The sequence below is a fragment of the Python bivittatus genome, unplaced genomic scaffold, assembly GCF_059951505.1.
Source record: "Python bivittatus isolate LINGU-HERP-01145 unplaced genomic scaffold, Pbiv_v1 ctg000090_np1212, whole genome shotgun sequence".
In the NCBI taxonomy this organism is placed as follows: Eukaryota; Metazoa; Chordata; class Lepidosauria; order Squamata; family Pythonidae; genus Python; species Python bivittatus.
Genome location: NW_028277046.1, coordinates 2,998,294 through 3,564,075, shown reverse-complemented (window position 1 = coordinate 3,564,075; position 565,782 = coordinate 2,998,294). Strand labels below are relative to the sequence as shown.

General features: G+C 47.6%; 12 protein-coding genes and 3 long non-coding RNA genes across 29 annotated transcripts in view; 7 read left to right on the top strand and 8 right to left on the bottom strand.

Moving 5' to 3' along the window:
* Window positions 1-54,099: 54,099 nt before the first annotated feature.
* On the bottom strand, window positions 54,100-56,851 carry HES4 (hes family bHLH transcription factor 4). The gene is made up of 4 exons (XM_007439955.4): window positions 56,486-56,851; window positions 55,765-55,860; window positions 55,514-55,601; window positions 54,100-55,011 (listed from the first exon to the last, which is right to left on the bottom strand). Exons 1-4 carry the CDS (start codon window positions 56,591-56,593, stop codon window positions 54,437-54,439), a joined length of 867 nt encoding a protein of 288 aa, XP_007440017.1. The 5' UTR covers window positions 56,594-56,851; the 3' UTR covers window positions 54,100-54,436.
* Window positions 56,852-122,540: 65,689 nt separating this feature from the next.
* Window positions 122,541-278,268, top strand: AGRN (agrin). The gene is made up of 36 exons (XM_088136758.1): window positions 122,541-123,321; window positions 133,204-133,465; window positions 181,964-182,005; window positions 217,798-218,013; window positions 219,441-219,665; window positions 221,833-222,057; window positions 222,291-222,497; window positions 227,247-227,468; window positions 232,282-232,476; window positions 232,666-232,866; window positions 237,036-237,184; window positions 238,044-238,149; window positions 238,326-238,439; window positions 241,249-241,413; window positions 246,508-246,651; window positions 246,813-246,937; window positions 247,952-248,057; window positions 250,415-250,786; window positions 251,294-251,428; window positions 253,516-253,643; window positions 253,913-254,027; window positions 254,866-254,985; window positions 255,672-256,019; window positions 256,497-256,689; window positions 257,596-257,811; window positions 258,594-258,823; window positions 259,070-259,204; window positions 259,700-259,796; window positions 260,486-260,650; window positions 261,716-261,827; window positions 264,432-264,548; window positions 265,509-265,698; window positions 266,099-266,186; window positions 271,441-271,665; window positions 274,024-274,127; window positions 274,394-278,268. Exons 1-36 carry the CDS (start codon window positions 123,118-123,120, stop codon window positions 274,549-274,551), a joined length of 6,156 nt encoding a protein of 2,051 aa, XP_087992884.1. The 5' UTR covers window positions 122,541-123,117; the 3' UTR covers window positions 274,552-278,268.
* A 3,610-nt stretch (window positions 278,269-281,878) lies between these two features.
* Window positions 281,879-310,820, top strand: LOC103048752 (tyrosine-protein phosphatase non-receptor type 11-like). 4 transcript variants are annotated; one of them, XM_088136757.1, is made up of 16 exons: window positions 281,879-282,184; window positions 297,085-297,207; window positions 301,261-301,455; window positions 302,451-302,643; window positions 302,965-303,084; window positions 303,190-303,303; window positions 303,557-303,653; window positions 304,154-304,233; window positions 304,684-304,839; window positions 306,064-306,195; window positions 306,907-307,061; window positions 307,492-307,559; window positions 308,350-308,501; window positions 309,546-309,646; window positions 310,165-310,292; window positions 310,475-310,820. In XM_088136757.1, exons 1-15 carry the CDS (start codon window positions 282,171-282,173, stop codon window positions 310,250-310,252), a joined length of 1,788 nt encoding a protein of 595 aa, XP_087992883.1. In that variant the 5' UTR covers window positions 281,879-282,170; the 3' UTR covers window positions 310,253-310,292; window positions 310,475-310,820. The 4 variants fall into 4 exon arrangements, with proteins under 4 accessions (XP_087992883.1, XP_087992882.1, XP_087992881.1 ...); XM_088136756.1 differs by lacking the exon at window positions 310,475-310,820 and adding an exon at window positions 310,388-310,453; XM_088136755.1 differs by lacking the exon at window positions 310,475-310,820 and adding an exon at window positions 310,373-310,453.
* A 1,790-nt stretch (window positions 310,821-312,610) lies between these two features.
* On the bottom strand, window positions 312,611-319,422 carry RNF223 (ring finger protein 223). 2 transcript variants are annotated; one of them, XM_007426247.4, is made up of 3 exons: window positions 318,970-319,418; window positions 315,571-315,706; window positions 312,611-314,106 (listed from the first exon to the last, which is right to left on the bottom strand). In XM_007426247.4, the coding sequence occupies exons 2-3, from the start codon at window positions 315,620-315,622 to the stop codon at window positions 313,253-313,255; spliced, it is 906 nt and encodes a 301-aa protein (XP_007426309.1). In that variant the 5' UTR covers window positions 315,623-315,706; window positions 318,970-319,418; the 3' UTR covers window positions 312,611-313,252. The 2 variants fall into 2 exon arrangements, with proteins under 2 accessions (XP_007426309.1, XP_015743234.1); XM_015887748.3 differs by lacking the exon at window positions 315,571-315,706 and having other exon boundaries at window positions 318,970-319,422.
* LOC148216395 (uncharacterized) lies at window positions 316,663-328,774 on the top strand. The gene is made up of 3 exons (XR_015795479.1): window positions 316,663-317,041; window positions 327,435-328,550; window positions 328,683-328,774. It is a non-coding gene; the product is annotated as an uncharacterized LOC148216395 (long non-coding RNA).
* Window positions 328,775-331,071: 2,297 nt separating this feature from the next.
* On the bottom strand, window positions 331,072-348,375 carry CUNH1orf159 (chromosome unknown C1orf159 homolog). 8 transcript variants are annotated; one of them, XM_088136749.1, is made up of 10 exons: window positions 348,210-348,375; window positions 347,132-347,222; window positions 340,847-340,937; window positions 337,252-337,327; window positions 336,329-336,433; window positions 335,620-335,685; window positions 335,203-335,337; window positions 334,939-334,964; window positions 334,334-334,361; window positions 331,072-333,149 (listed from the first exon to the last, which is right to left on the bottom strand). In XM_088136749.1, exons 2-10 carry the CDS (start codon window positions 347,179-347,181, stop codon window positions 333,055-333,057), a joined length of 672 nt encoding a protein of 223 aa, XP_087992875.1. In that variant the 5' UTR covers window positions 347,182-347,222; window positions 348,210-348,375; the 3' UTR covers window positions 331,072-333,054. The 8 variants fall into 8 exon arrangements, with proteins under 8 accessions (XP_087992875.1, XP_025021205.1, XP_025021204.1 ...); XM_025165437.2 differs by lacking the exon at window positions 348,210-348,375 and adding an exon at window positions 342,959-343,151 and having other exon boundaries at window positions 347,132-347,201; XM_025165436.2 differs by lacking the exons at window positions 347,132-347,222; window positions 348,210-348,375 and adding exons at window positions 342,959-343,151; window positions 343,523-347,109.
* Window positions 348,376-352,115: 3,740 nt separating this feature from the next.
* On the top strand, window positions 352,116-441,366 carry TTLL10 (tubulin tyrosine ligase like 10). Its single transcript, XM_088137006.1, has 16 exons — window positions 352,116-352,250; window positions 416,939-417,089; window positions 417,593-417,799; window positions 418,368-418,551; window positions 422,476-423,083; window positions 429,189-429,278; window positions 430,397-430,565; window positions 430,756-430,874; window positions 431,610-431,724; window positions 433,075-433,160; window positions 433,911-434,082; window positions 435,203-435,374; window positions 436,970-437,110; window positions 437,976-438,092; window positions 439,539-439,632; window positions 440,431-441,366. The coding sequence occupies exons 1-16, from the start codon at window positions 352,116-352,118 to the stop codon at window positions 441,270-441,272; spliced, it is 3,402 nt and encodes a 1,133-aa protein (XP_087993132.1). The 3' UTR covers window positions 441,273-441,366.
* LOC112540419 (uncharacterized) lies at window positions 372,301-374,804 on the top strand. The gene is made up of 3 exons (XR_003084501.1): window positions 372,301-372,492; window positions 374,138-374,247; window positions 374,345-374,804. It is a non-coding gene; the product is annotated as an uncharacterized LOC112540419 (long non-coding RNA).
* A 1,398-nt stretch (window positions 441,367-442,764) lies between the features above and the next one.
* On the bottom strand, window positions 442,765-450,513 carry TNFRSF18 (TNF receptor superfamily member 18). The gene is made up of 6 exons (XM_025165428.2): window positions 450,214-450,513; window positions 448,712-448,828; window positions 447,172-447,259; window positions 446,482-446,576; window positions 444,600-444,755; window positions 442,765-443,689 (listed from the first exon to the last, which is right to left on the bottom strand). Exons 1-6 carry the CDS (start codon window positions 450,329-450,331, stop codon window positions 443,550-443,552), a joined length of 714 nt encoding a protein of 237 aa, XP_025021196.1. The 5' UTR covers window positions 450,332-450,513; the 3' UTR covers window positions 442,765-443,549.
* A 5,611-nt stretch (window positions 450,514-456,124) lies between these two features.
* TNFRSF4 (TNF receptor superfamily member 4) lies at window positions 456,125-464,154 on the bottom strand. The gene is made up of 7 exons (XM_025165427.2): window positions 462,518-464,154; window positions 461,207-461,329; window positions 460,557-460,655; window positions 460,121-460,187; window positions 459,085-459,269; window positions 458,138-458,275; window positions 456,125-457,798 (listed from the first exon to the last, which is right to left on the bottom strand). Exons 1-7 carry the CDS (start codon window positions 462,642-462,644, stop codon window positions 457,725-457,727), a joined length of 813 nt encoding a protein of 270 aa, XP_025021195.1. The 5' UTR covers window positions 462,645-464,154; the 3' UTR covers window positions 456,125-457,724.
* An 882-nt stretch (window positions 464,155-465,036) lies between these two features.
* On the bottom strand, window positions 465,037-475,533 carry SDF4 (stromal cell derived factor 4). 4 transcript variants are annotated; one of them, XM_025165434.2, is made up of 7 exons: window positions 475,400-475,533; window positions 472,953-473,317; window positions 470,969-471,105; window positions 470,191-470,304; window positions 468,801-468,959; window positions 467,547-467,722; window positions 465,037-465,716 (listed from the first exon to the last, which is right to left on the bottom strand). In XM_025165434.2, the coding sequence occupies exons 2-7, from the start codon at window positions 473,258-473,260 to the stop codon at window positions 465,540-465,542; spliced, it is 1,071 nt and encodes a 356-aa protein (XP_025021202.1). In that variant the 5' UTR covers window positions 473,261-473,317; window positions 475,400-475,533; the 3' UTR covers window positions 465,037-465,539. The 4 variants fall into 4 exon arrangements, with proteins under 4 accessions (XP_025021202.1, XP_007426303.1, XP_007426302.1 ...); XM_007426241.4 differs by lacking the exon at window positions 475,400-475,533 and adding an exon at window positions 475,211-475,348; XM_007426240.3 differs by lacking the exon at window positions 475,400-475,533 and adding an exon at window positions 474,470-474,625.
* Window positions 475,534-475,591: 58 nt separating this feature from the next.
* Window positions 475,592-478,906, top strand: B3GALT6 (beta-1,3-galactosyltransferase 6). The gene has a single exon (XM_088136748.1). It carries the CDS (start codon window positions 475,844-475,846, stop codon window positions 476,876-476,878), a length of 1,035 nt encoding a protein of 344 aa, XP_087992874.1. The 5' UTR covers window positions 475,592-475,843; the 3' UTR covers window positions 476,879-478,906.
* Window positions 478,907-517,268: 38,362 nt separating this feature from the next.
* C1QTNF12 (C1q and TNF related 12) lies at window positions 517,269-542,494 on the bottom strand. The gene is made up of 8 exons (XM_025165426.2): window positions 541,384-542,494; window positions 530,215-530,331; window positions 528,688-528,799; window positions 528,419-528,600; window positions 523,343-523,451; window positions 522,100-522,190; window positions 520,524-520,602; window positions 517,269-519,939 (listed from the first exon to the last, which is right to left on the bottom strand). The coding sequence occupies exons 1-8, from the start codon at window positions 541,573-541,575 to the stop codon at window positions 519,841-519,843; spliced, it is 981 nt and encodes a 326-aa protein (XP_025021194.1). The 5' UTR covers window positions 541,576-542,494; the 3' UTR covers window positions 517,269-519,840.
* A 4,945-nt stretch (window positions 542,495-547,439) lies between these two features.
* UBE2J2 (ubiquitin conjugating enzyme E2 J2) lies at window positions 547,440-556,337 on the bottom strand. The gene is made up of 7 exons (XM_007426239.3): window positions 556,146-556,337; window positions 552,571-552,701; window positions 552,049-552,089; window positions 551,382-551,484; window positions 550,745-550,883; window positions 550,493-550,573; window positions 547,440-549,879 (listed from the first exon to the last, which is right to left on the bottom strand). Exons 2-7 carry the CDS (start codon window positions 552,699-552,701, stop codon window positions 549,592-549,594), a joined length of 783 nt encoding a protein of 260 aa, XP_007426301.2. The 5' UTR covers window positions 556,146-556,337; the 3' UTR covers window positions 547,440-549,591.
* A 2,150-nt stretch (window positions 556,338-558,487) lies between these two features.
* The window catches only part of LOC148216394 (uncharacterized), an 8,026-nt gene continuing 731 nt past the window's right edge, over window positions 558,488-565,782 (top strand). Inside the window, exons 1-3 of the long non-coding RNA XR_015795478.1 lie at window positions 558,488-558,592; window positions 559,277-559,475; window positions 564,502-565,782. The exon at window positions 564,502-565,782 is cut by the window's right edge and continues 731 nt beyond it. This is a non-coding gene — a long non-coding RNA (uncharacterized LOC148216394). The remainder of the gene's footprint in view (window positions 558,593-559,276; window positions 559,476-564,501) is intronic.

Genomic DNA, 565,782 nt, shown 5'->3' with positions numbered 1-565,782 from the left:
CTCCGCATGGGCCTGGTGCTCTCCCCCCCAGGTTGGCATCTTAACAAGGTCTGGAGCTGAAGGGGGAAGAAAGAGAAGAGGAAGAAAGGAAGGAAGGAAGAAAGGCACGTTGCATTAAAGAGGGTGAAAAAGCCCGCCACGATAATTAAAGGTCATCCGGGACTTCCCAATTACTGTAGCAAGAGGGTCGCTAATGTGAGATAATGATGTCACATGAAAACTAATGAGGAGGATTAATGCAATCCTGCTCTCCCCCCCCCCCCCAAAAAAGCCTTCTTCTGCTCCCCAACACTTCAGCCCACTCCGCATCCTTGGCCTCTTCTTCCCAGATCACAAAAGGATGGAGCTTTGGGGCTAAATGAGTGCAAGTTTCTAATGATGTGCTTGGCGAAAACGGAGGAGGAGGAAGAGGAGGAGGAGGAAGGCCGAAGAAGAGTTCAGAGGCTCCTTTGATAAGGGGAACGTCTTTCAATGAGACCTCCTTCTCAGCCCCACTTCATGAATTGCTTCTTCGAGGGATGTCAACAAGACATTGTTCATCCGTGACCCCACTCTCTGCAAGTGGCGCTTCTTAATTGAACATAATCTCCAGCTTTAAAAAAAAAAAACACCCCAAACCCACAGCCCTCTGTTTCAAATCCCCAATTCTCTTTCCCTCACCCCCATTGCCCGTTTCTGTTTCGATGGCCTGCTCCAGAGGAGAAGCACCAAGGTGGCATTCACAAAACATACTTAACCAGCTTGGAAAAAGCACTTTTAGTGGTAACCTCAATTTGCTTTTTTTGAAAAAAAAAAAAAGTCTGCTGTGCAAATCCAGCCTGGTTAGTTAGTTTACAGTTCCACATGTTGCATAAACTCGGGAAAAGGGATTAATTCAGTAACTGGTAGCTCCTTCTACTGATATCTTCCTCTCATGTAGCATATGGGTGGCTCTCATTTTTATTGGAGAAGGAGGAGGAGGAGGAGGAAGAGGAAGAGGAGGAGGAGGAGGAGGAGGAGAAAAAAAACCCCCTCTTTTCTCCCTCTTGAGAAAATGAAGGTGCTTTCGTTTCCATCAAGAGAAGAATATTGCTTTCCCCTACATGCCCCCCAACCTATGCAAAACCTTTGGAGGGCTGCAGTTTTATTTATTTATTTATTTATTCTTCACGGTGCGCTAAAGCTTCTGGCTAAAAGCAGCCGTGCAGGGGTCTCCAATCAATATTAGTTTGGGGAGGGGGACCCCAAATGCCCACACGCTCAATTTTCTGCACTTTCTGCTGAGCGGTTGGCTCGGCATCTCTTCAGCCAGGTGCTCTGTGAGTTAAATGGTTCTTTTGTCTTAAAGCTCAGGAGGGAAGGAGACTAAAAACGGTGTAACCGAGATTAAAGTGGGGCCATAAATGGAAAAAAGCCACAGGGTCCTTTAAGTGCTCCAAAATGGGGAGGAGGGGGTTGCTGAGGGGGAAAAAAGGAAGGGGTGATGCGGGGAGAGAAAAGTAAAACCAACTTATATTTGCACTGAAAAGTCTGAAAGAGCGATGACTATCAGTGGGACATTTTGGGGGTGTTTAGGAGCTACCATGAGTAAGGAGAGGATCCAAAGGGGCTAGAAGCAGGATTTGGGGTTTTTTCCCTTCGCTTTTACACAAGGGGAGGGGGTTCTTCTATAAATTATATCGAGTCTTGTTTAGAGCAAGCATGATCTACGTCATGTGTTTTCCCCCATCAAAAGTTCAGGGACGCTCACTCGGGGCAAGGATTTGGGGACCCCCAGGAAGTTTTGAAGGCTTTGCCAACTCAGTTGGCTCCTCTCTGCTATAAAAGAGGCCTGAAGAGAAACGCCTGGACGAGCGTGAGCCAAGTATCGTGTGAGCAGAGCCCCTGAACAACGTGATGAAGAAGAGATCAAACAAGAAAAGGTCTTCAGAAGACATCCTGGCCAACGAACACGCACAGCTGTCTGTCTCCGACACGGTCCCTGCACCAAACACTTGCTTTTGCACAGGTCTGTGTTGCACTTACACATTACATGCTAGGTATATTTCAATGCACACCTCAATGGGCTCATTTAATGTGCTTAAGCAAATCGGTTAAATAATGGACAGCAATAACCACATAACGTGCTCGGTTTCATTTATATTTTTCTGGGTTAGGTTTGGGGTGTGTGTGTGTGTGTGTGGGGCTGCTGAGTGCAGGGCAGATCGACCCATTTGAGTGGTTTATTGCGCGGTGGGTTAAATCAATAACAGGTAAGCCTGTTGTGCGAAGGCCGCCCAAATTTCTGATGGGGCAATTAAGTTTGTTAATCCACTAGGTACCACGAGAGGGGCTCCGGGGCGCATGGAATCAACTAAGCCACCGAACGATTGGGTTGGTTTGGGGTGAATGTGCTGTGTGAATCCAGCCAATGGGGGCTTATTCATGAAACCCTGGTTAAGCCGAACGTGGCTTAGTGTGATGTGTGAATTCAGCCTCCATGGGGCTCCTGCTTAATGCTCAACTTTGATTCTAATTTAGCACGGATGGAACTATTGTGGTCTGCCTGGCATGTATATACCCTAACCCTAGTTAATGAAAACATGACTTGGCATATGTGGATCAGATGTGCCTGAAACATGGATCGGTCAACTTCGCCGCAGCAGACAGCCTGAGTTCCCGGCTGAAACTTTTTGATGTGGGCCGTCTTTAAACGTAGACCTAAAAATGGAATGAATGAAGCGATGGGCCCGTTTTCTACTCGGCCAGGAGCGAACTGGCATTCAAACAACTCCCAGTGTTTTTGCAAAGCCCAGCCGTAAATCTTGGGGAGCACCAATCCTACCCCCCCCCACCAGGCCTTCTAGTAACCTTACAAATAAACAGGGAATCTGTCACTCTTTTGAGTAATGTTAGGAAGATTAGAGGCTGGGAGTGCGAACATGTTAATTGCTTGGCACTTCAGTTAATCATCTGGAAGCAAAAGACTGTAGCTACTCATTAATTTCCAAGGCTACAGTGTGCCCACTGATTCTCTCTGCGTTTATAAACACTCAAAAGCAGACACACCCTGGACCCTTCTATCAATGTAACTAATGGTTAAGTTTCTTGAAGACAACCACACTTCCCAAACGGGCTTTGTAAACAGGACGGAGCCTCGTTTGGGGTTGATCAATATCCCCATGGCTGTGATTTTCTTTCTTGCCTACTCCTGAAACCCATTTTTTAAAGGATCCACTTGCACTTTTGGACATGCTGCAAATGCCCAGCATGCATGGAACTTCTCGGGGCTTAAGCCAACGGGCTTCATAATATTTACATGAAAAAGACGGGTGGAAAACATTCAAGGGTGTGTATGTGAGACAATGCATCTTCTGTTCACCTTTTGATGGGATAAGAATACAAGCTATGAACATCAACACTCTCCAAATTCATTTCAGCCTCCCAAGGCTGGTGTCCTCTACATGTTTAATGCTACTGGCAAAAAGGAACGATGAACATAAACCAAAGGAGATTTAACCTTTTTAAACAAGGCTCGGTGTAGAAACAGGATGGCACGCATGCAAGGGTGGGAGGCACTGATGCCAAGAGGCCTAGAAAGCTGTTGGTTGAAAAGGCCCTGCCTCACAGATGTGGTTGGCGTTCTGGAGCTCCCCAATTTCATGGCAGGAGAGTCCCAGAAAAATGCCAGTTGGTTGAAGTTTCCCAACACAGCTGCCAAAATTGGTGTTGCAAACTTTTTTCTCCATTTGTGGCAATGATTCTGAGGTTTAGGGTTCTGCAGGTTGAAGATCTCTGATTTATGATAACCAACCCCTAGGCTTAAGCCTTGGGCTGAAAACAACCGTCAATGGGCTTCTATTGTGTCAGAGAGCCCAAAAATTTTTGCAAAACCACCAAACGCTCCCCACCTCCTTCGACAGAAAGGCCTTTCAGATTTTGTAGAACCTGGAAGTCATGCCAATTGGATGGATGGATTAAAAAAAAACCTTTGTATATTAATTTAGTTTTTCCAGCTGAACACCAATGATTGGGGGAGGAGGGTGTTTTGCATCTAAATGGATAGGCATAGGACCACCCTGCTTCCATTTTAGAGGAAATGATTATTAATGACCGAGTTGGCATTTCATTAGAAATGGTAGGATTCAGCCACAGGTCCAACACCCTGTTTCCTGCGGCGGTCAACCAGATGTGTACAAGAAACCTTAGCAAAACAGGAGATGGCCATAGGCTCTTCCGCCTCCGATAGAGAAATGATCAAAGGGCACTGTTAGTCATGGTCTGAGTCCAAAAGTTTCAAGAGGCAAATCCCTCCCTTGAGTTCCCCAGAGAGCTCAGACAGATATTTCCTTGTGCATGCAACAGAAGCAAAGAGGAGAGAAGCAAAGAAGCAAACTTCATTAAAAGGAAGCAGCAATGTTTTGGGTCGCCCTCGATGACAAGGAAAGTCCTCCAGAGCAGAAAGAATGGATCAGACAAAGACAGCATACTGGGGAAGACTGAGAGACTGACGTTTCTCATTTCTTATGAAAATCCCGGAGCACCTAGTGCTTAACCTAGTGAAGGCTACCAGATCTGGGCTGCAAAGACTCCAACAGCCAGAGAGGGCAGCCAAGGGATTCAGAAAGTTAAGGATTTGCTGCCCTCTAGAGATGCTCTGGATTTTCGCAGCCCGGGCCTTAATTTAGTGCCCGCTTTGGAAAACCAAAGCTCCTTAAAAGCTCTATACGGAAAAAGGGATCTGCTTGGGAAACTCTACTCAGGTCATTGACCAAAGGTCCACCACCATAAGCTCAGTGCATTGAGGTGCGCGATGACAACTCCTTGCCCCAGAACTTATGACGACACCTTGTTTTGCTTGAAGCTGCCAGCTAGTCCCCAGCCAGAGTCGCAATTAAGAATATAATGAGCTACGCCTTCTTGTGGGTGATGATCCAGGCAAGCGGCTATGTCTCGGGTGGAATTTGGGGGGGGGGAGAGAGATTGTGGCTCACCGCACTAATCCACCTGCCTGAAAGGCCTTGGGAACGGCGGCTGGCTGTGCCTGATGAATGAAACTGCCCCAAACCCCAGCATCTTCCACATTTCTCTAGGCACAGCAATCCAGCAGGAAAGAAAACGAGGTCCCATTCGTCCCTTCCCCGATGCCAAGAAGGGTTTAGGGCGGTGGAGTTGTTCTTCTTCCAACCCGCCCTGCTCCTGTACACACCTGAGAGTGAATCGGGGTCTTTCCACTGGGGCATTTTTCACTAGGTTCAATAAGAGTGGAAAACAAATGAGGTAAATTCGCGGAGCAAAGTCCCCGCACGTACAGAAGCGACAGGCCGTAGAGACTGCCGGTTTCGCTCCGGGCCCAACCAAGGGGCGTTTTGCTGCCCGAAGAAAATTAGTTGCATTTTACTGCAAATGTCATTCGAGTGGGTCTTTCGCGGCACCCGTGTGGGTCAAAGGTGGCTGCTCCCGTCCCCATTATCCATCTCCTGTGGCAGTTGTCTCAGTCTACCTAACGTAAGGGCCGGCTCTGCATTTCAAGATGCACCCTTGTCTGATCCAGCAGAGCGATTTTTTAAAAATACGCTTCGCTTAACCCCGAAACAGAGGAGGACTCCGTTTCTTTGTAAAACAGGTTTGCTGGGTCTTCTAAGCAACGTTCCTGAGGAATCGGATCGGGAACCCATCTGGAAAAACCTTGCAACGTTCAGGGGGAAGGGGGGAAAATGCCGTATTCGAAATGAGTCTTTTCTTTTAAAAAATCACCAGCCGTTTTTGGGGCCCATGGGGGAAAAAATGCCGTGCCGAGGTGGACACGAGAGAGTTAAACTTCTCCTTGAAAGATCTCCCCCCCACACACGCTTCTAAGTACCAGGTTGAGCAAGACTTTTTCTCAGACGGGCGGCTGATAAACCGCATGCCATAAAATTTGTCAAAGGCTCCACGTACAGTTCTTGATTTCTGGAGCTCGACCTCACCCTGCTCTTGTGTGTGGGGAGGTGTGCCCGCCTGTCGGATCCTCTCTCTCTCTCTCTCTCGTTCTCTCTCCCATTTGCACACACACTTCTGTGTAATTCATTAACCCGAGTGCTTGCGCTGTGCCCCAGGACAGACATAACCTATGGCTTTGAGTCAAGGAGGGTGGAGAATTCCCACACTGCACCTCCTCCATTGCTGGCAGGCTCGCCACATTCCTCGGCACCACAAAGCAGCCGGAGGGAGGGGGGGTTAAGCTGTCAGGTGTGACCCACAGAAACCACCGCACTTCTGCTCCCCGGCCAATTTCTCCCATTCTTTCGAGCCTTTGTTCCCTGCTCGCCGAAAAGAAAAGGGGACTTTGTTCACCTGGTTACCTGCCACTGAAGGTGCACATGGCTTCTCCCTCCCGGCACCGCCTCCCCCCAGCCAAGAAATCTCCAAGGATCACGCTTGCTTCCAAGACAGAACAGGTTCTGGGCAGGTTGGTGAATGGATCCATTCATTCGGACTGCAAAGACACCAGGCCACGTTCTCGTCGTCCTCTTCCCGCCCGCCCAGCCCCGGCTCACTCTGGGGCTCGTGGGCTACATGCCTTGCAAGCGAGAAGGTCGCTCCGTTCTTTGATTTTTACAATCGGGTCCTAAGCGTCGCTCCTGGGAACTAAGCCCCACAGGGTAATAAAACTGATTCCAGGTAAATATGTTGATGGCTGCAGTCCAATCCTCTAGCATCTTGGTGGAAAAATCAGATCATCACCTGTTCCACCCCAGCACATGCACTGGGCGGTGTTTGGGTTCACACTGGATTCTGAAAACTTGGTTTGGGGTTCTCCCAAAACAAACATGGCTGTGTTGGATTAGACCCCAAGCTTGCCTTAGTTTCTCCCAGTGACCAACCATATGCCTCTAGAGTTACCTTTAAAGGGTTATGAAGATCGAACACCAGGAGCTGGCATTCAGAGGTATAGTGCCTCTGGTCATGGAGGTTCCACGACTGCCTTCTGGAATTCATCCACACCAGCCACCAGCATGACATTGTGAGGCTGCCATTTCCACCATTTACTGGGACCGACTAATCCTGGGCGTTGAGAATGGCCAACGACCCTCAACATTACTGAACCAAGGAATCCTTTATAAGCTTGCGAGGAGCCCTGGGATTCTCTGAATTTGCCACCTGAAAACTAGAGTTGTAGGCAACCGTTTGCGCTTTGGGGGAGGATTTCACACATTGATTTCAGGCTCAAAGTGGAACGAGCCCCCGATGACGTAAATCCAAAGGGAGCACCCAGTTTATCGGTATACGTGTTCTGGACTGGGAAATATTTGGAAAAGAGACCACCCGGTGCTGTAGGTTAGGTTAATAAACGGAAAAATCATCTTGCAAGAAGACAGCGGCAAACCCAGACGACTTCTCTCTGCTGTTCACAGTGAAGCCACCAAACTAGACTCAGAGAAGACTTTACCATTATTGGATATTTTAGAGTTTAGGAAAGGCTGTATCTGAAAGGGGGGGGGTGATAGAGTGGGGGGGGGGGTGATTTCTTCATCTGAATTCCTGGAGAAATATTGCCAATATTGACACAATACTGGACAAAAGGTCATTTTCCTTTGAGCGGCAGGGTACAATCCGCGCGAACGGCGCTGACATAATGCTCTCGCATTCTTCCGACTGCAGGAACGGCGTATCCGAGCTTGTATTCTGGACACACAACATCAAGCACGCCCAGGCCCTCCGACTTCGTGAACTGCTTACTGTAAATAAGTCTATCAAGTTTCCCAGCCTGAAGTGGGAGGTTTAAATTTTAAGTGTGGGACAAACACTGCTTGTCTGGCTGTACCCGTTTATTCACAGAAAGCAAACAGAAACATAAAGGAGAAAATTATACATGCACATATACAGTGTGGGAGAGATAAATAATATATATAAAACACACAATCACACTTTCCCAGCCTGTAACTCTATAAGAAACAATTCCTAGTTTGGCCAAGGCATTCTGCTTCCTCCTTCGAAGAGAAACCAACTCTTTTATAAGTTTCATGAAAAGAAGAAGAAAGATACAAAGCCTTTGTTCTAACTTTCCTGGAAGATTTGAATCGTCCATTATGGCTGGATTTAAGCATCCTGCTTTTTAAAACCAAGCTTAAGCCATAATGGCCAGGTTCACACAGAGTAATAAACCACAATAGTTGGCTAAGCCCAAATCCAACAGACCGCATTATGGCTTTGTGTATTCGGGGAAATCAACCGGCAACCATCAGTGTATGATCTCGCTTGTAATTTTAAAGAAACAGAAAAAAAAAATCATTCCTTAGGGAGTAATGGTGGCTAAAAATAAAGTGTGTGTTGATGGCTGGTGGCTACTAGCTAGTCTGCACCCCATTGCTCAGATAGGCTTACTAAAATCAGTAATTTTGGAATTGGAAAATAGCTAGCAAGAGAGACAAAAGACATGCTGTGCTGCCATTCTGTCCGGAAAGAATCGCTTTTATTTTTATCCCTGCTGAGTTTCTGTATCTGTAAATAGATATTTCCTGCCCTGCCCCAAACACCCGATGTCTCCAAAATTCCCCTCTCACAGGGAAACTGGATTTGCACAAAGCCTGAACATTTTACCATATGCGTTCACACACGGGAGACACCGCATATGGTTAGGAAGCCATCAGTTGGTTTTGAAAACCTGTGGACTACTGGGGGGCCCCCAACACCACCCCTGAAACGGCACCGCTCTGGAAATGCCCCTGCTGATATCTGGCTTTTTTGAAGGGAACCAGTTCACACAAGGCAAAGAAGATCAAATCTGTCTTTGGCCAAGGCAGAGGAGAAGCAACTTAGAAAGTTCAGCTTAACTGCTCTAGGAAGGAAGGAAGGAAGGAAGGAAGGAAGGAAGGAAGGAAGGAAGGAAGGAAGGAAGGAAGGAAGGAAGGAAGGAAGGAAGGAAGGAGAAAGAGGAGGGAGGGAGGAAAGGAGGAAAGGAGGGAGGAGGAAAGGAGGGAAGGAAGGAAGGAAGGAGGGAAGGAAGGAGGGAGGGAGGGAGAAAGAGAAGGAAGGAAGGAAGGAAGGAAGGAAGGAAGGAAGGAAGGAAGGAAGGAAGGAAGGAAGGAAGGAGACATAGAAAGAGGAAGGAAGGAAGGAAGGAAGGAAGGAAGGAAGGGACTAGATAAAAATGAGATGATTCCAACCACCTCTTGCTCAAATTATCTATCTATCTATCTATCTATCTATCTATCTATCTATCTATCTATCTATCTATCTATCTATCTATCTATCTACCCACCCACCCACCCACCCACCCACCCATTCATCCAACCACCAATTCTTCTGTCTGAAATGCAGCGTGTGTGTGTTGGGGGGGCAGCTCTTGGTATTTAGGCCTAAATCTACCTTAGGGCTCTTGCCCTCCACCTGTATCCTCCAGAGCAATGTGGGAAGAGCTTTTGCTGTCTTCCAAGAAGCTGGGCTCAGCCAGCCAGCCGGCCCACCAGCAGTCCTTCTCCAGTTGGTACTATGACCCCCCGTCCTTTCCTCAACTCTTACTTGATGAAGGTTGTTTTTTTTTGAAGCGTGACTTCCCAGTTTAAAGGATCTGGGTCTAATGGCTCCAAAGTGAATGGCGCAGGGGGACAGGCTGCTCAGAGGTCAGGGGAACCAGGGCCAAACAGATGCTGCTCTGACCCAGCGGACATGTCTTGGCTTATAGGAAGTTGGGTTACGGACACACAAATGATGATCGGGTCACCGAGACCTTGGAAGGTCCAGTCAATGGCAGCTGTGCTTGCTTAACAATTTGCAAAGACAGGACCAGATCCCTCAAGGCCTGAAGCGAGACCCCCCAACTTCACTGGCAATACGGGGGTTCATTTCATGCCAAGGCTGTAACCACCTGTGTTGAACGTGGCTTCCGTCCACAGAGCAGCCTTGGTGCAAACCAGGGCAAAATGAACTTTTGGAGTAAATGAAAGGGGACCTTGAGCCTTAGCCCAAAGAGAAGGTGATCCTTTCCTCTAAAGCTGCAACATTTAGGGTAGGTGGAGGGTTTAAGGAGTTGAAGACCTCATTTTCTGCCACTGTAGACGGTATTTGTTCAATTACTGGGGGGGAAGCTCCCACCCAGGCTCCCGATACAGAGCGGGGCTCTCAGATGGATCAAAATGGAGCCTTTTCTTTTCAAAATAGTTAGCGCATTGAGCAGAAGGTTGGATTAATATGTTCACGGGTCCTTCCAAAGTTTCTGAACATACTTTTTCACCCACAGGGCACTAAACCCTGTGGTTCAGAGCGACCCACCAAGGCCTTGCAGAAGATTGGAGAAAGCTGTACCACTTCCTCGGAGGAGCAGAGCGAAAGCGAACCTAAGCGCATCGCGGGAAACCTGTGTAGGGTTGCAGCGTATTCCCGCTCAGCCTTCTAATTCTGAATAATTGATCGTCAGCTCCTTCAGCACCATTGGAGGGAGGGATGATCCGTGTCTCCCCGGCCTATCGTTATATCCAACAGAGTAGAAGGCTGCGTTTTAACTTCTTTTATAGAGGTGACAATCTCTGCTCCATCTTAAGAATGTGCTTTTTCTGCCATTGGGAATGTTCCAGGGAACAAAACGTCCTCTCTCTCCATTTCATAAACAGGGAGGCATCTGTGGTTCTAGTCAAGAAAAGGCATTTGCACATACAGAGGTTTTGGGGGTTTTTTTCTGCATTCAAGAACCAGAATCCCGGTATTCAAAAATTAGCATGAGGACACAGCCCAAATGCAAAATGACTATCTCTAAATCCACCTTCCTCCTCTTTGCAACTCATGACGTGCTTGTGGAAAAAAGAGTGGATCTCGCCGCCTTTCTTGAGCATCAGAGGGTTAAAACAAAGCTACTTCTGCAAGAGATTTGACTCAAACGCCTTGAGAATCGGCTGCCAATGAAGATATATAGACCTCTCCCTCTTAGATTCAGGCCGTGCAGGTGTGAGAGTCTAAAGTATGGTTACAGAACAAGAATAAATCCTTAACTTGCCATGCAGGGGTGTTGGAAGGATAACAGGGATAATGTGCATTCGTTAGCTGCCTTGAGAACTGATATTTATACAAGTTTAAGAAAGTCTGATTAATAAAGTATCTTCCGCAGGGCACCCAAAGGTGCAGATGCATTGCTGAAATTCTTCCCTCTGCCTGCATTCCCATTCTCAGCAATTCCTAGATTGGAAAAGGAATTTAGTCCCCCCTCCGCACACGCACACACAGCCAAGAATATAGTATCTTTCTCCATGCAATACCCACACACACCTCCGTCGCACCCTGGGGCCATTCCGTTAACTAAGTTTACATTATCCATAGATATATAGCACATTTATTTACCGTAAATAGAGATAAAGCTACAGGTATTGTCGAAGAACTACAGAAGCAAAAGGCAACAATTTAGTATAACTCAAGCATGCTCGGCAAATATTTATCTGACCCTTGATTGGAACTACAAGCTGGCAGTTGAAAGGGGATTTCAATTCATGGGGTTGATCTGGCCCTACCTGGGAGAGTTCCTATCCTAGGTAAAACCAAACCCAACAGATTTTCTTACCAAAAGCCAAGAACCTAAATGCCCCTGAAGTTATTTTGTACACATTTCACAAGGATGCAAACCCAGGACATGAGTAATACTGCCTAGAGTGAAAACTTGTTAATTCCCATTACCCACCATTTAAAATCACCCAGCCTCCTGTTTGCCTTTATTTCTAGATACTGTGGGGTTTTCCCCAAACCACTTATACTTCTTTTCCTGAATCTGGGATAATTCAGTAGGGGCTACATAAACGGGTATGTAAACAGAATTGTTCCCAGGGTTGGAAGATTAGCGGTTCTCAGAAAGAGTGTCTGCTGCCTCTCTTCATGAGTCTCTGTTCTGGAGTGGCCTCCTTTCTCAGAACTCATGCCAGGAGACAGAGAAGGGGAGACCCCTTACAAGAGGGAGCAACAGAAAAAGGAATCAAGAAAGGGGGCAAGAAAAACATACCTTCTCAAGGATTTTTTTTTTTTTAAGGTTTTAGCTTAAAAAAATAATTTTAAAAAAAATGGTGGCCTGATAGAGGTTGGAGGCGTTGTGGGGCTGTGGAAGACTTCTTCACCTTGCCTTGCTGATGTTAAATCTCTCTTCTGCATTTATATTTTTAAAATGGGCTGGAGTGAACCCAGATGACCTGGGAAGGTAGTTTAACCACCACCACGCTGAAAAAACTGGGCTGCTGGGATTTAAAGGTATGTGGATATTTTAAAGACTTCTGTCAGAGTGAGCCTGCTTTATTTTTACTTAAAGAGCAGAAGGGCTGCACATGTAGCCCAGAAGATGGATCTTAGCCTCTCCTTGGTGGAATTCATGAAGCCCCCCACACATTACTGAAATAATGAGCTGTTCTCCCCGAAAAATTCCTAAGGATCTTTCATTTGTTCGGTTTCCAGCAAATGTCTTCCAGCAGAGAGGAAGACATGATGCTACCCTGCCTTTGAAATGAGATGCAACAGCATCACTCAGCCACTCCCAGGACAGCAAGAGTATGCCTCTTGTATTTCTGTGTGAGTCACTGCTCTGGGTCACCCTACTAAAATCAGCTTCCAGTAAGAAACCGGGTTCGCTATAAATCTGGGTAGGATTAGAGCATCAGTCACTCCCAATTGGCAGGGTAACCAGCGCCTTAGCAGCAGAAGGTCTCCTGAGCTCCTGTATGAGTCACTGTTCAAGGTTGGCCTCCTCCAATCAGCTTCTGTTCTGCAACAAGCAGGTAATTTTATTTTTTTTTTACAAAACTGAGTATGAATTTCACTGACACACCCCATAAATCAAGTACCTCCCAGGGAAAGGGGATGAGCTGGGCTCAGAAGAGGGATGTGGGTTGGGGTCCTTCACCAGCCCTTGCGCTGGAGGGGCCTCCCATCTCAGAACAGGAACTCTCACAGAGACACCAAAGAGGGAGCAACAGAAAAAGCAGCTCGTTTAGGTGGGTGCAAGAGCGAAATGTCCCTCTCCAGAGGAAACCCACAATGCTGCTGTTTTAGTGATCTGGAAAACATGGGCTGGGGGGTGGGGGGGTGAGGCAGAAGCCCCCCAGCCCAAACACTGCCTGTCCGTTTTCATCCTGCACCAAAACCAGCCAACAGCAGGTCTGCATCTCCATTCTTTCACCTTCCTCTGACACCAAATCTTTCCTGGCTCAGATGTACACCTCTTCCTCTTCTCTCTGTAATCTGGAGCTTCTCATCTCTTTTCCCCGCCCGCCTCCTCGGAGTTTCTTCTCTCCCTCTTTCCCTTATGTCTGCTTAGTGCTGACTGAAGCTGTCATTATCAGCTCAATAAATCTCTTGGCTCTGAGATCTTTCTTTCTTTCTTTCTTTCTTTTTTTAATTGAACTGCTGGCTTGCCCGGGGGCGGGGGGGGCGGGGGGGAGAAGGCTAGCAAAGGTTGAAGAGAGCAGTACTTTCCCACGCCTAAGACGCACCGCCTTGCACATTCCCTGGCTGCCAGACCTTTCGCAAATGTTTGGATAGCATTGAACAAACAGCACACCTTCTTCTCCTCCTTCTCCTTAGAGAGAGGCCGGCAGGAAATGTACCCCCACCCCTTTCCCCTTTCAGCTGATCCACAGCTACCACTATCCCCCTGTGCTGAACAAGTCACCAACTCTGGGTGTACGTGTGTTTATTTTCAGCTTGTCTGTCTTTGGGGGTTAAAGGGTAGGAGGGAATCACCCCAAAGCCCTTGAAAAGCAACCTGGGAGAAAGGGGGTGGCTACTCTCCCTCCTTCCCGCAAAACAGAAGTCTCCGGTGCCCTTAAGGGCTAGGTAGAAATAAAACTAGTAAAGTTTTCTCCTCTCTGCATTGGGGAGATGGGCGGGGGGAAGACTAGCTGCAATTCTGCAACTACTAGGGAGGAATCATTTTTCAAAAAGCGTCCATTTCTCCTCCTCCTTGATCAAAATTCTCCGGTTGATTGGACTTTTAACCAGAATTGCCCTGGTAATCTCCCCCCTCCCACCCGCTTCAGGCCTCTTGGCCCATTATCAGCCCCACAATAGGTAGGAAATCTCTGTAGGTGAAGCCCTTGCCTGAAGACAGAAGAGATTTAGCAAGCCTTGAGGAACAGCTCAGCCTTCTCCTTTCAAATCTGCAGCTTCTGTCGGGGGAGAAAAGCCGCCTCCCCCCCTCGCCATTACAAGAAAGGCTGGCTGGAAATCTGAGTTACCCTTTTAGAAATCCCACATGACTTCCAGTCTTCCTTTGACGCACACAGGCGCTGCGTCTGCCAAGGCTCCTGCCTGGAAGCTGGAACGAGAAGAGAGGGCTGTGGGAGCTTTTCAGTTCTGCCCAGGGATGTCTGGCCCACAGATGCAGGAACCAGGCCAAGTGGGAAGGAATTGCCATGGTGCACGTTCCAGGGCTCTCCGACTGCGAAGGTCGGGCGTCGAGCTACGAGGGCGGAAAAACGCCCGGCCGGAGCAGAACTTGGCATTCGGCTCCAGCGGCTACCAAAGTGGGCCGTCCTGCGAGGAGACGCTCCCTGGGCCTGCTGAGGATTTCTGGTGGGTTAGGGAATGTGGTTTGGTTTCAGCAGCTGGGTGGAACCCTCACAATATTTTGCTTAAAAAAATAAAAACTGGCAGAAGGGATCGAGAGAGGTCCAGGAACTGATTCCTGCTCAAGGCTGCATCCTTGGACTTGGTTAGTTAATTAGCTTGGTGCCATCGTGTCGCGCTCGGCTTCTGGGACAACTTGCCACGGCTGGCGAGAGCAGCGCCTTTATGACACCCTCGTTCAGGAATGAAGCCCTCAACGGGGATCTCTTTCAAATGAGACGCATCGTTTGGATGACATTCCCGGGTTTCGTTTCATCTCTCTTTTGTTTAGGCGTTGAAAGGCAAGAGCGTTTCAAAGCACGTGCGTGTTGTTAAAAAGAAGACGACGACGACGACAGCCAGGAACTAGCACACATGTTAAACAATAACCATACACTTTTGTTGGGTCCTGATGAGAGTTTGCTAATCTGGTGGTTTGAAAGAACGAGGGGGTCTTTAAAGACACAACCTGTGGCTTTCTAGAATCCAGAATATGAAGTGTTTGATGGGGAGAGCAGGCCTAGGACCTCCTCTCCGCACAAATCTCCAGATTTCATAAGAACCCATGACTTAGAGCAAGGACAGAACTCGGAAAGGATTAATAGAGCAGAAAGCTACAGGCCTGCTGAGACTTAGAAACATAAAACTTTGGAGGTCTCTTGACAACTCCCCCCCTTCCTCCTCCCTGCACGGCTTCCTGCAGCCTGTTTTCCTTGCAATGAGATGTTTGACCTCCACTGAGCTAAAGCTGGAGAGGTTCCAGGACGGAGGGTGCTGTTCCAGCAATCGGTTCTGGAAAGAAGGGGAAACCGGGGAAACAGGACGTCAGCATCTTAACAAGCTCAGGAGGAGATGATTAGATGCTGCTAACCCCATTCCAGCCTGGGGGACTTGGAAGGAATCAGTAGTTCAGTTGCAAGGTGGTCACGGAGAACTAGCCGACCTCCCTGTGGAACGAAAGACGTCTCTGTCAAGACCCCTTTAGGAAACACGGCCCTTTTTCAAAAAGAAAAAGGACCGTGGATTTCTTGGGTGCCCAGGAAGCTGTTCTCTGGTGTCTCCCCCCACAACACCTCTGCTGGACAACTAATACTGATTTTGTCCATCCAGAGAGGTCTAGGGCAGGGTTCCTCAACCTCAGCAACTTTAAGATGGGTGGACTTCAACTCCCAGAATTCCCCAGCCATCCATTGGCTGGGTAATTCTGGGAGTTGAAGCCCACCCATCTTAAAGTTGTTGAGGTTGAGGAACCCCGGTCTAGGGGACTAACGATGTAAACTGGCACAAACAGCTTCTGATGTTCCCCACAAGCACTCCAAACATGCTCAGGGATGCTGTCCTATCCACTGGGTTCACTCCGGTACATTCTTCTTGACATTTTCTCGTTTTTAACCTTTTAAGCCTAGATTCTGGTTAATGAGCAGAAAGTGGAACTTCAAGGGGGGGGGGGCGTCTAGAGGGGCCACAGTCCTACTAATGGAGTTACTTTCCCTCACTTATTTTCCATAACACCCACCTGAAGACCTTTTCCCTCTATCTTCGTTGGAAACGAACCATCTTCTACCAAAAGGCAAGACTTGGGAACTGCACTCCGTGCATGCTCAGATAACCCCCCCCCTTTTTTTTTCAGCAGCAGAAACGAAGCCGTGACTCATTTATGCGTGGAGAAGGGGGGAGGTATCCCCTCCTGCATACGCTCAAAGGCATCTTCCTCCCCCTCTTCCTCCTCCTCCTCCTCCTCCTGTGCCCCCGCTTCATTTAGGACCCCCCGCATAGCCACCGGCAGCTGGAACCAGCTGTGGGGCGCGCGGCGAGCGGGGGAGAGCGCCGCCCGCACGCGCCACCGGGGGCTGCGCGAGGGCCACGCGACTGGCGGCGGCTGGGAGGCCGGCGGGTGGCTGAGCGCGGCGGAGGAAGGGAGGGGAGGCGGAAGGCAGGCGGGCGGGGAGGGCGGCCAGCCGGGCCTCCTCTCGGTTTTTCCACCCGCCCGGCCCGCTTGGAGGGGAGGGGAGGGGAGGGGAGCGCGCTCCGCAGGGAAGGCTCCGCGTGGCCACGACCCCGTTCTCCGGGCGCCTGCAGAGGCTCCGCGGGGAAGCCGCTTTTAACGCACCTTTTTGGGAAACGGGGGCGCGACAGGAGAGAAGGCAAATCGGAATGTGCCAAGTTTTCAATGCTGAAGCGGGGGGGGGGGTTAAGGCAGAAGTTTCCCCGAGGGGAAGAGCCGTGAAGCCCCCAGGGGTTGCCCCCCAAGTGACTGCTTCCGCTCGCTAGGCTGCCCTGGGGCTCCGAGGGTCATTTTGATTCACGCTGAGTTTAGCTGTTGGAGGGATTTCTGGCCCCCCACCTGCTTTCCGCTCAAGCCTCCCCCCCCCCCGCCCCACGCTGGGAAGGTGAGGATTGTTTTATCAGCCCAAACTAGGGATTTTAGAGCGTGTAGCAAAATGGGGCGTCTTTCCATTTCAGCCTGGCATGGAGGGTCTTCTGGGGGAAACCGGACCCTCTCGGGGGGGGCAGGCAGGAAAAGCCAGTGCAAAGCATCTCCCGGGCAAAAAGGGGGGTTCTGTGGATTAGTTCCTGGACCCTGTAAGACTTTTGCCTTGTTCTTTTGGAGGTGCTAAGTTGCAAAGGTGGGGGTTTTTTTGCCAGTTTCCTAATGCAGAGAAATGCCAAAGCAGGGTTCTCCCGTTTGCTGCCGCCCGAAGCGACCCCGCTCAATGCCGCTTTGAAACTTGGCCGCATCGGAGGCTGACTTTTCCCAAGTCTTTCCCTGCCAACCCTGCCTCTGCTTCTCCTCCCAGCCGCCCCCCTTCCTCCCTTCCTGTGAGTTGACACAGCCTCTCTCTCTCCCTTCTGCTCAGAAGTCCTGCCAAATTCACTTTATGGGCTGGGGCGCGCACGCCCCAGCAAAGGGGAAACCAGCTTTGGTTCAAGTGAGGCCTCCGTCTGGGGCGCGTGGGGGGCAGCTTGGCTTGCACAGCTTGGCAACTTCTCCACCCCCCCCTCCTCTTCACAGGCCACCTTCTGTATATTGGCACACCCGGGGAAACAGCAAACAGGTATACCCAAATCGAGCTTTGTTTCACCAGAGCTGTGCATATTTAAAAGGCAACACCTTGCTGAAATACAGCCTGGCCTCAACATCTCCTTACTATCCCCGATGTTTATTTGCATTTGCCCAAAGACTTCCTAACTCCCCCCCCCCATGTTTGTTTATACTTAGGCTAAAATTTCTCTGCTGTGCCCCCCTTCGTCATAGGGATTAACAAAGGGCAGAACCCGCAGGGGGTGTAAGGAAGGACGAAAACAAAATCTGACGCACCATCCCCGGATGCAAAAGTCTCCAAAGCACCCCCTCCGTCCCCGTCTGCTACCGCTAAGGCACCCCAACATTGCGCCTGACAAAAGCCGCCAATGGGCGAAGACGTTTCTGGCTTCGGGATGAATAATGTCACGCTGTCATTCCCAACCCGAGAGACCATAAATATTATCAAAGAACACCCATTTTCTTGGCTCTCGTTGGACAAGGAGAATAAAAATCCTTCTGTCTTTACTCCAGCCCCCACCTTCTTCCCTCTCGCGCTCTCCTTTTTAATAAGGGCAAACTCGTGCAATCATAAAAATGAGTCAGATTTCCGGGGTACTGGTTAATGCATTCATTCCAAGAGCTTAACTTCAGAAAATAAAAGGAGGGGAACTTTAAAAGAAAGAAAGAGGGGTTTCCCCCCCCCCTTTTCCTCTTGGGATGACATCTGAACTGGGGGAGGGGGAACACCAGCGGTCCTTGTTTGCAAAAGTTCTTTGCCTCCATTTGACTTCAATTTAGTGTGTATGAGGAGCAAAGCCTGGAAGATAAAAGAGGAATAACTGTAGCAAGAAAAACGTTTCTTGCTTCCTGTCTGTCCTTTTCCGAAGCCTTAAAAAGTATCCTTTAAGAACTAAAAATGCTGTTGTTGTTTTTCCCTTAGAGCAGTATTTTCCACATTCCCTTAACCATTCCCCAAGAGACCTATTGCACTGGAATAACATTTAATCTGTCATAGGTTAGCTCCAAAGAGGCTAATGAGTACCGGTAGTCAGTAAGCGGACATGGGGCCTCAATAGGCAGCGGCAGTCTACCTTTGGGCAGTGTCTTCTGGGGGCAGTAATGGAACAGGGAAAAGGAAGGAGGTTCAGGCTAGATCTCAGGAAGAACGTCCTGACTCTGCACCGCCTGCCTGTGGAACAGGCTGCCACATGATAGGGCAGGTTCTTTGCTAGAATGGGATAGTGATCTGTCAGAGATGCTCTGGGGGATTCCCGCTAACCGCTCACCTCCAAGGCCCCCTCCAACTCCAGGACTGTATGAACATGTTCTGCTCCTGCACCCCTATCCGGAAGCACGGGATGGATTTCAGTGTCCCTGGCCTGATTTAGCAGAACCTTTTCCGCTTCTGTGTTTGATGACCCTTCCCTTCCTTAGAGAGATATTTTGGATGACTTCGCTGCTCCTGAATTGGAAATCTGCTGGCTCAATTTCCTGGCGCCCCCGCCCTCGGACTTCCACCCTAAACCCTTGCCCGGATGACGCTGCTTGCTCAAATTCTGTCGTTAGCACATCCCTTTTCGTCAAGGGTGACCGACTTCTGCAACTAACGCATCCTTCGCCCTTCAGAAAACTAGCATGACATGTGCTCCCCTCGTTGCTGATGCCCCCCCCCCCCGGTCCAAGGAAATGGGTGATAAAGTCTACCCAGAATGGGAGGAAAATCACACTACCCGGAGCCCTTGAACAAAAGATGGGATAGAAATCTCATCAACTAACAAGCAAACCAGCATCTTGGGGGTGCCTGCTTAAGAGAGGACGTCCCTTTAAACTGGAACCCCGGTGGTCTTTTTCTGGCTTCCCAAAAATGCATCTCTGCTTACGCGGAAGCCGCTTTGTTTAGAAGCAAAAGGAAGCTCGGGAGCAGCCGAAAAAACAATTATACTTTGACCTTCTTCAGAGTGCGGGGACAACACAGATTCTCAGGGTGTGTTTGCAGGACATTATCCAGATCCTTCCTGGAAGGAAAGCCTAGATAATATTCCTCGGAGGAGGAGGAGGAGGAGGTTCTTACGCAGGTCTCTCTGGGTGTGCGATTTATACCCGCCAAGGAGTGCTCGGGGGGGGGGGTTAACACCCTCTAGCGTGCCATGCACGCTGGTCAAGCAAGGGAGAGAAGAGATGGGCTTGCTACTTGCTGTTCTTCGCTTCCTCCTACTGGGACCAACTCCTCCCTGGCCGAAATTTATTCAGCAGCACATCTGGAAACAGTGCCTGCTTTGGGGAGAGGGAAAAGGATACAGACATCTCTCTTGTTCTTCTCTTCTTCCTTTTGGTGCCTTTGAATCAGACTTGACTCCTGGCGACTAGTCCCTGCAGTTTTCTTGGCAAGATTTCAGAAATGGTTTGCCCTGGCCTCCTTCCCAGGGCTGAGAGAGGGACTGGCCCAAGGTCATCCAGCTGGCTTGGTGCCTAGGCGGGACTAGAACTCATGGCCTCCCGGTTTCTACCCTGATGCCTTCACCACTACACCAAACTGGCTCTCTCTTATAATGTAGCCTGTAACGAATCCTAACACGTGGAATTAAAAAAAAAAAACCAGATCCCAAAGTGCATGTGTATTCCTCTGCTATTTCCCATGTATCGCACCTAATTTATTGAGAATATTTGTAGCCTATCCCACCTCAGTGAGTCTGATGAATACGCACACGTTTGCACCAACAACATCGGTACCAAGACCCGGATTTGATCGGAGGCACTGAAAATTGTATTATCTGTGGGAGGGACCGCGTGGAAAAGGGAGGAGGAGGAGGAGGAGGAGGAGGAGGAGGAGGAGGAAATGAAGCTAGGAGAGTGTGTGTGTGTGCGTGAGGAGCCTGTTATTGACACACACATTGGAGCTGTGTCGATGGCACTAGGAGAATGCGTGCCGGTCTCCTTTTTTCCCAGACACGAAGCAGCAGACGGCGTGTCACACAAAGAAAGTAGTCATTACGAGAGAGTCTTATTCCTCTCTCTCTGTCTCTCCCACTTCGCTTGGCCAGAATTGCAAATTGCCCAGGTTCATTTTCAAACGGGTGGTGAGGCCACATCCATTCCTGACCTGCCAACACTTGTCTGAAACAACTCTAGATGTCACGGAGGGTGGGAGGAAATGAAGGGTTGCCACCGAGCAATGGAGTGGAAAGAAATTAATTTCCTGGCGTGTTAACAGGGGCCAGGGCTAAACTAAAATTGCTCCCAGACCGGTCCCGTGACCTGCGTGAGCTGGGCATTATCCGATGGTCTCCCATTCCCCGTTGCCTCATTCTGCAGAGGCCCAGCGCTTAATTAAGTTGGCTTTCCTTCCGAGGAGAGCGCTGCCATTTTGTAACCGAGCCGCGGAATGCTTTGGAACAGGCGTCTGTCTGCGACTCATTAGAGCTGAAGCATTTCCAAAATAATTATTACACACGCCGATGGTAATATTGGAGGCGATTTACCAGGACAACCGGAGAGGCAGCTTTAAACGCACCCAACCGAATCACAAAGCATATTGCTTCCCCGTCTTCAGTTTCAGTGAGAAAGCCAGAATTTCTCTCTGCATATATTAGCTCCCACCCCGCAAAGTACAACCTGAGCTTTTTACATAACTTCCTGAATTACTACTTCTTTTAAGTGGGGGGAGGGGGGAAGTCAGCTTTCTCCCTGGCTCCTTCTTCCTACTTTCAAAGGGGGAAGGTCCTCAAAGACAACTCCAAGTTGGCATTTGGCACTCCAAAAAGCAGGTGCTTGAAAGTTCAGCCCCTTTCCCCGTTGCTTTCTGCCCTGGTCCATGTTGAAGGATTTGCAAACACCAGCTTCCCGCATCCAGAGGAGAGGCTAGGAGGGGACGGTGAAGTTTTGCTCCTTTTAAGAAGGGGGGGTGCCTTCTGCTTTGGTGTCTTGCTCCACCCTGCCTCAACCAGAGTGATGACAGCTCTGCTTCACGGCCTCTGCAGCTTATCCTGCCCCCCACCCTGGCCCCGGCTTCCAACCTAGCAAATTCCACGCTCCCATAGCCTCAAATAACTCGCTTTGCACATTTGGCAGGAGAGGGTCAACGCAGCTGGGTGTTTGTGGTGGAAAGGCTGCGTTCGGGCCACGTATTTTTCTAATTAGGGTGTGTGGTTTTTCCCCCTGTTCAGCAGCATCTCCCCCCCACCCCGTCTCTGTACAGCTGCAACTACGCTTGCCCATTGCCCCCTGCTTTCTCACGCTCCCCTTGCCAAGTCGTGTAACTGGCTGGGCGGCCGCCAAGCACCAAGGTCGGCATGTCAGGCCCTGCTCCTTGCGCTTGCACTGAAAAAAAGATGTTTTTCTTTAACACTCCTCTCCGGAGGCTTCTCTCTCCCCACACACACACCCTTCCTCCTCCTTGCGTGGAGGGAAGCTGGTTCCTTGTCAAGGCCACAGCTGAGCTGGGCGACCCAATCTGACAACACCACAGTGCTCCAGGGCAGAGTCCCCTCAACAGAGGGATGGGGACTACAGCTCCCAGAATCCCCAGCCAGCATGTCCAAAGAGGCTGGGGATTCTGAAGACTGGGCTCCCTAGCCTTCCATGCAAAATGGGGACAGGCTGAGGCAGACCGACCAGATTCTGAAGGAGTTCAGCCTCTCTGGACTGATGTTTTTCTCCCCAAGTCCTGCTTTCTTCATTTCCCGGCTGAAAAGAAAACACCTTCCTCCTTCTTTGCCTTTCTTTATCTCGGGCTTTGGATTTGGGTGCGAGGGGAGGCTTCCTAACTCCCAGAGGCTGCTTCGGTTATGATCACCACTTCAAAAGGTCCAGCTGAAGCCCTGGGGACTTTGTGGACGCGTCTGTTCAATTTTCCCTGGCAGCTGCACAAGGAAGCTGCTGCTTTCCTTCCGATCTTTTCGTTTCAGTTCCCGGTCTAGCTGCCAGCCCGGGATCACCAGGTGGTCTCCCCTCCACACACTGATCCGGCCTGACCCTGAGCCCAGACAAAAGCCTGAGGTGTTTTCTGCACGGAGTTTGGAAGGTTGCCGATCTCCGTGAGCAATCCAGTTGGCTTGTTTCCCTTCTGCTTGGGAGGAAACAGAAACAGCACTCTCCCCATCTCTAATCCTCCCCACTCCAATTCTGCTCTGTCTGCCCTCTCCGCTGCACCTCGCCCTCCTCCTCCTCCTCAGCTGCAAGTCCGGAATCCGCCCTCCAGCTGTTATTAAAGTTGGATTGTCCCTTGGGGACCAAACAAGAGCCGGGTCAATCCACTAACTCTGCGGCTTTGCACACCGGCCCTCTTGTACCACGAGGCAGAAAGGTGCCACCAAAGAAAGTTGCATTCAGCTGCCACTCTCTCTTGCACACGCCCCCACCCCAGCCACTGCAGCCTCTTCGCCCTTCAGCTCCGCGTCTTCTGTCACCTCCACCCATGTCTCCAAAAAACAGAGCCGGTTCTAAAGAAGGATGTAGCCTTCGCAACCTCTTCCGGTTCTTGGATGAGGAAGCCGTCCAAAAGACTGGAATTCGCTCCTGACTCAGGAGCGGAGCAGAGATGAAAAATAAGGGAGGAGGCCTTGACTGATTGCACTGCAAGGGTTGGCTCAGATTGGGGAGTGGGGGGTTGGCCAAGAGGTCTTTCCTGGGGTGGGCCCCATCCCTTGCTCCTCTCGCTGCTGCTGCTGCTTTGGGCCTAGGACACATCGTTTCCCTCCTTCACCTGCCTCTCGCTGCTTCGTGCCCGCTTGGAAAGAGCGGGGACACAGGCAGGACAACATAAGAAGGAACTTTATGCAGCCAAGGAGCTCGGGGGGCTGGCGAGACCACCTAGCCCTGACACAGCGCATATGGATGCCCATCTACCCCCAAGCTCGACCCCTTGCAGCTGGCTAAAATTCCCCAGAATAGGCAGGGAGTTTACCATTTCTTTTTACTGATTCTCAAAAAAATGGCTCCAAAACAGTTGCCTGGACGACTCGCTTCTCCTTGTAGACGGCTGTTGAAGCTGCTAAAGATCAGGGACTGTAGGCCCAGACTATAAAACTAGTCACCAGAGGTGCACAGGGTTATAAGTAAGGTGAAAAACAGGCAAAAGCCCCAAGCTATGCCGGGTCCAGGCCTGGCGAGTGGATAGGAGACCACTTGGAAATGCCAGAAGGACTGTTGGTTAGATGGGAAAATTAAAAAAATAAAACAAAACAGTAGAGCAGAAGTAGTCAAGGATAAACAACTTCTCTCCTGCCCCCCCCATGTAAATCTCCAGCTCGGTCGGCGGGCAACTTGACGGTAATGAAAGTCAGGAGTGGCACCAAAGATTGTTTCAGTGATGAAAAGAACTGGGTATGCATTCTTGGGAAAGAGAAGATTAGGAGAGATGTGATAAACGTCCTGACATTCTGAAAGGCCTGTCACAGAGATAATGGGGGCAGATGTGCCCTTATTGCTCTAGGATGGGAAGTAATGGATAAAAATTGCAAGCAAGCAGACTCTGGCAAATTTGTAGAAGAACTACAAAGTGGGATAAACGGCCTTAGATTGCAGCTGGCTTCATCCCTGATGTTTAAACAGAGGCCAGACAGCTGTCGGTCAGCATATTGCAGCTGCAGTGTTGCTGAAATAAGCAGGAGGCTTTTGAGCAAACCGTGGTCCGCAACCTCTGTAAGCCTTCCTTTTTCGGCCCAGAGCTTTGCTGGCTTCAAACAGGATCCCCCGGATGGGTTTAGAGCTGCTGTTCACGCTTGTGGAACTACTGTTCCCAGCAGCCACAGCGAGTGCTGAGAGATGCTGCAAGTTGTAGTTCGACAGCGGCTGGGACGACAACTGTTGCCTGCCTCTGTGGACGTGGATCAAAAAACCTCAAATTCTCCTATCTTTTATACAGAAAACCTCTCGGAGGGCTGAAGTTTTGTTGCCTTCTGCAATCCAGCAAAGAAATCCTCCCGTTTTGGTCTGGGAAGGGAAAAAAGCCAAGGATTAAATGTTGTTATAAACTATAAACGTTACTTTAAAACGTTTGGCACAACATCAGCCTAATCCAAACAAACACACAACCTAAGACAAACAGTCTTCACATCACGCTTTTAACCCATTGTTGGGGATTTGAAGAACCATCTGATGCAAACACTAGTGGGCCAGTTTAAATGTTATTACTATCATAGACCAGCATCGACTTATAAACTAAACCATTAAAGTAAGCCAAGATTAAAACAATCTAAGCTTAGTTTTGTAAAGGACTAAAATAACTGATTTTATTAGACTATACCCCCCTCTTCCGCAAGGGCTCAAGGCAGCATACGCAGCACTCCCGCCTCCAATTACACCCCTACAACAACCCTGTGAGGTTGGCCGGGCTGAGCATGTGTGAGCCTTCTTAACTCAGATTGGACTTAAACCGGGATCTCTTTTATCCTACTCCAGCAACATGACCGCTACACCTTGCTGACTCCCGTATGAACCCAGAACGAATGCTTAGGAGGTCGTGGCAATCTGGACTGGGCAAGCTGGCTTAAAGAAGGCAAATCTAGGAGCAACGCAGATGCTGTTGTGTTAATTGTGAGTTCATTAAGAAGGAAGAGAGCGGGACATTGCGTGGTGTGTCTGAGCCAGTGTGTGTTTGCATTAGACCGCTGGGCACAAGAATAAGAAGGGCCGAAGAAAGTGACCCAGCGTAATTCCTCTGCACCCCGTTTCAAGGATCAGGAGCCTTTTTCCTGCTGCTTAAGGAAACCGCCAGGCAGTGCTAAACAGTTTCAGCCACTTACGCGCCGTCCAAAAGTAGGACTATAAATCAGGGAGCAGCTAGTGGGAAAAGAGCTGGTTTCAAGAAGGCAAGCAGCGGGAGACTTCTTTAAGAGAGAGGAGGAGGAGAACTGGAATTTCTCTTGATTTTGAATTTATTGTCCGGCCCAACCTTAATGGGATTCCTCATGTGTCCTCACCTTGAACACGCTCTGCCTTCCCGCCCCGCTCCTGTGCTTTTCCTTCTGGAAGACCTGTTTTCGTCCGAGGGACAGCGAAGGACAAAACCGCAAGGTCCCGCCACAACTGCTATCGAGTTTGTATAAATGTGGCCCCTCGGTGTCCTCTTCACAATGCCGGACAAAGGACGCCCAAGCTGGTGTCTTGGCCAGGAATCCAGGGAACACAGCTGTAACCAATGCAAACGCCATTCCTATCAATCTGGAGAGACCCTGGCAACCTGCAGGCATTCTTCTCTCCCATCTTGCTAAGAAAAGGAAGGAGCAAACAATGCCTCCGGGGGGTGGCGGGCCCATCAAAATCTTAAGTATGCCATTAGACTATTCCCCCAACACCGAGACATTTTTTTTCAGCTCAGGGGGAGAAAAGACCCTGGAGAAGAGAGAGCGAAAGGCAAATACTCATTCTGAAGCGAGCTGAAAGATGGTGGCGGTGAGAGACCCCCCATTTGGAGGAATATAAAGGGGTACACAAGCTGGGTTTACACACGGAGTTTAACCCCAGTGCGGTGGGTTGGGCTGTGACTTTCTGCAAATGCAGGATCCCAGTTGTGGTGGCTAAGACCACACACCCCAGGGAACAAACTCCTACCTGAGGGCCCGGTGGGAATGCAGCCACAGACTGCAGCAAACAGTAATGTGGCTTGCATTCTGATTTGGTTGTATAAAGAAGAAAATGTTGTAGGTAGTGTGCTAAAGTTTCAAAAAGCAGATTAGTTAATACGTGGCCCGGTGATCTACACAGGTGGTGTGTGCAACTGGTGGGGTAAATGGTTGGAGAAGACTGATATGAAATGAAATGTCCTAAAAAAAAAAAAAAAAAAGCCGGGGGCTCTTTTAGTAGCATGAGAAACAGGCATGTCCTTATTTTTATGAGCAAGACTACCTGTTCGTAAGGTGTACCAGATTTGGGCTACCAAATTCCAGATGGCTACAGCCAAGAGAGACAGATGATTCCACTCTTTGCTCCCCTCGAGTGCCTGTCTGGAGGTTTGCAGCCCAAATTCCACTCTTTGTTTAAGATGGAGGACTGTATAAATCAAATAAATAAATAAATGCATCTGGGCCCCTCGATGGGTAGCTTAGTTTATTCACACAAGATTCCTCCAAGGAAAGATGAGCCGGTTTTGTCCTCCTCCTCACTTTGCAGAACAGGATTTTGGCTGGGAGGAAACGCTAAGATTGATGGCGGAGGGAAAATTGGAGCTCCCAAGTTTCCAACTCCAAGTCAGTCTGGATCGTGTGGAAACGGCGCACCTTTATTTCAGAGGGAAGCCACTGACTTAGGTGGGCCCCCAATATATCTCAAAGCATCTCTTAAACAATTCTTAGTATCACCTTTCCCCATTGCCAAATGACCTCACCCCCACTCCTCCAGAGATGTTCTCTTCCGTGTCTTCCCTGTGAGTTTACGCTGGCCTCTGGTGAATAGGACCTTTGAATCAGTTTCATTCTTGATTTATCCATCCTCTTCAAAGATGCTTATGAATAATTCAGAATGATGTGAGATGATGAGAAGGATCTTGGCCCCTTCCCCACCCTCCTTTCCAACCTTGAAGTCTTTTCTTTACCCCTGCCTCACACTGTCAGCAACCAAGAGGATTGCCCCAGACTTCTTAGCTGTCAGGTTGATAAATATAATCTGTTGCCAATTAAAAGCTCGTTTGCTGTCTCCTCTTGTGCAAGGAAACACCTCTAGTTAGGGTAGCTCCCAGGAACATTGGCAATTATTGATTGCAAAGAATAGGAAGCCTGCTTTTGCTTTTTTTTTTTAAAACCCATCTTGGGTCAGTTGAGCACCTCACATTGGCATGTAAATAAGATCTGACATCATGTTTGGATGGAGAAATGACCATGGAATGCTTTGATTCCAGTCTCTCTCTTGTTCTGGGCTCATGAAGAAATCAATGGTCTAAAAAGGGATGCAAATACAGGGTTTTCCCCCCTTTCCTGCCTTTATTTATAATTTAAACAAATAGATCAGCCTACCACACTCTGGATCAACTGGTTTAAATCTCTGGAAAACCCCAAGATGTACTCAGTCAACTTGACCAGGAGACACTTATACAGGATTACTTAAACAAGATTTGTTTACATCATTAATCAGTTGCCTGGATTCGCATTACACAACTGAACCATAAGCTAACTGCGGGAGTTGAGTCTGCATAACACACCAGGCTAAAAATGGGGTTGGCAGATTTGTAGTTCAGGGTGAGGCAGGAACCAGCAAATGTTCAGCAGAGCCTTCATTTGGAGAGCGATGCCTAGCGTCAAATACTTATTGGCCGAGAAGGCTAGAATTATGACTCCCTTTGCACGCCACCGGGAAGAGAACTTTAATAAAAGAGAACAAAATACGCCTGTGCATATATTGATTTCTACAAAGGTTCAGAGGTAACAGTAAGGAGTGTAGCTGGCTTTATACGTCACATTAAGATGTGGTTCGACCAGTTTGCTGGGTAAGCCAAAATTATGAGGAAACATCACACATCGTGCTAACCCATACGTGCAAGCACCCCCCAGCACCCCATTTGCAGCCTTGCATCACTGCGGTGACAAAACAATACTGTACGTGCCTCAGGATGCCATTGTCCAAGCGTGACAAGAATCTACTTGCATCATGACGTCGGATGCAAGGACATAAGCTGCGTTGTTTGTGAGATGGCTAAAAGGCAAATGTGTTGTCATTTGCTGCCTCCTCCAGCTCCCCCACCCCACCCAGATGGCTCTGCCCTCCCAGCAACTGGAGGTCCTGCAGAGAAAACTGGGTGCCCCCACAGCTGCATTTCAGCAGCATGATTTTTGAGGAAAATTTATTTTTTGGCAAACGAGACACAGCATGTTAGGCCATAACCAAACAAATCACGTTGCTTGGTGCAGTGTGTGAAACAGATCTGTGATTTAAAGAGATATAAGAAGAAGTTTATGGTTCGGTGATCTGTACAACTAGTAAATTTGTGAATAAGGAACCTCGGGTCAGTAAACAACTGCAAGAGTCTTCTGCCAGTTGGTTTGTATTTAATCCAGATGTGGTCTGGCCAGTCTTTCAAATAACTATACAAGGAGAGGACCGTACCCCATAAAGCCTCTTTATAGCATCAGAGAAGGGAACCGCCCAGAGTCCCTTTTTCATGAGATGGGCAGCATCTAAATTTGAAATATAAATAAATAAATGAACATCCACCAAAGAGGACGAAATACATCTGTGCATGCACCTTCTAGGGAAGGTATCTGCCTCTCTTAATAACTGTCAAATCTCCCTGAGGGGGAGAAAATCTTCTTTCTCGTCAACTGCCATGCGAAGTGGGGAAAGAAATCAGAATAAAGTGGCTTAAAAGGTTTTGGGTGCTGAAGCACCCAGGAAGCGGGGAGAGGGTTGAAGTCTTGGTTGCCGGAGGGTGAAACCATGGGACATCGCGAGAAGTGACTTTGGCCTATTCATTTTCCTGAGGCTGTTTATTTCAGACTTGATTTGATGCCCCTAAAGCCAGAACGAGGTTCCAGGTTTTTCATCTAATTCAAACAGTTATTCCTTAACTTAAGGAAGGTCGTTGCCTTGTCTTGTTTGCCTGCCAAAGGAGACAGCAAAGGCTGGGGCTGTTTATCTGCCCATCAGTCAATAACACAGCATCCCCTGCCCCAAAGGTCAGCCATGGGGGCTGGCCCCTTTAACCCAAGAGGCTGGGCTCCTTCCCAGCTCTCTTTAGAGATTCACCGGGCTGTCAGTAACTCAACCCCCGGGTTTATTCAGCTTGAGATCTTCAGATTTCAAAAGATAATCTGGGAATAATTGGGACTTAAGGAGCTGGTGGGAATCGTGGCCTTTTCTGCTCCCCCACAGATGGACATCTTATGCCATTCTAATTTGAGGGGCTGACTGGACCCAAATGACCATGATTGTGTTATGGTACCCTTAATAACCTTGCTGGTCAGTCACAGCAGAGGATCAAGAACTGTGAGCTCAGGAGGGTACCGGCAATTTGTCTTTCTCAAACCAGCAACTCCTTCTTCCCAAGCTTTTGAAAATCAATCAATCAATGAACCAATGTATGGGGAACTCCAAATTGTATTGAGACATACTCTGTCTCCTTTAAAAGGGTCCAAAATGGGGGGGGGGGGGTTGGGGGGTGGATGCGGATAAAATTCTGCCCTTTTGGTCTCAGGGGACTTTGAATGGCTCATAGGATGTGCAGAAATCCAACAGGTGCTGATGTTCAGGATTCTTCCAGAGGCAAACCCACCCTGAGGAATTTAAGCGGAAGCCACAAACGAATCTTGATCATATTAAAAATGTTTGGAGGTTGGTCCTGATGGATATAACTCAAACTGAAATGCTAAGAAAATGTGGAAAGTTCCCACCTTAGGCAGAAACCCTGCAGCTTCTAGATATTGTAGGAAGAGAGCTGTGTTAGTCTATGATGGCAAAAAATCAGAAGGAGTCTGGGAGCACTTTAATACATTTAATTAAAGGGCCTATGTTTCCATGAGCTGCATCTTGCTGCATCAGATGCATGGATTTCTAGAGTTTCAAAAAATGCATGAATTTCTAGAGTTTCAGTGAAACTAACAAAATCACCTCAGGAAAGGATTCACCGGTGGCCAAATCTTGGCAGAAAGACTTGAGGCTACCCTTAATTGGGATTTGTGTTTTACCAGTTCTTCTGCAGATGTTAAAAAACCCCACAGCGTCACAGATTGCAAGATCTTGAAATTTGTTCTTTTGGCAAGGCAAATAATTTAAATAATACTTAAAAAAAAAAGTTCACCACGTGATTGCCTGATGAACCTTCTGCAGACTTAAGCCTTTCGTGTGTCACTGTTTAAAAGCTGTTTTGCATTCTTTATTCCAGGGAATATTACCAACTCCAAACAGAGCAAAGTTTAATGCTGATCCTAAGAGACGCAGTGTGACTGAAGAAAAGCACATCCCTCTCTATATGTGTCTTGGTAAAACTTTTAGCCCAGAGGCATTTCTGCAATTACCAGCCTTTCTCTCAGCAAGCTCCGAAAGGAGAATCTCTTGCTTTTATTTATTCTTTTATTCTCCATTTTTACCCTCTTTAGGGTATGTTTGAGGCTTGGAAAGAAATCCATCTTAATAGTGCTGGAGATTATAAGCAAGAGGTGTGTGTGATAACTTTAAACAAAGGAGGCCTCTGGAGAGAACAAATTAAATTACATCTAATTTGATGAACTGGTTATTGTACCAATCTTTTCTCAAGGTCCACTTCATTTCAAAACTCCTTTCTCCTCCTCTTTTTTTCCCTCTCTCTCTCCTCCCTTACCTCTTAAGAGTCAGCCCTAATGAATAAGGTGCAATTGGAGTTTAATGGGCCGCATCATGGCTTACCATCTGATCCCCGTGGCAACTGATCTTTTCTCAAGATTTTAAACAGTCTGAAATGTGTTTATTGTCCTGCTTAAAATGGGTCATGTGCACCCCGATGGGGGTGGGTGCGTGTATGTATCAATTTGTGCCTTCTCTTCAAGGCAGACCCTTCCTGTTCATTATGAATATATGGGGAGGGGAGAATCGCCAAAGGAAGGAGACAATGAACCAGCTGATTTGGTTCCAAGGATACCATGCGCCGCTCTGTGCTGGAATGGTGACATATGGTCCACCTCGGAGCAAAGCCATAGCTTTTCAATAGCTAAACTTGTACCTCTGCACAAGAGCTGTGTATTTGTTTTTATGGCCATCTATTCATGCTTCTTCTTTTCTACATTGCTTTGTTTTCTTTGGGGAGGGGAGAGGAGGAGAAAAGCCAACATCAAATGTTGACCAATGGAAAACAGAAGGGTGGAGTGGCGATGCTGAAAGAAAGAAAAAGAAGTAACAGAAATGCTGGTGTTTACTTTCTACTTGCTTGGAGTCTTAGCCGAACGGGGTTAAGTTGCAGCCCTGTGCAAAGCTTCAAAGGAGGCTTTGGGGCTGCTTGACAAAGCTTCACTCTTTCACTGTGCTCTGCCTCGCTTCTGAGGCCTTCTTTACACTACCAAGAGCAGGAATGTGTCCTGTGTGTGCACAGAAGTTTCTCCTGGCTAGGAGAAGTGTCAGCCAAGTAGGCAAAATCACGTTAAGTGCCTGGATGAAGATTGCAGGGAGAAATATGAAATAGAAACCTCGGATATGCAGACGATATGCAGACCACCCTAATGGCAGAAAGTGAAGAAGAACTAAAGGGCCTCTTGAGGAGGGTGAAAGAGGAGAGTGCAAAAGCTGGCTTGAAACTCAACATTAAAAAAACTAAGATCACGGCATCTGGACCCATCAATTCCTGGCAAATAGAAGGGGTAGAAATGGAAGCAGTAACAGACTTTATTTATTTGGGCTCCCAGATCACTGCAGACAGAGACTGCAGCCATGAAATTAAAAGACACTTGCTCCTTGGGAGGAAAGCTATGGCAAACCTAGACAGGATATTAAAAAGCAGAGACATCACCTTGCTCACAAAGATCCGCATAATCAAAGCTATGGTTTTTCCAGTAGCAATGTATGGCTGTGAGAACTGGACCATAAGGAAGGCTGAGTGCCGAAGAATTGATGCTTTTGAACTGTGGTGCTGGAGAAGATTCTTGAGAGTCCCCTGGACTGCTAGGAGGTCAAACCAGTCAATCTTAAAGGAAATCAACCCTGACTGCTCATTGGAAGGATTGATACTGAAGCTCAAGCTCAGATACTTTGGCCACCTAATGCGAAGAGAGATCTCTTTGGAAAAGACCCTGATGCTGGGAAAGATGGAAGGCAAAAGGAGAAGGGGACGGCAGAGGATGAGATGGTTAGATAGCATCACCGAAGCAATGAACATGAAACTGAGCAAACTCCGGGAGGCAGTGAAGGACAGGAAGGCCTGGCGCGATATGATTCATGGGGTCACGAAGAGTCGGACATGACTTAGTGACTGAACAACAAATCACCGTCACACTACGAAGCCCCTCGTCAGTGGGAACTGTGGCCAGTGGGAATAGAAAATCGGTGCCTTCGATTTTTGCATTTAAAATGCAATCGCTCCGTTTCTGAAATCTATGCCTGTCAACATTCCTCTGTACATATAATTGTTGACCTCAGTTTCATGGGTAACACAATGATATTGAATAGCTTTCCCTAGCCTCATGTCCTCCAGATGTTCCCAGCAGCCGTAGTGCCCAAACATCTGGAGGGCACCAGATTATGGAAGGCTAATATGGCGAATGTCAGAATAATGTGCAGGGGTGACTGCACACCACATTTACAGTCTGGGTTCACACCATTCACTCAGCCATAATGTGGTTCTGTTTAGTTTTAGATTGGCAAGTTGTGGAAATCCAGCCACTGAGCTGTGTAAACTAGGTTTCTGGCTTAACGTGATGCGTGATCCTTGCCCACTGTGGCTTCTTCAGCATGGCCCATAATGCACCATGGAGGGATAAGTCCCTGCTTTTTATGCAGAAGCTCCTGGCTTTGCATTTAGAAAGACCCAGCAGCAGATGATGGGGAGGACCAACATCTGAGATACTTCACAGCCATAAAATATGGCACGTCCAGAACAGACAAAAATGTCCACACCTCCAGAGTGCATATAATGCATTCCCAGTTTAGGCAAATGAATAGGCAAGTTTTCAATAACCCCTCAGTTAGGGCTGGGTTCAAATGCATGATTTAGTGTTACATAAATGAGTCCAAAGAGACTCATACAAACACTCCTTCAGGGGAAAATAAATATATTTCCACATCCTTATATTGTGTTCAACTCACCTGATAGTCTTCCTTTCCTCTGACCACACTGCCTGATCAGCCATATTTTCTTCTGCAATGTGAATAAAAAGTCAATTTAAAGTCTTCGTTAACAAATAGGTAATATATCTGATGAATTAATCCATCCACTTTATCTCCTTCTGCCTCCAATCATGTCCATAATTCAACCACAATCTATCCTAAACATGGTTTTAGTCACCAAGTCCTGTGGCTTTAGCCCTGAAACTTACAGGTGGGGTTTGCACAACACACCGGATGCAATCAGTCTTAATAACTACATGGGCTACAATAGACTAAGCTTGGTTACTTTTAAACTTGTAAGTTTCTGTATGACCTAACATATTATGCATTCCACCTTGTTTGGTTAGTTTAATGGTTTAGAGCCCTGTGCAAATCCAGGAAACAAATTAATTTAAGTTAAATGCAGGATGCCACTGCAGCCACAGAGATGTACCTCTGAGCACGTAGAGAATTCTCTAGGTGAAGAATTTGATTTTGGAAAAATCCTAGCTCCCTGATGAGGAGACAAGCACTCTGGACATGCTCATAGATACCCAATGTAGACTGCTAAACCAGTTTCGAGCCCTAGGAATTCTAGTTTTTTTGTTTTTTTTTTACATTTTCAAATCACATTCTGCACCCTGCCCTCTCATACCCTTTGTGAAACTTGCATTGTTCACCAAATTGCTCACAATGCTATTTCAAAATCTATGACATTAAGTGACAAGTATTTATATGCAACCTCGTATTGCATGAAAGAAAGAAAGAAAGAAAGAAAGAAAGAAAGAAAGAAAGAAAGAAAGAAAGGAAGGAAGGAAGGAAGGAAGGAAGGAAGGAAGGAAGGAAGGAAGGAAGGAAGGAAGGAAGGAAGGAAGGAAGGAAGGAAGGAAGGAAGGAAGGACAGACTGACTCTGACTGAAAACTGGCAATACTTTCTGTTCACCAAATGGACTGGGTTTTTGAAAAACCAAAGAACAGTTTAAACTCCATTCTAAACGCCTCTAGAGAACAGCAGGCGAAGGAAGAAAAGGGTTGGGAATTTGAAGTGGAAATGACACTAACCTACCCTCCACATCCTGGTCTTTATTGGGCTTCAAAGTTACTTCTCACTGTCCTTTCCTCATTAGCTAATTACCACGGCTGTTTTCCCAACCTCCCTTCAGAGCAATCAAACCAACATTGCACAGCCTATAAACTAGGAAGGGAAATGACTCGCTTTGGGGATTTGAAAGCAGCTGGGCACCCAGAGTCTGCCTTCCTGCATAATCCGTTTATTGCACAATAAACTTGCATTTGTTTCTCATTAGTGCACTGTCTGTGGATCTGGCTCCAAGATTGCTGTCCTTTTGTGAAGCTAGCCCCTAGTTTCTCACAGGCAGACCAGGGTGGTTGGTGCGGAGAAAAATCACTTGCTTGTTTGCTTCCTTCCTTTTTTATGCCAAGGAGAACGTTCTCCTTCTTCCTTCTTGCTGTCACCACTTGTATATGATGGTTGTGGTGCAGAATGCAAATGCTGAAATTGCAGTGACTATAATTTCATAATTAGCAGAAGTGGCTTGCATTCTCTGTCTCTAATTTGAAACTCACTAACCTTTGGCTATTGACAGTGTCCTCTTGGGAACACTTTATAGCTTCTCACCATCCCTCACAATCCATGGATTTCTGGCCACCTTGTGAAACTGACTAATAGGCAACTCTGTAAAAAATAATAATAATAATAATAATAATACACCATAAACTTGCAGACCTGCTAGTTGCTTGGCCACACTAGAGAGGAACTCCTGAGTCTAGCCTACAGCCCTGTAGTCAGTCGCCTCACAGCTTACATTTTGGAGTTAAAGAGGCCATGATGAACTGAGCCTGCTTATTCAGGAGCAGTATACCTGTGAGCTTAAGCAAGGGAGGGCTATCCCAGAGCATCTAGTTGTGGGTTGTGCATGTTTTTTTGAGCCAAAAGCCCCGCTTCCTTGCTGAAGATTGCATTCTAGAATATAGCAGATCAACCTTTTTTGGAAAAAAAAAATTAAAATCCCTTCCTTCCTTCCTTCCTTCCTTCCTTCCTTCCTTCCTTCCTTCCTTCCTTCCTTCCTTCCTTCTGTTGTGCTTATTTTTCTTTCCTTTCTGTATATAATTTAATTAAAAGAAAAATACCCTTTTCTTTTCCTTCCTTCCCTTTTTCCTTCCTTCCTTCCTTCCTCCCTCCCTCCCTTCCTTCCTTCCTTCCTTCCTTCCTTCCATTGTGCTTATTTTTCTTTCCTTTCTGTATATAATTTAATTAAAAGAAAAATACCCTTTTCTTTTCCTTCCTTCCCTTTTTCCTCCCTTCCTTCCAATTTTGTGTTTATTATTCTTTCCTTTCCTTTCTGTATTTAATTTAAGCAAAAAAAACCAAAACAGGACACCCTTCTTTCCCTTCCTTCCTTCCTGTTCTGTGTATTACTTATTTTTCTTTCCTGTCTGTATTTAATTAAAGCAAGAACACCCTTTCTTTTCCCATTTTTTCCCAGGCCATCCTAACTCAACGATTCAAGCCACAAGCACCTGTTTTAGGGGGGGGGGCTTCCAAGGCGTAATAACTGGGTTATTGCAAGACGCAGTTTCAGCCCTGGGGCCGCCATAGCCATCCAAACAAAGTAAATTTAAAAAGAACCCAATTTTCCCGCCGCTGAGGACCAGCGAGGGGGTTGGCGGCCATGCCAGGCAGCAGGAGAAGGGGGCAGCGGAAGACCACGAGGCATCTCCAAAACCAGCGTGCTGCAAGAAATAAGCTTTTTGGGGGGGTTGGCATCCCTTCAGGGGATGGAAAAGAGGGGAGACCCCAAAGACAATGAGGGACCCCCTTTTTTTCCTCAGGGACCCCTCGCCTCAGCTTTTGGGGAACGCTTTTTGAGCAACCGCGTTTCCCGCCAAAACTGTGAGGGCGTCACTCCCCCCTTTCCTCCTCTCCTGAGGCAGGAGAGGATGGGTTTTGTAGTCCAAATCGTTTGGCCGCCTCTCGCCCGTCCAGTTGTTTGGTTTTTTAAATCCCACAATCCCTTGCAGCGCCGAAGAGCATTTTGGGAAACGACAAGGCGGCTCCTCCATTTTCCAGGGGCAGCAAGCGAGGAGAATTGCTGGTCTGTTTAAAAACGGGCCGTGGGGGGGTTTAAACCTGGTTTTCTGAATAAACCAGGATGGGCTGGGCTTGTGTAATGCTCTAAGCCACGAATGAGAGCCAGTGGTGTGGAAAGGGGAAAAAGCCAGTTTGGGAGGCCCACCTTCCACCACAGAGGCTGGCAAGCCAACATTGGGCTGTTTCCTCCCTCACGGCCTGGTCTACCTCACAGGGTTTGTTGTTCTGGGGTTCGAATGCAAAGAAATCCCCCTCCATTTTCAACATGGGGTCTAAAATATAGAAGGGAGGCCGGATATACGGTGATGTTTTTACTGTCTTTACTTTAGATTGAGCTGCCCAGAGTCACCCATTGGGGGAGATGGGCGGCATACAAATTTGAAAATAAATAAATAAATAAATAAATAAATAAATAAATAAAAATATACATTAAACAGATGGCAGGCCAAACAAATGGCGATTTATATTCCCTGCGGGCTGGGCTCACCCCCCAAACCTGGCTCCATGATGGCTTAACGCTACAGAAGAACCGCTCTGACCACCTATGGTGATCATCCGCCTCCCGGGGCCTTGCAAGCGTTTCCAGGACAGGCTGAAATTCAATAAGTGCGGCTTTTTCTGCCCTGCAAGCACAGAGGGGAGCGTGGGGTAAGGGCTATACCTGTTGAATGTTCCAAAACGGGAGAAGAGGCACCGAAAAGGCTGTAAAAGGAGAAAAGAGGGAGAATTTAATTTATGGGAAATGCTATTTTAGCAGCACAACGCACACACTGCCCCCCCCCCCCACTTTTAATGAGAAATCACCTCTGGGAGGTTCTGCTAGTGAGTTTAGCAGTTGCAAGTTCTGGCCCGGAGAAAAATCAAGAAATCCCACCATGAAATTTGATACAAGAAGCCTTTTGTTTCTGATGTTAAAAAAGAGCTTTTTGTCATGGGAAGCCATTCTTCTTCTTGTTTTGACAGCAGCTGAAGGGCCCAAGGAAATTTGTGCTGGAAATGCCTCAGTAGCTTCCTCATGCAACCTGATCCTAGGTTGAATTAGGTGCAGCTAGCCCATCCAGTTAATTTGGTTTAGGTCGGCTTAAGATGGGAGGCTGTAGAGCCTAGGAGGTGGGGAAACCCAGCAGGAACTTGGGTTAACTGTCTTGCTGCATTTTCCACAAAGATGGTCCAAGCCCTGAAACAGCAGCTGTTGCAGAAACGCTGCAAAGGCCCAGAAAGCAAGTGCATGTTTTTTCCAAAAAGAAAGCACCACCTAAAACGTAAAATATATAAAAGCTAAACCCGTGTGCATCTGCATTCAGATAACACCCAAGCCGTAATATGCTTTATTTGATTTTTTTCCTAGTCTGTTGCTGAATTCCATTTACTGACCTCCAAATTTAATATCCAGAAATAGAGACCAAATAACCTGAGATTATTGTTTATGGCACTAAACAAGTCAGGGTAAGTAGTGCTAAACTAAGCTTGGCTTATGAATCCTGGCTTGTTTGGGTACAATATTCAACTGAGAGATGCTGGGAGTCGAGTGGCATATAAATTTAATAACCATTATTATTATTATTAAAGATTATTGCACCTAAGTAAGTCAGATCATGTTTTAACCCAAGATTTGTTGGTGGTTCATGAATATGGCTTGTTTGGGTACAGTAAACTACAGTCTCAGATTTTAATGCAGTTAAGCCATTTTGGGTGGAGATGTATAAGTTGAATAAGCAACAATAAATGATGATCTACACACTCTGCTGACCTATATTTTATAAGGAAGAACTAAAGTGGAAATGAATGTGATGCTCTAAAGAGTGGTTTAACAAACCTAAAAGCTTGACATAAGATGATGTGCTAGGAACTAGGTCTAAGAAACAGAGTGGGTGTGAAGGTATGTCTTGAGTACCTAAAATGAGAATAACCTCTCTGCATTTTTTTCCCAACATAATGTCTTCCTGAATCTTTTCCAAATCAAGATCCAGAAAATGTCAGCCATTATTCTATAGGAGAATCTGAGAGGGAAAAAATGGAAGTGTTATTCTCCTCCCCACCTTCTGCTTCCCCCTTCACCCCAGGTTGATGCAACATGGCCTACCAAATCCCTGGGAAGATGAGATAAGCTGATATGCTAAAAGGGTGAGGCCAGCCTGCCTGACAACAACTCAGGAAGCCCTTCTGAGTTTACCATAGATAAGGTGTCTTTATGCAAGAGAGGTGAATTTTATTGGCCTTTCATTTCTTTTTTTAAACACTCTCATGAATTTTCTTCCACCCTCCTTATTTTTGTGAACCACCTTCAATAGAGAATAGGAGGAGCCTTTACGCAAAATGTTGAACGTGGCTTTTAAAACTGCAAAAGCAAGCCATTGAGCCCGCAAGGTTATGCCATCATGGCTAGGTCTGCACTGAACAGGCTAAGCCCCAGACAAACCACCTTAACAGTTACGGTTACTCTGGTGTGGATAAAGCTGAGCTAGGTACATGCGTACAAGCTGGAATGCCTGATCTTTCTATAGACTTAGCAGGTAGATTGCTACAACCAAACCTATGTGTGGTATTGTTGTTTAGTTGTTCAGTTACTTGCAACCCTTTGTGACCTGATGGACCTCCTTGTCTGTAACCATCACTAATGACATCTAACCATCTCCCCCCCCCCCCCCCCCCGTTGTCTCTGTCAGCCTCCTTTTTGATTGCCTTCAAGGTACGCAAGGGCAAGAGAATTGGGTTGGGTATCAATCAGTAAAGTAGTTTGCTTGCTTTATTTTCAGCTTAGCATGTTCTGTGAATCTATGGTTTGTGAATTTTGGCTTGCAAGTCAGTGCATTTGGAGAACCCAACACATATGGCTAATTAATGAAAGGAACCATGGCTTTGCACGTTGCAAGAACACGATGATAGCATCTGGATGCCAGGTTTTTCAGGCACCTCTTGAGCGCCTGAGTTATTTTTCTTCCTAAATGGTGGAGAAATTACGCAGTTATGCTGGCCCCTCCTCATTCTTCCCAGTCCCTGGCAAGTACTAGTCAATTTAGCAGGCCATAGCGAAGTGTGCTCTCTGTTTGAAAAAGGATGACTGTATTAAGCTTGGCATGGAGATAGTGCCTCTTCCTCAGCTTCTGCCACCCTTGCCATGAAAGCCCCAGAGTTGCTTCTGGCATTCTGTCTAAACGGCTTATGATAGTAAGTGGGGAAGAGAAGAAATGGAGGGGGAGGGAGCTTTTTGATTAGAGGGAAGAGAAAATAAACCAAAAATATCCGCCATGGCTCGGAAGACAACTCAAGGGCAGCCGCTGATGGGCATGAGAAGCATGTTGCTATTGTTCTTCCAACAGAACTTGATGTTACTGTATGTTGTAATCTTTAATGTATTTCTCATAATCTTTACTATATTTTAATTAAGCAGATTAGAGACCAGTCATTAATTATAGGTGGTCTTCTGGTTGTAGTTATTACAACTGAAAGGGGCACAAGCCAAAGAGGCAATTACATTTTCACACCGGCACACTGCATGTTGGATTACTTTGTTATAAATAAGGAAAAAAATTGAGGGGCTTATTCACTCAAATTTTCCTGCAGTATCTGTAGGACTCACAGGAAGCCCTGAGAAGCCTTCAGTGGCAAGTATCTGCAAACATTCAGGAAATATGAAAGGGGCTGAATATTTTTTCACAGAGATGTACTTTCTAAATCAGGAGTTGGCCACCTGATGTCTTCCAGATGTTCTGGGTTGCAGCTTCCACAATCTGCAGACTGCATGGCCCAGGAGAAGGCATTATGGGAGTTGTAGCCTGAACCATCTGGAGAACACCCAAGTGCCCTTCCTTGTGAATCAACAATTCCAAATATAACTTTAGTAGCATTAATTTTATTTATGGCCCATTTTTAACTCAAGTGAATCAATTTAGACACTGCACAGAGCTCCACGCAGCCCAGAATTTAAGGGACACATACCTTCCACATTTAAAGATATATTTCTGCTTTAGAAGATTCCTTTAAGATTCTGGCTGCATCTTTATTCCTCCTTATTATTCAACTCCAGAGATGTTTTAGCTAGAGGATGACGGGGACTAAGGAAGGACACAGGAACAGGACAGGTTTGGGAACATAGTTTTGTGAGCTATAAATGACTGACTTGACTTGAACGACCAGAATTTTATAGTACCTTTTGACCTGGGTGAAACCAGCCATACAAAACCTCATGCTCTATGCTGCTGCTCTTGTTATTGTTATTATTACTACTATCATCATCATTCATTTTCTGACGTTTTAATGTAAGAACAGGCTTTATTGCTCTGCTGTGAAAACTAAACTCCTTAAGTCAAGCTTGATTGCTATAGGGAAATATTTTGGCCACCTCACTTTTTTTTCCCCCCTCAACTTCCTAGTCTAGCTTACAGAAATGGTAACCAAAGTGTCCTCTGTTTCTGGCCTTTAATTTGCGCTTAGGGATTTTGCTTCCAGGGAGAACAAATATTTTGCTTTAAAAGGCAGGGACCCAATATATATTCTGTGAGATGTCATTAAAGGATATAGCAAGCTGGCATATTGAGCTGCAAGAATTTACACCTAGAGATCCAAAGTACAGTATCGCGACTAAACGAGTTAAAATTGGCATGCATTCGTCTATTCTTGCGCTAATTATAGGGAAGAAGTCAAATTGAAGAGCAGTGACAACCCATACATAAAATCCAGGGTTAATTGTAGGCTTCTCCAGTGAAAAGGGTCAGGTACCCAGAAATAAGATGAGTGATTTCTTGCAGCAAACCCCATACAGCTGAAGCCAGGGAAACTCAGTACTCAACCTCTCTCTACCTTTCTATAGGCCCATGAATATTTTATTCAGCCTTTCCTGTGGCTTTTCATTCTATAGTGCAATCCCTTCTTTGCAAGTTTCTGTGATGCTAGAGACTTTCCTTTATTATTATATATATATATATTTTGTAAAAGCTGCAACAGTCAGCTTCTTGAGTTCTCCACCCATTGGCTGTCTTTGCATGATACAATCTGTTTCATGAATTAACCCATTTTTCTGGGTTGGCACAGTTCCCTGAACCAGAAACTAACCATGCAGGTGGGTTTTGCACAAAACACTAAGCCCTTAAAAAGCAAACCATCCAACACACCTAGCCAAGCTGATTACGCAGCTACAACCAGCTAACCTGGTTGGAGGTTGTGTGAACACAGCCAGTAGCTAATCCCATCTGTACACAGAATGCTGGCAGAATATAAACGCCTTGGTTTACAGGCAAAAAATAAACCTAGACTCCGAAACTCTACTGGAAGGGCAGCAGAAATCCGGTTGCAGTGCATAAAAGAAGTCATGCAAGCTCGTTTTCCACCTTCCTTTTTGCTTATGCTCGCTTGTCAACTGATGGGTTGGCTTCCTCCCCGCCACCCCCATGCAGCAGGAGGGGAGCGGCATGGCGGCCTGCCGGCAGCGTGCAGCTGTTGTAATGACATGAACCACCCACCGCAGGCAAGTTTCCAGTGTGAGGCAAGGAGGCTGTGTGCGGGCTGGGCGGGCTGACACTTTCCCAAGCATTGTGTCCTCTGTCACCCAGGAGGGAGGCGGCTCCTCGTCGGACAGCCCGAACCGGATACCTTCAGTGACTGAAATAATAGGCCTGGTGGTGGGAAAAAAAGAGGCCAGGAAAATCTCTAGGGAGGAATTAAGTGATGAATAACTTTCCCCCACAGCTACGTTCCAAAAACAAGCCCAAGCCTGTGGCCAGCCTATTAGCTGACTGCCCTTTCTCCTCCTCCTCCTCCTCCAACACCCTTCATTGCCCTTGTGGGAAAAAAATAACCCTGCTTGGATTCCATCGGAGAAAATAACTAGCGTGGTTTGGAGAGGAAAGAGAACAGAGCAGGCAGTTGACCTCCTTTTGCAGACATAGAAAAATTCCAAGGCAGTCGGGCGGGCGGGCGGGCATGCCCTCTCCTCCTGTACAAGATGGAGATTTCATTTTACAACTGCAGCCCCAAACACCTGTTTTCCATGCCTTTTATCTAATCCTGCCTTGCTAAGCCAGCTGCCTTCCGGATGTTTAAGCCCACAGCCTGGGAAGTCTGGGAACTGCAATCCTATCTGGAAGGACGTAGGCTGGACCCATCTTGTTTTCTGGAGAGAGAAGTGGATCCTCCAGATTCAGGTTGCTAGTTTCTCTAAAAGGATCAGCTTGGTTCTAGATCCAAGTGCTTCCTGGACCCTAAACTGCCTAGCCTGGTTAAACGAAATTCTTGTTGGGACTGAAGCTAGTGGTCACATCTAGTGGCAGGGAGTTGTGTAGGTTTAATTCTACAAAGATGAATTAGCCTTTCCTTTCTCCAAGTTACATATTTGTGGACAGGGACGGGTTGATCTTTAATGCTAGCATGCTGAAGGCGAGAAGCATGTGGCAGAGGACATAAAACTGGCCTTCACTGATTCACTCAACAGGGCAACTCATCCCATAAAAGACTGGGTTGCCTTCAACTCTCTCCCCACCTTTAGGAGGAGGAGCCCCAAAGCTTCAACCTGCGTTATTCTTTCCATAGCCCGGTGAGCATCCTGGGATCATTTTCTGCCCAGCACCAGTTTTCTCTCTATAAGCATCGCATGCTCTGTCATTCATAGAGACATCAATGCATAGCAGGACAAGGGCCAAGTTGTTCTGCCAGACCCAGAGAAGGCAGTATTTGTGACTGATGGGGATCCAGAACCATGGCTAGAGGTTCCACTGACAGCCCCTCAAAGCTTATTTTTCCCCCCCGCTTAGTGGCAGGATGGAGCCTTCTGTAGCATTCCTGCTTATTGTGAGATGCTGAATGTAGAGGGCAAAGCTGCTTGCCAGCAAGGAGTTTTGTCAGCGCTTTGGGCAGACGGGGTTGGGAGGAAAGGGTGAGTTTGAAGGGAATTAGGAAGGCCAGAGGAGGGCCATCTGTGGCTGGTCAGCGAGAAAAAGACTGTTGTGGTCCAGTCAGTTCTCCTGAGAAGGGGTTCTGGGAGGACATCCAGCCCAACCCCCTGCTCAAGGCAGGATCTGCAATAGAAGACCCTTTGCAGGTATCTGTTCAGTCTTTCTCTAAGCAAAGCAAGGCCCATCCCCTTAATTTGACTCTCGACCTAGTGTAGTGAAGTCGGATTAACCTTGAGCTATGTGCCCTGATTTGGAACAAATAATCTCTTTCAACTAACGCACAGGCAAAATGTTTGTTAAGGTAGGTTCACTAATATCAAACGGTGGATCGTAGTCGTTCTGGTTGAAATATCAGCCAGGAACAGGTGCAAAAGCATGAGCTTTCAGGGGCAGATCTCTGCTTAGAATTAGGATCGGTGTATCTTCCAAAGGTGTGTTCATCCCAAGAAAGTGCTGTTGCTTTTCTCCATGGCTGGAAATGGAGTTGCGAAGGGAAACTGCATAGCAAATGCCGTCCTTAGCTCAAGCTGGCCCACCGTGCCAAATCAAGACTTGAACAATGAGCAGGTTTCCCCGAATCCAAAGCTGTCCATCTCCAAGAATTGTGTCCTCTTCCAGAGATGATGGCATTCCCTTTCTCTCTCTCTCTCTCTACTTGGCCTGATCGTAAATGCTTTTAAAAGCTTTCTGGTTTCTATGGCTTCTGTGGTTTCCTGCATGAAACCTCAGAGGGTTTTGCTTGGGAACTAAGCCAGGCTACACTCTTAAACAATTGATTTCCTATAGCATCTTAACTTCTCATTAAGAGGAAAGGCTGGCAGCTTCACTGTTGAGACGAGCACAAATGCAGAATGTGTGCACATGTGTTCATATGAGCTCTGATGGGATGCGTGTGAGGGTGCTCTGAGGCTGAATGAGGCCACAAATTGGCCAAACACACACTCGGGATCAGTGAGTGACTGCAGTTCATCAAGTCAACTCGGTTGCCATTTTGTGCTGGCTTCGAGAATGTTGGGACCTCTCTTGCTGTTCTCAGAGTTAGAAACCACCATTATTGAGCAGCGTATATACCCGATACAGTCAGATTAAAAACAAATTTATAAGAGCTTGTGGCTCAGTGGCCTGTAGAAATCCAGTTGGGGTCTCTGAAGCATGGAGTTTGAACTGGGCCGTCACATATTTTGGAGGAGGCATGGCATGTTATCTGAATTCAAGGGGAGGCCTTTGTGAACTGAGCTGTTGAAGAGGCTGAGTGGGAACAAGAAATACTGATATGTGGATTTAAATATCTGAATAAAGGTAATTGCAATGATGGACCTGTTTTCATTACTTCATGGTTTAGTTACTTTGAAGTGAAAAAATTCTTTTCTTTCTATTTATCGCAGGGCTCCAACAATGGAGGGAGGGGCCTGTGGGGAAAGGGGACCGGCTTCTTAACTGCCCTTACAATAAAAGCTTCTCCCTTCAAAGATTTCAGGATGAGATTTTACTGTGCAGTTGCTCTGCCTCAGTTGTGAAATGTTAAAAGATGGATCTCTAGGTTCTGTTGTCTTCTGTTCATAGCCCTCTTGGTTTTTCCCATGGTTTCCTCAAAGGAAATCTATTAAGTAGGAAAACATGGACTAATCTAATGGTATCTTTTGCTTAGTAGGTGCTAGAAGTCAGCTTTGGTCCAATTGTCCATTCCCCCAACCATCCTGCTCTATAAAGCAAGAATATTAATCAGTTGGCTACCTTTTACAAGTCTTTATACAGCGTTTAATGCCAGTTTTACAGTGTTGAATTAGATCCCCCTAGAATGATAGCGTTGGAAGGGACTTCATGACCTTGAAGGTCCCTTCCAAAACCATAGTTCAGGTGGGGAATGATTCCATGATGGTCATGGATTATGGCAATGAATCATGAAAACCATGATTCAAGGCAGGGAAATTTAATTCTACCGCAGCTCTCCTTAGGTTCTTAAATTAGGAATAAGGTTAAACTCTTTTGCTATATACATTTCTTTGGCAGGGATTTCCAAATAGGGCTTTCTTCACTGTTCAAGGTGTTTCTTTCAGCTTCCACAATGTACAAGCTGATGGAAGTTTAAGGGAAACAAAGGACAACAGGGTCTGATGAGGAGAGACTAGAGCAGACTTTGGAAGATAAAGCTGAAGGAAAAAGACTAAATGTTTGCCAGAGACCAACTCATATTTCCATCTGTTGGTGTCCTGGCCCTTCCTTGCACCCTGAATGACCCCCGTATTGCCTTCTGGTTTTAAGGGAAGACAGCCCTGAACTGACTGGAGTGGGCTTTGTAAAAAGGGCCTTGTCCCAGAGCCAGATTTTAAAAGCCATCCAGGCTTTGTGAGAAGAATCCTTCCTCTCTCTCTCTCTCCACCCACCCACCCATCCATCCATCCATCCTGCTTTTTTCTTCTTATTCAAATCTTTCCATTCACTCCCCCCAGTTCAAATAGCCAACAGCAGCCCATTCATATAACTGAAACTATAGCTAAGTTGGCAAATTTCAGGATGGCAGCACTTGGGGTCTCAATGTTACAGTTATTTATTTGGAGAACAGGTTCTGAGCAGCAAGGCAGGGAGTGACTTTTATTTCCTTTTAAATGGTTTCTTTCCACTGTGAAATATATTTGCCTCTGCATCTGAAGCAAATCTACACACAGAGCTTCCCTTACCATTTTTCAGCTCTGGCCTTTGTGCCAGTATCTGAAGATACTGGAGAAAATAAAACAGCAACCAAGTAGAAACCAGGTCCCATATGAAACAGAGCATCCAGTGGGGTCGTGAAAATGAACAGCATTTTCCTTCCCCTTAAGCTACCGACAACAGGTTTCATACTAAGTGAAAAACTGAACCCGGTGAGGAATGTTTGGTCTAATCTTCCATTCATTATCCAGCAAATGCACCATTCCAACCCAACCCAACAACCCTCCTTTCTCCCATCTGGTTCCCTTTGCTTCAGACAGACTTGCTGTTATCTCCTTGAGATAAATTTTGCCTCCGGTTGAGACAGCCAGACACATCAACAATCTTAAGGCTCTCTGGAACCATAAACGTGAGAGCGGCGTACTTTCCCAAGCCAGCCAGTGTAGCCTCACTGCACTGCTAATTAGCTTTACGTGTCAAAAGAGGCCCAACTGCTTTCTTGTCTTTTTCTCTCTGTACGCCTCAGGAATTCTTCACCTGTCCCACTCAGCTGTTGGGGGTGAACCACAGATCAGTCAAAGTATGTTCTAGTCTGAGAAAGCTTCCTAAAACTTACGCAGAATTGCACAGGCACATCCAACCTTCACATCTGTCGAACAGACATGTGGTTTTCTCTGCCCTCTGCCATGATATTTTGCTCTGTTCAGCTTTTAAACAACTCTCCACTCTGCCAAGAGTTTGCTCCTTTTTAAAATATTTGCTAGGGAGGGTGGTTTTGCAGCAGCGGAAGTAAACAGAATTTTAAAATCTGGGTTAAACAGCCAGAAATGTCCCCTTTTATTTGCTGGTGATCTATTAAAGATCACAAAGATTAGTTTATTGAAAATGAGGACTTCCAGAACGAAACTGACCAACAATTTACCCTAATTCTGGATTTCTGGAGAGTATCTACAGTAACACTGAAGAATGGAACTCTGTAGGCTGAGGTGTGTTGGTATCGTTTTGACTATTATTTCGACAGATATACACACTGGCCATTGGAAAAAGGGTTAAGGCACATGTTTTGCAGTCAAAATTTTGCCAGATTCAATAGTTTGCATTTCTATGCAAGCCTGGGGAACATTCCCAAGAGCTGCTGTCAATCAATGGAAAACCTGCTGTTCTTACTAATCAAATGGAATAAAGGGGGTGGGATGGACAGTGGAAAAACTCCTTCAAAAACAGACATTATTGGTGCCTGGTGTACAAATTAGATTTGATCCGGTTTTCTCAGATAGAGTTTAAGAGTCTCAGGTGGCCAGAAATGGTTTTCTCAGATAGAAAGGTGGAACAAAGACTGTATTCATGCAGCAAGCTTAAACAGGCCGAGCAAATAATGACTGCATTTGTACAACATACTAAGATTGGTTAGTATTAACCTTGATTAGGGTGTGTGTGTTTGGCTTAGTAGATTGTGTGAACTCAGGCCACTGGGTTAGAGTTCAATGAATTATGGGCACCTGGAACATGAGTTGCTTTTAACTAGGTTAAATGAGTTGTGTGAATATAGCCACTGAACAAGGACACAAGATAGCAGGGTTGATAAGAGAATAATAATTATTAATTATTAATTATTAAATGTATATGCCGCCTGACTCCCAGCGACTCAGTTGCTGAAAACAGGAGGGAGAACACAAACTAGGAATTGGCCTAGCAAGCCATGATTTTGTTCAATTGCCACAATCTTAGAATAATGCAGTTTCCATATTCCTAGCGTGGCCTGATCAAGAAACCTGAGACATCCCAAAGACTGTGAAATCATCGGGGATACAGAAATGGAGAAAGGTAACTTCAATACACTTAACCAAAGCCGGTTAGGTTGTTGCTAAATCCTGGCAATTAAAGAAAAAAATGCCAGTGCATCAGGAACTCTGGCTTTGACACATCTGGAAGGAATGCGACGGATTCCAGACTTTATAACCAGAAAGGAACAGAGCCCCAAGGAGTTGGGACGCGGGGTGTTAAGAAGGTGTCTCATTTCAAAATTTACTTGCAGGTTCAGGAGCAGATACGCTTGCCCATAAATCCTCTCAGCCTGGCCTGCATCTGAAAGGAAGGCAAACCAGCTGGTTTATTTATTTTATGCCCGTTCTCTCTGGTGGGATCGTGGCAGACAGGCCTCAAGTGAGCGGGACTTCCATCCTTTGTTCGCCACGGTGGGCCCGTTCAGCTGAGTGCAGTGAGCAAAGCAAGAATTTTGGCGCCAACCCGCCCCGCTCTGAAAGGGCCGGCATTCCTCTCCCCTTCGGCTTGAGAGGAGTTCCTGATTGAGGGCTTGGGTGCAGTGAACCCCTGACCTCAGAAAGCAGGGCTGCTGCTTTGGGGGCATTTCAGTTCAATTCATCAAATTAATGGCTTGAGTCAGCCTGCCCGTCGCTCCGCAAGCCGTGACCCGCTGCAGGCCGGCTTCCGAGAGTTTCTTGGATCAGGCCCTCGACGCTCTGCTCTGCGTGCTTGGCACAATCCCCTTCCAGATAAAACATGGGTATGGTTTCGTTTCTGCTCGCTTGTTCAGTCTAACCAGCCAATTTGTCCACCGGGCCCAACAGGGATTCCCAGGAATACAAACTTGCTAGCTTGGAGATTATTATCACTAATTATTATTGTTATTAGGACAGTGATCAGGGGTGTCCCATTTTTCAGGACAGGTATCCTTCCAAGCAGCATTAGCCATTGTCCGGCGAAAAAATGTTGTTGTTTCAAAAGCAACAACAAACTTCTAGGATTTTTCTGAGGAGGGGAGTAGAAATAATCCAACTGAACAGACTTTTGAGGTGGTTCTTTGTCTAATTTTAGGATGCCTTCAAACTGGGCACCTGGTGGTCATTTAGTCTGGAGAAGTGTTATTGATGGCTAAGGCCAGCCTGATGCAAACTTTGCAAAGGTGTGGTCAGCGTTCAGCTCTGTGGCATCAGGTCCCCAGGGGTCTTGTCTCCACCCCACACTGTCCAACCCCCCTTTCCTCCCTGCTGCTTTATTGCACCGGATCAAACGCAGAATAAAAGTAATTCTCTCTCTCTAACGCCAGGCCCGTCTGCTCTGTTCACCGTTCCAAGTATGGTGCGAAACAGGAGGCTGCAGAAAGGAGGCAAAGCGAGCCCTGCTCAAACCCAGCCAAAGAGTTTGAAAAGGAAAGTCAGCGGAAGCGCGCCAGGCTCGCTCCCAGTTTGGCAAAGGACTCTAAAGCTCAGCCCTGGCAACCTTACCCCACGGGGGCCGCCTGTAACCCGGTGGCTGAACCCTCACCAAGCCAACAGGCTGCGCGCAAGCCTCGCGCGTGGGGGACCCGAGCGTCGGAAAAAAGCCGTCGAGCTCAGGCTGGCTCCAGTGGCCCCCAAATTGCCACCTTGGCCAGACCGACGTGGCGCGGGCTCCCGAGCTACAAGCCGCCCCTATCCGCCGGCGGCGCCCCAGGCCAGCGCGGCTTGCTGGCTGCGCCAAGCGCTCCACCCTCCGGCTTCCTCCAGCAGGGCCGGGCCAGGCCAGGCCGGGCCACCCAGCCGCGAGGTGCGCCAGGCGAGGGCTTCGTCACTCCCTCGCGCTCCAGCGCCCGGCCCCGCGTGGGCGGCTGAACGCTCGTCGGCTCGCCAAGAGCCCGCGACGGGCGGGAGGGCGGACAGCCGGCCAACCAGCCGGCAGCCGCCGCCGCACACAGCCCAAACCAGGAGGGAATTTCTGGTTGGCTTGGCGGCGCGCCCGGGCGCAGTTGCTCTGCGGAGGAAGGGAGCGAGAGAAATCGCTCTGTTCTCACGACCTCCAGCCAAATGCACGCGGCAGGGCGGAGAGACGGGCCGGCCGCCAGCCCAGCGCATCCGCCGGCTCCAGGGCAGCCGGCCCCGCCGCACAGCTTGGCTCGGGAACGGCTTCCTTTAACTTCAAAGGCGAAGCTTGCGCAAACCTGCTGGGCTGGGATTCAAGAGCACCCCCGAACCACGTTAGGCCTTTCTTTAACAGGTGATACGTAACCTCGGCACAGATCGCTCTCCAGATGGGTCGGAGTGCAACCCCCATGGTCCCCTGCCAGCGCGTGCAGAAATCTTACACTAGCTTAGAGGCTTTGAATGCAGAACGTGGTGGATTCCTGACTTGGCATTTCCAATTACTCTTAAACGTTGCAGAGCTCCTTCGGGGCAGGCATCTCACTAAGCTATGATTTGTTGAATAATCATGAATGGCTGGGTTCACACAACACGCTGCTAAGCCAAAGCCAGCCAAAGCACGGGGAGTCGATCTTGCTTCAGTGTTGACAATGAAAGGTCTCAGCAGATCAGAGTTCCTTGGGTCCGTGGGCGGCTATATACATTTGTTAAATAAATAATATAGCGATGGCTTCGTTTCTGAGTCTAGTGGAAATGTGCATGAAAGCAGTTGTTTTATTCATGCCTGGCATAGACTGCTTCTGAACAAGATTTTCCCACAAGGCCATTTTGCACTCTTGCAGCTAAATAGGTTACCTTAATTCTTTTTAAAAGTCAGCGGCCCTAAATTCCTGCGTCTGTGTTTTGGGAAGCACATTCCCCATGTTTCAAATCTTCTGCCCGTCAGTTAGAGCTACCGAGACGGCAGCAAAGAGGTATACATTTTGCCTCTCCTTGCTGCCTTCTAGTGAGCAACCAGAGTTTTGCAGCTGAGCATAGCAATGACTGTGGGTTGTTCTCGTGCTCTAATATTATGAGAGGGGGATTTTCCACCTCCATATCCACCTCCACATTTAATGAAGTCGTGAAGCGATTCCCAGACTGCTGCTACAGGACTTGGAAGCATATTGGGAGAACATAGTTCCCTGAAAAGCAGGATAAAAATACAGTTAAATAAATAAACAGCTGATTAAATGTGCTGTGAGCACTGTGAGTGATTAGCTGTGTGCTCTAAGGATAAACCCCATATTTAGCGCACCGTAGGGTGGGACTATCTCAAACTTTGGACCTGACTTGTGGCACACTGACGAAAAAGGATGGCCGTAATTCCAAATAACCTTTCCCCTCCAGATAGGATCAAATAATCATTTTCATTTGCATCTCATGTTAAGCCTTGTTGAATTTCTGCATTACCTCCACAGCCTCTCCCTTAACTTTTCTCTTCTGGAAACAACCTGAAGAAAGATGTGTGCTCATTTCCTCAAAGACGGGGCCCTTGGATCACGCTGGCCTTTTTCTCCCTTGACTGCCTGTGTGGGGTTTGATAATTACCTGACCTACTTTAGATGGTTATTGTAAGGTTTTCTGAAATAATGCCCTGGAAGGGCTTTGTTGTAGTTGTCACCAAGCTGCCACTTTAAGCATCTCTCATTTAACAGCTTTTCCCATCCCTGTCATTTTTGGGAATACCCCTTTTCTCCAAAGGCTTGCTATGTTTCCCCTTTGGCTGCACTTCACATGCTGTGCGTGTCATAATGGGTGGTAAAATTGTTTTCTCCTCAATTCTTTGGCTTCTTTGCTGCACTGTGGATGAAGTTTTGAGCAGAGTAGGAAGGGGAGGGGAGGTTTGACAGGGAAGGCAAGGGGGGAGGAAGAACAGGGTTGAATCATTCTCATTTATGAGGAAGGCATTGTGAAGGCAACCAACTGAATTTACAACACCATTGAGTTGGAGAGTCCATCTCACCCCCTGTCAATGAGAAGGGGGCTACTTGGGGGTTGATGGGAGGGAAGGAGGAAGAAGAAGGACCCAGGCTTCTCAATAGACCCTCAGCCTTGCAAAAGAGCCCGCTGCATATTCAATGAGACCTTTTATATCTTTTAATTACCCTTCCCCACAAAAGAGGCCAAGAAACTCTTCTTCAGCTACCCATCCCATAAGGTGGGAGAGTGACTTTTCCTGTTTCCCCCAAGCCAGAAAAAAAGCAGAGCTAGGGTGAGGCCCAAGTGTGCTTCCACAGGGGGGGGGGAGTCTTGTTTCTAATCAGCTCATGACCCCATACGGTAGATTTAACAGCACCAAATTTACTGGCACGGGGTAGGCCAGGATGAAAGTTGGAACCAACCTTCAAATCCTTACTTTGGCATGAAACTCGCTTGATGACCTTGGATGAGTTGCTGCCTTTCAGTTTGCGGGGGGGGGGGGGGGAGAAGTGACAAGGAGAACCATGTAGCTGCTTCCTTGCAGGAATTCATCATCATCATCATCATCGTACTGGCCAACTTCCTCTGGGACACAGAAAGATTAGTTGAACTGCAGTAACAATAAGAGTTGCTTTTGTACAGAAGGGGTGAATGCAAGGATTCTCTTCTTCAGCCCAAAACAACTCCTCTCCAAACTCAAGTTGCTCATTTGATACCAAGCTCAGAACTGAGTAGAAAACAGATACGGCCCCCACTTGATTATGAGGTTATGGGTGGGGGAACAAGAGTCACTGCCCAAAATGAAATCGTTTCCCTAGCCAGTTTGTAGCCCCATCTTCAGCCAAGCGGACATTGGTGTCCTTCCGCTCCATTTCAGGTCTGACACGTGGCACGGAACCTTTGAAAAATGACAGGTGTTTTATAGAGACGAAAACCTCCTATGCCTCAGATTAAAATCTGCAGAAGAGCTTCTGGGCGAAGGCAATGTTTGCTCAGCCTTCCAGGCAAATGGTACAGGCTGTCAGGATGCATATTTCCCAACTAGAAAATAAGAATTTCTGTAATATCTCTAATCACCACAACTGCAGATGGTGCATGGTCCTTGCTTTGAAAAATAGAGGAAGATAACATATACAGGCAACTTATTGTCTCTCGTTGGCTGTTTTTGTAGAATGGTCTAAACAGGGCAGCTGCACTCGTGCAACATGCTTATCAAGTGGATGACGTAGCAGTTGAATATACACGATAAATGTGGTTTGTTTTAACCTTGGTTATATTGTGGCTTAGGATATGGCACGGTCCCAGCACCTCTGGTTATTTCTATTGTGAAAATGGATTAATTTAGTAACCAGGTTAAGTCGGTTGTAAGAACTCAGCTGTTGTTCAAGAACCCAGTTAGAAACTCCTTCTAGGAAGAATGGAAGAGTTAGAAACCTTTCTAAATGTATATCTTAGCAAAAATGGTTGTTCCCTAGTTCCCATTCCTAAATTAGTATTCCACATTTTTTCAGGGCATGGGTAGACTTGGTAGATCTGGGCTGCATAAATAGGGATGGCCACTAGGGGCCACTAGTATATCTCTTTACTGCCATCTAATGGCTGTCTACAGTGTTGCAGCCCAGATGTGGATGGCAGCCCCAAGGACTGCACTTGGGACTTTAAAGGTTGTCCTGGCAGCTGCACTCCAAAAGGACAAAAGCTGAATTTAATTTTCGTTTTAACTGAATTAAAATTAGAGATAGGTAATACAATGGTTCCCCGGTAATGAATATACTTTTCCTTTTCTCATTTTCACATTACTTTTTGACAACAAACTTTTGGAGTTGCTGAGGGGGAGCCAAGATTTTGGGGACAGCGTGTGGCATGGGGAAGGAGAATAGAGAACTGACTCTTTACATTTTGACTAGCTAATGAAATGCAGTTCATAAGCTTTGGGCTGAGTTGTCAACTTTGCTAATGATGGGGCTGGATAATACCCCAAGACTTAATTTTCATCTCTGTATGAGGAAAGCAAGTTTACTTTCTTGAAAACTGATTTTCTGTGATTTGAAATGAGGAATCTGTAGCATATGAAAGCAAGGCCAGCTGCTTGAAGCAGCTCTTGCCAAGTTAAGAAATATGGCTTGTCTATATCTATAGTTTTAGCGTATTATGTGGCAAATTTCTCCTACATAAGCCTACAAAAAATTAGCCAATTAAATCTGAGTAGTGTTTTTTAAGCAAAAAAAAAAAGAGGCTTTTAGATTATGCAGGTATACTATAACAGATATTTTGGGAAAGGCACTCCCTCCCAGCCTTGTTTCCTTCATAGATGGCAATGCCTCTGAGATAATCACACCATAATTTTATATTTGTCCATGAAGAAAATGGATCTTTAGTATTTTAAGTGGAATATTTTAGTTGATCAAAAGCATTTTTACATTCTTGACTTGCTTTGAGAGCCTACAATTCTTGTGGCTTTCCTCTATCCTGCACACATTATATGGTATTTGAGATACATTTAACTAGAAGGACAGTGTTGATAACCAAATTGTATTTGTCCAAGTCCACTAGTTAAATAGTTTAAAACTCTTCCCCACTTTTAACTCTGGCAATGACAACAGCATTTCTAATTCAAGAAAGTTTTATTTGTACAAACATCTTCCAACATTCTTTAAAAACAAAGTCTCAGACATACATAAACAAGCTTTGGCATAGTACGTGGCAAATATTTGATACAAAACTAAGATTTTCTTTTTTTAAAAAAGAAATATTTCACATAACGTTTAAAAAAAGGGTTAAAAATACAAATTGGCATCCCGACCTTTGGAAATGAATAAATATGAGTTTTTTGGGGAGGTGGGGGAATTCAGCCAACAAAATAAACGAGAGGTCCGGGTTCCATACAACGGAACCAATTTTGAAAATACTCAGGATTTTTTTGTGGGGAGAGCAAAGGAGGGGCAGAACAAGGGAAGAGTCACCACGGTCTCCAGACGGTTTCATGACGTTCTCCTCCAGCTTGAGAAACGGGTGCTAAACTTCCCCCAAAAGATGTAAGCCCTTGCACTGGCGATACAGAAGGAGTTGCTGTTGAACTATTGCAGGAAACAGGCATGTTTGTGTTGGCATAGAGTGGGACCACTGGTCCAGCGCCAGGTGGAAAAGATGGGTTAGGGATGAGGAAAGCAAACTGGCCGTCAGTCGCTGGTACCAGCTGGAACCCCCCGTAGACCTTTGGGGACAAAGTTTCACTGGGGTTAAGTTTGCACGGCCCGGGCATTACTCCAGCTGCAGCTGCTGGGCCTGGCAACTGGATATGCAAGGGTTGTGCCAAGTGCGCAGGCTGTCCGCTCGTGGCCTGAGGGGGAGGTGGTGGTGGATAATTCATGGCCACAATCTGACCCAGACAAGTGGAAAGGTGGCCCAGGAGCCGGCTGCGGACGTCTGTGTTCACCCCTTCGCAGGTGGAGAGGAAACGGGTGACTTCGTTCATACACTCGTTAAATCCAGCCCGGTACTTGCCCAAGACACTAGGATCAGCACTCAGAGCAGCTGCGAGGGAGAAAAGGGTGGTGAGGAAGGATTAACGACCAGACCAGCACCGTTCAAGCTTTTTGGCTCTTGAGGACCCTAGGGATGAGCTTCCTTCTTTCTTTGGCCAATGTCTCTCGTACTAAGTGTAGCCTTAGACCTGGGGGTCGAAGGTCTTGGTTTTGAAGACCTGCTCAGCTCTGGACTTTCCTGGATGGAGCAGGCCAAACCCCTCTCCAGGACCCTGGATGAGGAAGATGGCTTCAGATCCTGTTGAGCCACGAACTAGGAGGCTTTTGAATGTCAGTTTCTGGCCTGCCTTGCTGGGATGCTAAGATGATTAGCGAAAGCATTTGCCTGAAGCAAGAGCAGAGTACAAACTCTGTGTGGAATGAGGAGCGGACCCCCAGATAGCTAGATTTTCCACATTACATAGCATTATTTTCTTTCTGCACCCCACAAGAGAAGGAACAGTTGCAGAGGTAAACTCCACACCCCTGTTGGCAGGAGGTTTGCTACTCACCTGTCATCTGGGCTCTCTGGAGATTTCTCAGGTGTTTTACTGTCATTTCCAAGATATCTGCTTTCTCTAGCTTTGAGTGCCTGGAGCTCTGGAGGAAACAAACAAGGGAGAAAGGGTGAGCTGGCTTGAACCACGCTGACTAAAATGGTAGGGGTCCAAGGAAGGAACAGCTGGGGTACCCCCAGGGCTCCCCCTCCCTCCCACCTCAAGCACTGCAGGCGCATTCTGTATCCCCACCCCCACCAACTTACATCTTTCTTCAGCGCATCCAGGATGAGAGTCTTGAGCTGGCCCAGGCTTTCGTTAATCCTGGCCCGCCGTCGCTTCTCCATGATTGGTTTGGAGGACTGTTTGGGAGGCAGGGAAAGGAGAGAGAGAGAGAGAGAGAGAAGGAAGGAAGGTTAGAAACTCAAGTGGGCATCAAGGGGGACAACGCTGGCCTCTCCCCACAATGCCACTGAGATTCTGCAGCTGGATGGATTCCCTTAGCAGAGGCTCTTGCTGCAGCTTGGGGGGGTTAGCAACCTGGAGGACCTCCTGGCATTGCACGGTGGCTCCCTGCTGAAGCCCTGCAAGGTGACCACTCGGGAGGGAATCAGTAAACCGCACTGGCTTCCAGGTCCCAGCCCCACAAATCTTGACTCAGGCTTCACCCTGCCTGCCCCCTTCTTCCTTCCCACCCTTATCAATCAGTTGTCCAATGCTATCTATTCACCTACTCTTTTCCTACCAGCACCTCTCCCCCCCCCCCCCTCCGCCTCCCCTTTGCTGGCTCTCTTATGCAGCTGAAAATCTCCGCGGAAGGAATGCTTTGGGTAAATGCAAGGGGAAAAATGCCTAAAATACCCCTGCTCGAGAGGAGCGGAGGTTCACGAACGACCTTATCTGTGCCTGCGGTCAGGAATCCCATCCCTTTGGAAAGCAGGGCCGCAAGTAGAATCGATTTCACTGCACCGAGCAAATCAGAATTACCTTTCTGTGCTCGCTGGCGCTCTTGGGTTTATCGGGGGTCTGGCTGGAACTGGCCGGGGCTCCGGCGATCGGCGAGGCGGTCGGTTTCTCCATCGTATCCGCTGGCATTTTGGTGACCTCGTTATTTTACCCCGAAGAGGGAGAGGGCTGGGCGCGGCAGGCAAGCGCGGATCGGGGGCTGCTGGCGGCGGGGCTCAACTGTACATCCGGCGGGGCTCAGCCGCTCTGCTTTCTCCCGGCTTCCAAAGGCGAGGGAGGGCCGCGGCTGCGAAACCGAGCGCGGCCCGGCAAGTGGCAGAGCGTCGCGGCGGCGGCGGCGGCGGCTCCCGTCCCCGCAGCTGCCGTTGCTTTGGCTGCAGCGCGGACCTCCCCCCTGGCTTTTATAGCCGACGGCAGCTCCCAATTCGTGTGAACCCTTCTCCACATTCTTTCCCACACTCCCGTCCGCCAATGGGAGACGGGACTCTCCCCGTCGGGCCCGCCGATTGGACGACGCCCCCGCGAGCTGTCAGTCACGCGCCAAGAGTGGTCCCCTCGCGCCCCCCTCTTCCTCGCCCCCACTTACTTATTAATTTATCCGCTTGCCTGCCTCCGCGCCCACGGGCATGCAAGTAGGCATCGCCGGGCTTGGACGGGACCTAGAGCCTCGGCGGGCATCAAAAGAAGCCAAGCCTGCAGAGACAGGCTTTCAGGAGTCTCACCTCCCCCCCCTCCCTCCCTCCCTCCCTCCCCCAACCAGAGATCTGCACGGTGCAGGTCGATCTCCCCCTGCCCCAGTTAAGAAGAATCCCCGCGCCCCCGGGGGCTGGACTGCATTGATCCTTAACTGTGCCTTAAAAACGAGGAAGGCTGGGCGGGGTGAGTTGGGAGAGAAAGAGAGAGGAGTGCTCCAAAGGTTGGGGACGTGGGGAAGACCTCGATTCTAGGGTTTGCTTTCTTGGGTTGGAGTCTGTCCCGATTTTTTTTTTTTTTTAGTCCGGGGGCAGGTTGATTGCGTTTTTCCCCCTCTTGCCCACGCGAACGGACTCCTACATAAGCTTCTCTGGCTTTCGTTTGGCAGGTGCCCAGTTTTCAATCATTCAAGGCCTTTGGGGGGCGGCTTGAGGGTCCGGCGCCCATTTCTCGGCTTCCCACCTGAGCCCTCCAAACGCGCGCTGCGAGAGCGGTGGGAATGAGCGCCCAACATGAGCGCCGGTAAAGCCTGCGTGTTTACTCCAAAGTAATACGGGGCAGAGGGGGAGAATCGCTCGGCCTGGGGAAAGCGGGAGAGACCCGGACGCTCTATGGAACCCCTGTTTTGCAGAGCCGGGTCCACGGATCTTCTCTTCCACCCTTCTCTTCGGCTCTCTCCCCGCTCCTCCCGCCATTATTTAGATTTATCCGAGATATTTTACAAAAGTGGGAGCGTTCCACCGACCCTTCCCGCCCCGCTAAACTCCCCTGCTCCCTTCCAATCCCCTTGAAACGGCCTTCCAAAACAAACACGCCTCGGCGCCCCCCCCCCCCGCGCTGCACATCTGTGTGCAACGCCATCCCGGTTGAGCCAGAAGGAAAGCCCACGGAGGGCCCTCCTGGGGGGCCCCCCTCGCAGACCAAAGCAAAACCCCCTTTGGGGCTGCGAGCAGGAGAAGTTTTCCGATTTGAAAAACCGCCGCTGCTCCGAGGATCTGCCCGCACGTCCCTCCAGCTGTTGCAAAAGCGCACGCACGGGGGAAGAAAAATAAATAAATAAAAGGAGGGATGAAAAAAAAGAGAGGAAACCAGCAGCCGCCCGGCACGCGAAGCCCTGCCAGAGGCGCAGCCAATAGGGGCACGGCTGCATGCCAGCTTGCTTCCCATTGGCTGGCAGCCTCCGGAGCTGTCAATCAAGGCTCCTTCTCTCCCCCCCCACCCCCAGCGGCTAAAACAGCTGCCAAATGTTGTCGTGCCTCCACCCTGCAAGACGGGCCGGGGCGCGCGCGCGCAAGCCCGGCTTCCCTGCCCTCCACCCGCCTCGCCCGCGAGAGCACGTGCCTAAAGCGCTTCTGGCTTCCTGCGCCGCGCACGCACACGTGCACACATGCACACGCACACCCGGAGTGGGAGGAAGGGGGTGGCCGGGCTCCAGCGACGCTCCTGGCGGTTTGCAAGCTAGCCAGGGAGAAGCGCAGGCATGGGAAAACCACGCCCCCTGCGTTTTTTTTTTTATTATTATTATTATTATTATTATTACTACTACTACTACTACTATTATTTATTATCCTCATCATCTAACCTTCAGGACAGAGTGAAGATTAAGTTTCCAGAGGGGAAGCTGGGTTGTAGAGGGTGAGTTGCTACAACAAGAAGAAGGATCTAAGGATGGCATTTGTACAATGCGGTCAGTTTGGATAGGGTTCACTTTGGTTGGGGATTTTGCAGCTAAGTATGTTGTCCCCGTTTGATTCCTTTAGGGTTCAATGCATGGGGAGAAGCTAGAAAATAATTTAGTAATTGTCGGGTTAACCTGCCTATAGGCTGAAGTAAGTCTGGAAAAGCCCTGGATGATTGCTGCTAGCTATTGCCCTAGGGCAGTGTTTCTCAACCTTGGCAACTTTAAGATGTGTGGACTTCAACTCCCAGAATTCCCCAGCTGGGGAATTCTGGGAGTTGAAGTCCACACGTCTTAAAGTTGCCAAGGTTGAGAAACACTGCCCTAGGGTCATCTCACAGTCAGGCCCTGAAGTCCTGTGTCCCTTTCACCGCAAGGCCTTTCAATATCCCGTGCCTCCGGTTTACTCAGTAGACTTCACCAGATCATTGTAAACCTAGTAATCACATTTGCCCAGCTTCTTAAACATTATGTTAATCGCTGTGAGTTTTCTGTTGACTTAGTGTGTCAGGAGAACCAAGACAATTCAGTAGGGTTTTGGTCCAGGGTCTTGGATGAACTCAAAAAATAAAACTCAATTTAGGGCATGCATATTGTATCTGGTTTGCAAACTCCAAGACAACCACCAGGTGGGGAAACAGAGCGAAGGCTTTCTGGGTCTCTTTGCTGCCCTCTGATGGTCCCGCAGGGTATGGCAGCACAGATCTGGTAGTCCTAGGTAATCTAGTTCCCAGATGAAAGGGTCACGCTGGAACAAAAGGTTAATTTTAGCTCTGACTTCCTTATGTATCCTCTGTCAGCAAGACACACACACTTTTTTTTTTTTAACTTAAACTGATACAAAGGGAAGTGGAGTCCTAAAATACTGAAATAGTTTATGGGAGGGTATTTTAATATATTATTTTACTGCCTTAATATCTTATGCAGTAAGGAACACCTGTTACGGGTTTTTCTGAATGCTTGAACTGCAACCTTTTGTTTTTCTAAGGACATAGCCTAGCATAGAAGTATGCAGATCTCAGGCTCATAAGGTCGGTGTTTTTTGCCAGAACCTGAAAGTCCACCGACCAGATGCAAAATACAAGTAAGATATAAGAAATATTCAATATGAAGAAATGCCGAGCACAAGGATTTCCTTTGCAGAACCAGATGCTTTCTGTCCACTACTGACCTAGCAAAGAAGACACATCAGTCCAGTAGTTGCATCTATCCATCAGTCCAGTAGTTGTTATAGTATAACAAAAGCCTTAAAAGCCTACCTGGACACATTTGTGGTGAGCTGGGACACCAATAAGCCCAAAACCCACTTTATTTGTTGGCCCCGTTCACTCCAGCTCGTTTTGTCCCAGACCTCCCTGATAATCCAATTGGTACGCACAACCCAAAGTTTAAGCAGAAAAAAAGCCCTCGACAATCTCAACCCCGTGTGTAGTTGTGTGTTGGAAGAGTGGCTGGAAATTTTCACCCTCCTCCTCCTCCTCCTCCTCCTCCTCCTCCTCCTTTCTTTTCAATTTCTTCTTTTCCAGGAACAATTATTGCGTGAGAAATGGCTGCAGGGATGGGGTAGGGGTGGGGGAGAATGAGAAGGAAAGAGGCTAGCAGTGCCACCTTTAGGCCATTTGCAAAATTATGTGATGGGGGAAAATTGCATTTCTCTTGGCTGGAGAGCAATTCTGAGAGCAATTCTGCACCCAAATAATGCAACCAATCCTGGTGCCTTTTTGATGATGAGTAAGTCTCGTGCATGTTTACCAAGTGTGCGCAAGTCAAGTATATTGAGAAGGGGCATATTTTATATGACAAAGCATTTTCACCCTCTAAAACTGGGCCCCTGGCATTTGAGAACTCATATTCAGGATTTATATGCAGTACATTCTTTATTTCTCAGTGAAGTTTAAATAAACGTGTAAGCGAAGAGAATTCGGGCCAAAGAACTTGCAGCCAAAACTTGGTTTTTAGGGGTCAACAGTGAAGAAGAAATCTCCTCAGGGAAATGCATGTCAGGTCTTCACTGAATGGGTATTTAATGTATTGATGCCCTAGGTTTTTCAAGATAAAGTTCAGAACAGTGTACATTAGCCTAGTGACTGGAGCTGAGGGTTGTTGGGTTTTACCCGTGAAAGAAGATCCCATTTTTCTACCTCGTTGTCAGAAGGCTTTCAAACCCTCTTGGAGTTTTCCCAGCTTACTTTACAGCTGTGAAAGGGTGGAAAGTCTTGTCATATGTGATTTATTTCCTTCCCTCCCCATGGATGCACACTCGTGCTTGGCCTGAAAGAGCCCCAAAGGAGGAATGTCCTTAACTAAGGAAGGCTGGGAAGCTATAGCTGGCTAGATGGAGTATTGCGTGTCGTCCAGGTTCAGACCCTCTTTAACTAAAATCTCCCCACCCAAGCAGAAAAGCAGCGTGGATCGAGGGGTATCTAGGACTGTCGAACTTTTCCAGATCCTGCTTCGTGGAAAACCAGGTGTTGAACTTGGGAACAAATGCCTGCAAAGCAGATGTTTTTCCATTGATGTATGTTCCACCACTGATTCTTCTAAGTCCCGCGGTTCTGGGATACGTTACCGTTTCCCTCCAATTCTGGGAAACATATCCTGGCTGATTTCTAGAAGTTTAGGGGCTCAGATCCTTTGTAAGCCATCTGGCCCCTGTAGATAAGAAGGGACATGCTATTAACCGAATTATTTGTGTTTGGATTATGTTCTTGAGGACACAAGACGCCTCCTTTCTCTCAGAAGACCCCCCCCCACCTTCTTTGATCCTTAAGCCTAACTTTATTAGAGTCAAACTTTTTTCTTTTTTAAGGCAGAGGCTCAAAAGCTTACGGCTTGGGTAAAAAAAAAAAAAAAAAAGACTAAGATAGTTGGAATCCAAATGCGTGGTTTTGTCTGGATGTTTTGCTGTTTTCGTTGCTTTCCAACTCTTGTCTAGCCTCGCTTACTTTGAAGGGTTCTGTTTCACGGGGCAGTTACTCTTAGCATGATCGTAATTGCAGTCTCTTGCATGTGCACATGCTCACATGTTTGTGTGCATGAGAGAGAGAGGGAAGGGAGGGAGGGAGGAAGGAAGGAAGGAAAAGGAAGGAAGGAAGGAAGGAAGGAAGGAAGGAAGGAAGGAAGGAAGGAAGGAAGGAGGGAGGGAGGGAGGGAGGGAAGGAAGGAAGGAAGGAAGGAAAGAAAGAAAGAAAGAAAGAAAGAAAGAAAGAAAGAAAGAAAGAAAGAAAGAAAGAAAGAAAGAAAGAAAGAGAAAAAGGAAGGAAGGAAAGAAGGAAGGAAGGGAAAGAAAGAAAGAAAGAAAGAAAGAAAGAAAGAAAGAAAGAAAGAAAGAAAGAAAGAAAGAAAGAAAGAAAGATCTTTGCCTTTTTGTTTGAAGTGCCATTGGACAGTAAGATTGTTTTTCAGTCTTTGAACTACAAAGGTTCTTAAAGTATTTTAGTAGTCATCTCATCCACCCTCTGCTCCAGGTAGGAACTGTGCAGATATAATCTTTCCACCCTCTGTTCCACTATTGATCAGCTTCTATTATTACAAAGTATCTCTCAATGGCCATGTTCCGTCAACACACAAAACCTGGTGCCAAATTAATCAGTTTTCTGAGCTTGTCTGATCCTTTGAATGACAAACTAATCAAATGGCCGGGATTCCCATCACACCCAAAGCCAATAATAGTAAGCTGTTAACTGTGTTTATCATGATGCAGAAACCTACTTGCTAGGTTTGTAACTGACTTGGTTAAATGTGTGGACACAGCCAGATGTTCAGCTGGAATCTACTTCCATACTGTTTCCCCCATTATTTCATTTTCTGACCCCTGCAGCATCTCTTGATTGCACTTGAAATTGTACTTTAAAGCTCTTCTCTCACCCCATGTGAAAAGCAGCTCTTTATTCCTTATTATTTATCTGATGGATGGATCTTCTTCTCCATCAAGGCCTCCAACCATGTAGAGTGCTTTTCCACTACCCATCCTCCGCTTTATAAGGCTTTAAAGATCGTTTGTAGCAGAACATTTATGTTCCATAAGAGTGCCCAAAGCTATTGTCAGGCCTAGCCCAAGGAACTCCAAGAGACCATGCCAGTTCTGTCCAGCTATGTTTATTAGCTACAACCTCTAGCAAGAATCTTCCCAGACTAAAAGCCCAGTTCCCAAAGTCCTCCAGCCACAACAGTGTGAATTCCTCAGGGAGGTGCCAGTCTCGTCCTCTTGTTCCTCCCACGCGGTTCTGGCGAGCTAAGAAAACGTTTATCTCCCTGAGCTTGGCCTTCATAATTCCATTCCATCACATCTTTGATGTCAGGCCTAGCCCAAGGAACTCCAAGAGACCATGCCAATTCTGTCCAGCTATGTTTATTAGCTACAACCTCTAGCAAGAATCTTCCCAGACTAAAAGCCCAGATCCCAAAGTCCTCCAGCCACAACAGTGTGAATTCCTCAGGGAGGTGCCAGTCTCGTCCTCTTGTTCCTCCCACGCGGTTCTGGCGAGCTAAGAAAACGTTTATCTCCCTGAGCTTGGCCTTCATCATTCCATTCCATCACAGCTATGAATTTCAGGTCATGCATAAACATAAGCATGTTCTAATGTTAAGAAGCTACAGGCCGCAGTTGGCCGAGTTGCAAAAGAGGATGTGGATGGGATCCTCACATTCTGGCAGTTCTATTATGGAGGGAGTTAACTGCTCCTTCCCTGCTGGCCTGGATGGATCAGGACTTCACTGCCTGAATTCTTGATTCAGGATTTGTCTGGTTCTGGGCTTTGCAAAGCTGCAGCTTGCCAAGCTTCATATCTAATTAGGTCCATGATGAAGCGTTCATGGAAACTATTGGAGTATCTACCAGCCCTTGTTTGGTCTTCCAGTACATTTCAGATGTACTTGGGTTTCCTTCTGTAAAGGTATTTTGTACTTCCACAAACTTTGTGGTTTTCCTGGGCCTGATGAAACCTCTCTTTGATGGTGGGATGATAGGAGTTTGGCAGCCTAGTCAAGAGCGTGCCTGCTGGAAAATCAGAAATAAAGGGAATGATAACTTGCTTCAATCCTGTGAGTTATTTGGCCAGCTCCTATTACAATTTCAGTGCAAAGCAAGAAGGAAGAGGGAAAAAAGATCTGTAGTGGTTCAAATGGAAAGAATTCACAAAAGAATTCTTTGGAATTTATCCCTTCAATGGTTGCTAAGTTGTAAGATTGATAAAAAATGGGGGGTCCTGCCCAGTGACCTCTCTGTGTTTTCTACATGTCTAGCACCAAGGACAGCAACTCAGTGTTTGGACCAAAGGCAGTTCTGTTGTCAGGACAGTGTCCATAGGAAGTACTGCACTCTTTAAGTCCATTTTTATACTGGTATTTTTCCTTGCAGACAAAATTGTGTGAGAATTTCCATTCATGCCTGTCAGACATTGAAGGGTGCTGTGTGTTGTGTATCGGTACGTGCCTGTTCCAAGAGGTAGAAGGTCTGGTGTTAGAATTCACCCAGTCTCACAATATTAGCGGGGCTCAAATTCAGTGCATATGAAAGGAAGATCAAAAGAGGGGGGGGGGAGAAAGCTTATAATAATGGTGATATTGTAAAAAAGTGATAACTTGGTGTCAGAGGGACCTCTCTGGTTTTCTGTGTCCACTGACAGTGGATGGTGCCATCAGAGCACAAGCATCTTACCCAGAGGTGGATAAGAAACTGGATACAGTGGTACCTCGGGTTACGAACTTAATTCGTTCCGTGACTCTGGTCGCAGCCCGAATTGGTCGCAACCCGAAGCAAATTTCCTCATATGGTTCAACGTAATTACCGTTAATCCGTTCTGGCGTGGAGGACAGGGAGGCGGCTATTGCTTGGAGGGAGAGCCCCGTCCCTACGACCACGTGTCAGGGACGGAAAATGGCCGCGGACCACGTGTCAGGGGCAGGAAATGGCCGCGGACCACGTGTCAGGGGTGGGGAAATGGCCGCGGACCACGTGTCAGGGGCGGAAAAATGGCGCAGACCACGTGTCGGGGTGGAAAATGGCCGTGGACCACATGTCAGGGGCGGGAAATGGCCACGGACCATGTGTCAGGGGTGGAAAATGGCCAAGGGCCACGTGTCAGGGGCGGAAAATGGCCACGGACCACGTGTCGGGGCGGAAAAATGGCCGCGGACCATGTCACAGAAGGGAAAATGGCTGCGTATCCTGTTCGTACCCCGAGGCGGAGTTCACAAACCGAGGCAAAATTTTGCGGCCGGAGCTGGTTGTAACCCGAAAAGTTCATTAACAGAGGCGTTCGTAACCCGAGGTTCCACTGTACTTGGCTTATAGCTGGTGGAGGACAAATAAGCCCATGTTTTACAGATGATGTTTTTTGCTGTTGATAGGTCAAAGAAGATCTGTTAGCCTAATTGATTAAGAGATGGCTCTTTGCCCAGAGTCCAAGAAAGACAATGATGATGAGAAGGAGGAGCAGGCAAAGAGGAGCGAAAGCTTGCATTCCTGCCTAGCCACCATGAGAAATAGGCCCTCGCAACAAGAGTCCTCTTTCTCTGCTCTCGAGGGTGACCCTCAGCCTCCCCCACGAGTGTCATCCTTGGGAACCAAACAGTCATCTTTGGTCTGATGCAGACACTCTAGATATTAACAAAGAGACTGCAAGATCATGCTTTTCAAGTTAGAAATCTGGATCGTAAAAAGGCGCTCATCAAGATCTTAAGGAGAGGGAGAAATATAAGATATGGCAGTTCTTTCTTTCTAAAGACTAAGGGGCCTAGTCCCCCACTAGTTCAACTCATTTATTCAGAATAATAAACGGGGCATAAATGCTGTCCGTTCCACTTTCTCAAGGTCTTCCTCCTCCTCTGAGAAATGAAGGAAACCTCAAATCCACATTTCTCTCCCCCCCCCCCAACACACACACATTTTCTTTCTCCTCCTTGGTCTCCCCACAGAGCCAAGGAAAGTTTAAAGGGAAATTGCAAAATGCAGTCTTTCAGAGTATGTTGCTCAGGAAGAAAAGGAGAAGGGAACCCAGTTAGCTGTGTTGACTTTCTGAATGAAACAGATGTAGGCTTCCTTTACAAGCACCCCCTTGTACTTATTTGCTGACTTCTGCTCAGCTTGAAAACATGTTTGAAAAGGCGGCAGAGATAAAAGGGGAGAGGGAGGCAAATGCAGTGTCCAGATTTAACACAGCCTTGAGCCCCACTCCTGGATAGAGAGGTCCTTTTCAAAAGGTTGCCAGCTAATTTGTTGATGCATAATAGCAACGGAGCTGGTGCACTCTGTATGCGGAAGGCACCGAGCAGAGTCAATTACATCTGTATTAAGATGGGCTCAAGGGGGAAAAAATCGCCTTACATGTCCTTCCTCGGATACTGTTCCTTTGCTAAGGGGCAGAACGTGTTCTTCCGGTGTGTGAAGGAATTTGAAAAGAAAACACAGTGCACGCACACTCCTTAAGGAGCTCGATGTCCCTTTGCGCTGAACCGAAAGGGAAAACAAGAACATTCCTCAGGTAGCCTTGCCAATCTGAGACCGTACGGAGAGTCCTCGTAAGTCCTCTGAAAAAAAGCAGAGAAACGGTTGTTGCAAATCAAGAATTAACTCAGTTAAGTTCCTTGAAGGGCACCAAGGCAAGGCGGGGACAAAATGCAATTCGCGGCCTCTCACTTTAAACTAGTTGCGTTTGTAATCTGTTGCTGTTTTACCCTGCCCCACTGATGCGTACACATGAAAGAAGTTACTAAAATAGGATTTTCACAATTCGGAGAACGACAACCAACGAAGTTATGCAGATACAAACCAGACCCTCCGTTAAAAGAGATTATCCTTGGTTTATCAAGCCGTCAGCCTTGTTTATTGCTGGGATGGGAGACCACCTTGGAAGACCAGAGGTGTGGGTTAATCTGGGAAGAAAGGAAGGAAGACATAGTAAATCCATCCTGAAAGAAAGCAAGACAGATTACTTCTATAACTTGCCCAGAAAATTGCTTGAGTGGGTCTCTAGCCACCAGGAATCACTTACCTGGGAAGGGCCTAACCTTTTTACGTTAAATTAAGGCTGTTGCTCGGTTTAAAACCATTCTTGGCATATGTTAACGAGTCCCTTAAGTTGTCTGTTAAAATATGCAAAACGATGGCCCGTCGGTCAATACCGTAGTTCTGGAGTTGAGCGTGTGCTTGCGTCTTCCTTGTACAAGGCACAAAGCAATTCCATGTCATTTGCAGCTGGATCAGTAACAGGAAACACCGTTTGCAGTGGAATAAACATCTGTAGAGGGAATCCTGAAAGGAGCCAGGAGAGAGAAATGGTTGACAATCTATTACAGTGGTACCTCGAGTTACGAACGCCCCTCCTTACGAATTTTTCGAGATACGACCAGCTCTGGCCCCAGAAATTTACCTCAACTTGCGAACTCTGCCTCGACTTACGAACCGGATCCGCGGCCATAAAAAGTGACGATCGAACTTAAGAAGGACATTATAGAAAAGCACGATCGTGGTATTCGTGTGACTGATCTGGCCTTGGAGTACAAGATGGCGAAGTCGACCATCTCGACTATTTTCATGTTTTTGTGGTTTAAAAATAAAATGCATATGTTTCAGAACTGTTTAACTGTGTGTATTTACATTGAACCTTATGGGGGAAATTTGCCTCGTGGTGTGACCAAATTTGGAGGGCGGATTAGCCGTATTTACATTGAACCTTACGGAGAAATTTGCCTCGTGGTGCAGCCAAATTCGGAGGGCGGAACGGATTAACCGGATTTACATTGAACCTTATGGGAAAATTTACCTCGAGTTGCGACCAACTCGAGTTGCAACCAGAGTCACGGAACGGATTAAGTTCATAACTAGAGGTGCCACTGTACTTGCAAAGTCTTGCTGGGTTTCCTGAAGTCAGGACAGAAGTCAGTGTCATTTTTTGTTTCTTTTTAACCGTTGATTTTACGGAAGGGGTTTAGCATGCTCTACTTATTGATTACTCCAATCAATGGAATGAAAGTGACGGCCCTGATTAAAATCCAGGTAATTGATTTTGCTCCCTGGGAGTAGAATTAAAGGTTGGAAAGAAATGGGAACTGTCATTCAACAAAAAGATGTAAATGAGGGTCTGAAAGGGGTTGATACCCCCGGAAAGCCATTTTAAACAGCTGCTAAATGTCAAACTAAAACAACGATAGTTTCCCACTAAGAAATGAAGACCGCTCCTCAGATTCTTCCACCTTCTATAGAAACAGCCTGAGTTTCGTCCCAGGAACGCGAAAGGAATTGCCATTCTGAAAGTGACTGAAATTCAGAAGGGGGCTGAAAATGAAATCTCTAACGTCACAATGCCTTTCAACAAGTCTGTAATGCGAACACAGGATAGGTTGTACAGCTCTGGCCGCAGTTTGTCAAAAAGGATAGCGCTCGAAAAGCCGCAGAAAAGGGAAATCCAAATGATTAGGGGGTTGGACGACTTCCTCCAAAAAGGAAAGGCTGAAATATTGGAGTATTTTTTTATTTTGGGAAAAAAATGCAATGAAATTGGAAAGAGGCTGAAGGTGATGACATGGGGGGAAATCCCCCCCTCCCCCTTATTTTCATAATCTTGGACTTTAGGATCATCCAGTGAAATGGATGGGCAGGAAATTCAGGAGGAAAAAAAAAAGGAAAAGTTTCTCCAATGCATATAACTAATTTGTAGAACTCACCGCCACAAACTGTATTCAGGCTTATTTCGGACTGGATTAGCTAAAAGTCGGGAGGATGAGTTTCTCACTAGTTAGGTGACTTTGCAAACTCTCTGAGCCGTGGATTGGTGGGGGCCAACATTTTTACGGCATCGCCTCCTCCTGTGGAATTGTGAAACACTGGGTGTAGTTGCCATATGGTACATTGTGGAAGTGGTAAAAATTTCCTTGCATTTTTGTGATGCTCCAGCAAGTCGACCCAGCAAACCGTTGTGGTGCATCGCTACTTGCTTATGGCCCCCTCTACAGAATTCATCCTCTCCGTATTTTTCATTGTACACACCGTAGTTAGCATGACTTGCTAACAAACTCTTCTGTTGAGAAATCAAGTCCTGCTAATCCCAGTGGCTCCTCCTTTCACCCCCAGGCTTTATTCAAGAGCTCCCAAACTTCTATGTTATCCAAACATCCATTGCGAATGTCCATAATATTCACGGAGAACTTTCATTTTGGCCTCCCTTAATCTTATTAAGTGTCTGTTTCCATACCTGTAGTTTTAAAAAGCGGGGGGGGGGGGGGAGAGAAAAAAAAGAGAGATGGGAAGGGGGGGAAATCCATCAATTATGTTGGTTCTGGTTCTCAAACAATTTATCAACTTGTCATTTATTGTCAAGCTCCCGTAGACCTTGGTTTTGTTTGAACCTGCCCAACATTACTAGTTTTCTTCTTCTTTGGAATATGGCTTCTCCTCCTCCTTTCTCTCTCTGTTCTCCCTTCTCCCTGGGCTGTTCATGAGGCTGGCCTAATCAGATTAGCTCAACCCAGACACAGCAACATTTATTCTCTTTTTAAAAGACTGCATTTTTCCTCCCCACTCCCCTTTGCAACCCCCCCCCTCTCTTTCTTTCTCTCTCTCTCTCTCTCTTGGTAGGGTTTTTCAAAACTTTTTCATCCCCAGTTGAAAATCTTTTGTAAAAGCTGTATCGAATGAACTCTTGAAAAAGACCCACGCTTCCTCTCAAATGGGTCACTGGGACAAACAGTGGGACACCACCTCTCTTTCAGGCGAAGCATTCAGTCGTCCGGAGGTTGGATGGGATTCTGGGGGAAAGACCTCCGTCAAATCCTGTAAATCGCTGGAACATTTAATTTGGTTCCTAAACTCAATATGCTGTAGAAGTCCATCTTGTTTACAACCTTAATGAGATCAAACCTTTGGATGGTTTGTTGGGAAAAGAAAATGACTCTTGTCTCGTTCTTTTCTTTCGGCCTAAATTTAAGCCTGGCTCCAATTCAGGAGCCTGAATTTTTAACCTACGTCGTCATCTCTGTCCCCTTTTGGGGACACTGCCGAGTAAGTTGCTCCAACTCCTTTAACTCTAGAGATTCAGAGAGGAATTGACGATACTGGGAGAAAGTTTTTCCTTTGGAAGGCATTTGTAGAGCGATGTTAGTGGGTTGGCAAGGTTTGAGTTTTTTGGTCTTCTTGCTTGGTTTCTGAGTCATCTCTCACCCACAGTTTATAAACAAGGCCCAGGAAATGCTCCAAAGGTTGTGTTGTGAAGCTTTTCCAACTCAGTCAAGTCTTTTTCCATTCAATCAAGTTCCTCTATTGCTATTATTTTTGGTGTTGACTTTTCTGAAGGGTTGGGGCGCTGGCAAGTACCAAGGTACCACTTTGCTGAGCCCCAGCAGCAGAAATAAGAACTTTTCCATGAAGAATGATGGCCGCCAAGGATGAAGTCTGTAACTGCATCCTTTTGAGCACTTCCCAATGGGGCTTTCCTACCCCACAAAAGTAAAAGGGTGAGCATTCTGTGTTGGGTAACCTCTGACATTCTTCCCTCGGCGAGCTCTTCCCTTTCCAAGCCCTTTTCCTCTCTGCCATCGCACGGCTTTTTTTTAGTACTTTGAATGCTAGGACAATATATGTTTCTCTTCCTTTCCCCCTTTCTCTCAGTGGGCAGCAATTGGCCCCAGGAGTTCTTGGTTAGGCTAACAATCATTTTGCAAAATTGATACAGATGAATGGAGAGACGGGGGGGGGGGGGGAGAAGCTGTTTCTCTCTGTTTGGGGCATTGATGCCTGAAATAACAGCAACCCCAAAAGACTTTAAAGAGTAGAATCCATCTGAGTCTAAAATCTTGGTCCCACGCTTTCCCCTTCTTTTCCTCCACCGCATTAAATAAGCTCAACTGAATTTGCTGTTGTTTGCTTCCAAGAAAGCCAGGCTTCCAAGTTCGTAGGACTGCAGCTGTATTGACTTAAATAAGTCAGGTTTTAGGGATTCCATGGAGCTTTAAAGTTGTAAGAGAGGGAATAAAGAGAAGGTTCTCACTATTTCTTTTCCCGTCGGTTTTCTTAGTGGAAAGAGACAACTCTCTTGGGTCTACCACAATTGATTGGAGTTGCTGCTACCTGGGGCAAAATGGGCTTTCTTCCCCCTCCCCAAATTGCCCGCAGAAGTTGGATGTGGTATGGAAAGTTAACAAGGAACTCCTGCGTGGGTCCAAGAGTCAGAAGTTTTACTTTGTCTTGAATGAGAAAGAAAAGTGTAAAGACCTGTGTTAGTGAAACAACGGTGAAGACACCGAAATTTGAGTGCCAGGTTCTTTGTGATTCTCCTGTCACCCTACAGCTGAATTTGATTTCAGTACTGACTGCTGGAGGGTGTCCAGCATGCAAGGAATACTGGATGGGGAGGGAAGAGGAAAGAGAAAGAGAAAGGGAGCGCCAACACTCTTTGACACATTCTTTATAAGGATGCTGCTAATGATTCTGTGAACAATTCTGCCCTGATGTGGTCCCCACAAGGAGACCGCGCTTCTGCTATCCCTGCAACGAGATCTCTCTTGGCTTCCATTCAGCAGCAGCGACTCAGGATGGAAATACATTAAGTCAACCACATTCTTCGGTGGCTTTCACAGAAGCAGGAACAAGCCCGGTCAGCGACGAAGGAGAATCTGGTTACCTTTTGTGTTGTATTCAAGCCTGGGCAAAAGCTGGGCAAAAGATTAACATGCTGACGAGATCCGACACACCTCCCTTAACATCAGTCAAAGAGGAAACCAGAGTAGTGTGCGAATTCCCCCCTTTCTCCCTCCCACCTCATCCTCTGAAGCTGTTCTGGTTCAGGCCGCATTGTTCGAAGATGGCGTAATCCGAGCAATCGGCCGCTTCTAACAAGTGCTGACAATATCTGGTGTTCAAAACAGAAGTCAATGCCTTTTGGATGATATTATTATTATTATTATTATTATTATTATTATTATTACAGTGGTACCTCTACTTACGACCTTAATCCGTTCCGTGACTCTGATCGCAAGTCGAGTTGGTCGCAAGTCGAAGTAAATTTTCCCATAAGTTTCAATGTAATTACCGTTAATCCGTTCCGGCGTCCGTGGCCCACACGTCAGGGGCAGAAAAACGGCCACGGACCACGTGGCACGGGTGGAAAATGGCCATGGACCACGTGGAACAGGCGGAAAACGGACGGGGGCACGGACCACGTGGCACGGCGTGGGAAACGGCCACGGACCACGTGGCGCAGGGGAAATGGCACGCGCACACAGGGATGGCACGGACCACGTGGCACGCGCACACAGGGGGATGGCCACGGACCACGTGGCACGCGCGGCAAAAATGGCCGCAGACCACGTGGCGCAGGTGGAAACCAGCCACAGACCACGTGGAGCGGCGGGAAAATGGCCACGGACCACGTAGCATGCGGGAAATGGCCACAGACCACATGGCATGGGCAGAAAAATGGCTGTGGACCACGTGGCATGGGCGGAAAATGGCTCATAAGTCGAGGCGAGTTTGTAAGTAGAGGTAAATTTTTGGGGCTGGAGCTGATCGTATCTTGAAAATTTTGTAAGTAGGGGCATTCGTAAGTAGAGGTACCACTGTATTATTATTATTATTATTATTATTATTATTATTATTATTAAAAACAGTTACTCTTAAGGGAGAATGAAGGAGCCCTCAAGCCAGATCAAAGCCAGGCAAATCATATCAGAGTTCAAGGCATGCAGTAGTCTTAAGGGCAAACCCAAAAATGGGTGCCCAAGAGCATTCATGGGAGAATTTGGGGTGGCCTTGGATCTGGGAACAATTATTTAATAGGCAAATATTTGGCACTTATCCTGCCCATAGCCGTTCTTCATCAGGGGGGTGAACAGGCTGGGGGGCATATCGATGGCTCCTCCCTGATACCTCGCAAAGTTGCCAGGATGCCAACAGAGACCTAAGTTTCCGTCCTTCCCTCCTTGTGCCGCTCAGTCCCACGTCTGCTATCTTTCAGATGGGTTGGTTCTCTCAAATCCTGAACTGTGGTTTGGTCTGCATCCCGTAGCAGACAATAAATAAGGACCCCATCTCATGACATGGATGTTTAACCTTCCAAATTTTTATCTGCATCTACTGCCGAAAATAAGCTTGGCTGGGTTTAGGAGGCTGGACTGGTGCCCTGCCCGCTCCCACTTGTGTTATGTGAATGACATACTTCCCAGGTTATTACTTATTTATCTGTTAGATTTATATCCTGCCCTTAATTCAGGAGCTTAAGGTGGGGTGCCTAGAGTTCCCTCCTCCCATTTTCCCCGACAACAGCCCTGTGAGGTAGCCTAGGGTGAGAGAGAGGCTGACTGGCTCAAAGTCACCCAGGGAGCTTCTGTGGTGGACCATGAACTTGAATCTAGGCCTCCAAGGCACCAGTCCAGCCTCCTAAACACAACACCGGCTCCCCCCAGATCCCGATAACTAGAACTAGATCTAGGTACACTTCCTACCTGACCCTCTTGGGTGATTTCTGTTTTGCGCATTCCCGAAGTTAAGCTTGCTTCGTCTCAGTCTTGGTGGGTTTTATTAGGTTGTGGCTGTCTCTTCGGTGAGAAGCCCACCTGTCAGGTGCATTCTGGTTCAGTGCATTCTGCAGACACGGAAAGTGGGTTAATTTGTGGATCAGCTAAGTGGGTTAGGAGCGTGAGGTCAATTATACGGATTGGGTTGCAAGGACTCAAATATCTGAGAGTGTGGTGACGTGTAACTGCTAATGAAAGCGAGCATGTGGGAAACAGGCTTTGTTTTAGGACAGCTTTTTGTATTCTTTAACATTTGGCCTCCTCTTACACTTCCTACACTATTTGTCCTCCCTCCGAAGACGAGGCTCTTCGATGCAGGCCGCAGTGACAGGCAACATTATTTCACCCTAGTTGGTTCCTGATTCAGAAACGGATGATTCGCCAGCTCAAAACCTTCATGTGCTTCGTAAAGCTTGATTTCTTGAGTCCGATCCGTAGGCAGAATTTGACGGCATCGTCTACGGAGGGCCGTCTGTCAGGGGTGTCGCAATAGGGGGTTCCTGCCCTGGCAGGGGGTTGGACTAGATGGCCTTCAAGGTTGCTTCCAACCCATCCGTGCTGTGATTGTATGATTTGATGGTCAGGAAAAAGTTCCTAGTTTGACTTGGGACATGGTGGGCGTCCTTCTGCTGTAGGTCCGGATGACCATATATGGGGGATGCTGTGATGGTGGATTCCAGCCCCAGGTAAGGGGATTGGACCCTTCTGACCCTAACATTCATAATTCTCAATAGCAGGTAGTACCATTGGAGTTCATTAGAGGGCTGATTCTCCAGTTCTTATCATCCACAGCCTATACAGCTAGTCAGTTGGAAGTTACTTAACTTAACTTAACCCTTTCACACAGAAGATGCCAGGGTCTGAGTTTGCATGCAAAGCAAGGGCTCTCTCGTTGAGTTATGGTCCTTTCTCCAGAGAGCCCTGAAATATAGCAGGCCGACTTTTCTGCAGGTAGATAATTCTTCCCTTTCCATAACTCAGCTGCTAAATCTCTCTGGGAGTGGGGTGGAGGAGAAAGTGAAATACGCTCCCGGCTTTAATGCAAAGGTACGGGCAGGGAAAATGTGCCCTGGAGATCAGAAAGGCAGAGCGGCTGCCTTCGGAGCAAACGGAGCCACGGTGCTGCGGAGGCGAGAACAAAATGGATGGAATAAGATTGCCCGTAAGAGCACTGGGAAGGCCCAGCCTGAGGATCTGAGATGAAGTTCCACTTTACGTGGTGGGAGCGGTCAGCCAGCGAAGCAGCTGCCCTATGAAGGGGTGGGTTCTGCTTCACTAGAGGTCTTCAAATAAAGGAGAGATGGGCTTGTCAGAGAAGCTGTAGTGGACACTACTGAGCAGGGGCTGATCTTTCCACTCTGGGATACTGTGGTTTGGCTTGGGACACTAAGAATCACGGTCAGGCACTGGTCTGGGAAGAATTAAATAGCTGAAGAGAGGATCCCTTGATCCCATCTTCTAATGAACTGTTAAAGTAGTGTGGTGAACATCCAACACTTCATCCCTTTTCTGTTTCTGATCCTTCTTTTCCCAAGTATCGGCCCGCTTCCCTGTGGCCTCATCGTCCGTCTCATCACAAGAACCTTGGGATTGCAGAAAATTGTGGTCTGTCTCCTTCTCCTTCCTCTGCATCATGGAAAACGTGGGGAGATGCTTAAGTAGGAAATGTCACCTAGCTTCCTTAGACACTGAAATTCTACGATCCGTTTCGACCTGGCCAGTTACAGTATTTCCAATCCGTCTGTGAACTTCAGCCACGCATAGCCCAGTTTCTAAGCCATTATCCGTTTGCGGGATCAGATCAACCTATCATCCTATTCTCACAATGGCTAACTGGAGGCCTGAGGGAAGCCTTACAAGCTGAGTTTGTAAGAGCTATTTTATATGCTCAGCTGTGGAGTCCACTGTGTTTTTCTAATAATAACCATTAAAAAAACCAGATTGTAAATCCAGGGCTTTGCATTTGGGGAAAGGCAGCTATAAGAACACTCCCAGAGTTTTCCTGTTTCCATATCGGAGCACAAGAAAAAGATATGCTTGCTATAAAAACCAGACAATAGGATGAGCAGTTCATAATTGCGGAATTAACCCGAAAGGAAGTTAATTCAGCGGTGTTTGTCTGCATGCCCAGGACACACTTAATGGAATTCACACATTTTCTGGATTAGCAGAATACGTTTAGTCGTAAGCCAACCCGATGGGCTGGATTTCCATGGCCTGGTTCAACCCCAATACATCCATAAACTCAGACCCCAGTTGAAATTGACCAGTCGCCATATGTGTTTTCTAGCTAGCTTGGTTGTATGAACAGGCCTTGATCTGAAAACACAGGGGAACAGATGGATTTCCCACTAGAGTGGTAAAAAAATGTAGACGAGGAAATTTTTGCAACGTGGCCAAGGTGGGTTCAGGCACACCGAGCTGCTGCTTCTGATGGTGATGAGGGTTTCCAGACCCATCTGCCTGTTGGCTGAAGCACAGCCAGTGAGAAGAGTTAATTAAGAATCTACTTCTTTTTCTACAAGAAGACATCTCCCTTTTGTTACTCACTAAGGAGCCAGCTCATTAGAGAGAGTGAATGGCCCCTTGACCATCTGTTATCTGAGCACATACCTGGAAGAAAGACTGATTTGGAGGCGGGGGAAGACCCACAACCAGAGAAGGGCCTCTGAAGTCTTGGGAAAGCCGGCGATTCTCTGCTCAATATAATTACATCAAGCCTGCCAGAAAATGACAGCTCTGTGCATGGAAATAGAAGGACATAATTAAAATCTCAGGGAGGGAAAGAAGGGAAGAAAGAAAAAACCCACCCGCATAAGGAAAGAAGAAGAGGATTTGTCTAAGCGGGGAAAGAAAAAAGAGGGGGGGAAGAGGAATTTGCAGGGGTCCTGGCTTGTAGTTTGTGGAATGGGCCAAGGATAAACCATCATAATTTCCCTCCCTCATCCGTCCTTCCTACTTTTCGCAGCCTGCGGGTTTTTGTTCTCTCCATTTGTGGGGAATTCAGCAGCAATTCCCCGGTTCTCCCGTTTGGAAGGCACGGGATGGTCTGCCGAGGGGCAGCCAAAACCAGACCTCTGTCCCCCAGGACTTATCTTTTCAAAATGGGCCCTGCGAAAAGTTTTCCACAGAGGCAGAATATAGATCCGCTTTTTCTGGGCCCTGAGAACTCCAGAAGAGGAGAAAGATCAAGAGTTTGTGAAATCTATTCTCCTAGCCTGTGGAGAGGTGTGCAGCGGTGGCGCAAAACGTCTGTCGTGTTTTCAGCGAATCCCTGGCAAGAATGTGCAAATCCGTCTTATGTGATTTGATAAAGAGCCCATAAGTTAAATAAATGAAATAAAGAAACCTGCCTGATTTTCCAGACATATTTTTCTTGGCTTGGCTTGGCTTGGCTTGGCTTGGCTTGGCTTGGCTTGGCTTGGCAAGGCTGCCACCCATCTACCCCCAGATGTTGCCTTTTGGCAACAAATAAATAAAATCCTGACTCTTCTGAGTCTGAGTCCTGAATCCCACTTCTTCTATTTCTTGGTGAAGGTGGGCAATCTCTGTTCTGAAGAAATCTGCTTCTCGGTTGTAGAAGGAATCGTTCCCAGCTCCGGGGTATTTATTTCTTCCTTAAATTTCAACCCCACCTTTCATTCAGGAGCTCAAGGCAGTATTCCCTTCTCCACTGACGGAACGAAGACTGACTTCAGAAAGGGAAGGATGGGTGGCTATCAAAAGCTGCATCTGAAAATAACCTTCTTCAAGATGGCCTTGCAAAAACATGCTTTAATCACAGATCCAGCAATGGCCAAAAATACCCAGAAGCTTCTAAGCGAGGCACAAGGCTTTTCCCTGCCCTTCATTCCAAGCACCTGATATTTGGAAGTAGGCTGGGTCTGATTTTGGGGTTCCCTTCAGTTCGTATAGTTCAGATCCATGATGTCTGCTATTCCTTAGACATACGCATTGCCTTTTCTCCTACAACCCAAAGCAGCACACATGGATATCTCCCTTCATTTTACCTCCAAAACAGCCCTTCGAGGTGGGCCACGCTGAAGACCCCCCAGGGAACTCCCATGGCTGCACTCGAACCCGAGTCTCCCCATTTAACACATTTATCAAAGCTTTCTCTAAATCGATGGTTCCGGAGCTTTTTTAAAATCTCTGACCCTAAACAAAGTATAATCATACAATACAGAGATACAATACAGATTTTTTTAAAATCTCTCAACTTTTAAAGAAGCTTAGCTGCCACGATTGCAGCTTCCTTGTGTAAAACTGCCCGTGCAAACCACTGTTGCTCTTTTCATTGTGTTTAATTCGCCGGTGGTTTGGAGTGGTTTTAATCTTATTGGGTCTTCTCTGTTTTTCTTTTAAATATTACCATACCAAATCTTCCTCTGGGCAGAGTTTACATAAATAAACACGTGAGACAAAGGAAATGTACCGGCAAGACTTTGGAGAAATCCTTCCAGTCCAGTTCACACCAGATAAGAGAAGAAGCCAACTTTTTCCATTTCGCTTTCTGTGCTCTTCCTTCTTGAATAGATGGGAAATTTGAGGAATGCTCAGATTTTTTCTCATTAGCCCAGACCACCTGTGGGGCCTGGTTTAAAACAACCTGCAGGTTGTCCTTGATCTGTGATGTATGAGTGACAACCATGGTCGGGGCAAAGAGAGGTCGGGCTGGAGTCAACCTGCCCTAAATTGCAGTTGGCTTCTCTTTATTGCCCGAGCATTTTAATCGGACACTTTCTATCTCACGTCCCTCTACCTGTTTCTCTATCTCTTCATCATCCCTCTTCACCTCTTTGTTCGCCTTTCAAGAGCTGGCGTCGAGTTATGGAAGACGCCTGGCTCCTAGTGTGGTGGACCCAGACACCTTTAGCACATGCACATGTCAGAAGGTCCACAGGTGTGAGAAGAGCATCTGCCTCCCCTCTCCACGTACTGCAGATAAGCTTCAGGACATCAGCGCCAATCAGAGAAGCAGAAATAGAGCGCGAGCCCTAAATTTAAGGCAACTTTGCAAATCCCTCCGCAGAGTGAACTTCCCACAAATCCACATGTGACCCTGTTCATTACGTTTGATATTAAAACTTCCCCAGCAGCGGCTTTTATTGGCACCCTATGGGCCCCCCTCCCCGTCTCCAATGAGCATGGCCCTGCCAAAGGGTCACGAGGACGTGAGTTGGAAGCGAGTGGAGAAATTCTTTGGGGCACGGGTTGGAAAGTGTCGGAATTAACCCAGGAATAAGAACTTGTCGGATGAAAAGAAGACGGTGGACCCCGTAGGGAAGTGGGGTGGTGAGAAAGGCCATCTCAGAATCGGCCTCGTGGGGTTGAGCAAAAGTGCCGTTCGTGGACTGTGCAGGAATCTGAAGCTGCTTCGAAATATGGTCATCGAGGTTTTCCCCATACAGATGGATTTTGAGGGCGGGGCGGGCAAGGGTCTTCCCCAGAACCAGTTTCTCCAGTTGAAGCTGTTTCCATTTTATTGTGGTTTCGTTTCCTTGGCTTTGTAGCACCGTGCGACATCTGGGAAGGACACAGCCTGCAATTGATCGATCAGTTTCCCTTGCTCTATTTCCACCTATTAGTTTTGCTAGGCTGGGACAAGATGTTCTTCCTTCTTTCTTTACGGTTTGGAGCCCAGAGCCTTTAAATCAGCCACGCCGGCTAATCTTGGGGGCTTGGTCCCCCCAGGTTCCCCACGTCACACGTATCTCCCTGCAGTTTCAGGGGGTCGCAGACGGGCTCCGATCCAGTTGGAGAGGCAGGGGAATTGTGATGAGGGTCTCCGAATGAACCTTTTGGCGATGCCCAGTCCGTGGCAGGAGAGCCGGAGAAACAAACGTGCCATTTGGACTTTCGTGAGAAACCATAACTGGGTAGCCATCTGGCAGAAGAAGGGATCTCTGTTGGTCTAAGTCATCATGCAGTTTGCTGAGCTTGGGCATACTGGTTGTGTGAATCTGCCCTGCTGGGGCTTATTCAAGAAATGATGGTTAAAACAAACCCAAGCTTAGTGCAATGTGTGAACCCTGTGGTAGCCTCTCAGATTGCTTCCTATTCTGAGCTGCCTTTGCATGGGAGTTGAAATTTATTCTTAGTTCTCATGATTTATTAAGGAAAATACGTTCTCCAATAGGGACGTTATTTTGATGCTTTCATGCTCAGGTGAAAATACATAAATAATATGAACATGGATGAAACACATCTCATCATCATGTAGAAAATTGGGGGGCCTGTCTGTTCGGTCTGCTGTCCAGATGCAGATAACTGGTTAGAAGCAACGTGCAAACTTTTCCCCTTATCTTTTTTTTTTAAATAATAGCCATCAATAACACCAGACAGATCTTCAGATGGAAAATGCGTCCAGTCCTCTGGAAAACGAGGCAAGAACACCATCGTATTTAAACATTAGCCAGCTGTGTGCTTTAAAGCAGCTGCTGTTCAGATATACTGTTCCTAAACATGGAGGTTAAATGAGGCAATATAGCTAGTAGCTGATAAAGATGGATTTGTCTGTTCCTGGGGCAGAGTGGTGGTGGGGGGAATGTGTCTAAAGCTAATCTTTCTGTTGCCATGATTCAATTCTTTCCATTAATTAGATTTTTTTTCTTAAAAAACTGAAGCGACATAAAAGCCCTGTAATAAATAAAATAGGTACCATATTGCAAAGGGATCAGATTTGGAAGCTGCTGTTCCAGATCCATTGTGATGGGCTCCTATGGGGGGGGGGAGAACGTGGGAGCAAGCAGGGGACCTTATAAATATCGCGTCCCTTGTTCAAAGTTTGACACATGAGCAGCAATTAGAAAATGCTACCGACCTTCTTTCTAAATGAAGTTTCTTTGATTTTTGGTCCTCCATGCTACCCTGGCTCTTCAGGGGAATGTAATTAGTTGAGGGGGGGGGGGAACAGCAGCCAAGAGCTGGTGGGGGTCTCCTTTGCTGGAGATAATGGCCCAAATACCTTCCTTGGACCTGCCTGGCGTATTTCAATCTTCAGATGAGACACGGTGCTCTTGCCCGTCGCCTGGGTCCTCCCCTCCCCTCCTCCTTTCTCTGTTCCCTGAGAACCTCTTCAGGCAACTGCAAATTTGGGGTATTTTTTTTTTTTAATTAACGGGCTTGGAGGCTGGGGGCTTGGTTACTCAGCAGGCTGCCTGGCTCCTGTTTCCTGCAAGGGGTATGTGGAGAAGGGGATGGGGGTGAGTTGGATGCTGAAGCAGCAACATTTTTACACAATAGCCTGCTTCCAGATGTTGGACCAGCCTGGCCCCAGTGAAGTCTCCAAGCCATTGGCCTGGTAGGTAATTGCTCTCTTTGGAAAACGGCCCTCGAGGGAACGTTTCTCCCCAGTCTTTAGTCTTGAATCCCTAACAGCAAGCTGTAAACTGCTTTGGGTCTGTTCGGATTGAGTCTGCATGAACACGATCGAGAGGAAAATAAAATAATCTCTGGGGCCCTATCCATAAGTAAATAATCCAAATCTTAGTACTTGTTTATCTTACTGGTTTTTTTTAAAACTTACATTTCTGTTCCACCACGGTCTGGGAGCAAAGTCAGTGGAGGTAGGCATCCTGTCCTAATTTGAGTTTTCCCTATGCTACCCTGTGAGGCTAAGAGAAAGCCCCTTCCCTAAGGATATGGAGCTACCAGGACTGAGTGTAAATTTCAACATTTTTCTGATTCTGCTGTACAGTACAAGCCTGGCTCTCGGTCCATCTTCTTTATAAGAAGGAGATACCCTACCCTGCAGATCGTGGATCAACGAGGGTTGGATAACATCCTTTCCGGCTCTAAAGTTCAGTCCTCCTAAATGTCCATAAAAGGACAGCTTTAACTGGGTGTTACGAAGGTTTCCTTTTGGGAAGTTTTGCCAAGTTCGGAGAAGGGTAACCAGAGGCTCCCATGACTGTGTCTGGATTGGCAGCAATGGGGCAGAGCCCCCCCAAGCTCCCTTGGAAGGCCCATATCTGCATCTTGAGCTGCTGTTCAAAACCAGACTCTTCTTTCTGGTCTGTTGGCTGCTCTGGAAGAAGGAAAAGAGGAAAAAAAGTCCCTAAAACTAGCATATCTTCTCGCTAGACCTAGTCCTCCCCTCACTCACTCCCACGAACATGTAAGGTGGTTTTAGCCAATCCCAAGAATACTTTCTGGCTTTTGTCCTAGGCTGGGAAGGTTTATTGCTTGGTCGCTGGCTCCACTGAGTTAATCAACAGCCCACAAGGAGGTTGATTTGGCTCGAAGCATTCTTTGGGCATCTAGATTTTCATCGGCTGCAGCAGCATCAATAGTGTCTGCCAGCTAAAACTGCACCCGTGATATTGTGGCCCCATTTGCACAGCACAGAAGGGGAAATTTGGGGCAAGGGTGGCAGGAATCCTGGCGACCAGGATTCACTTTGGTCGTCTTTTGCACTCTTGTTAACCCGTTTCCCTTCCTCCAACAACACTAGCTCATTATCTTCCTTTGTGTACCGGTTTCTGCATGCGGCGAGAGGGGGCAGGTACTGAATTCTGTTTCCCCAACGCATTTTAACACAGAAGTCTTATTTTCTAAAGAGTTTTCCAAGACATTGCAACTCCTAGTTAAGTGGGATTGCCTCCCAGTGCAGCAATCCATTAAGCAGCAGAAGAAGAAAAGACTAAACCATAAAGACGACGTTTCCTTTAAGAGGCCTAGGTCAATATGAAGCTTTCAGACTGATGCAGAAGAGATGATTAGACGGCACCAGCTGAGTCTTTTTGGAGACAACATCCCACAGTTGGGGGAGAAAATGAGAGAAAATATCCTAGTCTATTTAAATAGCATTAAAGAGGAAAGGTTTTGTAGCAGGGTAGACACCGGTGTCGGAATAGAAGAGAGATTTGGGTCTCATGCATCACAGAACATCTCTGTGGACTGGTTTTCTGTATTCATAATTTGGGGGCTACAACATTTGAGACCAGATGTACAAGTCTGATATGTACCCAATTCACTTTGGGGACAGGTGAGAGAAATCTTTTCTGGGTGCAGGACTGTACTCTACAGTTGTACTGCAAAAGCTTTAAAAAGAAAAAGACGGTCCCCATCACCACCCCCACCCCCAAAAATGTGCTCCCTTTGGGGAGAAAGGAAAAAATCCTGTGTAAACTAAGAATTAGGACAGAGGGTCACCCTAAAAGGGCTGATCCTAAAAAAAATGCTATAAACAGAGCTTCTGTAAGGTACTGTAATCCAATTATCATTCTAATCCTTCTTTGGAGATAGAACATTGCAAACTTCATTAACTTTATAGGGCTATGAAGAAACCCAAAAGAAAATTTGAGTAGATGCACCTCCTTGCCTTTTATACTGAACTGGGTACTTCAGAAAAAAATGGAGGAGGATTGCTTCACAAGATTGCCTAATGCTGGGCTGCAGGACCCCTAGCAGAGATGCTCTGGGAGGAAAAATCCCAGGATTGTGTTGCTGAAGCTCAGGATAAGACGAGATGAAAGATCTTACATAAATTAGTAGCGCTCTGTTTCTGAATCTGCATTATGTTTACTTTGGTTGCTATGAGAAATGCCACGGAGATCAATAGTGTGGAATAAATGTTAAAAACATAGGTGGCCTGCTGCTGTTGGTTTCCTGCTCTCATGTTTTCCTTGCACACTGATGTTGCCTGGCTGGCCTCTCTTGCAAGGAAAAAAATATCACCTGGATGACAGGAACCAAGGTAAGGTGAAACTGGAGCTGAGCAGGGAAGGCAGAGAAGAACGATCCAGGTTTGGATGTTTGACCTGGCAGCTCCTGCTGGTGCAGAGATGGTGTCTTAGCTCGCTTTGAAGCAGTATCAGCTGGAAACCTCTGAGGTTACTCTAGGGAATCCAAGTCAGTTCCCAGGCTTGGTGTTTTCCAACTCTCCCCAGGAAGTTCTTGGAGCATTGCACGGGAAGGGCTGGAGTAGGAAATTAGCTGCTTTCCAGAGATGTTGACCTATTCTTGAAGGTCTTCTCCTTCAGATTCAATCGATGTTGGCCATCACACAGAACCAGAGGTGGCTTACGTCTAACTAACAGAAGCTGCCATTGGGGCAACCAACCCTCTCTCTTGCATAGTCAGCTTGATCAGACCGTGGGGAACTCTTCCCAGAATTATCTTTCCCAGCTTGGAGGTGCCAAGGGTTGAACTGGGACCGCCAGTATCCCAAAGCTGTATCTCTGGGCTTCTTCCCTTGAAGTCCTGTATCTCTTCCCTTAAAATTCCTGAAGCAGCCTTTCAGAGATTTGGGATATTCTTTAAAGCTGAGTCTTAACCATTTTTATTTTCAGTAAATATTCCTAAGTTGCTGAGACCTTTCCTGGGAATGAACAGTGTGTCCATTTTTAAAATAAAGACTAACCGTTCAGCCACATAAGGTTAAATAAACACAGTCTGAAGTAACCCTAAACAATTCAAACCAAACTTTCTTGGCTCTCATCTTTATGGTCAATTCGCTCCTTTGATTTCTCAGGATGCAAGGAGTTCACTTCCGGACAACAGGATAATAACAACTGGGAGGTCAGAAATGGTAACTTGAAGTCAGAGGCTTGCAACATCCGTGCCAGTAGAAACGGGGCCAGGAAATAGGGGAATGGATGTGTATTCTTACAATTCAGCCATGCATGTTGATTAATTCAATAAACAAACACTTCATGGGGTTTACATTGGCTTACTCCGAGTCAGACCTGACACTTCCTTCTCATTAAGCGTATTTTTAGGATTTCAGCCATTCGATGCTCATTTGCCCCAAATAAACTATTCAGAATTTTATTCCAAATAAAAACTACGCGGGTCCTCCCACCTACCCACCGCTCGGCTTTAACCTCCCCCTTCCAAAGAATGACTCCCATTCTACAGACGCTTTTCTCACTCCTGTTCTCCAGAGTCTGGTGAAAGAAGCACTAGGAGCTCAACCCCAAAATGGGTTTTACAGCTCCCAGCACACCCAGAGCTGGTGGTGTGATGCCAAGCGGGCAGCTGCGGTCCCAGTACGATTTTGCTTCTGCCAACATGCTTGAATACAACCTTTCCAGCGTCTTTCCCTGCCCCCTCCCTGCTGCTTTCTAAATAACCTGTCCTAACAACATGTATGTTTTCTAAATCATCAGCCAAACACGTGTCCTAACATGTATGTGCAGAAGAGGTCTATATGTCTATTGCTGGAAGGGACCTGTTGCCTTGTACGGTCTTGTGAAGAGACGAGAGAAAATGGTGTAATTTTCAAATGAAGTTTGTTCTCTGATTTAGTCTCTTTTCGTCCTGCAGGACTGGGACAGAATGTGTGGAACTGACTGTTAAAGAGGCAGAGAGACTATTTTTATGATGAGCAAAGTCTTGCACCGGAATATTATAGGAGTATGGAGTGCTCCCTGTCAAGAGCTCCAGCCTCCTTCCCCATTTTCAATGCCCTTTCCCAAGTCTATCCCTGTCCTGGGTGTACTGAGCCCCCTGAATCTCCCTTTGCCATTTTGCTCCCCTCTTCCCCCCTGCTTATGTGGGTGTTTGTGCTTTGGTAAATATTTTTTATACTGCTGCACACTTTGGGATTCCTCCAAGCTTCTTCATAGCTTTCTTCAGGCATGTGTGGTGCTGTTTTGGCTCTGAATGCCAAACTTGGGTCTGAACCTAAAGCTTTCTGGGGGTAGTGGGGAGGAGTGGAGACTCGGGGGGATCCTTGCATGTGGAATGGAAGAAGGGTTGCATTTTAATACTATGATACAGATAGGTGTTTTTCTTCAGGGGTGCCCACTCGATATTCAGAGAAAGGGAGGACACAGTACCTCCAAATAAAAATAACTTTATGGGTCACTTGGAGGCATCCCTCTGGTTGTATTGGCAGTGTCCGTCAGGGCTGACCCTTCAACGGAGCAGGCAGGAGAAAGAGATTTGGAAAGCTAGAAGTAAATGTGGGAGGAGTGGAAGAAAGAGTAGGTGGGGATTTTGCACCCTCCCTGATGAACAGCATCTCTGCAAAAGGAAGGAGTCTGACCCACATACGTTGTACCACGTGCCACTGGGTATGGAGAGAAAGAGGGCTCAAATGTTTGGCCCATCTACTCTCACTCCTTCCTCCCAGGGGCACCATTCTTCTGAAGTTGCAGGACTTTCTGTAGTAAGGAAGAAAACATGGTGGAACCGTGGAAGGAGAGCACCAAGGCGCCTTGCCTTTAGACAGGAAGGGGAAAATCCTGGGTGGCAGGAACCAGGAGGAGGTGGGAATTCCCATCAGTGGGACGATGCCTCCCAGCTCTCAAGGAAACGTCACAAATTCTTTTTGCAGAATTTCCTTTGGAGCCAGAACCAAACTGATCATCAGCTGAACTTCTGAAGCTCCATGACCACCACCGAAGATGGCTTGTTCAGAAATCATTTAGCTACTGAATGAAACAATTTCCTTGATTTACACAGGGAGGGGATACAAGGGGAGGGGGGGGTTCTCACAACAGGCTAACACAAACGCAAAATAGGCATTTTGGCTACAGGCTGTTGAGGAGACAGATATGTGGCATTTCAAATATCAAAAATATCTGAACTATAAAAGGGGGTGTAAAGCAAATTATGTGGCTTACACGAATTTACAGATAAATTAATGTTGTCCTGCCCCCTGGTGGCTAATATAGGAAGGTAGACCGTGTCGAAGCTGGAATTAATATTAAAGCCTGGCTTTATACACCATGCGAAGCTATGATATGCATTAAACCATGACCGAACTGTAATGGCCAAGTTTATGTATGACACTAGGCTGTGAAGCAGGTTTTAAAACACGCAAAGACACAGCAAACCACGCTGTGATTTAGCATGATGGGCGAACCCAATGCAGATTGTTAGAGGGGGGATGATTATCCATCCTGCCTGCCTAATGTAAGAGCCAGGCCTTGTCATAGCAGGAAAAGGGACTCCAGTTTTCTTGCTGGTGAACTGTGACGTGGAAGAGGGCAGGCTGAAATTAAACTAAGTAAAATGCAAGTGTTTCTTTCACTTCTGAACTTTATACATCGTGGAAACACCTCTCCCTTCTCTCAAACCGCCCCCCCACCACCACCACCACCATTCCCCCACTGTTTTCTCTATTTCTGAAACCAGACTGGAGCAAAAACCTTACTCTAGTAGCAAAAGTAGACATGGCAGGTTGAAGGCAGCTAACACTGAAGGCCCCCTTGGCTAATTTTAAAGCTTATTTAAGAATTGATATCTGTGGGACTGCATTGTAGTGGTCTCCCAGAATGGCCACTGTAGGCTGTAGGCAACCCGTTAGGAATTACAATCCACCTTCCACAACTTAATTTTGATTTTTCTGCTCACCAAAAAAAAAAAAAACAACCCCCAAACAAACCCAACCACCACCCCATTGACTGAAGTAATACAATCTTCATTTTCATGAATGTTTTAAGATCTCAATCAACAGGGAAATGATCGACCTATGTGCTGATGCCAGTGGATTTTCCATGGTGGCCTCACACTTGGCTTTAGAAATATCACCTGGAATTCTGTTTAAAAAAATCATTATAATCTTCAGCGTCCCTTAAATCTAAGTTCACAGAGCAGACTAGCCATGAGCGAGAGCTCTGCTTGGTTTTTCCTTCTTGGTGGAAAAGAAGGTTAAATTCTGCACCAGAACTAACTCGAGAGAGAGAGAGAAAAGAGGGATGGGGTCATGAATGTCTGATTGAATCCCTCGATCACGTCTCTCCCCCCACCACTCCATCCTCATTACTGTGAAACCCTGATTCAATTAACATAAAGGGTTCCAACCCACTTCTTTTTCTGTCCTTCCATTAATTGGACAAGCTCCATTGCTAAAGTTATGTCATTGCCATTGCAGTTTATGTATTCCACGGGCCCTGAGCAGAGCAACTCCATGCACGCGCACACACACACACACACACACGGACACACACCCCTATTGGATGGATCTTGGAAGGGGAGAAATGAGAACATAATTAGACCCTCTCCTTTTGTGATTCACGGCCTCTCCCCTACCCATTCACAGGCGGTGCTGGGGGTGGGGAAACACAGATGGGAACTTGACCGTGGCAGCGTCCTGTCTGATTTCTCTGCCTGGATTCCAGTCTGTGCAATGCCTTCCAAGTTGAACACCCCATCTGGGTACCTCTTCCACCCATGGGTGAGCTACTCATCTTCCTGGCTGTGTTCACACAAGATGCTTAGCCAGGCCTTTTAAAGACCTAACGGAGGTATTTCTAGAGCATGCTGAACTTGATTAGCCTTAACCTCAGTTAGGTGTTTCTGTGACTGGCTGTGTTGTGCAAACTCAGCCCATTTAGTTTAGCATATGGCTCAGTTTTTTCAGGCAGGGGTTAAAAGGAACAATTGGCTTAACCATATTGTGCAAATGCAGTTTTTCTCTTCCATTTGCTTTTCGGTGAGACGAAACTCAGAATAACCTTGAAGGAGTGGGCAGAAGATAGGAGGGAGAAGTATGTCAGAGTCCTAACTTTATGTTAGATCCCTAAATGAGTGTCTGAGTGTCTACACTTGATGTAGGCTCACTCCAGTTCAATCAGCCTTCTTGCCATTATCTTTACATGCTGAATGCTCACAGATGGAGAGCAAGATGATCATATTTATTTCCATTTTTTCCCCCTGGGCTTGTTTAGTGGAAAGTTACTCTGATTTTAAGCAGGCACAGGGTTTTAGCAAACAGCCCGGCAAACCTGTTTGTGTCAGACAGTCAAAATGATTTCCCCTTACGCCAACTTTGTCAAGACTGAGCTTCTAATCTGGCTTGCGTTGTGCTGGAAGCCCGTCTTTCCACCTCCGCTGGGTGCTTGTGTGGTCTAAATATTGCAATGCTGAGCAAGTGCACAAGTGTGATGTCTCTTAGGTCTGCAACCCCTTCCGATAGGCACTAAAATTGAGTTCTTGCACAATAAAGTCATACAACGTGGATGCTATCCTCCTAGATGGATTCAAGGAGAGTTGTTCTATTTGTCTAAGTCGGTGTTTCTTCACCTCAGCAACTTTAAGAGATGTGGACCTCAACTTCCAAGCATCTTAAAGCGGCTGAGGTTGAGAAACACTGGTCTGGATCAAAGATGGGAAATCTTTGGCCTAGAGGCCAGATGTGGACGACTGGGACTTCCCAGGCCTGTAATACTTTCACAGTCCAATTGTGAGGTCTTGAAATTATTTCCTTTGCCTTACTGAGGTCTCCAGCTACAAAGCCAACTTTTCTCAAGCTAGGGGAGGAAAGCATCTGTTCAAAACACCTAGAATAAATCCACCCATTTTGGTCTCCGGCCACACCCTTGGCTGGAATGAGGATCAAGCAGCCGATGATGGAAAGCCCTTTCTCGTTGTTGTTTTTTTGCCCAAACCATAGAAAATAGACAATATTAAGATGAATGAAGAGGGCTGAGGCCAAGCAACTTCAGACGCTATATCACAAAAGTGGGAAAGCACCTGGAAAAAAGTTTATGCGCTGTCCCAAATAAAACCCTGGTTATCTCCAAATTAACTTCAATACATTTTAACTTCATTAAACCAGAAGTGCTTTTAAGCCAACATGGCCTCATCACCCCTGGGCTGGAGGGCTTAGACATACGAACATGTATTCAGTGGAGGGCAGGCCAGCTTGACCCTTACGGGCCAAATTAGCGCGTGCTGTTGCAAGGGCGACTGAGAGGCGATAAATCTTCCACAACCACAAAAGCTGAGAAAGGGGTGATAAAGGGAGCATCTGGTCTGAGAGCTGCTGGAAAGGTGTTTTCCAGAGAAGGGAAAAGGGGGGACCGGCAGGCGGCATAGAGAAAAGCTGGACAAAGCTATTTAGCACTCACTTTACTTGCTAAATGACTGCATGGCTTTGAAAGTGTTTCAGATGGGTGACTTGGCAACAGCCCTTCCCCAAACGCAAGAAAGCTGATCTGTACAAAAGAACTTAAAAAAAAAAAGTTGTGTCCTTCTCTTCATGCAATGGGACTTGGTCGAATATTTAGCAGAAAGAGGTAGGAGATGCTTGATGGGGCTGAACCCTTCCCAAGTGCAGGAGGGAGATGCCATTCCTGGAAGTGAGAAATCTCTTTGCAAGTAGAAGATCAGCACATAGAGGGGGACAATCTTTTCCCACTGGGCTAGTTTTCTCCTTGCACAGAACGGGTTAGGAAAAATGGAGGTGAGTGTGCAAAAGAATCCATTGCACTGCCTCTCTTGGATATCTTGGATGGCCCAGACACAAAATGCTCCCTTTGATCTGAATGCCACCTGCTCCATACAGCTGCATTATTATACCTTAGAACTGGTCTATAAATGGCCGCTGAGGGATCACCAAAAAGAAGATAAAAGAGGACGAGGAGCTGTTCAAGGAGCTATTTCAGCATAGACCTCAAAGAACGCCATTGTTTTTCCAGAAGCAAATAATCCACCCAGGTTAATAATCCACTGGATCTTAATAGCCTTGGGATTCCAGGACAGAAGGAGGAAAAAAGAGACCCACTGATTATGTGCTCATACCATATGCTTTTCTGGCCAATAGAAGTCTTAGAGGTTGTCTTAGAAGTTCAACATGTGAAACTTGACCAACTATCTTCTCTCCAATATGTTCAACTTGCTTTTTCAACAGACAGGTACTCAGAAATGGAGGTGAGAGTGAAACAGTAGAAGCTTGGTGGGTTTTAACTCTAGTTAGCTGTTCTGGTGGCTTTTTGATGGCTTCAGGTGAACCCAGCCCTGTCTCATGTGATCCCAGGAAGAAAAGTATGGTATGAATTGCTCGATTTGAAGATGGGAGAACGAAGCAGTTCCTCACTCCAAAAACACCCCAGATCTGGTGTAAAGTTGCTTTTGCAGGATCTCCTCTTCATCGGGTGGCTCCTCCTAAATGTGAGTTACGTGTTGCAAACTCTATGGAGATCATGTCCTCCTTTGGAGGAAGTGCTAAAAACATGGGCACGAAGGGACGGCCCTCCTTCCTCCAGCCACTTAATGCATCAAGCCATTATTCTGGGAAGTGTCAGCCCCACCTTTGGCCTCAGGAACACACATCATAGGCATCTGGAAGACATAAGCGTAACAGCAGCTTGGAAAACTGTAACATGCCAAAAGTCTCAGCAGGACAAGGCAGGAATGCGGTGCCCAAGTTGGTTTCCCTGGAAACTGAAATGTAGAGAACATAATGAGAGCTGAAGGGTTGTTGATTCTGGTTTTTTTTTAATCTGCCCTTCCCAACCGTACCTTTTCACCACTCAGAGGAGCCAGGAAGAGGGGAGGGGCTGAAAACTCACCCTCTTTGACAGCCAAAGCTATTGTGTGCTTAGGATAGGGCAGGGGGGTGAGGGGAACCAACCCAATTTCTTCACACAGCTGCTGGAGTGACTTATGAGGCTGCCCAGGGAGAAGCAGAGAGATGGAGGAGCTGAGGGGCAGTTCCCAGAAAGGTCCCCCTTGCTTTTTTAACACAATGAGATCTTAAGATCCCTGTGTCTGGCTAGGACCTGGCACCCTTCAATCTGGAGCTGTAAAAGCAAGATAAAATATTCCTTTGAGTCACACTTGAATCCTGGTGACTTCACAGAATGTCTGTGTGGCTTTCTTGGCAGCGATACAGGTGTCCTTCTCCCTTGTTTCCTTTGGGTTGTGCTTTTGGCTCCCCGATCTGGCCTCCAGCCCTGGTAATCATTCACCCAGTCCTGACCAGGTCCAACTCTTCCTTAGTTTTTCAAGATCAGCCAAGGTCAGCTAGGGAGTGCCATCTGCTGAGCTTGGGCGTTTCCAGACTCTGGTTAGCTTTTTGAGATCAACCAAGGTTGGTTTGAGTTGAGTTGAACTTTGGTTGAGTTCTGAACTCCTAGTACAAATGCTGTCTTACTTCTTGGGCCTAGTTTCAAAAGCTCTCTGCACAAACTCAGTTTACAGACTGACTAAAAACAACTGTGGCTTTCACTGTATCCTCTTCTTTGCAAAAAGAAGGAGAAAAAAAGATGTGATGCCCAGAGGGAAAAGGGAGTGTGAGAGAGAAATAGTTATTGATATCCATGTTTGGCTGTACCCCCACTTATTCCTTACCGTCACCCTGTCCTCTGTATTGTCCCCAATCTTGTGGGAATTTACTATCTTTGGAGTAAACAAAAGTTGGTATCCATCTTTGACCCAAGTTTTTTTTTAAATTGGAATGGAGAGTCAAAATATAGCTAAGTGGACAAGATGGTGAGATATCTGGAAGCTGAACCCTTTGAAGAAGAGTCAATGATCTGGGTATGTTTAGCCTACAAAAAGAAAACCTTCAGAGATATGATCACCATCATCAGATACCTGAAGAGTTGTCACTCAGGAGAGGACATGGACTTATTCTCTGTTCCAGAGGATAGGACCAGAACCAGTGGGTTAAGCATACAAAGAAGGAGGTTCAGGCTTGTTGGGTGGATGATATTGGCCTCCAATTTTGTAGAACAGTATTGCAGAAGAAACAAAGATACTGCATTTTGCAAGCCAGAGAAAAATGTTTGTGAGCTTAGGGATACTTGGGCATATGAGTATAAAGATAGTTGCCAGGACTCCCTTTTTTTTTATCTGGGCAAAATAGTTGTGGACTCATAGAGTTGGAAGATGTTATCATAGCAGATGTGGCCTTAGAGACTGCAGATGGTTCTTTCAAACCTAGCTGTGGAATCTTGCCCTAATGAGCTGAGTCTCTCAACTTTAGAGTTCTCCTCCCACCACCTCAAAATCCAACCCATGGTGGTTTCCAGATGTTGCACAGCCCTCCAAACAGATCTGTTTGCACCTTTGCCTTGTCAACTGTGCCTTGTCTTTATCAAGAGAGCCAAAAGCTAAACCTTTCAAAAAAAGAAAGCCTCTCTATCTTTTCTCCAACCAGGAAGGACTTGCATGACCTGGACAACAAAGAGACATGTTGGGGTCACTGACCCACCTCATTGTCTATGGGTCAGGAGGGGTCACACGCTCCGCCTTTTGACAGACTTTCCTGTCTGTGCTAAAAAGAAGAGAAAGGGGCAGAGTTTGCAATGACAACTGGGGTCAAGACCTGGCCAATTGTGCATTCCAGAAGAAGGTTTGGGTGGGGTGCTCCATGAAGCTCTGCTTTTTTAGTGATGGGTTGGACCCTTCTGTCCAATTTTGGAACGACAAATGTTGGCCCTGACCTCTTTGGCATGCAAAATAGCCTCTCTTCAGCTAGGACATGCTTCTTCCTTTGTCCCCAATGAAAAGATGAAGCTCCAAGGTGTTTATGGAATCCTCAGCCAGGCATAATTCAACAACACAGAAGTGGGACTTAGCTTCTGCCAACATCGGTGGTGGAAGGTACCAGGGGTCTTTGTGGGCACAAGTGACTGCAGGAGACTTCTGCTGTCTATCACATTGTCCACTGGAGAGGACTGTGAACTGCATGATCAGCCTTAGCTTGCCCTGAATTTTAGTTTATTTGCAGTATGTATCTATAACCCAGCACTTCAGTTAGAAAGGGTCCCAGCATGGTTTAAGGATAAACAAACAGAGGACAATTCCTACCTTCAGGCTTCCCATCCTAATAGGAAAGGAAATAGCACTGGGGAGGGAAAAGAAAAAATGTTTTTGTTCATCGGGATAGATATACCTTGCAGAATCAAACTGGATTTGCGTAATCTTTGAAGGCTGCAGTTTTTAAAGCTTTTGATCCTGAGGAAATCCTTTTGATGTCAGACAACAAGCTTTTGAGTGACTTGAAAGACGCTGGGAAGCACTAGCGAGTCCTGATGAGTTACATTACCTCTAGTGTAACATGAAAGTAAACCGTAGAAAACGTCTCCGTTGTAAGCGACGGTCGAGAAATGTGGACCAGATCTCATTGAGGAGCCACTGTTTTGCTTATAGCGAGGCATGGCATGAAGACACAGTAGACAGACCGGAACAGCCACTGTTGCATTTAATGTCTTGATGGACTTTTCTACAGGACCTGTGATAGCCTCTCGTCTAGATGCGGTCACTGGTTGGGCTCTTCACTCTCTGCAAAGCCAGGCCTGTGAAATATCACATCATAGGGAGAATGAAATTGCTTTCGGTTTTGCAGTCGGAAGGACACCAAAAGATAAAGAGTCCTGCTGCATTAGGAGACACCATCTTCTCAATCTAGGAAAGTCACCTGGCCATATGGTTTGTCTCTCTGGTTGAGGGACTTTTCTGGCCAGTGGTTCCTCACCAGATTGTCACACTTCCATTCCTTCTAACCGGTGGGCTCTGAGCCAAAGCATTGAACTATTACTACATACCCACACAGAGATGCCAAGTTTCAAGAAGTCATGTGGCCGGAGTGCGCTAGTATACATTTCACCTTCAATGGAAATGGTGGAAGTTCCTTGTTTGATTCAGATCTTCTCTCTCTACTTGGGATCATAGTTAATCCACTCCTCTTTTAAAAGGAGAGGACCGGGGGAACGGATGTAAAACAAGCGGTGTGGTTTAATAATCCCCTTCTTCCCTCTCGCCATGGCATTGACTGGGGGGCCGTTTGCACTTAAGCTTGGCGGGAGTAAAGAAGGTAGGATGGGGGCTTTAATCATCCACTCCTGGAAAGAATGGGTGGAAAGTGCTCCAGTGTGAGATGGGGGCAGCGGATTGGGGGTGCTGCCAACAGCCCACGGGGCTGGCCAAGGTGACTTAACAAGGAGGCCTCTGGGAGCGGATGTGTGAACGGTTGCGGTTCACTGGAGGGAAAATTGCATACAAAGGGCAATGTATAAATATTGTGTGAAATCTCTTGGCCCCTTAAGATTTTGCAAAAGCCTGGATGCATTCAGAGGGACAAATTCCCTGCAAGGTCCCATTCAGATGGCATCAATGGGAAATTTTTAATTGAGAGCGCCGTTCATTCAGACCCTTGTGAATTGGGGGTGGGGGGCTTCTGAAAGACGAACAGAGAGCTTTGTCTTAGGCAAGTGGAGGGAGTCTGGGGCGGTGTCAAATAATAGAAAAGCAACTGTTTCCAGCATGGCAAGCTTTCGTCGTGAGGATTTTTAATCCTTCAGAGTGGGACAGGCGAGGGGCGTGTGGTGGAAAGAAGTGGGAAGAGCAACACGAGACGCAGGGTTTGGGCAGAAAGGAGCTGTGAAAGATACCAGAAGGAAATAAGCTTTTGCCCCCTCTTTGTTAGGGCCCCCTCCTGTTTTAATGGCTCCTTGGATACCCTCTACCAAGCCTCCTCTTATATCTGTGGGACCCTTCAGAGTTCGCTGGCAGTGGGGATGCGTGGGAGCAATGAGCTGGGAACGGCCTTTTCATTTCTACCGACTCCTGATACGTCTGATAAGGAACCCGTCTGTCACTGTGAGAAAATTAAAAGGAGGCGCACAGAGCCGGGGATCTAAAAAAGGGTCTAGTATTGGCATACATGCTGGGAACTAGGGAAGGGAGGACTTGAGAACTACAGTTTGCCCGATGTTGGCACGAGTTGGGTTCCTTGTGCCTTGTGGCAAACGACTAATTTCTTTTCCTGATGGACGCTAACCAGCTCGCACGGCTTTGAGCTGTGCACCCCGAGGCGGGGCGGAGGGTTTATGTTAGTGGATTAGCACTAGGCCTGGGTGAATATTTGATCTGGAGACTGGATCGCCATTTGGTCAACTTTCTGAACAGAGTCAAGACGTCCCGTCTTCAAATCAAATGGGATGCTGCTGAAGCGATTGGGAAGTTTGGCCATTTCTGTGTGCAACTTAGAAATTCACATCCTTCCTCAGGACATGGGGATGATATTAAAGAGAATCATACCTGCAACTTACTAACCAAGTCAAAGAAAATACCCACGTCCTCCAAACATATAAAGCTTGGTTCCTTTCCTTACTTAGCATCTTCTAAAATCAGGAGGAGTTTGCTAGCACCTTTTCCGAATAACACATTTTATTAAAAGGCCCCAGACTCTATTTTCTTTTATTAGTTTCTGGCTCCATACTTTGCAAACCCAGAAAGTGGATTAATTTGGTAACCAAGTTAAGCACATTGCAAATGAAGAACTCAAAAAGAGCGCCTTTCTTGGAGTTTCCTTATGTTTTGGAAAGGGAGCCGACATTACAAAGACTAGATTAGAAAGAACCCAAATGGGTCAATCAGTGTTCACTGCATGAAAGCCAACCACAACCAGAGTTAATGCAATATGTGACCCTACCCAGAGCAACTTAATTTTTAATTAATGTTAATTTTTAATTAACATTCAGGAATGGGCAACTAAAAATATATATTAAATGTGTTGTCGTTGAATGAAAACAGGTAATATTCCAGATCTGACCATCAGTTTGTCTCATAATTAACTCTGACAAGAGCAAAGTTATTAGCTGAGTTGTTCGTCTCCCACTGTACAGCAAGTATCAAAAAAGGCAGAAATCAAATCATAAAATGACAATAATAAATGTTCGTTCTTCTCACAGTTAAGCTACAGAGGCCCTTTTGATTTCAGGCAACCCTCCTTGCTTATCCTTTCAGCCAAAAAACATAGGACATCTCTCTTCTCTGCTAGCCTGGAAATTGTGAACGTGTCCCAAAAGGATGCAGACATTTTCCAGGTCATCACACTCCCCAAATGCAACAGCCAATTAACCACCTTGGCTCCCTGTTGCCTCACCCTGGCCAAGCTTTACACGGGGGGAGGCTTGCTTTCAACTCTAGGGCTAAGCATGGTTTTCAGGTTCTTGCATGGAAGAGGCTGCTAAGGAGAATCAGTGTTTCTCAACCTTAGCAACTTTAAGACGAGTGGACTTCAACTCCCAGAATTCCCCAGCCAGCATAGCTGGCTGAGGAATTCTGGGAGTTGAAGTCCACTCGTCTTAAAGTTGCCAAGGTTGAGAAACACTGATCTAAGGCTTCTCCTTGTTCTGCAAGGCTGACTTGAGATATTGGCTATGATTTCCAAGACTGAAGAATGGAAGGACAGCCCTGCTGGATCCAGCTAAGGCCTATCTTAGTCCAGCATTTTGTTCTCCATGAATTTACCTCGTTCCTGTTTGACGTCCATGGGTGTTCCCAGACCTTTGGGCCATGAATTTCACAGGAATGATTGGATATGTGAAGCAATGGTTTCTACCTTCTGTTTGAAATCTTGAAGCCAAGGCTTCATGATTTAATGTGGCTGCTCCGCCTAGGGGACAGTAATCGGAAGGCCTCCAGAAGCTATGGGTCTCAACTTACCGCCACCCCAGCCAGTGGCAAGGAATTGTGGGAGATTGGAAACCTCAGGAAGACATCAGGATGCTGACCTCTGATGGCAGATTCATACATACGCTAAGCCATAAAGTGGTTGGTTTGATCTTGGCACCAACCCAACCCCTGGGCTTTGTACAGCAAAGCATATTGGTTTGTCAGTTGGCTAATTCCACCAGCTATGTTTAACACACCTTAGTCACTGATCTCCTTCCTTGGCAGTGAAAAATATGATAATGACCAAAGGAAACATTAGAAGTGTCAAAAGCCAGAGAGTGGCAATGAGTTCCAGAGGTTAAACATGCTTTGCAAGAAGGAACAGATTAGTCTGACAGATCTCTTTCTGCTCGGCATCGTGTTTCATCAGATCCTTGTTTCTCAACCTCATCGACTTCAAGATGTGCGGACTTCAACTCCCAGAATTGCCCCAGCCAGCCAGGCTGGCTGGGGGAATTCTGGGAGTTGAAGTCTGCACATCTTGAAGTCGTTGAAGTTGAGAAACACCACATTAGATAGGTCTGTTAGGAAGATGAATGGGAGAGATCCTCTCTGCACACCCTCTGTCCTTTTATAAGCTGCGCTGTCTTGGCTTCAGACCAACTCACATAGGAGGGGAGAAAGGCTGCCCTGATGAAACCTTGGTCCCTATTGGCAGAAGGGGGCCTATTTCTTCCACTCCTAACGAAGTCTAGAGAAATAATCTAATAATAACGAAATCTAGAGAAATAATATTTCTCGTCTGCAAAAGCTGCAGTTTATTTTTTCGGTTTACATGCGCATCGGAGGCAGGCAGGCCCATTGCTCTGGCCTTTAAATATGCATAACGCCAACTGTTGCATGCAACTTCTTCCTCTCTCATTTCCCCTGCACTGGACTTTACAGTCGGGTGGGGCAGGGACGTATTTGCCGAGTGGAGCATCACAAACCCTTGCAACGCTGTAACAAATGAATGAAACAGGGGGCTTTCTTTGCAACAAGCCAGAGACAAAAAAAACCATGTGCGGCTTAAAAAAGTTGACCCAATACTGTACAGCTAATCCAACCTGGGCCTCCATATGGAACAATGCTGGTTTGTAGGGAAGCATCTTGGCGGACATCTGGAGTGACCGGAGGCGGAGGCAAGGATCACCATGGCAACAGGGTCTCCATCCTTTGGGTTCCCCACTAGGATTGCCCTGAGAGCTGGAGAACTCCCAGGCCAATGGCCCATTGAAGGAACCTGATTGATGAGTTGGCTTCAATGAAGAGAGTCCTGATACGCTAGATAACAGTAGCCAAGATTTCTTCCCCTGCCAGACAAATGACAAGAAGTATTTAATTTGTGACGGCTCCTCCTCTACTGGCTCAGTCGAGCCGTCGAGTTAATGTGTCACAAGTTGTCTGTAGAAACTATTAAGTCCCCCTTCGTCACACCCCTTCCCCTTCTTGGGGGGAATTCCTAGCAAACTAGTCCTGCAGAGAACAAACACCACCTTCTAGGCAGGGGTGAAAAATGCCAGCCAACACAATGTTTTCCACAGTTCTGTTAATCCTTTTTAAACATTAAAGACCCAAAGCATGCTTCAGGCTACAAACCTGTGACAATCGTACAATTTCTAACCACAAACCTGCTACCGCCTTGTATATGTTTACAAGGGAGTGTGAGTTCACACACCAGATGACCGGCTTCTTTGCAACTGAGTCTGCTGTGTGAATTTAGCCATTGTGACCCGTAGACCAAAATTGGTGGCTTACTGGAAGGGTGGATCCGAACCAATGTGATTTCTTCAAGGAAATTAGGATTTGGCAGTATAATCTCTGATTTAGATAAAGTCTTAGTGGGGGGCAGGAAGATTTGCGTTGATATAAGCGTGCATTGTTTTTATCAAATCCTAGTTGGCTAATGAATAAGACCCCTTAAACCAGGCATATATTCCAAATGAGCTGCCTGTTTTTAATTGATATTATGGTTAAAAAAAAAAGACCCCAAACCCAACCCTTAATTTGAGGCTGGTACTTTTGTTACGATAAACCAACATGCCAGAAAAGAGGACACCCTTTTGAGCTCTCTTCATTGGGCTGGGGATACAAGCTAATGTGTGGTAAGTTTTGGTGTGTAAGGTGGGTTTCTGGGTTCATCTGTCTTCAGGGAGGGAGAAAATAATTCTCTTGCTTTGCACCCAGGAGATCCCAGTTTCAAATCCACAGTGCCTCTGGTTCGAAAAGCTCAGGGGGATAGAAATATCTATTTCTGCTTGAAACCTTGGAACGCTTGGTCAGTTGCAATAAGCTGGTTTCGATGAGCAGACCACCAGTTAAGGGACAGCAGAGTTGGACAGGAGACCACTAGCAAATCTCAGGGCTGTAAGTAAGTTTTAAAAAGTGGAAGGAGCCAATGGCAAACCGCTTCCAGACTGTTGCCAAGAAAACTTTGGGGATGTGTATCCAAAGTCACCAGGAGTTGTAGCTGACATGTTATCTAAGTCAGTGTTGTCCAAACTTGGCCACTTTAAGATGAGTGGACTTCAACTCCCATGCTGGCTGGGGAATTCTGGGAGTTGAAGTCCACTCATCTTAAAGTGGCCAAGTTTGGACAACACTGCTTTAGGTGGACAAATAAAATAATCTGGTATGATTCTGTATCCTGTACAAAGAGGCCAAGCAAAAGCAGTGGGATACGCGTTGCCACAAGAATCTCATTTCTGTCTAAAAGGTTTGGGCTCATAAAAGCCTTTAACGAATCTCAAGAATCAAATCCTTTCTTTGCAGAATCACACACTTGGGGGCTTGCTTTGGGATGAAGGCAGCGCAGTAGAAAAGATGCTTAAAACATCCTGCGGGTTGGTGAACTCTTGAGTTGGAGATCCAGTAAAGGTGAATTTTCTTCTTCTGCCTTGTAATTTCTCTCATTATGCGCGATTGCCCTCCACTGGCAGAAGGCGAGCAGGGCAAGTATTAAAAACCAGTTTTGCAGCAGAAAAGAGTGCTATGTTTTAGAGACAACTCCTGATACTTGGCCCTCTGCACCAATGCAGCTGGGCTAGGTCATGGTGTTGAGGTCCTAGCAGTTGGAGTCCCACCACAGGCTTGCAAACAGAAGTCCACGATATTACGCTGCCATCATTAATCCTGGTTACTTCTTTGTGGCATAGCATGTCTGTACACCCCGTCTGTTAAGCTAATCGAGGACTTAGAAACCTGTTACCTTTTTCGGCTTCTCACTGTGTTTGTAGCACACAAAAGGAGGTGCAAACTCCGTTGTGCTCCTGCACATCCTTTCTTTGTGCTCCTGCAAATGAGGAAAGTTGCGAATTGAGGGGGGATTTGTAGGAACTAGGATGTTGCAGGTAGATTTCCAAGTTTAGGAACAGGGAAGAAAGGTCCCTGCAACGTGTCTGAGATACGTAGAAGTTTTAGGGCTTCAAAACACATCAAAGCAAAGTCATGTACTAAAAAATGGACAAAAGGAAATGGAAACTGAGCCTCACAAAGTAAAAATGGGGTCTCTAAACTCCTTGGAGCAGAGGAACTTTTAATTAAAAAAGGGAGGTTATCCAAGGCACCATCCTTTCACTTTCTCCTCTTGCTTCTATGATCTCTCTTGACCGCTGTTGGCCCCATGGTCTTCTTCCTACAGTCCTTTCTTCACTTTTGCAAGCTTTCCACCAGCAGGAAAAACATACAGAGCCCATACAATTAAAAAAGGGAGGTTATCCAAGGTACCATCCTTTCACTTTCTCCTCTTGCTTCTGTGATCTCCCTTGACCGCTGTTGGCCCCATGGTCTTCTTCCTACAGTCCTTTCTTCACTTTTGCAAGCTTTCCACCAGCAGGAAAAACATACAGAGCCCATACAATTAAAAAAGGGAGGTTATCCAAGGTACCATCCTTTCACTTTCTCCTCTTGCTTCTATGATCTCCCTTGACCGCTGTTGGCCCCATGGTCTTCTTCCTACAGTCCTTTCTTCACTTTTGCAAGCTTTCCACCAGCAGGAAAAACATACAGAGCCCATACAGAGCCCATACAATTAAAAAAGGGAGGTTATCCAAGGTACCATCCTTTCACTTTCTCCTCTTGCTTCTATGATCTCCCTTGACCGCTGTTGGCCCCATGGTCTTCTTCCTACAGTCCTTTCTTCACTTTTGCAAGCTTTCCACCAGCAGGAAAAACATACAGAGCCCATACAATTAAAAAAGGGAGGTTATCCAAGGTACCATCCTTTCACTTTCTCCTCTTGCTTCTGTGATCTCCCTTGACCGCTGTTGGCCCCATGGTCTTCTTCCTACAGTCCTTTCTTCACTTTTGCAAGCTTTCCACCAGCAGGAAAAACATACAGAGCCCATACAATTAAAAAAGGGAGGTTATCCAAGGTACCATCCTTTCACTTTCTCCTCTTGCTTCTATGATCTCCCTTGACCGCTGTTGGCCCCATGGTCTTCTTCCTACAGTCCTTTCTTCACTTTTGCAAGCTTTCCACCAGCAGGAAAAACATACAGAGCCCATACAGAGCCCATACAATTAAAAAAGGGAGGTTATCCAAGGTACCATCCTTTCACTTTCTCCTCTTGCTTCTATGATCTCCCTTGACCGCTGTTGGCCCCATGGTCTTCTTCCTACAGTCCTTTCTTCACTTTTGCAAGCTTTCCACCAGCAGGAAAAACATACAGAGCCCGGTGCTCTCCACCCTTCCTTGCACCACATCCCCGTCTGCTTCCGTGTGAGGTCCAGCTTGCCTCCTTGTGGCCACTGGGAGTTAAGCAGACTCTTTCTCGAAAGCTAAGTGCTCGGAAAACATTAACAGCTCCTGCTTCACTCAGCATGCAGCTGGGTGGACTCATTAGTGTAATTGCAGAGGCCATTTAATCACAGGCTGGATTGATTTGCAAAGAGAGAGGTTCCTGGGTTTCTTTCCCCATCCTTTTTCCATGTATGTACACATGCACTCTTTATTTTCTGCTGAGTCTACTTGAAGAAACGGTTTTCCGGCCCCTGAGCCGAGCCCACTCCCTCTCAGTATGAAAAGCAGGTTCCTGATTCCTGATTTCCTTCACTATGGGGGAAAAGGGGTTGCAGTTATGTGCCCTTTCACTTAAATGTCAACGTGAATAACAAGTTCAGTTTTGCAGATCGCCCTTCCACTCTCTTGTCACAGTATTTGCCTGGGTTTTCTGCATACAAATACAATAAAAAAATACTTTAGTGACCAAGTATAACATATATATAAGGGATTTGTCTTCGGTGACGAGCAGCGAGATCCGCAGGATAGCAACAGAAAAATGATAAGAAAAATAAATAAGAAATAAGAAAGGACTGTAGGAAGGACAGACAAATAACTTTTTCAAAGGGAGAAGCACATATCGAGTCATGTAGTGTTTAACAGAGCAATGGCACAAGGGAAGAAACTATTCCGATATCTAGATGTTTTAACATATGGTGGTTTGTAGCACCGTCCTGAAGGAAGAAGTTGGAACAGTTTATATCCAGGATGGGAAGAGTCTGCAGATATCCTCTCTGCCAGTGTTGTCCAAACTTGGCCACTTTAAGATGAGTGGACTTCAACTCCCAGAATTCCCCAGCCAGCATGGCTGGCTGGGGAATTCTGGGAGTTGAAGTCCACTCATCTTAAAGTGGCCAAGTTTGGACAACACTGCTCTCCACCCTCCTTTTGACCCCCACAGTTCTTCTATAGAAGGCAGGCGGGTTGCAATTGTCCTTTCTGCAGGCTTAACTATCCGTTGGAGTCTGAGTCTGTCCGTTTGGTTGAAGAATCAAACCAGACAGTTATAGAGGAACAGAGAACAGACTCAATGATCCCCCTGTAAAACTGTACCAAGAGCTCCTGGGAGAATTTAAACTTCCCAAGTCGCCGCAGGAAGAACATCCTTTGCTGTGCCTTTTTAATGATGGCTGAAATGTTAAGCGTCCATTTCAGGTAGGAGGGGTAACTTGGTCTTTCTGCTCCAAGCTTTAAATGAGAAGGTGCTTTCCTCTCCTCCCTACCCCTCCACCCACTTTCTTTTCTTTTTCTATTCGTTCATTCAAGTACTGCGGTCCGACTGGAAGGAGCCAGATGCAGAGTAGGGACGTAAGGGGCTTCCTCTCTTAAATGTGAGTAATTCAGTGGCAGCTCCGTGTCTGATCAGTCAGTTTCTCTCTCTTCTGAAGCAGAAGACAAGATGGTTAGAAGTTTTCCAAACTGGTGTGTGGCAGCTTCTTATGTGTGTCCCTCATTTTTTTTTTCTCTCCAACATGCAAACAGAGCAGTAAAGTGGAGAGAACTGAATTTTTTGAATGCCTTCTTTGGGGAGCCTCCAGCCCGATGTAAATTTGGACAGAGAGTTTTGGTGCTCTCGTTTCAGGTCCCAGCACTCCCTCCCTTCCTATGCACCAAATTCTGTGAAAATGTGAAGTTCTGCAGCCTTCCACATCCAAAGGACCAAGGGGAACCCGGCTTTGCAGACAGAAGTTCCCATCCTAAATCTCTGACATTTCTGCCCAAATCTGAGATCTGGGACAAGGTGCGGATGAAGGAGTGGTATTCTGCACGAGCTCCATGTTTCCATGGCTAAACTTGGATACTGAAAAAGGCACATATTGCATGGAGAAAAATTATTCCCCCCAGAGCTGAACTTTTGCAGAAATGGGCTGCTGATCTATTCAGACAAGGCCACGTGAAAAAGATGGACAGTAACCCTTGAGGGCTTGTTCACATGACATGGATGATACAATGTCCGGTGGTCCAGCCAAGCCATTCATCTTCATGCAAGGACACCACACAAGCTAAAGTCACTCTCCCAGGCTTGCCTTTTCCACTATTTCTAAACTATTTTTTGCCAGAGCAGAAAGAAAAATCTCAGTAGCCATGACAGATGCAAAGAGAACAACTTCATCTACCCACTTTATAGACACAGGGAGTGAAAATAAAGACCTCCAAAAGAGATGAAGTGCCTAGAAAGGCTCTGTTTTCACGGAGCCTTCCTAGGATATCATTTCTGCTGCCATTGGGGAAAAGACTACTTAACCTCCAGTCAGTTGTTTGGCTGAAGGTAATTACCTTAATTCCAGGTATACCTGGGACTAACCAGATTCGGGTTAACTAACTAGGTTAATTGATTTAGCTTTTCTGTTTATTGATACGAGGCTACCAGAATTGGGCCTGCAGTACTCTAAAGAGACTCTGGGGGCAGGAAAGAGTGAGAGTTTTCTCTGACGCCACCTAGTGGTTATCTGGGGCTTTGCAGCCACTTTTTAAAAAAATATAATTTTATTGAAAGTTTCAAAAACAAGAGTAAAAATCAAGGCAATAAAATAAAGTAAGAAGGAAAAAAGAAAGAGGAAGAGATAAAAGAGAAAGCTAAAATGCAAAAAGAAAATAAAAAAGGAAGATGGGAAAAGAAAGAGAAAAGATACAGAGAAGTGGCTTCCGATCTATACAGCAGTTATAACTACCATTGTAAATTTACCTCCTTCTCTAAAGTTACATTGCGACTCTCTTCTTTCTATAACCTAGCCTATCTAATCGTCAAAACCATAGACCATACGTTCATTTTTTTTCTGCTTTACGTAAAAAATCCACAAGGGATTTCCAGTCGGCAATAAATGTAGATATTGTCTTCATATATTTCTCTAACCAAACAGGTCAATGTGGCCATCTCAGCACATCCTATCATCTTCACCACTTCCGATGGCCCTGTATAACACATTCATCCTCTCTCCACGTAACCCCACGAAACCCCAATCTTCTTTTGGGATGACCCCCAGTGAAAAAAATCATTCTAAGTAAGGTAATAATGGCCTAATTCTTGCGGCTTTGTTTTCTATTGCTTCCTTAGCTATTCTTGATTTGGAAAGGACTTCTTTTGACCCCACACCATTACCGGAGTTGGGGACTGCCCAGTGTAGAAGCCTCCCAGACCGGGGCTAATAGGGTCTTAATTAGCAGAGTGCTTTGTCCGCAGAAATCCTTATTTCCACGCCAGTGTAATTAATATTAAAACACCACTTCCTGGAATTAGGAGGAGGGGGATTGATCCCCCCCAGTTGCTCAAGATTTCTTGCATGTGGTCAATAGCTTAATGCCACCGGTATCTCTGAGCCAGCTGTTTACAGCGTCAATTTGTTCTTCGGTCAGCTTTGCTTAGATTGTGGTTTTGAATCCTAGTGTCGGCATTCCCTCACTCTTCAAGTCCTTTTTCTCTCCTCTTCAGTTCTTTTTTCCCCTTGCTCCTGCTCTTTTAATTTCTGGTTGGCTTGTCTTCCAGCAACGTTGATCCAGGCAACTCATTCTGCGTTTGAAAAGCCTTAGAATAGGGTGCCTTCGTCGGCAGATCGCCCGAGTTGTCTGTTTGGCGTATTCAGGCCAAATTTGGGGCTCCAAATACTCCTCTCTTTGGATTTTGGTTTCTTTCCTTCAATCCACTTCTTGCCAGGAGCTGTCCGTGGTTCTATCCCCTCTCTGTTTTTAGCACCACAGCAGCCTTGTAAGGTAGGATCTGATCTTATGGCTGGTCATATGACATACTGAATCATATCCGTTACATGCACCTTTACTAGCTTCATTCGCCTATTATGCAGTCTAGTGTCTACCTACCTGTGGGCTGGAGTTATCTCCCTGCATTCAAGATCCACCCCTACGTGGAAATGTTTGTGTTGTTTTCTTGGTGTCAGAGTGAAAGTAATTATGATGACTTCTTTGGGGCCTTTTTTCCATTTCACAGGCGACTTCACCGATCTGGGGTTTCCTAGCTATCTTCTGTTCAAGTGTTGGTGGTGAATAGTGTTGTAGTTCTGAAAAGGCTGTGAAATACGAATTTCAGTGGGGTGTTTAGAACAGGCAGGCTGCTTTTCTTACCACAAGGCCCACATTTCGACAGGTTACAGGAATAGACAGATACAGGGCTTGATGAATGAAAAGTCTGGATCAGTGGTACAGTGGTGCCTCTACTTACGAACGCCCCTACTTACGAAATTTTCAAGATACGACCGGCTCCGGCTCCAGAAATTTACCTCTACTTACGAATTCGCCTCTACTTACGAACCGGATCCACGGCCATTTGCCCTGCTGCCACGCGGCCGCGGCTTCCCGTGGGCGAGATCGCGGTAGCAAGGAGACGTTCGGTGGGGCTTGTGGTGTGTTTTGTGGCGTTTGGAAGGTTTTTGTGGTGTTTGGAAGGTTTTTGAGGTTTAAAAATAAAATGCATATGTTTCAGAACTGTTTAGCCGTATTTACATTGAACCTTATGGGGGAAATTTGCCTTGGGGTGCGACCAAATTCGGAGGGCGGATTAGCCGTATTTACATTGAACCTTATGGGGAAATTTGCCTCATGGTGCGACCAAATTCAGAGGGCGGAATGGATTAACCGTATTTACATTGAACCTTATGGGAAACTTTACCTCGACTTGAGACCAACTCGAGTTGCAACCAGAGTCACGGAACGGATTAAGTTCGTAACTAGAGGTACCACTGTATATCGCTCCCTGCATTTAAATCCCCCACTCTTTATTGTCTCCCTGATTTCCCCAAAATGTTCCCTTTAAAAGCAGGCCCAGATTACCATCAGCTCCTATATTTTCAAAGGGATCCATTTTAAAGCTTATCCCTGACTTTGTGACTTAAAAGAAGTTTTGGGTATTTTCATAGCACACGTTTGCTTATTTTAAGTTCTGTATTGTCTGGATTCCTAGAACACACGAAGCCACACTCAGAGAAAATTTAAACGATGTTAAAGCAGACCACGCTTAGTGTGTTGTACCAATCCAAGACTTACACTGGTCTGGTTAAGAATTTTGTGTCCCACCAGGATTTTTATCCAGCAAGGTTCATTAGTTACTTGTCTCAATGGAGGAAACAAACTTTCTGTACTTTCTTCAACTCCGCAGTATCTGTTGTGAGTCATGTTTCTCCCCAGAGCTCAAGAGAGCATACTTGACTCTTTTTATATTTATTACCACCTTCAAATTGGGAGTAGCCAGAATGAAATATGGCCTTCCAAATGCAACCTTGCAGAGATTGATATATTCAGGCATCCTAATATTAGCTGGACCCAATGCAAACTGGTGGGCTGGCTGTTTTTTCCTCCACCCCCTCCCATTTAAAAAATTAAAGCAATTTCACAAATGAAACCACCTCTGAGAACAAGACTGGCTGAGAATTCTTAATGTAATAAAGAGGGTGGGGGTGAGGAAATCCATTGGAGCAATTAATTTAATTGAAAAGCATTGCAGAGGAGAGAGCCAAAAGAGAAGTAAAAATGCATTTTCTTCTGACGAGAACTAACTCAAGGAAAATATACAGTATCTGGGCATTTTGGCTCCTACTTCCTGCTGCTCTCAGTGCTTTTAGTCTTTTGGCTGCGTGCCCAGGGGCCAGCAAGTCCTTTTTCTTGAAAAAGAAAAGATTTCTCCTTTTCCAGACATTTGAGGCAGTCTCCACCACAAAAGTAGAGAGAAGGTGGGTCAGGGTCATGGATTTGGAGGGGCTTCAGTGAAGAAAATTGACCGGTTTTGAACTGCAGGTTCACAACCCTTATATTTGGCTATGCAAAATATGCCCATTGAGTGTCTTGGGGTTTGTACAAGTACACTCCTCAATATATTGTGTCTGAAAAATCAAATCTCATTCTCCCATTAGTCTAAGAAGAGCATTATTGACAGCCTAAAGATGATTATTGGAGCCATACATCTGAAGCAAATCTGGTTATTTGGGGGTTCAGTACAGAAAGAGCTCAACCTGTACCGAAGGTGTGCCAGGTAAGACCAAGAAAAGTCCTAAAGGGCGTTGGGTCGGTCCAGGCAGAGAGACCAGAAGCATAAAGGCAAAACAGGTCTGAAATATACCAAGCCAGGCCAGAATTAGCAGATCTAAAGAGTACCAAGTTAGACCAGGAAAATAAAACTAAAATGTAAAGATGAGACTAGGAAGAGCAGACTCACAGCACGACAGGGGTGTCTATGCATGAAAACCAAGGGCCTCTTCATCTTGCGATACGTTATGGGCGGCTAGTCTATAGGGTTGTGGCTCAGTTGTTGATCTAGGGGTAATCATAAATAAATCTGCTCTGGTTCGTATCCGGGTTCTGTCTTGAAATCGTAAACAGACCGGCCGCTCTCAGCCATGTATCTGCCATATGAGGATAATATGATCCTACTTTGTAAGGAAAGGTCATAGGAAGACCTCTTAAAGGAGCCGAAAGCGCTCTACAAATGCAATGGAACAATAATAAAAAATACAAAGCAGCATAATTCTTCGTGCTGTATCAGCTGTCAGCCAGGAGATGGCATTATGATTTATTTTTATCCAGGACTTAAATTCTTCCTGGCCTGTCCCAACTCATTCACCCCTCTGTCCCCTTCCCTTCCCTTCCGACTCCACAAGTCTTTCCCTTTCCACAAAGGCATCGTTAGAAAGAAGCTTGTCCAAAGATGTACCCAGAGGATGCAAAAGAGAGCCCCATTGAGCCTCTGCTTAACCTGTGGAATTCACTGCCACAAGATGTGGGGATGGCCAACTAACTTGGATGGCTTTGAAAGGGGAGCAGATGAATTCCTGGGCAACAGGGCTATCAGTCTTGGAGACTCAATGGTATCTCCAGCTTGGGAGCGGCTTCCAAGTACCAATTTGGCAGGAGAAAGGCAGACCGTTTCATTGCCAAGAAGCTCTAAGCATCAGGGAATTTCTTTTAAGGTCCAGCCAAACCCTACCATTTCCACCCCTTGGTTCCCAGTCCTGCCTGCTGGGCCTGTCATGACATTCAGCATCTATGCAAACCCTTTTCTCCTCCTTAACAAGCGATGCAGGAAAAGAACCCGCATCCTTGCTCAGCCGGCTAAAGCCCAACTATAGAATCTGACATTTCATTTTACCAGAGAAAGTTAGCTTAAAGAGGTTTTTTTACTAGTGGGTGTTGAGTTTCTGTTAATGGCCCGGTATAATATTTGCTGGTGGAAAACATGCCTTTTTCTCATGCGGGGAGGACACCCTTCAGAAAAGAGAAAGCAAAATTGCCAAGTCTCATGTGATGTGAAGCGAGAGCAAACACTGTCCAAAAGTTCTGTTAAAGAACAACTACAGACCGTGGTAAATAGTCGTTCTCCTTTATTTGGCACTCGGAAGGACTCAGTTGAACACTATACCATGGCTGTTTTCATGCTATGTGTATAACTTGCTTCATGAATTAATGAATCCTATGATCTGGGTTCCATAATACCTGGAATCTTGAACCAGGCAGGCTGAGTTCCCACAGCCTAATCAGCTGCTAAAGACTATCCAGGATAATAACTTGCAGGTTGTGTGGATCTAGTCTGTGGAACTGAGGAAGACTGGAAGGAAGAAACCCTCCATATTGCTGGCGGTTTGCTTCCCTCCCTAAAAAGGGAGGTTAAGCACGCTGTGGGGACTTAGCCAATGGTTTCAGCCTCAGAAAAAGAGTTGGGGGGCTGCCAGTCCTTACATTGGATAATTCTATCTAGTAAATTACTCCACTGGCCGGGGGCTGGACTTGAGGATCTCCAAGGTGCCTTCCATTCTGTGATTCAGTGCCGCAGAATATCAGCTATAGAACTTTAATCTGTGGTTCTTCCTCATTTGATAGCAGAATGCTTTAAATATACCCCCCATCCTCTGTATTAACTGCAAGTCACCCCTATTTTCTAGGGACCAGGGCATTTGCCAGGGTCTCCTCTATGGCTTCCCTCCTCCTCCTTCTCTTTCAGCATTCATCTGCCCCTTTGTTCCCCCAGCTTCCAAGCGTGTTAACTCTGTATTCTATCCTTGTATCACCTTCTGGAGAGATTGGATCTAGAGACAAAGGATAAAGTGGACAGGGGAAAGGATTTTGACCCATTTTGGAAGGGAGATTCCCTAAAAGCATCTCTGCCATCCTCCCAAAATTTTGGTCTCCCCACATTAGATGCTGATTGCCAGGCTTGAGGACACAGGAGAGGAAGACGGTCTGGGAGGGTAGAGGGGGAAAGAAGTACAAACTGAGTTTTTAGATTAGTTTGTAAATTCCTTACAAGTATTTTTTCTGATATGAATGCTGCTCATGGATACTTGGGGTACATTCATGATATGTGTTGGATTTTAACTCCCATCTTTCCCTAATCAGCAAAGCATTATTGTCGTAGAACAGTGACATTTCTCTAATATATTCAAAATGGAAGTGAGGGCTTTAATAGTAGGAGCAATGGCCTTTCAGTATTGCCATCTGCGAATCTAATATAGCCTGCTTCCGTCTGTATGAACATTCAAAATAAAAAATGCACATATCCATGATGCAGACGTGGTCTCTGTCTATTGACAACCGTACATTCACCAACTCAAAACATCCAGAAGTATTACTAGAAAAAGCATTTGGCTTCTACAAGCCTGGCGTTCAAATGTGGAAATATGCACCCTCCACCTGATAAACCTTTGATGGCAAATATTTGCTCTGACGTCTCCCTGATGGACTTTAATCCCTGCTCACATTATTTCCTCCACAATGCAATGATGAAGGCCAAATTGCATGGTTGGCTCTGTAGTAGATGCAGGGGAAACTCTGCTCCCCAGCATGGTTCCTAGCGAGCTTGATTGCTTGAGCGAAGATTGGAAGAAGAAGAAATGTAGTCTTTTTCTGAGTTCCTGGAAGGAGGAGAGAGGGGGGATAGGATGAAATCACAGAGAGGTCAGTTACGGGAGGTTAGGTTTTGGCTGAACATTAGGAGAAATGAGCAACTCAACAGGGCAATCGATACTGGGCAAGGAGAGGCTTTTAAACCAAGGCTGAAGAAAGAAGCTTTGCAGATGTTGGACTACCCTAACTCTTTAGCATCTGCAGGTGGATGTTGGGGATCTTCCCCTCTCCTTGCATTACGTTTGCAATAATTTGCAATGATTGTAGGAAAGTCCATCAATTACACATTCTTTCCCAATCAAGGTTCTTTAGAAAGCAGGGAATCCGCGATTCAGGCAGGGAGGAGCACCGAGAAGGAGGATTGCTTTTAAACAAAAAGAAATAAAAGAAATGAAACCATGTTCCTCGGGTAATGTGCTGAAGTGTGCATTGCTTCTCAAGGCTTGGTAATGAAGTCAGCAGCGGTCAATAATTGGAAAGCTGAGAAGGGCTTGGAGAAGGCCTGATCCACAGTTAGGCATGCAAAAGGAATTCGACTCAGACACCCCTGTGCCTTCCAGTCTGGTCTTGAGGGATTAGCTTGGGTTTATGTGGTTGGCAAAAGGCACACGCTTTTGAATTGAATCCAAGAGCAGGGGTGTCTTTTGAAGATCAGAACTAAATGGTGCCCATGATAGATAGATAGATAGATAGATAGATAGATAGATAGATAGATAGATAGATAGATAGATAGATAGATAGATGGATGGATGGATGGATGGATGGATGGATGGATGGATGGATGGATGGATGGATGGATGGATGGATGGATAGATGGATAGATGGATAGATGGATAGATGGATAGATGGATAGATGGATAGAATCCAATTCTCCTTACACAATAGGACCAGTTTAAATTAGAGTAGAAGGAATCCTGGTCTGTTGGTATCATGCATCATTAGGATTATCCAATCTGTAAGACCAGATCTACCTTCCTTGGTTTCACAGGTAGATTTGGCATTCCTCCTATTTTAAAGAAGAGATATTTTGAAGGTTAGGAAGGTCCCCTCATCCTTCACCATATTGGCTGGTACTACTGGGGCATTTGGAGGGCCATCCATCCCCCATTCCAGGTATAGGTGTCATTACTAGAAATGGTACCTGTGCTAAATTCAGTTTAAAGCTTAAAAATGGAGGGGCAAAGAGGCAGAATTTGGTTAAATATTATTCTGCATGTCCCATGAGTTGAGTGGATGGCCATCTGCCAGGGGAGCAGACAGGGTTTTGGAGATCCCGTAACTTGTACAGGCTTGGATTTGATGACCTCTAAAACCCCTCTCCATATTTAATAGTTTGGCTTGGCTCCCACATTGCATGAATCATCATGAAACCATCATGCCTTTGTCTGCTTTAGTTTAGTACAGCGCACAAAACCTATACATAATAGTTTATGGTTCAATGCAGTGTGAGAGGCCACCTAACAGCACATTATTCATTAGGCTGTGACTCTCCAAACCGTCACTTAGCAAGATATGTACATTCCCTTCTTGTATTGGCTTCGGTGATTAATATTTTCAAATTGCATCCTGCATATATTCCATTTCCTGTAATGGTCTGGGTTTTGTAAAAGTAAAGAATGGATGAGGATGATGTACCATCAGATTAATGTCAACTTTTAGGGACCACATAGATATACCTTCTGCAGGATAATCTGTCCCCAATTTGGTCCTTCGAGTCTTCCAATGGTGGATTCATCTCCCCTGTAATTAAGTCCATCCACCTTGCTGCTGGTCACCCTCTTCTTCTCTTTCCCTCCACCTTTCCCAGCATTAGAATCTTCTGCAGAGAGCTGGGTCTTCACATAATATATCCAAAATATGATAATTTGAGCCTGGTCATTTCTGCCCTGAGAGCTCTGGATGGGCTTGTTCAATGGATCCATTTATTTATTTTCTTGGCTAGCTGTGGTATTCTCAGGAGTCTTCTCCAACACTGAAAAATGGATAGTATCCTTTTAAAAAATAGATTGGCTCCTATGAGGACACGTTCTGGTGATCTCTAGTTGTTTTGGAGCACGGTTGCTAATCCCTCAGCCAATTAGGCTGGGAGTGGTGTCTTCATGCCCTTGGGATGTGCTTGCAATGAAATCCAGACCATCTCCCGTTCAGTAGGACATGTGGCACGTTCCAAGAGAAGTAGTCTTGATGGCCTTTTCTTGCAATCCAGCGGTAGTTCAGACACTCCAGCAAACTTTCTTTCTTTGTTGCAGAGATGCCTCTGTACATAGAAATGTTAAAAACACAGAGAAAGTGTGTGTGTGTGTGTAAATTAACGAGCCCCAAATAGTCAACTCCTATGCATTCAGTCCTGTTTATGGACAGGGTGATTATTTCCCCATTTTTGCAGCTTTGAAAGAAAAGCTATACGTCTGTGTGTGTATTCGTAGAAAGAAAAATCTTTTAAGAGCTGTATTTGTATCACTTCCCCTCCTTCCTGCCCCTTTTCATGCTTCTGCTAATGGGAATGGCAACAGTTACATTAAGCATTTGGCTAAATCTCAAGATGACGACTCCGCCATCAAATTCTCTTTCTTCTTCTTGACGTTTTGCACCCATTCATCCTGTTTTTATGGATTTAAAGGAACAGCAGAATTACAGGTTGAAAATCCCACCGGTCCCCCACTGTGGAGGGCAATGGGGGGGGGGGGAGGCGAATTAAAAAAAAAAGGGAAAGCCGTCCCCCCCTTCTGCCTTTTGGCAAAAGACATCCAGGAGACACTCTGCTCTGTTATTTCAAAAGTTTGAAACTCTTTGCCAGAAGACAGAGAGAATGTATGTATATAAATGTGCGTGCATGCTTTGAATCTTAATATCATTCCTTTTACTGGAAACGACTTTCCCAGAAGCCCTAATGCCTTTTCATTTCAAGAGGAATCTGAAACTGGAGTTCATTCCTCTACATAGCGCACACACACACACACACACACACACACACCCCGGTTTAACCTTTATGATGTCTGCAAGCCCAGTGGAGTTCTGCATGTGAGATCAAATTTGGGACCCCTGACGGGACAGGGACAGAGACACAGACTAGCTGCCTTGCTGAAGATAACACTGATGGTTAAAATGTGCAAGCCCCAATTCACCATTCCAGGATAACGTGCTTTATTTCACAGCTCTGGCCTTTTCATCGGGTGCTCCTTCCACCTTTAAATCCTGGTTTGTTCTAGGCAAAACTGCAAAGCAGGTTTCTTGTGGAAGCATGCTTTATGTTCAGACATCTGGCCTTAAGTTTTTTCTTGCCTGAATAATTGATAGGACCTCTGCAAAACTTCAGATTTCCCTGAGCCTGTTATTCTTGGACCCAGAGGGGTTGCACACCTCACCCAAATTCATAAGTTGTTCAACAGGCAGCCAGAACTGATGTCACAGGTTGTCCCGTGGTTGCTGTGCTCAGCGTGTTTTACAGACCCCACCATTAAGATCTGTAAATCGTGGTTTATAACTTAGTGGATTGTGGGGATCAAGCCACTGTGACCTGCGCAGTAGGTTAGGAGTAAAACAAGCCATAGTTTAGCACAGGATGTGAAACCATGCAGTATGGATCAGTGGCCAGTTGGCCAGTAGCTGACCCCATATGAGATATTTTCCCTTTTTCTTCTTGGGGAACAATCTCAGCAAAGTCTGAGTCAATGAGCAACTTATATGGTTTGTAGGAATGGATCTGGGCAGGCAAAGTGTCTCCATTGCCAAATCTTTTGGTGCACATCTCTATAAAAGAGGAACTATGAAGCAATTTCAGGATTTTTTTGTTCATAAAAAGGCAAATTACAGGAATCCACTGTACAATTAAAAAATCATCCGGGCAGCAATCTTTGTCCCAAGATAACATTTCCTTTCCTTTTAAAATATAATTTTATTTTATTTTATTGGCATTTTATATTTTAAAGTTCACGATGGCATTCTTCCTCCATTCCCTCGCTTCCCTTGCTTATCTCAATTATTTTTCTGTGGCTTTCCAGGCCCTCTTGCATTCTTGCACCCGAGGAATTATGAAAATCCATTTTGTACAATGCAGCAGAGAAAAGAGGGCGGCGGGAAATATTTTTATTTCACTGTTATTAGCTCATGACAGTGTAACTAACTTTAGTATCTTAAGAAAGATAGATTGCCCAATGAAGCATTTTTACTTCTCTCAATTAATCCCAACCATAATACTAATAAATCCAGCAGGAGTTGTAATTAAATACAGCCAGCCTTGGGCACCTACAGGCTGTCAAGGGAAATGGAGAGAAATATTTCCTGCCTTGGAGTGGCTGAAGATGGATATGTCAGTGGCGGAGAGATTTCTCGAAGGAAGAGATGAATGTCAAAGGTTGGGGATGTAAAGCTTTGCCATTTTTTTACAGAGTCCATTTTTATTCTGCCCATCCCCATTTGGGTACCTGTGCAGTTAAGATGACAACTGCGTTTCAGCAAGACAATGAACTCCAGTGCAGTTTTAAAATGGGATTTGATAATGGGGAGCCTTCTTTGACCGCCACCCCTCCCCACTTGGCCCACTTCAACTGAAAAATGTATTCCAGCTTTTTCAGGGTTGAAAGAACCACCCAGATGCTTAGATATCCAGGTCATTTGTCATGCAGAGTTTGATTTTTTAAAATTTTCCTGCACCACAAATGACATTAAGCTGTAATGGTCATGATAACAATCATGATGTGGATTAGGACTCTGTAAATCATGGTTTATGGCACTGTGTGAATCCAACCAGTTGTGATTTAGGATTAGAAATCATGGGCTAGTGTGTTTTTGGAACAAAAGCCACAGCATTAAGAATGTAAGAATCAAGCATTCCATGTATATCCAAGATGAGCCGGCCAATGTCCTTCAGTACTATTGTATTTCAGAGATAGACTGCCTCTAAATAGGGAGGATCTGTGACGAATTACTATAACCCGTAAGCTGCCTTTTTTGAAAGCCACCACACACTGAAAGAATCAGGACAGCTATGGAAAAGGTCATTTCCAGATGAACTGCAACCAGGAAATAATCAAGCTATTATTGAAATATTGCTCGTCTTTAAAAGGAAGTGACAGGAGTGAAAATAATCAGGAAGAGGCCTGAAAAGCAGAAAGTTGAAGAAAGGTTACATGTGGGGCTTTTTAGCTTAGAAAAAATGAGGAGCATGGATAGGGTGGGCATCTAGTAGATGTGGATGGTGTGAAGAACAGGGGCATTTGAGTCCAACATACTGGAGGTCAAGGAAGGCGGACAATATTTAAACTCTAAAAGTGTTGCCTGACATCTTTATTTCCAAAGTGACTACTTCTTGGCCAACTATATTTAGGGCATAAGAGCACCCCCTTTCCTTCCATTGTTTTGAACATACCAAGGCCAGACCCTCCACAGGGTTAGACTGCCCTGTTCACTGGAGGCTCCATTTGGCTAGCGCACCTAAGAGCTGTGGATGTGGGCACGATGACATCCCCTTTCCTTCCATGGTTTTGGGCATGATGAGGCTGCAGATGTCAGCGCAGCAAGGCTGCTGAGGCCGGGGAGAATTGATTGAAGTTTCTTAAAAAGGATGTCTTAAAATCAGGAGGCTTCATGTGAGTCTATTAGAAAGGGACGTGGGTCTTCAGAAGCAGCACGCTGCGCCATCAAGAGCGGGGAAGAATTATAGCAACGGCATTTGCTCACGTGCTACACCTTGGAGCTTTTCAGGGACGTCAAAGAGCACTCCCCACCCCATCCTCCTCTTCCTCCTCCTCCTGTGTGTAATGCATAAGCAATCCCCCCTCGGGGCTCTGCCAAGGACCGGCCCCTGCAAAGTCGTGCTCCTTCTCCAAGGATCTACTCAGGCTTCAGGATGTGGGTTGAATGCCTCATCTGCCAAACCTGAACATCTGCCCGGACCTCACAGCTTTGCTCATTCCGTCCAGGCTGACTCAGGAATTGCACACCAACCCTCCCCTCCAGATCTTCTAGGGTACGGCCTCTTTATTCCAACAGACATTCCTTCTTAACGGTATGAATAATGCTCAGATATGTTAGCACCGGATGAGGCGTAGAAGTCCAGTTCCCCGAGGAAAAAAACATGTGGCTTAAGGGGCTGCACTCTCGGTAGGGAGCCATACAGTTCTGTTGTGGATCCATTTGGATTGGGAGGCAAAAATAAAGAAATGGAAGATGTCTTGGAAAAGTAGGCCTCCGTCGAGCTGCGCGTGATTATTGTCGTCTCTTTACAATCACAACCCTGACATTTTCTGAGCAGCAACGCCATTGCTGTCTTCCCAGATCTTTCCTCCGTTTCCCAGGCTAGTCGACAGCTCTGGAATCTCCTGGTGGTCTCTCATCCAAGTGGTAATCCGGTCTTTTCTAAGGGCTGCTGTAAAGATATGACGGCCCTGAGAGAAATCGTGTAAGAAGGAAATAGAAGTTGCCTTGAGACCAGACAGTTACATCTCTCTTGCTTTGAATTATTCACACATTCCCCAAAACTCCAGTGTTGAGTTATTCAGTTCAATTCCAATTACTTACTTTTTAAAGTACTGATTGATCTGATCAGCTGCACACCCCCAAAATCTCAGGCAAATTTTTTTGGCAGCAATCCATCTATTGCTTGATCAACTGCATATCATCGAACTAGGTGGGTCATCTAACCCACTAAACAGAGAAGGGATAAATTTATAACTATTGCATAGATAAATTAATTCAGAAATGATATGCTTTACCCGTAGCTTGTTTTACAAGCTGAAGATTGTGCCAAGATTAAGCTAGCATCTTCTCTGCTAGCATCTTCTCTGCACGGTGTCTTCACTGCCCATCATCTCTAGCCAGCAGTGCCATTAATGGGAGTTGTAGTCCAATACAGGTAAAGGAACCATGTTGTAGAAGATGTGAATATTTATTTATTTCCTCACTTACTGGATTTATAGCACTGCGCAAATCAGTATGACTCTCGGCAGTGCACCACAGAAAAGCAGTAAACCCAAAGAACCACATGACATTAAAACACATAGAATATATAAAATGCAAAATAGAAAATGGCAATAATAAAAACCGAAAGGGGAGTCTACTCAACTAGACCCAAATGCTTGGGGGGAAAAACAGTGCTTTTCTTTGGCCTCAGCTGAGAAAACAAAGGGGGTTATATCTCTACTTGTTTGGCAACCATGCACATCATCTTCTGGCCAACATTCCCTCTTTTCCTTCCTTCAGAACATATTCCAGCCCCCGCTGGGCTCTCATTAATACATTTAGTTATCTGAAAATCATTATCCAGGCAGGCGATCTGATGAAGGGACCGTCTCCCAGGGGCGGCTGTCTAGGGAGGTGATTGAACTGTTGCAGCAAAGAGATTAAGCGGAAATACTTTGCAAATGTCCAATGTCACTGGCAGAGGTTAATTGTTAAAGAGAGAAAAGCACAGGGTAGGGAAACCGCGCATCCGTTGGAACCTAGCGCAAATATTTTCTCAAAGATGTGGGCTTGATTTAAAAAAAAACACTGCAGCTGGGAAAATCTTTTTTGATTGTTCAGTCATCTGGGATATCTTAACCAGAGTATCGACAACTTTGCTGGTTGAGGGTGAACAGACATCCCAGAGTTGTTTTAAGGGCTCTGTAGAGCAGCAAGTGTGTGAACACCAACAGTTTGAACAAAAAGGGGGCTGGCCTCTCTGCTACTATTATCCCAGACCTGAAGATAAACCAATACTCTTCACTAACAGAGAAATGTCACTGAAGAAATCCTTTTTCCAGGCACCCAGGACAGAGAATGTAGTCACAGAGGCAGCCTGTTTCAGACTACAATTCCCTCCATCCCCTGCCTCTGCTGGACCTGATGGAAACGGCCGTCCCAAATATTTGGATGAGACCCGATGGATCATCCTTTTGACGCATTTCCAATCACAGTCAGCCCCACTGAACTCGGTGGGACTTCAGAGTAGGGGAAAAAAATGAATTTCCTGTTGCTTCAGGAAATAGGGAATATGAAACAATAGGGTACATTATTTTTAAAAAATCAAGGTCATCTTCTTACCCCTGGAGCCCAAAATCCACTCTGGCACATACACCAGGAACATCGAAGATTGCAAGCGTATGTATGCGCACAAGACCTGTGCCAGCAAAACAACCTTCAAGCTATTTGATTTTCGAATATCTCAAGGTGCACGTGAGCCTGGGCCCAGGATGTGGAATGTAAGAAGGAGCAATTAAAAAGGAAAAAAAAAGATTGTACTCCTGATTTGTACAAGGAAAAAACAGAAATACGACGACGAAGACGAGCGAAAAGATCCAGCATTTTCTATGCCGCAGTTGCTCCAAGGAGCCTCCAGGTTTAACACCACAGATGAGTTCACCCACTTTCTAGATTCCCAAAATGTAATGCATCACGAACTCATTAAAAAGACTGGATTAGCATATAAATCTAAGCCACAAACCAAGTCTGGATAAGACTAATGAGGTGGACGTGTGATCAGCTGGAATCTCCTCCCTCTTTCCCAGCCGATTAACCATACTGTGCAAACGTTCTCTTCTGAACGCATCTTCGTCGTCTCAGGTAGCCAGAAAAGCCCTGTCTGGACCTGCCGGTCCAAACTGAGCCATCGTGGTGGTTTATGCTGACTTTATGTATTATGTGGACCTACAATCTCTCTAGTGCTGTGTGCTAATTGGTTGATTGGAATGGGTTGCCAACATTGGCTTCACACAACACATTAAGACATGGTTTGTGACTTAGGGTCTTGTATGAATCTGTGGTTTGTACCCCATGGTTTATTGTCGCGTGTGGGGGGCATGAGCCCAGCTCACTGTGGCTTACTCAGCAAACTGTATATCGGGTCCCACAGTCTAAAAGGGAAAACTTTTCTTCTTTTCACTCTTGTACAATTGTATTTTTGGGTGGTAGGCACCTTTGGCATTCTGGAAGTGGGCGGTGGGCAGTTTTGCAAAATGGTGACTAGCTCGTTCATTAAATACAGTGGTACCTCTAGTTACGAACTTAATCCGTTCCGTGACTGGTTGCAACTCGAGTTGGTCTCAAGTCGAGGTAAAGTTTCCCATAAGGTTCAATGTAAATACGGTTAATCCATTCCGCCCTCTGAATTTGGTCGCACCACGAGGCAAATTTCCCCATAAGGTTCAATGTAAATACGGCTAAACAGTTCTGAAACATATGCGTTTTATTTTTAAACCTCAAAAACCTTCCAAATGCCACAAAAACCTTCCAAACGCCACAAAACACACCACAAGCCTCACCGAACGTCTCCTTGCTACCGCGATCTCGCCCACGGGAAGCCGCGACCGCGTGGCAGCAGGGCAAACGGCCGCGGATCCGGTTCGTAACTCGAGGCGGAGTTCGCAAGTCGAGGTAAATTTTTGGGGCCGGAGCTGGTCATATCTCGAAAAATTCGTAAGGAGGGGCGTTCGTAACTAGAGGTACCATTGTAGCTGCAAAGGGGCTCCTTTGCCCATTACAAAGACCTGAATGTCTACTTGCCATCCTCCAAGACCTCAGAAGGCTATGATTTCTGCCTGACTTTTCCTTAGGAAACGGACGAAGCAATGGTCCATCATTCTTGCTTTTAAAGAAAGTTTACGGAGTCCAAGGGGGATGAGAAATGTCCTTGGAACTCAAGCTTATGCTGGTCTGGCACTTGATTTTATAACATAAACTGTATGTGTTTTTTATTTTAAAAAATAATTATCTTTTCCTCAGGCAGAGCAGGGACTGCACCAAGTTCTTCAGTTCCTAGAATTCTCCTGCTCAACCTTCACTCAGCATGATCTCTCTCCTCTCTGTTTGATCCCCCCCAAAGATTTGGGGGGTGGGGGGGGGCTCTCACAAAGCTAGTGCTATTTTAGCTATAAAAGAAAAGGCCCACTTGAAAATTAAGAGCCAGCAATTCCTTTCTCCTCACCCTGCCACCCAAGGAAGCAATGTAGAAAATGCTGCCTGAATTTATGTGGATCAGATCAAATCAAACAGTGTTTTATTACAGTCAAAGCCAGCAAAAACGTCTGTGGATTATGCAGTTGTTAAAGAATAAGAAAATAGGGGAAGGATCCTCCCACACATAGAAAAAGGGTAACAAGCAAGATACCTTATTGTACAGATTCCTGCTCCCCGCCGCCTCCGTTCTCCGTTAAGGCCCTGGAAAGCCTAACAACAATTAAAATTATCATAAAATAGTAGTAAAGCTTAATTAAATATTAATATTCTTGAATGCGACAAAAATTAAATGGTGTCAAATGTATTAAACGATGTTCTTTTTTCCTTGCCAAGCTGAAAAGCGCGCACGCACACACAACCCAGCCTCGTGGCAACCCCGCAGAAGAATTGCTCCGCAGTTGTGTGTCTCCAATTAAGTTCTTATTGTCTTTCCCATGTCGATTCAATAATTCAACTGCTGGCCCTCCCATTACAAGCAAAGCTTGTTCAGGGTCCTCTCTGTGAAATATCCTTTGTACAATCGGCATTTCCCAGCAAAGTGCTAATTTGGAAACCCAAATGAGACGATCCATCTTTAGACGTCCCTGATGCTTTCCAACGTTGTCGTGATCACCAGGGACGGTTTATCTCCTTGTGGCGTACCTCCTACAAAGGCCACAACCCAAGGAAGAGGTGGAGATGGGCTAAAAATCCCTCTAGGGGTCACTGAACGTTTTCCCCAGAATCTTTCTTTTTTCTGCCATATCCCCAGCCTGTGAATGAGACCCACTTAACTTGCCCTTAGCTTTTCTTAGTCTGTCCCTGTCCTAGAAGAACCTCAAGGTGGGTAAAATCTCTGAGTGTTTGTCCCCTATGCCCTCGGAGACAGGGCAGGGCAGGGAAGCCAGGCAGCAGAGGGAATGTGGGCAATCCATTTCATGCCAGCGGAGTTTTCCACCAAGGACGAGTGGAGAACTGTTCGCCGCCACCAGGAGAAATGTCTCATCCAGCAGCAATAAGGCAAGACGAGGCCATGGGGAAGGCCCTCAGTTGCTCCTGTGGCAGTCAAAGGACTTCTCCAAAGATAGATTTCATCTTCAGATTCCTCCTGGCTTGCTTGAAATGCTTTTGAAAGCCATCTCGGGTCCGAGGAACTGTTTCACTCCAAGTCGGTCTGGGTCATTTCATTTATTCTGCCCCCCCCTCCCTCCCTCCCTCCAGCACTCAGAGGGGCAGTTCAACACTCATCCTGGGTGTGGCGTGAGCGAGGAAAGGCAGGGTCTTCTCCGGGGTGGCCCCGCAGTGCAGCTTCTGCTGATGGAGGCTGAACCCCATTTGCCCAATTCCTTCTTTGTAGGGTGAGCGGCTGCTTTGCAATGCTGGCTGGTGGCGTTTAACCCAGGATCTGTCATTCTGTTAAAATGGGTTGCTTTGGTGGCGTTTAACCCAGGATCTGTCATTCTGTTAAAATGGGTTGCTTTGTACCCCCCCCCCTTAAGCTGTAACTGCTGCCTTTCCTCCTCTTAATCCCTGATTGCCTCTTGCTCCATGATCACACTTTCCTTTCGTTGGTGGCTATTGGAGGGCTATTTTAACAAGGGGACTACCTTACAAGTGGGGTTGTAATGCTGCGCGCATTTGCCATTAGTCTGGATAGATCTGAGAGTGAGAGAATCCTATATACGCCCTTCTCTGGGAGGATCTGGCTGCATTTGCACCATACACTCCTGTGTGGTGTGTCTCATAAGATTTCAACCGCAGAGAATAGATTCAGGGCCGGGTCCAATGACTTTGGTGGTTTTCTTGCAGACGTTGGGCTACGCCAGGCTGGGTAACATCATCAGGGCAGGGGGGAGTGAAGTTTTCCGAGTCTGCAGGGAACCCACCCAGCTCAGAGGATACCAATAATCAAGGTGTCCTGAGTTAACCCATTTATCTGGGTTTGTCCACCACGCTCAAACCGCAGACTAACCACGCTGGCCTGTAAGGCGGGCTGGTCTGTGTTTCGGCGAGGCTTGCAAAGGACAGGACCCCCAACCCCCCATTCGTTCTGATTCTCTCGCCGGGGGGGGGGGTCTCGCTTCCGGGGCAGGAAGTCACTGACTTTCACGGGACGACTCTCGAGTAAATGCGGCAAGGCGGCTTGTTTCTTGCCCTCGCGCCTTGCTGGACGCGGCACGCGGAAGGCAAATCGACTTTCCGCACCTGGGCGGGTGTTGGCGGAGAGGTGCGCGCACAGGGAGGAGAAGCCGAGGCTGACGGATCCGTAGGAAAATGGGGGGTGGGGCGACCCCCGGCGCCCCCTGCCCCAGAAGCCCCCCCCCGGCGCCCTTTGCCCTGCCGTTCAGGGCCCCCGGGCAAGGCAGAGCAGCCGGGCTTCCCGAAGCCGCCCAGCGGGCAGGGCAGCGCAGCGCAGCGCCAGGAGACGAGGCGGCGGGCGGCGACTCCCTTCCGCCCAGCGCCGTCCGAGCCGCGGGCTCCGCCTTTCTCGCCCGCCCCCGGAATGTCTTGAGCGGAGCGCTGCACCTTGGCAAGTCACATCACGTGCGGCGGCGGCGGCGGCGGCGGCTCGATTAGCCATTAACCGGAGCGGAGTCGGCTCCAGCGGCGGACGGGGGCGGTCTCCCGGCCGGAGTCCGGCTCCTCTCTCTCTCTCTCTCTCTCGCCCTTTCCCTTTCTCTTTCTCCCTCCTGTGGCCGCAGAGGCGAGCAGCGAAGCCCGGCTTTCTTCCCCTTTTCTCTCTCTCCTCCCCCCGGCTTGCCCCCTCCCCTTCCCCTATCAGCAATTCAGATCGCATGCAAATTGCTCCCCCCGCCCCCGCCCCCGCCGGAGCCCTTTTCTGCCGCTGGCAAAGGAGGCGGCCAGCCTGCGCCGGGAAGGGAGCTCTCGGCCGGCGCCTCCGCGGGGCCGGCAACGCCACATCCCTCCGTCTCCTTTCTCCGCCTCTCTCTCTCTCTTCTCCTCCTCCTCTCGCGCGCTTCGCAACTCAGGATCGCCGCGGGGGGAGGCGCGCAAGCCAGCAGGGAAAGGCCGGCTGCGTCGGGACGCGGGCAAACTCCGGCTCCGTCGCGCGCGGCGTTCCCGGGCTTCCCCCTCCGCAGCCGACTCTTTTGTGCCGCGATGCGGTGGGGAAAGGGGTCGCCCCCGGCGCCGCTGCTGCTCTCGCTGCTGCTGCTGCTGCTGGCATCGTGGCCGGCCCGTTGCAGCGGAAGCTGTCCGGAGAAGGAGCTGGAGCGGCGGGAGGAAGACGCCAACGTCGTCCTCACCGGGACGGTGGAGGAAATTCTCAACGTCGATCCGGTCCACCAGACCTATTCCTGCAAGGTAACTCGGGGCAGCGGCTGCGGGTGATGGGGGAGGAAGCTCCCTGGATCCCGCGGGTGCGCGCGCCCGCGCGCCCCCAGCTCCCTACGCACGCGCACACACACGGTGGGAAATGGGGGGGGGTCCCTCTCTGCCCGAACTTCACTCGCTGGGGAAGATGAAGAAGAAGAAGAAGAAGGAGCTAAAAGGACGACCGCCCAGCCCCACTTGTTGCTTTCCGCGCCCCGTCCCCGGTTCGGGAGAAAGAAGCGAAAAGAGCGCGCGGGGTGTCTCCGCTTTTTCTCGGTGAACGTCTCTCTTGCGCCAAGGATGTCAGAGGAGGATTTTTGCAGGACCGGAGTAGTGGGGAGGAAGTCGATTCTTTCTTCGGCTCTGAGCTCCCCCGCCCCCTTCTTCCTCCATAGGAGCTGCTTTCCTGGTTTGTATGGAAGCGGCTGGTTTTGCAGTCCAGATGATGAAACTGCTAGTAGACCGAGGTCTCCAAGAAACAGGGAGCGAACCCCCAGGTTCCTGTGTCGCTGCTTTTGGGCCCGAATGAGGAGCCTGGCATTTTAAATGCAAAGGGAAGACTGTCCCCGGTCTTTCTTAGCTCCGGCTGCTAATAAAGTCTGCCTCGGACCCCTCACGGGTTTTTTTTTTTTTTTTAATAAAAAGTATCTCCCCCCCCCCCCCCCATGCATCAGCAGGACATTTTCAAGGAAACGTTTGGGAGAAAAATTCCCCCCTTTTTTTCAAGGTACATCCTAGGGACTTTTTAAAAAAGTTTCCTTTTAAACTCACAGCTGCAAAAAAGCAAGACAAGGGCCCTGTTGGAAAACCAGCCACTTGATCCCCTTTCTTTACTCTAGAGCAGTTGAGTCAGATTGTGAATCCTCCGATCAGCTTCTGGGGGTAGAAGCTGATAGAAATTGATGGATAAACTCCCCCCCCCCCATAACATAATGTATAATCTGCCTGAGAATAAGGCTAATGAAATAAAGCAAAACTTCCAGGCTGAGGATGGCAACCAAGTCTTGGTTTACACATTACACTAAACCATGTTTTAACTCTGTTTTTAGTAAACCAGGTTTGCAGGCTGACTTATAAACCAGGCATGGCTGAGGGAGTCCAGCGGCATGTCAGGACAGTGGAAATAAAATGACTCTTTATTTCTAAGTAGTCCCCAATTAGCGGCAGAGTATCTGTTTAGCAGCGTCTTCTAGAGTAATCTTAACCATCCTTGTGCTGAAATAGCAGTCATGAGAATGGGGCTGGGTGATGCTAGAAGAAGCTGTAAGTCTTAAGTAGGATCTTTCCTGGGAGAAAAAAAAATGTGAATCAAAGCCTAGGAGCTGGGATTTGAGAGCTAGAAGTATCTTGCCTGACACTGTTGCACAGAAGACCAGAATAAGTTTCTAGCCTGACTTTGCTAGTGGAAGAACGTATGTTTTAGGGTGGATCTGTCTCTTCTCTCTGAGTCCCAGTTGCTACTTCGCTCCCTGCAGAAAGGGACGACTGTTTTCCCTCTAACACAGATACCTGGCAAGTTGGTTTGTTCACCTGCATGAGGCTTCTGGTCACCTCTATCAAATAATTAAATGTAGTTTTCTTTCTGTAATTTTTCCCATAGCCATCCCTTTAGATTGTTCAGGGAACTCACATGATTAAAGAGAGAGAGGGCTCCCCTGCTGTGTGTCTCTAGGCACAGCGTTATCCCCTCCATGCTTTGAAGGGGGAACCTTCACACGTACACCAATTCAGTTGTTTCTTGCACAATTTAGAATCCCGTGCAATCTGGTTTTTGAGTCAACTGGGGGATCTCTGCATGCAAGGCGAGCTCTTTCCATAATCTCTGGAAGTTATTTACCTCTGGCATCTAAAGTTTATTCCCTGTCGTTGCATAACAGACCTTCTTGAATATGATATTATGGAAGAGGAAGCATTTGATATTCTTGGAGGAACCTACCCTCTTCAACAGGAATTGCTGTCCCTAGAAGAGTAGGGTGAAGGAGAGACTCATGCAGAGGCACAGGGGAGAGACTCCTCTGTGGGAAGAATTCTCAAGCCCTACAGAAAGAAACTAAGCAATTTCCTGGGATTTGCTGCAGGGATGAGGTGGGGCAAAATGAGCCAAAGGGGGGTGGTTAAGAAAAGAAGGAGAACAGTAAATCATACAGAGAGAATAGGCAGCTCCGTGAAGGTGCTCCGGACTCAGCTAGAGCATTTGATCCAGAATTTTTCCCGGTAGATCATTTGTGAATTACAGTATTCCCAAATGTGAGTGTTTAAGGGAATTCAGCAGGCATTCAGTGGCAGAGCTCACTATTGGTGGCATGTTCACTGATTTTGTGCCACTTTGGTTACACTGAATTGCTGAATTAACCATCTTTTCTGTTTAACGTTGCCGTGATGTTCTGTCTCTTCAAACGCACTGCTGACTCCCCACAAATCTTCAGTGCCGACCAAATCTAAGATTGGTTTGCACTCATGAATGCCTATTTGATTATAGGTACTTTTAAACACTTTTTTTAAAAAACGTTCGAGCAGAATTCCATTTTTAAGACAAGGACATGTGCTTCTCCTTGGGTTTAAATGTCCTAGTGCATAATTATGTATTTTTAGACAGCAAGTAAAGAGAGACCATTGCTTGAAGAGTCTTTGAAAAATTGCTGCTGAGGGAATCCAACCTCAAACATCTGTACTATAACAAACTCCTTTTACACATTCTGGTTGGAAAAGTTTCAAACCCACCCCTTGGAACAGGATCTCTAGTTGAAAAGAGTTGCTGTCTATTGTTTGACTCTTCTAGCTATAGATTTTTTTTCTCCCTCTGCTAAACCTTGCTGATTGTAGAACAAACCAAACGGAAGGGCCAACTTTCCATTATTGGCTGGCATTTTTCAATCTTCCGTTGCAACATCGGTCGAGGCAGTATTCCCTAGAAGACCTCTCCGGTCCTGCTTGTCCGTGCGGGAGAAAAATTTATCCTGAGAAAAGATGAAGCGACTGATCTGTTAACCGAGATCTGGTTAAACTGTAATTGGATGGGTTGCATATCCCATCCAGTTCCAGCTCTAAACCATGGCTTATAAACCAGCCTAAATCAGTCAAGACATATGAAGGCTGGGTGCAACGTGGGAATCCTGTTGGCCGGGGAATGCCTTCCTTTATACCGCAATACGTACTGGAACGTTTAATCTTTTCTGGGCTGTATTTGGCAAATCTCTTTTACTGTTAACTTCACGGCTGAATGCCACAACAGATCCCTTCACAATGCAGCTCTCTAGCGATTCATGTCTGATCTTGAAACGCGTTTTGTGATCCTGTATTTATTTTATTCCTCATGCCAGGGGAATTCGTGTTGCATAGAATTTCATGGGGGGTACAACTCGCCCCTTTCCGTCCTCTTGTCTCCTCGTTTAGAAGGACATACTTGCGCTGAGCGTAGCTGTGGCAGAACTGGTTCCAGCACGAAAGTGTTCCCTGGTTGGATTCACCTATGGAGCCGAACCACACAGTAATGTGATTTTTTTAGTTTTGGCTTCAGGGGCTGCATGAACCCAGCAAGACAGGCAAAATTCCTAGTGGAAGAGGAGCTGGGAAAATTCTGGGTTTCATTTCCTCCCTCTGACTGGAGCCTTTCCTCGGTTGCATCTCCTCCGTGAATTGCCTTTCTCAAGACATTGCACCGCACGCAGTACTGCTTCAGCATCACCCACCAGCCTACCTCACAGGGCTGTTGTAAGGATCCATTGGAAAATCCGTTTAAGCATGACAAAGAACAGGCACGAAAGAGTTGTACATTTGGGGCTGCTCTTAGATTGATCTGAAACGTCAACTCTGCCCTCCCATGTGTGGGGTGCCTCAAAGTGCTCTTCTCGAACTGTGCTTCTTAAATCCTAACACCCCCTCCCGCCGGCTGAAGCCTTCGATAGCCCCCGAGATAAGAAATGCGGCTGATGAAAGAATTGTAATGTTGTCTAAACAGGGGCAGATTGCTTCCAGCCATTAATTTCCCAGCCAACTGATTAACTATTGAGAAAAAAAAAAAGGAGGAAGAAAGGCTTAGGGCTTGAGAGATGGAGACAGGCTAATCTTGTCTCCCTTGGCTGGTGGGACCACGCCTGGAAATTAACCTTTGTTGCTTTTGAGCTAGGTTTGCTGCTCTGAGTCGAGCTGAAAAAGCTGAGCGGACAAGGTGATGCCTGGCCTCAGAAGGTGTAGTTTTAAGTCACACAGGGTCTTTGGGATGGTCATTTGGGAGAGCTGTGTGTGCCAGTTACAGAACGCTATTTTCTGCCCATTTTATTCCAAACGCATAGGACGCTGTGCCCAGCACGTGGGTCATTTCATGGAATCCTAGAGTGGTCCAGTTGAGAGGACCCACAAGGATGATCTAGTGGTCCAACCCTTGTGGTAGGCAAGAAGATCCATTCACTTACCTGTGAGAGGCGGCCTGTCTTGGCTAGCGATGGTGCTAGCTGCTTTAAAATCTTTTCCAGCCCTCTTTGGGAATTTGGAAGCTAATGAGTCCCTTTAGAACGTAGAAATCAGATTATAAGACCTTTTCAAAGTGGTTTCCCTTGGGAGAGGGCCTTGGCTTAGTTTGAAAAGGGCTGCTACCATGGCCGTGGCCGCCAATATTGAACAAGCAGAAAGCAAACTTCCCAGTTGTTCCCCTTCTGCCCCAGCTTTCCGTGAGCCTTTTTCTCGGCATGTGGAATGGAAGCCACCCATCAACTTTATCTCCTAGGAATTCCCGTGAGCGCAAAGGCCTTCTTGTCAGCAAGAGGGGATGTTAGAAGTTAGTTCTTCGCTTTGCAGCATGCCAGCCCCCCCCCCTGATTTTGTAAAAAACGAAAATCTAAAAAAACCACCACCCGAATCAAAAACCCAGTGAAAAAGGCAGCCTGTTTTGACTAGCAGAGGCCCTCCAAGATTTCTGCAAGGAAGTTTTTCTGAAATCAGAAGGGCAAGGTCACCGGTGAAGTTTGCCCGCTCGGATTATGAGGATTTTCAATCCCTGAATTTTCAATCAATTTTCAGTTGAGTTCGATTCAGTTTTCAATTGAATCTTCAGTTCCAAGGATTTTCAGTCCCTGAAAAGACCATTTTGTCGGCTTCAGAGACCTCTCCGTACAAACCCAACCCCTGCAATTCGTCAACCACAGTTTGATCCCTTGGGATGTTGCGTGACCCCTCCAGTGGTGGCTTATTTGACCAACGGTGTTTGAACAGTTTGAAATAGATCAGCTTCTCTAAGAAGGCTCTTATTTATTCCTCAATGTTCTGGGAAATTGCTTTACTCTATATCGGGTAGTTTTGCAGCCCTCCCAGAGTCCGGTAACACGAGCGGCATACAAATGCGTCAATTAAATAAATAAAACCCTGCAAAGTCCTAGGCGCTGTAGATGGTGATGTAAGCAAACGTGCAGAGGCGCTCATTAGTAGTCTGCCAAGCAAAGGACATCTTTGAAAGGCTGCCCCCCCTTTTTTTTAAAGGGGAGATCGCTCCAATTAACCCTACCACTCCCTGCTGCAATGTAAATTTCAGCTGTTCCTTAAAAGCATTTTTCCTCTCCTTGCAGCTCGCCGCCTTTCCCTGTCTTATAAATCTCTCTAAAAAGCATTCTTGTCGCTAGTATCACCCTTGCTCAGACTTGATCCTCTTAAGATTCTTCTTCCTTCCCACTCTTTTAAAAAAAAGAAATCCTCTGGGTACCCAAAAGGCAACTCTCAAGGGGTTTAATGCAGTTCATCTTAATTGCTTGGGCCCCGGCGGGGGGGGGTCCTTCCTTCCCTCCCCAGCCAGCCCAAGGATGTCTGGAAGTCTTTAGTCCTTGGGCTGATCCTGGCAGCATATTCATAACCTCAAGGCAAAAACAATGCCTTACCTAGATTACAGGCCATAAGGTAGCTCGGAGCTGAGTCTTTGGGTTGGCTGAATCAGCAGCAAGCCTTGCTCCTGAGTTCATTGGTTATTTTAAAATTCATTTATTTCTCCAAAAAGGTCTCAGAAATGCCTCCCTGGCCCCTGTTTTTATCCTCAAAACAGCCCCACGAGGTAGACCAGACTCAGGAAGGCTAACTGAGCTGAGCTTATCTATTAAATATTGTGGCTAAAAGCCTCGATAGCTGATTATCGATCCTGAAAAGGTAATTTTATTTAGAGTTCATATAACCATATTTTATATATAGGTCTTATTGTTCTGCGTTTTCTATTCTGCTATGGCCTTGTGGCTAATCAATAAAGTCATATTATTATGTAACCATATTTTAAGAAAATCCATGGGCCGTAACACAGCGGCCAGCCACGTATTTTGCATGCTTGCTAAAGGGATATACAGTCTGTGTTAGTGAGGGCGATGGGGTTTGTAGTCACAAGCACACTTTAAGAGTGCTACATGAAGGAAACTATGGATGCATTTGGGTTAGGTGATAGATAAATCCCCAGAGACATATGCCTCCCTTGAGTGCAAAGGACACAATGGTTAAAAGAGGATGATTTAGTGGTTGTGTTTAAATAATAATAATAAAGCAGTGATATGTTTAACAAAATGTTCCGATAGCTAAAATCTCTGCTCTTCTCTCTGCACTTAGTTAGACATTGTGTTTACCCCCTCTTTCAAACTTCTAAATATTTTATATTTATATTGATAAAGCATTTTACAAATTGGGGTGGATCAGCCTGTCTCCACAGTCCTTCCTTTGCCATTCAGTCATCATTTGCATTTTGGAAACAAAAAAAGTCCCTTTCCAGATATGCAGGAGGTGGGGAAGAGACCCGCTCGGCTTCCACCTTGGCACAAATTCTGCTTACGATGTTTGCGGGAATTTTTTTTCCATCAGCCTATGCATCCCGGGCCTTTCCAATTCCTTATCTTCTCTTGTTTTGCAAAGAAATTAGGTGGGGCTATTTGTGTGCTTCTGGGTTGCTGGTCCCCCCCCCCCCCGCTGTGACTTGACTCTGGAGCAAAGTGTAGGCAGCGGGTGCCAAGGGTTTCTCCCTTTCTTGGAACCGTCTTTCAACTGGTATGGTTTCTGTGAACTCGGGTGTCAGATGGCCCCTCTTCGGGTGGCTTTCTGAGGGCCATTTCTCCTGTCTTTGCCTTCTTGGAGACGGCTGTGGCCTTCCTAGATAGAGAGGTGCCAGCCTCTGCCAGGACAAATTTGAAGAATGTCTACTATTTGCCTTTTGGTACTTACAAGTGTTTGTCTGTTCCTCACCTCTCTGCACAAGGGGGTCAACCGTGTGCAAAAATATTCCGGGTATGGGGAGGGGAGGGGAGTTGCAATCTGCAAACGTTCTTCTTTCTGCAGCTGGCGCATTGTCCGTGGAAAATGCAGCATCCACACACAGAAAGTGAGAACTGCAATAAGGATATTGAGGAAGGGGCTTCAAACCAAGCAGCGGCTTTCCTCCTGAACACAGGAAACCAAGTCTCTGTGGGGTATTTTATACACTCAGCTGATCAGTGCATTACTTTAAAAAATCCCTTTGCTAATAACTCTATTTACTTATTTTCACCTCACCCACAGATTGAATTGGATGTATTTTTTTATAGAGCCAGAATGCACTGCCAGGGACTTATTTGGACCCCCTCTTAGCCAGTGGGGAAAAAGCTGCCTTCTGAACAGCGCATTTCCCATTGGTAGATGTGCAATTTTGCCTCTTCACTTAGGCTCCACCGTGGGGATTGGGCCAGCATATCTAAAAGGGCGTGTTGGCCGTGGACGATGGGAGTTGTAGTCCAACTCATCTGGAAGGTGTGCCAGATTGGGAAAAGCTGTGCTGGGTAACCTCCAAATGATTTCCCAAATCATTTTTGGAGGCCTGGCTCCCTGCTGCACACTTAATTTGGTGATCGCATTTTAATTCCTCCCCTAGTTGATATAATCCCCCCCGTCTCATTTCTTTGTCCTTAAAAATCATTTAATGTTGACTTCATTACGTGCAACGTCGCCCTCCCCTCTTCATGTGGTTTGATTTTGTATTACTTCTTTGTATGTGTCCCTACCTCTTCTTGCTGGTTGTATTGTGTTTGGTTTCACGACGTTGGCTGCGATCATTGTATTTTATGTTTTTAATTTACCTGGGCGCAGAGAATTTTTGGTGTCTGTGGGAGAAAAACAGTATAGAAGATAATTGCCTGCTGAAACTTCACATGTACGAAGATGTGGATTCTAATCTAAAAGGAGATACGCTGTAATAAAGAGCGAGCTTTTATGATGCTGCTAGACTTTTGGGGTTGCAACGCTGCTGCTGATCGCATGTCATCAAGTAGCTGTCAACTCTTAGCGACCGCATAAAACATCTGAGCGAGGGGTTGGACTAGATCAGTAGTTCTCAAATACTTTGGTCTCGGGACTCCTTTACATTCTTAAAAATGATTGAGGACCCCAAAGAGCCTTGGTTGATGTGGGTTCTACCTATTGATATATCCTGTACTAGAAATTAAAACTGAGAAATGTTAAAATGTTTTGTCGTTCACGGCCGGAATACGATGGCTGGTGTGGGTCTTCCGGGCTGTGTGGCCGTGTTCTGGAAGTGTTGTTTCCTAACGTTTCGCCAGCATCTGTGACCGGCATCTTCAGAGAGCAGGAGCACAGACAGGAGCAGTTGTCTCTGTGCCCAGGATGAGGTGACCCTTTTGTGGGTATTCAGAAGAAAAAACCCTGCCTAATCCCCAGGAAGATACACATGTATTCTGACGCCAAAACAAGCAGCCACTGGTTAACCCAAACCCCACACCCCCACATACACCCCCCCCTCATACCCCCAATCCCCCCCCCTCAGATCTCTATAAATACCCACAAAAGGGTCACCTCATCCTGGGCACAGAGAGAACTGCTCCTGTCTGTGCTCCTGCTCTCTGAAGATGCCGGTCACAGATGCTGGCGAAACGTTAGGAAACAACACTTCCAGAACACGGCCACACAGCCCGGAAGACCCACACCAGCCATCGTTAAAATGTCTATTGATTTGACTTCACGGTATCCGGTGTCCCTTCCAGCCCTATGATTCCATGATCCATCTGGCCCTTCTTCATTCACAACCATGATGTGGCCACCTGACCTTCTGGAACTAGAGGTTCTCCACCTGCTTTCTAAGTGTAGCCATCCGATCTGTCTCCTTGTTCTTTCTGAGGCAGGAAACGTTACAGTGCCGGCTGGTCCCAGCACGTTAGTTGGGACGGATAGATTGGGACGGATAGGTCCCAGCACGTTAGTTGGGATGGTTAGTTGGGACGGATAGATGCCAGCAAGATTCCTCTTGGAATGTTTGCATCACGTTTAGCCTTCAGATGGAGCGTCCCCCCACTCCTTTGGAAAACATCAGCAGTCCATAATTTTGGGGATCCCCTCTTTGAGTGCCTCTGGGATCATGTTCATGCAACAGACTGGTTCTGGGTTGAAAGAAAATCCACCTTTGTTGCTGGGTCATGGTGTCATCCTGGTCCCCTTGGTGAAGCAGTGTCATCTGGTGGGTCCAGGAAGGGTGACTTCTCTGTTATGGTCCCTGCCTTGTGGAACACCCCAGAGATTTGGATGGCCCCAACCCTGTTGGCCTTCTGGAAGGGGTGAAAACTGGCTTTCTCCCCGGGCACTGGGTCAGGATGTTAGTGGACTCCAACGTGTGCGTGCTCGTTGGCGGCCAGGGAGATTTTTGTATAGGTGTCCTCTAGGTTTTTTTAATGGATTCTGTTTTTATCTCTTGTGCGTGCCCAAGAGTCTACCAATATGGGTGGCTACGTACATTTGTTTAATAAATCAATGAAATTAGCTCCATTTTCCAATGGTGTAGTTAACAGCCTGGATCAGACCAGTGGCTGAAAGTAACTTGAAAAAAATAGTCTCGGTGTTCTTTCTAATGTCATCTTCTTTCATTTCTCCTTTCTTCAGGTGAGGGTTTGGAGATACCTGAAAGGGAAGGAGGTGGTGACACACGAGATCCTCTTGGATGGTGGGAACAAGGTGATGATTGGGGGTTTTGGGGACCCCTTAATCTGCGACAACCAGGTCTCCACAGGGGACACCCGGATTTTCTTTGTTAATCCTGCCCCACACTATATGTGGCCTGCTCACAAGAACGAACTGATGCTGAACTCCAGCCTCATGAGGATTACTTTGCGCAACCTGGAAGAGGTAGAACACTGCGTAGAAGGTAAGTCCTAGGCTCAGAATGTGGGTTGCAATGTTGGCTTGTTTTCATGGTGTTACCCTGCTCTTATTAATCCTGGGAAGGACCCAAGATCACATCAGGCAACCAGGAGTTCCTAGCAGCTAGGCCCAATCCCTGGGCCACCCTTTTGAAAACGTACTACAAATCTCCTGTGTTATAATCATAAGGACTAGAACCTTTAAAAAAAAAAAAAAAAAGCTGAGATACTCAGACAGCAGGCAGGATATCTTCCACGGTGTGTTTTTGCTTTCCTCCAATTCATTTCTTTACTTGTCCAATTTACCAGCCCACCCAACTCCAAAAAGACTCTGGTTGGCACGCAACATTACAAACCGTGGGAACGATAAAACAGGAAAGAATGATGTACGACCAGAAGGGGAAACATTCAGACTAACTTATTAAAGAAATCCTATAAGGAACTGGCCACCCATCCTAGCCCAAGGTTTGGGGAAACAGCCAGGTTTCCAAAGACTTTTTAAACACCCTCAGGCTCTCTGCGGATCTCTGGATACAGCTCTGGGCTCTTGGGTTGTGGTTCATCGTGACCGACATGGTGTGTGTCCCATTCACAAGAACCGTGTGTGTACTTAAGTGTGTGTGTGTGTGTGTTTAGCTCCAAAACCCAAAGGAAACTCCTTAAGCATTCTAAAACTGGAATGTGTTCAGAGTTACACATTCCAGACTTGATTGCCTTTTGTTTTTCTCTGTATTTACTTCCCAACCTATGATGATTTAAAAAAAAAAACCAACCCACAATATTTATATGTTCTCTGCCATGCCATGCTGTGCATTGGTTGCTTGTTATCCCTTGTTTAGAGAGCTGTTATGGCAGAGAATGCGCTCCATCTGTTTAAAAATCAGCGTGCACTGTTTTCGCTCCTTTGCAACCTTGCAGACGAGGCCCGAATATAGACTCCGCAGTCAGACCTAGGTCCCAACGCCATCTGTTTATCGATAAAATATACGTAATATGCAAACCAGATGGGATCTCCCAGGTGCTGTGGCCCGCGATACGTTCCTTCCATGTAGCAGGTGAACAAATATTAAAACTTTTGGAATCCTGCTGGAGCAGCAATAAACTTTCCTGCCGGTCTTTTCCTCCTCTGCCTTCCTTTGAGCTGAGCAAAACATGGGAAAAAGCCTTCCATGACCTCAGATTGAAGTGAGTTTTGTAGCTTGGCCTTTGTATTTTCCAACCAAGGGGCCAAATGCAGATTATCTTTGGCAACAGGGAAACAGTGTTTTGGAGACCAGTTGGGGCAGAGGATGAAGCCTCTCTAACAGGTCGGAGAGAATAGGGACGTATTAAGACAATTGTCCCCAGTCCCCAAATGTGGCCCATTTCTGTGGTTTTGATGCCCCTAGGAATAAATCCCATTGAGGTCTGTGGAATTTTCTTTGGGTAAAAGAAAAGTGCCTAGAAGACACCGTTAAGTTTCACTCAATTTCCCCTGGATTCCTAGAAAGCGTTTTGCTTTATTGGATACATTTTTAAAAACGAGTCAATGCCACTGTTTTCTGATTTGTAACCTTGACTTGCTTGGTTTCGTTGATATATCTCTCCTGGAGTGTAGAGTTATCCTGGAGAGCAGTGTAAAAACACAGACGTGCACAAAACCAAACTCTAAAGTGGAATAATAATCAGCTATATTTTAAAGAATGCCTTTTGCAATCGCACCGTTGTTTTGCAACGGTCTAACAAAGGGGAATGAAGGTATTCTCCGAGTAAGTGCTTTCTTTTCATCGGGCTTAATAAAGAGGCACAGGGCTAAATGTCAGTGTAATTTTGTTTATGTTGGGCTGGGTGGGAAGGACGAGCGTATTTCTCCTCGTTTCCTCCCAGGAAAAGAGAGGGAATTTCTACAAAAATGGCAGGAGTATTTAAAGCATGACAGAATCTTGATTTAAGCTGCAAACTTTTATCGTCCTTTAGGCAGGTACCACGAGTGAGAATTTGACTGTTTCACTGGAAAGCTGGTGCTGTGACATGACTAAAAAGTCTAATTTCCTAAGCTGATGTGTAGATGTAGATGTAGAGAGCCATCAGGGTTGGATTCTGGCAAATTGTGGGACTGATTCGGACGATATAAAATATGCACAACCTTCTGCTTCATCATGATAAATCCAGAAATCTTCACTGCACCTTGGACTAGGTTCACAGCTCACACCCCAGTCAGGGCTTGTTTTAACTATAGTCAGCACAAGCTAGACTGGCTTAATTTACACACAGTTCTGGGCCAAAGCTATGATTTTCAATCATAGTTGCTGGCATCGTTGTTAGGCTTGTCAGCTGCTCCAATAATATCTTGATATTATGACTCTCTGCGCTACGCGAACCCACCCAATCTCCTTAGACCCAAACTGGGAAACAAGGTTTGCCGAATTGGGAACGTGTCAGGGTCTTAAGCCAATTTCTGGGCTTGGTTTGAAGTTTTAAACTAAGAATGTTCAAGATCTCGGCTCGCTGCAAAACGAAGAAACTTCCAGATCCTGGCTTGTTGTGAACCAGGAAACCTTAGCTTTCTGTGACTTTCCGATCAAGGCAGGTTGGTTAGTTAAAGACTTCTGAAAATAATTGTGGCCTGCTGAATAGCAGGTGGGGTTCTTGCTACTTACTCTGGCTTATTCAGCTAAAATTTGCTCACCGAAATAAGCTCACTTTGCAAACATATAATGCTGGAAGTATTTGATCTAGGAAAAAGCACGTGGCAGTTTGGTCTGGAGCTGTTTTTCTCTGTATCTCTCCCTTCTGTCTCCCAACCCACCTACTCATGTGAAAGATCTCCTTTCCCAGTTTGACTAACTCCGTACCAGTTTCCCATCAGGGTGGGTGTTTCTGACTGCGACTGTGAAAAATGAACCCGTGCAGGGAGCCAGACTCTTTGCTGTAGAAGGAAGCGGGGATTAGAAAGAAAAGAGGAAAAACACCTTGGCATGGGGGTAGGGGGAAGGAGGTTGGCATTATTCCGAAGAGAAAGCTCTCCTCCATTCATTCATTCCAATCCAATGGACTCAGCTGCATTTTTGCTCATTTAAATCATGTGGACTTTGAACTCTGTGTGTGTGTGTGTGTGTAAAAGAAAGAGATGCATTCCTTGGGATGTGGTGTCAATCCAAAGTGGTGACTAGGGGATTATTGGAGGAGGAGGTGGGATTTCCAAAGTGCCAGGGTCGAAATAGGGCTAATCTTCCTCCTCCCCATCATTGGAGAACCTTAATCATTTGCATTCACACATTCCACTAAACCTTAATGTAGCTGGTCTGGTTTGGCTTACCTTAGCTCTGAAAACTCTTGTGGTTTCTAACACAGAATCAAGGGCTTAGTGGGGTGTGTCAACCAGGCTGCAATGGCTTGTTCCACAAATCATGCTTGAAAGAAACCACCGCTTAATGCAGGGGGTGAACCCAGCCAAATCAGAAAAGGTATGGGGGAAGAGGTTGGCCCATTCTGAATTCAGGGAAGTTTCTGTGCTGCTTCCAAGAGCTGTATGGAATTCATTACAGTGGGTCCCATCAGGTTGTTTACCCCGTGCATGGTTGTACACACACACTTCCAGACTGATGTTAATGCAGTCATCTTAAGGAGAGGAAACCAGCATTTCAACAGGAAATAACTCAGATTAGATTATAAACCACAAGGTCTAGCTGGAGTCATCATTTTACTTTGAATGTATTTTTCCCTCCTTCCCAGGACTCACATCTGGGCTCTTGTTCCTAATTAAGAAGCAAGATAAAAAGCCACTTGCTACATGGGGATAGATTTTGAAGGCCGTTTGGTCCAACCCCCTGCTCGGTTCAGAAAGAGATCTGGAGCATTTAAAACAGCCAGGAGTAGATCCAAGTACCGTGCCCCACTTATTTATTTATTTATTTGATTTGTTCCCACTGCTATCAAGGAGGCCCTTGGTGGTTTATAGCACCTCTGTAGAAATACTATAAGAACCCAATATAGATCAGATAGATCTATATAAACAAAATCCCATAAACCCCAAATACATGCAACCGATCAGTGGCATCAGTTCATCCCCCAAAGGCTCCCTGAAAAGAGCTCAGTTTATAGTGGCCTACAGGAAGCCAGTCATGGGAGATCCCACCTGCTCTTGACTTCAAGACGTTTCTCCTGATATTCAACCTGAGATGCTGGACGTGAAGCCAATGAGATCTCGTTCTCAGAGAACCAGTCCTTGTTGTTGCCTCAATGGACAGATCATGCCTGTTCTCCATCATGAAGGGTGGTTGGCCAACACGTGGATGACTGAATGAGACTGTCTAGTGCGTAGTGGCCAACCTGTGACTGGACTATACCACTTCGTGGAGCAAGCAGGCTCCGAAAAAGGGAGCAGGAAATGGCTTTACTCTTCCCCCATCGTGCTGTTTTCTAGACTGAACGTGTATATTTGATGTAAGGAGGAACGTTTCATAGGTGTGAAATCTTCACCTCTGGTTGAAGTGGAAGAGTCCAGTGGATGTGGACTTCTATGTCTGCTCCTTTGTTAGAATAAAAACTGACCAAAGAACTCTTTTGTTCTGAATTACTTATCCCATTTTCCTTCCGTGAGGGATAAAACAAAGGACATTGTATGCCCCTAGCAATGTTAATGATGAATATGGGTTGAGTATTCAGGACGAACGGATATTCATTCATTCAGCTTGATAGCCAACCCAGGTATTCAACCTGAGTCTTCAAGACTCAGCAATCCACATTCATTCTTGAGCTTGTCTGTTTTTCAAGTTTCCATTTGATCTGGTTGCTCTCTTCCTGCCTGCCCTTGATTATTTTTTTTCTCCACCCCACTTTCTTTCTTCCTTTTCCACACAGCTTCTCTTAACACTGAGAAGTTTTGTTCTTGTAAACTGGTCCGTGCAAAATTCCCTTTTCAGTGGCCTTAAAAGAGCTTGTAAGAATCTCCTGGAGGGAGGCTCTAAGCAAGGAAAATTGCTGGCAGTGGAGCTAGATCTTGGTGAAATCCGTAAATTTCCCAGGCTCCTGGCTCTTAGCAAAACACCCTCAGCTCTGGGAAGAGTTTTCCTTTTCTCTCTTAATCCTTCCTTGTGCTTTTGTGGTGGTTTTCAGGGAAGAGAAGGCCTTGTTTTCTTAAACTCTCTTTGTGTGTGTGTGTGTGCGTCTGTGTGTTGTGTCTTTCTCAAACAGGCTTCTGTTTCAGGAGGCTGAGAAAGTTGGTCAACAGCTGTGAAAATGGTATTTTACTGTAAGGAACTCCCGCTGGGCAAAATTTTGGCTTGGAAGATATCCACAGGGGCTAGAGAGCGCGATAGATCCTTGCCTCCTGCATTAGGAAATCTAGAAGTTGTCATTGTAAAGGAGGGAAGACAGTCTTTGCTGGGCTCCCTGTAGTTTTATTATTACTGTTGCAGAACCGTAAGCGTATTTAGAGATGTGACATCCAGCAATTGTACTTTAGAGTGGTATAGTCCTCTCGGAGCATCAACTGCCTTTTTTTAAAAATATTTTTTTATCCTGCCTTTCTTATTTTTTATAAATAACTCAAGGCGAACATGCTTAATGCTCCTTCCTCCTCCTATTTTCCCCACAAGGACAACCCTGCGAGGTGAGTCGTGCTGAGAGAGAGGGACTGGCCCAAAGTCACCCAGCCGGCTTTCGTGCCTAAGGCGGCACTCGAACTCACCGTCTCCTGGCTCTCTAGCCTGGTGCCTTCACCACTAGACCAAACTGGCTCTAGATGTTACTTGGACATTTTTTTTAATCCTGTAAAAACTGATGCTGGAATTTTAGAATTACAGAGCCATTTAAGACCACTTACTTACTCAATCCAGCCATCCAGATTAAAGGTGGTGGCTCTCTAACCCTCACTTCACATAAGGGGACCCCACCACCTCCCTGGGTCTTTGGCTCCAAACTTCTCATACCGTTAGAAAGTTTCTCCTAGCATGGTTATGGAATTGACCTTCTTGTAACTTAAATCCATTATTCTGTATCCAACATTCTGGAATCAAAGAAAATAGAGCGTGTCTTTCTTCTGCATAGCACCCCTTCAGAAGTTTGAAGAACACTGTCCTGTCTTCTCTGACCATCTTATCTCAAGGCTGAATATTCCCAGATTCTAAACATCCGATCAGGCAAGTTGCCCTTCTCTGAACTGGTTTCAGTTTTCTAGATCCTTCCTAAATGTCCGGAGGAACTGGATCGAATTCTTGACCTAGGATCTGAACAGTGCAGAATGAAGCAGAACAATGGTATCCCTGATTTAGAAATTATATTTCTCTTAATGCGGCCTAAAACAGCATTTGCCCCCTTTTTTAAACCATGTCACACTGCTGATCCCTAATCAGCTATTATTCCAACATCTTTTTCCATCTTTTTTTTTGAAAGGGTTTCATAGGACAGCATATGAAAATCTTGCTCTCTCCCCTCCATTCAGGTTCAGTAGAGACATATTCCCTGGTTAATGACTTAGTTGTTATTAGTGTTATTTTAGATTCTTTTCTCTTTTCCGCCCCCCCTGCTTTTCCTGTTTTGGCTGGCTGATACAGATTGTCAAGGTTATTTAGTTTAGAGGCTCGTGAACTTCTGATTTGAGAAGAAACACAGAATCAGCTTGGTCCCAGCCACTGGGCTATTATCACTCTCCAGAAAAGGAAATCTTGACAATATCCAGTCTTCCTTCTGCCCAAATCTCCCTTTTTCCTTCCTTCTGAGATGCTTTTGGCTTTCAGTGGCTTCCTGTTGGTGTAACACTCATCTTTTTGCCTGGGAATAGAAATGGCCTTTAAAGACAGCGCTCTTACAACTAGTGGTCTGTGAATACCTTGATTGGCTGTATGGGAGAAAGAATGGTGCATTTGTCTCTGGATGGACTGCCCTTGAAATTCACCCAGCTCTACTTACTATATCTTGCAAAAGATATTAAAAAGCAGGAAAAGGGCTGACCGAATGAGTAGCAGGCTAGAATCGACAACACCTAGCTTGGAGCAAAGGTGGGCGAAGAAAGCATAATAGAAGTATACAGCAATCATAAATGATAAGGAAAATAAACAGAGACAATTGTGTCTCTTTCCTCCAAGGTTAAAATCCAAGATCAGCAATTGAAGCAGAAGAATAAAAAAGACAAGGGATAAGGTGGATTGTAAGAGTCAGTTCCCAGACTCATATAAGTTCTGGAGACCATTTTATCATCAGCCACTTGCACGCTCTTCCCCTGTAAGCGAAAAGACCCATCTCCTTGCTGAAAGTTAATAAACAGATCATATATTATAATATTACAGATAAGAAATATTATAGATAATCAGAATGTCTCTGCCCTGATAGATTGATTTGGTGGAATTCTTGTAACTCTGCACCATTAATGAATCTCGTTAAAGAATACTGTGAGAATCACGCTTGGAAAGAATCACTTTCTGGATTAAGCAGTTGCTGAAGAGTTTATCACGGACGGAAATTGCTGGGATGTCCTTGAAAAACCTCAGGGTTATCCCAGAGGACAGGATGAGAGGAGAGCACTTGTGCTTAAAGTCACCTGGAGGGGGACCCAGCTCAGTGGCACCTGACTGACTAAAAAAAGAGAGGAAAAAGGAAGGATCTCCCTATCAATGTCCACTAATTTTGATGTCTGTTTTCTGCCTCCTGAGTCCCAGGCAGCAAATCTGATGTACCAACTTCTGGGAGTGTTAGTGGAAGAGGACAGTTACCCTCCTGTCCAAACTGGGTTTGTCAAATGCGTCAGGTTGAAAGTTGAACTGACACAGAAGGTCGAAGTGAGGCGGCTCTTGGCTTCGTCCAGCCTCAGGGTTCTCCTAAGGCTCCTACATTTTAAATCCCACCAGGAGTGAGAGAATAAAAGAAGTTTCACTGCTGCGGATCTTGCCATGAACGCAGAGGAGATTATCCTTGGGGGCAGCCTTGCCCTTGCCACGTTCACGGTCTCCCAGCCTTCCCACAAATCATATTAGCTGGGAGCTCTGGTAAAATTTGCACGGGAAAAGAGGTGGTGGGAAGAAGGCAGTGCTTTAAAACCCAGGCCAGAAGAGATCATCGCTGGTCCATCTCGCCAACCCAGACATGTGGGGAAGGGGGAGAGGAAATGGTAAACAGCGAGAAGCTGTGAAAAGCAAGGCGTGTCGTTGGTTAACCTCTGTGCAGAACTCTATTGTGAGGTACCAACTGGAAGTCCCTGGAGATGCAAAGCACTAGCTCAGACTTGCCTTTCATGATTCTGCCCTGAAGAGCTAAGTTCAGGGTTGGCTGTTTACCGTACTAACCGCTCTGTGTAAAAACCCACATTCTTTTGACGTGACTCCTGGAGAGACCAGCATTTGGAGTGGAGGGTCTTGGAACCCCCTTTTGCAATGAAACCTTTGGGCCCTCGTCCACACTTGATTCCCATCCCCAATGATGCCTCTTCTGATGGTTTTAAATTCTTTTTTCCTGCCTCTTGAATGGCCCAGGCGAGGAAAGAAATACGATTCAGATGCTTTATTTCCAGCCTGGTGGCTTATTTTTTTGACTCCCAGTGTTAGTTTTTGTTTTTTGAACAAAAGAAAGGTTAAAAGGTGTTCGTGCTACTCTTTCCTTCGGTAAAAATATCCCCCCTTCTTCCTGGTGTCATTGAAAATCTAACCCAAGTCTGGATCACAGACGGTATTGCATCAGTTTTCCCAACCTCAGGCACCTTCCAGCATGGGTTGGACTACACTCCCTATCATCCCCAGTCAGGGCTTTGTTCTGTTCCAGTAAAATGTTCCTGGAAGGGAGCCAGAGGGAGATGGTTAGCTGTTCTCTCTTTCCTCCAGTTTGCACCAATCCTTAAACATTAAAATGCTGTTTAGATGGTCATTTATCACGGAAGGGAAATTCTTAACCATTTCACAACACTGGATGTCTCCAGATTATAGCCAAGGCGGTGCAAAATCTAACCAGCTGATTATATCCCCATTTATCTAAGCAGCGGGTGGCCAGAAATGTCAGGAAGAGGTGTGAGGGGGTTTAATGGAGTAAGGAGGCACGTTGGATCTGAAATTCAGCTCTCTGTTCCTCCTGGGGCAGGCTGGACTAACTACTAAGCTTATCTCCTGAAGTCTGCCTTTCTTTCTCTTCTCTGCTTTTGCACAGGGCTTAATTTTACCCTGGTTTTTGGCTCCCCTTGTCCAAAAAGGCACAAATGGCCTTCGGAGGACAGGGGTAGAATGGGGGCCAGTTACTATCACTCAGCCCAGCCATTCCTTCTCCTGCGTTTTCCCTCCGTGAGGGTGTCTGGGATGTGTTGAAAACTTCTGATCTTCTCTATGGGGTGGAGGTGCCCAGATCTGTGGACAGAGTCAGGGGCATTCCTTGCATCGCTGGGGCAGATCTGGGCTTTGTCCAGGCGGTTCGGTGCTGCTGTAGAAGTAAAAACACAGATGCGTTGGCATAAATAGCATGCATCAGCACATACCCACCAGATATGGGTTTGTTTGTGTGGGGTTTTTTGCAAAATATATGTGAGATCACATCAGGCACTTTTGGATAGGTTTGAGCACTCATGGTTTGAGACCATATGCTTAGCATATACCAACATTTTACGCTATGTAATGGGAGGCCACGTTCTTTAGCACGTCTCTCTGGCGACAGAACAAAAAACTGGAGAAAGGAAATTACAATGCACTGATGCTCATATTCTGCATGGAGAACCACTGAAGCCTGTGGCATAAATATAGGGCACCATCTGGACCCACCCAACAGAATTTTACAAGCTGATCATCAATAGTAGCCTCAGATGACTCTCCGTGACTTTGCTTATCCCTCTAGGCTTAAGAGCCGTCCTACTTGGGGAAGAAGCAAGTGTTGTAAATGAATTAGACGTTGTGCGCCGAATTTTTCTGGGTTTCTTTGGCAGAAGGAACAGAAAAATAATCCCCCAATAGTGAGAGCCTCAAATTGGCATAATTGAACCCTGCATCTTTCCTTCCAACCTTGAGCAGTATTCACCCCAAACTCCTTGTAGCATCCATATTGTGGCATCCAGAAGGAGAAGACGTGTGCCTTCCTGACGATTTCAAAGAAGGTTATGCCTTCTCTGCACCTCCTTTTACTTTTTCTGTGCCTGGTATCTCTATCAGTTCTCATTACGCCCTTCCCTTTTCTGCTACAAACTTCCCTCATTTACAGGGCGAAGAAATTTGGCAGCTGTTCTTCTCCTCCCTGAAGGAATGTAAACTGCCAATCTTGAAAATACACATGCATACGCGTGCACACACATATATACACACACCCAGAAGATAAATTAATACCTTTTTTCCCCCCCAGGCAATGGACCCATTGTTATGCTTGGGGATTTTCCCACTTTCGCAAGGATGATCTTGGGAAGGACTGAGAGTTCAAATTCTTACTGACGGGGGTTGAAGAAATGAAAGCAGGAGATGGGAGGGTCCTGTGGGATTTTCCAAGCAGGTTAAGAAATTATGGATAACTTGAATTTGGACCTCGCCACTTTGCTTCCCGCTTGCTGTCACCTTGGTGCTATTCGAAACGAATTCTAGGGATATTGCAACTGCTGTGCTATCCGAGATTTTGAGGGTCGAATGTCAGATGGGCACATCTTTGCCTGTAGAAAGCAAGCATGTCAGTGATAGCCTAAAATCTGCTCTCTCCCTCTCTCTCTCTCTCTGGATATTAGTAAAATCGGGGTCTGGCACATAACCTTTGGAACTGAGCGGAAATTTGAAACCCAAACTTCCTGGAGCTTCTGCTTGACTTGTTCTGAATTTCACTCTCTACCTTCCATGTCTTGGACCTTCCAAGAAGTCAAGTGTCTTTGACTGACTCAATCCAAACATTTGCTCCTCGAGGAGCAATCCAAATCCAAATCTTTGCTCCTCGAGGAGCAAGGAAGCAGGCAGTTTGAACTTTGATTCCCATCAGCCCAGGGCGAGTGGCAAAGATTTGTGGGAGTCATCGTCCATAACCTCTGGAAAGCACCTGATTGCCTCTTCCTGCTGTTCACTAACAAAGGTACGGATTTGTTCTTTGTTTCGTTCTCTCTTGCTTTGCCTGTTGAAAATTTCCTCTCCCAAGCTGTTTTTAACCTGTTTTGGCATGTGCCCAGGTCAGGTGGATTAGAAAACCTGCCACTTTGGAATGCCAATTATGTGCCTCTTCAAAATTCAGATGGCAACAGAGACTTTTTTTTTGCTCAAGAAATGGGTGGCGCTCTCAGAGAATGCAATGCAATGAATCGAGCTGTCCATATGCTTCCCTTCCCTTCTCCGGTCGTGCGTCTAGATGCAGAAATTAGTGGTTACTTTTACTCTGTACATAATCCTCTCCTTTGATCACTTTGGGCAGGCTTTTGGCCATTCAGTTGTACCTGATCTTGTGTCTTTTGGGGCTTGCTGTGTGGGCACCTTATTGATACTGATTTGCAGAAAGTTTGAGGTAGGAGAGGGGCCCGTCAAATGAAATCAAACCAGATCTTTATGACGGTCATAGACCAGCGTAGGAGTGGCCAATCAGCTCTAGCCTCCTCACATTCAAAACTCACGTGGCCCAGAAATTATGCTGCCGCAAGATGTGACGTTTGGCCGGCTTCAAAAAAAAGAGTTGGAGCAATTCATGGAAGTCCTGGGGATCCATGGCTATTAGCCTTGATGCCAGTGGGACTTCCTCTGAAGGCCATCTGATGGGAGACGAGCGGGCTTCCTTATGCAGTTGGTGGGCTGCTGGGGAGCAGAATGCTAGGTTAGGTGGACCAGGGGTCCGATCCAGCAGGGCACTGCTTGATGTTCTTATGCGCGCACATCTAAAGATTTAACACACAACTCTGTTTTCATTTGCAACAGTCCCTTGATGGCATCAGAATCTTGCACCTTTACCAGCTCTTGGTTCAATGGCCCTGAAAACAAGAGCATCTTAGATGATAGCAACAGTCTGTTACTTCTGTGATTCCTGACCACGGATGCAATATAATGAACAGTTTTAAGTAGGAGCCTACTTCTCCGACCGGTACGCAAATGTTTGGATTTGGGCCTTTGGTTGACTGCAATCTTCCCGCTATAAAACAAATCCCAAATATACAAAATAAACAAAGGCCTAAGTCATCCCTGGGCCCATGCTGCTTCCTGCTGTATAGCTCGATGGAAGGTGGGAGAGAAGGCTTGTTTTAATTTTTTGTTAATGCATAATCTGTTTGTGGAAAGAGAAACTTCCTATTTCACTGACACCCAGATTGGGTTACACCCGGACAGAATGACATTGTTCTACACAGGAAGCCAAAAGAAGGAAGCTTTTAAAATCCTGCTAGGCATAATCTCACCCATTACTCGCTTCCACTAAATCTGTCCCTCTTTCTGACATTTGGTTTTGCACCCCTTTGTCCCCAACTCACGGCATCCAAAAGACAGAGATCTCTGAGAGGGATCTCAGATAATACGTCTGAGAGGGTAATTGGCGTCTGCTGATTGACGCTACTGGGAGTTTGGGTTACTGATTTTAAAGAGGATCAGCAGGTCAATGTAAGAGGTGATCCAGGATATTATACCTTGAATTCACAAGCTAAGACACTTTAGGCTTCGGTTGGGGATATAAACCATTGTGACTGGGTAACTCAGGGTCTGTGTGAAAACTATCCGATTTATTTTTTCTTTTGGAAGAAAAATATCACCATCCAAATCTTGGCTCAGCGCAAGGTTAATTTATAGTTAATTTTACAAAATAGGAAAAAGGTTAATTTTGCATAAGCCACGGTGCAATGAAGAATACGAGAGCTATATCCAGAGGCTCCTAATCTCTTCACATGGACTCAGAAGTCCCCTGAGCCTGAAATCTTGAAAAACTGCTGCTGGGTGGATAAAAGAGAGTTAAGATTCTTTTTATCCGCCAAGCATTTTAAAAAAAAACACGTCCTGATGTATGTAAATTTGGAACGAAATGCACATGCTTACATTCCCTTAGAATGCAACTTTTATCACAAGCAAAAGGAGAAAGGAATAGCAATAGAGATTACAGAACTGTTGGAGCACTGCCTTTGCGATGGGTTGCAACGAAAGGCATCCATTGCTAGCATTTTGGGCGCGCACGTTATCTAGCAGTAAATATGCCGGGCCGCCCACATAGTTCCCATACCCTCCCGAGGTTTTACAGATGAAAAAATACAGGCTGTCTTGTGTGCTCGAAACCCCCCTCTCCTCATTCCTAGGATCACTTCTCAAGCTGTCCCTTCCCCACTGTGTCACATTGCTCAAAGCTTTTTCCTGTTTGCTGAATGTTGCATTCATTTATTTTTCAGCTGCCTGTCCTGCAAAGATTGAGGAGTAAAAAGGGCATTTGTTCTCTGGGTTAAACACATTCTAGAAAAAAGGAAAACCCCAAAATTGTTCTCAAACCGATGGGATGGAGACGCCAAAAGAGTTTGCATCATTCCCAGTGTTGTATGATAGGTTATTATTCATCCCTCTTCATTGTCTTTTGGGCCCATTACCACTTCAGATTCTGGTGCTGTGAATGCTTACAGGACACCAAAGGCCATAATGGGAAATGAAGACACAGAATGCCAGAAAAATTGAAATTCTAGAGGCCCAGGCATGGGGGTTGGGGGAGTAGCAATGATGAAACTTCAGTTTCTGGGGGTGCTTCTGGGCCCAGCAGAAAAGAGCGATGCTGATTTTAAAAAGAAGATCCCCACAGCAAATTTTGATCCATCTTGACCAAAAAAAGGCATCTTAATAAATCTGCCTAGGTCAGCTTTGAGAAATGGAAGGAGGAGACGCTAGAAATGGGGAGGGGGAGAAGAAGAAGGCGTGATCTTCTTTACATCTTTTTTTCCCTGGCCTAGTCGCCTGAAAAGAATGATTTACTCACCCCAGGTGACTAGATGGGTGATGACTGGTGCCCCTTGGCATTGGCAAGGCTCATCAATAGGGGTGGGGAACGACAGTAGGGGGAAACCGGTTACGTGCAAGGCTACAAGGCGGTTAAGTAGAAAGCTTACATTCGTGCAGGAAAGAGATTTGGGGGCGGGATTCAGGTAGACCGTTCGAGGGCAGAGAGGGAAGAAATCAGATCAGAGTCATTGGAATTCCACCCCGTCTCATCCCAAAGGCCATTCTTCTTTTTTTGGCCGCGAGGCAACTTCACTTGCTTGGGTGTGAGGATGGAGGCGAGCAAAAGGCTCCATGAGACGGAGAGCGATGATGTAAGAACTCTCTCTCCCTCTTCGTGCCCAGGCTAAAAAAGGCAGGGGATTTTATTTCATTTGAGGGGCCGGTGTCCTGACTTCCTGGCTTGGCTTCTGCAACTTGCCCCTTTGGCAACTAACACCCTGGGAAATGCAGGCACCCGCCCGCCTTTAAAAGGCCGGAGAAGCTTTTGAAGGGAGAGCGCTGTTCCACCCCACTGGCTTTTGGAACTGGTGAGATGAGAGACTCCGCAACTGGGAGGACGATAGCTGCAGGCGAGCGTCTCCTCGAAGACCGCTCGTCTGCAGCTGGCTCGCTTGCCAAAGGCTCCTGCTCACCCGTGCAAATCATTCGTGCCCTGGAGGGCATCCCAGAATCCTTTGCAATCCCAGTGCCAGGGCAAGGATTCCCTGGGAGCGTGGAGGAATCAGCATCTCGAGGCATTCCTTTGCTCGAGATAGGCAGTGATTCTCAAGCCCTGCCGAGCCACGGGTGTGCTCTGAGAAGCAAGTTATGGGTGGGTTGGTTGGAATGCAAGGCCACCTGACTCCGTAACAGCCTTCGTGGCTTGCACATAAAAAATAAAACACGATATATCAAGAAATCAGCGGCAGAGGCTGCCCGCTGCGCCTCTGCATGAGTTCCTGCTCTGCTTTGTTCCTGCTCTGCATAAGTTCCTGCTCTGCTACTCTGCTTTTCCTGCTTCCTGTTCCTGCTCAAAGTGCCCAGCCGCCGAGGCAGCGACTGGCTGTATTTCTGGGCGAGTCACTGTCCGTGCCTGATCTTGTCCAGACTGCGTAAAAATCCAGAATAGCAAGCTTGCACATAAACCAGAGGAAGGTGGGTGGGTTGACTCCTTCCCAGGATAATCCTCCTCCATTTGGAATAAATGAACAGAAAGTTGCTTTTTGCCGGGCTGGGCCATCTGCCGACTGGCTACGACTCTCTGGGGTAATGCTACAATTATGTATCGCAACAGTGGAAAAGAGACCACCCAGAGTTGTAGCTCATGCAGAGACACAACGGGCCCCCTCGTTATGGGATGAGTTAGTGAATTTGGATCCCTTTCCTTTTAGACACGTGTGATTTACACTGGCAGGGGGCAGGCCTGTGGTATATACCCTGAAAACCCCTGCCTTCGAACGGCCTTGTTGCAAAAGCAAGCCAGTTTACAGGTCAGGGCAGGCCCAAGGAGACTGGGAGGAAGATGCAAATTTGAAAACGGGCTGTGTCCTCGTACATCTGGTTTCTCCAGCCTTGGAGGAGGGGAAACAGCGGCGGCAGGTAAATCAGAAATGACTGCCCGAAGCAATAGGAAGGGAAGGATAAACAGCCTCGTGCTCTCTTTTTCATTGCTCGTTGTGGCACGCACCGCCCTTGCTCAGAGCTGCAGGCCTGGATTGGGATCAGCGAGTGCGCCGGCATCCGGTGTGGAGTGCCACCCTTTCTCTGGGGCAGGGGAAGAACCATATAGAAAGAGGTTGGAGCTGAAGTTGCTTTTTTATGCCCAGCACATCGCTCGACGGTGACTTTTATGAGCCTGAATCCCTCCAGCAATGTGTATATAGATATATATATATACTTGGCTTCCAGTAAAGGGTGCCAGGAGGGTCCTTATTCAGTGGCGGGGGGGGGGGGACCACGGCTTTCTTGGACGTCCCATCCCCGCTGCTCTCCCTCCCTCAATCCACAGAGGAAATCAAAATCCTCAGAGCATCCCTCCGTCCTACCACCGATAACGATTCTCTGGTTTCATTTTGGCCTGATCGACAGCGTCTCTTTTGGATGAGTCCTGGAAACAGAAAAGATGAATGTGCGCCAATCAACGGAAAACGGTTCCTATTTGCAGTAGGCGAATGTCTGTCTGCCATCCCTGCAGAGTAGGCGATCAAGCAAGCCGCTCAAAAATGGCACCCAAGTCCTGTTGGATAGGGTGGCCTTACATTTCCGCCTGGAGAGAGTTGGGTTTCCGGGTTCTAGTAAATGTTGCCTTGTTGGGGGCCATTCGCTGCCTCTCGGTGGTGGAGAGAAAAAAACCCCCAAAGCTGAAGAACATAGATGGTCTTTTCAAGGAAAAAACCTCCAAATTGGAAAAGATCAAGAAAAGGGCCATTAAAATTATGAAGGGGAGGACAGGAGCAGTTTGTCGATGAGGAGAAGCCAATGCAGATGGGTCTGAATTATTCGGAATAGACTTCTGGCAGAAGAGAAGCTTGGCAGGGGTTTGTAGAATTATGCATGGTTTGGGAAAAAAGGAGGGGAAAAAAATACTGCCTTTCCCATAATACTTGAATGGGGAGCTGTCCATGAAATTAATCAGAGGAGGAACTGGACTCATTAATTTGCATCTCCAAGGACTGCCTATGAAACTTTTTATTGGTGTTCCCTGTTGGTTTATTTCCATCTTGTTCTAGAGACCCAAGCTGTAGCTCTAACTGCTAGAAAATTGGGGTGGGGCCCTTAACTATGCCCCCATGGCAAGCAGAATCCTTGGGATGTCTCCCCATGTTGCAAAGGGTTGGACTGACAAATTCAGTGACGAAAGCAGCTACTCTGAGAATTTGCAACCTCCAAAGAGTGAGGGAAGGAACAGCACAACGGGACATTTTGCTGGAATGTAGGCAAAATGACGTCTGATCTGTGGGGGGAAAAAAAGGGGGGGGCTTTTATGAACAAGGATGTGTCGGCAGATGTTTTCGCCAAACGGAAGCGGCTTGGGTCCTCTCTTGTGATCCCAGCGTTATCCCAGCCAGCATCGCTCCATTAAAAGTTTTTTCTCCGGGACTGTCCTCTGCAAGTGGTATTTCCTCCACGATAAGAACAATTTCCTCTTTAGTTTTACTATGGCCCTGTGTTGCTGCCATGGATAAGGGTAGTGGATGACGTGGAGATGGGACAACTCCACTCCACCACACAAAATCTGTCTGGTTTTCACCAGATGGTTCTTCCAGAAGGTGCATGGACTGTTACTGAAGGTGGTTCCATTACGTATTTTGAACAACAGCATCTCCTTCATTGGAGCTTTTGATAGACACTGGGAGGAGCAAGATTCTGAATCAGGAGTTGACTGGTTGACCTTCGAGATCTCTTCCAGATCTGATGTTCCACACTGTCCATGACTTTGTCCCAGGAGTGACCATCGCTACACCAGGAAGTCCAAAGAAGATGGATACTGCTAGGAGAGAATTACAGAATGACTTTAACGAATGGTAGGGGCGAGGAGATCTCATCAGTCCAGACTTCTACCTTGGAGCTCTGTGGGGTGAAGATTCATTATTCCCCATTCACAGGACATCAAATTCAGTGAGGAATAACAAAACGAACGAAACAAATTCAGCTCAGAGAAGAAAAGATGGAGCGGCGAAGACGTTCCTTTCACCTATCTCAAGAAGGAACGTGCTGTTTTTCTGTTGGAAACCCACGGATGGAAATAGCAGGGAAGGAGATTTTTACTAAATTTTAGAGGATATTTCCATACAGTAAGAGTTGTTCAACAGACGCTTTTAGAAGTTGGCGGGCTCTTTTGTGGTGGAAATATCTAGGCACAGGTTGGAGGATTGATTGCAAGCATGATAGCTCCCACACTTAATGGCGGGTCATTTTGGTGGTGTCCCACTTTGTTCTTTCTTTACAATCCTGAGATTCTCCCAGCCCCTTTTAGGGTATCACTGATTGGCATTTGCTCCCCAGCAACTTCCAGGTCTTGCTTCATCCATCCTCTGTTTTGACCTATGGCCATCTTTTTTTCCCAAGAAAGTGGGATATATAAATCAAATTAAGAATAACAAGCAATCTTCCTTCCTTTGGCCTTCTGCACAAGAGATTGCATGGATGCTGAGAAAGAGGAGTATCTCGAAACACAAGCAATCAGCAGATGGGAGATCTGGTTACCAGCTGATCAAGTAAATGGACTTTTAGTTCATCCTGAAAATATTCTGGGGGAAAATTCAAAATCCCACCTTAATGAACTCATTAACAAAGGATTGCTGGAGGGTCCCTATCGCGGTTCTCAAGGTTATGTACCCTAATCCCTAATTTTTGGCATTAAGGAAAGTCTGAATCTTGCTTTCGCGATTGGGCTCTGCTGTTAAAGGTCCCGACAGTGCAGTTACGTGGATTTTGATGATGCTGTGTGCCAGCAGGAGTACATCGTGTGGAAAAAGAGCTCTGGTTGATGTTCCGTGTTAGCAGAACTGGGATCCTCAGGGCAGAAGATGTGTCTGGCGCAGAAAACTACAGTTGGAGTATTCCCCATAAAGCAGCCCTTGTCAGGCCAAAGACTTCCCAAGACCACTTACCCCTCCAATCAGTCATTTGGAGGAAGAGATTGCCATTCGCTGTTCTTGCCACCTCCCCGTCTTGTTCCTTTCTTGAACTGGTCCTACAGAAGCTTCTGTTGACCAGGTTCCTCGCCTTGCCTAAGAAACCCATCTGGCCTTTGGTGTGTGACGTCCTCTGTTTTGAAAAGCCGAGTGGCCGAACCATTTCGCCCTCTGCTCCTCTCCCCGAGGAGCTTCTGAGCTCCAGAAATGTTTTTCCACATTCCTTGGCCTGCAGCAGCTGCTGCTGTTCCCTGGAGAAAAGGGAAGATCTCCTTTCTGTCCCATTTGGAGACAGGGTCAGAGATCACGTGCATTTAACCCTAAGCACAATAACCCAGCCTGTGGCCAGAGTCCTATCCAGAGCTTTGCTCGGTGAGAAAAGGCCGCTGAATTTTGTTAGCTGTCTGCTGTTGTTCCATTCTCCATTCTACCCAGCCTGGCTGTTCAGTAAGAGAGAGATGGATAAGCACTGTTTGATTTGCAAGGAGAGAAGGAACAGGGGATAGTAAACTACATTTACTAAGGTTCTGCAGTGCTTTGGAAATAATTCGGAAAAGGTATTTTGGCACTCACAGGAGTGTGAGTGTAGGTCTGCAGCTCTTTAAAGTAGCTACGTCTTTCCTCAGAGATGGGCAGTTGCCCTCTGTAGCTACCATGTGATCCCAGAAAAGCTGCCGCTGCTTTAAAGAGTTGCGGGCTATGTTCTTTGCCTCTGCACGCTCCTCTAATCTAATCTGAAGAACTGTGCAACCTTAGTAAATACTTTTCAGGGCCCTGTAGGTCTCTGAAGCTGTAGATCCAAGGACTGGAAAGAAGAATACAAAGTGATTTGTAAGCCCCATGCCGCTTGCACGCCCTAGATTGTCCACCCCGGCTGTGGCTGGTGGTTTTTAGGCTCTTCGGAAGCTCCACTTTCCGCTGGTGCCGAGCAATAAAATTAGATTTATTCCCATCGTTAATATTTCTGGGACGTCCCCAGTGGCGTTTGAAGGGTTTGCTTGGTGGAATGGGGTAGGATCCCAGAATAGAAAGCTTGCTTGGCCGTTGAAGGTGCTCAGTGAGTTGGGTGAATTTCTGTCTTTTGGCCTGAATTGCTTCAAGGGGTTGTTCTAAAGATAACATTGACCCTGCGGTCCTCTGTTTCTTGGAGGAAGAGGACCAAAAACTGGATTAATCATCAAGGCTCTACCAAACAGACAGGTCCCTGCCCCCAGGTGGTTACAGTTAGGCTTGCGCAACCCAGATAAAATCTGACTTGTGGATTTGATTGACAGAGTCAATCTGATTCAGACATTCAAATCGAATTGGGTTGATTTAGCTGGAATGTCTTATCTGATAGGGAGAGGCTGTTCCAGGGCTGGCACAGAAGTGTCCAGATTAGCCCCCGATTCCAAAGGGGGATAATTTGGAGATGAGGATGAATCGCTTTCAAACCTTCCAGTCTAATTCTTTGCAAAGCCTTCCTTACGCTCTTGGATTTGGCGGAAGGAGAAGAGGGGAGAAAACGACCCTTGTTCATATGATAAAAAGCCACGTTTGTTTCATTTCAATTTTGCATTGTCCCCCGACAAGATATCCTTTTCCTGGTTCAGTTATTGCAAGGAAGGAGCTTGGGGCTAGGGTTTTTTTCTTCCTACTTCTGACTGTAAATGCAATCTTTTAAAGTATGACTATAAAAATATACCCTGCAAGGGGAAGTTTGGGCTGAACCTGGTACCCTTGACATACTCGTTTTACAGGTGCGGGGGCATTTTTTTGCTAGGGAATGCTCAAAGAGGCCAGGCCAACCCCCCTCTCCGTTGCTCATTGTTAGGATCATCCTTGGTTTTCAGGCCGGGCTGGGTTAATGGGGCAGTGGGACACGAAGGAAGGAAAATGAGGAGACAAAGCTTTCCTTCTGGTTCACATTTTGGGGGATGGTTGTGATACATTTCTTGCAAAGGACTTCAAAGGCGTTTCTCCCTGCAGCCTTGGCACACTCCTTTGAATGTGGGCATCAGCTGTCTGGCACCGTCGCAACTGTTCTAGGCAGAGGCAGATGTTCCAGATGGGAAGCTGTCTGAAAACATATCCTCAGTGGGCCTCAACTCTCCCTATCTTGCCTTTTAGAAGTTTGAGATTTTTTTCCTAGACGGTCAAGATTTTGTTCTCTCCCCAGGGCCCTGAGGAGGTCAGAGAGCTCCCTTCCTGGCACATCACATCTAACTGCTGGGGAGGAGATGATGTCATTGGGTGATGACACGATGCATGTACTTGTAGCAGGCATCAGGAGGTCACTCTGCCACCGCACCATGACATCACCACACACATGTCATCCGTTTGATTGTTATGGATGCTAGAGCACGGATGCCAAGCCTCGTCCGTTGCTAGAAGTTCTTCCGACGCCTGGAGTTTTGCCCACCCATCAAGGACATTGCTGGGGGAAAGGGGAAGGCTGGCTTGGGGTATTTTGTGATGCACTTGGCCAGGCTGTTTTATAGTTTCTTAAGTCTGCCTCTTTCATTCCCCGCAGATGCCAAAATGTATTTTGAGCAGTGATCTCATGCAGGCGAGAGAATGTGTGTTTTACTAATGCATCGTTCTTGAAAGAGCAGGTCTGGGGGGGGACAGACCATCTCAGGCAGATGTTGGATGCAACAGGCAGTAGAGAGCCCATTTCTTCAACCTGGTCCTCTTCCAGTGTTTGGGGCTACAGTTCCGGTCTTCCCTAGCCAGCACGCCAAGCACATCTGGAAACCTGGCCCTGAGCTTTTGGTGATGGGGAATAGGGAAGAGCCGGATTTGGGATAGAAGAGCAGGCATATGAGAAGCAGGTCTTTATTTCCATCTGTAAAACACTGATGGTCTTTTTGAATTGGTTGGAGATAGTCGTAGCAGAATCATTTTTAGCATTTGCGTGCTGAGGAAAGCTGGTGATAGAACACACAGTGTGGGAATACACTTGCATAATTTCACTTGGCTCGAGATGGGGAAGGAATTAAGGAAACGTGTCCTGTGTCTGCTCGGGTCTGGAACCCTGCCCAATCCCGGTTGCTTGTTATAATTTTATTTCCCCTTTCCTGGAGAAGAAGCACAGCACTACAACAACTTCCAGTTTTCCCTGCAACATCTACCCTGCAAGTTGGGCCAGGCTGAGAGAGAACGATCGGCCCAAAATCTCCCGGTGAGCTTGAACACCATCGCCGCTGCAGAATTAAGCCACCCTCTTTTGCTAAATTCCACTCTGTTCCCAGGCCTATCTCTGCATTAATGGGGATTAGAAACTTTTTTTTTCTAAAAGCAGACATTCCAAAAATGTTTACATTCCATGCTTTGTTTTAAATTGTACATATACACTGAATTGCAAAGGAACAAGCTGGGTGCAAAACGGGTGGCGGGGTAGGGGGGAGGAAAAGTAAGAAAATTCAGATGTTTTATCTCTGAGATGCAAACTCCGCCTGGGCCTGGATGCAGCCTTGATGAGAAAAGAGCACAGAACAGATTTCTTAAGAAAAAATAGTTTGCTTAACCCTGGGAGAATTGGATCAAAACTTAGCGCTTTGGAAAGCTTTCAAGAGCGTTGGCCTCCTGGGAGGAGGAATTGTACTGGCTGTGTTTGGTTCTAAAGAGAAGGAAAGTGCCTGGAAAGAAGAAACATTATAATTTCAAACGGTGGCAGAATGGCTCTCGGAGACGGTCACCCCGTGTCTTGGGAAGGTTTGGCAGGGCAGCGTCAACATTGCACGTAGAAGATCTTCAGTGCAGCCCTTCACATCTCCACTAGCTTGTTCAAAACCTTGGAGACCATCTGCCTTTCCTAGCCTGGATGGTTTTCTGATGTGTGGGCTTCAGCTCCCAGAATCCCCCAATGTGACCATTGCTGAGAATCCTGGGAGTTGGCCCACATTTCTGGAAGATGCCTAGGTTGAGCAAGGTTGCTATCAAGCTGCTGGTGGGCTTGAGCGAGTCCCAAAGTTGGGTCTCTGTTATTTCTGAGTTCTTTTTTTTAATGCCTATGACTACAAAGCACTTCAGCGCCTCATTGAGTTAACAACACACTAAGCCACAGTGTACCATTCTAAGCCTCACAGCAACCTTGCAAGGCAGGCTAGGCTGAAAGGAGAGGACTGGGTCAAGATCACCTTGTCACAGCCTCATAGATGGAGCGTGGAGACCAGACCCCACATCCTGCTGGCTCAAATCCAGCGTTCTGGTTGCGTTCACACAACACCCTTTCCTGGGCCAGAGCAAGGCTTAGCAAAGGCATTTATCCATCATCATCCATCAGTTCTTTTGTGTCTGAGCATGTTTACGATGCGCTGTACATTGGATGAATCTAGAAGATGGGTTAGTTCCCAGCTAACTTAAATACATTGTCTGAATGTAGCCGTTCTTTCTCCTGCATGAGCAGCTCCAGAGCTTCAAAACAGTAAGTTTCTGGTCTATTTGGGGTGTTTGCATAGAGCTCTTTTCCCCCTTATGGGGGAACCCCACCTGTATTTTGAGCCTCTCTATAGTGGGGGAGAACAAAATGGGGGTTGTAGAACTGCTGTGCTCAGAGAAGCGGGCCAGCACCTGTGAAATACCGGAGGGGGGGCTTTAGCCTCATTGCCAGATGTGTTGTCACCCCCCAAGCATTGCATCTGGAAAGCATGATCGCTTTAGCCAAGAATTGCTGGCTGAGCCCCCTCAAGAAAATGTACGTTTGGAGGGAGACTGAGTGGTGGGTGATATGCATGGGAGGGGGAGAAAGAATGGACTTTCCCCCATCGGAGTCCCACGCTTTAGGATGCCCGCCACATCTCTCACCTTCCCTGGCAGAATATTTGCAGGGGAAGGTGAGAGGTGTGGTGGGCATCCTGGACTGGGGCGCAGTATCCGGAGGAAACGGATGCTGCGTTTTGGGGATGCATCAGCTGAGTCTGTGTGCTTCAGGCACCGGGCCGAAGTTGGCTCTCAGATTCTTGTTTGACATCTGGCAAATTGCGCCTCTCCTGCAATCAGAAAACAAGTTCTAGCCTTTCCAGGAGAAAATATTCTCTTCCTTCCCCCCATTTTTTAATTCAGTCCTCTACGGCAAAGAACAATGAACGGCTTGCATCTGGCCTGCATTTAAGCGTATTGGTTAATTCGTTGATTTCAAGAAGGAACGAGAAAGTCATTGAACAAGAAATCCCTTTGGCGCTTGTTTCTTAGTCTGCATTCAGACAAATATTGGTGGGGAGTTTTTTGGGGTGGGGGTAGCTTGGAAACTTCTGGGAGAGGATGCTTGTCAACCCCCCCTCCCAGAAGTGCCCAATTTGCACTCAGCCATTTTGCAAAGGCTGGTTCCAGCCCTCCGCTCCCCAGACTGATGGGTACAGAGATCTTGGAGCAGGAATACAGAAGCTCTTTGTGTCTGATCTGCATTTTTGGAGCTTTACTGACTGGGAATTTTGGATATCACAGTTCTGGCACATCTGGAAGATGTCATGGTTGGGAACATTGTTTCAGACCTACCCATTGCGTTTACCCGACACATGTAATCTAGCTACTGAATTAATCTGTTTTCTGGTTTACACAGTCATAAAACCAACCAGAGCTTGCAGAACATCCTAAGTCATACACAGACAACCCTAACCAAAAGTGACACTAACCAAGCTTTGGGGAATGTGCAGACGCAGACAGCGGCTTTAACTACCGGGTTAAGCCTGCTTGTGCAAATGCTGTCTTTGGTGGGTTTCTTTCAAACGAGCAGAATCGTGCGCACGTGCATCCTGATGTCCTCCTTGAAACACCCGTCTCCTGGCCTAACGCCCACCCTCCATTAACGTGATTGAATTGCATCACGCGAGTAGATGAACCGCTGCTCTTTCTGCCTTGCAAAAATCAGCCGGTGGCGAGGCGAGAGATTTGATTCCATGTTCAGCCGTGCTCTGAAGTCACGAGCTCGCCCTCTGATAATGGGTAACACGCAGATCTACCAACTTACCTTCCGCACATGAAGAATTCTGGAAACGGTAAAAATGCGGTTCCGCTCCTTGGGTTTGCAGTAGCTTCCTTGCTGCTCTCGGCTTGCCACAGCTCGAGAGGGGCTTTGGGCTGCGTGCTGGACAGTGCTGGGACACTTGATATAGGAAACCTGAGATTGGGAGGTGCAGAAGCCAGGGTTCCAGGTTAATGTCTGCTTTGGGGACAAAAATGACAATGCTCTCCCTTCTTTGGTTGCCCGTTGCAGTCTCGAAACACCTTCCCTGCCTTTTAAAAAACTTCTGCTCTTGCTTGTTCTCTCGATGGCTTTCTGACAGTGACATCCCTCCAGAGGGGTGGTGGGAGAGGAAATGAATTTCAATGAACCCTTGAAAGAGTTTAAAATTTCATGTTGAACTTCAATTATTCAGGAGTTCTGGAAAGCGACTTTCAAGCTTCACAGGAGAGAAGGGAGAGGGAGGTGGCGACTGTCTGTAGTTCGCTGGGGACACGTATTTTCAGAGCCCCCAATTCGGTTTGGTTCTGCTCGAGTTCAGCAAGAGATGCTCTGGGAAAGGCAGGTTCCTCACCATAGCTGGCAGCAGTGACTTCATGCGTGTGATGAGTTGGAGATCAAAGAGTCGTGGATTTATTTTCATTTAGAGACAGCATGATTGGAGGGTAGGGAAAGGAATTATGAACCTTACGATGCAGCGCCGGTGGCTCTGCGGAGCAAGGAAGATTGATTTTCTTAAAACCCATTGCCTGTTTTTCTGCAAAAGAGAAGCGTAAAAGGAAAAAGCTGGCCCTCATTTGTATAGTGGCGTTTGGCTTGCCGTTCAACCTCTGGGAGAACTAAAAAGGCTCTAGAGGTGTTTTTGTTTTTAAAGCAGGTTTCTGGTCCTCATGGTGGCCGGCAAGACTTAGGGGGTCGCTGACAACATTTCACAATGGGATTGAGGCAGGAAGCCTCAACTGGGAATTGGCAAAGATGACGGTGAGATTGCAGGAGAAAGAGGGGCACAAGGAGCCATTTTTGCATTTCCCCCCTTCCTGCCACACGTTCCCAAGGGTTGGAATGAAGAAGGCTTCTTCACGCTCACTTATTAGATTTGGACCCCATTTTCCTGCTCAAATGAGCATCGAAGCAGGCTAACCCAATTGAAAACAGACAATGCGGAAGATGAAAGCCATAAAATAAATGCTAAAGTCAATTTCCCAGGAAAAGTCGGCTGCCGAAGATCTATTTTTACAGCTCTTTTAGACGCTCCTCCGGAAAGCACGAACTTGGGCACAGTAGTTGTGGCGGTGGTGGCGAATAATCATATTAACAGTAATCAAACTCAGTACAGCTTACTTTAAACGCAAATTGGTTTAAAAGGACAATTTTTAAAAGGCAGCAACGGTCCAGAGGCAGAAAGGTTCCCAAATGGCAGATTCTGGGAAGGGAATCCAGAGTTGCCCGCAAGAGGCTGGAACTGGCTGTGTTGGAGGTACAGATTGGAGACTTGCAACTCCAACAGGATAGCCCAACAGTGAAGGAAAGACTGCTTTGTGCTGTCTTTTTCCACAGGCCACAAGATTCAGCCTTTCTGTCACGCCACATCCCTGGAGAGCTGTTTTGTCTCTTTGCATGCTGGATTTATTGACGTTTGACCACCGTGCCAACGCTCCTTTGCCCTTCTCCTGAGCCTTCCCTTTTTTCCGAGCACTGGGAGAGCTGTAGTTCTTAAACTTCATGATAACCTAACCCCTGGCAATGCTAAAGGCATTTGTGTGATTCCCGCGCGGAGACTAGAACGGATGATTCGCTGGGACGCAGGAAACGAATCAATAGACCCCGGTGAACCGTTTCAAAAAAAAAATGGGGACCCCTCTCTAAATTGCTTGTGCTGTTCCCCCCCAACCCACCGTCTGAGAAGCCCTGAGTTTGATTTTGGGGCTGGGGGTTTGGATCATTGTGAACTTGTCCCTCTCTTAGCCAAGCCCCCTTAGAGGGCTGTTTAAAGATAAAATCTGAATACTGTATTGGCGATCAATTCTGGGGAGAGAATTGGAGGAGGGACTGTGTGAGTAATCACGATAATACCATGCGTTTAAAGTAGCGCTGTAGCAGGGGACTCGGAGAGCTCAAGACCCCTGTGTCCTTTTGTCGGGGGAGAAATGAGCTCTTCCTTCTAGGGCACATTTTCGGATCTTTTTCTCCTGCGCAACCGTGCCAGCTGGCCATGCCTCTTTTTGCAGGGCTCCAGCCGGTTGGCATGCAAGGCGGGTCTCTCTCTGCGCAACCCTCACCGGCCCAGCGTAACTGCACCGGACAAACACATCTTTTCTTCTTTGCTGGAAGAGCTGCCAGCCCTGGCTTTCTTCCCAGGGCTGTGCGAGGCAGAACATAAGCACCGATTGTCTGCATGCTGGGTGGGTTTGCAGGGGCTTTGTCGCAGAAACTAACCCCCCCCCCGAGATATTTTGCACAGGGGGACAGACCGAATGAAAGCAGAGAAGGGAGTCTCTTGATTGTTTTGCCCCCAAGAAAAGAGCGGGGGGATTTCTCTTTCCCACTTTTTCTCTTGAGGCTTTGTTAAAAGGAACATGGCTGGACTTTGGCTAAGGAGGCCCTTTTTCCAGCAGCAGAAGGGGGCCCTTTTGGAAAAGCATCCAAGGCAGGAAACTTTAACAGAAAGTGGCCCCCAAATGAGGCTTTGCCTTTCTTTCATACAAGGAGAAAGAAAACCCGTCTTCAGTTGATGGGAGGTTGTCCACCATTCTTCTGGGTATGCACCAAAACTGATGCTCTTTTGCCATCCCTGCTCTGTTGCAACCAGATCTTTTTAACCCGGAAACTGAGGCTGGCCCTTTTGGGCTTTTATTGACTGAGGAGCTCAAAATGGCTTTCACGTCCTACCCGCGTGACAGCCTTGTGAGGTAGGCTAGCAAGGGAGGGAAGGAAGGCGCAGGACCTCAACTTACCCATCCAGTAATCCAGATGGCTGGAGAAAAGGGGATATAACTCTAGCTGTGTTCATTCTGGCTCACTGCAACTAGTACGCTGTGATGGATGACATTTCTACACCTGTCCGTGTACCCTGCTACCAAGCCATGTCCTCCTGTCCTAAATTTCATGTCATTAAGATGCCAAGGGAGGGGGAGAGAGAGAGAGAGAGGTGACATTTTAAACCTGTGGGCTTCAAGCTGGAGAGAAACTCTGTCAACATAGACCGTAGCTAAGAATACCAGACACTGGACACCACGAAGTGGGGAAGCCTATTGCTCTCCTCTTCCGCCAGCCGTTCTTAAATCCAAAGAAAAATCCAAAAAAGAGGTTTGCATAAAGTTCTATACCGATTTAGCCCACGACTTCATTGATTTTGAACTGATGGGACTGATCAACTCAAATGTTTTGGCCTCCTAGTCTTCAGCCTGGGCAAAGAGGCAGGAATGCCCAGTTTTGTTATGATGTCCATTTCACGACTCATTTAACAGCAATTCGGATGGGCTCTGGGAAGAGGTGGGTGGCTGAAAGACTTTGTGAGTGATTCCCTGACGCTTACCAATTTGAAAATGAGCTGCTTGGAAAAGTTGTGGCGGGGCCTGAAAGAAACTTCAGATAACGTCCGTTTTTTTAAAAAGCACAGTGGTACCTCTACTTACGAACGCCGCTACTTACGAAAATTTCGAGATACGATCAGCTCCGGCCCCAAAAATTTACCTCTACTTATGAACTCGCCTCGACTTATGAACTGGATCCACGGCCATTTTTCCGCCCGTTCCACGTGGTCCGCGGCCATTTTCCCACCCGTTCCACGTGGTCCGCAGCCATTTTCCACCCATTCCACGTGGTCCGCGGCCATTTTTCCGCCTGTGCCACGTGGTCCGTGGCCATTTCCCACCCATTCCATGTGGTCCACAGCCATTTTCCGCCCGTTCCACATGGTCCGCGGCCATTTTCCTGCCCATTCCACGTGGTCCACAGCCATTTTTCCACCCCTGACACGTCCGCGGCCATTTTTCCGCCCTGCCGTGTGGTCAGCGGCCGTTTTCCCGCCCCTGACGCATGGTCCGCGGACGCCGGAACGGATTAACAGTAATTACATTGAACCTTATGGGAAAATTTACTTCGACTTGCGACCAACTCGACTTGTGATCAGAGTCACGGAATGGATTAAGTTCGTAAGTAGAGGTACCACTGTACTTTGGTGCTGCCCTAGCTTCTAAGAAGATAGCATCATCGGGAAATCATCATGTTCTTTCATTATATCGCTGGCATTTCAAAACAGGATTGCTGGAGGTAACGTTAATTTGCATTCTGGCAAATGGAAGGTATGGAATGACGCTTATAAGGAAGCAGGGGGGTGGAGCAGCATAAATTGAAATAATAAAGACATAAAACGTGTGTTAGCTAAAAAAAGGCTTTATGTTCAAGGCAGAAAATGGATGTTTTCAACTTCCAAATTTTCATATTTCTAATTTTTTAGGGGGCCCTGCCTGCAGGCTTCTTCCTATTTTCAGTTCATTCAGGGCTCTGGGTATAAGAAGGCAATGCTTGTATAAGAAGCATGATGTATAAGAAGGTCCAGCAGGGGAAGCGTCTGATTGCTAAAAAGAACCTGATTCAAAGTGAAATCTTACCTTAGCGTTTTCTCCCAAAACATAGATAGATGGAGACTGCTGAAGGAAAAGGAGTCAATTGGGAAGAGAAAGGGGATGTGTGGGGATTGGAGGGGAAAAAAATCACAGAGCATAGCACGTAAATTTGGAAGGGATCTTGAAGACCATCTGTGCTAGCCTCCTCTCCAATGCAGAATCTACTACTATATCAGAATGGAAGATTTCTTTAAGGGCATGGGTGGCAGGACTTCACCCCCTTCCTTCTGCATTGCTGTTGTTTTAGACCTGAATATGAGTTGTGCCCAACACGTTACAAATCACTGAATCAAACTATAGACTATAATCGATTCCATCGCTATTCATCGAAATCTGTTTTGATTATGATGTTCTGTGAAATTGAAATACCGCCTCTGCACATAGAGAAACCCAAATTTTAGATGTGATAACAAATTCACGTATTAAGCTGTAGTCTAGGAATGGTTTCCAATTTGAATTAAATTCTGATTTACTTTTAAGGTCCCAGCTTATTCCAGACATCGAGGTATGTTTCCACAATTTAGCTAGCTATTCTTCCACTGAGGAGATCGGAAGTCCTTCCCAGGAAAAAACATATAATAGCCTCCCAGCAGTTAGCATATACACAGCTAATTCAGTATACAGTGGTACCTCTACTTACGAACTTAATCTGTTCCGTGACTCTGATCGCAAGTCGAGTTGGTCGCAAGTCGAAGTAAATTTCCCCATAAGGTTCAATGTAATTACCGTTAATCCGTTCTGGCGTGGAGGACAGAGAGGCGGCTATTGCTTGGAGGGAGAGTCCCCCTCCCTACGACCACGTGTCAGGGGTGGAAAATGGCCGCGGACCACGCGGCAGGGCAGAAAAATGGCCGCGGACCACGTGTCAGGGGCGGAAAAATGGCCGCGGACCACGTGGAACGGGCGGAGAAATGGCTGCGGACCACATGGAATGGGCGGAAAATGGCTGCGGACCACGTGGCACGGGCGGAAAAACAGCTGCGAACCACGTGGAACAGGCGGAAAAATGGCCACGGACCACGTGGCATGGGCAGAAAATGGCCACGGACCATGTGGAACGGGCGGAAAATGGCCCGTAAGTCGAGGCGCATTCGTAAGTAGAGGTAAATTTTTGGGGCCGGAGCTGATCGTATCTTGAAAATTTCGTAAGTAGGGGCATTCGTAAGTAGAGGCACCACTGTATTTTGAAGGAATTAAAGTTTAATATTGCAAGTTGAGATGGGAGTGAGCCAAGACCGTCTCGCCTTTTGCTCCTCTTTTCCCATCTCGAGTGCAAACACGCGCAACTTCTGAAAACCCCATTGATTTTAACCTAGAAAAACGTGGTGTGCTGAGAATCCAGATTGGCCTACTTTTTAAAAATAGCAGCCCCTTTCTTAGTGCCTCGGGGGCAGATCTTCCCGGCCTGCACGTAGCAGGGGATAGCCTGGTGGCGACAGCTCTAAGGGGAACCTCAAATCGTTGCAAAGCTCTTATGCCTAACGAGACATTTCCTACACGTCTGCTTTCAATTCAGGAAGCAGCTCGATTACAGCTTGGCGTGTGAGCGGTTTAATTTGTTTCAGCATGCACCTTGCAGGAATTTCGCGGGTTTCTCAGCGGCTGGGACGCATCTTCGCCGTGCAGAGCAAGGGGTGATGCTCGCCTCCTTACCCTTCTTCCCCAGTCGCGCTTCCTCCCTGGAGAGAGATTTTGATTTATAAGTCAGCATCGATCCCCTGCCCGTTGATTGATAAAGGTACATCAGCAGGCGTGCTAAGTCGAGATGCTCTGCACTTTGACCGAAGGGAGCACCGATGAATTCACCTCTCTTTGCTTCTGGAAAAAAGCCGGTGTTGTTCAGGAGAGTGCGTGGATTTGAGGCCCCGTGGAAGCCAAATGAAACATTTGGGTGTGCTAAGTATGGGTTGTTTAATTGAATAAACCACGTTGGTTAGGTTTATACAAGCCTCCAGCCAAAAGCAAATGCACCGCATTATTTTATCTGTTGGTTAGATGGTTCTTCTGCTTTTCCTTCAGGAGCTCAAGGTGGTCACCCCCTTCATCACACTCCCTCCTCTAATTTTTTCCCCACCACAACCCTGCGAGGTGGGTCGGGCTGAGAGAGGAAGGTCAACAGGGAGGTTCTGTAGCTGAGGGGCAACTAGAACCTGGGTCTACCTGCAGGAAATTACCAAGGTTTGGCTTGGAGGGAGGCCTGGCTATTTGATTTTTCTTTCCTTTTTTTCAAAATCAGCAAAATGCGATTGCTTTGATCGGCGCACGCAGCCGAACTGTTTGCCAGTGTCCCTTCCCTTCTGTGGCCTCCAGAAATGAAAGAAGTTTAATACTCTGCTGTTTCTTGGTTCTTATCTCAGATTTGCTGCTTGTTCCCTATTCTTTTCCCTGTACTCGAACAACGACGACACGATGCAGACCAGGCAAATCACACAGAACTGCCTTTGGACAGTGATGGATCTCAACTTTAATTTTTTTCCCCTTCAGTCCCTCTTAATGACCACTTGGCTCAATAAGATCGACGAGCTGGAGTGGCTGTGATTCCCCCCTTTATTTTGTGTTCTAACGCACGTAAAACCTCAAAAAGATCATTGTGTTGCTACTGCAGGGCAAGGCGCTGATTTTTAATATTTTTTTTCCCCTTCACAGGGAAAAAGCCGTCGTTCAGGGCTCGGGCAACCCCTTCTATGCAAAAAATGTCAGCCTCTAAGATCTCCAGATGGCGTTCTTTCCTGGGAAACCCGAATGGCTTGTTCACACGAGATGTGCTGCTTTTGGGGGGCTGAATTAAGCCCACGGGTTTGCACAGTCCATTAACCCCAAAGGTTCACCCAACACACACCTAAAGAAACGTGATGTGGCGTTTAGGTGTGCACAGGTCTGGTTAAGCAGAGGTTTTGGCTGTAAAGCGCACGTGATTAAAAGAAGCCCTTGATGCGCCATAGGAACGCACGTGCCGTGAGAAGGGGAGGAAAATTGGAATCGATAGGTTATTTTTATCAGCAAATTCTTATCAACATTTTAGACCGCATTTAGTACATCCCTCCTGCAGTTCTCCTCCAAGAATGATGCTGGACTGCATACCTCGCTGTGCTCTTCCCCTGTTTTAAGATATCTCCCCCTTTCTTCATCTTTGCTTTCCCCACGCGTCTGCTGCCGCAGGATGTCAGCTAGCTGCGGAGGCTGGAAAGGACTGCCAGCTTGGGCCAAAAGGAGAAGAAGTGGGGAAGTTATAATAGGAGAGGTTGGGTGGGTGACGCTGGGCAGGCTGTGGGATCTATAAGTCCTTTGTGGGATCTGGGCTCTTATGGGGTCCATGGGCCGTGTTCTCTTCCCGGCCTTTCCTCTGTAGCCACAGAACATCAACTCCTGCAGGTTCATCCCCGCTTGCAGAGAACCCCGCATGTTCAAAGCATCTATTCATCCTTCCCTCCCCTTCCCCAAAATAGCCCCAGTGTTATGGGATATTTTAAGCTGCTTTAATCCAGCCCCAGGGCCTGCAGCACGGGAAGTGGGTCAGGTTGCTTTGGCACGGCTCCCCCCACCGCCCCAGAGGACTTTGGGTCACTCTGCGAAGTTCCCTCTTGCTCCCTGCCCCTGATGGCCTTCGAGCCTCTCTCAAGCAGCTTCCCTGGTTACTGGATCGGTTGCCCGAGCGATGGTTGACGTTATCCCCTTGGCACCTTGGGCAGAGGGGTATTCCCCTCCTCCCCAACGTTGCCTCCTGTTGCTTTGGCTCTGCACATGTCATGCCAATTCTTTGCAAGGCAGGGAATCCCATCTCCACCCGGCCTTGCTCAGATTCCCCTTTTGATCCATTCTCCCTCCGCGGTTACGTGCTGTACCAACCGAAGCGTTCAGAGGCCGGGTTAGATGGATACATCCAAGATTGTGGCCACCTGTTCTAAATACTGCCCCATAGGTTGGGGGGGGGGGGTGTATGGCAGAAATGTGCTTTCCCAGCCAGTCCAAACTGTAGGGTGAGAACAGGGAATGCAAACCAGGCTGCAGCCGGTAGCCAATTCCATGAGTTCAGTTGAGTAAAAAGATGTCTTCCTAGGCTTCCTGTGATGTAAGCCCCATCGGGAACGAACTTTACGTTGAATTGAGTTTATTCATTTACACACAGAGACCCCAAAAATAGATTTCTATACTGTGCAGAAGAGAAAAGCAGTTCCAGGAGATTGATGATAATATTCTAATAGTTCTGGGTAAAAATAGATTATGAATATATGTGTATAGACATTTAGATAGAAGATGGATGGATGGATGGATGGATGGATGGATGGATGGATGGATGGATGGATGGATGGATAGATAGATAGATAGATAGATAGATAGATAGATAGATAGATAGATAGATAGATTCAGTGCCCTTAACCATTGTACCCAGAACCTTGTAATAGCAATTGGAATTGAGCAAACCTTTGCCACATTCATGGAGATTTCAATGGCAAAGCCAGCAAATTAAAAGAAACCACACCACCCTAACTTTAATAAATACATCCTCAACGGTAGTATTTGTTTTTAATTCAGGTAATTATAAAAAACTGCAAGAGAAGCTTCTTTCTAAGAGGAGTCTTTCTAGGCAGCGTATCTCTACTCTGAGGTAGCATCTTCCACCTTCTGTGAGTTCAATAACTTCACCACAGCCTAACTATATTTCTTTCTGTTACCCGTGCCCCAAATTTACATCCATGAATGGGGCATTACCTTCTATGGATGACAGTGGAAAGAATCGATCTTCTCGAAGCAGCTTCTTCTCAACTCCTCCTCCTGAAAAATGCAGACATTTCATGAATGAATCTGTTGACACTACAATTCATCAAGGGGTCTGCTCCGTCCTGATGGCTGAATTCAAACCTAGCTCTAGATGTTAAACTTGAACCACAAGTTTGGAGATACCAAAATGGCTGAGGATCCCCATTTGTACTCAATCCATATCGACACGTTGACAGAGTTAGTGGCCGACTGGATATTACGGGCGCAGGGTTGAGCGCAGAGGTGGGAGACATACATTACGTGGAATCAATGACCCAGTTAATGAACTCTTTTAGACTTAAAAGTGAAAGTTAGCTGCTCTAAAGTGGAGTTTCTCAACCTTGGCAATTTTAAGATCGGTGGGCTTCCGCTCCCAGAATTCCCCAGCCGGGAATTCTGGGAGCGGAAGTCCACACATCTTAAAAGTTGCCAAGGTTGAGAGACCCTCCTCTAAAGAATCGAAGTGCTTGTTTTTAAACAGTGCCTTGCAACTGGCAAAAGTGAATGTTCTTTGCCTGCCGAAGAATAGATGGTGGTGGTGGTGAAGAGGGATCTGTTGATGAATTAATTTGACATTGTCTCAGTGTTGCAAACTGAAATCATAAACGTCCTCTCTTGTGATACAAGCACGCTGGCCTTGTTCTTCTCGTTAGCTTGTTTTGGACACCCTCTTCTCCCTCCTGGGCTTCGTGTGTTATTGGCAGAGGGGCAGTTCATCCTTGCCAGAGGTCTGAATGGATCCCTTGCAGGAAAGGGTGGAAATCGGGCTGTGGGGTGGAGGAAATTAAGGCGGGTTTCTCCACCCACCCACCCCACTTGCAATGAAAGTTGTGCTTCTCCGGATCTCAAAAGTTGTGCTTCTCTGGCCATCGGTCTCTGTCCCGCTGGCCTTCCCAAGGGGGCTTTGATGAACTGGGATAGGATACCAGCGGCTCCTTTGTTCCTCTGTGGCCGATATGGCCAGCATGCGAGACAGGAATTTGGAATCTGCCTCGCTTTGCCAAGCTATGCCCAGCATGCAAAACCCATTTTTCCCTCTGGGGGCATGGGCTGCAAGCAAGAACCGCTGCCCCCTGGTGGCTACAGGGAAGCAAATGAATGCAGCCTGAATCCAGCTTTTCAGCTGATGGTGGCTTGTGACAGCTGGATTGGTGTGATAAGCCGCCTTAGCTTCTTGAGCTGGGTTCAGACTTCAGATTCAACCATGGTGGTTGGTTTTAATCCCGGTTTGTCAAGGAAGACTGGGCTCAGCCAAAGGGGGGTGGCTGATTTTTAATCAACGCATCACGCAGATCCGATGTCAAAGCTGACCCCAAGGTTTACAGATCACAGTGGCTTCATTCGCACCACTGAACTGAATTAATTGCTTCAGCAATTAAGGGATCAATCAGATTTCGTCTCTGCTTTACATTCAGCAGCTCAATAACGATAATAATAATAGCAACAACCCCGGAATACCTGAAAAAAATCAGTTTCAGCATACCTGTCCAGGTTCAACGATCCTGGAAAACTGTTGTCCAACACCGCCCCCTGCTGGCTAAAAAGCAGAATTCTTTATTATTCACAATTTTGCTATTTCCCACATTCCAGGGCCGGGTGCTATTATTGACATGGACCAAAGGGCGTGACTTTTGGGCAAGACACCCCCCTCCCCAAGTTTGTATGCTCGGTTTTTCTGTACCCTAATCTAGTGTTTTCTGGTACCGGGTCTAGAAAACCTGGCTGGCTGTTTTAAGATTAAGAAGCCAGGCCAAAAAGGCATCATAGCAGAGGTGACTTTCAGATTAGCAGTTTGGCCATTTATAGTCGCTTTTAGAATCGCTTTTTAACGAGATGGGCGGTGACAAATCTGATAAGTGAAATAAATACATTAAAAAATTAGATTGGAATCGTAGTCCAGTATCTGGTTTTTATCACTTTTAATTGTATTTCTGATTTTAGTTGGATGTAAGCCGCCCAGAGTCCCCCGTTGTGGGGAGATGGGCGGGGACAAGTCAAATAAATAAAATAAAATATAGTAAAACAGGTCCTTTATCCTATTTTATTTATTGCCTCTGCCATTGGTGTAGCCCTACACTTAATCCTACACCTTCCCCAGGGATCAGGCCTGTTTCCATTCCCCAACTTTTGTGGCTCACCCTAACCCTCTTTTTACAAGCCACGAATAAGATGCCTCTTGAGCAACCAGACCAGGAGATCCATTTCATTTCAGCAAATGCATTTGGTCGGGCTTGGCCGGTGGCCCGACCTCTGTGGTGAGAAATCTTTACTTGCATCCTCTCTGTCGGGTTGGGGACCTTTTGCTCCAGATCTGTGGGCTGGGAAGCTGTTTATTATTCTTGCAGATCTGTTTGCCAAGTTGGCTTCAGTTTTGGGTCTCTGAAGGACCAGCTGGTGGCAGCATCGCCCAGCAGAAGGGAAGAAAGGATGCTGTTTGTTTAGATCCCAGATCTATAGCTAGGTAACCAAACAGCAGAAGGGGCTACAGTTTTTCAAGTTCTTTAGAACTCCTCTTCCTCCTCCTCCTCCTCCTCCAAGAGCTAAAATGTTGAGTACTTTCTATTTATTTCTTTGCACTTTCCTTAAGCGCTGCTCTGCTTCTCCCCCTGATTTTTAGGAGCATCGTTTTTGCTGGGGCAACAATATTCTTACTGCCTGGGACTGAATGGAGAACGTATTCATGCCCATGGATGTGCCTGTCATTTCATGGGGGTCCTTTCCTACGCCCTGGAAATTCTGCAAACAGCCTTTCTGAATCAGTGGCTTCTGCTCAGGTTGCCAGATTTTAACCCCTTTTCAGGTGCATCGGCTTCTCTACGATGGCAATTAGGGTTTGAGATCGGCTTTGGGGGGTCTGTAGGAAAGGCACCCCTGCCTGCTTTATTCTCTTCCCTGCAAACTGTTGGTTAATGGCTAAAGAGATCATCTTAAAAGATGCTGATCCTGGGAGTTTTTGTACCCAGAGGCTTGCTTTCAAAGTATCCCTGCTATCCAGATGATGGATAATTTACTTTTTATGATTGTCATCAAGAATCAGTCAGCAACCATACATGAAGCAAAGTGGATAGCTAGCAGTAAATGAAAATGCCATGGAAAAGATGGTAAGACAAAATTGTGAATCCTGATGCCCAACCAGAAATAAAGTTAGGTTTGAGGGGAGGCTGGGACCAAATTTGGGGGGGAGGATTTGAGACGGAGATGGTAGCAATGTCCCGTGCACTAAAAATTAATAGGGTCTGCTGTGTAGGTAGGGATCCTCCCTTGGTTGAATTTGGGCTGAGCTTTTCTTGCAAATCAGTGATGGTATGGTTTAAAGACACAGGGCCTTGCTGGGAGCAGAGCCTTGGGATGTGGGGAGAGAGACTTTTTAATGGGGTGATACTTCACTTTGAACATAAATGAACATTGCTGCTTTTCTTCTGTGAGTTGCAACCCTCCACCTGCCCATCTCCAGCCTTTGCGTGATTTGTCAAAAGCAGCCCTGGACTATTAAATGACTCCTTTGAAATCTCCTGGGAGTTAAGGGGCGGGGAGGGGGGTGCTGGCAGTTTCCCCACCCCTCCTTCCCTGCTCCTTTCTCCTGGCATCTCCAGGGGGGCTTACTTCCAGCCAGGGCAAGGAAGCGTCCGGTAGATGAACCAAGGCTCCAACTTCTGTGTGGCAACATCAGGAATTCCTGTTGTCCACGGGACCTGGAGAAGGGTGATGGTGGGCCACCAGACATGATCAGTGGCTCAACAGAGGTAGGCAGTTGTTGAGGAATGAGGGCAGAAGACCCCTGTCTTCCTCATCCCCTTGTTTCTGCCCGCCCCACCAAATCTAGCAGAGAGGGCACGTTCCAGGTCCCCTCTATCAAACGCTGTCATCTCGTTGAACCCAGGAGTGGTGTCTTCCCTGTGGCAGGCCCTGCCCTGTGGCACAGTGTCCCCCCGAGATCCCCCAACTCTGTTAGCCTTATGCAAGGCTGCTGGTTTCCCTAAATACATGGGCCAGGAGGTTAGGCGAGCTCTGCCGTTGAATTCTTTTCTTTTTTTTAGGACTCGGGTGTCCTGAGTCATTGCTCCTAGCTGTTCTTTTAATCTAATCTTTAAGCCGCCCAGAGTCCCTGCTTTGAGATGGGCAGCCCTATACGTTATTTAAAATTTAAAATAAATAAGTAACACGTGGACGTTTCCTTCAATTAGCAGCTAAGGAGAGAAGCTACAGCCATCCTGCGTGATCCACTTTGGTCGTCTTTTGCTTAGGATGGAGGATTTGGTTGAGCTGGGCGTCCCCAGAGAGCTTTTAGGTCACAAGCCCCTTAGCAACTCTGTGCTTTTAAGGAGACTGTTTTTAAACATTCAGATTGGGAAAGTTGGCGGAGTTGGGGAGGGAGAGAAGCAGAGACTTTGTCAAACGTTATCCTCTCCCATATCACCTGGAGGGGCGTATCTTTATTTATCCGGATATTTTATTTGCCTTGTTCCTTCCATGGTTACGGGCAGTTTACAAACCACACTTCATAAAAATGGCATTAATACAAAGCCCCAGCTTTAAAAAAGTGGCCTCATAAGGTTGTGAAAATAAATATGTGTGGAGTCCCTGCCTAAACCATAATAAAGAGGGGGCTTAATTCAGCTCCAGTACAATTTATTCCATAAAGTGGGCCCCATCTTGGAAAAAGCTGGACAGGGTATATCTGCAGAAGGAGCAGCAAAATTTCTCCTCTGAGTCTCTTGTTGTTTTTTTTTAAAGTCCTTTAATGCATAGAAATATTCCTGTTTGGAAATCTTAGGGTGAGAGAGAAACAGAATAACACACAAACGTTTCTGCCTTCTTAACAACATGCAGGTCACTTTTTCAGCTTGGCCTCCCCAAACAGTGGAATTAAATATATTTAGTGTTAATTGTTGGAATGTATGCTTTTATTTTATTTTACTTTTTTATTTTATTTTATTTTATTTTATTTTATTTTATTTTATTTTATTCAGGTTGGAATAAGGGACGGGAGTTGCGTGCTTCGATATATCCTTACCAACAAGATGGTGGGAGAACCTTTCAAATAGGAAATTAATGTAACGGAGGAGGTTGATATGCAAGGCCGTCTTCGGTTTTTGAAACACAGAGGGTATTGTGCAGAGGGCAGAGAACAGATCTTCCATTCTGAAATCTAAAATGGTACCATCTGGTTCCCCCCCCCCCCCTTTGTTCAGAGGTCTTAAAAAAGAATCCGGGTAGAACAGGGTCAGTTCCAAAATGGGATGACCCCATTTAATCAGTTAAACTGGCTTTCTCCTCTCCCCTTTTAAAATGGTTTAAGCGAGGCTTTGGGAATGTTTGCACAAGCCAGATACGTTGGAGTGTGTTCTCATCGTCTCCAGCTAGAAAATGTGTAAAGAGAGCAGTGCCTTATCGTGAAAGTGTCCCACGCGTATGGTTTCTCTGATGGATGCGTTAATTACAGGCCGTCCTCGTTTAGCGACCACAATTGGGGCCGGCGACTCAGCCATTCAGCAAAGTGGTCGCTAAGTGGAACGGCGACTGGGCTTATGATCTGACTTCAGCGTTCCTTTGCTTTACAGACCTGAGAAGGTTGTAAATGCGAGGATTGGTCGTAAAGTTATTTTTTCATCACTGTCGTGACTGCCAGCGGTTGCTAAGTGAGGCGATCGCTCAACAGGGACTACCTGTACTAACTTTGGGGGGGCTGTGCAATGCGGGGCTTACTGGAAAGCTTAAAGTACCAACTTAGAAGTCCATTGGCAAAAGTGGTTGCTATTTTCATAGCAAAGAGACATCGTCCCAGCTGGGTTTGTTGGGGTTTTTTTATGGGGGGGGAGAAATATCATTATGGGGGAAGAAAACGATTTAGCGGTAGAGCTGCTTGCCTGATTACAAAGGCCTTTTATAACTTGAATGCGGTCTAAATTTATGTGCAATGTGTGGTTTTTCTGCCACGATGCCCCTGCGTGGGGGGCTGATTTAAGTTTTGATTCTTAGCCTTTGCTTTGCTAAAGTACCGTGCAATATTGAATGTCCCACCCTTCGCTCTGGAGAGCCCTTCTCCAAAATGAGGGAAACAAGGTAGAATGTATTTATTTGGGCATTTATTTATAGCAGGCTGGAATGGCAAGAAAAAAGCAGGCAGATGGCGGCTGTGCCCAGCAGAGGGTGTTTGGAGTACGGGAGAAAACTGGCTTTCGGGCTGTCGACGATGCCTTGCCCGCTGCGGCGGCTGTGGGCCCCTGTTGAGCAAATGGAGGCCAGAAAAAAAGAAACTCGTTTACATGATACGGGCTTAATGTATGCAACTCACAGCCCCCAGGAGAGGGGTGTCTTCTTAGAGGGACTAGATGTATTTGTGGGTTGGGAAATGAAGCTTCTGTGCCCAAAGGCAGTATACCTTTCTATCGCCTGTGCTTGGAGAAACAACAGAGGATGGTCCTAAATCACCTGCCTTCTGCCCCTGCGTTGAATTCTTAACCGATCTTTGCTTGGCTGTCCGTCCGTCCGTCCGTCCTCCCCTTCCTTTGGTTTTCACAGAAGGGGATAAAGGTGCAGGCAGTGCCTCGTGGCAAGCCCCCTGCCCTTTACATCTTCCACCCAGTCTGCCCCCCAGATCTCAGATCCCAGGATCGGCACTCAAAAAATCCTTCCTATTAGCATTTCATGCCCAACTGGTAGATTTCTTAAAAAACCCAGTTGGTCTCATGCAAAGCCAGCCTTTTTAAAGTGTTCTTTTGCAGGTTTCCAGGTTTGGCAGAGATGGGCATTGGGTATTTTTGCAAACGGGCAATTTACTTGAAGTTGCCAGGCGCCTCTTTGATTTGGCAAATCCAGGATCTGTTCTGGGTTTCCTTCCTGGGCATCTCTCCTGCGCAGGGCTGGGGAAGGGGCCAGAGGTCTGTTTCACAGCCCAGGTTTAATGCCAGGTTTGAAGCTTGGTAGTCAAGGGAACGGACTGAGGTCCCAGGGAGTCAAGTCACTTAGGCAATTGAGCTTTGCCAGTTAGTGATCGGATGCCCTACAAGGCCAGTTCCCGGGTTAGGGTTAGGCAAAAAAGAGACATTGGGAAAATGCTTCTCTTTGCATTACGAGAGCTAGCATGTTAAGGGAAACTTTCTTCCCTGCCACCAAAAAGGTGTTTACGTACCCAATGATTTCATTTATTTTTAAGCCCTGCAAGATTCTGTTTTAGTCTGAAGGCCAAGGAGATGGGTCACCAAATTCCTTCTTCTCACTGCCCGACTGGGTCAGATTCTTCTCCAAAGAGCATGAAAAGGGGATCCCCACATCCTTTGCATACATTTCTCCTCTGTGACCCAGCAGGGGCCCTGACCGGGTGGCGGGGGGAGCACATTCCTGTCTGCTGTCCCGGCTTCGCACCTTTCTTGTTGCACAAGTATTATTTGCCACTTTCATTCTCTTCCTCCCTCCCTTCCCCCCTTTTCCTTTCAATTCTTTTTTCCCCCAGGGTGAACCCAAGGGCTAGGAGATTTAAAGCTTTTGGATTCGGTCCAGGGTTTCCAAGAGAGAGTGACTCTGAAGTCTTGGGCCTTATCAGCAAAGAAATGGAGTTTCTGTTTAAGGTTCCTCCCTAAATGCCCTGGGATATTTCTCCTGAGAAGCCCAGCCCTCTTTCCAAATACTTCTGTATCTTCAGGATAACTTCTTTCTCGCTCCAAGTTTTGATTGACAGGAGCAAGCTGGAAATCTCTGGTCAAAAAGCCCCAAGAGAAACTCTTCCTTCTTTTAAAGAGGTTCTCTGCAAAAGGGTCTTTTCTGCTGGTCCTCCTCCTCCTCCTCCTCCTCCTCCTCCTCCAGGTGAATTTCCCACAATGTCCCAGAGCAATGCATTACACCGTCATCCACACCCCCTAGAAGAAACAGCAGGGGAGGTGTTAGGAGCTGAATTTCGGGGAGCCACCGTTAAAAATCCTCAAATAATAGTGTTTTAATATCTTCAGCACAGAGCCATTTCCACATGTCCCAGCCAGATGAGGAATAATGGGCAATTAGGAGGAGAAAATGAGGCAATTTCCTAGGTTGCCCTGGCTTGTTTCATAAAATTATAGAATTATGGAAGGGGGCAGAAGGAGCGTCTACTCCAATGTGCCGGGAAACCAGTTCAACCATCCTGTCCAGTCCCTTTTTAAAATACGCCAAAGATGGCGAAGCCACCACCTCTGTAGGTGGACTGTTCTCCTGTCGGCCTTCTCTTTCCTTTCTGCTTAAACGGAATAGCACACGGCGGCTTCTTGAGCATCGCAACTTGGACTCGAAAAAGAGGCTTTGCTAAGGCCAGGCTGGGCATCTGGATGTGAGTGTGGAGCCTAGATCCTAACAGATCCATCAGGAATCAGTCCTGGAGCATCACGAATCAGTCTGGAATTAGAAAGCCTCTCTTCTGCTTTGGGGCAAGGGAAGACAGAAGCCCTGGGAATCTGGAATATATAGCCAGGCTCTGGCTGTAGAAAGACTCCAGCTGGCTTCTTCTGAAGGCATCTCAAGATACTTCCCAGGTCCCATCATCACACGTAGGGCATCCTGTTGCACCTCCTTTGTCCAATGTCAGGGTTCGACCAGAAATGCCACCGCTGTGGCCTCCTGCTCAAAGTCTTCTGGGAAGCAGACGGATCTGGGTCAAAGACAAGCTTTTGGGATATTGGTCTTTCAAGAGGGAAGGAGGAAGGACTGGAAAGTCAACAGCCTTTTCCTGGAATTCAGCATGCAGGAATAGAAAAGTCCCGACTGATCCAGCCAGACTTAAATCCATCACTCCTTCCAGAATAGCCAAGCGGATCTCTCTCGGAAACTCCCCAACTTCAGCTCGAAGGAGCAAGCCACAGTTTCAACTTCTTTTGTCAGATGGAAAGTACGTCACATTGGATCTCAGCTCCAGAAAGAAAACGCCATTTCTTTAAAGGGGGAAACTTTGCCTCCCCCCTCCCACCCCCACCCCCACAGCTTGCAACTCAAGCCCTGTCCAGCACCCCTTCCCCGCAACGCCGGCCACGGTCTTCCTTCCTGGCTCCCCGTGTCCCCCAAATCAGCTGGTGAGCCGATGCGTCTGTCTGCGGGGAGGACCTATCAACGTGTGCGCCGAGAGGCAGCGCTCGGAGGAGTGGAGAGAGAAACACATAATGAATTTTGACACTGTCTCCTCCGCCCCTTTCAACATCTTGAGTTCACAAATGAGACGGCGGGGTTGGGGGGCGGGTGGGTGGGTTAGAGAGGGAAGGGAGGGGACGAGCTCCTTCTGCTGTCTTCCAGGGAAACAGGAACAAGTGAATGGAGCATTCCTGCCCAGCCCTCCCCTCCCCTCTCTCTGGAAACGCTGACAGGTGTCCACAGGTTCAGATCTGCCTTTGAAAGGCAGCACAGGACCCCCAGATTCGGACTCCTCTTTGCGTGGGGACGGCTCCCCCCAGAAACCTGGAGAGCCCACCTTCCCCCCTCCCCAGCCACCTTCCCCCCTTTGTTTTTACAGCTTCTCCAGGCCAAGCTTTGGCTGAGCGGGGCGGCTCAGGGAAGACCCCGGCGTCCCTTCCCTTCCCTTCCCTTCCCTTTCTTCCTCTTCTTCCCTCGCCGGCGCCTTCTCGTTCCGCCGCGCAACTGAACATTCACGCTGTTGGGCTTTTGTTTATGGTGGAAGATGTGTCGGAGAAGGATGGTCCAGCTGCTGGCTGTTTGCAGAGGGACAGCTCGTGCTGGGTAAGAAGGGCGAAGCCACAGCGGTGACTCAGGGACACTGGGGGGGGGGGCTGTCTCTTTTGTTCCTGCCTTTCCTTACTTCGCACCCCACCCCAAACGGGGTTAGGAAACTTGGGTCTCTGTTTCACGCCCTGCTGCTTCGGAGGCTATTTCCCGACGCAGACAAAACCGCTGGAATCCAGACTCCGCAGACGCCCTCGGGTGATTTTTGATTTCCAGACCATTTCGTTATTCCGCCACACCATCCCCAGGAGAGGGGTCGGAGGAGACAGCGGTCCTCTTGGCTCATCCCCGTGGATGCTGAATCAGTGAAAGGCGCTTGGAACGGCCTCTCTGGGAAGGAGGGAGGCAGCTGAGACAGAAAGAGGCTTTCGAGGAAACCGAGAAAACCACAGCCGGGTCCCTCCGCCCGCCCCTCCCTCCCAGCTTTGGCATCCCTTTGAAAGAGACATCATCCGGGGTGGGGGCTGCTTCCTGGCCCCGTTACCTGGCTCCAGCTCCGAGGCAAGCGCGTCGGTCTGCTAGCTTTCTGGGTTCGTTTCAGAGGTGGCCCAGGGGTCTGTCCCCCTCTCTTCCTCTCCGTTTGTCTCCTCCGTGCCTTTCTCTCGCATCCGCCTCTGTCCCCAGCGGTTCAGATGGGCCGAAGGAGAGCGTGGCGGCACGGGGGACCCCTCAGCCGCTGAGCTGCTGGCTTAAGAAAGAGAGCCATGCCTTCTGAGAACTTCTGAAGACTCGGTTAACACGCACCGTTCGTCCAGAACCTGCCTTCCTCTCTCTGCTTCTCCTGGAGAACGACACTCTTCCTTGCGCGAGGTGGACCGATCTCAAAACTACGATTCTCCTCCTTCCTCCCGCCCCCCGCAGCAACTCTGATAAAGCTGCTGAGTGGAGTCCTACATCGGGGTGGCTGTTTTCCAATCTGGGGGTGCCTCCTGGGTTTGCTCCCAAGCAAGGAGTTTCCTTCCCCGCGCTAGAAACGGTCTCTCGATCATCATGACTGCTTCTGCGGTGACAGTGGGGTCCATCTGATGGGGCCCTGCACCATCTGACTCTGGTTTCGGATTATAGTCTCAAGATGGCCTGGCCCAGGATCGACTTTCCTTCTGGAAACTAAGAGCCCCAGGCATGCTAAGGAAAGAATGGAAGTCCCCGAAACCACTTAGCTAAGTGCCATCTTGGAGGCGGGCAGCAGAGGGTTTGGGGGCCCCCGTGGAATCGCTGCCCTGGATCTCCCGGGGGCGGCCTGGACCCCTGTTCGCGGCATGACTGCTTGCCAATACCCCGTGGGACCGGGTTCCTTGGAGCGGGACCGGATGTACCAGCACAAAGTCTCCTTGGTGGTCCGCTACTTCATGATCCCGTGTAACATCTGCCTGATTCTCTTAGCCACCTCCACGCTGGGATTTGCCGTCCTGCTTTTCCTCAACAACTGTAGGTGTCCCCCTTGGCGTGTGGCTGGGGAGCGCGAGGGGCGGAAGGCGTGGGGAGGGGAGGAGCTGAAACCAGGGGAGGGGGAGGACGGTGTTTCGGCAATGGCTTGATCCCTTTGGAAAGGACGTTGGGGGCTCTTGGGGGGGTGTCGCTTGGCCTCTTTTCCCTGCTTTCTTCTGCGCTCGGGGTCGTCGCCCCTCTGCACGCTTCCCCGAGGGGTGGGACCTGGCCTAATCTGAACCGCCACCCCGGTGTTTTCCGTAATCCTGAGCCAGAGCTGCAGAACAGAAGTTCCATGAATAGGAGCAGAATCGAGCAGCTTGGAGTCAAGCGTCGCTTTGGGTAGAAGAAAGCAACCCGTGTCGCCAAGTAGAACTTTGCATGTTAATGGGGTGGAGGGAATGCCGTGGCCTTCCGGTCTGCTTCGGCTATGGGAGCCTGGATGCACTCCAAGATGGCTGATCTGGTGATACCCTCATCCCCAGATAACCAGGAAACGTGGCTTGGCCTCTGCTAGACAGGTCAACGTTTTCTTCTCTAGGAGAAGCCGAGCCACGTTTCCCAGTCCGCTTTCATCTCTCCAAGAGCAGAACTCTGCCGGTGTGTTTTAAATGAAAGCCCCCCCCACACACCCACACACCCTCCGCTCTCTTGAACCTGATGCTCGGCTCTAGGGCTGAGCATCCTGCCCTGGGTAGGCTGAGGAGGGACAATGCGGTTGCCAGCTTCTGCAAAAAACAAAAAAAAAACCCCAATCCCTCTGCTTTCGTAGTCTGCTTTCGAGATCAGGGCATTCGGTTGAGCCCTTTTGAGCAGGCTGGTCTAGCTGAATCTTTGGCCTAACCCACAGAAGTCTTCGCTAGAAACGAAGCCTCCATGTGTAGGGGTAGTATACCTTTTGGGGCGGGGGAGCCGAGCAGGAAAGAAGGGAAAAGGTTTTGTGCTGTGCTGATGGGGCTCCCAGTGGTGTCTGGGAGTGGCCACCTCAGGACGAAGGATGAGAGACGGCTTTTGTGCTGGGTTCTTCTTGGATCGAACTCGAGAAGGAGAAAATCTGTGGTTTTATGCATGCCTGGGTTAACGCCGTGGAAGCACTTCTGAGTTTTGCAGGACCCCATGTTGGGAGAAGGTCCTGCTTGAGGAAGAGTCCTGTGTAGCTCCAAGCTCAAGCACGGTTTTCCCCCCTCTTCAGTCCCACATAATTTCCCCAGTCTACTGAGTCCTGCATGCTCGCTGCTTAGTCCTTGCGAGGACTTGCAAACCCCATACGTGCGTAGCAACGGGTGGGCAGGGGAGCAAGTTTAAGGAGTTGGAGCCATAAAAAGGCATGGGCGAAAAGGGTGTTTTCTCAGTCACGCCTCCAAAAATAGTTTTTTTAGTAAGGAACCAAAATACCTCTGGGGTTGATGTTACTCAGAGGGCTTGTGAGTAACATGTAGTTCGGCCTCCCCTCCGAATTGTCCCATAGCAAAAGCCAAGAGCCTGCTTGACTGGCATCGGCACCTTCTGTTTCGAAAACCCTAATCCAGGACATGTTGGAATGGCATTGAAAAGGAAGAGGAAAAAGAGGGTCTCTCCTTTATTTATTTGACCGCTGCAAGATCTAGGAATGGGCCCGGGGCCCGGGGTGATGTTGCAGAGATCTTGTGAAGCTTTGAGGAGCGACACCAAGTCTGTCTTCTGTTTTTCTGGGCATCCCTGAAATGTTGTTTTTGGAGAGGGAAAGAGCAGTAGGACATGCTGGGAGTGTGACTGAAGTTGGAAGGATTCCTCTTATTCTTCCCATTTAGATCTGGCCTTGGATGCAAGAGATCAGTAGTGGGTGGGTGCAGCAAAGGAGAGAGGAGACACACCGTAACAAAGGTGTGGATACCTAATGGCTGTTGCTGGTTGCAACCACAGCAGATTTTGGAAGGGGCAACTGACTTTACATGGGGCAAGGGAGGACATTGTGTCCTCAGAAGCAAAGCCACGAATGTTCTGCCCTTCCTTAAGAGTTGGCTACCCAAATCATCTTCCCACGCCCCAGCCCCAGCCCCATTCTCGAATCCATCCCACGGATGGGCTGAATTTGTTGCTTAGGGCATGAATTCTGTCTACACGCAGTTGCCTGGCTGGCTCCTCACCCCAGTTTATGAGCTGAGGTAGAGGCTTGGTTTGGTGATAGCTTCGAACCCTTGCAAGAAAAAAGATAAAATCTCCCTTGAGCCAAACTAGACTCCTGGCGATTTCATGGATGTGTCCAATGGGGTCTTCTTGGCAACAATACAGAAGTGATTTGCTGCTACCTCCTGTTTGTTTTTTTCTTGACTTCCCAGTTTCGCTCACAGCCCTGTGGTCTTCCTGGTGGTCCCCCATCCAAGGACTCGCCAACATGGACTAGCTTTTTGAGATCATTTGAGGTTGGCCAGAGGAAACCTCTGTGTCTTCTCAGTGATAGAGAAGCAACTGGATTGTATTTTATATCATATTAGATAAATGGAAGAGGGAAAGACCCCTTTCATGATTGGAGCCCTGCACCTTTCTGTGCTAGTGTTTAATTTTGGGACTGTGTAACGAGCTGCACTTCCTGAAGGAGGGTGTTCCTTAAAAGAGCCCCCTTCCCAAGATAGTTTCCATTTCTGCAGTCCAGAGATCTGTTTTCCATGGGCTTCTCTTGCATGTCTGAGGCCGTGCTTCAAAGTCTTGCTTGCCTAGTTTTATTTATTTTTTTATTTCTTTCTTTATCTAAATGCATTAGCTGCCTAGCTCCAGTGGACGCTTTTGCACCTCTGTTGCTCTTTTACGTTGGTTTGCAACCTTTTTCGGGCACTCTGGTCGTTTGCTGAATGAAAGGAGTCTCCATCTGAACCTGGGTTCCCAATCAGCAAAAATGGGTTTGATGGATCAGTATCTTGGGAGGCCCTTGGGAGGCTAATAAATCGCTTGGTTTGCATCGCAGCTGGGGTCAGGAAGGAGCGTAATGAATTGACTTGGCCCCAGCAGCTGCGGCCAGGTCCCCACCTCCCCCTGTCTAGGAAAAGATGTATTTCCTGGAGGAACTACCAAACCTCTGTGGGTCTCCCTTGTCTTCTCATTCATGAGACTTCAGCATCAGAGAAGATTTGCTTTTCTGGCGCGTGAAGGATGATAGTCTGATTCTAGAGGAACATGTGCGTGTCTCTGTATGAATTGCTGTTCTTAGCATCCTTCCTTCTGGGAAGGCGTTAATTCCAGACAGCGTTGACAGAGGCCTTTGCCTGAGCAGGGAAGAGGGAATGAAATTCTCTTAATACAGCTGTATACCTGAGGATTAACTCAATTATGTCTGCTTCAAATTCATCCTAGGACTCTTTCTACCTCCCCAAAATAAACATTGTTTGGAAGCAGGCAAGACCAGAACAGCGACTCATCCAGGGAAGCCACAGGCAGCCTCACTTGGGGAAGGCTGCATTGGGCAGTTTTTCTGAGATCTTTAGAGGCCAATTGTATGAAGAATTTATGATCCTTAGCGCTCTGCGAGCAAGAGAAAAAGCATTTGGGGGCCAGAAATGTTTTCTCCTATTTATACCTCCAATTTTTTTCTTCTGTTTTGTAGATAAACCGGTGAATTACTTCCCGCAGGCAGTGCCCCAGGATGGTAAGTTGTAAAACATCCAGATCTAACCAACACTTGGCTTTTCTACGCTTGAAAGCTAGTCTTGCAGATTTTGAGAATGTCTAAGGGAAACTCCTTTCTAACTCCTGACCCAGGAATCTAGTCCATTGGCACCTCCATAGGCAGACATTTAATTTCAATTTAATTTTATAACCGCCGTTAGCCAGCAAACGAAAGAAGAGCAAGAAGAAAAAGATAAGTAGATCAACCACAAATAAACATATACAGCAATCCTTATTTTCTGCTGGGGACCCCCCACCAGAGTCTTGATGCTAAAATTACATAGAAGTTCATGGCTACAACTATTCTAATCCCTAATTCTGCCATCCAAAAGAGAAATTATTTCCACTAGTGGTAATCTTATAGGCGGCGTGCAAATGATCTCTGATTCAAATCAGTATAGAAAATGGACTCAGTTGGGCCAACTTGATCTGATTTATCAAAACAGGGAGGAAGAGCGTTGGGCAGGTCCTTAAGTTCTCCCAGATGGTGGGATCAGTTTGGAGACACCTGGCAGGATTTCATAAGGTGCTCCAAAACGATCCATCCGATTTGGAAAGTGAACCACGTCGTCTTCAGATTTCCAACCGGAGCTTTTTACACACTGGTAATCTCCTAATAACACAACTCACGCAAGGAAATGATGATGATTACGCTGTGTTGGAGATCGGCTCTCGGCAGGCCCTACCGACAAGCGGGTTGCGGAAACCCTTGGCAAAGACATCTAAGGGTTGCCTTCCCCGTCCTAAATATCGTTGTGCAGAGTACAGCAATGCTCCCAGAAAAACTTTGCCCAGGGAAAAATACACATCAGCACGAGAGGTTTGCAAACTGCAATGTCCCTATCTTGCTCTCCAAAGAAATCCAGCCAGAAAATATATACTAGCTGTTTGTTTATTGATAAAAATGCAAAACTTCATAAAATACAAGGTACATACAAAATATAGGGAAAAAAACCACTTCTTCTCATGTATTTTAGCATCCAAGACTTATTAACAACATAAGCTTAACAAATAAAACCTTAGCGGAAGGATTTTGCAGAGCTGGAATGGCATGTAAGCCTGGAATGTGGGTGGAGCCTAACCAAGTTTATTACCAGTTACTTTTAATGTTATCCCCTTAAACAGCTACATCGCCCAGTGCGATGAAGGGGTTGATGGAGATGCATAATCCCGAAAGAATCCTGCTCATTGCTGTTCAGGCAGCCCACATATGTAGAATATAGATTTCATTTAAATTCGCTGCCATCCCAAAGTAAACCCACCTGGTGTGCAGATAATGCACCTGCGGTTTGCATCCATACAGCTTTTCCTTCTATCATTGTGTGTGTGTGTGGCTCTAGACAGTTGCTTCCATATGCTCACTGAACTGGCAAGGCATTGTCAATGGGTTCCCCATGTTCCTCCCCCCTCGGATAAAGGTAATCAGTGTTGTTTCTTCAAGCCCCTCTCCAAATTGTATGTAGCTTTGCAGTGAAAAAATGTAAAAGACTTGGTATAAATGATTTTAAAAAGGCAGGCAGTGGTGACGAGGTAACCCAGCCCTGAGTGACTTCCAAGAGTGCAATTTTCTTGGGAATAATTCATATTCTCCTCTAGAAGGAATAATTCTCACTTCCTTCTAGGAAGCTTTTTGGCCTGGGCTTGGGGTCCCCTAGTGGTCTCCCATCCAAGCCCCAAGTAGAGACACAAAGTGGATTGCAATTATTTGGCAGAAATGAGGATAAACCTCGCAGTTTCACGCGTATGAAGGGAGCGCTCCCAAAAGTTCGGCGTGTGACAGATGACCTTCCAAAATCAAAAATAATGATCGTTTTGGAGATTCGACTTCTGTTGCCCTTTCAAATGGTTTGGTTTTTATCTATATTATCTTGCGGGGGGCATTTCACATACATTCTGAGCATACAAACCGTGTTTGCTGAGAGCTTAGATCTGAGATCTCAAGCAGGCTAGGTTTAGCAAAGCTTATCTTTATTCTCTGCATGAGTCTTGCTAAACCAGAAGCTTTCTTTTGAGCTGGCAATTGAGGTTTGAGAAAGCTTTAGAAATCTTCTAGGCTACCTATAGACTTTGTGTGGGGCAAAATGTTCTGCTTCTTGGGCCGCACTGACCTCCCCCAGTGGCAATAAAGGGGACATTTATTTAATTATACAAATTGCGTCTCTCGCATCCATCACGACAGTGGCCTGCTGTGGAATGGAAAGAACAGAGTTAAATGGATAAAACAGCATTTTACAGTCAGGAGAGGGGAACTGACATATCTTTCTATGTCTCTTAATAAAGACTAAGGTCTAGAGATGGAAGGGAACTTGGGGGGTTATAGATGGATGCGTGGAAAATAGAGATGTTGCTGGCTTTCAAGAATCTGTTATTGCTTACTTAATATAACACAGGGTGTTGTTTTTTCCAGACAAGTAAAATAAATAAAAATGCTATTTGTTTTTCTTCTTCTCCTTCAAAACACACTCGCTGTCAAGCCAGTTTTAAGGAGCAGCAATTAATGATTTGCCAGTTCTTCTCTTCTTTGTCAGAGCAACAGAGTAACCGGAGATAAAAAAGTGATTAATCTATCATTGGACCAGGGCATCTGGTTTAAAAATATAAGTGAACGTAGGTGTTGCTTGCATCTTGGCGATGCTGTGAAATATTAATAAACCAAGCTTAGCTATATGACATGTTCCATTAAAAGAAGGCAGCTTAGCCAATGGATTGGGGGTATTGTCTTCCCAAAAAGCAGTTGCATGCAAGGGGTTCTGTTCCACCCATCTTGTGGCTTGATGTATAGCTTGGAGGTGGTTTAAAAAGGAATCTGATCTTAAATGTTGGTTGCGAGGCTGATGGGAGACCTATCTTCCCTTCCCATCGCCTCGTTTCTCTGGAAGTATGTTCTGGGAACAATGGCAAGCCGTCTGATTGCACATGGGAGCGCTGCAAAGAGGTCTGTGAATAAGGGCACATGAACATTTGCAGTTGGAAGGCTGGACCGAACAGCGAAGGAGAAAGGCGTGATTTCATCTGCTGTTTGCAATGGCAGAGACACGGCCTCTGCGTGGTTTTATTTCCCCCTTCCAACCCAAGCTGCATTTGTCCCTTCCCAGCCCCAGCCACAAACCACAAAATTCAGCTTGCTTAGTTTTACGCTTCATAAACAAAGATTCGTAGGGAGCTAGGTCAGGTTTGCAGGGTGGAAGCTCCAGGATGGGGTGCACGGAGCTTAAAAGAGCCCCCATGTCCGTGCAGCTTTTTTTTAAAACTTCCTGGATTCAGGAGCTTCACCTTGGAGTCACATTCTTTCATCCCTCCCCAAAATGTTTGCTTTGGCCTTTTTGTCTTCTCCGACTTGGCACGTGTTGGAGTAATTTGCCTCAGGTTAACATAGCGGTCCGGTGGGCGATGAGTAATTCCCCTCCCTACTCTTTTCATGTAAGCAAGGTCAACAAGGTACCACATTCCCACGAAAGACCTGGCGATGCTGCTTTTCCCAGAAATAAAGAGAAGTGGACTTTGGAGAACAAGCGGGTCCAGATATCTGGCGGGAGGAAACGGAGTCCTCCCTTTTTCGCCTTTTTCGGGGCAAGGGAAAGGTTGGACTCAGAACAGAAGGCTGGCTTCCTTGGATTGATGAACGTGCCGGGGGCTGAACGTTGACTTTATGCTGTGATTAATACATTTTGATTGAGTAAGCTCCCTTAAGAGAGTTTGGAAGACAGCCTGTTTTCAGATAAATAAGTGAAAATTATTTATGTTTTGATGCCGTCTTCAGTTGCGGAGGGATCCTGGGAAGCTTGAATTGAGTTGAATTAAGAGAGGAGAGACCCAGGGTGGAAGATGAATTCTCTTCTGAAAGATCCTAGATCTCAGACGGGTCCTCTCTTTGTGGTCTACCTTATAGGGTTGTGGTGGGCAGGGAGGGAACCTGCAAACCATCCTGTGGAGGGCAAAAGTATGTCATAAATGAATAAATCCCTGCCCCAGTGTCCCCCCCCCCCAAAAAACCCTGAGTATCCACAACCCCTTGACAAAAGCCTTTGTGGCGAGCTGTTTAGTCTTGAAAATGGTTCAAGAGAGCGTTCCTCGCTCTCTCGCACGCGTATACCCACACACTCTCCCATTTCCCCGGCAGCTCCTAAATGAGAAATGAGAGCTTCAGAAATATGGGTCACGAACACAGACCGAAACACACACACACACACACATATGCACGGAGCGGAGCCGGATTGCAGGTTTGCAAGTGGAGCAAATCTCCGGGGCCATCCGGAATGCCTTTTCTAATCAGGCCCGGGGGCTTTGGGTGGGCTCAGAGGAATGACAGGTTTCGAGCGGCTGAATGGGGGGGGGGGGTAGGCAGCAAAAGCAGACGCCCAGCTGGTCCCAGGAGAGTGGGGCCAATGGCAGTGGAGCACCTCTTTTAAGGACAGAGGCCATCAATCAGTCAGACTCGGATTTTCTCTGCGCCTGCTTGTTTATCTAGCCTGCGCAGGCATTATTAATGGGGCCTCTGTGATCCGCTCCCAGCCCTTTCCGCACCCGGGTGGGCTATTCCTCGGAGCCCGCTGTAAATTGGAGGCTTCGTGGAGAACCGTCGGCCATCCAAACCCTTTTGAAACGAAGCAGGATGCGGGAGTCCTAAAGTCTCTCTCCGCTTCGCTTTCCAGAGGGGTTCAGGAAGCCCTTGGTTTGAAGGGGGCTTACTCCGGTAGCAGGGGCTGTTATCCTGCGATCCCCCAAATGGGAAGTTTGGGGGAGTCAGCCTTGATAGGGAAGACTCTGTCTTAGGCTAGCTGGGGAAGGATTGGGATAAGCCCCTTTCCCTGGGGCGCAAACGGAGGGGCGTGTGCCAGCGTACCCTAAAATGCCTTTCGATGAATCGTGGCTCAGGGCCAACATTAAAAACCTTTCATAACTTAAGTATATGGGGAGCTCTAGGGTTGGGGTTCAGGTCCAGAAATATCAGGACAGCTGCAAATTGTGCCGCGCTTCCGGTCTCCCTCCAGCTGATGGCCAGTTAGCAGATGAGAAAGGGAAAGGGGTGTGAATTCTCCTGCCTGCATTTTGGCAGGAGAGATTTGCCGGGGGGGGGGGGGACACCTGCTGGGTTTGGCATAGAAAGCAAATGCCTTTTTTGAGAGTTTTGGGTCTGTTGGGGTAATGTTGGCATCCCTGTTCGAGACGGACCAGGCCATTAGATTTGAACTGAAATGGTATATTTTAAAATAGAGGCTGTACACCATTGCTGCAGCTAAAATCAGTTTCGGAGAAGTGTCTCCTCTAGTCTGAAAAGCAAAGGAGAAGCCTTAGCCTAGTGTTTTTCAACCTCGGCAACTTTTAAGCTGTGTGGACTTCAATTCCCAGAATTCCCCAGCCAGCATGCTGGCTGGGGAATTCTGGGAGTTGAAGTCCACCCAGCTGAAAGTTGCCAAGGTTGAGAAACACTGCCTTCGTCTGTCTTGTAGAAGATCGCTCTCTCTGCAGTGGCAGGGCCAGGGTTGGGAGCAGATGTCTGGTTTCTCCCCACGGATAAAGCAAATATAACATGGCTGGCTTGTTAGAGTGGGATGGTGGTGGATTTGCACAAAGCCATCTAAAATAGGAAGCCTCCATAATTAAGGTTAACTTGAGGTTACAGTTATCCAACTGCGCCGCTGGATGTTAATCCGTGATTAACTTTCTGCACCGTTTTGCCATTAGCTCTTTACAAGTGGAAAGACCTTTGCTTTATCTCTTCTGTGTTGTCATAGAAATATCTTTATCCTTTACGGTGTTGTCTAAAGGTGTCAGGGCCTTCCTTGCTAAGATTCCTCTCCTCGTCATTTCTCTAGCACATTGTCCATCTTTTTCTGTGCATGAGCCCAAGGAAATAAACCCTGTTTTCTTTCTTCACTGTTTTCTGCCCATTGTTCAGCTCACTAAGAATGCAAGTTGACATTCCCATTGTCTTGTTACTATCTAGACAACATTATCCTGCTGTAGCAATGGATTCCAGCAATGGATTCCAGAGCTCTCCAAGATACCTTCCCACATTTATACAGTGGTACCTCTAGTTACGAACACCCCTACTTACGAATGTTTCGAGATACGACCAGCTCCGGCCCCAAAAATTTACCTCGACTTGCGAACTCGCTTCAACTTACGAACCGGATCTGTGGCCATTTTCCGCCCGTGCCACGTGGTCTGCGGCCATTTTCCACCCGTTCCACATGGTCCGCGGCCATCTTTCCGCCCGTTCCACGTGGTCCGCGGCCGTTTTTCCGCCCTGCCGCGTGGTCCGCAGCCATTTTCTGCCCCGACACGTGGTCCGCGGCCATTTTTCCGCCCTGCCGCGTGGTCCACGGCCGTTTTTCCGCCCTGATGCGTGGCCCGCGGACGCCGGAACGGATTAATGGTAATTACATTGAACGTTATGGGAAAATTTGCCTCGTGTTGCGACCAATTCGAGTTGCAACCAGAGTCACGGAACGGATTAAATTCGTAACTCGAGGTTCCACTGTATTCTGTCATTTATGCTAGCATTTCTTACGGCTCACCAGATCGTTTCCTACCGAAAGTAACGAACTTCCTTAGTCTTTATTCTCTTCTTTGGTTCCCCAGACTGGTACTTAAGCCAACTGCTACACTGGGTGGACTTTCCCCCCGGACTCCAAAGAACATCTAAAGATCTCCATGGTGGTGCCCATCAGCAGTTTCACCACTGTCCCAACACTTCGGGATGATAAACTTGGGGCTGGAAGAAATCAAACAAACTGGAGTTGTTGGAATCCGGTGGGGAACTGTATGAAAGTCTATGTTAGCATAGGGTTTCTTAGATACCCAAGGCTCAAGTTTCTTCTGGATTCAAATTCAAGGCATGCTTCATCCTTGCATTCCAAAGGATACCCACTGATTTTCTTGATTGGCTCTTCCTCACGGGGCAGGAATTGTCTTGCAATTCGTGCACACATTCTGTAGTTCATTTATGGATTAAAATCACAGCCCACAGAACCATGTGGTAGTTTATTTGTTTCTGGCTCGGCATATGGTCTATCCCACTTTGGTGGTTTATAAACCCCACAGCTTATGGCTGGCGCAGTGCACGAATTCAGTCAACGGTGGCTTATTCTGCAAACCATGGCTTAGCACAATGCACAGCCCAGGTCATTCTCTCACAGCAATCTTGTCCTCACACCATCCTCAGTTTCCAGAGCTCCTGTTGAGATCGCAGCCACATCCGTAACGTTGGAGCTGTGTTCACACGCGCCTTTAAACCTGGGTGCTGAAACGGTCTCGTTTGCACTATGAATTGCGGTGCAATCGGTGAGGTTTATGCCCCTTTCCAGGCCATGCCCAGGAGCAGTGTCATGCTCTTCCAGAAATCAAGCAGCTTTGCCCGGCTGAAGATCCTGAGAGCGCTAACTAGGGAAAGGGGCAGATATGTGAACAGGTTTGAGCTCTTACAATAGCAGGACCATGGAGAGCTCATTGCAGGCAACTCATAGGCTGGGTGGATTTTCTCGCTTCGGTATTTACATTTGCAGGCAGCCAAAGGAGGTAGCTAATCATGCCCATCCCTTAGTGCCACCCCTGGTCCTGCTGATCTGACATTTGAAAAGCTGGTGGCCCTTTCTGGATCCCCAAGCACTAGGAGAGGTACATCCATAGCCTGGGAAGGCACTAAAGGAGTGCTGGAGGCTTCCCCAAGTACAGGTTGTCCTCATTTAGCGACCACAATGGGCACCGGCAACTTGGTCATTAAGTGAAGCGGTCGCTAAGTGAGACTGACTGTGCTTATGATCTCCCTTCAGCTTTCCTTTGCTTTACAGACCTGCGAAGGTCGTCAACGTGAGGATTGGTCGCAAAGTTCCTTTTTCATCACTGGTGCAACTGGAAACGGTTGCTAAGCAAGGCAGTCCCTAAACAAGGACTACCTGTAAGGGGGATGTGAGGTTCATTGTCTTCTGAGTCCTCTTCAGGGTTTTGCTGGCATTCTTGCTCTGTGGGCCCGAGGACTTTCCTCTTGCTAGCTCCATGGTGATGCACACCTTGCCCGTAGAGGGTTCCACGGTCCCCTGCTGATGGCGATAAGGAAGCTTGTGGTGGGCTGTGCTGGCATCCCCCAACCACACTGTTGTTTAAGCTCCATCCTAAAGGGTTAAGGAATCAGCAGAAGAGTGGAAATCAAACTTTCTCTCTCTTCCCACACTTAGAAAGGGGAGATCTTCCTTCCCCGTAGAGAGGAGAAATCTGTCTCTGAAACCAGAATGGCTCAACCTAACCAGGCTGGACAGGGCAAAATACAGAATTGGTCACTGGTTCTCTCAAGCTGCCCTCTTTCCCCCTTGCTGCCTTTGGACCTCGTTTCCTCCGCGTTAAAGCTTCTCCCGGTCTGCCTTCTTCCTCTGGAGCAGAGCGAGGTGGTTACGCCATTCCCGCTGGGGCGAAAGAAGGCGCATCAGCCCAGCTTATCATCAAAGCCACGGCTGTCTGGGAGAATTTGTTACGTGGGAACCAACTAAGGTGGACTCTGCAGCCCCACGGCCTTAGCAAGAGGGATTACTATCGGGGTGGATCCATTTCTGGATGATAGCTTCTGGGGAGTCAGCGGCAGGCGCCAGAAAAGCCGCGTAGATATTTGTGTGTGCCTGCTGACGGTCGGGAAATGTTTAAGATCCGCCTGGCCGGGGAGGAAGGCCGTTGTGGGTCCTCACCCCGTTCGCCAGTTGCAACGTCGACTTGGCAGGGCGGGGTGACTCATATCGGCTTACGGCAAACAACAGGAAGAACCAGGAAGGAAGAAAAAGGCTGAAATCCTTTTGAAATAATAATAATAATTATTATTATTATTTCGCATAGCCGTCCTTTAAGGATGACTGAATTTTGCTCCTTCCTCCTGAGGAACAGCATAAGGGAAAATGCACCATTTGGGGCTGATTGCGGGTTTCCATTAGACTGATGATGGGGAACTCGGTGGCCACGGAGTCGTTTTTTTTGTCATGGTTAGTTTCCAGACTGATCAACTGCTCTCTGCAAGTTTCTCTGTTGTTAGTGAAAAGAGCGACCTCCCCCCTGGATTACGGAGAAGGCTGTTGGAAAGAAAATCGGGAAGTTTCCAGCCAAATGAACATGGGGATAACGTTCTACGTGGGAAGGAGGAGTTCTTTCATCCCACCCCATTCTTTTCCATAAATCATGTTGAAGAAGACTCTGTGACAATCGTAATGGGAAAGAATCGCTTTGGGGTTTAGGCCACTGTCAAAGAACTGGACTTTCTCCCCCATCTCCGTTTCCAGTTTCATCTTCTATTATCTCAGGATACCAGGCCTTGCATTTGCTCCTTTGTTTCTGTAACCTGAGATATCCACCCTTCGGGTTTGGAAAGTCAAAACGAGTGCAGATGTACCAGTCCCTCTCTCTTGCTCGCTGTGTGGAGAGACTGGGATGGTCCGAAATCTTTTTAGTCTCTTTTACCACTAATCGGGGATTATCCCATGTGCAGCCTGCTATTGTCTGTGGTGCGACATCTTACTCGGAGAGAAGATCTAATCAAGCCCAAAGCGTCTCGCGTACAATGTTGAGGTGGGATATGGATGTTTATAAGGAAAAACCACATAAATAAATAAAATATTCATGGGTACTAAGCAGCAGGTATCTTTTGAAGCTTAAACGGATTAGCCTGTTGCATTATTAGCTTTATCAAGAGGTTATCCAGGGGGTCCCCTTCATTATGGATCCTCACTGCCTGCTCTTAATGAAAGCATTAAAAAGAGGCATTTTCACTTCAATTGAAGTGTCTGAAGAGCCAGAGATAACAATGGGAATTCTGTTCCTTGGTTCCTTCAAAAGGGGATCTGCTTACTCCAAAGTAGTTTTCCTCTATCAGCTCCCTCCAGGAATCCTCTCCTAATCCCGGCTGGCATGGCCCATGGTTGCATGGGCTGTGAATGATTGGGGATTATGGTCCAGCAGGGAGCTGGCCGTAAGGCAGCGTCCCGTTTCCGTTTGCACGAGAACTTTTCTGCAAGTTTTGAAGCTTGCCTTCGTTCCTAGCCTGGAGGAAGAATGAGTGCAGTTCTTAAAGGAGAAAATCGGAGGTCATAGAGGGGGATCAGAAGAATTATTTTCTGTGCTGTCTCTTGTTCCTCCTGCACTCTCTGCAGGATCACGATTTAAATAAAGGCTAGAAACTCTCTCTTCCTTTGCACTGCTGACCATCTCTTCTGGCCACAGACCCCAAGTCTCATTCCATTCCAGTGACCCAATCTCTTCTAGGCATCCAGGATCTGCAAGGAAGGACACCCACAGATACTGCTCCCCACTATGGAAGTTGCTGCTGGAACCTTGCCCAAATCCTATCTTTAAAGCCTTCCAGAAGGATTAAATCATGGAATCGCAGAGAATTCTGGGAGTTGGAGTCCACACATCTTAAAGCACGCCGGCTAGGGAATTCTGGGAGTTGAAGTCCACCCCTCTTCAAGTTGCGGAGGCTGAGGAGCACTGATCTAAACCAACCCCATGCAATGTACATGGAAATGTTTCTTTATCTCCCCCGCCCTTGACTGAAGGGACCGTAACATTGGCTTGATCAGGAATTGCAAACCACCCTCCCTCCGGTGTGGATTCTTGACAGTTCCTTGCAAAGGAGCAGTTGAATTCAAGAGCTCATTATCTACCTTGCTTACCCAGCCCATCAGAGTCCTTGTCAAAATGAGATCCCATTGGAGGCCTTACCAAGAATCTTTCCTTTCTTCTTTCCTGCCTTCGTCTTGTTTTCTCCAGAATCCATAAAAAGCCAGCTTCCAGATGAAGGGTTCACATGTTCATCAGATGCTTTCCAAACTTTAAAGCATGCAGAAGGAAACTGCAGTAAAGGATGTTTCCCTCCTACCTTTTCTGCACCAACTAAAAGTTTCCCTCCTACCTTTTCTGCACCAACAAAATGACTTTGCATAGGGGACAAGTGGGTGCTCTCGGAAGAAGGAATCCCTTAAGCAGGAGAAGCTCTAGTGGCTATTAACCTCAGATTAAGTGGCGAGCGTCTGTCATTGCTTTGCTCGGCACCTCTGTTCCCTACATTTCCACCTCAGTTTTCTGCAAAGCAACGGAGAGCCCTATTTATAGAAAGAAGAATCAATTTCATCTCAGTCTCCTGTACGGCGTTGGATAGCCAGAGCATACCTTTCCCCAGAATTTGTACCACCCCCCAAATTTTCAGAGCGCGTATGAGAAGAAAAACTCCGAAAGAAATCCTCCCTGTTGTGCCTCTGCATGAGTTTGGATTTAAAAAAAGATTCTCCAGAGCAGGTTGTCGTGCAGAGGTGCGGCCTGCAGCCTCTTCCCTTAAGGACATAACATTGATGTGATGATGGAGTGATTCAGGGATACACCCAACATAAAACGCTGCTAAATCCCTGGTTCAAGTAGATGCGATTAAACAGACAAATGCATCGGGCAGGGACCAAATAATGATTAGTATCTCAGAAAGATTCCTCTCCTCTATTTTTGATTGGAGAGCAGAGGAGAGGAGAAGGCGTGTAAGTGCTTATGTGAGTGGAGAGGTTATTCCCTCTTGTCTTGCAGTGCTACAACAATCTTGACTTGAGCTGAGGGGTGCTTCAGTCTTTGGGCCCATTTCAACCTCTTTCGGGTTTATTGTGGAAAGGAAAGGAGAACAGGAGCTAAACATAGCTCTTGGCCGGGGGGGTTGTGCAGAAGAAAAGCTACTGGTGATACTTATTAGCTGCAATGTGTGAATTCTTCAAAATATAGATAGAAGCAGCTCTATATGTGAAATTTTCATCTCCTCTCCCACCTGTGTTTGGCAGGAAAGCTGTAACAGCCTTTTGGGGGACGTGTTTCTCCACTCTTCGTGTGGCTAGGGAGGAGGAGAAATAGGAAGGTGAAAGAACCATTTTGGATCTAGCGATGGGGCTCCTTTGACCGGACTTCGCGTGGGAGTCAGCATCTTCTCCCGTCATCTTTCCATTCTCTGCCTGGTGGTTTCGGCACACACAGTTCTGCTCACCCACCTTCCTCCGTCTTAGGATCCGTGTTACTCTCTTGGTAAACCAAGAGGTATTGCCTCTGGAAGGAATACCACAGTTCACTTTTTACAAAACAGATCCCATGGAATCACAGAATCCTAGGGTTGGAGGGGACCTTGGAGGTCTTCTAGCCCTGCCCCTTGCCCAGGGCAGGAATCCTCAGACCCATCAAATGGCTGGCTTGAAAACCTCCCACAATGAAGCCCCCATGCCCCCAGAGGGCACTCTGAAGAAACATGCTGTAGGCACCTAAACTGAGTTCTTCCTATTGAGAGGGGCCCCATCAGTGTTTGAATAGTTAAAGGGATCCTCCATATTTAAGAGCAGGATATCCCTCAGCAACAGGGAACAAGCTAGAGAGAAGAACTGTAACTTCCGTGGCCAACTTTGTCTCTTAGGAAACTGGAGGCATTGTTGGAAGCAAGATATGGTGTCTCTCAAGTGTCTTGAGACTACAACTTCCCAAATGCTCAGCGTGGCCAGTAGCTAAAGGAATTATCTATTTGAACCAAGAGGAATCTTGCTCTGCCCTAATTATTGTCCCCAGCACCTTCCCAACAGTCATTTATTAGAGACCGTTCCTGGTAAATGGGGGTAAGGCACCTACTTGCAAAAATGAGCTGTGTGAAAAAGTCTCTTACGTGGTAAGGTCAGGATGGAGCGTCATGGCCCTCAGCTTCTCCCAGGGTCCGAAAAGAGATGGTCCATCCAGTTCCAGAAGAGAAAAAACTGGTCAAAGACATCTGAGCAATGTTGGTGGCCTCACTACCCACCATCAAAATGTCCCCTAAGGCTCCAGGGCAATGTTTTGTTGTAGGCACAGTGGAAATTTAACAGCTGCTCCAGAGTCTGCTCCCGTTGCCCCACAGCCCCACCAGGACAGCCAGCCAGAGGGGCCCATCTGGTGCTGCATCTGATGACAACAGACAGCAGGCCCAAGTTAGAAGTCAGATTGGGCAAAGCGTCCGCGTTGTTTGGATCAAATGCAACCAGCACAAAAAGAGGAGAACAAAGGCGAACCCGGGGACATCCAGCGTGGAACCAGGAGGAGCGCCAGGAAAACTGGCCGAACCCTTTGCCTGACTGCTGGGGGCCGTCTACCCCAGACCCCACTGTGCTCTTTAATTCCCCCCTCCTTTAAAGAGTCACCAGGGTCCACCCAAGCTTGGGGGGGCAGGGGAAGGAAGGCAGGAACATGGCTACGCGTTACCATCCAGTTCTCCAATCTGAGCCTGGCTGGGGAGCCATCAATGCCCAGGACCAGCTGTTCAGTCCCTAGGTCACTTCCACTCTCTTGTCCCCCGCTGGTTCCCCCATCTGTCCCCTTCTGGTACCACTTGTTCTGTAGTGGCACTCTCCCCCCCCCCCCCAGCCATCCTTTGCCATGGTAACGCAGCACAGAGCTTAAGTGCTTCCGAGATTGCAAGGATTGTTTTCTTGAGCAAATGGCTGTTTCTCCATCAGGAAAGGCAGTGCCAAATTCCCATGGAGCAAAACTCCCTCGGATGCATTGATGGCATTTCACCTCCCCCCTTCCCCTTCCTGTCTTCCCATTCTCTTCTCCTTAGCTTGGCGTCAACCGCATCAGCCAACTGCCTCTTCTCATTTTGAAGGAAGATCGAATGGGAACAATAGCCTTCCAGGTTTGCTGGTGGTCCAACTTGGACCATGTCCCTACTGTGGGGCAAGAGTGTTCAGGTGGTTATTCTTATTTTAAATTAGAGCCTAAAGTTTCTCGGAGGAGTGGAATATTCTTGTTTAGGAGTGAAGATGCCCAGCATAAAAGAGCAAGGGTTTCAGAGGGAGGGGGAGCCTTGTTACCCACAATCAGGAACCTTCAGAGGTAATGCTGAAGTGAAAACTGTGCCCCCAAGTCCTATTTCCCAAAGGGACGTTGGGCAGCTTGGAGGGTTGAATTGGGAACCTGATGGGTTGGCAAATGTTGTCTTGGAGAATCCCTTGGGCCAGTCAGACTTCTTCTCTGTTTAGTTCAGGGTTGTTGCTTGGCCTGGCAGTGTCTCTTCCAAGATCTGGAGCAGAGAGAGGCCTTCTCCATCACCTGATCCTTTGAACAGGAGATGCCAATTGGGCTAAACTTGGGATCTTTCAGGTACCTCGTAGCATTGACATTGGATTTTTTTGGTTTTGCTTGTAGATAGGTAGTTGTGTTGTATCGTTATTGTAGATTTGCACAACCGTCTTGGCACCCGTGTGGCAAAGTTATTCATTTGAGGTTCCACCTCTTCCCAATCCGAACTCTCTCGGTGGCTGGTCCCAATGCTCGGGCAAGCTGAAGCTGGGTGGTCAGGAAGGGCAAGGTGCGTAAGCTAAAAGAGCAGCCAGAAAGCGTGGAGATGAATTGGAGACTGCCAGCTGATCCAGTTGTGAACCGATCCAGCGGTAACGCTTCCCTACCTGGACTCCTGCAATTCCCTCCTTTGACCAGATTCTGCTGGGGGCGCTCAGATTCAATTGACTTCCTGAATTCCAAACCACGTTGGAATCCAGCCCGGAATCTGAAAGAGACAGAATTGAAAGCTGCTGTTTCTTTGCTCTTTTCACACTTCCCCCGTCCTCCCCTCCCTGGTGCCTTTTAATTTAAAAACGTATTTCTGAATGTGTGTCACACTGTTCCCTCTGCTTTCCCGCTGCAGAGAGTTCCTTTAGGGCAGGCTCCTCCTCCTCCCAGTTGGGTTTTATTTCCAGCAAGGGGTGGGAGGCGGTGGGGGGGGCAGCAAAAGGCGGGGTGGACCAGGAGCTGGTTATTAAAGGGGCCACCTCAAACCTCAGTGCAGCTTTGCCTCCCACGTCTGTTGCTCCTGCCCTTCCCCTTCCCCTTAGGCAGCCCTTCCCCGGTTTTTCTGCCTCTCCTGCTGATTAATGCTGATGATTAAGAGCCAGACACTCCATCAACCAACACCCCCCCCCAACCTTGGAGCCTTCGTTACAACCAGAATTATGACAAATGGCTGAACACAGCACAACGTCTGTGTGATTGTTGATGGTGATTTAGACTCACCACTGGAGCCACGTCCCGTTTGGCAAGCCTGCTCTGCTGCCAAGAGCTCCATCAACTCCAAATTAAGCTACTTGGAGCTCACTTAGCCTCCAGAGTTTTCTTACCCTTCGTGATCAAAATCTGGTCGGGTTTTTTTTCCTTTCCAACCATAGCCAACTCTTCTCGCCACTCCTCTGTCTGTGGTCCAAGGAAACATCCATAAGCCTAGCACTTTCATGGCGTTAGTTCCCCAGAGCCTTGAAGCAAAGATTTGCTAAGCCCCCTCTTTTTTAATCCATGTCCAGAATGCCTTGGTTCACATATAGTATTGGCTGTCTGAATGTCAGCATTTGAACAGACAAGAGGAGGTTAGGCCTGTTCATGGCTAAGATGGATGGAGTTATAAGCTAAGATTCAGGATGAAGAGGGCTCCCTCACTTAATCTCTGCCTAACAGAAGCCTAAAATGAATATAAGAAGCTGGCTTCCAGATGGCATCTCAAAATGAAGGATTGGGTGTGAACTGTGCTCTTCAGGGGTTATTTCAGAGATGAAGTTTGATTTGCTCCCTCTTGGCCCAGACTAGACCAAGTTAAGAAAAATATCATGGTGCTGAAAGCAGATTGAAAGTGGAACCAATTTCTGAAAGGATGCTCAATTCTGTCTTGCCGGAGGCCTTCAGGAAGGTGGAACAGATGCCTCCAACATCCTTCCGCATCTGCATTTTAGCTGGCTTTGAAGACGAATTTGAGATCACCAGCCACTGCAGGTAGAAGCTCTGAGCTGATCTTCTCTGGAATTGGGCCTGGACTTGAATGGGAGACCACACAGGAATCCCAGGGATGTTGGCTAGAAACTTGAAACATATCCCCCAAGAACGTCACAACAAGCCATTTCTGTGCTATGGCCAAGAAAACTGCACTGAGGCGTCCATGTATTTAAGTTTGGCTCAAGCACACCTTTACTGTTGCCTCTTCACATTTTATAGGAGTCTGTTTTTCCATGAAAGGGGAAAAAATTCATGGCACTCTTGAAATGATATGCGCTATAAAGCAAGATTGGTCACAGACCTAGCACAGAGACGTCTTTAAAGCAACCACAGGACAGACATCAATTCATGCCTTTATGCATGTGAACAAATTTTGCAGCAATGTGAGGCTTCTTGGAATCAATACTCGAAGAATGACATATCAATCTTGATATTAAATATATGTAAAGGCCACCCCTCACTGCTACTTCATCACAACTTGTCTCAGGACTCCTGTGCATTAATAACTAACTGCACGATGCTTGTCTTCAGTAGTCTTTCAATCCTTCCAAAGTGGGGGTGTCTCAGGATAGTTTATGGGCTCAGATCATGGAGACAACCCCACTTTTTATTCCTTCGATGCCCAAAGAGAGCATTCAAGGGATTTTTGAACTCACCATGCATGTCCCACCTCAGTTAAATGTGAAAAGGTGAGGAACGTTTGGTCTAGTGGTGAAGGCGCCCCAGGCTAGAAACCAGAAGATGGCGAGTTCTCCTCCCACCTTAGGCATGAAAACCGGCTGGGCAGGATAAAAAATCTTTTAAAAAAAGTCCTCGATAATTTTTGTCCTCTTGGTAGGATGCGAGAGGAACATTGAGGCAAGCTGTTTTCAAACCACCGGTGTCGTGTTTGGTGGCCCTGTTTGGGAACCATATCTCAGCTCTGTAAATTAATCTATAAACAGGCCTTTTGACTGTGTAGACTAACTGTCATGATAGGACAAAACAAGCCTGGATATCTTCAAGTCAGCATTGTTTCCTGCTGAACAAGAAACTTCAGAAGAAGGCATTACATCATGTCTGAAGCTGAACTGACTTTCTGGTTTTTTCCAGAGCTGGCTGACATTATAGTTGATCCGAGGCTTCCTCACTGAAGAAGAAGAGCAAAGGGGTTAAATGCATCTGGGAAAAACTAGGATAAGCTCATTCAAAATGGTCTCAGCATTGTCAATCCAGCGGTCATAGTAACAGACTATTTTATCGGTTTGCAAATAGCAGGGTAGTTTTTTCCCTGCGCACAGGTACTGCCAAATTAACCTGCGTGTACCTTTTGAAGCTCAACACGGTCTGAACGTAGAGACTTCTGTCACTTTGCCAAACCCACCTGAGAGATCCAGCCTCTTGTCAAAAACCTAGAATATCCCGAATTCGTAGCAACCCGGGGACCCCAATGCCAGGATCCAAAGGATGCAGTGAAGTTTGAAGAAGGGGAGACAAAGGCGCCTGGCAATTTCTCGTGTAATCTGCATTTGTTTTCCCAAGTCTTCTGCTATATTTAAATCGGGCAGTGTCCTGCTGTTCCCCTGAAGCTTGGAAAAACTAGTGGGGATCCTCATCCATTCTTGCACAAGCCTGGGGTGATACAATTAATATTGATGGAAGGGAAGGAGGGGCTGGCGGGGAGGAAGGACCGAGCGCCAGAGAGCACCAGTTGGATCTGTGGCCTCGTGGATCTCCATAGCAACACGCACCTCGGCTTCATGCAGAATTTATATCGGCTTTTCCTTTCCTGTCCGTGCAACTCCTCTCTTCCCCATCACTAGTTCCCCACATCCCGTAGTGATTGAAATATATAATATATTGGATACCCTTTGCAAACTCCGGAGAGGAATAAGATTCCACCGGCATGGAGGCCTCTCCAACCTTTTTGCTTGGATTTGAGATGAATCGCCTTGTAAGTCTTGGGAAGGAAAATGTGGAGTGCAGGGTCTGGAAACCCTTCAGCCTCTCAGTGCTCGGCGATGGAAAATTACGTTCTTGGTTGTTGCTGAATGAAGAGGAAAGCATCATTAGGAGAGAAGAAGAGGTGGGGAGCCAGTCCCCTTCAAGCCCCCCGAGAAAGTTTTTGCCCAGATGACAAGCACAAACCATCTTTTCTAATTCTGGCACATTAGAGCCCGAAAGAACCCATGTTGGACTCCCCAACCATGCTAAAGATGAAGTCAGAGGAGGGGCGCCACTTCAAGAAAGATTTGGTCGCACTGCCCCGTCGAAGAACCAAATAATGGAGTTTTTAAACGCTGCCAGAAGAACACTCTTTCGTACGTCTGAGCAATTCTTTTCAAAGCAACTCCAACCACGATAAAACTGTCCCCCTTCTTCCTGCGGGATACAAAGTGCTTTGGGGCACTTGTCTCTGAATGTGGGCTGTCTTAAAAAGGAAAGAAAAAAGTCTTTGGTGTGGGGAAACATTTTCACACCTAAAGTGAAAATCCAAAATAGCACCCAGGACTTGAGCTATTATAAACACTCACAGTTTAAAAAACAGCCCACCAACACATAGAAACATGTTTGTTGAAATTGGGGGGGGGGGGCATTTAAATACCGTTTTCACGGTCCTATTTTCCACCAGACTCTGAGAATCGTAAGTCTGACTAGGGATGTCCCTCTTGGAGATCCCAAGTCCCAGACGCAACTGTAGTTTCCAAAAAAATTTTGGGAGAAAGAGATTGGCTGTGAAGGAGATTCAGGACCATGGTGACAGCGACATCCAGAGATATTCCTATGGGCAGGAATGACTCTATGTTTGAATAAACCACAGTTGACTTGCTTTTACCCAGCATCCTGGTTTACAAATCAACCGTGCCAATCCATACGTCGAAGCTGGTGGCAGGGAGAAGCCGAAGTCCGCTATCTTTGCAAGCGTACCCCCCGTCCATCGCGAATGTAAACTTTTCCCCAAGAACCTCCTTCCCATTTTTCTGTTCTGATGGAGATGTTACAGGCGCCCTCTTCAGTTTGGTGCCAACCACGTGGCTGCCAAAGTGTTTGGGCATCAGGGCGGCTGACTAGCGAGCTTTGAAGAGTGATTTTTATATCCCTTGGATGCTGCTGATCTAATGCCCTTCTTGCTGCCTGGCTGTTGCTTTTAATTTAATTTGGACTGAATGTTTGTGTCGTTATGTTTTGCCCGGCGTCCCTGCTAGCAGCCAAAAAGTGGGTGTGCTTTTTAAACAAATAAGGCGAACAAGGCGTTGACTGGCCTTATCGTGTAAGTGCAGAGAGGATGATGGTCTTCAGGGTAACTTTCAATCTCTCATTTTGCAAGCGATGGAAATGCTTTTGTTCCATGTTTGTTCCCCAGGGAATCCTCCTTAGGTTATGCACAGTATGTAGACAGAGCTAACCTTAAAGGCTATCAATAAATATTAGAAATAGAAAAAGACCTCCCCAGTTAGGGGCTGTGTTTTCCTCCCTGCTAAATTTCCCCAGCCCCACTGTTTCCTTTCACTGGATTCTCTAGAACAAAAGTTGTTTTTCCTGAATATCTTGGCTCCAGTCTTCTCTGCCCCGAAACTTTACTTATCTATTTTTTTATACAGAACAATTTCCTCTTTCCTTCCACATCGAGGATCTTGCAGATAACGGGGATATAAAAACAATGTCTTGTTGTATAGAACCGAAGCGATACACAAATCTATAAAGTACAGTGCAACCTCGGTTTACGAACTTAATTCGTTCCGTGACTCTGGCCGCAGGCCGAATTGGTCGCAACCCGAAGCAAATTTCCCCGTAAGGTTCAATGTAATTACCGTTAATCCGTTCTGGCGTGGAGGACAGGGAGGCGGCTATTGCTTGGAGGGAGAGTCCCCCTCCCTACGAACACGTGTCGGGCGGAAAAATGGCCGCGGACCACGTGTCAGGGGCGGAAAAATGGCTGCGGACCACGTGTCAGGGGCGGAAAAATGGCCACGGACCACGTGTCACAGGCGGAAAATGACCACGGACCACGTGTCAGGGGCAGAAAATGGCCGTGGACCACGTGTCAGGGGTGGGAAATGGCCACAGACCATGTGTCAGGGGCGGAAAAATGGCCGCGGACCATGTGTCAGGCGGAAAATGGCCGCAGACCACGTGTCGGGTGGCAAAATGGCCGCGGACCACATGTCAGGGGCGGAAAATGGCCGCGGACCACGTGTCAGGGGCGGAAAATGGCCGCAGACCACGTGTCAGGGGCGGAAAAATGGCCGCAGACCGTGTCACAGGAGGGAAAATGGCCGCGTATCCTGTTCGTACCCCGAGGCGGAGTTCGCAAACCGAGGTAAATTTTTGCGGCCGGAGCTGGTCGTAACCCGAAAAGTTCGTTAACAGAGGCGTTCGTAACCCGAGGTACCACCATAGTATGAAAACATACGCTTTCATTGGAAAACAAGGCTCCCAAAAAGAACACCTATAAAATGCTCTGCATTTGGGGGAAACGGGGAGAAGATTTAAAAATGCAGCAAGTTCAGTCGCTTCCCCAACGAAGGGAAGAGAACATCAAAAAAGTGAAATTTTTTAAGGAGACAGGTCATAGGAGATCCGAACATTTGCAGTAGCAAATTTCCACGGCCCCGTTCATTTGCCGTTAATACAACTTTTGCAATAAACTGAATCTTGCAACAGATGCACAATTTGACAGTTTTGTAGCCCTCTATGATAGAGGGTTTTTTTTTTCCTGGTGTTCTGGTGGGTCCACTATGAGGGTTAGAGATTATTCCTCCTGAAAATACTCTGTGGCTATCTCTTCTGAGTCGCATTTTGAAGCATGCATGTTCCGACGGAAGCTCTGTGCTTTGAAAAGTGTTCATTTTTCCACTCCAGTGCTCCTGCTTTTGCAGGCTTTTCAAAAGATATGGAGCTAGGTAAATCCTACGCTCCTATTTCCCACCTGGGAGTTTTAATCGCAGTTCCTGCTGTGTTTTTCTGATTGTTTCTCTCCCCCAGCCTGAGAGGCGAGGGACAAGTTTGTGTGTGTACGGGCGTGATCTGGAGCTCACGGAAAGGGACACCTTGCAATAAAGGTGCAAACACCAACTTTAAAAACAGGCCCCCGAAGTTCGTCTCATTGATTGGGAGGGCGCTCTGCACATGCTCGGCGATACCCTTTCGTCCCTCATTTCCTGATTTACAAAGAGGTTTGCAGAGCAATCCTCTACAGTGATTGCTTTTTTCACACCAGGGTAGCTAAGCGAGAGGACTACTGTGGATTTAGCCTTCTCCCCACCTGCCTCCAGGTTTCTGCAGTTAGCTTTTGAACATTCAACGCTGTTTTCTAAAAAACCAGGCTTGTTGTAAAAACAGTCTCTGCGTTACCAGATTCTGCCAGTCTGAGAAAACGTTTGCTTGTACTGCTTTTCCATGTACAGTGGTACCTCTACTTACGAACGCCCCTACTTACGAATTTTTTGAGATACGATCAGCTCCGACCCCAAAAATTTGCCTCTACTTACGAACTCGCCTCAACTTACGAACCGGATCTGTGGCCATTTTCTGCCCGTTCCATGTGGTCCACGGCCATTTTTCCGCCCTGCCGCGTGGTCTGCGGACGCCAGAATGGATTAACGGTAATTACATTGAACCTTATGGGAAAATTTACTTCGACTTGCGACCAACTCGACTTGCGATCAGAGTCACGGAACGGATTAAGTTCGTAAGTAGAGGTACCACTGTAATTGGTTGGCTTGGGGAGAAATAGCTGTAATGCTGTTTCAGTAGAGTAGATCTGACTGAACTAGGGAAAGTTTACTTCTGAGTAAATGCATCCAGCCCCCAAACGGTTTGCCCCCTCCCACTTATCTGCCGAAGCTAAACTCTGCGCGATTGCACGCCCTGTGCTCCAAACCCATGGCGTGCAGATGGAGGTGAGGGATCTGCCAAAAAATCAAGAATGTGAGCAGGAGTGAGTGGCTATAATTAAATCTGTTCTGATTAAATCTGCTGTTGCAAAGCCCACTTAAAATTTCACAAACCAGTGTGCTCGTCCTCCTCTTAGATGAAGTATCTCGAGGTTTCAGGGCTTTATATAGTTGCAAAAATTGGTTAGAGGAGCGATGGCTGTTGCATTCTTCTACGCGTGAAAGGATTTTTCGATATCCAGCGGTGCTTTTTTTTAAAAAGTCAACTGACTCTTAGGCCAGTGGAACTTGTGGTCTGATATGTCATCTTTCCTTCTGAAAGAGCAAGCCGTCAGTTAAAATTCTGCAGAGAAGTGATCAGAGTTCCCCCATAAAGAGAAGCAGAAAGTCGCACCCTTTACAAATCACGTTTTCTCTTGTGATGCATTTCCTGTTTGTCCTTTTTTATGGGCTCTTAGCTATCATCTGCCTCCCCATTTGGTGCTGTATAGCAGGGCGGTGGGATTAAAATGGTGGATTTCTTGTGTGGCTGGCATTTTATGCCCACCCCAGATGAGGAATTGGGACTTCGCCTTTGCGATGGGACTCTGCCCAGCTCCAAACCCGACTTCTGATTCAGACGAGCGAATCTTCCTAACTGCAAAAGGATTTACTTTCAAAAGACTCGGATGGAAACCATCTGAGATACATTCTTGAAAGGCCTCTCCACTTTTGCCCCTGTGTTGTATTTGCCTCCTCCAGTTATTTCTGGAAGACGTGACTTGATTTGATTTGATTTTACTTCATTTTTGCTATTGTGCAAGAGATAAAGTCAATCTCCCCTCTCCCACCATAGTTTCTTTTCTTAGCCCTGTTTGTACTTTTTTATTTATAGGGTGCCCAGATGCTTCATTCTGGCTCTTTTGCTTGTGTTACTTGTAAGAAGAAAGTGTGTGTGGGGGGGGTGAAGTTTCCATGGGTCATTCAGCTTCATGATGCTATTGCTTGGGAAACCATGGAGCCATCGCTTCCCTTTAAAGAGGGTCGCATCCTCCGAGTTCGTAGGATGGACTTGACTCATCTGGGTGGACTCGGTTACTTGCTATTGAAATGACCATGCTTCTCTGTTCTTCCTTCTGATCACCGTTGGGGCAGGAGGAATGGTGACCATGCCATTTTGCCAGCTCTTCAGGGGTGAAGAATCCAAAGTGATGAGCACTGGTACTCAGCTCATGACTCTATCTTTGACTTGGCCTCCTTTGCCAAGGCTCTTTCCTCAGATCATCATTAACTTCTCCCACCCTGGCACAAGAATGGTCCAATCACGCCTTTGTTCACAGAAACCCAGAATCCCAAAGTTGGGTGGGAGCTTAGGGGTCATCTAGCCCCGGGTTTCCCAACCTGGGCAACTTTAAGATGTTTGGACTTCAACTCCCAGGATTCCCCAGCCAGCGTGGCCACTGTTAAGAAGTCCACACACTTCAAAGTTGCCCAGGGAACTGGAAACGGTGATCTTGTCCAAGCCCTTCCTCTGTGCATCTGTGACAGATGGCCGTCCAGCCTCTGCTGTCTGCTTTGTGCCAACAAGCCTGCCTGAGGTGGTATTCATATACTCCTAAGCAGTTGGCAGGTCACTCAACATTGATTTATTTGTTCACTAAGTAGGGGAGGAAGTTATTAATTAGGGGGTAGGGGAAATGGAGTGTTAAGCATGCAGTTGACTGCTGAAATGAGGGAGGTTTCACTGAGTCATTCGAATCCAGAGGAAGAGTCTGGGAGCAGATTTCCCCACCAGGGAGAATCCCTATGTTGAGCTATGAAGTTCATTCAATGAGCTGGATCACAGGGTCTTTATCCCTCCCAGCATAGTGCGCGCACACACACACCCCCGAAGACATTCTGCAGATAAACTGAAAAAGCCCATGTATGCTGATTTAAGTACTTTGGAGAGTTTGGCTAAGATAACTAAGAGAAGAAGAGATTCAGCTTGACCCCCCATGGGGACTTGGCAATGGTGCATTTCTGGGGAGCCTGGGTTGAGCATCTATCCGTCCTGCCTTGGAGAAGGAAAAAGAGGTATGATACCACTGGCCGGGAAATGAAAAGACTCCTTCAAGATATTGTCTGTGTTTGCTTGGTTAAAGCCACTCCTTCCCGTTCCCTCAGGGGCTCTGCGCACAGATGTTTGGAAAGGTTGTTTTAATAGACGTTTTGTACCTTTTGCTCATACTTCCAACCACCTCATGGGGGGCTTCAGAAAAGGTCAGCTTCCCTGCTCCTGTTTTTATCTATTAATTACAAGAGCCTCCCCCCATCTGCCGTTCTTGACCACTTTTCCAGATAGCATCACAGTAGGAAGCAAAAATGGCCCTTTGCTCCCGTCAGGAGTGCAAGATTTGGTTCCAATTTTGCACCTGGTGCAATGTGAGAAGTAGTTGCAGTTATTTTAGCAGAAGCCCCTGTTTCCACCTAATTCCGCTTTTGTGGGCTCTGGGCCTCCTGTGTTCTTGTCATTCCTTTGTTCGGTGCTTCGGCTTCAGGCTTCAAGTCACTGCCTGTGATTGTGCCAAATCCCAGTTAGAATGCAAAATCTCACAGTCAAATGCCACCTTTCCTGAGCCAGAATGTCCCTGTGTTTTGTTCTGTTTACATGGACATCTGTACTTCGTCAGGGCTGCACTGCTGGATTGGTCTTGGCCCGCTCAGTCTGGCATCTGAAGCCCTGTGTGTTTCATTCGGTCTTCACATCCGTAATTGAGGGTCCAATACTTCTGATGTATCTGCTGATGCTTGATGCCTCCATCAAGGAAGGCATGTGAACAGTCTTGCCCTACAGCACTTAGCTAGCCAGACCAGTGGTTGCTTCTGAACAGGGACATAAACTTGATGGTAGCGTGTGGGAAGGTCCTAAGCTTTACCCTCAATCATAGGGTTGGCACAGAACTCTTACTTTCTCATATGGATGCCTTTGGATGGGCTCTGGATGCCAACCTTGGACCGCTGCATAGCTGTATGATCCAAAGGATGTGGCTTTCCATTTCGAGTTGCTCAGGGGGGTTGAGGTGGGCTTTGTCTCAGTGCCAGGGAGTTTCAGAGAGCCCCATTCCTGAAAAAAGGAGAAGACAAAGTGCAGTCATTTCAGAGAAATGCAGTGGAGGGGGTCTGTAGTATGGAAACTAAACCCTGCTGTGTTTAGGCCGAGAGGGTTAACCCCCATCTTCAAATGGGCATTCACCGGACCAACTCTCAACAGGGCAAAACCAAATCTCAGGAGGTTAAAATCTAGGAAAGTAGATCTTTGTTGACTTCATCAAGAGGTGATGGGTTATCCCTTCCTAGAAGTCTTCAGTAAACTTGGTCAGGCCATTTCTCAGATGCCAACCATCTGCCCTGTGTCGCCTTCCAGACAGGTTGGATTACAGCTCCCATGATTCCCAGCCAGCCAAGCTCAACTCTTGCCTTTGCAAGCATTATTTGCTGCTAAAGAAAGAAAACTCTTTCAGACTCCAAGAAAGTAATGATTCAAAATTCAGTTTGATGATGCTGATCTGCTGTTTGGGGGCAGAAAATCGCCATCGGTTTGGAGTGATGTGCCCTGAAGAAATGGAAAAATCTTCTAAGCCTACATTGTCTCCCTTTCCTCTCTTTCTTGCACGGGGGACCTGGATGCAAAAACGTGCTTTTCTTTTGCTGTCTGCAGGAGAGGAAAAAGGCTTCCATGCCATCCTGAGATAAGATTTCATTTCATAAAATGAATCTAAGAACACTCGTGCCTTTAATGGCTCGCCTGCAGTTTTGCTATTTAATCAGGAATCATGGCTTGCCTTTATTACAACAGGGATTCCTAGATCATTTTGTGCTGCCGTTAGCTTGGAAGATTCCCACCTCTGCTCCTCCAATTTCAAGCCCTCTCCCATCAAAGCAAAGTAAGTGGGACAATTCTCCAGGGCCTTAATTTAATTTAAGCATGTAACAGGCTCATCCTGAGTGAGTCACTTCATTGCCTGTGCCTCTGAGTTGATAGGATGGTGGCCACAATATGGAAGTGGCAATAACCTCTCTTAAATTCTTGCCTAGGATAATGTGGGCACCCTTAGGGTAAAACTGGTTTTGTGGAGTACTGGCGAGAACGTGCCACAACCAACCACTATTGTTATTCTTGTTAAAGAGGATTGCTGTCTGTGGCACCGGTATGATTAAGATGGGGTAGTCTGTACCTTCTCGGTCTTGCTAAAACACGTTATAGGCAAGTGGGTGGAGATCAATATTTATGGAACCATCTGGTGTTGACCATGGCATATGGAAGATTGCGGCTTGGAAAGTAAAAGAAATAAATAATAAACAGAATGAATTAATGCATTAAAGGAAAGGAGAATAGATGGTGTGTCTCTGGGAAATGAAGAGAAAGGGGTAGGAGGTAATAAAATGTGAATGAAGATGGTGGAATGGATTTGATCAAGACACAAAGGGAAGTGAAGATGTAAGCTGAATTATGAACGAAAGGGCTTACCCGTATGTCGGAAAATATCGGCCGATCTCATCTAGGTGGTTACAGCTGCGTACGAAGGGAAGAATTCATAGGTCGTGCGCAATACACTTGTGAATGAGGATAGTGGGGGGAAAATGGGGTGAGTTTGGGGGGGATTGCGCAACATTCTTGACGAATGTGATATTCTTCTAGGTGGTGGGAATAGATGGGTGGGGACAAAATAAGAGGCTACAGAAAAAGCAGTTGGGCCATTTGGACAGCAAGGAAAGGATGGGAATGGATCCTCCGAAGGAGGCACAACGTTGAACAAACCAAGATAGCGCATGAAGCTATGTTGGGATGTGATAGAAGCAAGGATGGGTTTGCAAGGATGGTTTGCAGTTGGAAAGGTATGGAGTGTTGTGAATATTGTTGGGGTACCCTAGATCTAGCCGTGCATCCTTGTCTTTTATCTTCTACCTTTAATTTCTTTGGTTTTCTGTCTCTCGCTCCTTTTCTACGCTGTTATAAGCCTGAGAGTTTAATAGCACAAAACAGGCTCCCTGTTTGGAAAGAAAACACCCGCTTGGATAATTACCATAAACCTATTCTGTGTTTTTCATGTTTTTGTGGGAGAATTAAGAGCTTCATTTCATTTGTTTGTGACCCCTTTGGGGAGATTCTTTTGAAGGCAATGCCTTGAAAATAAACTTCTTTTTTTTTTAATTTCACCACTGAAGAGGTCCAAACTGTAGATTTGTAGTTGGGAGGCTCCAGGTTACAGATTGAAGAAATTTTAGAGCTGCGGAAGAGGAAAAAAAGACAAGGGGGAGGCCCCACTTGCCTTTTAAGACCCCAGTCCATTTACTAGCCAAAATCCAACACCGTTTTCTTTGAAGGACTCTATTCAAAGATAAAGTAGGTTGCAGGGAGGGCTAATTGGTCAAAGGTTTCAGTAGTAAGACAAATCATTTGTGCAAATGAATCCTCTGTTGCTTTCTCTCTCTCTCTCTCTCCACACACACACACACACACACACGTGTTTGTACGTGTATGCCAATTTAGAAATACATGCTAGAACGGTAATTAAGCAAGTTAATTAACTGGTAGCACAGATTGCACACCATAGCAATGTGTGGCATGCTGTGTCCAGTCTGCTTATGACTTTCTAGGAAAGTTGGGTTTGTTCCTCCTTGCAGAAAGTAGGCAGTCTCTGGGCTGATTTCAAAATCTCAGTGCAAGAGGTCAGTTCGGACAGCAGGTAAGAATCTTATGCCCCTTTGCAGCAACCTCCTGTTTGGGAAAGAAGAAGGAAGGGATCAAAACATGGGGGAGAGAGAATTAGATTTCCCCCTTTACCTTGAGAAATTCAGAACTTGGCTTAGCATGTTCTGTGAACGTGGCTTGCAGACTTTACATCCCGTTCAAATTAGGAAGGCACATGTCAAATTGGAGCATGTCCCAAGGGATACCTGGAGGATAAGGGGCTGGAAGGGTGCATTTAGCCAAGAGAAGGCTACAGAGAGACAGAATAGCTGCTTTAAATATCTGGAGGGCTGTCAAGAATTGTTCAGTCATCTCAGAAGCCAGGACAAGAAATAATGGGCTGAAGTTACAAGGAAGTAGTTTTTGGTTGAACATCAGGAAGAATTTCCTAAGGATGGATGCTGTGCCACAAGACTATGGGGAGAAGTGGGGGGTTCCTGGTGGGGGGGTTAAACAGAGATTGGTTGCCATCTATCAGGGATGCTGTAGTGATAGATTCCTGCACTGGGCAGGATCTCGAAGATCCCTTCCAAACCTTCCATTTCATGATTCCAGGTACGTAGTTTTATGGCTCAGTATGACACGTGAACCCAGTTTTGCAGTTTGTAAGTCACTGGTGAATGGTGTAATGTGATTGTAACCCATCCCCGATGGCTCAGTGTACTCAACCACGGAAGCATGACTTGTGAACCATGGTTTATGGTGTAGTGTCTTCTATGAACCCCTCCAATTGCAGCTTAGTCAAAAAAATCTATTGTTAAGCTAACCCTTCACAGGATGAGTGTGTGGGGCCCCTTCCATGGGCCTTGTTCCGATTCATGGTTTGCTTCAGTCCCGCCCCCCAAAGAAGAAGGAACCACATTTTTCATGGAAGAAAGCTGCCCTTCTCTCTTCTAAGCTGCATTTCTCTGTTTGGATGGGGGAAAAACAACCCCAAACGCCAAGACAGCTTTGTTGCACTCGGGCATCTGCTTGTTTCTGTCCCAGTGATTCTTCTTTACGCAGCAGGGAATCACCTCAAGAGGTGGTAATGAAACAGTGAAGAGGAGTCAAGGGTCTTTAAAAGGTGGCTTCTCACCCTTGGGCTCAAAATCCAATTAAAGCAATTACTTACAGGAAAAAAAGAAAAGCTGTCTTTTGTTCCTCTCTTCCCAAGGCCAGCTGAGGTGAATCCATCTTTGTTTGCTCAAAAGATTAGACCTGCCTGAGCTAGAAGAGTATAATGGCCCATAATGAACACCTTTTGCCAGCAGTGGAGAATGTCTCTAATAGGAAGAAAGGGGTTTGGTGAGAACTCCCTGTTCCTCGCCCTTTCTTTGAAGAGACCACCACTTAGACCCTCTTCCCCTTGTGTGTGTTTAGAGACAGGAAATTTTAGTCCTCCACTGCCCCTCTCAGGTCAAGAGCTATCCAGAGTTGATGAATTGAATCTGACATCCAAAATAGGAGGAGGAGGAGGAGAAAACAAGAAGGAGGAGAAGGAGGAGAAGAAAGAACTTTAGCATCTCTGCCTTGGTGAGGTTATGAGGGTAGGGAGGGAAAAACATTGGATGGGGGCCTGTTGGCTATTTTTTTTTTTTAATCCTTCCTATATGTAACCGCCCTGATGGTACACCTCCCCTGGGTGGGGACAGAGTTTTATTAACATGAATCACAATGAAGCAAGGAGTAGACTTTCTCCTCTTCTCTGCCCATCACCGTCGCCTTGAGCAGGATGGCTATTCCCTGATCTCCCAGAGCTCTAAACCGAGCTGTCTTCAGTTCGCCATTTCTTCCCCGGAAGTCCAAAATAAACCAGAATATTCATGAATGTGACTGATCGGTCCTTCCAGTTGCATGAGCAGATAACAAACCAGGAGGAAAAGTGAACATTGTCACATGTGGCTTATGTCTTATAACCAAGCCTACCAAGATTATAAAACAGCCCGAGGTGTTGTTGGCTTACAAATCCTAGTTTCAGTTAAGAGCAATAGTCCATTGGACTATAATTCATGTTCTAGTTTATTAAGGCATCGTTCATGTCTGATAGCACTAGGCAATCCTTACCGGCACATCGCGCGCAGAAAATCGGTGGGCCTTAATCTCCGCACATTCAAATTCATCTGGCCATTTTCGCCGTTTAGCAAACGTCTTTTTGTCTTATTTCTCCGTTCGCTTTGTTCGCTCAGGCCCTCAAGCCGCTCACTTCCTGATGCTAGTGTGAGCAGATTCTCAGATGGCACTCTGGTCTGTCCCACAGTGGGAATGAGGTTGGAAAGAAGTGTGCAAGGAATTCTGCTAAAAGCTAGTGGTCAGCCACACGGGCTTGATCGATCAATCACCGTCTCTCCCGCTGCTGGACTGATGGTTCCAGGGAGATGCTCCTCACGGTTCATGTGCCTGTGAACACCTCAAATGAGAATGCGTAGAGATCAAGGCATAATTGCCATCCAAGGTTAATCAGGGCCCTCTTGGATGCTGCGTGCGCGTGGTTGTTGGGCTTGAAAGCTTATTACTAACAGCCGCATATTCAGGCAGGAGAACAGTATCTAATGTTGCCAGACTATCCAGGGCACAGCAAATACACCACATTGTCATCAACAGTCCATCTTTGTCTTTATCAGCTTTGGATGCTGTTGTGCGTCTCCCCAAAAACTCTCCTCCAGAAGTCACTCTGGAAATCTTGGAGGAGTAATTTGCACCTGAAAAAGTGGGCTGGCCAGGAAGGTCTGATCCTCCAAAGGTGATGTGTCCCCTGACTTGCCTCTTTCCCAAATCAAGAGCGTCTTTCCTTCGAGAACAAAACCAACGCTCCACCCACCCAAAACTCAGGCAGGTATAGAAAGCCCGCTTGAGGAGGCAAAAGATAACACTCTTGTGAATCAAGGACTCCTTTTGAGTAAGCTTTGGGCAGAACTCTGAAAGCTTACTTTCAAAAGTTTCTAGAACTTTTCCTGTTCTTTTTCTGGGCCTTAATCTTTTGGCTGCTCCTTGTATGGTCTAGCCTGTGGACTTGCTTTGGAGAATCAGCAGCCTCGCCAAAACCTGTCTTCCCATCTTCTAGCTCCTGTGCTTTTATGCTCTGGTGCATGAAGAGACCTCAGTGAGGTGTGGCTGGGCTTGAAGCTGGTGGTTGCCTGGAGAATCCCAGAGATGTTATTTTGGTAGGGCAGACTGATCAGATTCAACACCATGGCTGTTGCCCATCTCCCTGCTGAGATTCTGAATCAGTTGGAGGTTCTGCAGAGTGATGCTGGAATGTGTAAATAGGGTGCCGGAAGAGCAAGGAAGTAACTCAACCATATGCCACCCGCTCGGCGCTCATGCATTTTTCATTGCCTTCTAATCCAGCTGTGTCCTCGCACGCTCCTGGCTCTGCCAGGGGAGACAGAGGTACCCAGGCCTTGCTGAATTTGCACTAAATTATTCACCAGGCCTTGGACCTGACAGGATGAAAAAGGGAGGGTAAAATTATCTTACAACAAAGGGAACAGGCTCTTTCTCACAGTGACATGGGTGGGAAATACAAAGTAGGTCTCCATTGAGAAGCTAATTGGGAAATTGTGAGGATCAAGAGGTAGAACTGACTTCCTTTGCTGCGGGTTCTCATTTCCCTTCCACGGAAAGCCCCTCGGAATAATTTTTACTCCATGCTAGGTGCCTCTGTTATTCAGGGATGTGTCTGCAGGCAAGGAATATCTCATAGAGCTTTCAAAGAATCCTAGGACCAGTTGGGAATATTTGGTCCCTGGAACTCAGCCCCTTGCTCTACAGAAATCCAAATTAAAGGATGCCCATATAGAAGGTTACCTGGACTTGAAGACATCCAATGCAGGAGATCCCACCACCTCTTGAGTTAGGAACCCTTAGGAAGTTTCTTCTAGCATTCAGTTGGAATAAGTCTTATTATTCTGTGTCCTACGTTTTGAAATGAGAGAAAACACCCCTTGTCCTTTTATATGAAATCCACCCTCAGCCGCCTTTTCTCACTGCTGTTCTCTGAAATGGTTGCACCTTCTTGGAATCCTCCTTAAAGGATGGTCTCCAGAACTGGACTGGACTCAAGGCAAGTCTGACCAACGTAGAATAAAGTGGAACGAATTCTTCCTGTGATTTGGAAATTATACTTCTGTTGATGGAGCCTAGCATTGTATACTGCTGGTCACGTCTAGTTTGCATTCAATTACTCTCCCAAAATCTTTTTCACAAGTCCTACGGACATCCAGGCACTCCCATCCTATCTCAGCGCATCGGATTTCTATCTTCTAAATGAAGAGCTTTACGTTTGCCTCCGTGAAATTTTGTTCTGTTCTTTTCCAAGACCATATGTAGGGATGGGTTTGTATGGTTCTGTAAAGACTGATCTAGAGACAAAATATATTCTGCCAGGAGCTGTAGATGCTCAGGTTGGGGAAGCATCTATAAGCCCAGAAATAAATGTAGCGTGGATCATGGACTTTCTGGATTGGCTGTAGCTGGGATAAATTCTTCATGCAGCTGTTGGTCTGCTATCGAGCCTTCAGCCCAAACTCCTGGCTTTAGGACTCAGTTTGAAGAGCATGCATTCCACATCTGGATTGCGGTAGCCAGTCTTTCAACACCAATTATTCAGAAGTGGCGTCTAACACATCAGCCACATCACCATTTTCCCATCTTCTCCCATGGGTCGAGCTGCAGTTAATAAACCCAGACAGGCCAGGAATTGGAGAAGGCCAGAGAGCATTGAAGCCGAGAAAAGTGTCAGGCATTATTGAAGAGCAAGGTTTAATACACATAGGACTCCTTTTGTAGCAAGAAGGACCAGCACCTATGCAAGCATAGAGGCTTCTGAATTGGAGATGAGAGGTCAGTTGTACAAGATCCAACAAGGCCGTGTCGGTCCCTGATTGCAGCTTTTTCTCCCTGCTCCCGAGAGACACCCGAATGGCCTTCGTGAGCCAAATATCTCTCCTCTTCCTCCCTTCTGAAACATCCAGCTAGAGCTTCCAGGGGTTGGGACAACTTCAAAATTGGAGACACCTCTCTCAGATCCATCCCCCCAAACCGAGCACGGTCAAATTTCTCTGCAGAGTTTCTCTGCAGTCCTGGAGAGCTGTATCTCGTCCCCTCTTTTAGTTTCCCACAATGCTGCAGAGGGCGGGGGGCATCCTGGGAGATGAAGGGGTGACTAAGTTCAGCTACTTACCCCTGTCCAAGGTGCTGAACCAGGAAAAGAAGTACCAATATTGTAAAATGAGAGAATGCGCACCAGGAGCTCTTAGCAGCTGTTCAGGGTTTGCTTGGTGAAGGCGTTTCTGTTCCATTATCTGATCCCCTTAATGTGAAATATTCAGGGCTGAACCAGGCGTGTTTTGCAAAGCAGCTGTCTTCTCCTGAGCTACAGCACTAATATTTGGCTGGGCACTCCTTGAGGAATGGAAGAGAAGACATCCCCTTTCTGACACGTCTCTGGCAAGCTGGATCTCCTTTCTCCTGCAGGGAAAGAACCTTTCTGTCTCTTTGAGTGGCAGTTTTCCAAGGTGCTCCAACTTCAGCTGAAGTCTGGAAAAATTGGGCAAGGGGCTTGGAGGAGGAAATGGGTAAGGAGGGGAAAAAAAACCACAGTCAACTCTGCATTTTTAAATGCCCGTCGTTTTTCTTTCCTCCTTCCCCACCCCTTATCTCGCGGTTGGGGGAAAAAAACGAGATTTGTCTGCTAGTTTAAAAAAAAAAAAAAGGCAGAGAAAGAGCCAGTCTGCAGAGCTTCATAAAAATGATAAATTGCTTTTAGATATTGGGCAGAAGAGAAAGAGAGTTCGTTTTTTATTTGACAATATTAGTCTCTTAGTAGTGTATTGTTACCATGCATATGAGCTTAAATTCTCCAGGCAGCTGGAGCCAAATATCCGTGTATTGAAGTGTAAATGAACCGCTGGCAATGGTTTTATTTCCCCCCCCCTCCTTTTTATGATTTTTCATATATTTTTTTAAAAAATGTTTTTCTCCTGATATTATATACGGTGATCTCTTCTCCCTCCCCTCTCCCCTAATATGTGTGCCGTGTCCATAGAAATGTGAAATGCCTTACATGGTATGCTAATCATCTCTGATCAAATCAGTAACTTGGAAGAGTGCAAAACAGAAGTGGGGCACGGATAGTCCTCTCTCTTGCAACCCACATACCATCCTTCTGGGGGGAAAACATACCTTCCACCCTCTCAGATTGGCAAGATACGTTAACGGCAATGTATCGGCGGTAGGTCAAACACAGCAGAAGCTGTGTTAAGGAGGAAAACATGACCTAACGTGTGCCTGGCAAAATTAGCAGGAAAGCAACAGAATGATGGAGAGAAATAGCTAAGGATGAGAGATCCCAGCCTTGTTTTTCTGTCCATTCCTAGCTCTGCGAAAGGATCCACACTTGCCATGCCAAGTTCAGTCCCCAGCAGCCTTCCAGTACATGCTGATAGCTTGGGCCAACAGTATTGAGCTAGGTGGACTAATGAGACTAATGAGATTGGCAAACGGCAACGAAGTTGAAGGCTCTGTTGGTGTTATAGATTTGTCCCTGTGTACCTCTGCCTCAGTTTGCCTTCCCTTCCTCTACCGTCACCTTCCACAAGCTTAAGCTACGGCATCTCCTCCAGCTGAGAAACCTGCAACGCCCAGATGTTGCTCAGCTGTAGTTCACAGCAATCCCAAGCGTGACAGCTAGTCACGGAGAGATGCTGGAGCTCAGAAACATCTGGAAGGCCCTCCTTTCCCCAACCCTGCTCTAGAGAACCAGAGATGGTCAGAGTAAACCCAATCTTTCCAACCTGGGGCCTTCTAGAGGTGTTAGACCAGAAGTCTGATCATACAACACTGGTAGTAGGCCAGCCCTTCTGGAAGACAGCGGGTGGGATGACGCGGATGGGGCAGTAGTGAATCTGTTAGAGATATATCTCTGGGTGTAGGCTTCCTCTCTCCCAACGAGAAGGCCCAGGAGGGTTGCATCACCCATATCATATTTTCAGCCTCATGTTCTGCCTCCAGCACCCCGGTTCTGACATTGGACCATGAGCAGAGTTCCAGCTGATGAGTAAAGCATCAGGTTGGCCAGTGGAAGCTTCAACCTCTGGACGTTCTAGTTCAGACTGGAGCCGAGAAAGGTGGTGTTTGGAAAGACTTCGTGATCCGGCGCCAAACAAGAATAAATTGGACTCGACGGAGGAGTAGGCTGAGCTGGCAGGTGTCACTTTGCCACACTTCTCCCTACTTGGAGACTCATTTTCTCAGCACAGGAGAGGATGGATGTAAATTTGAAAAGGTGTGGAAATGCTCCTGAAGCGTGAGAGCTCAAGCTAAGCTAGGCAGGAGTTTTAGAACTGGAATTTCATTGCAAGAAAGCACAAGATCAAGCAGGTACAGACTTCTAGCCTAGGGCTTTGCACAGCTGAATATAAATTTGGTACCCTACACCCGAAAGATCTAAGGAAGATCCTCTGGATAGCGCACTGTCTCCTTCATAATTGCATGTCTGTTTTTTCGGTTTCTCTTACCTGGCTTCCCTTCCAGCTCCCCACTCACCTCCAAAATTAAAAAAAGAACAGCCATCACCTCTACTTCATTTGCAATGTAAATGGAAAACTAGTTTATGCCAGCTTAGCTGATTACATGATAAAGAGAATGGTGCATCTGTTATTAGGGAGTAAACGGGCCTCTCTGCTCATTTCCCTGCACATACACGCACAACACACACACACAAATGGCTCCTGGGATCCTGCATGGAATTACGGTCAGCTTGTGTAGGGAAAAAGGGCGTCTTCAGAATGGTTTGTATTGAAGCTTTTGAATGGGGCTGACCTTGCACTTATGGCTGAACTACAACGCCCAGCCTCCCTCACCCCTGGTCTCCTGCCTTAGGGGGTTGCTGAGAATTGTACAATTTTGGGGTGAGAGCCTCTGAAGCTGCAGGGTGGGCAAACTCTGCCCCCCTCCCCTTCCGTCCTTTGAAAATCAGATTTATGAGTTCATGACATTTATTGCAGACCAGCAATTGAGAGCTGAGTTTCAAGCACATTTCCCTCCTTCCTCACTTCGGAGCGGGGCTGTATGTAACTTACCTGCCCTCTCAACCAAAGGGCTGTGGGAAGCATGGGTTTTGGAGACAGAGGCTGTGTTATCATGACATGCTTAATCTTATTACCCAGGCTGTGGATTCACCCATGACATGGAATTGGAAACTAGCCCGACAGGAGAGTCACCCTGTATACTAAGCCCCCCAAAATAGACCCAGTGTAACATCCCAAGTTGTGTGGGGCTGAGGTCACCCACGGCACCTATTCTTGACCCCAGCACAAGGTTACTGCATCCCGTTTTGCCTATGCTTTTATACTTCACGTGGACTAGAAACTTCGACCCAGTTTTTATCCATCAGCGTAACTCTCTTTCCCTTTACCCCCGCAGTCTGCCGAGGGATGCTGTGCGGCTTCGGTGCTGTATGTGAGAAGAACCCCATGGACCCTTCCCAAGGTTTATGTGTTTGCAAGAAGACCACCTGCCCTCCTGTGGTGGCTCCAGTGTGCGGTTCAGATTACTCTACCTATAGTAACGAATGTGAACTGGAGAAGGCTCAGTGCAACCAGCAGCGTCGCATTAAAGTCATGAGTAAAGGGGCCTGTGGTAAGTGATGGTGGCAAACTTTTCATCCACCCCGCCTCAGACCTCAGATGCTCCTGTGTCTCTTTCCTCCTCCTCCTCCTCCTGCTGTATTAATCATTTTTAAAAGAGAAAGAGAACATGAACAAGGGAAGGGGGAAATAAGGGGAAAAAATCATTGATGCAGAGATCTAGTGTCAGTAAGCAGACAACAGTTGTACAACGACAACTGCTATCGGGCTATCATTGATGGAAAATTAACCCTCACCACACCAGAGCACATCAAGTTATTTTACAAGGAGAAAAAGGATTTGAGAATCAAAACGCCTCCACTATTTTGTTATTTAAGGAGACCACCGTCCCCCCCAAAAACAATAGAAAAAAAAAACGATTATAGGTTGAGTTTCTGACTTCCCTTTTGTTGCACGGAGTGACATATAACATCAGCCCTTCTTGATGAGAAATAGGCTGGCTGGTTTGCATCGCGTCTGCAACACACCCTCGCAAGACGTAGGCTGGGATGTTCCTAAGTCCAGTTTGCATCCGGGTGATTTTCCGGAGAAGGCCTTGTAAGCGAGGCTAATGAACCCTCTGTGGTAGCATGGCACATACCACCTGAAAGCAAGGGACTGTGCAAAGGAAAACTCCCCGTCTGCTTTTCTCCAAGTAAATTAACTTTGACCTTTTCCCCCTCCCTCTCCGATGGAGAAGTTCCCACTCTTAGTGATAAATCTCGGCTTTCTGAACTCCTGCAGGGAGCTCGATAGAGGTGGAGGGGAGAAGGGAAGGGAGAGAGTCGGGGTGTGTCATCCTGATTTATTTAAAATAATAACAATGGGTTGGGGGTGGGGGGAAATGTCTAATGAAGGAGGTGGGAAATTAAATAAATAAAGCAGAGCCAGCCAGGGCCTATAAATAAGATACTGCCCCCATCCTAGGAGAAAAGCCAGCAGCCTCATAATGGCTGTCTCTAATTACATTTTGCTCATGGCACATTAAGGATCTCTCCTTGTTGCAATTCAAATCTCATGCGCCCTTTCGCTTGGTGAGCTGGGGGAGAGCAGTGGCTGTGTTTCCCTGGAAAGGAAACTAATCGTATCGAGCTTCCGGCCGCAGACAGCAGGGCTGTGCTTAAGGCAGTTGGGCTTTCGCCATAAGAAATAGGGAAATGGTGGCCGTGGAGGTCTGTTGTTTGACAGTGGCACAGTTGGGCAAGACGGCACCGATCCCATCATTTCTGTTTGCTGAGCACCTTAGAAAGTGGAGAACTGGCGTAACATGGTTTCAAGCACCCCTTCGACTTCTCCATGAAATGCTGAAAAAAATCCCCTTTTCTCCGGTCCCCTTGCAAGGATCCTCCCATTCCCACCCATGATCTGGAAGCCGACGTTGCCCGCCCCTCGATCCCGCGATTCCCGTTTACCAGGTTGGGTCTTCTCCCCTCTTGCCAGGTTCGAAAGACCCCTGCGCAGAGGTGGTCTGCAGCTTCGGCAGCACATGCGTACGCTCCACGGACGGGCAGTCGGCCAAATGCATCTGCATGTCCTTTTGCAGCGGCGTTCCCGAGCACCTCGTGTGTGGCAGCGACGGCAAGGACTATCGCAGCGAGTGCCATCTGAACCGACACGCCTGCGACAAGCAGGAAAACGTCTTCAAGAAGTTTGATGGGCCTTGCGGTAAGCTCCAAGCGCGGAGAGTCTCCGTAGCTCAGGGCTGAACGGTGGGGATCTCGGCGTTCTCTGACGTTGCTGGTTCCCTGCAGACGTTTCATTACCAGCCCAGGTAAATCATCAGTGCGTGGGGGAGTGGTAAGTCCATGCAAGGCACAATGGAGGTGTGAGGGCTTGTCCTCACATTTCGTATCATCCTGGGTGCCGTAAAACCACATTTTTATAGCCCCCTTCCTGCAAGGTCACCAAATCTCGCGATTTTGTGAGATGGCTGCATTCTCCCCCAGTGAGAACATGGAAACCTGAAGAGACTTGGGCTGTTTTCAAAAAGTACTTAATTGGGGGGTTTCATGAATCCCAGCTGGAGCTGTTGTGGGTCTCTGGCACGTGCAGACACTGCGTTGTCCTCCCCTGACAATTTTAGGTATTGGGGAAATAAGGGTACGCTTCCCAAGAGTAAATACAGTGGTACCTCTAGTTACGAACCCTTACGAATTTTTCGAGATATGACCAGCTCCGGCCCCAAAAATTTACCTCGACATGCGAACTCCACCTCGAGCTACGAACCGGATCCGCGGTTTTCCTTCCCGTGACACATGGTCCGCGGCCATTTTCCTGCCCATTCCACGTGGCCCGCGGCCATTTTTCCACCCTGCTGCGTGGTCCGCAGCCATTTTTCCGCCCCTGACACGTGGTCCGCGGCCGTTTTTCCGCCCCTGACTCTCCCTCCAAGCAATAGCCGCCTCCCTGTCCTCCACGCCAGAACGGATTAACGGTAATTACATTGAACCTTATGGGAAAATTTGCCTCGTGTTGCGACCAATTCGAGTTGCAACCAGAGTCACGGAACGGATTAAATTCGTAACTCGAGGTTCCACTGTATAGGTTTTGTTGCTCTATGAAGAGAGAAATGCTCTTTCTCCCTTCAGACCTCCTCCTCTGTGTTCAAATGTGATTGCTCCATGGCAAATTCAGGATTTTTTTTTTCTTTATGGATCTTTTTTGGGGAGGGCACCTGGAGCGAAATGGCTTGTTGTGCAAAAACCTGCTGAAATCTGAGCGTGCCTCTGATCTCACTCTTCCCGTTGTCTGCAGGGGTTAAGGTGTGATTTGTTTCCTGTTTCCCCCAAAATAGACACAGACACCAACACACACACACACACCAGGTTCTTCAGTCTCCATGGTGACATGTTAATCTATTGTCCCTCTTGGTCTGATATAGAAATGTAGGTATTCCAGAGCACTGAATGGGGCTCTGTTTAAGAAAAAATAAATGTATGCTTTTGCATCTCGGTTATTAAGGGAGCAGAAGCCTGTTGCTTCCTCCAGGTATTATAAGCCAGGATGTTGGAAACGCCCCTGTGGAGAAGCGGAGAAGGGGATTAACCAACCATCAGGCTGATCTGGAGTCTGGCGTCTTTTGCTTTCTGATAAGCCCATCCAAGCATTGAAAGGAAGGTGATCTGGTTAAGCCCAGATTAAAGAGAGTAACTGATGGTCTGCTGTGCCTGGCTGGGTTGTTTTCATCCCAGCTCTCACACGCGTTCGCCGGTGGGCATCTCTTGGGAACTCGGTGTACAGCAGGACCACTTTTCCAACGGGTGGGTCTAGACTGGGGGGAAATCAGCCCATCTTCCTGGGATCCTGCGGATGGGCAAACGGACGAGTTTAGCTCTGAGCAGTGTAGATTTTCTTTGGCTTGAGAAAGACCCACGTTAAGGAAGAGAACCTCCACAGAATGTTGCAGCGTGCAGCGCCGCTATTCCGGGGACGCTAGTCTGTTTTCCCTCTCTTCCGATTTTCCATCCCTCCCACCATTTCTTTCGGCATCGCTCTGAATTGTTCGTTTAACTGAATTAACCCCGAGGGGCAGGTTCAAGCCAGGTGCAACCAGGCTCCATCATGGTTTAGTGCACTGTTTCTCAACATCTTTTCTTTAAGATGGGTGGACTTCAACTCCCAGAATTCCCCAGCCAGCATGGTTAGGGGTAGGGGTAGGGGTAGGGGTAGGGTTAAGGTTAGGGTTGGCTGGGGAATTCCGGCTGGGGAATTCTGGGAGTTGAAGTCCACCCATCTTAAAGTGGCTAAGGTTGAGAAACCCTGGTTTAAGCATGTAATGTGAAAACTGGGTCGTATTGCTTCTCCCTATCGTCTTTTCCTCCCCCCGCCGCAGATCCTTGCAAAAGCACCCACAATGACATGAACCGAGTCTGCCGCGTCAACCCTCGCTCGCGCCGGGCGGAGCTCCTGCCGCGCCCCGAAAGCTGCCCCTTGAAGAAAGACCTGGTGTGCGGGGACGACGGAGTGACCTACGAAAACGAATGCGTCTTGCTGAGGACGGGTGCCATTCGGGGGATCGAGATCCAGAAGCTGCGTTCAGGCCCGTGCCAGCTTCAGGGTAAGCGAATTTCAACGGCCGGCTGTCATGCCAGGGATTTTCAGGCCCAGTTTGGAGGTCCTGGAAGCAGCAGCCAGTGCAAAGGGGAGTGGGAAGTTTCTAATGTTCTCATGAACGTGCCTGAGGTGGGCAGATGGAAAGGGAGTTGGTACAAAGAGCAAGTCAGACAGACAGACAGACGTCCCGCCGGCCTTTTTGCACTGTTGAGAACTGACTCTCCTTGGTGTCTGCAGACAAATGCCGGGACGAGTGCCGTTTCAACTCCGTGTGCCTCATCCGCCGGGGACTCGCCCGCTGCTCCTGCGAGCGCGTCGTTTGCGATGGCGCCTACCAGCCTCTCTGTGGCAGGGACAGCCGGACCTACGTCAACGACTGCGAGCGCCAGAAGGCGGAGTGCCAGCAGAGAGCCGCCATTCCGGTCAAGCACCATGGACCTTGTGGTAAGTGAGGCCAGACGGATCCAAAAATCACCCATTTCTCTGCATCAGTCCAGGGGATGCAGCCGGAAGAGGTAAGTCTGGCTCTGATGATGAGGGGTGGTCTGACCTGCTCTCCTTCTTCCTCTCAACTCTTTTCCCGGTGTCCCCTGCACTCCTCTTGCAGCCGTTGTCCTGTTCTAGACCTGTGTCGTCATCCTTTTGTCCTTGCGGGGGATTTTGGATAAGAGTGTTCAGTCCTGTCCATCTTCCATCTTTGCATCTTTCCGTCTCTCATGCCTGTCCTACCTGCTTGCTGATTGCTTTCTCCTGCCAAGTTTGGGCATCCCAATTCTCCTCCTGCACCATCCAGGCTGGTTCCCACACACCTTTCAATTCTTCCCGACAAATCTTTCTTAGTTTGCAGGGGTGAGTCTTGGCGGTGTCTTTGCCTTAAATCTGTGGAGGACCAAAATTGAGGCACGCAAAGCGGGTAGCGCTTTCCCTAAAGAGCTCAGAGGAGGCTGCTGGTTGACCCTAACGCAGAGAGGAAAAAAAGAGGATCCAGCCTGTTCATTCGTTCTGCTTATTTGTATGCAACTTTCCCCTTAACTTTTGCCCAAAGTGTTTTACCAACAAATGATCAATATGAACGCTCAGAATAAAATGTAACCAATACTTGTCATTGGCCCATACGTCACCACTTGAATCTCCTTCCTCTGTTTCCCCTCTGTGGAATTTCAGACTGCAGATTCCTGGACCAGAGATCTGGATGTTCTTTATAATATTAAGGATAATTTTGTGTAGGTGTACAATAGATCAAAGAAGTCCCATGCAGAGAATCAGTTGTCGAGGGCACCTTGGGTTTACGTTGGCTTTATTTGCAACCATTTCGGAGAAGGATTTTGCAACTTCATTCCTACAACAGGCAAATTTGATTACCGTTAACCTTTGGTAAGGCTTGTATGCTGGGCAAAGGCGGCCGTATCTCCTTAGTTGGTGATTCAGTGTATTATGTGAATCCCCAGAATGAGTTAAATCAGTAACTAGATTAAATGCACTAGCTAAACCATGGTAATATGGAACAGCTTTCCACCTCTTCTGAAAATTCATTGGGCAGTGATACAATATTATCTCTCTCAGGAGCATCCAGAAAAAGATAAACTCTTGTTTTTCTTGCCGGCTTAAAAAAATGGTGTGAAAGGAAGAAGAAAATTAATCTCCCCTGTCTTGTGTGCAGAAGCAAAACTGATTACATATCCCACCCCCTGAAAGCAGCCCAACATTTGCATTGATGCAAATAATTGTCCACTAACTCTTCTGCCACAATAGATCTTTTAATCTTTAAATTGCCCCCAGATTCTTTGATGTGAAACGTAATATTCACGGGTTTGATTTAATGAACAGGAGCGACAAAGGCATTTATTACACATGGAGAACCGTCTTTTCACTTCATTCTGCCCTGTTGGCAGTTCCCAAATACTAAGATGATTTTTGGAACCCCTCTTTCAACCCCCCTGATTTTAAACACGCCCCTTCGCCGTGCCAAACGTCGTCCCCCACGTGGGATTGACAGAAGTGAAATTCAACTTAGGGACGGAGTGGCCGAAGAAAGTTGGAGGCGTCAGAGGGGGAATTCAATTGGGGTGTGCCTGGAAACTCAGGGGAAGCAGTCCATAGCTATGTCTGTCTCTCCCCCCCCCACCTTCTTTCTCTCCTTTCTCTTTCCTTTCTCTTTCTCTCTTTCTTTCTGTTGTCTTGTGTTTTCTAGTGTTTCCTGTTCGGAGAGAGGAAGTGCGCCTGCCCAGTTCTCCAGTGCACTCTACCAGGAAAATTCTGCTCCGAGGTTGGGTTCTTCTCTCTCCTCCGCTTTCTCTGCCTCCTCTTAGCATTGCTTGTTTCCCTGCATCTCGTAGGGTGGGGGAACCCTGTTTCCCTCTTGCCCCGAAAGCATTTTGCACCTCTCCCTTGTCCGTCGAGGCCCCAAAGGCACGACCTTTGGTGGCCAGCGTTTTCTTCCCCTTGGAGGACCAGACACACCCCACTTTAGGCTGTCGCCCTTCTCCCGCACGCTGCATTCCCACGACATTCTTAGCCTGGCAACTGAATTAGCTCATCTTCTGGGTTGGGGTGTCATAAACTGAACACACGGGATGGCATGGGGCAACCCGGCACTGCCGAGGGAAAAAACTTACTCCAAGGTGAAGGAGGTTGGGGAAACGTCCCGTTATGTCTTTCGCTGGCCTGGTTAAGCGTGTTGTATGAATAGAGCCCCCGGGCATTTGTCTCCCAGTGAATGAGCTAATCTGGGCTGCTCCTGTTATATTCAGAATAGATCCATTTCTCCATTCTGACCTTCCTGGCTGGCTTTTTGGGAATTGTTTTGCTGCCCTTGTCATTTGATTTACACTCCCCTCTCTTCCTCTGTCTGCGTGCATGGGAACAGCCGTGCTGTCCTGGTCCCGTGGGAGTTAAAAACGTCACCCAGCAGCCACGGTGCAGGCTGGGAGCTCAGTTTCCTTCTGGGCCACGGAAGGGAACTGAGCAGAAGGGTGCACGTTGGGCTCCTACAACTGTCAAGAATAAAAAGCTGCTAGATTGGTTGGGCCAATCTAGCAGCTTTGGGACCTGCTCTCCTGCCCTAGTTTTCTGCAAGTTGCTTTTCCACCCCAGTTTTAATAACAGAGAGCCTCCAGAGTGGGGCTAGTGGCTGAAACAGAGAAACAGACCCTTTTTTTGGACCGTGGTCACCACTTGGCCTCAGAACAGCCTCTCTGGTCTGCTCGGCTGAAAGGTGGCGGAATCCACCTGCAAATGGATAAAATTTGATATCCTTATTGTGCAATGTAGATGTAGCATAGGAATCCCCTTTCATACAATTGCTCCCCACGGATTTTTTCCTTCCTTCTCTTGCCGTCTGGAAAACGGCAGTTCGGCATCCGGTTTGGGTGGGCTCTGGGGATGGGGCCCGAGAACCCCAAGGAGTCCTGAGGCTCAAATGGTTCCACTCCTGGGCTACGGTGTGGAAGGACCCAGGTTCCAACAAACTACTGTATTAGGGGAGTTGGCCACATATAGACTTTCTAAAAAAATAAAATGAATCAAGACATCCACACTTGGCCACGAGGTTTGATGGCTGGCCAGTTCACGATGAAATTTGAACAGCGTCCTGTTCCTTCTTTGCTGAATTGGGGGGGGGGGGTGTTCTTAGAAGTGCATGGCGATTGGCTAGTTTTGGGCTTGATCTCCCATTTTTCTTTTTTCCTTGAGGCAGGAGAGAGCTAGATGCTTGCTATGTTGAAATCCTGCAGAGAGGCCTCTAGCCCGCAAGTGAGGAAAGGGCATGGCTGACTTTCGCCCTGACAGGCTTGCTTTCTACCTGCAGGGAAAGGGGGAGGAAGGGACTCCTCCAGCCAGCTCCCTGCTGATGAAAATCCAGCAAGATTAGAGACTTCCTCCCTGATGTCCTGTTGACCCGTGGGCTGAGGTCTTATTTTAAGATTGGTTTTGTTCGCACGGCCCGCAGGGCAGAGACCAATGGGCCGTCGCATGAGATGCAAAATTTAGAATAGCAACGGCCTCTTCTTCCTAATCGCTGCATTTGTCATCCTGTCTTGGTGGCTTTCCCCGCCCTCCTCTTCCTCTCTGTTTCTCTCCCTCCCTCTCTGAGCACTGTGGAATGCAGATTTGCCTTGCAGTGAATTTCCCCAGCCTGCTTTTCACTCCCTCCCTTTGAGCAATTTGGAATTGCGTGGCCCCGACATCGATATCGACCTCGGCACTTTTGCAGACCGAACAATTGCAGGCTTTCTCTCCCCCCCGTGCTCCCTCCCACACCCCTGGCTTTTGTTCGTCCCACTCCTACGTGCATGAGGGGCCCCATCTCGAGCCAATGAAGGATTGAGAGAAAGGGCGATCTCATCAATAAATAAACCCCGGTTTCACCCAGAGGCTGAAAGCGTGAGAAATTCTAAGTTGTAACCGCAGTGGTGCAAATCTTTCCTCTTTGGGATCGGAGGCGGTCTCTGCTTTTGTGGCCACAGAGCTCTGAGAACTAGAGCCTATTGCTCTGATGCGATTACCACTTCCAAACAAAGTTTCTAGTCCTCATGAAAAGTACAAGCATACCCCAAAGGTGGAGCAACAGTTATTTCAGGGATCAAGATACAAATGGTGATGCTTACTAGGTAACTTCCAGACATACTCTCTGCCCACTTAACCCACCTTATAGGGTTGTTGTGAGGAGAAGAGATGAGAGAGGGAATATGACATTCAGCCCCAAACGCCTAAAAATATCAAGTGTTGTTGCTGTGCTGGATAGTAATAATGTTATTGGAGGAGAATGCATGATTTTCCTGCAGCTTATTGCAGCTCTGGGTGAATAGGAGAAATAAAATTAAGTGTGTCCTTTTGGGCAAACGGGGTATAACTAGCCCAAGTGGATCTGCCACCCAGCACGGCTGAATCGCCAGCCCACCCATTTGGCAAAATCCAGAGTGCGCCCGCTGTGGTTTTTCCACATCGTTGGGGATCCTCCACTCCCTCCGCAGTTCTTTTAGGAGCGAACGCTGATCCCTTCCCTCTTGCAAGAAGGGGCGGTGAGTAAGGAAATTCCAGGGCATCCATTTGCCTTGAAACGTGTCCCACCGGTTTGAGTAATAGCGGATCAATTGCTGAAGCGTTGGGGGAGATGGAGATGGAGATACTTGGCCCAGCTCCAGAAGATGTCGCTGCTCTAACCATTCTACCCGCTTTCCTGCCGTTCTGATCCAGATCTTGGCAAGCCGAGCCCCTGCCTGAGCGTTGAGTGCCAGTTTGGGGCTACCTGCGTGGTGAAGAACCAGGAGGCCGTGTGCGAATGCCAGCAGGTGTGCCAGAGCGTCTATGATCCAGTGTGCGGCAGTGATAACCTCACGTACAGCAACCCTTGCGAGCTAGACGCCATGGCGTGTGCCCTCCGGAAGGAGATCCAAGTGAAACACAAGGGCCCCTGTGGTGAGTCCTTAGATCACCTCCTCCCTGGTGTAAAATAGAAAATCGCTAGCAGGTAGTTCCCTGGTCGCCTCCGAAAGCAAGGCTTTTGCCAACCTTCCTGACTTTATTCTCATTTCATTCGGAAAGGTGTGCCTGGGAGTTTTAGAGGGAAAGCCCAGTGACATTCCCAACTCAGTTAAGGATTCAGATACAGTGGTACCTCTACTTACGAACGCCCCTACTTACGAAAATTTCAAGATACGATCAGCTCCGGCCTCAAAAATTTACCTCTACTTACGAATTTGCCTCGACTTACGAGCCATTTTCCGCCCGTGCCACGTGGTCCGCGGCCATTTTCCGCCCGTTCCACATGGTCCGTGGCCATTTTTCCGCCCGTGCCACGTGGTCGGCAGCCATTTCCCGCCAGTTCCACGTGGTCCGCGGCCATTTTCCGCCCGTTCTACGTGGTCTGCGGCCGTTTTTCCGCCCCTGACACGTGCTCTGCGGCCATTTTTTCCCCCCTGACGCGTGGTCAGCGGCTGTTTTTCCGCCCCTGACACGTGGTCCGCGGACACTGGAACGGATTAACGGTAATTACATTGAACCTTATGGGAAAATTTACTTCGACTTGCGACCAACTCGACTTGCGATCAGAGTCACGGAACGGATTAAATTCGTAAGTAGAGGTACCACTGTAGTTGGGTCCTACTATCAGAGGCTGTACCATTGGAGTGGGATCAAAAGGGGATGAGTGACGAAGCCATGCCAGGGCAAAGCTGGCAGGCCCATTTGGTACATTCTTCAGGGCGGCGAGACAAACAGGCCTTAGAAAGCCAACCGCCTCCTTGGACTCAGTGCGGGATGCAATCGCAGCATGCTGGACGGATGGCCTCTATTTCCCTTCTTTCGGGGGTCCGCGAAGTCAAATCAATGACTCTTTTAACAGTTCTCAGTTCCAATTTCTAATACCGTCAATATTGATAGATATAACCCACAGCAACCGAAGCTCTTTGGGGTCCCCAAGTACGTAAAGGGGTCCTGAGCCCCAAATGTTTCCGAACTGCTGCAGTAAAAGATTGACTGAGGTGTGCAGTAGCTCCTAACACCGATTAACAACCTGTTGTAGGTCAAGCCTCTGGTGCTAGGGGCTCCATCCGAGTGTCAAACCCGGCCCAGAAAGTTTCAAATCCCCGCTCGTCTAGCACCGACAGCCCCCTCGCCTAGCTCCAGGCCTTCTCTACTGCTGGCGTAAACCTCTGCGTAAAAAATTATCATGAGGGATAAAACGGAGCGTCAGAGATCAGGGTCGCAAGTCCCACTGGCTGTAATACAATCAGATATTGATGCATAAGCAATTAGCTGAGGAAGCTGAGAGCAAAACTTGCCTGCTGTATAAGGAGCTTACAGTCTTCAAATCCAACCTAAGGTGGGACCGGAGAGCAACCGGAGATAAGAGCATTACGTTCATTTCAGTTTCTTGTTCTTATGCTTGCTCACAGGAGAATATGGGGATTTAGGCTTCCCCAAAGAGGTGGGTTAATTTGGCATGCGGCACCCCTCCCCTTCCTTGTGCCAAGCCCTGAGCCGTCTTGAGGACTAGAAACCTGATGCTTCTCTTAGGGTGCTGGGGCTGATTTCTCCATGGGCTGCCTCTGCATGTGTCCCTGTTGAAAGAAGGCAGTGTGGATTATGTGATGCTGCATTTGGGGAGAAATTATGGGGAGGAAATGTCGTCCTCTCCAGACTTGTCAAGTCAAACAGTCTGGTGCATCAGGGATGGGAATTTCCTCCCCGGCAAGACCTCCCCAGCCTTCAGCAGATGGGTTAAAAAATCCAGACACGTTCCTTCTCTAGAAGGGAAGTTAGCCATGCTTGCTTTAAGGAGGTTGCTGAAGTGTTTTAAAAACTCTGCCTAACGCGGCTGTGCTTTCCAATTGCTGAAATTTATTTTTATTGTTTTTCCTGTGATCATTTTATTGCACTTCATAGTCCTTGGTTGGTGTTACGAACTGCCTTGGGAACTGGAATTGACAGATTGAACAGGAGAGGAAGAAATCCTTTTCCCTCCATCCTGCGCAATGATTTTTTAAATGTTTCTCAGCCCTCCGACTCATCTCTTTCTCTCCCAAAGAAGACAAAGCAGGGGGTTTTCTGTCCCCTAACATACGCCCTAGTTTATCTGCATAAAAGAAGGATGGCTGAAAGCTCAGGAATAAAAGCCTGTTTCTTGCAAAGTTTCTGGCCTTGCCGTCTCCACCTAGAGCTGGGGGAAAAAGGTTGGTTGGAAAATTGGGAACGCCCTTGCTTCAAAAAGTAGGTAAAAGTGAGCTGGTTGGTCACCGCTCTCTGATGTGTTAAAGGAGCGTTGCGTGTTTCTCAAATTCTGCAAGCCGCTGACTGCGTGCGTTTGAACCATTCGGCTGCGAGGCGGCCACCCCCCTCAAACAAACTCAGATGCCTCTTTCCCTTTTCGCTCCTCAACCAACAAATTGCACGGCTTTGTTGAGGAACGAGAACATGGGGGCGGAGAGCTTGCAAGAGAACAAAGCCAGGTTGCCGGGCATGGAGAGTCTACGGCAGCTTGTTTCTGGCTGATAGTCACAACGGCTACGCTCACGGGATTTGGGGGGGCAAGTCAAACGCTCAAGCAGCCTCCTGGCTAAGGGCTACGAATCCACCTTTCCCAGCGAAGGTTTGTTTTCCAAGCGTGAGCTATCAGTTGAGGTAGAGAAGCCGCCCGTGCCAGAGCACGCATATGCGCTGTGCCCCGGGACGGTGGAACGTAGCAGCTGGCAAGACGTTGCCAATTTTAGGCAGTAATTAAATTGGCAGGCATCTCGTGGAGTAGACTGGCTAAGGTGCCAGGCACAGGACCCAGGGAGTGCCTCTCGCGCAGACCCTCCTGTGGGAGACGTGCAAGAGCGGGTGTCTGAGCTAAAGTTAGTATCAGGGTCACCCTGGGAAATAGCCGATCTTCGGAATCGTCTTGTGCTTGGGAAGGGACTCCGGAGCCCCAGAGCCACGTTTGTGCTCCCCGCGTTAGCCCCCCATCTTTGTCCCGACCCCGCCTTTTGTGTGCGGGTGGGGGAGAGATGCCACCCTCTGCCCCACCGTTGGCCCGAGCCATCCCCAGCTGTGCAAGACAGCGAGGAACTGGAAACACACTCTTTTCATACCCCAGATGTTCCGACCCTTTCTAGCCAACTCTTTCTTCTCTACAGCTGGAGAAATTGCAGGGTGTCCAGGAAAGCTATTTCTTTTTCTTAGCAGAGAGGCCAGACTGGCCAACAGGTCAAGGGTTGGTGCGTCTTTCTCCTGCCTTTGCCCCCCTGCACCCGAGCCCCGATGCTATTGCCTGTTTGTTCCCTCTTGATTGACAGGGGGACGGGAACAACAGGCCTTCAGAACCTCTCTTGAAATATCCTGTGGCTCTTACAGTGAAGAGCCTCTCTGCTTTTTGATAGATAAGCCGGGCCAGAATCCCAAACGTCGGATCAAAAGACAGCGAGCTGCGGTCTGGGTTCTTCCCCGCTCTCTGCCAACCTGTCATCCCCTCACAGGCTGCCTGCCAAAGATACTTATACCAGGTCACATTTCTTGACCCGTCTAGCGCATCGCTTTTCCCTTTCTGAAGTCTCCGGCAGAGTCTTCTCCTGCCTTCTGGTCCTTTGCGCTATGCTGCTTGCAAGGCGTGCATTCAAATACGCATCGCGGTCCCCTCCCTCTCCTCTTGGTGTCCAGCGGTGGGAGGGTTTCTCATCTCTGCCAGCGTGGTTACAGGGAGAAGCAGCAGATCTTTTTCTGCCCAGGCCGTTGAAGGAGCTGTGGGGTCCGACCTGCTGTTTCACAGAGGAGGTTTCAGGGGTGCCCAAGACTGTTGGAAGAAACGTCACATCTGGAAGACCTCGGCTGGGTGACCCGCCCCTCCTTTCCCCTCCCATCTTTTTCCAGATGTTCAAAGAGCTTCGGCTTGAGGATGGAATGATGAAGAAAAAAGACTTTGCCTGCCCTCCTTTTCCTCCCTCCCTGCCCGCCCCGTTGCAAACACCCATTTACTCGAGGAGATGAGGAAGAAGGAAGGGCCAGAAGCTGTGAATTATTGGTGTCATGTTGTAAATACATCTCTTCCCAGGAAGAAGTTATTAAAATTAGAGGGAGATGCTTGGATGGCCAGGGGCCTGCATAGGGAAACATAAAACGCGCATCCCCTTCCAACATGGATTGAATGGACCAGGCATGGATGACCCTTCATTTGCAGCGTTCTCAGCTACAGGAAGGCCCAAGAAGTAGAACCCAAGGGGGAAAATGGCTTGTTTGGATTGGGTCAAATATTCCTTGAACCGGGCTCCCCTTGCATTGCAGCCACTCCCAATTGTTCATTTTCCCCCAGTACTATATCCAATTGTCCTACAGTGGGCAACGTCCTGGAAGCACTAACCCAGGTAACTGGGTGAACTGGAGGCTCCAATGTATTGTGCAAACCCTGAGACTAACTGGGACCAGTTCTCCATCATTTCAAGCAATAGCTTTTCCCAGTTTGAAGACGCTGGAATTGAGCCAAGGGCCTTCCTGTCACCATGCAGGTGCGGGCACTATGTCATTCCAAAGTGAGACCTTTTAAACCCAGGATGGGTGGTTGCTGGCCCATCAGATGGGACACGCCGATGCCCACCATCCCCAGTCAGTGGCAGGGGAGTCCTGCCGCCCCGTTGCAGTCCGTGAAATCACACCATCCTAGCAGAAATGCTAGCCTGAACTTCTTTGGGGGAAAAGGTGAGTTTCAAAGCTTCCTGCCGATGAATCCCCATTTTGACGTCTTTCTCCTCCCTTCCAGACCACTGTGGAAAGTGCCAGTTTGGTGCCATCTGTGAGGCAGAGACAGGGAGGTGCGTGTGCCCCACTGAATGCGTGGCCTCCTCTCAGCTGGTTTGCGGCACCGACGGGAACACCTACGGGAGCGAGTGCGAACTCCACGTCCAGGCTTGCATCCAGCAGGTCTCCATCGAGGTGGCAGCCCAAGGCAGCTGCAGTGAGTCCGGGTTTCCTTCTGTCCGGGAGGGTCCTCCCAGATCTGGGCTGCCTTTCGGCCCCCCTTAGCATCCCATCAGCACCCCATCCCCTCGAACCCGGTTCCCCTCCAAACCAACCACTCAGCCATTGAAATAGCTTCACGGGCTCCCGGACCTCTTTCTCCTCTCGCCCCCCACCCCCTCTGCAGAAGCCTGTGGGGCCACGGTGTGTTCCTTCGGGGCGAAGTGTGTCGATGGGCAGTGCCTCTGCCCACGTTGCGAGCAACAGCCCGTGGCCCGCGTGTGTGGAAGCAATGGCATTACTTATGACACCGAGTGTGAGCTGCGTCTGGCGGCTTGTCAGCAGAAGGAGGAGCTGGAGGTTGTGAAGAGCGGTCCGTGCGAGGACGGTAAGCTCTTCCTTGCTCGACCGTCCCGACGCTTTTCCTCCTTTGCTGTCTGAAAAACAGCCAGAACAGTTGGGAATTTTGTACCAGCTTTTAAGATTCAGCCAGCTTTTGAATAGAAACTTCCCCTCCAAATTAAAATTCGAAATATCTTCTTAGCAAGCTAAGGCTCGCTAATCTTGGCTAGTATGACCCAGGGTTAATACCTGGCCTAGCTTAGCCTGGTGTACAAATCCAGGTCACTTAGTTCATTTGGAGTTGACCTCTGGTCTTGGGCAGCTATTCCTCTTCGTTTCGATGTGACCGTTGAAACGTGATTTGATGGATTTGATTTATTATGTTGAGTTGCTGGTTTGATTGAATCGTGCCCCACCACCAGTCTTTGACGGTGAGAAGTACGGTGGCATAAAAGGATAGCAAATAAATAAATGTCTAGTTCGGGGGTTTGTGCAAAGCCAGGAAATGGATTGCTTTGCTAGTCAGATTATGAATGGTGCCCATATGAATTAAGTTCTAACACATTTTACTAAATTCTTAAGTAAGATGGCTATCAGATCCAGTTAAATCTTGACGGGTGGCCCATCTAGCGGTCTCCAATGTTGGTGGTTGTATTTCATGCTTCTCCAGTGGCATAAAGCTGGCACAATTTTTCTTTCTTTCTTTTTTTAATTTTCCTCTGGGATTATAACTGTAATATAGAGATACTCGGCTTTTTCTGGGCTGAGGCCTGCCCTTGGCTTTGGAACAGCAAAGACTCATTTTCCAAGAGGCATCCCAGAATTTGCGCCCTTTTTTCCCCGTTAAAAATAATCATCCACCCTAGAAACAACTTTTGGAAATCTCTGGTAGTTTTGGAAGGCTTTGGCTATGCATCTCGGCGGTCCCAAAGGGGGAAAATCTTGGGCTTGATTTGTTTTGGGGCAAATAGAATCAAACTTGCTGATGAATGCGGTCGAGGTCTCTCTTGGGGGTCTTTCTGTGCGTGCTTGTAGGAGCCGGGAATTTCAAAATCCTCTCCCTCCTCCTGGGTTCAGCTCGCGAATCTCAGCTTCTTAGCACCTGACCTGCATTGGCGAGCATAAGGGGGGGTCACCAGAGTTGGGCGGCTGCTCAGGCTGTACCTGGGGACTTGCCTGCAGGAGCTGAGAAGAGGAAGGGGCTTGGAAGCAGCCTCTGCCCCCCGCCTTTGTTAGACTCCCTTCTTCCCTGGTGCGTCAGGGGCCTCCTCCTCCCTTTCCCTTTCCGTCCCTGCCCCGACTCTCCTTCGCGTGGTCTCTTTGGCTGCCAATAATGAAGGGCGATGGCCGGTAATAGGGCCCCACAAGGAGTGCTTTCGGTGCTTTAATTTCACACTTCAGAGCGTTGAGGAAGGGGAGAGAAAGGAAGGCTTGCCATGCTCTGTTTCTTTCTCTCTCTCTCTCCTTCCTCCCTCCCTCCCTCCTTCCTCTTTCTCTCTCTCTCTCCTTCCTCCCTCCCTCCCTCCTTCCTCTTTCTCTCTCTCTCTCCTTCCTCCCTCCCTCCCTCCTTCCTCTTTCTATGTCTCCTTCTTCCCTCCCTCCCTCCCTCCCTCCCTTCCTTCCTTCCTTCCTTCCTTCCTTCCTTCCTTCCTTCCTTCCTTCCTTCCTTCCTTCCTCTTTCTATGTCTCCTCCCTCCCTCCTTCCTTCCTCTTTCTATGTCTCCTTCCTCCCTCCCTCCTTCCTTCCTCTTTCTATGTCTCCTTCCTTCCTTCCTTCCTTCCTTCCTTCCTTCCTTCCTTCCTTCCTTCCTTCCTCTTTCTATGTCTCCTTCCTCCCACCCACCATCCATCCACATTCTATGTATCCATCCTTCCATCCTTCCGTCCTTCCTTCCTTCCTTCCTTCCTTCCTTCCTTCCTTCCTTCCTTCCTCTTTCTATGTCTCCTTCCTCCCTCCCTCCTTCCTTCCTCTTTCTATGTCTCCTTCCTTCCTTCCTTCCTTCCTTCCTTCCTTCCTTCCTTCCTTCCTTCCTTCTTCTTTCTATGTCTCCTTCCTCCCTCCCTCCCTCCCTCCTTCCCTCCTCTTTCTATGTCTCCTTCCTCCCTCCCTCCCTCCTTCCTCTTTCTATGTCTCCTTCCTCCCTCCCTCCCTCCCTCCCTCCCTCCCTCCCTTCCTTCCTTCCTTCCTTCCTTCCTTCCTTCCTTCCTTCCTTCCTTCCTTCCTTCCTTCCTCTTTCTATGTCTCCTTCCTCTCTCCCTCCCTCCCTCCCTCCTTCCTTCCTCTTTCTATGTCTCCTTCCTCCCTCCCTCCCTCCTTCCTTCCTCTTTCTATGTCTCCTTCCTTCCTTCCTTCCTTCCTTCCTTCCTTCCTTCCTTCCTTCCTTCCATCAATCCTTCCTTCCTTCCTTCCTTCCTTCCTTCCTCTTTCTATATCTCCTTCCTCCCTCCCTCCTTCCTTCCTCTTTCTATGTCTCCTTCCTTCCTTCCTTCCTTCCTTCCTACCTTCCTTCCTTCCTTCCTTCCTTCCTTCCTCCTTTCCTCCCTCCCTCCCTCCCTCCCTCCCTCCCTCCTTCCCTTCCTTCCTTCCTTCCTTCCTTCCTTCCTTCCTTCCTCTTTCTATGTCTCCTTCCTTCCTTCCTTCCTTCCTTCCTTCCTTCCTTCCTTCCTTCCTTCCTCCCTCTCTCCCTCCCTCCCTCCCTCCTTTCTTCCTTCCTTCCTTCCTTCCTTCCTTCCTTCCTTCCTTCCTTCCTTCCTTCCTTCCTCCCTCCCTCCCTCCCTCCCTCCCTCCCTCCTTCCCTCCTTCCTTCCTTCCTTCCTTCCTTCCTTCCTTCCTTCCTTCCTCTTTCTATGTCTCCTTCCTTCCTTCCTTCCTTCCTTCCTTCCTTCCTTCCTTCCTTCCTTCCTTCCTTCCTTCCTTCCTTCCTCTTTCTATGTCTCTCTCCCTCCCTCCCTCCCTCCCTCCCTCCCCTTATGCTTGGCAGATTTTGGATTGCACAAAAAGGAAATCAAGCCAGAGTATATAGCACACTGCCCTGATGATCCACTCTAGTACATAGCACACCGCAGTGTGTTCTGGCTCCCTAGCACACACACACAGCTATTAAGAGTGTTTGTGAGCATAGGAGGGATGTATTTCTATCCAGGAAGGATAACAACAAGCAGACATGAAATCTTTGTGCTCAGCAATCAAGCGACGTTCAGAATGCTCCGGTTTGAGAGATCAGTTCGAACCTGTGAATTGGCAGCTGTTTCAGAAAGAGAGGAGAAAAAATTCTCTTGCTCTCTGGGGCCCTTGAGGTCTGTTGTGAAGTCAGCTTGCGCAAAGGGGTAGCCAAGACATGGGATGAGCGAAGCCTGGGGTTTGCGGAAAGAAGAACATGACATTTAATCAGACTGTGCACGGGGTCGGCAGGGGAAAGGAAATGCATTATGCGAATCAACTTCAGTATACTAATACCAACTTCCTGCCTTTTATGACTTAATAAACTTTTAAAAAGAAGAAACAAGCCATTGGAAGCACTTCCTTTTGGAGAGTGTTTTTAAAAAACTGAATGAACGCAATTCATCATTGCTCTCCTTTCAGTAACTGGGTCCTTCAGGAGGCCGTCCTAAAACGCAGGCAGTTTTTACAAGAACTTATTTTACATCTTCAGTAGATTAAATTAATTGACAAATGGATAGAAATCCTCTAATTCACAGGCTCAGATGCCTTTTACTGGGGGATAGCTCTAAAAATGGCATAGAACCAAGTAGGCTGAGCTTGAAAAGTTAGGCAAGGTTAAACCTGGTTAATGGGAGACCACCATGGAATCCCAGAGGTGCTGATTAGACCGAGAAGCCATGCCAGGAAAAAGCAGTGTTTCCTTCCATGCTGTTACCCAGAAAGCCACATGTGAGAGATTACACTGAGATGGAAAGAGGAGGAGGGGTATTTCCTTAATAGGGGGCCATATCTCTATTCTCGAGATTCTGTACTCTTACCCCAAATTCTTGGCGTGAAAGTTCATTGAAGAAAGTTTTATGGCTCGTGCGGTGCAAGTAAGGGCCAGGACGCTGCACAGACGCATCTCTGTAGTCGCCAGGAATTGAACCCAGATAAAGATACTGATCATCTTGGCTAGAAACCTGACGTCGTTTTGAACGAGGAGTGGAATATCTCGTGCTGTGAACCCTGATGGAGGGAACGCACAGCCCTGGTGTTCTTCTCTCGTGCAGAGTGCGGCTCAGGAGGTGGGTCCGGCTCCGGAGACGCCATTGAGTGCGAGCGAGACAGCTGCCGGACGTACGGGGGCTCGTGGGATGAGGATATGGAAGATGACCGCTGCGTGTGTGACTATACCTGTGGGACTGTCCCACAGAACCTGGTAAGCGGGGCAGTAGCTGGGCAATGAAGGCAAAGAGGAGATTGGACTGGCGGGTTCGAAGTGGAGTCTGGAGAAGCTAGACGCTTTATTTTCTGCCTGGAGCAAGGGGTTGGTCCAGATGCTCTCTGGGAACCCCTCCTGAGTTCCCACTGAACAATTCCGTGGCAGGCTTCTGCAAGGCGTCACTTCTGAGGGCTGAGTTAAGTCCTCTGTTGTGTCTTTAATGCTTCTCTGCCCTCGGGGGCTTTTCTGTTTCTCATTAATTTCACTGGCATGCATTTGCATATTTTATTGACGGGAATGTGGAAAGCATATGAACGCCATGCATGTATGACATCCTGGATGCCAGCAGATGTGTTCTCTGAACCAGGGAGATTGGAATTAAGTTTTTTTTTTTTTCCCTGCTGTGCCGAGAGATCACAGGCAGAATTATCTCGGAATCCTTCCAACCTGCTTATTTAGTTGCCAGTCTTAACCTAGCCTGCACCCAAAATCTGCAAGAATAATTCTCCTCTCTTCAAGAGCCTTTAAGGCACCAGTTTGGGTGGGTGGGGGGCAACCCTGTTGCTTTGATAAAGCCTAGACGATAATCATGTTCAATGGAAAAAGTTGGCTGTCAACTTTTAAGGATGTAAAACGGGACAGTTTAAATGCTCCCTTGGGGTAGAACTGCAGAAGAGCAACCCAGGAGACCCGAAGGTTGTGCTGTTGCTACTCAGGGGTTACACTGAGGCTCTTACTCATGAATAGGCCTGCTCCCAAATGAGGCATTGACATCCAAGGGGCTACTGCTTTCCACAGTCGCTATGCTAATCGCGAATGAGCCCTGACAAGACCCTCTCCTTTTTCCTCAACATAGGTGTGTGGCTCCGACGGGGTGGTCTATGCTAATGAGTGTGAACTGAAAAAATCCCGCTGCGAGAAACGCCAGGACATTTACGTGGCAAGCCAGGGACCCTGCCAAGGTAGTTTTTGCATCCAGGTTGGTGGGAAGTAAAGGTTTTGGACAGGCCTTCCTGACCCCCTGCAAGAAGAAACTGGCATTCCTGCAGGGTCTGCTTCTTGACTTGGCTCCAAGGGCTGAAGCTACTTGCTGGTGGCATCGTCACTGCCTTGCCTAGATTTCTGATTTTCCTTCCAGGGATCCCAACTCTCCCATCTTCGCCGGAACTCCTTCACTGTAGCAAAACCGTTTATGGCTGCTGTCCAGACAATGTGACTTTAGCTCTTGGGGTTGGATCAGCTGGATGCCCCAGTAAGTAGAATTCATTCTTTTTGTCTCAGAAAGGTGAGCTCGGGGTGTAGGGAAGCCCTCCCTGGCACTCTTGAGGGCCTGGGAGACAGCACGCTCCTCTGCCCCAATCTGTCCTGCATTTCCTTCGCTCCCCCCACTGCACTCAAGCCCACCAGTGCGGATTTTATTAATTTTTTATGGAATAATTAGCCAGAGCCATCTCGTTCACCTAACGAGACAAGGAAATAGTTGGTGGCATTTTAAGCAGCTGAGGCCGAGGGCCAGCTGGTTAGCGGGCATCCATTAGAGCGATGGCAGCCAGCGGGGACGCAGCAGCCTTGTTTGCGGTTCGGTAGAGGCACTTTGGGCACCGGGTCATTTATTCAGCGGCGGTGTTCCAAAAGTGGTTTTAATCGCTCGGAAGCTGTTGACCCAGAGAGCCATCAGAGTCCAAAGCCACGGTGGGTTTCCCTCCGGGGGTCGCATTGATAATTAATGCAGTGAAGTAGCTCAAAAGCCAAGCTGGAAATTAAAATCTCGTGTCTGCCTATGAAAACTCATGGGGAGGGCTTAGGAAGGTATTCTCACTCAGCCTGAAGGCCCCACCCTTTCCAACCTGGCCTGTAGCGATATTTTATGTTGACTTACATGCAGTTTATTTATTCAGTTCAATTGGGAGGGTGCCCGATGCCAATCTGTGGAAATCACTCTAAAGCTAAATTCTGCTTGCGCACTTGATGGAGGTCCCCAAAGACATGGGGAAGTTATTCTGGGAAGTTTCCAGAGTTCCCATTTGGGCTGCGTTGGAAACTAGTCACATCACCCTGATGAAACTAAGCCTCTCTTCTGCAACATAATAACGAGGACTAGAAACCTGAGCCATTTAGGGGAAGACTTAGTCATTGCTGGGTTAGCTCTCCTTTGAGGAAGCTTCTCTGCCCCAATTGGGGAACCTGTTTTAATTGTGCATTGATCGCAGAGCCTAGCATAAAGATTACAGGTAGTCCTCAACTTATGACCATTCATTTAACAACCATTTGAAGTTACACGGCACTGAAAAAAGCGACTTACGAACAGTCCTCACACTTACAACCATTGCAGCGTCCCCGTGGTCACACGATCAAAATTCGGGCGCTTGGCAACTGGCAAGTTGCAGCATCCCGGGGTCACATGATCGTCATTTGCGACCTTCCCACAGGGCTTCTGACAAGCAAAGTCAATGGGGGAAGCCAGATTCACTTAATGACCATAGCAAAAGTCATAAAATCGGGCGTGACTCACTTAATGACCACACCACTTAGCAACAGGAGTTCCGGTCCCACTTGTGGTTGTAAGTCGAGGACTACCCATTCTGTAACCCTGGCGAGATTCTCTCCTTTAGGGGAAGGAGAAACCTCTAGATTTGTTATTTGGTTGCAGCAAGCTTCAAAACAACCAGGCAATGCTGGCTTGAGATAAACAGAGATCAAACTGAGTTTTCCCAGAGGGCTCTCAGAAACAGTTTGCGTCCCCTCTGCCCACCACATCCCCCTGTCCTGTGTTGCAGTGAACTTCCACTGGTGCCTTTGCATCCACAGCAAGGGCCATAAATCAGGATGCAATCACCAGGTTGTGAGCGCATCCCGGTGCATCTGGCCTCGGTTTTATTCTCCGCAACCGGCTTCTGCAATCGTTTCTCCCCTTCCCCGTTTCCCTCCTCGGAGGGTACCAAAGCAATGAGAGTCACCCTTCGGTTTGCCGTCTTGCTCCCGAGGATGGACTGCCTTTCCATTTGTCCACTCCCTGGGAGGAACAGATAAAGGGCCGGACCGTTTGTGCCCAAGCTTTTCGTTCCCAGCAGCTGGGAATTTGCAGCCGACAGCAGAGAGGGATGGGTAAATCCCCTTGGGAAGTTTTGCATGAGAAGAAGCAGAGGGAAACGGAGAGCAGTCTCTCTTTGATAGTAAAAAAAGCTGCTTTTTGTAGCTGGACAGTGTGCAAAGGAATAGAGTGGGCTGGGACAGGGATCCTCTGTGGGTGCAGCAGCTGGCAAGCCTTCGAATCTCTTTTCGAAGGCGCAGCTCCGAGACGCATCAGAAGCCACCCATCACACAGTTTTATTTCAGAACGATTGTCCAGCCGATTGCAGATTACATGCCCAACACAGTCCCACAGGAGAAATACAGAATGCAGGATCAGATGTAGTGTTCAGTTTTTTTGCAAATCCTGACTTCCTTTCCTTTCCTTTCCTTTCCTTTCCTTTCCTTTCCTTTCCTTTCCTTTCCTTTCCTTTCCTTTCCTTTCCTTTCCTTTCCTTTCCTTTCCTTTCCTTTCCTTTCCTTTCCTTTCCTTTCCTTTCCTTTCCTTTCCTTTCCTTTCCCCTTCTTTCCTTTCTCCCTTTCTCCCTCCCTCCCTCCCTTCCTCCCTCCCTTCCTCCCCTTCCCTTCCCTTCCCTTCCCTTCCCTTCCCTTCCCTTCCCTTCCCTTCCCTTCCCTTCCCTTCCCTTCCCTTCCCTTCCCTTCCCTTCCTTCCTTTCCTTTCCTTTCCTTTCCTTTCCTTTCCTTTCCTTTCCTTTCCTTTCCTTTCCTTTCCTTTCCTTTCCTTTCCTTTCCTTTCCTCCTCCTCCTCCCCTTCCCTCCCCTTCCCCTTCCCCTTCCCCTTCCCCTTCCCCTTCCCCTTCCCCTTCCCCTTCCCCTTCCCCTTCCCCTTCCCCTTCCAAGAGCCAGCAAGGTTTTTGCTGCTTCTGATAACTCTTCCACTTGTGGAGAAATAGGGTGGGGCGAGGGGCTGCTGGCACCCCCACCAAACCGATCTGTGGAGACCTCACCATCCCCTGCCTCCTCTCTCGTAGGCACTTGTCACTGTAACCCCTATGGCTCCTATGGAGGGAGTTGCGACCCCACCACGGGTCAGTGTTCCTGCAAACCCGGCGTTGGGGGGCTGAAATGCGACCGCTGCGAACCCGGCTTCTGGAACTTCCGTGGCATTGTCACCGACAGCAAGAGCGGCTGCACCCGTGAGTACCTGTGTTTGCAGCCCCGGCTGGAAAAACACACGGGGGTAGAACCTGCTTCACCTCCCCCATTCGATCCCCAATTCTCCTGAGAGGTTGCAAGCTTGGAGGGGGGGTGTCAGAATTTTGAAGCCCCCCCCACAAAAAGAAAGCCTGTTTTTAAAGCCATGCACAAGGGTGACTCTAGACATCCAGGAAAGGCTGCGTGGCCCCCGGGTTGTCTTTCTGCACCTTTGGGCTGAGCGTCCTAACCGCTGGCCTCCATAGCAGGCTGCCTCTAGTGTTCCTAACCAGAAAGACCCTTGCAGGATGCAGAAGCCAGAAAATCCAGTTAGCTCAGTGGAGGCTTTGGTGCCCAGGGACCCGCCAGTAGTCAGAGAGGTTATATTATTCAAGAATGCAATGGGAGAAGGCTCTTTGTTATGTTCACACCATTCATATGTAGATTCCCTCTGGTGCTTATTTCAAACATTGAACTGACTACTGATCAATTCCCCCCTTTGTAATTTGTTACAGAAAACAGCAAAGAGTCTTCTGCCACTTAATATATTATTGAGGTTTGGGGTTGGGTTTCTTGGTCTGGAGATCCCCAACCTGATGGCTTCGGACTGCATTCCCCATCCTTCCCAACAAGCGTGGCCAAAGTCTGGGGGGCTGGATTGGAGGGGGTTAGTCCAGTTTAGGGAAGGCCCTTCAGAAGCTCAGCTGAGATAGGCTTTGATTTTTGGTTGCTTCCTTGGACAAATAGCAGAACAAACTCGGCTTCATTTTCTCACTGTCTCAGTCTTATCTGTGGGGCAGAGAGCATGGATGGAAGTGTTAGGTAGGAATTACTTCTCGCCCTCCGTCCTCCAGAAGCTCAGAGTGACAATCTCTAGAGCAGAAGGTCAGCTCACACCCAGCGCATGTGAAAAAAAAGTCATTCTGAAAAGGGTGATAACAAGGAGCCCATTTTTTCAAAAGATCAGACTTGGGGTGAATATCCACGTGGGTGTGTTTTAATTGAAAACAGCAGCAGAGCAAGCTTATAAAAATGCAGAGTTGGCCTGCAGCCAGAGAAATCTCCAAACTCTCTTTGGAATGAAGTTGTGTCTACAGGAATCTGATCTGATTCCATCATGTTAGTTCATGGGAGATTTTGGCTCCAGATGTTGGGGGAAGCTGGTTCTATTTGCTTACCCTCTGCAAAAAAAAAATCCTTTCCTCCAGATGCTAGAGGAAAAGTGCCCTGATGTCTTCCAGATGTTAGCTACAACCACATTTCTTTTTTCTCTGTGTTTAAAAGAACTTGGGGAGAAACCCAATGGTGTCTTTTCCAGATGTTAACGATATAACTGGATTTCACTGTGCTCTTTGCCAGATGTTAGCCAGAGACCCCATGGGAAGGGAATTCTTCACTTCCCTCCAGATGTTAGCAGAAGCTCTGAATTTAAGCCCGTCAGCAGTTTCCTACTATAAGAAGCATCATTCCCCATCTTGTAGAACAGGCCTTAACTTAAAGTCGCAGAGATGTTTTTCTTTGCCTCCAGGATTCAAAACTTTTAGTCTTTATTATCGTAGGAAAAGTTTGCTCCCCGCTGGGTCTGGTGCCACCCTGAAACATGGGACTGCAATCCTCAACTTCTCAGCTGTCCTTTTAAGTATTTCTGGTCCCAAAATATCAGAAAGAGAGGAAGTTGGGGTCTACTTTAAGAAAGCCTTAAAGTTACCTGGACTTTTCAGGGTTTCAGGTTGAGCAGAGAGGGGTTCTTTTTGCTTCTGAGCAAAACAAGCTATGATCGGCTGGTGTCCCAGCTGGTGGGATGCTGATGTTGATTTCCTTCATTTATAGCATCACAAGGAAACAGCTTTTCTGGACAAGCACTGGAGTAGAATTTTACTTTTTAAAATGCAGGACATACACCAGCTTGATTGGGGAGGCAGAGGAGATCATACATGTCCCAATGTTATTGCCCAAAGGATGAGAATTACAGAATTTGTCTCATTCGCACGATGACGCTGTGACACACAGAGCTGTCATGCCTTATTCCAGATGCCTGTGTGTGATAGAATATCTCCCGGACTCTGAGAACGTAAAGGAGGGAACAGGATTTATAGATAAAAAGTTCCTTAATCCAGGGAAGGGAAAAACAAAGAAATTCAGAGTAACTCAGTCTTCATACGGGTGGGTATAAATCAGTGTTTCCCAACCTTGGCAACTTTAAAGCTGGGTGGACTTCAACTCCCAGAATTCCCCAGCCAGCATGTTTTGGCAGGCTTTCAAAAACCACACTGTTCTCGTTTCTGGAGTTTGCTGTCCTTGACGCTGTGCCGAAGTGCAGCCTGCACCGAAAACAGAGCTTCAACATCCCCCGATCAATATGATCCATGTCATCAGCCCATCAGCATCTTTGTACGAATGATGCCGAACAAGTACAACTTTGGGTCTTTTATCTCTTTATGGCCTAACTAGTCTGAGCCCCATGCTGGGGAAAGCAGAATACTGTAGCATGGCCTCTAGGAAAAAAAAACAGAAAGTTTTCGACAGAAGGACAGGTTTGGGAGAAATTGGGAACAAGGTCCCACCGCTTAAACACTCCCCTTTTCCTTTGGCTCTGTGGGTTGCTCTGTTTTTGTTCTGTAAGTGCCTTTCAGAATAAAATAAATTAAAAATTCAGAGCCAGCGTTCTCAATCGTGAAGAAAAAAAAAATCAGGCTTGCTAACTGCACCAGGCTAATATTTTTGATGTGCTAGAAACTATATACAGCAGTTCTTCAGCTCAGTAGCTAACCAATCGTCCGTCAACTATTTTGCTTCTTCCCAGCCATGTCCTGGCGAGGCTTTCCCTCTCTCGTCATCTTTTTTCGCTCCTCTTTTTAGCTGATGCCTCCTCGGTTTCTTTGGGGAAATAGGAACCAAATTACAGTTCGGCAGGCAGGGGAATTGATCAGATTTATGTCAGTTTCTCCAGATTTGTATTGACAAGCCATTCCTTGAGCAAACAAGAAAGTGAAGTGGGGAGGGGGGGCAGGGTGGGGGGAGAGAGGGGGAAAGGAAGGGGGGGAGCCTGTCTTAATTTCAAGGTCCATTGGAGATCAAAGCAGGGAAATCAATAAAGTGGCAAATGGGGAAAAGGGGGGGATTATCAAGAGAAAGAGTGTTATTTGGAAGCAGCAGCAAACAACCGAGAGTGCGTGCTTGTGTGTGTGTGTGTGCGAAAGACAGCGAGTGTGAAATTATTACAGGCACATCTCTTTCTCTCTCGAGGATCTGAATTGTTCTGCAGTAGTCAATCCTGAAATGGAAACTGCTGGATGTATCCGGACTCCCCACCATTAGAGGGGGGAAAAAATTGAGTGAAGCACCAGGTGGGAAATTAAGATACGTGCTCCCATTTTGGTTGCTGGGCGCTGGCGCTGCCCCTGGATAGCTATCAGATGTATCTTTGGGGAGGGGTGCGACACACACCAGCGTGCGCACAAGACAGGGAAGTAATTAGATGCCAGAGATCCTACTGGGAATTTGCATGTGGGTTGTCTAATAGCATCATCATTAACCATCGGAACCGGTGGTTGAAAGGGGAGCAGCGCCATTTCCACGGCTCCAACTCCAGTTTTCAAGAAACCCACTGTCTGCAGAGAGATTTCCCACCCCATCCCATTTATTGATGGAGGGCTGGGGGTCAGAGGTGGGTGGTGTTCTCAACCCCTTTGCCTTCCCATCTCATCTCTTGTGCTTTTTGACAAGGGGTAGCCCGAGAGCTCTTGTCTGGGAAGCATGGTGAAAAAGGGAGATAGCAAAGTGTATTTTTTCCTCTGGTCCAATGGCAGCAGGCTGCCAGAAGTGGTTTTTATCAAGGTATAACCCTTTTCTCTCTCCATTGATTAATTCACCCTAGTAGGGAAGTTACCCTCTTCCCGCCGCTGATGTCAGATTTAGCCCAAAGAGCTCCAAGAGACGATGCAAATTCAGTTCTGCTGTATTTATTAGCTACAACCTCTAGCAAGGATCTCCCCAGACTGAACCCCAGCTCCCAAGCCAGCCAGCCACAACACCGTGAATTCCTCAGGGAGGTGCCAGCCTCATCCTCTTGAACTTCCCACGCTCTTGCGGTGAACCAAGAACACGCTTATCTCCCTGAGCCTGGCCTTCATAAGTCCATTCCATCACATCTACACACCATTTTGTTTGCGCTGTTCCATGATGGGAACCCATACTCTGGTTAGCCGTACCAGAGGTGTGAAACATCCAGGCCGCGTTGGAGTCCTGCTTGAGCTACAGTTGGCTTTACCGGCTTAGCCCAGCAGCCTGCTTTAAATGCAAGGAGGTATTATGCTCAGTCTCCAGTTAGTGAAGGAACAGACAGACAGTAATAGAAGTCTCGTTTAATTTCATAGATTTATGGTCTGCTTTTCAGACGAGCACCCCCCCCACACACACACACCCCTGAAGTGGATAACCACTAAAAATGCATAATCAAAACACATGCATTTAAAACACAAATAATAAAATCAGTAAGTAACAGAGATAAGCTAGTGGTAGGCTAAAAACATTCCCCAGCACACTAAAATGAACTACATCTGGCCTGGAATTTCTTGTACATTCTTCCAGTGAATGGCCAGGGAAAAGGGGGCCGTATAGACTTCCTGGGGAAGGGTTTTTCCCCCCAAAGATATGTACCCATGACAGAAAAGTCCCTGTCTCTAGGACAAAAGGAATGGCTAAGGGACTTTGGATAATGAATCGGTGTAGACGAAGTTGTGCAAAGTCTGTGGGCCGGCATAGGGCAGCTATTTCGAGGTTTTACTCGTCATATCCACAAAGAAATCAGATTATTTGAATAAAAAGGACCTTCTGGTTCACTGAAAAAAGAGCCGTCCTTCTTTCTTATAAACCAGCCTTATCCAGCACAGGTCCTTGCCAGATGTGCGTACTTCAGCTCCTAGCATTCCCCACAGATTTCTGCATGGAGGTCAACTCCCAGAATTCCCCAGCCTGCCTGCCCATCCTTGAGAATTCTGGGAGTTTGGAGCCCGCACCTCTGAAGGATGCTCCGAATGGGGGAAGGAGTTCTAAAACCAGCTTGTTTCTTCCCAAACCGTTTCTTCCCTGAATAGCCTGCCACTGCGACCCTGTGGGCTCGGTGCGTGATGACTGTGAACAGATGACCGGCTTGTGTTCATGTAAAACTGGGATCACTGGCACCAAATGCAGGCAATGTCCCAGCGGAAGCAAATTGGGAATGTCCGGCTGTGAGAAAGGTAAGCTGGGCGAGGAATGGTTGGGCATTCAGATGCAACAGCTTTGTGGGTTAAAGGTTAACGCCTCTCTGCTGGACCCAAAGGAAGATTTATTCCTGGGAGGACGAAGTTGGAAGCTGGGTATCCTTGTTTTCCCACTGAATGTCATCCATGCTCCCCAGATCTCTCAGCACCCTCGTCCTGCGCTGAAATGACCTGTGAATTCGGGGCGTCGTGTGTGGAAGTGAACGGCCTTCCCCAGTGCGAGTGCCCGTCCTTACTTTGCACGGAGGCTGACACATCCAAGGTGAGCAGAGGGAGCAGTGGTGAAAATGGGGGCGAGATGTTGTAAAGCTCACAGCACCTCCCGCCAGATCAGGCTCAGCGAATTTTCAAGAACTTGGGAGGTGGGAATTCCCCCTTGGGATCTGTAATCACACCAGTGCCGATTTGCAATAATAGCATGCGAGGTCTGTTCGGTTAGCCCTTCAAGGTAGTCCAGAGAAGACGTACATTAAACTGAATCTTGCAAGACGGAAAGTGTTTCTCCCCTCCTCTCCTTTTAATCTCCAGAAAACTAGGGAGGGTCCCTTCTGAAAAGCTTCCCGTGCTTTTCCCCCACTTGCGGGCTCAGCTGCCTCTTCTCTGACCATAATCTAGGCTGCGGGTCTTCCTCCTGTCTCCCAAGGTCATTCCCACGGACTGTCAGGTTCAGCCCAAGAAACTCCACGAGACAGCACTGGAACAGCTCCGTTACTAAGCTTGCACCTGCTAGGCAGAATCTCACCAGACTAACTCTAACTCCCAAAGCCTGCAACTAAATACTACGAATTCCTTAGGACAGTCTCATCCTCTTCGCTTTCCCAGGCTCAGGCTGTGGGCTGAGGAAATGCTTCTGTCCTTGAACCTCCTCATCCAAGTCCTCCATCACACAGACCATCACGACTTCTGTGGACAAACACCCTGCAACCGTTCTTTTAGGTCTCCTTCCCAACCACCTTAGTGTTTTTCCTTTTAATTTCCATTTTACGAAGGGGAGATCAGTTGAACCTGAAAGAGATGGACAAACAGTTGAGCTTTAGACATCTGCCAAGTCTATAAGCATATTCTAACTAATGATTAAATCCCTTTCTCTTGGACAGTTTATGGTATCTCTGTTCTTGGGTCCCATTTATGACTCTTACTGTTGGTTGCGGCTGGGTTTTTCCCCAGAATTCCCCAGATTTGATCTTCATCTCATCCCTGCCTGACTAACCACCATTCCCTGTTTCTTCTTCTCCCACCTCTCCCCGCCCCCAACATCCCGCCTCCTACTTTCTAGGTCTGTGGCTCTGATGGAGTGACCTATGGTGACCAGTGTCAGTTGAGGACCATTGCTTGCCGGCAAGGGAAGGTCATAGAGGTGAAGCATTTGGGCCAGTGCCCAGGTGAGTCCCCAGGGTCACACATCTGAACACTAACAGAGTTGCTTAGAACAAACAATTGCATGGGAGATTGACAGCTACCCCAAACTGCCCCTTCTTTTAGAATGGTTGAAAAGTGCAAGGTGAGCCTTTTCCAAACTGATGCTCTTCAGATACAGCTGGACCTTCGTCCTTCATATTCCAGCAGTGTGGTCTTTGGCTTTGGCGGGTTATCAAAGCTAATGAGAAACATGTTTTGGAACCAAGTCTTGAATTCACTGGGTTTGCAGGGGGAGAGGCAAAGGACGATATGGGGAAAGGGGGGTAGATAAAGAAGTGGAACCACCCTGAGGTTCCAAACGGGAGTCCTCTCTCACTTTGAGTCATTCCTATTTCTTTTGCTCAGTAATGCAAGGCTCTGTTTTTCTGGAGACCCAAAAGAGCTATCTGTCCTTTTAGATATCAAGAGAGCACTACAGATAGCAGCAAAGCTACCCCATCTGAAGCCAAAGGGAATCCAGCAAGATTCACATGAGTTTCACTTGGGTACCAAATGAATTCGTTCACACCTGCATAACCTCCAAAACTAATCCCCTTGGCTGGGTTGGCATGAGGAGCGATCCGTTGCACAAATCCAGCTGGTTGGTTTTGAACTGGCCCAATTCAGAGCACTGGGGCAAACGTCGCCCCAGTGTGAAAATCCACATCCCACTTATGAAACCTGAGCTTTAAAACTCTCTCTCTTGAGTTTCTGAGAGGGAGCTAAATCCACGGTTGGGGCAGGAAGAGGGCAACGTTTTGACGTGTGTGCCAAGCTGCTGATCTTGGAGACCAGCCTTTGGTTTTTGATCTGATAATTGTTGAAAATCAGCTCTCAGATGTGTTCTGAAACTTGCATGCTCTTCTGAGCCCTGCTTCTTGATGAGAAGTTATTGATTTTGGCATGTGCTATGCAGGCCAATCTAAAATATTCGCTTGAGCTAGAATTAAATTGGCAGAAAAGAGCCAGGAGAAGAACTACACCTTCAAAGAAGCTTTGGAAACTGTATTTTGTACCCCCCAAATTGTTCTGATAAAATACCTCTACCTCTACGAGGCAACAGTTTACTCTACAAGCCTTTTTTCCTCCCCGAAGAAAACGATACGAGAGTTGCATCTTCATGCAAGTTAACTGCCCAGTCTCTTTGATTTGACTTGTGGGATCCTGACACCCCTGGAAATTGATCTGGATAACTATTGTGTTACTCCCTTTTTAAGATGCTTTTGGAGCAGTGGCCCAGATCTAGCAAAACCTTGAAGTTCGGCAAAGTAGCTGAGAAATTTGGTCGGAAGAAAGGCCGATTTTGCTCGGTTGAGGTTTCAGGGGTGTGGAAGTTGTCTCTTCTGCGTGGAATTTTCGTTGCTTTTTTACTCCCCAGTCAGCTTAACTTGGGGGGCTTATATGCATCTGAATAGGTGGGCGACATTCGTAAATACCCGAGAGGTGGCTTGGATGTATGTGTTTTTACAAACCCAATTTTCTCTCCCGTATGTGCAGTGCTTAATAGCAAACAGAGTTGTAAATGAATTCTGCCATAGGTGTGATTTCTTTTCATATATACACACACACATGTGCATGGGCGCACAAACACACCCCTTGATGATTCTTCTGCACTCCTAGTCTTCTACAACATGCCTCTGCTTTGATCAACTCACAGCATCTGAATCCGCTCGTTTAATTGTAAGCCAGAGCCATCGTTTGGTGCCAGGGGTTTTATTCTTTGTACGTGGAAGGTTTCTGTAAACCACGGCAGCAATGAGAACTTTACTAAGAACCAGGGGTTGGATAGATATGAAGCAGCTTTGGAGGTTCCTCGTGTGATCCTCTAATCATACGTGACAGCCACTGCAATCTTCTGAGAATGGCCTATACCCCAAGGTTGCTGTAAGATTGTTGAATAGCATTTAGGGCTCAAGGTTTCATTCACCAGGGCAGGATGTGATTGACTGGCTGGCTGAATATGGGCCATCACGTCGGTGTCACCGCTTAATGAACACATGGATAGACCTTCTCCAGGAGGATCTGTCCCCAACCTGGTCCTTCATGTCTTCCAATGGTGCATTCATCTCCACTGTAACTAAGTCCATCCCCCTTGCTGCTGGTCATCCTCTTCTCTTTCCTTCCACATTTCTCAGCACAGTAGTCTTCCCAAAAGAGCTGGGTCTTCACATCATGGGTCCAAAACGTGACAATTTGAGCCTGGTCGTTGGGGCCTCGAGTGAGAACATTAGGATCCATTTATTGGTTTTCTTGGCTGTCCCTTCAAGACAAGATGTGCTTCCCCCAATTTGTCTTCCTGGGACCTTTCTCTGCATTGCCTCTTTCTCTGATTTTCTTCCAGAATCCCATGCCAGCCACCCCACCCCACCTGCAACCCAACGTCCTTTGGACTCCGTTCTCCCTCTGGCCCCCCAAACCACAGCCCTGCCTCCCGAGCTGACCAGGACATCTTCCTCTCCCTGGCATCCAGAAGACAACGCTTCCCGCCAGAGCCAGCCGGTCACTCGGAGGATAACCAGGCCTCCTGTCCTCTCCACCCTTCCGTGGACTACTCAGGGCATCCGCCAGACCACCATCCGACCCCTCTTGACAGCCCCGGTTGTTCCTGCCACCACCCAGCTGGCTTACATTGAATCAGGCAGCGCGGAAGGCAGCGGAGATCCAGAACTGGGCACCAGTGGAGATCAGGAAGGCAGCGGGACCAGCTCGGCAGGTATGTTGCCCAACTTAGCTATGTGTGTATATGCCTGAACTTCCTTACAGATGCTGGGGTTACTCATTGGTGCTCCGGGGGTGAAAGCCTTGGACAGAATGACTCAAAATGATTTTAATCAGCATTTGAAAACTAGTTCTATGGATGGCCTGCTACTCTCTGGGCATGACCAGTTTGCTGATCAAACCACAAGGGCGTTTATTTTAATCGATGTCAAAGAATGGTCAGTCGGTAGTCTGTGTTTGAAACTCAATAGATTCTAACTTTCTTTTGGAAAAAGCTAAGCGTCTAGTCCCTTACGGCTGCTGTAGAAAACAGGACAGTCCCCCCCCCCCCCAGTGATTGATGAGTCCTTTGCACAGGCCGCCTTACGACAATAACTTAAAAACACCGAGACATCGGGCAGTGATTTTAAAGCCAAGATTTTAAAAAGACCAAGCGTTGGGACCTCCCTGGCCTGCGCACCAGATTTGTAATCTGGCCAACCTTCTTCCTGTTGCCGAGCAGGGGAGGAAGAAGTAGAAGAAGCCAAGGTGCCAGGTACCCACCTGATCGAGAGAGCCACCTGTTACAACACCCCCCTCGGATGCTGCTCAGACGGCAAGACTCCTGCAGCGGACGCCGAAGGAAGTAATTGCCCAGGTAAATCTCCGGTTTCTTTCGCTGGCGCTGAGCTTTGCCAGCCTCGCCTCGGAACAAAATTCCAGCTTCTCTAGAAAAGCATCCTCGAGAAATAAGCCAAGTCGGGTCCCTCTGTGTGGGGTCAGCTAGCTGGATGGTTTGGGGAGGGTGACAATGACATTTTGGGGTCTACCCTTCAGCTTCCTTGCCCAGCTGCAATTTTCAGTCTCTTTGGTCAGACATGGCCACCCCAGTGCATTTCAAGTGAGTTGATATGCACAACAGAGCTGACTGGGACGTTTGGTAGATTCGGGCCTCACCTTTCCTCCGGGAGCTTTAAGAGATCCACCGTAGCATTTCCTCCCCACAATGACAGTCCAGGGAGGTAGTCTGGCTGAGTCCCCCAGGAAGCCTACAGAACTGGGAGTCTATCTAGGATGCAGATATAACTGCTCCCCTTTCTTACTCTGCTCCAGCTGCCTTCCCCCTTGGTTCTCTAGCCTTAGCCTCACGTGAGTCCTTGTCTCATGCCAGAAGGTAAAAATTGGGATTGATAAGCTGGGGATCAGGACCTAGCAACCTTCCGTGGTCCACCAAGCTCTCTGCTGGTCCATAAAATGCAGAGCATGAAAAGATTTCCTTCACTTGCAGAGACAGACCCACCCACGCACCCAACCTCACGCAACAAAAACTTGCCAACGTCCGTCCCGTAACAGAGCAAAACATCACATTTGTGAGATGAGTGGCTATATAAGAGAGAGAGAGACTTCCGTGCTTCCAGTTTGCTCCTTTATATGAACCAGTACAATACAATAGAGTGCAACATTTCCATGTTTATACCTGAATAATATTTCGGCAACTGAAGCAAAGTTAGTGCGTACAGAGGCCGGTGACATGGAGCATCTGGGGGAGATCCCACGGCTGACTTTTTCAGCTTGCACTTAGGGGCTGGGACCCAACTTTCTGGCCTTTTGCTCATGCATAGTTCAGCATCAGTTGCCAAGCCAGAATGCCCAAACCAGCTTCTCTCGTTCCTTTTCTTGAGCTGTCTAGGATCCATGTGCCTGGGGAGAGAAGTGAAAAAAAGGAAGCAAACCGAGTATGGAAAAATAAGTGTTGGCCCCTAATCAGTTATTTAAAAATAGTCGACGCATAATTCCACGTTATGAAAGCTTTCGAAACAAGACATTCTCCCCCCTCACCCCCAAATCAATAAACATTCCCAAACTGGGGGGAAAAATGGGAAAGGAAGATAAAGTTTGATTCTTTTTACAGTATCCTTCTCCTCCCCCTCTGCTTAGGGTTCAGTTGTGAAAGGTTCGCCTCCCTATATTCTAATCTGTTTTTGGAGGCCTAGGCTGCCTAATTTGTAAGAGATATCTGAAAATCGGATGGAAAATTGGCTGGGTAAGCCGGGGATCATGATGATGAGGTTCAAATCATGCTTTGTAAACAATGTTCTTGGTGGTTCTGGTGTGTTGCTGCTCAGTCTTTCTGGTACAGGAAATGCAGCGCATCCCCATTGCTTCCTTCTCTCCGGAAACTTTGCAAGTTTCTTACATGGATCAGCGAGAGCCATGTAGGAAAATGATGGGGTTGGGGGGGAGATCTCTTCTCTTTTCTTCCTCTTCTCTCGTTCCCTTTCTTTCTCCCCCTTTTGGCCCAGTGTTTGCATGCCAGTAACCCACCCTCTTTTTTCAGCATATGATGTATTTCTCACTTCGCCCCAGCTAACCCTCTTTCTCTTGTTACTCAGCCGGTCCAGGAGGGTCCCCACCCAGGCTGCAACTTGGAGGAGCTTGTATGGTAAACTCTGCCAGTTCTCACAACCCGGGCTCTTTGCTACGCCGACCTGGCACCCTCAAAATACTAACCCCCATACGCTTTCTCTTGATCCATCCAGACTAACCCTAAAACCGCAGTGCTATTCATCCACCACCACCTTGTCGCTTCCCCCTTTCTGCCAAGGGGCTGAACACTCTTGATGGTTTGGGTGTCGAAAACGTGATATGTCTAATGTTCCTCCTGTCTCGCTCGCCTCTCTTCTTTGCATTAACCAAACCGTTTCTTCCTGGCCTTGTCTCCCCTCCCGTCTTTCTTCCACGCAGCCACCAAAGTCTTCCAGGGGGTCCTCATCTTGGAAGAGGTGGAAGGCCAAGAGCTGTTTTACACCCCAGAAATGGCCGATCCCAAATCGGAGTTGTTTGGGGAGACGGCCCGGAGCATTGAAAGTGTGGTAAGTGAGCGCAGAAAACCAGCCCCCCGCCACGAGACCGTGGTGGCTTTCCACTCAGTGGAATTGTGCAGTAAAGTTGGGACTCTCCTGGGATCCCCAGGGATCAGCACCCCTGTCAGTCCGCCTGGCTGAAAATCCAGCTGTTGCATCAGTTAGTCAGCCGTGATGAGGACCCTGATGGGTGAATATGGATCCTTCCCCAAGGCTGATCCCTAAATCTTTTTTATTAATGTTGTTCTCTCTCCTTGTTCCGTCTGCCTGACTTGCAGCTGGACGAGCTTTTCCGCAACTCAGATGTCAAGAGAGACTTCAAGAGCGTCCAGGTGCGACATCTGGGCCAAAGCAGTGCCGTGAGGGTCATCGTTGAGACCCATTTTGACCCAGGTGAGTCTGCACCTGGTTTCTCCACACCTTCGAAGGAAGTACAGACCTGCAGGCCTCTGTTAGATTATGATGGATCTGTCGGTCGGTTTGAATTCTGTCCGTCTTGAGGCTACATCTGTAGTGCTCCTGTTTTCCCCTGCCACACCAATCCAGCAAGGTAGGCTGGGCTGAAAGGGAGCAATGGGCCCAAAGCCCCCAGGGAGGTTTTCCCTGCTCCCAGTCCCACTCCTTCCTCACAGTCCCACTCTGGCTGTGTCTGTGGTTGACCTAAAAGTCCTATAATCTGTCGCCAGGCTGGCCAGTGGTCAAGGATGTTGGAAGCTGAAGGCCAAAGTGTTTGAATTGTTGCCCCATTCTCTCGGTTCCTAAAAGTGAGGGATTGTAGGGGAGAGGGGATGATAATCATTCTGCTTTTCCCAGAAGCTATGTTTTTTTGCTGGAATTTCAGGGAAGGCAAAATGATGCAACAGAATCTGGTCCCCGGATTTCTACTTTTTTATAATGCAGGATCAACCTTCCGTTGGACTGGGTGGGGAACGAGGAACAAAATCCTCCTTTTCTTTCCTTAGAGCCCAAGGGCCTGTTTTTAGTTCAAAGCACCTCTGAGCCGGTCACACGAAAAAAGCACTTAGTCTTTTTCTTTTCATCCTAAGACCCCTTTCAAGGCGTGCCTTTTGCTTAGTCAAAGGAAAGGAAACCAAGCACGGTTGGGGGGACGGAAGATCTGTGGCTCAAAGGTGTGGGGGGAGGTTGTGTGCTGGCTTGAAGGTTTCCTTTTCACGGGAGATGGAGGATGCCCCCCAAGACTCCTGTTTCTTCTCCTCCTCGGTGTTTGTAGCTACTTCTTACACGGCTGCCGACATCCAGAAGGCCCTTCTGAAGCAGATCAAAGTCTCTAAGAAGAAAACCATCTTGGTGAGGCGACCCCAGCAGGAGAACATCAAATTCATGGACTTTGGTGGGTCCCTCCCTCCTTCCCTTTCTTTGCCTCTCTTCACCTTCCTGTCCCGTCTTTTGGCTTTCTCCCTTTTTTCTGTCTCTGCTGTGACATTTTCCTTACAAAAGAGTTCTTCATCTCTCTCCGTTCAGGCCCAGAAGAGCCCAGCTAAACTTGAGAAGGTCCACTAACTTCTCCTTGTTGTCCTCCATTGCTGGGACTTTCAGAGAGGGTTTTGCTGTGAAGACACACAGTGCCTCTTTGGCGGGCAGAATGCCAGTTCCCTCACCCTCTCCAGGAGCCAGTGATGCCAGTTCCTACAACCTTCCCCCAAGAGAGCTGCTTTTCATGGTTTCCTCTCTTTGGGAAAGATGGAACGGAGTTCTCTGCCACCTGCTTCATGGGCTGGCTTTCTCCAGAGTTTTGATCCGTTGCTTCGTCTGGGGTTGAGTGGGACAGCTCTCATATTTCTTTCAACTGCTCTGTTAATTCCTAAGAAAGCTATCCTGCCTGAGCTGCGGTTTTGGTGGGCTCCAAGGTTGTGGTGGGGTCCACAACTGCAAAGCCAGCGGAGAGAACTTTTGATTCTCTGATTCGGTCTCTTCCCCGTTCAGTCTTCTCCCCGTCTTATGTCGGTGGATGTCTTGTGTTCTCCCATTGTATCCCAGCCTCCCAACCCTGTCACCTTCCTCTTGATCTTCTTCTAGACTGGATCCCCCAACTCTTCACCACTACCACCACCACCACGATCGCCACCACAATGGCACCCACAGCCGCCAGCTCCCAGCGGTTCCCTACCACCGCTGCGCCCCGGACCTTGAATCCGGGATGGCTGAACGGGAAAACCTCCGGGGGAGTCACAACCAAAAGGCCCGGCACCACTCTTCCAGCCACCACAGACAGGAAGAAGCCCATGCGCATCGTACCCACCACCAGGAAACCTGCACGGCCCTGTGACTCTCACCCCTGCTTACATGGAGGCACTTGTGAGGACGATGGCCGGGACTTTACTTGCAGCTGTCCCGCAGGAAAAGGAGGAGCAGTTTGTGAAAAATGTAAGTGCGAGGACGAGGTCTGCTTCTCCCCAAACATCCACGACTGGGGAGAAGCACCCCATCTTTGCCTCTCTGCTGCAGCCTGTGTGTTTCCTTTGATTTATTTATGGCTGATTTTTCTGCGCTGCTCCCCTCCAAATGGCTCTACGCGCTGTGCAGCAACAGAACAAAGAGAAGACATTAGACACCAAGTTATCTCACCGGAGGGGCGCCACCATTGAGAAGGCTTCCCAGTTTTCAAATGAATGGGGTATTCAAAGCCAAAGAGTTGGGGGGGGATGGGTAAGTGCATCACACCTCAGTTTTATAAAGAAAGGGTTTTTTATCCCAGTAGACACAAAAGCTCTTGCTTGAATAAGAAATACTGCAGGATCTCAGGCTAAATCCCCCCCTCCCCTTAGCCTCCCCACTTTCTTCCTCTTGCTCCTAACATGCACCTTTGCTTTTGAATTCTCCCTTATCCCCGCCCTGTTGCAGCCATCCGATACTTCATCCCCAGCTTTGGTGGGAAGTCCTACCTGGCCTTCAAAATGATGAAAGCCTACCACACCGTGCGCATCGCCATGGAATTCCGAGCCGCTGAGCTAAGCGGGCTGCTCTTGTACAACGGGCAGAACCGCGGGAAGGATTTCATCTCCCTGGCTCTGGTGAACGGATTTGTGGAGCTCAGGTGAGGGATGGCCTGATAGGCCACAGACTTCTCGTGGTAGGAGCAGCTGAGAGGTAGGGCTGGAAGAATTTCCTTGAAGCTGGATCAGACCAATGGGCTCTTCGCGTGGTTGGATACCAACCAGATGCCCAAAGGGGAAGTTCACCAGCAGGACGTTGAGGCAGCTGGAATGCCACCATTTTCCTTTGCTTTAAACATGTCAGTTGGCTCTTTGGTAATGTCTAGAGTCCACCACATTTCCATGGCTAGACTCTCATTTTCGTGGCAAGGCCAGGGAGCTGTCCAGCAGAGAAGACTCAGTGAGAGTAGAAGATGAGAACTTGGAAGAAGGTCAACCCCAGATCTTGGTTGGTCCTCTTTATCACAATTCCAGGGGGATCAGGTGGACCCTGATCGGTAACAGTGATTGAGGGGGACTTTCAGCTTAGAATTAAAGGGGGGATTGAACAAATTCATAAAGAAGAGACCCAGCTGTGATGGATAATCTTGATAGCTAACAATATCCCTTAAATTCAGCTACTGGGAAGCTGTGAAGAGGAAGTCCACGGATGTGAGCTTCCCCAAAGCAATGGATAGTCCACAAGTTGGACAAGATGGGCCCTTAGACTGATCCAGCCCCATTGGTCACAATCTACTCTCAAGAAGGATTTGGGGTGATTGGTGCTGTGCTGTGCTAGGAACCCTTCAATCCTTCTTTCCTTCAAAGTGATACTGTTGTGGTTCCCCTCAAGATGCCCTGGAAGCCTTCAACGCATCTTCCCAACAGGCACTTCTGGACAGCAGAGGGCTGCGGGTAGCCATACTGTACAGGATTCAAGACTTGTTTCCTAAATCTCCTTGAACTAGACATCAGGGTGGGTGATTGTTCAGTAACCATGAGTCAAACCTGTGTCCAATCTCTCCCAGGTTCAACACTGGCTCTGGGACGGGCGTGATCACCAGCAAGGTGCCCGTCGAGCCTGGCCAGTGGCATCAGCTGGTGGTCAATCGGAACCGGAGGAACGGCGTGCTCTCCGTGGATGGAGAGCCACACGTCACTGGCGAGAGCCCAAGTGGGACGGATGGGCTAAACCTTGACACTGATCTCTTTGTCGGAGGGGCACCCGAAGATCAAATTGCCATGTGAGTCATTTGGGGGGGCCATCCACAGATAGGCATCCACAGCAGGACACTTAGTTCCCTGGAAGAATAGGCATCAGCAGGTTTTCTGGGTTTTTTCCTTTTTTCTATTACTCTCTAACAACCAAAATATAATAAACAGAAGAAAAACTAGTAGCAACACAGCAGTTATTATACAGTCAAAAAAGGAATGAATACATAATAGTAATTAACATGAAAGGAAAGGAAAGGAGAGAGCTCCATATCATATGAATGGAGAACTAGGGCAAATCCGTTAACGTATTATTACGTCAAGATCATATGGAAACATATGGCTCCGTTTACTCGTTCTTACACTAATACAACGTTTTGAAAATCGATGGGGAATGCGGGCTTTTCAGCTGTTCTCCCATCCAGACGCCACCTAGCCCAGACCTGCTTAGCTTCCCCCAGAGGCCATACCTTGCATCTTCAAACCCCTTTTGGTAGTTGAAGACGACACAAGCAGGGCCCTAGACCCCAACCGACGTTGTCCTCCTAATGTCACTGCCCCATAGCTGCTTTGAGCATAGGAAATTGCATAAAGGAGGCTGAGCTGGGGGCTGTCCTGGCAAGCGTAGGTCCCATGTCTCAGGGGAGAACACGCTGGGGTTCAGTCTGGAAGCGCCGTTAGCCCACCACGCCCTGGTTGCTCCTGGGCCAGCTGGGCTAACGGTGAGACTCAGTTTCCAGGCCCTTCTCTGAAGCCAACCTCTGAGGCTTAAAAGCCAACCCTTCTGACAGCTGCCCTGTCGCCTCCATCCTAGGGTGGCCGAGCGCACCTCGGTGCCAACGGGCCTCAAGGGCTGCATCCGCCTCCTGGACGTCAACAACCAGATGTACGACCTGCGGGAGAAAGGCAGCGACGTGCTCTACGGCAGCGGGGTGGGCGAGTGTGGCAACAACCCGTGCCAGCCCAACCCCTGCCACCACGGCGGTCTCTGTCACATCATGGAGGCAGAGATGTTTCACTGCGAATGTCTCCATGGTTATACAGGTGGGCAGACCCTCTGTGTGTGTGAGAGAGGGAGAGAGACTTTTTTGCTCGTTTCCCATTCTTCCCTGCAGAACTAGCTTTCTAAAGGCAAGGAGGCTGTCTTTTCCCCTGGCTGGCTAGTTTTCTGCGCAGAGGGGGCCAGGGCTTTCCTCCCGATTCCCCACCTTTGTGAAAATGAATGCCGCCAGGAATCCTTTAAAAGCTGCCTAACTACGCCGTGCCTTCTTGTCTTTGGGCTTCCCGCAGGGCCCACCTGTGCTGATGAGAGAAACCCCTGTGACCCCAACCCATGCCACATCTCCGCCACCTGTTTGGTATTGCCAGAAGGCGGATCCAAATGCGAATGCCCCATGGGACGAGGAGGGGAGTTTTGCGAATCAGGTAACCGGTGCCAGGGAAGGTCGGAAAGGGTGGGAGGAGGCCAGGATGCAGCAGCGATACGGGGGCAAATGGTCAAAGCAGAGTGGCAAGTCGCTTAGCTTAGCCAACGGGCTCCTGCAGCCTAAATCAGAGTTGCAGGGAAGGTAGTTCAGGAGCCCGACGTTCCTCTGATTACGCGTCTGCCAAAATTGCACCCTGGGCCTTCGTCCGTTTCTTTGCAAAAGGGGGTGGAACGTCAAGCAAGCTTCGCTATTCAGCTGTCCTGCTTCCAAATACGCTTAAGGATTCCCCCAACCAAGAGTAGCTTTACATTTCCTTCAGGAAATGCAGGAACATTATCCATTTTTGGTCCCCCTTTCGTAGGAGCTCTCTAGGCCTAGCGAATGGCATGAACCCGGTTTATTCAACAAACCACAGCTAAGCACACCCACAGGAGGTCACTTTCGTTATGCCTCCTGGATTATCCACGCCGCCTCTTTTCCCTCCCTCTCTCAGTTGCAGAACTGGACCAGACGGTGCCTTTCCTGCCGGAGTTCAACGGATTCTCGTACCTGGAGCTGAACGGTCTCCAGACCTTCGTGCCAGACCTACAGTACGTTTTCTTCCTCCTTTCTTTTTTCTCTCCCCCCGCCCTCGCTGATTCAAGAAAATGGGACCCAATGCTAGAAAAGAAGCTTTCAGAAATGGCAAAAATATGGAATGATTCAGGCACAATGTTAGCAGTTGAACTGAAAACCTCTGATTATATATATTTTTCTATTTGACCATGCCGTTCTTTGTCCCAGAGAGAGAGAGTTGTGACGCGTTCACACTACCTCCCTGGTCCCACTCCAAAGATAGGACTTCTTTTCATTCCTTTTTTCTCTTTCGACGTCTTTCTAGTCTTCTCTTTCTCGTTTCTTTCATTCCTCTTCCGGGGATGTGTGAATTGGGGCCAAACGTGATTCAGATTATCAGTGGATTCAGAGTTATGGTCCTGTTTGATTCATGAAGGATGGGCTTTGATTTGATTCAAATGCTGAATCGGTTCATTTCAGGATTCCAGACTGATGAGGGGTGGCATTTGACAAGCATAGACACGATCTAAATCTGTTTGGAGGCATCTAGTTCAGTTTGGGAATCAGCAAGAGGATTTGAATTCTCAGTCTGATTCAACTGGGAATCAAGTCAAATCTCCAGATGAAATATTCATGCGCCCTACTTTTTCCCCTTCCCTTCTCTTCTTTTTTTGGGACGTGGGAAATGATTTGAAAGTTGATGTTCATCTGTCTAATCCCACAGGGATAAGATGGCCATGGAAGTTGTGTTCCTAGCAAAAAATCCAAATGGCTTAATTTTCTATAATGGGCAGAAGACAGATGGGAAAGGAGATTTTATCTCCCTGGCCCTTCACAATGGATACCTGGAGTACAGATATGACCTGGGCAAAGGAGCTGCTGTGATCAAGTAAGAAAATGTTCTATTATCAATCTTTGAGGTTAAAAACAAGGCACATTTCTGCCCTTACGGGATTCAGAAAGAACCTAGGAAAGCAGATTTTATACATATAAAATCTGTTTTGCTAGATCATTTCTTTACATCCTGCCACAATTGAAAAACCCTTGACAGTTTCTAAGATATGAAAAATTAATTAAAGCATCCGTGGTACAATTTAGCTTAAATACATTTTTTAATCTGCATTGTAAAATCATAACCTAATAAATCAGCCAAAAACGTACTGAGTTTTATGAAGTCATTACAACGCTGAGTTTTATAACGACGTTACAAATAATAACAGATTATATCACTGTGCTTGGATATTTTGTGGGGGGGAGGAAAAAAGGAAGAAGAGAAGAAAACAAACCGAAAGGAATTAAAAGATTTTGAAATTTCACCTCTTTGATTGAAAAGCTTTAACTATATATTCATAGAAATCATTATAACTCCGATTTTAAATATGGGATTAAACCTAAACCATATGGAATCGTATTGTCTAGTCTTTGACAAATTTCAGTCCATCAGTCAGAATGGATTGATGGTCCAAGAGTAACCAGCAATATGAGACCATATTGTATAATATGCATTGTATTGTAACTGTAAAAAAGGAACTTTAAAAATTGCGAGAAAATCCTAAAACAGCTAGCCGCTAACAATTAATTGCATGGAGGAAGACTCAGACAGCTTCCAAGAGCTAAAGATATTGATTGAAGTTCTGCAACCTTCTTAGGGGTTTCTGAAGAACCTCTAAGACAAGGATAACCACCTCCTGATCAGAACAGCAATTCAAATGATTAACAATTGGGAGTATTAAGCTTGATTGCCATTGGGGATACAGCGGACATTTTAATAGCACGTGTTGACAAATTTGACCTAGAAGAGCGTTGAATGACCCTTTGACCAACTGGTGGCTGATTCTTACAAACTTCCCAGTGTAGACTTGGGGAACCAGCTTCTCTTAATGGCTTCAGCCAGATTGAACCAGTTTTGTTCTGTCCTTTTCTCTCTGTGTCCTATCTTGCATTCTTCTGCCAGGAGCAGAGACCCAATCCCTCTGAATACCTGGGTCAGCGTTTCGCTGGAGAGGAACGCACGGAAAGGCGTAATGAGGATTAACAGCGGAGAACGGATCCTGGGTGAATCTCCGGTAAATTAATGCCACTCTCGAAAATAACCTTTGGAGCAACTTGGGATCCCTCGGGGGCAGCGTCTTCAACTCAAACAAGGATTGTAATCATCCCCTCTGCTCTTTGCCCCCTTCCCCCCCATGTAGGCTTCCCCAAAGGGTACCTTGTTGTTTGCACCCAATACGTTTCATTCAAATTAACCCACTTTTCTGGGTTCACATGATGAATGAGTTGGGAGTGGGATTGCAAGAAGTGCTAAGCTCTCAAAAAACCAACCCAGCTTCAAACTAACCGGGTTTAGCGTAGTGTTGGATGGAGCTCTTAGGTTTTCACTGGTGAAATGCGTTGTGTGAATGCAACTGCTGGAATATCGGCAGTCACCCTGGAACAACCAACGGCTTCTCTTAGCAGCTGGCGAGATTTTTCTCCTAAGCCCCAGAGCAAGACCTTAGCAGCAGCCTTTTTCTCATAGCTTCTCTCTGGAGCTCTTTTGTACACAGGTATCCTGCCCTGACATCTGGAGGTTCCATAGCTATGACAGTCCATAAATCAAAGGTCTGTGGCTACCCTGAATTGCTTTCAAACCTAGTTAAGGTGGTGGCCAGCGTCACTGAGGTTGCAGACGTGTGCAACTGTGCCTGGGAGCAAATCCTTTTCCATGCAGGGTGACCTGCTCACGGGGGACCGTGAGTCAGAGCTGGCTGTGAAAAGACATTTTGTCTTCTGTCAGTTCCGAACCGCTATCCGTTTTGTTTGGCGAGCTCTTACGGTGTAAGAGGGCAAACTGGGTCTTTCCTCCCCGTTCCAAAAATACCTTGAACAATTTAATGCCAGGCCATGCCTTTCTAATACTTTTTTAAAGTTAATCCCTCTTGTTTTTCCTCCTTTCTGTGCCTGGATCATTCAGAGTGCCTTTTTGCTCTCTGCTCCATCTCTTAATTGGCCCCTTAGAAGCCACAGTGCCATTTGCAACCAGCATCTCAGAATCCAAGGCCTGTTGCAAAGACTCCCCCCGTTCCGTGTCGGCAAAGAGGGCTCCTGACACGAGAAAGGTTTTTCAACCTGCAACACAGTGAAGAAGCGATGTGCAAGCTTTTTTCAGACTGAGGCTCACGCATGGCCTTCGAAGGGCAAGCCGGGGGCCACCTCCTGAAAAACAGGCTAGGCTAGGATGGAAACAGCTTTTGATGCACCGTGGTTTGATTTTAATTGAAATGCCACCAGTCTGATACAGGGAATGCTGTTTCTCGCCCGGCGGGAGCCCTGGTTGTTCCCCCTTTGGACATCCGCTGCCCTCACCTCTGTTTAGGATCACTTGAGATCCTTTTCCCCTGAAGACTGGAGAGGTGCAGGTAAAAAGACTAGAAGACTTGGGGGAAAAAAAGAATCAGAGGATCTCTTTCACTTGTGCCTGGTCTTCTCCAAAGATCTGTTTCTCCTCTCTGCCTTTTCTGACCTAGTGGGCTGCTAATGAGGAGTTAATGGATCTTTTGACTCTCTGTGTGGTGCGGCTCATATCACTGATCTTCTCTTTTTTCTCTTTTGATTCCCATTTGTGTTTCTTCCTTCCATTTTCCTCCTTCTCCTCCTCCTCCTCCTCCTCCCTCCTCTCCTCCTCCTCCTCCTCGCTGTCTGGATTTCAGAAATCTCGTAAGGTAAAGAGATAAGTATATCGACCCTCATCCTCATCTTGTTTCCATCACACTCAACCCTTTTTTGCTTCCCCATCCCAGTGCCAATAATATCATCATGTCCCCTCCTTTTCCATTGTATGACCTCCGTTAGCATAGAAGTTTCCTTTTTTTAGTTCAAAGGTTCATCTGTGTCCGCAATAATGACTTTTGGTTTTATTTTGGTTTGGTTCCCTCTCCCTTTTACATTTCCACCAAGTTTGGATCATTTGCCATTATTAACATTTTCGTACATTAGATAGTTCCTTTTTAACACGGTGACTTTGAAACAGTGATGATGCCTTTGATGAAGGGGCAGGTAAGGGTTCAGAAAACCGTGGGTTATGATTGGGGAAGCTGCAAGAGTCCTTTTCTCCCCACCACAAACATTTCACTGATTCTCAACATTAAAGTTGACTAAGAACGTCTTTGGCAGAATTGAGCCCTGAGAAAAAATGTAGCTGCTGTTGGTCTCGCAGCTGTAATGAGCTCATCCCTTGTTAATACCAACTTTGATTGGTAGCATTTCTTCTGTGGGCTAACATAAGATTAAAGGCACCGAGGAAAACGCCTAGAAACCTTTTGGGTTAGTTTATTGCTAAATTGGTTTGTTGAAGACATGTCCCACCTATTCATACCACATGGTCTAATCAACTATCAGTTGACTGTAGCCATGAAGGTACTGTCTTCCATGAACGCTGTAGTGCACTGTAATAAATATGTTAGTCTTCAAGGATGATATGAGGACTCCTGCCTTGGTCAGGGGGTTGGACTAGAAGACCTTCAAAGTCCCTTCCAACCCTATGAGTCTATAAAGGACCTCTAAAGAGGTTTGATTGTAGTGGCCTCACGTTGGCTTCGTCTGTCCCAAAGTAGAGTGAGAAAGATCTTGCTTCCAGTCTGTGTGGCCTCCATTCTCAGTGATTTTTCCTCCCCTTCTTCCCTTTTATCCAGTTGCCCCACACCTCACTTAACTTAAAGGAACCCCTGTATGTTGGGGGAGCACCTGACTTCAGCAAACTGGCTCGTGCTGCGGCGGTATCTGCTAGCTTTGATGGAGCCATTCAGAAGGTAAGGGACATCTTTCCCATTGGCTGTATCAAAAATGGGTGGTGTGGATTTTTGGTCACTTGCATTGGGTTGGTTGTTTTGGAAGGGAGATTTTCATAGCTTTGTAGCGCACGATGGTGTCCCCTAAAGCCTTGCGTCAAATGAAAAAACATACACACTTCATTTTGCTAGGGAATCTTCCAAAATTTTAGCCTTGGGAAAGAAAAGAAGCCCTACATTCCATTTCAAACCTTCTCTTGTTTTGAAGGCCATCTTGGTTAGCCTCCTGAGAACCTGTTCCAAGAAGGATATAGATTGAAAGTGGGGGACTGGTGGTTCTCTGGTTGTTGTAGAACTACAACTTTCAAGAACTCCAGCCAGTATGGGGTGGAGGGTGCAGGGAGTTGTATTCTGTAGCTGTTGAAAAGTTAAAATGGGTTCCCGGAGGGAAAGACAAGCAGAACTGCAGAATCACTAGGGAAGTAGACCTGGTGAGAAAAAGCAGGAAGAACTGATTAGGTTTAGCACTGAGGAGAGAGAAGGATCCATTTGGTTCTTTGCTGTAGGTAGGACTGGATCCCAAGGGGAGGATAGTTTACAGCTGAGTGCTAGGAGGAATTTTGTGACTATTTGAGAATGAAATCATTAACTAGAAAGATGGTGGCTAGGTCCTCCAAAAGCTGACCAGATGTTGGTTGAAAGTTCTCTTCTTGTGGAGGTCATTGGATTACACCAGATTTCTCCATCCTGATGTCTTCTAGGACTGTGTGGGATAGCAGCTTCCATAATTACCACCCAGCGGGATAATTAGCCATGCCAGCTGGGAATTATGGGAATTGCACTTGGAGGGCACCAATCTGAGTCAGGTTGGCTTCTCTGATCCCTGGGGTGGGATTTTGCAGTCTGTTAGTGTTTGTTTGTTTGTTTTAAAGCCTATCAGCCCCTTAATTTTCGCTTGCCTCCCCCTCTCCAATGGCTCAGATCTCCATCAAAGGGAACTCCATCCTGAAGGAGGAGAACATCCGCAGCGCCATTGAGATTTCATCTTTCCGCTCTCATCCCTGCACTCAGAAGCCCAGCCCTTGCCAGAACAGGGGGACATGCAGACCCCTCCTGGAGGGCTATGACTGCACCTGCCCCAGGGGCTTCTTCGGGACCCACTGTGAGAAAGGTGAGCCTGGGTTGACAAGAAAGACCGCTGTGGGGCTTGGAAGGAGATCTCTCACGGGCAAACCCTTCCACGGCCAGCCTGATCCTTGATGGCATAGAATGGGTGGACCGCCTTTCCCAACATGGTTGGTGCCCCAAGTGGGCTGCATTCTACTGAATTACAGTTGGGGGGCAGGGAGCCCCATATTCTCAAGATGGGCTGGGTGTGGGATTTCAAAGCGGGATATTTTCCAGCCCGACATGGGAAAACCCAGGATCTAAATCCTGGGCCTTCTCCACGCAAAGCATGGCCGAGACACAGACCCTCCTGTTGGCCTTCCTGGCTGGGGATTATGGGGGTTGCAACCTGGCCCTGGTGGAACAGGCCAGCCGGTCCTAAAGTTTTGCTTCCCTCCCTCCAGTCATCACCGAGAAAGCAGCCGGAGACTCGGAAGCCATTGCCTTTGACGGCAGGACCTACATCGAATACCACAACGCTGTTACCAAGAGGTAATGCCTGGTGGGGGGATTGGGGGGGAGCAAAGAGGTTAGAACACACCGAGGGCCCTGAATTTAAAATCTGGTCCTTCTCCCTTGGGCGGAGCTGAACCACAAGCCCCACCCACTCTCTGAGGGACTAGAGCAGTGCTTCTTAACCCCAACAACGTTAAGACATGTGGACTTCCACTCCCAGAATTCCCCAGCCAGAAACACTGCCTTAGAGCAAAGACCCCAGAGGTCTTCCGTCCTTCGGAGCCCCACCCCGGCAACCAAAATTTGGAGGGGAGCTCATCCCTTCTCCCTCCACCCATTAAACCTTTGCTGTGAACTCAACAAGGGACTCAACGCAGAAGCTCCATTCCCAGCTCCAAACCTTGAGGGGACCTAAAATTAGCCTGTTGGATGGTGTCTCTTCCCCGCCTTTCTTTGGCTACTTGTGAGCAGAGTAGAAAGTCAAATTCTTTCCCCTGCCCCATCGTTAGCCGTCGCAGTTTGCAGATTTGCTGCTTCTATAGAGGGGCGCTCCGCTCAGCTCTTACGACACTGTTCATCCAACCTGTTGTGTCTGCCCACTTGTGCGTGCATGTGTGTGTGTCTCATTCGTGGCTGATCAGTCATTCTCCAACTCCCGTCCAGGATTTCTCAGATATCCTGGGCTTTGGGGACTCCGCTGACAACTCTCCACTTCTGGAGTGGAGTACAGCCTTTGGAGAATGGGATATGTTGTTCTCTTTTCCTTCCCTCCTCCTTTCTTTCCTTCTCTCTATCCTGAACATCTTTCTGTTCTTTGTTTTCAAGCCAACTGACCAATGAGATACCAGCGTAAGTAAAATGTCTTCCTCCCTAGCACCTCCTCTTCCATCACTTTCTCACACCAGCCATCGTTCTGCTTGCTGATCCATCTTTTCAATTTCTTCCCACCGAGGGTCACTTGAGAATTTAGACTTGGAAGTTGGAAGAAGACCTAGCTGGTGGTCACCTCTTCACTTAACTCCAGGGCACTTTGACAACCCTTCCACCCTTCCCTTGGACCACAGAATTAGAGTGGTTGGAAGTTCCCAGGGCTACTGTATTGCTAACATGGTCTAGATCAGTGTTTCTCAAACTTGGCAACTTTAAGACATGTGGACTCCAACTCCCAGAATTCCCAGCCAGCATGAGAAACACGGCTCTAGAAATGGATGAGTCTGAATACTTAGCTCAATGAAGCCCATTCACCTTTCTGAGATCTCAGAAATGGGCTTTTTATTAAATCTGATCTGTGCAGATGGGGCTTCCCCAAATGACCACCGTTCAGATCTCTGCTTCTAAGAGGTTACAAATTAGTATTCTAAGATGGATGGAGATGTAGTTTATCGGAATCCTGGATAGCTTCGTGCCTCCCTCCCCAAACCCAAAGAATTTGCAGTTGGGAGAAAGCCCACCCCCAAATGGGAAAAGAAGTCCAAATGAATCTGGAAAAGAAACGTCAACATGATCCTTTCTCTCGCAAGCGGGAGAAAAAGCAGAAAATGATTTAAGGCAGAGACATTGGCCTCCCTTCTTTTGCTAAAAGCACACCTCTGTTCAAAAGGGATAAAATGAGCATGCACGAGTGTGTCAATCCGAAGGAAAGGATACCTGTATTTAACCAGAAACGGTTCAAAAAAATAAAGAAGTGAGTGGAAACCATTCGGTCTAATCCATTGGAGGGTTTTCCCTGCTCAGCAAACTTTTTTGTTTTTAAATAATTCTCCAAACGTCACCATTGAGCAAAATGGCTTGTGAGCTCAGCTTGAGCAAAGATGGAGGGTTCCTGTTCAGCTTTTAGAGCTGAAAACTCTCATAGGGGACTTCAAATCCAATTCAAAGGGAAAAAAATTAACAGACTTTCTCCACATTCGTGGAATTGAAACGTCTTGAATAAACGCCACCGTTTGTTTCCAAGACTCTTGGTTTGGGGGTCATTTTCCTGAAACAACAGGCTTTACATGGGGAGAGAGTGTTGGGGTGTTCCCTTTTCTCAAAATCTTGGATTGCATTTTTTCCCCTTTTTTTATATATATATATATATATGCCCAGCTCTTGAGTCTCAATGCTTGAATGAGTTTCAGAGAGAAATCCCAATTTGCATAATTGAAATAACGATACGAGATACGTGACAGAGCCTCCTATTTAATTCGAGAAGGGTTTTTTTTGGTTTGTCTGACTTTCTACTTGCTTCCCCTCTTCCCCTGGTTTAACCTCTTTGTCATCCACTCTAACCCAAGATTGAAGTAACTTTGAGTTGTATTGTTCTTAATTACCCATTGCTTGTTCTGCCCATTACAATAATTCCTTAACAGTGTAAATAATGGATAAGGGACGGTTCTCCAGGCTCCACAACCATCAGCCCCGTGCAAACCATTCCAAATCTGAACCGCTTTCAATTCAGGACACCCCATTTCAAGCTTGAAAGGGTCATTTCAAGCATGAATCAGCTGTTCTGCATTTCAGACACATTGTTGGGAACCGTCTGGAAACACTGCTGAAACATATTTGTTTCAGGGCAAACATTTGTTTTGCCTTCAAAATGTTTGGCACGCCCCTAACAAATCATGATGTGGCCTGGAAGCATTGCATTTCTCAGAGCAACGTCCAGAAAAAGCCACCGGGATTGCTCGGGTTTCACAGGGACTAGCCTCTTTCCCACATTGATCGGTTCGTGTTTTGTCCCGGTGCTTAATGCATGCCTCCCCTTTCTTTCTGCTTCTAAGTCCTGAAGCTTTGGACTACCATCTGGACGTCAGGTGAGTCTTCTCGAAGCCGCCGTGCGCGTATCTTGTGTCCAGATCTCGCTACCGTTCTCGCCGTTCCCTTTTTCATTTTGACATTTGGCTTGGCTCATCTGCATGACCGCTGCAGCATCACAACGTTTCCTGTTTCTTACAAATTCACCTCCCTGCGCTATTCGTTCTGTCTCCTTGGGTCCAAAAGGAGACCAGAATGAACATCCAGTCAGATAGACCGGAGGGTTCACCCGGAGCAGAGAATCTCTACTTTCTAAGCTTTGAGAACAGAGTTAAGCCAAGTTTGACTAGCAGAACCAAACACCTAGTCATCTAGATCTAAATACAGTGGAACCTCGGGTTACGAACGCTTCTGTTAACGCACTTTTCGGGTTACGACCAGCTCCGGCTGCAAAATTTTGCCTCGGTTTGCGAACTCCGCCTCGGGTGACGAACAGGATACGTGGCCATTCTCCCTCCCATGACACGGTCCGCGGCCATTTTTCCGCCCCTGACACATGGTCCGTGGCCATTTTCCGCCCCTGACACGTGGTCCACGGCCATTTTCCGCCCCTGAGACATGGTAGTAGGGAGGGGGACTCTCCCTCCAAGCAATAGCCGCCTCCCTGTCCTCCACGCCAGAACGGATTAACGGTAATTACATTGAACCTTATGGGGAAATTTGCTTCGGGTTGCGACCAATTCGGGTTGCAACCAGAGTCACGGAACGAATTAAGTTCGTAACCCGAGGTACCACTGTATTACTCATATTTCCCAGCTTTTATAAGACACCAGAGTTCCTCAGACTGGGTCTCCAAGGCATAACAAGGTTTGGGGGCCCACAGGATCCTAGGATCAGAGAAAGTGACAAATTCCAACTCCATCTTCTATAGTTCTTATGTAGGTACTTTCTGTTCATCAAATTTATGTTGCCTCCCCACAGTTCCTCGGCTTCAGTTTCCCCAATTCCATTGGACTTGGGTCCTGAAATCATCCCCATAGAAAGGCCATGTGGGTTTCACAGATCTGCCCCAATCCAGCCAGTTAATTATTAATCTGGTCCATTCATTGTCAATTGCAGATGGATTAGCTTGTAGCCGTCATGGGATGTGGCCACCGTCAGCGGAGGGCCGCCAGTTTTGCAGCATTTGGGGAGTTGATTTCAATTATCTAAATTGCTGTAAGGCGTTAATCCAACCAGCTTGCAAAAGAAAATAAAGTTTCCAAAAAAATGGCCAGCATGGAGCTGATCGTCCTTAAAAAAGCTGACAGCTGCTGTGGCCGCTAGAAGAGAAGGGATTTAATTGAGGTGATTCTTAATTCTGTTCACAGAAGAGATAAAGGGAAGGAAAGATCCATCGTAGCCAGAAAACAGCCAATGAAGAAAAAGCAGGATTTTTTTTTTTTTTTTAATCAGGATTGTAGCTGATAAGTCATGGAGGTTTACTTAGTAATTCCAATGCTTATCTTGCTCCCATCTCAAGTAGAGTTTTAAGAATTATCCAGGTTAATGATTCAGCCACAGTTAGAAACTAGGATCCCTTGGGTAGCACGCAGGCAGGGCACGAAGGCAACTTCCCTGCCCTGTTGACTTTTCCCAGCATCTGGTGCCCAAGGGTATACTGCCTCTGACCAGGGAAGTACCACTCTTTTATAGTTGCCTCCTCCTCTTGAGAAACATTGGAATGAATCACGGTGGTGGCTTTCAACTCCAGGCCTTTAAACGGCCAATTTCCTCTTTCCGTTTCATCTCAAATAGCTTTTGCCCAGAGTTATCCATTTCTCCCCTGTGTCCGGGAGGGGGAAAACAGCGTCCTTGTTTTTCCCGTGTTGTTGTGTGTTTCGTCTTGTGTGGACGTGTGTACCTGTGTGCATATTGTACTCCGTGACAACGAAATGCTTGATAAATCATCTCCAGCCAGGATGTTGATCTTCTCTGCTCTCATCAAACCTCTTGGGAAGAAGAGAGATCTTGGCATGGAATAAACCAGGCGTGGGTAAAACTGGTTCTGGTTAGTTGGTTATCTCACTCTGGGCTTCGGAAGCCACAGAGTCCCCGAGACTTTAAATTCCAGAAATATACGGCACAGCCTTTCAAAAATAATTTTAAAACATAAACGGCATCACGGGGAAGATGAACTGCCTACCAATTAGTGCCATATGAACCACGTTAGATTCATAGTCTTATTAGAAATTGGGTTCACCCCTCCCATTAAGCTACATTTTGTTTAATTTGAATTTAAAACATCATCAGCTGGGTTGGCACATCCTGAGCCATCAACTGCCGTTTGTAAACTACAGATGTTTGGTTGATGTGTTCAGAACCAGAATGCGACACATGATGGTCTGGTCTAGGGCCACATGCAAGCAGCCTGGGGCTTGGCAACTGGTGCCAGACTGGAGGCTGTGAAAGAGTCCTGGGAGAAGATACCAAGAGGTCATCTGCTTTGCGTGAGCTCCAGAGGGGGACCCCTCTCTGCTTCCTGAACTGACTTCTCCTTTTCATCCCAATGCAGCGAGAAGGCCCTGCAGTCAAACTACTTTGAGCTCAGCATCAAGACGGAAGCCACACAGGGCCTCATCCTGTGGAGCGGGAAGGGTCTGGATCGATCTGACTACATCGCCTTGGCCATCGTGGACAGCCGTGTCCAAATGACCTACGACCTCGGCTCCAAACCCGTGATCCTGCGTTCCACCATCCCGGTCAACACGAACCAGTGGATTCAGATCAAAGCGTCCAGGTGGGGGACTACAGGGTTGACCATCCCGTTGGCCAAGCATTAGAGGAAAAGTCATAGCTTAAAGTCCGCTGCAGCACACAGAAGGTGCCCGATCCAGTAGGCCGAAGAAAGCCCCCCCCCATGAAGAGCTGGGGTCTTCCTTAGATGGGCGTAATGGGAAGTAGGAATAACCTTGAGGAACAGGAAGAAGAGTTGCAATCAAAAGAATGGTCAGATAAAAGAAATTCGAGTCTGAGACAGAAATGTAATTTGAGAAAGCGTCTCAGGTTTGGCCCTGGTAATCACAAAGATAAAGGGAGAGTATTTGGACTGGCAAGATTCTGTTACTGTAACCTTATACTAAAAGTAGTATTAGCATTCAACTTTTGGTTTCCTAGGTTGATCTGGCTTAAAAGGGCTGACCTCAGTCTTGCAAGTCGTAATACGCTTCCCCCCTCCCTCCCTTTATCTTCGTGGGAACTAGAGAGGGTCAAGCCTGAGACCCTTTCTCAAATTACATTTCTGCCTCGGACTCACGTTTCCTTTTTCTAACCGTTGTTTTCGTTGCTCTTCCTCCTGTTCCTCAAGGTTATTCCTATCGCCCATTACAACGGGTGAATATTATGAGCCTGTACGGGGCAGCTTCACCCATTCCTCTGAAATCAGCCCTTGTTTATGACCGACAGGATGGGCCACAGGATAAGTCAGCACTGGAGCCCAGCACATGTTCGGGGCAGGCTGAAACTCTCCGGTTCGGGGCAGAGAATATTCAACTCAGCAAGCCACCCTCTCGCGTGTGCTTCTGAGAAGAGGGAAGTTCAGCCGGGCCCTTGGAGTTTGAACAGTAGCAATGAACCGTACTCCCTTAGAGCACTGAATGTCAAAGAGCTTTACTGGGATTAAATCTGCCACCCCTCCTGATCACGCCCCCAAATCCCACTGTTAAGTTTCCAGACCGTATCCTCTCTGCCTGCAGCCATGCGCTGAGCGTGCATGTGTCAATACTGGCTTCGAAGGAGGGTACGTGTTTTATGCTTGAATGCCCTTCCTTGGCCAAAATGGCCTGCGTATGGAAAGTTAGCCCATCAGGGTGGAGGCCTGACCTCTTGACTTTCCCCTTAGGGGCATGAGGTGTTACTTCTTCAACCGAGATGGGGAAAAAACCCTAAACATCGCAAAGTAGTGAGAGACATCCAGAGAGCGGCTATGTTGTTTTCTTCTCCGTGTTGGACTCGGCTCTCAGTTTAACGGGAGATGCTCAGGACTGAGCAGGAAAGGACTTGAGAGAAGATCTTTTCCTTCTAAGATCTGTTCTTGTTTCATCTTTGCTCTTTCTGACTCCAGAGAATACTTTACCTTTTCCTGCTGGCTAAATCACTACTTTTTTGTATGAAATGCGGTTTGGTTGCCAAGTGTCACTCTAGAAGTTGGCTCATCGGCGTCAGCTCTTGGCTGACTCATCTGGCATCGCTGCCACCCTCCAGATGCTTGCCTAGACTTGTTTGTTGTGGTCCTAGAAAGAGGTCACAAAGGGACAAGGAAAAGTCCCTTTCGCTGGAGTTTGGGGCCGATGGCTCATCCGTCCATTGGCATCTTCACCCCACTCCCTGCTCTTGCGTGATTTTTTATTTATATCACTGGGATCTGGAGATGAGTGGCTGGAAGGCCAGAGCTGAATGGCTGATGCCTCTGAGATCCAAGAGGATATGAGGAATGAGCTCAAAAAACATGTCCAGACAGGGCTCAGATTGCAGAAGGGACCCAAATGCCTTTTGTTTGCAACATCTCCACTTCAGCAACATCTCCACTTTAGCTGTTGTTTTTCATGGGTCTGTGGCTTAGCTCAGACTGTAGGGGCACCGGATGGGGCATGTGAACATCAGAAATGGGATAGGTTTTAAAATAAATCAACTTCTCGGATTGACTTGGGCTGTTGTTTCAATAGTGCAAATTTATCCGGCTGATAAATAGGGCTGCAATTAGTTTGCCTAATTTCTGGGGCGTCCAGACTATCTAAACAATTGCAAAACAAACCAAGTTTGTATCCAGCTCAACACTGTATCCAGGATACAGGAGTTCTGGGTTCAAATCTCTGCTCCACAGAGCTTCCTGAATCATTTTCTGCCGGCCTACAGGGTGGTGGTTGTGGATAAAATGTAATATTTGTCGTGTTGCTGCCACCTTGGACTTCAAGAAGAAAGGGTGAATAGAAGGTAATAATAATAGGAATGGTGATGATTGTGCGCATCTCCCAGCCTTCCCAGACTTCATGGTTAACATCTGGAGAGCATAAAAATGGAGAAGGTTGGTCTGTAGGACTTCTTTCTAACTTGATGGGACATTCCAACGTATTTCCTTGTGTTTCCCCTCTTCCGGCAGAGTTCATCGAGATGGGTCCCTGCAGGTCGGCAACGAGTCTCCCGTCACGGGTTCCTCTCCTCTTGGAGCCACACAGCTGGACACAGATGGGGCCCTTTGGCTGGGTGAGTTCATGAGCGTGACCACAGCACCCCTCGGTCAACCTAGGCTGTCTCTTCTAAAAAAAAACAGCAATTTTAATACACAGACCCCAGCCACAAGGTGGGTTGGGTTCTCCAGTAGTGATGGAGCGTCTCTCGGCTGGATCTGGAATCTCACAACAGCGTCCTCCTGTTCATTGATGAAAGAAGCTGGGAGTTCCAGATGGGGTGGGTTAGCATGGAGCTGGGACCCCTGTCTTTACCCCTCCCCTCTGCCTTTTCTTTTCCAGGCGGATTGGAGAAACTCAACGTGGCCCATAAGCTTCCCAAATCCTTTCTCACTGGCTTTGTGGGCTGCATACGAGACGTGGTGGTCGACCGCCGAGAACTCCATCTGGTAGAAGACGCTTTAAACAATCCCACCATATTACAGTGTGCAGCCAAATGAAACAACCCTGCGTCTCTCTCTCTCTCCCCTCCTCCTGGCTATTGCTGTAATTATTTTCTATTTTTGTAAAACTTCTTGCTTTTTATATTTTGGGGGGGGACAGGAAGAGGGGGGATAGCAGGGAGACGAGGAGGAGGAGGACGAGGAGGAAGAGAAGGATCAAGAGAGGACTTTGTTGGGGAAGAACATTTCTTTTCGGTTACTCGTTCGGTTACAGCATTATGTCACCCATCGGACTCACAAGGAGCGAAGCCTCCATTTTTAAAACAAGGCAAAGTATCAGGATGTGACCAAGGAACAAAGCCACCCCATTCTGCTTTTTGGGGTCATTCTCCACTGTAAATGTCACTCATACTTGAAGTCATTCTTTTATGATGATGATGATGATTATTTTTAATCAGGTTTTTTTTTTTGGCCGACGCCAACACTAAGGGGAAAACACAAAGGTGACCGCCACTGAAGGTCACAGGAAAAAGGTTGTCCAAGTCATGGCATCTCTGAACAAAGGAACAGCAACCACCGTACGGACTCAAGGGGGAGATCTCCCACCCCCCACAAAAAAGCCAACGGGGACTCACGGCAGAAGTCCAAGGAATTGGACTCAAGCTTTCACCCCAAAGCACCAGCTGGTCCTTTCGTCTTAACTAGGCTTAATATTATCTTCTTGTACTCACAATTAGAATGACAAGCTGCTTGGTGTGCGTGCGTGCGTGTACGTGTGTGTGTGCACACACACACATCTATCCTTTGTCCTCTTTTGACAGAAGCCCACGGAAGACTTAGCTCTCGGGTAGCAGTGGTGAGAATGGCTTTGCTGGAGAGATGCAGGATAGAAAAGATGGTCAGATGGTCTCAGAGAGGTAGGCAAAGGAATTGAGCAGAGGAAAAGCCCGGGTTGTGGCTGGGCTGGAGGGAGAACAGCATTCCTAAACCCTCAAGGAGATGAGCTTATGTTTCTCATCCAGTCTTCAGAGTTCACAGAGATAAGTGGTGATGCCCCAGAAAACCTTATCTATAGCCTGGACACCAGATTTGTGATACCACTTAAGACCATGCCAAGCTAGGCTGATCATCACCCAACCCGTAAAACAACGATGGAGACATTTTAGAGCAGTCTTCAGACCAAGTCTGAGCAAGGCGGCCGGTTCCCTTAGGGGCCGCTGTGCATGGTCGGCTGGTCTGTATTCCCATCTTGGAAGAGCAGCATATCAGAGGTTTAGCCATACCCACATCCCGGAGAGGTGTCAGTCTGGCCTAAAACTCAGCTCCCAGTTTTACACACGTGCCCATGGACCTCCCCCCCCTCTCCCAGATGTGCGTCTCCTGATTCATTTGGGAATCTCTTTGGGTAGGAAAAAGGTACATACATACCTACATATATGTAAATCTATACCTCTATGTTTCTGTGGTGTGGTATGTACAGCCAGAAGGGAAGGGACTGGATCCAGGGACTTTTGGAAACTTTCTCCTGCATTCCAAATCCTTTGGAGATGTTCCAAACCTTTGGGATGTCCTTGGCAGGAAATTCAGAATGGTCCCCTCTCCCCTTTGGACGGCAAGCAATGTCATGAGGAGAGAGCAACCTTCCGTAACAGGGTTCTTGCAATATTCTGAAATAGTTGTGGCAACTCCAGGGCGGTCCCCCCTTCCGGTGACATCACTCAGGCAGGTTGGCACATAAGATGGCTGGAAGAGCAGCTAGTAAGCTGACCAAGGGTGGGATTTGATCATACATATGTGTGTATGTTTTGTTCATACAACTCCCCTGTTCTTTCCGTTCTTGGCTGCGTACGGAGAGCAGCTGCGGGACCTCTTTCCACACGTTATTTTTATCCAGCTCGGTGCAACCTCGCCGCTATTTCTTAGTTGAAAACACCCACCCAAAGCTCGTGGCTTGGGTGACTTATCAGGACAGGAAAGGGATCCTTGGAGATGCTGTTTGAATGTATGCCCTGCAGTCATTCCACCCTCTCCAAAAATCCCCCAATAGTCCCCAGGAGTTATTGCGGCCACCCGTAAAGGCGCTGAAAATAGAAACACTTCGGATTGCTTTACAGTAGTGTTTCTCAAACTTGGCCACTTTGAAGAGGCGTGGACTTCAACGCCCAAAATTCCCCTGCCTGCATGTTTTAAGATGTGTGGATTTCAACACCCAGAATTCTGGGCGTTGAAGTCCACACCTCTTAAAAGGGGCCAAGTTTGGCAAACGCTGCTTTCCAGCAACCCGTTTTTCTCAAATGATGATCTTTCCGGCTTTGTGGAAAGTGAATTTGGGAACTGTTGGGTTTCTGTTGAACAAAGCCTAAGGCATCTGTGGCTTACGGTGTTGAGTGTGGTGACTTAGATGCCCTACCTTGAGCCTAGAACTAAAACATGGCCACCTAAGGAGAGTTAAGGCCCCTCTTCCTGGCCACCTGTCTGGCTCTTCTTTGACCTCCTACGCCCCACCTGGGTGTTTGCTAGAGCTGAAAGGAGCCATTCTGATGTCCCACCATGCCCTTCATGGAGATGCAAGCCACGGTGGGAAATTGGAAGGGCTTCCAAACCATCTCGACTTCACGGAGGCCGCCTCTCCCAGATCAAGAAGTCAACGGTCACCCAAAAGATAAGATCTGGCAGACCTCTTGATCCCAACCTACTCAGCTCAGCACCGTGTCTTGTGGACAGCGGTTTCGGTGTGGAGACTGTGTTTTGGGAGGTGATTCCTCCTCCTCGAGAGAGAAAAACCCTATACCGGGTTGCAAATGCATTTAGGAAATGGCGTTGCCCTTTCAGACGGCAAAAAACATCTTCAGGTTTTCAGGTCAGATAAGGGGACCTCGTTTTTTCCTTCTTTGGGAATTACTAGAAAAACCCACTCTGTATGGAATTAGGGTCTGGTGGAGTTTTCCCCCCAGTCCTCCAGTGGGCCAAATTAGCCACCCCAGAGCTTCTGGTCAGGTTCAGGAGGTCTCCTTTTCACCTGATGTGAGGCATCTTCGCCCAGACTCCAGGCCAGGTTGGCAGTGAAGCCGAACGTCAGAATCCCCTTTTTTCCCACCCGTCCAGGGCGGTTCCAAACAGCTCTCTTGGAGGCCTAGGTACAGACACACCCTGATCTGGAATTTAAGGCTGGAGAGGGAATGCCCTTCGTGACATACTTGGAGGAGAATAATATCCATGCAAAAACCCAGGGGTTGCATTTCTCCCTGTGGCCTTACCCTGCTTCCCGGGCACCATGCTCCCCGCTTCCCGAGGACGGGAAAGAGCCACACCCCTAAATGTGAAGGAACCGGGCCAGCTCCTCTCAGCCAGTTGCTACTCCCCGTGACGGAGCTCTGATTATCGGGGACCCCCTTTTCCACCTCCCCCTGTTTGGTATCCTTAACACTGATGTCTCTGTGGTGCTAGGAGATAAATAATAAAGAGAAAACAGGACAGCCGTGTGTTGCAAAAGAACAATAAACATCCAAAATTGGGAAGAGCATCTTCATGGTTATTTCAAAGGAGCCCGGGCTCTCCGGCCCGCTTTCAGATGTTCAGGGACTCTTCGGCATCAACCCTTCCAGGCAATTTCCAGGAAAAAAAGAAAAGAAAAGAAAATGCAGGAAACTTCTTGCTGGGCCATACAGAGTCCTGTAGGGCTCCTTGCAACCCGGCTAGCGCGCCCTTTGCAACTCTGCTAAATGAAGCCGTTTGCTGAATCTCGCCATTGCACGGAGGCGTAGCGCAAATTGAAGGCGCCGATCTTTTATTGTGGTTTGAATCTGGGGGCTGTTTTGAGGGAGGGGGTCTGTTGGGTCTCAAAGGAGGGGAAAGGGCTCCGCACTCCTTACCCAGAGACCATTTTTTATTCTCACTTGGGGATTAAATTGTGGCTTTCCCCCACTCGGCCATCTCGTTCAAGCGTCATCTTCAAGCAAGGAGAACAACTTGGCTTTAACTCTTCCCACTGCTATTTCCATCGTGTTTGCTCTGGGGGGGGGGGGGGGAATCCATGCCGTGAAAATAATTGCACTTTTGTCATCGAAAACCTCAGGAATTGCAGGGAATTGGATATTCCCAAAGGCGTCGGGGTAAACAGTGACCCTCTGGGTGCAACACCCTTGCCTGCTTTTAACCGGACCCAGATTTACTCAACCCACTTGGAGAGTTTGTGGGTCCTGCTGCTTTGCTTGGGGGGGTGGAATTAATAGAAATGCAGGAGGCTGCAGGCTGTACGATGAAAGAAAGGACGTTCACGTACATCAGTGTTTCTCAACCTTGGCAGCTTGAAGATGTGTGGACTTCAACTCCCAGAATTCCCCAGCCAGCCATGCTGGCTGGGGAATTCTGGGAGTTGAAGTCCACACATCTTCAAGCTGCCACGGTTGAGAAACGCTGACGTACATCCTTTGAGGTCTCCAGGATGCAAGTGCATGAAAGCGGCCTTGGAAAGAGGTGCCCCAAACAGATGGGAGTAGTAAAGGCAGGATTTTTCAGCCAGATCTTTGGTCTCATTTTGCAACCTTCGTGCATTCCTTTGCACGGCCAGGTGATTTCGGCATCAGCTTTGCAAATAGGCGAGAGAGAGCATGTGAATTAGGTCCTTCATTGGGAAGAAGAGCCACCGCTCAGTGGAAGAACCTAAAGAAGGCTACGGGTTTGGTTTCAGTCATTCCTATGTAAGGCTGGAGAATGTTTGCTGGCCCAAGTTCGCCGAGATGGATCAGTAGTCCAACTTCTTATAAAGCAGCAGCTTCTGTCCTTGCAGCTAACAAGCCAGCTCCTCAAGCTCTGCTCCAGGAGTGCTAGCTTTCTGCTTGCAGAGATGCCTCCCCCCCCCCCCCCCGCAAATGTTCGCCTCCGCGCAAAGCCCCAGCTTATCCCTCTCCTTAATGGTCACTTCTGCGGATGCGCCGTGGAGAATCTCCAGCTTTGCTGCCGTTGGTTCTCATGACTCAACGGAGGCTCCAACTTTGCAGGTGGCTTGTTCTGAAGTTTCCTTGTTTCCTGAACCCGGGTGGAGCCGGGGTGATAATCCAAGATCGAATGCCACTGGTGGTGTGTTTCCTGGAAGAATCGTTTCCCCAACAAAGATCGCCTTGTGCTGGCGGCTTGTAACATCCAGTGATCTTTTGTGACTCTGACGCAAAACAGCTGGGGGATGGGCCGCAGCTGGCCCCGCTGGCGTGAGATGAAAACATCTGGCTCAGGCTAGGGCTAAACTAGGAGAACTGGCAGGGGGAGGAAATAAAATGACCCAACTCTGTTTTTGCTTGGCTTGGTGCAGCAGTGAAGTTTTGCATTGTCGCTGCCTTGGGGAAGACAAGACAAGGGTCCCGTCTGACCGTCTTAGACATTTGCATCCCAAGCTGCTTGGAGAGGTGGGCACATTGATAGCAACCAAACTTGAAATCTAGAAAAGCACAGCACGAGAGGAAGAAGCGATGAGGAGGGAAAAGGAAAGCAAAATTCTGGCGTTAAGTCTTCGTGTTAAATGGGTTCTCATAGCAGCAGGCTGGGATGGAAAAGGAAGGCTCACAGCTCCCAAATGGGCTGGGGGGCCTCTGGGCAGTAAAACTGGTCTTGTTGAGTGAGATCTCCCCCTTGGAGGGTTGTATCTCTGAATGAGTCACTGTCCTGGGCTTGCTTCTCCATGAAGCCTTGGTTTGGGCAGACGGATAACTTGGTTCTGCGTTAAGCATGATCGTGTAATTTAAATACGGCCTGCTTTCCGAAGAGGCTGCCCTTGTCTCTCTACATGAGTTTCTGTTCCTTGGGACCGCTTCCGTTGGATGCAAAACGCCAAAGGCACCTGCCCGGGTTGCCCCCAGGTTGGCAATGCAGCCTGCCGGCTGTGCTCCGAATGGAGAGGGAGGCCAGGCCAGAAGGGAGGTGGAATTCCTCGCTGAGGACGTATCCCATCCGGGATCGCGAGAGGGAGGGAGAGGGAGAGGGAAAGAGAAGCGATTTTATTCTCTTTTCAGAAAAAAAGGCATTTGGAGAAACAATGGAGCCTCAGTGTCGGCCGAAAGCATTCAGAGGCGCCCTGGGGTTAGTCTCTGGGTAGCGAGGCATCCTGGTGTCTCACCACTGCCAAATGGCCTGCTAAGCTCATCAGCTCTGGATTTCCCCTGGATAGGTCCCACGCTTGTCTTAATATAGCTCCGCCAAGGGTCACTCCGTGCCCCTTCTGGGGGGGGGGTGTTGGAGAGCTGCTGGGCCACGCTTTTTACCCCTTCCCCAACCCCAAGGGTGGGGACTTTTTCTTCCTAGCGGAAGATCCCCAAGGGCACCCAGCGATCGATTCCTCCCGGGGTAGAAACGTCATTCTCCCCTTCCCTTCTCTTTAAACCCGTGCAAAATATTCTTTGCAGGGCGGGCAGGCGGAAGGACTCGGCGGGGAGAGCGGTTGCTTGGCTCCCCGACCTCTGCGGTGGAAAGGATGGGTTAGAAAGAGAAGGAAAAACTCGCTTGGGTTTTGATCTCGGCCCAAGACAGTGCCCGTCGCCTGCAGATCAGGTTAGAATAACAGGAAGGTATGGCACGAGCCGGGCAAGCCGAGGGAACGGATCCGTCTTTACAAAAGAATCCCAGTTTCCCAGAATGGATTGTGGCCTTTCGGATCCTGAAAGATGTGGGTGTCGTAGGAATCGCCCCGTCTCCAGAATAGGATGGCCTCTTGGGATGAGAAGGTGGAGAGAGGCGTGCTTGGGTTTTTTTCCCAGAAGGATGGGTGTTGGAGTCCGGCTGCAACGATGGGGAGGGTGGATCCCAGGGGTGTTGGGAACAGGGCTGTAGATTTTACAGGGTGATGAGTTCCTATTTATGCAAGCCAGACTTCAGGAATGTAAATCAGTGATATCAAAAGGGTTTAAACCAGGGTTTCTCAACCTCAACAACTTTAAGATGTGTGGACTTCAACTCCCAGAATTCCCCAGCCAGCACGGCTGGCTGGGGAATTCTGGGAGTTGAAGTCCACACATCTTAAAGTTGTTGAGGTTGAGAAACCCTGGTTTAGAAGAAGCCAGCGATCAATAAATCCAATGCAGGGCTTGCTGGAGGCTGGCTGAGTCAACGTCCTAACCCCGGAAAGAGAAACGTAAGAAGAGGGTGCCCCAAGGTTGCAGCGATTGCCCCCCCAACCCCCGATTGACAAAGAGCTCTGCAGAACCCGAAAGCTTGCAAACGCGCCTCCGGGTTGGCTGCCCCTTCAGCGGCTCTGTCTCTTTAAAGGCGCGGCGCCGCTGCTAGGCGGGGCTTGTTGCCAGGCGGCGGGGATTGGCGGAGCGGGGATTCCCTTTGGTATGACGTCACCGGCAAGGAGAGCGTTCCCCTCGGCTGACACGAGGGTTTCCAAAGCCGCCGTGGGGAGGGAGGCGTGTCTTGGCTGCTCCCGTCTCCCGCCAATGGGGGGCTCAAGCGTCGTGGGGACGGGGCGGTCGGTTTTCCGTATATGGCAGAGGAGGGGGCGCGGCTTGGGGCCAGGCTGCTCGCTCGGGCGGCCCCTCCCTTTGGCTCCCAGCTGCTGAGCGAGCGGGCGGGCGACTTCGGTGCTGCGCGCTGCGGAAGGGGAGACGCGCGTTCCTCCTCCGGGCCGGTGAGCAGGGCGCTGCTTCAGACCTCCGCCCGTCCTTTCCTGGGCCGGAGCCACTGCGATGATTTCCCGCCGGTAAGGACGTCGGTCCGTTGGCAGCTCTTCCTGGGGAGGGGGCGCTGGGGGTAGGCTGCTCCTGGCGATGGAGGTTCCCTTGGAGCCGAGGGAGTGCCGCGAGTTCTGCGCCCAGCGGTCGGTTGGAAGGCTGGTAAGCCAAGGGTGGCATATTATTCAGAAATATTGTTTTAAGGCTATGTGTATAAGTTTGACTGGAGTTCAGCTGGGGGGGGGGTGAGAAACCCTCTCTCATCCCAAAGGTGGGTATGAATTAAAGATCACGCCACCACCCTTGTTGTTCGGACACAGAGGTATACTGCTTCTGCATGGGGAGGTTCCGTTTATTTAATGCAGCTCCGCAGATCGACCCCCGTTCGGCTGGGGGTCTTTGTTGGGGCAGCGAAACAAGGTGCCAAAGTTGCTGGGGTGGGCCGGAGCAGGGAAGTCCTCCTTTTCGCCTTCTCCTTTGGGCTCTTTCATGAATATTTGAAAGAAAAAAAAACTTTCGTATTCTCTGCAAGCCGGCTGCACTTCTTCGATATCTCTGAATCGCATCCTGTACGTGTGTTTCCTTTCCTTTCTTTCCTAGCTGCAATGTAAATATCGGTTCAGAGGCAACATTTCCTGCCTGTCCTTTTCCTATGTCTCCCGCTCGCTCTTGAAAGGCTAGAGAGAGTGCCGTTAGAGGCTCATCCTTCCCTCTCTTTAAAGATTTAAATCCACGGGGACTTCAGGCGCGTTTGCGTGGGTAGAGCTTCTCCTCGGGCCTCTGAGATCTCTTCGGCCGCCGGGCCAGATGTCTGCAAGGAGTGTAACAATTTCTTTCCTCCTTCCTAAGGAGTTATAACTCTCTCTGAAAAGGACCCTAAGATTCCTGCTCTTTTGCAACCCCACGAAAAAGCCTTCCCTTCCCTTCCCTTCCCTTCCCTTCCCTCCCTCCCCCCTCCCCCCTCCCTCCCTTCCTTCCTTCCTTCCTTCCCTCCCTCCTTCCTTCCTTCCTTCCTTCCTTCCTTCCTTCCTTCCTTCCTTCCTTCCTTCCTTCCTTCCTCTTTCTATGTCTTCCCTTACCTTCCCTTCCCTGTCTCCTTCCTTCTTTCCTTTTCCTTCCTGGTCTCCCTCCTTCCCTCCCTCCATTCCCTTCCCTCTCTCTTTCCCTCCCTCCCTCTTTCTATGTCCTTCCTCCCTTCCCTTCCTTCCTTCCCTTCCTTCCTTCCTTCCCTTCCCTTCCCTCCCTCCCCCTCCCCCTCCCCCTCCCTCCCTTCCTTCCTTCCTTCCTTCCTTCCTTCCTTCCTTCCTTCCTTCCTTCCTTCCTTCCTTCCTTCCTTCCTCTTTCTATGTCTTCCCTTCCCTTCCCTTCCCTGTCTCCTTCCTTCCTTCCTTCCTTCCTTCCTTCCCTCCTTCCCTCCCTCCATTCCCTTCCCTCTCTCTTTCCCTCCCTCCCTCTTTCTATGTCCTTCCTCCCTTCCCTTCCCTTCCCTTCCCTTCCCTTCCCTTCCCTTCCCTTCCCTTCCCTTCCCTTCCCTTCCCTTCCCTTCCCTTCCCTTAACTGAGTGTAGTCCCTACCACCAGGCTCCCATCACCCCAACTGACCTCTGCTCCCTTCTCCTAAAATGAACTTTTTTTTTTAATCTGTTCCATCGTGTCTGATCCTCGGAGACTGCCTGGACGAGTCCCTGCCGTTTTCTTAGCAAGGTTTTTCAGAAGGCCGAGAGAGAGGGACTGGCCCAAGGTCGCCCAGCTGGTTTCATGCCTAAGGCAGGACTAGAACTCACCATCTCCTGGTTTCTAGCCTGGTGCCTTAAGCACTACACCAAACTGGCCCTTAAAATGAACTTCCCACGCTTTAAATCCTTTCACCTTGGAATCCCGTTCCTTGCTCGGTATCCCCTTTTGACCGCGAAAGTCCTCCAGCGCTCATAATCGACCTACCCTGCAAATTCACTCTGAATTCAAGGCAAAACGTGCCCCCTTTTCCACCGCCAGGTTTGCGTTCAGCTTAAGGTGCAAGGAAAACCTAGCCAGCGTGCCTTATAAATGATGGCTTAGGGTGAGCATGAATGCGTCTTCAACAAACCACAGCTTAGCCTGAGATGGGACTCACGTACCTCATTTGAACATGCGCGTGTGCGCCCTATATATACCACCCTAACCTTTCTGGTGGAGCGACAAGATAAACATGTAATCAATTTGCAGTGTCACTGGACAGGAATTTCTTATTTTAAAGCTCTATTTTTAATGCTCCTGGTTTGTTTTTAGGCTAGCTGGCTCTCAGGGTGTCCTCAGAATATATATTTTTAAATGAACGATTAGAAAAGAAAATATAAACAGTCCACACTTCCCCTCAAAGCAGACCAGTTCCACCACCATCCAACTTTGAAGCTGCTTTTCCCAAACGTGCAAAGCTTAGACTATTGATCTGGGTTACCTCGGGGGAATCCCGTGTCGGTTTGGTGAATTTCATGGAGTGAGAGAGCCAGAAAATGAGATTAATTTAAGAAGCTAGGTTAAGGATATCTAATGGCCCTGATTACTTTGGGAGCATGGAGGTGGATGTCTTGTTATCGCTCTGACCACGCCGGCCACTTTGCTTAAACAGAAAAACTAAAATTGGAACAGAGGGAGTGAAAGTAGCATTAACCATCGCTGGTGCCAAGGGCAGCGCTTGGATTGGGAAAATATTTTGCCAGCAATTTGGGGGTGCATCTGTCTTAGCGTGGCTAATTTTCAGCTAGGCGAAACCAAGGCTCGGTTGGAGGCCGCCGGTCTCTATCAAAGAAGCTGATGGTGCAAATAGGAGACACGCACGGGAGGGCCAGAAAGAGATGCTTGTAGGAATACGGTCAGGGAGGTTTGGGAGACCAAAGGAAAAATGTGGGGGATTCTTGGCACGGGAGAGATTTGGGGAGGATATAAATGCATCGTGGCTTTGATGGGCACACATCGCCTCCAGTGCCGAAGTAGTCCTTGTTTTATGCCCCAACCTTTGTCTCCAGACTGCTGCCAAACCTTGTGAAGTTACATCGTACGGGTAATCCACGTTGACCCCCCCCCCAAAAGCTCCCGTTCCTCCATTTCTGTTTCTTTCATCCCAGCAAGTCTGCGACCTGCTTTGGAGGCCCTGATTCTTCCGGGTTACAGTTTTAAACTCTTCTCTCGTTGCAAGAGGGTGTACCGAGCTTAGAAAAAAGATGGATTCAGCGGAGCAAAACTCTGATCTGGTGTGAGCCAGTGGCATATCTTTTATGTTCATATTTTATAAGGTTTTTTTTTCCCCTTCCCTCTCCTCCCCCCATTGGGAAAGAGGCTCGTTTTTCTGCCTTGTTTTTATGACACCTTAGAGCTGTTATTTTCTTTTTTAAAAAATCTGTGTGTTGTGGTGGTTTTGAGTGGAAGGTGCTTTCTTGGTGGTGAAGGAGGGTGAAGGCTGCATCTGCAAAGGATTGCTCATTATTCTGCAACCTCCCTGAAAGTCAACACTTTTAGATCTGAAAATGCCCTCAAAGGAAAAAAAACAAATCTTGCTGGCATTTTTAACATGTTGACCGCTCAGAGGGAACAGCGAGAAATACCTTCGGCAAGAGGTCTGAAAAGTGCCTCCCCTCCCACAGTGGAAACTCTTTGAATGCAAATTCTTTTCAAAAGTTGGAGGGGGGAGAAGAACGATGGCCCACACCAAAAATAAATGCACCCGCGCACGTGCTGGAGAAATGCGTACGTCCCCCCATCTTCTCTAAAGTTCATTGGGAGCTTCCTTAGAAGAAGATGCCCATGTTCAGCGAGGAACGATTAGATACATGGAAATTTTTTCTCTGGTTCTCGCAGGTGAAGAACTCAGCGGGCCCTTTTCGAATCTACAGCACAGAACATTTATTTGGGGCTGAGTTTTCTAGCACCCCCTTAAAATGCCAAGCGGCGGGTGCCTGATTGCCCATCTTGTGGGCTCCTGGAGGCATCTCCTAGGTCCAGAGGGTGCCAGCCTCAATCTTTTCTTGGCAGAGCTGGCCCACATCATTTTCGTCCTCTCCATTCCTGCAAAAGGTCGGGGTGCTTTGGCGTGAGAAGATTTTCCTTCTTTTCTTCAAGGGCTCCCGAAGCCCCACCAGTTCCCCCCCTGCCCGAACTGATTTAGCAATGCCAGTTTTTCCCCAACGAGTGTTTTCGGCCTCCCTCCACACACAAGCTGCCTTGTCTCGATCGAACGGCCTTGTCTGTTTCAACCGGACGCGCCGCGCTTCTGCAGATGAGTCAGAACCACAAACTTTCGATGCCCTCTTGATGTGTTTGTATCTCCCCTGCCCGAGATCCTTTCTTCTTTTCAGTAGACAGAAATGACTGCCGGGTGACTGCCGGGTAAAAAAAGATTCCACAGCAGATCTGCAGTGCTAAATTATAGAAAATTCAACCTTTTTTTTTTATGTTACAGAAAATGATTATATAGTATATCCTATTAAGTTATAGAAAATAAACTGAATACTAGATTATAGAAATATGAAATTAAATATTAGATACGAAACTAAATTATAGAAACTAGGCCAGTTTGGTCTAGTGGTTAAGGCTCCGGACTAGAAAGCAGGAGATGGTGAGTTCTAGTCCTGCCTGAGGCATGAAAGCCAACTGGGTGACTTTGGGCCGGTCGCTCTCTCTCAGCCCAACCCACCTCACAGGGTTGTTGTTGTGGGGAAAATAGGAGGAGGAAGGAGTATTCGGTATGTTCGCCGCCTTGCATTATTTATTTAAAAAATTGAAAAAAATCAATTAAATGCAGGGAGTCTGGCAACTGTATCTTCATGGGAGGCTGAGAATAAAAGGAAGTTCATGGAGGTGACTTGATTTTTTGGGGCCTGCCAAGTAGTAACTCGTGGCCAAAATTTGTTTCTGCAGCATCGGTGAATTCCCGAACGCATTTCACCAGCTCTGACTTTCCCTACATTCATGCAAACATTGGACCAGCGTTGCAGACGAAGAAATGAAGAAAGCCTTGGGCTCGGTGGCTGGGCGAGGGTTGCATAATCTTATCCGTAGTCAAAACCCCACGGCGATCCTTCTCCCCACTTCTGTGGGGCTCCCTAACCTGGGCGTCCCTGTGCACGGCAGCAGAAACCTAGACGCGGCTTGCAAAGCTGAGCCTGAACGATGCCCCAGGAATAAATTCTGCGGCATGGAGAGGACTCCTGTTCAGGGTGCCAGTCTCCTGGTGGTGCCCTGTCCTAGGATCCTCTGTTTGACAGCTAGTTACTTTTTTTGGAGCTGTTTCTAAGCGTCCCCTTTTAAAGGCTTTAAACCAGGATGTGATGGGACAGGGCAAGGCAAAGGGAGAAGGAGCAAAAGATGTCAGCCCTGCTGTTTGCATGGAGCCACCCTAAAGGCGGCTGGTCGGTCTGCAGGAGCTCCAAAGCTTCAGCAGAGCAACAAATGCCTTTATTTCTGGCTTCGATCTGAGCCCCATTTCACCGACGATGGCTGGCCAGCCCGCTGGAGAACTCAGTCCAAGAATAACTGTTCGTGATGGCGAGATGAGGCAAGGTGGGGGTCCCAAATGGTCCGTGTGTGTGTGTGTGTTGAAAAGCCTGAACTGGAGCGCTCCGTGCTGCAACATTTGGTTGCAGATGGGTTTCTGGTTTTATCGGTTTCTGAAGTCTCACCTCCTGCCGATCAAGACGGAGGGGTTTTCCATGCAATGGGTGATCTGCTGTAGTGGCCGCACAAAAGACGTGGTTTGCTGTTTCTTTCCTTTCTCTTCCTTCCCTCTTGGGGATTGTATGTGATCTAACTTTCCAAAGTCGTCAGCTTTGTAAAGTGCATCTTTCACGGATCCACAGGATAAATACATCACTGAAAAGGGAGCAAACAGCTCTAGCTGAAAAAGGATCATTGCAAAAAGTTTTGAAAACAGCGAAGGAGAAACGTACTCACTTTCTTAGCTGTGTCAACGATGTTTTTCCTAATAGTTTATCTCCATCTAGATGGAAAAATTGAATATGCCTGTTTCACATATTTGTAGTATTTAAGATGACACACTTCTCCATAAATGTTGATATCTTTATATGTATGCGTGTATGTCTGCTTCCAAATGTCCTTTCCCTTTCCTTCCTTCCTTCCTTCCTTCCTTCCTTCCTTCCTTCCTTCCTTCCTTCCTTCCTTCCTTCCTTCCTTCCTTCCTTCCTTCCTTCCTTCCTTTTTTTCATTTTCCCTATTCCTTTTCTTCTTGGTTCGTTTTCCTTTTGAACTCTGGATGTTTTTGTCTGTCCCACGATGTTCTGTTTCTTCCAGAGAAGCAACAATAAAAAACACCAAGGTATTGACGGTCCATAATAGTAATAATCATTTTTAAAAATCGATCATCAAAGTTACAAGCCAGGCGTCACTCCCTTCCTTGCAGCAACACACCCGTTTTCTCTCCGGGAGACGGTTGCTGAGTTAGATCTTGCTCAAGCAGAGCAGGGAGTTCATCCATACATGCGTCAAAGCTTGCAAATTACAAGCATTTCTGAGATACAAGGTGGGAAATCACACTGCATCCTTCAGAGAAATCCTATGTGCCTTTTGGCTGTTTCAGAAGAACAGCTGATTTGGGAGGCGGGAGTCTGTGCCAGCTAGAAAAAAGGGAAGAATATAAAATCTTGCGCGGGGGGCGATTGCTACTCTCTGGACATATACCCAGTTCTGTTGGCAGCTTCCTATCTATATGTATACTGTATGTGTATGTATATATATATATATATATATATATATATATATATATACACACAAACACACACATATATACTGTATACACACACAAAAATACATATTACCCCCCAGAATGACAAAACCCCTAAATACCCTCGACGCTCCCAGACAAAATTAATCAAGACTGTCCGTAAACGGAACGAAAACATCATCATGTCATAAAACCCAAACGAAATAAAAAAGTTTAAAAAAAACACACCCACGCTAGGCTAAAGTTGAAGAAGAAAAAAGGATGAAGCGTTACGGACTGCAAGAGCAGAGATGTGATGTTTTCCAACAGTATTTTGTAAGGGTTATATTACAGAAGGGTATGGTATTCGTAAACCAGGGGCTATTGATAAGTTTATTCTATGGGGTTTTTTGGGGGGGGGGGAATGGCAGCTCGCTTCATCAAAGGACGGGGTTTGAGCGGATCGTGTTTTCACGTGAGGCTTATTGCGGGCAGCAGGCCAGGCAGCGTATTTCGTGTCACTTTTCTGTGGCTGCCGCCTATTAGCTATTCAGCCTCTGGCTAGTCCTGGGGAGATGTGCAGGTAGGATGGTATGGAAAGTACGCGCGCGCGTGTGCGTTTCCCTTCCCTGATTGTGCCAAGAGCAACCTTTCCGAGCAAGGCGAGGGGGTGAGTTCAGCAGTTCCCCCAGCTGTTCTCACCCCGCGATGGCCGCTGATCAGGAAAAACTTAATCCGGGGCTCGATTCCAAGACCTCGCTCTGTTTTCCTTGGCGGTTCTGCCTTTCGACGTACCCGCTACGGTTGAGCCCGGCTTGGGTTTCCAAAGCGATGGCTGGCCTCCAGGTCAGAGCGGAAGTGTCCTGCCTCGTCAGTTTCCTGCCTCGGTTTCGAAAGATCGGAAACTCTGCTGCTTGCCGCCAGCTCCAAATCAGGAAATCGTTTGCTCTTGGAATTCCCTCCTTTTCAGCAAACAGAAGCCCTGGGACTCTGCTCCGAGGAGGAGGATGAAGATGATGATGGTTGGGGCAAGAGCAGCGAATCAGACCCCTGCTGATTCTGCTCAAGTAATGCTGTATTTATTTACAAGGTGGAATTTGTTGCCTTTCCCCCCCAAAATTAGGGGAAATCTCTGGCAAAATCATTCCAGCGATGCTTTGAGTACTCTCGATCGATAGACCCGCATGACACACGTACGTACCGCCTTTGGCTGTCAAAATGTGACGTGGCATGAAATCGCAAGGCACAGCATTGTTTTCTAACCAGGTGTGAGTGTGATAGTCTGGTAGTATCGTTAGGGTCACAGCACCAGGTTTACAGTCACACCATCCAACGGCAAGGTCTCTGCCCTCAAGGAGCTTACAATGGCAGATGGACCGAGGGGAACTAAATAGGCCCCGGATTGAACGTTCGCTTTGCAAAGGGGCTGGGTGAGGAATGAAACCCACGGCTTTTTACGGGAGTCCAGGAATCCCTGCTCAAAACGCTCCGGCGGCTTGGGATCCCATCCTATAACTCAAAAATGCACAGAATTAATAAGCTTTGCTGGCTTTTGGGTGCCAACCAGGATATAGCAACCTGATCCCGTCGGAGCATTCAGACTGATTCAACAAACCCTTCGGGTTGGAGGACTGAAACAAAAGTCAGGGTGTTTTTAAAGAGGGGGCACTAGGATTGCTAGATTGTGGGAGGCTTTTCATCTTGGTTTAAGCAGGGCTTTGCAAGAGCCAGAAAGGCCTCGATGATGATGATGATGATGATGATGATGATGACGACCCCCGCCACATCTGGGCACTACGAGGGGCCGTGGAAAATAGCTAGAAAGGAAAATTAGGTCACGATGGGAACGGAGGGATCAGAGGAAAAGAAAAAGGCAGCGTTTGGGTGGTGGGGAGGGAAGAGCTGCCTTTGAAGCATGCACAACATCATTTTCTACATTGTAAATCTAGTTTTTAGATTTTTTTCCCGCGTGGTCACCCCGAATGCTCCCTCCTGCATCCCGGGGAGCAACTGTGTGGCACCTGTACAAGTTTGCTCTCCCGAGGGCTTTTCCCCAAATTTTATGGCCTCGCCACATTACGGCTGGGTTCTCAAGTTGGGGTAGGCGACCTCAAACCTCTGGCTGTCCGGGGCTTCAATGGCCATCGGCTTCAAGCGACGTGACCCGTTGCAAAGGACTATGGGAACTGTAGTCCAGACTATTTGCCAGGGTGGGCAGGGGCAGTGGGTTACCCTCCTGGGGAACGTGGGCCGTCTTCGAAGCAGCTGGCCAGGGATTGTTTTGAAAACCTGCATTTGGTGATGTGTGTTTGATGTCACAAACCCCCTTAGTTTCAGCTTGGGTCTTGCCTGGAGACAGACCCTTTGGTGAGTTTTCAACCACCATAGCTTAGATGCGAGAGGCAGGGGGGATTAAGGACGACTGGATTGGCGAAGCTGGACGTTTTGCCATCGCGTTCTCTCTCTGTTTGGAAGAGCGTCCTGAAGGAGATTCACCCCTCCCTTTCATTTTGCTTGATTTGGAAAAAAAAAAAATGAGGTAAGGAGGTGGGCATGTTTCAAACCAGGTATTTTTGGAAGTTTTGTAGATACGACCGTTGGAACCTGGGGCACAGGATAACCCAAGTGGTTTTGAATTTAGCCCTGCAGATCCTTAGGAGAGAATAAGAAATTCGAGCGCTCTGCCTAGCTCTGCAGATGCTAGCTCCTGGAAGAGATCCTTGGACCTCAAGGAAAATGCCAAAATATCTATTAGCATGAATCTCTCGGCGTGTCAATTTTATTGATTTTTGCGTCTCAGTTTTGTTCTGAAGGCGAGCTGGGTGGCCCCAAAGCAGCATCTTTATAAAATAAAGCCCAGGCTTGATCTTCTCCTTTGTTTGCATTTGATATGCACTGAATTGGAGACGATGAAGATGATGATGGTTTTAATAATAGAAGCTCCCCAGGTCTTAGAACAAGAAATGCAGCCAGACAGTCTAATTTCTGGATTTCTAATCGGTCAGCCAGGCCAAAAAAAATAATAAATGCAACCTTCTACAGTGTACTCAAAATTCAGGCAGGGTTTTGGTGTTTTTTAAGGAGAGGGGGCACAACCTGACTCAAGGATGTCCCCAAAATTGAGTTTTACTTTTAGCAAAACCTGTGGTGATGCGGGCTTGGTTTAGCCTCTTGCAACTCTGACACAGATTTTTATACGTCTGTTTAATTTCTTCAGTCCACAATAGGGCATATTGTTTCTTCCTCTCTGTGCTGAATGATAGAAAAAACACGATTCTGCACACTCTCCTTCCTTCCTTCCTTCCTTCCTTCCTTCCTTCCTTCCTTCCTTCCTTCCTTCCTTCCTCTTTTTCTATTTCCTTCCTTCCTCCCCTCCCTCCCTCCTTCCTTCCTTCCCTTTCTCCTTCCCTCCCTCCCTCCCTTCCTCCCTCCTTCCTTCCTTCCTTCTCTTTCTCCCTCCTTCCTTCCCTCCTTCCTTCCTTCCCTCCTTCCTTCCCCCTCCCTCCTTCCTTCCTTCTCTTTCTCCCTCCCTCCCTCCTTCCCTCCTTCCTTCCCCCGTCCCTCCTTCCTTCCTTCCTTCCTTCTCTTTCTCCCTCCCTCCCTCCCCCTCCTTCCTTCCCTCCTTCCTTCCTTCCCTCCTTCCTTCCCCCTCCCTCCCTCCCTTCCTTCCTTCCTTCGTTCCTTCCTTCTCTTTCTCCCTCCCTCCCTCCTCCCTCCCTCCCTCCCTTCCTTCCTTCGTTCCTTCCTTCTCTTTCTCCCTCCCTCCCTCCCTCCCTCCCTCCCTTCCTTCCTTCCTTCCTTCCTTCTCTCCCTCCCTCCCTCCCTCCCTCCCTCCCTCCCTTCCTTCCTTCCTTCCCAAAATCAATCTTCCTCCCTCCCTCCCTCCCTTCCTAGTTAAGAACGCTCACAGATCTCTGCCCCAATGCACATCCAATAACTCAGATCCTTGATTTGCGGCTATATAAATGTGATGTATAAATTAAATAACTAACTAAATAACTAACTAAATAAATATCCTCAGTTTCTTCGATTCCGGAAAAAACCATTCTGCAAATGAAAGCGTACAGCACGTAGCGTGTCCTAATCAGATGAGATATGTTGGCATGAATTCCCAGAATTCCCCAGCTTGTCTGGTTGTCGCTAAGGATTCTGGGAGCGCGTATGTTCTCTCTTCCCCCCTCTCCCCCTGGGGAGAAGAAAAGCAATCCAGGCTGAGTTTATCCTTGTGCCCAGGTATGGTCAAGGTACTATTCAAAAAACAAAGGCCAAATCATGCAAGCTTGTCCTAATTGAACATAAAGGTCGATTTTTATTATCCCTTTACGTTTTCTTCTTTAGTTGGCAATTCTAAATTTAGCTGCTTGGCAGGCCAAACATCCGTGTGACAGATCTGCAGGTCGTGGTGTCTGCCGGGGCCGGGCTCGGCATCGGCGGACAATGGAGACGCTTTTCTTTCTGACCGAACCCAGAAAGTTTCCAAAAAAATGAACACATCCTGTTTGGCAGGGGGGAAGTGGCCGTGACGGATGGAGATGAACAAACGAGGCCCGTAAATAGCTCGGCTCAGCCTGGCTGACATCGACGTTGACAATCCCCAAATTAGATGGAATACGTCGAAAAGGATTTAAATTGCTGCCTTGAAGCCGACGGGGTTATTGTGGTGGTGGTTTGAGTCACCTAAAAAATGGGGAACTTTTCAACATGGGCCACCCACTCCGTTGTCCAGCTTTGATCCTTGGCTGTCCGCTTTTAAGAGGAAGAGGAATTTCCCTCGGCTGTCCCCTTCCTCTTTTCCCACTTACGCTGCTCTTTGAATTGGACTTGGGTTATCTGGGGCTGTCTTTCCCACTTGCAGGCAGAAAAACCCTCTCTTGGATTTCCAGCCATGTTTCTGCTTGCGTAGCGGTTCTGGGAGAACGTGGAAAATTGCCCTCTCATTTACGGCAGCCTCCATGAGGACTAGCCGCGCGACGAAGCGCATCCCTAGCACGGTATCGTTGGGAAACGGGGCTTTTGTTCTCACGCTCGGCGGGTCGAGCCATGGAGGATTCCCTTGTTGTCTGGCACTTGGAAAAACCCGTCGTTCTTAGCTGGGTGACTCTGCCTAGATAAGACTCTGCGGTTTGAGCAATGTATAGCTTTGTGTTAAAAATATTTGTGGCTGCCTTGCAGACAGGGTTGGGCCGGCAATCTTTCTGAAGCACCTGTACCTTGTCGGCTGCTGAAGTCACCGAACGGCGTTTTGGCGAGTTTTCTCTCTTTGCCCCAAATCGTGTTTCCAGAAAGTTTTGCTCCCCTACAGCGGGGCGGTTCCTAACTTTGGCCGTTTACGTGATTCCTTTGCAGCTCCAGAAAATGTATTGGCGTTCCTCCTGGACAAATCAAGAAAATAACATTTTCTCTCCTTTTTTGTCCTCTCCCACCCTCCGGCCTTCCTTCTTTAATGCTGTTCATCCCGTAAATTTTGGCTCTCGGAGCACTTTAGATCCCTCCAAGGCTTCTTGAATTGGATCTTGGAGGACCTGCTAAAGAATAAAGGGAAAGGTGGGTGGGTGGGTGGGTGGGTGTCCGGCATTGCAACCGGGACGGGCTGCGCAAGAGCTGAGCTTGCTTGCTGGAAAATCAAGCCCTCCCCAGCTGCATTTCCAAGTTTGCAAGCAATGGAGTTTGTCTTAATGGTCAATTCTGTTCTTGGCAGGGTTCGCACACCCTGTGCAGAGCCTGACCGGTGGGAAAAGGCTGCAACTCCTTTGCACGCTTGTCAACTGGGGGTGTTTTCTTGTGGGGGAAAATACGTGCCTCTGTGTGTGTGTGTGTGTGTGTGTGTTTGAAAATATAGCAGGAATGAGAACATGTTAGGCAATTGAGGATGAGATGGACTGTAAATGGGAGCGAGGTCAGGCAGCATTTAGCGACAAAAAAGAGTTGCTTTTCTAGCTAGGACATAAAATGTAGGAGTTGGAAGGTATCTTAGAGGCCAGGTAGTCCAACCCGCTCTTCAGCGCATTGATGGACTTGGTGAATGGTTCCGTTAACCATCCTCCACCAGCCCCGTTTGAAAACCTCCAGGTGGACGGCTGTCTGCTTAACAGCGGTCATTTTTGACAAAACCCCTCCAACGAAGCCTCCACATGCAGGAGGACTCTATCTTTGACTCCTCCCCTCCAAAAAGAGCCTCTTTTATCTCTTGCCTGGAAACATCTCTTGACTCCCTGTGCTTTTCTTAGGAAGATCAAAACGCATCGGACCGGCTGCTGTTGGAAACAGTAAACTAGGCTTATTATTCCTGGGTTGTTTTTTTGGAATCCCAGCACTTAACAATCGTCTGGCTGCGTCAGTGATGGCAGTATCCACGCGAGGATATTCATCGGGGAGGTTCAGCAGCCTGGCCTCCTTCTGAGCATCATTAAACCCCATTATCCTGTCTTTTGGCTGCAGCCCGACACTATGGGCGAGGGCTAATTCTCACAGGTTTCTTACTTCTGCACCCTCAAAGCCCCCCAAGCAGCCACCCCACCACCCTCTTGGCACATGATTCTTGCTGTTTCCCTTACCTTTCTTTGGGCAAAAAGAGCAATGCGCTTGCTCAGCTGAACGACCAGCAGGCTGCCCGACAGCTCAGGTTGGGCCAAGCTCACCTTTGCATGGCGAAGCTGCGTCTTTTGGTAGGCGTCTGAAGCACTCCGGGTCAACCAGGAGTCGTTTGGGTCTTGCTGAACTTGGGCCACGGGATTAACAGAAGCTTTATTCCTTGACTCCCGAGGGTGTTTGCAACAGGACGGGCGTGCGGAGAAGATGACTCGGGCGGTGCTTCCAGAGCTCCACAGCGTAGCCAGATAGGAGCAGAAAATCCCCCCAGAACTGCTGTCCGAGTCCCCGTTGAGTTTAAAGGTGGCGTTGGAGGCAAAAATAGCACCTGGGACGCCTGGTGATTGTCAGCTGTCACATCCGTGGGGAGAAACTAGCCCTTTTTAAGTCCCCAGGGCATGGGGGGACTTTCCTGACTCTTGATCCTGGAGGACTCAAGGCGGTTGTTTTCTTGGCTTCCTTCTTGCAGGGTTTTGGCAAAGAGGGCCACCGCGCTGCTCCCTTGCGCCAGCTTTTGGGAGCCACCCAACAGAAGACTTCTCTGCCCCCCCCATGCCAACCTCATCTCCTTCTGCTCCTGCGAAGGCCCCAAATTCCCCACTCTCCCCTTCGCTGCCTGCAAAGCATGAACTGATAGTTAGATGGGCAGACTTTCCCTTTTGCAATTGGCATCCTGCCCCTCTCGAAGACGGTTGATCTGTCACCTCTCCACCTGCAAAGAGAAGTTTGCAAACTCCAAAATCCTTCCTTTCTTCTGTCTTCATCACAAGGAGCCCTTAAAGAGCTACAAAGTGGTTATCCATTCCCCCCACCTTCCTTTTTAAAGTAATTACTGTCTTAGTTGAATTCCTGGCTAATTGCTAAGACACAAACCTTTGACTTCTTTCTTTCTTTTTCTTTTTTTCTCCCTGTGTGCCTTCCAGTCTGTTTTTTTTGACTCCACTAATGGCATTAAAATGCTTCCCCAGGGCTATTTTTATTCGGTCTTGGTTCCCCCCTCCTGCTTTCTGAGGATAGCATTGTGGGGAGAACACCGGGCTCCTTGATGGAGATAAAGTTTAGTTAAGTATCTCTTGGGAAGCCCTGGTTAATTATTAAATATACTTGATAGACTTTCTGTTTCTTCTGTGCCAGCAAATATTCGGGGGGGGGGGGGGAAGCACAGTGAGTGGGGATTAAAACTGGAGCACTCTGTAGCCGGCCCACCGAATTGAGGACCAGATATCGACTTGATGGTGTTTTATCAAAGACTTGCTTGCAATTTGAGTCTGGGGGCAAGAGGGGCAGAAGCTGCTTCGTTTCAATGCCCAGCAGTCAGGAAGGCAAACGGTGTAGGTTGCCAAGCTCCATTCAGCCAAATCTGAGGCTTCCCATGTAGGCGAAATGGAAACGTCGATGTGGGTCATACGTACAGGTAACATGGAACAAGGACTCCGTAGAAGGAAAAGAGAATATAAATGCAATTTGAATAACAGTGATGATGATTTCAAATGGCTGTTGGAGATGGTTTAGAATTCAGCCTCAAAATGGAGTTGGACGAGATGACTTTTAAAATCACTGGTCCCTCTCGCGCCTCCCGTGAAAAACCCAACTGCCACTCTTATTAATAGTGCGGTGTTTCTGTCTGACTTTTTCCTCCCTGCCTCTCCAGGTGGTTTCATCCAAACATCAGTGGGATCGAAGCAGAGAAACTGCTGCTAACCAGGGGGATCCATGGAAGTTTTTTGGCCCGGCCGAGTAAAAGCAACCCCGGAGACTTCACTTTATCCGTCAGGTAGGCGCCGTAAGTCTAGGATCAAGCGACAGATGGACTTGTCCGGTCATCTAAAATAGATCTTTTTTTTTTTCATAATATTTTCTTAAAGTTTTAAAATTACAAGGTTAAAAGGTAGAAATGAACAAGAAAAGGAAAAATACAAATGATAAGAAAAGGAAAATGTGAGAGAAAGTCAAGAAAAGAAAAGAGACATGAAAAATAGAGAGCTTCCAATCTATCTCTGGTCTTAAGAATAATAAGAATGTCATAGGTGCTAGTTTTTAATGCATTTAGTAGGAATAATTCTTTGTCAAAACATATCCCATGACATTTCTAATCGAATCTTCAAATCCCCATGTAAGCTTCGCCCCGCCTGCATTTTGCAAATAGTCCATCCATGGTTTCCATTCCTTAAGGTAATAATTATTTGATTTTTCTTTTAAGAAACAAGTCAGTTTATCGTCTTCTGCCATTCCCATCAGTTTTAGCAACCATTCTTGTATTGTAAAATAGATCTTGTTCCATTCCCCGGTTAACGTGTGGCATGTTCAGCTTTGCCTTAGGGTGCTGGGGGAATGCCCCTCACTGTGGTTTAGTCTTGGTGAGACCCCTTTTTCCCCACCCCGCCGCTGCAGATGGTCTTCGCTGACCCGATGCCGGAGGAAACGGTTGCACTGAGCAGGAGAAAGGCACTTTGCTTGAGCTCAGAAGCACTGCTTCTTCAGGAGGCCCCCGGACGTTTGCCACCGCACGGGGCAGGGCACAGAACGACCTCTTGCTCGTGCCCCAACCCTCCAAATTAGCATTTTGGGGATAGGACTGGCACATCCATGGTAGAATTGTAACTAAAGGAGCAAGAATCAGTGTCCTTCTGTGCCTCCTTCAGAGGCATGTGGGGAGACATTGCAAAGCCCCACGTGGGAAATGGGGCGTATTTTGGACGGGGAAAGATCTTCGTCGCCACGCAGATTGTTGGAATCGTGCCCGTGGTGTCGCTGCTTTTCCTGTGCTCTATCCGGGCGACTTTTTCTAGTCCTCTGAACCGCAGTCACTCTTCTTAATATTTGCTATTGACAGATTTCAAGATTACAAGCTCTAAGCCTCCTCGGGTCTCACGTTTGACCCACGGTTATGGGGAGGGCAGAGAAGTAACGGTGCTTGCTTTCACTTTAAAGCTAGCATCCGTAAAGTTTGGGCCAAGCGTTATTTTTTACTCGCTCTGAGCTTCGGGGAGCGTATCCTTCTAGAAAGGAGCCGTGCAGGAGGCCAAAACCGACGTCTCCAAATACTAGAAACCTTTTTGTATCTCTTCCCCAGTTGGGTCTTGCTTTGCAACCCGGTTTGTTTCAAGCAGGCTGCTGGGAAACCAGAGGAGGAGAATGTGGACTTTTAAAATGGCCAGCCATAAATACAGCTGCTCAGGGTTGTGGTTGTGTCGTCAGGGCTTCTAATTCTGTTTCATTTTATTTCGTTGCACGTTTCCAACGCGAACAACAAAGACATTGCCAGAAAACAAACTACAAAGGAGAGGAAATACAGTTAATCAACAACAGGAAAACAGGAAAAAAGGGGAAATTACAAGGGAGCTGAGCATAGCATCTGTGTATCAAGGATTGAGCAAAATAGGAAAATGCTCCTTCTGAATTTTGCCACCATAGACTAACGCAGCTCTTCTCCTACGATTTCCTACCCTAAATATCCTTGTTTGCTGGTGCATGTTTTATAATATATAGTATCCTGAATTTTCTCAAGAGGAAAATCTTGCATTTCAGGCAAGGCTGTTTGAGTCGATGGGGTATTTTGAAAATTCAACACTTTTGAAACAAAGCCAGCATCCATTGGCCCATTTGTGTTCACTTCTTTTCCTTCAGATATTTCCACCCCCCCTCCCTTCCTCCCTCAACTTAAAAGAGCTTGTTTTGACTTGCAAAGACACGCAGGGGACAGAAATGTTGCTTGAAGAGAAGTTTTGTAACCTCAGCTTCCTATTTCCCATCTTAAATGACATTCTTGCAACTTGATTGGTGAATCAGCCATATTCATTTCTCGGCCACCAACACCTTCTGTTGGTGATCCTGTTCATAATATCTGCATATTTTGAATGCACAAGTCAAGAAATGGTTCTCTGCATACTTATTCCTCATTTGAAAAAGAAGCCGTTTCTGTTAATCTAGAAATGATTACCACATCTACTGTTCCATTTAGCCTAGAATGTTTTTGGGCTGTTTTATGTTCTAAGCCATTTCTGAAAACGTGCATGTTGTATGCAATTTACTTATGTTTAATTGAGTGCACTTTCAATATTTAATTCCCCCTTCCTTTTTTTTTTAAACAAGTAGGCTGTATCTCCTGGAAGGATTGGAAGATATGGGAAGAATTTTCTTTCCAGCACAAGGAGAGTTAACTCTGTTTGGCCCCGTTAAAAGCTGCCCATTTTCACCAAAAGCCCATCTTCAGGGCTCAGTTAATTGCATTTTAAAGGCGTTTTGGAGACAGTCTATACGTACAGAGCTCAACCAGACTCCAGATATTTGATAGATGAGCTTGGTCAGAGAAAAACCAGCTCTCCCATTTCTTAATCAAGCTTTTCTTTCTGTTTTTTTTTTTTTTAAAGAGAGAAAAAGATAAGCAAATGAGCTCAATGAACCCATGAGCACAGCTCTGCTTTTACAACATTTGTGCTAGCTGAGAATTCCGTTCTTTATAAGCGTTTTAAAAAGCAAGTTTCTAGCCCTCATGGCCAGAAAGCTATTCTATGCATGCTTTTTTATTTTCATCCCATCCTTTCTCTGAGTTATTGACCCTCGAAAGGTAAATGGGCAGAGAGAAGGAAACAGGCTTCGTGGAAGCCTGAGAAGCATCTAATCCAGGTTTTCAGGAGTTAGATAGGACCACCGAAAGGGATCCCAACAATGTGATGTAAAAGAAAGAGATGCTGGTTTGTTTTTTGTTAGCGCAGAATTGCTGACTTTGGGCCAGATCGATTCGGGGTGGTTTTTCACCTGCTTGCTGTGAAATCTGGCTGATTTGTGCAACTCCCAAAACGTTCACCTGCTCTATTTCTCCCCTCCCTCTGCCTGGCCATTTTCCGGATTCCTTTCCGGCCTTTTTTTTTTTTAAATTCAAAGTCAGCGCAGTTGTCTGATTCACGAAACAGCCACATCACTGCCTTGAAGCACCTGAAGAGCCGTCATAAAATAGGAATAAAAAAAGTCATTCTGGGGCAAGTGAGACGTAGAACGCTGCGTTCCAAAAGGTGGTTCCACTAATTCGGGACAGTCTCGTTCGTCTTTTTATCTCTGTTTCCTTCGTGCTGATGGTTTAATGGGCTTTAATGCGCTGACACGGCCTTTTTGTCATTAAAACATTTGCATTGCTTTGGACTCTATTGTTCGTATATTATTTGTCTTCTTAAGAAATATAGATACGGACCAGGGCTATATGCACACTTCAAAAAGGGTTTCGGGGGGGGGATACCCTTGGGATCCTGTCTGGCCAAACTTTCACGAGGAGGAAGAAAAAATAAAGGCATTTCTTGAAGGCTGGAGTGGGAGAACAGGAAGTTGGTTCCCAACAATATCCTTATTGTCCCTTCCTTTTGCTCCTAGGGTGACTCACCCGCTGCTCTCCCGCCCCAGCCTTGCCGGCGGCCCGTCTGCAAAATTTCTTCCAAAATTAGGAAATGCCCGATGTTAGTGGGGTCGCTCGCCTTCCCTTAGGGAGGCTGCTGAGGCTTCAAGGGGACCGTTGTGGGTCTGCCTCGCAAAGTGTGGCGTGGTGTGATGTCTCTGGGGTCCTGGTTCAGCGGTACAACTTTGGTTTCAATTTTAGGGGGAGATTACTGAGCGAAAAGGCTTTTTAAACGTTGCTCCAAGTCTTTCCTTTTGCAGCAGGAATTTATTTGCAAATAGGGGATGGGGGCTATTCGCTCGGTTTTCGTCCCTGCTGTGCCAAATCGCAGCCTTGGCAATGCTGGAGGCACCCTTGAAAGGCTACTTTGGGGGGAATCAGGGTGGTGTCGATTACGGTCTGTCCAGCATCGTCTTTTCCCTCCCCGATCCTTGACTGCAGGAGGAACGACGAAGTGACCCACATCAAAATCCAAAACACCGGCGACTATTACGACCTCTACGGAGGGGAAAAATTTGCCACCTTGGCTGAATTGGTTCAGTATTACACCGAACAGGAGGGCCTTCTGCGCGAGAAGAACAGCAATATAATCGAGCTAAGATTTCCTCTCAATTGCCAGGATCCCACCTCAGAAAGGTGAGTTGGAGGAGGGCGAACCCGCCCAGACCAGGCCCTAAAGGGTTCTGCTTGCTCTGTTTAAGGGTCGTGCTGGCCTGCCTTATAAGATCGTTGTGAGGATGGAGAACAGATTGCAAGAACGCTTTGAATTCCCTCTCCGACTATGTAATCGGTTTAAAATGTGACCGCTAATTTGCACAGGAAAAAGAGTTAAAAGGCTCTTCCAAAGCCCCAACAGACTTCAGTGCTCTTGATGGACATGGGGAACATTTATGCCACTCGGTCACCTCCTTCCCGTGAATTCAAAGCTGTAGGGGGGGTTGGCAGCTTTGCCCTGGCCTTTTCCAGGATATTCCTCTGACTTCTAAGATTAGCTCACCTTCCTGGGCTTTCCAAGTGGTCCCCCATCCATACCAAGCAGTGTGGCCCAAACAAAGGAATTCTGGGAGTCGTCGTCCAGCATCCGTACCCTATCCTTGGACCCCGTTGGAAATTTCACCCGGGCCAAAGGGTGCTGTAGGACAGGGGTGCATTTCCACGCAGCCAGCAACCCAAGTCCCAGTTCTTCGCTTAAGTTGGCTCAACTTTTCCCTACTTGCTGTGTGGCTTTTACACCCAAGGGGGAAAGGGCCACCAAAGGTGATGCTGCGAGGTGGGCACCCTCTAGAGGCCAGAGTGGGAAATGCGCCCTGCTTGGACCATTCTGGTAGAGTTTTGACCGGTGCAAAGATGGGTGCGCAGCCCTTGGAAGGCAGATAACGAAATGGGCAAGGTTTGGGGGTTTCCTCACCGGGCAGTCACAAATCCAGAAAAACAGCAGGGAGAAGTCTTAGACGGCGGTTCATTAAAGGGGCTGCCGAATTCGTCCCCGCTCTTTAGGGATCCTAGCGAGAAAAAGGTTCTGAAAGAGCCGGTTGTAAAGAATCCCGGCAGCGGCTGGAGCGGGGCGAGGGGGTCTTTGCAGCCCAGCGGGGCTCGATAGGCCCATTTAAAAGCCGGCCTCTCTCTTTCAGATGGTATCACGGCCACCTGACCGGCAAAGAAGCCGAGAAACTCCTGACAGACAAAGCGAAGCCGGGCAGCTTTTTGGTCCGTAGCAGTCAAAGCAAGCCGGGCGATTTCGTGTTGTCCGTTTTGACGAACGAGGATAAAGCCGACACAGGGGACCGGAAGCCCCGTGTGACCCACATCATGATCCGGTACCAGGTCAGGATCTGAGGCTTTCTTGTTATCTTTCAATCCGGGTACTGGTTGAAGAGAAAGGACCTTGGAGATCATGTAGTCCAACCCCCGGCCCAGGGCTGGAGCCCACCGTGGCAGCCTGCCCGGGCAGATGTCCACCTGTTTAAACCCCTCCAGCGCAGGAGAGTCGCTCCCTCTCCTCCTGCGCTCCCTTTATTTTGTCACCATCTGGGGTATCTGATGAGGCCTCCGACGTTAAGTGAACCGAGGAACGCTGTGAGCTTCCTCCGTCGGCGAGCCCAGCCGTTGCAGGGTAAACTTTTGTCCCTGGTTCTCCTTTTGCAGCTGGATGGAAAGTACGACGTGGGTGGGGGAGAGCGGTTTGACACCCTCGCCGACTTAGTGGAGCATTACAAAAAAAACCCCATGGTGGAGAAGTCGGGGGCGGTGGTGCACCTGAAGCAGGTAAGCCGACGAGCGGTGCCCAGAGCGGACGGGTTGAACCCAGGGGTCGGGAGACGGGGTCTCTCCTTGCCTTCGGCCGTCTGGAGAAGACTCTCTGTTTGGCAGCCTTTCAACGCCACCCGGATCATCGCAGCCAACATCGAGAACCGGGTCAAGGAGCTGAACAAGATGGCCGACCACAGCGAGAAGGCGAAGCAAGGATTCTGGGAGGAATTTGAGGTATGGGGAAAGGGGCAGGCCAGACCCCCTTTCATCCTTGCTCGTCCGGGTGGGTTGGGGGCAAAATCCCCAGCATTCCCGTGGGCTGTGCTGCCCGGGAATTCTGGGAACTTCCATCCGGCCAGATGTGGAAGGCTGGGGTGTGATTCCCCCCCACCCCGTGCTTGCTGGGGATAATGGGAGTTTGTTTTAAAGCCTGGTGCCCACCGACGATGGGAAAGATGATTCGTTTTCAACTTCTTGGTTCCCACAGATGTTACAACAGCAGGAGTGTAAGTTCCTCTACCCCAGGAAGGAAGGGCAGCGAGCCGAGAACAAGGCGAAAAATCGCTACAAAAATATCCTTCCGTGTAAGAAGTCAGACCGTCGAGCTGTCCTGAGAATGGGAAATGTTTTGCCTTTAAACAGAGCGCGGCTTACGATGCTAGAAAAGATCATTAGTGTCGCTGTGGTTTCGGTTCTTGCACGCTTCCCTCTTTTAAGCAATCTCAGAGATTCGTGAGTTTCCCCACTCAGAGCCCAATTTGGATCCCGGAGGTTAAAGCAAGCCCCGGGCGGTCGTGAAGCAGCGACCTTTCGCCCCAGCCCAGCCCAGCCCTGCTGGGCCTACCTCGCAGGGTCATTGTGCAGAGAAGCAGTGAGCTGCAGGGGCGAGTCCCCTGCTCCCTGTTTGGAGTGTGAACGAATCCAACACCGAAGCGAAAGGAGCTGAGTGTTTAAAAAGAGCAGGCAACTGAATCCTTTCAGGGTATAAATCCGGGCAGTCAATGAAAATATTTCTCCCCCACCGCGGTGTTCAAGAGGGAGGCTGAGTTTTTCTTGCCCTTATCCTGTTTCCCTGCCCTTGCAGTTGATACAACCCGGGTGGCTCTCCGGCACGCGGACCCGCGGGTGCCGAGTTCTGATTACATCAACGCCAATTACATTAAGGTGAGCGGGAGGGGAAGGGGCGAATCTGCGTAGGGCGTTGATCGAAGTCCATTCGGTAGCCAGACGATCTCAGGACGTATTTCCCAGCATTGCAGGATTTTTCCGTGGCGTGCTTCCTTTTGAACGCTCTCTTTTCTTTCCGGGGCCCGAGAAGATCGGGGCCCTCCTAAGATTGGATAAATGCGGGGCATGACAGCGTTGTGAAAATGTTTGGGGTGGGAGTAAGCGGAAACACCCAGACGGTCTCCAGCCTAAATCCAATCAGGTCATTTAAAAAGCAGACAGCGTAATGAATTCTTAGCAGCCTAACTGGGTGAAAGCTTTGGTGGCTGGTGAAATCCGCTCAGCCTGGGTCTTCCTTTAGCCCCAGCCTTCCTGGTTTGGGGTCCTGTTGGATAATATCTCCCCGCACCCCACCAACTCCCCCCTCTCTTATCTCCCTTGTTCCAGAATACCCTCGAAGACGGGCAGAGCGCCGAGCACAGCAAGGTTTACATCGCCACCCAGGGTTGCCTCCAAGGCACCGTGAATGACTTTTGGGCCATGATCTACCAGGAGAACACGCACATCATAGTCATGACCACCAAAGAAGTCGAGCGAGGCAGGGTGAGCCCCCCAGCCACAAACCGGCACCATCGCGTCGTGGGCGGTTCTTTCTGCCCATGCCCTACAGACTTTCAACGCTGCCACTTGGAATTCAAAGCCGCTCCTGTACAAAACTAGCCCCCCGAGTTAAAAAAAAAACCCAAAAAATCCCTATACTCCGTATTCTCCTTTGTGCATTCATTTTCTGCATGGAAATAAATTGCCTCATTTAAGGGGAGGAACAGCCGTGAGATGATTGACCTATTTTTCTTTCCCCAGTTGAATTCCTTTTGCATCCAGAAGAGAGGCTGTACATGCAGCAGACAGATATTTTGGGTGTATTTTCTTCGGCAACAAGGAAGCGGTCCTCTCGTTGCTTCAGCTGCTTTTTCCGAGATCTGGTGCAGTTCGGCAATACCCTTCCAAACCCCAAAACCAATATTGGGGCTTGCTAATTAATATCAAAGACGGAGTGTGCTTTTGCACTGTGCTCTTTCCCGTCCTTTCCCTGTCCAGATGTCAAGTTGTGCGTGGGGCGGAGGCTGTGCGAATTCCCCCCCAACAACCATCTTGCGAGGCGGGCTGGGGAAGGAGGCTCCGTTTCATGACCCACTCAGCCAACATGGATCTGACAGTTTGAGGGAAGCTGTTGCAGAGTTTCAAATGCCCCCCCTCCGAAGTACAACACAGCAAATATTGGGCAAAGAGGGCACCCCCCTTTTTCTTGCAAGCAGCTTCCTGATTTGAAAAAGGACAGATTATTATTATTATTTGAAGCTTTTATGCTCTTTCCAACCACTCCCGTTCCCTGGCCACAACTCCAGGCATCGGGGATGAGTGGCAGATGGTGCTCTGTTAGAGTCAGAGATGTGTGCAATTCACTGGCTCTCCCGAAAGAAGTGGAGTGTAGCACAAAGCGCTTGGTTTACAAGGGAGCCCCTCCTTGTTTCCTCTGTGGGTTGGAAAAGAGCAAATGGATTATAATTAGCTTTCCGATGACTCGGAGCAGCCTCGCGGAGGCCGAACGGTTGCTGAAAAAGAGCAACCGGCATCTGTCACATCGGCAGTCTGTGGCATCGTTCAGTCGCTTTCTGAACCGGCTGGATAGAATTGGCGGGATGCGCAGGACGCACGAAGCATCGCCTACAAGCCAACATCACTCAGCACGTGGGAAAACAGCCAAACCGCCTTTCGGCATCCCGTGCCGCGTGAACTGAGTCTGGGTCTCTCCTCTTTCTCTTCCAGAACAAATGTTTTCGCTACTGGCCGGAGAAGAATTGCACCAAGGATTTCGGCAACATCAGCGTGCAGAATATCAGCGAGCGAGAATGCCAGGGTTACTACGTTCGGGATTTACAGATTACGCGGATCGACAGGGTAGATGCGGGGTTCTGGGTTGGTTTTAAAAGGAGTCTAGTCCTCGTGCCGACTCGGCGGGCGGTGCCTTTGAAAACCCGTCAATGCTCTAGATACCAAGTGGGGTTTTTATTGAGCTCTTCGGCGTCTTTTGCCTGAGCTCGTGGGCCATCATACTATGGCAGAACGAGCTGCAGAGGGGGAAATGACCTCAGATGTCAGCATTAATCTGCCTGCAGTTTCAAACGCGTCGGATTTCTTTTTCCCGTTCCGCACGCTCTCATTGTGAAAGTCGTCCAGTTCCTATACCCCTTGTTGGGTTTTCCAATTCAATATATGCCCAATGCCACTCTGGTCTGACTCTTATCCCCTCTCACTGCTTCGCCCCTGATTTGCAGCTGTGCGGGCCCATTCTCCGCCAGTGGTTTATGACTCACGCCCTTAGCGGCGTTTCAGGGTCTTTCGGGCTGCTGTCGTATTTCCTCGTTGCAAATGCTAAGTGACTCACCGGTTCGGAGAAAGGAGAACTCAGTCGGAGAGCCAGCGCTAGCGTGGAGAATGTGCAAATATTTACCTTGTCCTGTTTATGCTGATCCGCGATGACTTGGCTTGCCCGTCATAACGCTTTGCCGTTTCCCCACCCGCCTCTCGCAAATCAGGGAAGGTCCCGTCGCGGCGGCACAGAGGATATTCCTACAGGGTTTGGTCTCACGCCTCTCTCCTTCTGTCCAGGAAGAACGGCCCAGAAAGATTAAGCACTTCCAGTATTTCAGTTGGCCCGATCACGGCGTCCCCAATGAGCCGGGAGGGGTCCTCGGTTTTCTGGACCAGGTCAACAAGGCCCACAGGAGTATTGCAGAGACGGGACCGATTGTGGTGCACTGCAGGTGAGGGTCACCCGAAGACCTCCGATCTGGTCTCTTACCCCTTCCATCAAAGCCATGTCTTCCTTGGAGCACTTTGGCTCTTCCACCCAAAATACCTGGAAGGAGCAAAGAGTTAAGAATGACGTATTCTTTCAGATCCCTCCTCCAGTCTCCCCATTTCCAATAAGCCTTTTTTTGGGGGGGGGGGGTGAATGCTTAGCTCTCAATTCCTTCTAATGAAGCCGGGGGTCTGTGGATGAAATAATCACATGCTTCTCTTCTTTGCCTCTGTTTCTTTCCAGTGTGGATTGTAACCCTAGTGGGGCAGAGACCCCTCAGTCTTTCCTTAGAAAAGACTGCCTGTCCACGTGTGATATTGCATGGATGATGTTGGGCAGGGAGAGTTGTGTGAATGTCCTTCGACATTTTCCCTTTCTCTCTCCTTTTCCAGTGCTGGAATAGGACGAACGGGCACAATCATCGTAATAGATATCTTGGTGGACACAATTTACAGGCAAGGTAAGTATAGTCCTGTCCCTTTACACCTGTCTTTTCTCTAATTTTATCCAGGAACTAGTCTTTGTCATCATCTGGATGTCTATGGAACTTCCTCTAAGATCATCTTCATTCCTGATGATCATCTCCTGATTGTTTTTTTTTCCTAGATGATCTTGAGGACTAGGAACTTGTTTAAAAAAAATGGAACAAGAGCTTCTTTCTTTCCCCTCCCCTTTCCCTTTTGGGCACAGGAGACTGCTCTTTAATTCTCATTGCATTAAGGTGAATCACAAGGACTCAGGTATTAATGGCAGTCCCTTTCTTGGTGATGTTGCGCTCACATACCTAAATTATGAAGGGGTAAGATGAGTCACGCTCGACATGCTGAAATCAATGTGATTAAATAACCCATGACCATTAACCTCTTCCACTGGTTTCAGTGGGTTTGCTGTAGCGGCGACCGAGTCTGCATCCGAGACATTTTCACCCCAAACCTGTAGGAAATGTCCTTGCCTGACCCCCAATAGAAAGAAAGGAACATAAGAGAAAATATTTAATTTATTTATTAGATTCCTCTCCGCCCATCTCCCCCTAATGGGGGACTCAAATGATCCATGAAAACAATAAATGTATATAAAATTACAGAAAACATAAGAACGATATAAACATATATAAAAGGGAACGGTGGGGAGTGTAAGAACACGCCTTTGATTTCACGTGGGCACGCTCACCCTCCTGCTTTGGAACACACTGCAATTTTCGGCACGTCCTCTCCCCTCCGCTCACGCCCCTGTGTCCTTACTCACGGTAGGTTTGGATTGCGACATAGACATCCCAAAGACGATTCAGATGGTGCGAAGACAGAGGTCGGGGATGGTGCAAACGGAAGCTCAGTACAAATTTGTGTACATGGCTGTGCAACAGTTCATCACAATGCAGCAGAAGGAGCTGGAAGAGGAACAGGTGAGGAAATGGACCATTGACCCAATGAGAGAGACCCGAAGCGGTTACGTTTCGCCCAGAGAAACCCCATCCTTGAGAACGCCCCCGTCCTGGGATTTTTATTTCTCACCAGGGATATTCCCCATCTCTTGGCGTTTGGGTGATGCTTCTGCTAGCACAGCCCTTAATTTTCTCGCACGCCGTTTTTTGATTTCTCGCGTTGGGCAAAGGTTATCGGGAGGAGAGAGGGTCGGGTCTCGAAATAAAGTCTGGCTGTTGAGAAGACACGAGTAGTGTTGATCCCCTGGTGCTGTCGATTGTGGGGAAAGAGGGGAGGTGTTTGAGTGGGTTTAGTGTGGGTTCTCTGGGTTAATTGGCATTTCTTTTCTTTCCCTGTATCACAAATATCTGGGCAGCCCATTGGCCAAACCTGCTCCTTCTATGGCTGATATTCTGCTATTAGGAAATGTTATCCATTCTGCGATCCGCGACAGACAGCCTGCTCTATAATATAATCTGAGATTGGAAAAAGCGAGTCTGCCTCTCTGTTTCGAATCTTGCAAAATCTTGAATCTTACTCTGGTGTTTTCCCCCCCCCCCCCCATTCCACATACATCTATTAATTTTTCTTTGACGATCCTGTAATTTTTTTTAATCTGAGATTAGAACTGGTGCCCTTTGAAATAAGTTTATCTTGGGCCATTCATTCCTTTTTTTACTGTAACCATAAATCCCAGCGCAGAAAGCTTTAATCTTTTCCACGCCTTTTGCAATCTTGTTTTATTTCTTCCTGCAATTTGTCATAATTGTTTTGAAATAGGTCTTGGTGGCTGCTAATTGTGATGGCTGGAGAATGCCTCCAGGAATCGAGGCAGTCTATCCTCCTGGGCTTGTGTTTGGGGGAGAGGAACCGGGTAAATCTTTCTTGTGGGTTTGCCAAAGCCCTCTCGCTGGGGCAAAATGCTGGACTTTTCATCTTTTCATCTGACCTCCATAAGCATTTTATGATCATGTTTTGAAAACAAGGAGTCATAAAACCATTGAAACTCTCCCCTGCTATTTCAGAGATGTCTAAGGAAGGACACAGGTTACTTAAATATCCGATACTTGCCGATGGAAAAACCCAGAGCCAAACCTCGCCCTCCTTCGCCCCGGGTTCAGATGGGGTAAGATCCTTTTTCTCTCCTCCCTTCCCCCCCCCCAGCAGTGGAAAGATTAATTGGAGGTACACTTGAAGGAAATAATTAAATGAAAAGACACATGTGATGTTCCTGGGAACTGGCGAACAAGCCCTCTGCGCGCGTCTGCGGTCCCTAAATGAATTTGCCACGGTAGAACGAAACCATTGCTACGTCTTCTCCCGTTTTCTGCAAGTCAGCCCAAATTGCTTTTCCAGCCCTGTCGGCCAGGATTCTGTTAGGGACAAGCTTAAACCCCATTGCTTACGTGCATGCAAAGCTTTTAAACTATATTGGGGACCGGTGCCCCGGGAGATGTTCCTTTTGGGCAAAGGGCCACGGCTAGCCGTTGGTGCACTGACGGTCCAGATTGGCCTCAACGTGTTCAGCTGACGAGGCTGACCGCCCAATGTAAGCCTCGGATATGGTGGATTAGGAAACGCTCGGACCTTGCTTCATTTCTGATCGGGCCGATGGCTGATGCTTCTCTCTCTTTCGTTCCCCAGAGTTGCCGATGAGGAAACGAGCTCCTTGTATGAAAATCTCAGTGTCAAAGCCACTAAGGTCCCAGGAATCAATAACTCAGGAAGATAGTTGCTATAGGACAGGATGGAGACAGGTGGCTATAAAATAGGTAGGCATGTGTCCACGTGTGCTAATTTTTGTTCGGATATTACAGACCGGTGGATCACGTAACCAAACACTCCATCCTAGAATCCTTCTTTCCAGAATCCCATCCGGTCCACCGAGCCCTTTGGAAGACTCTCCGTTCGCCCAGCCAACCCTCGATACCCACCTTCGTTATTTTTCTTTTAGACTGAAAAGTCTCTGCGCCACTGTGGGGCGGGAGGAGCGAAGGAGAAAGACCGGCTCGCCGTTGCTGTGTACTTTTATGCGCGTGATCAAACCCAGGCGAGCTTCCGAGGGGTTGGTTTTTAAAAATGGCATGTTCTGCAAGGACACCGATTTTGTTTCCTTCTCAAGGTTTCTTGTTACCTCCTCCAGGTTCGATACTGTCCCACCTTGATTTTCCATCCTGAATGCACCTTAGACTCTAAGTAAGGAAACTCTGTCCCATTAGATCAAACATTGGTCTAACTCACTGGTTTTCAACCTTGGCCACTTTAAGATGGGTGGACTTCAACTCCCAGAATTCCCCAGCCAGCCATGCTGGCTGGGGAATTCTGGGAGTTGAAGTCCATCCATCTTAAGGTTGCCAAGTTTGGAAAACACTGGTCTAATTTATGCAAGAGGCAATATATGCCTCCCTTCTTTTTCATGCTGTGTTGTATTTATCTGCAAGTGTCTCTGACTCTCTGTAACAGAGGTTACAAATCTCCTTGGGGATTTTATATATATATTATATATGTGTGTATAGATATATATATATATAAAAAAGAAATATATATATATATAATGAATGAACGAATGTCTTCTTTTAGAGCAGAGGGGTTACGCGGTGGAGCATGCTGGCGGGGGAATTTTGGGAGTTGAAGTCCATGCATGCTGGCTGGGGAATTCTGGGAGTTGAAGTCCACCCATCTTAAAGTTGCCCAGGTCTGATCGTGCGTAAGCACTGTAACCCCGCACCCTTGTGTATTGCCCAGTTAGATCGACACAGGGCTGAATAAAAGTGCAGAAACTCCGACGTCACCGAACTACAATTCCCAGTATGCATCAGCGCTGGCTGAGGCTGGTGGGAACCCGTCGTTCAGGATTCTCTGCCCTGATCGATGGTTCCTATCTCGGCATTACAGTAAGATTGCAAGCTCTATTCCACCTAAACGCGATCTGGCCTTTTACGAAAGAAATGCACAGTGGAAGCCACGATTCATATTCATCTGTACCTCTCTCACTGCTCCACCAGTATTCCCGGCTGCTATGCATAAAAGAGTTTAGAAAATATTACCAAAAGTTTCCCACCTTTAATCTGAACTCTGCTCGAGGCTGTTTGGAGAAGGGTTGAATTCCGGGGATCGCCACATCTACAGTTTCTAACTTGGCTTCGGATATCAATGCTGGCTGGAACCTGGCTAGGGGTGTTGAAAGATACCGCATCTCAGTGTGAAACTGCCAGGATAAACCCTGCCTGGCTAACCATCACCTAAGGGGGTAGAAATATAGTGGTGTTGGCCCAAACAAGCCAGGTTTGCCTTTTTGGACCAAGAAGGGTACAGATATCCCCATCTGAGCCTCCATGAGCATTTAAGACTCACAACACATTCCCGCTGCGTGTGTGTCTGTGTGCGTCTTGATGTCTGCAATACAGAGAAAGAGAATCAATTGTTGCTCTTTCGATACCTGAATTCAGAGGTGTCGGTCTTCCAGATCCCTGCAGTTCAACTCAGGGGTTTTTAATTTTATTTCCCTGCAGAAAAGCTTGCCTTCGCTGCTGAGCATCTATCAGTGTGTGGTCCCAGCTTCGGATCCTATTCTCAATTCTCACCCACCCTCATCCCCTCTAAAAGGAAAAAAAAGATGCCATTTTTTAAAATGAAATGAAATCATTAGAGGCAGAGGCCTGTGAAAAACAGGAAACCTGCATAGGCAGGCCTCAAAGAAGACGCAGAAGCACCAGTGGGGGGAAAAGAATTTAGATTTAAGGGTCTTTTTCACTCTACCCCGTCTTTCCATAGCAGAAGGCACAATTGGCGAAGTTCCTCTTTCCCCGTCCTGTCGCAGCAATTGATTGCCCCCCAGATACGTCCTCATTCCTGATCATGAGCTGCGCTGGCTGGGGAGGATGGGAACTGGAGTATGACCCCCTCCAAAGGGTATGGGATTCCCACCTGTGTTGACAAGGGACAGGAACGTTTTCCTCTCCCTGAAAAATCTCAGTTGCCCCAATTCCGTTCCTCCCTCTCTTTCAGTTACGTGTATTTTGCCCTTTCTGATCTGCGACGAGAGCGGGGAAAAACTAGTATCACCACAAGAATTGTACCACGCCCAATCCAGCGGTATAAAACTGAAATGTTTAATCACAATAGAAAATTAAGGGTTTCCCCACCTTTTGCCCAAATAAAATAGGAGGTAGAGGCAAAGGGTTAAGGGTCAGCTCTTTATGCTCAGCAAAGGGGGGAGAGTAGGCATAGTGTGATCCGTTGGCTCGAATTGGCGTCTTCCCCTTGGAAGGAGGAGCGTTTTGGTTCTCTTGCCACTCTCATGGTGGCAGGATTGGGAGAACCCCCGTCGGGGAGCGGGTTCTCCCATATGTGCAAAACAGGTTGTCTTCTGTATGGACTTCAGCAGCTGGGCCTCACAAAGCAGGTCTGTAGGTTGGCAAGCCAGGGGACACCTTAGGAGGTGTAGAAGTGGGCACATGGATGTCTCAAGTTGGCGTGATCAAGAGGGTCTGAAAAGAGCATCGAGCTGTCCCAAGACCGTGGGCACGCAAGCATTTATGTGAGTTGCATTGCACCAGGTCAACCTGTTGGTCCTTTAAACCCAACGTGGTCCTCTAGAACGGGCAGGACACGTCCGTCCCATCTCCCTGGTCCCTTCAAGAGGAGACCAGGACTCTGTGGGCAGAGTGGCTTTCTCCCACATGATGAGCGGTCAACCCAGGCCAGAGCAGCGCTGCAGGGCCCCCTTCAATCACTCCATGAGCTTGGTGATGTCCAGCACGGGGGCCGGGGTGGTGTGATGGTAAGGCACGTAATTTGGCCGCGGGAGTGTGAATTTGTTCAGGCACCGCAAGTTCCCTGTCTTCAAGATGCACTGGACCGGCCACAGGATGATGCAAAAGAGGATGATGATCAACACCGAAAGCAGGACGACTCGTTTCCAGTCGTCGCATATGGAGCAGCGGGAGAGACGTCCGATGAAGCCTTCTGTGGGGGTCTCGGGCACTTCGGGTTTGCTGGGGGCAATGTCGATGGTGATGCAGGCACTGGCGTTCTCCGGGTCGGAGGACTGTCTGCAGCACAGCTTGGTCCCTTCCATCCAAAGGGCCTTCTCCTTCTGGAGCTCCAGCGGCAGCGTTGCCAACACGTCTTTGCTCGTCTGGAGACCAGGAGCTCCTTCGAGCGGGATGTCGGTGAGCTGCCTGCAGAAGGGGCACGGGAGCTGGTCCTCCACCCGGTTGGGAGGCAGGGCGGCCGTCAGCCGGGCCAAGCACTCCAAGCAGAAGGTGTGATGGCACTGGAGGACCTTGGGCGTCTTGAAGAGGTTGTCGTAGGTGTTGAAACAGATGGAGCATTCGATGGGCGAGGTGGGCCTGTCCGTGGGGGAGCCCAGCCTGGTCTTTCCGTCCACGGGGGAGCTCGCCGGAGACCCCACAGGCGAACACACCCCGGGTCTGTCTTCCGCAGAGGGAGAGGTGATCACAATCGGACTGAGCGGGATCGGTCTCTCGTGGGGGGCAGCCGGGACGGGACTCAGGGGAGTTGTGGGTGGGGATTCTGGCACATCTGTGTGCCAGACTTGGGTGAAGCAGGACATGGCAGAACCTGGGGAAAAAGAAGAAATCAGGACCAATTATATTAGGAGTCAGGTACATCTTCTACACCAGCGTTTCTCAACCTCAGCAACTTTAAAAAGTGTGGACTTCAACTCCCAGAATTCCCCAGCCAGCATTCTGGCTGGGGAATTCTGGGAGTTGAAGTCCACACATCTTAAAGTGGCCAAGATTGAAAAATACTGTTCTACGCTTAACACCAACCTCATCCCCCCCAATCTTTGGCCTTAGGGGTCTTTTGATTTTGCTTTAATTTATTGAATGGTTGCCTATTTAAGGATTGCCCCCTTCTTTTTCATCATCATCATCATCATCATCATCATCATCATCATTATTATTATTATTATTATTATTATTATTATTATTATTATTATCACCATCATCATAGCAGGTGGCAGCCCCTAGTGACCTTCAACTGATTTTGGGGAGGGGGCTGCTGGGAAACTCTAAGCAGGGTCAGATCTAGTTGGTACTTGGGATGGGGGACCTCCAGGTAATGCCAAGAGGGTTGTTTGAGGTGGGAAGGGCCACATTGGCCCCTGAAATGTCAGTTGCAAACCAGTTCCAAACCGCTGCCCAGAAAACTCCACTAAGTCCCTGGAAATCTTTAATTATGACTCTTTCTAACTAAAAGCCATACCAATTCCCTCTACTTTTGTGATTCCCCCCTACTCATTCTGCACAATGGGGCCTGTAGGTTTTTCCTATGTTATGACCTTGGAAGCACATTGAAGCTTACATGACCAAAACAGCCACCCAAAAAGGAGCTGTTGGTAAACTTGCTGGAACCCGAACATTGGCAAAAATATGGATTTTGGGAAGGGGGGGGATCCTTCCACTGAAAGTGGCAGGGAGGGCAAATCTCCAACACAACTGAAGTCGCTGTAATTTCGTCCCTGCACGGTGGAAATGAACTTCCCAAACTAAAAAGAGGGCCTTCCATCTGGGATCTCCCATTTCCAGCGTTAAGCTGGCCAAAAGAACTCTTGCTTCTCCTGATTCTGAGGACAAATTTGGCTTAGTCCTTTAAGTTATGATTCCCTGGAAATCTGAAAAGGTCTTCCAGAAACTCAAACACGCTAGAAGGTTCACACAACACGCTCAATGCTAAACCCAAACCCCATTTTTGCGTCCATTGAGTGCTCTAGGGATCCTCTCCCACCCTGCTACGCTTTCAAACCCCCAGAAGCCTTTAAATAAAAATCAAGACTCCGTCGATGTTTATTTCCTAACCCTTTCCAAGACCTTGCCCCCCTTCGGTCTTCTCAAAAATCTTCCGTAACCTACCATGGGAATAACAATCCGTATTTTATTCCGCTGGCCTGGAAGAGCAGCTGTCTCCTGTCGGAGACAGGGAACCCCAGCCGAGCTCCCGTAAAAACTTGGGGGGCCCCTCCTTGAAAGCGTCGGGAAAGAGAAGAGCCGCGAAGTTGCAAAGAGAAACGGTCACACGTACCCCAGCCGGTGCTTCTCCTAAGGCGAGAAGGGAGAAGTGTTGCTGACTCCATGAAATCCGCAAGGGATCTCGGTGGGCCCGGCTAGAGACCCTGCTCAGCTCGTTGGGGGCAGCGCTGGCCAGCCGCACACACAGCCTAAGACAAACCAGAATACGAATCTGTTCAGACCACCGAGGTGACGGATGCCAGCGTGGCTTAACTCCCTCGGCTCAGGATTCGGGGCACAAGAGCAGGGGCCCGTGCAATCTTTGTTGCATTTCAGAGGGGGAAAGAAAAACCAGCCGTGAGACTTTGCCCCCTCCCCATGTCTTCTCAGCTTTGGGGCTACAACTCCTGACCACAGGCCTTATGGTCATTTGAAGGGAAGCGGCTCGCGTCCTTCCTTCTGGGATGTCCAGAAAAACAGGCCTCGGCACCCTTTTCTCTCTTCCGTGACTCGTCCGATTGGGGAGGGGGATGAAGAGCCGTGATCTCCCCAACCAAGGACGAAAGCTTTCCGATTCTCCCGCAGAGAGACTCGTATCCCTCCCGCCCTGGGAAGAGAATCACTGTCCTGTTTGCAACCGATGTGCCGTCCCCATCAATACATGAACGCGAGATGTCCACCGTCCGCTTGCAAGCAGATACTCGGCCGCTAAAGCCCCCTGCGAAAACTAGCTCAGATTGGCTCTAGAAAGACAGTCAGTACAGAGGCCGAAATCTGGGGTTAGTGCTGGAGCGTCAGAAAGCTTTACCCACACACTACGATCTTTTCAACGTCAGGGTTATCTTCTTCCAAGCGAGGCACCCGGCTCTCCCAGTTTAACTTTGCTTTGCCCCTTTTCCCCCCCTTGCAAGCGTGATCCAGCAAAGCAGCAAAAGGGGGATTTTGAAAGCGCCAAAACTTCCTGGTTCTCATAATCTCAACAGGAGTAACCCTTGCCTCCTGCTTTGCTTTTATCTCATTCTAATAGGAACGATTTGCCATATCAAATCCCGTGCCAGTCACATTAGCCACTTGACTTTTATTGACCATGTGCTCATTCCCCAGACCCTGGCGCCTGTCTAAGGACGTGCCCCGTGTCTGGGGACAGAAGGGAAGTCCTTGGACAAGAAATCCTCGTTTCTATTTGGTGATTCCTCCAATCTCTCCCTGCGGCCCCAGGAAATCTCAGGGCCGAAGGTTTGACTGGGAACTCGACGACAACAAACTTTGCTGAAGAAAGTTTGAAGGCTGCCTGGGCCGTTTTCACGTAGCTACCAGGAGCTGAACGTGACTTGAGGGAGTCTTTCTTTTTAAAACAGGAAATGACTACCTCCTAGACGTGAAGCAACTTTGAAAGAAATCTAGTGGAGGAAAAGTAGATTTGGCAGAGAACAGAGAGGTGGAATCTCTCGATCAGAAAGGCATCGAAGGTGGACGTCTGGAAAGGCGGCAAAATTTGCAATCGAATTTCTGCATGTTGCCCAAATTGGTGGTGGCTCATGGAGGTAGGTGGGAAACCCACATTAATTTGTACGTCTGCTGCCCGAAACGAGTAAAACTGGTTTCTGAGCCTAGGCTGCTCTGGAGAATTCAAAGTCACCCTAAAGAAACTGAGTCACCCCAATGATTCCCCAGAGATGTTTGGGTGATGCTTATTCATGTGAGGGAGTCACATGCCAGGTCCTGATAGGGAAATGCCTACAATGTTGTGGTGGACCTTGGTGCTCGTTCTCAAATGTGATCTGTGGAAGGAGAACTGCTTAAGAACGCCCAGGTTACCGACAACCCATAGTTATGAACAGAGCCTATTGTAGCAAAATTGGAGTTAAATACACAGTGATTCGAGTTAAATACACAATGGTTCGAGTTCATTACACAATACTACTTATATACTATTATACAATAATGCTGTTTCAGCTTACGTACAGATTCGACTTAAGGACAGATCTTGGGAACAGAACTCGTTCTTAAACTGGGGACGACCTGTATTTATAAGGGGAAAAGCATCCTGTACTTCTCTTGCCCATCATAGCTAAGTGTGGAAACTGAAAGACAGGGTGGCATGCCCCCCAAAGTTTCCTAAAAGTGGTAGGGCTGCAAGACCCCCTCTCCCCCCAAGACATCACTCCTGAATCCCACGGAAAAATCTCCCCCAAGTTCAGCCCAAGCTGAGTTGGAATCAACTGATCTTGATGCAGGCCGATAGCTGTGCTGGGGGCTCCTCTGTGGGATACTCCATTACGTTCCCCCCTTGCCTCATTTTTCCAAGAAGGGGGATCCTCCAGGGATATCCCCCCCCCAAAATTGTATTCTACCAAACCATGAAGTCATCCAAGGTTGCACAAAACTCCCTCCTCCCGCCGTGGAGCTGCTTAAATCCATGCCCCAAAGCGAATTGATAAAAAAAAGCTTGCGTTCCTTTCCAAAAAGCAGAAACTTTTCATCTGTTGATATGGTCCCAGGGCAAAGGCGTACGCTCTGCCTCCTCTTTCCTGCGGCCCCACAGACATGCAGGTCCTACTCGCAGGCACCGGCGTGCCTCTGAGTGAGTCCCGTGCCTTCCCCCTCCACATCCTCTTTGTCCTCTGAAGTCACTCCATTGCCACGCTTGAGATGATTTAAGCGACCACGAGCCAGGATGTTTGTCAGAAGCGCTGTCTGGAGGTGGCGCCCTAGAAATATTTAACGCTGCGGGATTTTTAAAAGAGGCACTCCTTTTGCCCTCCAGCAAACGTGCTGGAGCACATGCTCAAGAGCGATTTATCTCCTCTAAGCTATCCCGGGATCGTCATTCCATACCCATGCTCAAAAAATGCTCAGTTGCTTCTGGCGAACCCAGAGCGGTTAAAAGTGATCTCGGTTGTTAACCAGCCTCACGTTCCCCTTCATATTTCAATAAAACGACCAATTCTTTGCTGCAAAACTTCAGCCAGCCAATAGAGGGTAGGAAAGCCTTCGAGTTTCGTGTCTCTCTGCCACCCCTAGCAGTTATCCGGAGTTTTGCAGACCATTTTTTAAAAATTTAAACCGTTGGCTTTTGCGCAAACCCTGGGTGTCTTACCACCAAGTCATTGCTCAAAGGGGGAGTTTGGTCTTTCTCAACCTGAAAAAGACCTTAAGATACAAAATCCACCAGTTAGATCTAAGCCCAAGCAGAATAACGCTTGGGAGAACCTTTGGATCGATAAGAGGCTGGCGTGTATTTGCGACAATTACGCAAATTTATTAATCAGAGTTTTAAAGGTTTAGGATCGAAAGACTCCTAGTTAAAGGACGGGTTGCGCCGATCCAGATCCATAACCGAATATTCTGGGAACAAGTCAAAAGATCTTTTTTTTTTTTTCTCATTCTCTCTCTATTTCCAGCCCCTGGATGGTAATTTGGGGAAAACTTTTTTCCTGCCAGCTCAAAGTCATTTAAAAAGCAAACTCACCTATCTGGGTTGGAAGTTCCTAGTCACAGCAGTGCATGGTTTAGCTTCTGGCGTTTTTTCTCCTTCCTTCAAAGAACTCGGGAAAAAACAGGTTTTGCTCCGTTTACGGCATGAGAAACGTCGTGCTGGAGATACCCCGGAGAAATCAAAAACGCTCCCCAAAACAACACTGTCCGCATCACTGGGGCCGAGGCATCTTTTATAGCCTCTGCTGCGCCAGGTGACTCGATGGCTCTTACCTGCCTCGTCCAGGTGTGGTTCTTGGGCTTCTGATTGGCTGGCTTCCCAGGAGGGGGCGTGGCTTCTTGTGTTGACAAACAGGACCGGCTGGGGCAGCTTCTGGACAGAAAATACATCCCCGATTGAAGTCTGACTCCCAAAGATCGGAGAAATAAATGCCGACGTGGGCCTGTTTGAAGTGGTTTAGATAAGATCGACGGTTGGAGGTGTGTGTTTTTCAGCCATGAAACTTGCAATGAGCTGGGACATTGGCACGGGTTTCAATCACATCACATCAAATCAAATCAAATCAAATCGGGCGCTTTGCAAGGATTTCTGCTCAGCCCGGAGAATTTTCCTCCTTTCTTGTTTTAATTGTTCTTTTACATGCAAAGGAAAAAGAAGGGGAAGGGGGGGGGAAAAAAAAGGAAGGAAAAAGCTGGCTTGCCAGTACGTTCCTGTGATTTTCTGCAAGTAAATTATTAACATTTCATCAGGTTACTTAAGTATTGGAGGGAAAAATGGGAAACAAAACCGGAACGTTGCTAAAGAAGCATCGAAGGAAGGGGAAATTATGACATACTGGACCTAGCGGTGGAGTGAATCCTATTAATTATATTTAATTCAGTTAATGTCATTAAACATAAATCACATTTCCGGGTTATCCATCCAAACCTAGTCTAATTTTGGAGGAGCAAAGCACAATCACCAAGTTTTGCATTCTGACGTTAGGGCAAAAAATAGCGTCTCTCAACTCCTGTTTGGCTCCTGAAGACTCCATGGGTATGGAAGTAGTTTGCCACGGTCTGTTTCTGGATTTTTTTTGCCTCCTGGTCTAGCCTGCGGTTATTGGATGTCCTAGTGGTCTCCCATCCACCTCCTCACTCTGCTTAGCTTTTCCAGATTAGCCAAGGCCGGTTTGGTGTTACCATCTAGCTGGGCCCTCTGACAGATGACATGTTGAACCATAAGGGGCCAATACCAAGTCAGACAAGTGCTCCACTCTGAGATATTTTGATTATTTGGCAAATCCAGCTGTCCTGCTCTCTGATCCTACTCTGGGGTTCAATTGATCTTGAGGCCCATTGGAATGAAAAACAGACACTCCATTTGTGACCTCCTTTGGGCCTCCTGCGATTTCTGTAGAAGTATCTTCGCCGCTCCTAAGGACTAGAAACTTGGTTTGTTGGCTTCCACCTGAAAAAAGAAGAAAGCAAGCTGTGATGTTCCCCATAAAGAGGCCCAACCTCCCCTTTTGAAAAACTGCACGAGATGTCAAAAGAGGCTCTCTCCTTTCCGCCCGTGATGTTTTCAAGAGCCGTTCGTGTACGGAGGCAGGCTTTCTGTTTCCTGAACAGCTGCCCATACATCTGCCCACTTCGCTGGGGACAATGGGAGAGGTGGTGGAGCGGCAGCGTAGTCAGCCACGGAGCTCCCCCCAACAGAACTGGGGTTCGTGTTAATGAAGCTGCGTTGTACAGATCATCCTCATCGGAGAACGTGGATTTACCACGAGGAGAGCATTTCTTTCTTGCTTCGAGGATCCCCACGTGGCTGGAGAAATCTGAATCCCCCAAAGGGGGGCCCTCTCGATGGACTGGGGTACCATCATCTGGCCTTTGGGCCCAGGATGATGGGCACTGACCTCTCACGCAACTGCTCGGTAGACAACCCTGCTTTGTAGATTTTACCCCAAAGGGAGGTAAGGTTTTTTTTTCTGCAGGAGGGCATCAGGACGCCTTCAGTTCCCACAATCCCCCAGCCAGCATGTGGCCGTTGCGGAGAATTCTGGGAAATCCACGCCCTCTCCAGAGACCCAGGCTTCACCTCCCAACATTCCCTAGCCCGCGGCTGAGAATTCTGGGCGTCGAAGTCCCATCTGGAAGGTGCCCAGTTAAAGGAAGAGGCAGCGAACCAGCGATTCCCCCAATTTACTTCTAGATGGCTGGCTGTTGATTCAGCATTTTTGCAGGCAAGGTCATTAAACCGAGCCAACCTCCTTTAATTGGCGTGCGCCCCAGCTTGGCCGTTCTTCGGCTGCGATTATGTAACAATTACCGGGCGCTCGGCAGGCACAAGGCCGATGAAGTCATGCCATCCTAGCAGTTTAAGGAATGAGTCACCATCCCCATCTCCCAATTTTAGGAATAGCAAGCATTCTCCTGGGGTTAACATCAGGTCTTTTTCCCAGGCAATTAACAGTCAGGAGATGATGATCTGGTCCCGGAGGACGGATGAACGGTTGCAGGAGATGCCCCTGTTGGATTTCTGCCTGGCCGGCATTTAAGAGGGCCAGGTCTCCCACTGGAGCTAATTTGGCCAGAGCCAACCCGTCGTGCCCTCAGGTCTTGGAGGATGGGGCTGTGTGCATTTCCAGCCAAGCTGGTTTCCAAAGTTGGCTTCCGGCTCCAAGGGGATCCGCGAAACCCAGCCCTTGCTCCAATCCACGTCTGGAATTTGGAAAGAGTCTGCAACCCCCTTGGATTGTGCTGAGTTTATAACCCAAGGGCACTGCCACAACCTGCCCCACCCAGAGACAATCCTTTCCCCAGACCCTTTTGAACATTGCCTGGACCTGGAGTGAGACCGAAGGAGCAAAGGATGGAGCGCCCAGAGACCCCGTTAGTCCTTGTTCGGTTCAGCTAGTTCCATGTCTGTGCTTCAGGACAGAACTCAGATTTCCTTTTTATTCTGTTTCTTGGACCTCAGCCCTCCATCAGGGCCCCCAAAGGGTGGCCCTTGGCTAAGCACTAAGGCTGTGTGCCCTGAGTTTAAGGGTGGGGAGGCCCTTAAATGGTGATGCTTCATGAGAAGAGTTCTGGGTGAAGGAGGAACGGAACAGAATAAATAGCAGGTGGACGTAGCTGGCTGGAACCGCAAGGAATGTACTTTGTATCTGTCCCCAGACCACGTGCTGGAGGTTTGGCAGTCATACCAGACATTCTGCAGAAGGGGGAAAAAACTCTTGACATGCCCAGAGGCCCTTTTCCTCCCACCTTCTGGACGGATGCCAGATTTTACGGCAGATGGCATGTCATCTTTTCGCCGTAGGCAAGACTTCAGCCAAGGCCCTTCTCTGCCTTTGTGGCTCAGCGTGGGTGCGGCTCACCCCGGCTCCGATGCAGATCCAAAGCATGTGCTCGGGCGCAAAACACCATCCGGTCAACCCCTCAGTCCCCATGGGGTCCAAGGCATGGCAGCCAAGCTTGGCACACCTCCGGTTGGGATCCTCCAGAACCTTTCTGGCCTCCCTCGCTGATGCCGACCTGCCATTTGAATGCAGCTCTGAAGAGGAGGACGCATGCCGAGAGATGCTGCGTCAACCCAGGAGCGCATGAGGCCAGACACGCTAATTGCTTTCTGAAATATGGAGGGAATATGCATCGGACAGAGAGAAGCTGTTTGGGAACGGGAGGCCCCGTGATCCCCAAACACAGCCGCGAGCAACAGGCCGTCACGGTCCTCCTGAATAAGCCGCAATTAGTCAGCCGAGCTCATTAGCAAGGAAGAACAAGACGCGACAGCCACTGAGATCCAGGCTGGTCTCTTTCGCGCTCCCTTCTGGCCACGCAAGGATGGTTTTGAAAAGATCCACACTTTAGCTGGGGCAGAGACGGATCACGCTGAGCCTAGAGCGGCGAGAGCTCGCTCTGGTCCCGGCGGCTGACAGCTGTCACCATTACACCCATTTTGAGTCCCCAAAGGCAAGAAATGGGTTGATCGTGTGTCCCCAAGTTGGCTTCATACGGTTAGGAAAAAGAACAGAACGCCGTTAGGCGTGCCCATAAGCCTGAACAGAAAATGAGAGAAGAAAGGACGGAAACTTTAATAACTTGGCAGGGCAGGAAGGAGGAATCATATTGCTCCGAATACGGCCGGGCATAAATTAGAGACAAGGGGTTAAAATCAGATGCAGGTGAGGAGAAACCTCTTGGTCGGTTTGATAACCGAATCAGTGGCCCGGGAAGGTCAGAAGCCGCGTCTCAATGTCCACGCCCAGGTTGGAGAGTCTCCGACGCTGGTTTTCCTGTGCCGTCAAAGAGGGTTGGACTAGATGACCTTGGAGATACCCTCTGCCTCCAACTCCCTTACAAAATCTGCCCTCGCTGAAAGTGGGTGCTGTTTGGATCATAGAAAGCCGCTGGCCTCCTCCTCCTCCTCCTCCTCCTCCTCAACCCGCAAGCCCATTTATAGCTCTTTCCGCATACTTTCGTGCAGATATCAATTGTATTGGACGGAGAAAAGATTTACAGTCTTCTTTAAAGTGGAAGGGCTGTTCTTCGGCCAAGAGGCATGGCTTACGAGAGATAAGGGTGCTCTTTTCTTCGTGATTCCTGGTTAAGTTTAAACTGGAATTTTTTTTTAAAAAAAGGTCATTTCCGGCAGAGAAGCAAACAAAACCGACACACGGGCCCCCGCTGATAGAGTCTGGGGCAGATCCATCGTGTTTCATCTGGCTGCAAAAAAGAGAAGAGAAGATTGAAAAGAGCCAACCAAATCTAGATCGGGCGAAACTCGTTCACCCAGCAATAAAAACGGGTCGGCCACGGACTCGAACGTGGCATCCGGACACGTAAAAGAACCGGCACTTTTCATCTCACTCTTTCCCCAAACCCCCAATTACAGTCGCCTCCTGCATGTTTGCAAGCGTATCCCCCCCCCCCATTCAGCACAGGCCAAGACGAGGAACAAGAGAGTTTTCCTTTCTTTTGCAAATCATTAAAAAATAAGCAATAACCATCAGGAGCTAATGATTTCCCGTGATCGAACTGCTGGTCCCCACGGGATACATAAATCCTTGAAATCATCGCAGGGAAGAAATCGAGCCGTTGGAAATTCAAGCGCCTTGTTTATCTGGAGTGGCCCCAATTCCTCTCCAGCTGGAACGAGAACAGATTTCCAACCACCAGCCGCATTGGAAATGCGGGCCATTTTTCCGCCCAGAAGCGTGGTTTTAAATGGGTATGGGAAGCAGGAACTCAGCAAAGGGGCTCAGTTTTCTGCCCCTTCTGACTTTGACTTCCCGTCCCCAAAAGATGGAGAACTTAAACCTCTTGTCGTCTCAGTGTGCATGTTCCTCTTCCTGCAGGAGGTAAAAGATTTCTTTTCCGTTATTCTGTCTCTTCAGAGACTGTCTATCTCTGCGGTCCCCGTGATGAAGCGGACTTTAAAAGGGCAGAAGAGAGGATTTCCCTTTATACTTCCTAGCACACTCTGATTTCCTTAGATTTCTGCCAGGAGTTTTAGCTACCTAGCCATTATTAAAATAATGTCCTTCTTGTGGCTTCCTCAAAGAGAGAGACTGCTGGTCCCCAAGCTGAGTGGAGGCAGTGATTAAATGAAAAAAAAAAAGGAGTTGTAAGCACCACATCATTAAATTACAGAACGAGCTGTCGAAGCAAGCATGAAATGCTCCAATTATCTCCAGCAAAAACAGGTTGGGTAAAATGCAAGTAGCTTGAATAAAGAATTTCAGGTGGCTTCCCAACATTTTCTCAAGTGAAATCCCCTCCAAGTCAACTCCTGGTGCCTTCACGGAGATGCTGTTTCGTTTTTTCACTGTGGTGGGTGGAGTTTGCCTCCTCCGATTTTATCCAGGTGGTCTCCCATCCATTACGCAACTCTGGCCCTTAGCTTTGGGCAAAGTCAGCCAAAATCAGGGAAGCGTTGCCTCTGGCTGAAGGGAACGCTTTCCAGCTAGTTATAAATTTGGGCAACAACGTTTCTGGGTGAGGGGTTGTAGGGCCACGGCCAAAACTAAATCTGAATTATTTTCTTTGATATGTCTGTCACTTAAGCATTGTAAATACAATTGCTCTGCAGCGATGTGCCTGGTAATCTCCCCATTTTGTTGTATTTAGAATTCCTTTGGGCTTTAAATTAGGCATTTCTGCTTTCAGTCTTGAAAGGCCCATTTCAGAGGATTGTGTGTTGGAAGACAACATGCAACTTTTGTCATTTCTTGCCCTTCCTTCCTTCCTTCCTTCCTTCCTTCCTTCCTTCCTTCCTTCCTTCCTTCCTTCCTTCCTTCCTTCCTTCCTTCCTTCCTTCCTTCCCTGTCTCTCCTCCCGTCTCTCCCTCCTTCCTTCCTTCCTTCCCTGTCTCTCCTTCCTTCCTTCCTTCCTTCCTTCCTTCCTTCCTTCCTTCCTTCCTTCCTTCCTTCCTTCCTTCCTTCCTTCCTTCTCTCTCCTCCCCTGTCTTTCCTTCCTTCCTTCCCTCCTTCCTTCCTTCCCTGTCTCTCCTTCCTTCCTTCCTTCCTTCCTTCCTTGCTTCCTTCCTTCCTTCCTTCCTTGCTTCCTTCCTTCCTTCCTTCCTTCCTCCCTCCTTCCTCCCTTCCCTCCTCCCTGTCTCTCCTCCCGTTTCTCCTCCCGTCTTTCCTTCCTTCCTTCCTTCCTTCCTTCCTTCCTTCCTTCCTTCCTTCCTTCCTTCCTTCCTCCCCCTCCTTCCTCCCTTCCCTCCTCCCCTGTCTCTCCTCCCGTCTCTCCTCCCGTCTCTCCTTCCTTCCTTCCTTCCTTCCTTCCTTCCTTCCTTCCTTCCTTCCTTCCTTCCTTCCTTCCTTCCTTCCTTCCTTCCTCCCTCCCTCCCTCCCTCCCTCCCTTCCAGAATCATATTGCTAAATATTGGTCAAACAGCATTTCACAGTGAAATGAAGCATTCTGGAGGGGTTTTTTTTCCAAAATGCAAGCAAGCATAAGATCCTTCTACCTTGCCCTTGATTGGATAACTGCCTCTAGACCTGGAGGTTCCACTCTCTTTTAGAGTGTCTCATAATTTATTGATCTACTTCCAACAATTTCTGTGGTGGGAAAAGAGACATTTTCCAAAGTTTATTACTTTTTAGGAGCAATGTGATTGAACAACATTACATGCAACGCTGATTTTGAAAAAGAAAGGAAAAACAACATTACACGTTTAACCACCAAAACGAAAACCCATCGACCGCCTTCCGAGAATTAGAACACAGCCCTTAATATGCTCTGGTAATATGTTAATCTCACCAGGAGGACGCTAAAACATTCATAAGACTGTAAATCTGACAAATATATTGGAGCGCAAAGAATCATGAATAAGTAATATTATTAAAGAAAGCAGGGGATAGACAGGGTACTGTAATTGATGGCTCGCATCGGATGATGGAGTTTTTAGCGGAAGGGGAAAAGATTATTAAAAACAACACTGGGCAACTCAGTCTTGTCCTTGTAGCTGAAAAATTCCTAAAATCTTCCTAGCCTTTCCAAAACCTACTCAGTACCAATTTTTTTCCTCTAGGTGACCCGGTGGCACCAAATTCAGCAAAAATCAAATGAATCCGTCAACTTCAGCAATTCCTTACTTAGCCAATGATTTCTGCCCTTGATATGAAATGTTAAATGACATAGGTGTAGGGCAGCGTTTCCAAAGAGTGAGCCAGATCTGTTAAGAAAATGAGAACCAGCCAGGGTTTGCATTCATACTAACTAGGAACAGAGCCTCCTCTTTCAGGGGCAGTCTACCCCACAATCAGATGAAGCCAACAGACAAATGATTGGAAAGCCCCACCTTGTCTTTCCTATGGCGGTCACTTGTCCATCACTCCCCCCCTTAAAAGAGGGGGGAAAGACACCCTGATATTTTCTCATGTTTATTTGTGCCTAATTTTAAACAATAATTGTTATTAATGTTGTTGTTATTTTCCAAACAGAAACAGTCCAACATCTCAAAACACATCCCAGTAGTTGAACAAACTAACTTTTACTTAATGAGTTTGATCAGGAGTTTCCAAACTAATACCTAGTGCAATCCCTGCGTGTAGAAATCTAGCAAGACAGGTCTAGCTAGATTTCTACATGCAGGGATTGCACTAGGTATTAGTTTCCTACGAGGCTAGGAAATCACATCCCTTAACTTATTTATGTTCTTTTGTTTCCTTTAATTTTATTCCCTCACCAGCTCTCTGGACTCCTGGGGGCGTGCCAAGCACGAGGGAGAGTCGTGCGCAGACTAACCGTGAACGTTGTTTTGCCGATAATAAGCAAATCTCAAAAAGATAAAACGTCTTTATTAGCCCAGGAGAATTGATGGATTGGAGGGTGGAGGGTGTGAAATGGAGCTTCCTATGAAAGGGGAGGGCTGGCGGGCTGGCTGCAGGATTCAGCATCCACGTTGCTTCGTTTATCAACCCCCCCCTTGCAATTGGAATAGGCAAACCGAAACAAAACTTAGTTAATAATATATATATATATATATATATTTTCTTTTTAAACTAGGAGGAGAAGGAAGAGGAGGCAAAGGCTTCGGGTTCCCAGCTGACGATGCATCCTCAGAGTCGAACCAACCTCAAAACCTTCTCCTGCTCACCCAGCTTTTTCCAAAAACAAAACGGAGCTTATGAAATTGTTCCTCTTCTCCGTTCATTCGGCGGTCGGGTTGCAAAACGGAAGGATTACAGCTGGAAGGCGGCCGGGAAGCAAGAGGCTGGTGGCGTCGACGCATAAACTGTTTATAAAACCATCTCACACACCCCATGACTTGGCAATATCGGCTTCCGTTCCTCTCCGGCCGCCCCGTCATTCCTCGTTTGCAACGATTCCAGGAGCAAAGGTTCGTCCAAGGCAATTCACCTGCCTCCCCGTCCTTCTGAACGGTTTTCCCGGGGGAGAGGGATATCGTATCTTGTGACGAATGTGCTGGCGAGTCGTTTTGGTCAAAAGCTCTCTGGGAGCAAAGCTAACCCTCCATCCCAGGAGAGCGACAACACAAAATCCGAATAATAGCATCTTTGTTCGGTCAAAATATTGATTCCCAGATAACTAAATACAGAAGCGCAGATCATTCGGTCAAAGGGGACTGTCCGGTTCTGTTACGGCGACGGACACATTTCACGTCATGCAGTTTTTAAGACTTTTTATAACAGAAGGCCTAACTGCAAAGGATAGGCACATCTCTCCCTGGTGTTTTTCCTGCCGAGTTGACCGTCCTCCCATTTCTTCAGATTTCAGATGAAATTCGCATGGAACTGTGCGCTGAAAAGAGATATTTGGGTGTGCATTCCCGCAAAACCTTGCGAAGGGGGTAGATTGGCTCACCTTCGGATCAGCTCAACTGTATTACAATCAGAGACCATCCAAGGGGTATGCAATGGACGTGCCAGTTACTCGGAGATGCGGTTTCGTTTGGGGATTCAGAACGATGGGATCTGAGAAGCCTCTTTAGCGGAGATGGCAGTCTTTCTGCTTTGCATCCAAAAAGGCCCCAGATTTGTCCAGCGTTATGGTTAGAAAATGGATCAATGTGACAATGTTGGGTTAAAGCAGTGTTTCTCGACCTTGGCAACTTTAAGATGCGTGGACTTCAACGGCTAGAAAACGGATCAGTGTGACAATGTTGGGTTAAAGCAGTGTTTCTCGACCTTGGCAACTTTAAGATGCGTGGACGTCAACTCCCAGAATTCCCCAGCCAGCACACTGGCTGGGGAATTCTGGGAGTTGACGTCCACGCATCTTAAAGTTGCCAAGGTCGAGAAACACTGGGTTAAAGGAACTTCTCTATAGGGCAGTTTGCTTCAAAGAAATAAATTATATTTCTTTGTAATAAAATAAGTTTGCCTGGCACAGCTCTGAGATCTTGCAAAGGGCCCCCCCCATTTCTTGGAAGCCTCACTCCAACTGGCCAGCTGAAGCCCCGGATCCTCTTCAACAGAAGCAGCAAACAGCGGCTCTCCTGCCCCACGTTTTTCCCGCAAAACTTCCTGCTTTGTGGGGCAAATTCCCCTTTGAGCACGGTCCCTTGTCCTTGAGCTTTGCTCCGGCTTTCGCCTCTGGGAGAATCGGCTGGGCTGCAGCCCGGAATCCGGAAACGGTCCCAGGGCCAAAGCTCAAGGCTGTCCGGGGGAAAAGAATGGCCATTCCCCTAATATCAGATACCCCATATCACCGAATGGAAAATGTGTTTACCAGTATTTCATGTTGTGGTGGCAATGGGGAAGTAGCACATGGAGACTGGCATTTCTGCCAAGGTCCCCGTGATAACGGGCGGGAAGAAAAAGGTGGAGCGTGCTCTCTTCTTGAAAATAATATTCGAGCCCCTCCCTGGCAGCTTTTCAGTTGTCTGAACGTGCCAGGGTTTCGATAACGTACATCTGAATCTTCCCCGCGTAGCCCGGTTGGAAGGCATGCAAGCTTTCCAAAGCATTCAATTAAGGGGTTGCCCTGCCTGGCCCAAATAATTAGCTAATTAATTACTCCGTTACAAGCAAGTAACAATTCAGAGATCTTCCCCTCTTTCATCCCACCGAATTGCTTTCTCCAGTCTTTATCCCATCCGCTCTCTCAAGCATTGTTTTTTTTCTCTAACACTCGGCCACGGGATCGATGATACAAAAGCTGCCTGGGTCAATCGCTTGCGACATCCAGGCCAGGTAGGGCCGTCAAAGCGGTTGAACTCTTGGAAAAACGGGGCTGTTGATGGGCACGGCTCCAACTACGCCAAATGTCCATTTGGGGGGTCCAGCTGGCGTGGAATGAAGCTGACGGGCAAGGTTGAAATCTGTGACCAGCGTCGGGGAGTCTGATCGTCCCACCCATATTCATCACCCTGTTTTAAACCCATCTAAAGGTTTTGGGGCAGCGAGTTGCAGAAGCCAGCAGAATTGGGGAGTTGCGGGCTCCCCATCTGAAGCTGTTGCCACGCCAAGGGGACGAAACTGACCGTGCCACCCGCGTCCTGGCTGGGCGAGATCCTTGTTAGGACCAGCCAGAACGATCCCAAAAGGCATGCAAGCTTTGGGGCGCCCCAGCTTCCTTCTGCCGCCAAGAAAGGCGGCTTCTGCACTGTGCAAAAGGCCAGCCCTGAAAGGTGGTCAGCTGAGTGGTTTGGACCCTGTGCACCCAGACAGGACATCAGCCTGTTTTTTCAGCAACCGCCTTTTATCCCAACAGGCCCTGTTCAAGGAGGGCCTTGACTGGAGGTCCAGATCTCTTGCTCCTCTCTGTCCAGTCTGCTTTACCCAAATACAAGATCCTGGCAGGATGTCTCTTTGGGTAGCTGAAGTTCTCTCTTTAAAGTAATCCCCGCGGTCAGCTTCTCCCTGCAAAGCTGCATACCAGTTGCTGGCTTGTACCCAGCTCTTTCCCTAAGAAACAAGACTGTGAAATGTTCATTTTTGGGCCCAGCCTCACCTTCTGTGCTCCTGCTTGGTTTCCGTCCCTTCGTGGAATGGAAACTTTCCTTTGAAAAGAGTGTTGAGGGGGACTTTCCCGGCCCCTTCTCCCCCCGTGCCAAACTGAGATCTTTTTAGAGAAAAAGAAAAAGCCACTTTTACCCGTCTGAAGCTGGACTTTTCCTTTCCTTTCCTCCTCTTCTGTTTACTGCCTTTGCGCTGTGAAAACGGCAAACATCGCTCAAGCAGATTTAACCTGGCCGGCTCTCTGTCTGGGCTCGAGTTTTAATCTCTTTTTCTGACATGCTTCAATTTCTCCCAAGTAAGAGAGCAGGATGTCGAGTAAATGGCAACCTCTCCCAATCTGCAGTAAAATAATTTTCATAAACACGGGTCCTTTTGCTTCAGAAGGAAAGAATGTGCTCCCTCTAGGGGCCAGGGAGCAGCATGGAAAACTGACTGCTTTCCTTATGATGCCGTGAGCTGAAAAAACTGGATTTATGCATGAACATGGACATAGCCATTTTGAGAAAGCAGAGGCTGCTTTGTTCAGGCAGCACCAGGAAAGAAAGCCCACAAACAGCTGCTTCCTCTTCTAAAAAGTGATGGAATTAACTCTGATACTCTTATTGCTGCTGATACACCAGGCTTTTTGGCAGCCTCCAAAGGAAACCTTAACGGATCCATCTCAAATTACACCCTCCCCCCCCCCCCCCCGTGTTAGTAATTCACCAGATCAGTCTTCTTTTAACATTAAAAATATGTCAGATTCGGTGTGCTTTTATTCAAGGCAGAGGGAAGGGGGGAGGTGAAAGAGGAGGGAGTGAAAAAATAAAGATGTATATACAAACCCACGCGTTTTGCATTTGACACAATGGTGTGAAGGAATTAAAAAAAAGAAAAAGAAAAGAAACTGCAACTATTCCAGTGTTTTGGTTTAAATGGCTCACTTCAAAATTGTTCACCCTTTCTGCTGAAAGAACAAATCCTTTTTCCCCGCTGCAGATGGTGCAGTTCCGTCTGTGCACGACCGAAAGAAAAGTACAATCGTGGAATAAGAAACAATTCCAAACTTGCTATGGGTCGGAGATTCAAGGCATGTCCTTGGGGTTGAAACACGGTACCAGACAATGAAACAAGAGCTAAAAGTCTGCCCGGAGAGGAAAAAATAACCCTAGCTAAAACAAGCCACAAATGCACCAGGAAGGAAAGGACCGGCTTCGTGTGTAAGGAGATAGCATGGTTTCATTGCATAGTATCTTGGTCAATCAGAGGGAGTAAAAAAGAGGAAAAAGAATCTCAGGACTTCCATAGGCTCTTCCCAAGTCACTTTCCCCCAACAGGGATTATAAAAAGCTCAAGGGGAGGAAAGAATCCAAAATAATAACCATGCAATTTCAGTAACAACAAATACTACTCACATTTAAAAAAAAGGGAGATGAAAGATGCATGTATAGCAAGACTAGGGAACCTGTGGTTGGCCATAGGCTTTTGGATTTTATCTCATGAACCCAGCTAGCGTGGCCAATGCTAAGGATGGGATTTGTATTCTGACAACTTCTGGAAGGCCACAAGTGCCCAGGCCTTAACGGAAAGTGAGGCAAGGAGAACACAACATCCTTATTTAGCAAAAAGACAGAAGGAAGGCATGTGACTTCTACCACACCCGTCTTGTGGCCAGCTCAAACAGCTGGCAAGGGCGCCGACTGTTTAGGAATGGGTGCTGTGCTCCACTTCCTAGATAACCTGCCCTGAATCAAATCCACCCCCAAATTAAAAACAGTTGAAGAAACCCTTTACAGAGGCAGGAGGAGCAATTTGGGGCAATTTACAGTTGTTGATCTTCTCTGCATCGCCTTTGGGGAGTTCAGAACTTGCGCTCTTCGATTTGCATAAAGTCACTGAAGGAACTGGGGTTAGGAAATCTGCATAGGGTGCAGGTGGGGGGGAAGCAAGTTCACTTATGGGGAAAACGGAGACACGCATCGATCCGGAAGCTAAACCACCTACTGGGTTTGGGCCCCGCCTGAAGGCTCTAGATTTACTTTTACGGAGCAGCAAACCGAAGGCCAAGAGAGTAGTTCCAATTCCCCACCTTCCTCACTGCTGGCGAGCCGAGGCCATGAGGCGAGCTGCTGACTCCTTGCAGAACTTACTCTAGGCTTCCAAGGCTGGCTATGGGGGAAGACGGGCCTGGCCTGTCCGAGATGGGGACTGGCCAGCACCCCGAAGAACCTGGGGAGCAGGCTAGGGCTTTTCCAGAGGAGGAGGACCTTGGCTCGGTCCCTTCCAGATGCAAAGATAAAAGGAGAGAAGCAAACCAATGAATGCTCAAAAATGGCAGTGCTGCCCTGAGCTTAAGGCCTCGGTCAAACTATGAAAAATACAGAACAGGAAGGGAGGCAATGTGCTTTCTAGGAGCCTAGCCTGTATCTGAGAAAACCACCTCTGGGAAGCAGTGTGATTTCATTTCCCAAAATGCTGCCCGCCCGCCCCCAAAATATGGCACTTGAGTTAATCTCGAAGCATGGCCGCTTCCTCAAAGCGGTTCCCTCCGTCGCGGCTGAAGAAATCCCAGGTTGAACTTGCAAAGGGACCTGTCGCAACGGCTTGGCAAGCAGGAAGACGAACTTGGCGTCCCATCCGAGAGAGTCGCTCCGACCGTCTCTCTCCTAAGGCTAATCAAACTCCGGTGTCCCCATTTCGCGGGCTGGGACAAGCCTTGGCTGCTACACGTTGCTGACCCGAGTCTCGGCGGACAGGATCGTGCTGGTGCCGGAGGTCACGAGCGAACGCTCCCTTCGGACGTAGCGGGGTTTCCGGACTGGGGCCAAGAGAGAGAGGCTGTTAGTTCCTATCCTGAGTCCCATGAAAGAGGCTTAACATTCATTTTAGGGCAAAGGGGACTTTTTGCAGACTTCCAAAGAACTTTAGGAGAGCAGTCAGATGCTCTTTCACCCCTTTGGAAAACAAGAAGGAAAACTCTCCTTCTATTTTTACAGATTTCCCAAGCTGAATCGGAGGGAGGAGGCAGAGGAGGAGGAAAGAAAGAGAAGATGCCTTGGAAGAAAAATCAGAGCGCTCAAATATTCTTCTGACTCTACTAGAAGTCTGGGCTCCAGTTTGCCAAGAGGGCGCCCTGCTTTTTCCACTACAGGGAGTTTTTTATACGCAGGGATATTTCATCCCCTAGACCCCCCCTTTGCAACAGCACAGCCCAACCGACTGAAAATCGGGTCACTTGGCCCAATAGCCCTCCCTTCTCAGAAATATTGCACGGCCGATTCCCATATGCTTTCTCTTTGGACTCCGGCTTATCACATTACACGAAACCCCAATTAAAAAAAAAACGAAAAAGAAAAATGGGGGGGAACACTTGCATTTTTAAAATGATATACAAGGAGGATACAATATTTTGATTTGGAAAACAAGGGCTCCCTAGGGACGGCTCCACATGCTTATTAAGACAATTTTGCCGAGGAACAGGAGGTGGGAAGAAATCCTGTCCCCCACTGTAATTATTTTTTCTGCTCCAGCCGCCCGCCGCCCGAAGCGCCGTGTGCGTCTGCAGTCTGCAGAGACCAAAAACAAGCCACCTGGGATTTATTCAGGCAGACTGAACTGTTGGAGGCACCCCAGCGAGGCGAGCTGAAAAACGCTTTTTTCAAGCGCACCCGTAAAATCCTGTGTGGCTCAGTCTGTTTTGAAAGCCTCTCTCCTGAAGGGCCATTGCTGTTCAGGGCGGTGGAAGTGGGGAGAGAACCATTACCAGGGACTGGGCGAAGAGCTGCTGGGTGGTGAGAGGAGATTTCTTAGGATAAAATGGGGGGGGGAAAAATCAGACTTCCAAAGCCAACCAGGATCCCTATCTTCCTTTGGAATAGCTCGTCTGGATAAAAAGCAAGGGGTTTTTCCTGCTTAAATACCCTCGTTGCTGGTGACACCTGGATAAGGCATTTTGCACAACACAATTCAGAGAAAGAGACGTGGAGAGAGAAAAATCCTTACTTGAAGAAGGTGGGGATAACATGGATGCCTAAAAATAGAAAATAAAGATGAAGTTTGGTACAAGGGAGCCTTCCGTTAAGATAAACCACCCCCCTGCCCTAGCTTCTCAGGAAAATTGACAGCCGATTCTACCCGTAATGGGAAGATCTATGGGGAATTCATCCCTTAATTTCTCATTGGGACTGGGTTATCTAGACCAGTTTTTCAAATTCGGCAACGTGAAGATATGTGGACTTCAACTCCCAGAATTCAGTTCCCAGACTTCGATTCCCAGCTGGCTGGGGAATTCTGGGAGTTGAAGTCCACGCATCTCCACGTTGCCGAATTTGAAAAACGCTGGTCTGGACATTCCCTCCAGCCCTCTAACGAGGTTTGGGGACGCCCAACACCCAGTTTTGCTCCGTGTCTTGCTCAGATTGCAACACACCACCCTCTGAAAAAACAGGTTTGCTCACAGATCAGAGGAAAGTGAGCAGGAAGGGGCCACCTGGGGCCTTCCAGACAGTGGGAGCTTCACCACCCATCATCCTCATCCACCTTCTTGCCTCATGAGGCTTTGCCAGATCTCAGAAATTCACACTCCTGACCGACGGATTCATACTTACTGATTCAGCAGACTGTACAATGGACCCTGGAAAACACAGAAATGGATAACAAAAGAGTGTATCGGAAGTCCATTTCGATGATGCGCACCGACCTAAAAGTGCTCCCTCCCCACCAAGGGATTTGTTTCTGGAGAGCCTGCGAGGATTTCCGGCTGGATTAGGGGGCCAAGGAGAGGAATTTGAACTCCTTTCCTCCACGAGAACTGCTGGCCATCACATTTTCCCCCCGAGGCTTGAACTGCAACAGCTGCAGGTCCAGCTTACCTTTGCTTCTTCGATAGAAGAGATTGGGGAGTTTATTGGCACGTTTGAGGTAGAAGAACGACGCAACACACAGGATAAGGAAGAGGCTGATCAAGAAGGTCCCAAAAATGAGGGAAGCAGCTACTTCTGGACCTCCTATAAAAACCACAGAAGGGACTTCTGTTCCCAACGTTGCAAATTAATCCGGAATCTAGCGGTGGACCAGCAATTTGCTCATTCCAACAAAGCCTTGCAGGAAACAGTCTTGCTGACCCCCGATTCCTGCCCCGGAATGTCCTTTTTTTTTTTTTTTTAGAAAATCAGCGGCTTCTTAGCTGGGCCCTAGAAATTATTCCCAGAAGCTCAACCCCACGGTGCCTGGAAAACACCCTTGTTGAGAACCAAACCCCTTCAGACAGTCTCTTCAGGGTTACTCACCAACATTGAGGGTAACTGGAGTTGTGGCAGTTATGTTGGTCAAAGGATTCACTTCCCGGGCAGCACCTACAAGGAGCCAGAAATTTGGGGGAGAGGGAAAGAACGAGGTATGTTCAGAGCACGGCTGAATGTATCCCGCACCGGTTCCAAGACAGAAGGCTTGAATTCATTATTTTCCCCTGCTCTGATTTTGCCGTCATCTATTCAGGCACAGAGCGAAACCATCACAAGCTACTTCTTGTTGCTGGTTTTTTGTAACAGATATGAGCAAAGGGACGAACAAGAATGAAAGGTCTTGGGATGTTTGGAGGCTCAGAATATCGCACGTCTTCCTACAGTCCTCCCCACGAGTCAAGCCGGAATTCGTATTCCTACAGTTGCAAAGTTGGAAGGAAAAGGCAGAGGCTGGGTGCCGAGAATTGCTCATCAAAGACCGCCACCAAAGAGTGGGACCAAGGTAGGATATGAATCAAGGGGCTTCTCAGAACACGTCAAATCAACAAGGGGGTCTTCACCGTGTTGCCCTCTTCTAAAAAAAATGAGGACTAGGACCTTGGGCCATTTTCGTCCCAGGATCCTGAGCCTTCGAACGCCTCTCTGGATTGGGAGGGGAGGAAGCCAGAAGAGCATCTCCCGCAGGGCAGGGCAGAGCATCTCCAACTCGGCCCCAGCGGGGAAGGCCAGAAGACGAACCCCATCCGCGACTCACCATTTTGGCAGTCCGTCAGGTTGTACACCGGAGCTGCGGGGAGGGTTTCATTCTCACATTTCACGCAGCTGCTGCTGCCATCTGCGTTCCACCGCCTGTAGCAGCCTGCGTGGCGTGGCGTGGAAGAAAGACAGACAGACAGACAGAGGACTGAGCAGAAGCAAGCAGGAGTCCCCTTTCACACCCAACCGAGCATCGGAAGAATCCGACCTCGGAGTCCCCCGGCCTTCTGCAAGGCCCTGAGTTCATCGCCTTGTGCTGAGAACCAGCCCTGCAGCCTTTGGGGTCCGGGAAACTCAAGTGGAAGAGCCCTGGCGGAGACTTTTTGACAGCATTAAAAAGACAAAAGGGAAACAGAGCCAGTTCTCTTTTTTCTCTTTTGGACAAGTTAACCCTTGGAAGATACGGAAAATTAAAACGTTGGCTTCGCCAGCGTCTGTTTGACCACAGGGCCCTTAAACGCCAGCCAGTGTTCATTTCGTTACAGCGTTAAGCCGGAGAGAAAGAGGAGGCGGAACCCGTCGATCTGTAGTTTTAAGACAAAGCAGCTTGGCATTTTGCAATAATGAAGCGGGAGGTGGCAAAATCAGCCAGAAGCACATAGAAGGGCTTGCCAAAAATAACTAAAAAAAAAAAACTCTGTATCACCTGAAGCATTCTTTTCAATCCAGATCCCAGGAGGGAGATTTTTTAATAGTAGTAATTTTTTAAAAAGGGCGAGGAAGCTGAGACAGAGTAAGATTTTCACGACAACTAGTGGTTGGGATGCTTAAAAGCCATGTCTAGAACCTGCAGCCTCCTTGCTGTTGGAAAGGAGACCACGGGGAAAGCCAGCTGTCTTTGGGATCAGCTTGTGCCAAGTGTGAAAATGCTCCCTTGCCACCCTCTTTCTTAGCAGCTCCCAACCATCACTACCTACTTACCTGGAGTGCACTGGCTGTTGGCAAGACAGGTACTATTGGCTTCCATTGTATCGATGCAGCATTCTGCTTCAGATTCCTAGCGGAGGGGCGAAAAAAACACATTTTCCCCACATTCATTTTCCTGGAACCCTATTTTTCAGTCTCTTGGCACCCAGGAGAGCCCAGAACCACAAAGCAACTCCACTTGTGTGACACCGCCTTGTTCAAAGCACAGCAAAACCCAAAATACATGATAGAACAGGCCGCAACTGCACTTGGGGGGAAGAAAAACGACTTGCCACCTGGTGTGAACTTTCCATCCTTACAATCCTGGCCCTTTGCCTCCGAGGTCAGCTCAGTTAGCTTTGTGATAGAGAGGCCAGCCTGATTCTCCAAAAAGGCCCACCTGGCCGGAAAGAGAAATGCAAAAACGGAAGAAAAAAAAATCCCCTTTTTAAAAACCGCCTGCTGAAGCTTGTCAGAGCTCCTCTGCGAATCGAATACCCGAGAAGCGCCCTCCGCATTGACAAACTGTTCATTCGGTGCCTGCCAGAACATCTCAAGCAACACAGCAGCCTTTTGACGGGCACAAAACTGTCAAAACAAACCTGTCTGGTTCTTGTGGCTGACGATGGCAGGTGAACACATAGCTCCAGAAAGCATTCTGATGCGCCTGCAATAATCTATTCCTTCCATCATTGTTTAATGAGAAGTTGGCCCACACTTGCGCCCCAGCATCCTTCTAGACACCCCAAAAAATGGAGAAGGGTCAAGGGGACCTGTTGACTCTACTGGTTTCTCCTTCAGCCCTTTGGGAAAATATCTGCCCCGCTGGCCTGTGGGACTCACGGACCCTAGGGAGAGGCCCCGGTCCACTTCAGGAGAGCTGAGATTCATGGCCAGCCCCAAGTCAGTGTTCACTAGCCATCAGTCTCTGGAGATGATGGTTAACAGAGGTGGTAGCAGATTAGAGCTTCATCTCCCCGGGATGCAACTTTAATACGATCTCTGCTCGGAGCAGACAGGATGATCCGTCAAGCCCCCCGTAGACCACATTTCTGGGACTAAAGCTGCTAACGGTGCCGAAATGCAGCTAGCATCTTTCAGGCCAAAAGCTCATCTATGCCAGCTTTGGTGGGAGGAATCTCTGCAGGGGGAGGGAAAGGGTTGGACATCCCCAAGGTCAGGCGCTCCAGCTATTTCGGAGTCGGAACAGACTGGGGCAGCCTATGCATTTCATGAATAAATCATTCCGACCCAGGAAGACTTTCCCACCAAAGGGAAGACTCATCCAGATCCGATCTTTAGCTGAAAGTGGCTTGTTTTTGACTCCCTGCCCAGAATCATTTGGCTCGAAGCCACGCCAGCAAGTGCACTACGAACATTTAAAAGCGTATGTCTTTTCTTACAAAGTACACTGCTCTGGGCATAAAGCAAGTGGCCGCCCCTCGTTCCACTGGCGTTCCAGTTTGAAAGCTTTTTTTTCCTTTTTTTTTTTTTTACAATCTGGGCCCACGATTCCCAGAGGGAACATCTTGGTCCTGCCTGTTCGTGAGGTCTGCGGCTGGCGAGACTCCAAGCACCGCAGTTATCAAGATTGGTGGGATCGATCCAGAAAGCCGGCCCTTTTAAATGAGTTGTCAAGACCACAAGCACCCCAATCTCCAGCCAAGTTTCGAGGACAGAGTTATTGTCTTCCTGCCAAGGACTGGTTGCGGCGATGCTTTAAGGCGTGGCACTCTTTGGCAGTATTTTCTTTTCCTTGAAGTTGTAACACGCCGTAAGGACGGCTGCTGAAAAGGATTTATCAGCTGCGCACACAAAGAATCCTTCAATTCAGACATGGTACTTGCCACCAGCTCTGGATTTTGGATTTCAAACCGGAGAGCTGAGATCTAGTTGCCTTTCCCGGGAAAATATTAAAAAGGGGGAAAAAATTACTTGACGAGCATTTTACACATGGATGGGGGAGTGAATAAAGACCTATTCCAAGTGTGTTCCTTGGTGATGCAAGAAGAGATCGTATTTACTATCAGATTTTAATTGCTGCTTAAAAGACAACACTAGCTAAATTAGCTAAAGTAATTTGTGTTATTCTGAACTCGACTGTGCGCGCCAGAAAAGAGCCATCTCATTTTAAAAATCGTGAAACCAGCAATAAAGCCTGACTCGGATGCTTCTGAATCTCAGGGCGTGATTTTGGCTAAAGCCTCTCTCTGGTTTTGTCCAAGACACAATTCCTCGCTCTACCCAAAAACCACAACAGTCAGACATTGGGCCACAAATGAGAAACCACTGAAAAATGGATCCCTGTCACTCTGAATTATGGGAACTGCAATCCTACACATCTGGAGGGCTTTGGGCTGGGGTAGGCTCACATCTGGGGAGTTCAAGGTTTGTCGCTGTGCCCTGGGCTCACATCTGGAGATGAATGAATAGACGGGGCATTGGTGCTGGAGAGGGTGGGCCCCAGTGGGGCAGATGGAGCAAAAACTCAGCTCTACCAGGCCAGGAAATTCTCACAAGGAATTTTTTTTAGAGAAAGATGAGAGCAGGTTCTATTCAGGTCCGACTGTAAGTTACCAGCTACGGGAATCCTTGCCATTCCTTGAACAGAAATCAAGTCTGCTCTGATTCACGGGTGCTCTAAATCAAGATTAATACGGCGAGTCACCTACGAGCAGGTAAAAGAGATGAAAAGCATGTAACAAGGAGTATAATTCAGCCTTGATTGGCTTTGTAAATCACCCTTGGAGCGATTAGGTCGGGCTTCGTCCGTCTGGAGGAAGGAGAGGAAGGGGGGATGCGACCTGCGCGCGGGAATCGAAAATGGATGGTTTTGAAGCAGCAGCAGACACTCTGCCCCATAGGAGGAAAAGGCTCCCTGCTATAATTATTATTACTCTTCCCAAAAAGTGCTGTGCTCGGGAAATATGGTTCGTAAGACCTGCCCCAAAGCCCCCAAACTATGTACATCGCTCTGCTTGTGCCGTGTAATTTATTCCACTTCTAAACCGTCACTGGGCAGAAAAAATAGGGGGGTATGACTCTGGATCCTTAGCCATCAGTGCATCATGGATTTCAGCGTTGCCCACCAAAAGCAAACCCCACTAACGATCTATATATCTTTAACTTACAATCAGGTCCCTTTCGGAAGAGGAATTTCTCTTTTATTTACACGGAGGCGGCAAAGGTTTTTGTACCGAAAGCCCCCTCCCCAGTAGAAAGAGGGCCTTTCTCATTCACAAATCCAGGCCGATCCCCTCTCCAGGCTAATATCCTTTGGAGGGATCAATAATCACAACGGGAAATCAGGATTAAGATGCTGGCATCTTCCAGAACCGTCAGGAGCATGTGAGGGTGGACAGCTATAGACTCGTAGCATCCATTGCTGGAAAACATGGCCCAACGGTGTTCCAATGTGGCTTGCTAGAGCCATAAACTTACCCAGGAGTAGTCAATGAACTCACGCAATGCGTGAGCCAACAAGCAAGCAGTGGTTATGCTACTTATAAAATTCCTGGGTCCAGGCTCCAGGAGCTAAACTGAACCTTTCTCCTTCTCTCTCTCTCTTTTCGTTCTAGATTTGGGTCAAGCAGCCACGAGCCATACCTACCGAGCTGTCGGTGGATTTGCTGGTGACTTCTACTCCGAGCACAGTTAGGAGGAAGACGCATGGCACCACCATGCCCGAGAGAGAGCAAAGTCTACAAAGGAAAGACAAAAAGAGTCCAGCACTCAGAGTTCCACCATTTCCACTCGGTTGCTCTCCTCTGACCCCGTTAATAACGGCACGGAGGCAGAACTGGAAGGACGTGCCTTACCTGGCCTTCGGGATAATGGAAATGCAAATTTGGAGACGCTGGGGGATGTCACTGCCAAAGCAGGGCAGAACATTTCTGTACCTGCTGACAGGTGTGTGCAGTTGCTAAGAAACCAGAAGCCTTACCAGTGGGTTCAAAATACAGCCAATCCTAGCCCCAGAAGGCAGGTTGGAGAACTCACAAATGGGAATGAGAGTGACACGGCCCCATCGGGGACAAAATGGCTTTGCTAAAGCCACCGGGAGCAGGACAAGAGGATCAATGTGAAATAGGGGATATAGGAAGGAAGGGCAGCGCATCCATAGCTTTTGTGGCAGTGCACGTGCACACCCGTCCACACGCAGCCCGGACACAACAGGCGTGCAAACGCAAGAGAAGTTTCTACTTTTACAGACTTTGCATGAATCAGGGAAGTAGGCCTTCTAAAATCCCAAGGGGTTTAAAAGTTCCCAGTTGGAATTAGTTGCTTTAGACCTCCTCTTCTTGTTATATCACACAAGCAATTTCGAGAGGACTGGAAAGCACTGGTTACCTGGGGTGAACGGAAATCTCCTCCAGGTGATCAGAGAGGGAAAGGTTTGCAAACACAGGCTCGCTCCCTCCTCTCCGGCTTTAGCACACAACTAAGTGACGTAAACTGAGTTACGTCTTGTAAACTCTGGGAACGATAATAACTTTTATGAACCCATTTACGAAGCTGTATTAAGTTCTAATTTGGCATGCACAATTGGAGAAAACTCCAGTAACATAAAAGCAATTTTGATCAAATTAAAAGCGGGGGGGGGGGAGCTAAAAGGAATCCAATGAAGTACACAGAACAAATTGGCTTTTTGATAAACCAAAATTGGAAAAAGGATATGCCTCCTTCGAGTGATAATTGGATGTCCTTCTCTCTCTCCCACCCGAAATGAAGCCTTAGAAAATGAAGAATCTTTTTAATCTCCAAAAACAATACTAAATATAACTTGTGAAGCACAGGGAAGGGGGGGGGGAAGCCTTTCACATCCATCATTTTCCTCCAAACCAAGCTTGCTCATTTATTCCTGGGAATTGATCACATCAAGAACCAAGCGGACGTATTAAAGGAGAATGAAGAACTGAAAGAAATACACATCTTCCTTTCTTGCACTTCAACCAAACAGAGACATCAAAGCTTTGTAGCCTGACAAGGTCCGGCACGCACAAGACTTTCTGTTATCTGGCATATCAAGCTGAGAGGCGTACAACTTTTATTTTATAAGCCTGTTGGAGAACCATTTCTTTCCTATAGGAAAAGGGGGGGGGGAACAGTGGGTCCTTGACTGCTTGAGAGTTTTTATTTTAACTCATTCCTACGAGTCAGAGGACAGTGGCTACCAAATCTGATCAGACCTACATCCGATTAGCACATCCGGGTTAAGATGGACTGGTGCTTCTCTAGGATTCAATTGCCAGTATCTGGCAGATCAGAGGACGGGCTGATTTTCGCAGGCGGCGAGTTCATGTTAAGCAGACCCTCTCTCTGCCATTCAGCTCACCCCCTTGGTCAAAATTAAGTAACCCTGACTGGACAGCCAGCAGAAATAGAATAAAATCAGGAATCGTGTTCTTTTTAAGTGCCGTCCTTGTGAAAGAGAAACAGACCAGGTGATGAAATAAGAGGGTGGCTGGGGAAAGGCTCTCCGGTCGCTCCTTAGGAGCAAGATTTCCGGAAAAGAAAAATGCTTTTCTTGGGGGGGGGGGAAACTGGCTGACCCCAATGTTGAATGAACCCCAATCTTTGAGCTTCAACATCATAGCGCTGTTAACTATTAATAATAATAATAATAAACAACAACAACAACAACAACAACACCCTTCCCTCTATCTACAAACCCACAGAAATCAAGGGGGTTACAAGCATCACCATGGATTGGCAAGCTCACTTGTGCATCTGCTACCGACGGCAACTATTCCCTCGCCACGCTTCCCTGGTCTTCAAGGAGCCATGGAAGAACCAGCTGGGGCCATGGGTGGGAAGATCAAGTAGCAGAGAGTTCCTCCGGCCCTTCTTGCCAAAGAGGGCGAGAGCCGGCCTCTCTTCCTCAGCAGGCGCCCGAGCCTCCTTGCCCCGGCTTCCTAAAGATATACTGTATATTAATGCCTTTATAATCAAATTATAATTGCCTAATTAGGTTATGCTTTGTTGGAAAAGGGGGACAGAGGAGAACCCCGGTCTTCCCAGCGGATGCCGACAGGAGCGTTGCTGAGAAGAAGAGATCGCTTCTTGGTCGGGCAGGTATTCGCCTGCAGAAGACCTTGGTACCTCCAGTTCAAATGGGAAAGGTAAGTGATGCCAAACATTTGTTTGTGCCCCCCATTCTGTATGGCACTAGATGATTAACAGTACGGCCTCGTGTACGGCCCGGCTGTGTTTTGTCAATATCAGTGGGAAGGGAAAAGATAACGTTCACTCCTTCTAGCTAGCCAATGGTCACTGTTGCTCGCACCTGCCCGATGCATCGTGCACCAAAGCTGGAATTTTAACCAGCCGACTGCCACGGTCCTGTTTGGGGACAAGGCGGGTTACTTCGCATCTGGGTTCCTTTTCTTTTAAACGAGCCAGGCTCGGCTGGAAAACGGGACGGCTGTCTCAGGGGAACGGCGGGCCGTCCGGCCGTCCTACTCATGCTCATTCCCTGCGAACGCTGGGCCGAAAAGCATCCATCCGTCTTCTCCGGAAAAGAAGAAAAATGGAGACCGGTCATGGAAGGAAACAACCGATGCGCCCCCGATCCTGGGGCTACTGAGACTGGTCTGCCCCCCCCTCGAGACTCCAATCACGTTCTTATCAACCAGACGATAGTGTTTCTGGAGAGATCTTTCTCTGCTGCTACAAATTACAAGAGGCTCAGAGCATCGGTTCGGTGGCTGCTCTGGTGGGAGCAGGACGCTGGATTTATCTGCGTTTACCGCAGAATTGATCTGTCTCCCTTCAAGATTAAGCTGCTGATGTTTTTATTCTGGCCAAGCCAACGTTTTTCTCTCCTTCAAGGAGTTGGGCTCGCCGGCCAGAATCGCTCTCTTCGAGTTTGGCCCCCGGTTCCCTGCTGAGTGCCAGGCTGGATTAAAACCTTGAATCAGAACCCCTCTTGCTTAGAAGAGATGCAGTACGAGAAAGTGTGTAAGGCTGCGCGCCACCTCTTCCTGGTTAACTTCCCTTTAAGGCCTCCTGGAGTGTGATGTCAAGCTTCCGTAGCATCTGGAAGAACTGGCTGTTTTCGAAAAGCGTTCCCAAATAATCCAAGCTGCCTCTCAATCAAGGATCGCCAGTTAGCACGGAGACATGATATGGACAGGAGTTGCACTGAGAAGACACCTGCTTCGACAACACACTGGGGGAAAGCACACCACACAGTGCTCAAAAACAAGCCCATTACTTTCCAGCCTATTTTGTGCCCAAAAGGCCATCTTATCAGGCTACTCTGCTGGGGCCCTGCTATCTTGGTCAAGCCTGCCAACTTCTCAGCCCCTTGAAGGACATTGTACAGGCTGAGCACGAGATCTAAACCAGGTTGAGGCTGGTATCTCACTTGGCCTCCTTGTTGCTTGCCAGCTTCAGAAGGTATACAGAGAAACGAAAGAAAACAGAATGCAGTTTTGCCCCCTAACAGTCATTTTAACATATACCTTTGTAAATCAGACCATTTCCATCCATCTTTTTCTTTTTTTAATAGTACATGGCACCAACGTAATTGGCGACGAAAATGGGAAAATTATTCCGACTGAGTTTTGACAAAGAATCACAGCTTCTGGTGCAAATGCTGCCTCCACGCTTCTCCCCAAAAGAATGAAACCCACCAGTTGTGCCGACATTATTGGGCTCTGCTTCCCGGCCAAGCTGCGTGAAAGCAGGGGTAAAGATTTCTAATACTTTAATAGTTAAGCTGATTAAAGAGGCAAGGCGATCAAAGGAGGCCATTAACCAGGATTGTAATGCAAAGAATGGCTTTTGAAGAGTCGTCAATTAAAAACTGGCAGAATTCATTCCAGGGGGGGCGGAATAGCTTTGTGAACCTGCGTTGAGCTAAAGCCGAAGCAGAGACCTACCCCTCTACCCCTATCTGGGCTGGTTCAGACAATCACGGCTTGCAAGCCCACTTTGCAACTATGGTTTGGAGATCACTGCTAAGCACCGGCACAAGGCCAGCTCTGTTGGTATGTGAGAGGGGAAGAAAAAATAACTGTCTGTGCAGGACACTCTGTTGTTCACTCTATGCTAGTGTGCGGGTGAAATGCACACCCCCAGGCCCTGTGAAGGAAGAGACCGCCTAACCCAGATTGGAGCCATTCTCAAGCCTTTCTTACACACTGAAGCTCCTGCTCCCTCCTTCCCAGCCTTCCATTCCTTCTTCAATTCCCTTTTGCACATGCTCGGCATCTCTCTTATCGCAGCAAGGCTTACATCCCCATGAATGAGCTGGATGTGCCCTTCGCCTCTTCCTCCCCATAACGAGACTCAGATCTTTGCTCAGCTTGTTCCTCTAAAAAGCGCTGAGCTTTTTGACCACACAATCAAGGAAGGCTTCGTTCTACGATGGGAACATCAAAGCCCCCGCTTTAGAATTCACAGAAAGGTTCCTTTTAAAGCCCCATCATCACACATCACAAAATGGGGGGGGGGGGGATCAATTAGAGAAAAGAATATAACTGATTGAATATAAATGTGATTTAGAATATAAATGGAGTCACTAGCTTCAGAACCCAGGAAGGGCCCGGAAGCTTCGCTTCTGAATCTTGAGAAGACAAAAGCCAACCTGTTCTCAAATCTTTCTATTTTTGCCCAAAGTTGTCAAAGGCACAGCCGAGCCCTCTCGGCCGCGCTGCTCTTCTTCCTTATTTAATGACACGAGGACCAGATTTGACGCAAGCCACTGGAAAGTTCCAGCACAACAGGCAGCTTAAAGCAATGGTTTGGCTCACAAAATCGCCTTGCCTTGCCAAGTTCCTAGTCCTCAGGACTAGGAGCAAAAGCGCAGGGGGTCAGTCAGTCAGGGTCTGCCCCAGCATGTGGGGCCTCCCTATAAAATGGTTCTCATAGCACTGATGGGGTGATGAAATAGCTGAGGGGGGAAAAAAGCAAAAAAAAAATTCAAGAGAAGCCGCAGCCCTTGATATCTTGGAAACGTCAGTCAACGGTTAGGAGAATTGGGGGGGGTCCTTTCTCTTCCAGCGTTTGGCCAGACTTCCAGAACCTGCCAAGCTGGTTATTCTGCCCAACTTTTTACTCATCGCATTTCTTGAGTCACTGCAGGAATGAGTGCAAAGGACACAGAGAGCCTTCCTCTTCTTCATGCTCAAGAAAAGCATGACGCTGAACGAACTTTGATTAAAGCAGAGCGTTTTCCCAGGACATCTGGGAACTTCAATTAAAACGATAAAGACTCTTGCTGTAGAGGGTTTAGAAACCGTTCGACTCTCTTGCTACAGAAATGCATACTGATTCCCCCCGCCCGGCTTTGGGCTATCGTTCGCTAAGTCCACAAACAGCTTTTCCTCCCTTGACGCCACCGAACAGCGTTCTTTGACCAATCCAGGAACACCATTCCCTGAAGGAAAAGTCCATTTTAGCCAGAAATTTGAAAGTTTTAGCACGCAGTTGGAAAGCCTCTCTTTTTTAGGTACAGTGCTTGATTTCAGCTTGGTGTACTGAACGGCACGCTACCGTTCCTTTCTGACAATCAGCAATGCCACACTGTGTCTAGAGACAGCTGACACAGCCACCTCGAGATCCTGCGTTGTTCTCCGGGGAACGTTTGTTCCTCCGGGTTTCTAGTCCTCATGAAGGCAGGGAAGAAGGACGAAGGCCCCAATGCCTCCGCCTGCCTATGGATTATCTGCTCTTCCTCCCCAACGCTGAAACTATTCCTTCAGCAGACCCAGCCGGCATTCCCCAGACCCACAAGAGGAAAGCGGATCGCTTGGCACGGCCCTTCCTCGCAAGAGCAAAGCTGCTGCGGAGAAGCAACCACCACAAACCTACAGGAAGTCTGGCGACACATCCTTTAAGGCGGCCTGTGGCTGAAAGGGCGAGAGAAAGCGCAACTCTGCACACTTACGTGGCCAACCGTACTTTCCCCCTCGTCCTCGTCTCTGGCGGATTTTCCATCGGCTTCTCGCACCTGATTTGCTAGCTCCTTTCTGAACGGGCTGCAAAGGGTCAGTCGTTCTTCAGCGGCCACTTCCTGCTTCTGCTCTTTCAGCCCAAACTAGGTTTTACGCCAGCAAAGGCGGCTTGTTGCCAGAAGCTGGGGCCGAGCGCTCCGAATCGCTTCGAGAAGGGGGACCCCTCACCCCCCAGTTTAAAAAAGAGCTAAAAATTGAACCCAGGAGGATTTCTAGAAAGGCATCCTCCAAATTAAACGTTGCCGAGGCTTTTAAAAAATGACTGAGCGGAGTTGCTGAGTTCCCAGGGACGATCAGAGGCTGAATAGCAACTGCTGGGCCGGGGTGGCTGGGAGCGATGGGAAATGTAGTTCCACACTCAGGGACCGCGCCAGGTTGGGCCAGACAGGCCACGCGTGGGAAACCAGAGGACAGCGGCCCAGGCCAAGCTGATTGGGGATGATGGGCAGTGTGGTCTCACCTACCCAAGAAGGAGACTTGAAGAGCCAAGCTGGTAGGGGAGGATAGGTATTGCACTCCCCCGGATCTGGAGGGCATTGCATCAAGGCTGGCTAGGAGAGGATGGGTGTTTTACTCCCACGGATCTAGAGGGCATGGCACTGCGAAAGGCTGGCGGGGGATGATAGGTGCTGGACTTCATACTGGGCCAAGCAGGCAGGGGAGGATTGGTATTGCACTCCTACACATCAGGAGGGTCTTTCTTAGGGATGGAGGGATGGGCTTTGCGCTTCCCCACGCCTGGTGGCGGGGCAGCGGGAGCCCCTCACCCTTGGGGGGCAGGGGATGCTGGGTGTTGTAATCCCACGCCCTGCAGCGCACCTGCGGGCGAAAGCGACCCTCCAGCCCTCCCTGCGGGCACCGGGGCGCCCCCCAAGGCAGGCGCTGGATCCCTGCCCCCATAAGCCACTCCGGGGACCCCCGCCGCCCCGAGATCGCCCGCTCCGCCGCCCCGATCCCCGAAGGGCGGGGCCGCCCCTAGCCCCGCCCAGCGCGCCCACCTCGCGGCCTCACCTGAGCGCGCGGGCGCAGGAGCAGCCGTTGGCGGCGGCCGCCAACCGCGCGACCGGCTCCCGTTCGTACCCCCCGCCCTCAGACGGCGGCCCTTCCTCGCCCCCGCCCGCTCTTCCCTGGGATGTGTAGTCCCGCCGGGCCCGCCGCGGCCCGCCCGCGCATCGGGCGGGAAACTACGCTTCCCGTCGACCCCCGCGGCGCGCGACTCACCTCGCCCAGGTAGACGCGATCCCGCCTGGCCCACTTTCCTCTTTCCCCCGCGGCGCCTCTCGGGAAATGTAGTTTGAAGTGGGACTCCATGCTGAGAGGACTAGGCCGCGGAGACTACAAGAACCAGAGATCCGCCCGGGCGGGGAGGCCATCTTGAGGTTGCTAGGAGACGGAGACGCCCCTAGTGCAGGCAAAGGGATCAGGTGAGAGAGAGAAGGGGGGTTTACTGAGGGGGGGGGAGGATCTATGTGCAATGTGTAAATGCCCCGTAAATGCACTTCAGCTGCAATATGCAGTGCATGGTTTAATGTAAAAGCTGGGCCTCTAGAATCTATGCAAAGCTTCACTTGAAAAGTATTGCGTCTGTGGTACAGCCAAAAGCATGCAGTGATCGATATGCATGCACGCCTGTCATCATTATCCTAGACATGATGCGACTCCAGTCCCACGCAGCCGCTCACCAAGACTGTGCAAGATAATAAGGCCATATGCATTCTGCCCTCCCCGTGCACGAAAGAACGGGGCGCGATAGGCTGTAATTGTGGAGCAGGCAATTATATTCCCTTTAAAGAAGATGAACCGTACTCCAAATTTGCAACGATTCGCTCCTCATCAGAAAGTACGGAATGGTTTTATTCCAGGCCCCACCAATTTCGTTCTTTCCTGAAAGGCGGGGTAGGTTTGGGGCTGAGGCGAGGCAGGAGATGCGACAGGGTTCGGATTCCTTAGGCCGCATCGCGCCGTCGATGAATCTTATGTCAAACGGGCAGCCCCCAAAACCAAAGAAATGAACAAATAGGAATAAAATCAGGCTGGTTAGAAACTCGGGGGGTTATAAGACCTCACATGTGTGGCTGACATTCATATGGAAATGTTTTCGGCAGCTGTTCATCTAAGCGAGGCCTAGGCGGGCAACAGGCAGCGTTTGCCAGCTTCTAGGGTTTGACCCGCAAGGTGCCACGACAAAGCAGGCCTTGACTCTGCTGGAGGGGGTCAAAAAAGTCACAAGGGTAGCCACGGTCGCACGATCAGAACCCTGTCTCTTTTTAGGGGTGTCGCGGCTAAAAGGCGAAGAGCGTTCCTCACACAGTCATGGCCGTCCTCTTGACTTTTTTGACCCACCCTGCCTGTAGATATGGCCTTCTACAACATCTGAGTGGTGGTGAAATCCTAATGATTTTTGCAGCAATTATGAAACTTAAACAGCAGCTCTGTGCAGAGGCTTGGTCTCCCCCAAACCCTTTGCCCTTGCCAGCTGAAGGTTGGACAGACAAATGTTATCCAACTCGTGCCTTTGGCCGCCCCCCAAATGCAAAAGGTTGGGAAGATTTGCCCAAAGGGGCATCTTGATGTGAAATTCTCCCGTCCCCGTTTGCTATCCCTGCAGAATTCAAGGCGGCTTTGATTCGATCCGTTGGTCTACTGGAGTGGAGACGGTGGGACAGGAAGGCAACGAAGAGATCAGGGTAATTCTTATTTTTAGGGATTATTCCCACAAGACAAGGCACAGCAAAAAAAGTTGGAGATATCTGTCCCTTAGCCTACTGCTTTTCTTTGTGGAGCCAGACATTTTCAGGGTTTGCTTTGGACACAGAGGGAGCAGAAGGTGGAGTCTTGGAGGAGATCTCAGAGGACCAAGGCCTCCACAGCCTCAAACAGATGACCCCTTAAAAATTAAGACCTCTCCCATGCAAAGTCTTGTATAATCCATAGATTATTATAAAAACTTCCTATTTTTTGAACCAGAGACATACACACAGCCTCCTGGAAAACTTGTATTGCCATCCACCAGTGGCTTGGAATCAAACAGCTGGTGCCATCAGAGACAAGGTTTCCAGCGCTCTTGTTTTTAATCTGTATGTTTGAAATCTCCTTAGCCAAGCAAGGAAGACATCTGTTTTCTGACTGGGTGGGTATATCGCTGCTAGTCTTCAAGTAATGGGGGGTCAGCCTCCTGCATGACATATCATTAGACTACAGCTCTTTTGGGGGGCATCGATGAGCCTGTGAATCCTAGTTGGAGAGAGACACCGCCTTTGCAATCTTGCATTTGCAAAATTTCTATTGCCGATGACTTCTTCACAGCCGCCAGACCTCCCCCCTCCCAATGTGGTTTCTTCCAAATCAAAAGATGGCCACAAATACCCCTAGATGGACTTTCAGATGGACTTTCAGTTGAAGGCCGGGGAAATTCAACCTCTGACTCTGCCCCCAATTGGGTGGCCCCGCCTGTCCTGTTTTGGCTCCTCCTATAACTTCTCAGGCTCCTCCCTCCCCTATTAACTTCAATTCTTGCTTGCTCACTGGACCAATACAAATGTATATTATATAAATAAATGTATGCATGCATTGGGCTTAGATCCTGCCTTATCTTTAAGTGTTCAAGGTTGTGACTCTTGATTTTACCATCACAACACTCCTGTGAGGTCGTGTGGGTGGCGGGATAGTAACTGGTCCAAAGTCTCCACGGCAGAGGGTGTCCCTGAACCCGGCTCTCCGCACTCACAACTACACCAAACAACTTTGAAATTTGGAACTCTCTGGAAGTTGACCAGCTCAACATTTTGTAGAGAGAAAGACCAAAAATTATACATATCGGAGCAAGGAACAAAACCTCTACAAAAATCAGAACATTGCAAAGAGCAGGATTTGCTTAATGTTCTGTTACATCGGCCATTGGCAAAACAAATTGAAACGTACTCCATTGGCGGAGAAAAAGTGCACAGTGGAAACGTTTGAGTTTTATTGAGTTTTAAGCGCTCTCCATGCGTAAAGGGGCTGGAGATGCTTTGAAATAACAAAAGCAAAACTCCACAGAAATAGTGGCTTGGAATTTGAAGAGACCCAAAGTCGTCTAAACTTAAAGTCCCTTTCCCCCACTTCTGCCTGCCCCACGGTTTTACTGTGTAATATTTGTGCCTGGCTATGTAGTTTAGGGTTTTCAAAACACCATTCAGTTCTCCAGAGAATACACCACGGCCGTTTTCCAGGTATTTTAATAAACTAGTCTATTGCTCTTGTGCTCGACTGAGTGAAATTTTAATTATCTGTGTAATGAGGCCCAAACTGATTTAAGTGTTTTTCTGCCTGGTTTAAAAAAACAAAAAAGTAGTAGTTTATTCCATTAACTTGAGCAGTGAACTTCTGTCCTGATCATTTCAGCCGCAATTAAACTACTATATTGCTGTTGCTTTCCAAAGGTCCTCCCCACACGCACCCCACCCCAAACTCACACATTTTGTGTTCTGAACAGCAGTAGTAAAGCCTAGATGTCAGTCATTGCCCAAATGTATCAGCAAAATTGTCCAGTCTTCTAAAACAATATTGTCCACAAGGTCAAGAACAAAGCAGGTATTTGATAAAGAACATGCAGGTATTTGATAAAACCAGGAAAAGCAGATGAGCAGTTAAGGTTAGACTCCCAAATTTGTTATTATGTTTTTTTGGTGATTCACAAAAAACATCTGTTTTGCAGCCATCACTAAGAAGTCCCTGTTTCTTGAACACTTCAAACTGATCTGGCTCAACAGCTGCTGCACAAGGGAATGTTAACATACTTCAAAACTATATGGTGAAATTATAAGGTTTTTTGAATAACCTGGATCCAAACTGTTTAGTGTTTACGGGGGAAGAATCGTGGTGTTTCCAACCTGTGAACATTGGATCTTTTTTTGCAGAGCACCGTTTGGAAGCAGCATGGAACAGGAGAGGAAAAGAAATTTCTGTGCCTTTACTGTGTATTTTGGAGGGGACAATGATGAAGAGAAGGCTCAGAGGGAAGAAACTGAGTCCATGCAGGCAGCCTTTGAAAAATTCAGAAGACAGCGACAGGTAAGGCTGATTGATTTGAGCAGAAGAACTTTGTTTAGTTCCTATGAAAAATGACCTGATTTTGCATTTGTTAACAAATACATTTAGGCCCCTATAAAAGGCCCCTTTTATAACCAGGTGTACAGCTGTAAAAAAAATCATATGAACGTTTGTAAAAGTAATAGACAAAAATGCATTCCATCTGAAGAAGGCGTGTGCAAAAATGGTGTTAGGTTCTGCAGGAACTGTTCACGGAAGTGTGTACGTTGGGGAAAACAGGCACAGAAGTGGATAAAAATGTGCAAGTGTGAACTTGGAAACAACCTGTTCAGGCCATGAGGGGAATGGGGCCGACTAAATTCAGGAGTGAGAAAAATGAGAAACTGAAACTGACCAATCCGAGGCGGGGAAGTGAAATTGGCAAATCTGTCAAACTTGGAGATGTAGATCTTTGCAAATGCGTAAAAGGAAGAAGCGGAGATGTGAGTAAATTTGAAAATTGCTAGCCTGGTATACACATTGAGCATCTGAAGTGTGAACGTTAATTCTTGTTAATAATCAAGTCAGACCCGTTGAAACTGTCTGGAAAAGCCAACGAACCTCTAACTGTTAATATGAGCAGAGAAAGGGAATTTATTCGGTTTTGTAGGATACATTCTTGACTGTCTGTGGCCCAGTCAGATTATACATTTTGCCTTATTCATTCTTTGTAGCCAGAGTGAAGAATAACCCTCTAATTTTTCCTGCTCTTCCCCTTTCATTCAACGCACTTGGTTTATTATCTTGCATTGGTCGGATTCAAGATGTAATATTTGTGCATTTCCTTTTTACACCAATTTGAGTTTGGCTGCATTGCGGGAGAGGGGATGGAAACAGACATTATATTAAACAGGATATAAACCATCAGTGTTGCTTTCGTCAGAAGTGACTGTTCCTACAAGGGTGGAGGGTTTATTTATTTATTTAGCATGGCGATTCTTAGTGCTTGAACGTTGCTTAACTGTTAACTAAGGTCTGGAAAGCGGCCCCGCATTTAAGTTGATCGTAACTTCCAAAAGCATGCTTTCCTTGGTTGCAAATAAAAATTAAACATTCAAACAGGTTGATCTCGAGACCCACAGTTAATGTACACACTGGGCCAGATTTGCAAAGGCCGACATGTGGAAATACCTAATTTATTCCATTGGAGAACAGGCTGACTATTCTCTTACGTTATGCTAACATCTGCTGCATTTTAAAAACCCAGGCAAGCTACTTTTTCCATTTATATTTAAAGAAAGCAGGTTTTAATTTGTCTTTGATGTCTCTCAGGAGGAGAAACCCTCGTCTCGGTGCTGAAAATTCCACTCGATACACAGAAATGCTAGGTGTTATTAAAATTAATGATTGTTTTCCTTCTGATAGATTTACATCACCCGCTTGCCGATTCAAGATCTAACCACAGCATTGTATCGGCTCAGGGTTGTACGTTTGGATTTGACTGTGTGTCTTGGCAACTGCCTCAACTTCCATTAAGTTCATGCCTTCATTAGCACTTCCTTTGGGGAGTTTAAGTTGGTTGGTTTGTTTTTAAATAGATTTAATAATTTAACCATTTCTACTGAGACCACCTTTCCAGAGCTGTTGTCGCTGGATGTGCAGAACAGACGCTGCATGTAATGAAAAGGGAGAAATGTGTTAGGGAAAGATTTAAAAAGCCTGGGTGGCGTGGATTTTTCAGCAGGAGGAGAAACCGCGCAGTGGGAGAATTTGCAGGCTCAGGAGAACACACAAGCTCTGAATTAAGGAAGAGAAAATGGCCCTGGGAGGTTTAGGATTAGGGGTGTGCATTGTTTCGAGGTCAAAATGGGGCGCCCTGATCTCGCCCCAAGAGTTCTAGCGATCCCAGAAGTATTTCGTGTTTGAATCAGGCGCTTCAAGTTAAAATGGGGCCCTTCTGAGCCCAGAACGCTTCTGCTAAGCTCAGAACGGCTGTTTCGAACTCAGAACAAGGTGCTTCCAGCCCGATACAGAGCCTATCGAACACAAGACGGAGTGCTTTGACCTCGAGACGTTTGAAATTTGAAATGTTTTGCATCCTGCTCGTTGCAAGCAGGGGGCAGGACATCCAAAACCATGATGGCGAACATTGTAAATGGGAAATGGGAGAAGGTGAAGCCCCAAAGAGAGTTCCAGTTTTAAGCATTTCCTGTCGCTGTTCTCTTCCCGGATCCTTGTCTCTGCGAGCATCACCCCTGAGCATGTACAGAAAGGCAGGCAGAGCTGTGGCATTCGGCATAGGCTTGCTCATGAACATCTTGGGTGTATTTTCCTATTGGGCTCATAAGAAGCTGCCAGTTTTACAACACGGGGTTTTCCTTTGAATTTGTTGCTTTTATCATGTCTCTCTCGGGAATCCGAGGAGATACCAAAACATCCTTTCCAGGTTGGGGTTAATTGCTTGGGGGGCAGCAACTGGTCACAAAACAGCAGCCTTCTCTTGTGAGCACCCGAGGGTCTCTCCACTACCGGTGGGTGTAGCTGGGCAATAGCATCGCCTGTTCCATTGAGCAAGGCCAAAGAGAGTGGCGTCTTTGCAGGCCAAAACGTCTGAGAAATCACCCTAAGATCACAGTCCTGATCCAAAGGCCTATGTGGATTTCAGATCCCAGCCAAAGATTGCCGTTTTCAAAGTAAATCTGCTCTGGGCTTTATGGTCCAAAACAGCGGTATCTCTTCCACCATTGTTAGGCAACATGGCCAGTTTGCTCCATCTCATTGTAAAGTCCAGGCCACTGATTAGGAATTTGTGATCCCCTCTCCTCCTCCTCCTCCTCTGCAGATTGAATGCTTGGGGAAGCATTTCTTCCGCTCACCTCCTGATGCAGCTTCGCCCTTCCTGAATCCCCAAGCAAAGTGGAATAGAGCAGGATATCAGATTCTGGGCTTCTGTAAGCTTTGCCCTGCAACTGGCCACCTGGCTGAATAATTAAGGAAAACAGGGATGGCTGCCGACATGGTCAGCGGGAATGCTAGTGAAGGCTGCTTGCAGAAAACGCAGCTGCGTGTACCAAAATGTGCCCACCGAGACAATGAAGTTTGCTGCTCCCCGATGCAGAGAGGCCCACCAACTTAGATGGTTGGAAGAGGAATCTGGACAGATTTGGGGTTCAGATACACACAGTGATACAGAGAATTTTAAAGACTAATATTCAACTGAAACCAGAACTTTTCTGGCTGGGACTAATGGACAGATAATGAGAAGAGACTTGCGGACAGCTGTTTTTGTACATGGAAGCTGCAGCGAGATTATTATACGCGCGAAGATGGAAAGGCTCTGAAATACCCACAATGGAGGAACAGTCGGTGAAGAGAACAGAATTTGCCGAGATGGCAAAATTGACTTGTTTGATTAGGGAAAAGTCAATAACTACATTTGTCAGTGACAGGAAACCCCGTATGGATTTTTTTTGCTGAAAACGGGAAAAAATGAACTTGTGATTTATACGTGTGATGATTAGAAAGGGTAGATTATGGAAAGAAGAAAATTACGATGTAACCTTAGAGAGGATAAAATATAAATGTATTTATAACTGCTGTAAAGAAGATCAGAAGCCACTTTTTAATATTTTTCTTCCCCCCCCTTTTTGTCTTTTTTCTTTCACTTCTTTTCTCTTATCACTTTACTTTCTTTTTTCTTTAAGTTTGTATTGTTTTTACTTTGCACAAAACTCCTTTAATCAAAATTGATTTTCAAAAAAGGGATCTGGACAGACTGATGGAGGAATCGGCGGCCTGCAGGAGGAAGTGTTCCTCCAGCCAGAAACTGACACAGAAGCAGGACAGAACTCAAACTTGCTTGGAAAAAAATGAGCAATGTCAGCAGGGGTTGGGCTCCAACTCTTCCCTCGCGCCAACTCTCCCTCTTAATTTCAATTTTACAAAAGGCTGTTTTCCCAGGAAGAAGCTGATGTGGCCGTTTCAGTAAACAGCTGAACCGCTGACCTTTACTAAAGAGCTTTTCAAGGCGACTTGGAAGCTCCACCAACTGGTTAAAATTTCTGGGTAGGAAATTCCAACACTCCAGCCCTTGGCCTCCCGGTTACTTTCCTTTTCCTTTTTCAACCTAAAAAGAATCTGCCCTAGAAATACTTGCCACAAGCTCGGGGGAGGCGAATTGGACGCTGGAGCAAGGAATAGGGTCTGTCTTGACCCATTGTAGGGAAAGGATGGGGCATTTGCTGTGTATCTTTTTTCCCCTCCATGTTTGATCCTTTTAAAAGCAAGGCGTATGGGAAACCTTACGCTTCTTTCGTGCTGTTTATGGCAATGCCACCGTGGTCCAACGGGGTAGGCTTTTTCATAAGATCCGCGCCTCTGAATGACATGGAAAAGACCAGGTGGAGAGTTGTGCTGGCGTCCCAGAATCAGACAGGTCCCCCGTGCCAACCTCCACCCCGACCCCGAGCTCCTGTCCCTCAGCAATGTCATTTAAAGAAGGGGAAAGGCGCTGCTGAAAAAAACCTTTTGGGGGGCTCGCTCCTCTTTTAAGCTCGTGTGGTTAGGAAATGATTGAACGGACCATTCGGTGTCCGAGCAGAGCCTTTTCTGCAACTCCGGTCCAGCTTTTTTGTCGTTTCCTCTTCCTTCCTCCCTTGGCTCCTGCTGCCAGGTGGATGGAGAGTTGACAGCAGGAAAGATTGGTGGCGCGAAGGGGCTTGTAGACAGCCTGGCTGCGGGAAGATGTCGCATAAACTTGAAATACGTGGACGGCCTGTCTGACGGTGAAAGCCGGCGGGCTGCGCCTTTGCTGTTTCCGCTGAATTCTCAATTACAGAAGCTGACAAGGCAGAAAGGCGTCAAGGAACGGGTGGGAGATCCTTCTGCGCACTGGAGACAGTTAAAGAGATGGTTTTGGGATGCCAAAGGCTGGCTGCGGTTCATCCTTTAGACACGAGCCTCCTGTTGACATATTAAGAGTTGTCTATCTGGAAAAATAAAGCACTGTGTTGCTCGCAGCGTGGAAGACCCCAAGATGCCCTTGGGTTGAGGGGCTTCAGTAGTGTTGAAAGGAGCTTTGAGGAGCCCCCAAAGATTGGAGGCTCTGTTTCCTTGGCAGACTGTGCATGGTGCTTCCAGGCTCAGGAGTAGTCTATCTGGGCGAGGGTGTGCTTTATGCATCGCCAAAGAGAGAGGAAGAGAAGTAATGCATTATGCATTAGCAAAGGAGAGGAAAAGAGAACAAATATATTACCAGATAAACAGGATTTCATAAAATGGGCATCTACGAACTTCCTCCAATAATTTAAAGAGATCAGCTTCTCATCCTGTCAGAGAAAGCCAGCCAGCCTGTGTTCTGTTTGCCTGTCTGCCCCGAAAATGCTCTGGTTGGGCACCCATTGAACCCCTAACTTTTTTTTTTAATCTTTAAAGTGGCCCCAAGAACAGTCTGAATAGCAGGTGGTCATTCTGCCACCCCTCTGCACGCCAGGAACGCATCGATCAGGGCGGCTGGCTGGGTGATCTCTTTGGACGTTCTGCGGTTCTCCCTCCCGTGCCGGTGAATTTTCTGTGGGTTAAATTAACATTCCTTCCCCACGTCCTGCTCTGTCTAATCTTCCTCCAAGCACAGCACCATCCCCACCCACTGGGTCTGCTCGATTCGATGCCTTTTTTCCTGCAAGAGGGTGTGTACGCGTGTGCATCTGAGCTGAACCTGGATTCAGCTGTTAGCGGTATCTAGGACTACTGGTGGGGTAAAGATAAGGCCTGAGAGATAAGAAAGAAAGAAAGAAAGAAAGAAAGAAAGAAAGAAAGAAAGAAAGAAAGAAAGAAAGAAAGAAAGAAAGAAAGAAAGAAAGAAAGAAAGAAAGAAAGAAAGAAAGAAAGAAAGGGTTCTCGGGGAATAAAGGCCTGACCAAGGCCTTCAAATAGGTTGTTTATTGCCCACATCGTGGATCATTAGCAAAAGCAGTAAAGAAGATTTGGAGAGGGGAGGAGAGATCTTTCTCCAAATCTTGATTATTTATTGAATGCCGGTGACAGTCTCTGCATCGCATCCTACAAAAGCAAAATGCCCGGGGGTAGAGAAGGCAGACAGCGAGCGTCTTCCGTCGTGGGTTTTTGGAATTTTGCACGAGTTAATCAGAAAATACCCACCGACATATTTTCGGAGCCTAGCCATAAAGGAGCAGATGGAGGGGGGGAAAGATTTTTGGAGACGTGTGCTGGGTTTGTTTGCTCGGTGGCTTCCAAATCCTTTCTCCCAACGTTGAACTGAAATAATATTTAGATTCACATTTCTCAAGATGGTTAGTCTGTCCTTTTATCGCTGCCAATTCAGACAGAAGAAATGTTCGTAGAAGAAAAGTCAAATGAGGATCGTGGTTAGGTTAAGAGTAGGGAGGCCCAGATTCAAATGCGACTCAGCCATGAAACTGACTAAGTGACTTGGGACCAATTGGGACCTCTGTGCCTCTCCGCCTAACCCACCTCACAGGGCTGTTGTGTCGACCGAACTGCAGTATGAACACGTTGTATAAAGCCAACAGATTGATAATATTGTGAGATACATAAACAGGGAAGTAACACCAACAGGACTATAATGAAAGAGGAGCCACAGATCCCATCATCCCCTAAAGAGGTGCAAGGCACGATACAGCATTCTCCTTTTTGTTCTTTCGTAGAGATTGGAGGAAGGGAGGCATCTTGATCCTCCCAAATCAGAAAAAGGAGCCCCAAAAGTCTGATTTTTGTTCTTTTTGAGAACGCCAGTCTCTCTGGGGTAATCCCTGGGAACGAACCCACAGGGGAGGGTCAAAAAAGGACAGGCTTTGATCTCATGATCGGGGCCACCATCTGGACTTCTTGGACCCCCATGTGGACCTCCCTGGGATGAACATTTGGTAGCGGTGGACAGGGCTGAAGCCACCTGATTTTGCACCCCTTTAGCCTCTTCCTTAAAAAAAAAAATCCCTTTCGCTTTTCCAACACATTCCTCCCCTCTGAAGCCCCAACAGCTGGCTTACAGAGAACAGCCCCGCCGGCCCAGTGAAAGACCCCTCGGAGCCACACGTGGCAGCCTTCATCGGGACGCCGTTTCAGCTCCAAACGTTTAGCTGCCCTCAGAAACTCAACCGGGTTAATCAATGTGTACGAAGCTGTGGAGGGACAGATTTGTCTCTCTGCTTTCCCGGCTCCAGCCTTCCAAAGCCTTCCGCATGTCAGAAAGCGTTTGTGGGCCGAGCCAGGCTGGGAAGATGAAGTAGTAAATTAAGCTTTTATGAAGGTGCTGAAAAGCATCCCAGCGTCCTTTTGATAGTTACATCTCTGAGTAATGGCAATAAATTAGCTGACAGGAGCCCAAGGACATCTTACCCTTGTAGCCATCATTGATTGCTTGGTTTTAGATAGATTTTTTTTTTAATTCCCCACCCACCCACCTAGCAGCATCCGAAGGCCTGGTGTTTTTCACCTTGGGGGCCTGGAAGTGTTCATCATGAGCCCCGATTAGGGTGGCCCCGTTTTCCGTCACTTGGGCAAATTCTCGAAAAGAGAGGCGAGGCTGACGTGGGGGGGGCGTTCAAGGCACCCCTCTTTTCACAAGGGTTGGGCTTGGATTGTGGCAGGGAGAATAGGAAACGGGCAGGGGCAAAGAACATCAACGGCTATTGATGGCTGATTGCTATTAGCTGTCACACACCCCCCACATACACACACTTCCTTGTTTGTGTTGTCGGGCAGTGCGGGAAAAGTTGCGCTTTGCAGCGAGATGCTACAAAGGAGCTTTGAAATGCTAAGGGAACGCTGTTTGTTTTTCAGGGGGGTTGATGTGCTTAAAAGCAGGCACGAGCTGCGTTTTCTCCTTTTAATTGGCGCCTGAAGGCCACTGGGGATGTGACAATGACAGCGATTCCATCAGAGGACAGGGGATGGCAAACGATGGCTCCGGGGGAGGTGTTGCTCAAAATAGGGACGCGGACTACTCCAGGTATTGAGTCCGTTCGTGTAATGGGTTGAATTTGTTCAAAAGGAAGAAGAAGAGTTGGGATCGCATCTCAGGAAACCTTTGTTTTACCACTAGGCTGTTCTTGGGCATTCTGGAGGCTGCAAAGAGCAGGATGGGTGGGGAGCAAGGTGTGGCCCGTGGGTTGCTTATCTCTGATTTAAAGGCCATGCCGGGTGACTATCTGCCCATCTTTGACAGAGTCCCCAAATCTCTCCCCTTCTCGCCCCACCCCGAAGCTTTGAGCAGATCAGAAAGGAAACCATCATTGTCTCCCTCCGGAGAATGCCATCTGTGCTGACTTCGAAAGGGGCAGGCCGATCCAGATTCTTTTCCCCTGCACAGAGGGTCAGGCTACATGATCTTTGGGGGACCATTCGGATCCTTTCCCTCTCGTTTTGGTCCGGATGTGCACGGCCTACATTTCATGTACCAAAATGGCTGAGCAAGGCTGTAAATGTGGTTCCTAATTCGCAGCCCTGAAGAGCCTGAATTCTGTTGGACCATCTCTGAACAAACAGGCACGAGGCTACCCAAACGTCTCTTCTTTTGGATGGCCTGTCCCTCCTCGGTGCCCTCTGGTGGGGAGGATGGGAGCTGTAGTCCACCGCACCTGGAAAGACCCAGGTACGGTGAGCATCCTGGAGAAGGCAATTGGCGTGGTGACAGAGCGCCATCTGGAGGCCGCTGTGTTCATTTTCTGTCTTAGCACGTCACGCTCACTGAAGGCTGGGGAACATGGGCTATTTTTGCCTCTCAGAAACTCCTTCCTGTAAAGGCAACACGAGGAGTTGGCGATTTGGGACCAGGCTTCCGGTGTCACCTGCTTTTCGGTCAACGTACGCCCTGTTTGGAATGGCGAGGGTGCAGCTGTGGGTGAAATTTCCACAGGGTTTCTTTCACTATCCCCCCCTCTCCACGAACGTCTGCCCTGAACTGAGCTGTTGAGGCATTTTTCTTTTCTGAATGCAGATTTTTCAGCATCTGCACGAAAGACCCCCCGCTCTCTAGAGCAGGAGAGGAGAAATAATAAACGCCAAGATTTCGAGGAGGTCCCTCCGGCTCCAGCTTTTCCAATGTCTGATCGCAAATGTCTCTGGCAGAAACCAGGACATGTTAATTGCCAAGGCATCTGAATAATTTTCACAGACCCTATCCCCGATATAATAATAGGGAATCTTTCTTGTGCCTGCCTTTTATCTGTGACACACACAACTCACCCTAGCATTTCTGATAGATATTTCATCCTCTTTTCTCTTTTGGCACCATGCAATTTTTTTTCCAAGGGAGGAGGGCAAACCGCAACATTTGTTTTGCATGATCTGAAGTCTCTACTGTTCCCGGGCGGGTTAATAATCGAGAGCAAAATCTAACATGGCAATTCACAGTACTTTGCTGCTTCTTAATTTTATTTTATTTTTTGGGGAGGGGGGATGAAGAGGTAGGCGTGGTGTGGCACCAGAGCAGGGTTGGCACATGAGATTTTAACAAAAAGCAGTCACCATCACCCGATCGGATGGGCTGAAGAGAATTGTAGGCTGCAGGTAAATCGTCTTTCAACTCTCGCACAATTAGGACAAATGGCTCGTATAATTCCTTGCCGTATCCCCGTTTCTGCTCTGGAGCTGGTGCAGTTGATGGAAAAGGAGGAGGAAGAGATATTTTTCCAGTCACCAGCCACAGAGAGGAAAATGTCAGTGGACTTTTACAGCCGAGCCACTGACATACCCGCTTATCACGGGATGTTGCCTCCATTTCCTTCCTCCTGCCCTCCATCTTCCTTTTCTCTACTTGTACAGGTGGGTTGTCAAGACAAAAGGGCAGATTTCTTTCAGTTCGTTGGCTGGCGGGCATTTGCGAGGAAGCAGCTGTCTTTGTGCCAACTGGCAATTCACAAACACGGGTATCCGTTCACCTGGGGTGAACAGAGACTCTGCTCGGGCGACCACCACCTGCTTCTCCCCTCCACACAATAGAAACGCCCCTCTGTCTCAACTGGATAATGTCTTTTCTGCAGAGATTTCTGGAAGGCTGGGCATCTGTGCCATTCAAGCTACCCTCTGAATTCTTTAAATAAGTATTGAATGACTGGGGTGGGGGGAGGAAGGGTCTCCCATTTATAAAATGCCAATCAAATTGATTTCACAGGGGCTGCAACTCAGTGGCCTAGCATTGGATTTACTCCCCGTGGGGCTCTCTGCACACCTGGCATTGGGGAAGGCTAACCTTGGCCCCCTAGATCATGGTGTTACTATCAGGCGTTGCAACAGATCCAGGCTGCACACTGTTGGAGAGAGCTTTACACACTGCCCTTGACAAGAGCACCCCACTTCACCCCAAAGGATGCACCACCCAAATCCTCTTGGAATGACGTTTTGAAAGCCAACATGCTTTTGAACAGAATAAGGACAAGTTGGCGGGCGAGGGGGGAAATGCAAGTGAAATCCCGCGCCCAGCCCTTGAAGCGCTCCAGGTGGGGAAATTGAGTTTCGAGCACCATTGGGATGAACGCAGAGAACTTTCTTTGCTTTTTGGGCAAAGGAAGACCTCCCAAACTGTCCACACCACCGCCAAAGCTGGGCAAGAAAGGAGAAAGGCTTGAAATGAGCTAGCCACACAGGAGGGGCAATGGGAATTTCATTTTTCTAACGGGAGAGGGAACGATTATTGTCCTGCTTTAATAGCGCCTCTTCTCCAGATGCCCTGTTCCTCTTGGTATAACTTGTGCCCAAACACCACTTCCCTCTTGACCTTTCCTTAAAAAAAAATGCCGACATCTTAAAGGCCACAGTGTTGTCCAAACTTGGCCACTTTAAGATGAGTGGACTTCAACTCCCAGAATTCCCCAGCCAGCCATGCTGGCTGGGGGATTCTGGAAGTTGAAGTCCACTCATCTTAAAGTGGCCAAGTTTGGACAACACTGGTTTATCATCACATTTTCTCACCTGGATTTGCTCACCCGCTGGCTTGTAGGCATCAACGTTTGCCATGAAACCCCAGCGGGGAGTTGAGGCAGAAGATTTGCTAGCCATTTGGGGGTGGATTTTCAGGCCCCTTGAAGACTACCTCGGCTGTCTGTGCGATTTCTCGCTCGGAGGCATTCTGGAGAAAGGCGTTCTGTACCTCCTCCATCCGAAAAAAGGGATGCCGGAGGGACGTTGAGGACCGGAGCCTTGAGAAACCAAGGTTCCCCCAGCAACCCCAGCCTAAAACGAGCTGGGATGGGAAAAAAGGAAGAGGAAAGAAACGCATGTGCAAAGTTAGGGCCCTTCTAGTTAATGAATAAACCAGGGGATACATGAACCCTCCGCTAATCAACACCAGGGGAGGCCTGGTGGCAAACAGTCCCCCCCCTTCCGGTACAATTAGCCCCCTGCAATTAAAAAACGGCTGCCTTAATTACAATGTTTGTGTTTTTTAAGCTCCAGGTGGAGATCGGGTGATACTTTCCCTGGAATCAAGTTGGGCATAAACATCTTCGCAGGGTGGGTTAACATACTTGGGGGGGGGGGAGTGTGTCCAGGGGATAGAGAAGGGGTCTCCCTCGGATAAGGGAGGAGATCGTGCACCTTTCCATTCTCTAGCCAAAAGCACCCCCACTGTTGCTCATGGACCGCGATGACTAGCGATTGCAAAGTTTGCAAGCCAAGAGATGTGGCACAAAAGGAAAAGAATTAGGGAGGGTAGAGAAAAAAAAAGCAAGGACAAAGATCTTAATGTGAACTCTTAGGTGATGACTTGTGGGCACACCTTGAGAAGAGAAGAGGAGGGTTGTTCCGTTACTGTTGCTCCTGAGCGCGTGAGATTTAGAGGTCTATCTGAAAACGGAGATCCCGTTCAACTTGTCTTTCTACAATAGCTGTTTCTCGCCTGAATTACTGTGGGTAATAGAAATATCAGGTCTGGAAAAAAAAAAGTCCATCCAGTGCTTCAGGCATACAACATTGAAAGACAGAATGCCTTGGCATGTGGAGGTTCCACTCCTACCTATCTGGGCCGATTACCGCTGATAGAAACCGCATTCGGCGCAGAGGGAAGCTGCTATGTCTCACTGAGGATCCATTTTATATATTTGTTATGCTTAAAGTCAGGTTGCCAGGGCAGCGATCGGCACCCCGAATGCTGTGCGCGTCCAGGAGCGATCCTACCCCACCCCAGCCTGTTTTTTCCAGGGGGAAACAGAACCGGGACTGGTGACGCAATCTTTCCCACCCCTTGCAAAGCCATCGAGAGGTGGATTCCCTGTGGCCATTCACCAGGCAGAAGCCCAAACCAGTCCTGGGGGAACTAATTACTCCACCCGCATGGCTCCCATTCGGCTTTCGTCTCAAATTCTCCTCCGGCTTCCCCGCCCAGCGATGCCCCCCGAGGCCGAATCCGGGGTTGGGTTTCCATGCAGGGATCGCCCTGCGCTGTCCACCTGCCCACGTCCATGAGATTTGGCAGACCCCCTTGCGTGGTGCCCTCTCTTTTGGTCTTTCATCTTTTGGTGACGTGCGTGTGTGTGGAGGGAAAGGATCAGATCTCTGCCCAGGGTTTTGTAGTGGAAGGCCAAAGTGCCATCTCATTCGGTCTGCCCAAAATGAGTCCTGAGGTGGCCATTTAGTTTTCCTGCTGGTGATATGGGTGAGACGGGCCATCACTTTATTCCAGGTGCTTTTCAGTTTCCCAGCCTAAGCTCCAGCCCAGGGATCTCCTCGTGGTCTCCCCTCCAAGGGCTAACCCAAAGGGCACTTTATCCTTTCCCGCCTGGAAGCTCGTTACCCTCTTGGCTCATGCCAAAGTGCAGTTTTGAGAACCCAAAGCAACTATGCGGAGGTTCCCCTGCCCCAAAACTCAGGGGCTTCTTCCTGAGAGGAAGAGTTGGAGAGAGGTGAAAGAGTCAGGATGGGTATGGCAGGAGACCCAGAGGAGGCGGCTTGATCGTGGCCGAGAAACACCAGCCGGGTTTAGGCCCTGGCAGGATCGCAATGACCCTGTGCCCGCTGGAGGGCACCAGACTGCAAAACTCCCACTCGAAAGGCCTCGAAGCCCGGCTTCCTCACGACAAAGCACTTTTCAGATTTGGCAGCTTCGACTGGAGTTACGCTGCAGGCTGATTTGAGCTGGCATTTGGAGGAACGCCTCCCCGGTCAGAGCATGGAAGAGCCCCAGAGGTTTTCGTTTGGGATTCCCTGCGCTGAGCGGGGTGGGCAGGCTAGATGCCCTCAAAGGCTCCACTTCCGACTTTAGGATTGGCTGAGTAGCTAGGGGGAAGGGTCAGTCAGGATTCTGGTTTTACTGGCGGTTGCTGGTTCACGTTGGGTTTTCTCCGTGTTTGCTAACAGGATCTGGAAGGAAGGGCGTGTTCCTTAATGGCCCTCGCTTTTCGCCTGTTCCCCCCCACCTCCCTTATCTTATCAGACAGTAGATAAGCCCGAATGTATTGCAGGTTACCTCCATGACGTCAGAAGGACAGCCCGTGGCGGTTTCGCTCTCAGCTGCTCGGGGTCGCTAACGGGCATCAGGGTTTGACCCGGCTTGGGTGCAGGTAGGGGGGGTGTCAGTTTAGGGCTGACACAGATGATGGGTTTTGTGTTTCTCAGAAGCCTGGGCACGCAAAGTGGAGTTTGGGCCCTTGGGGGGACTCCCCCACACCCCTCTGTCACCCCACAGGACAAGCAGTCTCTTTGCCATGTTAATGCACCCAGGTTTCCGTGCATGTGGGCTATGTGCAAGGATCCCTCTAGGTAAGCAGTGCGCTTCAATGCCCAGTTGCAAAAACCTTCCTCTTCTTGTTATTATTATTATTTTTTAAATCCTCTAGTGTGGTCCTGACTTCCTCTAACCCAGGCAGAAAATAAATAATTCGGAGGAGGAGGAGGAGGAGGAATTTAAAAAATAGCCTTCCTTTTCAGCTTCTACCCCTAAGGTTACCCGATAAGGAGGCTTGGACAAAACCCAAACGCCAGGAATATTTGGAACGCCAATTCTCCTGCTAAACCATTATTCAGCAATTTAGTGCCTCTGAGATATGTTGGACAACCATTCCCATAGTGCTTTTATTGGGCAGATCAACAGGTAGGTAGGTAAGCAGATAATTATTTCATTAAAGAGGCAGGTGATGCTTGCCAATGACAGAGCTGCTGATAATGATCCTAGAGGAATTGGAGGGCTGGGTTCCAGATCCCCAGAAAACGACCCCCCCCAAAAAATTAACTCAAGATGCAGGGAAAAGAGGAAGGAGGGAGGGAGGGAGGGAGGGAGGGAGGAAGGAAGGAAGGAAGGAAGGAAGGAAGGAAGGAAGGAAGGAAGGAAGGAAGGAAGGAAGGAAGGAAGGAAGGAGAGATGAGAGGAAGGAAGGAAGACTTCTATATGCCAGAAACAGTGGGTATGTGAAACTGTTTACCACAAATATCATATTCTGGTTATATTTATCCACAGATACACAAAGCTGCTGATAACCAAGCCTCCCTACATCTAACCCCTAAAAAGATCCAAATCCTTCCCTCAAACTGGGCACCGCAGATCGCACGTGATGCCAGTAATACTCCCAAACTTTGGCCTATTGAGCAGTCGGTCTCTTTAACCTCAGAACAATGATTGCAATTCACACCCCCCCCACACACACACACTTTGGAGATGAAAAGAAGGCATGCCTATCGCAGCTTCCGACAATGGTGACTTCCTGCTTGAGGAACCCCTTGGGCACAATATCCTTTATATTAAAAATGCAGGGAGGGGCTGCGCTGGGTGATTGGAGTCAGCCACGGCATCGACCCTCCAATTGAATTTCCTTCCCTCCCTGCCCTATTTTTGTTTTATTGGAAACCATCAGCCAACCCCTTTCTGGCAGCCCAATTTCCAGAGGCGCTTTCTTTGATCTCGCCCTGGGGTGAAGAAAACCAATGATGGGCCCACCATTCGCCCGCATGGCAGCCATAACTTGGACCAGCCGCCCCCAAATGTTCATCCCACGCACCTTAGAAAAACAAGCCAGTCCTTTCGACCATTGCTAATGGCATCGTGGCATTAATCCCACCCGCCCGGAGAGAGTCTAGAGCTTATTAAAGTTACTAAAAAGATGGGGGAACTTTGCTGAGAGACGCTTTCCTGTCCCCTCCTGAAAGCCCCCCGTTGCAAGGCTTCCCCAAAATGCTGTGGTTCATCCTTGCGTCAGCAATTTTCTGGGTTCTATACCTTATTATCTCCCAGGACTTAGGAAGCCAGAAATGAAAAGGGAGATGAACTAGGAGGCCCAGCTAGGCACTCGTTCCTGCCTACCCTCGGAGGATGACTTTAAAAGAGCCGTGAGGCCGGATCAGACTTAAGGTCCATGTTCTCCACCTTTCTGAGTCATGAAGAGGCCAACCGGACGTGTCCAGGGAATGCCCGTGGTGGGCCAACCGGAGAAGATCACCCTTTTCCACCAGTCCGGGCAATTGGAGTTGAAAGTTTGCTGCTGGGGAATTCAGGAAGGCATCAAAGCCAGTTGTCAGTGATAGTGTTAATCCTCTAAAGGAAGGAAGAAATCTGGCCCTTGGTTAATTGTCAGTGGCTAAAGATAGGACTTAGCATTTTGCCCATAAGCATATAAAGCTGAATTAAAGAAACAGAAGATAGACTTTTTTCAGCAAAGCAAGGTCAGGATATTTTCCTCCCTCCCTCCCTTCTCTCTCTCTCTCCTTCCTTCCTTCTCCCTTCCTTCCTTCCTTCCCTTCCTTCCTCCCAACCAACAGAAGGTGAGCACTCTGTTCCCCTTTGGAGGCCAGTTTTGATCCTCAATTCCAGAAGCTCCTTCATCACCTGTTTCAAGCGCCAGCATGCTTCAGAAGGGAAGCAAGCTGCTAAGCTGGGTTGGTGGGTTTGGGGTTCTTTTGCTTTTAGAAAACACTTGCAGCCTCTGTCAGGTGGGGCAGGCTGCGTGCCGTGGGGGCTTTCCTCCAGCCCGTTTTCCCTAAACAATGTATATCGTATGCATAGCTGCAGGGCTTCTCTTGAAGAACAATATTTGCAGGTCTTTCTATCAGCAATTTTGCACCAGCTTGTTTGGGGTATCAATAGTTGTGTTTTTGGAGAAGGCTGTGCCTGGAAATCAGATGAACCAAGGAGCATGTTAACAAGGCCCAGGTTTCTCAAGACAGGGTAGCTGTCCAAGACATGTGGGATTGTGAACCAAAAAGCCCTTATTTTAATTGTCAGATTAATCATGCTTAAAGAATCCCTAGTAATTGTAATAGCAGAACGTTAATGCAATTTTATGATGCTACCACAACATTAAAGGTGGCAGAAGACACACTGAATGCCACCAAATGTTTGTAACAGTAGTTTAGGAGACACCACGTAAGCGGATATTCTTCGTCTAATATCTCCTTCTGCAAATTGTTGGCAGTGTTTATAGATCCCTTTCCTAGCACTTCCGGATTCCTGAAGCTTTCCGTGTCTCCTTCCAACAATCTTGCAAGGTAGAGGGTGGATTTGGGGGTGACTCTCTAGCCCACCATGCCAAACTGATGTTCAACCTGTGTTGCTTGCAGCTATGACTTTTCATTGAGCAGTAACTACATGGCTGCAATTTCACACCAACTGGCTTTGTTTTGCAGGATTGGGGTCCCCATTCTCCACCATCCACCCCAGGATATTGTTGTTTTTCTATTTTTGCATTCCAGCAGTGCTTTGCTGCTTAAGCTGCTACAGCTGTAAGGGACGTAGTAAGCAAGGATAGGCATCCAGCCAGGCAACCCAATCTCATGGAAGCCAATTCAGAGCGAGGGCAGGAAACACATGTGGCAAATTACAGCTAGTGCTAAACTTGTTTTCTTTCTCTGTTTTGCAATTGGGCAGTTAGATGAGATGGGTGACATTCTTGGCTGGCCAATACAATCCTGTCTACCTCAAGTGGTGCTTTTAGGTTAGGATTATCAGTCACATATACTGTATAAGGTCGAGCTGTCACACAAGAATGGGCCACATTTCAGAAAAATGAAAGCAAAGCCCTCTTTTGTAATATTTGGAGAGAGATGCAAAACAGGATTGCAAGCATTCCAAATGAGCCCCATAACCATGCCCTCACTCTGAACTGGCTTTACAGAGTTGTCGCATAGCCAGACTTGTCTCGTTATCCTCGATTCCCTAGATCACGTGGCTAACACCCCTTTCCCAGCATCCTTCTATTTTGCAAATACCACTCAAAAACGCTCTTAAAGGGAACATTGCTAGCTGTCAAAAAGAACATACAAAATACGTTTTGGGGCGTTAGGCATGGGAACAGTTCCGAGTGAGTATAGAGAAAACCTTTGAGCTGTCTCAAATTCCCTTTCTTTTCCATCAAAATTGCAATATGGTGGTTGCGACAGAGCATGCCAGGCTTCCGTAAAAACCTCCCTACTGTTCTGAGTCCATTTTCCCATCAAACGCATATTTTGGCACTCGGTTCCCCTCTCCCCGGTGTCCGTCTCCCCCCACCTTGGTCTCAGGTCTTTCTGGCAGGAATTCTAAGCTGAGCAGACGCGTCAACCCCTGTTTCCCCCCTCCACACTTTTGCGAGGGCAGAAAGTTAAAAATTATTCAATATGAGATTCCTGGCCTGGAGGCCAGTACCAGGCAAAGATTTTCACCGTTGTTCTGTTACTTCGCCAAAGCTGAGATAAGACGCTACGCAGTTCCTTGAATAAGTCTCCCCTTCTAGATTCCACCAGAAAGTTCATCTTCTCCCTTCGTCCACCCCCCGATGATACCCCACACTTTTTTCCCCTTCGTTTTGTGAGATGTTCCCCAGCCCTTACGATGAATATTTGGTGTTCACCAGGATGGGGGGGGGGCACTTTAAAGATGCAAATCATTAAACAACCCCATGGCTGATCTCCTTTCCTCCTCCCGTTGGTTGCGTTCACTTCAAAGGCCAAGTAAGTAGCAGATTGATTTATTTTTTAAGCCCGGCTGCCCTTCGCAAGAATTTTGCATTGTTTTCTCTCCCCGAGCGTTGAGAAAACTGGACGAAGGCTGGAGAGAGGACCTGGGAACATACAGCACGCCGGATTCTCGAGCCCAGCCAAACGGAGCCAAATTCCCAGGAATTCCAATTTTTCGCACGCTCCACCTTTCATCTGCAACAAATCACCTGGTGGAGTTTTTTTTCCGGAGTCTTTTGCGGGTATAAAACAATAGCTGTCCAGGGTCAAGGATTGGCCGGAGACGTTGGCACGCATGGATTGTGACTGTCTTCCTGGGTAGAGCGGCCAAGGTAGGAGATTCTTGTTCGTGGAAGAGGAACGGGGCCTTTGCAGAGCCCCAAAACCCACTGAGGACCACCAAAGCTGCAGGTCTTTGAACGGGCCCAAATGGGCCTCCCAGACATGGCACTCTGTTGCCGTTCATCACTCGGGATGCAGCCACTGAAACGGCGGGCGCTGGCCATCAGCGTTGGGGGTAGAGGCGGTCTGGCTGCCATCAGGCCAAACCCCTGGGCCAGGGGATCGAGGCAAGGTAGTTTGGAGACCCCGTAACCATTTTGGGGAGAAAGGGTTAAAACGCCAGAGGTTGTAAAAGAAGGAAAGGCAGATGGAGTGAAGGTTGGGGAGGGGGAGATCTAGGGAGGTTTGCAAAAGAAGGCACATAAAAGTGAAGGAGTGCAGTGCGGCCTAGTGGGTGGATGCCACTTTATTGTCAGGGTTTAATTATCTGAATGCTTATTACAGGTGAATTAACTTGCTTTTGTCCAGGCTGGGTTTGGCGCATAGGACACCCCCTCCATGCCTAGCTCTTACCCGCAGACAGCCAAACCTCTAGGACAGGAGGTGCAAACAGGGTTTCAGCCCCTTCGAGAGGGGGTGACCTTGGTCCGGCCCAGCCTACCTGGCAGGGTTGTGGCAAACGTTGCTTGCTGTTTTGCTGTGGGAATATGCGAGAACTTCTTTTTCCTCCTTTTCCTTACAAGGCGAGGACTGTTTTAAAGAAGTGATGAAAGGCAAAGCCAAGTTAAAACAGATATAGTAATGTGAAGCAAAAGGAAAGAGCGGTTCCCCCCCCGCCCCCCTCTTAGCAATCTGCATGTGTGAGTTTGGGATCTGAACTTCTCTCCGTTGCACAAGAGGAATGTAGACTTTGCTCAGGGATTCGGCTGTCCTGGTTCGCGTTGCTTTCAGCCTCAGCTCCACCCAAAGCCTGCAAAATGGGCCTAGGAACACTGGCCTACCTCCCAAGGCTGTTGGTTGTACAACCCGGGAGCACTCCCATCGTCTCCTCCTGCCCGCTCTCAGTTCGGAGTCATTGTGGGGACCAAAGCCAAGGGTGGGTGGGGCCAAAGCCCAGGGTGGGAGGAGCAAAGGGCAGGCCATCCCTCCTCGCTCTGAGGTCTCAAGAGGTTGCTTGCCGAAGGGGGTGGATGATGGGAGTTGGAGTCCAAACGCCTCTTCGGAGGCAGGCCGGCTCTGGGGCAGGGAAGCGTCCTGTTCGTGAACTTATCTATGAGAATGAACGGTTTGAGCGGATAACTCTCTGCTTAACGTGCAGGTAGCCAAAAAAGTTTTTTTCTGATTTTTTTTTTAAACTCGCTCTGCTGTTGTATTTAAGAGCATTTCCCGCTACAGATACATCCTTTCTTATTTGTCTCCTAATAATGACGATAATGATAATTAATAACAGTATCACTGACACGTTTCCGCCCATCAGGTCAGTGTTTCTCAACCTTGGCCACGTTAAGATGGGTGGACTTCAACTCCCAGAATTCCCCAGCCAGCCAGGCTGGCTGGGGAATTCTGGGAGTTGAAGTCCACCCATCTTAACGTGGCCAAGGTTGAGAAACACTGCATCAGGTGGCTGCTGACATCTAAGCCGAGTTGCTTTTCCTATTGTCTGGCTCTGATAAGCCGCTTATCGAGAGTAAAGCCTCGCAGGTCCCCGGCGCTTCAGGGGGTTAACAAAACCCGCTTTGCATCCGGCTGGTTCAACACCTGCTGGGCACCCTCGGTGTGCGCGTCTGTGTGTGTGCAACACCCTCCCCCCCACTGCCTGAGCAGCCAATGAGAAGCAAGCGCGTCGCGGCTCCCAGACAGTGTCGGTTTGAAACCCAACACCTGTCTCCGGCTCCTGCCAGGTGTGGAGGCCATGTTGACCCTCTCCGCTTTTCACCTGGAAGTCCCTCCCTTCCCATCAGCAGAAGGGATTTGCCCATTTCCTCCTCCCACAGCCCCAATATCAATCCGTGTCATTTGATTCTCAGGCTGCGGGTGCCCCTCAATGCCCGCCTGGCCGTAACAGGAGTCGGCCGCAATGCCACCTTGTAGGGTTCCCTTCCAACAGGTAAGGAGACCGCTGCCGTATGCTATGCGTCATTCTCTCTCTCCCTGAGCCGGACCTGGTGTTTTTGGAAAGGGGAAAGCGGTGCTCCCCAAAGGGGCATGATTCTGAATCCGAAGGAAATCAGCAAAGTTGGCCGTGCTGAATTGCGGGTCTCCACCCACCTTCTAAGATTCCCACCGTGGTTGAACTTACCAACGCATTCTGCAACCTGGGCCCCCTTCAGATGTGTGGACTTCAACTCCCAGAGTCCCCCGATCTGCTTCGTTGATGCTGAGGACGCTGGGAGTTGGAGTCCACCGAGCTGGGAGATGACCTGGGTTGTGGAATATAGAATTGGCCTTCCCACAAGATTTGTTCAAAATTATCCTGGCAGCTTCCAACCAAGGGTTGCAAAACGTCCGATTCTCATTTTTGGCCCCGTCCTCAAAAGTGTAGGCCGAAAGGAAAAAAGTACCTTTAACACACTTTTACAAGTGACCCGTCCCATATTGGAAGGGGGGAACAGCTCCCATGCTCCCTTCCTCCTCCATCTCTTGTGCTCATCTCCCCACCAGCTCTAAAAAGTCCTTGCCCAGAAAGGGTATTTTTAATGTGAGAAGGACAAGGGATGCCAAAATAAGATGCATTTTCCAGATTTATCTAGGCTGCGCGGATGGGAGAAGAAATCCTGGTTTCCCCAGTAGTTTATGCTACCCTTGAAAATCCCACGACTCCCCAGAGAATATACCACTCCTGGTCTACCCGAAGCCCTCCAGATAACTTTGTGGTATGAGGTCCAATCAGCATTTTTAAATTCAGCACTGCTGAAGGGCCATTTCATGGTATCCCCAGCCAGGGAGCTCAAGAGCTCCCTACAGGGACAGGATAGGCTCCCTTTTTTTAAACCAGAGGTGGGAGGATGGAAAAAAAAAATCACCATCCGGGGTCTAGCTGGCATGGAAGTCTTCGAAATCTGGCACCGACCCACGAGAAACAAAAGAAAACTCATTTGACCTACAGCCTCATTAGATTTGACAATTTATAGCATGCTTCAAAGCCTGTTTTCTTTTCAAATATAAATTTCCTTCTTTTGGGGACGAGCTGTTCAAGTCATTAACCTGACCCAGTGAGGCTGTCTTATCGCTTTTGGGGTGGGGGTGGGAATGAAGCAAAACCGGATCCCCTTTAATTAAAGCGTTCACCTTCCTACACGCTGCACAATGCCTGGAGGAATACTGATCAGGTACACGCATCTTCCTCTCGGAGCAAATTGGATTTGGCCTCCCGTTAACATCTGAGCCGTATGTCTGGACCAGCCCTGCTCCTGTGCTCCTTGCAGACGCAAGGCCTGTACGCAGGCGAGGCATGCTGGCTTGCAAATGCTCTTGCACCTTCCAGTGAACTGATTCTTCTGTGCACTGCAGGGCCAAACTGAGGAGGAGCAACGTAGCCCCTTGAAATGTTGGCCCTGTGGCTGCAAATCTGCCTACTCGGTGGGTTATCGTAGGAGGAGAGCCGTGTTTGTCTGTGGGGGAAAAAACAACAGGAGAAATCTGGTGGCTCCTTTTCCAACTAACACCTTTTGTTAAAAGGCATCAGCTTTCGTGAGCTGCAGATCTTACGCCGCTTCGGTGTTAGTTTTAGAAGACTAACTTCTAACTTTTAGGAAGGATCGAGTCCGGCTGGACTCCTGGCCGAGGATTTACCATCTTCACCTGCTGGGCTGGGCTTTCAGACGCTTTTTTGGCGGCCAGAGCGCACCTCTGGTTAGCTCAGGTTGGTGTTTTTTGAACTCTGCGAAATATGCCATTGCAATTTATAAGTCAGAAACACGCACGCCTTCCGATCTCTCGCTTATCTCGCCGCTTGGCAGGTCTCCCAGATCCTCCTCATGACGCCACCTCCGAGGCCTACAAACACGCAGACACGCCTTGGGAAAGCAACACATTCGCGAGTCGGATCTGAATTCTGTCCGTTGCTCCTTTAGCCCCTCAAGATAACTTCTGGAGACTTTCCTGGAAAGGGAGAGGTTGGTTACTCAATTACTCTGTTAGGGAACTGTGAGTTTACACAAGCTGGACTCAGCCATTGCCAGATGGTGCCAGATCCAACGTCTGTGCAGTCAAGAGCAGAGCAAGAAGATCATGATTATTATTACCATTAAAAAAAACTCAGCACAGAACAACACAGACTTGGAAATTTAGAGAGCACTTCTAAGCTCTTAAATTATTACGACTATTTACAAACCGTCTACAAGATAGCGCTGGCTGGATTTGGTACTTTTGACTCTGGATCCTTCCCAAGGATTTAGGATCATTAAAGATATCGTTGTAACACGTACGTTGTTCCAAGTAAGGCGATTTTTTTTGGCAGTTGATGAGCTGAAGTTCTGTCCGTTCCTAGTGTCCAATTCCTTTTCCAGATCTTTAGGCATGGCACCAATTATTATGTTTGTTACTAGTTCAACTTACAGGAATTTGAGATTGAAGCTTTTCCTAAAGTCAAGGTGGATCAGTCAAACTCTGGAGAAATGCAGGAAGTTGATCCTCCTTTACTTGCAATCATCTCTACGGTATTTGCCTTTTGTCTGCCCCACAGCCTTGGAAAGAGGAAGAGGAAAGGCTGGAGTTTTCTCTCTCTCTCCTTTTTTTAAATCTATTTTTTCCAATTACCTAAGCTATTTCTTAAAATCACCTAACGATACAGGGAAGAAGGACGTTGTTTAGCCAATGACAGACGTGCAGATGATGGGACGTTATTGGCCGTAGGGGGACATCACTGGGCCTTTCCCCCCATCTTGTAATACCTAACTCCCCTTGGAAATTTTTTTTATTCCAAAATGAGGTATGGCAAGGTCATTTTAGATGCTGGACTTCCTTGGTTTAGACAGCCACAGGCCCTACCTGAGGATCAAGGAGGCCTTTGTTGTAGGAAAGAACAATATATTTTGACACCAGCTTCAAAATCTTTTGTTTGTGCAAGGACCGGCGTGTCATGTCTTCCCTTTCTTCCCATCCCTCAAACGGTGTGCCGATGCCCCGCAGAAGCTGCTGGCCTTTCTCTGAATTTTGTTGCCCAATTTTCTGGCTCTTGGGGCGATTGCGCAAGAGGTCAGAGGTGTCTTCCCCCTTCCTCCTTCCGAGGCCATGGGGCAGGCTAGAGGCAAATACCGTCACGGAGATTGGAAGTGGAGGAGGATGGACTTCCTGCATTGCTCCAGAGTCTGTTTGGCGTCTGATTTTCCCCTTTACTTGAAACGCCCGCTCCTGCGACAGCCATGGGCGGCACGCTGCGGCGGGGCACTGCCCAATGACCCTGCCTCTCCCTTGCTCCAAGGTGACCTTGGTGGAAACCAGACCCCTGTCACCATCCTGTTAAAAATCAGGGGTGCAGTGTCTTGCCAGTTCAAAGGTCCCTTCCCCTTGCCCTGGGGCCCTTCGAGCCCCCTCTGAGCCCTGTTGCCGGAAACTGTTAGCACCTTCTCTCTGCACGGAGGTGAAAAAAATGGCAAAAAGCACAGGAAAAGCTTTAAAAAGCACCTCCTCCCTGTTCAAAGCCAAACGCCCCAAATTCCCTTAAAAGATCCAGCCCTGCGCCGTACGTGAAGTGGCTGCATCATCTTTGCAAACTTTAGCCCTCCCTGGGAAGTGTGGCCCTTTCTAGTCTCTGAATCGGGCTTACAGATAAAAACCAGCACCCCGATCCCCCCCTTACACACACAGTCCCCTAAAAAGAAGAATATTGGTGAAGTCGCTGTTACCCATTGCTTATCCCTCCGCCCATTAGGCCTCTGTTAAAAACCCCCCATCACTCCTTAGCTCCTTTTTCCCACGCTGTGGCCTCCTCCTTAAAAAAAGGACGAAACCAAAGGTCCGTTTCGAAAGGAGGGAGTAGCGGCCCTGTGATTTGCAATGAAAATCCAAGCAGGGGACAGGAGGGCTGATTTCAACCTGCGATAGTCAAATGATCTCTTTTGCTCATGGCTTTCGGGGCAAGCAATCCGTGCTTGATCAGTCCTGTCTGATCCAGTGTTTTGTATTTCCTCCAAAAAAAAAAAAAGGATGGGCCGCACCCACCGAATAGACCAGGAAGAAAGTGGCTCCCCCCCCTTTTCTTTTCTTTTCTTTTCTTTTCTTTTCTTTTCTTTTCTTTTCTTTTCTTTTCTTTTCTTTTCTTTTCTTTCTGTGGAGCAAAACTTTTTCACTTCCCTTTCTCTTTGTCCAGGCCTTTGCCAAATCTCCCTTCCATTTTGGGCTTGGGTAGGTTAAAAATGGCTTAGAAGCGGTGAAGCTCCACTTTAAAGCTTCAACAGATGGGGGGTGGCCACAGGAACCCCCTTTTGTCAGTCCTTTGACCCGCGGGCTGAAAACACGTGGCCTGCACCCAAACACCTCTTTCCTTCTTAGGTGAGCGGCTCTTAAAGCAGCTTGAGAAACTCTGCGCTGTTTTAATGAGGAGAGAGAGGAAAGATGCTTGTGCTAACGGGTGATCCCCAACCTTGGGATCTGCCCTGCCCCGAGCTGGGGGGAAAAACTCGCCTTGGTGGATTTAGAGTCCCAAGGGTGTCCAGAAAGTCAAGATGGCAGCCACAACGGTGCAATCAAAGCTCTATCCGCTTTTGGTGTGCGTGGCATGTGGGGCACGCATAAAGAAACAGGCAGAGCTTTGAATGCCCCATCAGGGCAGCTGTTTTGACTTTTTGGACCCCCCCTGCAGACACCCTATACGTCCTTTGGCTGTGCATCCTATTAAGTCAGTCCGTGGGTCCTCTTGGGATCTGGGGTTCAGTCGGAGGCTGGAAGTCAAACCTTTTGCCTCACTGGCTTGTAGCCACCCCGTAACGAAAAGAAGGCAAGGAGTTAACCAAATGCAGGAAGCCTTCAGCCTTTTTTTCCCCTTGATTTTGTCCTCATGCAGGTGAATCATCCTTGTTCAAACAGTAAACTGATATGTCTTTATTTGGGGGGGGGAAGGCAGCTAGGTCAACCTGTACCAGGAGAAAGGCACTTTGAAACAAGGCTGACCCCCACGTATTCTTCCCTCCCTGCATGCCTACCCCTGCCCTTCATTGTTCAGGAACCCGCTCTCTGCAAGTTGTAGAGGGTGGTTAAACGGAGCCTGGAAGCGACACGCCAAGCCCTTGTGTCCATGTCGGGCCCGTGGCGGTTTAAAAAACACGTTAAGCGCCTCAACAGTTCAGGCGAGCCATCGCATCCAGCGAACGGTGGGCCCCAAACGCCTTCCCAAAGCTGTGTGGCAAAAATTTGCTTCTCCTCTTCCCGCCCTTCCTGCTCCTTCTTTTCAGAGGAGCGGACTCGAGGTCTCTTCTTTCCCGGTTCGGAGATTTTGGAAAGCCCAGGAGGGACCTGGCGGGGCAGCCACCCGATCCAGGATTCCAAAACCGGCCTTAATGCGGGTTGGAAGTTGGAACCGGATCCCAGCCGGGCCCTGGCGCCAGATTGCTGGCCGTTGAGGCTGGAGCGCGAAAGGATCTTAGTTGTCTTAACCCTTCCCTCGGCCTGTCCTTGAAAGTAGGGCTTGGCTCCTGGTGGTTTAACGGACAGGCAGCAATACAGAAGCGCTTTGCCAGTGCCTTCTTGACAACCCTGGGATTTCCTGTAGGGGGGCTTTCTTGTCCAGCCTCTCTCAGAAAGAGAGAGAGAGAGATGTAATAAGAAACCAAGAACGGACCCCGCTCTGTTTTATCCTGGCCTCCCTTGTTCAGCCTTACAGAGTCACCTTAGCAGAAGAAAGGGGTGGATGGGGTAAGCGGAGGGGAGGAGGTTTCAGCCAGCCTTCCAGCAGGAGGTAAATCTACGAGCAGGACATTTGGACATCCCTTTTGGTGCGTCTGGATCAGATCGGGGTGCGCGGCCTGGGACGTAGGGTGTTTTCCTGACAACCTGGACCTGGTTCTCGGCTTAAGCCACAGGCCCCAAGTGGGGGCAGATAGGCAGGGTTGGAGACCATGAGAGAAAGGAAAGAGAAAATAGGTTTTGTGGGTAGGGTCCTCAAAACACCCCCCCCCCGCAGGTGAGTCAATTCCTGGGTGAGAACACAGGTGGAAGGAGGAGACAGAAAAACACAGAACGGGAAAAGGGAACGCAAGTTGCTGGGACTGTATTCATCCAAGAGTAACACAGGACAAAGAACAAGCGAAAAGAATTAACATCTTTGACTGGCGTTCTTTGGCAATTCCCGTCCAAGGATTGGGGAATTATCCGAGGAATGCCACAAAATGTAATGTAGGCCCAGCAAGGTGTTTTTTTGTAAATCCGCAGTTGATAGGGCCAAAGTAGTGTCACAAGTCCAGCCATCCCTGGTTATTGCTGCATTTACAAAAGTTCCTATTTTCTTTTCCATCATTGTTACATTTGGTGTGTTGCATTTTAGACAGCATTTATTTTGTTTGTGAAAATCCCGTAACATCTGAACCTCATTGTTTTCTACAACCGTTTCAGTGTTGTGATTATCCCACATTTGGGAAACTTGGAAATAATAATAATAATAATAATAACAATAATAATAATAATAATAATAATTATTATTATTATTATTATTATTATTATTATTATTTTACTGCTCCATGCTTTGGAAGCAGCTGACCTGAGAAGTGTGTGGGACATCAGTCTAAAAAATGGAGTTAAGGAGATCTGCCTGCCAAGTGGTGAGATGGGAAGATAATATCAACAGGGTGGGAAGTTAATCATGCACCAAGGATTGGGTGGGTGAGAAAATTCTTCCATTCCCTGGTAAGGAATTAACTCTCAGTCCAGCCACTTCTAGTTCAAAGGGAAAAAAATCTCTGCTTTCCCAGGGCATTCTTTTCCAGCCTACCTTTCTTTAGAGGGAAAATGTCCCAGGTGGTTCCATGATGATAAAAGATAGTTATTCCCAAACTGAGCTGAGTCCTGATGACTCCATCAATGCAAGTTTCTTGCCTCTGCTTTCTCCCAGAGTATTTTTCATTTTCCCTGGAATGTTCTGGTGGTCCCCTATCCAAGTAATGACCAGGTTTGTCCTTGTGTAGCTACCAAGGTCAGCCAAGGACTGCTGTGTTCTGAAACGTTGCATTAGAAGGTTGTTGACGTGGGTGTGTGTGTATGAAAGCAGTTCCTTATATATCTACAAATTGAATAAGGGAGCACTCTTAGAAAAGCGCATGTCTTAGTAGCAATATCCAGTTTCCCAAAAGTAAATAACAGGAGCCTGGTTCCTATCTCTTCTTTTATTTAGCTGATCATTTTCCCCTGACCCTGCCTCTGGGTAGACCCAAAACGTTAAGGTACACGTGAAACATGTGGATTATAGCTAGTAGCATGCTTGGTTTCCAAGTTTGGTCTACCTTGGAAGTCTGACACCACCCCTCATCAGAAGAATGGGAGACCTGTTGATCCTTGAGAAGAGCAATCCTGCTATTAGCAAATGAAAGCCCAGATCGAAAGACAGATTCTCCCTTGTTTGAGGACCTCTAAGTTTCAATAGCTGGCATGTTTTGAGACAGTTTTGAAGACCAATAATATGTTTGTGTCCAAAGGCCACGTGGTTCATGCTTCCACTAAGCTAAACATGGTTTGTTTGTGGCTTGGCCTGAATCCCTCCAAAGTGGTTTCTAACCAGCTGGTTTCTGGCTAAGCATTTTGCGTGAGTCTCAGCCCGTTGTGGTTTCTTTGACAATTCAAAGTTAAGCAAAACAGGGCTTTGTTGTGATGCATCAACCCGAGCGTGCATAAATGGGTGTGATTTTGCAGCATTTTTGACCCGCTGATCCAACTAACTAAGCAAAAACGATAAAGCTGGGTTGGGGGGGTGGATTTCCACTTTTATTTTTTATTTTACCAGCAGCCAGGTGTATCCTCAAGGGGAGGACTATAGCAAAGCAAATTGGCAGGAAGCCCTACTGGTGTTAGCCGAAAACATTTCATTCCTAAGAGACAAGCTCTTCTGGGGATGCCAGAGGAGAAAAACAAATTATGGAAGGAAAGCAAGAGACCAAGATGATGAAACAGGGGCCCGGCTCGGTGGAGGGAGGTAGAGTTAGAAGCACAAAAGTCAATCCTGTATTGGTTTCAATTTCAAAGATTGCTTTCTGTCTGTTGCATGGAGAAAAAGAAGCCGATTCAGTGGGATGGGGCAAATGTAACCAGCGTTGCATTTTCATGATGGACGGGATGGGCAAACGGAGCTGAGTTCTCCCATCACGACACGAGGACGTTCTTCCCTTCACTATTTATTCCTCTCGCTTTGCGCCCGGCAAACTCGCGGTATATAAATACACATGTGAGGATGTCAGGCGAGGTTCCCGGCACTTGCCACCGCCTGTTTGTTTCAAACAGCCGTTGAGAGAGGCTGAGAATAGAAATGTTAAAAAAAAAGAAAGTTAGGACTACTCCAAGGCACATTGAAAAGAAGGTTTTGCAGAAGATTAAATGGCATCACGGTCCTCAAAATGTCAAGAAAGACACAAAATATGTCTCTGTGTGTCATATTCTGAAAGTCCCCCCCCTCCCCATAACACAACCAAATCATTTCGGAGCAGGCTGAGTTTGGGTTTCCCCAGCTTTGTACGCAACACCACAGCCCCAGAGATAAGGAAAAAGAGCAGATGATCTTCAAGGAGGCACCAACACTGAATAGAAGGCCTCCATTCAGTCGCATAAAATGTTTCCCCGACATCCTCTTAAAAGTAAGATCGGAGAGCAATTGATTTGCTGTCCTTTGCAAGATAAGCTTGCTGCCTTTTGCTATCTCAAGCAACTGGGCGAACTTCAAAACCCACCCTCTGGTCAGAAATGTACAACGTGAAAAATACATTTTAATCCTGCACATCTTGGAGACAAAGGATGGGTATATTAGTGAAATGTCCCTGCTTGTAAATATGCATCGAACTATGTAAGAAGACCTATTCTTGCAAATATTGATTCAGATTCCTACCCTAAAACTGAGGCAAAAATGGAATTGGTCTTGATTCCTTTCTCCCCCCCACCTCAATTTTTCAGTAAGACAAAATGGAAATAAATTGTCTAACCCCTTGAAACGCTTTTGATTATTAAAAAAGAGCCTTGAATATTAAACTGGATAAGGCCAACTCGCATTTTTTTGCAACTTCATCCATGAATCTGAGTTGAATCAACTTCTGAAAAGTGGAAATGTATGGGCTTAATCTATCTGCCGCGGCAGGGTAGACAGTTTTGGGAAAACACACTTGGTTGTCAGTATCATTCCTCTTCATTTTTTGTTGCTCGGCTTCCTGTCCTCTCCTTTCTAAAATTCATTCTGGGGGTGATCCCAGCCAATGGCATAGTGACTATAACGGTGTGACTGGGACCTGTCAGGGTGACATCGTGGGATGGGCAGAAAATAAGATTTAGCTGTGGGCTGAGGGCAAGCGAGGTAACTGAGAATGAAGGTGAGTGAGTGTGCTTTGAAATTGGTGAGGGAGCGTTCTTGCACCTAAGCTGTAGCTAAGCACGGCTTATCTCTGGCTCCTGCTGGAGGCTATCTGATGTAAGGGTGTCTAAGATCCAAGCTGTGGTTAAGCCGAGGTCTGAGGACAGGGACTAGCAACACAGCCCTATTTTCCCTGGGCAGGGATGGCCCTGGTGCGTAGCTAGGAGAAGTGTCTTATCTAGCTTGAGATATTTGGCCAGGATGAGCTCCCGCTGGGGAAGCAGGTGGCAACTCTAAAACTGTGTCGTGTGGAGGTTGTGGAGAACTTGGGCACAGCAAGAGGAAAGAATAGGGTCTCCCCACCTCTTAACTGCTATTCTTTCTGAAGTTTGCACTGGCTTCCTGTGGTCTTCCTGCAGCTCTCAGCCTCTCACTCCACCAGTCCTGCTGGTTGGAGCTGCTGGCCATTGTGTGTCAACACCATCAAGGAAGCTGAGATAATTGCAGGCGTCAGAACAATTGTCCACTCAGTTCAGATCTTCCATCCAAGCTGATCCCACTGAATGCCAAGTGGCTTCCCTGTCCTGCAACCCCTCAGTTCCTCCTTACTGACGTGCCCCAGGGTTTACTTTCTGATATTTTATGACTTTTTGCTCAAGGTTGTTTTGGAGTGAGTACAGTGAGACCAATCCCTTGGAGGTCTTTTAATTAGTTTTCCAGCAAATCTCCCTCCCACCCACCCCCGCCCCTTCCTAGCCGGAGACAAGAACAGCTCTGCCCCCCAGGTGCCTCCTCTTCTCTTGCTTCCCCTAGAGCATTGAAACAAGACTTAGCTGTCAAACAAGTCTTTTCCCTGATACATAACATCTTGCCCGGTGAGCAAATCAGCCCTTCTGTGTCCAAGCAGAGAAGCACTTAAGGACGCTAAGATAGCAAAGAAATTCATTGGGGAAAGTAATTTATGGACAAAGAGTATTACAAGAAAAGGGCAAAGTCTGTGGGTGTCTAAGGAGTCAACATTTTAAAAAGATATATCCCTGCTCCTGGGGGCCAGAAGTGTAGGGGACCCCCTAGAGATGGATAAAGACAGGTCCCTACATTAGGATGGGGCCATTGGTGTGTTTACATGCAGAAGATTTCAGATTCAGTGTCTAGGAAGGGTTTGGGAAGTCTCCTGTCTGAAATTCTGAAATGACCTGCTGGTCAGGGTTGGCAATGTTAGGCTGCAGGGTCCTGGCGTTGGCATTTAAACCAGGCTTTATTCAGAAACATAAGGCTTTTTAGGGGACGGACCGTGGTTGGGTCGTCCAGAGGTCCCAAGTTGTCTTCAGCTAGGGTCGGACGGGCTCCTCCATGTTGAGAGTGGAACTGCCACCAATGGAGACAGTACCAAACTAGATGAAGCGATGGCTTGCTTTGCACTTTGGCCACCTTCTGATCAAACCCCCTTCCATTCCAAGCTGCTTATCTCTTCCCTACTCCTGGAAGATTGCCAGGGCCCCCTTTCCTCTACCTTTTGACCCCACACAAACTGTGTTTGTGAAGCTTCTTCCTGGCCACTTGGCCTCTCTTCCCTTCTCTCTACATGACGTCTGCTTAGCAATCTCTAAAGAAGGCGAATCCGCCCCCTCCATCCAAAACTGCTCCCAGTTTCAGGAAGGCCCCCCAACATTAAGCCACCTTCCTCCCCCTTGTCGTCCGGAACTCCTCAGTCCCATTCCATCCATCGTCTAGAAGATGGCTTTTCAAATTGTTGAAGAAGGCACGGCGGCCAGAAGAGGAAGTACAATGAGTGGCTGTTTCTTCCCCTGTTCCTTCCTTGTTCCTCTGTCCTCGTCTCATTTCCTCCCATTGATTAAACAAAACGATTTGCATCCACGGGGATCCACCTCTTCTGGAGTTATTGTCTTGCTCAGACCTGTCTGTTATTCTTGGTTCTCCCCAGATGCTTCACCCACGGGAGGTTTCAGGTTGGATCACTTCTCTTTCTAGGTCCGGGCCAGGTGCGTGACAGCTACCTGAGTCACCCCGCCCACTCAAACTGTCAAGACTGGTGAACATCAGCTTTTTGGAGAGCTGAGTCACCATCATCAATGGCACCGTGACCTTCCCTTAGCCTTGGCTTGCCGAGAGGTTGTGCAACCACGCCACGCTCAAAACCCGGGAAGTATGGAAGGTGTCCACGGTTTCTGACTTCACTGACTACCTCTCCAAGGCTGGCTCAAACAAAAGAAATTGATTAGCCAAGCCTGGAAGGCTACTGGCGATATTTTCAGTAGCATACATATGGCACCTTGCAAGGAACAAGGAAGATTTTCCAACAGCTGCTTTTAAAAAAGAAAGTCAATGGTTTTTTTGCAGTGGGAGATGGGAAAGCTGGCTTGTGCACCAATGCAGTTTTCGAAAAAGGCAAGGAGCTCTAGTTAGAAAAAGAATTAGACATTTAGAAAAGAATTCAGACATACAACTCCATTTGCCTGACCCATTCCAGTTTACCTTCTTAAATCACAAAGGTTGTGGTGCAGGATATGGTTTTTCTTTTCAAAACATGTCTCTGAGGTTACCTTTTCACCAGAGTAAAACAGGCCACAGGCATGTCTGCAGGGAGTGGGTCAAAAAAGTCAAGATGACACAGCCGTGCAACCAGAGCCCCACCCCATTCTATTTACATCGTGATACATCTAAAAAGGGGCTGATTGCATGATTGTGGTGGCCGCCCTGACTTTTTTGACCCACTCCCTGCAGACACCCCTGAGAGCCCTGTTTTCCAAAAACCACGGTTTGATAGAGCTGTATCTCTGGGTCGCCCCCAGAGCCGACCCAGAGAGAGACATTGGTTGGTGGGTGGGTGGGTGGGTTGGTGGGTGGGCGGGCGGGCTGATGGACGGATGGACGGATGGACGGATGGACGGATAGCAATAGCAATAGGTAGGTAGGTAGGTAGGTAGGTAGGTAGGCGGGCTGATGGATGGATGGACGGATGGACAGATGGACGGATAGCGATAGATGATAGATAGATAGATAGGTGGACGGGCAGGCAGATGGACAGACAGATGGGTGAGTGGGCGGGCGGACAGACAGACGGGTGGGTGGGTGGGTGGGTGGATGGGTGGGCGAATGGATGGACGGATAGACAGATATGGATGGATGGATGGATGGATGGATGGATGGATGGATGGATGGATGGGCGGGCAGGCGGGCGGACGGACGGACATAGATATGAATGGATGGGTGGATGGATGGATGGATGGATGGATGATAGGTACATAGGTAGATAGATTTTTTCTCTCTCTTTTTTTCTTAGTTTCCTTGTTAATCCTTTATAGCATACCTGGCAGATTTCCCCCCCAAGTCTTTAAAGAGCTCCCGGGCCCACTTCTCAAACAGGGACGCTATCCCCACTCCAGATCTGCTTTTTCCATTTTTATTGTAGGCTTTCCCCAAAGAGCTCAGGGTGCCTTACATAGGAGGAGAAAGGAGGAATATCTGTCCCGCTTTCATCTTCGACCACCTTTCGAGTTTGGCTGGGCCGGCGATCTCCTTGGGGGCTGGTGCATTTGGCTAAAGCTTGGCTTCGTAACAGGCAGGAGGGACGTAGGTTTCGGAAAGATGACAGTGGGTCGCTTTTGCTGTAGCGCAAAGTTATAGCCCTCGCTGTGTCTGGAGACGGTTCCCAGTACAAGCCCTAAACCCTCCATTTAGGCCTGGAAAAGACACCAACCTAAATCTTTGGATAGTGGCTGCTTAGCATAGACCAGTGTTTCTCAACCTTGTCAACTTTAAGATGGGTGGACTTCAACTCCCAGAATTCCCCAGCCAGCCTGGCTGGCTGGGGAATTCTGGGAGTTGAAGTCCACACATCTTAAAGTTGACAAGGTTGAGAAACACTGGCATAGATAATATTCAACTGGGTGATCTGTGGTTGTGTCCTGGTATTCCAGGTAATTTTTGCTCTCGTTTACCAGCCAGCAAATACCCTTTTTTATTTGCATATTCCCTCTGACCGAAAACCTCATAAACCTGAAAAGGAAACCGTATCCCTGACATCACAGACGCTTGCCGATAGGGCCTTCCAGAGCCCCTTTGCCCTCGGTTGAAAACAGATCATGCTGAAAACTTGCAGTAATATTTTCTTCCAGACTCCCCCCAGGAGAGCAAAAGGCACGGTTCTACTAAACGCGGCCGGGGAGTTTTCAAATTGCTCCCGCTGCTGGAAACCAGACGCAGAGGCATTTGGCCACCAGAAGGAGAACCGAGTTAACCAGAAAACACACAATAATAGCCCACATCCAACCGCTGCCTGCAGCTAGACTCTGCTTCCCCGGAATGGGCCTGATTTGGTACCCAAATGAATTGAGTGAATGAGTTCCTCGGTTGCCGCCCTGATTTGCATGATCCATGCAAAATGGATGGCTATTTTTTACACCCTCGATAAACTCAGCTTGCACGGTGGGGATCCATACCATCTTCTCTTTCTCTTTCTCTTTCTCCTGACCGGGGCAGCGAGCAGTGTGCTCCGGACCCCGTATTTGCAAATGCAGAACCAAACTCAGCCACTCCCTCCCACTTTGATTCATCGGCACATTAGAGCATCATTCATTTTCAGCTTTTGCCTGCTTCCAAATTGGGTGGGGCAGGGGGGGTTAAGAGTCAAAAGCCAGTTTAAAAGTTTGTTTAAAATCTACACAGGAATGCACACATTTTAATAAGCCCTGTTTCTAAGGTTACACTTTGCATGCAAAAGCGCTCACGATATACATTTTAAATACATTCAGATTTTCACACAGGATATGTATGGATTTTTTAAATTCATATAAGCGCCCATCTCGCACTTGTGACTCCGGGTGGCGCACACCATTAAAATAACAAAAAACCAAATAATCAAAGCCATTAAAAAAACAACCATTATAATACAATTAAACAGTTAAAACTGTAATAAAACAAAAAACAGGGGACAGCCATAGTTTACCAATATTCATATAGGAAATTGACGTAGATTCGGAAATTGACCAATTCTTTGGCTCCCCAGGACCTTGGACAGAGTCTGTCTAGGATCCCTTTTCCCCAAACTGGGGGTGTGAAAAAAAGAGAATCAGCGCCTCTTGTTGGAAAGCAATCTCAATTTAAACATGCCACAACCGTAATTGGTTTCAAATCATTTGAGATTAAAGTCAAGATTTAAAGAGGAAAAGGATGTAACTTCATCCTTGGGATTACTAGAAGCTGACCAGTTGGGGAGTGAGGGATGATTTCTCTCCATTTCAACAGTTTGGCCCTCTAAAAAGCATCTCCCCAATTAGCAGCCTTTTTAAAATAGGAATTTTAATAAGGCAGTGTCTCCTATGAGCCCTGTTAAAACCCCAGAGGGTCCTGTTTCACTGATTAATGGATATTAAAAAGCATTTTTTCCTCTAGAAGAGTAAACACAACTCTGTATGGAGACTGCCCCCCCAAACTTCCCTGTTGGGAAGATTAACCCTGAGGGGGGGTTGGACTAGATGGCCTCAATGCCCCCATCCCATTCCGTGGTTGATTTTAGACTTGACTAGGTGAAAATCAAGAAACTGCATTTTTCTTCTCCCAGCAGCTTCCTGCAAATGCCAACTCCTGCAGCGGTGTCTCTGAGCATAAAGCCTACCTGTTCAGGCTGTTGTTTTTGAGGCTAAGCAAAACGAAGCCGGGGGAACAGCATGGCAGGTTCAGTTCAGCTGAATTTTATTTTTTCGATTTGGTTTTTTCTATTCCCTGCCCCCCTCTTTTTTTCCCAGGCCTTACGAAACAAAGAAAAGCCATTCACCGTGGAAATGCATGAATCTAAATTCTCTTGTTTGCTAGCTAAGAAGCAGGTGCCTTTTGAAAATACCCGAGCCAGTTTTGCAGGGGGGGGCAGTATATTTAAGAAGCAGCTTTGCTTTGCTTTGTTCTCTTGCAAAAAAAGGAAAAAAAAAGCCCTCTTGAGTTCATTTAGGGAAAGAAACGCGTTTGTACAGTAAATGCAATCCGCTGAATATAGTCAAACGAGCCGCTCGGTTGCATTGTTCTGGGTACACCTGCGCCAAGCGGTTGATGGTGTTTGCAATCCTCTCCAGCTCTCCTCCCTTTGCCCTTTGAGAAAGCAGCATCATCTCTTCCCCCCCCCACCCCGTCCTCGCCCCAACCCCGGTGAGAGCCTGTCTTTGGTGTCCTCATGAGCGGGAGGCTGCCAAATTGAATCTCCTCCTCGACCTGCATTTGTGGTTTGCAGCCAGTTTTCGGGTAGCTGGGCAGGCTGGAGAGAGAGCTTGTAAACCTGGGAGCTTAGCCATCATCGGTTACTCACTGTCTAATGATGAGGATGGAGGAACAGAGGCTGCAAACCTCAACCGCTTTCTACCACTCTTTTCCACCACGCTTGGGTGGCGAGTGCATAATTTTCCAATTTTGGCTGCCTCCAAAATTAAGCTCTGACTCCAAGCTCTTGTCATCCGCCATGACTTCCCAGCTCCATTATTTGATTCCTGGCCCTGTTCATGGCACCCCTTTTGGTTCCTGGTTTCCTGCACCCGGCTCCCTTTCTGACCCCTAAAATGTCTCCCTTTTTAGCCCAAGCGATTCAGCTCAAACCTCTTCCTTTTTAGCCAGAGCGATTCTGTTGATGGGAAATGAGCTCTCGTGTTTTCTTTGCAAATGTTCAGGAAGTGTGATCCTTGAAAAAAGCAGGAGAGAAAGAGAGAGAGAAAAAGAGAGGGCGTGGATCAAAAACCAGCTTTTATTTCTTTGCTGCGGTAAGGAGCTAAATGTTGCAACTCCAAAGGGCTGCATTTTTCGGGAACACGCAGAAGCACTGAATGGAAAAGCTGTGTGAGTTTCACGTTCAAGATGTAAAATTAAGGAAGTCTGTTGAGATCGATGCCCGCTTGCCTAAAGTTCCTGTCGGTCCCCACTTTGGGGGGGAAATGCGGAAAGATATTGTCAACATGGCTGAAAGGATTTGAGTTTAGAGAAGCACTTCCTCTTAACAGGTCCTAAAAATATGAATATCTGGAAGAACTTGGTGAAAAAAAGGTCAGCGCCCCCCCTCCCATGTCTATTGAGAAAAAGTCAAAGGCTTCCATGAGTCAAGCTTGACTCCCTTTTTCTTGGACTAGTACCCCCTTCTGGTTTTTTTAAATAATTTCCCAATCTAGCCTACACTTCTGGAACTTCCTAGTGGTCTCTTTTCCATCCAAGTCCAACAGGTAGTTCTGACCCTTTGTGTCTTTTTGGCAGAGCAGCCAAAAGTGATCCAGGGGCCGCCACACCCCACCCAGGAAAATTACACCCCATTCCCCTTGGAAAGAGAGATCAATACATAAACATCAATTAATTCTCTTTGGCCCAGTTGCAGGAGAAACAATGCAGAACTCCTTAGCTTGACCCCAGAGAAAGGAATCCTCTGAATTCATCCGGGCCTAGAAATTGGCCGACTCCCATTTCAACGCAGCGTGTTCAATCTTGTGGCCGGGAGTTCCATAGATCAACTCCATGCTGCGTTGACCAATCTGTTCCCTGCCCTGAATTGCCCAGCCTGTCTCTTTCCCCAGACAACCTGTGTCCTATCTTTAAAAAGAGGATCAAGAGGAACCAAAGAATGGAAGGATGCGCTCCTGCTTCTCAGGGCCTTTCCAAGATTCCCCGTTCAAGAAACGTAGCTGTTAAGGGAGCTCTGCTTCCAAAACCCAGCGTGGGGAAAATGGAGGCCTTTGGCTTCCCAGCTTGAATCATGTCCCTGCCAGCATGCAGCAAGCCGGAGCTGGGCGCTAGGAAGGTTTCCCAAGCTGCAGAACCGGTGGGGTGACTCTCCGCTTCCTCCTCGTCCTTCCTTGACGCTCAGCGCGGATATCAGGAAGGCTTTTCTGCAGAGTCACGCAGCAACGGCAGCGGGCTGGGTTGCCAGAGGTCCCTGTTCCCTTCGTTTGTCCCAAAGGGTGGAACTTGCTGCCAAACCTGTTGGGAGCCTCTTGGCAAGGAGGAGAAGGTTAGAAGGGATCATGAAAGAAACCCTCTCATGCCCAACTAGATCAGAAGACCTTAAAAGATCCAGGAGCCCAGCTGGTTCCAGCTTTGGGGTCCCACAGAGGCCAAGAAGGTGCATTCTGGGAAGCTCAGCAGCTCCCACGGGTCTCCAGCAGCTGGGACACACATCTTGGGGTCTGCACCCCAGATAGGGCACCCAGCCCCCCAAGATCCGGAGCCACCCCTAACTTGATTGTCTTAAAACCATCTCCGTTGGTGGCCATTACCATTTCTGGTGGGCCGCGAAGCCCCTCGCTGGACTATCAGCTCCAATCAGCCTGGCCAGCGGCCCGGAGAGATGGGATCTGTAGTCTGGCTGCTGTTTCCCCAGCTCTGCAGAAGAGAGGAATGCAAAGAACATGGACGTTTTCTTTTCATGACTTGCAACAGGCAAAGGGCCGTTCTCCCTGGCCCTCGAAGAGAAGTTTTCGAGTTCCCACAGATGGACTCTGGCCTGTCCTTCTTTTTGGACCAGCCTTTTGAACCCTGGTTGGGGGAGTCCCCACTGGATTCTTTATGAAGCGGGGGTTGGACCTGATGACCTCAAGGGCACCGTCCACCTTTACCCCTTCATAAAACGTTCGCTGAAATACCAGTCGATGCCTTGGCCAAACAAGCTCCACTGGGTTGGTTTGAATTTGGGTTGGTTTTAGCAGGCTGTGCTGGTTGGGTCGGGCCATCTCCGCGTGGGCAGGGGCTCTCTTTTCGATGACACAGCGTTAGGCAGCAGGTTCCAGACAGGTGTCTGGCCTGGCTCAAAACCCAGCGGAGGCTCTCTCGCTATGCCTCAGCCTCCCTCCGCCTCTAATCTCTCTCCATCTTTTGTGGGCCGGAAATGGAGCTGAGCTGGCGAGAAGGAAGTGGAAGAAACAAAGACGGGGAGGTGGGAGACGCTGAGCCAGGCGACACCTGCTCATGGGTAAAGCCTCTGGAGGAGGAACAAAGGCCACCCAATTCTATCCCCGAGCTTCCCATCATGGTGCACGGGCAGGAGCGAATGCGGAGAGGCCGAGTCTGCTCCTGGCAATGCCACCCTGCAGGATTTGGCAGGGGGGGAGAGTATGGACGGCAGAAGGTGCCAAGCAGCTGAGTCAAAGCAGAAGCTACGGCAACTTATTCACCTTGACTGGAGGAAAGGGCGGCCAGGCAGGAGGGGCCAGTGAATACATGTAGGCGTGGAGAGGCTTGGAGAGGCCAAGTGAATTGAAGGAGCGCCTTATGGAAAGCCTCTGAACCTTTCTTGCTTCCTTCCTTCCCTCCCCCCCCCTTGTTTCGCCTGCCTGCCTGCCTGGCTTCCTTCCTTCCCTTGTTTCTCCCTCCTTCCCTCCTTCCCTCCTTCCCTCCTTCCCTCCTTCCTCCCTCCCCCCAACACTGTGTGCTGAGTGTATGTGTTTTAAAACCCAGTTTCATGCTACATGCCATTAGGTGCCCTGTGGGAAACCAGGCCTGTGGGAAAGTGGACAAGCAAAGTTCCCCCCTTTCAGCAGACCTGTCTCTTCTCACCACGATGAGGACTAGCGTCATGCACTGCTTGAAAAGAAAAGGAAAAGGAGGGTGGGGTTGTTGTTGTTCGGTCGTTAAGTCTTGTCCGACTCCTCGTGACCCCACGAACCACATCGCGGCAGGCCTTCCTGTCCTTCACTGCCTCCCGGAGTTTGCTCAGTTTCATGCTCATTGCTTCAGTGATGCTATCTAACCATCTCATCCTCTGCTGTCTCCTTCTCCTTTGGCCTTCCATCTTTCCCAGAGGGTGGGGGGGGATCCACATAATTCAACTGGTAAATACTTGGGCAGGGTGAAATAGCAGGGGTCGACGTGCACCCCTGCTTGAAAATTTCCTTTCAAATGTTGTCTAGAAAGGGGTCAGCTTTTGCTGTATCTTGCTTCCCTCCTTCCACCTGGGTCGTTTAACACCCAAAGATGCGGATCTACAGCACCTCTGGGTTCACATCCTATAATGGCAGGTGAGGCTTTCAGATGAACTTTGCACCTATGCAACGCTGCCAGATCTTTACTGCATCTTAACGTCCCAATTACTCAAGCAATAATCCCTGGAAATCAAGGATAATGCATTTTGCTCTTTTAGAAAAGGTGGGCCAACGGTGCTGGGCCCATGTGCTTTGCCCCAGTGGCTCGTTGCAATGTGCAAACCTTCCCAAATCCGCCCAACTTCCGTCTCCTTTCCCAAGCTACGCCACCCCTGCCTGATCACGATCCCTTCCAAAACGTGCCCCCCCAGATCCTGAACCTGTGGATGCTGACTCGCTGAGGCAAACCTACCAGATCTGTTCTTCCCCATGGAAAAAAAGAGCCCATGATTCGGCGTGATGCAGAACCGCTCTGTCACATCTTCTGAGGTCAACGTGGCCCGAGGTTATTCTTCTCCAACAAAGCAAGGCCTTTGCTGCTCCAGCCATCACGAGGGGCCGAAGCTCGGTTCAAAGCTCCTCGTGCCAAAAGAAAAGGCGAAACAAGAAAGACCAACTGGGAAAAGCTCAGAGGGTTGCGATAACGCCCTGGCATCTCTCTGCTGTGCGGCTGACAACACTTCCGCAGTTCTTTTGGACGGTCCGGAGCACTTTCATTCAGAGCATTCATCACCAGGGTCAAAAATGGGCAAGTCTGGGGCCCTGTTTGGGGCAGGAGGTTTTCAGGGCATGCTCTGACCCCATAAAACCACCCAAAATGGAAGAAAGGGCTGGAAAAGAACCCCCATTTTTGCCCCACTGACTTGAGAGTTTTTCTCTGCACAAAGTCATCAGGGATGTCGGTAGCGTTCTCTGCACCGGACCATCCTTCAGATCCCGGGTGAAAAAAGGCTCTCCGTGGTACTAGGCTCGTGGCACACTTCCCACCAGTGTAAAAGAGAAGAGATGGATGTCTCTGGCCTTCGACCGAAGTTTTACTGCGGTCATTTATTTCGACTTGGCACCAGATTAAGCTAGGAATGGAGAGCTTGAGATATTACATTTCACATCTGCTCTTCCTTCCAGGAATTCTGGAGCTGCGTTAGCCTCCCCACAAACCCTGTAAAGTAGGCCCTGTCCAGAGAGGTGGAAACTCCCCCCCCCCAGGCTGAGTAGCCAAATTCGGAGCGGATGGATCCCAGAATCCAGATCGCGGCTCGAATTCCATCTGGTGTCTTTCTGAACCAAGCCAAGGTTGATGTGATGATGGGCTGCTTAATAGCCCAGTTGTCTCTTGATGCAAACCCACACGGGCCTATAGGCACTCGTGCTACTTTGCCTGAGAGCAGATCGACAGTGACTTTATCCGAAAGCCAGACTGCCGCTGAGTCTTCGCGAGTGCAGCGTCTGAGCGCCATGGGATATAAATTCAGGGCTCGTCAGCAGAGTACCCAGGAACAGTGAATTTTGGTGTTAAAAGCTGAGGAAGGGAGAATGTATTGACTTTCACATTAGGTTCAAATGAAAAAGAAGATGGCTAAAGATCAGGGTCTTCTGCTATATCAGAGAGCTTCCTTAAAGATCTTTTAAAGCCTTGCTGCCAAGGATAGGACCAGACCACTCATCTGGGATGGGTAACCTTTTAGCAGCTGGGAGGTGGGTTTATTCTATTATACCATAGGGTTGTAACCCCCTGGGTCTGAATTTTCTGGCCATTCTTTATTTTATTTTTTATTTTGCCAGCAAGGTCTCAGAGCTTGAGGTCCGGTGACTTGCTCCCGGCATTCTATTCCTCCCTCTTCTGCAGGAGAGAAAACCAGCAGAGAAAGGGTTGTGGGTTCTGTGGCGGTGGCGGCAACTGGGTTTACCTCTTCCTGGGTTACATCCTTAGGGAACTTTTTTTCAGATGCCTGGATCTAATTACCACGATAATTGGTCATTTCATTAAGTAACACCTTGCCGGCGAAGCTGGGGACCCTGTTTTTGGAAAAACAAGTCTAAAAAACAGCCTATTGCACTGGGGTGGTAGCTCTGTGGTCGGGCTGAATTTATTGGAAAGATAAATCCATCTCGCAGGGCTGAATCGACATTGCAGGCTTGCACTTATATGGAAAAGAAAGTAAAATCCATTGGTCCTTGCCATTTCCAACCCTCCCCCCCCTTTTTTTTTTTTGCTGGCCATTTCTAAAAAGACCACCGTAGCTTAGACAAATTCTTCTGCTTTGTTTTCACAGCCATCGTTGATTCATTTAGGGTGGATGGGTCAGTCGGTCTTGCTAAATCCATAGGCATTACAAAAATGAAAGGGAATTCTGGAAAAGGGGAGAGGTGTCAAGAAGGGGGTCCTGCAGCCATGTTGGTTTGCAGTGAGGGGGGTTTTGTGAGCTGTCGCCCCTCAAACACCATCAAAGCTTGAAATGCTGGCCGGTCAGCCCTGTGAACATTTGCTGCTGGAGGCTTTGCCAACGCAGCCTCGGGCTCACAAGGGCTCGTGCCTGGAGAGGTTTTGTAGCATCTAAGTCACCATCACACTAACGTCTCTCCAAAGAGAGATGACACCAATCTTCCCCGAATTCTAAATTTTATAAATTAGATCAGGCTCATTCTAACCAGTGTCTTCATTTGTTGGGATTATCTGCAGATGGCCCTCTGTTACGGCACCAGCAAAAAACAGAATATCTAGCTGTTCGTTGCATGTTACTTGTGCTTTGGGGAACGCTCTGTATGCCCGCATGATTTATTTTGAATGCGCCACTTGATTTCCAGGCAGCGGACCCAGAACAGCAATTCATGTAGAGACACGCCAGGCAGCCTCCTCTAACAATCTATCTTTTGGGGGTATGCTTCTGCGCTGGGAATATAATTGGAGGGTTTAACCCGGAGATGTGGCTGAAGAACGTGTTCTAGGCATGGAGGGGTAAACAGGAGGCAAATCCAGAACAGGAACTCATGCAGAGATAGAACAGTGCAGTTCTCTAGCCTCAACTCAGCATAAAAGAACCCGCTTTCTGTGCAGAAACCCTGCATTCATATTATTTTTGTTATTATTATGGATGTGGTTCTTTTTCGGAGTTGGCTCGTTGCAGCCCAAATGGGTCTCCAGAAGCATCTGTTCCGCAATCTGCGGCCTCCTGGGATCGAGATACCAACATCCGTGGTGTGCGGGGGTCAAAAAACAGAGATGGCGGGGTTGTGGCAGTGCAGTTGAGGCCCCGCCCCTAAGGCCCCACCCTACCCCTTTGATTGTTCAGCTTTGACAGCCATCTTGACTTTTTTGACCTCCATCTTCTCAGAAAGTCCTCCATTTGCAGTGTTGCCTTGCAAAGGCCCAAGATTATTCACTGGACTCCACAAAGGTTATTTAACCCGCCCTCCTTGCGATCTACTTCTTAGCAGCCTTCGACCAGCTTTGCCAGGGCAGGACAGGAACTGAAGAGGCACGTTGCCTGTCTCTCCACTTGGCAGAAAGCTGTCATCACTGCATGAAAAGCATATTAAACCCAAGCATCCTTAGCTTGCTCTAGCAAAGGACATCAGAGCCAATGTTTGCTTTGCAGAATCAGGGTCCACCGTTCGACAGGCTTTGCTGGTGGAGAGGTGCGCCGAGGGCTGCATTCTTAAAAAAAGAATGACCCACGACAACATCTAAGATTGACTTACGTCCCAAATCCTAATGTAACTGAGGACAGTGAGTGAGAGGATTCCTTGTGTATTTAATCACAAACATTTGTGGCGACTTTGGACAGACTCTTTATGGATTGGTTCGGGGGGCTTGTGCTCCCAGGGGGAAAGTTGGTGCGTCCTTCCCTGATCCCTGATGGACGACCCCTTTATCTGCTCTGAGGAAGCTTCCCCATTGAACCACTGCTCAGCATCTGGCAAGGATGCAGCTGGCTGGGATGAGAATTTGATTTCCAAAGAAAAGGGCTTTGCCAAAAGGTTATGCCCAGGTTGTAAACTCCCCCTTCTGAGAAATCACTTGACCTACTTTTAGGAAGGAAGGAAGGAAGGAAGGAAGGAAGGAAGGAAGGAAGGAAGGAAGGAAGGAAGGAAGGAAGGAAGGAAGGAAGGAAGGAGAGAATTGGACCTGTGATTCACAGGGGATTTTATATGGCAGGTAGAATAGTAGCCCACTTCTGCCCAAGCTAAACTTCCTTTTTCTCCCTGTGCTGGAACAGAAACCCCTTTGTGGTGGGCAGGTTTCAAAGCCATTATAGGATATGTAGTTAGATCATACCAGACCTTCCCCCATCCCAGTCCTATCCCAAGATGGCAGGACACACCTGTTTATGGCTAGAGGCAAGGAGATTGGTCGGCCGCGAAAAATCCACCTGCCCAGGGAGGGGTCGAGGAGGTACATGTAAGTCGAGCTGTTAGACTTTCTCTGTCTTTCTCCTATTCCAGCTTAAACAAGCCAGACGCTCCCGGCTCCTACAATGACCCCATGACGCTGCGCCTCCCTTCGTTTACTTTTTCACTTTTTTATTTTTAAGGATGTGATTTTCCTCCGCAGTCGCTCTGGCTCCACCGAGCCCCCTCCACCACCTTGCAGGCTTGGCGAAGGCCAGGCCGTAACGCCACGCCGCAGCAGCGTCCTCCCCAAACTCCCGGCTGAGAAAATCCCGCATCGGCAGTATCGAGAGATGGAAAGATCCCAAGCTGAAGTAGCTCGTCAGAGGCCTGCCTTGACTCGTTTGACTCATGTATTTATTGATTTACAATGCTTGGCAATCTTGGGGTGGGAAAGTTACCTGTTGCCTGACACCCAAATCATTTCAATGTCGATGCTCCCTTTGTAGCGTCTTTTCTCCAAGAATGCTGCCGTCATATGTCGAATGAGCGCAAAATGGGACTTTAATGGTGTTGCGGTTGGCTGGTACATACGTGTCTCATCTAGGTGTGTTTTTAGGTGCTTCCTTCCTCTTTCTCATTCCTTCTCTCTCTCTTTCTCTCTCTCTCTCTTGGTCTTTTTTCTCTCCCCAGGTAAACTGGAGGAAGTTCTGTAAAAACGGATCAGGTTTTGCCTACTTAGAGATGGGAGGCAGGGTGGGTGAGGGGTGGGCTGAAATTTCATGAATTCAAACATTCACCTTACAACTAGCCAAACCAGTTGGGGCAGGTAGAGGCATAGGAGCAGGTAATCCAATCTGAGCCAGCCAATGGGCGAAAAGGTAGCCTCGCGGATCCTGACAAAGAAGGAAGGTTTGCGGATCGCGGCAAGCGGGGGCACTCAAGTGGGGATGAACCTCCCGTGGGGGACAAGGCGGCGGCGAGGAAACAAGAGGCCGTGGTTTGTAGCTGTTGTTGGATTCTAAATGCCTTTTGTTGTTGTCTTGATTGTGGTTTTCCATGTTTGGCTGTGTGGTTTGGTCTTTTTCAAAGAAACACTGTTGTGTCCCTGATTGGGGGGGGGTGTCAATGAAAGGGGACGATCCTTCCCATCGATACTGGGGTGATCTTGGTGACCCCTCCAGGCCGTAAATCAGAATCTGCAGGTGATGGAGAAAGCAGAGGTTTTGGGTGGACCTGGTGGCAGGAGTGAACCTTTTCCAGGGTGGTGGCTTGCTTGGCAGATTGGAGGGGCCATTTTGAACTGCTCTGCTGCTTCTTTTCCTTCTGTCTCTCTCTCGAGCGTTTTACAACTGCTTGTCGGAGGGAATGTAATGGAGGCTCTTTGCTTCCTGTTCCCGCTTGGCAGAGATCTCTTTTTCTGCCAAACTCAGCCTGTCTCTACTTGCTGTATCTGGTTGGCCACTAAGAAGGAGACCTCAGTAGGAGAAGGAACGGCGAGATTCAGTTTGAAGCCTCCCCAAATCTTCCCCCCATCGTCAGACAGGATTTTGAGGTCCTCCAACTCATCCGCTCAGGGGAACGTGGCCAAAAAATATGGCCGTTCTTTGGAGGCACCTGAATTTTGGCTTTGGGTCAAATACGTTGGGTTGGGTAAGGGATTAAGCAGGAAGAGGTGGGTGGACTTTATAGAAGTTGCCACAATGTCCTTTGCTCAGCCTCCACCTGTCCATAAAGTAGTTCCTTGAACAGTTCCTCACTTGCCTTCCTTTAAAAAAGCCATTTTGATTTGACTGCTCTTCTGTGTGTGGGTGGGAGGCTGATCTTTGGTTATTGAGGTTGTTGTTTTTTAATGGAAAGATGCTGTTTGAATGGTTTTTGGTTTCAGGGCAATGCAGCCTTCATGCATTTTTGCAGCCTTGAAGTCTGCAGAGCAACAATTCCCAAAAAAGAAAGAGCGAACCAAATAGATTCTTTCCAAATTGCTCGAAACCCTTTAATAAGATTTCCATCCCTTGCCGTATACGACTCTACCAACAGAAGCTGGCTTCTAAAGCTGTCTGGGCTTTTTGGAGGGGGTAAGCCTTTGTTAGGGAGTAAGCGAGGGTGGACTTGCATTGTGCAGCTGGTCGTAGGCCCAGATGTGCACTCAGCTGGAGAGTTATGGAGACAAGGGCAAGACTGTTGTCTCAGATCTTGTGGAGAGCAAAAATTCTTCTGGTTTAATAGATGCCAGTTCATTATCATTGCACCCTGTGCTTAAGGAGTTTCCAACAGCATCTCGGATACTAACGTGCCTTTCAGATAGAAAAGCGCTCAAATCCTTTTTAAAAATAAATCCATAAATAAGCGGATGTCTCGGGCAACCCCTTAGAAGCCAAATTCCCAGTTTGCTCAATGTGCCAGTGAGCAAAAGGATAACTCATGCATATACCCGCTGCAGCCTTTCCAAAAAGGCTTTAGCAGCCTGGCTGTTCACCGAGGCATTAAGCTGCAAAATAAATGTTAGCAATTAAGAGAGGAGGATCTGAGGGCAAAATAAAATTTGCAAGCCTCTTGACGCCTCCTGCCCGTAGTTGGTCCCTAGCCGTAGACTCTCCTGTTTTCCCCACTGTAACCATTTCTGCCAGGCCTCTGATCCGAACAGCGTTTGATCTGAACAAAAGGAATCTCTGGATTATATACCTCCTCGCTGCTTTTATGTGCCCGTAGGACTTATCACTTTACTGGGCGATCCTGGCTTCGTGGGGCTTATTCTTATTACAATGGTGGATTGTAATAACCCCCCCCATATTTGTGAACTACAGGTAGTCCCTGGGTTAAGAACGCCTTGTTTACGGACAACCCATAGTTCAGAACGGAGCCTATTGTAGCAAAATTCAAGTTAAATACACAGTAGTTCCAGTTAAATACACAATGGTTCGAGTTCATTACACAATACTATTTAGCCAGTATTATAAAATGATACCGTTCCAGCTTACATACAGATTTGACTTAAGGACAGACCTTGGGAACGGAACTTGTTCTTAAACTGGGGACGACCTGTAGTGCAGATTTGAACGCACGCCAGACACGTTTCCATATCAATGCCTATCCTTAAACATTCATATCTAGTAGCTCGGATGGTGCCTACGCCATTAATTCTCCCTTCCAGATGTCCTAGGCGTTTGGACTAAAATAAATATATAATCTGAACCTCCGGGTTTCTACAAGGTCTTCAAGACCGTTGGGTGCACCTTCTCGTCCCTAGGCCGCCTGAAAGGAGGAAACTCTTCCATATATTCAGTGGATTATATCTTAGTTAACTAATTAGTTACTTAGTTGACTAATTAGTTACTAGTTAACTAATAAACTTAGTTTTTTATCTCCTGCCTTTGCTCATTGAAGTAAAGGAGTCTTGGAGTGGGGTCCTTAGGCTGAAAAGGTTTTAGCAAATGAAAAGAAAAATTAAGCACGTAAGCCAGTCCTTGCAGGATTGGTTGTTAGATGGATTCCCCCCTGTATTTTCCATATTTAATAGAAAAATCTATTTTCGTCGATATTAGATTTGCCCTCCGGGTTCACTTCTCCCAACCAAATAGACAACTTCAAGAAGCTAAGGTTGTAAAAGCAACAACTTCTGAGTATAATCTTCTGCAGGGCAATCTTAGCCTTATTTTCTTGGAAGAAGGCCCTTTGGCATGAAACCGGATTTCATGCCAAGCAGGTGCGGAGGAAAATTGCAAGTTTTAAGACTCAAAAGCTGAGCCTCGATTTGTTTCAAAACTCCAGTGGTTGGAAAGGAAAGAGTTCAGCAGCAAATAAGTCAACCGAGCAGTGATTGCTGCAACCGAAGGCCATTCAAAGAAAGTTTGAAATGAAATCATAATTAAAAAGAGAGAGAGGAGATGACAAAACTGTCAGTCTCATTGCTGACAAAGTGCTCCCAAATTGCTCTGAGGAGCCGAATGAGTTCTGCAAAAGACAGGAGACAAAAATCCATCCAACGGCTTGGTGCGCTGCAACTGGATTTCAAGGATGTTTTCTTCTCCAAAAGCTGGTCCCTGGCCTGTTTCATTAAGGAGCTGCTAATGAGTTCAAAAAAATCACAGCAGCAACAGCGAGCACAAGGCAAATTGGACACCCTGGGTTAAATTCGGAGCTGCGCACGAGACGTTTGCAGAAGCAGTTCATGAGATGTTTGGGGAGGGAATTTGAGGGATATAGGAAAGAAAGGCGCAGGATCTTTATGATGGGGGGGGGGTCATCTGTGTTTTGTTGATGAAGAGATTGGGTTTTTAAACTCTTTAATGCTCAAGGACGGTCTTCCAGAAGGGCTCCAAGGTGTTGTTAAAATTTGCCCCCCCCCTTCCTTCCCCTCCAAAGAATAAGAATCAGATGAAGCAGGAAAAAAAAATTTTTTTTTAAATCTAAAGGGGCAAAGATGCTATCACTGAAGCGTGAGCAGCGGGAAATAGCTTTAGCTCCCCCCTCAAAAACACAGCAAACAAGGCCAACCTGTCCCTTCCTACTCCAGGAGCTATTTATTTGATGACGCTTCGAGATAAGAGGTTTATTTTCTCATTCTTTGTTCTTCTTGGCCTCTTTGGCTATTGATTAAGACTTAGCTGGGCAGGTTAACTAACAAGTTAGGAGGGGGGGTTCCCACCGCACCCCCCACCCCCCGCCTCTTGGCTCACATTCCTTTCTGGGCCTGGAGCAACCTGGATCAAAAACCAGCAGCACAACATTCCCAGTTTGGAAGATTATGGATCGTTCTTTGTAAAAGCCACCGGGAACGCCATCTTTCTGTTACTCCAGAAAAGGGGGTGCCAAACATTTCAGCAGACAAAGGATAGGTAAGGGAGAGGGGGCTCTAAAAGGCATCCCAGGTATATGAAATAATGGGAAGGAAGGAAGGAAGGAAGGAAGGAAGGAAGGAAGGAAGGAAGGAAGGAAGGAAGGAAGGAAGGAAGGAAGGAAGGAAGGAAGGAAAAGAGAGAAGGAAGGAAGGAGAAAGGAAAGGGAGGGAGGGAAGGAGGCAAAAACTCAGAGGGAACGGGGTTACCCCCTCTATTCAATCTTTTCCATTTTCTGCTCCCCCCTTCTCTTCGGTCTCCTTCCCGGGCCCAAGCATTGGCCCAAAGGGGTGATGATTAACCCAACAAAGACCCGTCACCTGGACAACAGCGCAGGTGGATTTGCATTTCGTGGGTACCGAATGTCTGGAAATCATGTGCTTCCAGAGAGCTCGCAAAAACGGGGGTGTTCCTTTTTCTTCGTTTGCTTGTTTGCTATACCGTGTCTTTTCTATCTGCTGCAAAAGTGGGCTGCCATTTTTTGGGCTCGCCTTGGGGCACAATTCCAACTCTTTCCTTAATTTTCTCTTTCTTTTCCTCCTCCTTTGCCTTTGCCCCTGCAGACGGGCCAACTTTTTAAAAAGTGGCCCTGGTTTGTCATTTAGGAGAAAATTAGGGCCGCTGCATATTTTCAACTTTAACGTCAGCAGCCCCTGATTGACTCTCCCAGGTTGCCACTTTGCATTGAAAAGACTTTTAGTGTTCCCACCAACACCCCCTTGGAGCAGTAACTATGTGGGTTTTTTTAATGGCTTATGAGCCTGTTGGCGGTTAAGGAAATGGCCCCACGTACATGCTCTGGAACGTATCGTTCTTCTTGCTGATAATCTCGGCACGGGAAGTTGTAACATGGAAAGGTTGGTTTAATGTTCGTTTTGCCCTTGTCAGGACAGGAGACTCTGTGGGTACTGGGGGCAAACGGGAAGAGAAAGAGCAGTTGCAGAGCTGAATTATGTATCATCTTGGTTTGCAGGTGGGAGAGCAAAAACTCAGGCAATTTAACCCAGGCTGATGTGTGTGAATGTGTTGGTGAGGATGACGCAGGTGGGAAGATGGTTCTGGGGTGCAGAAGAGTGACCCAAACAGGCTGATCAAAATACAGAATGACCCCCGAATCCTTGGGTGCCCTTCAAGAGAAGCGGCAGGTTGGAGGATAGCTGTTGGGTGAAGGAAACCTGTTGTTTTCCGTTGTTTTTGTGTCGGATTGTGCTTTTTTCCCCCTAGGGGATGATAAATAGCAGAGGAGATGTTTGCCTTGAGCACCCAAACTCTGGTCAAGTTACTCTTCTGTAAAATTCCTAATAGTATTGGCACTTGGTGGAAGGAAGGAAGGAAGGAAGGAAGGAAGGAAGGAAGGAAGGAAGGAAGGAAGGAAGGAAGGAAGGAAGGAAGGAAGGAAGGAAGGAAGGTTATATTGAGCATAGAAATTATTCAAATTGCTCTGGTGTTAATCTCTGGTATGAATAGAAGGCTGAGCTGAGGGAACTAGCACCAATCATATTGCTATAGGCTGTTCAAAGCCAATCTTTATGAAAACTAGCCAGCATTTTATGATAATAATTGCTACGCAGCTTGCAGTCCAAGCTGTATAGAAGCCATTCCTATGACCAGCAGAGATCTTCTCAAGAGGGAGCAATCATAAAACATCCATGGACCTCTGCGGGTCTGAAAGGCAGAAATAAGATCTTGTCCCCCGGAGACCCCCGGGTCTTTCCATTGGCCCCTGCAGGAATTAAGAGGAAAAGGGGGGGGCCTCTCGGGGTCACCAGTCTGTTAAGCTGGAAGGCCTTTTGGATTTGGCGCTTCACCTGGTAAGAACAGCCCGCGACAAGAAGATCACGATCAAGAATGCAGAGTGGAGATTTCTCCAGTTCTTGCTCTCAGGGCTCAGCTCTGGGTCGGGAAAAAGACCTTCATTTGGGTCGCCGAATCCATTTGGAGCGAAACTTAGAGAGCGGAGAAAGCCGCTTTCTGACTTTGGCCCATGAACCCCAAGGCAGTGATTTTGTGACCGGGGAGCCCACCCCTCTGCATTTTATGAGAATTTGCTCCCCGAATTACAGACAGGGCCAGAAAAGCAACAGCCGGGGTCGATTTGGTTTCCAGAAACAGGTTGGTAGCCTCCCAAATCCTTCCTGATCTGCTTAGTTTAGCCGGGGAGGGGTGTGGCTTAGAGAGAAGGAGGCGGGGCTTCCAGGTAACCTAGCACTCCAGGCCCCGCCCCTTGGGGAGGCATCCTCCCGGTTCATTCTGCTAGACCCTGGAAACAAAGGCGCCAATTCACAGACTCAACCCCTGGCGATGCCGTTCTCTTCTGTCCTTTGCTAATGCATCGCCCCCGTCTTCTGGAAGCTCTGCTTTGTCCAGACGATTTGCTGCTGTCCATCAGAGCCTTCCGGAAGGAACATTGGAAATAAAACAAGCTCTGAAAATGGATTTAAAAGAGAAAAGGCAGAAAACAGCTTTTGGTTTAAATTCCCCATGGTTTCTTTTTAAATCCACGAATGCTGGTTTGGGTGGGAGGAATTCAGGGACGGGGGTAAAAAGAAAACGTACAGGTTAAATGAAACACCCCTGGTTGTCAGCGGGATTTGATTTCCTTTGTCTTTTTCGACAGTTGCCTAAATAACCAGGGGAAGGAGAAGTGTAAATGAGCCCAATTAGGTGTCAGCAGAGAAAATACTCTTGCAGCCGAATGAACCGTTGGCACAAAGTTGAGAGTTTCCTTCTTCCTTCCCTGTCTGAACGCCCAGGCATCATCCAGATCTCCTCCCAGGAATTGGGCAATATTTTCTGGATCTCGGCAAATCAAAGGCTGTAGCCGTCCCGCTTTGCACCTGTCCACATTTTGCAAACCCAGGTCTGGGCTCCAGATAAGGAAAACATACCGTGCAGATTTTGAAATATGTCCAGAAAGGCTTGCTTAGGAAAGAAATAAGCGTGCTGTTTGGAGAGGAAATACATTCAAAACAGATATTGACTTGTGTATTTTCATGCAAACTAATCATTGTTCTTGTAGGCGTTTGCTGCCAGAAGTGGCTCTAGAACTAGTTTTGATTTGCTCGCCTCGAATGATATTTTTCTTCCCCTACTTGAGAAACAGTCTTTCGCCAGGAGCTGACATTTATTTAAGGATGCAAAAGACTGAATAGGTTCCTTTTTAAGAAGGAGCTCAAGGTGGGCCCAGAAGAAAAAATGAAACAATGTAAGGTTTAGCAACAACAAAAGGAAAATATCAATAGCCACTGATGACATATAACGATGTTGAGCAATGGGCAAAGAAGGAGTTAGCGTCTTTGTCCTTCCAGGAAGTAAGTAATCTATTACTCAATAGGGTTTACACACATAGGACTCTACTGGTCAACCCACCAGAGACTTCTGAATAACAATAATAATAATTCTTCCCATAGCACCAAAAGAAAAATTCCAATGCCTGAAAGCAATCTATTTAGAAGAATGTAAATGGGGGAGTTGGCCCATCGTTTCTCCATTTCTTGCCAAAGCAGCCGGCTAGCACACTAGTTGCCGACCAAGGATTTTAGATACGTTGCAGTGGGAAATTCTGCCCACTTGAATGCCATGAGTATCCAAAAGATGCATCTTCCTTCTTTGGGGTGGAGAAACAATGTACGAAGAACAGCAACAGCACTAGCAGTCATGATAACATAAGGAGTGAATCCTTGATGGGCCACCCGGAGGCAATTCTTGAATGCAGAATTGTGTCCCAAGGAAGCCAGGTTAGCTGTCTTTTAGAAGCATGAATCCAAAGTAAGTTATCACCAACATTTTCAGTGTTCAAAGGTATAGATGATTGCTAAGCATCAAGGTCACTAGCTACCGCAGCTGAATAAATTTAGTTTCTGCTAAGCCTTTGGAGTTGGAACAGAGGGTAGAGAGGAAAAGTTCTGGCAGATTTTTATGGCTTTTGAGGATGGGTCCGTGAGTGCCCGAAAGATGAATATCATTTGCTGAACGTTTTTCCTTTGCTGCAGAAGTCTCTTAATTCTGCCTAAGACAATAGGGGTACTTTTCTCTAGCGTGGCACAGATGATCACAGGTTTGAAAGCAATAGACATCCCTTCAGGCTAGATTTGAAAGAAGTGGAGTTAATCACTAAAAAAAAAAAAAGGAACTCCTTTATTCTTTCCAGTGACTAATCTAACAGAAGTATTTGTGACCTTAATTGATGTAATGCACACACGAAGACAGAGGAAAAGAGAGAGAAATATCGGAAGCAGACTTCCAACCAGTCTCCCTAGCCTGTCGTCCACCTGACATGGCAATTTGTTCCCCAAAATCTTGCCAAGGGGGGGAATCTTTGTAAAGGCTCCCTTTTTTTAAAAAGATGGCACTTATTTGGACCTTTAGGCCAATGGCTGTGTTTTTGTGACAGAGTGGCTCCCGCCGGTGGGACAGAACCGGGAAGGAGAAAGGGAGGGCTGGAGGGAGACAATAAAAATTGGTCTTGTTTAAGATAGCGGCATAATTCATAATCTCTGACCCATGGTCCCTGCCGATTTGCACCAGGTTTGAGAACAATGCCAGGTGTGTGTGTGAGTGTGTGTGTGTGTTCCCCCCCCCCCCCAAAGTCGTCGGGTTTGCATTTTGAAGAGCGGGCAGCTTCGCTGTTTGGGATGGCTAAGAGGAGGGTTTGTGCTGGCTCCAAGCTGAAAGAGCCCTCTCTCGCCTTGCTGTCTTTCCCTGGCCTCCGTTGCGTGGTAGAAACGGAAATGAAAACCAGGCCAAGGGGACTTTTTCTCAGGAGCTGTCAGTGCATCATTTCAGCCAGGTTGGGCTCATCTGAAAATGCACAGTTTCAAGCTTTCGAGACGATCGCGTCTGGGTCAGACATCGCAATAAACCGGAACATGGTTTCTTCAGTCCTGGCTTAGCCGTGGAGCCGCTGTAGCTTGTAAATTTAATTGGGTTAGCAGCTTAACATCTCGTGCTAACCTCATCGATCTAAACTACGATTGAGCAAACTCCCATCAGGAAGAATGCGCAGCCCGGGTCTAACACCCAGAGCTTTCTGTTGAAAAATGTTCAAAACGTGAGTTTCGGGAGGGAAGGCCCTGAATTCCAAATGAAACTCCCAGGATTGTTGTGCAAAGTGGGAATCGACCCCGAATATTTTCACAACATTTGCTGGCATATATTGACCCTTCCGATCGGAGGGGAGTATCAAAACGGGGAATGGAAGAAGGGAAATTGTCCCTCCCTGGCAGGGGCTGATCTTTTGGAAATTCTCCCTGACTTTTCTTGCCTTCATTCCAGCCAGAGCATCCATTCTGAGAAACCATTCTCATCTTACTGGGCAGCGTTGGACGTTTTATGAGTTTCTAATACTGCCTGGTAAAGATGTTAATGGCGTCTCCCATCCAACCTGGGCCCACTTTGGTGGGGAAAAGGATCCGACCGGGACGGTTTGTGACAAAAAGAGGAGAAGGGGGGGGACAGGCAAGGGGTTGATGGATACAGCAAGAAAAGAGACTCTTTTCCTTTTCTTTATGAAGGCATTGTGATGGGATCCCTCGTTGCTCCTTCTCCTGAGAACATGACTTCCCTTCAGCTGCTTACCGTTCGCACACTTAGTTTTTCCTAAAGCTCCCCCTGAAATTTCTCCAGGCCCAAGGTCGTATCCTGGGAAACCTCGATGGGGAAGGACCATTAAATGTTGAGCCCCACCACGTCCCCTTGCCGATTCCCTTCCTTTCAACTGTGTTTATTTGAAATCCTTCTGTTTCTTGAACATCCGGGCATCCTCCTCCTCTCTTGCCAACCCCAGCTGCCCTTTCTTTCCTTTCTCGAACGATCAGTACGATTTTGCAGCCTAAAACGGCGGAAGGCGCGTGCGAACGTTGGTGTTTCACGAGCGACGGACTTTGCCCGAGCCAACGTAAGGGAACGAGCGACTTTCCAGACGCACCAACAACTGCTGGATCGTGGTCCTCTGTGGACATCTTACTAGACAGTGCTGGATTTTGTCACTGTACTCTAACACTGTCTGGTAACGATGTTTAAAGAGCGAGCCAAACTACTACACTCACCGGAACTCTTCAGAATCCAAACCAGGGCTAGCGAAAAAGTAGGATGTGCGCAAATCGGTACCCGTCTAATTTGTCTAATTTTGAACGGTTACTCTAGGGATGTGTTTCTCAGCCTCAGCAGCTTTAAGATGAGTGGGCTTCAACTCCCAGAATTCCCTAGCTGGGGAATTCTGGGAGTTGAACTCCACCCATCTTAAAGCTGCTGAGGCTGAGAAACACTGCTGTGTTGTAAATTAACTACACTGCCCATCAGGAGAAGGTGAAGGTGCTGCTTAAGGGTAGAATTGGAAGATGGGCTTCTGTTTTCTCCGGAAGTGGTTTGATATACAACTTGGCTCGCTTATGTGCGACGTCTGGCAGTGGGAGTTTGATGTTCTTTCCACTTGCATGCTTACCCCGTCTTTGGCTGATTAAGATTGCGGGGGGGGGGGCACTCTGGTGCAGAGACTCTCTCTCTGCCCCAAAGATTGTTGATGGGGAGGGGGAATAAAGGAGACTGAGCAAAAGACCTGTGGATGAAAAAGAGCACATCTGAGGAAAGAAAGGCGAATAAAGATCAAAGGAAAAGGAAGTGTGTTCAAGAAGAGCTCAGCAAAAGGGGTAAATAGTCCTACTTTTAGGTAGCAAAGCACTAACAGTGTCTTCTAGGAGAGACAATCAGGAATGCTGGTTGAAAGCCAGTCAGGGCCAGAGCGGAATGGTGCAAACCTGAATTTGGTTCCCATCTATACTTATTGCTGGAGCTGATGTAATACAGTAATCGGTTGAATCCATTAATCACACATCTCATTCGTACTCCTGAGTGAGTTCCTATCTCTCCGCTTAAACAACCTTGCAGGGATTATTTTGAAGATAAAACTGAGATACTCTCTACAGACCCTGGGGAGTGTGTGTGAGAAATGGAGCCGTAACAACAATAACACAATAAGCGTAACAATAATGGGAACGATGTGTTCGCCCAGCTTGCTCTGCTGTTCTCACTTGAAGGGAGGGAAGATTTTGCCCTTCCCTTGTTAAGTTTTGAGACGAAGGGATGACTTGCACGAAGCACCAACTTGAGCTCAGCGGCCCAGTGAGTCATCTTGGGTCACACCCAACTAGATCTCTCCAGAACCTGGCTCTTTTTCAGCCCTTCCGCCCCAGAGCCCCCATCCTACCTCTTGAACAGAAACTTCCAAACAACAGCTGGATGGGTGCCTCCTAAGACGAACAACCTCCCCTCCTTGACCACGGGGCCCGTATCCCTCTCAGATTTATTTGAGAACCTGGAAATGGGGTGTGTGTGTGTAGTTTTCCATCATGTGAGAATCAAGCTGAGCCTGGGAGTGTGTTGGCCAAGCAAGAACCAGCAGCAGTGACCAGAGGAGGCCCTTTCTCCCATCGCTCAGGTTGAGCGCCACTGAAGCTCACTGCAGATGGGTTCTAGGTCTTCTCCATTTTGGATCTTCTTCCCTCGGTTTGGTTTTCCCACCCTGTGACTCTTTCACTGTGTCCTCCCACCTATTAAAGGGCTCCTCTACCCCTCATGTATCGCCAGGGGGATACCTCTAATCCCTCCGAAAGCCCCTCCAGGTTGGCCTCGCTTTTTATCCCATGGCCCATCCAATCCCTGTTGGGTAGCCTGGCCAAGAAGCAGAGTTGGATAGAAGCGAGACCAGGCCGTCCATCCTCTCCTTGGGTCCTTCCAAGCAAGAGAGCCCAGGGCTGTCCCAACACAACCAGAGCTGCTCTTTTGAGAAAGGCGTTGAGAGGGAAGGTGGAGAAGATCTAGAACCCCGTCTCCCCCGTTCTATCATCTAGATTGACAATCCAGATCACAGTCAAAACGATTCGCATGGCCAAGCTATCGGCGTGGGTCACGCACCCTGAGAAACAACAGTTTCACTATGCCGTTATTATCAGCAACGGTATTATGACTTTTTATTTATAATTCTTAATTAATGGATAGTTTTTATGCTCTTTCTCCCTAACTAATTCAGAGCAATGCGTAGAAAATAATAACAGCAGCAAGAACCTTTCTGTTTGCTTACTGGGAGGGCTAGATCCCGATAAAAGAGTTTGAGAAACTCTCGAGTCGTGGGGGGAGCGTCCTTCAGCTCCCCCCAGCACGGATGTCCTCTAGTCAGGCTTTCTAAATGGAGGCAGCTTGGAATATTAAAGCGCCTTTTGCTTCACGGTTTGCTGCTGACGTGGAGCAACCTGGCTTCCCTCTTCCTCCGTCCCTGGATTTATTACTCCCAGCAAAAGCTCGATCATCGAAGGAGTGGGAGACGGCTCCCCAACGGGGTCGCGGGGTTGCTGATTAACCAGGCGAAACGTTGTTGAGGAAATGCAGAATGACCCCGCAAAATTGACTGCCGAGGGGGGTCGGAACAGGAATTCATAAGGCTGGGCCATTTTCGCTTTGGAAAGTGGGTGGGAGTGGAATTAAATTAAAACACCAAGGCGTTTTGTAGATGGCAGCTTTTCCGGTCCCCTCTTATAAGCTCTCCTGCCCGTGGCACTCCTTGCTTCGCTGCTCCTCGGGCGTTTGGGCGTTACGAAGCCAAGGCCCCATTTCCAGTTTTGCCCAGCAAAAGGTAACAATCCTAGATCTCCTGACACTCAATGGCTTTGGGTGGGAATGCAGAGTGGGAAGGGGAGGGAAGGGAAAAAGTGCCCGTTCACTTTAAGATTGTCCTTGGAGCTCCAAAGAGCAGAAGAGTCTCAAAGGGGACCAATCAGTTGGCAGCCTCACAAAGAGGAAAACCGCTCTCTTTTTTACAAAGGTTCACTTGCAGTTGTGGCTAAAATTCACAACCTGCCCCTTGTTCTGTGTGTGCATGTTGTGCTTCATTGGTCAACCATGTTGCAAAGTTCTACCAAGCTCTGGGCAGAAAGAGGGTTTTTTTCATGCCGCTCCAACGGGATTTGGGGTCCTCCTAAATGTTCTGCCCCAAGGATACGGCCTCTTCCGGCCAGATCCTTCTCACTAACAGGGATAAGAGGCGAGCCATTCAGGCGACTCACCCACGGATACCGCAGGCAGCCGCCCCCAAAACAAGCAATTTCAATCACGCCCACAGCATTAAGATTCAAACACGAGCCGTTTTTATTTTCTAAGGAGGGGCATTCCGCTAAAGAAAAACCTTTCCTTTTTTGGGACTCTTTTTTTTTTTTTTAAATGGACGCTAACATCCATGGCATATTAGAGCAGATGGGACCTGGTGGGCACCAAGAACCCCTTGTGGTGGAATCCCATCAGACTCGGAGAATTGCACCGGTGTTTTGGAGGGGCTCAGAAATTGGGGAGAGAAAGGGAATTGCAAGGATCTAAGTTGCTAGGCCTTTCCATCTTTTGTCCACCTCCTGTTGACCCAGATTGTGATCCTGCGGGGCCCAGCGCCTGCCGATCGCTGTCTTACCAGACAAATTTAGATCTTAATCTATTCCTGTCTAATACTGTCTGGTAATGCCGTCGATTCGCATTGGCAATGTCTTCACCCCGCGAAAAATGGCCTCTCTGCATAAGCGGGCGGATGCCCAAAGTACACCGAAGGGGCTGTTGCATTGGGTGCCCGGGTGCGGTCAGAGCGCCTGTTTGGCTCCATTGGGTTCAAAGTCTGCTTTTATAATCGTGAGATTGGCCTCGTAGGAAAGGAATAAACGTTTCTTTGATAAGCCATGAGGGTTTACCGCCTTACCGGCTTGCTGCTCTTACAACACAGAACTCCGCAGGAAAGCAAGATGGAGCTGTGTCAACAGCGACCCTGAGGTTGGTTCCTGGTTTCCTCTAGGTGATGTTAAGGAGGTGTGCCAATGGCAAAGGCCCCCAGCAAAACAGCAAAGCACCCTTTTTGCATGCAGAAGATCACAGGAACAACGTCCAGCATCTCCAAGTAGAGCTGGGAACAAGCGTTGCCTGAAATGGGCCAGTGAGAATAAGCAGAACCAGGAGAACTGGACCCAACTGGACTCGGGGAGTGCCATCTGAGGAGGCCTTCCTGGGCCAGATGTAGCGGCCTTGTGGCCACATCCAGTCTATGATGTAGAGGCTCCACACCCCTATCTTAGTGAGTCCTGATTAAGTATCCATGGCGTAATCAACAGAGCACAACCACCCACTTTTTCTCCCTGCAGCGGTGCCGAATTGCAGAGTGTCAAGGGCACAGAGGATGGCCTCCTCTCTTCCTGCAAATTTAGGCTGGAAGGGTGGCAGCCAAGGGCACCCTGTGCCCCCCCACCTCCCAGCAGGAGCACGTGTAGAACAGGAGGCCGGGTTTTGTGATCTTTGTCACTGAATGCGCCGCACCGATCAGACAAAGAGAATTCTGTCGTTTTCCTGGGAACAAAGGCGTCTTTTCTCCCTTGGGGTGGGGATCTTTTGCCCTAGAAAAGAATGATTCAAACTTTTGCTGCTTTTCCCTCCTCTGGGGCTAAAACCTCAGGCAATCTTGAGCATGTATGGGCACCCCAGACAATGAGGAGCAGCAGAACAAAAGCACGCTATCCCCCAAAAGGGCGAGACTGGGTTTCATGAAGATCTTTGAAATTGACTCATGATGGTACTTAATCTGTAGGAGGAGGAGGTATGCAAGCTATCCAGATTTCACTCCAAATTCCCAGGGGCCCATGGCCCACACTTAGTATGAGAACTTGGGTCTCTAAGTCAGAAGATGACAGGAAGTGAGCCAGGAACTCCTGGAGCTAAGCCAGCGAACTCCAGCCTTGGAGCAAAGTTATGAAAGAGACAAATAAGAGCCCAACAATGCTTTTTCAATCTTCTGGATCTCTCTCTAGGCCACCACTTGCTGCTGGCTCTTCTTCCTCCTTCTGAATAGACTTTGGCAATCACCTCTCCTACCCGTCCCATGTGGGCTCCAGAATCTAGATTTCTCATTGGGTCCCATATGGGGGGGAGGAGGCGCAGGGACCAAGGAGAAGGGTTGATCTACATGATCAGAGTTCTTCAGGGTGGCTTTGAACTGCTGGAGATTCCCCCCTTTGTGGGGGCAACCTCTGTTGTGGGGTGGGCCTGAGGATCTCCCTCCAGAGGAGCATCTCCATGGGATTATAGGAGGAGAACTGGTTAGGAAGGGTTGGCGGGTTTACATGGATGGTCAATGGGTGGGTTTGGACATCTTACCAATCTGGGACTTGCTTCATCATGGGTGGCAGAGCTGGTGAGAGGCCATGTTGCATGAGCCACATGGTGGGCTGATGTAACACATGAAGCTAAAACCCTAGAAATTAACCCTGGTTTAATGTGATGTGTGGACCTGGTCACTTCTGGGCTTCAGACAGGAGTCGTTCCAGCCCCAAATGGAAGTCTACCTTTCACTCCTCAAGATGATGGAATAAAAGGGTCATGGTACATATCCTCGCAAACTCTAGGTATGTTCATTTTGCTTCCCTGAATGCTGCTAGGGTCTATCCATGGCAGATGAAACTCCGCCCCTTTTTGTGAGGCCCCTCATTGAGTGAACTCCCAGGCTCCACCCCCAAAGCCCGATAGGCGGAGTAGCTCTAACCAAGTCCACCGCAGGCTGCAAGATCCACTCGCAAATCGGAAAGGTGGACAACATGGAGGCTGAGCAACAGCTATGCTGTATGTCACTCACTCACCTTGGAAAAGGCCCCATGTGATTCCCAGAGTTTCCAGCCCGCCATCAACCCATAGGAACCTCTAGAGAAGGTGCTCCATAGGTTGTAGCAAACTTTGGTGTCAATCTTAACATTTACTCTCCGTGAGTTACCTTAAAGAACCTCCACCAACCCGGAGCACGAGATGTTCTCGCTGCAGGTGACTCACAAAAGCCTCTGGCCCAACCAGTTTGGGAGGGCGGGCAGTCAGGTTGATGAAACGTTTGGGATCCTAAAAGCCGCCAATCCCTTTTTGTGTCTTCCCTTACAATTAATTACCACGTTTCATATTGATGGCTGCAACATCGTGCCACCGAGATCCCCAACCATATTTTATCATCTCTCCTTTCCCAGACTGTACAAATCAAGCATGTCAGCCTTGACTTATATTCCTGATAGAAATGCTGTAAAATTGTCTGGGCTTTCTCCTTCCTCCCCCTCTCCCCCCTCCCCCATTTCTTTATTTAGATCTCTGCAGAAAATGCTCCTGTTTCTCGTTTATATGATGTTAATAAAAAGACTGGGTTTCTAATTTGGTTCTGAATTATTTATTTACACACACACACACACACACACACACAACAACAAAATGCTGTTTTTCTTCTTGTTAGGAGAATAGAGCTGATGATTGACCAGAATTGTATTAACCCAATGCAGTTGGGCATATCCATCCCATAATATTTCATTTGTACTTCAAACCACCCCACATGCGTCGATACCTTCTTTTTTTTTTTTTTACAATATTGTTCTATTTTTCCTCTCAGAGCTTCAGATAACACACAGGGAGTTCCCTCTCTTTTTCCCTTCAAAACAACAAACCTATGGGGTAGGTTAGGCCAAGAGATAGTGACTTGGCCAGAGTCAGCCATTGAGGACCATGAGCAAATGGCAATCTGAACCTGGGACTTATTGACCTTCATCTAACTCTAACTACTGCATCACTGGCTCTTTTTCATACATGGTTTTCATGGGAGAAAGCTGAGGTGGGGGAGAAACATGTTCAGTTACATCGGGACCCCAAGTGTATGCTGTTGGGGTAGAAAAACACACCTGACATTTTTCAATCATTATTAAAATTACAGCCAACTCACACTCACAACTAGGAGTACAAATACAGAAGGATATGACTCGACCAGGAGGCTGTTGATGAAAATTGTTAGGCTGGGAATGACCCCAAGGTTCAGGGGAGTTGAGCAACCTGAGCTGCAGAATCAAGACCACAGACACAGGAGTCCCCACTAGCAATATATTCTGATTATGTGGCTCTGGGGAACGGAGCTCAGCTTTCAGAGGACCAAAGGTTCTTCCTCTGTTGGTGGAAATGCACTTTGTACACGTCAGAAGCCTCACTGATATGCTTTCTAATCTTTTGCATAGAGCCACAAAGAGCAGAACGCACAGAACGTTCACCAGGCGAGCATTCACAGCTAGCCCGTCCCATCCACTTGGTGTGAAATCAGTTTTGTTCCACTTCTCAAGGCCGACTCCTCTTGTTTCACCCCGGCCTGTGATTTGCTTTTCAGAAGGACCGCTCCAAACCTTGCACTCGTTTTTGCACACGCCCGTGCCGATATTCCCATGCCTTTTTCCAATTCCTCTAAATGTGCCATTTTTGGCGAGCTTTTTCAACCAGCAGGCTCGGAAAATGTGATTTGGGCACACTTGGATTCAAACGGGAACCAAATGCATTTCCAGCCCCTCCAAGTGGACAAGCCTCCGTGAACCATCAGCCAGGCCTCATCACCAACAAATTCTGGCTTTGTCCTAAGTGGGTTCACCCCCTGCTTCGTGCAAAATGCGGCATTTTTTGTCATCTCTGGGATCCAGATGCATTTCCTTGAACTTTGGTGCTTTGTTTGCTAACTGTGGCTTTGGGAACTTGCTGTGGGAAGCTGACCCCTTGTGGCTTGTTCAAACAAACCATGATTTGATGGGTGAGGCCAGCAAATCATTCACAGCCCGTTGTTTTCTGTGGTGTCCTCTGATAGCCCGCCGAACGGGATGTTTCCCAACCCCGCTAGGATTGAACTGATTGATTTTCTGCATGTTCGGCTCTTCGGCCCTAGCACTTCCCCAGGAAAAGCTCTTTTATCCACTCCAGGCCAAAATCAAAACCTGAATTAATTCTCCAGCAGCAGGTAACCCTCCCTCCTTGGGGAATGCTATAGCCTTGCAAAGAATTGTGGCCGCTTTTGCAAACTGGAAAGGGGAAGAGAAGTGAAGTGACTTCCCCTTAAGTCTTGGGCTCCACCTCTTTGTGGGAAAAAGGACAACCAGACAGGGAGACCGACACCAGGTCTCCAGGGAGGAACATTAAACCACCGTTACACTGGAGGTCAGGGAGAGAGGTCCACGCAAACGCTCCAAGAGTGGTTAATTTCATTTACAAGCCAACTGCCTGCTTTAAGTCAACAGTGGCTGGCAATTAGTTATTAACCACTGAGGACTGTGGGAAACTCTCCATCCACCGAACCTGAAGGAAGCCCAGGGCTTCGGAGCTGGGAATCCAATCCCCGATCGGCGGCAGGATTCTGCTTGCAAGTTTTTCTCCCCAGCAGGCAGCAAAAAACCATTTTAAAAGCTGCTCTCTGCTGCAGGCCCTTGCGGGCACAGATGGCCCGGCTTGCCTTCCCCAAGAATGCGCCAGAGCCTGTGTGAAGTTGGCGAGCAGGGGTCTTTGGCCGAGGGCTTTCATCGAGAGATTAATAAGCAAGGGAAAAGAGGCCGCCGTGGGCCCCGTCCCCATCCCCACCTTTCATTCCTTTCCAGCACATCATTGTTGGCCTGGTGGTAATCAGAACAGAGCGTGCCAATGATTTACTAAGGAATGCCAGCCGGGCCCCTTTTCTAAATGACGCCATTCCCATTCTGCCCTTGCTCTCCTGTTTTAACCCTTGCTATTTAATTCAGCTTTCTGGGCTGACAACATCTGCGAGTTACCTGCTGGATATCCATCCCCTCACTTCTACGCAATGTTCTTTCCCTGTAAATATTTTTCCCCCCGTTGTTTGCAAACATCAGAGTTCATGTTGTTGTCATTCCCCCAGGGTTGGCTGATGATAAGTAATGCTCAGAGGACGATCTTGCTGTTGGTCCGAGAACTGACGGAGCCAAGCAAGGTTCTAGTCCTCATCATTCAGAATAAAGAAGTAATTAGGATAAGCTGCTGCTTTGTATTCGTATTGTCTACACCAACTGCTCTTTTTCTTTCTTCATATGGACCACTTTGTTCTCTCTTTCTGACACCTCTTTCTCCCTCCCACCCCCTTCTCGCATCCCGTCTGGTAACCCCCCAAATCCATTTCACCTCCCACGGGTTAGAATCATGGAATATGAAAGGGAGGCATTTTCCTCCTCTTCCTGGCCCATCCATTTTCCTTTCGTGCTATGCCTTTTCGAGGCAGAGGTCATCTGATGGCTTATCTCGGGCAATTGTTTTGGAAAGCCACTTGGATTGGTTTTAAAGCATCACCACCCCCCCCCCTTTTAACCATTTCCTCCCACGCCTCTTTGACTTCGCTAGGAAATATCAGTCAGGATGGCCGCTGCATATTTCCAGTTTAGTCTTCTGAGAGATTACAGAGTGCCTACACGCAGCACTATTGCAACGTCAGTCCGTTCTGTTCTGCCTGGTTTTCTTCTCTTCCCTTGCAGGGAGCTGTAGCTCCTCAGCACGGCCGCTCTACCCGTTTCCCCAAAGGACTCCATTATCCGCTTTTTGCAAGCAGCTTGGCTCTCGGCTGGAGCGTTGCAAGCCGGCAAGCCCCAGCCCGTTTCTTGGGCGCCCGATGGCATCTGGGATGATGTCAGGGAGGGGAGGGTGGCCCCACCCAAGATCGTGGCTAGCTAGGAACGGCAGAAAGAGAGAGGAGGGATCAGGGAGGGACTCCCAAATTCTCTTCCTCATTCTTCCTGCTGTTGGGCATCGCAGGGAACATTTTTGTTCTCGTTCTAAATCCCCGTTGAAGAACACCAAATGCCACTTCCTGCTAATTCCTGCCTGGAACCACCACCTCAGCAGGACTTTGTTCAGATTTCTTACCTTTCCTGCCTTCTGCCATCTTGGCAATCAATCAATAATCTCTCCAAAAGTCCAACCTAAAAGACTAGGCTAGGGACAGATCCTCACAGAGAAAATCTACCTACACAGTTATTAAGAGGCACATAATCAATAATCAGCTCTATCAAGCTGTTCTCCAAACATGTCTAACTGGTATATTGAACGTTTTTCTCTTCCCTCCTCATCCTCCTTCCTTTGCTGCTATGACTAGAGGCAGGGAAGAGGCCACATTTCAAAAGCGGTTCAGTTTCCCTTTTCCATCCTTGCCTTTGGCTGTAGGAGGAATTCAGGCGGCTGGCCAGGAGGAAAGAAACAGTGCCCCAAAGGCTGCAACAGCCTGATGTTAGGTGGCAACTTCGCATGAAGTTCCTCCAGCAAGCACGATGCTACATTGGGACGCCGTATGCCAAGAAATATCACCAGCCTGGAAGTAAGAACCGTGTTTCCTTTTCAAAGGGACGTTGGCATCAGAGGCAAAAGATGGTGCCCATAATATGGGCATTGTTGGGTAGACGTCCCATCTCTGCCGTTGGGGGCAGAAGTGGCCATCTAACCTCCAAGATACTTCTGCTATTTTTCTCCTGGGCTAAAGGGTGAATAAAAGCAATTCCTCCCTCCCTTGATTTTCCCCTTCCATCCATCTTCCCAAAGCTGGTGCCCTCAAAATTTGGCAGGGCCAATCCCCAAGATGGTGGGAATGGCATTGCCAACCTTGGGACACTAGCTTTGGGATGGTTGATTGAAGATCCAGGGGATGGGAGGAGAAATTTCTTATATTCACCCTCTCGCTAAGGAGAGGAACCACCGTGAATGGTTGATACTTTCAATATTTGTCCTTCAACCCACCCAACCCAGGGATATTCTGAACTTCGGGATGGTACAAATGCCCACATTTCCAGTGACTGGCACTCCCTTTAATTTTTACACTTGCAGGTCTGGAATACGAATCTCCCCTTTTTCTGAACTGCTGTGGGTTCATTCGGAGAGTCATGCGGGACTTGGCTGAGGATTTTGGCTTCTACATGAGCTCCGGCAACCAAGCCTATCAGTATGACACTCTTCCTATTACATTACCCAGTGAGGACCATCTGAGGCCAGGCGATCTGATCTTCACCTCGGGAGTTTACTTTGATTCACAACGTAATGTCTTCCTTCCTTGGCCTCCCATTCTTCCATCTGTCTGCATCTCCTTTATGGAGACAGATCACTAATTCTATTCCTGGAACTCCACAAGGTCTCCTGGTTTGATTTGAGGGGAGGTCATAGTATGGATTTATGGAGTTAGTCGGGGTACACAATGATGTAGCTGGATCCGTGATCCAACTGGGCAAGATCCAGGTCCTAGCTTAGTGGCAAACGGTCTTGTTCGCCTGCAGATCAATCCCAAACATTTTCTTGATGGTGATGACATCCTTCTGCTGGTCCGGATAGGACAATACAAGGCCCATTCTGTAGATAAAAAGAATAGATAGAGATCCCTGGGAAGAATCTTGGCCGCCATTACTTCAGTGGCCCAACCATCTCATGAACTTTGGAGCAGGAAAACAGAGCACCCCAGATTTGAATCCTGGTCTCGCCTTTCAAAGAAGCTTTCCACCAAGACCTGGGGAGAAGGCGTGGGGTCAATGCAACTTCTTCCCAGGCTTTTCTGCATTTGCTAACGGCCAAAACGCCGGCCCAGGTGTTCCCTTTGTCTCCTTCCTTGCAGGTAAGAGGCAGCCTCATGTCCATGTGGAAATCTGGTTGGGGGAAGGAGAACGCAGCCTGGGGGCCAGGTGGAAGCGCGGCCGATTGCAGGTCTTTGATTCCTACAAGTTCATCTCCACCTCCTACGGAGACGTGAAATATCACTTCAGGTCCATCGAGACGTGGCTGCGAGGCATTTGTGTCAGGCAAGCATCCGTTGGGAGGCGCCTGCTCTCCAATCTCTCTGTCACGTTAAAAGAAAAACGGTGGGGCTCCAGATCCAGTCAGGTGGCCCACGGAGGAAGATAGAGTTTCCAGGTACCTGTCAACAGGGAGGATGGAAGACATCTTACCCTACACGGTCTAATCCAGCCTTCTCCATCTCAAGATGGGCGGATTCCCCCTCCCAGGATTCTCGGCAGTGGCCGGGCTGCCTGGGGAATTCTGGGAGTGGAACCCACGGATCTGGGCTCTTGGGACCGAGGAAGGAAGTCCCACAGCAAGGAGCGGATGGGTGGGGCGATCAAAACCTGACTCTACATTTTACTTTCAAAAAAGGCAGCCAACCTGGGTTTTTTAAAGCTTCCAGCCTTTAGAAAAAAATCCCAGGCCAATCCTAAACTCATTGCAGACCATTAAACTAAAGGATCCTTGCGTTCGCATGCTTAGGCCCCTTGAAAAGAGCCCATCTGTCTTCTTCTTCTGATCCCTCTCCGTAGATCTGGACTGAAAGAGTGTGCTTTTGTGTGTGTGTGTGTACTCACCCTTTCTTTGAAAGTCATTATTGTCATTCTCTTGGCATCAGCGCCATGTAATTCTCCTTTGCCATCGCCTCTGGAAATGCTTGACGCCCACCATTGTTCCTGGCAATTTGAGATGTGCCGGTCCTCATCCCGCCCCCCTTCTCCTCCGCCCGGCCTTCCTCTGCGGCTCGAAATCCAAAGGTGTCATTACAATTTCAAAGGCCTTGCCTGAACTGCAGTTTAGTGCTTGCCACTCACAAAGGCAGCGGTGAATAATGATCCGGTGGGAGGCAGGGAGATGAAATTTGGGCATGGTCCACCTTACAAACAAAACAGCTGCAAGCTATCTGTCTGTCCATCCATCCATCCATCCATCCATCCATCCATTCATCTCCATCCATCTCTATCTATCATCTGTCTGTCCATCCGTCCATCCATCCATCCATCCATCCATCCATCTCTATCTATCATCCATCCATCCATCCATCCATCCATCCATCCATCCATCGTCTGTCTGACTGTCTGTCTGTCCGTCTGTCCATCCCTATCTATCTATCTATCTATCTATCTATCTATCTATCTATCTATCTATCTATCATCTATCCATCCTTCCTTCCTTCCTTCCTTCCTTCCTTCCTTCCTTCCTTCCTTCCTTCCATCCATCCATCCATCTATCCATCTATTATCTATCTATCTATCTATCTATCTATCTATCTATCTATCTATCTATCTATCTATCTATGTTTCACCAGGAAAAGGGGGAAAAAAGGCACTTTGGAACAGATCAGCAATGCACAATTTTTGAAACTGAAATAACAGTATTTTTCACATCAAGGAGGTCTTACATTGGGGGCCTATGGAGGCAATCCTTTTTCCTAAGGTTCCTTTTCCCCCCTGTCCTTCCTCCAGCACTGCCCCGGTCCTGTTTGAGAGCACACTTGAACGACGGTCCTGCGAGGATGGCCCCGCCCGATCCCCCGTGCTTTTCCAAAGGTTCGCTCTGGGCCTTGGAGTTCATTTCCCCAGGATTCTAGTTTAACCAGAGGCCTGTCAGCTCAAACAGGGGATTTAAACACCACCCCGCATCACTGGAAATTGGGTGGTATATGAATTTAATAAAACTAAATTAAATAAAACAAAAGAAACACACGGAAGAGATGCCCGTTCGATAGACGTCCTCCCCCCGCCCCCCCCATAGAGCCCCTAGCATCCACAAGGAGGAAGCAAGAAAGTCAAGATGGAATTAGGATCCTCTTTTCTGTGTGTGCCAGTATCACACACCTGTACAAAAGTTGTTTTACACACCCCACCTCTGCAGAGACCGATAGCCCCCCCCCCGCACAAGGATTCCTGGCTCGTCCACAGGTTGAGCATCACGAGAGCCATGCTCTCCTCCTGATTTCCCACAATGCCCCTGAAAACCACAGGGTGGGGCATTGTGGGAAATCCCAAAAGACAGGCAGAGAGACACCCACACGGGGTCGGGTGCAGCATCGGAGTCAAAGGGAGGCCCCGGGGAGGACTTTGCCCTCTCCGGCGACTCGGGCTGTGCAACTTCCCTGCCCATCCCTGCCGCGAATCTCTCCCGACTCCGGCAACGGTTCCTAAGCAGCCGTTGCTAGGAAACGGGCTCTTGTTGACAGCACCCAAAGCGCCCTGCACCCTCCCCGGGGACAACGCGGCTGTCCGAATCCGGATGCTTGGCGACCCGGGCCCAGGACGCGGTTGAGCGTTGCTGCGGGAGCCCCGCCAAGCTTCTCCAGGAGCCGCTCGGCTGTTTCTCCACCGTGATGGCTGATCTGAAAAACACACCCTCTAGAGCACTCTTAAAGCATGTAGGGCACGCCAAGCCAAGGTTAGACTTCGGTTACTTCTGCTTTTCTCCTTGCTTCGGGGCCAAAACAACCCCCCCCAAAAGCAGCTGGTGGCAATGGCTGCTTCCGCTCCCAGGCACGTCGTTCTCCCAAGAAATCCAAAGGGCTTAGCAGGGATTTAAACCCAGTTAAACACCGAGCAGCTGCTGAAGATCCTAATCGTGGCTGGTTTCCACCTTCGTTGGTTTGGGCCAAAGTTTCTGTTTGGTTGTGTCTTTTTGCATTTGATTTGCTGGGGGTTCAGGGGGTTGTGTGAATCCGCAGTCAGCAGGAGAATGCAGGCGGAGAATGAGCACCGTCTCTGTCTTTTTAGCTAGGAAAGAAAGAAAAGCTGGGGGTTACAAAGATGGTTATCAAAGGGGATTAGAAGGCCGTCGTGGCTGAAAGGTGTCACTGGCCCACCCGTGGATCTCTATAGAACTTCCAGGTTGCATGGCAGTATACCTGAAAGTGCTGTTCACAACAGGAGAAGGCAATTGACTTGGCAAAGAAGATGCCAACTCCATCTGTCTTCATCCGCTATCGAAAGACAGGGTCAATTTTGCCTTCCTAAGGGTGGGGATCATCGCGCAAACACTTGAATGGCGGAGTCGCATCACGGCTGCCGAGGCACAGGAATCGTTGCAGCCGTTCTGTGATGATGTCACCCCTCCGTCCCCATTGCAGGTCCCCACGGTTGGACTACAACTCCCAGCATCCCTCTCATTGCTGGCCATGCCTCCTGGAGCTCCTGGGAGTTACACTTAGGAGCTCTGCGTTCTCCACCCAAAGGCTGCGTTCACACAACAAATGTAACCCGATGATTGAAATTCCCTTTTTTCAAAACCTATCTCTTTAGCATCCTCTAACAAGATGTGGAGGGATGCAGGAAAACAGCAGCTGACTAGTTCACTCCCGTCCATTCAAATCCCACCCAGATGAGTTAAAGGGAAAGAAATCATATTGATTTCTATATTCTCATGATACCCTGAATGATAAGCTAACTGGCTATTTCATTCTCCCCCCCTCCCATTAACCAAGTTTAACCCTATACAACTTTATGGTGTGGTATGAAGGGAGCCATACAGTCGAGATTGGGGCGGTTATCTTGGAGTTCCCCCATTGCATAAACTGTGGTTTGTTTCAATTGTCATCTTAAAAAGGCCACTTTGAATGGACTCACAAAAGGCCCTTAACTGCATTACATTCCTGCGACGGAGTGACTCAGCCAGGATAATCCAACGGGTAGGGTTCCCGCTCAAGACGAAACAACATTTCACAACAAGGAAAAGCCTGCTTGAACCCAGTGAACTCCTAATGTTGTAAACCTCATCCCATTAGGGGGAGATGGGTGGAGAGAAATCTAATAAATAAATAAAATAAATAAATCTCTTGCCAGTCTGAGACTCGGCAATGCACCAGTGCAGACGCTCAAAAGGCCAGGTTTCCCCAAAGTGGGCTAGAAAACGGTTTACTCCCTCTAGTTCGGACAAATCTTGAATTAAACCGTGGTTCCCGTTGCTTTTCTCTCCAGCCACTGTCCAGAACACAAATGGGCTTCAGCGAGGGACGTTGTGGGGAAGAAATCCATTTTCTACCCGCCGAGCGAGCAGGACGAACCCGCAGAAGAGGATGTTGGTCCTTCCCAAAGCAGGCCCTGCTTGCAACCTGCAGAAGAAGGGATTCCTGGGAGGATGGCTTCCACCGCGGGATCTCTCGGGGACTCTGGACTGAGCAGTAGCAAGCAGGTGGAAGCCCTGGATCTCCAGCCGTCCACCAGGTCGGGCTCGGAGCTCCCTAAGGTGACCTTGGGGAAAAGAGATGGAGGTGCAGAGCCCAGCCAAGGCCAGGATGAGGCAGTGAGCTTCAGCAGAGGAGGCGGCGAGGCTGCGGTGGAGGGGGAGCAGGCCCAGACAGAAGGGGGCGAGGAGGGTCCTGTGAAGGCTCCACCAGCCGATCAAGGTCAGGAAGCTTCTGGCCACGGGGAGGACTCGGTCAGCGAGTTGGCCCAGACCTCCCATTCCAGTTGCAAGGTAAACTCCAACGGGGTCTTAACGGGCCGCGTCGGCAAGTGGAAAAAGAAACAGACGTCCAGAAGCCGAGATGTTCTGGGCCTGGATGGACCTCCACCGCTAGCCCCAGGTGAATCTGACAGCCCTCCTTCTAGCTAGGAGCAGCCTTCCTAGCAATGCCTGATGTCCACCCAACCCATACCCGAGCTGCTCTCCATATTTGAGAAATATACACACACTCCTTCCCTCCAAGTTGCAAGCGGGGCCTGCACGCCAAGGTTGTTGCATTCCTGAAGGAAGTGGAGCGGCTGGTCTCGCGCTCTCTCGAGCAAAAAACTGGGGCCCAGTCCTCAGGGAGGGGGGCTGGATGTCTTTCAATCCCATCGGTTCCTTCTCTCCCTACAAGCTGCTGTTTTCCCATTTCCCACAATGCCCTAGACTAATGCAGTGTGGCATTCTGGGAAAATGAGAGGGGCAGCTTCTGGGACTGGATTGGAAGGGCCGCCCTCGATACCTGCCTGGGGCAGGATCTGAGAACTCAGCCTGTTGACAGCTGTGACAGCCCTAGAAGTGGACATATCTGGGCCTCCAGATGTTGCCAAACTACAGCTCCCAGCATCCCTAACTGCTCTCTGTTTAGGGGGGGCTGCTGGGAGCTGTAGTTCATCTCTCGCCCACCCCAATAAGGGACCATAGCATTGAAATTTCTCCTTTTCCCCCTGTGTCCAACCACTGAAAAATCCGCCTGATAGGAAAAACAAACTCCGGTTTCTCTATGGCTTAGTATTCTGTACTTTGTTCTAGCCCAAAGACACCTCTTCTGCGCTATTTTCCCCTTTCCGTGCGTCCAAACAGTGTACAGATTGTCTCCTGATGCCCACTCCAGGCCTTTGCAATCTGGTTGACCAGCCATTCAACCATCTCGCTGGGGGCTGGTCCCCTTTGAAAACATCAGGCCCCAGAAAAATCTCCCCTTACCTTCTTATTTCATGCAAAACTCACAGACTGGCAAACTTCTCCGTGCTCTTCCTGGCTTGGCAACCCCTATACCTCGGGGTTTTGAAGGCCCGAGCCACTGTCATGTCTGGGGAATAAGCAGGGCAGCTGGAAGGAACATGGAGAGTGCCAAGACAAATATTTTTGATCTGTATCCACTCCTCTTAAGTACCCTGGTTTTTAGAAATACCTAGTCCGCTGGACAATTTAATGATTTTTTAAACATTTAACATGAAGGTTGGCCTCAGTCATTTTACCCGAAGAGGATCTGTTCCAAAGATATGGTATCACATTTGATTCGGCAGCAAAACAGAGGGTGCCCCCCTCTCTGCCAAGAATGTTGTAAAAGTAAAACCATCGAAGCGAGTCTCATAAAAAGAAGAAAATTAGGGAAAAGAAAGACATATAAAACCTTGGCTCCCTTAGCAGGCGATTTGGCTGGAGGCAAAACGCAGTTTCATAAATAGAGCAAATTAAGTAGAAGGGGTAGAAGGAAGGTGAAAAGAAATCACAAATATTTGTCTGCTGTAAAACTACCAGGTGGAGGGAGGGGAATATCCCGTTATTTTATTTCGCTGGCAGCAGTAACATTGCTAATTGTGAATTGTCCTATTACAGCCTTGATAATAAAAGGAATTTGAGATGGCAAAAATGGGAATAGGTATGGAACAGAGCTGATGTTTGAATAAAGAGATGGTGTCTGAAAATATCTGGCAACTGAGTTTGGAGCTAATGCATATCCGAAGCGGGATGACACCCATCCCAGTTTTCTTCTTATTTCTGATCCGATACGCCCGGCAGCCTCGCCCTGGATGCAGGGCACTTAAATTTTCAGAAGTGAAGGCTGAAAAAAGGCAGTGCGTTTCCCACTTTTTGAAAAAAGAGATGTGACTCACCTCTTTTTACAAACATAAAATTTCACAAGCTACCAGCCGCTGAAAGCCATCGATGAAAAGAGTGAAAATCCCACCCGTGATCCCTCAATGTCTCTACCAGGTTACCACGCCTGTTCTCCTCGGACCCTTGGCTGGTAAAAAATTATTTTAAAAAATAAAATAAACCAACTGTTCCCCTTCATATTTTTCGGGAAGGGGCCGATCATCCGTAAAACCATCCGGGGTGCCCTTTTGAAACCATTCAAAGGTTAAATGCCCATCTTTATACCTTGCAGTAGTTAATCTTTCTCCACTCTACCGCTATCGCTCCATTGACATCTCCTCTGTTTTCTCTGGTTCCCTCCATCATAAATCCACCTCTCCACCCGCCACCCACAAACTCCGCATTTCTGCCGTTCGTGGGAGAAGTGGAAGAGTGGCCACGTACCTTTCGAGCTAGCCGAGCAGACTTTAGATTCCTCAAAGGGGAGAATAATCCAGCTTTCCAAAACCCCGAACGGTATAAAAACACTTTGGGGACGTCACTTTTTTACCAGAACACATACAGGAACTCAGTCTATTCAGTGGGAGAGATTCGCATGTCTCACGTTCATCCGTCCTTCTTTTTTGCCAGTTAAAACAATATATAGCATTGGGCCCAAATGTCTCTTGAACATTTTTTTCCCCAAATGTTCTTAAACATCTTTTCGGGGTGCTTGTGCATCGTTGTGGAGGACCCAGTTCTTGACTGATGGCACCAATTCGCCCTCATGGAAATCTACAGTGGTTTTCTTTGACGTTGTAAGCCTGACCCCCACCTTGGCAGGCAATCAGCTTCCCCACCCTTTAAGACAGTGACCAACCGTCCTTTAATTTTTATTCTTATTCACCAGCCAGAATCCTTGGTCCATGCCACCGTTATCTTTATCCTCTCGCAACCCGATTGCCTGAAACATCCCTAATTTGCCCTTCGGGACACAGTTGAACAAAGTTACCCTTGCAAACACTCCCCGGGTTGGAAAGATTTCAAAGGGCGCCTTGAACAATGGATCACAGCAAGAGGAAGTTTGGAATTTTTCCTAACCCTCATCCACATTGGAAGGGGGAAGGGGAGAATGGATTGAAAGTAGAGTGGATCGACAACTTCAAGAAGCAATATGAGATGAAATAAGATTGAGATGCGTGCACACACAAATAGAGGATGTACCAGATTCCTGAAAACGTTGCCCTTCGAAGGACACTTGGCTGCAAACAGACAATATATTGAACAGCAATTCCACCCCAACCTCGTCGATATATCTTATTCTTCTTGGCACTCAAGGCCACGGGGAAAGAACAACTTCAGACAAATGGGATAATTTTTGTTTATTCCCGGGAAGGGCCTCGCTCTTCTGCCCTGATGTTTCAGTTTCGATCTTGACGACGATGCTGTTTTTTAATAAAGTCTCCGTACACGAAGGGCGGTCATGTTGAGTTTCTCGAAATGCCTCTCCTCCCTAAAAGCAACCGTTTCGGATGAAGCCACGGCTGAGCCATTTGCAAGGAACGGCTTCCAACCTGAAAGCCAACCCTCCTCCGTCAAAAGAGAGAGAAATCTTAGAAAGTGAGCCAACTCAGATCTGATTCTTTCTCCACCATAGGCCACATTTTCATGTGGATTGTTGAGCGGGGGGGGGGGGGGCTTAAAAGAGTCTTGCAGAGTTAAAATGAGTTGAAAGGAACAGTTGGAGATCTAAGTCAGTGGCACTGTTTCTGGAGATAGCCCAGACCTGCTTTAATGAGAACAGATTGATCAGTTTCTTCGCAAATTCGGGATTCAGAGACCGTTTTGGGCTGCCGCCCAAACGTATTTGCCTTGGACGTTCTGGGGATTGAACTGAAGACCTCCTGTCTGCCGAGGCTGGGCTTTCCCTGTTGAGCTACAGCCCCTGCGCTGTGGCTGTTGGCCTGCTGACCCAAGGGTCAAAGAGTGACATCACAGCCTCCCCATTATGACCCAAGTCAGCTTCCAGAAGTATGGCTTCAGGGCAGGGATTCGTTTCTACACCAACTCGATGGGAACAAAAGGTCTGCAGGAAGAAACTCCTTAGCTTCCCGCCCCGTCTGACTCTTCGAAGGCCGCTGTGCTTCTCAGGTGCCCCCCTCTTCGCTCTGCGGAAAAGTCCTGCGTGCCCCCGGCTGCTGTGCAAAATTCCCGGAGAAAGATTTAAAAACGGACAAGGGAGTTAGACAAAAGGGAGGGGGGACTTGGGGAAGTTGGTTGACGCTTGGGGCAGTCTTGGGACGCTTGGGGAAGTTGGTTGGGGTGTCGACGGGTGCCCGTCGCGCCATGGAACAGCTGGGTAGCGGTTGAGTGCAGATAAACAGCCCCATCTCAGGGCAGTTGTGACGTCCCAGTGGGAGGAGAGGGGAACATAGCAGGCCGTTTCAGCCAGGAGTCTGGAGGGTGCAGAAGCCCACTTCCAAAGAACGACTTAGCCCAGGAGCGGAGGAAGTTTGCACGATGAACTCCACAGAGGCATCGCCTTGGATTTTCTCATAGGCGGCTCTCCATCGCCCCGCCAGCGTCCCTGATTTCTAACTCTTCGTCCCCTTGTCTCGGGGTCAGCTATTTGGGCATTTCCTAAAGGGCCACTTCCCCAGATGGGGAAGGCGGACCTTGCTCGGAGTCCCTCAGCCTGTTGAGACGGCTCCTCTTGTCCGCAGCGTAGAGGGAAAAGCAGATTAAGACCCGGGCGATGGCTCCCCGTTGCTGATTGACGATGCTCTGGGTTTCAGGATGGATGAGCGAAAGACCGCTGGATGGCAATGAAAGAGCATCTGCCCTCCGCTTAGGCTTCCGCTGGTTTCCGTACTACAACGAAGCAGGTGAGGCCCACCGGGTGCCGACCGTGCAACAAAGACGCCCGGGACACCGTCGTCCAAGGGTTCAAAGCACCCCACCCCATCATCAAGGAGGTGAGGCAGAAGCGGGCCCATGGCCTCAGGCGTGGAATGACTGTAACCTAACCTAGGAGTGGGAGCCGATAACGTGCGTGTTTTTTGGCAGGCTCAGGAGTAGCCGGATGAACTGGAGCGAATCCACAGACCAAAGGAGAGTAGCTAGTTGACTTCCTTCTCTTCATTATTCCCAGCTTTCCCCCAGCCAGTAAGATTTTGGGGAGCCTCCATCTGGAAAAGGCCACTATATGAAAGCAAGAGAAATCTAGCAACCCAGGGAAACGGATATTCCTTGATGGGCTAGATTTCAAAGGGCAGGGAACGTTTCATGGTCTTGTCAGGCACCTGCGCCTTCGAAGTAAAATGCACGGGGAACTAAGCTGAAATTGCACGTGATGGGTCTTGCGATGTGGATATTGTAAGTACAGCTTCAAAAACCATCCGGAATAATGTGAAATCTGTAAACAACAGGCTCAGGATTACTGAATGAATACAAATTGGAAGGTAGGACCGTATCAAAGCTGCTGCTTCGTTTCATTTGCGTTTTTGTAAATATCCCGGAAGGGGAAAGACGTGCCAAAAACGGGGAGAAATCACTTTTTCGGGCTTAAAAATACCGATCTGAGCATCCTATGTAGGTGAAATGGGGGGAAATTTCGGTGAGCAAAAGGGAGATTTCCTCCCATAATGTATAACCAATGGAATTCACTGCCACAAGACTTTAAGATGTGTGGATGTCAGCTCCCAGAATTCCCCAGCCAGCTTGCTGGCTGGGGAATTCTGGGAGCTGACGTCCACACATCTTAAATTTGCCAAGTTTGGAAAACGTTGCACTAGTGGAAATGGCTGGTCAACCTGATAACACTGGACTACAATACCCAGCAGCCCCGATCAATATGAGCATTGGGGAGGGATGCTAGGGGTTCAGAACTGCCTGGAACAGCAGTCCCCCAACCCCTCTCTGCTCGCCAGGGTCCTCTGTTCGCAACGCTCTTAAGCCAAAGCCAGCTTAAGGTTCCCGAACCATAAGAAGCTGAGGGCAGGAAGGGCTTGTAGTTGCCAACCAGGACCTCAAACTCAACCTTCTTCATTTCTTCTGCATTGGCAAGACGAGTGACGTCTCTCTTTTCGGTCCTAGTGTCCAGATCTAACTTTGCCCCTCTACCCAGGCCGGTTTAGTGCAAGACTAAACTTTTCTCCTGTTTGTCGGGGCTGATGAATTTCTTTCTCCTTCAGAGGTCACTGAGTTCAACTCAGTTCAATTTCTTTCTCCTTCTGAGGTCATTGCAGAGGGTTGGACTACAGCACCTCTAGAGACCTCCCAGTTCTAGGGTTTGGTGATTTCCTTTTTGAGCAGTGCACAAGAAACCAGGCTAGTTCCTGACACGTCCCCTCTCAGGCCCTAATCTTCTTCTCTTTCGCAGATCCCAAGGGTGTAGAAAACAGGCGAGAGAAACACGCCGCTAACTTTGAAAGCCAAACACTGAAAGACTGGAAGACGTACAAGCAAAGTGGTAGGCATTTTGATGCATCCCACCCCTGCCTCCACCCCCTTCTGATAGACAAGTAGAATAAAAAATATCTCCACTGCTGCAGTAATGTAGATTTAGGGGAGAAAAGGGGTCCCACTTCTCAGATTTCAAGAAGGGGTGAGCAAAGCTTTAGTGGGCTGGTGGCCCCACTTAATATTTGGGGACAGGATGGGCTGTGTTGGGAAGGGCCAGGGCCCAGATGTGATTGGTGTCTGGATTTATTTGTCCTCACTGCTCTGGGCTGGGGGCGGTTTGGGCTTTTTTTATAATCAGATTAGGACATCAGGGTCTACATTTCAGGGTGTTGTGTGCTTTCGAGCTGAAAATGGCCGCAAAGCGAAGCAACGGCCAGGAGGGGGCATCAGTGAGAGCCTCAATATGGTGTTGGGAGTCATACGCAGCCCTGGAGCTGCAGGGGACCATCTGCAGGTGGCTGGGCCGCCCAAAAACCGAAGCTGAGAAGTTAACCATTGCTGTAAGAAGGGGACAGTGTTAACTCAAAGCGCCAGTTCCTGTGACGGTCAGAGCCAGCAGTCAGATAAGCGGCAGCTGGGCCTGCAGGAGGAATGGGGGCGTGGGAAGCGTCTCAGAAGGGACCTTCCCTAATTCTCTGGAAAGGAAAGGCAAGGGAGGGGAGAAGTGCTTTCAGACTTGCAAGAGTCTGTTACCGTAACCTTGCAGTAAAGGAAGTGTTAGTACTTATAGTTTGAGTTTCCTGCCTCGGTAGGCTGGCAGTTCCCGGGAGGGAGGGGGAATAGCAGAACCAAGCCTCTGTTTCAGCATTTATTGACTGATTTGATTCAAGTTGGATGCTGTACCTGACCCCCAGATTACATCCTTGGTCCCATGAGCATTGTGTTTTCCGACCTGGGGAACTTCCAGAGGTAGGGGACTTCAAGTCCCACAGTTCTCAGCCATGGTGGCTAGAGAACTCTGGGAGCTGAAGTTTGCATGTTGGAAAGGTGCAAGGGTGGCACCACTGATGAGTCTTTCTATAGGAGAGATCCAGCCTCCCCCAGCCACCACCTCCCCAAAACGCACCCCCAGCCCCTGGCCTTGCCTAGCCTGGTAGGGTTCACCCAACCTTCTCCTTGTTCCAGGTGTTCCCACCTTAGCCGAAGGGAAACTCACGAATGAAGCCAAATCCAAGAAGCGCAAAACCATCCCAAATGCGTCGCCCCGAATGAGTCACCCGGAAGAGAAAAGAACGGAAGAAGCCCCCGGATTGGGGCCTTTCTTTTACATCGGAGGAGCTAATGGGGTTGAAATGTAAGGAGAATGTCCTTGTACCCCCAATGCTCGGAAGACACTGAGTGACAAAAGCTACATCAGGGAGGGGTTGGACTATATGGCTTTCGCAGGACTTGGAGAGCCGAAGGGTTTGGGAGCTGGCAATTATTTCTCAAGGATTCTTTTGTTTGATTCTCACCGCAAGGCCGCCTTCTCTCCTCTCGCACAGCCTGAATCTCTACTGCAAAAGTAAAGGGTGGCACCGAATCTATGACAACCGGAGGGAAGACTACATCTTGAAATGGTGCGAGACCAAGTTGCGGGACACCTATTACAACTTCCGAGAAGGTACGGGCCAGTTTTCCGGTCGAGAGATGCTGGAAGAAACGGTGGCATTTTCAGAATGGCTTTTGGAGGTCAAGGAGCAGAGACGTCCAGGTTGCGTTTGTGAAGGACTCTGCGCGTTTCGAGACGAACATCTGAATCGCCTTTCTGGGCCTAATCCAAGCCACTAGCCACTATCGCACAATCTCTTGTCAGATCCATCAGCAGGAGGAAAATGGGGTTTATTTATTTACTTCTATTTCAAATGTGGTCACTGCCCATCTCACTTGGGAGTGACTCTGGGCGGTTGACAGTAAAACCAAGAATCAATATGAATTCAAATACAATTCAAATACAAACTGGGTGGAAGTCAAGCTTTCAATCCTGGGCATTTCTAGTTAAAAATCCTCAGCCCCCGTGGGCATCCCTGTAGATCATTCAGAAATTCTTGTCAACCCAGGCAGATACCAATTTGTGGGATCTTGGTTAATTCGATATTTTTGGATGCTGACTTCTCTCTGCCTCTTAATAAAGGGATACTGCCACTGAGTATAAAGGCTTCCCTCATCTCTATAAGCTATTGAGAGGCATATCCATGTCATTTTCTGTAATCCCCCCCTCAAACCTACTGAAAATCCCCTTCCATTTTGCCCAAAAATTCAGGAGGACACTTTGGGATCTCCCCCCAAGACCATAAATGAACAGTGCCATCTCCATCGCATTTTGCTGCATGAGTTCTCGTTCCTTCTACCCATTCAGGAGAGCAGCTTCTCTACCAGATCCCAAACAACAAGGTCCTTACGACAAAGATTGGCTTATTGATGAGCCTCAGGGAATATGAACGGGTGATGAGGAAGGTCAGCCGGACAACGAAGTAAGCCCGTCTTTCGCTTAACCCACCACCCTTTGTGTATATGTTGAAGAGGTATGCTGCCGGTCTCCTCCAGTAAAAGTCATTGACCATCATCATTCATAATAGGCTTCTTGGATGTTAGTAGGGATAAGGTTTTCCAAAATGCACAGAAAAACCTCCTGCGTTGATGAGCTATTGTAGGGTTCAGCTGAAAGAGACCTTAAGTATTTGGTGGTGGGAATCATCTCAAGAACTTGGGTGATTTAGGGATCGGCTTCTGATCAGACCCGGATTTCACCAATGGATGGGGAAACATCTAAGTTAGTTGTTAGGATTGGCGCAACAAGGAACGACATAAACACTCAGACATAAACATCCTTTACTCCGTTGCCCTCACTCTGCTCTTTCCCTAAGCTTGCCTTCGATCAGTACTGGCTTTGCTTATTTTTAATTAGCTCACCAGAAGGGATAATCTGGCTATTTAACATCAACACTGATATAATAGGGAACCTGGATTGAAAAGAAGACCAGGCAGAGTCGTTCTTTTCAGCCAAAATATTTAGTGGCTTTCTAATGAATTATGACCTCAGCAAGAGGCATCACTTAGCCGATCTGGGAAGCTAAGCAGGGCTCGGCTTGGTTAATATTTGAATGGGAGACCACCCAGAGATGTAGGCTAGACTGGGAAGTTGAAAAATCTCCTGGGGAAAAGCGGTGGTACATTATTTTTATACTGTTGCCATGAATTCAAATAGAAAAGTTCTAAAAATCTTTCTGTAATGTCAGATAGCCAGTGATGTATTTGCACAGTCCCTTATTAACAGTTAAATAAAATAACTTAGAATATCAACTCAATCTTCCACACTGTGAGAATAAATAACAGATTCCTAAGGAAAGGTGAAGCACTACATTGTAATTACGCCCTAATAAGAGGAAATGTGAATCCTGGAATTATCCTGTGGAATTGATGCAATCTGAAAAGAGTTTGGCTTTGTCGGGAATCCTATTCTCTGTAGCAGATGCTATCTGCTTTATCGGTGTTTATAAAAATATTAAAACCATTGGCCGATCTCCATCTCCTTCCCTTTTATCAGCAGTGTTGTTCAAAAGCAGCAAATGTTGATCCTCTTCCCTTTCAAAGCTGTGAATCAGCCAATTTGGGGCGGGCTGGCAGAGGTTCTGTGCAATTCTCAATGGAAAACACAAAACACAAGCAGAAATTGGGTTGGGAAGGGCTGCAAGTCCATATGAAGGAGTCACGGATGCCACTTCATCCCACATGGTGGCTGGCTTCTGACGAGATGGCTAGAAATCCTTTGAATACGTGTGCGTGAATCTATTGTTATTCAATTCCTTTTTTCCCCCGTGCAGATTGATCCGACTGGAAGATTTTTTCCCCGAGACCTTCCGTCTGGACACCAAAGACGAGCGAGAAATCTTCTTTGAAATATATAGAGGTGAACCCCCAAGCAATTTATTCTCTCTCCCTTCTCGAGATATTAATATATTTCCACCAGCGGGGTCTGTAAGAAAAGATGGCTGTGGGTCATGGTCTTGGCAAGGGAGCCTGGCTCAGAGCGATGGAGGTGGGTGCCTGCGAGAGGCAAAGTCAGGCGCATGACATCACACGCATGGGGATGTCATCTGCTTGATGATGTCACGATCTCTCTGGTGTCACTGTCGTCTGGAACACGCGGAAGGTCACAGCCGGTCCTGCTTTGCTCCCCAACATCTCTTGTTACGAGAAAATTGAATAACAGGCGGAAGGATTGGATGCTGGATAACTTTCCGCTCAAGAATATGAAATATTGAGTCCGCTGATAAATCTCTTGGGGCTGTGAGGAGCACATTTTTGGGGGGGGGGGAATCGCCCTTTGCAAGTCACAGGAAGTGCAAGGAGAAGCCGGAGTGTCCAGGTGGGGTCAGAAAAATCAAGATGGTGACTACCACCGTGGGAGCGAAGCCCCGCCCCTTTTTGACCCCTGCGACCCATGCAAAATGGGTCAGGGCGTCAACGGTGTGGTTGAGCCTACCATCTTGACTTTTTGGACCCTCTCCGTATGCCTATTTTTGCGTCCAGAGAGGAGAAAAATCTCATGGCGACATTAGGCTTGGTGGCTGCCTGTTTTCCCAGCGCGATCCTGCACAGTTCTAGGGCTATAAACCAGGGACTAGCAACTTAAGCAGCTTTCTCTCCCCCTCTGTAGAACCTCACATTTGGATCTGCAAACCCACCGGCTCAAACCAAGGCCGAGGCATCTTCCTCCTGAAAAGCCAAGCCGAGGTCCGAAGCTTGCAAGCCAGGCTCCAGAGCATGGAGGAAGATCCTTTGTATAAGAAGTTGCCGTACAAACTGCCTCCGGCAAGAATTGTCCAAAGGTAGAGAATCCGGCCATGCCGCCGCCCTGCTATCCAGCTCCTGGCTGGTGAGCAACCGCAGACGCTCTTGTACTTGAACTAAAGCCCAGAGCAGGGATTCAGGCAGAGATGCGACAGGACACTCTTCCTAGGCAGTCTGGTCCTTCTGTCGCTTCTCTGGGGGAAGAGGGCGTGGGCGATGCGAGGCAGAGAACGTGCCGGATTAGCTAGGCCAAATAAAGAGGCCGGTAAATCATACAGAGACACAACAGACAGCCTCTTTCCAGGCTCTGTATTTGGGCTTTCAGTGGTCTGGCTCTGAAGAAGGCCATTTCCAAGTTTTTATGTGTTTTTCATTCTGCCAGCCTGAACGTTTAAAGCTGTTTGTAATTAGAGATGCTGCTAATTGTTTTTATTATTTTTATTATTTTATTTTTTAATGATTATCATTATCATTATTATTATTTGTTGCTTTGTGTTTAATGTCCCTGCACGGGCAGAGGGACTAGCCTTTTGACAGGTGGGGAGAGAGAGGGGAAGAGAAAGGAAGAGATTAGAGATAATTTCTGTCTGGAAATTTTAGGAGGGCTTCAAAGAGGCCGACGCGCCGCATTGTGTGGACTGAATGCGGGCAGGAGCAGCTGTGCCCGTTTTCCTCTTCGAGAGGGAGACGTCAGGGAGCTATTTTGGATTCAAGGAGATGCGTCACCCCACAAAGCTTTTTTATGGTTATTTATAGCCTTCAAAAATGATATTCAGGGTTGCAGTGGAGAAAGGGGGAAAAAACCCACAAATCCTCTGGCTTCGTTGGCCCGGATAAATCCAAATTACGGCACACGGAAAGGCAGCACGGGGACCCTGAACCCAACCGGGTGCTCCGTTATTGGGGATCCGGCAACAAGAACAGCCTGATGGGAGTTGTAGCCCTGCATGATCCAGAGGGCTAAGTGGGTCACCCTGGGGCCGAAAGAAGGTTTTCTCCCCGAGAAAGACTTCTTATTAAAATCCATTCCCCCGCTTGCCTGTCCCTGGCCCAAACATAGATTGGATGCGCCTCGGGGCAGAGACTTAGGCTTTCTGAGCCAGAAAGAGGAACGGCTGTTCTGTTTTCAGCGGCTTACCTGCCCTTCCTTCGCCCCAGGTACATTGACCATCCGCTTCTCCTGGAGGGGAAGAAGTTTGACGTCCGCTCTTACTTGCTGATCGCCTGCACGGTGCCGTACATGGTCTTTTTCGGCCACGGTTATGTCCGTCTCACGTGCCTCAACTACGATCCCAGATCGGAGGACCTCACTTCTCATCTGACCAACCAGGTGGGAAGAGCCTTGGACGGTCTCGCAATTGTGCCCCGCTATTCTGAGAACAGTGAAAAACAGCTGGGGAACAAGGGGGCTTCATTGGGTTTGGGGGGGAAAAAATCAAGGAAACTTGCCAATTCTCTTCTCCAAAAGCTAAGGAGGAAGAACAATGTGACTCAGCCCATTTTCAACTTAAGGCCATTACAGTCCAGGCTTTAAAACTGTGCAAATTTAGCCTGATTTTCCTTGCAGCAAGGAAATTGAAATCGAAATCGAAGGCCTCTTGGCATCTTTGTGCATTTCTGGGCACCACAGGGGGGCCTGCACACCTATGCGCACACTGAGGCATGCGTGTACAGACATGTGACTACACACCCACAGCCGCACACAACCCGCCTCTTGCTGTGGCTGGAATCCCTCGGAAGCCAGACCTTGCATTAAACTTAAGAAGCAAAACGGGAATGCTGCGATTATTATTATTATTTTTTTTGGTATTCTTATTCTTATTCTTCTTTAAGGGTTCAGGTGCTGAAAAAGAGACATCTCTGGTGAACAGAGCCATCTGGAGCATGCCCGGTTTCCGTTGGCCCTGCCCAGCTGGCGTTGTCCCCGGGCACCTTGTGCAATGGCCAAGCTCTAGCCTTTGTTTTGTCCGATTCAAACTGGTTGTTTGGCTCTGTGTTAAAGACACCCACTGACACCAGATGCTACGGAGAGTCTCCTGGCCACAAAAGACGTTAACTCTGAGCAGGTTTTTTTCCTTCCTTAATTCCAAGAGACTGAGTTACCTCCTTTAATCCGCCAGGGTTTGAAATCTTGCCAGAGCAGCTGGCAAACTCTGCATCCCCCCCCCCCATATTTTCTTCCCTGCAATTGGATCCCACTCCGCTTCTCTTAACGGTGAATGCTTTGCCCAGAGAACTGGAAATGGATTTGCATCCAGTGGGGGTGCCTGGGGACTCATCTTGTTAGGGCTTCAGCAGCCAAGGGGCTGGGAAAAATGCTGGGATTTTCTGTAGCTTCAGCTTTTCGTCCTCTGCAGACCTGAACACCCCAAAGTGGCCTGAGCAAGGGGAAAAACTAGATTTGGCCTCAGTTCGTTCAAGTTAAACAGTCAATAAAATTAAATGCAGCTAATTGAATAACTCTCTCTCTCTCTCTCTCTCTCTTTTTTGCAAGAGCTGAGATTTTAAATCATCTTCCCCCAGCTCATAATTCCTTGATTTCTAGGCTGCCTATTAGCAAAACTCTCCAGTGGCTTCCACGAAAGGCCAGGAAGCCTCGAAGAAAATACAGCATTTTAAACAGTTTTATTAAATGTACAGGCAGAAGTCCCAAGAAAATGCAACCATTATTTTGGTGGTGGTGGTTGCTCTAGTACCACGATCTGGAATCAAGGAATAAAAGCAAAACAGGGGAGAGGGAAAATAATATTTTTTTAAGCCAGCAAGTGAAGCCATGGCCATGGACTATACAAATGAATGGGTAGCAGAAGGGAAGAAAAAGGAAGCTGCTTCGACCTGAGGCTTGACCTGAGCAGCCCACCCAGGGTCACCTACCCAAGCCAAATTTTCCCACTGCTTTTTTCCTTTCTCCCCCCTCGCTCTCAGTACGTGCAAAAGAAGAGTCCCATCTACACCCACGTCAAGGAGGAGACGGTATGGCTGATGGAGCGCTTCAACACCTATGTCAACGAGAAGTTCAGGCAAACCAAAGGGCTCCCTAGAGACTGGGTCTTCAACGGCTTTACCGTGAGTTACGAGTTAATTAAAGCCATTCTTACTTTTTTCTTGGGCAGCTCGCTAAGCTCGGTAGCGAGAGAATCCTTGTCCTTTGGCTAAAAGACATAGCAGGCAAGGAAAGATAGTTGGGGAGGGAAGACGAAAAAAGCGAGTGCAGAAGTTCATTCTTAAAGTTAGGGTGCTTAATGTGGTGAGATGGAATGGAAATCGTTCAGGTGGAATTAGGGAAACAGGACTAGGGAAATAGGAGATCTGGAAACGATTATTTTCAGAGAGCATGAATAGGTGGTAGCCTCAGGCTGAACTTGTCTGGGCTAAAAATCTAAGCCTGGTTGGACCTGATTAATACTTGCACAGTAGACCACCAGAAAAGGCCAGGCCTGTAAACTAGACTGGGAAGGCAAAAGATAGCTTAGACAAAAACAACAGCAAATCATTTCCAGATTTTTCCTGAGAAAATGGGTATATCCCTAAAATCACAAGATAAGTAAGGGTTGATTTTATTTGTAGGGAATACCCATACTGAAACCTGTATTTCATCCCACTCCATGAACATGTTTTCCCAGGGGTGGGTGGAGGAAAATCAATTGAACAGATATGTGGACTTCAACTCCCAGAATTCCCCAGCCAGCTGGCTGGGGAATTCTGGGAGTTGTAGTCCACACATCTTAAAGTTGCCAAGTTGGAAAACCACTGGGTTAGAGTGAGAAGGGGAAAACAGGAATTGCAGTTTGATTCATTCCCCGGTTCCTAAATTTACCCCTTACATTGGCAATTTATTCGCTGCAAAAGAGGCCTTGGATAATGTATTTTCTGGATGGGAGGCTCCATTTTTGGGGATTGTTCCCCCATATTAGTCTCCTGTGCTTTGCAGAAGAGAATGAAGGAGATCATGTTACAGTGTTTTCTGTCCGTCAAATCCAAGCTGGACTGCAAACTGGGTTACTTCGATCTCATTGGCTGCGACTTCTTGATCGATGAAGACTTTAAGGTACCCGTCTGCGATCTAGGGAAGGAAGACCCTCCAGGCTGGGTCAAGAGCACTCCCCCCCACCCCAACCATCTCACTACACCTCCAGATCCATAAAAAAAGCCACGTTGTCAGCTAAATTCTATCTCCCATGTGGTTAATTAACAGCTTTGCAAGGCCCTCGGGAGAGTCAATGCGTCTCTTTTCTCATCCCCTTTTTTTCAAGATCTATTAGTGATCGTGGATCTCCTTGACGTTCTTGATTAATTGCCGCCAATGATGAAGCACCCTCTAATTTTAGCCGAGTTGCAGACTCATTACACTTTGTGGGTATGCACGCCTGCGTGAGTTTTGCACCCACCTTTTGTGTGTGGCGCCAATCCAGGAAAATGTGTCCATTCAGTGACCGGGTTAAGTGGGTTGGGGTTTTCCAAAGGATCCACCTGTTTCTCCAATGATCATCATTTCACTTATTTTTCCTCCCACTGTCTTATTCATCCACTTGCTTCCTTGCTAGTCAAAGAAACAAACTTTGCAGAAACGGGGTGGAGTTCCAGCGTCACCCAGTGGCAGAACACCAAATATTTTCAGAGAAGAGTTGTGAAAGTCCTTGGAAGATCTTCATCCAATAAATCAGCAAATCTCACCCATTTTTGGCTTAAATCCTAGCTAGGAGGGAACACACACAGAATGCCTGCCTGCCTGCCTGCCTGCCTGCCTGCCTGCCTGCCTGCCTGCCTGCCTGCCTGCCTGCCTGCCTGCCTCCCTCTTTCTCTCTCTCTCTCTCTCTCTCTTTGCTTTCTCTTTTCAATCACTTTTGGTGGGACGTTTTGCAGAATCGTTGCAAAAAGCTGGAAGATGCAAAGTCTTTGGCAGTGGCTGTAAAAATGCAACCCTTGCTGCGTTTATGAGGAATTGGGGAAGACGCATTTGATAGAACTGATAGGATTTAATCCCTGAGATTCAGCATAGCCACAGTATGGCTGGCTTTGTTACAAAATTCCAGGATAAAACATGATTGGCTAGTTTGGACTCAAGTGTGTCTTGCAAACCCAGCCAGGGTTAGGGTTATGCAAACCCCGGATTGACAATTGTGTGAGAACAGTCCCCATGTCAGAAGATCTAAGAGGGCAAGGATCTTGGCCAAAAATAGAGACCTCAAAAAATGGAAAAAAAATTGGACAGGAAAGGGAAAACTCTGTACTCCTGTTGGTTCAAAAATATATTGGTGTTTTTAAAAACCCAGCCTTCTCTTTATTTTCCCTTTTAGAGTGACTTCTGTATGTATGTGTGATATTTAATCTGGACTGGAAAAAGAATCTGGTGGCCAAATGAACGAAGCAGAAGAAATCGTGTCTAGATTCAGGCTTGAAAAGGATTTCGTGGGGGTGGTTTGGAAGTTTCAAGGAGCCATCGCAAAAAGGAAGAAAAATATCGTAGCAATTTAACTAGTGATATGTTTCACAGGTGTGGCTCTTGGAAATGAATGCCAACCCTGCGCTGCACACCAACTGCGGGACGTTGAGGAACGTGATTCCCAAGGTGGTGAATGAGACGCTGGGTAAGCCAAGGGTCCTGGGGTGAGCAGTGCTTTTGTGAGCAAAATCATTCCCATTTCTGCTTGAAAACAGGGTGGAAAGTCTCTGATGGCTGGTCGAGCGTCTCTCCATCTTGACGCTTTGCCGTGACGTCTCAGAGACTTTAAGCATATTTCTGAGAGAATAAGTTAAAGAGCCAAGAAACGCTTAAACTGGGTGGAGAGAGGACTCAATTATTCTGCGAACACCATAACCCAGTCAACCTGAAAGCTACGTTAGAAGGAATCCATGCTAATTTTAGTCCATGCCATCCCACTTCCCTCCACCTCATTTCAAGCATATTCTTTGTACAAGATTAGATGTCTGAACTGCCAAAACAGAGATGGGTTTGGGGAAAATGGGACTGGTGTGAGACAGAAAAATCTGTCTCTTTTTTTTTTACTTCTCACCCTCCCTGGTCTTATGGGAGGGCAAGTTTTTCTTCTTCCCTCCGATGGAGAGAAAGGTAGGGCCTGATTTCTCCCCACCTCCCCACAAAGTTAGGAAAAGTTTGCCAGCTGAGTTACCAACAACAGGTAGACAAGAATAAGTTAATTGACCCAAGAAGCTGCTCACGGGGTCACTGATGTTGCGTGAATGGGGTTAGAGCGTTCGCAAGCCATTTTTGACCAGCGCCAACGTTCTTTGCTCCAAACACAGTCTTTTCTCGCTTGAGTCACATCTATTGAGCTTTTTGAGGGGGATTCAACCCTCTCTCTCTTTAGAGATTCCTCCTCTCTGGAAAGATTGAGCCCCACTCTTAATTTTGTTGCTGTTTTCAGATCTGGCCATCGAGATCTTCACCAAGACTCAGAAGGCCCAGAACATCTTACCCCTGGAGTCTCTGTGTCACTTTGTGCTCCTCTACAACGGCACGGCTTCTGACAACGGGCTCTCCCAGCCAGCCAAGAGCAGGACTTCCCTCAGTTCTCTAAAGATCCCCCGGGCAAATCCGGAGAAGGTCAACAGCAGCGCCGGGGGGCCCAGTCACCCGACGGAAAAGCAGCCGCCCCCCAAAGTCCCAGAGAAGGTGCCAAAGGGGGATGTCAGAGTTGAAGCCAAGGGGGACCTTGCTGGAGCAAATGAAGAGCTGTCCCTCCCACTCAGCAAAGGGGCCCGACGAAACCCCCTTCCCATGCCCCAGATTCAGATCTCCATCGTCCCCAGCCTGGCCTGCTGTCCTTCCGTCAAAGCCATCCTCCGGGGCAACCAGGTTTGCGCCAGCGGCAACCAGTACATCATCAAGCCCGTTCCGGCTGCCCCCGACAGCAGCCTGAAGGCCGAGGGCGGTGAGGAGCCAGCCAAGGCACTCAGCATCCCCCGCGGCAACTCCAAGGACAGGTCCTACACGACCTGGTTCCAGCAAACCTTCGGGGCCCAGCTGCAGTCCGCCGGCGGCAACGGTGCGGGGAGCCCCTTGACGAGCTCGCAGATGCTCTCCCTTCACCTGCAGTCCAGCCTGCCCCCCAACTGCCTGCTTCTCCCGGAGTTCCCCAGGCCCTTGTCCCCGCTCGTGGTCCCCAAGGTGCCGACAGACAATGGCACCCCCCCGGCCCTAGCCGTGAGCCAAAGTTGCCGTGAATTGCCCCCAGAAGATAAAAAGATCTCCCACCGCGGCTCGTAAACCCCCACCCGCCCCGGTCGCTCGTGTATTTCAAAAGCCCTCGTTTCCTTTTTCCTATAAAGGACAAAACCAGGAAAAAAGAACGAAAAAAGAAAAAAGAAACAGCCTTAGTTCTGATGTGTTTCAGCATCTTTCTTTGCAGGGGGGGATGGCATCTTTTTATCTCTCTGTCTCTTTCTCAAATCTTTTTATATCAATATATGTATAATATATATAAAAAAAACAGCGCCACGGAAAACCAACAGGGCAAAATACGATATTGCTAAAAGCCAGCAGCCATTTTTAAAAATCTTTGGAGCCTCAGAGATCCTTCTAGGTTCTGCTCCCCCCCACCAGCCCCCCAGCTTGGCACTGTTTGTTTTTCCAAGACTTCTTACCACCCTAGGGAGATGTCTTCCAAATGGGCTGGACTACAACTCCCATCCTCCCCAGGCAGCCTAAACATCCTGGATGGGGTCAAAGGCTTCCCCGCACGTCGGTTGGACGAGATGACCTCTCTGAGGCCCCTTCCAACTCTACAGTCCTGAATTTGAGGTAGCCCGGCATTTCTGGCAGGTACCGAATGGAGGCGTCCTGGTAGATGAAAAGGATGTCTAATGGGGAAAGCATTGGTGAAGGGTTGGGCGAAAGCATTAAGATTCCCAACTCCGTGCCCGATCTGCGTGGGGGAACCCGTTCCACAAGATTCGGCCTCCCCCTAAGGAATCTATGAATGTTGTGCCTGAATCTCACATTCCACCTGTAGAATTCTCTACACCATAAATGAATGTTTTTGAGGGAGGGATGGAGAACCAACTACGACCATCAAGAAGTGGTCGAACTTCTCCCTCCCTTCATCCTTCACCATTGTCCCTGCTCAGGGGCGGTAGGAGTTACAGCGCACCAACTGGACGGTGAGAAGCTCCTGGTCTCTCCCTAAGCATTGGACGACATCAGGTGACAATGTCTTGGGTGATTTTGACAAGCAGCACTATGCCAAGGAACCCTTTGCAAACTTCAATCCCCAGAGATGTGGGATTGGTGCAAATAAGCGGTCTCTGTTCATCCAAGGGCCACCGTCGTTCTCGTGTCAATCTAAGTATCTTTTCTCAGCCCCTGAATCCAGGCTGATCAGAAACTTCAGGCAGGGGAAAAACACTAGGGAGTGAACATCACACCAGCCCTGCTTGCTCCAGCAACAATCAACACAGGGCTTGGCCTGGATCAAGAGCCCCCAACTGCCTGGTAAGCAAACCTATTGTTGGAAGAAGCACCTGCAGGGCCTGGTAAGAGAAATTCAGAGGAAATGAGTCAACCATTCACGATAAAACGTCTTGAGGAAACCAGCATGCAGTCATGGGTCAATTCGAAGAAAGGAAGAAATTCGAAGAAAGGAAGAACGTTCCGCATCCGCAAATCTCCCCGTGTCTGTCTTCATCGCCCCGAAGGAGAGCAATGAGACTTCGTTAATCAAGGATTCCGCTTGGTTTTGTAAAGGAGACACAAACATCACAGCTCCAGAGTCTTTTTATCTTACTGTTTATTTGACAAGAAGGGCCTTGCTTGGCACGGGGCGGCTGTGCCACGCTTTGGAAGCTAAGTGGTAACGTTTGGAAAAAACACACAGAAGGAGATCCCTAAGAAATGGAAGGGGTGTGTGTGAAAATGCAACCTGTCCCAAGAAATGCGTTGGAGAAAAAAAGGGGCTTGGGAAAAGCTGGTTTGTTCACCTTTCTGCCAACTCTGAGCGGACTCGTTTGACTTTGCTAGAAAGAAAACCACCTTTGAAATGACATGTGGGCGCCGCTGAAAAATGCAAAGGTGGGCAGTTGGAAGGGACCTCATCTGGTAAAATGATGGGCTAAAAAATAAAATCTAGACACCCTTTTAGCTGAGTCTTCAACCCATCAGATTCTACCAGGATCTGCCCTTGTTGATGGCTCCAACTCCCATCTCAGGTCAGGCCAATATTTTGGGTTTTTTTAGTAAAATCCTAAATCACAAGCCTACTCTGAAACAGAAGAATCCAGCCAACGTTTTTCCATCCTGTCTCCAAAAACAAGGACAAGTTTTGGGCTCACTTGTGATACATGAGTATAATTTTCCCTACGTGCCAAAGTCTCCACAGAGATCTTCTCAACCCCCACTTTTCCCCTTCTCAATCCGGATCAAAGCTTGTTAAAGGCAAACAGTCCCTTCTGATCCACCATCTGGACCATGGAGGTGGGTTTTATGTCCCTGAGAGGTAAGCTATGATACTGTATTTGCACACCCGGGTGCCAACTAGCCCAAGAGTTTTCAGTGGACCACTGAGGTCAGTGAGAAGTTCCCTCCTAATATCTTATCCCCATGTTCTTCCTCTGGGAACTGGCAGCTGAAGGTATCTTCCAGATCCAGTTGAGATTCTGGGAGGTTCAGAGGATGGACGGATTTGGGTTCTGTAAGAGAAACACATCAAAAGTTCATAGAGAGAGACCACTGGTGTATGGAAATGCAAGGGGCCATTGGAACCCTCAAATCCAACCCCACGCTTTGCTCAGGACTCCATACAGGACTCCATTTTCTTTCTTCTGGAATGTGATACCTCAGGGATGTTCAAGCTTCACCCATGGCACCTCCAGCTACGGTCCTCTTTTTTTAACCTCAAGGCAATCACCTTCTCAACCCTAATGTCCTCCAACCTTACTGGACTATAACTCCCACCAACATTGGATTGGGTGAAAGTCAGATGGGAACCACCAAAACCCTCCAGATGTTGCAGAACCAATTCCAGAAGACCCAACCACCATGTCTGAGGCTGTAGTTGTGCAACTTCCAAGGGAGGGAGGCCATGCCTGTACCCGGTTGAGGGAAGAAAAGATGCCAAGCCTCTTATGGTAGCTCACAGCCAAGAAATTAAGATTCTCATGGATTTGGGGAAGACGGATTTGCAGAATCTTGGAAACTGGATATAGCCTCACCTATCAGCGTTCGGGTAGGACCGCCCTGCTGCTTTGATCTTTCTAACTGTGTCTTGGTTAATGGGGAAGATGGCGATCACTTATAGGAGACCACAACAAGGTCCATCTCTTCTTCTACAATGTTTTGGAAACTTCCGTCCTTCTTCCCAAACCAGGCAGATTCCATATCACCTTGGGCCAGGTCGGGTATCAGCAGGGATGTTGGAGTCAGATTTTTGTTTTAGTTAAAAGCACAATTTTCCCGGGGGGGGGATTAATCCATCGGGGCAGGAAGCCAAGAGTGGGTGGGTCCAGGCTCTGGAAGTGGGTGGGGCCAAAGGCAAACAGTGGGAAAACTGGAGAAATTATGGGGAGTATTTAAGAGTGGAGAGACGAAAGCGGATCTTACCTTCTACCACACGGAGTTTTGCCCTGTGGATGATTATGTGGGTGATCAAGCAAAGTATCATCACGGCAAGCATCAGAATGCTTGCTGCTATCAAGATGATCAAGAAGGTCGTGAAGCCGCCCAACGGGATCCAGTAGGTCAGGTTATTTGTGGAAACTGTACGGAAGAAGACAGCAGTGGGTTTGGTTGAGGCTGCTCCAGTTCTGATGGCTCGGGCGCCGATTGCAAAATATTGGAAGGCGGGACGGAAGGCACACTTTTCTAGGGTGCAGGGACCGATCGTGGTTTGTTAATCAGATCCTTGTGTCAGAGGACCAAGGTTTATGGCTTAATAGGAAAGCTTTGGGAATAGCCAGCATCAAATCCTGGAGCCTCTTCTTGAGCTGACAGCTCCCTTTGCCTCTGATGAAAGTGTGTGTGTGTGTGTGCAAAGTCATGAACACACACACACACAAGGTTATTCTCAGAACCAACATTCAACAGTGCTAATACAGCTTAACCCAGCTGATGGGCTGATCTCAAAAAGCTAAGGAAAGTTAGGCGGGCTTAAAGGTTGAATGGGACACCACTAGGAGATCCTATTTAGCTGTGGGCTAAACTGGGAGGTCAAGGCATAAACAGTGAAGCAATGCAAACCCTTTAGTCTCGTTGCCCAGAAAACTATATGGATGTATCCCTGAAGTCACAGGAGTTGAACTCAAGATATATAACACAAACACACACACACACAGATTTAGTTGTGTGTTAGGAAGATAGCAATTACAGTGGAACCTCGGGTTACGAACGCTTCTGTTAACGAACTTTTCGGGTTACGACCAGCTCCAGCCGCAAAATTTTGCTTCGGTTTGCGAACTTCGCCTCGGGGTACGAACAGGATACGCGGCTATTTTTCCGTCCCTGACACGTGGTCCGCGGCCATTTTCCGCCCCTGACACGTGGTCCGCGGCCATTTTTCCACCTGACACGTGGTCTGTGGCCATTTTTCCACCTGACACGTGGTCCGTGGCCATTTTCCGCCTGACACGTGGTCCGTGGCCATTTTCCCACCCTGACACGTGGTCTGTGGCCATTTTTCCGCCTGACACGTGGTCCGTGGCCATTTTTCCGCCCCTGACACGTGGTCCGTGGCCATTTTTCCACCCGACACGTGGTCTGTGGCCATTTTTCCGCCCTGACACGTCCGTGGCCATTTTTCCGCCCGACACGTGGTCTGCGGCCATTTTTCCGCCCCTGACACGTGGTCGTAGGGAGGGGGACCCTCCCTCCAGCAATAGCCGCCTCCCTGTCCTCCACGCCAGAACGGATTAATGGTAATTACATTGAACCTTATGGGGAAATTTGCTTCGGGTTGCGACCAATTCAGGTCGTGACCAGAGTCACGGAACGAATTAAGTTCGTAAACCGAGGTTCCACTGTATTATCAGAGGGTGTCTCCGTCCAATATGCCAGGAAGCATTACGGCGCCATTCAATATGGCTAACGCACATTTTGAAAGAAGAAACGGGCCTTTTGGAGTCTCCCGTTCCCAGCAAGATGGGGGTCAGACTAGCAGACCTCAAAGGTGCCCTTCAAGCTGACGATTCTAGGAGGACGATTCCATTTTAACGGGTCTGCATTCGGACTCACAAACAGCCCCGTGCTTCATTGCTGCTGGATCTGTGTGTGGCGTGAACGCAGACCCTGCAGCTGGTAAGCCAGGATTGACAGCTTGGGGAAGCATCCCCAAGTCTTACTGCCACATTGAAACTTGGTCTGTGTGAACCACCGTTTTCTTGCATATAGGCACCATTTCAACCCTAATCAGCTTCCGGCCCGGATCCTCTTTAACCCAATTCTCACTGATATTCCTATAAAGACAGAGAGATTCTGCTAAAAAACAGACCAGGTTCCACAAGGATAGCGGACGGCTTTGGCCCACACACGGCATTATGAGTTTCGTTTCCCTGCTGCACCGTCCACTGGCCCATCTTCTCGCAGCTAGAAAGGAAGCAAAGCAAGAATTACGGCCGAGACACACGCAGCACCGCGAGGAACGCTGGATTCGTTGCGGGTGGGGTTCGTGCCCTTTTTAAAAACAGCGTCCTCCCTAATATTCAAAAAGTCCCAAAGGCGCATCAGCCATCTGGACTCAGAAGGCAAATGCTTCTCCTTATAGTTTGCCCATTAATAATCAACGCTTTCAGCTGTACTGCTCCTGGACATGGAGGTTCTGCTAGTTTAAAAAAAAAACAGCGGGGCTTCAATTTTGTATTTGGCTGTGTGGTCTGTAGGCTAAAATAAAGTCTGAAAGGCAACACAGGATGGATCAGGGCAAAACATGGAACGCCTGTTTGGCTCCAGGGGTGGGTGTGGCTTAGCTAAGCCCCACCCCTGCCCTGCAATCAATTAATTAATTAAGAATGGACTTTTGCGAGGGCAGCTGTGCGGGAATCATCAGCCAGTGAATATTCACCCCGTTTTCACCAGGCCGCTCTGAGACGTTATGCTAGAGCCCGCTCGGTTCTGCACGCCCACCCGCCTTTCTTGCAAGGTAGGCCGCTTGGAAAGCAAACCGTACGAGCTTGAGGCTTACTCGGTCCAAGGGTTGCAACAGCTGTTGTTGTTTTCGGAGTAAGTGCCATCAGGACACCTTTTGCAGAAATATCGGTACTCAATCGTGCCTGGAGGAGAAAAGCAAGGCGGGGTGGTGAAATATATATATTTTTTTAACCAAGCAGCAAACTTAGATTTAAGAAGAAGGCAGGGGTCAGCATTATTCCCCACAATTTGAACAGGCTGAGAAAGAATCATGCACGTTCAGATCGTCCCAATTGTGGTCGCTAAATGAGGACTACGTGTATCCTAAAGATTGTACCTTTCTGCGATGAGATTAGTTAATCATGAATAACTTATTATATTACATTATTTTAAAAGACTGGAAATTATAAAGCTCTAAGCTAAGCATGAATATCAAGAACCATGCCGAACACAATATAAATCACGATGATAAATCACAGTAAATTTTATCCATGTTACTGAGCATCTATTTTAATGTGATATCCTGTAAAACTGAAATATAGACCCTATGCGTACAGAACTCCAAATTTTGGATGTGGTACAAATCCATATATGAAGTGGTACTCTAGGAACAGTTTTCTGTTTGAACTGAATTCTGTGTCACTTTTAAGATAGGGATTTATTCCAGATGTCAAAGCATATTCCCATATCTAAAGGGATCAGATGACCTTTCCAGTAAAAAAAAACCTATATAATTATATAATACTATATGACACCCTTGCAGCAATTAGCATATACAGTACAGGGCTAATTTAGTAGACTTTGAAGGAATATATGGTTAGGTAAAGTTGAATAAGAATGTTTGAAATGGGAATGCATTTTTAAAAATGTGTTTCATTCCATTGATGAACGCATCATCTTCCAAAACTGTTGAGTCTAACAACCATTGCCGTCAAATATAAAAGAATAATCTGACCGCCTCGCTATTACTTCCAGTAAGTTTTAGTGAACAACTCGTCCATTTCAGCAACCATAACTGGGGTAACAGACTCCAGTCTTTCTCTGAATATACTGTAATTTTCTCTAAAGATAATCTTCGGCGTAAATGTAATGTTCTTCCACCGAAGTTCCCAGGATTGCCTATCTCTTGCTGTGTTCAAATTCTGCCTGCGTTTAATCGTTCAATCTTTGACTTACTCAGTTTCTGAGTCAGACTTCACCAGCAGCTTACAAATAAGGCCGAGCAGATGTTCCGAGTGACAGGCTCAAAGATTTTCCAACTCAGTCAATCTGTGGGTACTTCCCCTGGTTTCTGTCATCCTTTTAAACTATGCTATTTATTTGAAAACATCGGAACCAATCCGGTCTCAAAAGATTTCATCTTCCCCCTTATTGATCATTAAATCTGGCAGTCTAAATCTTTCCACTGAGCCAAGTTCTTCCTAAAAAGAAAGATTTAACAGGGTGGGAGGGCCTGCTCTACCCTGGGTGCAAATCCCTGCTCTAAATGACGGAAAAGCACTCCAGATGTTTCTGGTTCGGGCTAAGCGCTGTATCTTCCCCTGCTCAGAAGATGACTGTATGTAGAACCCGGCAAGAATTAATTCCAATTTTACCTGTGCAATACAGCTCCTTTCCTTCCGGGCACTGCAAGAGTGGGGCACACTGACTGCATCGCTTATCTTTGCAGCACTGACCAGGCCCACAGGACCCACAGCTTTTGGGGGGCTCCGCTGTCAAGAACAACAAATAAAAATAAAAATCACAGATCGGCAGCCCACTTTCTGCTCGGGGGCTCACGGCCGCTTAGGACACACTCCCCCATATTTTTCTCCCGGAACCACCATTCTGCAAAGGAGAAAGCCCCCCAGTTGGTGGGGATTGGGTTGGCACGGGGGGATTGGAATCTGGGTCTCCTCCAGCAGCTTAACCACTAGGCCACGCTGGCGGTAAGATGAACCAGGATGCTGGTGAGCGTTTTTTGGCAGGCAAAGCAACCCCCTAACCTATCAGCCTGAGTCTCTGATGGCATTTCTGGCTAAGGGATGAGATGTGGAATGTGAATATGGAAGGGTTGGCACAGGAAGAGAGGGGCTGGCTTATAAGCATAGATATAGAAATACAGATCTCTAGAGGGATGGTAGAGCGTCATCGTTGGCTCTTACCCCCTCCTAGAAGAGACAAAAGTTGTGGAGTCTAACACTGTATTCATAGAGCCTTCGAGTTGGAAGGATCTCCTAGACCATGTTGCTCAACCTTGGCCATTTTAAGACGGGTGGGCTTCGACTCCCAGAATTCCCCAGCCAGCCTGGCTCCCTCAAAAGCAAAGAGTCGGAGAAAGCCAACGAAGGGGGGGGAAAAATCAGAGAATTCGGTGAGTTGGATGATCATAGACAGTTAGCTGGAGACCTCTGCATAAAGAGGGGAGCGCGGCCGTGCAGATCGGGCACCCAAAACAGTTCACGACAAACGAGAAAGGTTGACAACGAGGTGGGAGGCCAGATGCAGAAAGGAAAGCTTCATCTCAACAAACAGACCGCCGGTTGAAACCAAGTTGGAAAAAGTTTCCAAGTTGGGCTCAAGTGTTGACAAACTCATGTTTGTATTCATTTGCTCCAAAAGATTAAAAGGAGTGAAAATGTTCAGAGTTTGCAACGGTCCCGCACAGAGGTCCGCAAAGGCAGCGCCGCATCTCCCTGCCCCAATTGGCGCATTGCAGACTCGAAAAATGCAGACCATCGTCCCCGGTTGCCACTCTAGCTCTGAGAAGGAAGCAGGCTAGATTGCACGGTGGCTCCTGAAACGCTGGGGTAGGATTGGTGAGACCAGCCAGCCCCTGAAGCGATGACTGTAGCAGGGCCCAAGAGCATGTGCAGAGCGCAGGCTTCCTTTTGCTACAGAGCGTGGCCGTTTAGCGCCCCAAAGAACAAGAAGAGGGGCCAATTCGAGCGGATTCAACCCGACTGGGGAAACCAACCCAGATGTTGCCAAAGGAGAATTCCCAGCGTCCTCCTCCTTAGCTGAGCTGGCTAGGGCTTCTGGGAGTTGTAGTTTCACCCCACCACTGCCCCACTCTCTGCCTTTGAGAAGGAGAATGACCAAACTGCTCCACCCTTACCTGAACGGCTTGCAGCGCAGCATAATCTGTCAGCCTGGGTCCTTTCCTTGGAAGCTGTTCCCGGCTCCACGCTCAAGCAGAGGGCCGTCAAGAACATCAGGCAGTATCTTCCTTCCATCCCTTGGGTCTTCTGCTCCTTCTTACCCCCAGGTTCAAGTCAGCCACCGGCAGCCGTGGGAACCCGTCTTCTCTCGCCGTTCCAGAGAACAGCTGCCCCCTTTTCTCCCCTGGCTTCTCCATCTTGCACCCCGGGCCATATTTTGTACTGCGCGACCTACGCAGGGACGGGGCATTTCCTGAGTGACGTGGCTGCGAAACGGCTGGCTTTTCTGATAAAAGTGGGTGGGAAGAGAAGGCGGGGGGGCAGGAAGCCCAGCGAGGACTCTGCAGCCTCCAGAAAAGGTTGTGAGGTACGAACTCAGCAGCAAACGCAACCCCCGGCTTTGCAGATCCACACCCACACCCGCCTCTCGGGCTTGCGTTACCTTGCGTCGGTGAATGCTTACCTGCTTGTGTATTTTCCTCCGAGCAAAACCTGGAGCCGAGTTTCAAAGTTGGGGAGGAGGTAGAATTGTCTTTGCTCTTTGGAGAAAGCTAGGCTGCGTCACGTTCGCTGAAAAAGCCCAGCCAAATTCTGCGAGAGCCATACGAGCTTCTCTTTGATGCCGGATCATCTGCTCTCAAGCCGTCGGCTGCTTCCCAGTGTGGGTAAAATCCCAAAGGAAGATGCCGAAACTTTTCAGACTGGAAAAGGGGACAGTCCAGAAAGCTACCGAAGGGATTCTTTGCCGTCTCAGAAAACACTCAAGCTCAAATCTTGTTTTGAGCTCAGTCCTCAGTGACATCCTGGACACATCCAGGTGGTTTTCTAGCCAACAATATGGAAGTGATTTTCCACTGCTCTTCCCAGTCAAGGTATGACTTGGAGATCTCCTAGTGGTCTCCCATCCAAGTAAGAACCAGAACTTGCCACTCAGAGCGGCCGGAGATTGGCGCTGCCTCTAAGCCCAGTAAAGTAGAATTTCAGAAATAAACTCAATCTTCAGAACAGCCAAGGGGGGCCAGGCGCTGTTGGCCCACATCCCCTTGGAATATGCAGCAGGAATATACAAAGGAATACATAACAAGAGCCGCTTTTGAATGGGAAGAACATCTGTGAGCATCCTGGAGCCAAAAAGGCTGCAAAGTAGAAGCCCCCCAAGCTCCAACTGGGGCTTGGGGGGGCTTCCCCCCAGTTCAGGCCCAAAGCCAGGCGCCCCGCAAATTTGTCAGCGATTGCAAAACTCAGACGCCAGACCCGCCTGTGGGTTTCTGCTAGTCTAAGTGTTTTATTTTCTCTCCCCTGCAATTTCCTGTTGAAACCTCAGCAGCGCAAGGTGAGCGAGAGCTCGGCTCGGTCCCCATCGGGGAGTCAAGCCCAGCCAGCCAGCCAAGCCTGCGGGTTGAGGGGAAAAGCATTTGCTCAGCGCGACGTCAAACTAACCGCTGGCCTTTCCAGATGCCGAGCAACCCGGTCGACGTCATTCGGCACCAGGACCGGCCAGGCAAGTCCGGAGCAGAAGGCTGGAGTCCTCCCGTCGGTCAAAAGTGGGGATCCGGGGATGACGGGGGTCCCCGCACGGTTGTGCCCAACGGGGAAGGCAAAGGTCGGAGAAGGGGGTTCAAAATTGTCCCCACAGAGGCTCCCCCCTCCTCCCACAGCCTCCAGAAACCTCTAACCACTCACCCCCCCCAGTCAGGAAGAGCAGAGTGCGAGTCTTTAGACGGGTAGGAAAATAAAATGCCTGGCTGTGGGAGGGAGAGTGAAAAGATTTCTCTCTGCCAACTTGGGGGGGGGGTCGTCGTGCCCCCAAACCAGCTTGCTTTTTGGTTTCCTTGCAGCCCCCCCCCAATTTACTCATTTTGCTTTTATTTTCTTTGAATTAAAAGCGGGGAGGGCTGTTAACTGAAATCTGGGCTTTATATATAGCATACCATTTTGATACCTATATCAGTATTTCTCAACTTCAGCCACTTTAAGATGTGTGGACTTCAACTCCCAGAATTCCCCAGCCAGCCATGCTGGCTGAGGAATTCTGGGAGTTGAAGTCCACACGTCTTAAAGTAGCTGAAGTTGAGAAGCACTGAACTTTATGTCTGTCTGTCTGTCTATACACACACACACACACACACACACGCACATACACACACACACACACACACACACACATATCAACAAAAAGAAAGAGGTGGTAAGAACCAAAGGCAGAGCCCACACATATGATCTGGACAGACACTGTGTTGCCGACTATGTTTCTTGGCCACTCACCAAATGACCGACATTATATCCATAATAAAACTAATTGCGATAGGCCATGGCTTTGCACAAGCCAAAAGGGAGCCAGTTTGTGTAGCTAAAGCCCTGACCATTCATAGTTGGGAGGGCAGTCCCACCGAGGACAAAAAGACCAGCTCGCTTGCAATCTCAAGTCGCTAGATCTCATTGAGTCGGTCTAAGAAGAGAAACCCGGGGTGAGCGTGCATTTTTGAAATCCCTTATCCGGGTTTAGCAATGCCTGCCGAGCCACCCTTTCCCCGTCTTCCCCGCCGGGAGGGAGCCTTGAATTTCAATCCACGTCCTAGCAACCACATCTCAATTTGCATCCATTTGGATCAGCAAGCAGGTGCAGGTTTTAAACAAATCCCCACATTTGCATGATTGCCTTCTCTGCCTGGGCCTGGGCGACGTGTCGGAAAGAAATCCGCTTGCGTTCCGGGAATATTTCATCCTGGAAGATCCTAAGCCACCCATCCACGACAAAGCGACATCTCCTTTTGGCTGCCAAAGGCCTCTTTGGGAATTGCAACGATTTACTAAAAAAAGGGGAATTCTCCAGCTTTGCAGTGGAGGGGCAGAACCAGTGGCTGAACTACATCTCCCAGCATCCCTCACCATGGGGCATGCTCAGTTTACTTTGCTCCTCCCCAGCTGTTCTGTGAAGCTTCTCCAACTTGGCCTACCTAAAACCATCAAAGGGCGCAAATAAAAATCAGATCGCCGCATCTTAAGAAACCGAATTCAGACATTAGTAGCTGTGGACGGTTTTTTGGCAGAACCCGGTCAAGGGAGGTCCACCGTCTTCCATATTCCGCTAAGGAAAACGCTCCTCTTTAAGGCTGCGTCGCTCTCCTTCCATCAAAAATATTCAACATCTCGCAACTGGCCCGGCACCACGTGCAGCGGTCAATCCTGCAAAATCCCGGACCTCAGCAAAACCATCGAGGTGGCGACGGGCATCCCGCGGCTGAACCCGTTGGAGGAAACGTTGATGACAAAGTGAAAAGAGGAAAAAAGAGCCCCAAAAAGGCCCTCCTTGCTCACAGCTGACGACCTCTGGCCCTTTCGCTCTGAATGTTCAACGGCAGAACTCGATTGCAAGCCTTCGGTGGCCGCCTCCGAGCTGTGGTCGGCAACTAGATTCGGGAAGGTGGGCCAAGCTCAAAGGAAACCTCAATCCTGCCTTTCTTGGGTCACTTATATTTGTCAAAGGCGGCATCGAACAGAGTTGGGCTTTTAAAGCGGTGCCCTTTGTGGTTAGAGTAAATTAGGGACCCCATATTGGGTTAAATTAAATTGGGATTTCAGTGCCAAAACGGGGGTTCTGGGTCGGTGCCAGCCACAGTTCCGGCCATCTCGAGCAACGCTTGGCAAACTGGCCGTTGCCCGGCACCTAAACCCCATAAATGCTCCTTATACTGCTGAACGTTGCAGCGCATTCTCAAAAATTGGCCTTCGCAAGCCGGGAAGTCTCCACAAATAAATTCAGGTTGAAAGAGATTTTACTTTCTAACCCCCGGCCCTCCCCAGAAACCGCGTGCAAAAAATAAAGACCCAATCTAGGATGACTGGGGACTAAGGTCCCAGAACAAACCTGGATTGCCACTGCAGCGAATCATCGCCGGTTTTACAAGCATCAGCAGCTTTGCACGGGAAAGTCCCGCTCTGGCGAAGATTTATGAAAACCGATAGGTACAAAGGCCTGACGTGGCAGCTATTTTTAAACCTGCAAAGTCTCTTGCTCATGCAGATTTTCTGAGGATTTTCTCTCTCTCTCTCTCTCTTGTTTTGGTCTTCGAAAAGGAATCAGATGGCATCATTTGCAGGCTTGTCTCTCACTTCGCGACTCGTGGTCGGTGTTGGTTTCCCATCAGAGAAACGAAAGGGACCGTTTCACGCCAACCCCGCCTGATTTGTGGAACTCACTGCCACAAGATGGGATGGGCACGTCTGCTAGATCTCTATTTTGTTCAAGGCTCGCACGCACACGCACACAACACACAACGCTTCTCCTTTCTTCGTTCTTTATTTCGGTTTTGTTTCGCTGTTTCAAAATATTCGTTCAGGTTTTGACGGAACAGCAAGCTGGAAGGGGGCCTGAAATTAAGGGGAATTCAAAGGAGGAAGGAGAGGGCATGTGGATAAAATAGGAAAGGGCCGATCAGATCTGGGGGAAGCTTCATGGCAGTCCTAAGGAGGGTTGAATCATTCCTGCTTTATTTAAGGGGGGGAAATGGCCTTTTGCTAAGTCGAGATGCTGAGGTTGAAGAAGCCAGCGCGGGAGCCCGAGAGCTGGGAAAGGAAAGGAAACCCTCCAAATTTTCATCTCAGGAAGTCCCGTTGCCCCTCGAATACCCTCGCAGAAAGTAAATCTACAGCCCCGGGGCCTTTTTTCACCGAAGGTAGATTTAGGGTGGTCGATAACTTAAAACTCCTTAAAAACTCCTTTTTCACCCAAGTCACCTTATGGAACTCCCTGCCACCAGATGGGTCTCAAAACAGGCTAAATTCCCAGACTGTAGCAAGGTTTCTCAACCTTGGCAACTTTAAGATATGTGGACTTCAACTCCCAGAATTCCCCAGCCAGCATGGGGAATTCTGGGAGTTGAAGTCCACATATCTTAAAGTTGCCAAGGTTGAGAAACGCTGCTCAATAGGATCTCTAGCATCATGCATTCGAAGGAAGGTGGGAGGCTGTCCCCCTGCCCAGGATAATGGGCTTCCAAGTACACCTGGAAGGACCCAGAAGGCTGGGCTAGATGCCTCCGACTCTGATCCAGCCTCTTCTCTTTGCATTCTTCCGAGATCGCCATTCAGCAAGGCTGAAACCCCGTCAGTAATGGTGACCTGGCTCAACAGGAGGATGTCTGGCCAGATCAGATCACCTTCCAAGGTAACCCAGGAAAGGGGGGGACCCCAGTTGTGGCTGTTGTCGACTTTGACCGCAAAACCTGCCACCCTCCTTCCTTGGTCGCGGCTGCTCTGCCCGGCCCCGGTTGTGTTGCTTTTCACAACTCTGCAGCACAAGGAGGAGGCCGCCGTATCTCAGCCAATGTTTGAAGGCTGGCCAGGTCTTGAACAAGTGCTGTGGCTCAGCCGCGATGTTCCGCCATAAACCATCATGTTCAAGCCAGAATAGGTGGTTTGGTGCAAGAAGGGGTAAACCTAAACAAACCACAGGCTGTGCAGAGTCTGGTAACCCTGGTCTGCTAAGGGAAGTGGTGGGTTTTGAGAAGTTTGAAGCCAATGGCTGGGGCGCTAGCCATCGGAGAAGTTGGGGAAGCCAATTTCTTGAATGAGCAGGGGTTGGACTAGATGACCTCCGAGACCCCTTTCTACTCCAGAATTGCTTGGAGAGCTCCTAGAAGCAGTTGGCCTCAGCTGGAGGTTGAGTAGATTGGCTTTAATTGTGATTTTAATTGACATTTTTCTTGGGTTTTTTGCCTGGGTTTTTAATTGTAAGCCGCTCGGAGTTGCCCTCTGGGGGTGATGGGCAGCATATAAATTTAATAACAGAAATAAATAAACTTGGCTTCAGCCAAAGCGACACACCTTTGCTATCGGGCAGACAGAAAGAAACCCAGAATATCTCATAATAGGTTTATTTGGTGTCATTTTCATCCCATCTTTAGACATCCTTCACTCCCCACGCGTGACTTGCTACCGAGCCGTTACTCAAAAGCAAAACGGAGCGTTTTCGGTGTTCGTGAAAAACCTCGGGGACGGTCAACATTCAGAAAGCGTCGCATGGAAATCGCCCGCGGGCATCCTTTTCCCTTGATTCAAAAAGCCAGACTTCAGGAATTTCTTCCTACCTCTCTCTTCCTACAAACGACAGGAGCAAAACACAGCCGGAACCAGGGCAAGAAAAATGAAAAGCGTTCGTAGGAGTTTACACAGGAACCAAATTTACAGACCAAGAGGATAGCAAAAAGAAAATACGGTCTTCACACGAGGCCCTTGCCCTGCTCTCCCCACCCAAGGTTGAAGGAGGCCAGGAGAATAATGAAACAAGATCTAAACATTTCAAACGGTCAAGAACGGGATGGATCTTGAAAAGCATCGGCTGAACCTCCAGCCCGGCCGTTCGTGCAGCCGTTTTGAAACCGGATCGCTTTGGGAACGCTTGACCGTCCCGCTTTCAACCGTTTGGAGGGGGAAATGGGAGCAAATGATAATCTGCAACGAATCGTTCGAATGTTCCTTGTTTTGGGAACTGTACAATCCCCTTGGTGGGTTTGCTCGATGTTTGAAAACTTCTTTCTTTTGGCTGAAAGACCAGCAGATCCCATTTTAATTGCAATAAAAGAAATATATGCCTTGCTATCTGACATACAAGTGAAATGGCCCTTTGCAAGATCAAATCCCCATCTTCGTGTGCTACCGTGGCATTTTACGTCCCGTTTGCCTGTGAACATCCATTGGGAAATAATTGAGGATTTACTTATATATATTTATAACTCCAGCTTTGGGAGTGAAGTTAATGTTTCCTCCAAGAAACAAACAGAAATGTCGAAGTGTCTTCAACTTAAAAAATACAACAAACAATACATGTGAAATGCATTGCTTTTAAACATGCGGAAATCCGTAGCCAGCTTCTCTTTTTAAATTATTTTATCTTTAAAACTGGCTCGGCTTTAGTGAAATGAATTCTGTTGTCTTCCGCAGTGTAAATTGAAAATAACCGTTGCTTGCTCTTATTTACAGCCTGATATAATTTGATGCTATAAAAATATTAATTATTATTATTATTATTATTATTATTTAACTATATCAACTGAGCCCACGTTTTAACTCACTTGCATAATTCTTAGGTTCCTGGCTATGCCTCGGATTTCCTAAGAACACCAGTCAAACATGAGATTATTTTTGCTCTTTCTGTTCTTCTTTGGTGAATAAAAACAAAATAATAAAAGCAGGCCTGATCTGCGGGCGCACTTTCGCAGTCCTTTTTTAAAACAAAAAGGATTGTGAAAAAAGATATGCAAATTCAGCCATGTTCTTCTAAAAGAAAAACTGTAGAAAATAACCCAAACAGTATACATCAGGGAGGAGAAACGAAAAAAGATACAGAAAGGATATTGATTCATTTAGAGATCAAGGAAGAGCTCCGAACAACAAACCCAGATAAAGTTCATTCTGGGTTACTTCTGATTCAGAAGTAATGATTCGGTTCTTTTCTCCCTCCCTTAGATCAGCCCTGGACGAAATTGGATTTGACCCCAATCTGTTGCTCTTGGATCGGCATTCGATAACCGTTGCTGTCATCTGGAAGAGGAAGAAGGGAAAAGAATTATCTTTAAAAGAAGAGAACTCAACCCGCCCGGAAATCTGGTACGCAAATTGCAATCAAAGCATGATCTTGGGTGAAACACCCTTAGCTTGTCGTGGGACTAATTTGGAGGGGATTACGGCATGCCGAACGTTACTAGAAAATCATCGACCAACGGCGGTAAAACTCCATCCTCATCACCCAAAAAGGGGAGATCCAATTTTTAAATCAAAAAGAATGCGGCCATTCGGATTCGCATGAAGCTGTAAACGAGACCCCCAAAGCCCCCCAAACCACACTTTAAACTGCCCCTTCTCTTGCCACCCCAAACTCACCCTTGCAGGAAACTCCAAAAATGTCCTCGCAGTGTATCCGGGCTTTCTTTTTCTTCGTTCTCCGACAAAAGAACAGGAGGAGCAAGAGCCCGGCTGCTGTCAAGAGGAGGATAGCGATGGCGAGAATCCAAACAAACCCTTAAAAACAGGAGGAAGAAAATCCAGTAAAATTTCCCTGGGATGGGTTTAAAATGAACGGCCCTGGCTGTTAGGGGCGAGCGAACCATACGGAGCTCGAATCGCAGACTTTGGGGAGTTTTCTGGTTTTCCAGGGAAAATTTGGAGCCAGGGTTAAAAAAAAACACCTGCTAAACTATTCCAGGGTTGGGAGAAATATTTTCCGCTTCCCATATTCCAAACCACAAATATTCAGCTCCTTATAAATGCTCTGGTTTGGTCTGGTTTGGTCCAAGATCCCCCCAAAGTTTCTTTTCGGGCCTGGCTTGGGAGAAAACCATGGGTTGGGGCCGATCGGGTGCCAAAGAGCAACACACAATATATTATTGCAATCATCTTCATCATCATCTTCATCACCATTCTTATCATCTGACCAGATGTAGCCAAATCTGCTGCCTGTTATATAGGAGATGGCCTCTGGTCATTCCTCCCACCCTCCCAAAAAACTCCATTTATCCTTCTGAATCTGCCCAAATTTAGTTTCAAAGGACGGCCCCCGCTTTAGGCTATTCCAAGCCGGAGAGAAACGTCCATGTACAACTTGCATTTTATATATCATTTTCTATCACGGGGTGCAAAACGGTTCGATCCGGGGCGCTCCGAATGTAGAACGGTTCGAAGCTAAACTTTTTGCAAGTTCAAATAAGACCTTTTTCTCTTCTCCCGATTTTTGGCAAGCGAGAAAGCACCCACCTTGCAAATCTGCTCGGCTCTCTACCCTTTGGGGATTAACTTGTTTGGCCCTTCACACGTGCCTGGCATTCCCTTACCTTGATTTTTAGCCAAAACAATCTCAGAAGAATCGGGCACCCTAGTCAACAGGCTGACCCCCGTTTTAAAGGGCGGGGGCTGCGTGACGGGGCGCAGGGTGGGAACCTCGGAGGACGCGGCGTCGCAAATCGCATCGGCGTCTTCCTTCCCGGGATGCAGGGTTTTCCTGCCGCTCGCTGTGCAACTAAAAGAGAGAAAGGTTTTTTTCCCCCCCAGGCAGCCAGAGTCCAAGGGAAAGGATGGGATGCGGTTACGGATCAAAAGATGGCACTGGGATTCAGTTTTGAAAATAAATCAGCTCTTCGAGGTAGATCAGGTGAAGAAACAATCTGGAACTCTGTTTTATTCTTGCGGGTTATAACAACACACTCTTGAAAAGAGGCCAGTTGCTCCCTGCCCTCTCTTATACCAAAAGGAATCCAGGCTGGGTTGTTTTAAATCAGTGTTTCTCAATCTCAGCAACTTTAAGACCTGTGGACTTCAACTCCCAGAATTCCCCAGCCAGCATGGCTGGCTGGGGAATTCTGGGAGTTGAAGTCCACAGGTCTTAAAGTGTTAAATCTCTTCCTTGCTGTTCTAAATCTCTACCTTACGCTTCCCACTTTCCTAGGACTGAGATTTCGTTCACAATCTCGTTTCACCGTTCACAGACCTTGCATTCCTGCCCCCACATTCGCTCTCTGCAACGGGGCAAAAGGGAAGTACCTCTAAACCCACGAGGAGCAACCGTACCCAGCTGCATTTCCTTCGCGGCATTCAACGTTAATTTCAATCCAAGCAAGGTGGGCTCTCGATCCCATTCCACCAAGAGAAGGATGGGTCGAAGCAAGGCACTCTCCAGTTTGGGCGACTTTGGGGGGGCTCTGGCCTTGAGGAGGAGGTGGGCGAAGCGAAAGGGCGGCCCCGCCCTGGGGATCCCTCGGAATTTCTAGGCCATGTCTTGACCTGGCCTACCTCGCAGGGCTGACCGCAACCCACTTTCCACTTGAGGTTTTTACCAAGTCCCTTCAGGGTGAGGTTTGAGCAAATACGTACTTTGTCCAAGGGCGACATTTCTCATCCCCTCCTCGGGAAAAATACCCGCTGGGACAGGCTTTGCATCCTGAAAAATGGGAGACGCGGCTGAGGCTTTTAACAAAAGCCAGCAGGATTGCTGATTGGCTAGAAGCCTCCTGTGGATTTTTTTTTGGGGGGGGTGCTTGATTTATATCCCACCTTTCCTACCCACCACCCAGAATCCCTTCCGATTGGGCCAGGAAAGACCTCTAATAATCAAATAAATAAATGTACGCCGCGCCAAGGGGAGGGGACAGCCAATCAGGAAGCACGTGCATTTGGGATGACGTTTGGAAAACGTCCCCGGTTTCCAAAAATGAGCGCCCTGGGAATGATCGAGCCACCCCAGTAGGTGGCATTTTTGATGGGCCCGGCTCATTCTCGCTCTTGCAAGAAACCCATCCTCCTTACTTACTTTTCTCCACTTCGCTCTCCTCCGGAGAGTGGCCGGGAAGACAGGCACAGATGGTATCCGAGGTCCCTTGGCACGGCCTAACCATCCGGAGGCCTCGCTCTAGGAAAATAAAACACCAAAGGAAAGCAGGGGAGCTCCTATTAGGGGGTCCCAGCCGCTAGCCCCTCGGTCCTGTGGTGCATGGATGGCGGGCCGTCGGTCCATCAGGTGCAGCTACCGGGCGATCTCTCTTCGGGGCTGGGAAAACCCACGCCCTGAAGACGGAGTAAGGGCTGGAGCCAAGGGGAGGACGAAAGACTAAAGACCAAATGTTTAGCGGTTCTGGAGTGCGAAGGCAGCAGGTTGGGGCACCAGAGATTTGCGTTTCTAGCTGGGGTTTGCTGACACGGGCGGGGGAAAACGGGGGGAAATTCAGCGAGGGAGGACGAGCCCCGCGCCAACGCTTCACGACCTCGCGCTCTCTCTTTTTAATTTACAACACAGGAAAAAGCAACCGAGGATAAACAACGCCAGAGCCACGGCTGCGAAACCACAAGAAGGCAACTTTTGCTGCGAAGGAGGCAGGATTCAGCCTCCCCATCATCGTCAAACTCCGCGTCTTCCCCCTCTGCCTCGGCCACCCGAAATCGCTTTTGCCGGGGGAGCCTTACCGGAGTCACAGTCTGTGCAAAGTTTACACGACGAGTAGGTATAGGCGTCGTTGTAGTAATTCTCCTCGCAGGGTTCGCAAACGGTTTCTGACGTGTCGGTGCAACGTTTCTCCAGCTGTTTTCCTAAAGGCGAGAAGACGTTTGGAGGGGGAAAGGCTATCATCTTCGGAAGGCTTCAGCGTGCATTTGGGATAGGCATACTGTTGCCCTAAGCATCATCCCATCTTCCAAAAAGCTCAAGGGATCGCCTTCTCTTCTCCGTGTCGCCCTCCAAACAACCCTGCGAGGTAGGCTGAGGAGGGCGCATCAGCTTTCTTCCGAGGAGGGATTCAAACGCGGTGCTCTCTCCAACTAGCCGGACACTTCAACTAACAGAGAAAGTAGCCGGCCCAATCCTGCTGAACACCTCTCAGCTACCACGGGCAATGGTCAAGGAGGATGGGAATTGTAATCCACAGTCCAGCAGTCACACCCACACACAAATACCAAACACAAAATAAGACTCAGCGTATTTAGGAGGACAGGAAAATGAAAGCTCACTTAAAAAGGAAAGGGAGAAATGGAAGGGAAATATCTTCGCATGGCATGGCTGAAATGCTGAACATCTCCCTGGTTTTATTGATTCTCACAACCCTCTTGAACCCGCTGGAGTTTCTGCCTCCAGTGAGATACACGCACCCTCCCTGGACCTTTCAAATCCACAAGTGATCAACGCTGCAACTCAAACCACACCAACCTTATTTTTAGAGGGGATTATTTTTTTTTAAAGGGGCAGCATCTAGTTAACGGGGTCTGATCCCCAAATTGAAAGCAGACAGACCTTTGGAGTCTTTGGATGGGAGACCACCAGGAGCTTCTAACTCGGTAGGCTAGACTGGCAGGTCCGAGAAGCATCCAGGAGGGTGTCAACGGCAAAGCCAAAGCATGGCAGAGTCAGCCCCAGATGTCAATTTTTAGATTAAATATATATTTTTTAAAAAATGATAGGGGATCAGTGACACCGTCAGCCAAACCGAGGATCCTCACCTAGATTCTTGGAGTAACTTACCAGCTCGATAAGCAAAAGAGCCCCACTGCAGTCGAGAAAATCTGAATTTTCTTCGCTTTGCAAGGAAAAGAAGCCAAAAGCCACTTCATTTCCATCAAATTGAGGGGGAAAAAAAAGTTTAGATGGAGCAGCACCGGACTGCAAAGGAGAAAAACGGATGTCTGCTACCGGGGCGGTCCAGGGGGACTGTAAACGTAGAAACGGTGGATTCGAACTCCCCCCGGTTCTCCTTGGAGAAGCCCCTCGTCTTCCACATCACTAACCTGGCGGACAGTATTTGCAACATTTCCATCTGCGGAGGGGATACTCGTTTTCCAGGCATCGCAGCCCCCAACCCAGCCAGGGCAAGAGAGACGCTGCCACGGAGATCACGCCCAAGGTTGGCTTCATGCCCCGTGCCGCCGCCTCGCCAGCGCTGCCTCGCTCAAGGGGGAAAAAGCCCGTGTGAGCCCGGGCCAGAGCTGTACAAGGAAGAAAAGGTCTGCTCAGGCTTTTGTGGGACTCAGGGAAATTCCAAGCCCGCTTCAATCTCTGATTTCTTTTTTAGATTTGGTTTTGCGCGCTGCAGGCGGCGCTTGAGTCAATTCGGCGCCCACCCATTTCGATGCTTGTCAGCAGAAATGGGGAGGCTGGGCCCTGGACTACACCTCCCAACATCCCCAGCCAGGGGAACCGTTGGGTGAGCGCACAAGGACCGTGAAGGTTAGAAAGAAGGCAGCTGCTTGAAGAGCAGATGAAAAATGTGAGGCTGGGCTCCCCCCCTTTTTTTTTTCCTTCACATACACCGCCAACATTTACGAAGACGTTTGGTCGTGCTGATCAGGAAGAAAGATCAAATTCTCCCCCAACCGTGTTAAAAAGCCGCAATAAGGCCTGGAATTTCAACTGGAAATGCCTGGAAGTTGAACCCAGGACCTTCTGCAGGCTAAAGAGCTTCTTGACCACTCAGGCAACATTAGCAAATTAAGAGAAAGCCGCCTTTTAAAACCGAGAGGCAGATTTGGAAATGGGGTCACAGGCACACTCACAAAATGGCTACCCAGGAAGCTTGGCCTCTCACAAATCCATCCATTTATGAGAAGACAGAAGTGGGAGATTATTCCCCCGGATTCCATCTGTCCATCTATCAATTTTTCCTTCCTTCCTTCCTTCCTTCCTTCCTTCCTTCCTTCCTTCCTTCCTTCCTTCCTTCCTTCCTTCCTTCCTTCCATCCATCCATCCATCCGAGACATTACACGGGGTGCCAAATACCTGAGCTAGAAAAGGGGCAACAGATGCTCAAGCGGGGGGTCTGAAGGAATCTGTCTTCCAACACGGCGTGTTGATGAATGCTTTTTGGAAGAGAAAATTCTCCGTTGGTGGCCTCGCCCCACCCCAGCTCCCGAGAGTTAAGCGGAGCCTTTCTGTTCTACATCTGGGAACTCTTTTTATTTCCCTGAGTTAGCACTGCTGGGTTTGGAAGTTGCTTTCTCTCCGATGTTCCTCGTGCCAAGAAGTAGCTTTCCTCGAGCCTCAAAGGAGGCCCCTTGAGATTTTCCACCCACAGACCCCGTGCGTTTCCATCTCCCCGAATCGTTTTACGTACCGCTGCAGTTGCTAAACCGTGGAGGTTGTAAATAAACACAGACACCTCTGGATGCCTTTACATTATATTAACAGAGGGAGAAAAAGAGCTACCACCTAACCCTGCAATTTTCACCCGCTTGCCCCAAAGAAAGGAGGGGTCTTGAACAAATCCCACTCATCAAAAACAGAAATGGGCACAAGGGATAAATTCTAAGCTGCATGTATGAGAGGCTTAGAGAAAATAAGATGTGGATCCTTAGAGCGGTGTTTCTCAACCTTGGGCACTTGAAGATGCGTGGACTTCAACTCCCATGCTGGCTGGGGAATTCTGGGAGTTGAAGTCCACGCATCTTCAAGTGCCCAAGGTTGAGAAACACTGCCTTGGAGGCATCTAGAAATCTAAGCGTTGATTCTCTGGCTGAAGAATCTTTTATTCCAAGTGTCAGGTGGGGGTTTGAATCCAGGAACTGTGCCACCACTGACTGGCACAGCTCCTGCAGAGACCAGACTCTCGTATGCCATAACGCTGCCCACCACGGAAGTGGCCAATCCCAGCTTTTCCCCATCACTCTTCAGCCCCGGCTGGCTGTCCCCCTTGAAAATTGGCGAGAAGTTTCAAAACGCAATTTGCCCCGTAGCCACGCAGAGGCGTTTGGGTTTACGTATCCCCTGAGCAATCCGGTGCTACATGAACCCAAGTTTCACACGTTTGGGAGGACTCAGCCGTGCACAGACAAGTCAACCTTGCGAGTCCTTGGAGTCTCGCTTCGGTTTTCTACCACAGTAACAGATTCGCCCCGCCGCCCCTCGATTCAATTTCATCTTCCCGCCGCCCTTCTGAAAGCGACATCTAAGAAGCCAACATTGGCTAACATCTCTCCGGCCTGATGAATTCTAAAAGGACTCCAAGTTGGCACGCAACACGGTGCCTCTTTTCACGCTGCGACACGTGCATCTCGGGGGCTGAAAACGCGATCGCGCGCTTGCTGTTTTCCTATCAGTGCCATGTCGCACCTTGAGAAAAAGGATGGGAACCTTTGGAGAAGCAATGTGGGAGAAAGATGCTGAACCCTGTTTTTGAACCACAAAGGAAGGAAGTAGGAAGCTCGTGAAGAGTCTGGAGAAAAAACCCAAAGAAGCTGCGTGGGCGGGCAAAGAGGTATTTTGAAATGGCGAGCCAGCCATAAGCCAGCAATCAGAGAAAAAGCCGAGTCCGTTCGCTTTCAAACAACCTGTATTCTAGCAGGGAACTTTGCCACCGTTCACCTCTTTTGTAAAGTGGATCGATGTTTTTTGAAACATTCTTTTCAAGCAATCACGAGAGCTACACACCCCAGCCATGATTTCACTTTACATACAGTCAACCCCCCACTTTCCCCCGCCCCCACTGATCAAGATCATGGTTTGCTGGCTTCCACTGTGGCGTTCCCCAATCAAAAAGAATCAGATACATGAACGGGACCTTCAGAGATTGCAAGGAAAACTGTTCAGTCAGCACGATGAGCAAGAACACGTCCTGTTGGCTTCGGAAAACCTCTTCCTCTTCAAGGGAAGAGAGACTGGGATTGGCTTTTAATGTACACAGACGGCTTTAAAAAAAAGTCTAGAACACCACACCGTATATGGACGGGACACAGAGAGAGCAGCAGAAGGAAACGTGCCATTTTTTTCGTTTTTGGGAAACGAGAAGGTGCCACGGGCGCCCAGGGCCCTGCGTGTTCAGAATTCCTCATGGACGTTCCGAGCATAATCCATCAGCTTGCTGCCGGTGAAGTATTCGCTGTATTTTAAGATCTCCTCCAACTCCAGGTGGTGGTTCTGGTTCTCATCTGCGACGGCAATCATCTGCTTGGCTTCGTTCAAGGCGTTGTATTCGTTCATGGGGTCCATGTATTCCTTGGGAGGAGAGGAGGAGAAAAGTGGGCGATGGAGCAAAGATCCCAGGGGAACCTCCAAGTCTGTCTTCTGCTTGGGTCAGCAATTCAAGCTAAAACATCCCTGATGGGTTGAGGCCCAGGCTTGGGATGAAGTCCACCCCACCCACCCCAAAAAGCAGCTAACACCTCTCCAGGAAACAGCTTCCACTGTCAAGCTGCTCTTGGCACGAGGAACCTAACGTTCAACCAGAATCTGCCTTTAATTGTTTTATCAAGGAGCGATGTTCCTCGATAAGGTCTGGATCACCTTCAGGTACTAGGAAGAACCCCACTGTTTCCTCTCCTGGCTGAATGCACCCATTTCCATGTATCTCTTTTCACAGGAATTAAGTTTCCAGCACCACAATGATCTCTGGGCCTCTGTTTGGCTGTACCTTTTAAGTCTGGTGCCCAGAAATGGACACACCACTCAAAGGAGGGCCTGAGAAGCATCTAAACTGGATGACATCTGGAAGGGAGTCTGTTGGATTTACCCCAGAGCTGAAGTTGCTCGAAGAAGCACAAAGGCTCAGAGCTCGGTGGCAAAGCACCAGCAAATCTCACCTGCCACCTTCAGCATCTCCAGTTAAAAATCCTGGGAGATGGGAAAGATTATAACGTAGAATCGAAGATGGAAGGAGCCTTCACCGGCTTTGCTGATATTGGGAAAAGAGAGACAACTGTGCAGCGTCAGCTTAAATCTTCCTGTATCAGAGACTCCCTACATAAACTTCGAGCTACAAAAATGGATATGGGCCATTACTGCAGCGCAAAATCACTTGCATAATTAAATTTTGTTTCATCGTGCTGCCATAATAGGAAACTGCTGCTGGTGGGACACGCTAAGGGTAGAAGAACAGAAAAATATGGGGAGAGATGATTCACGCTACATTAGAAAGCGAAGCACCTGCGGAAAATAAGCATCAAAAGATTGAATGTAGGATAAAGAAAAAAGAAAACCATGCTAGACTTTTGGTGGCCTCTCCAACAGGAAGACACGATAAAATATTAGCATTCTAATTCCTCCCTGAATGATGGAGAGAGATTAATTGTGGGACAGAAGGGTGCCAAAAAGATTAACCGGTAATCCTGGTTCTATAATCTGACAGATGCAGAGAAAGCAGAATAAAAATCTCTGCTGAAACTCTTGCTCCTTCCAAAGCCAGAAGGAGCCATTAAGGAAAGACGCTGTCCAAGGCATGTTCTAATCAGCCTTCGCCAACCTGGGCCCTCTCCAATGTGTCAGCCAATTCCCAGAATTCCCCAGCTGACAGAGTCCCCACTCAGAATTCTGGGAATTGAAGTTCCTACACTGGGAGGGCCCCTGGTTTGGAGACAGCCAGGTTATTCCACTCAAAAAATTTTTTTTTCAAAGTCGAAAACCTCTCTTCCCGTGAGAAAGTGCAACGTCCTCTCACCCGCTCCTTTTGCTAAGTGGAAATAAGAAAGAGCTGAAGCTGCAGTCAAGGCACCAAACCAACTTCTCAGAAAGCGGCTGGGCCCACACATCCGCTCTGATCACCTGCCTTGACAAATTGTCGTGTGGGAGGGGGAAATTAAAAAGTAGCGCAGTCTGTTTTTTTTCTCAGATTTGGACTGTTTCCAGAGGAGACCTGCCACCTTCTAACAGGCATTAGCTTGTTTCAAGAATGGCTGGCCGTCCTCACAGTCATGACAGTAATGCTGGGGACGCCACAGAGGAGGGATGGGAAAAATATGCATAATTTGGGGGGAATCTAGATAGAAGACAGTGTTTGTAAGCCAGTGCTGGGCACTGATGCTTTCACAGATAGTCCCCAGGGAAATTTACCTCCAATTCTTCCATGGTAACAATGCCGTCGTGGTTGGCATCGATGACCTCTTCAAACTCTTTCTTCCGATCTTTGACCCAGTCATCATCGACATCCTGGGCTTGCTGATTTTCCACGGTGCCAACCGGCAGGGAAATAAACTCAGACAGGGTCAGCTTCTTATCGTTGTCCTGATCTGGGGGCGAGGAATGTTGCAAAACAAAAAATTGGAATCAAATAAGCTGCCATGTGCGCGATGTAAATCTCCTCGGTTCCACTTCATCTCCTTGCCAGGCAGATATCCTGGCATAGCTGCATCTGCTTGACGTTCACCTTGGGGCCCTGATGTGGCAATCAAATAAATAAGAGCCTTGGGTCTGATGGAGCGGGAAAGACGTCGAAAGAAGACTCTGTCCCGCTTCCAGAGCCATGCCGATCAGCACCACGCTGGTCTGATTTTGCTCCAGAAATGAGACGACGTCATGAAACAGCCATGTCCTGGGAGGCTGGACATCCATGTAAAAAGATGGCAGGTGCTAAGCAGGAAGAAAGGTCCTCCCCTCCCCTAAAAGCTGACATCTCACCACCACTCGTGAAAGCTTAGCAGGAACCCACACTCGTCCAAATCCGCTCTGATCAGAACTGTAAGTGTGGGATGAAAAAAAAGCCCTATATATCTATATAAGGACGGACAGTGACAAAATATCACAGGAAGCAATTAAGGTTTGAAAGCTGGAGAGAAGCACACTCATCTTCAACTGGATAAAGGTCTAATTCTTTACTCTCAGTATGAATCGCAGGCTTGATTGCAAATCTTCACAATAAAATGCTCCATGTGAGATCGGCGCGCCCCCTCCTGGCCACCCACATCCCAGCTGTTAGAGCTGGGCTGGGAAGCATAGGGCCAGCGGATTCAGAGAACACACAGCCCCCGCGGGGAGCATCTTAAAGGAGAGTTTTTCAAACTTGGCAACTTTAAGATGTGTGGACTTCAACAGGTTGACAGGTTGGTCTGTCCTCCCCACAAAAAGCGGGGCCGAAAATGGCTTCCCAGTTTCACAGCCTGAGGAAGAGGTCGCCAAAGGGGAAAGTCATTCTCCGCCCAAGGCTACTGAACTTTCCTGGGGGGCTATGCTTAAGGCCCACTCTCCAATCTAATACCCACTCACAATTCCAGCAAGTGTGATATCTAAGAAACCCAGCAACAGCGGTATCTTATCTGCTGATGATCTGAGTTGGAAGGACTTCTGTTATGATTTTGAACAGGAACGTACCCAGATCCCGGATAATTTCTTTGACCATAAACTTCAGCATTCCTCTGCTGTGCTCCGGATGAAGGAAGGACAAGAACTCTTCCTCATTCAGCAACAGATCAGCCGGGGGGTTGTCAGCTTGATACCAGCGATCTTTCAAGTTATCGAGGACCTCCTGGGCTATCGATTCAAAGAAGAGGTGTTCAAAAACGGGGAGTTTTAATTCTGAAGCCCAAGTTTTAAATGGGGCAAATGTCTTTTACTAGCCTGGTTAAAACTGAAAACGAGAGCATGATCTTTTCACATGGAGATTTTGGCCAACCGAGCCATTCCTTGTTTTCCCACCACAAATGACTGAAAGATTCCAGAATTTGTGGGCAGAGGCTTTGAATCAAGCTGAACTGTTGGAAAGCAACCCCTGCTCCCTACTGCTGAAGGCACGTCCTCTTCAGGACACAGAACCGATTCAGAAGAACCACGGTCCTGTTCAACCTAGCTTGTTAGCAACATGTTGGGTTTCTAGTGGGAGGTTTTACTCAGAAAGGAGGAGTGGAACAGACTTTCTAAACCAGTGTTTCTCAACCTCAGCAACTTTAAGATGTGTGGACTTCAACTCCCAGAATCCCCCAGCCAGCATCTTAAAGTTGCTGAGGTTGAGAAACATTGCTCTAAACCCTGAGAAGTGAGGAGGGCTTGAACCCATCCCACAATCCTGCAGGATTATTAGAGAGAAAGCAGAGAGTGAGCAAACACATTCCACAACCCTGCAGAACTCTTTAGAATCTCCGCTTTTTGTTCAATAACTTTCTAGCAATCCAGGCTCCAGAAATATGGAGAGGCAGGGCAAACTTTTGAAGGTCCAAAGAGCAGCTGAACAATTTAATTTAATTCAATTTAGGCACTGCCCAACTCCCAAGTGACTCTAAGCGGCATGCAATAAATCAAGGTGGCCTGCAGGTACCTTCACTCAACGACCACACCAAGACATCGTGGATGCGAATCCCAGGTTAGACTCCAAACCGCAGTTTGAAGTTTCAAACTATAAACTCAAGCTGAGTTATCTTGCCTGCGGTCAGCAATCTTGGCTCTTGTTCTGCCAACACACCCAGTGGTGAACAGGTTGTGTTACTCGAGGCATTGCAGCAAGACCTATAAAGCTTTCTTCATCCCAGTAGGGTGACCTGAATTAAACTAATCCCCCCAAGGTTAAAAGAAGGTTGTTGCTATAGGGATGGAGGGGAGGGGGGAACAAAGGGTGTCCATGTACCCTGTGCCAAGCAAGGGCAAGAAGGTTTCTCTTGAAAGACCAGGATAAAATTGTGAGTTTTCATCCTTCCCTGGGAAGAACACCTGCACGGGCTTTTAACACCATTCCAAAAAGGAGGCCACACAGAGTTCTCTTTCCACTTACTCTCCTCATCGATTTTTAGCTCCTCGTTGTTCTTGATTTTTTCAGCCACCTGCTTCTCGTTCAAGCCTTTGCTTGCCAGGAACTTGATTTTGTATTCATCCCAGGACACGTGACCTAAAAGGAGAGGAAAAGGCTCAGGGGCTAACCTTCACAACGTCAAGGAAAATGGCAAGTCGGGTGGAATAAGGCCCAGCGTAGGCTTTCAGGCATTGGCAACGCAGGGAAGCCCAGCGGCCTCATTTTCCCCAGGTTGGGGAAGCTTTCGCTCCTTCCAAACTGTGTGTGCCTCAAAGACGGGGAGGGGGAAAAAAGCATGTGGATAACATTAAAGCAGTGTCCATCTGGCTGGGGGAGCCTTGGGCTAAGGCGATCCTTCCCGTCACTGCTCTTATTCAATGAAGTCGCCTTGTTAAGCACACAGAGCAGCGGCTCGTCCATTTTTCCCCTTGCAATCGTTCCCCTGTGCCCACTTGCTCCGGGACAAGTGCCACTATCTGCCTGGTGACACTGTCACAGAACGATCCCGAGCTTCAGCTTTCCCACCAGCTACGGGAGAGTGGAATCTGCCTTGCCCTGTTTCTCAGCTTGTTCAAATTTTGATACAATAAGACACCCGCTGCCTTTAAGGAAGAAGCAGAGCTTTATCTCACACCCCCGCAAAGAAAACCTGCCCAGAAAGCTGCAGGCCATGAAGCCCGCAGTCATAAATGCAGCTTCCCCCCCCCCCCACAGCTGCCATCTAACTGTGCCAAGACAGCCCTTTCATGCTTCCTCCTACCATCCCCGTCAGGGTCCACGGCCCGGAAGTGCATTTTGTTTTCTTCCACGGCCTCCTGGAAGTGCTCCTCCGTCTTCTCCATGATCCAGCGCTGCATCTCCTTGGCGCTGATCTTTTTGTCCCTGTTGATATCGACCCTGCAAGGTTGAGCGTACAGCGAGGAGCCACGTTAGAGTGACACAGATCCCCAGCGTCTGGGACAAAGGAAAAGCTCTACATTTGCTCAGCTGAGGAGCAACCAGCTTAAGGGTTGAGGTGACGAGGACAGAGGGCAAATGATGAAGGGAACAGCAGTTCTGGCAACTCCAAGCCCCCAAATGTCCACAGAAGGCTTGGAAAGCCGTGTTGGTCAGACGGGGGCCTCCTTCTGCCAGATGTGTCTTCTAGATGTGCTGGAGTTTCAGCTGAGAATTCCCAGCCAGGGATCCTCTTGGCCCCACTGACAGACAACCCTACAAGCTGCTACTGCAAGACATTTGGAAGACACTAAGCTGGAGGCGGCCTAGGTAAGCTACTGGCTCAGCCTCACTGGGCTGTGTCTCGGTCAACAGTGGGTCACCACAGGGGTAGCCAGTTACAATGGGAATGGTGGGCCTAATGACAACTGCACCTTAGCCAGGGATTAAAGGACATTCTGATGGCTCTCTGCACCTTTTGCTGGCTGGGGGATTCTGGGAGTTGGAGTCCACACATCTTCAAGTTGCCAAGGCACTGGCAACACTGTCCTAGGAAGAGGTTTCTTCCAACTATATCCAAGGCAGGTAACGAGGGGCAACTAATGGCTTCTGACTCACCACTCATACCTTTGCTCCACTACAAGCTTGATATGAACAAGAGTGTGCTTGTTATGAGTCTGCCTGATAACATATCTGGCAGTTGACACAGCCAATAATAGAAAGGGGAGGATGGCCTTTTTATTCAGCAAAGAGCACTGACACTACTCAGGAAAAAAAAAATGGGAAAGCTTATTACTAAGCCATCAAAGATGGGAAGCACTTTCCTTTCGTCTCCCCAGGAGCTGGCTCATTAAGGAAACCCTTCTAACCCTCAACTCAACCTCTGCTCATTCGTTTCTCAGCTTTAGAAATCCTCTATTTCCCAAGCGCCTGGATTTTTTTGGTTGTTGAGGGAAAGCTTTCCAGGGAGAACATTTACCCCCTGCTTGCAATCGATTGCAACATCAGTATGGCAAGAACCAAGTGGCTTGTGACCTGCCCTCCTTCCAACAAATGAGAAACAAGGGAGCAGGGGAGGGACTGGCCCGTGTCATCAGTCCCCAGTCCTTGCCTCAGCACAGCAGTTGGCTTTTCTATTTCACGACTGCCAGTTGTTTACCCACTACGCGCTTCATAACAATACATCTTTTTCATTTGCAGACAAGATATCCACAGGGCCACTACCAGCCCCACCGCCTCAGAGACTTGCAATAATTTAATTTCAAGGCCAGGGGGCAGTGGAAGGAATAAATAAAAGCATATTCACACATGCACTGAGAATCAGGGCCAATTTCCTTCCCTTAGCTACCGCAAAGGAGATCTTAGGGTACCTTCTAAGATTCTTAGAACAATCACAGCTCCAAATTATGGAGGGAAGACAGAACCAAGCTTTCTCCTGCACATTCCAATTTCACAGATCTAAATGGTGCTCCTGAAGCTGCCATTTTCTACGCACTGGGAAATAAAGGGAATCTGAGGTCACTATATAAATGAGGAAACCATGACAGCTGAACAAACAAGCCATATCACTGGCAAGGGAAAAGTCCAAGGTTCAGCCCTCGGCATCTCACTGTGGGTAAGGACTGGTGGCTGAGAGCTGGTGAGTTTGCTACCAGTCAGTGGTATGGAGTGAAAGGGACGAAGGCTGGCTGGGGAATTCTGGGAGTTGAAGTCCACACATAAAGCTGCCAAAATTGAGAAACACTGCTCTATTCTAATTACTTCAGGGGGACGACAGCAATTTTCAAGTTCAGACAAGTCCTACTCACTTTGAGAAAATCACTACAAGCTTCTTCCTGTTTCTCCGCGGTTCTGAATCTTCCTCAAACTCCTCCATCTCTTTCCCCAGGAAAACCTCCTGGTGAAACTCCTTGTTGAGGTGGCCATCAAGCTCCATCTTGACCCCGTTCAAGTGGTCCGGAGGGAGGATCTCGTTTTCGTCTTTGTTGTCGGCTGGTTTCTCTTTGAGGGCAGAGCTGTTGGCGGGCCGAGCATAAACATCCATGAGCAAAAAGACAAAGAGGAGGGATAAATAGATGGAGCCCAAGCTGCAGAGGAAGGCGCGTTTGGAAACCATGGCTTCTCTTCTTCAGAAGGTCAGCAGTATGAAATACCGGTATGGTATCTGGATAACCTGGAGATGGCAGCAGATGAAACAATTAGCATTATTCCTTATTTTGAAAAGTAGGTACCATTGTAACTAGATAACCAAGGTCAATAATAGAAATAGTCCTTTCTAAATCCATTACTTTTGGAGGGTTCACCTCACCCTCTAGCCCGGTGCAAGGGGGAAGCAGCATTTTTTTAAGGTCTTACAGAAGGCCAGGAGGCTTAGCGCTTACAAAGGACATTTAAAAACTTTCATTCCAACTTGCACTTAACACATGTAACACTTGAACCTCCAAAAAAAAAGTTGTTTTAAGCTTAAAACGAAACAGAAGTCACACATCATGCTGTTTTTTTAACCACGAAATAACAATCAGACCTTTTTCTTTTTACAAAGTTAGCTGGCTTTATTTACTTTCCTTTCCTAGGAGCGAACACACCTACATTGTACATCTCTCTTTGTATTAACCAATCTGTTTACTAAAACCTCGTTTTTCAATGAAATCCTGCAGGGCTTTTTTTAGCTGTTGCTTACTAACTTCCTCAGTGTCAAAGCCTTTTCCAGTCAAATCTTGGTCATTTCCCTTTTTTACCACTCTCCACCTAATAACTTCTCCTATACAAGAAACAAAACTCACTGGCTAAAGGTTCCCCTTAACGTTTTCAGTATAAAAAAAAAAAAAAAAAACACCTCTCTATTCAGACAGCTTTTAGGAAAAAAGATCCTTCCTCTTTTTTAAAAGTAAAAGCTGTTCCTCGTTCTGTTCACGCAAAAAGCACTCTGCACGTTCTCAGGGGAACTCTGCACAAGACTTTATTTCACAGAAATCAAAAGAAGCCTCCAGACGTAGCTCCGTATTTCCGCTCAAGGTGGGTACGTGGCAGGCAACCCGGTGCCCCAGATCCCTCAACTACAACCTCCATCAGCCTCAGCCAGCACGGGCAACGGCAAGACGCCGCGGCCTGAGACACCTGGCCGGCTCCGGCTTGCCCCCCGCCCCGCCAGAAAAGCCCTCGGGGCAGCTCAGAGGAACTTTGGAAACGCCTCGAGAGCCAAAGGAACAGTAAAGAGTGGCACTTCACGCATGCCCAGAGGAACCCTCTTTAAGACCAGGACAGCTCTCTCTCTGGGGCGCAGACGCTCTAGGCGCGCCCAGAGGCGGCCGTCGAAGGGTCTGACCTTCCCGGCAGGCCGCGCAGCCTCCTCATTCCCAACCCGCGCTGGGGCAGCGGCGGCGGTCTTCCTTCGCGTCCGCTAGGAGTGGGGCCGGAAACCGGAAGCTTCGCTCAGCGCCCGGAGGAGCGGCCGAGCCCCGCCTCTTCCGCCCCTCCCGGGAACCCTGCCCGGCGCGAGGACCCCCCCCCGCCTCGGAAGTAAGAGCCGGCAAGGCGGGACTCTATTTTATTTCCTCTCTTCGCTAACGCGACTAATGAAAATATACGGCTGTTAGCGTTTAAATTAATAATATTTAAAAAAAAGGAGCAGGCGCCCAGTTAGCGGCCTATATGCTAAAGCCGAACGGGTGGGTGGGGGGACTTCGCGGTTGGGAAGCCATCCTTCTTTGGGGCAAGTGAATCCGCCGCAGCCATCCTTGTTTGGGGCACAGCTCCCTTCCCCTTCTTCGGAACGTAGAACTACATTCGGGCATAGAAGAGCCTTTGTGCTCCGGCTCATGACGGCCACCGCTCCGCCACCCTACTGGCTGGCCTTAACTGCATCCCAGGAAGCACCAGCCGCTAGACTTGCGCTGCCCGAATTCGCAATGGCGCAAGGCGACGGCTGATAGGGAGACAAGAGTGCCCTCAAAGATGGCGCCGGGCGTCGGCTTCACTTGCCCTGGAACGGGACGGCGTGAGAAACGGGGGGGTGAGAGAAGCAGCGAGGAAGGGATCACGTGGTGCTAGCGTGCTCGGCCCCCACCTCCGCTACGGACCCCGCTCTTCCTTGCCGTTCTCTCTCCGCCTCAGGAGCAGCGGAGAACGGCGAGCTCGCCTTCCAGAACGGCCTCGCGGGCCCCCGTGTTACGGCCGGGTGCGCATGCGCCACGCCGAGGGCGAGAACAGCGCTTCGGCGGGGCTGACCCGAAACAGCCGCGAGAAGACAATGAACCTTCCGCTGGAGGCGATCCAGCAGGGACCCGGCGGCATCTTCGAGCGCAGTCTGGAGAGGTGTGTCCCAACCCGCCATCCGTAGCCGTGGGGGATCTTCCCGCCAAAACCTGCGGCGAAGCTGCTGGAGGGGGGGAAGGCGCAACTGGGCAGCGCGGAAAGAAGAGTTGGGCCTCGCGAAGGGGAGGGGCGAAGCCTGCGCCCCGCCCCGCAGAAACGGTGGGGAGGGACTAACCTCGCTCTACCAATCGAGTCCCAGATCTGGGAGCAGCCGCCGAGGATTGGACCGTTTCCGCGGAGGCGGGGCTAGGTCTGAAGAGGGCAGCCCCGAGGCGTAGCGCCGCCTCCTGCGGGAGGAGCCATCATTTGGACCTCCCCAAGGGGGCAGGGCCGGCCGCTTGCCCCGCCCCCCAGAGGGCGCCCGGGGGCAGCCGGTGGCGCGGCCATGAAGCTGCTGCGCCTGCTCTGCCGCCACAAGACCCTGCTGGGCGGGCTGTCCCTCTTCGGGATGGTGCTGCTGTACCTGGCCAAGTGCACCTCGGAGGGCCTCAAGTCCTCCCCGGGGTGGGGGCTGCCCCACCAGCAGCCGCCGGCCCGGGCGGGGGCCCCGGGCGGGCCTCACCCCCCGGCGGCAGCCCCGCCGCCCCCTCCGGAGGAGGCCACCTTCCTGGCGGTGCTGGTGGTCAGCGGGCCCAAGTACACGGAGCGGCGCAGCATCATCCGGAGCACCTGGCTCTCGGCGGCCGGCCGGGTGCCCCGCAGCGACCTGTGGTGCCGTTTCGTGGTGGGCACCGGCGGGCTGGCGGGGGAGGAGCTGCGCGCCCTGGAGCTGGAGCAGAGCCGCCACCGGGACCTGCTGCTGCTCCCCGAGCTGCGGGACTCCTACGAGAACCTGACCGCCAAGGTGCTGGCCATGTACGTGTGGCTGGACCAGCACCTGGACTTCCGCTTCGTGCTGAAGGCCGACGACGACACCTTCGTGCGCCTGGACGCGCTGGCGGAGGAGCTGCGCTCCAAGGAGCCCCGGCGCCTCTACTGGGGCTTCTTCTCGGGCCGCGGGCGCGTGAAGTCGGGGGGCAAGTGGAAGGAAAACGCGTGGCTCCTGTGCGACTACTACCTGCCGTACGCCCTGGGCGGGGGCTACGTGATCTCGGCGGACCTGGTGCGCTACCTGCGCCTGAGCCAAGACTACCTCAACCTCTGGCAGAGCGAAGACGTCTCCTTGGGGGCCTGGCTCGCCCCCGTGGATGTCAAGCGGATTCACGACCCTCGCTTTGACACGGAGTATAAATCTCGCGGCTGCAGCAATAAGTACATCGTGACCCACAAGCAGAGCCTGGAGGACATGCTGGAGAAACACCAGACTCTGGCTAAGGAAGGAAAGCTCTGTAAGGAGGAGGTGAAGCTCAGACTCTCTTATGTCTACGACTGGAGCGTGCCTCCTTCGCAGTGCTGCCAGAGGAAAGATGGCATTCCCTGAAAGCCGTGGGTGGGAAGGAAGGAAGGGACGGACACCCGTCGCGCTCGAATATCTCCCGATTCTGAAGTTTCACCCTGTATGCCTAATTATATTTCATCATTCTTAAACTTTCAGAGTAACCTATTTTCTTTTGACTTACAAAAGGTTGTGGAAGAACACGGAGCAGTCTACACGCCCAAAAACGCAGAACCCAACGGCGTGCGTTCAGAAAGGGGCCGAACTGTCGCTCTGTGGGACAAGAGACGTTTAAAAATAATACAGTCCCCAAATGATTGTGTTAAGTGACAGGACTGTTCTCCATCACAACACGTACATTTTGGGAAAATGCCAAGGCTGGTGACCATTTCTCCCCCACCCTTTCCTTCAGAAGGATGTAGATTTTCCCAAGGCTGTTGATGCATTAAAAGTATCTAGTATCAGGAGACCAATTCAGACATTAACCCCAATGGGACTACAGATTAATGTGCTGCATTATGTTATTTCTGAACTGAGACAGCAACTTCTGTCAGATAAACATGGGCTCTGGCCAAGGTGCATTTTTTAAGGTAGAACATCCTTACCTTTACACTTCTATTACAACTGGATAATTTCTTGAATGTGGGTTATTAGAGCAGCATCTTTCACTTCCTGATTACTGCGTAGCCTGCTCCTTGAATCATCTTCCCATTACACGAAAAGGGAATATTTTAATCTGTAAGAACAACATTTCAGTGTGATGAGATTTAATCTCGATGGGAAGCTGGAGCCACCGTTACACCCTTGGAATGATGGCCTCCTGGATGGCTCTGAAAGATCACCTACTTTAAGAGGTTGCTTAACTGCTGAAGAAGACGGCTTAATTTTGATTGAAAAATCAAGCTGCTTTGGCCCTGATGGAATTAGATGTTTTTAAAACGATTGTGGTTATCTTTTTCAAATATACTGTTAAGGAAAACATGATTATGTCCTTCACTGGGGACAAGCGTTTGAGCTGTAACTCTAGATTATGATGGTCTGAAATGGGAGATGGCTAAATCGGTTTGGAAGACTTCCTTGATCAACTCATTTTTAGATAACGACTTCCGAGCAAGTAGGTTGCGAATAAGGCAGATCTTGAGCTTGCACGGCCTCATTGTTTGCAGCAGGTACAGTTTTTGAGAAACAGGGATTAATTCACCCAGAGATAACGTTATGCACTGTCACTACCTTTCTGCCGGTGACAGTACATAGCTTTCAGTCAAAATCAAATCGAAAAACTTCATTATGGCCTTGATGCCCAAGGTGTTCTGGAAGAGTTCTGGACCAAAGGATTTTTGGAAACAGGAAAGATCTTGTAGGTGGATGGAATTGGTTTTCCTTTAGGAATTAATTGTGCTGTGAAGGATGGAGGGACTCATAATTTGCATTATATGGGGGTCCAGTAACCCTGTTTGTTTTTCCTGGCTTCTACAATAATCCTGGGTCTAAATATTTAAATTTTCCATAGATATTTGAACATTTTTTTTCTTCCTGAAAGCTTAAAAGAGCCTTGGGGCATAATTTGCTTTTAACTTGGGAAGCACACATAGCAGAGAATCTGATACACATCCAGTTATGTTTAGATCGAATCAAGAGAAAATTATGATCCAACATGCTTCAAGGGAAGAGCCGCTGAACTACATTTCTGTCTTTTCCTGGTGGTCTCCCATCCAAATTCTATCATGACCAACCCTAATTCCCTTTTTGAGATCAGCTTAGGCTGAATAGTACTGCTCCTTTGCTACCTGAGCAAAAATAGTTTGTTAGTGATAGACTGTTGGCAACGTTCAGCAGCTCACCAGTTGTACAAGCTTCCTTTAAGAAATTGGTTTCCAGAAAAATTGAAAATATTTGTCCCCTCCAAGGGGAGTCAGTATTGTATGTAAAATTATGTGTTTATAATAGTGCTAATTTATTTATAAATACAATAAATGTACTGTGTATAGTTTCAGGCCTGAGGAAAACAGTTGAATGTCATAGTAATTTTAATTTATTAAAGGAACGTGTTGAAGCTTATAATGATCCCTTATTGAATGCCATTTTTTTCTGCTGCACATTTTTATTTAAAATACTCTGGTGCTGACTTTTAATCCTGGCCCCGCTGCATGCATCTCTGGAGCTTGTAAGAAAGACTGTACAGATTGATCCTTTCAGTTGAAATATCACTGCTTCTGAAAGTTGTTTGAATAGTACTGATTCTGTTTTATAAGAAGAGCCCTGTTCCCCACATACCTGCACCCAATTGCCTGCACGCCACTATCATAATTCTCCTATGGTGATTGGATTTTTTACGCTTCGGAAAAAATGAAAACGTGCCGAATGAAATGTGACAGTGGGACCCTGATGACTTTTATAGGGCTTTTTATAGCTACTTCAGCGGGAAAGCAGACCTTTCATTCTGTGGCATAAATGCATATGAAATTTTAAGATTTTCTAAGCAAAAGGAGCAGATTTGACTTCTCCCCCCCTTCCCCACAAGAGGCTATACACAAACTTGTATGATTTCACTACACTTAGAGAAGGCCCTTCTAATAGATTACATTCTGTAATCTAATGTTCCTGCTTTTTGTTTTCAAATTTGAAACAGTGCTCAGTTTCTGCTGAGAAGATTGACAGTGTAATCCCCAGATCCTACCCTTTCATCCTGCAGTTTTAGCCAAATCGTGCCTCTTCCCACAGATTTCTAAAAAGTGTTACCAGGGGGCTTGAGAACCATGCTGTCTCTCCCCGCAAGAATGGTTTATGATTCTATCAATGTAAAATTAATGCTCAAAATAGAAAAAACATGTTAGATCTCAGCAAAACAGAGAAAATAGTTTGAATTTGGCATATAAGAATGCAAGGCAGCACTTAACACTTCTGGGAAGGGAACTCCCTTGGCTTTTGGTAAAAAACATATTCTTTCACACTCTCTTATTCAGGATGTGACATATGTTTGTCATTTCAATTCCTGGATAAACAGATACACCACACACTTTTGCTTCTGGTTATCACTAACGTTATTCTGAGAAGACCCATCTGCATTTTTCTGCTATCTAACAATCTATAACTGAGGTCCTATTAGTCATTTATCAGCCTTAACACCAAGAGGCTTTCCCTGTCTACTGTAGTGAAATCGACCAGATTGTCCTGTGTGGGTGATTTAATTAAGTTATGGCGCTGACCTCATCCAGCAATTCAAAAATGCAAAGAGCTGCAGCATCACAATATTGCTATTTTTCATCAGCTTCAGAGGGACAGAACAAAACTTTTCTCCCCTTCTCTCCCAACTAGGATCCGGAATAGAAGGGGCAAGTCGCATGGCTGAATTGCTCTCGGTTTAGGTGCCCTTGAGGGACACAGCTGGCTTTTCTTGTATTGGCTATAGATAACATCGGATTCCATTGTGATTTCCCTCAGCCTGCCACCATGAGTCAAACAGCGACAACAATAGTGGCAACCATTCCGTAATTGTTGCAGGATTATCGAGACATGCGAGGCATTTCATTCACTTACGGAAAATGGAACAATAGAGGCTAAGTGTCATTATTATTAAATGATCCTGCAATGAATTCAACCAGTGCACTCAAGGAGCTAAGGGCTTTAAAGAAAAGGGATAAAGCCATAAGCTTCCTTGAAAAGCTTTGCTGACTTTCCTAGCAGGTAGAAAGTTCTTGCAAAGTGTTTGAGCCCAAGTGCCAGATTGCTAAGCAGCATTAAAAGAGAAAGAGAGAGGCAATTATGAATAGCTCTGACTTAATTAGATCAGCGATTCGGATACTCAAGGAGTTTAGACATCTGTATTAAGTATTTATAATTGCAGAAGAATTTGCTGAAGTAAGATTGTGTCAGTGAATAGTAATTTAATAAATAAAAGGCAAGTCTTTCCACTTAAAAAAGAAAGAAATTAATAATTCAGAAACACTTTCTCTGCCTGGAGACTGAATGCAGTTTTCCGCTTGCATAAGAGGGGGGGGAAATCAAGGAGAGACAAGAGCTTTTCGCATAATTTGCTAGCCACGTTGAGAATCAGCCAGATTAAAACAAGCGTTAATAAAGAAATGCTATCTGTCTTCCCTTCACTAATAGCAAAATTTGGATTTCTTCTCCCTGCCCTGAAATGTACCTAGTTTATGAACACTGCATCAAAGTGATTAGCGTATTAGTGTGCATTCAGCTGGTTGGATCAATACATTCATTTAATGATCTTCACATTAGCCATGCTGGCTAGTGTGCTGGCTGGAATTTTAGAGGGCTGGAGGAGTATCCCAATCCATCTGGAGAACACCAGCTCGGGAAGAATAAAATGCCTTAATTGTTGTAAACAGAGCTGTGCAAGAGAGTGGAGATTTGCCATTGGCCTGATACTGAATCCGCCAACCCACACGGAATGTTCAAAACATCTTTTCCGATCTATAGTACTTTTAAGTTTTCACGGGGGAGAACTTTTTTCAGGGTCACAAATGGAACAGACCCCAGAACATGGAGGAGTCTAGATTCAAGCCAAGCACATCCTTGCAAGCCCTCTTTGATACCCTGGGGCTGAGAAGACAGCTAAGCCCAGTTGTGGGCGGGTGGGGGGAAACCAATACCTTTGATTTCCTCTCTACGTTTGGCCACAGATGAAAGCGTCATCCTCTCTTGAACCCTTTTTCTCGACTTCTTTTCAGGAACCCAAGGTTAAAGGAAGGAGAAAGGAGTCAGTTTTCCAAATCTGCTCACCACATCTCCTTCCTGGGCTAGGCATGTCCTTTCAATTTGTATTTTTAAAGAGATGCTTTGCTAGAAGGCAGAATGAATTATGCATGAGAGCACTTTATTTCCCTCCTCCCATACTATGGGGGAGCTGTTGATCATAGCTTCCTTCTCTTATTATGCTGCAGAGATACAGTGACAGTTAGGAAGGGCCTGAGTGCTTCCGTGGAGCCTCCTGGGAAACCAGATGAGGTGGAAAACATCTCCAGTTTTTCCAAATCGACATGGACAACACTCTACACAAGGCCATATCTGTATCTGAAGGCTTCCATGCCACTCCCATGATAACAGTCCTCTCTTCAAAGCCATCCTTCAAACTGAAGGGCTATTCAGCTTAACTATGGTTTGTACAGAACTCTGAAGAAGAGACAACAGAGGGCCTGAAAATGCCTACACAGAGCGCTGCCCTGGACAGCAGGCCAACACACTGTTTGCTCAGTGGAGTGTTTTGTGCTACGTTGGAAGGGTTAAGCTGGATGACTGCCATATCATTCCCTCTATAGCTAAGCTCACATGACTAGTTACCGCGTGACTCACTGGACAAGCCATCATACGCCTGAGTTCAGACATACCACACTGAGCCCAAATTACACAATGGCATCATGTGACGTACAAACAAATATGATTATTCCAGTATTGGGGACATACTTCCTTGTGACAGATTGCCAAGGCCCTAACTTTGCAGAACTTTGAATGCACAGACGCACTCCCACCAAGGTTGATAAGACCACCATTTTCCAGAAAGTAAACATCAGAAGGATAAGCCATCGTATCACCCATTAGATTTGAATAAATAATCTTACCCTTCATTCATTTTACTGTAAATGAAATATAAAATAAAGTTTACTCAAATTCTGCCTGATATAGAAGCAGCCATGAAGTTTTCTCCTGTTCTGGCCTACTATCACGAGCTTCCAGATCGTTCCCCATCAAGAACTGACCCCGTTTAGCATGCTGGCAACAACCAAGTTTGGCAAAGTTGTTTCTTAAGCAAAAATAGTTACAGTGGTTTTAGGTTCTGAAATTCAGCATTTAATTTTTTTTTCCCCAAGGGCCCTGATTACTTTGGGATCTGTAGCTGCCCCCCGTTTCACATCCCGGCTGAAATCGTAGATGACAGTGAAAATCTTGGCAGTCTGTAGTACTGGGCTAAATAAGCAGCTTGTACATTGCCTGCCTTCTCTGCCTGACTGAACAGAGAAGTCTTGAAGATTTTAGTATAAAGAAAACTGTATTAAACAGCAGCAGCTCTCACGGGATATCCAAACCCAAGCTTGGTCTCTCCAAATACGTGAGCAGCAAAAACCCAGAATGGGGGAGTAAGGAAAGGTGTATAGCAATGCAGCAAAGAACAATCTATTGTCCTAACGCCTGCAGGCAATCTCTCAACTCCGCTGAGGCTGGCAATTGTACCAGTTATGAGATCAGCACTCCATTTGGTTCAGAAGAAGATTAAAGTTTAACTCCACTCTCTGCAGCAGCTGGGAGACCCATTTATTCATTAATCTGACAATTATTATTGGTTTTAATTAAACACACCTCCGTCCCGTTATTGCAGAGAGCGGCGAGGCCCTTTCTCTGTGCCGCTGTGTTTTGATGAATTAAGCAACTCTAAGTGATAATATGATTTACGTCTAACAACAGAAGAAGAGGGGACAGGCAAGAAAAAGTGTTGGGTTGGGGGTGTGATATAATGTTACAGTAAAAAGAGAAAGCCTGAAAAATTATATTATAAAGAAAGCAACTCCTCCCACTTCGTAATTGACTAACCTAATTTCCCTCTTTGTTAAACATACCAATTCAAATGTTGAGAAACAACAAATATCAACATTGCTCAAAACATTTAACTTTTCAAGCACTTACCTTGGTTTAGTATGTATGTAGTATGTTAAGAGATTTAGCTTTTGGTTCTGATTGGTTGAGCTTCCCTGAAGTCACAAAGGAGTCCTTCGCTGTCATTGGCTGAACTGCTCAGGTCCTAAAAAACAGACAGATAAGTCAGTTTCACTTCCTCCCTCATTTATTTTAATGTTAAATTTTATTTTACATTAAGTTCTGCAAGCAGATGGAGATTAGGAAGAGAAACACAAGTCTTGGCCTGGATTTCATGGGAAGCAAAAGTATTTTAATTGCAAGATCTAGCTTTTTTTGGAGAAATAGGTTTTGTGTAATACTAAATTCCTATGGCTAAGAATACCTACACGTTTGCTTGGAACTTTAATACAAGCTTTAAAAAAACAATCATAGTTATATTGGTACCTGAGGAAGGACCCCACAAAACGCATGCAAAATAAGAACAATAATGATCTGGGTTGATGCTTTCATTAGGAACAATGATTAATACAAAAATGGGATTAAAAATTGCTGAAGTGAGTGCACGTTCTCCAGTATTCTTTGGTTAGATACAGAGCTCCAAAGCTTATACACACTTTTATGTTATTGGTCCTAATAAAAGTATCAGCCAGGTTTTTCTTTAATGGATTCTGAGCTCAGACAATTTCTGTGATACTGATGGATCTGTTTCATTTTAAAAGGCAGGCCTCCCTCTTGTGGCTGTTGCTTCCTTTCGTGAGCAACTGCTGACTTTTAGATGAAAAAACCTGTAGGCAACATGAGCAGAGGATTTAAAAAAAAAAAAACCAAATTAAAGTATCCAATAATCAGGACTTAGTTTTTCAGGAATATCCAACCATTTGCATCGGACGTGGACACTGACCTGGAGCACCACAACATTTTTGCAATACATTTGTTCCTCTTTAAGCATCCTTAGCAATTATACGCAGAAATGTGGGATTTTTGTGCAGGGGGCAATAGAGGAGAGGTTGTGGTGCTATGCTACAGCCCATTTGATGGAATTTTATGGCTCAGCGCTGTCTAGTGCAGCGTTTCTCAACCTCGGCAACTTGAAGATGTGTGGATTTCTTAAATGAAATTAAAAATTAAACCAGTTAAAGTCCACACATCTTAAAGTTGCTGAGGTTGAGAAACGCTGGGCTAACCTTACCCAGATCCTTCAACCATTCCTTCTAGCCCTTGGTTTCCAGACCCTTCACCATCTCGGTGGTGTTCCTCTAAACTTGCTCCAATCTGTCCCTGTCCTTTTTGAACTGGGGTGCCAAGAACTAGATCTAGGACGCCAAACCAGGGGAGAGAAGATGGAGACAATCTGGTCCAGCGCTTGCCGCCGCCTCCTCCTAGCTCAGCTCCTACATTTGCACATAGCATACCAAGACAACCGATCAGCATTCCCTCTCCATAAGGAATGCTGTCCTACCTGAACTGCAGAAATCTAAATAGCCACCAGATGGCAGCAAAGACTCCAAAAGTCCAATTGCAGCCATCTAGTGACCACCCCAGAGTTTTGCAGCTCCTGATGATTGCTCTTCATTGTCCTAAGAAACCAATGCATGACTTTAACATAGCATGCATATATGTGGACACTGGTCCGTGACTGTCCATAAAAGCCTGCTTATTATCTCTGTGTGCAGAAGGCCTGTCTTTTGTGCAGAAAGGCCCTCCCTAGTTTTTAAACCTTAGCTCGTGCATCAAACCTCGGTCGTCGGTGGCTTTTTAAAAGCCTTTGCAAAACTCCCACGGCCTTTGGATTCTGGAGGGCGCACATGTGTGGGGGTGGCGGAAGGCCTGGATAATTCACCGTGCAAGCGTCACATAAGCCAAAAGCTCGCTTATTGCCTTATTAGAGTAAGAATCCAAGTTAGCTCCCGTAAAGCCGAAGGCGGGTTCCCAGACGAGGATGAAGTTTATGAGATGTGAAGAGGAGCGGGGCGAAGGGAAGCCTTAACAACCTGGATCTGATTTCGAAGAAATAACAGACCGGCCCGTCTCTGTAATCGGGGCCGATAAGATCGGCTCGGGGCTGGTGTTTCCAGTGGGGCCCAGACGCCGAGGCCGACGGCACCGAAAATAAATTCTTAAAAGCTGAGACCAATTAAGGGCAGCGGTTCAAATAAGCTGGGGGCTCCACTCCCCAGCGAGGAAATGAATCCGGGGGGAATCCGCTCTACGAGGTGGGGCAGCCCTTTTCCAAACGCAAGGGTCGCAGGAGGAGACAGGGGTCCGCCGGGATGAGCCCCAATGGGGTGAAAAGACCATTTGGGTCCTTGCTGAATGAAGAACGTTAACCAAGCCGTGGCATGGGCAATTTGTGCCCCACACTTCAGAGGCAGCTTCGGAAAAGGAAGGAGAAGAGGAGGAGGAAAGAAGAAAGACTTTTCTTGAGATCCTGGGACATGCTCAGGTCCAAAATGTTCTTCAGGCAAGATCCATAAATCTAGGGAAGAGATTGAGGCTTCCTGTGGGGAGCGCATGGCCAGCCAGGGCTCCGCTGTGCAGTATGGGCCTCAGGGCTCCAAGGGGGAAGAGAGTCGGCTAGGCCTCAGTGGGGCCTTTCAGCCCACCAGGCCTCAGCTGTCAGCCCTTCGAAGTAGGCCAGGCCAGAATCCATAAGAAATCCGGGACCTCTGTTGGCTTGAGTGTCCTAAGGTGGAGCTATCTGAAATTGCTTTCTCACGTTCTCTTCTTTTCCCGCCCTTAAATCAGGATTGGCTCATGACCGGGTTCCTTCTTCAAGGACATCTCTGTGGTTCTCCATAGCAGACCTGCCAGATGTGCCTCAGTTTCTCAGCCCACCAGGCTTCATGCCTGCTGACCAGGCCTCAGTCATGTCTCAGCCCACCAGGCTTCAGGCCTGTCAATGAGACCTCAGTTGGGTCTTTTAACCCACCAGGCTTCAGGCCTGCTGATGAGGCCTCAGTCGTCTCTCAGCCCACCAGGCTTCAGGCCTGCCGACCAGGCCTCAGTCGTGTCTCTCAGCCCACCAGGCTTCAGGACTGTGGACGAGACCTCAGTCCTGTCTCAGTCCACCAGGCTTCGGGCCTGCCAATGAGACCTCAGTTGGGTCTTTTAGTCCACCAGGATTCGGGCCTGCTGACGAGGCCTCAGTCGTGTCTCTCAGCGCACCAGGTTTCAGGCCTGCCGACCAGGCCTCAGTTGTGTCTCAGCCCACCAGGCTTCAGGCCTGCCGACCAGGCCTCAGTCGTGTCTCTCAGCGCACCAGGTTTCAGGCCTGCCGACCAAGCCTCAGTCGTGTCTCTCAGCCCACCAGGCTTCAGGCCTGCTGACCAGGCCTCAGTCGTGTCTCTCAGCCCACCAGGCTTCAGGCCTGCGGTCGAGGCCTCACTCGTGTCTCTCAGCCCACCAGGCTTCAGGCCTGCGGTCGAGGCCTCACTCGTGTCTCTCAGCCCACCAGGCTTCAGGCCTGCCGACCAGGCCTCAGTCGTGTCTCTCAGCCCACCAGGCTTCAGGCCTGCCGACCAGGCCTCAGTCGTGTCTCTCAGCCCACCAGGCTTCAGGCCTGCCGACCAGGCCTCAGTCGTGTCTCTCAGCCCACCAGGCTTCAGGACTGTGGACGAGACCTCAGTCCTGTCTCAGTCCACCAGGCTTCGGGCCTGCCAATGAGACCTCAGTTGGGTCTTTTAGTCCACCAGGATTCAGGCCTGCTGACGAGGCCTCAGTCGTGTCTCTCAGCGCACCAGGTTTCAGGCCTGCCGACCAGGCCTCAGTTGTGTCTCTCAGCCCACCAGGCTTCAGGCCTGCCGACCAGGCCTCAGTCATGTCTCTCAGCGCACCAGGTTTCAGGCCTGCCGACCAAGCCTCAGTCGTGTCTCTCAGCCCACCAGGCTTCAGGCCTGCTGACCAGGCCTCAGTCGTGTCTCTCAGCCCACCAGGCTTCAGGCCTGCGGTCGAGGCCTCAGTCGTGTCTCTCAGCCCACCAGGCTTCATGCCTGCTGACCAGGCCTCAGTCGTGTCTCTCAGCCCACCAGGCTTCAGGCCTGCCGACCAGGCCTCAGTCGTGTCTCTCAGCCCACCAGGCTTCAGGCCTGCCGACCAGGCCTCAGTCGTGTCTCTCAGCCCACCAGGCTTCAGGCCTGCCGACCAGGCCTCAGTCGTGTCTCTCAGCCCACCAGGCTTTAGGCCTGTCGACTAGGCCTCAGTTGGGTCTTTTCGCTCACCAGGCTTCAGGCCTGCCGACTAGGCCTCAGTTGGGTCTTTTAGCTCACCAGGCTTCAGGCCTGCTGACTAGGCCTCAGTTGTTTCTTCTCCCTGCTAGGCCTGTCACCTAAGCCTCAGCCATTCTTCCATTCTTTTAGCTAGGTCCCAGGCTGCAGCTGGTCTGTGTCGCCTAGTAGGTTATGGAGAGGCTTAAGGCCTTATTCATCTCTTCCAAAGCTGCCAGCTAGAATATCTCATTAAGGCCTCAGTCATAGATGAAGAAGCTCAGCTGAGTGTCCCTGCTGCATTCCACCTGTCAGGCCTGGTTATTGGCCACATTCTGTCTACTAGACCTCAGTTGTACGGCTCAGGAAAATCAGTGAAAATTCAGTCAGTGGGGCCTTGCTAGGCCTCAGTCCTAGGTCTTAAGTTAGGCCTTAAGAAAAGCAAATTCTTGGTTTTGGTTCCAGCCCGCTTCCAAATTCTTTAAATTGTATAGAAAGAAAATCCAGAGAAGTCACCAAGGGCATTTCATCTCTCCCTGGATTCCAAATCCATCCCCTTGGGAGAACAGCCTGTGCTTGCCCTATGCATGAGCAGCAAGGAAGATAGAAATAATCATGGCAGGTAGGAGCACTAGAAATTCTTGCTTTGTCTCCAGATTAATTTTACTCCTTGCTTAAGATGTCCCCCCAAACACACATGTCTGCTTTTGTCTCCTTAGGTCTCCATGTTGTCTTGCATGATTTGGGAGAGCAGCAGAGATGTCCAGGTAAGCCACGTACAATTCCAGGAAGGAAGGATGTTCCTTCTTTATTTTCTCTATTTTTCCATTTACTCCCGACGTTTGACCTGTGTGGGTTTGCACCAGATGTGCAGCCGTAAATGTGTGGTTTGTTCATTGGTGGCTTAGCCTGGTTTGTGAATGCAGCCCCTACGGTTGGTAAACCATGGTTTTCGACGTTACATGGTACAAACCCAGCCAAGATGCAGCAAACTCTGGTGGGTATACGGTCTATGTTTCGAAAAGTTGAGTCCTCCAAGATTGCTAAGAGCTGTTGCAATCCCACTTTCTGGAAGACAGGAGTGCCCTCAAAGAACATGGAAACTGGGCATCATCTCTTTAATGGGTTAGACTCCAGGATCTTCGGTTATCCCAGTCCAAATCTTACATTTATTCATTCAGCCTTGAATGAGCTTTTGAGTTGACCAGCTCCATGGTGGATGCCAGCGTTCCCACTCCAAAAACTCCTCCTGGACACGCTCATTCTCTGCAGATTGAAGCCAATTTGTGATTCACTGCCCTTTCTCTCTAAGCAAATACATTAACATCCCCCACTTCCATGTAATCAGAGTTTGTTTATGCCTTCTCTTTCATCTTTGGCCTCTGGCTTTTTATTTCCTTATAGCCATCAAAGAGTGATTTTCTTGTCTTTTGTCAGCTAAATGGGCTGTAACAGAGACTTGAAAACAAAGGAAATCAGTGATGTCCGGGTTGTTTTTCAGGGCATCCGTGAGATTTGCCTCCCCCAGTCACCTCCGCCTGCTTTCAACAAAATTTATCATTGTGGAAATGTGGTTTTCAGATGGGTGGTTTCTTCTCCTCTGCCATTTCACAGGGAAAGGAGCAATCTGCCCCCTTTGCTTAACCGAACAGTGGGCTTACAGAGAAGTCTGAGAAATTCATTTCATCCAAAGGTCCTGGAAAGCCATCGCACATGAATTGCAAAACCCACTTTTTACCTAAATCTAGCCATGCAGTTTGCAACTCACTGGATGGGTGAGTTCAAAAAACTGAATGCAGGAACAAGGCACAAAATATTACTGTAAAGGAAATCACTTACAAAGCTTTTGGGAATTAGAGAAAGATGTGCATAAAATATATCTTCTAGGAGAAGATATTTGTGCTTTTTTTTTTTTTAAAGTAGCAAACCAAATTTGAAAGATTGCTTCCCCGAAATGGATTAATTGCTCTAAAAAACAAACCCTGAGGAGTAAATAAAAGACAAATATTGTCTGTTTGCCCAAGATTAAGTTCCCAGTTGATTTTATGGTCGCCTTTATTTTGCCTTCCACCAAAGCAATACTGTACTAGGGCATCTATGAATCTGTGGATCTTTGCCTTGCCTGGTTAGCAACTGAGATTGTAGGGCAAAATGTTCCCTAGACCGCAAACAGTTTGTTGTGGAATGGTGGAACGCTTCCATCATTTGAGTTGGCTTTTGCTTCACCTGTGCTGGGATTTTGGTCATGGATCTATTTACTAGCTCTGGGTATTAGGTAGTTCTCATCTCTCCCCTCTTGTTGATCTATTTCTGGGAAAGAAGAACATGGAAACCTTCTTTGGAAAGGGTGGAGGCAGAGAGAGAGGGAAAACTCTTCCATTTTTAGCAGCGTCCTTGGTGGCAGAAATCCTGGCAACTATTTTTATTTTTTTCCTCCAAAATACCTGGATGTTGGGTCTAGACCCTCAGTCTAGAAACAGTATTTTCCTCCATCAGACCGTCCTGTCTTTTTGTGTCCCCCCCCCTCGTTGTGCATCCCTTTTTCCCACACTTGGAAAGAGCCATGATGCCCAAAAGAAAAAAAAAGCAGTAGCAGTACTGTCAGAAGGCTTTTGTACTGGACCGAGAGGGGTGTTTGACACCAACATCTACATTCGCCCAGCTCCATAGCTAAGTTAGAACATGTTATTTGAAAATTTATGAAAATTCACAGACCGGGTCATTCCCTGTCCTTCTCCTGGATTTGACACTTAATTTTTTTCATGTTTTTCTTCTGTGGTCAGTGGGTATCTCTGGATACCTCCTACTGTTCTGATTACATTAGCATTCTCCCATCCTGTGGAAAACAAGTTCATTATTAGGCTTTAACAGCTTTCTTCATCTCGACCTAGCCGGGATTCCTCCAGGACACCTTACCCTGAGCCTTCATGCTCAGCTTCTACTAGCCAGAGGTAGAGTTGAAAACAGAGGTTGTGCTCTTAGCTTGAAAGTTTTGTAAGAGGCCAGGAGGCTGGATCATATGACAGCAGTGTCCATCATGTTTCCAGTGATAGATAATAGGGTGCCCTTTGGCCCCACAAAATGGGCCCTCTCTCCTACGATACAGATGTTTCCATAATACAGGCTTGGGGGGAACAGTGTAAAAGCATTCTGCAGAAGGGGGGGGTATCCAGATAATCTTCAACCCTAGTTTATTAAAAAACCCTCTCCACTGCTTTCCACCACGTCAATTCCCACCCCTAATCCACGCTCCCTCACCTAAACTGAGAGTCGTCGGCATACGTTGCTTTCCATTTTCAAATGATGTAAACTTAAAAACAGCTTGTGGCATCAGACTCGCTCTGAACAAGAGAGGGAGCTCGTGGGCTTGAACACTGAGTGCTTGAAAAAAAGAGAATCAGAGCTTGGTTAGGACGGCGTGTCGTGCATCTTGGACAACGGTCATAACTGAGGCCGAGTTCCACCCCCACCATCACCAATTAGACAGCAACAAGTGATGGGACCCAGAATTCCACTCTGACTGCCAGTTCTGCTGACTATATATTAGCTCTACTATTAGAGGCAGTTTGTAGAAATAACTCCATCTCCAACTTGGGGGCACTTTAGAGACTTCTGTTTGGGAATGGAAGGGTGGACAAGAAGAGCTTGTCATCTGACCCCACAGGGTTTGTTTTAGCTGTTTGCACATAACACACACTAACACCCAGCTTATGAATTACCTAGCTGGTTGCCCCACACAGTTGTAAACCAACCCCCCCAGCTGGGTCAGACAATATACTGCAACCTTTTAGCTAACAAGCTCATAATTCTGTGTTTCTGCGTGGTTAGTGGGGGAAGGTTATTATAGGACATTTAGAAGGCTGGTTTACCCATCATGCTAAGCTATGGTTTAGGTTTAGGCTTAGGTCCTGTTTAGCTTAGAAAAGAGTTTCCACCAGTTAGCAAATAACACTGGCTTGGGATATAGAAGATGATTAGAAGGAACGTCAAATGAGGCATAGCAACATAGCTAAAATTTAATCATAAATATATAGCTATTAGTATAGAGAGATCACTCTTGACTGATCAAAGGAATGGCTGGGCCCAGGGGCTGGATGTGGTTCCAAGATATCTAGTTGCTGACTTCCATCTGAAGAGGATGGTACTTGTGATGGTAATGGTGGGAGAAGGTGTGTAATAACACACCTGCAAACATAAGTGTTTCTTTGACTGCAGAGTGCTCAGTGTGGGAAGCATGTAGGCAAGAGGCTGGACGAAGGGGCTTGGTGGATGGACTGGCTCCCAAGCCTAAAGCTGTCCCTTTTTATTGGTTCTCAGCCCAAATGGAAGCCTGGGGTCTGTTCTTTGCTGGCTGGACAGGACAGTGTATCTCTCTTTGGGCCGTTGTTTTTAAATGGCTCTAAATATTTACTCCTTGTTTAGGCTGCAGACTGCAAGAGTCGTGGCAGGAAGTTCGGAGAACCCCAGTCAATTTGGAAGCAGGACCTGTGCTGTGAGCTTTTTCAGCCTGGCCAGTGTGGACATGCACCTGTTGCTATATTTAGAGGTAGGTGTTTTCCCTCTTTTATCGTAGCTTTATCACAGGACTGAGCAATCTAGCCGGGAGCCACGTTTTCCTTTTTTAAAAGTTAAAACGAAAAAACGGCATCACACAAAGCATTTTCTAGTGCTCTGCAAACAGAATGGGAGAGGCTGAAGTGGATGATAAAGATCAAGTGCCAGTCTTAAGCAGAGCTGACCACCAAATTCTTTGGAACAGAATTGAGGCGGACTTGGCCTGCTGCACACAGCAATCTTCCTTATGCTTCATTCCGTTTCTTTGTCCTACCTCACTAAAAAAGTTAGGTACGAGTCAGATTTGCAAAGCCAGCAGAGAAACTCGAGATCTGGTTGGACAGGGCTTGCGAAGAGAAAGCTTGCAAAGAGATCTTCCAGCCAACCTAGACTTAGAAACTTTCACACCTGACCTCTCAATGCCATCAGAGATGTATTCATTTATTAGATTTTTAAACCACTGCACTAAAGCAAGGGGGGGAAACCCTCCTTCATACAACGATGTAAAAGTAATAAAAATTATAACAAAGATTTAAATCATCTTAAAACTAGAGAGCACAAACTGTTCTACAGCACTGTCTTAATTAATTTTAAAAGCCCTCTGGAAGAACTCTATTTTCGCTTGCTTCTGCAAAGCCAAGAGGGCCTGAGCAGGCCAAGGCATTTCCTCCTAGCTTTGCCCCATCTATACTCTCAGTAATGGGGGACTACCAACAGCTTTTCTTGAGTTGCAGTTCTGGTTTCAACAGTCTTGCAGATACCTTGGCACCAACCCAATAAAGTTTAGGCCCAATACTTTAAATTGCATCTGCAAATCTACCAGTAGCCAGCGCAGGGTACCTGAACACGAGGAGATCCTTATGCAAAGAAAGTCCATAGCTCATGTGGAGATGTGTCCCAGGTAGGCTGTTCTTTCTCTTGCCAACGGTTAAGTGTGTTTCTCCCACTGCCTCTGCTTCTTGGGGCTGATTTACTTGCATATCAAAGGAGGGTCCTATCTGCAATCTCCCCAAAGGAGATTCTCCCGTAAAGAGCAGATTTGCCAGGGCTGAATGACAATTTCAGTATTAAAGTGGAAGATGAACGTGGCCATTTCTAAACTGGAATGCCCTTTTTTGTTTGTTTCACAAGCTCAGTAGGAAGAAGGCACTGGTTAGCCAAGGATGCTCATAAAGATGTCACTTCTACCCCAGCCAGTTTGGCAGGAATGGGGTGGGAAAACTCCAATTCATATCATCCTGAATCTCGCTTGTAGTTTTACTATGCTTAGCTGGCCTAGGATTTCCTCTGTGCTGTCGAAACACACAAAGAAGTGCACCTTCGTATTTTTTTTTTTTCAATCTAGCTTCACCTCAGAAACTGGCCTGCAAGTGTGTCCTTGCTAGAGCATTAGTCCTCCTGGGAAACGTTTCATAGAAATTATGGGGGTGAGAGAACAGAAATGTTATGAATGCTTAATGAGTTTTTGTCATTCTCCTTTTGAGACTGTTTGGTCTAATTTTTGTAACCCTTCCTCCCCCTGCTATCTCTCTCTCTCTCTCTCTATATATATATACACACACACACACACACACACACACATAGACATCCCTCCCTGCTTATTTTAGAAACAACAGGACCAGTATTTGGCTGTGGGTGATGTTTCTTGGGCCTTTTTTTTTTTTTTAGAGGGGTAATTGGGGCTTCTTCCGTGGTTAATTAAGTTATCCAGAGAACAAAAACAAAATTTCCTGGAATGATCGTCGGCTGGTTTAGGGTTTGCGCAAATGCAAGAGCTTCTTTTGTGTATCTCTCACTGCTCTTCCCTCAGGGATCTGGCTGCCTTTCACAAGTGTTTTCTTATCCCTATGCTTCCAGAGGAAAGTGGCGGGGGGGGGGAGTGACAATACGTCTCTTAAAGTTGCTGCCAAACACATAGGGGCTGAAAGGAGACATTCACATAAGGCAGACCCATGGCACTGGAGGCCCATGGAATGGAATGGAATGGAATGGAATGGAATGGAATGCATATGTACTGTATACACATCTAAATGAGCATATACATTTATATACACATGGAAAGTAAAATGCATTCTATGGCAGGAAGGGTTGAGTTTTGTGTTCAGGGCTGAGTTAAGCCTAACATGGTTTGTTTGCGGTTAGCTCACTGTAACAAATAAATCCAGCCCTTGTGGATTATAAATTATGGCCACTGTGCTTCAGTGAGAACCCAACCGATTCAACCTGTGGCTTAAGATGAGCAACCCCATCACATTGCTGCAACCGTGTTCTATGTGGTTCAGTCCTACCTAAGGAGATCTCTGGGCCAAATGCCCTTTGCTTGTCCCTTTCCTCCACCACTCCAACAGGGCTCTGAATGGCCCTAGGAGTCTGGGTCCAGCTGCACTTTTAAGTATTTCCCACCATGCCCACAGCCACAGTATAACTTCAGGACCAAATGAGATCCATTAGTAATATTAGGAGCACCAGATTGGAAAATAATATTTCAAGTGGGGTAGGGCAGGGCAAACATCAACAGTGGAGATTACTGAAGTGCTGTGGCCAAGGTTCCTGCTGGAATTTGAGCTGCATGGCCTTATGTGTGCCATAGCCATAGGCTAGCGTTTTCACCTTCAATTACAGAACTGCTTTTTCAAAAGCTCGTATAGTAGATAGGTTTCAAAACTCTTGGCAAAGCCATTACTGGCTGACCGACTAGAAAACGTGTAAGATGAGTAGATGTCTGACAGCAAACCCACCACAGCTAAAGACAGGCACAGAACAGAAGGGCTGTGAAGAGCCCACAGAAGTAAGAGGTGATCTCACCCCTAGCCAAGCAGGGCTGCTGAATTTACACTTGTTTGCTTAGTAACTGGGGAATTCTCCATGCAAAAAAAAAAAAAAAAAGGGATAGCAGGACCAATTTAACATTTACAGTGCTGAAAATGTAGGCAGATTTGGAAAGTAAACCACTGACTTCACATGATGCCAAATGTCGCCAAAGAGTTAGCTAACGCAGGTCTGGCGATGAAGAGCAGGAATGAGATAAGATGCTAGCCTTGTATGGCATGGGGTGCCTTGCCTGACCTTTCTGCACCATTGCATTACTGCTCTGTTTGAGCAAACGAACTTCATTTGGTTCACCGCTGAATCTAGGGAAACTCAACTTGCATTTCCCAAACATATATGCAAAATGGAACATCCATAACTCCTTTGAAGGTTGGGATGTAGTCCGCAATTCAACAAACGTGTGCAGCTTTGCACACGTGAGGAGAGCACCTGTGCAAAAACCACACAGATTAGAGGAACCTGCATATTTTTTTCTTAACTAATCTGCAAACCTATGTAGAAACAATGCAGAAAGAAAGAAAAGGTGAAAAAACAAGAAAAGGGGCAAAACAGAACTGGAAGATTTTTATCATCCTTGCGGAAGACTAATGAATTCCATCCTCCCACCCAAATATCTTTCCTTACACAAAGTCTGGGCTGCCAAGCTGCTTGACTCCAAGATGGACAGATGTTATAGACAAAGTGTCTTCTGGTGAGCCCTTCCACTGATAGCGGACTTACTTGGCTAAACCTGAAACAAAGGAGATCCAAATAGTTTGAACGGCTGGGTTTAGCCTCCCTTTTAATTTCTCAGAGAGCCTTGGAATGATCCTGGGAAATTAAAATGGTGGCTGGAACGAGCCACTTACCCAAAATAAAACAGCAGGACATGAGGGTGATGGGGCAATGACAGCTGCCCCCAAATACCAGATGTTGCCTTGGTCCTGCCAGTGAGGTGAAGGTGAAAATCTGTGGTCACAGCCTAGAGTCATGCATAATGGTATTGTCACCCAAGAAATCTTTAAGTGGTCTTCAAACTCTAGAGTGGGCCATGAATAGGTGGAATTCAAGGTTTAGAAGCCCTTCCCTGCCTATTGAACAACTCAAACCAAGGATTCATCTCTCCAGTTGATGTTGAATAGCAAACCCATCAGAGATGGCCAATGTCAGGGAAGCTAGAGCATAGTTCAGCAATATCTAGAGGATCATAGACTATCTATTGTTGATGTAAATCTAGCAGAGGGAGCTGATTCATCCCAAGAGACAGATCATAGCTCAGTGAGCGAATACATGCATAGTGCCTTAGGTTCAATCCATATCATTTCCAGTTAACAAGAACATTGGTTAGCAGGTGACTTTTTCTGTAGAAGGCCTCCACCAGACTAGACAGCAAATGCATCAAGGTTCTGAACAGATCTAAGGCAGCTGTCTATATTTGTGACTTGGTAGAAGCTGGTGTTTTGCCATCAATGATCACGTATTTGGGGGTGGGGAGATGGCCAAGATGCCCAAACACAGACAAAAACAGAAATTGAACTCTTGGGGTTTTAGTTTCCAGCCGATAGTAAGCTTGATCCTCTCCTTCTCCTTACTTGCTCAAATCCCTCCTTGGTGGGTGAAAACATCAGAGCGAGTGTTGATCTTTCTTAGCTGACTGAGACGATTAATGAGGAGAAACATTTGAGCTGCCAAGAATAATTGAATAACAGGAAAGCACAAGTCTGTTTGCAGAGGGGCATATGTCGCATGTTTGGGTTCAAGGGGGAGGGGAAAAGCTTTACACCACTGGAGGCTATTCAAAGCTGCTTTGTTGGTGAAGACCAACAAGGAGGCTTCAGTTACCTCTTCTGTCAATCTCTGTAGCACTCTGGAGGTTTTATCATCCCAAATAAAGCCCTCACCAGTTGCAACCACCAACTTTTGCTGGATCAACATGTTGCCATCAGGTGTGATCCCTCATATCACGCTTCTATTCTAGTTGGAAGGAATCCTTCTAGATGGACGTGTGTACCTTCACGCAGGTGCCTCTGGTGAGAATTGATGCCGTCCTTGAACTGAACAACCCCCCTCTGCTCATCAAGTGAGATTTTGGACAAAACAGCCATGAAGACATGGCAGTGAAGGGTCCCAATTTTGGAAGCAGGAAATTGGATTAGAAAATGGACATGCTGGGCTAGATGCCTGCCATCTATTCATGCTCTGTCACAAACACCTGTGCATGCCTGAAGGAGCAGCAAGGCCCTTTGGGCTAATCAGTGACATCCGCATGCTTTGGCCACCAGTCCAAAGGCTCTGCTCTTCATATGTTCTTCAGCAGCCCTTTCCCAGCATCTGAAGGTCCTGTTTCTCACTGTATTTAGACCTGCAGCTTCGGTTTAACTGATTGGGTATGAAATGCCTGGCAAGATCTTCAGCAGCTCTCCAAGGTGCTCCGATTGCACCAACCGCAGAAAATGCTGTGCCATGGGGAGAGGTAGGAAGCTAGCTTATCCCAGGTTAGACGATGTCCTTACAGAAGCAATGGAGGAATGGCATCCAGATCATCTTGAAAGCGGAGGCAGATCAGATTTCTCAGCCAACATGCTGCAAGTGCTGATTTTAATTCAAAACACCCCCAAGCATTGGTTCTGGATTTATATTCACTAGTAAAAAAAAAAAAAAACAGAAAAAATGGGGAGAACCAACACCTTGTTGCATTGGGAGTGCATCTTCTGATAGAAGAAAGTGTTTGTAAGCCTTCACCAGGAGAAAGAGAAGGGGCTTTCATTCTTGTCATCCTCTTTTCACAAACTTCAAGACCCCCATTATTCATTGTGGCATGTTGCATTCCAGTTGGCCCGATGACATCTCCAGAGCAGCAGGGATTAAATTAATTTGTGTAAACATTACTCATCCTGCCCCCCCCCCCCGGCAGACAGAGAGACGGGACACCTTGATGATTGGAGCCGAGCCGGCTGAAAGAGCAGTGAAGCAAGATACCTACTGGCTCAACTCAAGGATGGATATCTGTTGTGGCACCAAATGTCTGTCCCCGAGTCGTCGTCTGCGCCTCATCCCGTTCCCACCCTTGTCTCTCTTCACCAAGTTTCAAAGAAGAGACTTTAAGCAGAGCAAAGATGTGTCAAGATTGTATCTCCTAGTCAGCAGATTTTGGGGGACCCCCAAGCTGCTATTGTTCCTTCAGGCTGTGGCAGAAGGAACGAAAGAATTTGGATTATCCTTCTCTTAACTCAGTTAACTCCTTTTTTTTTTTTTTTCCCACCTTGCTGGTCATAACTTTAAGAACAGGTACTTGTCTCATTTTTAAAAATCCCTCTTCCCACGGATACTGGGAAGTGTAGTTTAGCAATGTCTGGAACTGACACCAGTTTTCTCCCCCTGCTATCAGCCACAGGACCAGGGGTAGCCCTAAACAGTGTGTTACTGGAGAGAAATGGCAAGAGTGCATCTCAATCTCAAAAAAGTCCACTTGTTGAAGCCCACTGAATATTGACATGAGTCTTGCTTTGCCACGGTTGGTGGGACAAATTTTTTTCACAGCATCAAAAGGCGTTGTTGGAGGCCATCAGGCTCAATCTCTTGTTCAGGGTAGGGATTCAAATTAAAAAATCCATTAAGGGGAACTCACTACCTTCTTCAGTAATTGATTCCCTTGTCAAACTGCTTTTTCCTTTCAGAAGTGTTTCCTAACATTTCCCCTGGAATATTTTACCACAGCTATTAGTTTAGGAGGTGCAGGCTGAACGACATATAACATACATCTCAACAGCAAAGATAACCATTTTTAAGCATGTCGCATCCATCCATCCCAGTAATTGGACTCCATGAAGACCTCAGGTGCCAATAGACACCAATGGCTGTTAAAAATAAAAAGGGTCGGCAGTTTTATGGAAAGTAACACTATTAATAAATTTTTAAAGTCATCCCTCCAACATTTTTGGGATCACACAGCATCAGCACAAGGAATTCCCCCCACCATCCCCTGCTAAATAAAAGATTTTCACACACTTGATTTGGCCCCTGGTCTTCTGCCAAACACATCTTGTACCTCAACTTTCTGGCCAATCTCGGCACTCCCTGCAATTAAAGTAAGTAGTTACCATTTCAGGCACTTTCCCTGCAACCCGCCCCCCACCCCCACTGCGATGAGCAGACAAACATGGACTGCCACAGAGTCACTTCCCAAAAGCAACATAGGAGAGGGGCTTGTTCCAACTTTAATGAGCCACCAAAGGAGAAAGATGGCTCCTTCTCAGCTACTTAGACGCACCTCCCGCAGGCCATCCTGACTGCTCTGACCGCAGAACCACACAGGCCCCTCGGCCCTTGGGGGAAGCGAGCCAGCCAGCAGGCCCTCGTATTGCTAATGGCCTGGTCTGACTTTGGTTCTGGACAAGGGTGTTGCCCCAGGAGAAAGGGGCTTGGCAGAGCTTCAAGAACCTTAAACAGCATCCAAAGCTGAGAAGGGCCATTTCAACCATTCCATTTGTTCGCCTGGTTTTTGGGGGGTTTTTTGCTCACATTTGCAGTCTGCTCCACAGGCATGAGTTTTCCCCCATCCCCCTTGAGGGATCCTGCCCTCAAGGTTGGTTAGGTTTCAACTCTTCTTTGCCCCTGCCTCTGCCTCCACACGTTCACCAGGTTTTCAAGGGAACTAAAGATGGTTTTTGTTGGAGATCCAAGCTGATCTTTTGCAGAAGCCTTTTGAATTTAGGCAGAGGGAAGTATAAAATACAACTAAAGACTTATATGTAGCTCAGTGACTATGCTTCCCACTGATGACATAACAGATAGAGGTCTCACAGTAGTCCAGAAAACAACTTTTTGCCCTGTAGATTCAGAGTAGAACAAATTGATTCAGAACCAGTGTGTACTGTAGAAAGAATGCCCCAACACTATTTTCCACACCATTTCAAAATAATGAGGAACTAGGGAACACACATACCATTCAAAAGAAGAAATAAAAAATCAATGGTGGTGATGCAGGAGAGGGTGGGATATTGTTTTTTCCCCAATATCTTGTTCCAGCATTGCCATATTATGTTGGTGGGAAGAGAGGATAACTAGGTTAGTTATGTAACCTGACTACAGACCAAGTCCCTGGACTCAGGCTTTTAAGGAAATTTAAGTCCACAAAACAAGCCAATTAAAGACCTATCAGCTACATTCAAACAATCCCAGCCTGTTCACATTCAAGTTACTATGTAAACCCAGAAGTTGAGTTCATGTCGAAATCTAGTTAGGCAAAGGCGGTCTGTAGCTATAAAGAAAACCCCGCATCCTGGAAGGCTGCCTAGCCTTGGTTTAGATGGTGATGAACCACTGTACTGCCTGCTCTTCTTGACAGGTCTGATTAATGAGCCCTCTGGTTTGCAAGTCACCCATCCAAATTTCCTCTCAAGCATGAACAAATGAGATATCAACTGAGAAGTTGGTGGGCTCCCAGTAATATCTCTCTCCTTTCGCCCTGATCTACAAAGAGCACTGTGGCTCCACCAAGTCTCTATGCATTGTTGTGATTGAAAAACGCAACATAAACTCACGGTATTATTATATACTTTCAAGTGATCTTAATGTAAACCAAGCAAAACGCCGCCAATGTAGTCCAGGCTGGACTGACCCGTGGAATCCGAGTTCTCGTAAATAAGAGCTGTCGAGAGCCCAAACTTCTGTCTGAAAGGCTTCTGTAGAAGTGAAAGAGACAGAGTTTCAGTGCCTGCTTTCCATGCTGAAGAAAGGACTCATTTCTGAGTAGGGTTGGGAAAAACTCCACACATGGAAAGTGATTTCCAAATTGACCCATTTTTGGAATCTGCACAATGCATGGACTCCCAACCAAACCAAACGAGCTGGGTGCAGCACAGAATCAGGAGCCACAAAAAACAAACCAGGATGAACCCTAACCAAGCCTAGCATTTGGGGACAAACATAGGCAGTATGCTTGCCAGACAATCTGTGCTCAGGCGGACTTTGTGTGGTTAGAAATGGACTTCTAATCCATGGCAATGAAAACAGAAAATGGCGAAGGGTTGCAAGGGCAGGATTTAATCCTCTTTCTTGGTTGAAAATGCCCCCCATTTGGAAATGTTCACCTACAGTACAGTGCTCTGGAAACGCGAGCCATGCTTGGATCTTCTTCCCAAGAGGGCCTTGGCAGCAAGGTTAAGAAGCTGAGACGGGGGTCCAGTTTACTTTCTTTCTGCCAAGATGTTCAAGACAGTTTCTAAAGAGCACCCCATTGGGGACTTCATTTGCCAAGAGTCACCACTCTCAGCTTGTCAGACGCTGCAGCTGTTCTTGGCAACCAGATAGTGAATGCCTTGATGAGAGTTTGTCTGTCTGTATCTCCTCATCGTCTTCACACTCCGTACTGTGTTTCTGGTGCCAACTTTCCATGTACCGAGCTACTGTTTGGGGCGCAGTGGTGGTGATGTGGGAGAGGGTGAGTCTTTCCATGGGGTATATAAAATATGAAGGTGTTCCTCCTCAGGTTTCTCCCAGCAAATTTTCCTGCCAACCTCTTCCCAAGAAGATGACACTCTTAAGCACAAGGCGCCTTTCCTTTCTGGAATGAAAAGAGTCTTCTAGCATGGCTTCTTTCCAAAAACACTGTGGGATGGCAGGTTTGGTCAATTAAAGATGGCAGCGAGAAGGCAAAGTATCAGCCGTGGGATCTGGTCCAGGACACTTAATATTATCCATGCACTTTTGCATAACTGTCAGATTACTAGTGAATAAAGAATAAATGAGACCTCAATCAACTTAAATCTCCATCTGGATCCAGAAGAGGAACCTGTACACAGTTGGACTTATTCAGCTCTCCTAGGCCCAATGTCAGCGTGTTGTGGGACAGGCCTGTAATTTCCCAGGAAATCATCATGCGTAGCCCCAGAAGGCTGGTGTCTTTGAATTCGCTTTTCCTTCCAACAAGGCTTCAGAATTCAGCCCCTCTCCCCTAACCTCTGAGCAAAAACCAATAGAATTCTTAAGACTTGTTTTCCAACATAACCCTTGATGTGGGCACCTAAACCAGCTTTACAGATTTTATCCGCAACTAGGGGTCATGAGGAATTAATGGCCAGAGAGAACTTATCTCTGAATAGCACCATCCAAGAATGCCTTTTCATGCTACTGGGCTTCCTGGTAGCAAGGCCAGGCCATTGATAGCAATCTGGAGCAAGCCAGAAACTGAGTTGCCAAGTGATGAAAGATATCTAATCTGGATGGGGTAGAGCCAGTCCTGTTCTGGAGAGGCTGCAGTAATACAGTTTTCCACAAGAGGTAGCAAAGATCAGTCATTCCTAAGAGCATCAAGTGCTTGTTGGATAGAGGGTTAGATGGCACTCTGGCAATTTTTATTTGTAGCTCAGTAGAATCGTCATATTGAACAGCTATAAGAGCAATTTAGGGCTTACTCAGTGGAAGCTGCTGGTTTCCAATTGTGAGAAACGGCACTTGGACTACAGTGGCCTTTGATCTGATCCAAGGTCAGTTTGGAAAGCCATCTTTATGAAGGTTCAGGATTTAGAAACTAGGAAACTGGGACCAGGCTGTCATCTCTGTAATCCAAACCCAAGGACATTCCTCCAGCATTGTAACTCACTCTCCCCCAAACGCTTGACATGATGATCTGCTGAGATGAAAAGAAGGCCATGCGCAAGACGATGTGTTTATTTTACAAAGAAAATATAGCAAAATTCCAGGCTATCATTTTTTTTAACTGGCAGCTTGACTTCAGCACTCGCGGAGCCAAGATTCTTGGAAGGGAGCCAAGTATGACACTATCTCAACACACTCTTAATCCTGTTTAATGTGGATTCGCTGTCGGCTTTGAGGAGGGGGGTGCTCCATCTAAAGGCTCAGTTCTTCTTTTGCCATTGATCTCAGACATATGGCAGAAAAAGGAGAAGAATGGGAAAAATCAAGGAGGCCTGTAGCAACGCAGACTGAGCTACAGAGCAGGAAAATTCTGTGCCCGAGAGCATATTCCCAACTTATTGGATTTGGCTAGTCCAAAAAACGTTCCAACCCCAATCTCATGACCCTATTCATGGACAGTGAAAAAGATTATGTGAGTCAGAATGAAAGGTCTTGGGGAAAAGTCAAAACTTATAGGGTAGGTTCTCCTCCCAGTGACCACAATTTTTCCTCCAAAGTCTGAAAAGGGAAACAATATAATAAAGTAGCATAAGGATGCAAAACTTTGGGATCCTGAGACCACTCTGGGCAGAGCCCATGATTCCAGAAAGGGCACAGGGCTGCTTTTTCCTCTACTGAGGTGGGAAATGCATGAAAAGATTAGCAGCAGCCTTAAAGGTGACTTCACACATCTTGGAGTCCTGGGAATTTCATCTTGTCTGCTCAAAAGCTCAGCAGAATTGGGTGGGAGACAACTAGGAAATCCATTTCCATATTATTATCAAGAAAATGGCATGGATCTGTCCAAGGAAACGCCAGGAGTCAAACTCAAGGGAATTTTCTATTTGTCCAGCAAGGGGCTGGCCCCCCTAGCCACCTCTGGCTGATCTCAAGAAAGCTAAATAAGGTCAGACATGGTTAGTACTTGGATGGGAGGCCACTAGGAAATCCTCAAGCTGTACATTCAAGAGTGGGAAGTTGAAAGAACATCTCAGAGGATGGCATTGCCAAACTACATCTGCCTTGTCACCCGAAAAACGACAGAAGTATGTTTATGAAGGCAAGGGGGATTTAGTTAAACTCAAAGGAGCCTTTACCTTGTTTTTTAAAATAGCACAAATGAACCCCCAAAGGAAAGGGGGAAAACATGGAAAATCCCAGTCCTGTCCACATGCTCGAGGTGGCCTCAGTCGCTTGCCTCAGCACTTTGCCATCCAAAGATTACCCATTCCTGATAGCGCCTTTCTCTAATTTTCCCCTTTCCGCCCCATTAAACATGACAAAGGGGCAGCGTCTGGGGAAGCCTCAAGGGCCATATCCATTGCTCGGGGAAACCACATCCCCCCACCCCCTTTTTACCAAAGCGAGTACATGGAGTCCTTTTAAATGCCTGAACTTTTGCATATAGCTCTTCTCTCACTGTTCTTCTGCACAGACCACACACTTGCTCTGTCCGTGCCCCCCTTGGGAAAAAAAAAGCACAGTTTCTCCAGCATGTATATCTGCGATATTAAATAAACTCACCTCCCAGTCCTGTATGGTCTAGTTGTCTCTTCCCTATCCTATTTATAATTCAGCCCAGGAGCAAATGATAACTCTTCCATTTCCCTCCCTGGCTGATGCTAAACCAGAAGCTGAGCTGGTCTCACATCTTTCTGGTCCTGCATCTAATCAGGACGGGAAGGGTGCCGTTCACTGCTATTATTTGCTTAGGGTGACCACACGTTTTATCTTCAAGAAAACTGCTTTCAGTTTGAACCACTGCTAGGAAACAGTGCTTTATCTGAAACCTATTGGAAGAGCTATCAGAAGGACAAAATGACTGGCATGCCTAGTTTGAATATTTGAAATAGAAAGAGACAGCGTTCACAGATTTCATTAATGGGAGAATGTCTTAGAATGATGCATGCTTCTACTGTTTGGATCAAAAGCTTTCTTTCCCTGGAGATCTTCCTCTGATTGGCAAGTGGATAGGTCAGACCTTTACCAAGTGTCCCTGGCACCCACCATTCTTCTAAGCTCCATCCCAAACCAGATTAAGCAACTGTGATATCCCAGACGTTGCCAAACTACATTTCCCAACATCCCTCACTACCCACTTCTTAGGGAGTTGTAACTGGTCAAGCAGTGGAGTGTCCCAAGTTGCCTGTCTCTGGCCCAACCCGTGAACTATAATTAGCCTGAAAGCCACAACATGGGCACCAGGCTGAAGAACGCGGACAGTCCTTTTCTTCATTCAGCAGGAATCAAAAAGAATTTGGAGGAGTCTGTTGGAAAGGAACCAAACCAGAACCTGACCTTACTAAAAAGTTAGCACTCTGCTCTCAGCTTCCCTGGGAAATTAGCATTATTAAAGGTTGGCCTTGAGAACACTGTGAACAGATGGCTCGGAAGAAGATACTTGTAGATGCAAGAAGGTCAGTTACTGAATGTCCAAGGTTGGGAGATGCTGCTGAGGCTTGGCATCTGTGCGAATACAGGGCTTCTCTCTTTGAGGTTCTCCAAGGTTATCAACCTAATCACAGTTTCTGCTGGGAGCTGGTTGTTGATATTACCAGTCCCTTTCAGAAAGCTTTCTGAAGGGAGCCTGAATGACTGTGGAAAAGGGAGGCCGTGGGCAGCAGAGAAGTCTGCCAATGCTAATTGAACCATCATCGCATTTTAAGCTGCCAGGTTGAAAGTATGGTTTGGTTTGGTTCATTTTCTTCCTAAAAAGTACAGAGAGAATTGGACTTAAATGTAGAAAAAAACAACAACATTGAAGAGTGTTGGTTAAAAAAAAACAAGTAAAAAGAAAGAAGGATGAGGGACAAGAGGAAAACACTTTTGGAAGGGCACAAGAATAGATTTAGGATGAATGGAAGTGCTGGTAGATCAGATCCGTCCCTTCAGATCCATGAAAAGTGTCCTGGGTCATTCCCAGTTTGTACTCCATAATATAATTAAGAGAATTTGTGCTTAGGGATGCTGGACACAGACCAGAATGGAGGGTATTAGAGAGAGAGAACAAGGATAGTTAAACTGATCATGCGCTTCCTTGAGACACCTTGCCAGCCTCCGTCCAAACCTAAGCGGCCCTTTGAATATTGCCAGAATCAATTCCCAAGGACCCCCAAAGCACCACAGACCGCAATGAGGGATCCTGGGACCTTTTGTTCACTACTTCAAGCTTCTCCAGTCCTCTTCTAAACTGAACCTCCAGCTTCAGAAGCTGTCTATCTCGCAGATGTCAGGGAAAGCCCAGCTTGCAAGTTTTCTAAAAAGAATCTGGCTGGCTGCTGTGGGAAACAGGAAGCTGGATTAGATGGCTCTCCATTCCTCTTCTGCCTTGATTTCAAAACCACATGACCTGAACTTGGTTTGCCACAAGGACACACAGTATTATTTGTAACTGATTAATTGCAGCAAAAAATGCGCTTAGCTGGAGCGGTCCAGGTAGTCTTGTTCAGCCAGATCCTCAAAGTGGAGACTGGCAGGATGCCCCGCTCGTTGCTCTGCAAAGCCTCCGTCTCAGCTGGTTTGCTCTGCGGTTTCTGAACAGCTTCTCCTCAAGCCGTCCAGCCGTGACCTAAACTGAGACTGACATCCAGAATGTGGAGCTGGCTTGCATCCAGATGTTGGGTTGGGGGGGAGCTGTGTGGATTTCCCCCCACCCCTTCAGTGCTGGTGAGTGGACCCCTTCAAAAACCTGAGAAGCAGACAATTCCAGGATGCTTGTTCTGGGCATAGTTCAATCTGGAATCCTGTCAAGGATGGGCAGAGTTTTGGGGTAGACGATTGTTCGTAGTGGCCCCAAGCTTTACAGACTCCTTCAACATTTCACCAGTTAAAACAGGAGGGCGAGCTTGGTTGCTTGCAACAACCAGGACAAATGCCTGGCTGTTCTGAAAAGCTAATGTAATGGGATCTTCTCCCCCCCATCCACCTGCTGTATATTGCAACGTGCCAAGCCATAAACCCTGTCTTGCAAATGCTGATGGCTGGGACTGCACGGCACATTAAGCCAAAACCGCATTACGGCTTCAGGCAATGTGTGAACCAGGTTAGTCCAATTTACCGTGCACTGTGTTCTCACACTTGCAGGTGCTGCTGCTTAGACTACACACCGTCCTATTTCCCTTCCCCTGATTTCCACATGGGCCGTGGCCAGCGATCCCCTTTGCAGAGCATTGTGGGAGATACAGAGGGGACGGCTCTGGCAGCTGTTCATGCTGCAGACTGTCCCCCTGGTGAGCTGGCGGCTGACAAATGCTATCAGGGATGGCCCTGAGATGAGACAGTAGACATTTGGAGAAAGCCACCAGAAGGCACTTTAAATCTTCTTTATTTCTAAGCAGCCACGCTACCACGCTGGCCCTGTCCTCCTCTTCTAAAGCCCCAGTTGCCTGACCTACAGCGTTAGGTCGCTACATACATCAGTCTGTTCCACCGAAGCTCCATTCCAGGCCTGATCTTCAAAACTGAATTCACTCCCTGTTTTTTGGCGGCTTGTGGATCTGTTGTATGACACCCACGGGCAAGCGCAGCCCATCTTAAACTTTTTCCAGCCTGAGAACTGGAATGCAATCGGGGTGGGCAGACAAACGGCTCGTCCTCGCCAAGTATGGACCAACTTTGGCTCTGGCGAGAAATTTCCAGCCACTGTGGAGCCAGACACATTTACATTCTTCTATTTGAAGTTAAACTCTAATCCTTTGAAAGATTTGCAGTCTGAGCTAAGGAGTCGCTCACCACCGCGGTGTGGAGGGGTCTCATTGGGTCTTGAAACCTGAAGCAAATATGGGCTTTGCGAGGGAGGGACAGACATTTGGGAAACTCAAGGAAGAAGAGATCATGCCTCTTGGTTGAAGTGCTTTCCTATGAAGTAAGGATGGTCCGGAAAGTTCAGGTCCAAATCCAGTAGTCGTCTTTGGCCTGAAGGCATCTGCCCATCCCCAATTATTTTTATGGGCTGGCCAAACAACCCCAATGAAGTTGGACTAGGGAGCCCTTAATTTCTCCTGGACCTCTGATCATCTTTTAGTGTCACACAGAGCCCTTTGTGGGAACTCAGAGGATGGTTAAACCAAGCTTGCTATAGCCTAAGCCGGCCTAAAGCCAACCTGTCCACGTCACATCACCAAAAGAAGAGAAGTCTTTCAGAACTTTGATCCCCACGAGAAATGGGAGAAGGGGTCTTGCTCACTCCAACAACTTCTGTGGTGGTATGTGGGAATGACCTTGGGAGACGGGGAAGAGCCGGAGCCTGGGCAACGGTCGGATAAGCGGCCGCTGAGCCCTCAGAAGGAATGGGGACATGGCAAATGTCTCAGAAGGGACCCTCCCTAGTTTCTTGGGCTGTAAAGGCAAGCGGGGAGAGAGACTTTCAGACTTGCAAGATTCTGTTAATGTAACCTAACAGTAAAGATAAAGCTAATACTCCTGGGTATGCTTCTGGTCTGGACTACCTTGCAAGGCTGAAAACCTCAGGCAGAGTCTGTAATTGAGTGTTTGCCTACATCTGAAGCACTCACAAACCAACTGCAATCCTTCCTTGTTTTGCTGTAGATACACCTGCAAACGAGGTGCGTCCGTGCAGCATATGGCCACGTCTGTGTGTGAGCGCATCTTCTGTCATTTAATTATGGAGTAGAAACTAGAACAGTCTGGACACAGGGAGATCTAGATTTATTCTGTACAATAATGGTGGGGAATACAATCCAACCAGAAGCAAATGGCATAAAGAGTGAGGTCTGGATTAACGGTAAATCCTGTCCCTCAGCGAAAGTCTAACCCCCTGAATATGTCCACTAATGGAAGTCTCCTTAAAAGTCAGACCAGTGAATTATGGTCCAAAGCTGCTTTAGGGTACAGAACACTAGACAACTGCACAAAAACATTCCCAGTGAATGACTCTGACCTCAGTGTTTTCTCCTAAGAAAGCTGAAGAAAGGCCATTAATCTGATCCAAAACATTTATCTCTGCTTTAGAAATCCATTGGACGCTTTTCCCGAGCAAAATTCATTCTGGAAACCTCCCCGTCACCAGCCACCGGTGGCTGCTCAGAGACCAACTGTAAGTCCACAGTCATGTCTAACACACACTTTATAATGGGACCTACTGGACTTTGAAAGGTCTAGACCCCAGCTCAATGGCATCAGGATGGCCACTTTGAAGGGCAGCCTTGCCACGGCACCAGGTGTTTTGGCAGTTCCACAGTTCGGGTGTTGCCCTCGGGCACCAAACTCTGCTGTTGCAACACAGAGCAGTGGAAATGACTGAGAAGTCAGATAGTGCCCTACTGAGGAATGGAGTTTTTAGCACAAAGTCTCTTTCTCTAATAAAAACCCCTTTGCCAAGCCAGGAGGACACAGGGAGTCTCATGAAATCTAAGATTTTGGCCTCCCTTGTGTGGCTCTGACCAAAGCAACATTGGTTAGAGAACACACTTAGGAGCTAGGCTGTTGGAAGCTCATTAATTTCGCCCACAAAGCCATAAATCCATCTGGCTTCTGGATTTCCAGTCAAGGGCTTGGACCCAATTGTGCTGGCTTTGGTGGATTCTCATCCTCCCACTCCAAATTTGGAGCCGACAATATGAATTTGGATTTGTTTTCTCCTCTTCTTCCCCCTATTTTCCAATTTTCTGACTAAAAGTACAAATCTGCCTCAGAGATCCCCTAAATTGGATTTTCCCCCAAAAAATAATTTGTTTGCTTTTCCTTCAAAAATAATAACTTGTAGGTAATTAGATCCAGTCTAGTAAATACATTTTTGGCATCAGGCTATTGTTATTATTTGTATACCATATATTAAAAATCTGGAAGAGGCTTACAGTGGCACAAAATAAAATAAACACTAGATAAAGACAACATAGAAACAATCCCTGCCCTCGTAAAATGGGATATTAATTGTTGGCAAAGGCTGACAGAAAAATATAAACATTTAAAAGGTACCTGAAGTGTGTAAGCATGGAGTCTTGGTATATCACGAATGGAAGATAATCTCTCAGGAAAGTCTTCCCTTGCACCAACCTGAAGAAAAGAAGGAATCAGGAGTTACTACCTGCTAGGCCATGGAAGGCACTGAGCTCAGCTGCTCCTTACAATGTGGACCTTCCATCTTCTACAGCAGTGTTTCTCAACCCCAGCCAGCTAGGGAATTCTGGGAGTTGAAGTCCACACATCTGAAAGCCGCCAAGGTTGAGAAACACTGTTCTACAGACTCAGGCAATGACAAACCCCGCCCCCAATAATTTCCCCTACTGAGCTCTCCCACAATTAAATAACCATCCCTTAAGAGAGGCCCTTCCATTCTTAAACCAGCTTTCCCCAACCTAGCTTCATCCAGAATGTGAAACTACAGTTTCTAGGATTTCAAATCATTGGTCATATCATCTAGGAAATCTGAGGTTTTGACTCCACACAGCTGGGGAACAACAGCAGGGAATCAGCTGTGTTAGAGAGAGTTTGGCCTACCATAATCCAAAGACTGCTAGCTCACACCAATTAGGGCTGAAGGACTTTTGTTTTTTGTATGTCCTTCTCTTGGAAAAAAAAGAGTTTGGGGATGACAAAACTTGTATGTATCAGCAGGGACAGGTTTCAAAATGGACACTGCTAATTCCTCTTCCTCCTTTTCTATCCCATCTTCTCTCTTTTTTCCTGTCTGCCTAGTAAGCTGCTCATTCTTGACAGAGGTCTGAACTGGCCAGTTGCAAAAGGCTTTGGAATTTGGGATAGTATGCAAGCTTAAAAGCCACTGGTTGTTCATCCATGACTGACTGGATCCATGAGAACTTCAGCTCTTAAGCTGAGTTCATACATCATGTGAAGCCATGTTTTAACCATGATTTGTTAAATAAGCCCCAATTGGCTGGCTTTTACATTGAGCTGAGCCATAATCATGTTTTACAAACCACCATGGCTGGATTCACACAACACAGAATGTAGAAACCAAGCAAACCACATGATGGCTTGGTGCAATCACCAAACCCAGACCACACCTCTCCCAAGCTCAGTCAATAAGGGTCCATTGGGGAGCTAACCAAGGTTCTGAACTGATATTGGATTTTGCCTCTCTTGACCTGCCTTGAAGGAATTTTCTCACACTTAACTGTATTTAACTGTGTTTTGAAGAATTTTCAAGTACAATATTTGGTTCCCCTTGTGACTAAATAGAGAACGGCAAAAAGGACAAATGGTGGCAAGTGTTTTGGAGGGGACAATCAACCTTTAATTTGTAAGTCTTTCCCCAACCTGGTAGCCTCCAGATGCAATGGGACTATAGCTTCCAAAATTTCCAGCCAGCACTGGGCACACAGGCTGAGTCGCATCTGGTTATGGAATGCTGGTTTGACATCATACTCCAAATGAGTTACTTTTTGCACCAAATGCAGCCTTTTCTCTATTTTCACATAGCAGGCTTCCCTTCTTTCACACCAACTCACCTTTTCAGCCCACCTTCTCTCGTTTCAGTTGGCTTCTTTGCTTGATAGTTTCTGCTAAGTTTGGATGATGCTGAGTTGAACTGACTTGAGTTGGGTGAGATTCAAGATCAAGATGGCGCCAAGCACGCCAATCAAGATTTGCAAGTCAAATAAGATGGAAAATAGGAGGGGAAATAAACTTTTTGCAGAACAGTAGGACCCACTTCCTTTCAGACCCTTCTCGTCCCCTCCCCAATCTATCTATAGATACCAGGATAAGTGTGAAAGCAAGTCCAGAAGCTTGTATTGTAGTCTGGTGAGCTAAAAACATACTGGCCATTTACTGTTACGTTGTCCCTTCTTTGGTCTGGAGCATTTTTTTCTTTGCAGATGGAGTTACAGAATGTAGTTCTGGTTTTCTGCATGTTTGTTACTGTGGCTTGCAAGTCATAGTTTTCAGCCTAGGGTGATATGTGAACCCAGCCTGGCTAAACTCTTCAGTGGAAGGACCCTCAGGATTTCAAAATACCACATTATAGGTTCAAGTCTAAGAAAGGTTTCCCTCCTTAGTTAGTACTGAGTGGTCATTTGAGGCCACTAGTTTATTTAACTAGTCCTATTACACTTGAGAGTTAGACTCTGTCCTTGCTTTACAATATCAGTGGCAACCAAATTTCCCTGCTACAAGAAAATTTCCTGGAGAATCTATTGTAGTTAAATTCCAAGTATCCTTGTTTTGGTTGTGAGGATGTAGCTTTCCGCTTATAATTGAGTCAGTCATGGGGACCATGTGTTCTGACATGTCACTGGAAGGAAGGAATGCCTTCAAGAAAAAACAGTTTTGGGAGGAACAAGAAATAAGTCTGTGTATGTGTGTGTAAGCAAAGTGTAAGCAAGAACACACCAAATGCCTCAAAGCTATAGTTAATATGTCATAAATGTTATGTTGGGAGGCAAAGACAGATCCTTTTAACAACATGTCAGCAGTGTTGCTAATTTAGAAGGCAAATAATTCACTCAAGGCCTATTCCTTTCTCCCCCTACTCAATATTTTTCTACCTTTCCTTTCCTCCTTCACCTCCTGGTTCTCCTTCCAGGCAGATTAAATATTCTGTTTGGAACTTTTCAAAAATCAGCCCAGAAAAATAGATGCACCAGAGCCCCAACCAGAAAATTGGGCCATATGTTGGCATGTGTTCGCTTAAGTGGTGGGAAGCCAGAACCAGGTACAGCCAAGAGCTTGTGTGGGTTTCAAAGCTAGCTTGGTACTGAAATGCAGGATGGAGAAAGGGCTTGGCAAATTTCTGCTGGGGTAATATGGCTGGTGGGCTGGGCCATCCATTGTACTTCCTTCTGTTCCTTCCTGCCTCATTCTTCTGCAATATTTAAATAGCATCTTCTCTGGAGATTCTGGGAATCTTGGGTTTCCTACTGAAATTTCCCAGAATGCCCTGGGCTCCAGAGTGGCAAAAGACAATGGCGGCTCCCAGCATAAAGCGCAACAAAAAATGAGCAGCCCAGACACCGGTGAGCAGCGTGCTGGGGTAACATCTTCCAGTTACCCCTGTTCACTAGGGACACTTCATCTTTTTGTCTTTTGAGGAACGTCTTATGAAACTTAGTTTAATCAGTGGCTAGAGAAGCAAAGGCTGAATCTCAGGTCTGGAGAAGTTAGAGCTTGAAGGGAATTCATCTCAGTTGCATAGCAAAATGATCAAGGGGTTTGGAGAAGTTAGCACTGTCCGGGTTCCTCCGGCACAGGCAGGGAAACATGGGATATGCAGTTGCCTTTCCATGCCTCAAGAACTGGTGGGTGGCTTGGTGGTCTTCAAGGCATCTTTGGAAAGCAGCCTCTTTTTTACCTTCCTGTGCCCAGACAGAGTCTAAATCAGTCCTCCATCTTCTCAGTGATGCCCAGGCATAGTGTTGGGATGGCTTAAAAAGCACATTAGCAGAAACCACCCTGACAACTGAGAGATGGCTCCTGGCTCTCTGCCAGCTCAGGTGATGAGAGGCAATGCTTATCCAGGTGGCTCTGAAAGATGCACGGGGGGAGAGGAGAGAGACACTCGACATTCACTTTTTGGCCTGGCAAGGGAAATAGGGTGAAACGTTGGCTTGCTTTCATTACAAGCATGATTGTCACCCCCTCCAAATCAGGAATAGCAAATCAATGGGTCACCAGTTTCAACCCCTAGCCCTTCTTCCCCGAGAGCCTTAGGAGTCTCACGTATTCCTGTCCTGAGTTCCGGCTTTTCTCAACCTGGGCGCCTCCTAGCATGCTGGACCTCAGCTCTAGTAAAACTCCGACAGCATAATCCATATCTGAGTCAAGGAGCCAAAATGCTTCTAAGGAATCAGCCACCTTGGGGAGGCCAAAGTTTTGGGGGGGGGGTGTCTGGAAGTAACAACAGACTATTGCAAAATTGGGAAATTGGTGGGGGGAAATTGGCACGGCATTGGATTTCTTGGTAAGGGGCATGGCAGTCTGGCTGGAATTATGTATGTGATCTCTCCACCCTTCCACATTTTATTTCAGCCCCTGCCCCCCCTCCTTGATTTCTCAATATAACTTGGAGTTCTGTGCATCAAATTTATAAGCCACTTTATTAGGTTGTTGCTTAAGTTGATTGATCTGTTGCATCTCTTAAACTTCCTCTTGGGAAGGATCACATCTCAAATGTGATGTCCATTTTATGAAGATGAGTTGAAGCCGCACTGGTTCACCATTCTGCTTAGGAACTCTCAATTCTGCTTTTGCCTAGAGAAAATAAGTGCAGAACAAAAATGTGGTATGCAGACCGACATGCTTGCCCTTCCAGGGTTAATTTTCATTCTTTTCACGGGGGCCGAGAAGACTGCAAGAATAAATAAATAAGGATGGGAGAAAGACAGATTGGCTCCAGATCATAGCAGACAAGTAACCGTGCTTGCTTTCTCTTTCCTCTTGCAGTCTTGGAGCATAGCAAACCTACAAATATGAATCAGTGTTGGGTTTGGGCCCTTGCGGCATCGTATTGCAGAAGGACTCCCTGCAAAGGAAGTCATAAGGGGTGGAAAGAAAACAAAGATGCAGTTATAAGATTGTGTTGAAAAACTGATATATCAGCTGAGCAGTTGCTCAATCACTCCCATTGGTGCCGTAGGGCTGGTTCATCTCAGTTCACCCTTCCCACAGCCATCCTGCCTTGCCAGGCAAATACCGCACTTGCGGTGATAAAGACCACATGCCACACCATCAGAGAGAGAGTCGGGCCTGGCAGCTTGTGGTGTTCCATGGCATAAATTGTAGAAGAGGCATCTCTTTCCTTTATCCCACAAAGAAGAATGCCTCTTCTAAGGCAGTGCCTGCTATAATAAAAGACCCAACCCCTTTATTTCTTACATGAGGAAGAAGGCCTCTTCTTAGGCAGTGCTTATCCCAGAATAAATGTTGGAGGAATGCTTCTTCTGCTGCAGCAGACGTTTTGGAAGAGGCATTCCCTTTGATGCATGAAGAAGGATCGTTGTGTTTGTCGCAACATACGTTTTAGAAGCAGGGCGTGAAAGAGGAGGAAGGAACTGAGCTAGTGACGAGGAATGCCACAAGCCAGTTCCACACCAAAGCCCTTTCCCTTTTTATTGCTCCATGCCATCTTTCTCCTGCCTCCCGCCGCACAGGCTGCGCAGCAATGAAAAATGGCAGATTTGGCAGCGAGACTTCCAATCAATCAGGAAGGGCGCAGATGCCAGTCAATACAAATGTTTTGATTTACAGCTCAGAGATAAAATAGTTGTCTGATTTCTTCTGCAGGCAAAAATACAGCTTGAGAGCCTGCAAGCTACAGCAAGAGAATGGGCTGGCAGTGTTAAATTCCTGCCTATACTGCAATTATTCCTGGTGTGGGAGCATCTGTCCACAGGAGAAAAGATGGCAAACTAACTAACAGGTTCCCCGTTGCCTTCAGGTTGATTGTATCTGTACAAGAGCCAGCTTTAACCTAGCAAATGTATGTTTGTTTCTTTATAATACATGCATTTTTGACAGAATTCAAACTAGGGGGAGAAAAACCAGAATCCAGACAAATACAATTCAACTGAACTTTGATACCACAGATCCAAGGGGCTGAATCCAAATTAGGCTGCTAATTTAAAATTGGAGCTTTGTTTTTAATAATGTTGGTGATACCATCAGCTATGGTCTTGACCTGATACCGTAGCAAATACTGCATTTTTTCAGCCACTGCTGCACACCAAAACGATTCCAAAACTCACTAGCAGATTAATAAACCTGCCAGGAGGGGTTGCTTTCTCTAAGACACTTAGCCTTATGCAAGATGCGTTCGATTTCAACACCCATCCTTCTCAGGCAGTCATTAAATTACAGTGAGTTAATACTAGAAATACCAGACCTGGCTGGAAAAACCCAAAGAACTACTAGATGACAGCAACGTGCAAAGAGATACAGAACATTTTATGCTCCATCTACTGACTCTTGGGATTTTTGCAGCCCAGCAAATACAACTGAACTAATTCCAAAATAGCCAAGTACAAACGCCTGGGGGTGATATCGCCAATTAGGAGAGAATAATTTCTTTTGGAGGAAATTGTCCAGAGATCTGAGCTAAAGAAACAGGGGTGGGAGAGCTACTGCAGGCATCTGGCTTAAAGGACCCCAGAAGCCTGGAGTGAGCTTTGTCTCCTGGCTTGTGAAGATCATGGTCCTAGCTTCTGCAGTGTTGAGCTCACAAAAGTGTCAGTTGTGTGCCCTCAAATGAAGGGATCTTCAGTTCTGCAAAGGGTTACATATTCTTTTCTTGGAACATTATTTCTAACTTGCTCCCTGCAAAATATTAATAGTTTAAAGACAGGGGGAGGATTTTATAGGAAGGGTTAAACCCCCTGCCACTCACCAGACGTTTATATACCAACTGCTTTTCATCTCTTTTTCCCTGGCGAGGGAAGGCAGAAAGCCACTGCTAATCCAACATAAATACCCGCGGAGTCAGTCTGGAGCGTGGCATCAGAATCATTTACAAAAACCTGAAATCTGAAGAGGGCTCCCAAAACTACGTAACCTGTCGAAACTCTGCCAGGGAAAATACTCCAGAGCTCCATGAGAAAACCTCCACAGGGTTTTCTGAGTACTAAACGGGTTGGTGGTATTAGCAACGATGAAGGGGAGAGGCGGGCAAGGGACGGAAAGGCCACTGGGCAGTTCTGGGGCAAGCCATCATGTTTGAGACTGAAAATAGGCCACCTTGATTTTCTACTGGGCTTTCTAATAGGTAGGCTGCAAATGCATCATTATTTCCAACAAAGTGGCTTGTTGGCCAGCAAGTTCTGAACTCTCACTTCTTGAAGGACAGGCACATAAGATGCTAGAGAAGTCCCTGCAATGGCAGACAGTTCACTTGCCCCAGAGAATTGCATATTCCTCACGTTGATCCTGGCTTTCGCCTCTTTCTCTTTCATCTGCCGTCATCCTTCATCTGTTGCGTGATTGTATGGAAACCTTGTTGAGTCTAAACATCTCTCGCTCTTTCTAAAACATCATCTGCATTAGGGATGGGCAATGTGAGGACCTCCAGATATTGCTTGACTACCTTTCCCAGAATGTATCACCGTTAGCCACACTGGGGCTGCTGATCATTGCTCGCCAGCAAAAAATGGGAAGGCCACGAATGCCACAGCCCTGAACTGCATTGACCCCAACATGCCTTGAGCATTTTAGGTCTGCCTTCTCCCATATAATCATTCCCACATGCTCAATTACCTAAAGTCTGGCTCCAGATCCTGCTTCCTTCCAAGCTGGGCCAGTGAGCTACAAAAAGACGACTTTTGGGTGGTATCCCCACCAATATTTCTGGATGACATCTAACAAGAAACAGTAGCATATAGCTTCCTGTTTGTCACGGGCCATACCTCATTTTGAGGCTCTGCTCTTTTTCAGTTGGAATCCCTCTTTTAACTCTATATTTTGTCTCTCCAGTATCTCTTTTCAAGACTTCAGAAGTGACATGGGAAGCTAACCATGATCCCATCTCCAAAACAGAGCTCCAAGCTTCCCTTAAAGCAGCGCAACGCCATTCCTTGCATGCTTTGATCCTTACGTAAAAGTCAACATGTACCTTGCCAACCAGCTCGTGTCATGCCAGACCGCTTGGCAACCAATCTGGTGTGCTGTGATCTGTTTACAACTTTCTAGACTTGCCCTGGGGGGAGAGGGGAAGCTACAGCATATACAGTGCAGCTGTATACAGATTTATTTATGTATCTTATTAAAACATAAGACAGTAAAGAAAAGCCAAGACATTTTGCTATAATAGTTGCACTTGCTTGAAATATTTTTCCCCCTCCAATTTTTTGACATCTTCTTCAACCTCAAAATAAAATAAAAAGTATCACCCAGCCAGCAGGAAAAAGTTAATTTTTAAGACATCTAGGGCAGGACCAAACATTGGAAAAGAGATGGGACTGCTGTCCCTAATGGCAGCTTCTGTCAAATTTATCCTTATGGCAATTCTTTCTCCAATTTCATCTCTATCCCGACACCGCTGTGTGTTTCGCAGGATATATCTCTGTCCAGCCCCAGAGAAAAGGGAAATCAAGCGCATACCGTGCTCCCTAACTCAGACTGGAGCCTTGGGAAATTCACATCCCTGAGGAACTTCCCATAGTTACTGTATAATTTCTCCCAGAAAGTATACTGACAAATTGGTTCCTCCATGATGGGCAATTATTCACACCTACACAGGAGGAGTTGCTCTGGATCTGGGCCTTTCTGAAGTTTTAGAAAGAAATGAAGAAACCAGGCCTGCTGCAAAACTTGGGTTTCTACTTGGCAAAACCGAGCTGTGGACCCAGTCTTGCTAAATCACTGCTGCTTTCTATAGGACCAGATGGCTGCCAATGCGAATTCACCCCCTGCTTTAACCACTACCAATACTCAGCCTCTTCAGGGTGGGCAGAAGTCAAGAGCATCCATTTCAGCTTTGACCTGCTGTTTGGGTCACAGGTAGACACAAAGCATAGTCACATGTCACAATGGATAAATTAAGGTGTCATAGACAGGGAACGGGGCAGCCCCATCTTTCACACAATGCTGTGTTCTGCCCTTTGAAATCCCACAAAAGTCTGGATGGGGTTGCTTCCATCTTCAGAACAGTACTGAGTCAGATCCTTGTCAGTTTCTAACAATCCAAGGTTGTACAATTGATCTCCAAAGGTGAAAGTTGACTATTCGCTCCTGCAGTTCTCTTGTCCATATATATCCATCTCTTTTTGTGCGAGGCAGAGAATCGCATTTATCCTTCCCATTCACTTGCAGCGATCGCAACAAAGCCAGCAGTTCTGTCTCAACAGAAATCAATCATGTTCAAGCTGCTTTGGTTTGGTTTCACATGACCTTTGGATACTAAAGCTGGAATCTTATGGTCAAGCATGAAGAGTTTAAATAATATACAATTATTTCCATTATAATAACGATTAAAGTACCTGTTTAAAAAACATATACCCCGGCCACACTGGTACCAAGGCATGGTAGAAAAATGTAAAAACAGCTGGTACCATCTGTTGCAATTGAGCTCGGAAGCAGGTATCAGAAGTGTAACTCAAATGACAGGGGAGAAGAGACAAGAGGCAATTCTGCTGCTTAAACTAAGCCAACGGGGATGTGTCACTTTCAGTTGACATGGTCTTGTCCCCTAGCCCTAACTCACAGTCCAAATTTTCAGATGAGATTTTGTCAGTATATTATTTCAATCATCATCTCCCAGGCTTCCTTTGGGAAGAAATGTAAGACACTGCCTTTTCCTGAGCCACTTCAATTGCTCTCCAGAGTTTCAGGTAGAAGCTTTGCTAGCTCTGCCCGGAGACCTGAGAATTAAATTGGGTCTTTCTGCAACCAAGGTATGCACGCTTCCATTTATGATGGAATTTATGGAAGGCCCTGTAGCGTTACCCATCTGGAAATTACTCAAGATGAAATCAGCCACGCTGCAACCATCTCCTAATAGAAGGACTTGCCGGAAGACTTTTTCGCCCAAGCCGTGACACGCATGTCCGGGAGCACAAGTTAGCCCTAGGTTGCAAGCACTTTTTTAAATATTAAGGTAAATCTAAAAGTCTCCCATCCTCAAACTAATGGGAGGAGGATCAGAAAAAGTCCTGCTTTGAATTGGAACAGAGAAGAACTCTGGGGCCATTCCCAGCATGTCAGAGAATACCATTTGCTTGAGATCAGCAACAGAAAAGGAGAGGGTTTTGCTGCCCTACCGACACATTTCCCAGAGCCTTCTGATTGGCTGCTTCAGAACACAAGATGGAAGACATAAGAAATGTTAGTTAAACTCTGTTAGTCCATCAACTCAGTGTTGTCTACATGGACTGGCATCAGCTTTCCAAGGATCAGACAGGTCTTTTCTAGTCCCACCTATCTAAAAGATACCTGGGCATGCAATATATGGAACACATTGGGTCTTCAAATAAGTTCTGATGCCCAGCATATTCTCAGCCCCCCGTAGCCTTAAACGGATTAAAGGAGAGAGATTTCCTTGGATCTCAGAACCAAGATGGCAGATCAGAATCTGCCAATGGAAGGAAACTGGATCTGGGTTTTGGATTCAGTGTTAAGAACCATCCTCTTTCTCTTGGAGTGTTGCTATGCCTCCTGAAAGGAAAAAAGACATTTGCTTCATTCAGCTGCAGAACACCAACGGCAGAGAAGATGGTCCTCTGGGCAGACAGTGTTCAAAGCTCAAGCTTGTCCATCAATGTCCAGATGTGTTTTCTCCCCCTCCATTCTCTGTTGCAGGTTGTTTGGGAATTAGACGCCAACGAACATGCCCATAAAGTCAGATCCATTCTGAATGGTAACAGGGGCGCCAGCACTGTTGTCCACAAAGATTGATGTGTATTGTCCAGCCTATGCCATAAAATAGGAATATGGGGAGAAGGAAGAGGAAAAATGAATGTGAAATGTATGGATACCAAACCGGTGTTGGTTTAATCAACAAATCAAATCCAACTTTCATTGGAGCTAGGCGTTAGGGCTTGGAGATGACAAGGCAGTAGGCAGAGATGACATCTGCAGAAGGGGACAGACCACCCATAGGTACCAACATGAATAAAATCTTGGGGGAGATGCAAGCCATTTGAAATTATTTGTCCAATGAACAGAGCTGGACTATCAAATGGGTGAGATCCAGAAGTCCCCTTCTGTCTCAAATGGATCCTGAAAACAACTAATTGAATCCTGATGGCATCCCACTCAGTTGGTCCCAAAAGATCTCTGATACAACCATCTTCCGCTACCTGGGATCCTCTGAATGAGTTAGTTCAGATTCCTAGAATGCCCTGCTTGGAACGGAACTCCAACCCATCTGGAGAGTCCCAGGCTGGGGGACACAGCTGCAGGATTTGGACTCAGAACAGAGAAAACGGCTGCAGATTGTTGGCAGAATTCTTCAGACTCAGGATTAACAGAACCATCTGTTACATTACCCTTACCTGGAGTTGGAGCAATCCATGGACATAAACAGTAAAAACTTTACTGTTACTTTCCAGCCCAGCAATAACTTCCAAAGATCTAGGCAGGTGCAAAAGAAGGAGACAGACATTTTACTGGCCAGGATATAACATTACGCTGAGGCATAATGGCTAAAGTGACACCAACGAGGCACAAGGGTATCCTAGATTCAGATTTACAAGCCTGGCCATATTTCACACATTAAAACAAAAGCCTGGGAAACTATAGCACCTGTTTAAGCACTACAAACTCTGTCTAGACCCTTATTCTCTCCTCCCCTTCCCAACATGACATCTTTAGTTGATTCTGCCCTAAAATTGCCAAGCCTAGTTTGAAAAAATGGAATCTCTTCCAAACTGGCCAGAACTTTATAAGGCACACCCCACTGAATACATTGGGACTTATTTCTGAGCATAGATATGTAGACTCAGCAATATTAATTGTAAGCTTTGTTGCACTTGTTCCAAACAGTCCTAAAAAGTAGAAGAGGCCAGCATCACACAAACATAGTTCAAACCAAAAAACGATCAACCTTTTCTCCTCTCTATGAGCTACCTGGCCATTTGTAATCCAAGCAGAGACTATAGTAGAAATAAAATGGCTCAAACCGCTACTGTTTTTTTGCTCCTCCTTCCCCCCAGCTGAATTTCCTTTCTCGTGTGCTTTTAAATTTAGCAAATTACTCTGGGATCTTTTTAGCCGAGGGCAGAAATGATTTTGATAGATAAAATAAATAAGCTCTTTGGGGTCAAGCTTAACCCTACCCCCAGTGACTTCAAAGACAAGCTCATCTTGTTTGTTTGGCAACAGTAAAGAAATAGTTGGCCATCCTTCTGGGAAGTTTTCTGACTTCTCAGTTCAGCCTATAGCCTAGGATTTCTGAGTGGTCTCCAATCCAAGTATTAACCAGACCTGATGCTGCTTGGCTAAAGTTGGTAACTAGGTTCTGCCACTTGCTGTGGGGCAGATGATAAATAGATCTAAAGATGCTAATAGGTACTATAAATGTCACTTTTAACTGGGAGATTTCAGTTTCATTGTAAAGGACGTCGTTGACTGTCTCTGTCTCATGCTTTCATTTGCCTGTCTCCAATTTCCAGGAAATAGCTGCTGTTGTATTTACTAAAACACAGTGTCCCAAAGAGAGCTATCATTGGGCTAGTGAAAACTCTAAGCATAAAAATCTTTAAGTTTGTGATGTATTTATGCATGCATGTATGCGTGTATATGGGGCATGGAGCCAAAATAGCCCCAATGAACACTTGAGTTGGAACGCTAAGAGGCTGTTGAGAGTGGAAGAATCTGAAAAACAGAGGGTTGGAGGAAAGGAATAAACTGGAATGACTGGGGAAAGATGGAAGGAGGAAGACACTTATCAAAATAAAAAAACAGCTCATCGTGCCTAGAAAGGTCAGTTTCTGGCTCCTGCGGCAGAAAAAAGAGGCAGGTGGACATAGATTAAAATGCCTGGGCTCTTATTCCAAACATAATTTGCGGCAGGTCCCCAGGGTTACTGGATAAAACTAACTCACAATTCAAGCAATACAATATACTCACGTATATCGATGACAGAGGGATTCAATGCAAATCAGTACCCGAACATTGTCTCTTGCTCGAAGCTGCAGTTTGCTTTTCAGCTCGCTGTGGTCTTGGAGAGAAAGAAAGAGAAAGTGTCAAAAGGAAACCATTTCTGTTTCCACCTTCAGGAAGGTTCAGTGCAAAAAGGAACACATTTTCTACCCTGGGAAAGTGTCGGCCTTCCAACTGGTGGGGAATTCCTCATTCCCATACTTTTGGACATGATTCCTGGGCCTGGTTGAAGCAAGTGGTGGACTATCATTCCTCCCCCCCGCCCACACCCCCCAGAAATCATAAAAATGATTGGGAGTAGAAATCAAAACTCTGACATAGAAGGGGAGAAAAGAACTGGGTTGCTCTTCTGGCACAATTTATAAAAGCATTGAAACTATGTTCTGAGCCTGTAAGCCCAAGCAGCAGCAGCCCCTCCCTTAAATTAAGACTTCTACCCCTCCCCACTCTAACCCAAATCTTCCTTTCATGTCCCAGGGCCCACTGCAATGAAAACAGAAGGCGAAGCTTATCATTCCGGATGTGATGGAATCTGAGAAAGGTGAACTGCCCGAGAGGGATAAAACAGGCTCGCTTAAAGCAAATTGGATGCTTGGAGCTGTCCAAGGTCCTGCACATTCAGCACAGCAGCACTGCGTATCTAAGCTACCCCACGAATCCTGTGTCTTGATCACCTCCAGCATCAGTTAGGTGGGCTTGCTTTATCTTCCTCACACAAGCAGCACACACCGTGACTCTCATACACTTCTTCACTGTTCTCGAGAGGAAGACAGTGGACAACTTTAGCCACTGTTCCTTTTCTTGTCCCTGAAGTGGTTTTTATTCAACCTGGTGAACATGAAAACTACGTATAGTATAAGCTTAAGCATTAAATGTGTTAGGCTCTGTAACTAGTAGGGTTTTTTGTGCCTGTGAGTATCAGCAGCAGCTAATAATTATAAGCATTTGAAAATAATGGAGCAGGATAAAATCAGCGGAAGAGTTTTGAATACATGTCTGAGCAAAAGATGTATACAAAACTCTTCCGTTGATTTTCTCCTGCTTCATTATTTGTTTGAGCAAAAGACAGCTCGCGTTTTTCTCCCCTGCCCTTAGGCCATCATCTTTGGAGACGTAGATCTTGGGGTAACGTTCTCTTAAACCAGAGGATTGCCTGAGGAAAGCAAACTGAGTTTTTGAACCCATACCATAAACAAATTCTGCCACTCACCTACATGGACGTTGGCTGAAAACTGATAAATGCCAGATACTGAAGCTGTAAATCTCCCAGTTGTTAAATTTAGTCCAGATCCTCGAAGAAAAGCCCCTTTAGCTAAAGGCTATATGAGGAAGGGGGGAAAGAAAAGAATTGAAATATTAATTCTATCAATTCAACCATTCTTTCCTGCCATCCCATAATATATAAGAGGTGTGATGAACCAGCTAGGTTTATATACACTGTGTCCTCAGCCTTTCCAGTTTCCTAAATTCTTCCCCCCCCCCAAAATTGTCTTTAAACTTCCTGAAAATTGTTTTCCTGTGCAAAAGGAGCTTCTGGGGTTTTTTAAACCAAATTTTCAGAGCATTTTAGAATTTCTTTCAAAGTTTTGAGTTTATTTTATTGCAAACATCTGAAATGCTAGGGTTTCTTTTTAGCAGTCTCTTTGACTGTCTTAGCCTCCTAATCTAAAAAAAGCCTCCTGATATATGTCACTTGGGAGAGAGGCAGGCTGCAGAATCCAGGAGAGAGGATTCCCACCCACCCAGTCACTTTCATAACTACTGGAACCCCAGATATGAAAATGTCCTTAATTTATCTTTTCCTTTGGAAAAAAAAATGCAAACCAATTTACCTTCTGTAAAATTGAATGAAAAAGACACAGAGAAAATATTTTAGCAGAACTCTACTAGTTCTTAACTGTGCTGTTCTTTCTTCTGTTGCCAGGTTTAACAGAATGGCAGCAAGTCACAAATTCCCATCCAGAGTTTATATGAATTTTGGAAACCCAGGTTGTACTTTCACCCAGCTTTCTACTGCCTTATTTTGGAAAGAGTTGCTAATGTTGCATGAAAAGGTAAGGGCCTAAAACTCAACATCTGATGATGGCATGGAGCTATCCATTTCTTGGCAACAATATTGAAGTCATTTGCTATTGTTTTGTTCCATGATGATGACGATTTCCTTGTGGTCTCCTATCCACTATCAGGTCTGACTCAGCCTTTAGGGCAACATACCGGCTGAGTTTTCTAACAATGGTTTTGAAAGCTGCAGAGTCCTTACAATCAAGCAATCCGGCGTGATACATATCAGAGAAAATAAGATTTTGACAATCCTAGCTGATTTTTTTCTGCAGAACTTGGGAAATATCTTCCTTCTCATCTTCATTCATTCATTCGATAGGGGTCAACAGCTCTAGCCTGGCCTTGGGCTCTCTCAGCTGAAGCAAGGAGGAATTTTAGCTCGGTGGTTTGAACAACATCTTTATGTTCAGAAGTTTGCAGGTTCAATTCCCAGCATTTCAAATTGAAAAAGGATAAAGGAGAGGCTTATTTATCATTTCCCAAAATATTTGAAAGAAAAACGGTGGAGCCAAGTGGACAAACACTTGGACCCGGTTGTTGTTGTTGTTTTTAAGTCAGTAAAACATCTGTGGAATTTCAAAAGGAGCCCAAAAAAAATTATTTTTTTTTAGATGATTAGCCCAAAGTGCTCAAGGCAACTTCACGCCTCCCTCAAGCAACCTAATTGCTTTCTTCTGCAGAGGCAAAGCTCAGGGCCTTTTTGTTGTTATTTTATAAAGTGTGTCGGGCAATTGAGCAAGCCTAAAGCCGCTGGTTTAACAGCTCCCCGGCAAGGAGAATAGTTCTAGACATGCTGCTTGCAGGGAAGATTATCGGACTTAAGTTAAAATAAACCCAGCGTGGCATGTTTATTGTTAGTTTTGGCTCATGCAGTGCGGGTTTGGCTCAAATTCGGAAAAAAAGAGAAAATGAACTTTACTGAACTTTGGTGGGGGGGAATCTATTAACTGGGCATCCTTTTGTTGCTACATCAGGATTTGGGGAGGTGGTGGGGGGACTAATTTGGCAAGGTAATTTGATGATGCTATCTAAATAATAATTTTTTGAAAAAGAAGGAAGATGAAGAAGATAGCAGGTTTTTAATTATTCGAGCCAATGTTCTTCAGGATCTAGGAAACATACCCTCACTTTATCCTGTCAAATCGTATTTACCATCATCTACTGCTTGGCTACTTCATATGGTGGTGGGCAACCAGACTGGGAAGATTCCAGGATACGATGGCACATTTGGGGGAAAACTGCTCTAATGGGAGCAGGAAAATAGTGTTAGGTATTAAAAAGTTTTAGGTTCACCCATTTCGTTTCCTTGCATCATGGTCCTGAACTGAAATGGGCTCATGCAGTGAATTGTTTTGTTGAAAAAAGTAGTGTGGCAAGCCTTAAACCCCCTATATGAAACAAACAATATATGATGTCCCTTTGTCAAAAAGTTAAGAACTGATGTGCCGATTGCTATCAAAGGCTCATGTGTTGAATGTATTGGTTTAGATCAGTGTTTTTCAAACTTGGCAACTTTAAGATGTGTGGACTTTATCTCCCAGAATTCCCCAGCCAGCATGCTGGCTGGGGAATTTTGGGAGTTGAAGTCCACACAACTTAAAGTTGTCAAGTTTGAAAAACACTGGTTTAGATAGCGGACAACAAAGAAATCTGACCCAGGGTTTTCTGTTTTGATATTCCTCACACTTCTTTGCTCCCCTTTTAAGTTTACTCCCCTCTCTTCAGGAGATGGCAGTGCTCTCTGACAGCTCCAGTTTCTTGCCTGTTTCATTAAAACCAATTAAACAAAAATCAGAGGCAGTGACTTAATTCCCCTAAAACCGCTGACTTGAAAATAGAAGGCAGTTTTCCGGCACCAGTAAATTACTGCTTGAAAAAACATTCCTGTTTCTTCACGTCTTGCTCCCACTCTCTCAACACACTCACAAAGAGAAAGAATTAATGGGAAGGAATGGAATTAATCGTGATACGCTAATAGGTTAAACTACTCGCCAGTTAGAACAATCTGCCAGATTCCCTGACACAGCCCTTAAGCCTCAGAGATTGCAAAATTGGTTTAATTATAGTTGGAGAAGGGGGATACATCCATGAGATACTTACAGTTACTTTAATAGTGAGCCACCCCTGACTCCCCCCCCCAAGTGCACATGTTATCAACTCATTGCATTTGTGAAGTGGGCCTTTTTCTGTCTCCTAAATGACACGATTTCACCTTCAGGAGAAAACAGAGTACTGAATCCTTTAGGATTCATATACCACAGCATGTAGCAAACCATCTTTTGTTTAATTCTGGGCAATGGATACGAGAAAGATCTTTTATTTCTGCCTCCCTGTTGATTATTTTTTTTAAAGCTCCCGAGTACTTAGGAAGAAAATGTGGGATACAAATCAGATCTCAGCCTGGAGCCATCCTATGCTTGTAACTGATTTGTTAGACAATTCCAAGTTCAAACCCCAGCATCCCTCGATCTCATGTCCAAACCAGAAGATCTGAGAGACAAAGACTTGTTCGTGTTCGGAATCAGTGGCCCAGTGGTCTGGTGCAGAATAAAATATGCTCGAATGAAATATTCATTTTCCTCAGTTATAGGACTGGGTGAAAATGGCCCATGAAGATTGTATTAACCCTACCTTGTTGAATTCTAATACCTTTAGCTTACGACTCAGCTAAGATTCCTCCTCTCAGTGCTGCTTCGAAGGAATGCAAAGCAATTTTTCTATCGCAGTAGGAATGAAATTCAATGTTTAGAATTCTTACCAGCTATACACTTTCTCAAGGCATTACATACCAACCCCAATTTCCCATCCTCCTCCCCCAGAGTATTTCACAACTGAGCACGATCAGTAGGATAGGGTGGCTCCAGTTTACTGTATGCTAGAATCTGAAGCGATATGGGAGATTATCTGGTCTGACTCACTGCTCTGTGCCTGGTATAAAATCCCTCCCCCTTAACTTTGTTTTTAAACACTCTTTCATCAAACGTTGGGGTTCCCGCCGAGCTCCCGATATTCCTCTCTGCTTGCTTCAGATGGCTCCTTTTCAGTGACCAAAGGATCAGCGTTCATAAATTGAGATTGCCATCACTCTCTACGGTTGAGAGCAATGCGCTCTCCTTCAGGGATGTTATCCAAGTGGCTTAGAATAAAATCTATTTTAAAGCCATATAATTGCACTTTGCTAATGCGTAGCAGCAGAACAACTATGATGGAGGATCAAATGCTCATTAAGAGACCTGTGCAGAGATGGCTGTGGACGCACCCAGCAATGGAAGTGTTGAAACCCTCATGACAATAGCCTAGTTTTCCTTTCATCACTACCAGCAGGGCTCTGTCATCGGACTGCCTGGGCCCACAGGCAGCTGTGCCTCGGATACATCACTGTATTAATGCTCTAAACCAATCTTGCTCAGGCCCACTGAAGATGGCACGAATGTGCTTGCTGGCAGGGGAGGCATCTGAGAACCTGCCAAGCCTAATTAGAAAGGCACAGCCTGCGTCAGTTCAACATTAGCCTGTGCACTGATGGCTATTAAGATGTCTTCTCCAGACCAATTAGAGTGGCACCAGCATTATCCCTGGAGAGAACTTTGACCTTGCCTGGACTCCAAGGGACACTTATTCTAATCTCTGCCCCCCCCATGCATTTCCTCCCCAAACTTTTTTTTTTTTTAAAGGCTTAGCTGCCACAAGCAGAGCAAATAATAGGCTCTGTCTTTCATAAGGATGAACTGATGCTAAGAAAGAGGTAACTCTAGCACAAAGAGAGCAAATGTTTCTGTTTGGAACAGGCCAACGCAGAAATACAATTTCATAGCTTTCTTCCTACCACTACAAGGCTTCTCTGGGTTGATCTCAACTGCGGATGACTACACGGACATACAGAACTTGTCATTTTGTTGGCAACAGCACATAAGTAGTTGCCCTTGACTTCTTCTGGGACCTTGTTTTTCTGACCTCCCAATCCAGTCTACAGCCATGGGATTTTCTGCTGGTCTCCCATTCAAATACTAACCAGTATTGAACCTTCTTTTCTGGAGAGAGCCAAGGTTAGCCACTTGTTATACTAGCATTACTAAGAAAAGGTCAAGTCTCGCTTGGATCGAGCCCAGTTCCAGGTGGCTTCATGCCCTAAAGCCTACTCCAAACCTATTTGCAGTGTAACCAGGCGCTGTGGTTTCTTAAGACATTTTCCCAACTCCTAATAAGAGTTCCCCATTGGCCTCACCATCTGAAAGTTCTGGAGTTCCATCAAGGTTTTCTTGTCCACAATGATCTGCCCCTTGAGTTTGCAATGGAAGGCTTCCTCCACTCGCCGGTAGGGGGACAGTTCCTCCAGGGGCAGCAACACCACAGGCATCTCGCTAGGAGGAGCTGGTAGAGCCGGAGATGCCCGCCGTTCAGTGGCCTCTGGAAGAAGAAGGATTGCAAATGCGATTACCCTTAACCAGCCCCTGTTTCTAGGAAAGTCAAGGGGCCGGAAGAGGACCTGTTTACCTTTCAACATTTCTTTAAATTCTTGCATTAAGACTTCATGGGTGACTTCAGCCCCAGGAAAACCAGGGGGGCCTGGAGGACCAGGCGGGCCTGGAGGTCCAGCAAGACCACGCTAGGAAAAAAGTGGGGAAACAGAAGTTGTTCAGAGACTTTATTAGGCAGAAGTATCAGTTGCTGTTTAATTAGCCAAGTCCCAAATTCATGGCTTCGTTTGGACCTGTTCTAAGAAATGAAGGGACACTGTTAAGCTGGGCCAGTGAAGACCAGCACCACTGATTCTGGAACACATACACAAGATATGGAAGTCCTTGTACATCTCCAGGGAACTTTTCAGTCTTGCGTGCTCCCTGCAATCTTTTCACCGGACATACAAGAGATTCAACTGGAAGGAGGTTCCCATCACAGGGCAATGACAGAATGCCAGGGAATGTTTTGGCACAGAGTTGGCAAAGGACCTAACTAGCATGGATAGCATCATGGAGGAGCTTGGAATGTCACCATGGCAACACCAAGAAAAAAAGTATCCTGAAAAAGTGAGATCAGTGGAAGAAAAAAAGACAAGCAGTGGAGTTGACCAGCTTTGTTAGATATCCAGAAGAGAAATAACAGTACACTTCACACAAAAGTTCCCATTCTAAACATATTTTTCCCTGATCCGAGGAAAATCAACTTGATCTTTGGTGACTGCATCCATGCTATTTTGCCAATACCTTCTTTAGGATTCCCCAGTCTATACAAAGTGCTTTTTAGGAGAATAATGTGTGTAATGGAGAAAGAAACGCACCTACATGCATGGCTTTAGAGAAAGCGGCCTCCCAACATGGCACGTTAAGCAAAACTGTTCATCCCTCAAACTGAATACAGTATTTGGAACAGCCCACCTCCAGATATGTGGGATTTTCTCAAATGGATACAGAAATGGGACAAATTGAAATCATAGTTGGGAAAAATAACAGAAAGGCAATGAGCAAGTGGCCCCTGGACAGTTCACTCTTTCCAAGAAGAGAGAGCTGTACCCAGATCCACCACAAACCAGATTCACATTGGAAGTGTCATTTAGGAATCATATCAGTGCCTTCTAAGTAATAAAAGCAGGAGAGGGAGTATTGGGAGAAGAATCTTCTTCCCTTGTGTGTATGTGTGTCCGTGTGTGTTCGAAAGGGGCGATTGAAGAGAATAAGCTTCTGAAATGGCCTGTGATAACCCTGGATCACTGAAGGATTGTGCAGATAAAATAAACCAACAGGAGAAATAAGAGAAGGAGCACAGGCATGCAATGGAGGGTCCTGTTAAGGGCCTGGCTGGCTTGCTAACTAGGAAATGAATAGGAATCACTCAGCAGTGCAACATTTTCTGCAGATCCCACATCATCATTCTGACGATTATTACCTAACAGTTGGATATCTGGCTGGTTAAAAAGTCCAGAGATGACCATCCCACCCTGTAGCATTTTAATGCATCATCATCTTTGTCAGCATTATTCATATTATTATTATTAGCTAGCAAAAGCTTCCAGAAATAACCTACTTTTTTATCTTTTCCTTTGCATTTCTTTTTGGAGTTGCTGCCTTCACCCGGACGCTGTACAAATGAAATCCATGTCCGGCGTGGATCAGTGATGCGCGGGTCTGGGGACTCTAACATCTAAAGGAAGGAAGAACAAGCAATGACGACACTGAGATTCTTCAGCCCACGGGTGGCTGGCAGGAACCTATCCTTTGCTAAGATCTGGAGAGTCACTGGTTCCTGCCCTTCAGGAATCTCCAAATGGGAAAAAGAATGGTTACTATTCAGACATTAGGAGTCCAGGTTGTGAATTGCTTTTTATTTCTCCTTAATCTGTATGAAAATTAAGATAGGAAGAGAACGATAGAATTATACAGTCGATGTAGATGAAGACAGACGGAATTAGCTGAAGCCCGCAATGACAAACAGAAGTGGTTGTTTGCGAGCTCGATTTACAAAACAGCCATTTGTACCAATGTCCTTAAAAACAAATGGCCATTTTATAGCTGGGGAACCCCAAGGCTTGAGAACTGTAGGCAACTGACTTATGGACCAGGACAAGAAATGGCAAACTGTATGTGCTTCATTAGGACATAAAGCAATTCTGATTAAGCCATCAACAGATGCAGCCTGAGCATGCATTGAATCAGAGTTGATGGTTCTTGCTGGTATTGTCAACCGATGAAGAAATAAGATTCAACAGCTAGTCTGCTCCACTTCTCTAAACATAGATGAAAAGGATGCTATCTAAACAGCTTAATATCTTGGCCAGCCTCCTTGGTACCATCCTCCTAATAATTTCTCATTACTTACTATATTCAGCTTCCAACCAATTTGTTGGAATGCTGCAAATACACATAATGTCTGTTGCATTTGCCAATGCCTGCCTAGGCTGTATTTATGCCACTGGCAACAGGGTTTAAGTCCCTTGCAACTAAACCCACTTCAGTTTCACATTTCCCTGGTCTGAAACGATGTTTGTGTCATGACTTTTATCTATTTGAGACTGTTTTTGTTGCAGCTTGCAGGAAAGTTTGTGGGTTTTATGTTTCTCCTACGATACACATTTCCATGCCCAGTTTTGCTTTAATCTACACATTACTGCAAGCAAAATGTCACAGTGTCGTATGACTCGAGTATTTTCGTGTTCAAGATTCCTTTTTTGCTGCAGCTGACTAACCCTTTAGAAATTGTTGCAGACTTTTGCTAATATAGTGGATTTTTAAATATTATTTTCCGTAATATCCTTCTTGCTTTTTTCCACACACTTTCCCCAATATTTGTACAGTATTACTCTTTTTTTTTTAAAGGTTGAAAACTGCATCACAACCTTTGCGAAACTGTTTGTTACAGAGGCTAGCAGAGTTTCAGGTAGGTTTGAAATTCCAACTTTGGTTAAGTTTGCTTTAAAATGTGACGGGAGTGCATTTCTTTCCCATTTAAACTGTTGTCTTGCTTCTAGTAAGACTTAAAACGCAATGCAATCCCATACATTATTTCTCAAAAGAAAGATGAGTTGTGTTTGTTGTATTTATATTCATTTGAGTGTAGTCCAATATATATTTACAAAGAAATTTCACTCAACTCAATAGTGCTAACGTTTAGCTAACAAATTGCAGCCATAGTTTAAATTCAACCTTTCACTGTCATGTTTAGTAAGAAGGTAGCAATGCCCTAACTGACTTTACCTAATCTTTGAAAAAGCAAAGGTGGGTTGGATCTTCTTAATAACAGAAAAGGGGACCACTAGGAAATCACAAGATGGGAGGCCAAATGGGAAACTGAAAAAGCACTTCTTTATGTTCTCAGTAATCAAGACCTACCTTGGCCAAGCTTAGGTGGCAGCCCCAAGCTACTCTGGCTAATCTTGCAGAAAGCCAAATAGACCTAGTTACTACCTGGACAGAAGACCACAAGGAGATCCCAGGGGTGCAGGCTGTTAGACAGAGAAGTGGAAGAAACATCCTAGGAAAAGCTACTGCAGATCATTGCTGTATCGCTGCCAAGTCCTCTACGTGAGTTGAGCTTTCCTTTTTACATTTAGCAGCTAAGGGGATCGATGTGTTTCTGGATGCTGTGGCTACATAATGCAAGGGAAGAGGAAGTGGTTTGCATACAGCAGGTCTCAGGTTCAGTCATTGGCTCTGCTAGACAGAACTACGAAAGATCCAGAAAATTGCTCCCCATCCACCTCAAAGATCATTATCAAGACTGGCCTGCTGACTTCTATATGAAGGGAGGGAAGAACAATTCCTCTCGTGAAGCACCATGCCTCTGCAGTCCAGCAAACGATTTATTGCTACTTCATTGCCCAATGTCGTTTAAGCTAGCCCCAGCCTAGGCTAGGGACTGCTTAAAAGCAGGGTTTGAACCCAGCCCATCCGTTTCTGCCAGCCTGATGCGCTCACAGACAAGCCTTGAGGCTGTACCCAGTCACAGCTCCTTGCCAAATGTCTGTCACCGAACTGTCAGCATCTGCTGCCATGAAGCAACAACCCCAGATTCCAGGAACTAACCAAGGAGCGGAAACGCCAGGAAGAATAATCAAAGTATGAAAAGAATAATGCACCTTGGACCTTGTAGGATTTCTCTGGGGAAGACAGGGGGGCAGAGAGAGGAGGGCTTGGATCATTTTCAAGTGAGGGTGGAGGCAAATGGTTTGAAACTGGAAGGCAGAAACTCCCCACAAGAATTACTGGTCTTGAAAACTTAGAAATCCCACTGAAACTTATTTTTCTTTACAAAATATGTTGCGTTCAAATGTCCAGGCCTGCAGACCCGAAAAGATTCTGCCTTCACTGAGTCTCTCAAGAAATGTACTGCCGACGAGATATCAAATGGGGCCAAAAAATAGGAGGGAAGGCACTTCGCCAGCATTACTCCCTTCCTGCAGGCCAGCAGTGGACAACCAGATACTGAACTTCAGCACACATTAATGGAATCTTGGAATGTATGAGTGGGAAGGGACTTTGGAGATCATTAGTCCAACCCCTTCCCATATAAGAACCTATTCTTGCAGTGCTTACTAAAGCATCAGCCGTAACATGACAAACTCCAAGATTAGATTCCTCCAAAGGCCCATCTGCTCTGGCCCTGCGTGTCACATAACAGCCAACAGACTACCTTCATGAGGCTCCCTTGCAGGAGAGCAATTCTCCTTTCTCGTTCTTGCTCATCAGCAGCCAGGGTTTAAGATACATTGGCATCACAATTAGCAACCCTGGATACCTTAGTTCTCTAAGAATCTGCCTCCTCCTCCTCTCTTAGAGCCATTTCCATTGGTGGCCATCACCAATGAGAGGGTAGCAAATTGCAAATTTGACCTGCTACCTTAAAAAATCTTTGTCAGCCCTGAATCTTTCTCCAGTTAATTTCAATGGATGTTCATGAGCGTTAACACTGAGACAGACAGACAAACTGCTCTTTCTTCACATTTTCAATATTTTCTATATGTCTAGATGTTCCTGCTTCTCTGACTTCTTTCTCACCTGAGAAGCCCCCAAGGATACAGTCTTCCTTCATAGGGGAACTGCTGGATTCTGATAGCCTCTTTAAGCACCTTCTCCCCCCTTTTATAAAGGGAAGGGCCACTGGGGGCCAATTGTAAGAGATCCCTGGGTTCCTCTGCCTCCATTGCCCCAGGCAGATGTTTGCGGAACCACAGCTGTCTGCACAGTGAGCCAAGAGGAGAACCGGAGTCACTTCTAGCAGAGCGCTAAGCGCATTCCACGGTAATTGAATAATTAGTGTCAATGTTAGATCCGTCAGGCACACCCTCCAGCCAGGCAGATTTTGCTGGCGTGGGATCAAGACTCCACTGTTTCCCGGGACCCCAAATTGCTATCAGTGAAATGAGCTTTTTGGCAAAAGGGAATGGGAAGAGGACCGATTCTCAAGCATCATTTTCTGGTTCATGCACTCAGTGCAAACAACTCCAGGATTCTCCTAAACCATACTCCAGTTTCTCCTACCTTAAGAGAGGGCTTACAAGTTGCATTGCAGATTTATCCTTCCCAGAAGTTTTCATAGACCAGAACATTGGTCAGCTTAAATTTCAAGAGAGAATTGAAAGTTAAAACATGGAGTTGAATTTTGGGGTGGCTGAATAAGGGAGTCAGTTTCCACCCGGCTATTTATTCCCAGTCTTTGCTCTCTTTGGCCTTCTCTGGCAAAGCTTCCTAGAACCACCCACATAAACTTGGCCATTTTTCCCAACCATGTTGTATAATAACAGCTAAAGTGAGATGGGGTGGGGGTTAATCCACTTCCCCAAAGGAAGTAAAAGTATTGAATCAATGTTGTTGGTCTTTTCCTATGGTTATCTTTGATCTGAAATAATGTGAGTTAGGATTTCGATCACAACCCTGCTCAAGTGCAATGAATTCTCTGCAGGATGTAAGAAAGCACATTAACAGCTGAAAGGTCCCTTAGCTTCCACTTGAGAGAGAAAATTGAACTTCCTAAAACCCTAGAATTCAATTCAGTTTTGGATATGGGGACCAGCAAATTTCATCTGTCTATAACAGTGTTTCTCAACCTTGGCAACTTTAAGACATGGCTGGCTGGGGAATTCTAGGAGTTGGTCCACGTGTCTTAAAGTTGCCAAGGTTGAGAAACCCTGGTCTATATCATTTCAATTTAGCAACAATCCGGGTCCGGGGGCTGGTCAGTCTACCTGAATCAGGCATTAAATGGCAACATTTGCCATCAAAGCAAAATCTTCATGGACCGAAGACCCCAATTATTAAAAACTGCAGGAAACCTCCTCTCCCCACTTTCAGATAATCTCATTTCTCTCAAAGGCTCAATTGCAGCCATCCCACCCCTTGTGTCCTCCAAATGTGCTTGACTCCACATCCAGCCAGGAGTGGCAATAACTGTTTGACCCACTGAACCCCATTAGAAAAGGAAGTCTCCCTCATGTCAAGTTCAGCTCCTGGTGATTATATGAACATCCAGTAGGTTTGGGTTTGGACAGCAATATAAGTGTGTTTTTCCCATTGCCTCTTCCCAAGACTTTTTCTTTGACTTCCTATGTCTGACAGGCCCCTTAGTGGTCTCCACACATTCTAAGGACTAACCAGACCTGAACCAGGTTAGGTTCCAAAGCACCTTAAAGCCAACCATGCTGGGTTTAGTCTTTCTGAATAGAAGGGGCCTACGCGGTTGGGCTCCCAGGGCAGAACTTGCTGTGGAGGATGGATTTTTCAAGGGGAGGCCCTGTCCCTGAAGTTCAGAGGAGATTACAGGATCAAGGGATCGAGTGTGTCTAGGAAAGTCCACATCTAGCAAGAGGATTACCAAAGGGGGTAACCTCTCCTGTACCCTGAAACAAGCCCATGAGGGTCAGTAAAACATGCCACAGAAAGCTTCTGAATATAGTCATACAACCATCTTTGGGTTTCACTTCTTTTCTCTAATGCGTGAGCCGTGGACAGACGTGCCCGAGGAACGCCAAAGGCCGTCCATCCACAACCCACCAAAGCAGGACACTTGGCCTGATTTCCATCTAGAACACTGTTCTGGGTTTGCCCGCTTGACCCAGAACTCAGGCAGGCCGGCAAAAGGAGGCGTTGGAGGAAGAAGGAAGAGGTGGGATGGGACCCGTCCCAACACTATCCTTCAATTGTTTCTTCTTCATAAACCCATTGGAAGAACACAAACCACCTCTTGAGGGGGGATGACAGCAGGGGAGACCAGGCAAGAGAGCTACTCTTCCTTCTGCTAAAGGAGAGCCGGGGTAGTGAGCCACAGCAAAGGGCTCTGTCTGCCAAGGGCTGCACCCGCCCTTGGGAACTCTGGACGGCTAGAGACTGCTTGCCGCTCTTGGTGCCCCCAACTTCCTTTGGTCGCCAGCCGGAGAGCAGCAGCCAGCCCGCTCCTCGATTACCCCACCAGCTGCCTGATGGATGGTTCAAATGACGCCTCTGCCCTTGTGGTAGTATTATTTAATCCTCTTGGCCCGCATGAGCAATCCAAGGAAAAAGCGTGCCAGGCTCTCTTTATCTTGGCAACAGCTGGCTTCGGCAGCCAGAGAGAGACAGCCAGAGAGAGAAGGGCGGGGGGGGGGAAGAGAAGAAAACCACTTGCAGCTAATTCAGGTAAGCCTAAGAAGGGCGCACAGACTCTTCTAGGCAATAATTATAGTCTGTCAATGTGCCTTTCTTCTTTGGATCAATGGGGGAAGAAAAAGCCCCCCCACTTTCTTTTTCTCGGGGCTGTTGTACCTATGCCTCTCCAAAATTCATCTTAGATTAGCCTTCCAAGAACTGTTGTTCCTGGATTCCAATCCCATCATCCTTCATTGTTGATATTCTGGCTAAGGCTTATGGAAGCTGAAACTCACATTTGGAGGGCCACAAGGTACCTGTCTCTGATCTAGCCCCAAACCTTGCTTCCCTCGCGATAATACCATACCCAACTGCAAATAAAAATCAGGCCCTTTTTTATTGCTAATCTTTCCTCTCCATCCATTGGATTACACCACCTTTTACTGCAGATATAACCTCCCCCCTGAAAGCAAATTTTCAGGTAAAATTCAGTGGCTGATCTAGAAAAACGTTTATGTTGTCATAAAAACTACACTCTTTTCAACTAATTGACCCACAACTCTAATTGCCCAAGCAGACAAAATTGCCTTTAGTGGCTGTCTAGAGGGGAATCTGTCCCGCCTTCCCCTCCGGAGGTTAATTACCTCCCCATCCTACCCCAGTTAGTTAATTAACCACACTGGATAATTACCTAGTTCTGCACAGACAACCACAGCTTAGCACTAAATGGCAATTTTAAGTATTTTGAAACTCTTGTCGGAACAAAAGACCTACTAGGGGTTTTAAAGACTGTGCCATTGTGATCACACCCCTTGGAGCTGAGGATTATTTGTTGCAGTTCCATGCCAGCCAAGAGACAGAGAACCTGTAAATTATTGTGTGGGACACCACATCCTTTGCTGCTTTGCAAATGTGAAAATGTCAGGTTGCCATTAAATAAAGCCGTGGTGGTGATTCAAATGGAGGACGTAAAACCTTCCTCATCGAAAGATTCTGGTTCTCTGACAGAGCACCTGTTTTGCCCATCGACGGTCTGGTTTAGCACCCTCCCTCAGCATCTCCAATTAAGAGGTTCAGATTGCAAGACATAAAAGAGAAGAAAACCAAAAGGAGGATCTTTTGTGGGCTGAGAATCTGGGGAACTGTTGGGTTTCTTTGAGTTTGCTTTCCCCCCCCCCCACCCGTTTCATAGCCAGGATAGACAAGATCGTAAGTGCAAGCTGCACTTACAATCTGGGGAACCAGAATGAATGGCAAAATGGACCCACCATCTCACTGGATGTATGTCCATTCCTTATAACCCAAAGATATGGGCTGATAGCCAAAAGGGTACTTTAAGCACAAATGGGAAGCAGATGGTCCTGGTAGTGAAGCCAGCCTCTCTAGTTAGAAATAAGCAGCAGACAAGACGACCAAGCAGAGGTTCACCTTCTCTTTTGCAACTATCTTATAAAATATTGCAGCTTGAGTAAACTGCCCAGAGAACATTCCTAGGATCCTGTTTTATATATCCCAGCTCCAGGAATGCAGCTTTGTGGGAACACCTTCTCCTTGAGAGGTTTAATGGTATGTGGGAAAGACCTTGGGAGATGGGGGGAAGAGATGCTGCCAAGGGAACGGTCAGATAAGAGAGGGCATAGCCCGCAGCTAGATAGTGGGCAGGGGCAAGAGGCTCAGAAGGGACCCTCTTTAGTTCCTTGGGCTGTAAAGGTGACTGCAGAATTGTCCTTTCAGAATTGCAAGATTCTGTTAGTGTAGCTTTACAATAAAATAGTATTAGCTCGTCTAATTGTGTTCCCTGTCTGCTCTACCTAGTAAGGCCGATGGGGGAGATGGCTTAGAGGCCAAGCATGCTCTCTCAGTCAGGGGACACCAATTCCAGCCTCTAAAGATGTTGCTGAGCTATCACACCCACTCCCATCCCCACGGGCATAGCCAGTTGGAAATTGTATTTTGAGAACAGCTTGAGGGCTTCCCAATCTGCCCCCCCCCCCAATGGGGATCTAATTCTCTTTGCCAGCGTTCAAGGCTTCAGTCAATACTGCTCAGAATCATGTAGTCTAGAAACTTTAGCTATGCTAGTTGTTGGGAATGGCAACTCAACCCCTAGGAGGCTACTGGTTCCCAGAGGCTTTTGCGCTGCTCTGTTGCACCCCATTTTGGGGTGGACAAACTCTGATTGGAACAAAGGACCAGCAGTCTTGGCACCACATGTCCCCTTTCTGCTAAAACAGTCAGTCAGACTCAGAGGAAGAGTGTCAAGTCAATGGAAAGACCCCTTTGAAGCATCCTTTCAACGTGGATAGTCTTTTGGAATCCCTAGTTAAAATATCTCATGAAGGACAACCAATTCCCTGCCTCCCAGAATCAACCTCCCCATCTGACTCAAACATTTGCTCTGGGCAGTATTGCGAGGAGAGTTCCTGGATTGGCCCACCATGCCTCCAGATGGGAATTTTTGAGATCAGCCCCAGACTCCCAAGAAGGCATGTGAGAATGAGGCCAAGTATGCACGTCAGGGTTTTGCCCCAGGAGAGCTAGGACAAGATGGGAGGAAGGTGCTTCATGCCCCCAACTTTCATAGCACTTCCTCCAGAGTGTTGGGGGGGGGTCAATGGAGAGAGACCTGCCTAACAGCTGTCCCCCAATCTGATCTCCTCTGGGTGGGAACTGCAAGACCAACAAAATTAGAGGTTTGATTTGGAATGCTTTTCCAGAGTAACCATGAACCCCTCCGACTTCCAAATGCTTGGCACCTACACACCCTGTTTCCATCCTGATGCCCACACACAGGCATCCAGGGACAGAGACTGGCAGCTGTCTGGGGGATGAAGCAGCATACAGCGAAAGATGGGAAAGGTTGGGATCAGCTAAAAGAGTGCTCTGACACGCACTCGTATTCCTGCAGGGTGTGGGAATCATCTTCAAGACTAAAGTAAATTTGAAGCAGGACCTCTGAAATTTACCAAGGTCCAGGCAGAGGCAGCTGGAAGAGAAGTTAAAGCTTTCCCTTCCTCTCTGCAAAATTCAGGACAGTTCCCCAAACAACAGCCTGCGCAAAACGCTGTGCAGAATTTAACTCCCCTGCCATGACATGTTAGGGCTGGATTTAAGGCAGAAACCTGAGGCTTGCTTAGCAAGTGACTGCATGAAATCACCAACGGGAGCTTTTGCATGAAGCAAAATAAAATAAAAAGCCGGTCCAAAGTGGAAGCCATGAAATGGTTGTTAGGGGGCCAGAGAGTCCTGCTTGTTGTTCCCTAGAGCAACAAGTGGGACGTCCAGAGGCTAAGTTTTTCTAACTGCACTGCGGCTTCAATTGCTCTGGAATGCAGTGGAGCTCCCCATTCTGCCATGCTTAAATCTGCAGTGGGTTCTTCTGAGCTTCAGCAGGATACACGGAGCACATGCACGGGACGATAAAAAAGAGGCTTGCTGATTTCTGCAAATCATCCAGAAATCTACCATTTGCCTTTTTTGGTCCTAATTGCAGGATTGGCGTTTGCAGGCCAGTCATCGTTCACAATGGCATCAAAGATCCAGAGATCCCAAATGGGGTGGGATAACTTTCTCCCCTTTTATAAATCTTGTTCACCCCCCAGCTGCAGGAATAGGACTGTTCAATGAGGGGGGGGGGAACCTTTCAAATCTTATCTCCTGCTCCCAAGTGGGACGTTGTGGGACCGTTTTGTCCTCATTGCCTACTATTCGGAGATAGACTGCATCTGACTGTGGAGGTTTCATTTAGCCATCCATCCCCAGATGGATCCAGCTCTAAGAAACTATTTTAAACTGTGTTTTTTTTTCTAAATAAAAGTTTAGTGTAAATTTTGTTCTTATTTAAACACATAAGTCGCCTTGGAACGTTGGAATATAGGAATGGAGATAAAATAATAGGAAGCTTCCTTTGAGGGCCTCCAGCTGCTATGTGAACACTTTCCTTTTTAGGAAGGATTGAAACTTTTAGAGGCATAGTTGAATCCTGCAAGGTCTTTTTCATTTTTTCTCCTGTTCCCCTCCTCCTCAACTCACCCCCCCCACCTCCTTCATTTTGGTCTCGGGTGGTTTCTTTTCTGCAAAAAAGGGGATCATTTCCCTCCTGAATGAGCAAATTGGAGGACTCTCCCTTGCTCGGCTTAGCACCTGACATGTTGGCTAATTGTTTCGCTTTGCTGACCGCCGCTGGTTTGTTTTAGCTTCCTTTCACTGAGAGCTTCCATAGAATTTGGGGGAAACGTCTGCCCTCTGCCCACTTAAAACCTTGAGGGCTTGTAATTTTATAAAGCTCCCCCTTGCACCTCTTCCACCTTGAGTTATTCCCACTCCTTCTGCACCTTCATCCCTTCCATTCTCAACCTGTCTTTTCAGATGTTTTGGATTCTCTCCCTCACCAAACCCCAGCAGTATGGAGTTGGTAGTCCAGCAGATTGGAATTCCAGTCTGGCATATGGCCAAGCCGTGCTGGGAGCTGATGGCTGTGGAATCCCTCATATCCAGAGAGCTGCAAGGTGGAGAAGGCTGCCCTCATGGACGTGTCAATAGGAGAATTTTCATCATCACCAGCAACCCTGGCTAAAGGAGAGGGTGATGGGGGTTGCAATTTTTTTCCTCCTCCTGCTCAGATTTCTGGGTCATGAGATCTCCCCAAAAGTTACGATGAGATTGCTTGGTTTGATCAGTCCAAATTCTCCCTGTCACCATCAGCAGCCAGATTATCATGGGGAAATCCCACAAGCAGGGCGTGATGGAGGTCTCTCCAACCTCAGATACACTGTTTCTGATAACAAAAGCCCAATTTCCTGATCTCAAAGCTAACAGTTAGCTCAGTCCTTCAACTAAAGCTAAAGCAAGAGGACACCTCCACATATTGCTAGAGTAAATGTCATCCAACTGGACAGTGTAACGCAGAGAAAAACCCACGTTCTGCTGAAGAGATCCTTGCTGAAACCATGGCTCCGTTTGGCAGAACTCAGGGGCTGTCTTTTTGGGGATAAGAAAAGTCCTGCCAATCATGATCAGTCTGCCTTTGTTTCCCCCATCTGGGGCACCCCAATCAAGTGGTGAAAGGCACCGTCAGGGCTCAGAGGGGCTCCCATCAGAAAAGCAAAACCACCCAAGCCTGCTTCATTCTGCCACCTACCTTGGAGTGTCCATATAATTCTTCACTGTTGGAAAGAGTTGTGTTGAGGGCCTCTATGTATTGGTTAGGCTCCTTCAGTTTCTTCCGCTCTTTCTTGGCCACTGCAAGTGGGAAATTAGGGAATTCTTGGCATATCAGGATTGCCAGAACCAACCAACTCCAATATCGTCTCTTGCCTTTTGGGGACATCATCTTCAAGGTGGGGAAGGCAAGAGAGAAGCAACCTTCTAGAGGTGGAAATCAGATGGATCACCCGTGGAATGGTGGGGTTGCCTTTCCGTGGTCTCTTCTGGAAGCACAACCCAGCTTACTCCTAGTCACACCAAGCTAATCCCATTCACAAGCAACATGTAACCATCGCCAGCAATTTTGCTGTTCTGTCTTGGATAAAAGTCAGCCACACCAAAGCAACCCACACTGGGGAATCACTCCCCTCTGCCAGCAGGTCCTCAAAATGAAAACTCGAGCTCTGCCAGGTCAGAGCAGGAGGTCAGCTGGCAATTCCCGTTTCATCTCCTCGCCTGGCAAAAAGGCTGGAGGGTCAAGAGTTGCAGAACACGTGGAGGCCCCTTCAAAACAATGGCTGACCCAAACGTGAAGGACTGCTGAGGAGAGGAGAGGGAATCTCTTGCAGGGGGCCAAATTGGGCTCTTGCTAGTCTTTTCAATGCCACACGAGGTTTCCAAAGCTGTCTGCTCAAATCTACCCATACATCAGAAATTTGGCAAAGAGTTGCTTCCTTTACCGATGAAGAAAAGTCATATCCATGGATGTGCCACGTCCCAAGTCCACAATTTCCCGCTTATCAAAAAACAAAATAAGACAAAAACTCTCAAGGCCCTTCTTTCTGGCTGCCTGAATTCCTTTGGCACCTAAGAAACAATCTGACAATCATCCCCTTTCCCCCCCAAACCAGCTTTTCTCCTGAATCTTCTCTCCCCTCTCAGTGCACATTCCCAAGAAGTGTCCTATCTCTGGGTTCAGCCTTTGGCAGGGCTGGTTCTCAAAATTGCCAGCTCCTTGCTTCCTTGCCTGGCAGTTGCAGGCTGGCAGAAACCTCCCTGGAGTTCTACCGGAGCGAATAAATACAATTTTTGCGGGAGAGTTTTGCATCAACTTGAAAGGAAGGGGAGTGAAAAAGAGGAGAAAGGGAAAAAAGAGGGAGGGTAATTTGTACGGAGAGGGAGGGACCACATTCTAAAGAGCTGTCGAGGCTGGTCTTTTCACATTCCTATTAAGGGGAGACTGTTGGGAGAAGCAGACTCTTACCCATCTGTGCCAAAGAGATTTAAATCAGAAATGGCTTTTTCCCCGCCTGGGTCTTGTCTAGCCCTTTTCAGACCCTCTTCCTTTCCATCTTGCAAAGTTGCCTCTTTCTGGCCAATGCAGCGGTACCGTGTGCCTGTTAACCTCCAGATTTGCAAACAACGGCATCTAGCTTTTACAGGTGTACTTGTTGCATTTACAGGTCACCTTTGAAGGAACAGAAAATGCAAGGCAGCCTCCCGTTTTATCCTCGGAAGCCCCCCCAGCAAGGTAGGCTAGGCTGGGTGAAAGCCATACAGTGGCTTTCGCAGCCAAGGGAGCGTTTGAACTTGGATCTCTGCAGTCTTAGCCTATCGCCCTAAAGCACCGTATCACACTGGCAGTTCAATGCAAGGGCAGATTGTCATTCAGCTTAAAGCATGTGGGCAGATCACAATAATGAAGGGGGCTTCCTAGCTAAGATCCAACAACTCGCCCATATTTCTTTGTGAAGCTAGTCAACAATCTATTAAACCTTACATCCACATATCCTCAGGAAAAGAATCCAATAGATTTGTGAAGCACCATATAGCAGGGGGTAAGCAACCACATTGTCTGCCCTGAACATAAGAACATTCCTAGAAAGATAGACTTTAGCCTAGTATTCTTGTTTTGCCTAGAAAGATACACATTACCCTAGTCTTTTTTTTTTTCCAACACAGGCAGTCCAATCCATCTCGATATGTTGAAATCCAACGCTTCTCCAGGACAAACAGAAGAGGCTGTTGGTCCCTCTGTTTTTTTCTAACCTTGCAGAAGACCCTTTGAGCAAAAGTGCTGTAGGATAGAACTGGTGGGTGCAATGTTAGATACTCAGGTTGGGTATCTATTCCCACAAGATACTCTATTCTGCACAAGGTTGAAGATTCAGTTCATGCTACATGTAAGGGAACCACCCCAATACGCACTCCCCAGACAAACTGTACCAAAACTTTTCAGTTTCGCCATGCTGGTTTTATGCAGAAAGCACAGCCTAATCATTTGAGATCCTCTGCTGAAATTCAAGAGCAAATCAGGGATTCGTAGAGCCCAATTATTAAAAGGTGGAGGAGAGAGAATTAGCATTTATTATTGTGAAAACATACAGAAGATAAAACCTTTTGCTCGCCTACTGCCAATCATCTGGGAATCTATTACCTAGACAACACTGCAAACCCTCAACCTTAGCCAGAGGGGTAACCTGCTGACTAATACAATTTGCTTATCGAGTCTTTAGTGAATTGGCTTCTTATATCAACAAGATTTCTAAGCCCTGGGATTGCAAAGTTAATTAGGTTGCTTTTTTTATTAGCCTGTTATGTTTTTACAAGTGTATTGTGTAAGGATTTGTATTTACTGCTTATCTTTGACATTTTGCTATTTCATTGCCTTTGAATTGGTTCCTTGCTACATCCTTGTTGAAAGGTCCACTATAATTACCCAGCAGATCAAGCTATTCCTTCCTTCCTGATTACATGCCCAGATCCATATAAACTGCAATATTGAAATCCTTTCCAAGCATCTCCCCAGTCAGGTGGGAGTGAGCGTCCAGATTCGGAGAATTTCACTTGACTAGTGGAAGCCCACTTTCCCATTCTGTCAAGGCCATTTTGAAGATAGCACGCCTGGATAGTTAAAACCTCCCCCAAACTTGCCCTAGTGCGAGACGTTTTAATTTGTGGATTCTTAAATGTATGCAGGAAGAGCTACCCGAAGGCAAAAAAATGGCAAAATACATTTTCTTTTTAAGTTTTCCAATTGGGGGGGGGGATTGTGGGCACAGCACCCATGTTGTGATGCCGAGTGCTCAAAAAGCTTGACTCCAGACATGCACGCAAGCTCTGCAATGTGAAGGGGGATAAGGAAGCTAGGAAGGAGCGTGTGAGAAACAGAAGGGAGTAAAACACAACCACAAGAAAGCCCGCCTTTGCTACGGTCTGCAGAACTGTCTGGGCTGTTGAGCTGCAATATGACAGATTGTCCTATTAACATGTCATCAAGTCCCCTGACAGATTCTCAGCCTGTCTGCAGCTAACCTGAGCAGGGCTTTAAGCGCAAGGCGACGCCAAAGCAAGTTAAATATTATTAACAAAGAATGGTTGCCGCATAGTTTGCCAGGAATGCAAGAGGGGTTTTTTGGGGGGGGGAGGGAGGAAAACAGAAGGAAAAAGATATGGTAGGAACAAAGATGGGCTATTAACTCTTTCATAGTTCTAGCAAGGTGCCGTTTTTTAAGCACTTACAGGATTTTGGTTGATTCAATCAGTATTGTTTCAAACCAACTCCTTGATGTTGATGTTGATGTCCTGGCCTGTCTCCTCCCTGAATTGTTTCCTTATATTTAGTCTTGGCAGGCAGGGCCACCTGCCAAACCTTACGGGGCCAGAAAGGGAGCAAGGTTGGTTGGTCTGCTTAGTATTTGGATGGGACACCACCAGGAAACCCCAAGGCTGCAGTCTAGACTGCAATGGCAAACTCGCTTCCACCCTGCTGCCAAGAAAACCCCACAGTTGCATCCACCTGAGGAAGTCTTCCTTTTCCTGAAAATGTAATTGTAAAAATTGATTTTCCCTTGTCCCCCCACCCCCCCTTTCTTTTTTGCAGCAGCTTTCAGATTCTAAGCCTGCAGGCCAGGACGACATTGTTCTCAATGTGGGCCTCCCTTATTTATACTCACACAACAAGAGGGGCTGTAGCCAAAGATTCCACTCAGTTCATCTCCAATAAATCAACTACTTGGACGAGATGACGGCTTTCCTGCCACTTGTCTAACGTCGGTGTCACAGTGACACCTCCTGGATAAATTACTGTATTACAGGGCAACTGCTTTGCAGTTGAAATGACCCATCTCCAGTTTGAAACAGCCAGGCGACGCGTGCACAAATAGGGTAAGAAGCCAACGGCTTCTCTATGTCTCAGGGTCATCTGTTCATCTTCTCGCTCTTATCTCAATCGAGCTGGATCCAAGCCCATCAAAGAACTCCAAAGCAAAGGCCTTCCTCTTCTGGCTGCTGTGTCGGCGGCCCAGAGCATACTTGATATAAAGCAGCTCCATTTCAGAGGGCCTTCCCAGATAGATGAACGATAAAGGCCCTTCACCTCAGTCCCTGCTGACTTCCCAGTTGCATTGGTGCAGTTTTCTTGGCAGCAACAGAAAGTGGGTCATCCCTGCTTTCTCCTGGGGTCTGTTTCAACTCCCCAGTCTGGTCCACTATACTTCTGGGAGTCCCCAGAGATTCTTCCTCCAAGCACTGAAACCACCATGCTTTGTTTCAGAAGATAAAGCCAGCAGATACTGCAACCTGTTCCCACGGCGATGATCTGTGCTCTTACTTGTCCCCAGCATCCCATATTTACAAGCTTCTGAATGCGAAGTTTCCATCTGTAACCATCACGACCCTAGTAGATCATACCCCCTCCCCCTAAACAAATCCCCCTATTTTGTTTGCAACAGCTGCCCATCAAAGCATCAAGAAACCTTGTTGTGAGGCCTTCAGGAAGTGGGGAGAAAGAATGTTCTTGTAAACAGTGTAGCTCTGTTTGGCCCCAATTCCCCCTCTATCATCTCTATAAATCTTGCCTAAATAAATATTTACTCCACCTGTAACAAGGCCCAAGTTTGTTCTCCGACTGCTGGGCAGATTCTAGGCACTACAGGATTCTTCTGCAATTGGCCAACCAAATATTCTTGGACCAAAAAAAAAAGGAAAGTTTCTCACCTGGTGTGGAACCCATGCAACATTCTCTTCCCCCCACTTAAAATTTTGCTCTTTTGGGGGTACTATAGAAAACACATCTAAACCTCCAATTGGCCATTTCCTTTCCCAGAATGCAGCCTGCATAAAGGAACAAGAGGGATGTGGACCCGCAAACAGTATTGCTAGGCAGTGACCATCTCCTTAAACATTTTAAACTTTGAAAGTAAAACAAAAAACAAAAACCCGCGCATTGAAAAAGCCGAGCCGCCAAGCGTGCTTCCTGAGAGGCTGCCATATTGTAATAATAAGGCTCCGAAGCAGTACAGGATTAATTCTAGTCACAGTTCCAGGCAAAACACCTGTTTTACCCAATCATCTTTTTTTCCCTACACAAATGACGAAGCTCAAACAGTTGCAGTCTTTTCTGGCAAGAGAGTTGCTCCAGCTGGCCCATTAATTCAAAAGCTCATTTAAAAACATCAAACCAGCCCCTTCATATTGGAGCCAAACACTGGCGTGCGAATCCAATTGATGCAGCTTACAAGCCACCACCCGCAGTTTAGCACAATGAGTGAACTCAGACAACGGTGATTTATTCAACAAACTATGGTTAAGCAAACCCAAGCTTAGCCCAATATGTGAACTAAGTCACATGCACTGAACAGGCCTCTTCCCCACCCCTTTAGGGTACTAAAAATGTGGCCTATGTGTCTTTTTCAAGTAGAAAGAAATGCCTTTGCATGAATATGTACATTAAGATCTCGTGACAACCGCAGGTGCAAAACATGGACAGAAGGCCAAGTTGAAAAAAAATTACAAACAAAATTTCATCAAAAGACAGGGGATGGGAGACTACCACACAATCCCTGAAGTATTTCTAAAAACGGAAATACATATTTTAAATCCGTCTCCCCAACAAGGTACCCCCCCATTTGTCCTAGATTACAACTCCCCCATCACCTGAATCCTGTTGCCCAGGGATGATGGGAGATGTAATCCAACATACTGACTGGCATACTGAGAAGGCTTTCTTAAATTACTCCCTATCATAGTCATCTCTCTCCCCCATTCATATGCTGACAATAAGGTTTATTTCATAAACGCTTGTTCACCAATAGAGCTATTTGGTGAGTTACAACTAAACCATACCTGTTTGCAGAGAAATTGGTCAAAAGCAGATATTCACTCATCATCTAAGTTAAACAGCTTATGGATTTAATTAATCCTTTCTGGTTGACTGTCCCCAATCCTCCCCAAGTATTCCAAACCATTCTGTAAAACTTAAAAAGTCAACATCTCCAATTAGTTTTGCATGTGGGTTTCAGAAAAAAAAAAACTATACAAAAAGGAGGAATAAAACCAGTAACTTCAAACATAACAAAAAGGAAGGAGAAATATCATCTTTAAAATACTTTTGAACAAAGGGAAAGCTTAAAAAGAAGTACGGGGCTCTTTCAACCTTGGCAATACCAATCTGCTTGGGGTGGGTGGGTCATAGTGGGAAAACTACATTAGGTGGGTTGGGTTTATCTTTCTTTCTGTGTTTGGCTATGGGAAGATTTTTTGCAATTGATTCGAACCATTCAGGCCGTTGGCGTGTCAGTAACTCCAACCCTGCCAGACCAGTTGGATGGACAGGACAATGCTACCAATCCCTCAGGCACAACTGTGAGGTTTCTTTCCCTGCCCCAGAACGGGGAGTGCTAAAAGTCCAGCTGTCCTGCTTAAGAATTACGCGGTGGGGTTTCATCACCTGCCAGAACATACATGTTTCACTTCTCCCATAAACACATACTTGCTAGGCTAAACCTGCCTCCCTGAGGTACTAGCTTTTGCCATGCAAGGAGTGACCCCTGCTTCAGAGAGATGCCTGCAAGCTGAGCTGATTTACTCCAGAGGAAGCTTACCACGAAGGCCAAAAACAGCCACAAGCTGGGGATCAAACAGCAAAGGAATTGGTTGAAAACTCCTTCCCAAACCACCCACTCTGGGCTTGGCTCTTTCATTTCCCTTTAGTGACACCTGGAGATGAATTACAAAACTGAGCATGATTGCAACCTGAAAACCACAAGTCATGAAACAGGGTCCTTTGGAAAGAAAAGAACACACAACACCAAACTTTTAAACCTTTTTTTTAAAAAAACGCTCATCAAAAGGCCAAGGGGAGCTGAACGGCTGTAGCCATTGAACCATTCTCTCTCTCTCTCTCTCTCTCTCTAAAGGGCAGCTGTGCAAGTTTCTCTTGGGCCAGAATTTTAAAAAAACTGTTCATTATTATGACAAGTTGGGCAAAGAATGCATCTGCTTTAAAACATATCACGCTACTCAGAAAAGGGCCTCTGACCATCATGATTGCCAGGGAGAGTGGAAAAAGTTTCTCTTTCATGAAACCCCAGGCTGCCTCCATTAGCACCAAAATTCCTATCTACAAGCCGTGGGGGGGCTTAGCGCCAATTAAAAGAGCAAAAGCATTACACTTGCCCTCACTTCAAACTTCACTTTAAAAAACAAACTGTAAGTCTCATTTTCCAGCACTGGCCAGCTTAATATGCAAAATGCTTCCTCGAGGATCTAGTTTTTATAGAAAAGTCTGCTCAGTCTCAGAACGTGTTCAGCAGCAAACACCAACATGTCAAGCGAGGCGATCCAAGGGGCTCTTAAGGAACAGGAGGGCTCCTTATTCCTCTACCCTGCTCCTCAGCTTTTCCTCTATGCACACAGATCTACCCAACCAGTACTAAAACAGGCAAGCGTTGCCCATGCTTTCCCACCTTTGCCCACCCATCTTCCCTATCACCAAAAATCCCACATTGCCTCAAAGTGGATGCTTCTGGACAAGTTGCCAAGAGCTCCAAGGATGTTAGAACTGGTTCAGAGTGCACTGAAAAAAAAAATTAACACAGAAATTTTGTAGGCCAGTAACTTTAGATTTAAAAAAGGGATTTCTGTTTTCCTTCTTGGGAGGCTGTGGGTTTGTCCTCTTCCTTGCTCCATCCCAATCACATCCATTTCAATCCCAAATGGGGTTTTCCCTCCTCTCCCACAAAGCTAATTCCATGAGCCAAACCAGTAATTGAAAAAAAACCCTGTACACATCACAGCATTTAGCCCACAGTCAGGAGTGCGAGACCTAGAGTCCCAAATGTTTTGTTTGTTTCCTTCCTGCCACTACTGTTATTTTGGTCTCAGAACCCAGACTTTGGGAGAAGGAGAAATCCAAAGGGTCTCACTCCTGCGCGATGCTCCTCAAGACGTACTTCACTGTATACGCAAAGGCCGCAAAGCCCACTATCACGAACAAGTTCGCCAAAGCTCCACCCAGGAGTCCATGGTGGCGGTTGGCTTGCTGGAGGCCAAGGGGGTTGTTGGCCGCAGCCAGAGGCGGGTGCCCGTTGAGAATCGGCAGGCCGTTCTGGCCGTGATGCGCTTCCCCGTCAGGGATTACATCCGGAAGCGGGAGAGTTGTTGGCCGGCTATGGAGTTCATCTCGTGCCTTCTGTTTCTGCTTGATTTCCTGGGAAGCCAAGGGGGCAGGAGAAGGAGCAGACAATAGGATGAGACCCAATGCCATGCAGGAATGTGCTTTCATTTAAGCAAACCGAGGTCAGTCCAAGATGGAGACTAGTCTAACCAACCCGGGTTTAAACTAGACCTTTTCAGCTTTCAGGTGGGAGGCTCCCACTTTTTCCAGCAAAAGCCAAGATCCTAGATTTTCTCTACGACAGGCTCTTTTTTACGCAGATGGGGAGAATCCAAGCCAGTGAGCCTCCCACTGTAGTCTGAAAGCCCAGGTTGATTGTTAGCATAATGCTTATGGGTAGGCCTGCAGAAGAGAAACTTTCTGGCCCTGTTTTGAGATGTCCATGTGCATCCTCTAAATGGGATTATTGCTCAGATCTCACAAATAAGCCACAGACACTACGATGAGACTGGAATGGGCTCAATATGTGATACAAAACAAACGTCTTAAGGCTCTTTCACAAGGATGGGCGAATATCTAGTTCAGGCAGCCAGCAACTGGTGCCCTGAAATCCAAGAACGATGGGGTGTAATTAAAAGAAAAAAAAGGTTGGAGATACAGCCCAGGGAAAAGACTAGCCTGTTACCTCCCCAAGGCTCTTGCTTACCTCCACCATGTCAGGAAACAGTTCACAAAAGACTTTGTCTTTTACGTTAAATTCTAAACTCTGGGAAGCCAGTTGCCTCTTCTGATGAAGCAAGAACAGAAGAGAACAGAAGAGAACAGAAGAGAAAGGTCAGTCTGGAACTAGCATTTGAATGGAAAAGAAATCAAGAGTCCCATATCTACTTCTGGATGCCTTTGTGGGTGTCTTTTTTAACAGGCAGTGAACAAAAGGCAGTCCTCAGCAGAGACTTACCGTAAATTCTGTTGTTTCTATACTGCCCAGAGTGGGCCCTTTTTCAACCATAAAACTAAGAAGGCCTGTCAAGATTGTGGAGACTGACCAAGCCGGGTTCCATGTGTCAGGGTGGAAATCAGTGATGGAAAGACATAACCTATAGAAAAAAGCAGAGAGACAGCAGTTTCATCACAGCGGAGACACAGAGTGTTCCAGGGCAAGATCTCTTTTGACGCAACGAATGCTTCCACTGTTCTTAACCACATTAAGCAGAATCTGAGATTCCTTCCCTGGATTGTCACTGCAGGCCTGGGAGAAAGCCTTAGTGAAACTTAAGAGCGCTTCCAGAGGTCTCTGAACTACACCTCCCAGCATCTTTCTCCTGCTTAAGGGACCGCTGGGAGATATGGGGGAGCAAAACAAGTGGCAAAAGGAAGTGAAGACCAACATACATCCAAGATAACTGAGAATGAGCAAGGGCTGAAGCAAACATGCTGAAAGTGAAGATGCTGCTTCACTTCAGAACATGGCACCGTGAGGTCAGGACATCTCTGGTAAAATATTTCTCATATTCTTAACACCAAGAGGGCTGAAAGAGATACTTTCAGAGTCACTGGCCAGGAAAAAAACAGGGAGCCTCCAGCAAAGATCTTACCTTGTATTGCATTTAAATCTTCCATTTGGTGTTATCATATAAATACTAGGAGGTTTAAAAGGAAATTCTCTGGGGAAAATTAACTTCCCGTGGTAATAGCCACCTAAAACAGGAACAGCGGAAAAAGAAAACCTTTTTTTAAATTTCACAGCAAAACATTTGTGTCAGTCCCCTGAGAAGCCACATTGTCCAAAGGAGTTACAGGGTTTGAGGAGAAAACTTGTGAATTTAACTGTGGGGGCCTTTTTGCTACATGCAACTTGATGAAAAGAAGAAAGTTGTTTGAAATATGCAGGTGAGATTAAAACAAGTCCTGCCTGGTGAGCTATTCCTACCATCTCCTTTATCCTCCTAGGATGCTGCCACTTCTAGATTCCGGCCCTTGGCCCTTTTATTTTCTCATCAAGCATCTGAACCTCCCCTGGTATTTACAAACAGTCCTGGAACTAAATTCTAGAAGTTGATGCTTGGCAGACCAGCTACGTACATACAAACACGCATGAATATAAAAATATCAAACCAGGTGGTACGGGAAGCAAGAACAGGGGGGAAAAAGCCATAGAGGTCTGTTCCCAAGCAAGACTAAAACACGTGGATGATGTTCCCAACAGAAAGCTTCCTCCTCATGTTTAGGTTGAGTTTACTCTGCCACCAAGCTATGACTTACCTTCATACGGTGTCATTTCAGGTCCTCGTACAACATAATGCCTACAAAAATAAAGGAAACATGGGTTACACAAGTCAAGTTTCCAATTAGAAGTGAGGAAAAAGAGAACCTGTTCTTTCAGCGGATGTCCAGATGGAAATCTGGTCTGTATGCCTGAGGCCCACTGATAAGATTTTGTTGCATCAGAACCTTATTTCTAAATTGCAATTCCATTGCTGACTGCTATTTTCTCACGTCTGTTACTTAGTTTTTGGGGAGATATTTCTTCTGGGTCGATCTGCAGATTTAGCTGCAGATTTCACTGTTAGTGGACTTGGGAGTTTGTCACAGAAAGGAAGAGATGTTTTAAAAAGACCTTGGTAAATAATCCTCCAATTCCCAACCGCCGTACAACTACGAGGCAGCTGATGAGACTGTGTGAAAAGTGAGCCAGATCATGACTTCAGCCTGCAGAGAATTGCCTTTCCACTCTTGTCCTGCTGAATCTCTGGTGCCTTCCAAGCTCAGCCCCCCCATTCTTACCACTCAAGGATATTGGATGGCAAAGGCTCAGCACAAATATAAGGCACTGGATCTTTTTTGATGCGCAGGTAGTCCTGTTTGAGTCGCTGGGTGGCCGTGGTAGGGGCGCGCTTGTTGCCGGCGTTGCTCATCTGAAGGCAGAGAGTGGAAACACACAATCAACAACCACTGCAAAGAATTTTAAGCTCCACACGCTCCAACAGCAGCAGAAGCCCCAAAGCAACTAGGAAAAAAAGAAGTTTTCATTGCTGTCGTTCCAGCACCGCTGCCACCATTCCAACTTTTGGTCCTAGGGGCTGAAAGGAGAGAGGGAACAGGGGAACGTGACCAGGTTGAGTTTTCAACGTTACCTCGGGCTCTGCCTCCCCTGACAACCTGCTAGAGACATTCGCTTGGATTGCCAATCACTCCATGTGCCTCTCTCCGCCAGAATCTCTTTCAAAGCATGAAGGAAAGCTGGGTCAGGGTCACCACAAAGACCAGGAGACATTCAGCTATCAATAAGCCAGCTCCAAAGTTGAACTCAAGCAGCGCTCACTCAGAAACACCCCTGAATGCTGCTTTAAGCCCGGTCAGGAATTTGGGGGGATGGCAGTTCCAACAGCATCTTGGGGTGCTGTACCAGCTTGGGGAAGAAGGCCAATGTTTGGTAGCTGCCAGAAACAAGCCAGAGCTGCAGTGCACATGCCCTTGGTTGGCAAAAGAGCCTGGAGATCATTTCTAAGCCAAACCCAGTCTATTTCTCTTAATATTTGCAGAGGGATGAGGAACAGGCTCCACATGTTCTCGTGAAAGTTCATACAACTAAGGGTCCAAAGTCCGATCCAAGCAATCTTCAGGTTTAAAAAAATGCAAGGGAAGAGTGGGAATTTCACATTCTAAACTTTTGGTTGGAACAATTGTTATAAGCGGGCAAACTCTAAAAACAACATTGCAGCGAGAGTCTGACCTAATAAGGATAACAGTCATAAGAATAATTTCCTCCCCTCATCCAGAAACCACCTAAAGGCAATGAAAGCATCCCACTCACCCACCCTCATTTAGATAAGCCTTTCCCTAAAACCCAGATAGCCCCTTCCTGTTTAAACCCACTTAGCTCTTCTTCATCCCTGTTACATGACCCCCCTCTCCGTCACTGCTCTATGCTTACAAACTGGCTCCAAATGCCCTTTCAACTTTGCATAAAAGTGATCCCTGGGCGTCCTGTTGCCTCCCATTACACTTCACTTCTGCCTTGATCAAGTCCTCTCTCCAAAACACCCCCTACCCAAGACACACCTTTTACAGAACAACAGTCTGCCTGTCTCATCCAGGTGCCTTCCAGAATTCACCAGGTTAGGGAAGACCATAACCATGTTGGCCAAGGATAAGGAAGGCAAAATCCAGTTAATCTCATCTGTCCCTTAGATACAAATGAATAATAAATAAAAATACTAAATGTGGAGGACAGCAGGTAGCCGGGCTAGATTATAGGAGGGAGAGGCACAAATCGAATGGTAGTTTATCTCATAGGACTGTTGCAGGGAAGAAAACCCCTGCACTGTGCTTAGATATAACCACATCCTAAATAAAAATATCCACTCTCTTACCTGACACAAAAAGCCTGCAAGTTTAATTTCCAATAAAAAGATTCTCAGAATATTAGTGGTGGGGAAGTCTTCCACACAAGAAAGAGGCTGCCTTGTTGGCTTGATTCCACAAGACAATTTTCTTCGTGAGGAATGGAAAATAATGCCTTAGAAAGGGCCTATTGCCTTTTAAAAGGAAATAAATTGTGATTACTCCACTGTGCTGACAGGCCCAGTTAATCTGAGACACCCAGCGGAGGAAGCGGTCTTCCTCCTCACTCCCCATTTCTGTAATTTGTGTTACTGGTCTGCTCTAGGAAGGAAGTCATTGCAGTCTTCTGCAGAATTTGATAACTTGCCCAGAAAGAAAGCTGGTCTCCTCCAGCAAGCAGAGGCTCTAAGGAAAGATGCTGGGGTCAAATGAGAGAGAGCACCATGCTCAATGTGGCAGCCAGGCTGAAATCGTGGACCAGATGGAGGAGGAAAGCATTTCCTTCGTGTATATCAAGGATTAAATAAGATTACACAAGACAGAGTTTATCTGTGGCTATTAACTAGGACAATCAAATGAAGGCTTTTCAGAAACAGCCTTAGACTGGGTTCACATCTATACTAAGTCACAGTTTGCCTGAAAATCAGCTGTAGATCTCCACCCTAGGCCAACTAAGATTCTCTCCCGGTGTCTGAAGGCTGTGGGGGTCTGGATGGTGAGGAACAGGCTTTGGCTTAACCCAAACAGCGGCACGTTTTGAGTTTCCCTAGTTCTGGGGACTCTGCTACTTTAGTTCTGGATGGGGCTGAACTCCCAGAGTCAGAACTGGCGTGCAATTTAGGGATCTTCTTGGACTTGGGGCTCCTGCTGGAAAAGTGCATGGCAGTCGTGGCTGGACGGCCATTGCACCGGTCTATCTTATGTGCCAATTGTGCCCGTTCCTAGGCCGAGGGGACCTGCTTATGGTCCCTCACACCCTGGTCACCTCTCATTTGGACTACCGCAAGGTACTCTCTGTGGGGATGCCCTCGAAATCCACCCAGAAGCTGCAACTGGTCCAGAATGCGGCAGTGCAACTCATTATAGGCGCACCACGGTACAGTCACATAACACCACTGCTCTGGGAGCTGCATTGGCTCCCTAAAGGCTTCCAAGTGTAATTCAAGCAGGCTATCATTAATAAGCCCTTCATGGCGCAGGGCCGGGTCCCGTGAAGTCACTGTGCGAGTTGGGGAGGGGGCATATAAATCAAATAAATCAATAAGAGAGAGTTCAGTGAATAAACCACAACTACTAAGCCAAGCCGCCAAGCCAAAAGCAAGCAAAATACACCACTGCTTAGCACAATAGTGAAGCCAAGCCACCCATCTTCCGTCTGCTTTTGCTAACTGCTCCCCGCCCAGCCTCCCCGGCACCCCAGATGCCTGTCCGGTTACATTAGATAGCTTTACGACAGCCAGAGACCAGCACGCCAATTACTCCGGAACACAACTCCCAGAATCCCCAGCTGCTAGCTAGGAATTCTGGGGAGGGGAGTTTCGCAGCCTCCGCACAGACGGAAAGCAGCCGGGGGGCAGTCAGCACCCTGAGACCCCAGCTAGCGAAATGCGGCCGCTGAACCGAAGCTGCGGTTCCCAAAGCAATCGACCCGCTCGTGGGGAGGCGGCGGGCCCGCGCGCCCCGCCTCGCCAACTACTCTCGCGTTTCAGCCCAGGAGCTGCGTCGGCTCCACGTGTTCGGCTCCCGCGGCCAGGAGCCCCGCCCGGCTGCACTCACACAACACGCCCAACCCGGTTCCTGGATTCATCCCCTTTCCTGGGCTCAGGCGCTACTCCGAACCATCAAGTAACCCCCGCCGGAGGACGGCGAGTAAGGATAGGAGGTGCCCCCGCGAGGGCGCCCACGCCTTGCCAAGGCAGCTCAGGCTGACCCCGGCTGGAGGCAACACCTGGGGGCCAGGGTCCGGCAATGAACAATAAAGGGCCCGCTGCGCGCCTCCCGCTCCGAGTCCTCACCTCTCCCTGCTGGGCTCGGGTCCCCTTGCTTGGGGCGGGGAAGGGGAAGGAGGAGAGCGGGCGCCGGAGTCAGCTTCTCAACCCTCCGGCGGCGGCGGTGGCGCCTTGTCTCCTTCAGACGCGGCTCCACAACTCCAGCTACCACGACCCTCCAAGATGGCTGCCCAGGGCAGGCCTAAATAGAGGCCGGCTTCCCCGCTTCCTCCGCCACTTCCGATTCCGGCGAGAGGGAAGGGGCACTTCCGGGAGCCGGCGAGGACGGCGGCGTTGCAGTGAGGAAGGAAAAGCCATAGACGTGCCGGGGGAAGAGAGGTTGGGAGGGTTGCCATAGAGCTCCGCAGGGGGCGGGCTAGAGCGTCCCCAAATCCGTGACGTGATTGGCTCTGCTTTTTGTCGTAATTGGAATGAATGAGCAGCGCAACTTATTTTTTTAGATTTATTTAATCCCGCCTTTATTATTTTTATAAATAACTCAGGGCGGTGAACATGCCTAATACTCCTTCCTCCTCCTATTTTATTTATTAGTTTTCTTTTATTTATTTTTTCTTGGGTTGAGAGTCTGACCCAAAGCCACCCAGCCGGCTTTCATACCTACCTTTTCCAGGACGGATGAAGGGTGGAGCAATTTAACCACATTGTATTTGTTGCAATACTAGGGAACTCTATTGTAGGGGTCTTGCAAGACAGTCTCCGTTTCAACCCATCTCGCATTAGGGACAACAAGGATGTCGTAGGAGCTTCTTACTTTTATTCATGTATTTATTTCGTATGTCGTCCATTCCTGAAGGCTCTGAGCGGCTAACGAGAAAAATACAACTATATTTGCCTGGCTGAGAAAAACTCGGAAGCTTGCACGCCCGTGTGCATAATTTCGATGGACTTGGGGAAAGCTCGCTCGCTCGCTCCCTCTCGGAGATGCAGCTCTTAAGCTGCAGATAAAGAGCTGGTCACTCTAATGGTTGTAGATCTAGGGTGACTGGCACGCTGCCCGCCGCTTTTCTGTAGAGGCCGGCGCCGTTTCATGTGCGCATGCGCGGCAGCGCTCGAGCCGCTTTTGGTCCTTTTCCCGCTCACCTGGGTCGTTGCCGTGGAGACCGGCGGCGGGCGGCGCCCAGGTTGAGCTGAGGGAAATGCCCATTTTACTTGAAAGCGTCAGCGCTGCCTCAGAGCATCTTTTTCAAACGTGTTTTTAAATTGGATAGCAGTTAACATTTACAAGTGGTTGAATAAGGTAGCTCCATCTTGTGTAGAAAGAAGAAAAGTTTTCGCTGGAGAATAAGAAGTAGAAACATATCAAGAGCATTACCTTTAGAAGGTCTGTTGTAATTAGGTCGTAAAATTATGTCTATTATACGCTCACGTATAGTAGGTAAATAGTTGTATATAAGAGACTTGTGTATAAAGTAAAAAGATATATATGAGATTGAGAAAGTATAAAAGACATAAAAAGTGAGGACCTAAAGGGTGTTGGAAGAAAAATAACCCTTCCCTGTGTTCGGTTCCAAGCTGGGAAAGAAGATGCTGGACGACACTTGTGGAGAATCAGGTTTTTCTTTATTAGAAAAGCCCAAACACAGCAAATCAGCAGGTTCTGCCAAGTAACCCCCTTTACTTTGTATTTTTTTAGCGTGCACATAACAGTAGATAGGTACTTGCTTAGGGATGTTTCAGCTGACTACTTGCTTCTTTATCTTACATCCCCACAATGTACATCTACATTATCCTCTCACTTTGCTCAAATGGTGCTTCTACCCCAGCCATTCTAAAATGGTGTTACTTTTGCTAAATATTGTGACAAGGGAATAGTATATAACAGACATTTAAAGTGTGTGTGTGTATGGTATAGAAAGATAGATAGATAGATAGATAGATAGATAGATAGATAGATAGATAGATATCAAGATATAAAAAGTAGAATCTAAAAAGGACGGATGGGAGCATTAGAAGAGTGTAGTGGAGCTTCATTGTTCTGTTTAGTTTTTAATTTTATTACTCTTCTGGAGGTCTGGAAGGTGCCCGGAGCCAGACATGATTGGAGAAGCATGTAAACCTAGTACAATTGCATAAATCTGAATGCATTTTAGTGTGCTTGTTATGGATATGGATTTTTACCCAATGCATATTAAAGCTGCAGTTTTCAAAGGTTTCTACAGAGGAAAAACATGGTGGGCTGTATTTTGGCTTGTTAGCCAAAAAGCAGCTTGTTAGGTTTCTGTAAGGAACAGAAAAAATATTCTAAACAGCAAATTAGTAGGTGGGAAATTCTGAGGATGAAAAGGAATGTTGAAAACCTATAATTAAAATAGTTTTCATTATTTTTGTTTGATACAGAAATAAAGGAAAAGGAAGGAAGGAAGGAAGGAAGGAAGGAAGGAAGGAAGGAAGGAAGGAAGGAAGGAAGGAAGGAACTACACTACTATTTCTTCTGACAATTTCAGCCTTTCAAGGTAGGCCAAGCCAAGAAACAGGCATGGCAGGGATTCCAGGAATGCTCTTTATTGTAGTAAGTTGAAATAATAGAATCTTGAAAATCTGTCCATGTTTCTTTCTGTCCCACCGTATACTAAACAAAATCAAGGTGAGGTTATTTTACTTTCTCATGGTCTCCTCTCTCTCAGGACGGTTTAATCTCTTCTGCAAGTCCCCCTTTAACATTCCTTCCTTCCTCCCCTCTTAACAGTTCACACACACCTTCTCTTTCCCCAAGGTGAGCTTAAAATTTCTATACAGACCATGTATGTAAGTAAATACCCCAATTTGCAATCCTTTTTGCAATTAGCTTGGGCAGTCACTCCCTCCCTCCCTTCCCACCTATCTGCCAACTTACCTACTTACCTACCTACCTTTCTTCATTTCTATTACAAAAGAACCATTTTGTTGTGTTGGCTTAGCACGGCAATCATCTGTCACCATGGAAAAGCATCCACCAAACTCAGGGTACCTTACTGAACACACCTAATTTCTCTCCACTATCCAGCTCACCAGTTGGGAGAGCTAATGCTGCTTGACAGGTTGCTGTCACTTCTCTGGTATTTTAATACTGCCATTAAATAATACCACGTGTGTTGTTAGGGCAGCTTGGGCTCATTTCAAAAAAGATTTCAACACGTCTTGTTTTCTCCTGCATGCAGATTAATGAAACTATAGGATTGGACATCACTCCTCTTCCCAAAGGAAAGGTGAAACTCCCAAGATTTGCCTAGCCATACTGGGGATGGATATACTCCGCCAAGGCAGAAGAGAGCCTGGGATCTTGTCATTTCCTTCATCAAGGATCCATCCCAGATGCAGAGTTTTGTCCAGTCTACCGGGATGGAGTCAAAGCTGAAGGTAAGCAAAACGTCATTATAATTAAATTGAAGTAAATTCTCCTTCAATTTGAACTCAGCTCCTGAGGAATTCATGGATTATAATTGTGATTCGGTCTAAACACCAGTCCGCTGGTTCTTTGTACTGAAAAGAATCAGGCTGCAGCAAAACAGCCTCTCAAATTTTGATTAAAATAAATATTTAATAAAAATATTTAAATAAATTACATATAAACTAATTTTTTTTTTTTACTGGATGACACCCACACATATTTCCAGTTGCCACATCCCAAGTCTTTTCTAGTCAAAGGAATGCACTAAGTCAGTGCTTCTCAACCTTAGCAACTTTAAGCCACTCTCAATTCTGAGAGTTGACATCCATACATCTTAAAGTTGCCAAGGTTGAGAAGCACTGCACTAAGTGGTCATTAGCTTTTGCTCCATTGAAAAAAATGGGGACACAACTAAGAGAACTGATGTTATCAGATGAAGTAGCACGATTCATCACCCCACCATCTTGCTTTGCTGAAGGATGTAATGCAGTTCTGTTGTTTTGTTTTTTGCTTAGGGTTACAACATTACTGGATGCCTAGGCATGGTGGGAAAGGGCAGGAGACCAACAGAAGAGAATACATGTAGCTCAGGGTTGAACTGTAGAGTCCTTGGGCTCTCTGACAGCCAAGCTCAGAAAACCCCAAGGATTCTAAAGGCAGGTGAATAATTAGTCTGGATCATTTGAGCTATGGGCTTATGTGTCCTGTTGCACAAAGTGGGAATAACATGTGCCATTGGTGCTGTGAAGCCTTCCCTCGCTGATTGAGCTGGAGAGCTCTCTAATGTTTGAAGGAATAAATCCAAATGCTAAAATTATTTAATTGCTGCACGGTTCCTGGGTGCCTGATGTGTGTGCCTGACACAGTTCCTGTGTGGCTGACACAGTTCCTGACAGAACTGAGGGCCTGATACAGTTTCTGTGTGCCTGACAATCTTGATTTTCTGGTAGCTGCCTCAACAGGCCCTTTTCAAGGTAATTTTTGGGCAGGGCCTTAGTATAAACCCTGAAACTGCCAATCCTGAAATGTTTAATTGCTAAGGAAAGCTGCTTAGCTCCAGCATGCATACAAGTCATGGTCTGCAGATTAACACTAAGGCATCAAACAATATACCCTTGTTCTTTTAGAGATAGCACCAGCTTTATTTTGAAGTGCTCATGAACTACACAGGTCAATCAATTTTTTAAAAACACATTATATTATTCACCACATAACCCTTGGTATTTGAAATCAATAAAGATTTTCAGTCGGTAAAAAAATAAAATGACATAAAGGTATCTCTCCCAATCTGTTGCCCTCCAAAGATATCATAATTCCCAAATTCTCAGTCTGTAACGGGCACAGGAATCCTGCAAAGAGTTGGTCCTTTTTTTGGTGAGTGCACAATTAGGATTTGTAACTGTTGCTTTTCAGCTTAAAAATAAACCCTTTTTAATGGCTGAAAAGTTTCACAGAACTCAAATAATTAATTATAAAGGAAAACAAAACCTTGTATCATTTCTAACCATCATGCTCTAATGTCATGAAGGAGGCAAATTCTGGCAGCAAAGGTTCCTCTGATGTTGGCAGTGCAGATTTATTTTATTTTATTTTTTTCATTTTAAAGATTTATATGGCTGTCCATCTTAAACAACTCTGGGCAGCTCACAACAACAGTAAAACCATTAACTGTGAAACAACCATAAAGCAATAAAACAGTAAACCGATCAAACAAAAACCAAAACCCTGTGCCTTAATCATCCCCTTAGGATGCCCTGCAGCAAGCTCCAATTACCCTCATGCCATCCTTTCTATTCCCTTCTATCGTATCCAATACCCCAGTAAAACACCAGGTCTTGATGGCCTTCTGAAAGGCTAAAAGGGTGGGGGCCTGCCGAATTGCTGGGGCGAGGGCGTAAGGTAGCAGCAGCCACAGAAAAGGCACACTTCTGAGGACCCACTAAATGGCAGAATTTCAGGGAAGGGATCTGGAGCATGCCTACCCTATCTGATCTAGTGGGACGAGGAGAAATTCATAGGGAGAGGCAGTCCCACAAACAACCAGGTCCTGTGCCGTGTAGGACTTTAAAGGTGATAACCAGCACCTTGAATTGCACCCGAAAGGAAACTGGGAGCCAGTGCGTGAGATGTAACATGGGCGAACCTATGAACACCCAATACTGTGTGTGCCACTGCATTCTAGACCAGCTGTACCTTCCAAGTGGTCTTCAAGGGCAGCCCCTTGTAAAGCACATTGCAGTAATCCAGACAGGAAGTGACTAAGGCATGAGTGACCGTGAGCAAGGACTCCCAGTCCAGGAAAGGGCGCAATTGGCGCACAAGATGGATCTGTGCAAAGGCCCCCCCTAGCCACAGCTGCCACTGCTCATCAAGCAGGAGGCGTGAGTCCAGGAGGATCCCCAATTTGTGCACCAGCTCGGTCTTGGGGAGTGCAGTCCCGTCCAGAGTCAAATATGACAAGTCACCAGACCCTGGGGTGGCCCAAAAACCCAGAGTCACTCCAGCTTGCCAGGGTTGAGCCGAAGTCGGTTCATCCCCATCCAGACCCTTACAGCCTCCAGGATTAAGAGCCTCCAGACAGCACTGCAACAGCATCACCAGCCCGGCTAGGGATAGAGATGTATAGCTGGGTATCATCAGTGTACTGATGGTACTGTACCCCGTGCCATCGGAAGACCTAACCCAGCAGCTTCTTGTGGATGTTAAAGAGGAGGGGGAGAAACCCAAGCCCTGAGGCAACCCGCAGTGCAGGAACCTAGGGTTCGACCTCTCATTGCCCACCAACACTGACTGGAACTGGCCATGGAGAAAGGAGGAGAACCCCTGCAAAACGGTGCTCCCCCTCCCAACCCCCAGAGACAGTCCAGAAGGGTACCGTGGTCAATGGTATCGAAAGCTGCTGAGAGATCCAGAAGAGCCAGGACAGTTGCACCAACCCTGTCCTGAGTCCTCCAAAGGTCATCAGCAAGTGTGTCTAATGCCGTCTCAGTGCTATACCCTGGCCCGAACCCAGACTGAAAACAGTCCCGATCTATTTATCTGTTTATCTATTTATTTATCTTTTTAATCCAGTCTGAAAATGGTCCAGATCTATTTATGACTGTATTTCTATAGCTATATAATGTATTATATAAATATAATTTCTAGGACCTACATTTCTAGGCTGGCAGTGCTACCAGGGATCTCCCCTTGGGTATGAAAGGAGACTGTGACCAAATGCAAAACTTTTCCTGATGGAGAGATCAAAGGAAAGCCAGTGTGGAATAATATATCGAAATCCCTGCTCAGTCACAAAAGATCTCAGGGTGATATTGAACCAGCCTCTGTTATAGGACTGTTGTGAGGATAACATTCAGAGGCAGTGGCAGTGATTGATGTACAGACACTGTCTTGAATTCACTGGGACAGATAAAGAAATCTAATTTGGTGGGAGAACCTTCACCTAGTTGGGCTTTTTTATAACCAAGCTTATGTAATACAAATGGGAACAGGGCCAGGAGATAAAAGTTGGCAGTGGCCCAAAATGTCAGGATATTTAAAGAAGGCAAATGTACAAGTGTAAATGAATCAATCAGAATGAGGTTTCATAATTCATAAAAACATGTCATAATTCTGAAAAATGGCTGGAGCAATCAAGAGCTTTCCAGCTTTGCTGAATCAGGTTTGCAAAGCTACGAGGGCCCCTCCTTTCCTCCATTTTGGTCTAGTTATCGGCTGTGAGTCAGCAGAACCAGGTAAGGAATAGATCTAACAGAATGCCAGAGAACCTGGGCTTAAAGAAAGCATCATATGGCATCAGAGCAAAGCTCAGGTTGCCTGGCACCCCCTTTTTTAGGCCAGTTACGTGCCAGCCGGGTGCTTCCAAGTAGTCAACAGGCAGGATGAAAGGATACAGCACTCTTTGAGTTCCCCACTGAACTGATGTTCAAGGGAACCTTGGAAGACTTTCAGGCTATAGATGCTGAGAGCCCTCATGTTTGTCTATGACACTTGCCTCTAAGTAGGAAGATAATCTTACCTTTTCTGAAAGGGTATTAACATCTCCAGTTGAGGCGAAGCCGATCTTTCCCACTTGCCTTTCACAGCGCTGCAGTTCCAATAGGCTGTTGGCTTGGTTCCTATGATCAAAGAAGGCTGGAATTCATAGAATAGCAATTTGTATCCCTAACTCCATTGGCTGATCTGCTGGTGGAGAGCCCATGATATAGAAATGAAATGAAATGAAATGAAATGAGATGAATAACATATTGCTCAGGATGCCCTCAAATCTCTCCCAAAGTTTAAAAGTTGCCAAATTGGGGCTTGCAAAAATAGAGCCATTGCTTATGCTGGTCTATTACTGTAATAAAGATCTGATTTGATTTGATCTGATTTGATTTGAGAGCCATTGCTATCTGTTCTCAGATTAGTTCTCATGGATGCTTTTTATCATGGTATGCAATCGTTCCGATATGACAGTCTCACAAACATTAAATGCCCACCAGTAGGAGTTATAATCCAACAGTCTGGCTTGAAGAAGGCTGCTGTTCACTTCAGGTACCTCCAGGCAGTAGCATTAAAGGACTTATCCCCGGTCCTTGAGCCACATCAAATACTCTGATTGCCAGGCTCTATTCTGCAACAGAAAGGAGGCCAGTCTTGACTGCTTTAGTGTGGGACAAGTTAAAGGAAGTCATTGGTGGGTTCCCCCAGCTTCATTTTCCTTCCCAATGAGGGTTACCTGCTGATGGAAAAATAATCTTCATTACTTCCACACGAAAGATGGGGTTGCTTTGGGCAAGGATAGAGGAGTGTCTGGGACGGCATTGTTAGCTACCTTCAAATTGCCTGCAGGTTGCAAACATGCTTGGGCCTATGGGTGGGTTGTTTCTGAGCATGGGTCTAACATTCTTCTGAAATAATGAAATAGCCCAGCTGACTGGGTGCAGGCATAGAGGGGTACAGGGTGAAGCAGGAAGGAGCAACTGATCTTTGACTGATCTGGTGTCCTTCTAGCCAGCAATATGGAAACTCACTTCTGGTCAGCATCACGCCTGTGGACGGCCGTGAAGTCAGGATGGAGTAAGTGAGGCTGCTTTTTCATCCCACCAAACAAACAAAAACCGAGTGTGACATGTGAAACTCCTTGTTGGAAGAAACAGTGGAAAATCTGTTATGCACATATACTAGTGCCAGGACCTGCAACATACAGCTGGCTAAACCTGGCTCTCTTTCCTGGTTTAAATCACCTTTGTGGAGCACAGGATTAACACTCTCTCTAGTCCTTAGGCAATTTTTCAGAAAGAAACAAGGAAACAAACTTTTTAGCCTCTCCCTCACCTGCACTTGGCTGAGAGTTGAAGCTGTAATTTGGAATTCAGCACTGAAGGTTCTCATGGAGGCAACCTGGAAACAAAGGAGGATACACCTTTTGAAAAGTAACATTCTTCCTGGATTTCTCCATGAATCTGCAGGGGGAGCAAGAAAAGGCTGAGACACAGTGCCACCAGAGAACCCCCCAACCTTGTTCTGTGACTCAACTGGTCACTGAATTTTCAATTTTCAGCATCCTCCACAACTCTTGAGGAGCCACAAGGCCGAGCCAGTTATACATACCTGCTTGTCCTGCAGTAACCACCCATCATCATCAGCTCGAGGCCAATCATTTGTTCTGCAACATGGTAGAGTTGGGTTGAGCCAAAGTCATCTTCCCTGGAGGAACTCAAGTCTGAGGGCACTTTGTTTTCAGCCCCAGAAGGAAACCACCAGCCTATTTGGAGCTAGCTGTGCACTGAAACCTAACCTGCTTCCCCAGCCAGGGAAGGAATTAAAGCATTCCAAGGATGCTTTAATTCCTCCAGACAAGCACTTCAGGGGTATCATGAAACTGAACATGGCCCACAAGAGTGTCTGCAGCGGCAATCTAAACGCCTAGTCAGAGAACAATTTACATGGCCTGTTGCTTGCATTTTCCTGCCACCTGAGATGCAGGTATGATGTGTCACTTCCAGTCTCGTGTTGTTTGTTTGTTTGGCCATGACTGTTTCATCCAAGCCACAACTAGCTCACTGTTTCCTTGGCTGGAAAAGCACGGAAGATTTGACAGTGCAACACGTTGTCTGAAAGATGCACCTCCCCACCCTCATGGGTGAAACTGCCAAATTTAGTTTTGTTTCTTGTCTCATTTTACAAACTTCGACAATCAATTTGCAGGGTTTTTTTTTAACTATGTGAAAATGTGTACTCTTCTTCAACCAACTTTTCCCAACATATTCATTCTTGCAAGCAGTTTTCAGT

Coding starts and splice junctions, on each gene's coding strand:
- C1QTNF12 (XM_025165426.2), bottom strand. CDS start 541,575: ATGATGTCCCCAAAAGGCAAGAGACGATATTGGAGTTGGTTGGTTCTG. Junction 528,601..528,687: donor ATTTAAAGAAATGTTGAAAG/GTAAACAGGTCC, acceptor TTCTTCTTCCAG/AGGCCACTGAACGGCGGGCA. Junction 522,191..523,342: donor TTCAGCCAACGTCCATGTAG/GTGAGTGGCAGA, acceptor TTTCTCTCCAAG/ACCACAGCGAGCTGAAAAGC.
- B3GALT6 (XM_088136748.1), top strand. CDS start 475,844: ATGAAGCTGCTGCGCCTGCTCTGCCGCCACAAGACCCTGCTGGGCGGG.
- AGRN (XM_088136758.1), top strand. CDS start 123,118: ATGCGGTGGGGAAAGGGGTCGCCCCCGGCGCCGCTGCTGCTCTCGCTG. Junction 218,014..219,440: donor CATGAGTAAAGGGGCCTGTG/GTAAGTGATGGT, acceptor CCCTCTTGCCAG/GTTCGAAAGACCCCTGCGCA. Junction 238,440..241,248: donor TGGATCAGCTGGATGCCCCA/GTAAGTAGAATT, acceptor CCTCTCTCGTAG/GCACTTGTCACTGTAACCCC.
- TNFRSF4 (XM_025165427.2), bottom strand. CDS start 462,644: ATGAAGCCAACCTTGGGCGTGATCTCCGTGGCAGCGTCTCTCTTGCCC. Junction 459,270..460,120: donor AAATGTCGCCCTTGGACAAA/GTACGTATTTGC, acceptor TCTCTCTTTTAG/TTGCACAGCGAGCGGCAGGA. Junction 457,799..458,137: donor TTTTGGAGTTTCCTGCAAGG/GTGAGTTTGGGG, acceptor TTCCTCTTCCAG/ATGACAGCAACGGTTATCGA.
- HES4 (XM_007439955.4), bottom strand. CDS start 56,593: ATGCCAGCGGATACGATGGAGAAACCGACCGCCTCGCCGATCGCCGGA. Junction 55,861..56,485: donor GCGCCAGCGAGCACAGAAAG/GTAATTCTGATT, acceptor CCTCCCAAACAG/TCCTCCAAACCAATCATGGA. Junction 55,602..55,764: donor TGGATGCGCTGAAGAAAGAT/GTAAGTTGGTGG, acceptor TGTTTCCTCCAG/AGCTCCAGGCACTCAAAGCT.
- UBE2J2 (XM_007426239.3), bottom strand. CDS start 552,701: ATGAGCAACGCCGGCAACAAGCGCGCCCCTACCACGGCCACCCAGCGA. Junction 552,090..552,570: donor CCATCCAATATCCTTGAGTG/GTAAGAATGGGG, acceptor TTATTTTTGTAG/GCATTATGTTGTACGAGGAC. Junction 550,884..551,381: donor AGATTTAAATGCAATACAAG/GTAAGATCTTTG, acceptor TTTTTTCTATAG/GTTATGTCTTTCCATCACTG.
- RNF223 (XM_007426247.4), bottom strand. CDS start 315,622: ATGGAGTCAGCAACACTTCTCCCTTCTCGCCTTAGGAGAAGCACCGGC. Junction 314,107..315,570: donor TAGGAGAAGCACCGGCTGGG/GTACGTGTGACC, acceptor CTTTTTCCCCAG/GTTCTGCCATGTCCTGCTTC.
- CUNH1orf159 (XM_088136749.1), bottom strand. CDS start 347,181: ATGGAAAATCCGCCAGAGACGAGGACGAGGGGGAAAGTACGGTTGGCC. Junction 340,938..347,131: donor GGGAAAGTACGGTTGGCCAC/GTAAGTGTGCAG, acceptor TTTCCTTTGTAG/ACTTTGCTCTCTCTCGGGCA. Junction 335,338..335,619: donor TCCAGTTACCCTCAATGTTG/GTGAGTAACCCT, acceptor TGGTTTTTATAG/GAGGTCCAGAAGTAGCTGCT.
- SDF4 (XM_025165434.2), bottom strand. CDS start 473,260: ATGGTTTCCAAACGCGCCTTCCTCTGCAGCTTGGGCTCCATCTATTTA. Junction 470,305..470,968: donor CGTGGACCCTGACGGGGATG/GTAGGAGGAAGC, acceptor CTCTCCTTTTAG/GTCACGTGTCCTGGGATGAA. Junction 467,723..468,800: donor AGAAATTATCCGGGATCTGG/GTACGTTCCTGT, acceptor CCTCGCCCCCAG/ATCAGGACAACGATAAGAAG.
- TTLL10 (XM_088137006.1), top strand. CDS start 352,116: ATGGAACAGGAGAGGAAAAGAAATTTCTGTGCCTTTACTGTGTATTTT. Junction 429,279..430,396: donor GAAGACGTACAAGCAAAGTG/GTAGGCATTTTG, acceptor TCCTTGTTCCAG/GTGTTCCCACCTTAGCCGAA. Junction 434,083..435,202: donor CCGGCAAGAATTGTCCAAAG/GTAGAGAATCCG, acceptor CCTTCGCCCCAG/GTACATTGACCATCCGCTTC.
- LOC103048752 (XM_088136757.1), top strand. Junction 297,208..301,260: donor GACTTCACTTTATCCGTCAG/GTAGGCGCCGTA, acceptor CCTTGACTGCAG/GAGGAACGACGAAGTGACCC. Junction 303,085..303,189: donor CGGTGGTGCACCTGAAGCAG/GTAAGCCGACGA, acceptor TCTGTTTGGCAG/CCTTTCAACGCCACCCGGAT.
- TNFRSF18 (XM_025165428.2), bottom strand. CDS start 450,331: ATGGAAGGAAGATACTGCCTGATGTTCTTGACGGCCCTCTGCTTGAGC. Junction 446,577..447,171: donor TGTTGCAACCCTTGGACCGA/GTAAGCCTCAAG, acceptor CTTCCTTTCTAG/CTGCGAGAAGATGGGCCAGT. Junction 444,756..446,481: donor CGCTATCCTTGTGGAACCTG/GTCTGTTTTTTA, acceptor TCTTCCGTACAG/TTTCCACAAATAACCTGACC.